This window comes from Podarcis melisellensis, assembly GCF_964234715.1.
Source record: "Podarcis melisellensis genome assembly, chromosome: 6".
Lineage (NCBI taxonomy): Eukaryota > Metazoa > Chordata > Lepidosauria > Squamata > Lacertidae > Podarcis > Podarcis melisellensis.
In genome coordinates, this window is record NC_138538.1 from 74,596,488 (window position 1) to 75,040,676 (window position 444,189).

General features: G+C 41.9%; 7 protein-coding genes across 18 annotated transcripts; 4 read left to right on the forward strand and 3 right to left on the reverse strand.

Annotated features, from left to right (window-relative positions):
• Nucleotides 1-7,106: 7,106 nt before the first annotated feature.
• On the forward strand, nt 7,107-37,865 carry CNN3 (calponin 3). Its single transcript, XM_081914292.1, has 7 exons — nt 7,107-7,326; nt 27,984-28,105; nt 30,271-30,337; nt 31,935-32,072; nt 32,783-32,899; nt 35,537-35,683; nt 36,735-37,865. The coding sequence occupies exons 1-7, from the start codon at nt 7,270-7,272 to the stop codon at nt 37,080-37,082; spliced, it is 996 nt and encodes a 331-aa protein (XP_081770418.1). The 5' UTR covers nt 7,107-7,269; the 3' UTR covers nt 37,083-37,865.
• Nucleotides 37,866-39,132: 1,267 nt separating this feature from the next.
• On the reverse strand, nt 39,133-135,198 carry SLC44A3 (solute carrier family 44 member 3). Of its 5 annotated transcripts, XM_081914196.1 has the most exons (17): nt 135,047-135,198; nt 132,142-132,282; nt 69,924-70,031; nt 69,188-69,330; nt 67,922-68,058; nt 63,522-63,615; nt 62,833-63,002; nt 61,372-61,461; nt 60,579-60,703; nt 58,989-59,175; nt 55,866-56,031; nt 49,380-49,536; nt 47,563-47,646; nt 43,768-43,905; nt 42,681-42,917; nt 40,800-40,895; nt 39,133-39,354 (listed from the first exon to the last, which is right to left on the reverse strand). In XM_081914196.1, exons 3-17 carry the CDS (start codon nt 69,984-69,986, stop codon nt 39,343-39,345), a joined length of 1,899 nt encoding a protein of 632 aa, XP_081770322.1. In that variant the 5' UTR covers nt 69,987-70,031; nt 132,142-132,282; nt 135,047-135,198; the 3' UTR covers nt 39,133-39,342. The 5 variants fall into 5 exon arrangements, with proteins under 5 accessions (XP_081770322.1, XP_081770323.1, XP_081770321.1 ...); XM_081914197.1 differs by lacking the exons at nt 132,142-132,282; nt 135,047-135,198 and adding an exon at nt 111,155-111,412; XM_081914195.1 differs by lacking the exons at nt 132,142-132,282; nt 135,047-135,198 and adding an exon at nt 109,314-109,813.
• A 16-nt stretch (nt 135,199-135,214) lies between these two features.
• F3 (coagulation factor III, tissue factor) lies at nt 135,215-153,388 on the forward strand. Its single transcript, XM_081914296.1, has 6 exons — nt 135,215-135,432; nt 138,578-138,692; nt 140,427-140,614; nt 142,755-142,939; nt 144,250-144,409; nt 145,408-153,388. Exons 1-6 carry the CDS (start codon nt 135,354-135,356, stop codon nt 145,551-145,553), a joined length of 873 nt encoding a protein of 290 aa, XP_081770422.1. The 5' UTR covers nt 135,215-135,353; the 3' UTR covers nt 145,554-153,388.
• Nucleotides 153,389-155,147: 1,759 nt separating this feature from the next.
• On the reverse strand, nt 155,148-198,436 carry ABCD3 (ATP binding cassette subfamily D member 3). 2 transcript variants are annotated; one of them, XM_081914191.1, is made up of 23 exons: nt 198,303-198,436; nt 184,112-184,145; nt 183,062-183,160; nt 180,423-180,511; nt 176,691-176,760; nt 174,623-174,720; nt 174,330-174,453; nt 173,070-173,126; nt 170,598-170,740; nt 169,853-169,922; nt 168,231-168,300; nt 167,337-167,434; nt 167,155-167,246; nt 166,574-166,662; nt 166,419-166,491; nt 164,713-164,776; nt 162,784-162,861; nt 162,628-162,693; nt 162,449-162,538; nt 161,361-161,480; nt 158,537-158,641; nt 157,556-157,612; nt 155,148-155,964 (listed from the first exon to the last, which is right to left on the reverse strand). In XM_081914191.1, the coding sequence occupies exons 1-23, from the start codon at nt 198,419-198,421 to the stop codon at nt 155,887-155,889; spliced, it is 1,983 nt and encodes a 660-aa protein (XP_081770317.1). In that variant the 5' UTR covers nt 198,422-198,436; the 3' UTR covers nt 155,148-155,886. The 2 variants fall into 2 exon arrangements, with proteins under 2 accessions (XP_081770317.1, XP_081770318.1); XM_081914192.1 differs by lacking the exon at nt 176,691-176,760 and adding an exon at nt 177,849-177,918.
• Nucleotides 198,437-198,445: 9 nt separating this feature from the next.
• On the forward strand, nt 198,446-308,550 carry ARHGAP29 (Rho GTPase activating protein 29). 4 transcript variants are annotated; one of them, XM_081914114.1, is made up of 24 exons: nt 198,446-198,550; nt 252,355-252,698; nt 276,462-276,605; nt 285,408-285,504; nt 286,503-286,575; nt 289,165-289,231; nt 289,702-289,839; nt 290,104-290,168; nt 290,580-290,690; nt 290,799-290,879; nt 291,434-291,619; nt 291,827-291,964; nt 294,261-294,451; nt 296,201-296,364; nt 296,736-296,864; nt 298,894-298,992; nt 299,890-300,053; nt 300,815-301,003; nt 301,100-301,237; nt 302,725-302,957; nt 303,292-303,604; nt 303,698-303,806; nt 304,263-304,373; nt 306,587-308,550. In XM_081914114.1, exons 2-24 carry the CDS (start codon nt 252,437-252,439, stop codon nt 307,474-307,476), a joined length of 4,092 nt encoding a protein of 1,363 aa, XP_081770240.1. In that variant the 5' UTR covers nt 198,446-198,550; nt 252,355-252,436; the 3' UTR covers nt 307,477-308,550. The 4 variants fall into 4 exon arrangements, with proteins under 4 accessions (XP_081770240.1, XP_081770239.1, XP_081770241.1 ...); XM_081914113.1 differs by lacking the exon at nt 198,446-198,550 and adding an exon at nt 248,750-248,997; XM_081914115.1 differs by lacking the exons at nt 198,446-198,550; nt 304,263-304,373 and adding an exon at nt 248,750-248,997.
• Nucleotides 308,551-311,851: 3,301 nt separating this feature from the next.
• Nucleotides 311,852-412,406, forward strand: ABCA4 (ATP binding cassette subfamily A member 4). Its single transcript, XM_081914071.1, has 50 exons — nt 311,852-312,271; nt 318,256-318,399; nt 324,950-325,043; nt 327,088-327,229; nt 328,292-328,428; nt 331,648-331,775; nt 338,615-338,812; nt 343,851-343,940; nt 344,931-345,171; nt 346,682-346,821; nt 348,113-348,229; nt 349,070-349,267; nt 357,135-357,340; nt 358,330-358,506; nt 363,728-363,950; nt 368,706-368,927; nt 371,940-372,144; nt 374,051-374,149; nt 378,155-378,370; nt 380,880-381,057; nt 384,452-384,583; nt 385,268-385,407; nt 386,207-386,344; nt 386,866-387,059; nt 388,774-388,864; nt 389,673-389,878; nt 390,531-390,579; nt 391,217-391,443; nt 393,097-393,221; nt 394,215-394,313; nt 395,809-395,998; nt 397,884-397,978; nt 398,976-399,008; nt 399,264-399,369; nt 399,486-399,560; nt 400,406-400,575; nt 401,266-401,443; nt 402,572-402,687; nt 403,622-403,769; nt 404,259-404,382; nt 404,926-405,055; nt 405,217-405,337; nt 406,499-406,561; nt 406,656-406,762; nt 407,653-407,794; nt 408,315-408,449; nt 409,162-409,265; nt 409,996-410,088; nt 410,203-410,452; nt 411,308-412,406. The coding sequence occupies exons 2-50, from the start codon at nt 318,334-318,336 to the stop codon at nt 411,428-411,430; spliced, it is 6,981 nt and encodes a 2,326-aa protein (XP_081770197.1). The 5' UTR covers nt 311,852-312,271; nt 318,256-318,333; the 3' UTR covers nt 411,431-412,406.
• Nucleotides 409,484-441,961, reverse strand: LOC309371514 (very-long-chain enoyl-CoA reductase-like). 4 transcript variants are annotated; one of them, XR_014169124.1, is made up of 15 exons: nt 441,453-441,961; nt 433,562-433,612; nt 433,259-433,310; nt 432,843-432,887; nt 430,432-430,535; nt 428,365-428,480; nt 428,138-428,243; nt 422,115-422,187; nt 421,965-422,008; nt 421,195-421,258; nt 420,403-420,491; nt 418,679-418,726; nt 414,253-414,362; nt 413,832-413,854; nt 409,484-409,590 (listed from the first exon to the last, which is right to left on the reverse strand). XR_014169124.1 is itself a non-coding variant. In XM_081914290.1 (14 exons), the coding sequence occupies exons 1-14, from the start codon at nt 441,477-441,479 to the stop codon at nt 409,564-409,566; spliced, it is 867 nt and encodes a 288-aa protein (XP_081770416.1). In that variant the 5' UTR covers nt 441,480-441,961; the 3' UTR covers nt 409,484-409,563. The 4 variants fall into 4 exon arrangements, 3 of the variants coding, with proteins under 3 accessions (XP_081770416.1, XP_081770415.1, XP_081770414.1); XM_081914290.1 differs by lacking the exon at nt 414,253-414,362 and having other exon boundaries at nt 418,681-418,726; XM_081914289.1 differs by lacking the exons at nt 409,484-409,590; nt 413,832-413,854 and having other exon boundaries at nt 413,875-414,362.
• Nucleotides 441,962-444,189: the final 2,228 nt, after the last annotated feature.

The window sequence follows — 444,189 nt, forward strand, 5'->3', positions numbered from 1 at the left end:
CAGCTTTTTTAAAAAATGCATTTTTCTCCACATATCCTGTTACAGAGTATAGCAAGAAAAGCCACTGGATTAGAAAGGAGGAATTATTGTAATATTGGGGGTTAGATATGGGAAGGTTAATGGGGAAATAGAACTGCTTAACTTTTTTTACGATATATGATATCTTTATTGTCATTGTCCCATGCAGAACAATGAAATTTTTTGGAACACTCTGGCCAGGCACATCCTTTTGGTGGATGCAAACTGAAGGTGATACACAGAGAGCTATGGGAACTAAATAGTTACACGTTGGCTTATTGATGCAGGACGATTCTGGAATGTTCTGAGTATGGAAAACTGATTATAGAAGGGGACAAACCTCCCCCCCCCAGCTAAGGATGAGGTAATCCAAATCTTTGTGTGTAAAGGACAGAATGTAGTTTTAAGTCATAGACAGGCGGGGTGGGGACTCACACAGAAAGCTGAATTTGGGCTCCATATGCATCATGGGGCTCTGGCTATCACCCTGGAGATATGATATGGGAGCAGTGGGCTTTGGTGTCAGTTTTAATGTTTAAGCTGCGTCTCCCTCTATGTTCAAGCCTAGGGAGAGAGGGAGGTAGAATTTAAAACCAGGTATTACAAAACAACAACAGCAACAACGTCACCTTTAAAAGGGAGCCAACCCCAAGTGGGCGTTGCGTCCTTGAACTTCTCATCGCTCAGAGAAGTGGGATGAGCATCAACTATGTATGTGCCATGAAGTATGTGATACTAAAACGGATTATTCAGTGATGGCGGCTCTTCAGTAGTCGGTGGCAGACAGGAGCATTGCTAGCTGATTAAAGAACTCAGGATACAGACCCATGACACAGATTTGCAATTTGTGTATGCCTCATTTTTAAATTAAAATGGTGGGTGGCTGGGACCTCATTAGCACTTGTTTTTTTCAGTGTGCCCAGTCATCCTAAAAGCTAAGTTTAAGCTTGGGAAAAAGAGGGGAAAGGCAAGGTATCATGGGCATTCCACCATAGCTCCAGGTTAAAAGAAAAGCTTCTGGCTTTTTAACAAAAGTTGTTTCCAGTGTTTTTTTCAATTCATTATAAATCATTTCCCAGAAAGCTTTTGCTATCTTACATGTCCACCACATATGAAAAAAGGTACCGTACTTTCAGGTCATTTTCTCCGAGGCATGCCAGCCTGCCCAGGTGTGGAACACTTAAGTCTGAGGCCAGAGTTGGGACTCTAAAAGGCCACTTCTGACTGTGCCTTGGCAAGTGGAACTTGAATTTCTCACCTTTAAATTTTTCAAGCCCTGCTGGGACTGGCATTAGTCATAAGTGTTTTTCCAGCTTCCCAGCTAGGCACAAAGGCATACGAAACTTTGGTACAGATCTGGAGGAGATCAGACAATGTTATTTTGCGAAGGGGGGGCATTAACTACAAACCCCGATGAGCTGTAAATAAACACTTATGGATTGTATCACAAAACCCATACTTTGTGGCACAAAATGAGTACAACACTTAAGTATACTTTCGGGCTGGACTAGATTTGGAAGTTTTCAGTTACTGGATCTCAGTGCAGATACAGTATTTGGGTGGGGCGATGTTCGATTAAGTTTTTCAGTATAATGTTGAAGAGAGCTTCCTGAAAGTGAAATGAGAATGACCAGGGCAAAGAAGAAGTGAGAGAAGAGGAGTATTCTGGAGGTAGGGGGAGAAAGTGAAGGGTAAATGACCTTTTAGCAGCTTGCATGTTCAAAAGAATACTGCTCTTGTAGCAGCAATGATATCCAAAACCTGCCTGGCTGTAATAGAATAAAGTGGAATAGGAAACATATGTTTGGCAATTATGTGATTGGTGCTTGATATTTTACAAAGCATTTCAGTGTTAAAGAAGATACAAAAAGGCAAAGCATATACATTTGAATTTTGTGCCGTCCATTGCACGCATGGTGACCTTACCACTCTAATGGAACACTGTAATTTTAAAAAGAGTCCAGTATTTTACCAAATTAAAAGATGGTACTCATCTGTGTGCAGAAGGCACACAGGGAGGAGACATCCTTTAGTGCTGGAACGTTTTGTTTTAAATGAAGACTAGTGTTCATAATTATAGAGAACCACTACTAGACTGTGCTAATTTCTAGTTCTTTTCTGTAAGTCACCCACAGCCCAAATTCATTTTAAACATTGGGAATTTGTGATTAGATGCTATCAATACAGAAAGCAACTGATCCTTAATATGAAATTTCATTTTAGCCATTATCAGCCACTATAATTCTTATCTATATTAAAACCTATATTTTTTGTTTTGCTTCTTTTCAACTTCACATTTATATTTTGGGGTTTGTGAGTATAGCTTTTTTAGAAGAAGAAGAAGAAGAAGAAGAAGAAGAAGAAGAAGAAGAAGAAGAAGAAGAAGAAGAAGAAGAAGAAGAAGAAGAAGCCTGTCCAGACATCGATTTTGAAATATCCATAAGCGTAATTTAGGATCCAATGATGACTGCCAAGAAAATCTGTCATCATCTATTATTTGCTACAAAGCAAGCATGAGAGAAACACAGGTGCCTTGCAGCACCCACAGTCATTCAAAAAGCAGATGAAACCCTTTTGGGACAAAATGATGAAAAGAGAAATCTGTCAACATAGTTTGCAGAATGAGAGCTGGGAAAGTCTGTACCTAGTAGAACAAATGTAACAAAAACCAAAAAGGAAAGAAAGAAGAGAGTAGCTATTGCTAGACACTGTGTCCACTACAGTACTTAAAGTGAAATTACATGAGTATAGAAACATTTATCTCCAAGGGTTTGTACCAGCATGCTGCCATTAAGTATATGAAAGACAGGGCTGTGGTTCTCTGTTTGAAAAAGAAAAGAAAGTCTTAGCCATACAATGATGTGGCTGTTCTCTCAATTCTGGGAATATGAGTCTTTCCAGTGAGATTAATAATAATTGACACCTCAGTACAACAGCCCTCCATGTGTGGTAGAGACGTGGTAACTCCTCACCAGATTTTTAACTCTTTTCCAGATTTCAGGTGGGGGTGGGTGGGCAACGAGAAACACCCATTGCTCTGCTTTCTGCATGCATAAAATCCATCAGTGTTAATAAAAAATGAAGGAAATCCAGTTCAGATTGAAAGTATAGATCTGCAGATCCTCTTCTGCAGGTACAAAGCTTTGTGCATGCCAGAGGGGTTACAATGGCAATCCAGTGTTGATAACTGGTCTCTGTTACTGAGTGGCTCTTAGGGGGCTGCCTGTGATCTAAAATGATGCTGATGGATGTGCACATCTGAGCCTTCATCAGCTGAGCAGCCTTCACATAGCACCTTTTATTTTGTCGCTGTTATCGATCACTTTGGCATCTCATCTTCCCTTCTTCCAGGGGGGTTCAAGGTGGTGTACATGACTCCACTCCTATCCCATTTTATCGTGAAGTTGAGACTATGATGTAGTTAGGTAATTTTAGGCCATGGTGGGGAACATGATGCGCTCCAGATGTTGTTGGACTGCAATACCCATCAGCCTCAGCCAGCATGGGCAATGGCCAGGGATGGTGTGAGATGTAGGCCAGCAACATCTGGAGAGTCACAGGTTTCCTGCAGTTGTTTTAGACTTTGGAGTGATGGTTTTATGGGGCTCCTTCTTTAGATGCTAACAGTATTAATGTGTTAATTCAGCCCTGCTGTGTTTGGAGCTCCTCTTGCTTTTTCTGTTGAATTCTACCCCAAATATTGCCCATTTCCTCTGTTCATGTTTAACTGCAAAATACAGCTCAAACCTAAAAGCAACTCAATTAGCAAGCCGGAGCCTAATGTCTTTTGTAGTGTTATGGCACTATTTGTTGCACCTACGTAAGGAGGAAAGAGCAGACTTAGACTGCGCACATTACCAATTACACCCATCTTCAGTGCCCTCCCACCTCTGGTATTTGAAGCTGAGTACACATGACATTAGCCACAACTCATATGCATCCTACACTTCCTTTAAAAGTGCAGCTTTTAAAGAAATACCGCTGTTTGATGCATTTCTCCTCAAACCAACATCCATCCGATTTGAAAACATATTGCTGTTAAGCCGAAGTATGTACATTTCAGACAGAAGACAATGCATGTGCAAATGACATTTTCATTGAATTGGCGTTTGAGGGGTGGGTTGCAGACATGGGAAAAGGAACCTGGTAATGCACATTGGGTGAAAACATCTCGATCCTCTGATGTGTACAGCAATGTAAAAAAGCAAAAATGCAACAGCCACAAACCCCTTACAGCCTCTCATCTCTTCCCCCTCCCCCAAATGTTCTAAAATACAGTGCTTTCCTGTGACCAGTCTCTGTTTCAGGACGTCCTTTCAATATTCATACAATATGTTTCGCACTGTCCATAGTGGCTGTTGCACCAGCCAGAGGTGGGAGGAGAGACACTAGCAATGGAGCACAATTGTCCCAGTGATTGGATAGGCTAATGTTTCAGTACGCTGCCTCTTAAGTTCCACTCATCTACAAAACATTTGTAGGAGTTGTCATATGTTATGTGTGCGCATGCACATTCTGCCTCTTCTGCCTATGGCAGGCAGAAGTTCAGCAGGTGATGTGTTTATTGTACCAAAGATATGCAATAATAGGCAATGACATGGTCAATCTCTCTCGCTCTCTCTTTCTCAAAAGCACATAAACCCTGCCAGGGCAAATGTAGCTACTCCTCTTATGAAGTCATCCCACATATCCACAATTCCCTGTGATGGAGCCAAGGGATAAAATAATTGAAGACTAAATTACAGGAAGTGTGTGTGTGTGTGTGTGTGTGTGTGTGTGTGTGTAGTTAGATTCAAGTGATGTTTAGGCAGGGAGAAAATCAGCACAGCCACTGATCTAGTCCAGCAATGGCTTCTTTTCTTTTTTAACAAGCATCTGTATCTCTCGTGCACCATGTGTTAGAAATTAGTGGCTATTTCAGATTCCTAAGGCAAAGTTTCCTGCATGTTATTTTTCCATAACGTTGCTACAAAGCTCTGAATGGCAAGGGATTCTTTACTGATCTTGATGTTTCTCCCCTTTCTGGCAAAAAAACGATGAGCAGTTTATGCTCCAGTAGTTAATAACTGCAAATTCTCCCTTTGGCTATCCCCTGGCTCCGTGATCTTAGTACACAGTTCCCAATATGTTTTCATAATAACATTTTCCACATATTCTCCTTCACTTGAGCCTTCCTTCTCCTCATAGCACCTTCCCTAAATCCCAGAACTTCCAATAGCCTCTTAACCCACCAAATGCCCTCTGCTAAATGTATAATGGTTAAGAGTGTTTATTAAATTACCGTATTTTTCGCCCTATAGGACGCACTTTTTCCCCTCCAAAAATGAAGGGAAAATGTGTGTGCGTCCTATGGGGCGAATGCAGGCTTTCGCTGAAGCCTGGAGAGCGAGAGGGGTCGGTATGCACCAACCCCTCATGCTCTCCAGGCTTCAGGAAGCTGTCCACAAGCCTTGGGGAAGTCACGCCGGGCTCCCAAGGCTTGTGGACAGCAGCCTGCAACCCGAAACCCAGGGAGCACAGCGGAGTGCACCCCGGGCTTCGGGCAGCTCTCTGCAAGCCTTGGGACGACTTCCTGCCGGGCTCCCAAGGCTTGCGGACAGCAGCCTGCAACCCGAAACCCAGGGAGCACAGCGGAGTGCACCCCGGGCTTCGGGCAGCTCTCTGCAAGCCTTGGGACGACTTCCTGCCGGGCTCCCAAGGCTTGCGGACAGCAGCCTGTTCTGGGGGCTAGGGTCGGGCGAAGCCTGGGGGGGGGAAATATATATTTTTTTCTTTATTCCCCCCCCCCCAGACTGGGTGCACCCTATGAGCCGGTGCGCCTATAGGGCGAAAAATACGGTATATGAAGAAAAAGAAAGAATGCTGCTTTTGTAGGAATTTATTGGTGGGTGCACTGTTGTTATTCAATAGGGGGAGAAGCACCCTGCACATGCTCAGATGCCCATAAAGCTATTTTACCAACTGATGTGGCAGGATGATGCACACAGACAACCGTTTTATCATATGTGCCTACTATGTGGTAAAATCCTCATTACCACCTGAAAGGATTTATAAGCATAGTCTCACTGCAGGTAGCTGAAATATACCTTGAGAAGAGTTTATCCCAGAGTAGTTGTCATTTTGAGTGGACTCAGATGTAATCAACTATCACCATGATTAGGCCAGAGTTTTACCCTGGGGTACATATTTATTTAAAATGTTTATATCCCACTCCTTTGATGCAAAAGCACCACTCAAGGTGGCTTAAAGGTAAACATTTCAAATGACAATTTCATTAAAAAAAAAAACCAAGTGGGGAGAGGAGAACACCTTATCCTCTCTCAATCTGGGGGTTCCCTATGCAACTGATGTAGCTCTCCTATCCTAGGGGGGCAGTCCCCCAGCGGGTGCTTCCCACCCCCCACCCCCTGCATCCAGCCAGTTCATGACACAGGTGCAGCTGCTTCGGGATCCTGGGCCCACCAACATCCTCAGAGCTGTATTCTGGGCCAGCTGAAGCATCCCAGTTAACTTTTCAAATATAGCTGCCCAAAGTGGAGGGCGTCGGAGCAATCAAGTGTTTCCCAGACTTAGAGGTCTCCAGCTGTTTGAGGACTACAGCTCCCATCATCCCTCGCTAGTGGGACCAGGAGTCAGGGATGATGGGAATTGTAGTCCCCCCCCCAAAAAAAACAGCTTTAAGGACCAAAGTTTGGGGGAAACAATCCATCTTGGTTGTATCTAAGGTCGTGTGCCTGTGAGTGTTTTTATTTTATTTTATGGGTTCAGCTGCATGGAGTTTATTCCGTGTATAAACCAGAGTAGTTTATATTGGAGTCTGATCTACCAGGGGATAAGAGTTGGCCCTCATCTGTGGTACGAGCCCAGATGAGCAGCTGAGGGGAGTTATATAGTAATTCAGCCCCCCCAGGCCGTTTTGCCGCCTCAGCTCCTGTGAAGGGAAATGGATGTTTCGGCGGAGGCCGCCCTTTCGGACAAGGGAGGGACTAGAACTTTCTGCAGCCGGCAGCTCCGCGGCGGGGCTCCCCTGTCAGGCAGCCTGGCCCACGTCCCTCCCTTCCTCCTTCCCTCTCCCCCTGCGAGCGCGGCCCGCCCTCGCTCTCTCGGAGCTCTGGCAGCACCCAGAAAGCCGCCCAGTCGAGCGCAGGAAGGCAGGCGGCAGCAGCAGCGGCAGCAGCAGCATAGGCAAGCCAGAGCGTTACCACCTCTGGCGCCACAAGGCGTGAGGCACACGGACACCGACCCGCCGCCATGACCCACTTCAACAAGGGCCCCTCGTACGGGCTCTCGGCCGAGGTCAAGAACAAGGTAGGGCTCGCGGGGAAGAAGATGGTGGTTATCCCAGCGCCTCCTTCGGCTTTTGTTCGTGGACCGGGAGGGGCGCGCGGGCGACAAGCCCCCTTTTTTCCTGAGGGGAGAGAATGGTTTCGCTCTCCTCAGGGTCAGGGAAACAGACGCGCCCCCCCAAACGCACAACTTTTGGGGCGAAGGGGGGGGGAGGGAGGGAGAAAAACCAAACTCCCAACTGCCTATTTCGGACGTTTTTCGTTTCCCTTGCCTGCTCCATCATCACCTCACCATGCACGGGATTAGGTGGGGTGGGGGGCGCGTGAAAGGCGAAGGTTACCTCAGCCTTGCGGTTTGAAAACCGTATGTGTAATAGGGGGGAGTTCGTTTACTGTGGGGCACGAACGAAACGAAGCCCCCACCCCACCCCAAACTCTGGCTGTGTAGGACGAGTGAGCCCCTTCCCCCTGGCTTCTCGGCAGGAGGACTGGAAGAAGCCCCCACTTTCCCCCTCACGGAGTCCACCCCCCCTCCCCTCAGAAGACGACTTGTGACCCCCTTGTCGTCCTCGGATGTACGTGTGAGGTAAATCACAGGCTGGCACTCCCGGCACCGCACCCCATCTACCCCATTTTATTTTATTTATTTTTAATGGGTTAGAAACAAAGCCCTTCGCTTCCAACCGCGCATTTATCGCGAAAGAAATCGCTAGAGAGACAAAAGCGGCTGGGGGGGGGCGAGGAAGCCGAAGCCCCCGCGGACCCTGAACTCGCTTACTTGACAGGAGAGTCCCCCGGCTTTACCCACACGCCCCCTCCCCATTTTATTTTCCTGGGGTTTTTGGGGGGGGGGACACGAGACGAGAGGGAGGCTTCGCACTCCCCTCCTGCCTGTGGAGACACCGACTGTGAGGCGCCGCCGCCGCCGCTTCCCCTCATCCCTCGCTCCTTTCGGTGGCGGGGAGAAGTGTCTGGCTTCGCCTCCCTCTTGGATGGGGAATGAGGATGGCCCGCTCTCCCTCCCTTTAACTTCGCGCGCAGGCGGGGAGGGTAATATTTTTTTTTTTCGCGTGTGGGAAAGTTTTGGGTGTAATTTTTCTTCCTCCCGCTTAAGAGGGAAGAAGGCCCAAGGGGTGTGTGCGGGAGAGAGACTTTAGAGGGAGAGAGAGAGAGAGAGACTTTGTTTCTTTCTCTCCCAGCTGCAGAGGCCGAGGCGAAAGCCAGCCAGCCCAGCCGCTCCTCCTTGGCAAATCACCGCGGCGGGACAAGCCCGGGTCTAATGAAGAGAAAAGCGGAGGGAGGAGGAGGGGTTGCGGGAGCGGGGGGGGGGGCTGGATGGCGAAACAAACAAAGAAGAACGCTGGTTTGTGGCTTCGGGACGCGCAGTTCTGCGCTCGTGACTGCGACTTCTGACGTGCGGTGGGGGGGGGGGAACGGACACACGAGTGTGCAACTGCTGCTCCTGCTCCTGCTGCCTTTAAAGATTTCCACCTCCTCGTTTCCCTAGGAGCCCGCACGCCCCGGCTTGCGGGACCCACCCAGGCTCGGGAGATGGCGGCAGCAGCAGCAGCAGGGGGAGCGCGAGGTGATTCCAGCCTACGTGGCTCCAGTCTAGAGCTAGCGAGCGCCAGGCAGGATGGTGTGCTAAGGGGATGGCTGGTGCACGCACTCTCCCGGTCTCCCTGCCTCCCTCCCTGGGTTACTTCTTCTGATTGCCCCTTAACAAGTGTGTGGACGCAGAGCTCTCCTCTCAAAACAGGACTGGGCAGCGAGGGCGAGGAAGTTTGTACTTTTAGGTTGTTGTTTTTGTTAACCAATCCCTATAACAGCATTTAAAAGACCAGTACCAAAGACAGAGGGCAGATTGATTTCTGAAATGGAGGTCACTTTTAAAACACTGGCAGTTGTCAGATTAAAATGCCACCAAGGATGACGCTTGCTGTGAAGGTATGGACTTGTTGTTTGTGGAGAAAGGATGATTAAAACAAAATGGGAATGGGACACAGTTGCAGCTTTCTCTGAATTCTGCCTTGTTTGCCCCCTATATATAGTGTTCCCATCCACACCTCTGTTTGGCTAGTCTTTTAGCACCCCTCAGCACCTATATTTGATACTATCTCCTCACCTACACATTTCCTGTACACTCTTGTATACAGTCATATTTTCCCAAACACAGTGATGTGCTGAGATGGGAATGGCGTTGGTTCTCAGGCTTAAAAAAATTCCATTCCATGCTAAACAGAAGTATGAGAAAGGTAGTGAGATTCGGCAAATGCACACCAGGTCCATCATGTTAATTTACTGAACCCACTTGGTCTGGGAAACAGATGAGAAATGCCACCCCTGCCTCCCCCCCCTCCAGCTCAAAGTCCCGGCACATTCCAAACACATTACATCATGGGGTATTGGGGGGAGCCCAGCCAATCCGTGTGGGCGTTGTGCACAGAATGCTCATTGTCTCCACACTGCTGCACTCAAGTCCAAAGTGGTGGGGAGGAGTGGGGGAAGATACACACAAAGGAAGCTACTGCGGCTTGGGGTTTAGTTTCCATTAACTCCCCTGGGAAATAAAATATTCCAAGACTCCTCTTCATCTTGAAAATGTGTTAGTGGCACCTCATCTGTACACTAAAACAGCACTGTAATAAGGGAACATTTCATACATGGAAATAATTGAATGTAGCAGTAGCTGAATATTTCAGCTTTGAATGACTCCTATGCACTTATTTTTGTGCTCTAAGACAGTTTCACATACTTTAGCTGAATGTTTGCTCTGGTATGCATCCCAGTCCCATGTATCTTAATCTGATGCATGTTTATTTGTAAGTAACAGCCCAGTTCTATATTTTTTTTCTCATAAGTAAGTCCTATTGAGTTCAGTAACTATTACTCCTAGGTAAGTGGGTATAGGACTGCAGCCTAAGTCACATTGATTTAATAGGGTTTATTAAATAGGGTTTAGAATGCAGTTTAGGATTGCATTCTAAATGTGGTGCTACAGGTTTGTGCTGAATTTTGTGATGTCATTTGGAACAGACATCAAACTTTGCAATATTGATAGATGTGAGCAGGATATATTTGAGCAATCATTTCTTGGATACTGCACTCCTTGACATCATAAGTGGAGAAAGCAGTTCATTTTTAATATAGCCGTTCAAATGCCTGATTTATGCAGCCATAACCAGAATAGTTGTACTAAACAATTAGTGCAACTATTTCAGATTTTATTACAGTCTGAGTTACTGACTTACTGTTGTGGAATAATTTGGCTCCGTTTTATTTATTTACTTATTGGCAACCACTGGAAAGAAAACCAGGAGTTTTGTAGGGCATTTGTTACCAATGAAAGACACCTGATTCCTGATACCAAGAAGGTGTGGTATTTTAGGTTTTTGTTAAAGAGTTTTTAAGGTTTTGTTTTTTGTTTTTTTGTTTTTTTTGGCCTTGACCTTTTCTTTTTTTAAAAAAAATATTTTTATTAGTTTTTACACATATTAATAACAATACAAAACAAACACAAACATCAAAAACAAACAACAAAAATTGACTTCCCCATGCCTTCCCTTCGCCACATCCTTGTTTTACCATTTTTCGAGCAACTCATCAATCAGTCTTTAGTTAAGTCCCTTTTGAATTTCCTTAAAGTTTAAGATTTACAGCTGTAATTCTTTGTTTCCTACCCCTTAACATCTTATCAGTCCACAATTTTGCAGTAATTTTTTAAATATGTTTTAAATTTCCCCCAGTCCTCTTCCACTGTCTCTTTCCTCTGGTCACGGATTCTGCCGGTCATCTCTGCCAGTCCCATATATTCCATCACCTTCGATTGCCATTCTTCCAGAGTAGGTAATTCTTGCATCTTCCAATACTTTGCCAACAGGATTCTTGCTGCCGTAGTTGCATACATAAAGAATGTTTTATCCTTCTTTGATACCAATTGGCCAACCATGCCCAAGAGAAAAGCCTCCGGTTTCTTCATAAATGTCCACTTAAGGACTTTCTTAATTTCATTATAGATCATTTCCCAGTAGGCCTTAATCTTTGGGCAGGTCCACCAAAGATGGTAAAAGGTACCTTCAGCCTCATTACATTTCCAACATTTGTTATTGGGCAGATGGTAAATCTTTGCAAGTTTGACTGGGGTCATGTACCACCTATAGATCATTTTCATTATATTCTCTTTCAGGGCATTACATGCCGTAAATTTAACACTGGTGGTCCATAACTGTTCCCAGTCGTCAAACATAATGTCATGACCAATATCCTGTGCCCATTTAATCATAGCTGATTTTACTGTTTCATCCTGTGTATTCCATTTCAGCAGCAAATTATACATTTTAGATAAATTCTTAGTATTGGATTCTAACAATTCTATTTCTAACTTTGACCTCTCCTTCTGAAAACCAAGTTTCCTGTCCTGCTTAAACATCTCATTTATCTGACGGTAGTGTAACCAGTCTCGAACTTTATGCTTTAGCTTCTCAAAACTTTGTAGCTTCAGTCTTTCGCCATCATATTCTAAAATTTCACAGTACTTAGGCCAATTAGAGTCCATGTTAATTTTTTTCACTGCTTTCGCTTCCATTGGTGACAACCACCTAGGGGTTTTACTTTCCAATAGATCCTTATATCTATTCCAAACATTATACAATGCTTTCCTGACAATATGGTTCTTAAAACTTTTATACACCTTTACCTTGTCATACCACAAATATGCATGCCAACCAAAACTATTGTCATATCCTTCCAGATCAAGAATGTCTGTGTCTTCAAGAAGTAGCCATTGCTTCAACCAGCAAAAGGCTGCTGATTCATAATAAAGTCTTAAGTCTGGCAGGGCAAAGCCCCCTCTATCTTTTGCATCGGTTAAGATCTTAAATTTTATTCTGGGCTTTTTGCCCTGCCAGACAAATTTAGATATATCTTTCTGCCACCTCTTGAAACAGTCCATTTTGTCTAGAATCTGTAACGTCTGAAATAAAAACAACATTCTTGGCAATACATTCATCTTGATAACAGCAATTCGGCCTAACAAGGAAAGTTTCAGCCTAGACCATATGTCTAAATCTTTCTTAACTTCTGTCCAACATTTTTCATAGTTGTCTTTAAATAGGTTCACATTTTTTGATGTCAGATTTACCCCCAGGTATTTAACCTTTTTTTCTATTTCCAACCCAGTTTCACTTTGAAACCTATCTTTCTCCTCTTTTGTTAGATTTTTTTCCAGCACCTTTGTTTTCTGTTTGTTCAATTTAAATCCTGCGACCTGGCCGAATATCTCCATTAATTCTAAAACTCTTTTGGTACTAGCTTCTGGCTGTTGCAAAGTTAGCACTAAATCATCTGCAAATGCCCTTAACTTATATTGTTTGGATCCGACCTGTATTCCTTTCACCAACTGGTCCTTCCTAATCATGTTTAATAAAACCTCCAGGACCGATATAAACAGTAAAGGGGATATAGGGCATCCCTGTCGTGTACCTTTCTCTATTGATATCTCATCCATTACCACATTGTTCACAATTAATTTCGCTCTTTGTTCAGAATATATTGCACCTATACCGTTTTCAAACCCTTGGCCTACCCCCATCCCATGGAGATTCTTCTTCATAAATTTCCAAGAAATGTTGGATGTGAGGGCGATCTGGCTGCGACATCTGTCACCCCATTGATCGCCAGGGTTGATTCGGCTGATCTGGCTGGCTAGGCGGGTGTCCCCTTCCTCCCTCACCGCTCCATGTGCGTCCCTCCCGAAGCTGCGCGCTCGGTGGAAGAGGACGACCATCCCAGATAGAAGGAGTGTACCGTTCTTCGGTCAAGGGTATACGATAGCTGCGCTCCCCTGCTAGAACCTCCAAACAAGAGTTTTAAAGGTTTTGAACTACAGAAATATAGCAAGTATTAGTCTATTATAAGTAAACTTATAGAAGTGTTTTCTAGAGAGGCACATAATTATTTTTCAACAGAAAATGGCAGGGTAACTAACAAAATAAATATAAAACTTTTATGGCATACGTCTCTCCCTCATCTCTTCCAGAGTGACTGGCTAAGGTGATGAAGGTTAAGAGGGCATGGACTAGGCAGGCCAGAGTCCCTTTCCTTTTCATTCTGCATATTCTGTGCTAGTCTGTTACTAACTTAGTTCCTTCAGCAGGCTATTTAATTAAAACAATTCTATACAATTTTAACTACAATTCTGTTATAATTAATATCTTCTAGAATCCTGGAGCACAAGCTAGGCTCAGTAGAATTTTGGACTTCTCCTCCCTTTGTACAGCTCACCTCCAAACCTCTTCATATTAAAAAGCAGTTTGCTATATGCCACGAGGAACTGATGTTGGAGAAACATGTCCAAAGCCCCTTTGTACACACCAAACTAGTTATGGCACTCTATAAATATATCACAAAAGTAACTTGTCAGATGCTTTGTAAAAAGAAGCTGTTCCTCTTGATAGGTGGCTTTTAATAGGGATCTTAATGGGCAGTGTGAGTACAACATTTCTATATACTCTTTTACAAGAAAGTACCGTAACTCATGACTTAGATTTAGGAAGTCCTGACAGTATGAGCTGTTCTAAACTGGAGCAGCCTGCTTAGGAAGGTGGTGAACTTTCTACAGTATTGGAATTTTTAAGGCAGATGATCATCTAACAGGGATATTGTTGTAGTTAATTTCCTGCATTAGAAGGGGTTGGACTAAATGAACTTTGAGTGCCTTTCCAACTTTGTGGTTCTTATTTTAAAATGGAACTTATTTTTATGAAGGAGTCTTATAGTCTATGTGACATTTGCCTTTCTTTTAACTCAAACCTTCCAATGTCCAGTCTACATTTATAGTTAGTTATAACAAAGTTGCAATGACTTAACAGAAACTGTTCCTAAAAGAGCTTGTAGCTACCGGTATTTGCACAGCATTTTTAAGCTACTGCAGAACTTGATCCTGTTTCACAACTTCATGGATCCCATTTTTACAAATAAGAGACTGAGGCTGTAATCTTGTGCACACTTATCCTGGAAAGCTGTTAAAATGAAGATATTGGGATTTACTTTGGACTAAACAAACACAGCTGAGAGGCAACACATGCTTCAATTTATTGCTTATTTCTGTTTTATTTACTTCTATTTTTGGGACCTTGCAGAGCTGATGTTAGTTAAGTAATATATCTGATCACATCACAAAGTTGTGATTCATTTAAAATATTTTTCTAATATCAAGAAACATTGATGTAGTCAAGATTTATGTGGGGTAGGGGCAGAACCAAGCTATCTGTGATGCAGTTGGTCAGTTAAGTATTTTTATTTATTTACTTGATTGGGAGGGACAGCTGCCTCCCACCCCCTCTGGCTATGCCTATGTCAATAAACTTGTTTCTGCTCCCAAAGGAGGAATAAGGAAAAAGACAGAAGAGGAGATGACAAAGTATTAAACAGAAGTTTTCTTGCTTACTAGCTATAGTGGATGGGGTGCATTTAAAATTATAAAAGTTCTGTTTCTTTCTACTGATCATTTATTACTCCCAGAGTAAGAATTATCTTCCTTTTTTCCATCTTACTGTTCATACTTCAATGAGGCAAGTATTCACACTTTATTTTTTAGGCAATGTTTAATAATAATCATAATCATAATCATAATAATTTATACACAACCCTATTACTGCAGGTCTCAGAGTGGTGCACAAGATAAAATCAGAGTATAAAACCACAAAATGAAAACAACAATGCCACACTGTTTCTTCCCTATGGGTTGTCGCATTTGGTTATTCTTTATTATTTAAATATGCCTAAATTTCCCGCCACCTAGCTCCAAAATTTGTCTTAGAATCTGGTAGTAATCTTGTTCCTGAAAAATAAGGGCAATAAAGGTTTGTAGTTCATGTGATAATGCTAATCTGGGGATGAGAAGAAGGTGAGAAAAGTCAAAATAAGTCCTCCTTCCCCATCCCTTGAAACAGTGCAGGATTAGAATATTCTTTGCTGCTGCCTCCCTGGGTGACAGAACCAATCATACCGACACATGCTATTTAAAAATAGACAAAAGGATTTCCTCCATAGTAGGTTTCTAAAAATTCTTGAGAAAACAGGAAAATACAGTGAAGATAAGTGGGAGTAAGGAAGGTTTTCCTTTCCAATTCTCCTTAGTAGAGAATGAAGTCCAGATATAATCAATCCCAGCCCTTCTTCAGTGATTGTTGAGCAAGCCTATATCAGAATAGTAATTTTTCCTAGCACTTGTCTTAAACTGGTGGGTTGAGACCCACTAGGGGGTCACAGCCTGATCCAAGGTTTGTCGTAACAGGAGCACTACCATCATACAAATATATGGTAAAAGATTCAGAAATGCTTCCCCAAATGCATATTTGAGTTAAACATGGGCCCTGGGTCTGAAAAGGTTGATGATAACTGGCCCTAGTATTCACACAGATTGAGTAGGACCACAGCATATATAGGATTTACTCATCTGAACTAGCTGACACAAAAGAAAAGCTCAACAGATATTGGTAATTTATGGCATAACAACAATTTAGAAATATTAGGGAATTTACATGTTAAAGTAATGGTCAGGGCAGTGTGCAGAACTCAAAGCCAAAAATTATTTTGAAAGACCCCTGTTAACAATACAATCCTGTGTTGATTTAGGCTTGCCTAAAGCAGACCCTCCAAGTGTCACTATTTTCCAGGGATGTCCCTGATTTAGAGAAGACGTCCCGGTTTCTGATTTGATCCCAGAATGGCCCGCTTTTCCTTAGGATATCCCTATTTTCATTGGAGAAATGTTGGATGATATGCTAAAGCCATTAATTTCAATGAGATTAGGCACCCCTAGCTCTGCATAGAGTCAGGCTGTTAAGCTACTACAAATGTTTTGTTAAATAAACTGGGAGCACTAGTTAGGATTACCAGGTGTCTGTCTGGCATCGGCCATTCTAATATTGAGTAGGTTATTTACTATCTGGGATAACTTCTCCTTCTATATTATGGCTACAATTTGGAGAACTATAATGTGGCCTTTTCTCAAAAACAAGGCACGTAACATATAATATATGCTCTCTAAGCCCAGCAAAGGTTGGAGGTATTCGATTTACAAAACCACACTACCACATGGCAAACTGCTCTTAAAATTAAGGGAATATTGTAAAAGCAATTCAGCAAAAAGGCATGTACTAAAACAAAAGCAAAATGAGAATCTCCTTTGGGCAGTGCCCAGCGCAGTCAAAAGTGTTTTGGTGTGGTCCAAAGAATAATGACCCATCACTAATTGGACCTTATTGGACAATAAACATCTGGGTTGCAGTCTCTTAAATTCTGTGTGATATTAATACAATGCTGTTATTAGTTCATTGAGATAGTCCTGATATTTTATTTGGTCTTTCCCACTGCCTAGTCTTCTAAGATCTGTTCGGTCATCTGCATTTATCATCATAATTTCCTGTATTTCCGATTTTCAAGCTTTATGTCAGGTCTTCTGTAGCTAAAATTACATCACCCATACATAAGAAGGAGGAATCCACAGGCTCAGCTGAGCCCCAAAGTTTGCTGAAATACAAAATATCTGATAAACCAAACAATAAAATGATAAATAGATTTAAAGAAGTTAAAAATAAAAAAGTGAAAACAAACATCAATAGACCATTGTCAGTGATGTACTCTTCATTGCCTGCTTAGGTCTGGCGAAATAGGAAAGTTTTCAGCTGATGTTTAAAATGTGTCAAAGAAGGTGCCTGCTGATGATAGGGGTGACAGGTACAGTAAAGGCAGTTAAACATTTGCTAACTGCCTGCCGAAGTTCCTACCTCTGTTTTCTTCAATTACTTTCTATCCCAAGAGAGTGCAAAATTCCAGCTGGACACATATGTTTAAGTACCCTGGAAGTCAACGATGAGTAATAGAGAATCAGCTCAAATTGTTATGTAGATACTTTCACAGATCTGTCTGCTAATAACTATAAAGTTTTCTGCTTTGTTATAAATGGGACCAAATGCCAAATGTCAGTAAGTCAATTTATTTGTATACTGCTTTTCTGTGTACACTACTCTCAAAAGCAGTTCACAACAAAAAGTGTTCTTATGAAAACAAACAAAGATGCAAATACATTATTACTCATACAACACATAAATATGTAATTATCCATCATTTTCCTTGTAAAAGATTGCAGAACAATTTCACAATTAATACAGAATAAAAATCCCTCAAAAAACCTTGTATTTCCTTACTAACATGAAGAGAGTAAAGATACCAGACATCAAAATGCACAAAAATATGAGATGTAAGGCCACTTCTTAGATAAAATTCTACTTACAAAGTCATAGTCTTGCTTGTCAACAAGAACTGAAATAAACATTGCTATTAGTGATAGTAATAGCAATTAAGTGGAGGTGTTACAATGATTAACAAATAAATGATATCCTACCTTTTTCCTAGCAGTCCATTTCCTCTCTTTTATCACAGAAACATATTAATGAACAATTCCTGTCTTTGTCTCATGCCTGTGCATCATGCTCTGTCCAAGAGGCTGTCCTGTTTTATTTATTTGTAAAATGTTTATCCTGCCCTTCATTATGGGCCACAACATAATTAAACCAACAGCAGCAGTTTACAATATAAAATTCAATGTACACATCACCCCAGCTATAGGCAGATACAGTGAAAGGCATAGTGAAAATGAAATGTTTTCAACTAGCACCAAAAACTAGTTTATGCTAGTGTCAGTCTAACCTCAGGAGGAAGGTTGTTCCACCACCAAGGGGGCTTTATTACGTGCTTCAGAAGCTTGGTCCTTATTTGATGATGGTGTGGACAGGACAGTGGGAGGTGCTCCTTCAGATAGCTGGGTTCTAAGCTATTTAAGGCTTTGTACATCAAAACTTGGGATGGGGTGGCGCTGTGGGTTAAACCACAAAGCCTAGGGCTTGCCAATCAGAAGGTAAGCGGTTCAAATCCCCACGACGGGGTGAGCTCCCGTTGCTCGGTCCCTGCTCCTGCCAACCTAGCAGTTTGAAAGCACGAAGTGCAAGTAGATAAATAGGTACCACTCCGGTGGGAAGGTAAACGGTGTTTTCATGCGCTGCTCTGGTTTGCCAGAAGTGGCTTAGTCATGCTGGCCACATGACCCGGAAGCTGTACGCCGGCTCCCTCGGCCAATAAAGCGAGATGAGCGCTGCAACCCGAGAGTCGTCCACGACTGGATCTAATTGTCAGGGGTCCCTTTACCTTTACCTCAAAACTATCACCTTGAATTGCATTCAGTAGCAAACAGGCCCCAGTGCAGTTCTTCAAGGACTGGTGTTACATAGTATCTCAAAAGTACACTAGCCAACACCCTCACTGCTGTATTTTTTCCTAGCTGTGGTGTACAATCCACCTGCATGGGCAATCCCATGTAGAGTACATTAAAGTAGTCTAAGGTGCCAGAGTATGGATTACTCTAGTCAAGCTATCTCTCTTCTCTGCCCTTGCCCTGTGACTGTACCTGATCCTTCAAGGAGAGTCCAACCCCATCCAGAAGACACTGTTCATTCCCAGACCCAGGAAGCACTAATCTATAGCACTGCCATTTAAGGTAATCCAACCCCTTACTGCCTCCAAACACAGATTAAGCATTTGCACAGCTCCAACTGATTCCAGTGCAGAGGAGAAATAGAGCTGGGTGTGATCAGAGTACTTGTGACACATTGCACTAACTCCCCAAATGACCACTTCTAAAGGTCTAATATATGCATTAAATGATGAATTAATAATGGGGTCCCTTTGAGGGCCGGTGGTATCACCAAGTCTTGAAGGTAACTTGCAACAGTTTTCCTTCTCTCATTATTTAGACAGGTGGAATTAAGAGGTCAATCAGAGGAATGTTGTTAAATTGGAGAAGTATCACCAGTTTTTATTTAACTTGTTCAAGGTTTCAGAATGTGTAGAAGATTTCTGATTAAGTTGTCTTTGCTGTAAAATAACATTACTTTTCAAAATAAAAAGGCTGTACAGTATTGCTGAAAAATTGGAATAGCTCTATAATAGACACTCAGATTTCTCTTGAGTGGGTGGTTTCAAGAATGCAGCCAAAATTACACTGCACATTTAAAAACATCAGTAAATTGCAAGTATAAAGTTGTTATCTGCTGAGATTTTTCATGTTTGCTACAAAAAATTATTGTTTATGTGTTACTTCACCAGAATATTACTGAAACATTTGTTGTTATTAAAGAGAGTATACAAAGCTTGCTCAAGTGGAACTTTGATTGTGCTACTATCAATTTGTTGTACTTGGTTTTGTCCATCTCATTGTATTTGAACTGTTCTTTGTGTATGTGCAATACATATATGCCACTGCAGCAAAAAACAGAAACAATTGACAATAACATCAAAGCACAGTACAATGTTACCTTTGAATAAATTTATGGAAAGAGCAGGAACACAACATTGCATGAATGTTTTCCCCTCTCGGGTATCAGCCTCATGACGTCTGTTAAACAATTTATGTGTTCTGTTGTTTGATGTATGTGGAGGTAATTGCACATAGATATAGAGGTCTACATAGATTTTGCAGGATACTTGCTACCTTTGTAACAAGACTTTCATTTTCCCTGGATCAAAACTTGGCACAGAGACAAAGACTTGACCAGGATATGGTGCAGACCCTCCCTGCTATTCATGATTTGCTCTGGGATATATTACTAATTCAGATGGTATAGATATTTGGGTTTAGTGTACAGGCATTTAAATAGGGACTATAAAGTATGGAAAAGAAAAACATGGAGTATAATCACTTCTTAACATTTGTTATTTATATAAGGGCAGACCAACTTCTTAAGAATAAGCAGCTAGAGTAGAATGTAGAATACAGCAATTAATGAGTAATGAGATCTGAAACAAATCAGGTAATTTATGATACCTGTTAATACACTAATTACCTACCGCTAGACACTTAATTGCAACTGTCTGCACAACACAGTAGTTAATCTGACCCGTTTCACCATTTTTTTGGCTTTTGGCCTAGCAGAAACAGGGTTTAATTACAGCACTATGTTCCAACAATTTTTTGAGAAGGTCCCTGTGTACCTTATTGGGGAATAGTTTTAAGTAATGCAGTATGATGGCTAAGAAATTGAAAGGTAGATGACAAAACCAGTACGGTAATTTACACTTATTTACCTGAAAAACTTAACAGATCGGAGTGGCGTAGCAGCTGGTGGATTAGGACCTGGGAGACCAGGGTTCAAATCCCCACATGGCTATGGAGCTTGCTGGATGACTTTTTGCCTGTCACTGCCTCTCAGCCTAACCTATCTCACAGAGTTGCTGTGGAGATTAAATGAAGAGGGGGAGAACCATGTTCACCACCTTGAACTGCTTGAAGTAAAGGATGGATTATCAACTGGTGATGTCAAGGACTAAAAAGATATCGCAAAATAGCTTTTGAGTTTCAAGGAACACTTTATGTTTAAAAAGGAAGATGAGCTAGGGTTATGTATTAATGGTACTGTAGAACATCTGCGTTACAGGCAGACTATCCCAGGTTCAATCCACAGCATCTCTAGGTAGAGCTAGGAACATCCTCTGTCTGAAACCCAAACTGCCACTGACAGTAAATGTAGAAAATATTGAGCGGTGTTCAACTACTGTGTCTCAACAGCACAAAAGGTCTTCTTTCTACCGCTGCCTGCGTGTACCCTGCACCACCACCAATCTGCCCTAGAGGTTAGGGGAATTGTTTGAACATATGGGGGGGGGGCGGGAAGAGTACATTTTGTTACGCAAGCAGAAATCCTTGTACAGTGGTACCTTGGTTCCCGAACAGCTTGGCTCCCGAACAAATCAGCTCCCGAACGCTGCAAACCAGGGAGTGAGTGTTCTAGTTTGCGAATGTTTTTTGGAAGCCGAACGTCCAATGCTGCTTCCGCAGCTTCCAATTGAGTGCAGGAAGCTCCTGCAGCCAATTGGAAGCCACAGCTTGGTTTTTGAACAGTTTCGGGAGTTGAGCAGACTCCCGGAATGGACTAAGTTCAAGAACCAAGGTTCCACTGTACTGCCAGAATGTTCACATAGCACTTATTTGGATACAGCCCAATGTCTGACTTGGTATAAGGCAACTTCCTATATTCCTGTGTTGCTGACATGGTACATGGTATATGTCCTACTTGCTACATGTTAATTTTCAAATAGTCCTTCACTGTTACTTCATTTAAGACATTTATATACAGTGGTACCTTGGTTTACGAACTTAATCCGTTCCAGATGTCCGTTCTTAAACCGAAAACATTCTTAAACCGAGGCGCTCTTTCCCTAATGAGGCCTCCCACTGCCAGTGCCCTTCCACCGTTCGGATTCCGTTCTTAGACCGAGGCAAAATTCGTAAACAGAATAGTTTGTAAACAGAGCTGTTCTTAAATTGAGGTACCCATGTACTGCTTAATTATTTGTGTTTCTAACTGATGCCCTTTGCAGACTAGTGAGGTTAGTTTATGTGCAGTGTGCAAGATCATAACATTGTACCACAACATATTTCTACAAAAAGCAATGACCCCTTTCTGTCTTTGTAAAATATAAGATTCAGTAGCTTTTTAAAGAATCTGTAGCACTAATCAGAATAAACGTGGCTCCTATAAGGCTGAGAGCAGAAAAGGGAAAGGATTATGATCAATTCATTGCCAAAGCAGAGATTTACCGTATTTTTTGCTCTATAAGACTCACTTTTTCTCTCCTAAAAAGTAAGGGGAAATGTGTGTCCGTCTTATGAAGTGAATGCAGGCTGTGCAGCTATCCCAGAAGCTAGACCAGCAAGAGGGAGCTAGAAAAAAATATTTTTTTCCCTACTTTTCCTCCTCCAAAAACTAGGTGCGTCTTATGGTCTGGTGCATCTTATAGAGCAAAAATTACGGTAATTTTACATGATGTACTAGGTAATGAATTACTAGAAGCCTGAGCAATATTGCCTGTCTATTTTATTTATTCAGTTGAAAATTTTTATTTGTCCTTCTATCTGGTTGGTCCCAGCATAAAACAATTAAAAACAATAAAATCAAATAATAATAGTTTGGTGCAGAAGCACCTCACCTGTGAGTGTGAAGCCTTTAATCTAACTTCCTGGCAGGCTAGTTGCTTGCTGCTTATAAATGGGGGAGAGGGGTGAGGAGGTCAGTGTGGTACATTATTTGTATTTCCAAAACATTGGTGGTCTTAACCTTATTCCTAATGAACACTGGGCATTGTAATAACTGCTTCTGTACATCCTCTTCCTGAGTCAGTTTGAGTTTCCTCTGGATATGTAGCAGGATAAAGTTAATGTTTTTTGTTTTGTTGTTTTGTCTTACTATAGTGATTCTGTACAATACCTCATAGCTGTTCCTGAATTTATGCAGTCTGTACCCATACGTCTTGGAAACTTTATAAAAAGTGAATGGTTAATAAACAGCAACACCCCTTAAAATAAATTTAAATATTAATATATATAAATGTAATTATAACTGTTTTAATTGTTATGTCAGTTACTACCCTTATCACCTATCTATTTTTCCTATTAACTAATTTAAGAGCTGGCAAGAGTTTAGAAAAACAAAAGGCTTGTCTTTATATGTATAACATTAATAGGAAGTGACTTCAATTACATTTCAGCTGTAGTTATATGTCCCATGTGCCATAGGATATATTTTATTCCCCCTCCCTGACACTGCAAACTTATGAGACCTTGGCCCAATTGGCATAGGAAGTCCAACTTTAGTTGGGCCAAAAAAGGAGAATATTTGGTGCATGCTGGGGAGGTCTGGGAAATTTCTTTGATCTAAATTGCCCAATTTGGGCACTAAAAAAAAAACCCAATGGGAAAACATTTTTCGAAATGGGAGGAAAATAATGTTTAAAAGAAAGAAAAAAGAAATGCAGAATGCATGGAAACATACCAGAGCATTTCTCCCATGCTAGCAAGAAACCCACAGGACCTTGGCTAAATAGTAGTTCATCTGACTTCAGTTCCCTACCACCACTTTAGGATTACAGCTTCGGGCACTTTTAATTTATTCTTTATTCTTGTTTATTAGATCTCATTTTCCCACATATGATTAGTTCCTATGCCCAGTGCTTTTTTTCATGGGGGGACGAAGGGGTACGCATACTCCTAAACATTTTGTGAATCTAAGTTTGGCCTCATTGAGGGGCAGTATTTTAATATGAGTAGGAAAATGAGAGTACCCCTAAACATTTTTTAGAAAAAATAAAAGCACTGTCTATGCCAGTTCCAGCTCTGCAACTTGCAGACCTGTTTTGTGGCTCCATTTCCAGTCTTGCAACTTCTAAGCTTCTATACCTGAGCCATAACTGTCAACTTTTCCCTTTTCTTGCGAGGAATACTATTCGGAATAAGGGAATTTTCCTTTAAAAACGGGAAAAGTTGACAGCTATGACCTGAGCACCTGCTCATTTTTAGAGTGAATGATTGTAAGTGCAAAGTACAATGGTGCCTCGGGTTACAGACGCTTCAGGTTACAGACTCCACTAACCCAGAAACAGTACCTTGGGTTAAGAACTTTGCTCCAGGATGAAAACAGAAGAGAGCCCTCCAACTCTGCTTTCTCTTGAAGCCCAGTATTATAAACAGGGCTGCATGTAATAATAATTTTTATTTATACCCCACCCTCCCCAGCCAAGGCTCCCTCAGAGCGGCTAACAAGCGATAATAAAAACAAATTGAATGAATACAACTTAAAAACAAAATTAAAATACAACATTAAAATATTGAAACCTCATCGCAGGAGGAGAAAGGAAAAGAAAAAAGAAAAAGGAAGCCTGAGCTTTGTAGCCTGAGCTAAAAATAAATTCTGCACAATTTCCATGTGAAGAATAGCTAGACTGTACAGATTGAACAAATATTGTACTTCTTATATGCATAACTTATTTTGCCCTTTTTACTTATTTTTTCTGGCTTTGGTGGTAATGGAGATTGTAAACTGTGCAGGTCATTGAATTCTTGCTCCCAGTTACTGGCAGGCCAGTGGATTCTTGAGATTCCAGTAGAATTGCCTATATTCTTTAATCCTATTCAGACTCTCCCAGCGTACAGTGAATACATGGAAGAGAAGTGAGTGGGACTGTTCCTTCTGGCCTCGCCTGCAGTGTTGGTCACCCTACTGGCCCAGCCCCTGAATTTAACCCATAAAGGGGAAGACATCCTCCAGTGATGCAGTGGGTCAGTGGGTCTGGCTGTTAACTAGATGGTTCGAGTCCACCCTGGAGGTTCGAGTCCACCCAGGAATGGCTGTTGGCAGAATTTTTGCATTGAAGGGTGTTGGATTAGATGACCCTTGGGGTCCCTTATAGCGCTACAATCTATGATTCTAAGATCTGAAAAGCAACATCTGGGCACATACAGCTGAATGTGCTTTGGTGATCCATGTTATGGGAAACTTAAACTGTGCAGGAGTAGAAACTGCTTTTAGCTCCTACATGTGTCTAGCTTTATGTACATAGTTGTTCCTTTTCAGACCTTTGGTCCAAAGTACAGAGGTCATAGATTGGTGTATGTAGAATGTGGCAATAACAGGTCAAGGAAAGTGACTCTCAATCCCTACTTCTTTAGGTCTCAATGTGTGAAGAAAGTCTGAAACTGGCTTGTCAATCACATCTGTGCAGCCATGAGGTTTAGAAACTGTAATATTATGAGTGGAAGATTATTTTATTTTATTTTTAGGATAGGTACATAGTTTGTGAACACTTTCTATATTTTTAATAATGTAATATGCTGTAATCTTTCAGAGAATAGCAATTATGTGTTCTTTCAGAATCATACAAGTAGCCTTTTGTCATGTGAACAACACACCTTATAGCACAGAAGCAATTACTACACAAGTACTGGACATGATAGAATATTAAAATCTGATGAAATTATTATTAGAGCTACAAATGACTTACTTGCCTTTACAGATAAGTACTGCAGGTCTGCCCAAAAACTACCTAGTTCAGTGATATTGTGAAGGAAATGGTGGGGCGGGGGAATACAAATACAGCATTGTCTGCATGTGTGTAGTAAACGTTTTTTGGAGTTCTTGGTAACGTGTCATGTGGCTAGTCCAGGGCTATTGGAGCATAGTGAGGAAAGAAGCATTACAAGGTACTGAGTATTTTACTCCTTGTCTCACTATGGAAATATCATGTTTCAAATGTTCAGGAAGGTTGAGAAATGAAGATTGAAAAATGACTTGGCAGAAACAACAAAATTGATGACATTCCTTGGTAATAAATGGTCTGGATAGAAACATTACTCACCCTTTGTGCTCTCCAGCTCAACAGCTGAATGCCTTTCTCTGAAAGCCTCTTGTGATAACATGCTCTTTTAACAATCTCTAAATTATTAAAAAGGGTCTCAACTCAAACACAGAAGCAACAAACTGTATATTATACACACATATTGTATTATTTATTGATTGGGCAGATGAGGCTCATCAACCTGGGAAGGTAGCCCATGTAGGAAGGAAAGCTCTGATCCTAAACCTCCACTACTTTGCGAGATATCTTTGGGAGAAGAAAAGGCTAAGGAGTAAACCCTATACAAATCCAGAGTGCAGTCCCTAAGATGGTTGGATGGTGTCTTGTATGCCTCCTTCCAGCAACTCCTGCAGGCAGGCTGGTGCCCAACATATTGCTCTGCTTTCCTTTGGACCACATCAGCAAGTCCAAGGGTTGGGCTGGGATCTTGTCATCTGAGCAGCCCAGGACCGCCATACACACTGCCCAGGCTTGCACCCCAGGGGAGGTCACTTTGGTGCTGCTAACACCGCAGTTTGGCTTCACCCCTGGAGGCGCACCCCATTGTCTCTTGAGACAAATGGATGATTAACAACACTGATTTAAACCATTAGAATTAAAATTAAAGAACAATATGTGTTCCTTCTGATTGTATGCTGTGTCAATTGTGAATATTACTGCATTTGATGATGGGCATTACTGTGTCTGGGATTTAATTAAAGATACCATAGATAGAACAGTGGTGTCCCCCATATCTGTGCATGTGTAGAGAGCAGGTTGTGGAAAGTTCCTTATAGGTGCCAAACGGATATTGAGTTCTGTATGTGCAGGTTGTTCTTGGCAGAAGCAGTGAATTTATGCTTCCATGTAGAAAAACCACCACATCCATAGCTCTGTTGGTTTGCTCCACCTAAGACATGAACCCTCCATTAATAAATAAATAAATAAATCATTAATTAAAATATTTATTGGCCCTCTTTCTCAGCAAAGCTCCCCCAAGATTGTTTTTCCTGCCCATTGACCTCAGTGAGTGGAAGTTACTATACCAGTCTCAGTGCTGTTGTAGCTTCAGACCTTTGTAGGAGGCACGTCAGGGGAAGGAGGCTTAGCATCCTGTGAATCCATAGCTGCTCCCAGAATGCCCCATTTTGACCCTCTGCACCAGTGGAACATTGCTGGTGGGACATCCACACCCAGAATTTTTTTTCCTGGCGCTCCAAGGTGTTTCCAATAGTGTAAGTGTCATCCTGCCAGTAGAGTGATGCTTCAGTGGCCTTTGGAAGGCTGTAGGGATTGTACTGTAATGTTGTTGCTTTATTAAGGTGATATTGAAACAAAAGCCACATTTGTTTTTATTGATGTCTCAAAACTGAATGCAAAAAGTAAACACATTTCTTAGATGCTGTACCCATCATTTCACATGTTGCTGTGTTTCGTAGCAACACCATACAAGCAGAGAGTACGCTGTGTATTACTGTGAAATATTGGCTCGGCACACGGCCTACAGATTTTGAGAGACTTGGAGAACATACATATCTTACTCCTTGTTAAGCAGGAATACTGTATCAGTAAAAGAGTAAAATATTACCTCTCCTAATCCAATTTAGAATAATCAGTGTGAGGACTAGAGGGGACAATTTTCTTTTACTATTCATCAGCAAGCAACTCTGCTTATTAACTGCCCAAAAGTATGTTAAAGAGTAATAAATCTGTGATTTGAGTTTGGTATGTTAGGTTTTTCTTTAATTTGAGGTGTATCTACATATACAACTAGAAGTGGAAAGAACAGTCTTTTTTTACCCTTATGCTGCAATCCTGTGCACACATAATTGGGAGCAAGCCCTGCTGAACTTAATGGAATTTATTTCCAAATAAACATACATTGGATTGCATTGCTAACTGCTTTCTCTGACTCAGATTTGCTCCAGATTTTCTTTCTTTCCCTCCTTGTGTCTAACATTGTGCTTTTCCAAATGATAAATGAATGGGAATGGGGTAATATAATGCAAAAGTGGTTTTAAAAATTGGTATTGGAATGTATTTTTTTCTTTTTACTGTTTACTGTTGCTATAGTGCTGAACTGTTAATTTATATGTTATGAATCAGCTGTGATGCAAGTGGTCTGCTAAGTGAACAGAATGACATACAAGGAAGGTCATGTAGAATTTCAGTGAATACTTGCATCAGCAGAGTATGCTTATGAATAGAATAGACATTAGACAAGAGATTTCCAAAGAAAAAACCCTTTGGTTTATTTGAATAGCTGAAAATTATCATGAGGGTTTAGAATGATAAATACTGTAATGCTTTATGCTAATTAGTGACGCTGATTTCTGGTATAGCTTTGGATCCATTTTCAGATGCTTTTATAAAATATCCTTGTCTAATCAAATATAAATTTTGCATTATTAAAATCAGATCAAGTGTTGAATTGATCATTATTTTGTATTGCAGATTGCTTTGAAATATGATCCACAGATAGAGGAAGATCTCCGCAACTGGATTGAAGAAGTTACTGGCATGAGCATTGGAGCCAACTTTCAATTGGGTTTAAAGGATGGCATCATACTGTGCGAGTAAGTCACATCATGTTTTATTTCAGGCAGAGCTCTTTAGTTTCTAGGCCAGTAGCCAACTTTTTCAGAAAAAAGATCCACATTTAATTCTAGGACACAGTGTGATTTCCCCCCATTATTATTTTACCAGATATACCCAAAGACGTACTAGGGTCCCTTGCACCCTTTGTAGAGAACTGTATCAGCACCACCCACCCCCATCACTTTACTGCAGTAGCCACCAGCTGAGCCCTCCATCTCAACTGGCAAGCAGGGAGGCAGGCAGGGTCTAGTTGGGTCCCCTGTGGAGAGGGGGCTTTGAGGGCTGCATGCAAAAGTTGGGAGAAGTTAAAAGCACCTGTCAGTAGCGAGCATGAAGACAGCAGTGGCAACACTAGTCATCCTGTCACCCCTAACCCTCCCCCCATCTCAGTTTATTCTGAGGCAATTGCAAGTAACTCTTTCCTCAAGTCGGAGAATTCGGGGGTGATTTTGCACCCCAGGCAGGGTTCTGTTTCACCATTCCCTGGATATGCCCACTTCTCTCTCTCTCTCTCTCTCTCTCTCTCTCTCTCTCTCTCTCAGCATTACAATACACAAAAGAGGGCAGGGCTGCTATCTGTTAACAGGTGTATAGAACAGGTAATGTTGGAAGATGCAGCTGCCCTTGCATAAATAAATGTTGCACCTAGCAAAATATTTTCTATATGACTTTTAAAAATAAAAGAACACCGTTGTCCATTATATCTGGGAACCCCTTTGCTCTGCCTTTTCCCCTTAAAAAACAAAACACAAACAGTAATAGCACTGGTATCACTACTGTGTCTTCTAAGCAACACTGAAAAGGGAATAGGATAATACACCAGAACCTTCCCTGCCAAAGAGCAATTAAAATCAGCATAAGAGCCTGCTAGATCAGGCCAATTGTCCATTTAGTGGAGCATTCTGTTCTTATTAGTGGCCAACCAGATATCTGTGAAAACCTGCAAGTAGGATCCAAGCAGAATAACATTCCCATCCTGTCGTTTCCAGTAAAATTACTAAGTGTTGCTAGGGTTGCCGTATATCAAAAAGTAAAATTCTTGATGTCCACAAACTTGTTGGATCTTTTTATGGAAACCAAAGTTGTTGAGCCTATCTAATCGTGTTTCTAAGGGCCTGTTCACATGTTAAGAAAGAGATCTGCCCTTGATACAAAAAGCAGCACATGAAGCGAGAAACAGCATTCTTTGTCTTCCCTTACTTCCTTGTGCTCAACTGCTTCAAGCAATTTTCCACCAGCCTAGCTCAAACTCCAGAAGTGAGCCAAGGGAAAAGCTGCTTAAAGCAACAGATTGCAATGAGATAGGGCAGAAAGGGTGAATGGGTTTGCTCACTCACACTCCCCCCCCCCCATGAATCACTCATTTCCATTTCTTCCAGTAGCACCTTAAAGACCAACTAAGTTAGTTCTTGGTATGAGCTTTCGTGTGCATGCACACTTCTTCAGATAAGTGTGCATGCACACGAAAGCTCATACCAAGAACTAACTTAGTTGGTCTTTAAGGTGCTACTGGAAGGAATTTTTGTTTTGTTTTGACTATGGCAGACCAACACGGCTACCTATCTGTAACTGAATCATTTCCATTTATGAGTGTATTTGAAATTTATAGGTATTTAAATTGAACAAATTCATCGCACAAGATGGCATGTTTTTCCTGACATTCTCATTTTCTTCCTCCCCGCCCCCCAAGGAGGACATTCAGATATGTGGCTCAAGTCCCTTCTAAAGTGGCTTTACCAGCATGCCTATTATGCAAACCGCCTTCCAAATAAGCTGTATGTGTGAATAAAATATGCAGTCGTATTTTGGATCCCAAATGCCCTGGAACTCTGATGTTTTGGCTCCCAAACCCAGAAGTGAATGTTCCTGTATATGAATGCTCTTTTGGAAGCCCAATGTCCGACGGGGCTTCCGCAGCTTCTGATTGGCTGCAGGAGCTTCCTGCAGCCAATCAGAAGCCGCGATTTGGTTTTTGAACGTTTTGGAAGTCGAACAGACTTCCGGAATGGATTCCGTTCAACTTCCAAGGTACAACTATATATTGGTTTTTATCTGTGCATTAGTAGTGCTGTAATATGGAGATTAAAATTGGTGGTGGCTATGCGAAAAAAAGGCAGTTTATTTACTTGATTGGTTTTTACAGGCTTATCAACAAACTTCACCCGGGATCAGTAAAGAAAATCAATCAATCCAAACTAAACTGGCATCAGGTAAACAAACTAATTTAAATACTGTATTCAAATAATATAGTGTCTCTCTCTGAAGGAGAGAGAAAATGCATGAATGAAAGCTTAATGACAGTTGTTGTCACAGTGAGGCCTTCAACACCTTCGCCTTTACAGATTTATTTTTGAGGAAACAACAATTGTTCACCTTGCAAGCATTAATGATTAAACAGTAAAAAGCTTCTCTTTTTACTATTAGAATACCATTGAAAGTACCAAACCTGGTAATTTATATTATGGGAGTAGAATATTAAGAAACTAGACAATTATTGTAGAAACTAGAGAAGTGGTGGGTTTGATTACAACTTTGTTAGGCTTGGTGAAATCTTTTTCTCTTCGCAAATGCCCTTCTATTCTGCCCCCCCCCCTCGTTACAGCTATATACACTTTTAAATTATTAATTGTCCAAGGAATCTGGTCCATTGTATTTGCTTTCGAAATAAATGACCCATAGAACTCTACAGGAACAAATGTAATTACCCATATTGCACAAATCAGGAAAGAATAAATGGGCAATACAAAATGAAATTGAAAATAGATACTGAGACAGGAAAGGTCATAGTAGAACACTTGCCTTCTTGAGAAACTTTGTCTTTCACTGAAAACTGGATTTGAACAACTGCTGGCATACAGTAGGAAAACTAGAATAAAACTAGACCTGCCAGTTTGGCAGATCTGAACAAAGTAAAACAAAATTAAGGAGTTAAGAATGTGTGTGCTAACCATCAGATCTTTATTGGCCTATATTCTTTGCTGATTTCATTTATAGCTCAAAGGCAGGAAGCTGCTTCTTCAAGTGCTTAAAACAATCTTGAACCTATGAGTCCATCTCCGCATTGTGTGCATAATGGCACTTGGTACCTGGGCACCTTAGGAACCGCCTCCTTCCACGTTTCTCTCTGCACACTCCCTATCATCATCTGGGCTCTGCTCCAAATCCTTCAGCCTCAGGAAGCAGGGCTGGTGTCTGTCACCTAGGGACAGGGTATTTTATGTTGTGGCACCTACTATATTGAATGCCTTGCTGAATGTTGAATGTAAGGCCCTATCACTATACTGCTTCTGGTAGCTGTTGAAGCTCTGACTCTTTAAATAAACTTTTGGTTAATTTTGTAATTTATGCTGACTGAGTTCCATTTCACTTTTGTGCTGCTGAAATTTGTTAAAACAGACTGGGTATTATTAATGTTTGAATGTGCATTGGCATTTTTAAAAGAGATTGTTTTATTCAGTTGTTATTATTGTTTAAGCCATCTTGGGTCTCCTTTGAGAAACAGGGGGAATAGAATTAAAACAAAAAACAAAAACATGCAAGTATGTGTAAGAAAATCCTGACAGCCACTTTATAAAAAGAGAAGTAGGAATGAAAGGGGGAATCTTAGAGTGGAGAACAGGTCAGGTAAAGGTTTAAGCAACCCCAGTGTGCGCCCCCACCCCAAATTGCTTGAAACCAATTACAAAGTGGCTTTCTTTATTTTAAAAAATCTTCCAAGTTTATTACATACTTTCCCATACAGTATTTAGTTCTGCCTTATGCAATGATATCAAGCACTAAGACCATCATGCATTTATTTAATTTCAGCTGGAGAACATTGGAAATTTTATAAAGGCCATACAACAATATGGCATGAAACCACATGATATATTTGAAGCAAATGATCTCTTTGAAAACGGAAATATGACCCAGGTTCAGACATCCCTGGTGGCACTAGCAGGTCTGGTATGTACATAATGACATATGCAGTCCAGTGCATTACATTGATCTATGTGAGTTCTATGCATTTTCATAGCTTAACTGTAATTAACCATTTTATATCACGGTACCTTTTCATAAAGCATAGAAAGTGTTTTAGGATTCTTACAACATTTACTATTTAAAAGGATCAATACTTCAACTATGGGATGTATGTAATAGGTATGCCATGAAATTCCACGAACTGAGGCTTTACTCGTCTAGCAGCTATATTATATTACTCTTGGTAAAACCAAATATGAAGCTTGGCATGCAGAAGTTGTGGGATGTTATCCATGCCTTCACGTCTGTTGCCAAGTGGCTCTTGAAACTGTACAATCAATGATCCATTAATTCATGGGTAGGCAAACTAAGGCCCGGGGGCCGGATCCGGCCCAATCGCCTTCTAAATCCAGCCCACGGATGGTCCGGGAATCAGCATGTTTTTACATGAGTAGAATGTGTCCTTTTATTTAAAATGCATCTCTGGGTTAATTGTGGGGCATAGGAATTCGTTCATTTTCCCTTCAAAATATAGTCCAGCCCACCACAAGGGTTGAGGGACAGTGAACTGGCCCCCTGCTGAAAAAGTTTGCTGACCCCTGCATTAATTGGTTTAAAATTGAACGCAAAATTGTTAAATCAAGGACAACCAAAATAAAATGTATATTAGAAATGCTGTTATTTTATTCTCCTAGGCAAAAACCAAAGGCTTTCATACTACAATCGATATTGGTGTCAAATACGCAGAAAAGCAAGCAAGAAGTTTTGATGCAGGAAAACTGAAGGCTGGACAAAGTGTGATTGGTTTGCAGGTAAGCAGAAAAGTTGAAAGTTCACTAAGGCTGCAATCCTGTACACACATACCTGGGAGCAAGACCCACTGAACTCAATGGGGCTGCTTTCTGAATCCATGGGATTGTGCTGTAAATCAGTATACACAGGAAAACCTTTTAAGGTATAATGGACAATTTTTTATGCTTAGTAAACAGCAGGAGTGGCTTTGAGCCACAACAATAGCCTGCTGAAAGAGGCACTTGCTGCTGCTTACTTGGAGGGGCAAAGCCCTGGCAGAGCCAATCTGGCATTTCCTCTGGTGCATCTGCATAGCTCCAACCTCGCCATCACTTTGTCCCTCCAGGTAAGCAGCAACAACATGAGGAAGCTATATACATGAGGAAGAATAAGGTAGGTCACAGTAGAATTGCTTTATTTTGGTCCACCATAGATCTGGTTTACCTGTTAACATGAGAAACGTGTGAATCTTCTGTTCATGTAATCAGGTGGATTGGCACTGTAATTACACAGCTGAAGTTACACATGTTACTGGTATGGTGTAGGAACAACCATGGAGGCAGTTTCTACCACACCACTCAATGTAATTTGTAGAGTAGAATAGAGCCATGAAGATTTCAGGTTGGCTCTCTGTAACAAATCTTTGACTAACCCTCTCTGCAGTCACACATCATCTTAATACTTTTTGTATTAGATATTTCTTTTTAGTTGAAATCTTAAGAACATAAGATGAGGGTAACAAAGTTTTATATACTGCAACATTCTGCTTCCCACAGGGACCAAACTGATACACTTCTAAGGAGCCCAAACCAGAGCATAAAGGCACCTATTCTGTTGTTCCTTTGAAGTTAATATACAGTGGTGCCCCGCAAGACGAATGCCTCGCAAGACGAAAAACCCGCAAGACAAAAGGGTTTTTCGGTTTTTGCGTTGCTTCGCTAGACAATTTTCCCTATGGGCTTGCTTCGCAAGACGAAAGCCCATAGGGAAATCTCCGGGGACCTCTTTTAAATGCTGGCGGTGGGGAGCAAAGCCTTTCCCCCCCCCCGGACTTCAGAAGAGGTCCAGGAAGGCCGGCAGGGGCGAAAGGTTTTGCTCCCCACCGCCAGCATTTTAAAAGCAGTCCGGGATAGCAGGGAAGCGCTTCCCGCTATCCCGGACGGCTTTTGAAGGCAGGCGGGGGGAGCAAAGGACCTCTTCTGAAGGCGGGCGGGGGGCAAAAGTCTTTGCTCCCCCCGCCTGCCAGGACCTCTTCCGAAGGTGGGCGGGGGGCAAAAGTCTGTCTGGGGACTGTCTGGGGCGATTTAAAAGCCCCTGGACGGCTTTTGAAGGCAGGCAGGGGGGAGCAAAGACTTTTGCCCCCCGCCAGCCTTCAGAAGAGGTCCAGGACCTCTTCCGAAGGCGGGCGGGGGGCAAAAGTCTTTGCTCCCCCCTGCCTGCCTTCCCGGGAGAGCGGGAAGGCAGCGTTGCGTTTTCCGCTCTCCCGGGAAGGCAGGCAGGGGGGAGCAAAGACTTTCGCCCTCGCCGGCCTTCGGAAGAGGTCGGGGGCAGACTGTCCCCGGACCTGGTCTGAAGGCGGTTTCCATAGGAACGCATTAATTGATTTTTAATGCATTCCTATGGGAAACCGTGCTTCGCAAGACGAAAAACTCGCAAGACGAAAAGACTTGCGGAATGAATTAATTTCGTCTTGCGAGGCACCACTGTAGTGGAGTTGACTCTAACACTACTCTAATAAACCCTTTGTTTTCCTTTCTGTAGTTTAGATGCAGGGATAACTGTATACAACTGATTCTTTCTTTTCCACCAGATTTCTGATCTATCTACTGTATCTATGATTCTAATTTAGCACCAGCCAACTTCATCTCAACTTGGAAGCTTCTAGAATTAGCATATATTTTAAATGGTGTTCCTTTCCAAATATGTTTGGTTTGCTTATTTACCTCTACAGTCCTTTTAAACTGTTCCCCAGTACACTCATTGCAAAATTCTTCCCTTTCTCTATCTCAAATCCATGCATCCCACCTCCTACAAGTCTGTTTAAAAGCTATGCTACAACCTTTTCAATATTAAGCACCAGCAGTCTGGTTCCACTGCAGTTCAAAATTCTCCAGTGCCTGGAAAACTCAAACCATTCCTTCCATCAACTTTCTCCTATTGATACATGCCAGCTCTGGAAGAGGCTGCATTTCTGAAAAAAATATTGCCACAGAGATCTTCGATTACAACATGCCTAACAAACATTTCCCAAGGTTGTTGGTGTCATGTGTACCATGACTGCTCTCCCATACTATTTAGACAATATGTGATGTCTGCAACCATCAGACAAGGTAGGGAAGTCACTAAGTAACATGCCCCCTCTTAAAGGATCATTTCCCACGCCCAGCCCTAAGAACTTCATTCTGCAGAAGAGCTGTTAGCTCTAGGAGAAGGATACTCCTACCATGTATTTGAAGGTCTCCTCTCTGTTTCTCTCATCTTCTAAGGTCAGCTTTCTGAAGGAAACAGACTTATTCGAACCAGGAACTCCCTGCACTGAACACACCACCACAACTTATATATGTTACATTCTTCAATACACTGGCCTAGTAGTACATTTACTTATGGTAGTTCTCAATCAGAACTCCTTCTTCAAGTGATCCTCATTCTCTTTATAGATGGGAACCAATAAATGTGCCAGCCAGGCAGGCATGACTGCCTATGGGACTAGGAGACATCTCTATGATCCAAAGATGCAAACTGATAAACCATTTGACCAGACAACAATAAGCCTGCAGATGGGTACTAACAAAGGGGCTAGTCAGGTAAGCAAAAGTTACTTTCATATTTGCACTAGAATGATATAATCTGTAGCATTTGGGGGGAAGGGGAAGTAACCTTTTTTGATCCGTGGGCCAGATTATTACCAGGATCTTCCTAAAGGGCCAAATATGATTGGTGGGTAGAACTATGAAAGTTGAGGCTTCAGAGCATCTATGGCAGCAAGGTGCTGCTAAAAGGAAGCTTTTCTTCATTGTGGCAGCTGGTCCAATGTAATCCTCTTTGAAGCTTGGCAGGTTCAGGTGCATGAGTTTCTTCTAGTGAGCTCTTTCACACCTAGATCAAACTGGATGGACCACATATCAGCTGATGTACAAGGTCAGCCCTGTTTAGCACTGGGTTCCAGTGCATGAGGGTTCTCTGAAACCAGCTCTCTTACACAGAGGTAAATCCTGGTTGGTCAAGATGTGCATCAGCTAATGTGTGGGAGCACAGTCTGCTTTACACATAGGACAGAAGCTGTGCAAAGGGGGCTTTGCAGTTGCTGACAAACACAATTCAATGAGTACTTCCTAACTACAAACTTGCTCCTTCAAGGGGAGTGCAACCTTATTCAGAAAAGGCAATATGACCCAGTTCCTGAACTTGAGACCTGCTAACCCACAATAGATATCAACATATACTGGTGACATTGTGCTGCAAATTCCTAATGACTGCTCCTAACAGCTTCATATAGAAGTTAAATAGCTTTGGGGTAAGATGTAGCCTGCAGCTCAGAATAATAAAAGAGGCTGTGAAATTCCTTACCCAGTTTATAATCACTTAGGATGCTCTTCATCCTTGCAATACACATACAAAATTGTGAAGATCCTCAGCATGCAACCCATAGCTTCTTCCTTGTAGTATAATGTGCTTTATTCTGATTTCTGTGATGGGATGAGGAGTCTGTTGCTTGCTGAATCTCACTTAGGAGACTTCCATGCTGAGTAGCTTAGTATCTGGAAAATGTTATGCACACGTGCATTCCTGCCATCACTCATTATTATTTTAAAAGTCCCAATGCTGTTCAAACTGCTTTAAACCCTTTGTTTTTAGGCAGGGATGCTTGCACCAGGTACAAGACGAGACATTTATGACCAGAAGCTCACATTACAACCCATGGACAACACCACTATTTCACTACAAATGGGCACCAACAAAGTGGCTTCCCAGAAAGGGATGAGCGTTTATGGGCTTGGACGGCAAGTATATGATCCAAAGTATTGTGCTGCACCAACAGAACCTGTCATTCATAATGGAAGTCAAGGAACAGGAACTAATGGGTCAGAAATCAGCGATAGCGATTATCAGGCAGAATATCCAGATGACTATCACGGCGAATACCAAGATGAATATCAGAGAGATTATCACGGTCAGTACAGTGACCAGGGCATTGATTATTAGATTTGCCTCAAAAGCTCAGTATTAGTTTATTATTTTATTCAGTAAAGAACGAAACTAGCCTTGTGGAATTGTTACCCGTCTTCTTTACACATTATGCTTCATGTACCTAAGGAAATAATTGCCTTACATAACATTCCTTTTTCCTTTCTCTGCCCTTTCCTTCTCTAGTTGCCTTTAGTGCTGTAACAGTTGCAGTCTACAGCATAACAATAACTGCATATGAAGTAAAAAGGAATACTGTGAAAGGGGGAGTTCTCTTATACAGCCAAGTCTTTTTAATAATAAAAACTATGCATTTTTTTACAACCTTGTTCTGAAATGAGCATTTTACATACTATATCAGACCTTTCCTTTTTAAAAAATGTTTTTATTTACAGTTCCATCATGTGGAAAACTGTAAGACTTAATTGTGGACCATGCCACAAAAACTGAGGTTGTGGCTTATTACCTGCAAGATTTCTGTCTGTTCATAAGTACTTGCTTGCTAACCTCTAAACTCACAGTAGACATAATAAATGTGCATTTGTGATTGTGTGTGTTCCATTCCAATATCTAAATTGACCAAGCTTATAGAAAAAGAGCTGTCTTGCTTAAAAAGGGAGCTTGTATAAATTCTGAGCCCACAGAAGTCTCCATGTTTTGATGGTGCATTGACTTTTATTTCCTGTGCCATAATGTATCCATGTAGAATTTTGCCTTTTCTTTGAATTGTATTTATTGCCACATTTCTCATCATAAACCGATCTTGTTGTATTTTTTATAAATAAATGTTGTTTTCTTGGAGGCATGTGATAACTTGTGTTATTAAATACAAAATTCAAATTACAGAAAACATTTACAACTGTCCCTTTGTTTATAACTTATCCAAAACATATTCTTTCCTTTTCAACAAAACAATTCACTGGAGATTGGAAATAATGCACTCATGTTGATTCTCCCTTGCTGCTTATAATTTTTACTTGTAAAAGAGAGTTCATTGCCAAAAGTTTAGAATCCAGAGAGATTCAAGGCAAAATTTACTTGCAGCCAGCAGTATGCTTTTGAGACTTTAAAGAGGTGGTTTTGCTCAGAAAGGGGGAAAAGGCCTGTTATGCAGATGTTCTTTGGGAAATAAGGGCTTTTCTGAGTTGTGTGCCACATAACTTAATATGCAAACCAGTAGAGGGTCAGGCTGCATCTTGCCCTCTGCACACAAAGAAAATAACTACTCTTTTAGCAAACAGACTACTAGTAGTTGGGGATCATCATTTGATGTAGTGGAACACAAGTTTATCATAAAATACTCTTGTATCTAAAAAGGAACAGTATATAAGTAGTACAGTATAGAAATAGTACAATTACTTACCGAGATAGCGCCTATAGATATGTCTAATTTAATGAGGCTTTGTCCCTTGAAGGATGCCAAAATAAAATGAATGCATATAGCACATATTCCCAACCTCTTGGTCTTTGTTGTTAAAGACTTGCCTTCTTGACTGATCACTGATTCTCCTTTGCAGGATACAATTGTTCTTCAGGACATCAATGGTTTTGTTAATTTAGGAAATGCACAATGTTCTCCATAAAGGACTGCAATGGAAGGAACCTAATCATATGAACATTACCAAAAATTCATAGATAACATGATTCTACAACGTACTCCTTACCATAGGGGACCCTCTAACTAGCACTGCTTCTTAATCTATGACATGATTATTCACAGTTTAGATGTTATCCAGGCTGCGTTGTATACAGGTGACTCCCAACTTACGCTGTGCCTACATTCCAGGGATAGGATGCAAAGCCAAAATCAAGTGTAATAAAAACACATTGGGTTCAATGGCAGGTGGGATTGCCAAAGTCTTTTCCTCAGACACCAACCCCATTTTATTTTTTTCTACAGTTTTTTTTTGCCAATTGCATAAAACTGAATGCACACAAATTAAATGCACGTAAATTGTGAGTTACTTTTATATAAAAGTTGCTGAATCAATTTCATTGTGCTTTCTTAAGGGGCTTTATACCAAAAAGACAGTTTTATCATGTCGAAGTGCAAAAAACTTACAGCAGATTTGATAATTAGTATAAAACATCTTTAAATACTATTTCAATAAAACCACACATTGATTTTTTTAGTTTTTCACAGAGTTAGAGTGAGTTGATCATCTCTTCCAGTGCAAGAGGTACAAAACTGATTTAGGAAATAATTTATCTCAAAATATTGGTAACCTTCACTTTTATCTGAATTTTGCTGTTTTTGCTGTGTACTTTTAGAACCATCTCAAGTTCTGGCCTATAGTTAGGAAAAATGAAAAATGCATTGGATTAGTCATAATGGTAAGACAAAGTCTGTAAAGCAACACAAAGCATAAAAAGAGAAAGATTGGCGTAGAAATAATACTTCAGATTATTCTGCTGGCGTACGTGTGTCTTTTGTTTTGGCAAAAATACTCAAAGACCCACATACAATGAGAAAGCTAAGTACAGCCATTCATAAACACAATAAACTTAAAACCACACTTCCAGACTGCCTGACTGGCTTATTTCCACGCACCAGAAAGTTCTGAAAAGAAAAAATATGCAAGAGCCTAAGCTCTGTCAAGGCTTACAACATGAGCACTACGTGCAGTTTTTCTTTCCTGGCAAAAACTATTTTGGCAGAAAAAAGATGGCTGTTACTGTAAAAACCATGCACAGAAAAAAAACCCCAATTTTTTAAAAACTCAAATCAATTATGCTACAGATATAGTGTTTTTTTAAGTGGACACGAGTGAAATTATGTCAGAAACAAAGATGCTGCTGCTATTTTTAGGAGAAACTACATATTATATACTTTATCTGTGCACTACCTTAAAGATGCCCATGTAAAAGAGGGGGCACAGGGAAAACAGCAATTGGTTAGTGCTGTTTTTGTTGCTGATTTTAAAACTTGATCTCATTAACACACAAGCAGACAGTATCCCTCCTTTTTATGGTAAATATGTAGAATACAGCTTAGGGAAATTACATTATTCAATGGAAGAATGTAGCGACATTGAAGAAACAGGTCATGGCAGCCTAATCCTCCAGTATATACCTAATATGGTCTGGGAAGATTACATATCAGAACGTAGCGCTATGCTCATGTACCCACTATGCATGGCTTTCAAACAGAAAGATGATGCTAAAGCGTGTTCTGCTTAGTAAAGGTAAAGGTACCCCTGACCATTAGGTCCAGTTGTGACCGACTCTGGGGTTGTGGCGCTCATATCGCTCTATGGGCCGAGGGAGCCGGCGTTTGTCCGCAGACAGCTTCCGGGTCATGTGGCCAGCATGACTAAGCCGCTTCTGGTGAACCAGAGCAGTGCACGGAAACGCCGTTTACCTTCCCGCCAGAGCGGTTCCTATTTATCTACTTGCACTTTGACATGCTTTCAAACTGCTAGGTTGGCAGGAGCAGGGACCGAGCAACGGGAGTTCACCCACGTTGCAGGGATTCGAACTGCTGACCTTCTGATCAGCAAATCCTAGGCTCTGTGGTTTAACCCACAGCGCCACCCGCGTCCCAAGTGTAAGTGTTCTGCTTGCACGAGCAAAATATCCCACTCTGAAATTAGGAATAATTCTTCCAAAAGTATCCTCCTCCCCTCTCTACAAGTACTGTACTGGAAACACAAAGTATAAAATACATTTGTACTGCAAAGAAAATGCACCTTGTTATTTGATGTCCATATATTATGGCATTTACTTGTTTCTTACCATAGGCTGAAGTTCTGTGCCATATTCCTTGTTATGAAGGATATTTTTATTTCCGTGTGTGTTCTCTGCAAACTTGCTGCTCTGATCCAAAAAGTTCTACAAAGAACAAAACAACCAGTTGATTGACAACCTACTTCTGATTCTTTTTAGCCAAAGCTGATGTTTTCTGCGGTAATACAGATATTTGCAAAAGGAAAATATCTGCCCTTAAGAACATAAGAATCACCGCTGGATGAGGCTAACCGCCCAACTATTTTAGCATCCTGTTGTCACAGTGGCCAACCAGATGCCCATGGGAAGTCTGAAAGTAGGACTTCAGCACAATAGCACTTTCCCCACTAGTGATTCCCAGCAGCTGGCATTCAGAGGCATGCTATCTCCAACAGTTGAGGCAGAATATAGCTTTACTGTCCATGCATTTGTCTAACCTTTTAAAGCCACCCAGGTGGCCTTTCACATTCTCAAAGTGAATTCCATGGTTTAAATATGCAGTGTGTGTAGTAGTACTTTTTTCCCCATCCTAAATTTTCCAATATTCAACTTCATTGGATATTTCTGAGTTTTAATGTTATGAGGGAGGAAAGATGTTTTTTCATTCACTTTCTTCATAAATTTATACACCTCGATTGTGTCTCCTCTCCACTTAACTCACCTTGTCTCTACACTAGAAATCCCCAAATGTTACGATCAAGGAGTTTCTCCACCTCCCTGATCAATTTGGTTGTCCTTTTCTAGACCTCTTGATAGAAGAACAGTTGAGGAAAATATCAGTGCTGTTCTGTTGGCCTTGCATTTCATGTTCTACTGGACCAACTTTTTACTCAAACACTTGCATACTCTCACACCAAGAAATGTTGGTATATATTTAAAATATATAATTAAAACTATACTCCTAAGCACAATTATCAGGAACTTCTATTAAAATGAATGTGATTTTATCTGTATAAACATATAGAATTGGTACTTAAGGATGAAATGCTAAGGATATTAGCAGGAGGACCCACTGAAAATAAGTGGGACTGGTTTCCTGATTATGTTGTTAGCTTTTATACCTTAAGATATGTTGTAGAAAAACGGGGGGGGGGCTGACTTGTTGCTGCCCAACTCCCCAAGGGACTGAGTCCCCCAGGTCCATGATCGGTCATAGATGAATGGGCGGAGGCAGGATGAAGTGAAAGCAAGGCAGATCTTTATTTTTTTGTTGCAAGAGAGTTCTCTCCTCCCCTTGCACGGAGGTAAGAGAGACCAAGAACCAAGTATGCAGGAACCTTTAAAGACTTTTGAAACTGCCCAACCCCTTAGCCAAAGATCACCCTAAAAGAATCATACATACATCACAGGATGCAGTCAACAATAGAAGGAATTGTTTAAGGCTTTAATCCTACAAACACCTGGGAGTAAAACCTACTGAGCATAATAGGGATTATCTGAGTAAACGTGCACCAGATTGTACTGCACATCATATTAAGACAGTAATCCTACACACACTTATCTGGATGTAAACCCAATCTGATTCTGTCATAAGCCCTGTAGAGACTTCTTGGGAGGGCTGCCCTCACTCCAAAGGACTGGAGTGAGAATGTGGAGTTGAACCCTGTCTAGAAGGAGCTGATCTGGATGCTGGGGAGGGACCTAATGGGTTGCCTCAAGAGAGTCCCACCTCACTGTTATTGCATAGCCTTCAGGCAGAGGCAGAACCACTGATGCAACTTCAATTCCATCTCCTCTAAGTGAAGCTCTCCCCAACCCCAGGAAGGTGACTGAGACCAGGCTCATCTCCACCTCTGTGGCCAAAGACATGGCAAAGATTATCCCGGTGTGAACAGACCTACAGAAGTGCCTGCTTACTTGCCCAAGCTAAAGTTTTGTCTAACTGCTTACCATTAATTCTTGGTCCATGAAGTAAGGTTTCTCTGCAGATCCATCATTTGTTTCTCTGTCGACAGCAAAGCAAAGCAACAGGGCATCCACTATTGTCTGAAATACTGATAAGAAGTTGTGGGCGATGAGATAAGCCAAAAAAGCAACCAGCAGCAGTGGAACTACCCAAACGTGTAATTCACGGTTGTAGTTAAATGCCATCAAACCTCCAAAAACTGTGAAACATATCACAAACACCTGTATGAAAATAAATGTAGAGACTATATTTCAGAAGAAGCTATTGCAGACTTCACCCACCAAAGATGACCAAAACATTTAAGTGTATTTAGCATTTAGAGATTATTGCATTCAAAAGATCACAGGGAACGTCTTATTTCAAAACTTCCCTCTGCTTGCAACATTGTTTGCTTTGTTCTTTTTATTTCTTATCTGTATATTATCTTAAATTAAGACTATGAACTGCTTGAGGAAAGCAGCACCATTTTCCAATGCTTGCTTCAGATGTAATGGCAAATTATGGTTTGGCATTACATGAACAAGCCTCATCCTTGTGCGATTATCTCCTTCCTTTCCTTGTGCAGCCCGATTCCCTCTGAGTTATAACATCACAGCAATTCACAGCTTCTACTACAACAGGATTGGAGAAACTACAGTGTGCACAAAGGAACCAATGGTCTTATCTGTAAGGTATTCTTAAGATGTCCTCAGGTGGGATATTAGTTTTCTCCTAGTGCTTGCCCTTCTGACTCACACAAAATAGGAAGTCGGGGAGGGTGCAAAAGAAAGGCACTGCAACTCAAACTCATATAATGCCAAGTCACAATATTGCAGAATGCCCAACCCAACTCAAACAGGACTTCCCTGTTTCCTTAAAAATTTCAAACTTTGTTGCTTCTCTATAAACATCACTCATGAATCCTAATTTATTTCTAAATATTATACTGTACTGATTAGGGGAGATTTCAAGTAAGGAGCAATATTAATTGCCATGAGAGGAGAATTGAACTTTAAGATTTTTGAATTCCATTGTTATACAAGACAGTATTTTCAGTTAATAATCAATGGCACAGTGATAATAAGGTTTTACCTTTCCTAGAAATATAACAAAGTCACTGAAGCAGCTGATTGCTGTGGCATTAGCTGAACTTTTTGATAAAATAACAGCAGCATCTTCTGCTGAGGTCCAAAAGTATGTCCCATTTATGGCTGTTGCTGTGTATGCATTCTGTAATTAGAATGTAAATTGGTTTAGTTTTTTTTAAAAATGAAGGAAGGAGAATGAAAAGTAGAAGGCAGAAATCTTAACCCAGCCAAAGTTACTTCAAAATCAGATTTGACAGAAGTATTCCATAATTCTATGAAAAATATCTTGCATAATCCTTGAACCTAATTTTCAAAAACCATAGAACTTCTTCTTAACTGAAATGGTTAACAAAGTTAAAAAAAAATACAGCTAAACCTCTTATCACAAATTAAACAGTTTTCTTTAAATCTCTGAACATCAATGCCCAGCATTCCTCAAGGATTTAGTTACTGAAGTACAAAGTGGGTATATAAATGAAAGAGGAATGTGTGAAACTGTGTACAATTATTCTTTTCAGCCATCTGAAAGCAGTCATATTTTGTTTAGAGAAAAAGAAAAAGAATTACATCACTCTTGAACTATTTTTTTAAAAGCCATCTCATATTGGCATTCTTAACAGAGATTAGCAGAAAGCAAAGTGATTCTGCCAAAAGAATTTATAGTTTTCCATATTTATTTGGGATTTGAATACATTACAGTTAGTTTGCTTTTTTGAAACTGAAAAATTCCTCAGCATCTGCTGAAAAGTGTCGCTCAGACTAAGATTTATGCCCCAAATTTGAATTTTCTTTTCATAATTAGGAAAGTTTTGGGCTTTGATTTAATGAATGTACATCGTTGCACTTAATATAGCAGTGAAGGTGGAAGAAAAATCAAACGAAACGTAACTTGCAAACATGAATTCTATTGGTAGCTGACTACTTTAGCAATTTCTAAAGGGGTGACAGAGTTCATTGGTTGCAGCAAAAAAACCCTAAGATCCTTGTGGCACTTTAAAGATCGACCATTTATTTTGAAATATGTTTCTGTGGGCTTATATCAGGTGAAATGAAATCCATTAAAACTTATGCCTTTACAGTTGCAGCCATCTGCAGAACATTCTCCCTATTGAGATCTGCCTGGTACCTTCACTGACATCTTTACGGTGCCTGGTAAAAACATAACTCACTCCTCCCCCACCAGGCTGTTGATGGACTATTATGATGATGTATTTGCTTTTACTGTGCTTCCTGCAGCTGATATGGAGGGATGTTGTTGTAGGTTTTCTATAAATTGCATGCATTTTAGTACGAATGTGTCAATATTATAATGCTTTTAAACACGTTTAAGTCTTTTGGACACCTCTGTGTAACAAGCAACTAACAAGCATAGCAAATAAAACACTTTGTTAGTCCTTAACATAACACAAGATTCTTTACAGGTAGGTAGCCGTGTTGGTCTGCCGTAGTCGAAACAAATTAACAAGATTCTTTGTCGTTTTGACAATTGTAACATGTTTTGTTAAAGACTTAAATCCTTTGCTAGTTCATATGTTCACCGCAAGTCCATAGACCAAGATAACCAAAATTGCAACGGCAGTACAAACTAGCAAGTCTGGAACACAGACAATTCAGTTACACTTACACCCAAAGCATTTGAGAGACTACTTAACCCAGTAAGTCACTGCGGTCTACAATATAGCTTTTCCTTCAAGTTCTAAAGATACCAGAAACCCACTCCACCGAGCTTGGAGCAAGGCCTTGTTCTGCAGAGCAGCACTCCTGTCGAGACACAACAGACGCCCACTATCTGAACTTTCTGGAAACAACTGAAGACAGTTTTGTTCTAAGAAGCTTTCCTAGCTGGATGAATAGGTCTCTGATATATCTGCTGTTATTTCCTGTGTTGGGGTGTTATTGGTGTGTGTGTGTATGTGTTATTCAGCTGTTTTTATTGCATTTTGCACAACACCTTGAGATCTGTGTGGAAGGTGATCAATAAATAAGTTACTATCCTAAAACTCCCTTTTAGAAGAAATTCAGCCCCTATGTTCTAGTGCCTGGGAACCAAAGGCTATATTTCTCACAGATAAATAAGGAATGGGATTGTTTACATATTTTGAAATAGCACAGTAGACAAAAAAAAAGTACTTAGGGGGAAAAAACATCCCTCTGTACTTCACAACACAGAATGAATGTCAAGGGTCTTGGAAAAACTGACCTGTTAGCTTCATGAGAAAAGCCCTGTGGCACAGGTCCAAGCCCTAAAGTTTCCTGCTTCTGAAGAATAATTGCAACTTTGTGTAACAGCTGAATTCAGTCTTCCACTCTAGGACTCTATTAAAAATGAGCTCAGTGAAAAGAGGAGAGCCATAGCAACAAAATCTTCTTTTAAAAGAAGCCAAAAACAAGCTGGTCAGACGTGATTGTATTTAGCTTCTTTGGTTTGCTCATACAAGCTGGTTGGTCTCAATCCATGCCACATACAGAATTGTCCCAACCCAGGTACAGAATAGTTCAGCTCATTCAGACACCCTTTTGTTCCTGTTCGTAGTCTGCCTACCTGTCGTAAGTAGTCTACCTATATCCAGGAACAACACACCACAGCTCCAGCATGCTACATCATTTATAAACTGTGTGCCATCTTACTGAACTTTAATCAATAGCACAGTGAGGATTAGGAAGACCTAGGCTGAAAACTCCAGAGCTCAAAGGGTGGCATTTAGCTAGCCACTCTCTCTCAGCCTAACTAACCTATCTCACAGAGTTGTGTGTAGCTACCATGAGACCAGTTTTGCTGAAGGTGAGAGAGAATAAAAATTGCTTAATTGCTTAATTAATTATTCAATGAGACACATAACCACGTGCAGCTTTCACCAGCATGTTGCCTCCAGATCCTCCAGACTACAATTCCTAACAACCTCAATTTATCACTACTGCAAAATAAATAAATAAATAAATAAATAAATAAATAAATAAATATAAAATCCACAACAGTAAGGTATGAAAAAATGAGATGGTAATTAGAGGAAACCTAGGAGACTGACTATAAGGGAAAATGCATCTTCCTACAGAAGTTTCTGATTAGACTTAATTGTTCTTTCTTAAAACCATCAAAAATAGGATGATACTAAATATTTTGTATGACTAGCAGACTGAATTCATGAAATTTTGCATTTACACAGATTATTTATTATACAATATTTCACATTTATTTTTTTTAAAAGCCCAAAACAGATAAGAGAAGTTATGTAACTCCATAAAATAATTGTGTCAAGGAAACATTAAGAAAACATTCTATATAATAATTTCAAGCATAATTTTAAGTAGCAAAACCACCCAGTTATCCTATAAACACCCATTCAAAAATGCATTTTCATAACTTATATCATCAAAGATTTAACATAATAAAAAACAAGAAGGATATATGAAGATAGAGATTGCTGATAAGTATAAACTAATTGTCATCTCTCTAACTTGGGACTAATCTGTCTTGAAGCTGCTTTGAGAGCCAACAGACTCTAAGGATAGCGAAGCATGCACAAAAATCTCATGTGGTAGCATCAACCAAGCACACAATTGTTTACTTTTCAAAGACCATAGTAGTAGATAATGCTTATTTTTGTGACAAACATGCCAGTCACAGTATACAGCTGTGATAGTGACCAACAGAATTAGCATTTCTGAACCAATGCTAAACTGAGCAAGTAAAAATTAAATAACTTTTGAAGTATTTTCCTTAAAAACCTCCAATTTCATTCTGATTTTTTGCAGTAAAAAAATCAAGTATCTATACAAAATTTCACCTGATATAACATACCTGGTTTAAGCATCTTAGGCCTCTTTCTAGGCACCAGAAACAGCAACAGCAGCATTTGAATATGCATCTTGCACACGTATTCTTCTGCAGTGGGAAACAGCACTAATTAGTTGTCAAAGCCAGAAACATATTTGCAAATTAAATTCTCCTTTTTCCAGGACACCCATTGTCAGAAAGCAGTGTGAAGTACTTCTGCATCAGCTATGCAGTTACCACCTCTGTTGTGTTATGTTCTTGGTTTAGTCCTGGCGTATTTCTTGTGCTTTGTCTGAAACAGACATACCATGGTTTGGGTTCGGACAACATGACAAGTCATATTATGGCTTCCTCGAGACAATGCAGGCACCATGTATGAGGGGGAGGCACATTCACAGTTAAACTATGGTTTAAGACAAACTGTGCCTTAACAAGACATGTAGATCAGGACTGTGAATAATTTTGGTTAAACTTCCATCTGCTTAGAAAATAGAAAAACAGAAAGGCTTAATGCTGTGTGTTTAGCAAATATAGTTTGCAGCTTGACACCCAGACAGCTGCATATTGTCTTATTTCTTAATGGGGGGGTGGGAAGAGAAGGGGAATTCCTTCCAACAGAAAGCTGTTGCAACTGCAAAACCTGTAGGACAGTTGTACAGTACATGGAGCTCTGTGGACCATAAGAAACATAATTTTGGATGTGATCTTCAGACAGGCAGTAAATAAATGTTTATACTAGCAGCAGCAGCAGCAGCAGCAGCAGCAGCAGCAGCAGCAGCATATTAGATAGCCTGTTATGTTCTTGGGATTGATACCCGAAAACAGGGTCTCAGTGCAAAATAGGACATTCTGTATAGGAAAGATCACTAGAACTTTTACTGAAACATTGGTATGATCCAGATGTTTTAGCAGCATCCTGTCTCCTTCATTTGTAGATCAAATTCCCATAACACAGACTTTCTGGGAAACTTAGCCTTACAATTATGCAGTGATCTCCAATGTATTGCTATACATTATTACAACATTCTGCACAGATCACAGAAGCCACTGCCATTCAATACTATTTATTCTCCTTTAGAAGAGGAAAATAAAAGCTAGAAAAGCTCTTTTAATAACTACATTATGTGACAGAGATGAGCAGAACACAAAATATTTTTTATTACTTTAATGTAAATAAAATGTTTAAAGGATTCAGGATATTTTAAAAATAAAAATGCTGGGAATTAGAAATTAAATCCAAAATTAATTCCTGTAATAAGCATTGCATTTTCTTGATTTGTGCCATCAGCCTTTTCCTGAACAGTTCCCAAAATTCAAAATGGTCTTGTGCTTGTAAACTATTCAGAAGCTTTAGCTTCTTCAGAATGTGGCAGCTTAGTGCCTAAGGAGGGTGTGTGAGGAAAATGAATTACTTTAGTGTTCATAATTCCACTAGCTCCATACTATCTTCACAGTCATAATTCAAAGTTCCAGTTCTAATCCATGAAACCCTAAATACTTCTTTTGTCAAAATCTGTCTGTTTAGGTTGGTTTCCAGAGGTGAAGGCAGGGGTGGGGAACTAATTAGGCACACAAGTCAGAGGTTCCTCACCCCTAGGTTATAGGTAAGACATTAAGGGGTGGAGACTTTTAAGACTGCACAATGGAAATGTTCTTTCTTGAACTTTGTAACCTCCTGTGAACATTTGGAATCGGGATGATATTGAGCTATAAAGCTCAATAAATAAGTAAGTAAAAAATAAATACAAGAGCGGGAAATGATGCTCAGATATCATTACTTTCTGCTCCCTGATGCATTAACTACTATATGATGGCATTACAGAACTAAAGTACAAGCCTACCTTTTTTTCCAGGATGCTATAAATTGACAATAGAATAATCCTTGGGACTCTCACTATTGTGATTAAAAAGGACCCTTTCACAACTGTTCCCAGATGATAACAAAAAAGAATTGATATGGAAGACAGGACTGGATGACTTGGTGGTTTACTTTTATTTCTAGAACGAAAAACAAACATGTAAAACTACACAGGTGATAAAACGAAACACAATATAGCTATTAGGATCGGCATCTCATAGTTTGTTAACCGATTGTAACGGAAGTCCTGTATCTACTGACCTTTGAAAAACTGAATTGAGCCCACGTGCCATCAAATTGGATGCACATATATTTAAGGCCATTATAATTTACATGTTCTCAACCCTGCCATTCCAGAAGCTCCCCTATGCATGTGACAGTGCTGGGGGATACAAACCACTCAAAACAACTGTGCTATCCAATCCTATTCTCTGAATAATACACTGTGGAATACTCTATGGAAATTAATCTTCACACGCATTTAGGAAATTCCCTGAATGAAAATGCAGTTTCACATGCTAAGTAGAGCCCTAGGGAAATTTGCATGGTCACCACTTTCCCTAATCTGATGGGCACAGGAGAACCCATCTTTGGAGTAAACAGATCTGCTGCTTCCAGCAAAAAGAGTGGTGTGGCCCCCAGTGAGACCAGAAACACACATATGTATAGATAAGGACACATAAGAGGGCATTCAGTGTTATGGCACACACTATCTCCTGATATGCTACAACTGCCTATGGCATATTAAAAACGCTTTTACTCAGGCAAACATTCAGGAAACAGTGCTTCAGCTTTTGATTCTATTCTATAGGACCTTAAGATTAGTGAATTTTATCCTGTTTTTAATATGCTGTGTCCCGCTTGGAAACATTTTTTATTAGGAGTCTAATTATTGTAAGTAACAAATAATTAAAAACTGGAGAAGATTTTAATAGAGCTCTAAACAGGGAAAAGGTGATATGAAATTTGTAGTATACAGTTTTTAGCTAATCTCTTTCCCCCCACACTAATCTGATTAATCCCTATTTGCCATTTCATTATAAACTCTAATTCTTCTTCTCTTCAGTTATTAAATATAAGATTAGGCCTCCTTTCTGAAAAACTATAAAACTGGTATGCAGTACTGCTAATGGTGAAATGAGGACTTTACTGTTTAGGATTGACTGTAGCATTATAATGGATGGGGAGGGGGGAAGAGATCAAACCATAGATTTCTGTGAGCTGCTGCTTTTGAAGGTGAGCTTAATGGGAATCGCAGGACACAATTGTAACAGAACTTCTCAAGTATTATTTGAGTTCAAGCTTGCATTAATATGAATCCAAAACAAGCCTCAAGAATGAATGAAATGAGAATCACACTTTAAAATGTTCACTCTTTCAAGTGTTTTCTGCCATGACCTTTACAAAATGGGAGCAGTGTTCGCAAAAGAACAAGAGCTAATGGGTGAAGTATGAAACTGAGGTTCTGTAAATATATTTTTATTAAATTTTCACCTAAGCAGGAATTTAAATAGACATAGCCACGTCAGCCTAGGTAGGTATCATAGTAATACAATCCCTACAGCCTTTCCACAGTAATAGCTACACTACAGCTATAAGGCTATATTTATATATGCATGCACCACATTATTTTCAATAGGAAATACCAGGAAAATGGTATGCATTCATTTCAGCTCTTCAGGCCAGGGGAACGGTTTGGGGGTAAGTGCTGGATTTCTATGTAAAATAAGTACATTGACATACTTTCTAAAAGTCATCATTCTTATGTTTCTGAAATAGATCTTTATCTCGGTTTGAATTTAGCTTAATCAAATGTCTCTTCATAAATGCTTACATGTGAAACACCTAGAGAAAATATAACTGCAGAATATATTAAAAAATATATTAAGCAAGCATATGACATTGAAAAAAGGCAAGGATTATGCATTTATTAATAATTAATTTCTTACTGAAAGCACAAGAAGGAATTGTATTCATATGATTACCTTTTACTTGTAAGATTACCTAAAGTGTGTTCATTAATGTAGTCAAATGGTAAATTTTGAAGTGTGTTTGGATAAGTCTATAACAAATTCTTCAACTGCCTGGTTCCAGCCAAGGAAAACTGAAGAGAACAGGCTCTGATAATGTTTCGCGGCTTTATGGGCTCTAAGCAGGTCAAAAAACAGAACAAAGACTTTCCTTTTATCTAAGATCGAACCAAAAATGCAAAAGATGCAAGGTAAGAGACAGCTGGTAGAGCTAATATGACTCAGGAAATGTCATCAACTGGTATATCAACCCAAACAACGTCACTCAACTGCAGAGAAAAAATCGAAGTCATCTAATAAGAATGCTGAGTTAGTACTGGGCAGTGGAGATACATGGTTACTGCATTGGGCTAAGTTCAACTGGGCAGTACCACACGGCTGTTAAGAGGACTCTTAAGAGAAGAAGATACCCCTGATGCTGTTGCAGACACTTTTACAACATGAATTTTCTGAGCTGAATTCCTGCTTGCTGAGATAGTTTCATGGTGGCATGTGCCCTGTTCCTTGTGCTGTTATAAAGTAAATAAAATAATCTACACTCACAAAATTGACTGTGGATTTGTCTACGTAATAAAAATATATTTAAAAATTTGTGAAATGAAGCTCCCTTTCCTCTGTGAAATACAAGTATGAGGTATCTCATTCCATAGCATCAGAGAACTTTACAATCTTATGATATGGTCCAGCACTTTTCAGGCACTGTATTTTTTTTAGTGGAAAGAGAAGCAAGCAATGCATCTCTTCCCCACTACTAATACTCCAACAATCCTTTGCTGCCTTCTATATATTTCTGATTTGAAATAAACGTGAAATAACAGTAAGAGTATTATTACCCTTTTTGCAGACTTCCCCAGTGTCAACCAATGAAATTAGGCCTGAGTTGGGATTTCAGCTCATACCCACTTATTAGTCACTCAGCTGCGCTGCCACTCATTTAAAGGTACTGAATTTGCATCCTTACTCATCATAAACTGAAGCTTAAAATGCAACCTCTCAATATTAAGTTCTTTTTAAAGGCAGATTTCAAAATACTGAATTCTGCTTTCATAAATCATAAAAGAGTAGGTGGTAGAGGAAACTGTATATCTGTTATTAAATTATGAACAGCTCTAAAGAATGCATCTTCTATCTAAAATAAAAGAAAGCAAAGTACAGTTTCAGGTCAAACAGACGACCCCTGTGAAGCTAATCCAGCTGAAACAACTCTCCACCCTCCCCACTTTTAATTCCGCTTATGGAGAGACTGCAAAATGCCTAATAGATTGCTTTGTGTAGTGAGGAAGCAGGTTTGCTGAGGTAAAGGCTGCTCTATTTCCTGTAAATGCTTACTAGCTAAAGGGAAAGGCTCTGCACGCAATGTGATAAACAAAGCTCTTGTGACATACCGTACTACTGCCCAAAAGCGTGTGATAGCATTCTTGCTTCATCTTTCTACACACATTAGTCTGCTGCATTGGCTTAAATACCTCTATGTGCTGGCAAAGCAAATCATAGGAAGAGGGACCGACACTGTAGGGTGGCTCATTCTCCTTGGCAAATACGGTATATGAATTTCAATGCTAACATACATAATCTAGCATTATAAAAGAGAAAACAGTGTAGAGCAGACAAACACCCACTCTCATCTGATGGCTCTTGCTTTGAGAGATGCGCCAAAGGAACAAAGCCATTCTGAAGGTCACAGTGGTGCACATTATCAGAAGGGGAGAGTGCGAGGAAAGAAGGCATGCTTGTTACCCTTGGGAAAGGACTGGTGAAATCAATATCTCTAGCTTGCATGAATTAAGTCAACCCTGACCTGTACTATTAACTGGGGTCAAATTGGATGGATGGATGAATGGAATAATATAACAACAGTGATGGAAATGACTATTTTTTATAGTCATTTCTAAATGACCTAGTTTGCTAAATCATGGTTTACAAGTCAAAGTGCCGTGTGCTGGTGCACATGGACTACAAAATCTTCCCTCTCACTGCCTCAGTTTTTCTCCTAAAATACCACAGTGTGTTCTTTCTTCCTTAGCTTCTAAAACCCTCAAAAGGGTCATAATAATTCACACTCTGTCCTTTTGGAAAAACCATGGGTAGGAGAATTTTATTTGTTTATTTTTTCTCTCTTTCTCTGTCTCATCTGCAATAAAAATCTTCCCTTGGTGCTAGGGAGGGAGGGAGAGTCTTCTTGGCATGTCCCCTGAGGCAGTTTTTCTCAAACTTGGATCCCCAGCTGCTGTTGGACTACAACTCCTATCATCTCTAGCTAGGAGGACTAGTTGTCAGGGATGATGGGAATTGTAGTCCAACAACAGCTGGAGACCCAAGTTTGAGAAATACTGTGAGATGATCCATTTGGGCACTGAGACGGATTCAGAGCCTTGGCTCAGTCTATGTGCTTCTTGTGCCCCCTAGTGGCCCAGTCTGTCATCAACAGCATGATGTAAGACCAGTACATACGTTGTAGAGAGACAAATGTGATATTTTGAAACAAATTCTTACTGAAATCAGCACACAGTGATTTTCCTAAGGAGAAAAATGTGCTGGAAGAACTACTATGAATACAAATACCTCCAAGAACATTCTAAAAACACCTACAATTCTCAACCTTACTTCACAACTGACAATGCCAGTAGCATTCTTTCTTCCCAAAGGCAACATTCCTCAAACAAGCACTCATTCCATTATATGAGTGGGGATTTTAAAAAGCAGCAATTACACCACTAACATTTGGGAACATTCAAAATTTAAAGAATGAATCATATGTAAAGTGAAACTGACAATGGGCATAACCCAACAAATCAGCCTCACACATAGAGACAAGCTTGCACAAGCCAGACAGGTTTTTCAAGTATCAAAAATTGCTTGCACAAGCTACCCTCATATGGGATCTAAATTAATTCAGACAGCTGAGAACATATCACTTTGCAAGAAGAACAGTATTATGTATGGCATGTAGAAAATGAAAGTTTATGAATGTAATAGAGGATGAGTTGCTAATTTCATGAAAATAAAAAGGGTTTAAATAAACTATTGTCAAAATGGAACAGAGTTCTTGTTAAGAGGTCATTAAAGATAATATTTGTATAGAATGACACAAATTGCAAAAATTTTGAAGGTTTTGAAGGTTGATTAACACCTTCACAAAAGGAGAGAGAAGTGGAAAATCAGCTTACAAATGATTGCCAATACATGAACTATTCTGGAATGACTGAATTCCGGCTATTAGACAGTCCATTCTGAGATAAAACAGAACAAATACTGCTTGAACTGCAGTTTTATTGGTGCTGGAGTCACGGGATATCCAGTTATGGCAGCCTGCTCACACAACAGCTAGTAGAAGCTTCGTTCAGCTGATTCCAATAGGTATCTTGCACTTATGAAATATATATAATAATAATAAGGGTTGTGCAACATGACAGTTAAGCTTGTGTGTTTCTGCTTGCACAACATCAGCTTTCTGACTCCTTGTGTGAATGTTATGTTAGATCTCATCCACTGGCTAAAGCTAAAACTCCCTTGGTACTTCTAGAACACACAGCAATGGCCGTATCCCTCACAGTTACTCTCATATATACGCAATTAAGAGACCCGTGGTGCACAGTTTGCTTACAAAGCATTTATGTATCACTTTAGAGAGTTCAACATGTTTCACACACATTATCTCAGTAATCCTTACAACAAGCCAGCAAAGTAGTTCAGTTTCATTAGTCCACATCAAGGCTGAGAGATAGTAGCCTTCATAAAATAAAATACTACCCTGGTTGGACAGAGCACTAAACAGTAGCTTAAACAATCTGCTTCAGTTTCCCACTAACTGTTGTTTGTCAAGCCACCCAAATCAGGAACTAAAGTTAGTTTGAACTATGATTTTACCTAATCAATTCAAGATCATGAACAATAGATTGAAGCTGGTTTGTTTAAGACAAACAACAGATAAAACTTACCATACAGTGAAAAATTACAGTTAAACGAAAACTGAAGCAAATACTTGTGATTTCCTCCACAGACACACTGGAGAAGATGAGTGCATGAGCCCGAATACCACTCACATAGCACTAAGCTATGGTTGTGTATTATGTTCAAATGCAGCCACTAAGTTCATACCGTAGTGTCATTGGAAGTAAGAAGTGCTTAGTTCACAGTTCTTTCTAGTTCACATTTGAAATAAAAAGTGCTTAGTTTACAGTCTGTTAACTAAGCTGCAGTGGCTCTTGTTGCAGTTCATCTCTAACAATGTCAGAATAACCAACTTTGCATTCCAATACATATCTACTCAAAGTAATTTCTGAGTTTACTACCAGGCAAATAAGTGAGTGTAGGACTGTAGCCTTAGCTTTCAAAGTCCAACCATCCGTGGCTTTTTAAGAAAACAATTTATTTCACAACAGATGAAAATAAAGACTAATAAATAAAACTCCTGGCAAGAAGATAAATGCCGCACATACCGGTTGAAGAAGTAAGAAACCACTGCTCCAGCCACAGTCATCTGCTGACATGCTAGAATGAATTCACTTGTCCAGATAAGCCCAACTAAGTGGTACCACCACATGTATCGAATGCCAAACCGAATATTGTATTCCACTTGACCTCTTGAAACAACTTGGGCATTGCCTGCAAATCCAAGACACACAAAAAATGTAATGACTCGACAAACAAATTTTTTTTTTTTGAAATGGTGACATTAATCTAATGTACTTTTCCTTAGTTCAACTATTCTAACCATGATTTTTTTATATATACAGTGGTACCTCTGGTTACATACTTAATTCGTTCCGGAGGTCGGTTCTTAACCTGAAACTGTTCTTATTCTGAAGACCACTTTAGCTAATGGGGCCTCCTGCTGCCGCCACCACTGCGTGATTTCTGTTCTCATCCTGAAGCAAAGTTCTTAACCCGAGGTACTATTTCTGGGTCGGCGGAGTCTGTAACCTGAAGCGTATGTAACCTGAAGTGTATGTAACCCGAGGTACCACTGTATATAATATTCAGCTGATTTGTTGTTAAATGGGTTTTTAAGAATTATAAATATATACAGTGGTACCTTGGGTTACATACGCTTCAGGTTACATACGCTTCAGGTTACAGACTCTGCTAACCCAGAAATAGTGCTTCAGGTTAAGAACTTTGCTTCAGGATGAGAACAGAAATCGTGCTCCGGAGGTGCGGCGGCAGCAGGAGGCCCCATTAGCTAAAGTGGTGCTTCAGGTTAAGAACAGTTTAAGGTTAAGAACAGACCTCCAGAACAAATTAAGTACTTAACCCGAGGTACCACTGTAAACCTTGGTGGACTGGCCCAACTGAGAGCAATGGGAAGATGAATGACTTCGGGCTGTTGTTGCCACATTGGAGCACCTGAAGAGGGCTAATGAATCAGTTACACATTATTCTCCAGAACCTTTTCTTATTAGCACATATTTGCAAACAATAGTTACAAACCACAATGTGCAGAGGGTGGGATTCACCCAGCAACCCCCATCAGAAGAAACCCTGTGCAAAGACTTTGTTTGTGCAACAGGGCTCCCCTCTCCCTCCCCACATCCCGTTTGTTCCCTGAAATTGGCTTGGGAAAGTGGTCAGGAGAATCCCCAGAACAGAATGCAGGAGAGAACTGTGGGATCATTCCTTCTGGCAAGGTGAAATGCTTGCGCAGATGGAATGTTTGTCACAGCACGACTTGCATTCCACTCAGAATGTTGTACTTTTGATAGCCTTCTGTAAATATTTGCTAATGATTTAGTTTATTGCATGGAAATGATAGGCCTGGCATTCAACGTTACAATGCTGTTCAAACCTGTCAGGACTCTTTATAAGTAGAAGGTTGTGCCAACATTTATTTTATTTAAGGCCTTCCACTCTTCAAGGAAGCCTGAAAGTGGTCATCTGGACTAGAAAAGCAGGGTGAAGAAATCTTCTGGTAAAGGGCAGACAGTGCTAGGCAGGAAGGTGGACTCATTTTGGAATGTGACACAATTAAAACACTCAACATTAATGGGCAGGGATATACCAGCAATTTAACACTATCTCGTGCCAACGCATGTTTGCAGATGGAGTAGGGGAATATATTGACACCTGATACAGCACAATGAGTACTTAATGGAAATATTTGCTGAGTGAGGAGCAATTCTGAGACTCGACTCTGTGACCTTGTCCAGGAATGCTGTTCTATGTGCAGACTTTTAAAACACACAGATGTCAACGGAATTAGTTTTGCAGCAATTACATCAAGCTAATGTTTTGCACTGCAGCAGCTTGAACAGGGCCGGATTAAATCTGATAACTGCTCGCTTGTCACTTAAAGGTGAAGGAAAACAAAAGTTGATCTTTCGGTAACAACTTGTACATACTTTCCAGAGTGGCAGCCATGTTAGTCTTTTGCAGCAGACACAATAAGGTGGCATAATAAATTGGTCAGTCTTGAAGGTGCCACAAGACTCTCTCTTGTTTTTACAAAGCAGATTGTATCTTGCGTGTTAAAATTGTACAGATATTAACAGATACAAACTGACAGCTAGAACAACGGGCACCCTTTTCGACACTCCACAGAAAAGGAAATGATGCCTCTAGCATCTTGCCTATCCGATTTGACACTTATATTGGCCTCATTTGCAGGTCCCAGTAAGTCAACCTTACTCCCACAACCTTGGGCAGACCTCAGGGATAGCGAGGAAAGAACTGACACAGAAGCCCAGGTTCGGATGACATGCTAAACCAAACCTTGAATTTAGCTCAGCATGGCCAGCGAACAATAAATATATTGAAGGTATGAAGTGGCTGCAAGCTAGAAGCCTTCATGTTTGTGTGGTCCCAGTAAGCCATAGCCTGACTTGCTGCAAGACGCAAATCAGGCTACTGTGCTGTAATCTTTCTCATTACTTTACGTGCCATCTGCACACATTTTATTCTCTCCACATTTTTTCTACAGCAGAAGCAAAATATTTCTTTAGCAGGTGTGGTGCATTAAATCAAACCATTGTACATTTATTGTACTGTGCTGTTTCAACAATACGCTACAACATGGATTTATCAACTTTGCCTTTTTAACTCAAGGTCACAACTGCCCAAGCCTCCTTTAAATATGTCTAAGAGAAACTAAAGGCAGTTTTGGCAAGAAATGCTGACCTTTATAATGGTGCCAAGAGCAGCAAATCAAAACAGGAAATAAAACCGCATGGCCCAGAACATGCTTTAAGAAGAGTTGGATAAATTCTAGTTGATACCTAAAATGGTTGTATGATACACATCAGCACCTTTGTGGCAACTATATCCAACATACATTCTTAAAACAGAGCCAAGCAGGTACAGCATTTGTAGCAGAAAACAAGGCTGTTTTACAAAGTCAACACAAACCAAATATTATTTTTAGGATCTAACGTGATTGGATTCTATATCCTCAGTAATGTGCCAGACGACTTACCTTTTACTTATCAGGAACTATGATTAAAATACAAAAAAATTAAAAACACACTTATACATTCACATTCATGTGTATATTTCATCATCAAAAAGTGTATATTTAACAGAAAATACTTGATATAGCCTAGTATCACAGGGGGAAAAAGTCTACTAACCTGCAGTTCCTAAGCTAAGTAACACAGCCACCCAGTACACCCAGAAGAAAAGAAGTATTGTAAACGTCCAAAGAGGCTGGCAGAACAAAGAAGGGACGTTGCCAATAATTTTATTGGCAACATGAAAGAGCTGTATAGTTTGGTGAATTCTCTTTCTTAATATCAGTATCAGGAGAATGAGAATAACCTACAAAAAAGGAAAAATAATACGTTAAAATTTTTCAGTTAACAAATTAACAACATTTGGGATGGAGAAATATTAAGATTTTAAGATCATTCAATCTTGGTTCAGGAACTTTTTTCTAGTTCCTACAGAACAACCCTAGCAGAAGCAGAGATATAAAATAAAAGAGGCCTGTCAGATCTATGGGTAAAAAATAATACTACTGGAACACAAAATTGCACCTTGTTGCAGAACCGTTTCTTGTACAGCAAAAGGTTCCGCTTTTAACAGTGTACCGCAAAAAAAAAGTTTTGCAAAGGTACACTCAAAACTACAGAACAAGCTTCTTCTCCTAGCATGCCACCTTGTGCCAGCAACAGGGTATGCCAGCGTGTGAGATTCTCACATGTTTTTACAGGCTCTTGAGACCCCCAAATCCACACTGATCTAATTTGAAGATGTCTCACAAATGCCTAATACACAGTGCTACAATTCATCTATGCAGCAGCTCTATACTTTTTCCTCTCTACTACAACAAAACATGAATATAAGCATAGCAAATGGTGATCTTTAATTCTACTGTAATACTATCAACAATATATAAACATACCAAACTACTGAATTCTGAAAATCATAAACTAGAATTTGCAAATGGCTCCATTAATTGTGGCATGGGTCATTTCACATTCAACACTAGGCCATATAATATGGCTGAGTTGAGTCTAGAACAAGCTAGTTGCATGCAGGTCCGATTGAAATAATTACTTATTTCTGCCAAGCATTTTTTTCTGGCCCCATTGACTGACCAGCAGCAAAAAGTGGAAAAAATAAAGTACTGGGGTAGGCAGCCAAGCACCCTGATGGGGATGCAAATCACACCTTCTCCAGTCATCAGATGGATCATTTGGTGTGTGGAGAGAGAGTGATAACCACAATCCTTGCCTGATCTGCATAAATCAGCTGGGGCAGGGGGCTATGTGCCTCCACATGTCTGCAGGTGTGAAATGCAAGAATGCGTACATAAGCATGTGCGGCCCACTACTCCCAGTCTTCACTGTTTGAGTGGCGGTTGGAGAAGAAAGTTTTTCAGGGGTCTCTAGTGCAGGCACAGGCAAACTCAGCCCTCCAGCTCCCATCATCCCTAGCTAACAGGACCAGTGGTCAGGGATGATGGGAATTGTAGTCCCAAAACATCTGAAGGGCCAAGTTTGCCTATGCCTGCTCTAGTGGCTTGTGCAGGCCAATGAAGTTGTTGATTTCTGTCTACAACAGTGCAGATGGAGACATGAGGTGCTTTTGGCAAACAAAAATGTTAAATTACCTGTAGCGTTCCAGTTGTTTATCATATACATCTGAGGTAGCCCCACCTTATCGCATGCTAACAAATTTCCCACAAAATGCTAATGACTATGCGATAAGTGTCTTACCGTAATGATTGCAGATAAAATAGCAAATCCAAACAATAATTTCATGTTTTCCTTTTCTGTTTCCAATTCTATGCTGGGCTCATTGGTGTAATTATAATACAGCCACCACATGATTCCTGAAACAACTAGAACAAATAAAGGAATACAGGCATTATTTATTTCATCTGAAAGACACGAACTACCTAGGTATACTTGCCTTATCTGCAGCACCCATGAAACTGAAAAATCAGACTGGCATCAAATGGTGGACTTAAAAATATATAATTATACTCGCAAGCTTGAAATAAAGTGTTGATGTATGGGCCTTTGATTTTAAACTCTTGCTGATTCAAAGTTATGTAACAGAATGTCCTGGATAGTTAACGGGTATGTACCATGGAAGCACGTCAAAGTGCAAGTAGATAAATAGATACTGCTCTGGCGGGAAGGTAAATGGCATTTCCGTGTGCTGCTCTGGTTCGCCAGAAGCGGCTTAGTCATGCTGGCCACATGACCCGGAAGCTGTACACTGGCTCCCTCGGCCAATAAAGCGAAATGAGCGCCACAACCCCAGAGTCGTTTGCGACTGGACTTAACTGTCAGGGGTCCTTTACTTTTACCACGGACAACCAATTGGGAAACAGTGTTCTAGAGGGTCCCTGAAATTTGAGGGCACTTTTGAAGAGGAGGCATTTAAGGAGGGAAATTAAGAGCCCTCCCCATGCATGTGAAACTGCACATGGTAATTTGAATCCTAGCAGATAGATATAGATGCACACAAAAATATGAAAATACTCAAAGGATTAATACTCACATAATAATCCAAAGATAAGTAGTGTAAGAAAAATATGGATCACAAGCACACTGATGAATCTGAAGGCTAACATGATTATTATAGAGAATGCTGCAAGTGGAGAGAAAAAAGTTACTATAGTTGACTTGTTAATCAAGCTGACTACTAACGCAATCCTATGCATTTGTACTCAGAATTAAGCCCCACTGAGTTTAACCAGCCTTAATCCAGTTAAGTATGTACAGGCAGTGACCATTTTGCGCATGACCAAATTGACGCACGACCGCCAGCACGCATGCTGTTTTGGGCCCTGGAGTGGGGCAGGAAGGGGAAGTGGAACAGGCTTACACACGGAATGACCCAGAACACAACCCAAGTGCAAACGGGGAGTTGTTTGTACAGGATTGCAGCCTAAATGGTTTACATGGGAATTTTAGATGTGACTAGAGATTTTCACAGCGCTCCTGCCGATATCACTGCCAAACTATCAATAAACCCATATGAATTTAAGCAGCCTTACTGTGTGCATGATTGCAGCCTTTGATTTTAATAATTTTGACAGCTCTTGTAGCCCTGCTTTCTATGTTTGTTGATGCCATACAGAATTGGCGTTCTGGCTGCTTCAATGCCCCATCCAAATCAGTGCCACATTACTATGTGCAACATTCATTCTTGGTTGATCGTGCTAGAAATCCACAATCAGCCTTCTGTTCTTCACAAGCTGCTCATTCATACTGAGGCAGTCTGCTTAATGCTTTTTAGATATTAAGCAAAATACTGTCCTATATAATTCCCACATCTTTTTTATTAATCGCTCACAATAGTACCAGAGGGTTATAAGTATGAAGGATTAATAATGTACATTGAATTTATTGACTGCCAAATTCTGAAAAAGCAATAAAGAGTAAATTCTGAAAGAACTGCTTTAGGAGAGCAACTTTATGTCTTTTCTGTATTGCAATAATCATTTAAAATAAAAACTCAAATGCCTCTTGCAATCCACTGAGTCATATTAATTCCACACAAGACAGAGGGTAGCATCCATGTTGTTCCCGCAGATTTCTAGGTGTGAAAGTGCACAACTCCTTCCTCTCCTCTACTTTGCAACCCTTCTACATCCCCAACATCTGCTCCAGAAGGTTGGGAAACAGCTAGATTAGATTTGGTGGACATGCAAGAGCCTAGTGTGTAGGATAGGAAGGGGAAGTCCTAGTGTACAAGTGGAGATGTGTTGCTTAATCAGGCAGACATCACTGGATTCTATAACTAAACCCAATATTAGAGAATATTCTTCCACAGAGGTCTTCAAGAAATTTCACCTCTTATCGCAGTTAACTCTTACCTGACCAACAAGTACATGCAATATAGTGCAAAATACTAAATAAGACTCAGTAACTTCAACTACAATTATAATAAATGCAGTTCACTTCTTAAATGAAATGCTGCAATGATATTATATATATAATAAAGCTATTGGCTTACCTAGTGCAAGGAAGCACAATCCTATGACTGTATCTCTTCCTGCCATAATCCCACCCAGAATCCGATGAAAAATATCCACTTCATTAACCACATTTATCAGCACAGAAGCAAACTGGGAATAGCACTTAGCATTTCGTGGAACACATCGATTAAACAATGGGAAAGACACACTAGAAGGTTAAAACAGACAGACAAGACATTGGGCTTAGCATTTCAAACACAGTGTTAAATTTAGGGAGGAAGGGGAACCATGTACTCATCGAACCTACAATATACCCTGTGGCAATGTATTGCCAAAGAGAAGTCTTTTAACTTCTGGCATTATAGAGGTTTCTGCATGCGTGGATTAGACTACTTGGGGACGTTTAGATCTGGAGTATCTTCTAAATTTCATATTTCTTTATTAAATTGATTAATGAGATATAATTATATATATGGGGAGAGAATAGGAAAAACCCTTCCTCACAAAAGACTAAGGTGACTGGGGCTAGAGTCCTATGCCGTCTCTGAGTGCACCTCTTTACTTTGAGTGAATTACTGAGTAAAGAAGCAGGCAGAAATTAGAAACAATATTCAAACTGCAGTATCTTCCCCCAAGATTTGAAACTCAGAAATTAATAAACAAGTAGTTGATTGCTTTGAATGAAAAACTAGCATTTAGGCAAAATATTATTCATGTTATTCCTTACCTTGGCGGAACTGGTAAGGCAGGACAAAGCTCAGCAGTTTTGAAACTATATGTACAACTGGTAACATTCAAATTGTAAACACAGAGGCAAGAACCTACAGAGAACAAACCCACATAAAAAGACATTCTGGTTATCATTTAAAGAAACTAGAAAGGATGTGAATGCAACTTAGCTTTATTTAGAAAATTTATAGCCCACCTTCCACTACAACACACAGTATAACAAAGCAAGAACTTTACAATGAAAATAAGATACAATAAAAAAATTAAACAATTAGTAGAAGAAGAAAACAGCAACCACTAAAGCAAAATAGGCATGTTACTAAAATTTTGTCTAATTAAATATGTCTTTAAAGCCTACTTACAAAGACCAAGGATCTGAATCTCACAAATTTCAGTAAGCAATTGGTTGTATAACGCAGGGCCACTACCAAAAAAGCTTTCTCCACTAACCTAAATGTGTTGGATTGCTAATCACAATCAAATAAATATGGGAGGGGATGCTATGTTAAGCATCTTGGACCCAAACTCTAAAGGATTTTAAAGGTGGGCTGTAGTCCTTTGAATTTAGCCTTGAAACAAGCTGTGAACTGATGGATCTCACAGGCAATTAGTGTTATATGCTTCTTGTGGCTAACACCCAAAATCAATCTAGCAGCTGAGTTTTGCATCAGCTGCAGCTTTTGAGCAATCTTCAACAGTAGTCCCAGATAGAGCACACAGTGGCAGTCTGACCAGGAGATTCTTGGGGTAAACACCAGTTAAAATACATATTTGCTATATGTAAGTCACCTCTGGAATGTTTTGTGGGACCTAACAGACAATCTAAATCTCATTATTTCATCATTCTAAATGTATTCTGTTAATATAATAGATTTATTTCTAAGAGTTACTTCTACTATCACATTCTAAAACATGTATTTAGTCAACCACACATTTAAAGTTTGCAGGATGGATATACTCAGATCCACAAAAGTAATCAGGACATTATGAAGCCATATGTTAGGCACCTTTCCCCCCTCAATTTCTTATTCAAAACCTTAAGATCCATACTAAGGTACTTTGAGAATCATGCTGGAATGTATTCAACATAGAGCTTAGGTGAACATTCCATCAGTGCAATGATTTCTCCTTGCACAATGAAACATTTATCCCACTCCTCCCTCCATGCACCCCTAAATCTATTCTGGGAGTCTCCCCAACCCTCTGGAGCAGAGGAGAGAAGGTAATTCCATTGTGCTACAATACTGTAGCATAATTTGTTCTGAGCTTAAAATCTGTCAAAGTACTGATAGGCACAGACAATGTGTTGTTGTTGTTTAGTCGTTTAGTCGTGTCCGACTCTTCGTGACCCCATGGACCAGAGCACGCCAGGCACTCCAGTCTTCCACTGCCTCCCGCAGTTTGGTCAGACTCATGTTTGTAGCTTCGAGAACACTGTCCAACCATCTCGTCCTCTGTCGTACCCTTCTCCTTGTTCCCTCCATCTTTCCCCACATCAGGGTCTTTTCCAGGGAGTCTTCTCTTCTCATGAGGTGCCCAAAGTATTGGAGCCTCAGCTTCATGATCTGTCCTTCCAGTGAGCTAACATTCTCCATGTTTACATTGTCCTTACAGAAAATGTAAACATGAGAATTTAAATATGGGAAATGCTTTGCAGCCAGGTTTTAAAAATCATTAATGTCCTATATATGATCGCACCATTATCACTACTATCTGTACATGGGATATGAGCCTCAGCAGGGAATGTTGCAGCATTTCTTAGGTAAATTGGAACATTTTAAAATTGGAACTGCTGTAAATTGCTACTAATGCAATATATTCATCACAAAAATGTGAGTGCTAACATTATTTTAGCTTACTAAGACACTGGGTTTTTTAAAGAACTAAACTAAAATTATTAGAATGAGACCAAAAACACTAGTTGTTTAACTTCATAAAAAAACCCAAAAACAAAACAAAAAAAGGGGGAAGAATTGAATTATCTTCAATCCCTTTGCTGGCAAAAATGCTGTGTTATAACAAAACTGTCATGCAAAGAATGCCTGGATTCTATTTTATCAGTATTCAGAATTGTCAAAATACTAAAATCAGGCTTCCTGACAATTTGAACCAATGTAGGGGAGTAGAAAAAATGCGGAAGAGAAAATATTGAAAATGGTTTTGCACCCCTTCTTTCTTTGTATTTGCTTTAATATAAACTAATCAGGCATACTGAGATCAATTTAGCCAACTACACAGGATGTTGGTCAATTTCTGGGCAAAATTCAAAGTGCTGGTGCTTATCTTTAAATTCCTAAGTAGCCTGGGACTCAGGTGTCTAAAGAACCACCTACTCCAATCACACAATGACCTCCCTAAAAGATAGAAGCACCTTCAAAGTCTCTCCTTCAAATCCCTCTACCTTTCAAAGTTAGGGGTGCAATGGTTTAAGAGGAGGCCTTTTCAGTTGTGGCACCCTCAAAGTGAAGAGCTTTCCTCATAGAGGTAGCGCATTCTGCCCATCACCTGACAAGAAACTTGATGTCTTTTCAGCACCAGGTGAAGTCCTTTGTACTTGCCCAGGCTTTCAAGCATATTATCTCAGTAGTTTTAGCTCATGGTTTTAATAGCTGTTAACGCTTCTGCTGCTTTGACTGTTTTTCTGTTTAATGTTTATGTACAGTGGTACCTCAGGTTAAGAACTGAATTCGTTCTGGAGGTCCGTTCTTAACTTGAAACTGTTCTTAACCTGAGGTACCACTTTAGCTAATGGGACCTCCCGCTGCCGCCACACCACCACCACGTGATTTCTGTTCTCATTCTGAAGCAAAGTTCTTAACCCGAGGTACTATTTCTGAGTTAGCGGAGTCTGTAACCTGAAGTGTCTGTAACCCAAGGTACCACTGTATTGTATTTTGTATCTGGTTAACTATTTTTTTGTTAGCAGCCCTGGGAGTATTTTTAAACTGTTTATATAAGTCTGTAAATAAATATCATTATATAGTTCTTAAGGTACATACAAAACATGGGAGGAATATTATCTAAAAACTGAAGGTTTCCACTGCTGTTGGTGCTACTACTATTACAACAACTGCTATTATTCAACATTTATTCAGTGAAATACTGTCGGGGCTGGGGAATATCATAGGCACAAAGATACAAGTCATATAAATGGGATAAAGTAGTACAAACAAACAGCGAATTGCTGCCCTTTAAAGAGGACAAAGGAGAAATAACCACAGCACAACCAAAGGATATTTGGAGAGGGATGCATTAGAGATAAAGAGCAGACTATAGTTCAGTGCTGGAGCAAATGCTTTGCATGCAGAAGGTTCCCCATTCAAATTCCTGGTATTTCTAGTTAACAGAATAACGCTGCAATTAAAAAAACAACCCTTCAGCCAGGTTCAGGGGCCTTCCTGATAGTTCCACCACCCTTATAAGTGTGATGAGGGGGTGGCCTGGGAGAGAGCATTCTCTGTGGCAGCTCTACACTGTGGAATTTCCTCCCCAAAGAGGTGTGTCCAACATCTTTATTGCATTGTTTTCATCAAATGCTAAAGATTCACCTCTTTCCCTTGGCCTTTGGCAGTTGATATATATATTTTTAAGACCTACCCTATTCTTGTCACTGTAATTTGTTTTTAAATGTTTTTAATGCACCTTTTTTAATTGTTGTGACTAGTCTTGAGACCTTATGGTAAAGGGTAGGTAATAATAATAATAATAATAATAATAATAATAATAATAATGGTGTGACAAAATACAAAAAAGACCCCCAAAACCTAAGCATGTAGTTCTGCATGCCAGAGACCTTTGCACATGTTTCTTCTCCAAATTGCTTTTGAAACTGAGAGGAGTTTTGAAAGCAGACAGTGCAATTGCATACAGGGGGTTGTCGTTCCAGGGAAATGAATAAGAAAATTCCATTTGACAACCTTAAGCCTTTGGTGCGTCTAAAGTAGCTTCTTGGAGCTTGGCCATTGTATTTTTTATGTTATTTTAAATGTGTGTTTGCCTTTTTGAATCTGTAGTGTACTATTGTTTTTAGCATTTATATAGAAGTGGAATGCTCTTTTTTCCAGTGTATATACATTAGGAAAGGGGAGCAAAAAATAAGTGTGCACTAGTTTAAGTGGTTGAACAAATTAACAGTGCAATTCTACACATATCTACTTTAAAGTAAACCCCATTCAGTTAAATAGGACTTTCTCCTATGTAAGCATGTATATGATTGCAACTTTAAAACATGACTACACAACTATAATCAAGCTGATGGCAAACATGCATTTCAACCACATGTCTATTTAACATTGTCCCTTTCATATGTATGTCATGTCATGTCAAGTCAATTTTAATTTTTTAACTGATTAGGTTATTACAAAAGAAAGAAAGACTATAAAGAACTTTACCACATACCGTTATTCTTTGCAAAAAATTGAATTTCTTCCAAGGAAGAAAGCTGTTCCTGCGGACAACTCGATACACACAATGCAGTTGAATTAATTTTGAGATTTTTTATTTCCAAATCACATGAATTCAAAAAGAAAACAAATCTAGGAGAGAACAAGAAAACTTCGCATTAACAAACAACTAAATTTTCACCTTGCCTCTCCAACAACCTGTTTTTCCTATACAAAACAATTTTTAAATTTACAAGCACATAAAAGTGATTTTTTGGTGAACTATTTTGAGGGGTTTTTAAAACAATCAAACAGCATATAAATTTTACGAAATATAAATAAATATTTTTTCCCTGAACACAATACAGTTTTATTGCAGTAAAAATATAAGGTCAAGTCTACTGCTGATCCAGTAGGGAGTAATATTTACACCCTAGAACAGCCTTTTTACACCCAAGGAACATGTTCTCTCTCATCTGGGAGCGATGGGCATGGCCAGAGGCAACTGTGGGCAAAGCCACACAAAAGCAACAAACATCCCTCCATCCAGGCAAACAATAGGTGTTATCATAGTTCAATGACATATTTCAACAAGATAAAAGCACTCTGGTAACTTTGGAGCAGTGTGGATGAGAGTTGTGTCCCTGGATGTGGCTTGAATAAGGGCATTTCTTACTTAGAGAGGCCAAAGGTCAAGACAGAAGTACCAGGAAGGCCACGTTCAGTCTCTAGGCTTCAGGTTCCCAATATTTGTCCTAGGGGATTTCAGTGATTTGGGAGCGAGGAATCCTTTTTTTAAAATATAATTTGAGATTTTAAAATTATTGAGGTTCTACATTTCTGAGGTTTCATTTTTATTTTAAATGTCATATATTGCATCTTTTATTGTTGTAAGCCACTCTGAGACCTACATGGCGAAAAGCAGGATGTAAATAATTAATAAATTTGTAAACAGCTAAAATATATAGGATATCTCAACCTTATTGAAGTCAATATATTGGCATTTACAATTATTACTTTAGGCATCGTTTATGTATTCCTGACTGATTACATTTTACTATTATTATTATTATTATGACTACTATTTATTCAGTTTTTATACTGCCCTTAATCCAAGGCATAAGATCCTAACATAAAAATACGAAACAAGAACACAAAATACATAACAAAAAACAAGAATGAAAAACAAACACATTTAAAAGGAAATAGAATGTTAATCAGCCAAAGGCCTTGCTATAGCTTTTGATAACACTGCAGCCTTTTGAAATAAGAACATGCTCACTTTTTATCCGTCATATCTTGTCCCGACAATGGTGCACCGACCACAGGAGTGTTCTTCCGACCACATATGTTTCCATAGCTGTCATATCCAAACACAAGTCTTTCTGCAGCTCCAGCTGTTATAGCGTAGCCAGTTATAAACATCTATGAGAATACATATGAAATCTGTCACACTGTTATGGAATCCAAAGCAGGCCTCTTTTCTCCATAAGAGTTGCTGTTATCTGCCAAGAACTCCTTCTTTCCACAACAGCAAGGAGGTTAACTCCACAGAACTCAGCCTGAGCTTTGCATAAATAATAACAGTGGTTCCCTGGGACACATCTTAGCACTTATTCCCATCAGCTCAACACTTAATATCTATGCATATGTGTGAAAACTGAAAAGCCCAGGATACTACCTGATTGGTTTCCCATTGCCTGTCAACAACCCTCTCCCTGCCTCCTCACAACAGAAAAACAAGTAGTTTGGATAGGTCTTTTTCTTTCATAAAATCAGAATCATAGAATTGTAGTTGGAAGGGGCTCTAAGGATCATCTAGTCCAACACCCTGCAATGCCGGAATATGCAGCTGACCCATCTTTGTTGTGCCTTTGCTTGCATATTTAAGTTACTGAATATGGGGGTGAACAGGGAGAGGAGAGGGAGGGTAAGTTCCATTGTGTAGCCAAAAGTTGTGTTAGCAGAACTGTTTCATTGGATACCACCCATTTCGTCAGGAATACTATGGTACTTACCAAACCTGACCAAAAGAGAAAGAATATCATCAACCAAATGGGGTCTGTGCATTTCCTATACATCAACGGTCTCCACTTTCTTGGTTCAGGTAACCCATCTTCAGAAACCTGGAATTTTAAATATATATAATGATGCAATATATAATGGATATACAGTATGACTGTCTTACATGGGGGTCATGTTCCGGGGATGGCACATATATGCAAAAATGTATATATCTGACCCACCCCTTTGGAAAAGGGCCCCTGTGTGAGTGTTCTTACCTTTTTTGAGCCATATGCCAAGCTGGCATTGTCCAAGCAAGGCAGAGAGCTTTTAAATGAGATCTTGTGACAGCATTCCATGCTGGAAAAGCCCTGCACAAAAAGAGCTTTTAAGCTCTCCACCTTCCGTGCATTTAGTGAAACCACACAATGCATATTTAGATGTGATTATGCTGCATAAAAAATTAGAGAACATAAGAAGAGCCTGCTGGATCAGTCCAAAGGCCCAACTAGTCCAGCACCCTGTTCTCACAGTGGCCAGCCAAATGCCCATGGGAAACCGGCAATCTGGATTCAAACACAAGAGTACTCTCCCGTCCTGTAGTTTCTAGCAACTGGAATTCCACCAACTGCGGAGGCAGAGCACAGAGAAGTTTATGTAGCCAACATGTCTTCTTGTGTGGTAATCTCTGCCACTGACTTTAATTTAGTCTCTGCATAATGTGCCAATCACCACTCTATTAAAAGCATGCATTGTCTCCAAGTAATGAAATACCTGGGAAAATTCTGATAGGTGTAGTAGTTAGCTGGTATAAATACCCAGAGACAAAAGGTGTGTTTATAAGGGCCATTCACTTCACAAATCCATTTCTCACAATTCATCCAGTGCCTGCCTTCAATCCATGGAAGTATCCTACCTCTCTGAAGATGTGGGGAAATATTACAGGTCACAAGGCCTAACAGGAGTAATGGCAGCACAAATTTTCTCTTTTAGTTTTCTCACTCTTGTATGCTATATAAAGGTAAAGGTAAAGGGATCCCTGACCATTAGGTACAGTCGTGACCAACTCTGGGGTTGAAGCGCTCATCTCACTTTATTAGCCAAGGGAGTCGGCGTACAGCTTCCGGTCATGTGTATACTGTATAAAGGTAAAGGTACCCCTGCCCGTACGGGCCAGTCTTGACAGACTCTGGGGTTGTGCGCCCATCTCACTTAAGAGGCCAGGGGCCAGCGCTGTCCGGAGACACTTCCGGGTCACATGGCCAGCGTGACAAAGCTGCATCTGGCGAGCCAGAGCCGCACACGGAAACGCCGTTTACCTTCCCGCTGGTAAGCGGTCCCTATTTATCTACTTGCACCCGGAGGTGCTTTCGAACTGCTAGGTTGGCAGGCGCTGGGACCGAGCAGCGGGAGCACACCCCGCCACAGGGATTCGAACCGCCGACCTTTCGATCGGCAAGTCCTAGGCACTGAGGCTTTAACCCACAGCGCCACCTGCGTCCCGTATACTGTATAGACATACCTAAATGGGAAACTGAACTTGTGTTGGCACAACATCTATTTCCACACTCTGGTTCTCAGCTCCTGTTCACTGGGCAATACTCAACAATGTAAACTATTGTATGGATATTATGTTTCTCTGAAACTTTATCTCACAGTACAGTTTAATGAACTTTATTTTTCCATTCTAGGCAAATACAAACACATTTACATTCACTTTAGTATGAAAACCCATGACTGCACAGAGGTGTGTAGTATTTCTCAGATGGGTGTGTTTACTCTATGATCTGATTACATGTCATGAAAACTTCGCTACCTGCATCAACATCATTTGCAGGCGGCATCTATCTTCCCCCATGTTTCCCGAATATATGATGCCGAACAAAAAAACAAAACAAAACACTCCAAAGATAGCTTCCTCTGGGACAGATAAAACTAGGGCTGATTTTGCTGGCACAGTATAAAAAAAACACAGCCAGCAGCTACGTGACATTTATTTATTTTGATTTACTTCCTTTCATTAGAGAATGCTTTCAGGGCAGATTTGCCATTTTTTTGCACTGCCAGATTCCAGACAGGAACACTACTGTATTGTGGAACCATTCTTGAGGGAGAACCGTCACAGAAGTTTGCCCAGATCAGAAATGCTCTGAACCTTTACCCCCTCGCGCTTTATTTCCTGTGGCGGCCCCTTAATATGTGCCGTTTGTGGTGACAAAAAGATAAGCGTGGAAGGAGGCCTCTTCACTCCGGGAGAGATAAAAGCAATGCACCTGTCGGCCTAGGAGGCGGCAGAGCCCATGAGAAACGCGCCGCCATGGGAGTCATGAGGAAGAAAAGTGAATTTCAAGTGGAAAGTTTTGGCGGGGTATCTCGGGGGCCTTTCGGAGCAGGCGGAGGTCGCCTGTGGAAACAGCCAAGAGGAGGAGCAGCGGCAGCCGAAACCGCCTTTTTCTCCCCTCAGGAGACTTCCCGCCACTGAGGTTGTTCAGCGCCGCCGCCGCCGCCTTCCCGCTCCCCCGACTCCCCTCAGGCTGAGCGCCCTGCCGGCTGCGAGTGGTGGCCCCCTTACCACGTATTCCCCGCTGTAGCACGCCATGCTGCTCTCCTTCCCGCCTCCGCCTTTTCCCCTCTAGGGCAGCAGCCGCGCTGGGCGGCTCCTCCGTCCTGCTCTGCCAGCCCCGGGAAGCCAGACTCGCGAAGGCAGGGCCGCCACGAAGCTGGGCGCGGATTGCTCGCTCTTAGCCACGACGAGTCAGCCACCCACCTTCTTACCTTCCCCGCCGTCGCCTCACCACCCGCCCTCCCGCAGCCCGGCGCCCTGAGGGCAAGCGCCGCCTTGTTTTAACTCCCCGACCCTCTTTTTCTTTTTTTTATTTGGCCGTGCCCAAGGCAGCTGGCGCTCCTTCGCCGTCCCCTAACCCTGCAGCCAACTCTCTTGAGGAGCTCCAGGTGGACTTAAAAGGCAACGTGAAACCGCCTGCGCGGGCGCACGGATGACCAGAACCACCCCAAGTTTCTAGGGTTATAAAATCAAGGCGCTAAAAGAGGGAAAGGGCAAATGATGCACTGCTGTGAAGAGCCAGGGCATAAGACTTCACTTTAGAATACATTTTGGAGTCCGTTTCTTCATGGGAACACGAAACGAAGCTGCCACCTTGCATCTTCAGAAAATGTTTTCTTTTTACAAGAACCGCCAGGGCGCAGCCTCCGACTCTCCGTAGCACTTTTTTATTTTCCCATTTGCTCACACGCTTCATAGTGCTTTGCTCAGATTCACACACCCCTTTTGGCTCTCGTCCCCAACAACTCTCAGAAGGCTCCGTTGCCTTCTAATTCTTACAGCATCAACTTGGCAAGCAGTTGCACAGGTTGGTAGCCGTCCTTCCCGTAGGGTTGCCGCCTTTGAACCTGGTCATTTATGGATGCTCAAAGCACTCACGGGCAGAGTGTGTTGAGGAGTGTCTTGTAGCTGTAATAATAATAATAATAATAATAATAATAATAATAATAATAATAATAATAATAATTATTATTATTATTATTATTTTATTATTATTTTCCTCAGGTGGGCACATACCCTTCATGCAATCAATTTATGGGTTTAGACCAGGAGAAAACAATGCACAAGAATGCCGAATAATCTTTAATTGTGCAACCTGAACCTGGCAGTATGTGATTGAATCCCAGCCAAACGGACATTCTGAAAGAATCTGAGGAACAATGTCCAAAACAGCATGCTGGGTAGCAGTTGCATTGAACAGAACACTACTAGCTGCTTTGTAATATATGCAATGTGTGCAAATTGTTACTTAACTACACGGAGAATTGTAGTGTAGTGCTATAAACAGAACAAGATAAGCAGGACAAATAAAATGCCAGTGAACAAAGGCGCGCGGGGGGGGGGGAGGGCGGGGGGCGGTTTCTACTTCCACAAGTTCACCAGGAACCTTTAGTGGAATATGTCAGCTGCTGCTGTCACTGAAGGTAATGATGATGGCACTGGGGACCCTTTTCCTGCTGGCAGAACCTGGTGAACTCGCATTTCTAGACCAAGGTGATGAATAAGGAAATGGAGGCTCTAGCCACCTGTGACTGTACAAGCTGCTTCTTCCAGAAGCTAAAAAGGAGAGGTGCAACAGAATGGTAGCCAAATATTGTAGTTGCTTTAATGTGTGCAGTATTTTATTCAGTTTGGCCTCCCTACACTGCCAAGTGATTGGATTCTATTCCATCTTAAGTATCTACAAGTTGTAAATATCTTGCAGTCTGGGGTAGATTAGAGTAAAAATATTTACATACCGTAGATCTGTCTCCTAGAAATTACCTCAATTAGCCAAACAATAAGAATTATTTTTCCCCCTGATTTCTCTCCACATTTGTACTAATATACCAAAATTAGTCACTGCCACTGAGCTAGCATGAGCCACCATTTCCAGACGTGGCACAGCATCACAACATAATGCAATTCCACAGTATACAGAAGGGAGCAGAGCAGAGGCAGTGCTCAAAAGTCCAGCTAGTATTTCACTTAAGGAGCAGCACAAACTTGTACATCTCGTTGATAGCAGTAACTTTCCATAACCAGATTGCAAATAACAGGCACCATAGCAAAACAGACTTCATACATTTGCCTCACACGAGTTGCTTCTGCAGCTATAATAGCACAAACCATTCTACAGATTTTAACACCCAGGTGATAATCTGTAAAATTTAAGATGAAATTAAAAGTTTGAAAATACAAAAGATTTGTAAGATAAAATATGTAAGGCACTTGGCCACAAACTGCTTTATTTGGTATGAATTACATTGTAGCAGCTGGGCACATCATGTAACATAAGATGCTAATCTCCTGTTCAATTTAAGCAGAAACCAAACCTTTGTAAATTAATACACTTTGCAAAGAAGTATTTAGGGGTAGCATTAAAATTAACCTTAGATTTCATGACTGAGAGTACATCCAGAAAAACATGCCTAAATTCTGTTGAAATGCACGTTCACCCACAGTTAAGCATTCAAGTCGCATTCATTTCAGCCTTCTCTAGTTTGCACCTAGAGAATATTTTCTGTGGCTGCAGATTTTGAGTTAATAATAAACCAAGTGAAATGAAGATGCAAAGGAACAAATCTTTCAAGCCAGGAAATATTATGGTCATATTATGATTTAACTCTCCTAAAAGATTGAAGGTTTCTAGATTATTTACTTTTCTGTATTCACAACCACAAAGTTGTGATTCATGATAGTATGTCAAGGACTTTTATTTGTAGCTCCCAATTAAGCAAAATATTGCCTGATACTGTATTTTAAAAGAAATATTTTAATATTTTAGCATGTTTTAGTAACACACATATAATACCTTCTTCCACCTGGTGGTGGTGCTCTAAGATGTTAAAGATAGAGTAGTTTCATTATCTGGACAAATAAAGATACAAGCTTTTTTATGTTGATGCTTTATGTTGATGCTTAATACAGTGCCGAAGCTCCAGCACAAAGATGGACATCCTTAACCTCATTGATTTTGATTTTTCTTGGATTGTGGCCATTTCCTTGAAACTGGATGCAATCCTACATACTTACCTAAAGTTAAAATTTAATGTTAGGTGGCAGGAGAATCATTATTCAATGTGTTTCACATTAGGAGATGTTTTATGCTGTAACTTAGTACTTTTGTGCTATAATAAAATTAGCTTCAAAGGTAGCACTTGACTGTAAATAAATGCCAGGGGAAAGAGAAATTTAACAACAACAACAACAACAACAACAATGTATGAAACACTAATTTAGTCCAACAAGAGACTTAACTTGTTCTGTGGGATCTGATAAGCTCCAGGAAAACACTTCTGAAGACTCTCTGATTCCAAACAATGCTTGTGTTAATTTTGTTTGTTTGTGGCTCTAAAAATGTATACATCACACCATCATCCAAAAGTGATTTTCAAAGCAATAACCATAAGGACTGAAATTCCATAATGCAACATTAGAATAACATACATCAATAGATCAGAAATACAACAAAATTGAAAGGAACAAACTATTAAACCAGCTAAAAATACAGGATGTTAATATTAATGTAGTTTAGAGTTTAATTTATTGGAACAGGGTTAGACATGTCAGAAATATATGGAGGCTGTGACAAATGGTAACTTCAGATCCTGTACTTGGTTTGTTGTTTTGTTTTTCCTTACAATTAGAACAACAACAACAACAACAACAACAACAACAACAACAACCTATTGTCTGTGGAGCTTGGAAGACTTGTGTTTTGCAGCACCTTCACATTTATGACCATGCATACTCTTCATCAAGTTATATGTAGATTCCTCACATTATTGAGGGGAAAGTTGACAGAAACTGAAGGGGAAGTCCCAGAAGTTGGAAAAGCGAATATCCACTGACAGATTTTATGATTGAAAAAGAATGAACAACTCTGCAGCAGCTGCCTGTACAAACACGGAATGTCAGTGTTAAAAGATTTGTCCATTGTCTCAAGCTGTATGTCTAGGTGTGGCTAATACTAACTCAAAAGGGTTATGTAGAAGATTTGTGTTTGAACAAGTAAGCAATCATACCTGTTAACATCAGTTATCAGGTGGCTTATTGAAAGATGCAGGAGATAAAGTAGGCGGCTACTTGGAGCTGACCCTGTTTTAGCCTGCAAAGTAAATTAGTCTGACCATGGTGAGCCCTGCCATGCTGCAGGATGAGACAAGCTGCTCCGGGCATCACTATGAGTGTGTGTAAATAAATGAAAGGATGAAGAGGTGTCTGAATGGTATGGTAAAACCAAGCATCAGCCTAAGGCAGCAGAACATATTGCTAACTTACACTTATGCATTGCCAGAAATTAGGAAATGTATGGCCAAAAAAGGAAGCAAAAGAAGATATGATTTTGCATAATATTTGCATATGCTAATTTATATGTAGAGATGCAAATTTAGAAATGATTACTAAAATTTAAATAGAAATACATCTCCCTATGGTGGAGACAACTGTCACTAGGTGACCTACTGTATGTGCTGCTCAGTCTACTGTCTAAATGCTAATAGTTGATGGGCTCTCCTTTCTTAGGGTTGTTTATCTCTATATCAGACTTGGACTGCACAGTCTTGGATTCCTTCAAACAGAGGGTTGTTCTCTGAAAGTGCTGCAAATAGAGAACTGTCTTCTGTAGAGTAGGGCACATCAGCACCCTTGTCCAAGATCACCCAGTAAGCTTTATAGCTGAGTAAGAACTAGAATTCAAGTCTTTCTGATCCCAGGACAACTCTAGAACTACTGCAAAACACTGGCTGTCAAATTAACAACAGAATGATAAACAGGAACATCAGCAGGAACAGATTTACCCATTACTGCATCTCTGTGGTGGGCTAAGCAGGGATTTGAACACAGTTCTTCTGGATACAAGACTATACAGGACAATGCAGTAATAAAGATTGCGTTCACATTAGCGACTTAGAGTGCACTGAAGTCCCCCACCCTGGTGACTTTCACAATTCTTTTCTCCTGAGCTGTTCACATCAGCACAGTTTCATCAGTGTCATACTTGTTTCTCTATGTGTACACACAGGGGAACCTTGAAAGGCCGGGGATGTCTTTACCCTATGCCAATGTTTTCACACCTTAGTTAGAGAACGGTTTCAGGACTCCAGTCAGCATGAAGCTGGTTTGAGAAACGATGCATCAAACAGCAGTATCTTACTACAAAATACAGGATACATATACATTTTGGATAACGCCATGTGAACACAGATTAAAAACCAGCACTGAAATGCAGTGAGTGCTCAGTAAACAGGAGTGTGAACACAGCCTCAGTTAAGCCTCAGAAAATGTCCAGGATCTGAGTTTTAGTAGAGCACCTGTAAACAGTGGTAGCACTGGAAACAAATATTGAGAGAGGACAAGAAGGCACAACGTGTCTTTCTGAGGGTAAGAGTAGATGTGAAAAGTGCCTTTCTTTCCAAGGGTCCAACAGTGGAGTGGAGCATGTAGGGAGAAAGCTACTTGGTGGGCAGATGTGTACCCTCTTGCTCCCTTCTACTGCCATATAAGCAGATACAAATCCCCTTCACGTGTCACTGATATGAAGGGGGCTGTACGTGTTGAAGAGGTAGCAGGGCTGTGCTGTCCAACACCAATGCCATGCGGCTCCCTTGTCCTATCCCCAGAGTCCACACATTCAGCAAAGACCCTGTGTGATCAGCTGAATGGAAGTCTATGTGTGTAGATGTCTAAACCTGGTGCAGTTGCTCATCACCTGTATGTTGAGGGACGGGGCCAGTGGTGTCACCATCACTGCCCCTTCAACACGTGGAGACCATTATTGTGTAAGTAACACATGAAGGAGGCTTCATTGTTTTGCAGGGTGATTTGTTGTTGTTTAGTCGTTTAGTCGTTTCCGACTCTTCATGACCCCACGGACCAGAGCACACCAGGCACTCCTGTCTTCCACTGCCTCCTGCAGTTTGGTCAAGTCACAGGCAAACAATATATGCAGTGTATGTTAGCCTTGATGCTGTTTTGCTTCTACACATAGGGTTACCAGGATCACAGCATAGGTGGCACAGCACAAAACCCCGTCTTATTTGAGGTATTTATTCTGTTTGCAGGCTAGTGGATACCACTCTTTGGCATGATGATGAAGTAGGCTTGGGCCCATGAAAGCTTACGCCAGAATAAATCTAGTAGGGTGATATCCAATTAAATCATAGAGGAGGCACACTGAAATTAATGGACTTTGAATGCAAGGGATTTGATGTTTTAAACTGAGGAGTTTAAGGGGAAAACAAAAGTAATCAGCACATATAATGATGATGTTTTTTTAAAAAAAAATCCTACTGCTTTAAAAAAGTTTTAACTGCTACTGTTTTAAAGATGTTTTAAGCGAATGTTTTGACTGTTTTTGAATATTTTGGTTTGTTTTAATTTGTGAGGAAGAGTGGGATAGAAAGTCAACAAATTAAAAAAATAAAAGATTGCTGTCAAGTTTACCTTCTGTGCCTCGGATGCTAAGAGGAGTGTGCCTTGTTTCATGGCTTGTAAAAACTGGCCAGCAAACTCCCCTGGGGCTGCAAATTTCAGCATTGGCATTGAAGGCTGCTTTGTCTTTTAATAAGCCTGGAAGGCAGGAAAAGAGAGCAATCCTTATTACACAAAAGGTGCCCATGAGAAAGTGACCTAGGAAAGAAGCCAAAACTGGAGCTAGCCACCCAGCAAGAACCAAGCACCAGCGGGCTCTCTGACCACAGCTAAAATATATTTGGGCATACACTTATCCCTGTTCAGTTGTGAATAGAAAGGGGACAAAGTGTTCTTGCCTGATAATGGAACAGAAATTCCAACAGCCAGCACCTATACTTGTCATGTCTTCATTTCAAAGGAATGCAGCTGAACTGGACAAGCTTCAGCTACTGGTGGCTATTTATTAAGTAAGAAAGCAAACATAGTTAAGAAGCAGAGAGCATAGCCCTTTATGTAAACATTGCTTCCCCTTCATTCAGAAGCAACTGTTTTTTTCTTCCAAACGCATTTAGCAAATATGAGTTCATGGATGAAATTAAACTATGTGCTATTTAAAGCGATTGCTTTTACTTATAAACGGGTGTTAACAGAGACCCCAAATGTTATCTCGGTCCTGAATTAAAGAAACAGCTGCTGTGGTGAAAGACTCTCCCCAGCAGGTGACAGCAAAAGACAGTATTTTCTATACTTCCCCATGCAATAGTTTGAAGCCCAGTTCTGGTGAGTGGGAGGTATTGCTTAAGATTGGTAGTTAAGAAAGTTTCCTCATATCTGAGGGTGGAAAAATAGGCTAAGTCACAACAATCTCACATTTGCTGGAAGAACAGGGAATGAAGGGGCACTAAGGAAAATGTTCCCACTTCAGAGCTAATTGGCCTGTTTCCAAATACATAAGACAGGTCAAAAATCATCAAAGGTGAAGCAGGCTGGTCTCAAGGCTTCAGGCCTACTTTAGTGGGGTGTTTTTAAATTTTTGTTTTGGCCAAATTTGATAAATTTCTGAAGCTCTGTCAAGCTCTCCATGAAAAGAAAACACTAGCCTAGGGGGAAGGGGAGAGAGATGAGTGGGTTTCATCTTGTGACTGACAGCTGTGTAGTTCGCAATCAGGGAGTGACTTTACCAGGGACCTCTGATCACAGTGTGGAAGGAATGTTAAAGAAAATAGTCAGGAACTGTTCCAGTGAATTTTCTTCTCTGTGAAAGTTGTCTCACTCTTTCTCTTAGGAGCAGTGTCAGATGGCTTCTGTTACAAAGAGTTTACTGGGTTGGTGGTTGTGTTGAGTGATCTTTCCTTTTTCTACTCCAGACCAAGCCTTTCCTAAAACCTTCATCCTTTAAAAAAATTATTTGCTGTTGTGTTAGAGTTTAGACAAGTCACTTCCATGGGAATCTTGAAAGCACCCAGAATATGATACAAAAGGATTTTTGTACTTTATGTCAGTTCTAGATTACTCATTCCAAATAGATTGTTTTCAGCATTATTGCATTTTGATACATTTTTGTGGTGTTTTGAACTAACTGAGCTTTATGTTTTACCTATATAAAGGTTATGTACACACCTTATCACATATGCACATTCTTTCCCTCAAAGGATACTAGGCACTGTAATTTACCACTCATAGAGTTACAATTCCCAGCAACTCTTAATGAACTACAGTGTCCAGAATTATTTGAGGGAAATAATGCACTTTGAATGTGCTTTGAAAGTACAGCGGCTGTGCAAGCAGCCAAGGATGTAAAAAGGCAGAAAATGAGATTTCTGCTTACAAGAAATAGTTACCAATTATTTAATGTTGCATAGCCAAGAAGAACACATGGGGGATATACAGAGAAGAGCTGTATCAGTTCTCAGTGGCTTCCATGGAGTTCGAAGGGATAAAGTAAATAGGCAGCAGTAGCAACATGGGCCAGAGTTAGGAGTTTGTCAAAGCAAAACAACATGCTCCAGACACTGGGATCACCAGGGGCAGGTTTAACACTTACAATAACAAAGGGTTAATTACCCAGTATAGAAAGACACCAAACACTGAGACAGCAGTGCAGGTTGGTATGATCCGCTACATGTTTCTAAGAAGTCTTTATGAAAGGGAACATTTCTGTATTACTTAAGAAGAGAAACTACTTTGGTTTGCTGCAGCACGAAAGCTCAAGCTTCCCATAGAATGTGTTCCCCTTTGCAAGAATTGCAAAACAAATCTAACTCTATTTCTGCTTCTTCTTAGAGCTGTCGTGTATGCAATCACGGAGTGACACTTTTGCACAATCCCTGTCACAGGAAGTCTATCCGGAGGCTAAGAACCTCGGAAGGGGAAGCTCTTATTTTCAGCAGTCAGGGTAGCATGCTTTTAAATAGAAAAAAAATGTATTTTTGGTAACAGGATGTTGTGCTTCTTCATAATGAGCAAACCCCCAATCACTGACCTATAGCAGGGCCCTATGGTGATTATTACAGCACAGAAGCGAACTGCTTACATCATGGGAAAATTACATCAACCATAAACTGCTGGGGAAAACTCAGGAAAACAACACCACAGACAACTCATGAACTCACTGAACTCTATATTCACTTACTCACATTAATATTTTAGTGGAATACCCTCAATTGCTTCTGGAGTTCATAGGAAAGGGACGGCTGGTACCCATAAACTGATTCAACCCTTTAAGACATTAATCGTGTGATGTCCACCAGTGAACACAACACACGCGAAAGGTTAAGCTACTGCAACATCCTGTTTCCTGTGGTCCTCAGCGAGATACTTTGGGGCAGCCCATTAGCAGGTGATTAATGTCAGGATTACTGTGATGGTGTTTGACATGTACTCTGTCCCTTGTGTTTATTATTAATATTATATGAATACACTCATATGTATTCATATGAGTGTTTTGATTCTGCTGTCCTTCCACTAGCAATTGGTACTGAAACTCAATCCAGGTGAAACTGATATGCTATTTGTGGGTGCTTCCTCTAAGTTCATCTTGTTCAAAATGAGATCGTACTCCCACTGAAGGAAGAGGTTTGGGGGCTCTGCTGGAACCTCTTCTGTCACTTGAGACACAGGTGGCCTTGGTGGCAGCAAAGTACCTTCGACCATCTTTGGCTGGAAGCCCAGCTACACCCCTATCTGGACAGGGACAGACTGCTGCAGTGACCTGTGCTCTGGTAGCCTATATATTGGATTACTGTAATGTGCTATGTATTGGACTGCCCTTGAAGATAGTTCAGAAACTGCTGCTGGTGCAGAATGCAGTGGCCAGACTGCTGCTGGGGACTAGGTGAGCTAACCTAATAATACAAGTATTAGCACATCTACGCTGGTTGCCTGTATATTTCTAGGAACAATTCAAGGTGCTGGTTTTAAACTATAAAGGAGATGTGAACAACCTTTGGCCCTTTAGATGGTGCTGAACTACAACTCCCATCATCCCTCACCATTGGTCCTGCTTGCTGAACCTCCCTGAGATCTTTTGACGAAGGGCAGTATATAAATCAAATAAAGAAAAATAAAGAAACGTTTGGAGGGCTAAAAGTTCCCCACACCTCCTAAATGCCTTATTGACTACATCTCCTGACAAGAATAATCCCAGAGCTCAACCTATGTCATTTGAGGCCCTTCTTCATTGCCACCCGCCTTCCCGAGAATTGTTCGGAAGGTGGCAACATGCCAGAAAACCATTTTGGCTCCCTATCTATGGAATGCTCTCCTAAGTAAGGCCTGCCTGGTACCAACACTGACCTCTTTTCAGCACCAGGTTAAGACTTTCCTCTTCACCCAGGTATTGGATGGAATTTTATAAATTATAAAATTTGATTGTAACCTCTGTGTTAGGCAAGTAATGATACAATAATATACAGTGGGACACTGTCTTAGAATGCAGAAATTTTACTTAGCTATCCTGGCTTCCTGTTTAGTCCTTAAAATAATAATTTTAAAAATCCCTTACGGCAAACCAGAGGTGACACTAAACGTAGTATATGAACTGCTGAGGATAGTGGGAGAGATTTCCATTTGCAACACAGTGCATAGGAAACAGCAGTTTCCTCTGTCAGCCGTGTCCTAATAAAAATCCATCACCAATATGTAGTAGCTATCAGTCCCAAAAGTCAATATTTTATGGGAGCTTACCCTGTGAGGCTAATAGCTGCTGTGGGAGATGAATTTAATTAGAACTTTGATGTGGAAGGAAAGGATCAATTGCCCCTTCCTCACATACCATATTCCTGATGGAAATCAGGTTCCCCTACAGCAGTATAACACTAAAAACCATGGCATTTGGAAGAGATGCTTTTGTAGCTTCCTTGGAGTTTCCTATTGAGTGGGGCAATGAGCAGCTACACATGCAGAATACTGTATACTCTCATTCCTGTTCCTCTCATTCCTCCTGTTGTCCTTCATGTAATGCCTCCAGACTCTGGCAGCAGGCAGGACTCAAGCAACATGGAGGGGGGGGGGGGAGAGAGACTCAGCATCATTCATTCAATTTGTGCAGGAAATGCATACACTGGCGTCAGCAGGTATGCGTCACTATGAATCAGGTGTTTATACTGAATAATGCCCAGGGAAAATAATGTGCACTTAAATTCTGCTGGCCTCTCTAAGAGATGAATGAGCTGGATGTCTGGTGCAATGTGACCATCATCTAAGACAGATACAATGAAAGACCCAATGGTTCTCACTGGTGACAAGAGAAGCAGAAAGCAGTGTTACAGAATAAAAATCAGAATTAGATCCCTTCTGCTAAGGTTTGGACTAAGGGCATGTCCAGAGGCTGAAAAGGTGAAAGGATACAGATTCAGATGAATCTGGAGGTGCCCTGAATGATGAGGTATGATGAGTATTCTTTCCTCCATTTCCTTTTCTCTAAAAGCACAGAGAAATCCAGTCTGCTTTGCCCCAAAGTTTCCCCCTCACAATGATACATCTACTGTGATCATGCCTTAGCAGAATACATTTGGTGTGCTCTGTAGTTTACACAGCTGCGATCCCCAAAGGAGAACCAGACCCAAACACTTGCAGTCAACACTGCTTATCACAATCATTATTCAATAATTGTGCATGAGCAACAACAAAGACACCGTCCAAGCTAAATATTACTTTAGCATCTCTTCAGCAACATATATTCAGCATGTAGGAAGTTAGCTGGCAGCAATTCAGGCTTGTGGTATGTGGTTACAGTCCTTTAATTTGACATTGAATTATGCTGTTCTTTTATGGAAACCGGTGCTTGAAATGACCAAACGCTGAACTCTCAAGCATTATTCCCCCAAAAAAACTCAAGCTATAGTTTATACAAAGGTTTAGTTACCCTAATGTTCACTCCAACAAACTCTAGCTTGTTTAATTCATTTTATATGCTTTCTGAAAAGCCCAGATGCATTTGATTCAATATTTCAATAAGTTTTATCAGATTGCTTTGGTGGAAGCATTCATTCTGCCATCCCTTGGCAGCAGCAATAATGATATTTGGCACAGGGTTACCTATCATCAGAAAATTGTAGATTTGAAACGCTTTCTTTTCTTGCCAGACTGCATGGAAGGGGTTTGTGTTGTTAACTTAACAAATTATAACATAAGCAGAGCAATATATGTCAGACTCTTGTTACCCCCAATGCAGCCTAAATAATGTGTAAAACACCACTTTATTATAATAACCAAGTCCTTAGGTTCCAGGAAATGGCACAAATATTTTTCAGCATTGTTTTCTTTATAATTTGATTAAGATAAATAATAAAATAAGATACAAAACAAAACAAAAAAACAGTCATGCCATACATGGTGTCTGTGAACAAAGCAAAGGAATTATGTTCAGAAACCAAGTGACAGAATGGCAGAAGTATTTTCTTTTGAAAAAAGAGAAGTGTAATATATACTGCTACCCAAAAAGTGACCTGGAAGTGAACTGATTTGTTTCCAGAATAAATCAGAGACAAATTGGTTAATCTCTTGAGCCAGTCCAAAGGCCGTTCCCTTACTTATTTTCCAGTGGTGACAGCAGCAACAAGATTAGCAGCAAAGAGCAAGTTGAAGAAAAAGGTTTTCCTTATTTTCTCATCTTACTCTGTCATCCCAATATGCTCCACGGTATGTTAGAGCTGCAGACTAGAAACTCTTGGCAACTGAAGTATTTTCAAGGACTACTGCCACTGTAGGGGTGTCATGTGAAAATGGTCTAAGACATAAGAATCAAGGAGCAAATATGAAATGGATGAGAGCAATTTTCTGGTATTCTGAACCAGTCAGTTTAATTTAAAGTGATGCAAGAAAAAGTTCAGGTTCTCTTTCAAATAATAGGGTGTCTTGTTGCACACTCCTGCTCTCTTTATCTCAGATGCTAACCACAAACCCTGTCTCTACATGTGCACTATCAAAACCTCCAGATTAATTGCAGAAAGCTCTGGAACTGTAATCTCTGCTTTCATGTCTTTCATTTCACATTCTGAGATACTTCTCAGTGAACTCTTTGAAAGCTCAATTGTACTAAAATGAACAGAGTTATGTCAAGACAATCTACATAATATAAAGCAGGGCAAAGCAGCACTGCAGAAATGAATTCTCTCCAATCTTCTCTTTCCCAACTCATTCTTACCATCCTTGCTTAAAACAATTTCTTCAGCAAAATATATTTAAACCTCCCTACACTGCCATAATTGCTCATTTTCCCTCAACAACCTTTGACTTAGTCAACCCTTTTCCGAGAATCCAGGTTTGAAACTTTGTCACTGTTACATCCCATAAAGGAATGTTACATAGCCATAGTTGCAGATAAGAATGTAGTTTCTCTCTTAAACTCTACAGAATAGAGCTGTGCACTGGATTCCACTGAATCCCAGACCCACAACTGGATTGGGCTGAAGTAGTAACAAATCACTACAGGGCAGCCCAGTTTGCCCTAAATCAATTTGCAGATATTTGTGCAGATTTGTAGCTCCAAACAGTCTCTCTGAAAGTCAGATAGTGTCTCTGAAATGTTGCAATTTTGAAACACCATGTAATGAGCATGCCAAGATGGGAAGAGTGGGAGGAAGGGATCTGGAGGAAGGCTAGAGTGATTGCACTCTACCCAGCACTCTCTATTTGCTTAATAAGCGTTGCAGGGCTAGCCTAGAATGCTCTCACTTCATCTAACATTCTCCAGTCTTCAGTGGTGTGTGTGTGGGGTGTGTGTGTGTGTGTGTGTGTGTGTGTGTGTGTGAAGTCTTAAAAGGCAGAACTATCTTATAAGCTCTTAGAAAGTAAAATGTTTTGTGTGGTTGTTCAGCTTCAGCTTCTTTTCTAGCCAATCAATTCTTTTGCTAATCAACCCCTGTCCTGTCCTTGCTGTTAGGAACACCACAGAGCTACCTTATACTGAGTCAGACCTTTGATTCATCTAGCTTGGTGACTAGTAGGGTTTCAGTGACTCTCCAGGGTTTCAGATAGGAGTCTCTCCCAGCCCTACTTGGAGAAGTCAGGGATTAAACCCTACCATTGAGCCTCAGTTTGTGCTTGTTTTTCTCCATAGCATAATGAGGTACAGAAACTTACTTTAAAAAAGCCACAAATCTCCAGTTTACCTACAAGATCATCTTATCCAATAAGGTCCCATTCAACTGCTCTGATCTGTGGAAACTGGCACTTTTACAGGTGCCACATACTACCAGCACTGCATTTGTAAAAAATTGATCAGTTAGTGTGACAGCACCAACATTCTGGAACTCCTTGACTATAGATATCATGCAGGCACATTCACTGTATTCTTTTCAACTCCTGCTGAAGTCATTCTTATTTAGACAAGGTACTCAGATGCTTAGAAAGGTTGTGCAACTTTTCATTTGTTTTTTGTCTACTTTCTGTATGTTTTAAATTATGGTCGTAAAATTTTAAGTGATGATTTTCTTGTTTCATCTTTTTTGTAAACTACTTCTACAATCAAGTGGTATAGAAATTTTATGCAATAAATGAATAAATACTGAATTTTAATCTTCCAGGTTCTGAAGTTTCACTATCTCAAGCTTGATGGTGAAGCTATGCACATTCCTACCACCTTCCCCCACTGTTAGGACCTAGTTTAGAAATTATTTAATGCATGTCATCACAAAGAAGCAAGATCTGGAGACAAATCTAGAGACTGAGCACAGAGTTGCCGACAATTATACTCATGCACAAAGAGAGATTCCCCCGTTGCCACCCTTTGAGTCACACAGTTCATTCTCCTGAGAGACAACAGCATAATAAGGAGAGAGAATAGAGTAGACGAGCGAGGGGGCCCTCAATTTCCTCTAACCTTTCAGTTACATTCTTCCTCTGCTTTTCCTTTTGGATCTTTGTACCCAAAGAGAAGAGGATGGTTCAAACGGAAACATAAGAGGACAATTGAGGTGGAGAGGTGAATGTGTGGAAGGATTTGAGTCATCTCCACTTTCATAAAATCAAGGCTCGTCCTTACCCTCTAGTATTTTCCAAAGGACCTTTTAAAAATAAATCCCTAAAACATTAAAATATTTTAAACAATGCTGGTGCCATGAACCCCCCACTCTCATGGAATATTCAGTTTTCTAAAAATTAGCTATGTCTCTAGCTTTTTGCTTTTTTTTACTTTACTTTGCTTTGCTTTTGGAGATATAAAGAGAAGCAGACAGCATTCATTTAGCCTAACTGTTTAATTAAGGGCCAAAACAGGCAGTATGTAAATATGCATAAGTGTGCGTATGCACCACAGTCCAAAAAAACCTCTTCCCTAAAGCTCTTAATCTCCTTTTCTCTCTTGTCACTGGCTATTCTCTAAAAGGGAAGCTGCTAATAGCATCAATGACATTTTTCAGTGGGTACACAGAGCAGGCAGTAGGGTAGCCCACCCTTCAGGATTCTCTTGAGGCCAGGCATGGAGATCTGACAAACCACCACTGCTATTTCACACCAGCAAGCGTCAGTGAGGTCCATGAGAAAGGTGCTCCTGCTCAGCCATCACTAGTTGGCTGCGCCCTTAAGAAAATGATAGCACCACAGGGGCTTGTTAATTGCCTTGGCTCTGGGCCAGGGCAGTGGAGAAACAAAGTGGCAGTCAAGTGGTCTGGGCAGGAAGGTGTAGGAGATACAAGGGGAATGATGGAAATCAGTTGTGGGAAAATGCTGCCAAATGGAATTAGGAAACTGGAAGAGGTGCTGGGGCTACCTAAAGAGGGACAAAGATGTGGAGCTGGGCCTTCATTCAGACTCCTAGCTTTTGAGATTTGTTCATTCCACCAATAAATCGGTTTTTCTAGTAATCCCCTTACAAACTAAGGGGATTACTCTAAACTGGTGGGAGGAGGAGTGATGGAAAAGTCTACTAGAATGATCTCAAGCCCAAAGCCCTGTCTCTGTGGCAAAGTGTAGCAGTTGCTGAACCAGAAGAAAGCCCCTCTCTATACTATACTGGATACATGGTTTTTCTTTTAAAAAAAAAACCCCAAAAATAATTCAATCAGTGACAGACAGTGGTGATGGTGGTAGTGAAAGACATTCAGTGTCACAGTAATAATAATAAAAAGATTAGGCATTTGTGTGGTTTTAGCCATGGATGGTACAAGGAAGATGTATTCAAAACTTGATTTCACAAAGTCAACATAGTTACAGCTGAATACACTCTATGCTGCAAAAGGTAATTCAACATGAAGGAAGAAAAGTAGTGAGAAAGCCACGCAGAAAACATAAAGCAAAATGAATCAGAGAAACATAAGAAAATAATGCCACACATCTCATCTTTTTAAAAAAAATACCCAAAGGAGACTCATCCCAGGAAAATCTGGTGACAATGACCACAACAGGGCATGTTTACCACAGTATTTCCCCTGATTTAATTATGCAAGCCAAGATCATGCAAAGAAAATGTTCCCAAGAATATTGCCTGATTTGGAAATTGCAAATGATGATGGTGATAAACAAATTATGGTGGATGGATAAAAGCAATCAAGTATAACAAAATATATTGATAGCAAAATCTAGAACTTTTGCTTAAGGACTTGGATGGTGCACAGTCCCCCACCCCACATAACACAAAGAGCAGAATAAATTCCTCCCAGTAATGGGTGTTACATTTCTGTGACAGAGGGAATTAACTATGGCTTGCTTGATTTTTACAATGACAATGACAAGTTTAAACTAACCCCAGCTGGTCATTTTGAGGTGAGTCTCACCTGATGATCTCAATACACAGCTAGGTTGATGGGCGGGGGGACAAAAAAGTCAGAAGAAAATTCACTGAGCTGCATTTGGAAATAGACTAGCAATAAGTGACATTCTTTAAGCACTGGTATAATATGAACTCAACACCAAGTTTCATTTGTAGTCTGGTCTTATATGTGAAAACTCCCCCTGATGTAACAAACTGTCATTTCCCTCCTGGTGTACTCCACTACACAGAATCTGCTCCAAGCAACCTGTGCATGTTTATATGCAGTGGTATTATTTGCACCATGGAATAATTTAATTAGCCGTAAGAATTAGCAGTGTTTCTCAACAGCTTCAAAACAGCTCCAAAACTATGAAAGCAATTTACTGTTGAGGTCATATGGGAGTGACACTCCTGCAAATCACACACATAGCCAAGAAGTCTTAGCTGAATGCAACTGAAAATAATCTTAGTTAAACAGATATGAGCATACTCCCTACTATGTACTTGCAATGAAAACAACAGTTGCATAACATTTGGGCCTTGCATTCCGCCATTTGAGAAGTGCCTGGCATGCCTGGCATGCTCTGGTCCATGGGGTCACGAAGAGTCGGACACTAAACGACTAAACAACAACAACAATACAGTGAGAAGAAATTGGATGCAAGCAGACAACTGAGAACCATATAGAGTTGCACTCACTTGCAGCTGAAACTTCATGGGGAGTTGATCCTCTTACTGGTGGAGGAAGTGGAGTGCGGTGGGGGGGTGACACCGCCCCCACCCCCCTGGGACGCTTGCCGTGGATGGTGCCCCCCCCTGGGGCGCTCGCCGCTCATGGCTGGTGCACTAGCTCCGCCTCTGGACCATCTGCCTGTAGCTTTCGCCCACAGAGTAAGATTGATATTATCATGCATCCTGTTTATGAGGTTGCCAAGCAACTACCTGGTGGTGGTAGTGGTAATCCTGGAATTTGCCAATGCTGGCTGAATTCCTACCAATTTTAAGAGTTTATCAAAAAAAGAATAGATCAGGAAAGCAGAAGATAAAAGTGCATCAACACTCCTATCGTAGAATGAGGCCTATTTTATGCCCAGTCTCAAATTAGGTTAGTACATTTCCATCAAAGTTGAAGTTGATATTCATTGGTAGAAGTTTCCTGTCACATTAAATCATCTCACATAGTGAAAGTCAAGTTTGCAAACGCTGCATAAAGTGTTAAGTAATCACCAGATAAAAAAAATCAATATAGGAACATATGATATGTTCAATATAATGTAAGTCCAGCATCCAATTTGCTACAGTGGTCTCTGGGAAGCCTGAAAGCAGGGCATGAACGTAATAGTCCCCTCTGACTGTGGTTCCAGCAATCGGTATTCAAAGGCATGCTGCCTCTGATCCTGGAGACAACAGCACAGAGCCATAGAATCATAGATTTGTAGAGTTGAGAGGGGCTCTGAGGGTCATCTAGTCATCTGGAAATTTTCTCCAGTGTGAAATTTCTTCATGGCCACAAGAGCTTCAGTGGGCACAGAGAGCTCCCATTTTCCACAAGGATCAACAACAGAAAGTGGTTGGGTTCACATTACTCTCTTAGAGTGGCAGCATGGGCATAGCGGGGGGCAGGGGGTAGCTGTCCCCCATCAGTAAAAATCAAATACAAATATGAGGTTCTGGCCCTGCACAACCAAAATCCTGGCTATACCCATGAGTAGCATGAGTTGTGTTTCTCTCTCTCCCTCCCCAGCACATTATACAGTGGACGCTTGGGTTGCGAACATGATCAGTGTGGCAAGCATGTTCACAACCCGCAGCATCTGCAACCCACAGCGCCACGTCTGCACATGTGCAGGTCATGATTTGACATTTCTGCGCATGCGGAAAGCGCAATTTAGCGCTTCTGCACATGCGCAAGCACCGTAACCTGGAAGTAACCCATTCCAGTACTTCTGGCTTTGGCACGGTGTGCAACCAGAAATCGAGCAGCCCAAAGCATCTGTAACCCGAGGTATGACTGTATAGGACTTCTCCCCTAACTTTTAACACCTTGGCTAGAAGGGAATTAGAAAAGGCGCAAGAACTCTAATCAGTGTGAAGCTGGCTTGAGAAACAATGCATCAAACCGTAAGATCTTGTAACAAAATACAGGACACATGGGCGCTTTGGATAATGTCATGTGAACACGAATTTAAAACCCAGCCCTGGAAATGCAGTAAACAGGAGTGTGAACCCAGCTGGAGAAACCTGATCTCCCAGTCCATCAACCCCAGTTACGAAGCAGAAGTGAGCCAGGGAAAAGGTGCCTGGGGTGATGAATGGTAGTTGGGTAAGGCAGTGGGAGGGGGAGAATTCAGGTCCCCTCACTCACCCCCTTGACATTAAAAATCGCCCCATCCCCCACTTTACATATGATTGGGATAAACATGTAATTAAGCAAAATGTGGCTTCCCCTGTCTTCTTTAGTTTTACTAGAAAGGTTGCTTACTGAGCATGGTTCCCAAGAAGATTATGCAAGATGATTATGCAGCGTAAAGGATGTGGGCTGAATTACGAAAAAGCAGAACCCAAAGATAATGTGGTATTGCTGCATGTTACTTGGGAGTAATATAGTTCTGCAAAATCTGTTCTTAATCCCACAGTTTGGTTTTCTGATTCATTTTCCCTTCTTTTAGAAGCAATTGTCTTGGGAGCAATCAAGAAGAAAACCCGTATGTTCCAAGATTAATTTAGCAGAGAGCTAGATTACTTTCAAGACTGTCTATGCCTACATAATATTCAGAATGATGTATACATCCAATAGCTGGGGAACAATTTTTCCCCTAATTAAAACTGGTGACACCTATTCACCTATCCACCCAATACAGAGCCCACACCTGATCGGAAGGAGGCTAGCTCAGAGAATAACTCATGCAGAGATGTAGTGGGCAGCCTCCTCTGAGGGTAATTCTGGTGCAGACCTCAATAGGGGATGATTGAATGATTCAGCTGCATCCACTTGGCTTAGTAGATGGGCATTCTGTCCTGGAATGGTACACTGAGCAAACAGAGGCCTTAAATCAATCAACCAGTTTCTCATGGAACACCAAATCTGGTTTGATCATGACAAATTAATTGTCCTGTTGATCACAACAAATTAATTGTCCACTGCGATGCAGTGACATTAAATCTGTGGGGCATATACCAACCCAGCTGGAGAGAGAGGAAAGAACAGAAGGTGGAAATGTAAGTGGAGAGGGGGCCTGTTCCCCATCCATTGAACTCCCTGGGGAACTTACCAAATCTGCTGGAACTGGAACTGGGAAGGTGTGTCAGAAGGAAAATTAATTGATATTGATTTCTATATATTCGTAAATTTGTACTAATGTAACATTTTATATGTAGTTGTTTATTTTTGTAACATTTTATTTAGTTGTCTATTGTAGCTTCAGTTTTTTGGTACACTGCTTAGAGATCTTTTAAATATATTAAGCAGTATAGAAATTAAACAATCAAATCAAATCTTTATTTTGAGGAAACCAAACCCAATGGACTGGGTCCCCTGAAATCTCTCACCACTTGGAGATTAGGGTGTATATAACAATATTTTAGCCTTACTGCACTGGTGCTGATATACAAAATGTTCTTTCACAATGCAATCCTAAGCATGTTTACTTGGAAGTAAGTTCCACAGAGGTAGGTGTGCATATACAGTGGTATCTTGGGTGACAGACGCTTCAGGTTACAGACTCAGCTAACCCAGAAATAGTAACTCGGGTTAAGAACTTTGCTTCAGGATGAGAACAGAAATCGCGCGGCTGCAGTGCGGAGGCAGCAGGAGGCACCATTAGTTAAAGCGGTCTTCAGGTTAAGAACAGTTTCAGGTTAAGAATGGACCTCCGGAACGAATTAAGTTCTTAACTAGAGGTACCACAGTACAGTATTTGCAGCCTTAGCATGCAGCTAAGAAACTTCTACACTTTCCACTTTATTAGCTGCATCATGCTCAGAAAACTTATGGATGTGTTTGAACAACAGGGTTTGTTTGTTTTTTAAAAAAATGTTAAGTCCATGAAGTTTCTCATGCTGCAAAATCTGGAAAAGATTACACAACTGGGGAAATTATAAAAAAAAAAAAATGGGATTCCTGAGTCATTTAATGGACACTGTGGACTACAAGCAACTATCGAAATGATTCTGTGGAACTACAGTAATAATTATAGTAAATTGCTAGGGTGAAAAGGTGAGATGCCAATTTGACATATACTGGGTGGGTAGATGTATGCTGCTTTTGCTTCCACAATAGACCTTTTGTCCCAGAATATGCCTTTGTTAGTGGAAGAAAAGGGAAGGTGGTTTTTGCCAATTCCTCCTCACCGCTGCAGCTCAGTGTCCCCACACCCTTAAAACTAGTCCCAGGGAATTGACGGAGAGGCTCCGCCACAGAGTGGAAAGTGGTGTGGGAGGTTAAGCACCAATTGGATGCCACCCCATGTCAGTCTCAAACATTCATTCTCATACAGATTTCCCACAACTTGCAAGTTGTATCTGCTACAGCTCCGAAATGTGTTGCCGGTGCTCCTGGCACCATGTTCCCTTCTCAGCATTCTTGGGTTGGTTCTGCTGCAATGTGCTTTAAATGTATGGGGTGCATGCTGCCCAAGTTGTTTGCTTTGTGGCACTGCAACACTTTACTTTTGTGCTCTGTAGGCACATCCAAAAGACCAGAATAGAACAAATTGCAAAAAGTCACTGCTTGGTGTTATCAGTGGTAAAAAGGATTGGGTGTTCATTCATCCACCATAGATTAAATTGCTGCTATTTAATGCAACATAAAATTATTTTTATTATTATGTTCAATTATTTTTTATATATTCTGTAAGCTGCCCAGATTGGCTGTGGAAACCCAGTCAGATGGGTGGGGTATAAATAATAAAATTTTATTATTATAACATAGCCATCTCCATAAAATTCAGTATATTCACTTTACAAGATGACAGGCTAACCTTAGTAAGAAAAGATTTGCTGTAGTCTGTATCCTGGTGGTTTGCGGGAAACCCCAGTGCTGGAAAGAATTTGAGTGAATAGCTTCCAGTCTGTGACTGACTTGCTCATATACTATTTCTCCTGTAGTGTGGTCACTCCAAAAGATGTATGATCTTTTGGGGTAGTTTCTTGACATCTCATCAATGGAATTAGAACATGCAGTGGGATTCTCATTGCCTGTGGGCAATAAGGACGGCGCGGGAAGCAAGCACAGCACCTGGAGACCGAGAGAACCACAGATAAGTCAGACTTAGTAAAAGTGAAAGCTGAGTCATAAGGAATTTGTGTTTGAAGATCAAGGAAAAGTCCAAACTCATGTGTACAACCACATCATGCATTTGATTAGTTCACCGTATCTGAACTCTGGGATAAAGAACTAATGGCCACCAAAAGTTCAAAGAGGGTCTTTTGTCCCACCAACCCTCCCAACCATTGCTGTACATTCCCATGTGCCAACTTTGATTCCCACTGTAGTCCTGTAATTTCTTTTTCCAGGATGGCAGTTTTCTCAATGCTGCTGCAATTTGCAAGGCAGGGCAGGGCAGGGCAGGGGATGAGCACAGACAAGAGTGCTGGACTAGACACAAACCCTATTGCTACACCTCCAAAGTAAAACTTTATGCTTCTACCCAAGGTGTGGTCTCATTCTTATTCTTGTGCAATGGAACTTCTTCTCTGACTTTGCCTTCTATTCTTACACACAGCCAGACAAGATAAACCACCCTCATCCCCTCAAAGATCTTCAGTTCTTAAAGGGGTTTAACAATCGATGTCTCTTCACAGAGAACTCCAGGGATTGTAGCTCTGTGAGGGGAATTGGGTCTCCTAACAACTCGCAGTTCCATTAGCAAATTACTGTACAGTTTCCAGGATTCTTTCGGGAAAGCCATAACTGTTTAAAGTGGTATGATACTGCTTTAAACATATAGTAAAGATGCAGCCATACTGAAATAGGATGAGTTTACACTTCAAATAAGTGGTTGCCAGTTTGTATTAATGAGGAAGTACATTGGCACTATAGAGTTGTATCAATACATTTTGAATTGTATGCTAGGACAACTTCTCAAGAGAATAGCAAATTCCTTCTTATACATGAACCCACTTAAAAATATATCATACCTATTATACACTGACAAAATCAAAATATAGGTAGTACTCAGCTACCAGGCTGATGACATTACTTGTTTCTTTTTAGGTTGTGGGAGGAGGTTCTAGGCAATTAATTATGTAGCAGAGGACTATGCTCTATGGAATAACTTTGTTACGAAAAACCTTGCATGCTAAATTGAGTGAGTAAGCAAACAAACACAGACATGGTTCCTGATGTTTAGAAGTGGGAAGGCTGCAGCACTGCCAGAGGCTGAAAAACAACTTTTTCCCACCAGTTCAGGCAAAATCTTAAAACTACAAACTTTTAGTATGAGCTTTGCTCTAAACTGTGAAATACTTACCACCCACTCATTTTCTGAGTGGAAACGTTCCTCTAGTATCACTTCCCTGATTGATTTTCTGTGGAAGCATGTCACTGGGAGCTATTGGCATTTGTAATATTTGAGCTTATTTACAAACGTACAGCTTGAACATAGTTGGATCACAGTTTAAGCAAAGATTGTATTTTTTTCTGTTAAGGTGATGCAACGGTGGGATAACACTTGCTTTGATGCAATGCCATCTAGCCTCCCCACAAATAAATCAGGATGAATGCTCATTAAATAGCCAACATAATCTCTCTGCAAACAAATGAGGCTGAAATCTCATTAAACAAGTAGTCCAGAAGTGACCTCCTGTCTTAATCGCACTTGAAAACTGCAGCTTTTGACTTCTGTTTCCTTAATAACACCTATTACAACATCTTTTGGGAAATGGGGTTGTATCTGTTTTTGACCCATTCGTAGGAGTTAAGAAAGATCATCCCACATTTAGTTTCCATGGAAATGGAATAGCCTGATGACTAACATTCCTTTTTTCAAGCCCATGAGTCTGGCCAACTTATTGTCTCACAGCAAATCAGAGAATGCATATATTCAAAGAAATCTGACAGAACAGATGACTGTTGTGGTATCTTGGTGTGGTAAAATAAAAATGGATAGGGCTGAGTTTTGTCAAGGTGGGCTTTGTAGAAATTGTTGATAGAAACAAATAGTAAAACGGCAGTTATATGATGTTTCACAAACCCTTATTAGTTAAAAAGGAATTTGGTCACTACCATGTGCAAGTGATCTGAGGATGCCCTTAAAAGCTGACAAAAATAAAGAGCATAATCATCAGTTCCAGCAATTGCAACATGTCAACACATAGCATGCTCAGCCAAGTAGTCATGGAGATGCCACAAGTCTAAAGCAAGCAGCAACCAAAGCATAAAGCAACCTTTAGTACTGTGTACATTCCTAAAGAATCGAGCTGACAGCATAATCCAATCATCCATCGTGCGCATGAGCGAGTTATACTGCCCATAAGTCTGTTTGTATAAGCACAACACAGCTAGGACTGGCTTATAGAATTTGCAGAATCAGTGTTGAAGCTTTTCCTGGATCTGATTCCTCAATAAACGATCCTGGCAGGCATAGCTCAGACTCATAACTGTTTCCTTACACATTAAACAGATGATGCACATCTCCATCTATTTTGTGGCCACTTCCCAAGAAACATGGAACAGTAATATGGGAAGCAGCTCTCATGATTGCAACTTCAGCTTGGAACCAAACGTTCAATGATTTTGAACTTGCAGCCAAACCTTAAAAGGAGCCAAACCTCTAATGACAGATTCCACAGTCGCCAGTGACTGCTTTTAAACCATTCCAAAATGACTGTCTAACACTCAGTCACTCACTCTCACTCACACACTCTGAGTTATTAAGGAAGGAAGCCAGCCAGCCTACCCCAATTATCAAACAAGCACACAAATTAGATTTGTACTTTTAGGCACTCCAGAACACACAGAATCTAGGAAGCAGAACACAGATTATATCCTTTCACCTCACTAACACATGCAATAGCAAAGGAACATTAAAGCAGCCACAGAATGTCCAAAATTTTGATGTGATCATATACAGGACAAACGTGCCATGGAGTAGGTATATACATGTCTCACTGTAGGCATCACCTTGGTGAACAAAGTCAGGCCCTGTTCACCTCTCACAAGTCTGTATTCATGTCTCTGCCACAGGGCTGGGGAATATGTGACCCTCTAGTTGTTGTGGACTCTGGCTCCCAACATCCCTGACTATTGGCCATTATGGCTGGGGCGGATGGAAGTTGGAATCCAACAACATTTAGAAGGCAACAGATTTTCCTGCCCTGCTCTAGTGGAGGACCTAGAAGCAATGAAAGGAGGTAGGTTATTCCAGGTCCACATATATCATTACTTATTGGTGCTATCTGTCACTATTACGTAGGCTAGCAGGTAGCAATTAAGGTAGTAGCACAAGCCAAGAAGCTGAGTGGGGAAGACAGGACAGGAGCAGTCTTGCTCTGTTGGAATGAAGGGGCCTGGTGTGCATCCAATTTAATAACTTCCCCTAGCCTCACCCAGCTTCTACCAGTGCAGAGGTGAGCATGAGGGCAAACACTATTACTTCTGAAAGATTTGTTCTGTGGCAGCCAATGGTCCACCCTATCACTGTTTCCTGCAACATCTTTCTGCTGTCCACAGGGCTGCCGACTCTTAACACACCATGGAAGACACAGGCATTTTGTGAAGATGACTACAGTCTTGCAAAGCATGAAATCACACCTGCTGACCTCGTCCCTGACTTCTGCATGCTGATCAGGTCCTTTGAACAGAGCATATGTGCATACAAGCCAGCTTGGGGGGCATGAACCAAGGGCCACATTGGCCTGCCAGACTCCCCCCTGGGTAGGTGGACAGCACAGCCCCACTTTGCTCCGGTGGGGGTGGAGTCACTCTGGTAGCAGCGGTTTTGGCTAGGCTGGCACCCGCCCACCCAATATCGAAATAGCACAGAGAATATTTCTCACTATGCCAGTAAGTGTAGCATCTTGTGAACATAGTTTCAATAAATTAAAACTCATAAAAACTACTTACTCAGGTCCCCTCCACACAACCACAACTCTGTATTTCTTGGTGATCTGCAGGAAGGGTGTGAGATTAATGCAGAGGTTGGGAAAGTGGGTAGAATCAGTGGTGGACTTGGGTACTATGGTGCCCTGTGCAAGGCCAACATTTGGTGCCCCCCAGCCCATGGGCTGCCTTCCCAAAGGCAGGGAAGTAGGTGCTGGGCTTTGAGAAGGAGGTGCTGCAAAGGCCTAGACCCTCGCACCTCTTCCCAAAGAAGGGAAAGTGCTAACTAGGCTTCAGGAAGGTGGGAGGACTCTAGGAGCCTGTCAGCAGAGCCTTAGCTAGGGGGTAGTGAGGAAGGCCCCCACCAGGGGCACAGGTGGGGGGCGCATGCAAAATCAGCTCTTGGCTGCAGCCTGCTGAAGGAGGATCCCGCCATTGAGTGTGTCCCCTTTGTGGTGGCCATCGGCTTTAAGGATAAGGCCGTCTGTGCCCCAAGGCAGCTGCCATAGGACAGCGCGTGCCCAGCCTGCCCCATTCGCAGCCCCGCGGCTGGCCAGGCACTCCCACCACCTTCCTGCTGCAAGGTGAGGCATCACTGGGTCCTGCTTTCGCCAGACTTTGGGACTTCCCCGGGCCCACCCCCTCGGAGGCCTGCTCATGGGCAGGGGCGGGCCATCTCCCTCCGGCGAGGAGGGAGGGGACACGATGGCAGTGGCGGCAGCTTGCCAAAGCCTCCAGGTGACAAGGAAGGTCCCAGCAGGAAGGTCATCCATCCCTTCGGGGCTTCTCTGGAGCACCCAAAGACCAGAGAGTTAGGGAACAGGAGGTAAAGGTATGCATGTCTGGCAACCTTTTAAACGATGAATATGATGATGCCAGTAGATCCAGCTTCCCCTGTCAATAACAGGAAGAGAGTGGCAGGTGGGAGATGATGGGGGGGAACTGCCTCCTTCCTTTCTGCAGGTGATCGTGCTCCCATGTTGTGCATCTCATCTGACAGAAACCAATGGCAGGGGAGTACCTAGGAGGTTGGCCCCTGCCAAGAGCCCAGGTGTAGGGGGCTGCAAAAATTGCAAAGAGCAAGCTCCAAGGGTGCAAGAGATGGGGGTGCCAATACACCTTGCCAAGGGTGCAAGAGAGCCTAGGTATAATAAAAATAAAAATACCCTGCCCATGTGACCATGTGACTGGGTTTCCCCAGTCACTCTGGGAGGCTCACAACAGAATATTAAAAGCATGATAAAACATCAAATGTTAAAAAATTCCCTAAACAGGGCTGCCTTCAGATGTCTTCTAAAAGTCAGATAGATGTTTATTTCCTTGACATCTGATGGGAGGGCATTCCACAGGGCAGGCGCCACTACTGAGAAGGCCCTCTGCCTGGTTCCGTGTAACCTGCCTGGTTCCCTATAACCCTGTAACTTCTTGCAGAGAGGGAACTGCCAGGTATGCCTCTGACCAATGGCCAGGGGCATAGGGTGGGGGTCCAGGGGGCCAAGGCCCCAGGTAAACAATTTTTGTGGGCGCATGAACCAAGGGCCACATTGGCTGGCCAGACTCGCCCCTGAGCAGGTGGACAGCACGGCCCCACTTTGCTCCAGTGGGGGTGGAGTCACTCTGGTAGCAGCGGTTTTGGCTAGGCTGGCACCCACCCACCCAATATTGAAATAGCACTGAGAATATTTCTCACTATGCCAATAAGTGTAGCATCTTATGAACATAGTTTCAATAAATTAAAACTCATAAAAACTACTTAAGATCAAGTATGAGTGAAACCAGACTAACAAATCCAGCAATCTTGTCCATCAAGTATGAACTAGCATCAATAACAGACTTTGAAATTATTACTGAGTTTTCTTCTATTAAAGCAAGAAAAATAAAGTTCTAATCTCATCAGACTTCATTGAGGAGATTGATATTTAAAGCCAGAGTTGGCCTAACTTGACTTTAAAAAAAGAATTCAAATAACAACTCTTGTGAATAAGAACTTGTAACTTGTGACTTGTGAATAATACTAATAATAGTTTTCTTACTTTATATTAACCAAATTACACAGATATTGCAAAAACAATGCCATTTTACATCATACAGTATTATAATGTAAAGTTATAATTGCGGAACAAATCAGCATGATATTGTTTGTATGTTTCATTTAGGCCTATCTGTGTATTGTTTTACAACTGAATTACATAAAAAAAACATGTCAAATGATATCAAAATGTCATTTTCCTTGCTGAAACCTTTTATTAAGAATTAATAAAGTAAATATTGGATTTTCTGTGAAAAAATTACAAGGTGAAGTGCGTGAGGAATTGAATGGGTGAAGAGGAGAGTTGGAGGAGAGGCAGAAAGAAGAGTTAATTTGTCCATGGCTAGGGGGCACAATCTGGACAGTCCTGCCAGGGACACAAGATCTCCCACCTCCTTCCCATGGCCCAGCGCCTCGCTTACTGGGCTTTGAGATGGTGCCCCCCTGAACTCAGTGCATGTGCACTGCTCACACAGGCCTAAATCTGCCCCTGTAACAAGTGGTCTAAATAATTAAAGAATAAAATTAAACACAATTAAAGCTTATGAGATCTGCTTGTTTGTTGGTTTGTTTCTCCTTCTTATCAATTTTTTATATTGCCCTTCAATATAAAAATCACCAGGGTGATTTACAGACAAGAATTACCTCGTGGATAACTCTGGAATAAAAGGTTCATGGATAGTGTTTTAGTAAGCCAGCCTGGTCTGGTTACTTTTGCATTGCAAGGGAGTGATTCACAAGCTTCCTACTCTACTGCAGTCCTGCTGTTGTGAGTGAATCGCCCCCTCAGACTTCTATCCAGCAGTGACAGAGAGGACTATCCTCTGTAGGGAAAAATTCTCAGGACAATGTGTTCCATTCAGCATGTGGTTTGAGGAGGTGTGGTTTGGATAGCATAGAGTATGATGACCTCCAGATGTGCAAATTTCCATCAGCCAGCTTTTCCCCCTCAATACAAGGTAGACTCATACTCCAAGACACTATCATTCTCTGCTCAGCCAGTTATAAATAAACTCCTTAGTTCTAAAAATATTTCTGATTAAAAACTATTAAGGTTTTTTTTTTTAACCACCCAAGAATATTGCTGCCTCATGCATAAATCTTTAAACACACAGTCAAAAGATTCTGGAGTCAATAGTGTGATGGGTTTCAACTGTAGACTGCAAGTTTCAGGTCTCTGCTCAGTAGGGAGAGTGACTTGGGCAAGTCAATGTCTCTCAGGCTAATCCGAATGATTGAGAGGATTAACATGAAATAATGCATATCAATAAATCAACATGTGAGGTACTGGTCATGTGTTGTACAGTCAAACCTCAGTTGTCGAATGTAATCTGTTCCAGAAGCCCGTTCAGCTTCTGAAATGTTCTGAGGTGCGGCTTCTGATTGGATTGGTTGCAACAGCTTCTTGCACTCAAGTGGAAGCCGCGTTGGACATTCTGAAAAATGTTTGACAACCGCAGCATTTACTTCTGGGTTTTCGGTGTTCGGGAACCAAAACGTTTGAAAACGGAGCAGTTCGACAACCGAGGTTTGACTGCAGTACATTTTTGCACAAGAGAAAAGTCTGGAAGACAATATGTTTTGAGTGTCCTACAAGTACTCATGATATTGTGGGTTTGTGACCATTTCCAGCAATAATAATAATAATAATAATAATAATAATAATAATAATAATAATTTATTTGTATCCCGCCCATCTGACTGTGTTGCCCCAGCCACTCTGGGCGGCTTCCAGCATATATAAAAACATAATAAAGCATTAAACATTAAAAAGCTTCCCTATAGTGTGTTCTCCTTCATGGAGAGCACGTGTTGTGGTGGGGTCTGACAGGCCACCCCTCTGTTGCTGGGTGGGATTGTATAGATGGCCATAGCAGTGATTGGGCTGTTTGAGTTACTGGAGAAATTCTGATGTTGCCAATTTGTGGGATGGACCAAGGGTTTTATATACCGAGCACGCACCATTGAGCGTTCTCTTTAGCTGTGTGCACCGGATCACCTGCCCACCCTCCCTAATTTAGGGCTTTTGTGTTTGACCTTGCTATGCCTGTCAAGGGGTCGTCTGCTTTTGGGGCAGGGGCCTGGTAGGAATTTTGTCCATTTGGCAGATTGGCTGGTGCCATTTTGTTTTTGCCTACTGCATAGCAAATCGTCACTATTTGTTAGGTTGCGGTTAGGCATTGGTTAATTTTTGGGTTGGTGGAGGGGATGTGGTTGGCTGTGCCTGCCCCTCCAATGCTGCTGCTGCAAGGGAATTCCGTTAAAGGAATCCAGGGGCTCGCCATGCTTTCGTCCGAATCCCTGGCATGGGGCTTGGGCTGCGCAAGCCCCTGGGAGCATGCGGGGAGAGGTGAGGGTCTGGTGCCCGACTCCATTTTCTCCCCAATATTGTTTTCCCTTACTGGCTTTTGCTGGAATCCAGAAGTCAGTTCTGTCCCTGGGCGGGGATAGATAGTCATAACCAATGCCTAAGCACCACTCACATTGATGTATTTTAATAAAGTTGTGGCCAAAATTATGCCAAAAATCTTAAACAAAAAATTCTGTGTGAATTGTGATTTATTTGGGGGGTGGCTTGGGGACCTCGACATGCAAACAGGGCTGCCTTCAGATGTTTCCTAAATGTTATATAATTAATCATCTCCTTAACATCTGATGGGAGGGCATTCCACAGAGTGGGATCCAAGGGTGGGAAACCTGTGGGTGGCCCTCCAGAAATTACTGGACTACAACTCCCATTATTCCTGACCACAGCAATGCTGGATGGGGCTGATGGGAGTTGGAGTCCAACTACATCTGGAGGTCCACAAGTTCCCCACCCCTGATGTAGTGCAACCAATCAAGAAGCAGAACCTGGTTCTCATTAGTTCGGTTGCTTCACCTTCAGTCTGACCTCACCGAGAGATGGGAGCTGCTTTTGCCTTCCTGCTAATGCTGTTCCCAAGTGCATCCTTTCAGTTGGAGAACTTGGAAACACTATTTGCAGGCAGGGCAGATTCTGCCTCCCACCCCCACCCCCCAGACTAGGTAGCTCAAGTCTTAGGCTTGACACATTGCTGAGTTAAAACACAACAAGCTGAGTTAAAACTGCTGCATTTCAAAACACATTTGTATGCCACTGTACACATCAGTACAGCTGAATACGTCTCAAAGTTTCCTGCTGTCTGTCCACACCAGTCAGTGAGGGGGGAGGGTGGGTGTGGTATGTCTTCATGTAGTTTACTTTTGTTTGCTTTTTAATCATATGGAGCTGTTATGAAGCAAATGCATCAAAATGCAGTATTTCTCAAGAAACTATTGGATAAATATGGACAAACAAGCAGCAGGAGTGCTCTGGATGGAGAGTAAAGAAGAGTGTGTACACAGCCCAACTGAAAGCTATCCCTTTGCTATCAGTCTCGGGGGTGAAGAGTGGGAAGAAAGAGTTAGAAGGAAGTAACAAGCAGAGCCTAGAAATTTTCTGGCAGTCATTGCTATCATCTCCTTATGGCTTCTCTCAGGAGACAAGCAGTCTTATTTTGCAATGACTGTAATTTTTAAACTGTCTTCGTGCAAACCACATTGCTTTAGTCAGTCCAAGAGCTTAGAAAAGTACAGATGACAGTCTGTTGGTCCCTCTCTTTAGGAAGGGGAATAGCAAGCAGAAAATTAGATGTATATGTTAAATTCTGGCTGTTGCTGACCCCTGGGTATCCCATCCAAAAACACTCCCATGCTATGATCCTAAAACAAAGTCCAACCATCTACATCCGCCATGTTTTTTGTGTAGAACAGTGATGGCTAAACGTGGCCCTCCCATCATCCCTAGCTAACAGGACCAGTGGGAACTGTAGTCCAAAAACAGCTGGAGGGCCAAGTCTGGCCATCACTGGTGTAGAACATGTACTACACTGTGTCTTCAGTAACCTGCCTATTAGTCCTGTCCCATAGCTGAGCCAGGAAAGGAATCGCAGTACTGGGATATGAAACAGTTTGGAATGGACCCCAAGCTATCTAAACATAGTTGCACCAAGTCTGATGCCCTACAGGTCTACTCAAAAGTAATCTCCATTGAGTTTCATGTGACTTACTGTCAGAAAAAGAATGTATAAATGTTATGTACCTTACAGAGCAATCCTAAACTGGTGAAATTTACACTGGCTTAAGTTACCCCTGTTCCAAACTCTGTTCAGGAGTGGGGCTACTCCTGGCTGAGCCTGCCTGAGCCTGGCAGAGGGAAAACAAGCCTTTAAAAAAGAGTTTGAGTTATACTACCTTTCTTGCTGGCTTAAGTTCCACCAAGCCGCCAGGTCATGAGACTGAGCAGGAAGAGGTTTAGAATCTTTGCCCCACCACACACCTAGAACATCCCTTTTCTGGTGTAAATCCCCTTGGCTTAAGTTCCACTGACTAAAACAGCATAGCCCTGGCTCAGATGGGTTAATGGAGTTGAATTAGTGTATCTCTGGCTGAGTCATGATAGTGTTATGCTAGAGCAGCTCTCGTAGAGCCCCAGATCATCTTGGATAGCCCAACATCCACCTATTCCAAACTTGCTCATCATGGCAGATATTGGGTCCGGATTGCTATGACAGCTAATGTTAGTTAGATTTAGTGGGATTAAACTAATCAAAAGCCAAGTATTTCATCTTTACTAGGTTCAAGAATAGTTTGCATGCATATTTAAATGTTTCCTTCTTCACATTATGTTTGGCATCTTTTTCACCGGAAAAAAGAGCTGTTACTTAAATCAACACTAGCAGCACTGGACGACACCCAGGACAATGCCTTCTAATAACAAACTTCCAGTTTATGATAAATCAACATATTGTACTACTTTAAGAATGGAAAATTCATGTGGGTGATCCTGCAGAGAACAAACATAGCAATTATGTAGTTTTCATGAGCTTTCTGCTGGGAAAATTTATGGCAACCAAATGTATCTTGTTATTAAATTTCTTACCTCTTGTGACTTCATTGTAATGGCATGTCATTTCCATATAAGCGTATATATTATAATATTTGGGGTTTTCCTTTTGCTTTCTGGCAAAGCCCAAAATCTTTGGCAATTTTTGCTTTGACTACCTAATCTGGATTTGTATTGGAGGGAATGGACTGAGTGGGGTGGGCTTTGGATCAGAAATAGAGGAAATTACGTCAGGGGTTTATTTTCCAACTGAAATTTATTATATGCTTGCCTAAAAAAAAGTTCAAGGGAGATAATGATGCCCAAACCCCCATTTGCTCTGACAGACTGTGTTGCTTCATCCAACATTTAATACAAATAAGCAACAGTACTTATTTCCCTAGATGTTTGACTCATGCACCACTACAGTTCCAAAGGTGATTTGGTTTTAGTTCCAGACACATATTATAAAATTCCTTAAAAGGCAATAATAGAAATATCACTTTGAATGAATTAACTAAAGTGAAACTGGTGTTACATTGCAAAAAAATTAAAACCTGAGCATTGTTGGGAAGGTGGGAAAACCCTTCCAGAATTATTGGCAGTCAAGGGATTTTGATTGATAAAAGGAAGGTTGACCAAGATTGTTTGCTTTTCATTGCTGAAAATATTGAAATGGGACACTGATCCTTTGTACTGATTCTAAGGTTTTATTATTATTGTCATAAATTTGATGGTTCCAGCTGCTTTGGTGTAGTGACTCAAAATATTCAGTTATGATTAACAATCAAATAAAAGATTTAAAGGCTGGCGTGAAAATAGGGCTTTGTGGATGATGATTATTTAACTGCTGTGATGTGTTATTTGGACACCCGTTGAACCATTTCACAAGATAACAGTGCACAATAATATCTCTGACACAAGACAGCTGTGGAAGTCCTTGTTGCTAGTTATCTGTCTTCAGGGCTGAATAAGACAATAAAGGTAAGGCAAAAGAAAAGAACCCCTGGATGGTTAAGTCCTGTCAAAAGTGACTGTGGGATGAGGCACTCATCTCGCTTTAGGCTGAGGGAGCTGGTGTTTGTCTGCAGACAGCTTTCCAGGTCATGTGGCCAACATGACTAAACCACTTCTGGTGCAACGGAACTCTGTGACGGAAGCAAGAGCGCACAGAAATGCCGTTTGCCTTCCTACCACAGCAGTACCTGTTTGACTACTTGCACTGGTATGCTTTTGAACTGCTAGGTTGGCAAAAGCTGGGACAGAGCAATGGGAGCTCACCCCGTCATGTAGATTCAAACTGCCAACCTTCTGATCGGCAAGTCCAAGAAGCTTGGCAGTTTAGACCACAATGCCGCCTGCATCCCTAAGACAATACATAGCATGCAGCTGTGTATCTTGCTATTCCTTAACTAATTACAGGCAAGGGGAACCTAATAGTTACAGGGAAGGCAGCATATAGGCAGTGGAGACTTGTCTTTTCACTCCTTCACCATGACCAGAATAGAGATCGCTGTCACCGCCAAGTGTGGCAAAGACCCCCTTTGGCACCATTGGAAACTCCCCCCACCCTGCCTGATTCCCAGCTGTGTGGGCGTTGCTCTTGGACCTGGGGAATTTTTAATTACACTTGGATGAAGTTGCTCACTTTCTGACACCTGGATATACCCATTTATGACATAATTCTCAAATGGCCTCATCACCCCTTGCTGGCAATAGACGTCAATATGAGAAATTGAACTTGAACAGGAAACAGACAAGTACAAAATAAACTTGGCTGTAGACATAATTTCATGAAATGTGATTAAGCTTTCCTGTAGCTGGGATTAATACTTGTGTACCTGCAAAGTTAGTAACATGGAACATAATAAGAGAGGGAGAGAGAATAAACCTAGAGTCCAAATATGACACATTTCTCTGCAGATGAGATATATGAACTCTTAAAACTAAGTATGAGCTTGGGGATTCACATGTATATACTGGGATTTTTATAGCAATTATAAAGACAAATAATGACTGAGAAAAAGAAAGGGAACTAAAAGAAACACTTCTAAACTGTCCCCATCTATGGAGCCAGAAGGATTTAAGTCAAGAAGATATTATAAAATAGTCCGAGTTTACAGTCAGTCATCATTGATTTAAAGCTTTGAATAATGCTTCTTTATCTGTGTTTATCTTGGCTTTATCAACAAGCCTTCCCATGAAGTTGCTACATCTTTCCAGTGAAAGGATGCAAAGAAATGGACGCTTGGTTTTATCCATGGTGGGTTTTGCCCCAAAGTTCAGATTTTTTGTTGAATGGTCTTCATTTCAGACATCATATCCAGCACTGATTCTTCTTTCCACCACATTTATGAAAAAGGGGTCAGTGCTGCAAGAAGAGCTGGTTACTTACCTCTTGCTATGTGGCCAGAATGGAGGTTGCATGAGAATGGAACACACAACCAGACTTTACCCCCTGAAGTTGGGTGGCAAGGAGAGTTCAGCAATTAGCTGTGGACTCAATAAAGGACTGACAGCACATAGATACTTGGATGCCACTCAAATGGATGTCAGTAAGGGTTCCCTCAGAAATGTTCTACCAACCACTCACAAGACATTTTGGAGTAGGGATATATAGTCTGATTCTTGGTAGCAGTTCTAATAATGTTATTACAAAAATATATATGCATCAGACTCACATGTTAATACTCACAAAATACAAGCCCATTTTTGTTACATTAATAAATATCATAGATCCACATTAAGACATAAGACAATGACTGTGCTTCTGTGTGCATTTGGCTAAGTCACAGGGGCAAAAAAGTAGAGAAAGATTAACAATAAAACAATGAATGTTAACCAGGGTGTTTTTGTCAGCCAGAGCTCAGCTCCAGCACCTCTCAAGTGGGTGCCATTGCTATTCTAATAGGACAACGGAGAGGTTCACGGTGGCCTCCAGCACCTCTTTTTCTAGAAAAATAGCACTGATGTTAACAATGTTTAATAGCTAAGATAATCACCACAACAGTGAATCAATAAGACAGGAGTTAAAATAAGTACACATTTCAGGAGTATCCAGTTAGCAAAAAATTAAGATCAAACATTGATGATGACAGTGGTTGACTAAATTGTCATTGCATCAAAAAATAAAACAAAAATAGCATTGGGGAAATCTGCGGAAAGTTACTGAAAGTGAGACCACTTCACGAAGAGAGGAAACACCAGGGCAATGTGTTTGTTCAGTGTATGTTTAATTAATTAAGCATGAATCCTTTTTCAAACGGGACCCAATGGGTCTAATAAACTACTGCTGCTAATAATAAAAAAATGTCCTGACTGAAAATAGCATGAGTCTCACTTCCCAGAAAAGCAATGACAATGGCATACGTATGAAGGCGGGCTGGACTCATTCTTTTGGTCCACTGGTTACAGGATATTGTTTAAGGCTAAGCTTTATTCTGGAAATACAGATACACTGTGGTTTTTACAAGTACAGCAGCTTACACATAGTATTACAGATATTTATGATGTCACTCTGCAAGTTAGCAATTCTGATTCTACTATTTTCCAGGACACACGCTCAACTGGTTTTCAGAAACTAGCAAAATGTCGTATTTCTGGGGAAGTCTCTGTAAATTTCTTCCTGCACAACTCCTTGGATAAGGTTGCATGTGGCTTATTTATGATTATAATTATGATGATTATAAGTTGTTAGTTGCTTTATCTTGCCCAGGGCAACCCAAAGTGATTGATAACCAATCAAATAAACAGACAATAAACTCAACATAGATACACTACAACCAAGAGGAAAGAGAACAACATTAAAAACATTCTACCCATTTTTTAAAGGCCACAGATAGTTAAAACCAAAGGCCTAGTTATAGGAAAAAGTTTTTGCCTGGTGCCTAAAGATATTTAACAATTGCACCAGGCAAGCCTCCGAGGAGAGAGCATTCCACAAATAGGGAGCCACTGCAGAAACGGCCCATTCTTGTGTTGCCACCCTCCAGACCTCTTATTGAGGGGCACACAAACAGGGGCCTCATGTGTCATCAAGAAAAGGGTAGCAAAGACTAGAGAGCATTTCTGAACATTTGTCACACTTTTTCATGGGTGTTTTGTATCATGGGTGCTGTGGTGACATTAGCACTACCCTATTAGCGAGCTTCACCCTCCACCAGTAGAGCAGCACTTAAATCGTTCCCTATAGTCCCATAGCTGCCCCAATGCCTAATGCAGCATTGCACCCTCAGTCCAAGCTGCAGTCCTATACACATTTCTTTAGAAGATTGCCCTGTTGGACTCAATAGAACTTACTTCTGTGTGGACGTTCATAAGATTGTAATCTAAGTGAAGAAGCTGCCAATAGAGAATCAGTTGTTGTTGTTGTTGTTGTTTTAAAAACACACACTATAAAAACAAAAGAGAGTTAGAAATTATGCCCTTTTCCTTTCTGTATTGAACTAGTATCAACAAACGTATTTACATAGACTGTTGGCTTGATCTGATAAGCCTGCCAACAAAAACCACCATAGTATACAAAAATCTCAAGCATAATTTTTGGCTTTGGAATACAAGCTTCTGTTTATTCAAAACCACGCAATGCTTGCTTTAAATTGTATTAAAGAAACTGGAGGTGCAGAATCAAAGCAGCCTTGCTAGCAAATCCACAAAAACATGTTAACCCATGTTGCTCATTTATGGGCCCATCAACAACCTGAAAATAAGAAACAAAACTTCCTATTTTGTGCTTGTAAAGGTTTTCCCATGTGGTTGCTTGGAGGCAATTCTTGCTGACCACAGCTTGAGTGGCTATTATAGAACTCCCATCATCCCTAGCTAACAGGACCAGTGGTCAGGGATGGTGGGAATTGTAGTCCCAAAACATATGGAGGGCTGAGTTTGGCGATGCCTGCCTTAAGGCATATTTGTGTATGCACTGCACGTAGGTTTGCCTTTTCACAAATCCTACTGAAAAAAAGAGGCGACATTTTATCAGATACTGTAACCACCACAGGAAGGTCAGGGCTGTCATTTAGTTTGGAAATTTGCATAGTAAGAAACGGAAAGAGGAAATGCTTTCAGCACCCATGGTGTCATCACTGCTTCAGCTTTTTTTTCTTTTTCTTTTTCTTTTTTTGCGATAAGTCAGGTTTACTAGATGTGTTTAATGTACCAGGAAGAGACAAGGCAATGGAAATCCCATTGTACACAATTCCACAATTATGCAGAAGTGGTATCTAGTAAACCTTGGCTCCTGAATGCCTCCGTTTTGGAACATTTCGGCTCCCGAACGATGAAAACCCAGAAGCAAATGCTCCGGTCCTTGAACCTTTTGGAAGCCGAACTGGCTTCTGGAATGGATTATGTTTGACAACCAAGGTTTGACTGTGAATGAATTTAACATCATGATGAAAATATATATTGGATTATCATAATGTGGAAAAAACCTGCAAAGATAAGGCTGCTTCTAAATTTCACTGCTAATTGTGAGGGGAGTGGGAATCTAACCTTACAAACAACAATTGTCTCATATAGGCACATGCTTTCAGCTAACAACCAACAGTTGGTGTCTGAATGGAATCTTTCCCCTTCTTGGGATATCTGGAAGCTTTTAGGACAAAACTAATTTGTACTAATTTTGGAAAGCAAATGTGTGGAGCCCCACAACAAAACGTTGCAGGAAATTAATTTAGTGACTGCAAATATGTGGAAAAGTAAGCATGTCAAAAATGGAACCGTTGATAAATCAATAAAATGTCACATTAGCAGCAGCAGTCCTAAATGCATTGACTATTGGATGCTGCTATTTACCAAGGCAGACACGTGATACCTCTAACTCAGCACTATGTACACTGCACTGATTAACAGTAATTATCCAGGGTTTCATTTCCCCCCAATAAATTTTATTAAAGCTTGAAATAAAATATATAAAGGTTAATCTCAAATTTTTAAAATTAAAAAATAAAAGAAACTAATCAAAATAAAAACACAAACCTAGAGGAGGCATAGAAAAAGGGGATGTGAGAAAGAAGAAAGAGGGAAGAAGGAAAGGAAGAGAAAAAAAGATTCTTGGTCTGTCAGCTATATATAGAAAATTATTCAAAACATCCACTCCAAGAAAGCACCCAACAATTCCACTTTCTATAAACCAATACCTTCTTCAGTCCTCAAACCCAGATATCCTAAGTTCATACAGATGCATAGGTGCATACAGATGCAAGAGTCTCTCCCATATCAGCACTTGTGGAAGCAGATTGTTACTATTTAACTCAGTGTTTTAGCTAGAAGTCCTGCTACTGTGGAGATTAGTGGTTCAGGCTAGTTTTTTAATATGAGACAAGGTAGGGCAGCAGTACCCCAGCTAATGAATATTCACCCACAACAGCTCTTTGCCAGAAAGAAGAGTGTGCTGGTGAACCAGGTGCTTTCCTATCTTTGCTGTCTCTCAGGTGCACAGGCATGTGTAGGAGGAATGCTGGGTGTGCCAATGCACACCCTAATCTCTTTTTTTTAAAAAGACTTTGCAAGTCCCTGAACTTGCTCAGCTGTAGAAGGGCACTTGCTCCACCATGGCATTCCCTGCCTGATCAGGTGCGCCAATATTTCTAACATGCTCCTCTCAACTACTAGAGAAGATTAGCTTCATCCACAGATAAGAAAGGATTTCATCACTTATTAAAAAATAGCACATGAACTGGGTCTGGCAATATGAGTCTATTAAACCTAAATATTATCTGAAGAGCTTCTTTTGAACTATTGAACAAGAACTATATCTGAAACTGAAGCATGTTACAATCTTTGGCTAATGGCAGAGCCATTTTTCCAGTGAAACTGTGGGCACGTGTTTAATGTGTCATTAAGCAACAATCATTTTCCTGGTAGTGTTTGATGTTACTAACGCCAAAAGCTCGCAGACTTTTTCTAGTGACGTGCGTACTCCTCAAAGAGTCTCAGAGTTCATGTATCATTGTGATACAAGCAAATAAAATCTCTCTTATCTAGCACATAATTGAGGTGCTATCTGATTCATCAATCTGAGATTAGTTTTGATACAGCTGGTTTCAGCATTGTTCTGTCACTGATACTTCCCACACTACAAATGCCATTACTAAGCAACAGTAAACACTCATATTTGTATTTTATGAAAATCTCCATTAACTGCAGAGTGCTTTAATATCAGGTATAGATATATAATTCCTAGAGAAGACTCAGGATGCCACTTGAAATATAGTGTGCTTCCAGACGATTCCTTAATATTATAAATGGGCTGTTCAGATATTGCAAATGGGACACTGGCAACATTATTTATTTATTTATTTATTGGATTTCCTCCAGAAAGACTAAATCAGAATTAAATAAAGGAGAAATTAAAATACAAGTTGGCATCTTCTATACATGAAGAACACTCATCCTACAATGAATACCTGCCTGACTCTGGAAGCATCTCTGTAAGGAAAACATCCTCTGATAAATACGTTATCTTGTTAATGTCCAAGGAAGTAACAGGTACCGTATATAATAAATATGTATTTCTAGACCAACCTCTGTTTAAGAGGAAACCTCCAGGCTTTCATGTTACAGAGAACTTTTTTCTGAGACTAGCTTGTTTTAACTCTTAGAAAAGATGGCACAACTAAATTTCTGTTGGGCTACAACAAGAGCTCTGTGTAGCTTACGCCTTGCACTTGCTACTTGCTACTCGGTGACAGATTTTCTATGCTTAAAAATTGTAGCAATTGCTACAGAACTTAAAAACAGAAAGTAGTGTTGTATATTTTACACACACACACACACACACACACACACCACCACCACCACCACCAAGTACCTGACGGACATACACTCATTTATGGGCAGGAAAGACATGAACAACAGTAGTGTCAAAATAGGTGTGGAAATTGAATTATACCAATCCACAGTTAGCATGTAGTGGGAGCAAAAGCACAGGTGTGGGCAGATTACTATGACTATAAATCAATGCATATACTGTACAGTTCAGCTGAACTGCTGCATTTTTTGTTCAAGGTCATTGCTTATTTTACTATAACTTTTTAAAACTCTAATTACATATATACACTATTTATTCATTATGCTCAGGAAGAGTAATTTAGAACATATGAGAGCCACAGTGATGTAGTGAATGGAGTAGTTTAAAGTCACATCCCTTTCCCTTTTCTAAGTCAAAATAGGATGTCTACTGTTACAGGAAAAAAGAGGTCTCAGTCATAAAAACTACGACAGCTACCACTGCAGAATTGCTATCAGATTGGTAAATACTTCTACAGAGGAATTCTACTCATCATGACATTTATGCCCCATGTTTCTTGGAAGAAAACATGTTTTGCTGACTCCTTTGAAATAATCCAGTGGTCCAGCAAAGCAGGGTTTGTTTGTTTCTTTACTGTTTTGTGATTCCATGCATCATTTTTTAATGCATGCATACTCTATGATATAGATTTTTTAATTGTTCCTCTGAACCAATACACTTTCTAACACCTTAAAAAATCTATAAAACAGCACCCTAATTAGCTTCCTTGGTTGCCTAGAACTATACAGGTTCTCTGAACACAGCATAATTATACTGGAAAACTGCAAAAAAATTGACGTTCCAGCTGTACTACAGAAAGAAACATGGGCTAATACCCTTAAGTATGACTAGTATTTCTAACAAGTACTGTAGTAAACACTGTAAGGTAAAGCTTGAGAGTCTGCCGGGTGTGGGGCAGTGATCTAGGAAAGAGCTATAACACCAGTTTGTTAAAGCATTAAACTGTCATGCTGAATGGAATAGGGTAAGGAGGTATAATCTACTTATCTCAATATCAGAAATGGTATAATCTACCTATCTCAATACCCGAAAAGAAAGGGGGGCTCACAGTAGCCTCTTTCTCTCTTTGTACACTTGATTGGATCCATTCTTCGAAAGCCGTATGCGCAAAAAGTTATATGCAAAGAAGTGCATAGTACACCTGTGCGCGCTCTGTGTGTGTGTGCGTGTGAGAGAGAGAGTGTGTGTGTGTGTACAGGGAGCCATTGCTCAGTGCTGGAGCAAAAGGTCAAAAGTCCTTGAGAGCCCTATGCCCAAGACTTTGTGCAGGAAATGCAGCAGATCATACGACTGGACTTTAAAGGGAGTTTTAAAATTGTGCAGTGGAAATGTTTTTCTCACTGGCTGCCATTTGTTTTCATTTTCTTGCTCACATCAAACAGAGCTACCTCTGCAAAGAAGCCCCCCCCCACCCCAAATGTGAAAGGACTCCAGACTTCCAAAAGAACATTTGATCATGTTGAAACTAGTGAAGAGGACAAATTCTGTTTGCTTTTCGTCTGTGAAAAATGAAGGTTTGAAGTGCATCTGCAGGGAGCAGCAGGAACAAACAAACTTGACATTTTTACTCTGTTTATCTTTCAAATGGAGAGCTCTTGAAGACACATTCTCACTTGCATGATTCATTATGTTGACACAACTGTGCAATCCTAAGCACACTGATTCAAAATTAAGTGTCCCAATGGAACTTAATTTTCTAATAAGTGTTATGGTCACAGGGGCTAATCCTAAACACTATGGCAATCCTAGGCTTTTTAACTATGCTGTAAGTATGTCCCATTGAACTCCATGCAATTTACTTCTGAGTAGTGACGTGAGAAAATTGTTCTCACTTTAAGGCAAACCTACCTAATTTTCTAAGCCTGTGAACTGAAGCACAGCTGTTATTTAAAATCTGCACTTTTCCAAATTTTGTGGCAGTTTACCGGTCAAAAATACAATTTTAATTTTATATTGGTTTTATGTATTATATTGAAAGATGCTTTGAGTGAAAGTACTAAGTGCAATAAATAATAATAATAATTGATGATACAGTCTTAAATCATATTCATTCACCCAATAGTTCATAAAACAAAACCAAAGGCTAAACCCTTTACAATAGCAGGGAATTTGTTGTTTGGTCATCTCATTATTATGTGATTGTATCCTACAGTTTGTGAGTCCCCTTATCTAAGGATGCTGGCCCAAGAATTTATCCTGCAAGGTTTCTGCTGCTATTTGGTCTGCTGTGAGTGTGCATTGCAGTGAGATGCAAAGGCCCACCCATTGAGCTTCCATGTATGCACCGAAGCACCTCAAACTGAAGTTCCCTGGCCTCCCTGAAAATCTGGAGCACTCCAATAACATTGCTGTCCAGTAATTGCATGGTAATCACTTATTTGATGGAAGAGCAAAACTACAGTCTCCATGCTGTTCAATAGCTGCTGAACTACACCAGCTCACGCACCATGCCAAATTCCTAAGAAGGACACAGCTCTGTTCTATGTCAAGGCAACTTCAACAGGGTGCCTCAAGGCACATCAGCACTACTGATGACTGACCGATAAGACTGTCCTTTCTGGAATTCTCCCCTCCCTTTTTCTCCAGCAGCTTTCCGTCCAGCTGCATTCAACTTCTTATATTTGCTCAAGAAGAGTAATTTCTACTTACAAGACTGCAAAAGAACAAACTAAACTTTTAACCTAACAAAACAGGACACAACAAAACCAGTATGTGTTCTAAGCACAGGCCAAACATACAGGCTGTTTTGTTTTTCTTCCCAATTTGGGGAGGGAGGGTTGTCTTCCAAAGCAGAGACCTGCCTTGTCCTTATAAGACAGAATCTTTAATTTAAAAAAAAAGTTTACCATGTTACTTAATGCGGGGAACCTCAACCCTATGTCACACCCTCTTTCCCCGGGCCACAGCCTCTTTGAAGTGTTTTTGCCGTACAAGAATGTGTCCTTGAACTCTAATATTGCGGAATGTGCAATCACATTATGTGCTGTAATGAAGGCATTATATGAAGATGGAAACACCGAGTTTCTGAAGATATAAACCATAGCATGTCTGTGGAAAACATATTGAGTATATGCAACATATGGGAAGTGACAATGCATTTATCACACTAAAGATGGATTGCCTTATTTCCATAAGATCTTAGTGCCTGACTCCATCGAACAAGCAGCCCATTTGGTACAAGAGAGGGTAATAAGTTCAATAAAAAAGGCAAATATGTCCCAATTTATACCAGAACCTTAAGGTAAAGACAAAGAACCCAGAGAGGAACACAGTATGAATCAACAATGTAACTGAAAACTAATGTAGAAATTGCAGAACTCAATCCAATTATGATGTAGCTAGGTGAGAACAGATGTATTTTTTGCAACTGGAATAACTGTGGGTTCTACTTTATCACCAGAAGGCAAAAGGGAATGAAGTTGTAATGGCTTAGTCATTTAATAATATCTGGTCATCATGACTCCCAGCTCCACCATCCTCAACCTTGGTAAGTGGCTAAAAAAAACCATCTCAGGATTCATGTTATGTGCAGCCCTAAAAACTATATGTGCACAAACACGTTTAGTTAACCATATTGCAGAACATTCTGATAAAATAAAACTCATTATACCACATGCTGTAGCACAATGTACGCAAGATAAATGCTAATAGCTTTCAAAAGCAGTAAAATACATAAAGGCTACCCCTTAATTCTCCATCTCCTGTTGTAAATTCTTTTGGAAGAGTAGCTGATAAGTGGTAATAACGGCCATTCTCATGTAATAGTTAGAGCAGAGTCTGGGAATCTCCAGCCCATGGGTCTAATTACTGATCAGCACCAATCACAATACTGGTGCTAGAGTGCATCTTCAAAGGAGGTCCTCTTAGTGCCGATCAGCTGAGAGGTGCTGAGAGGTAGCCTCATTGAAGTCCATTTTGTAGGCAGGCATGGTTGTGTTTTGAACTAGGATGCCAAGAGAACCAGCTTCAGATCTCCAGCTCATCCATGAAACTTTCTGGCTGACTTGGGCTAGCTGCTTTCTCACAGGGTGTCTCTAATGATAAAATGGGAGAAGAGAGCCATATTGCACTGAGTTTCTTAAATGTAAATAAGTACATACATTTTTTTAAAATGCAGATTGACCCATGGTTTCTTGCCACACAAGATTTATCCTTTTCTCTTTCTCTTTTTTTAAAGGATCAGATAGTATGTGGTGGGAAAGACCTCTGTATGATGAGACCCTGGAGAATTGCCAGATACAACAGACAACACTGCAGGGGTAAGGATTTTTTTTTCTTTCCCCAGGTCATGTTTGCTTCTAGGCCACTTTCCAGTGGTGGGCAGGGTCAGAGAAAAAAGTTGGTGGACTAATGAACGCAATGTTCTATTTGGCAACCCAAATGAAATTGTGCAGGCATAATAGCATAATGTTGAATTCCAGTTATTAAATGGGGCTTGAGCTAGGAGAGACTGGCCGGGTAGTTACATTTTAAAAAGATATGTTAATTAATATTTTAAACTTGGGAAACTGGGATAGAAGAAGAATTAGGAATTTCCTTAGACTAATGGATGGGAGAGAAATTTGATTCAGCTTACATTTAAAGGTGGACCTATCTAACTTGTACTTTCTGAAACAAGATGTTAACTGAAATGAAGCCATTCTTTGACATTTGTACATTTCTGAATTTTGCTGTACAGAACTCTCCAGCCAAGCAATGTGTAATAATAATATATATTAGTGAAAATAATATACAAAAAATGCATTATATTAGTGAAATCCCAACCTTAGACCAAGAGAAGTAGTCTGCGTTCTGCAACATTTTTACTTGATGTTTTCCCATTAAAGTCAACAGAAATGATCCTGAATAACTAGGCTGCAGGGTTACAACTGAAAGGATTAGGTCACAAACCGTAAGCTATTACAAGATTTAGAGCTGCAATTAGCATTAACCCAGGTGCAGACATGGTTCAGGCCATGGGAAAAAAGGCAACTCTAATTTATCATAGAAGTGCTCATCCCTCACATATTCAGTTTCCATTCATCAACTCTTGGGCTGAATGATATTCCATGTGTGGGTGACAACATATTTGGAATTACCCCAGCCATATGTTTTTTTAGATATACTGAGTTCAATTCTGCTTTTGGATATAGTCAGAGAATTTGAAATACAACCATCAGTTTAAAGGAAGGGGACATGTATTCCTTCAGATTTTTAATTTTTTTTACAGGTAAAACCTCTGAAAAAGAGGACTCTGTTTATCCATAATCCATTTTTTCACTAGTTATTGGAATACAGCTGCAACCAGGGAAACAAAGTCAAGGCAAGGGTTCTATATTATATCTTAGACACAAGGAGTCTTATGGCACTTTAAAGTGTAATCCTAGACATATCTACTCAGAAGTAAGTCCCCTGAGTTCAGTGTAGCTCACTCCCAGGATAGAGTAGAATGGCATAAGCTTTCATTATCTAGTATCTACTTAATCAGATGCAATAAGTTATTTTCAGCTGGCAAGTTTATACAGCTCGTGAAAAAATTAAAACGAATTTAGTTGTTTATTTATAAAGTTTTCATCCCACCTATTGTCATAAGTCCCCAGGGCCCAACAGGTCACAACAGTGAAAGATATTAAAAAAACATTCAACAAGACATTAAAACACAACAGGAGCTTTTCTTCTACTGTGATTCACCTTCTAAGCCTGTATTGTCTACACTGGCTGGCAGCAGTTCTCCAGGATTTCAGACAGCGACCTCTCCTAGCCTTAACTGGAGATGTCAGGGATTGACACTCATCTGACCTCCCTCTGGCTCAGATCCTGAGGTCTACCAGGACAGAGAACAAGAGGGGCAAGATAGTGGTGAGTCCAGCACAGTGCAAACACACCAGTGGAGCCAATCTGGTGCCCCTGTCTGTGTGTTTGCACTGCACTGACCTCCCCCACTTCTATCTCAGAATGCAGCAGCAACTCAGCCAAAGGGAGATAAGTTCAATAGAACGTATTCCCAGGAAGGAGTTAGAGCAATCTACACACAACAAAGAGCTAGATTAATTATCAACAATACCTTGACAGAACAGTTTGAAATAGCAAAAGGCACTCGACAGGGGTGCCCTCTGTCACCGTTGTTGTTTATCATGGTTTTAGAGATAATCACAAACAAGATAAGAAAAACCCCAGAGATCCGTGGCATAAAAATAGGGGCGAAAGAATATAAACTGAAAACATATGCAGACGATCTTATGCTGTCATTGGAAGAACCAAAAGAGAGCATCGGCAAAGTGTTAAAGCTACTAGAGGAATTTGGAAAATTATCCGGATTTAAATTGAACAGAGCAAAAACCAAAATAATGACCAAAAATATGGAAGAAGAAACCAAAGACGATCTTGAAAGTCAAACTGGAATTAAAATAACTAAAAAAGTAAAATACCTTGGAATCTGGTTAACTATGAAAAATATAAATCTGATTGAAAATAACTATAAGAAAACATGGAAAGAAATAATGAAAGACTTGGATACATGGAACAGAATACATCTCTCGTGGTTGGGGAGAATGGCGGCGATTAAAATGAGCTTACTACCTAAATTACTCTTCCTATTTCAGAATATACCGATAATTAGAGGAACCTCAATATTCAAAGAATGGCAGAGATTACTTTCCAAATTCATTTGGCAGGGAAAGAGACCAAGAATTAGATTTAAACTGCTCACAGACCAAAGAGATAGGGGTGGTCTCGCGGTCCCAAATTTGAGGTTATATTATGAAGCTGCATGCCTCTGTTGGGTAAAAGACTGGATTGTCATCAAAAACAAAAATTTGTTAGATCTAGAGGGGTTTAATCTAAGATTCGGTTGGCATGCCTATTTATGGCGAGACAAAGGAAGGGTTCATAAAGGTTTTTCTAACCACATTTTCAGAGGGCCACTGCTGGAAGTGTGGGAAAGGAACAAAAAATTGTTGGAGCAGAAAACGCCCTGGTGGTTATCACCAATAGACATTTTAACAATTAAAAGATCAAACATTGAGGGGGAAAGATGGACATATGAAGATTTACTAACCAAAACAGAATCCGGGTGGAGGATTAGACCTTACGAAGAAATAAAGAGCAAGCTGACTGGCTGGATTCAATACCATCAAATTAATTCAATGTGGAGAGAAGATAATAAGATCGGAATAAATGACAAGAAATCTAGATTTCAGATTGAAATAATAGAAAGTAAAACAAAATTATTATCAAAAATGTACAACCAGTTGCTTGAGTGGGACACCAAGGACGAGGAAGTAAAGGATGTGATGGTGAAGTGGGCGGTAGACCTAGGGTACAACATAGAGTTTGACAAATGGAAGGCATTGTGGTGTAAAGATATGAATTTCTCAGCATGCACGACACTAAAGGAAAACATATATAAGATGAGGTACAGATGGTACATAACGCCGGTAAAACTACATAAAATGTATAGAACAGGCGATAAATTGTGTTGGAAATGTAAGAGCAAGGAGGGCGATTTCATCCATACGTGGTGGACGTGCGAGATTCTCAAAAAATTTTGGGAATCCATCTATAATGAACTAAAAAAAATTCTCAAATATACGTTTGTTAAAAAACCCGAAGCCTTCCTGCTGGGGATAATTGGTAAGGATATCAAAGAAGAAGATAGAACCTTTTTTCAATATGCAATGGCGGCCGCCAGAACCCTCATAGCACAGTACTGGAAAACACCAAAAATCCCAACACTAAAGGAGTGGCAACTTAAATTATCCGATTATTTGGAGTTGGCTAAATTGACACAGAAAATAAGAAATCAAAGAAGTGCAAAATTTAATAATGAATGGGATAAATTTAGGATATATATGGAAATAGAGATAAAGGGAAAATCAAAATATTGATCAGAAACATATATATACTTACAGAAATCACAGTAGGCATGAGATAACGCTTACTACGTAAAAAGTTTTATTAAGGAATAGACACAGCAGATAGATAAACAAGGTAATATTTTCCGAAATCGAGATAAGGGGAAGTCGATCAATGTCTTTTAAAGTTGTATGTTTTTCGTGTTTTTCTTTTTTTTCTTTTTTTCTCTTTTTATCCTTTTCTGTTTTTTCTTTTTCATTTTGTCTTTTGTACGTTTGTGAAATATATTTATGTCAAAATTCAATAAAATATATTTAAAAAAAAAAAAGAACGTATTCCCAGGTAAGTATGTCTAGGTTTGAAGTCGCACTGCATCTTACACAGAGATGGACCATTTTCTCCTTTCACTCAAAAACATTTTTGCATCAAAATTCTGCTCTGGCTGTCTGTAGGTAACTTTATATTTAAAGATGCAGCAATGCATGGGATTCATTAAATTTCCTGTTTAAACAAATGTGAAACTTGAGAATGTCACTGTCAGCAAAAGACGTCCTGAAATCCGGTTAGAGAAACACTCCCAAGAGAAACAAAGAATGGCTCAACAAATACGTTGTTATGAAATACAGCAAGGGTGGCAGGGACACAAGCACAAAGCAAAGGGGTTAGCAAGTATATAGACAAATACAGTGGTACCTTGGTTTAAGAACAGCTTAGTTTATGAACAACTTGGATTAAGAACGCTGAAAAACCCAGAAGTAGGTGTTTTGGTTTGTGAACTTTGCCTTGGAAGCAGAACATGTTTGGCTTCCTGTTGGGTGTGTTCCATTTGTAAACTGAGTCCCCCCACTGCTATGGGAAAGCATGCCTTGGTTTAATAATGCTTTGGTTTAAGAACGGACTTCTGGAACGGATTAAGTTTGTAAACCAAGGTACCACTGTATATCTGTTTCCAAAACAGGAACAACACATCATTCCTTAAGTCTCTAGTCCTTGATTTAAACTGAATGGTTTTTAATAGGAGTGATTAAAAGGTAAAATAGACATTTTTAGAATTTGATCAGCTCCTTATGCAGACAAAGATCAAACTACCTTGCCAGTGCAAAACCCATTCAATGAAGCACCACGTGTCCAAGAATGTCCAGAAATGTTCCATATCCTTCAGAATGAAGGCGCAGAATTTTTCCTCAAATGAAACTAACATATGACATGATAAATAAGTATTAAAGCTAGGGCCTTGACTCTCATTTCTTCTACAGTGATTCCTTTTTAGCTCGCTCCCCCCCCCATTTTTATTCATTCCTGCTACTTAGACAAATTTGCTTTCTTTAGATTAGAGGTGAGGAGGAATCTCAGGGCTGGGGGCTAAAGGTGGCCTTCCAGGGCCGTCAGAACTCCCTGAATCAAAGTGTTTTTGCTTGGCTATAATGTATTTGGAATGCCTGGCCAGAATTCTGATAATGCCTCTTGCTTGTCTGGATGGAGAACAAATAGAAGAAACTAGATAAGGGTAAAATTTACATTTGTTGTTTCACTCACTCCTGCCTTGCCCTCCACTGGCATGTAACCCCCAAAAGGCTTTCCAGAAATTAATGTGGCTCTTAGGTTGAAAAAGATTTCCCCTCCTTTGCTTTAGATCATGCATTTCTCCAATGCTTCTTAAAATGATATTCCGATTGTGGGGTACTAATGCCACTTGCTTCTGAAGCCACTTGCAAGACAGACTATAATGAGTTGAAAGAATGCAGTGGATAGCAGGCAAAGAGAAGCCTTCAGCTAAGATGCAGCTACCATGTGAATGTTGTAACAGTGTGGTGGTTACAAAGACACAAATGCCCCTATTTTCATCTGTAAAATGTTGGAGGATATTAAGGATCAGGATCTGGGAAGGCAGATTTTGCGGCTAGCAAATGGGGATGAAAAAGCTAAGCAGGTCTGAACTAGTAGCAATGGTATCAGCAGCGGAACATCTCACGGCACATGACCTCTTTGTTGAGCATTTTTCTCAATTTGTTTGCAGGCTATTTAAGAAGCATTCTGATCTGTTTGCGGGGAGGTTGGATGATCCCATACTTTCCAGTGCACTGTCCTCTCACTTTCCTGATAACAAAAAGTCCAATCTTGGGGGGGGGGAGAGATGAATTTGCTATGCATGACCTCCTAATCAACTATAAATGTACAATTTGCTGCTCTCCAACTGAGTCCCAGACTCAGAATAGTAACAATCTGAAAGAGCCCCAGGACAAGGGCTGTTCATACAGCCCAAGATGTTCATACAGGATTTTCTTTGCATATAGTGCCAAACTAGAAGCAGATACTACAGTTGCATAAGATGAGAGTCTTTGAGTTGCAGAACTATAATCATAAATCTAAATACAATAGCGATTACGCTAACAGAGAAACTTCTAAATCAGCAACAGAGAAACTGAGATCAATATGAGATCAAGACCTGAGAAACAAGAATATTAATGCATGCATTCAGTACACACAGAAATCATGTTCGTTTCCTGCAAAAGATCAAATGAATTATTATAACACACCTAGGTTGCTTCACTGATAATCTGCAATATGTTGCACAACTATACTTTCATTTTATGACTGCTCACAGCATCTGTTTTTAACAACGCCATAGCACACAGCAATAAACTGTGTCATTTCCTTAATAAACCCTAGGTGTTTACACAGTCTGCAGGTTCGCCAAGTAAACAAACAGCATAAGGAGGAACTTTAAACATAATTATTTTAGCTTTCAAGGAAACATGAGCTTCAAAATGCATTATTTAAAAATAAAATTAAATACCTAAAATTGCATTTAACATTCTACATACAAGTGATTTGTCGAAGACATATGTATAAAAAGGAAAACCCCGCATTTTGCATTTCAGGTTTTCAACAGATCATTAGATACTGGATTAAGAAACAGAAGGCAATATGGCTTCGCCCCCCCATCCCTTAAGTTTGGTTGCCCTTCATCAGAGACAAGCCTTTCGTGTGGCAGACCCTATGCTGTAGAACTCCCAATCTGTACAGGTTCGGCAGTATCTATCCCTGCCTTATTTGAGGCATCTTCTGAAAACTACATTGTTCAAACAGGTATTTTCTTTAAACAAACCAGTACATAAGAACACAATAATCACCTGCTGGATGAGGCCAACGGCCCATCTAGTTCAGCATCCTGTTCTCACAGTGGCCAACTAGATGCCTGTGGGAAACCAGGGAGCAGAACATGAGCATGAAAGATTCCACTCCAACCATTGGTATTTGGGAGCATGTCTGCCTCCAGCTGTGGCAGCAGAATGAAGCCATCATGGCTAGTAGCCATTAAGAATCCTCTCTGTGAATTTGTCTAATCCTCTTTTAAAGACATCCAAGGTGGAATCTACACACATATTTTAAAACCGTCTTAAAATGCTTTTTTAAAGCATTTTTAAAAATACATTGAATTTTCCATCGTCATCCAGTGTAACATTGTATATTGAACTTAAAACACACTAAAAATGTTTTATTTGCTGCTGTATAGCTGAGTGTCAAGTTGACGGCCGTCACTGCATCCTGGGGGACCGAGCTCCATAGTTTGACCCTGTGTTTGGAGGCTGGGAAGAAGGTAAATTCCATGCTATGGATCATTAGGAAATAAAACTGCCAATATCATAATGCCATTATGTAAATCTATAGTGCAACCACATAGGGACAAGTATCATTGCCCTTCCATAGGTTCTCAAAACCTATTGCTGTATTAAGCTTGCTTTGTTGCCAGCTCAATTTTTCATTTATTTAAGCCTGAGCAGTTTTGCCTTAGGCTGCAAACCAATTCACACTTGAAGTGATTCCCTAAGTGGCTGTTAATTGCGGACCCGAAGCTCCTCAAGTGCACATTTAATCCAGAGTTCCCATTTAATCCAGATTTACAATTTCTGCAGAAAATCCAGCAATTAAACAAAACCCATGGAAAGAGTGGGTCTGAATTTAAATGGGGAGGGATATGGGAAACCATTTTGATGATGATGATGATGACGATGATGATGACGACAATGATGTTGTGTAGAATATGCAGAAAACTTGCAGGCACAAGCAGCACTGAGTGCACAGTAAACTGTATTGTGGAAGTGTTCTTACTTGCAAAGGAATGTGCATAAGACTGGGTTCTAAGGGGACAAATTTAATTCAGTTCACATTTAAAGGTGAACCTACATAATTCACACTTTCTGAAACAGTATGCGAACTGAAATGCAGCTGTCCCTTTGAAATTCATACTTATTTAAATTTTGAATAGCAGTTCTCCAGTTCTCTTGTGGGCAAGAATGATATACTGGGGTGAAGTGCCCATAAAAACTCATATAAATGAAAATAACACAGAAAAATGCATTATTTTAGGTGAAACTGCTTTGCAAAAGTGTGTGCATTTGGTAAAATTGCATATCAAAATGTGTATGTTAGGAGACTAAACTGCTGGTGAATGTTCATGAAGACTTGAAAAAAAGGCATGTTGATGATGTAATGCAAAAAAATTAGAAACAGTGATAAATGAAATAGACAAATCTGCCCATCCCTAGCTGTAAGTGGTTTCATTTCTTTAAAACATTGTCCCTCTGCCCTCTGCCCAGTGTACAGCTAAACAATTTCCCAGAAGAGTACCCTGCAAAGAGGAAAATCAGACAACAGGAGCCTAGGAATACTGACTCCACAGTGGGAGTGCGTATTAATCAAAAGGAGCAATGTAATAAGGAGAGGGGAAACAAGAAAAACACTGCAGCCACTGTTTTATTCTTGCCATCGAGCCCACATGGACACAATTTCACAAGACAACATTTTTACTAATGCTGGGCTCCAGCTTTTGCCGTGTCCACAAAAAAGTGATGCCAATTCACATCTGTTTCTGAAAAGCAAATTACCTAGGATGTCACAGGTTTTCAAGCATTTCAGAATCCTGCAACTGGATTAAAGCAAGCAATAGATCATTTGGCATGTTCTATCTATGTATCATATTCACAAGACCACATTCTGCCTCTTGGGCACCATAGTCAAACCAAACAACAAGCAGCATTATAAAATGGTGACTATAAAGCCTTTGCAGCTAAATAAATAAAATTTTCACTCCTGTACTGGAAAAGGTTGATAATTCTAGAAGGAGGGTTATCATTTTTGTTGTTACTATGTTATGTATTTTTGCATTTTTTTATATTGTAAACCAAATTACTCAAACAAGGCAAAGTGCTCCTTGCCTGAATATTTTCAATACACTGTAATTTACAGGAAGTCTTTTCAAAAAGGGTAGCTAAGCAAAGAAGAAATGAACTTGTATGCAGAATACATTGTGAAAAGAAAAGGATAAAAGCTCCAAACCACAAAGTATTCAGTGACATGAAAAAATGCTGAGGAAAAGGGCCAAGGGATTAGACTAAAGAGAAGTGGCTTTCAAGCACTAGGACATAGTTTTGCACATATTAGAGATAACTAGTCTAGACAGGAGTAGGGTGGTGTGGATTCCAAGTGCTCCTTCAAAACCAGACCCTGAGTGGTAGTGACATTTTCTGGTCAATATTAAAGGGCAAATGCATATTTCCAAGTTTGTTTGTGTTTAAGGGAATTCCTTCTTTTTTCTTTTTCTTTTAAGTATTTTAAAGATCCAAAGGAACAGCAATCTGAACTGAAGGACACATTAGAGTATGCATTCCCTATTGTCAAGCACCTTCTTTCGGTGTATCAGTGACCAAGCACTTTAGCCTGAGGAGCTGTATTCTGTTAGCATTCAGATGTTCAGATGCTACTCAAACACTACAAATGGCAAGGCTTTTTCCCAGAGCAGCTTGGTAACTACCTGTAGGTCTGTGAAAGGTGCCAACAATTTCTAAGTGATTTTTCAACATCTACAGCAAATGTTAGTTCCCATAATTATTTGGGGGAACCCATGACAATTACTCTAGTATGATTAAAAAAACCAAAAGTGTGTACCGTATTTATTTTATTTTAAATATTTATAAACTGGACCAGCAGTATAACAATAAAACATAAATCACATTGCATATCATTATGTTACAACATATAATCTAAAACTAAGAAGAAAGCCCCTGCAAAATCCTATAATACATTACAATTTAATTTAGCTAGCATAAAACCATTTCCAAAGCCAAAGAAGTAAAATAATAAAATAGTACCATGTCTAACAGACACACTGCTGTAGATATGCTATGAGAAAAAAATGCAAATAGTAGTTTCTAATTAAAAACAAAGGTGGTTGTGTTGGTCCATAAGAAAAAGCTGCAGTCCATAGTTGGGTAATGCCTTTATTATTTAGTAGGGATGGAAGAGGAATTTGTACTTTTTGAAATGACAAGAAAAACACAATCATCCTTCAAAATTCACATTCCTCTGAATTTTGTGATGGAGTCCTCCAGCCAAACAATATTTACAAGAGAAAATGCATATATTAGGGGAAAGTGTGGACAAAAATATATTTATGAAAATAACATAGAAGATGCATTATATCAGAGAACATTAGTTGTAAAAATATGAAAATTAGTCAAATTGCATACAAAAGTGCTGATGTATTTTTGTGATGATTTTTTAAAAGCAAATTGCTGCAGAAATGTGATTTAGAACTGAATTTCAGATTGGAAAAATGAGAAACTGAGAGAAACAAAATTGGCAAACCATTCAACTCTTATTATGACCAACCAAAAAGTCACAAAAATAGGACTTGAAAATAGAAAACTTGAGTTTTCTAGAACACTTCAATGGTCAGGATGTTACTCAAAGCAAGGAGTGACAGAATGAGAAAAGACAACAAAATAACAAAGGTACAAAAATAAAGTTAGATGTTGTAGCAATGAGGTTGGTTTGTTCTCAGGCCTATGACATCTAGCCTAACTGTTATATTTCCTTTCTTCTCATTCCATCACCTCCTGCTTCACATAACATCTTGCCTGATTAGGACTTCTGTCACATTTTTGTGACTTTTGGTTAGTCCTAATAACTGTATCTTCATCTAACTGTGGACTTCATAGTAGATTCTACCCTGCTAGCCACCCTGAGAATATAAACGCATGTTGACAGTGTAGGATATAAAATAAATAACTAATCTTTGCTGGTATTCTTGACTTTGACTAAATATTCACTCTACTTCTTTTATTCTCATGATGGAACTTTGTGGTCAGAAACCACATGAAATCTTGTTCTGAATGTCTCTTTATATTCATGTCCTTTTATTGTTGAGGTTAGATAGGAAACAATATTGGAACATAGTGCCAGAAGAAGCTTGATCAAATAGCTGCTATTCTCTTTCAGTAGGTACCTAAGTAGCTAGGAAAGAGTTAGAAGAATGGCTAACTGTATACAGATTAATGTGGATGTGTTTGGGTAATTTATGGGGTATCACGTCTATTTTTATTTTTGTAAAACTGAAAGAGCAATTAGTAATAATCACAAGCAAGATTATAGCTGTTGGAGAAACCACAATGTGGGTTGATTATTTCCTTCAAGACTGCATATCTTTAAGCTCCCATTCTGTGTGTAAACCTTTGAAATAGTCTTCATGAAAACAGCATTTTACAGGATTCTTTTAGAAGAAAGAAAATGCTTCTTTCATCAATTTATTTTCCTGAGTCTTTATTTGTGCGCACCAGATTATTTTGTATTAGTCATAAGGTTGAAGAGAGAAAACTACAGGTTGTAACAGTGGAATAAATATTTTGTTTGGTGCCATGAGCATTTGGGTAGTATGTTACTTTGGGAAACACACTATGAGTGAAATATTTTTAAAACAGTGATAAGGCTATCACTTTAGGTAGCTGTCCTATTTTCTCTCTGCATCATTCCTTCAACATTTCCAGTTTATCTACTCCTATAAACATTTCTGAAAAACCTAAAAGCACAAACTTTCCACATCCCAGCCTGGTTTATAGGTGAAGGACAGTATATGAACTAGAATAATAGAAAAGGCATTGCTCCATTTCTTCCAGTGTCCCTGCTATCACTGTTGCTCTCCAACTTTGAATACAGACACATTGCCCTCAATAGCCCTACTTTGCACATTTAGCATAATGGAACGGGTATGTTGGACTAGATGAAGGGGGCGAATTCAATTTTGTTCCATTTTAGTGAGAAAATCCCTAATCCACACTTTCAGAACCAATGTGTGAACCAAAACACAATAATTATTCAGAACTTGCACTTCTCTGAATGCATGATGCAGTGCCCATCTACATAATGACTACAAAATGAATATATTAGGGGAAAGTGTACAGAAAAATGCATGTATTAGTGAAAATTACATACAAACCACATGGGATTAGGGGGATTTGCTTGCAAAAATGTGATAACATTCAAAACTGCATACGTACAAAAATGTGATTTTTAGTAGAAATTTACACTTAAATGCTGGTGTATTTTCTTGAGGATTTTTTTAAAAAACAACAACACAGAGATTATTGCAGAAATAGGAAGAACTGGATTCAAGATTGGAAATATTAGAAACTGAGAGAAGCCAAAATGGACAGATTCATCCACCCCTAGCAAGTTTACAGTGCCACAATTCCTTCTTGGTATCACATATACAAGTGCACAGTCACACAGAGAAAGGCTAGCATTAACTAAGCCATATCATTTCAGGCATTTTATGTACACATTCTCCATGAGGCCTGATGAATGTGCACAATGGCTGGTTATGCACAGAGACCACTCAACTCACATTACCCCTAACATATACACACATTTTGCTGGGCATGTTCACACTTGTCACTTTTCCAGAATGGTTGTAAAAAGCAGGTTATAAAGAACAACATTCAGAGAGAGAGAGAGAGAGAGAGAGAGAGGATTTCCTCTTTCATATCTGTGAGTTACGTCAGCAATTTCCGAGTCACAACTAAAGAATGCTTTACTATTACGGTATATGGTCAAACCTGGAATGTTTATGAGAATGTAGTTTATCGTGCCAGCAATCCATACTCATGATTACTATATCATTGGAGAAACAAGAGCAAGTCCAGGCCTGAACAGTTTCTACCTGTGGGGCTGCCTGCATTCCGACAGCTAACTATTACAGTATATCTTGTATGCGGAAAGAATCAGAAATCAACATAGTAGTAGGAATTTGGCTAAGGGAGACTGCATCACATGTTCATAACATTGCATTTAAAAATAATTAACACAGAATATTTGCCACATTATCCTAATTCAATCACCAATCGTTTTGGGTTAATCAGTATATATTTTCTTCTGGTGCACACACAGCACTTGAAGACTATGATATAGGTAAGGGATCAGACAATAGGAATAAGCTGTCCCTCCACTGTTGTTCAGAAAGGCCCCCCTTAAAACTGCTTTATCCTCTGTGTTTTTAGCCACATTTTGACATTAAGTCTACACTGACATTAAAACTGGTAAATCCTAGCTCAGTTAGGCTTCAGGCGTAGTTGCTGACTCGGATCTGTACTGGTACATGATAGGCTATTGACTGCAGCCTTAACTACATTATCTAAAATAAAAGAGCAATCCAGACCCTTGATCCACTGTACTGCACTGCTGGAGGGAGTTTGGATGCTATAATAATAAGAAACCGAACTCATCAATCATTAACAGCATATAGAAGTCACCATCCCTGTTAAAGGTAGACCTGCTCTCATAAGACTACTGGGGGCAGGGGCAGAAGTCCCAGCTTTAAAAAAACAAAACCATTCCTAGTTAGCTATGAGTGTAGGAAAGAGGGGAATTAGCATCAGGTTTTAAAATCCAAACTGAGTGTCAAGGTTTGCTCCAGACAGTGGGTAAAGAATGCCCCCAGATCTATTTTTTTGTACTACAGTAACATGGGTCTGGTAGTGCAGTAGTACCAGCACTCCCATACACAGCTAAAGTGGCACAGGCATGTGGAAGAGGACATTATTGGCAGTGTCAAAGACTACCCCGTAGGAGTCCATAAAACTTGATACAACTATATTACATTAAGTAATGTGGGTGTACTAGTTGGAGGGTTCTCAAGGTGCGGCTGGTGGACTTTGTTTGGATTCTGAGAACTACTTTGAATCAAGATGGCAAATCAAAACATTTTTTTGGCATATATTTTGCCGCCTTTCAGAACATTGTTACCAAACTGAGCACAAGGTTACTGAAGTGAGGTGGCAAAGTTTGTTGATGTTTGGTCAACAGCCACCGTTCTGAATTAAGATGATGCACTGAAAAATCACTTTGGCATGCCCATTTTTCAGCATAAGTTCAATTTGCCTCATTGCTAAACTCAACACAAAGGTTGCTAAGGTAGGGGCAGTGAATTCTGATACCATTTAGATTCCACACGCCATTTTGAATCAAGATGGCAGACTGAAGTGGAGACTTTACCTAGTTTTTTGCCATAGGTTCAGATGCCTCTCAAGAAACTAGGCATGAGTTGGGGTGTGTGTGCTGGACTTCATGGACATTTGGATGCCAGGCACCAATTTGATTCAAGATGGTAGACTGAAATGTGACTTTGGCATGACGCTGCCCATTTTTAGGCATAGGTTTGATCACCTCTCAATATATTGTTGCCAAACCCAACACAGGTTTTCCTGCCTGTAGCAGCCATGGTAACTGAGTAAACATAGTAAGCTACCTTATAAAGAGTTGGGCCATTGGGCCATCTAACTCTGTATTGTCTACACTGATTGGCAGCAGCTCCCCAGGGTTTCAGTCAAGAGTCTCTCCCAGCCCTACCTAGTGATGCTAGGAATTGAATGTGAGACTGTTTGCATGGAAAGCAGATGCACTACTACTGACTTACAGCCTAAAGTAAACTAAAGACTGACATCTCACAACAACTAAGTGACAATTTTGCATTCACAGTGTATTAAAAATATTTCTTGGCTAGACTCTGAATAAGCAACGCAGTGCAAAGCACAGGCAGTGTTTAGCTAGCATACTGAAATTTAATCTCAAATTTACATTAATTGGGATTATATTATAATTTTATGCACAACTGAATTTATAAAGCAGTAAAATAAGAGCACATACCAAGACTGACTGGGCATGATCCATTAATGTTTTCTTTCCCGTAAAATGATGCTGAAGTGACTATATAAAATTTTACATTAAAGAATGTGCTGAGCCTTCAAAGGAATGTACCAAACACTTGGAAAAATATATACCAAGAATGCAGATCTTTTCCCTACCTCTGTCTCCCTTTCTTCTCCCACACATACCAATACTGTAATTAAACTTTACTTAACACTACTTAACTCACTTTTTAGTAGATTGGAATCTAAATAAGCTTCCTATAATTATTTTGATTTTCCCTTTCCTTCAGCATAGGCTCTATGGTAAAGTGTTGCATTTATTTTAACAAACATGAAGTTGCCTTATGGTGGCACTTTATCTTCCATGCATGTACATCTTTAAACACCCATGTATCTTTTTAGCAGCAGCTGAGCTAAAATGATTATCCCATTATTTTAAAGGCATTATTTTAATGAGGCAATATATAAGTATTCTATATAAATAAATAAATTCACAGACCTAATTCTTTGAATGAACATTCAGCTGGAAATCTTCACATTCTCTACTTCTTTCTCAGAGGTCTTTTATTTCTGGAATGGCACCATATGAAATGAATTCAGCAAAGTTTAACAGGATTTCAGAAGCCACCTCTGTACTGGACTGAAACAGAAAATATTTGCATCATAATTAGCCTGTTTAACGGATACTTATCTTCTATTACATCTCATAGTTTTGTGCAGCTACATTTTTTTTGCAGTTTTTCTAGATTCACAGACATTGATATTTAAAGATAACACCTTACATGTTTGCATTTTTTATTATATTCAAATCAAATTTAACACCATCCTACTACCTATTCGCACAAAATCACAAACAAGTGTATGTCCCTTCCAACAATACTGCCAGATTTTTCTCCCCCAAATCCATGAAATAAATGCTCTCTTTACAAAGCCCTATAGGGAAGTCATGCCCTTACTGGCATGAAGTTTCAAGGGTTTGCCCAACAGGTACTGCAGTCCATGGCCTGACCATTAGGTCCAGTCGCGGATGACTCTGGGGTTGCGGCACTCATCTTGCTTTATTGGCCGAGGGAGCCGGTGTACAGCTTCCGGGTCATGTAGCCAGCATGACTTAGCCGCTTCTGGCGAACCAGAGCAGCGCACAGAAACGCCATTTACCTTCCCGCCAGAGCGGTACCTATTTATCTACTTGCACTTTTATGTGCTTTCAAACTGCTAGGTTGGCAGGAACAGGGACCGAGCAATGGGAGCTCACCCCATCATAGGGATTCAAGCCGCCAACCTTCTGATCGGCAAGCCCTAGGCTCTGTGGTTATTTAACCCACAGCACCACCCGCGTCCCAACTGGCTGCATAGTAGCAAGAAATTCCTCAGTTACTGCTTTTTGCAGCTTGGAGATACTGCAAGAAATGAAAAAGCACCTATGTACATACAGCCAAATTACCATTTGAGCGAGTCCTAAGAAAGTACAGGTACTTCCAGGTGACTGTTATTGTGGGGTTGGTGCTCCTCATATGTACAAGCTTGTCGCAGTGTCCACATGACATCATGGGTCTCAAAATGCCAAACTCTTCCCCCTTTCCTTGTAGCACTTTTGATACTTTTTGTGATATAGCAGTACAGTGGTACCTCAGGTTAAGAACTTAATTCGTTCTGGAGGTCTGTTCTTAACCTGAAACTGTTCTTAACCTGAAGCACTGTAGCCTTATGAGGCTTTGCCCTCGGGTGGGAAAAAGTATTGCACCCGGGAGAGGGAGTGGGAGTCAACAGACACTCAAGGAATAGTTTCGGAGAAAAAGCTTTATTTCTACCATCCATGAACTGGTAGAAGGAGCAAGTGTGATAGATTCACAAAACAAGCACGGGTTCACAGTCATTTGCAAAGAGCATATATTCCCCTTCCAGTTCCCTCCCCTTTCTCCTCCTCTTCAGGAGTCTTGCCCCATGAGTTCCTCTGAGCATGAACAGAAAGCTCCTGTCTTGGACTCTTTTGGACTCTTCCCAGGAAAGGGGGTGAGAAGCCAAAGGGGGGTGGGTCGAGGAGCCTTGTGGTTCAGCATGTCCAAGATGTTGCAACTGAATGAGATAAGACTCAGTTCTCAGGCTTGCTTTGAACAGAGCCTATTCATTAGCCTTTTTGAAGCTCTCTTGTACTGATAAAAATAACGGTTTGCCCTTGCACAGCATCTTGTGAGAAAACAGAGGAAAACTTTAGCTGTGGATTTTTAGAAGAGAGAAAAGGAATTTTGGACAGTTTTGAGGCCTGGTTGGGGGGGATGACTTTGGGCCTAGGTGGGGTCACCTGTCCTCACCTCCTTCAGCACTTTAGCTAATGGGGTTGCTAAATGGGGTCACTTTAGCTAATGGGATCGTGCACGATTTCTGTTCTTATCCTGAAGCAAAGTTCTTAACCTGAGATAATATTTCTGGGTTAGTGGTGTCTGTAACCTGAAGCGTCTGTAACCTGAAGTGTATGTAACCCAAGGTACCACTGTATATAAATACTTTTATGGTTTCCCCCTCCCTTCTGTATTCTCATTTTATTATTCCATTTGGGGGTTTTTCCTATTCATTAGTATTTCTGTATTTTGTATGTGCTTATGTCAATAATCTTTCTGTATGAAAAATGACCATAATAATAATAATACAATTTCTTATTGAATTTAAAAAGAAATAAAAAGTAATAAAATAATCGAATCCAGATTTGCCCACCATAGAAAATCCACATAATCTCAGAATTGTAGAGCTGGAAGGAACCCGCAAGAGTCATCTAACACAACCTCATCATCTCAACACAACGTCCCCGCTCCGATTTGAAACCATTTTGGGCCCCTGCTTAGCTTCGCAAATTGCACTAGCAAGTTTTATCGCTGCGCCCCTGGATGAACGAAATACCTGCTGCCAACGACTCAGTTGCGCTATATCTGGTCAACAGGTTTCATTTATAAGCCTCTCTGGGGAGGGAAAAAAATCATATGGAAAAGAAATTCTCCCTGGGTGCTGGACCCACTCGAGGGGAAGAAATCAGCGAGGGGAGGGTTGGACTAGATGTCTCCTCTCCCCTCCCCAATCCCCGGCCGCCGTTGCAGTTAATTTTAGGACTGCCTAAGCCGAAGATGTCGAGCGGCCGCGCCCGTTTCTATAGCGCCGCCGAGGTCGTGTCCTTCGCAGCTTGTTCAAGGGGAACTACAGGGGGCGGGTTGCTCCAGGCTAGGCAAAGCGCCCGGCCTCAGTCGGAAGTTCTCCTTCTCTTCCCTCAAAAAAAAAAAAAAGGCGCCGCTTTGCTTCGCTCACCCCCCCCCCGCCATCTCCCTCAGCGCTTTCTTTCCCTTTTCGCCCGTCCTTGCCAAGGCACCTGGGCAGGGGAAAAAGGCGGGAAGCCTCGCTCGCGGCCTCTCCCTCACCTGGCCTACGCGCGGCGCGGGGCTGGGAAGGAAGGAGCGGCCCTCTCGTCTGCGCCGCGGGGGTGTGGGAGCTGAATCACAGCCAGCCAGCCACCGGGTGACTCACGCAGAACACACTCCAGCCAACCCTCCCCGTCTAACCCCGGACTTTCCCGTGGGGGGGCTGGTACTATAAGAGAGAGAGGAGAAACTCGCTTCCGCGCCTGATTGTGTTTTGCTCGCGCGCGACACCGACACCACGCGCGTTTCGGTCGCGCAACGGTTTTTTGTTTTTATTCCCCCCCCCTCTCGCCGGACGTTCGAAGGGATGGCGGGCGCCACCAATAGCAGCCGGGCGCTGCTGCTTCTCCTCTGCGCGCTGCTCTACCTGGCGCGCCTCAGCTCAGGTGAGTCGAGGAAGGCGCGAGACCGTCGCAGCCTTCTCGCTCTTGCTCTCTCGCTCGCTCTCCTTTTTCTGGGACGTTTCGCCTCACCGGGTTGCGCGGGCGCGCAGTCTTGCGCCGCCGAGGGAGCCAGCCGGGACGCCGCTGGATTTTTGCGTGCATGGACTTGCATAAGCATGGGGAAGAATTTTTTTCGCCGTTTTTCCAGCCGAGCTGCTTCCCGCTTTGTTTATAATACCTCGGACAGAGGGGGTTGTGTATTAAAGGGGTGCGCACTGTTCTGGTTTGGGCACTGAAGCCACAATCCTATATGCAGATCGTATATTTGGAAGGGTCCGCCAGGGTCATCTAGTCCAACCCCCCTGCAATGGAGGAATCCAGGGGTGCCAACTTGAATAAAATATTTGGGCGCCCAGGTAAGCTGGGCCCCGCATAATCGATCACATGATGCGGCACACACACATACCTATTTGAATGGCAGTGTCCATCAACTTGGAGTGGAGCCTCTAATATTTTAGGGGTGGAAGGGACCTCAGCCCCTAGGAGATGGACCCTGTGCACAAATTTCAACCCAAGCATCCGTGACATGATGGCTGTCCAATCTCTTGCTTAAAAACCTCCAAGGAAGGAGAGTCTGTTCTTGTGCGAGTGCATTCCACCGTCAAACAGCTCTTACTGTCAAAAAGTTGTTCTTAGTGTTTAGTCCAAATCTCCTTTCTTGCAACTTGAATCCATTGGTTTGGGTCCTAGCCTCCCAAGCTGGAGCTACCTGGGTACTAAGCTTAGGTTTTGGCTAAAAGATTACTCTTCCCAAAGTGGGAGGATGAAATAGCGTGAAAGGTATGGAGTGTGTTGGCTGTGTTTGGAAATATAGTCGCTTTAAGTTATTATGAGGGATGTTCATGATGCTCAAGGACAACATTTGTAGATATGCAAGCCTTTCAGTATTAATGTTTCCCCGGTAGAACCTTTAAAAGGAAAATAACAAAGCAGTACAGGTTTTCAGGCATTTCTGATGGAGGCTCAAAACAGATTATTCATACATTGTAAATGGGTCGCGGGCAACAGGTGTTTTTTATTTCATTGGATTTTGTGGAAAAGGTAAATCCAGTTGGAGTGGGGAATAAGAGTTAGCATTTTGATGCTAATGTCACGTATAAAATATGCATGCATTAGCATCACTGATCCCACAATAAGCACCTGTGCTAGACATCTTCCTCCACCCCATTTCCCAACTTTTTTCTACAAGACCATTTTCTGCCTGAAATCATTTGGCGATTCTGTGGCTTAATGGCACTGCATTTGTCTAGTTCTATGTGATGTGTGAATTTGGTTCTTGTGGATATCACAGGAGCGGATATACTGGGGTACTATCCTATAAAATAAATGTATTGTTCAGACAGTGGAATGTGGAATTTTTGGAAATTTCATGGAATTATTAATTGTATACATCATACATCACAGACACAGACTGGAATTATGAACTGATTGTTGGATGCCTGAGAAGTGGACATTTTGAGCTGTTTTTGTTATAATGGGTTTGTCTGGAAATGATTAGTGAAATCTTAATATTGTAAGTCTTGAAATAAATATTCAAGATCAATATTTTAAACAATTTGCACTGTTAGTTGCAACAATTTCATTGACAAAATACCTGTGCCATCTTGCCTCACTTTCTAAAGCTAGCTAATTAGGTCACAGTGTTGTCGTCTTTAGCTGGATCTAATAAGGGTATTGGGATACAATTCCTGCCAGTTCTCTAAACCTGAGTTTTTTTGTTCTTAATTACCGGTACATAGCAATTCACAACATTAAAACCCCCCAGTACAAAACACTTAAACTTGATCATTACCTCCTAATACCTTCCTCTTCATTTTCTGAATAGTGTACATGTTTGTTTTTATTTAATTTTCTAATTTGGGTATTGATACATCTAATCTATAAAGAATTATTGTTAAGTGGATATACTAAGGATTATATGCTCATTGTAAACAGAATTCAGTTTATGTATAGTTTTAGTTTGTCGAATTACTTTTCTTGCAATTTGTTTTTCAACAAGAATGGAATCGTGCATAACAAAAAAAAGATTGATGGCCCATATAGCTGAATGTAATCTGCCAGTTTTTAATGACCAAAATCTAAATTATTGCTTCTGAAGCTTGGGAACCCTCTTAATAAAACATTTTTGTCAAGCATTAGAATGGTTTTAAAGCTTGAGGAAAATTACAGACTGTTCCCAGAATAATAAACAATGTTGTGAAGCTGAGGCTGTGAGCAGCATATAAATGTCCCTGAAAGGAAAAGAGATCTGACTGGAAGTGGAGCATAAGTAAATGAACCTTCTCTGCATATTCAGCATTGAAAAAGGGTTGTTTTGCTAAGGTCCATTGAGACTACCTGTTCCCCATAGTGGCCAATCCGATACTACAGAGAAGCTCACAAGCTGGGCATGAAGTCAATACCCCTCTCCCATTGTTTCTCCCCAAAAGCTGGAGGCTCCATACATCCAGCTACTTATAAGACAAACTCTCCATGAATAAATACAATGAGAATGTGAGTCCACATTTTCCTCTGCCAAAATCTCAGGTCAGGTCAGAAATGAGAAACCTGTGGCCCTCCTGGTGTTGACTCCCAGTTCCCATCAGCCCAGCTAGAATGGCCAATGGCAGGGGACTATGGGTTCTTCTGGCACAACATCACACCCTTTTTCTCTTCTCCCACACGCTCTCCAAAATCTTCTCCAGAGCTGATTTTGAGGGGATGCCAGGGTTGGGGCTTGGAGAAGAGGGGAGGTTCTCTTCTGCCAGCACAAATCTATTGTGCCAGCAGTATGGAAGCATTGGACACTGCCCTGTGGAAGTTGTCGTCCAGCAAAAGGACTATGGCAATACTTAGATATTTTGGGCCTATTGACCATGCAGATTTGGACTGACTTAACAGTCACTCCTGTCCAACCCTGGAAACTAGTCATGCGAGAGAGATTGGGACTCTTGGTGCCATCTATAAGCTTTGTGAGTGGCCATGAAACTGATAAACTGATACATTTTGTAGTTAAACCCTTAGCCATTTGTTGCACACAAAGAACTGTGGGCCATAGGGTAAGCCATATATTGCCTGACTAATCCTTGTTCTTTTTCTACTTTTAAAGGCAACTCTGAAGTAATGAAAGCAGTCAACATTACCTGGTCATCCATCAATTTTAAGACAATACTACAATGGGAGCCCAAGCCAGTCAACTATTTTTATACAGTTGAAATAGATGGGTAAGTTGAACATAAACATGGAGATTGCTACCGGGTCTCAGTGTAGTTATTTGAAATTAAGAACAGTTGGTTTCACTGACTTTGCATGAGGCTGCAGTTTAATGCATTCTCTTACCACCCTTCGCCCCCCCCCCAAAGCAAAAGCAAAGCCACAGTTGAATGCAAATTTGAGAACAAAGACTTGAGATCTGAAGCTTTCTAGTACCCCATTTAAAAAATATATCCAGCTACATAGGCTTGAATTGTGTCCCTCTTATTCTGATTACCACGAGGCCTAATTAGTCTGTTTGCATATTAAGTAGAATTTGTTCCTAAGTAGACTAGTAATTTCTTTTTCTCTCCACATCCTCCTGTTGCCTCCAAGGCAAAAAAAAAAGCAGTTTACATGGGATTAGCTTTAACAAGAGTGCTTGCACATGGAGGAAAGTCTACCATATGGTAATTGTAGTAGCTTTGTGCCAGTCTATCGCTGATCTGTGTAATATGCACTGTGCTGCGAGTAAGTTGTGCATGCTCTAACATAACTGAACTATGGTATCCCAGCAGCAGAACTGGGTACAACTGCTAATATTAGACCAGGAGTGGGAAACCTGTGGCCTGCCAGATGTTGCTGGACTACAGTTGCCATCATCCCTGACTATTGGCCATGCTGGCTGCGGCTGATGGGGAGTTGGAGTCAAACAACACCTTGAAGGCCACAGGTTGCCCAATCTTGTTCTAGACTCTGCATGAGTTTCAAAGTGCCTTGGGGGACACTGTTTTTCTTCTCCACTAGATCAGCTAAGCAAAGGGAGATGATGAAGATCGATAAGTTTTAAAATGATTACTTTGGGTGCTGCTTTTGTTTTGTTTTTAAGCAAAGAGAGCTGGTCAGACAATACTGATGTAAATAGCATTGTACTTTGTATCTGGCAAGGACTGTATGGTGGTGCTTTCTGCTAACTTTTGGCAGTGATGAGGTGTACATTCTGATATTACTGCAGTTAGCCAGGTATCACCACTTAACACACTGATATATTCCCCACTGAAATAAAAAAAAAGGTTGCCCAGAATTGTGCCTTATGTAAAATAACTGTTTCATGATCAACATGGTATTTCTGGGGGGAAATGATCTAATTTTGATAAATACTGTGCTGCACTTACTTCAGACCTTTGTAGCTAGCTACCTGTCACTGCTAATACGAAATTTCATACTTAGTTATGTGTAATATCTTGGAATTACACTAAGGTTGTTAATGATTAACAATTCAGGAAGGGATGATAGCTCAGTGGAGAGTACACGGTTTGCATTTGAAAGTCAAATCCTGGTATTTCCAGGTAGAACTGAGAATATCACCTCTGCCACCCTGGAAAGCTGCTACCCATCATTGTCAACAAATACTGAGCTAGATGGACTGTTAGCCGGACTTGGTATAAGGCAGCTCCCTATGTTCCAGTATCAACAAAGATATCAAAGCTATGCATTTTCCTGCTACCTACTGTGTTTTAATTAACAAAGTTGCCCTATAAGTAAAGTTATTGGAAGTGGCTACTTCCTATTAATTCACAGGCATGAATCTTTTATCTCCCTAATTATACTCTTCATTGCATATTAACATACACAGACAAGCTCACAGCTGGTTTTGTTAATTTGATTGGACCTGTTTACAAAACAGACAAACTTCATTATAGTGAAATACTGTACATTCATTCTATGAAATATTAGCTAATGCAGTATGCTCTTGATCTTTACAGGGACCGATTAGTTCGGAAGAAAATATGCATTCACACTTCAGCAACTGAATGCGACGTTACAAATGCAATGAAGGATGTAAAAGATGTCTACGTTGCTCGCATATATTCCGAAGTGCCAAACAGGGACCCTGATGATTTTGATATCCCACCTTATGAAGTGTCTTCAGAGTTCATACCTTACGCCCAAAGTAAGTAAAAATATATTAGCTCTTCTTTGGTTTTTTTCCCACAGCATGGGGCTCTGCACACAGATTCTAAGTCTTACAAAGTGTTGATATACTTGTCCGTTCACCAGACCTGTATAAAAGTTTATATAGAGAAGGCATCCTATCTGTCTGCTATGCAGCCCTGAAATTCACGGTTAAGGAACAAAACATTAGTTGTGCAGGAAATCCATGCATTAAATGCAGCTGTAGGAAGGCAAGGCTAATTTGACTGGGAGCAGCAATGGTGAGAATATTTCCTCTGCACCATTCCCTCAGTCAAAATTGCCTTTTCCTTTGCTGCGGTTGCTGCTTGCACCGTGGTGAGAAAAACTGAGGACAACCCTGTACCTCTTTCCTCCGTGTGTAGCACTATTGGTAGGAAAAATGGCGCCGCAGAGGGAAAGATTAAACATCTTCCCCCTCCTCTGCTTCAATTAAACTGGCAATGCCCTCACAGCACACACATATTGTTTAAATAATGCTGAGATACTAACTCACGCAAGTGGCTGTATAACGTGTGCTTTCTCACTAGACCATCCTACCTGGGATACCATTTTGTTCCTGCGTTTTGTACCATAGCTTGCAGAGTTTGTATCATAGGATTCTTGTTGATGTACATTGGTTCTTACGCAGACAGGCATGCCAACCAACATGCTGGGCCCATGGAGCAAGGAGCCATAGCCAAGATCTCCCTCCCATACAAAAGACGCCAAACAGTGTCGCCTTTCATTTCTCTCTTTCTGTTGTTACTAATAACATTATGATTTATGGCACACTGTGGTGCACCGCATTGTAAGTGCTTGTACGGCAAGCAAATCAGTCTTCAAGTCAAGTTTTGTGACAGGAGTGGGGAACCTCAGGCCCAGCGACCAAATGTCACCCTTTAGACCTAACTGCAGATTCTCCCAGGCCCGACACCAGCTCTGCTATGTACCCTCAAGTGCTTTTGCCTGGTGAAAATGTGTCCTTCAATTGTGATCATGCTTCTCACTTTCCTGAATGGGAGAGGTGGACATGTAGAAACCTTTTATTTTTGTGTAGCTGAAATGTGGCCTACTGTGAAAAGTGAACACTGTTTAAATTGCTCTGCCTGCTCCACTGGCATGCGGCCCCTGGAAGGCTGCCTATGATAAAGTGTGGCCCTCAAGCTGCCCTTCTCTATAATGCCCTAGGTCAGGGCTGTCTAACTACCAAGAGACTGCGATCTACTCCCACTATAAAAAAACTGGCAGTGATCTACCCATTGGTTGACCAGAGTTGTTGAACTTTTTTTAGGAAGCAAAAGTTGAGATTTTTTTTGGAAGCCAGAGTTGTTGAGCTTAGGCCTCCCCTAAGACATCTCCTTAATTATGCCATGAGAATATAGCACAGCAAAGCTTTATAGCACAGTCCTGAAAGCTTACTGTGGATCTTTGGTAATAAAATCCGCTAGGATAAGGTTACCAGATTTTTTTCAATGAATCTGGGGACACTTTTCAACTTCCTACTAAATAGATGGATTTTGTCAGGAGACTGATTTGCAAATCCGAGGACTGTCCCTGAGAAATGGGGACGTCTGGTAACTTTACGCTAGGAAGTCCTTTCTGCTGGGGATAACCCGGACTGAAATTCCCAGGTGCCAGAAAAGGTTATTTATGTATGTAACAATTGAGGCCCATGTTTTCTTAGCCCCAAAATGGAAAGTGAGTGAGGTAACTAAAGAGGATTGGCAACTTAAGTTGACAGAAAATGCACAACTTGCAGATCTAACATACATAAAAAGAGAGCAAGAAGAACACATGTTTAAAGAAGATTGAAAAACATTTTTTGAGTATATGGAAAGTAACTGTGTACAGTTGAAAACACTGGCAGCATTAAAATAAATTCAACAGAGTAAATAATCCTTGATGGATGTAAAAGTGGAAAATTGATTTGAATGGTTACAGTAAAATATGCAGGGATGTATAATATGTAAAATGAACCATGGAAAGAGAAGAAGGGAGGTCACTGGATACTTTAAAGTTTGTAAAATGTTTATTTGTAATTGTAAAACAGAAAAAAAAAAATTAAAAGTTATTATTTTTAAAAAAGAACCCTGCTCAGAGTTGATTTTTAATCAGTACAAAAACCACTTCTCTTCTAGCTGAGATTGGCGTGCCAACAATCAAAAGTTTTGAACAAAAAGAGAAAACTTTGAAAGTGGAGATAGCAGATCCTCTAACGCCTTACAGATTTGAAGGAAATGGAAGTTTTCGAAGTATTAGGGACATATTCAAAGATGATCTAGAATACACACTGTACTATTGGAAAGATCAAAGTACAGGAAAGGTGAGCATCAGTTTTCAATCTCCCAAGTCTTTAATTTCCTTAATGTTTATAATAAGTACAAAGGACAAGCTGGCAATCTCAACTAAATTTCTACTTAAAAGAAATGAACTATAGCCTTAAAAAGAGTTCAGTACTTTAATATTCTGGTCAGAGGCTGTTCTCCAGGTCCCCCAGCCATCTGAAGTGTGCTATTGAAGAAAGGGGCTTTCAGCGGCAAAACCCTAATTTTTGGAATGCTGTCCCAAAAGAAGTTTTCCCGGTGCCTATTCTGGTGGAATTTGCTCCCACAAGTGGTAGTGATAACCCTTGACTTGGATGGCTTTAAAATATGGCCAGATAAATTCCTGGTGGATTAGGCTATGTTCTTCCTCTGCAGTTGGAGGCAGTATGCCTTTGAATGCCTTTTGCTGGAAATCTCAAAGTGGGGGGGGGGGGGAGGTTCTGCTTTTGCGTTTCTCATAGATATAAGCTTAGAAAAGAATGCAGGACTAAATGGGTGCCAGTAGGAATCTTTTTAGGTTCTTATTATGCCTTTCTAGCCCTAAGTAAATACCTTCTTATCTTTACAGACTTTCAGATTAGTATTGGTCTGTTTTTATTTGGACGCTACTTTTGCAGAGCTGCTGCTTTTAGCTTATTTTCATATTTTATCGTGCCCTGATATTGTATTTGAATGACATAACCCTGCAAACTCTATTATTTAATCCATAAAGTTTATGCCTCTGCATAAAAAGTTAAAGGAGACCAAAGTTAACATATATTTATCTTCTTTTGTTTTTGATGTTAAAATTTTAATCCGTATTATGTATTAACCTTTTTCATATTGCAAAAAGGTTAATGTTAGGTACTTAAAAGTAGAGGCTGATGCTAATACTCTTCCTTAAATTTGTTATACATTTACAAACAGATCTATCTTTATCTTAACCTAGTTTATTTAAGTATTTGAAATATGTCGAAAGCTTCTTTCAAGAAAATGGTGTTTCGAAGGCTACCTTCATTAGTAACAAATGCACAATTTTATGAACGTTAAACATTAAACATACAGTCCAATTTACAATGAAACAATCAGTTTAAACAAACCCAGTACAACAAAATTCAACAGTCACCAACCACCACCAGCATGCAACTATTAACTTCCTGTTCCTACAACCACTTTTTTAAATTTAATGATATGACTATTAAGATGAAAGTACCTTTTCTCCTTTGAGCCTTTAACCTACTATGTACTTTGGACTTGCTTAATCTGTATTCAGAGTGAAGAACTACATTACTTGCAAATACATCTTCAAATACCTTTTTTCTGATTGTAGAAACAGGAAAACACAAAAAGCAACCTCTTTGAAATCCGTATCGACAAAGAGAAGAACTACTGCTTCTATGTTCAAGCTACTGTTCCATCACGCTCAACAGACCGTAGCAGTCAAAAAAGCAGTGTAAAATGTACTAGTGTTAGAAGAGACGAACTGGATGGTATGTATCATGACACCACAAACTTAGCCTTTGGTATATAAATCATTCCTATCAAATTACTTTAAGCCCTTGCTGATGGATTTCAGTTTAGACTGCTTTCTGTGAAAGCTGTTGCCCAGTGATCTCTAGGTGCATTCAGTGTTTTACCTATTTCTCGCTGCTGCAAAGTTGGCACTGCAGATAGTCAGAAGTAGTTTCCTTTCCCAAAATTGTGTTTTCATCTGGTCACTTTCTTTCTTTCACAAGGACTGTCCACTTTCCCCCTAAGAGCCAAATTCATATCCAGAAGTATCGCCATCCCAGTATGGAATTTTGTGGCATATATATTTCCCAATGCAAAACATCTAAGGCATACATATGTTAACTATGTAGCACAATTCTTTGTAAGCTTTAATCAGAAGCAAATTCCAATCAAACTTGGCTGCCATGTCAATGTGCATATGGTTGAAGCCTTAAATGTGGAGGACCTGGAAGTCCTAGAAGGGCTGTATCACATCATTGTTCTGAATGCGTAGGTGGGTTCTAACCAACTTTTGAGTCCTGCATTGGAGCAAATCTATGGTGTTTGTTTGTTTAAGTATGAAGTAGTTTCATAAAAAATACATCATGCTTGGCAGAAGGACTGATTCCACATTAAAGGGATGTGGGCTTTTTTGAGGACTACAGACCAATTAGATGTCGCAAGAATGATGCGAGCTGCTTGGTTTAAGCAACAAACATAGGGAGCTATGTTAGAGAAGGGTTCAGTTCCATTGACCACATTGTGTATCCCAATGTTAAAACACCAGCCCTGCTTTATATATGACTGTTACAGACATATAATTAAACTAATGTGATGCCCTGCTTAGGACTCTAAGATTTTAGCCTTCAAGAGAAACAGCTCAACATATTTCAGGTTTGGAATCCAGATTAGTTTTATTCTGAAAACATAGCCAATAGCTGTTGGGTGAAAAGCGTGTCCTTGAACTGACTTTGTGTCTTTTTTTCTTCTTCTCCAGGTCTTGAATTAGAAGTAATTCTTATAATAGCAGCTGTTGCGGTTGGAGTCATCGCTCTAATTATTATTTTATCTGTGGTTGCATATAAATGCACAAGATCAAAGCCTGCAGCAACAAAAAAAGAGAGTGTGCCCCTAAATGCATAAGGGGGAGAAACACTAAAGACAAATCGGCGTTATTGCTGCAAAGGTGACAGCTCAGTCAGTAGAGCATGGGACTCTTAATCCCAGGATTGTGGGTTCAAGCCTCATGTTGGGCAAAAGATTCCTGCATTGCAGGGGGTTGGACTAGATGACCCTTGTGGTTTCTTCCAATTCTACGATTCTACGATTTTATAACTCCATAAGAAATTCTCCTACCTGTGGAAGCAATGACCACAGACCCTTCAATCAAGGGGCATTTGTTGTTTCTGTGAAACATTTATAGTTAAAACACTATTTTAAAAACCTGTTTTATTCGGCAGCAACTGTGATAACTTGTTTTAAAATGTGTTAACTGACAGATATGGTGAAAATACTACTGTTTCTTTTGCACTTTAGGTGTATATTTAGATCGGTGGTTCTGGGTACATTAGCTGGTACGGGTTATAAGATGCTGTAAGTGTAAGGAAAGGGTTTTACACTCTTGCCAGACTTTATATAATGCGTTACGGTGTGAATCAATATAAAACATTAGAATGTGCCAGATCCAGGTACGTGCTGTAAAGTTTGAAAGTTCTGAAACTGACTTTGAAGTTCCCCAAAGTTGATGACCAACATTATCGGCATCCACCTTGAAATAACTGAATACGTACAGGATATCATACCTGTTATGTATCAGGATTTAGCACTTTAAATTTATACTGCTTATTAACTGCTGGACAGAGACAAAATTAACTATTTAAAGTGGCGTATGTCTATAAACAAAGTTGATGTAATTTGACATTCTTTGTGTTACTATGTACAATCAATGTTATATTTATGATTTTTATGAATGGGTGTTTATTTTTGTATATATTGCACTAACTTATTAAATCTAATTTTTACAGAAATAAAGGTAAATGGGAATAATGGAAAATTCTTGTTTCTTGAATGGAGGGAGGGTTTTTCAACACCAGATGCTAAATGATTATGGCTTAGCAGCATGCCAATAAACTACTCATTAATGTACATTTAATCTCAGCAATGGCTCCACTTGCAGGCTTACTGTGGAAATGCATGGGTTGTATACAAGTCTATTTCTACTCTGGGTAGACCTACTGAAATTAATGAACTGAAGTTAGTGATGCCCATTAACTTCAAAGAGTAGGACTAGCATTGAATAGAACCACACATAATAAAAATAGAAAATAGAACAGAACCTGAATAACAAACCTGGCTGTGATATGATTAACAGATGGATTTTAGGTACATTCTCCCTTTTTTAGTGGTACAGCAATAAAACTGCTGTCACATATGTAAAGCTAAGCAAGGTCCAGTAAGGTTTCAAATTAGATGGGGAATGCCGTGTTGAGATTCCTGCATTGCAGGCGGTTAGACTAGAGGACCCTTGTGGCCCTTTTCAGCTCTGTGATTCTATATCCTTGCACTATGAGCCACCTCTGCTTTTGGCACTGAAGCAGCACCAACCTGAGGTGCAGCAGGGGACACCACAGAGATTGGGAGAAATCATGCACAGGCAAAGAGATGTGTATATTTACAAATTATTTCTAGAGCAAAAAAAGAGCAAAGTGGAACAGCTCTTCCCCAGTTCCTCCCACTGACAATCCCTCCCCTTTTAAGCCTAGTACATCTGACCCAAAGGAACAGTTCCCCAAACCTTAACTACCCTGCAATAAAAATTTATAGAGTACCAACAATAAAATGCCAAAGGAAGCTGCCTTAAACAAAGTCAGGCCAAAGTACAAGTTCATCCAGCCACAGATCTCTCCTTGACAAGGGACACGTCCAGTCCTACCCAGATTTTTTAAAAGCAGGTTTTCCAGCTGCGCTAATAACCTGGCAGTCACCCCACACTAAAAACAAATGGACACAAGCTTTGCTCCCTGCTTACACCCTGTATCAGTAGTGGTTTCTCCATAGGAGACAGTAGTTCTTCTCTACTAACTATACTGTCACCAACAGGACAATCCATTGGCCACTGCGGTTTACAGCACTGCTGTAAATATTGGGCATTGAGTGTGTGTGCTCCATGGCCTTGAGGAACAAAGTCAGATTCTTTGCAGGGTTGCCAAATTCCAAGAACACTGCTATGATTCTTGCTACCATAGTGCCACTGACTGAATGGGACATCAGACCAACTGAGGCTTTGCACTAGTTATAGAAGGAACACAGGGTGCAAGATGGGCCTAAGTTGCAAAACCAGGAGTAGTTTAAGGCTGTTTACAGAGATGTGACAAAGCATTACGTGCCTGAAGATGAAGAAGAGGAAGAAATGCATTGACAGCATATCCTTGCACCTGTTGATACAAAACACCCTAAACAAGCTATTTTATACCTATGTTTTGCAATGCTGAACTTTCTATTTCCTTGGGTGTCTTAAATAACTAATTGTTGCTGCCATGTTGGCATTCATATAAATAAATATAAAACCTGGTTTAGGAGCAGCAGAGTTTAGTGTGTCACTAGCACAGTAGATAGGCTGCTGCCAAAATGCATATAATGAAAAGAATGTGATTATGAGCTTAAGTTGGAACATGGTTCATGTGACCATTTAGGACAAAGAGCTTATGGCGTTGCACAAACCTCTCTCACACACAAACATTTCAAGATTAGCAGGCTACTGCATTTCTGTTGCTTAAATCTCTCACCTACCTCATAATCCTGATGCTGAAGTGATGACCAGTTCAGCCGGCGCATGGTACAGAAAATGCTATTAGACCAAATAGTTTTGATTTGGTTGGGGGGATTCAGGTTTCACAGATCTCTCGTGACTTGGTACAACTGAACTGTTCCCTTGCATCAGTTGAACTGGCTTTGCAGACAGCTCTTTGCCAGGTTGAAGCTCTCAAACTGCACACATAGTCTTCCTAATAAAATGAAAAAGGCAATCTCACCTACCTGGAGATTGAAGCCCTCTTCCTGCCAAAGGGGGTCAGCCAAAACTGGAGACTTCAGGTTAGCCCTGGAGGTATAGCAACCCTGTTTCTTGTACTGTAACTTTTATAGGCATATTGGATCCCATTTTATTTCCTCGGTACTTTCTCTATGTTTGCGGTACTCAGATGAATGTTATGCCTCATTTTTGAGGGCAGATTCCAACTAAGATGACAGAAAATATAGCACGGGTCCTTGTTGCAGCCATCAGAATAGGTCACAATTATTAAAGGGAAGATTTCTAAATTTCAAAGTCCATCTAAAAACAGAGAGTGTTCGACAGATTTTCCAATGAGAGTTAGTCATGGCACCACCACTAAGAAGACACTTTTCGGGGTGGGAAGTAGTTGAGGGATTGGGAGGCTACCCTCCCTCTCCCAATTATGTTGTCTCCAGGGCTCAGAGGTGAGGAGCACGGGGTGGGGCATTACCAGGACCCGCCCTGTGACCTCACCAGGGGTTGTCCCTAGGTCTTCTTAGGTGCAAGGCAACACAGTCAATTGACCTTCCGTAACTGCTCATGTTGAAGCATTGAACATTAATATTTGTGGTCCCCCCCTTTAAAAAAAGCCATCGAGCTACTTTACAATGAATGTGTAGCTGTAGCCATATTATGGGTATATATCAGTTGAAAAAAAATTGGTCCTTTGGGTACTGTTGGGACTATAGCTCGTACTCTTCCTCACCGTTGTCCATGCTGTCTGCAGTGGATGGGAGTTGGCTTCTCACATCAAGCAAGAGCTGGGATGGTAAGAAGAAGATGCCATGAGTTTCAGCCGCTTCTGTTCTAATATGGCAACATATTGAGCCCCCCCCCCCCATTGCTCTAAGACCAGGCGTTCTCACAGCAATAGTAGAGGGCAGATGGTGTGGTTGTGTTTTGTGACTAGGCAGGAACCCTTTGGGAGCCTCATGGAAGCTACTCTGAATGCTCTAAAGGGTGAGTGAGATACACGTGGTAACAAAGAAAGAAAGAAACAAAAAGGCAGTATCTGAAGCAACATCTCCTTGCTGCAAGAAGTGGAACAGATGTATAGGTGCCATCTCTGCTGCTGCTTCCAGGAAAAATTATTTGCTGAGTGGGAAGTCTTGTATGAAGTTGTATCAGAGCAAGATCCAGATCCAGAATTCTCCAGTGTTAAGACGGATGGTGTGTGCTCACTGCAGCTACCCTTTGCTATCTTTTATCTGTAGCTAGATGTGTGTTCAGCAATCATATTGTCCTTTGACTGTAGCCATTGCGTGCCTGAATCCTTGCTCCAGTAAAGTTTGAGTATACAAAGCATTGCCCCTTTTCCCTTCCTGGCCCCCTCTCTAGAATTTAGATTCTGGGAATGTAGGCTTCACTTTACAAGCCGGATGAACTTTGGCGGGAGACAACAAAGAGTATATTAACATTCCTGTGGTCATTAGCAAAGATAATCTTGCCTTCATTTGCATGCCGAGGCTGATATCTGGAGAGAGAAAAGCCTTATTAAATTCCCTTTATAAACAAGGTATCTGGTTCCCGTCAATGCTTTAAACAAGGCAACCTTGTTGAAAAGGCAAATAATTGTGTCATGACGCCAGTATTTCTTAAACAGAACTCGTTGGCCTACGACTCCACAGCACATCAAAGCACACTCCACCTTGGGTGTTTTAAAATATTAGGCTATTTTATCACTAGCTCTTGGAAATCAAAATAGCAACTGCAATTGAAAAAAGTACTACTAAGCTGTACTTTTGTGCAAGTATGATTGAACTGAACCAATTACATCATCATCATCATCATCATTATTATTATTATTAACCTGCCCATCTGGCTGGGTTTCCCCAGCCACCCTAGCACATGTCCAGCAACAGGACAGGACAGGATGAGATGGCAATGGGAGAGGTCCAATTTGGAGACAGGCAAGCACCTGTGAAACAATGATGCTGGCTGCTGCCTCACCCCACCACATCCCTGTCTTGGTGAGTGGGGATGCGGCTGTCATTCTGCCCATATCTAAGCCAAACCATGGTTAAGTGAGAAAGACTGGGTGTGTGGATAACTCACTATAAAAATCACAGCACTCCGCTCCTCATCCCCCTCCCCATATCCTGCTGCTGCACTACTTGGAAACAAGCTATGGTTTGGCTTAGCGCTACATCTGAACCAAGGTTCCTGGCTTGCCCTGTTCCAAACAAACCATAAGCTGTTGCCAGTGTCTGTTTGTGGCTTGCAGCTCACTGTTCATCAGGAGTGAGACAAGCCACAAGCCCTGGTTTGTGCATAATGCTAAACCAAACCATGGTTTGGCTCCAGAGAGCACAGTAGCAGGATGATCATGTGAACAGCAAAGCAGTTGCAATTTTTACTGCGAGGACTTGCATGCTCAGTTAGCTGCTAAGCCAACCATAGCTAATTGGGCCTTTGTCTGATGCATTGGTGGCTTTCTTTTAAAAAAATGCTTACAGGAGTATGTTGGTTTGGAAGAAATTAGTATATCCTTATAATGACCATTTGAAAAAATGTACTCTAAGGAAGTTAGAATCTCTGCTGGAGATGGAAAGAGTACCAAGTTGGGAGAGCAGGCCAAACTTGTGCGCAGCCTGTAGCACCACAGAGCTGGCCTACAAATTGGTGAGGTAGCAAGGAGAACATTACTAGAATACTCTTCATCATCCAGCACCAATAGGGTCTATCTTAAAAGAGGTATCTCTCCCCTTCTCGCTCACACCAATGAAGAAATACCATCATGCTCAATCAGTTTTTTGAAAATCTGCTGCTCATAAATCACTTAAACATTGCAACCTCTCTTAAAAGCAGGAGAAACCAAATTTGTCCTTGAAAAACCACGACTTTACAAACCAACTGGTTAGCCTTTGAGCCAACTTGTGAAATGGGAGCTACCATCTTAATCACCGCCACAGAAAATGGCTGCACATTTCATTTGGTGGAACAACGACTCTCAGAGATGACAAAAGGCTGCAAACGTTTCTGTATAACACTTTCGTTATAGGATGTCTGTCCTTTACAAATTACCCATTAAATGGAGGTCCTTTGTCCAATCTGTCTAAAATTTGGCAGATTCAATGCCTTGGAGCAGAATACTTGGATCAGACATTTCAATGGCACCCAGACAACCCTACCTCCATTAAATTACCAGCATCAGAAAACTGAAATCAACTGAAAAACTAGAAATTTATAACTGAAAGGACAAACATAAAAATGATTTCTTTAATTGTTTATTTGCTCTAGTCTAGTACATCCCTACACAAGATGCTGAAGATCAACCATGGCTTTACCAAATTTACGCTTGACTTCAACAAGTCCACTAAGATGTTTGCCAGCACAAGCCCCCTTTGAATGAATGGGGAATATATTTGATGAGAAAACTACCATGTCATCCAATGTATTATGAGAATCTTTGAACAGCTGCACCCAAAGGAGGTGACATGACTGGGAGAGTGTGCTACAAAGCTCAATTTTTACATACATTGTGGCTTCTGAAAATAACACCTCCTGGGCTAACAGCTGACATGCTCAGGGAAGAAGCGACCCCCCTGCCTTAGATCTGCAAGCTGCCCTGTTTCTCCGGCTTGCGCAAGCAAGCAGAAGGCACAGGTCAGCTTGCAGAGCTGACACGCAAGGAATAAGCTTCTCTGCAGGTTGGATCTGCCCGTCCACGGAGCTGCCCTGTCCCTCCTACTTGTGCACGGAAGCAGGAGGGACAGGGCAGCGATCCTGCACCTTTTTTTCTAGAAAAAAAGCACTTATTCTCAGTACCCTGATGGCTTCATTGGGTGTAGATAAGATACACAAGCACCCCTTTCATGTATAAATTTTCTTTCCACACACACACGCACACGGGGGGGGGGGGAGGGATTTTAACTCTGTGGTAGATGGAAGACATGCTTGCCATAGTAACATGGTAGCAATTCCGACTTATGAGTAATAGTTTGATTTAAAAGTATGATTGTTTGTGATTGTACCGGGCACCAGCCCCTTAAAATATGAGCTACTGATCCCAAATTTGTTGGGATATGGACACGTATCTGTAAAGCTTGGGTAGAGAACATGGTGTCCTCTAGAAGCTGTAGAGAACAACTCCCAACAGTCCCAGCCAGCATGGCCAACGGTAAGGAGTAATGTTGCAGTCCATAACATCTGAAGAGCACCACCGCTGGCTGGCCTTGCTATGAGCTTTAAAAATGTTCAGAATGAGACCAGTTTTTTCAAAAAGCCAAGGATCTTTGTCTCAGATTTATTATTCCAGAGGCACTTATATAGAAAAATCTTACATTTAGATAGTGTCTTTCCTCTCAAAGGGCTTTACAAGCTACAATATATTAAAGTACAGCAATTATGTCCCATTAAAATGGGAGCCATCTATGATCACCAGAGTACCAAATACCACCAGAATGAAGACATGGACCTGCTTCATTTGTGCTGACCTTCCCATCACCCCAACAATTCCAGTTCAAGCAATCATAAAAGCAGCGATCAACATACAAGACTATAGCACAAATTCATAGCTGAACCATGTTTCTGAATGATTACTCACCACATCTCAAAAAAATTCTTCAACTAAAAAGCATAATCTCAAACACTGCTTCCTTTGAGCACTGCTCTGGTTCATTTTGCATTCATATACTTACTATCTCATGAGGTCAGACTATTTTTGATGACTTGATAAAAGTAGGGATATTGCAACTTGAGATGTCGCAAAAGCCAAGACCATTTCTGAAAACGGAGTTCCCCTGGATTTTGTATCTGGTGTTTAATTCAAAGAATTAGTTTTATTGGTTAATGGTTACTGAAGTTAATTTTGTCTATCAAATAGAGCAGATAAACAACGGTTGTGCTCAGTGTTAAGTCTCAAACTGCAATGCCTTTTGGCTATCTGCAAAAGATGTTCTATAAATAATGGGTACTTTCTGCTAGTTAGTGACAAAAAAATACAACATTCTTTAAAAAACCTCATCTACTACTACTCAATTTTAGTGCAGACGTCTCTGAAAAAAGAATACAAATATTGAAAAAGCTGCATTTTCCATTCTAAAAAATTATAGCAGTTCTTTAAAAAAGATGCATTCAAGAAAACCACTCCCTCTCAAGAACAGCCACTACATAATATCAACTTGAAAAGCACGTGTTATTTGAGAAAAGGAAACTTCACTAGCAGCAGAGCTACCTGATTCTTATAGGTTATATGTACCTCTGAATCAGATCATCACTAAGCTGAAACTGCTGGGCTAGATGATCGATCTGTGGAATCAGTTTAACATCAGCCTTTGCAACATGATCACCTTGCAGTAACCACATGTTGGCTATCACAACTAGTATCAGAAGCAGTCTGCCCAAGTTGTTCAAACAAACAAAAGTGGGAGTACAGAAGGGCTACTCCTTGCCATACAAAATACAGTCGTACCTTGGTTGTCGAACAGCTTAGTTCTTGAATGTTTGGGCTCCTGAATGCCACAAACCCAGAAGTTACTGTTCCGGTTTGCGAACTATTTTTGGAAGCCGAACATCTGGTGGGGCTCCCGCAGCTTCTGATTGGCTGCAGGAGCCAATCAGAAGCCACGCATTGGTTTCCGAACATTTTGGAAGTCGAACAGACTTCCGGAACGGACTCCATTCAACTTCCAAGGTACAACTGTATGGAGAGAAAAATTGAAATGATGACAGATAAAGTTAGTTCAGTTTTTAAGCTGCTTCCAAGCTTGATCCTTCTGTAGCTCTCCACCGATTATTCATATAAATACATGAAGAAAAATGGCATTTATAAACAGTGGACTCAAGCACCGTATTGGGAGCAGGACGAGGAGAACAAAAATTTGGCAGGTGGCATCTTACTGTGAAAGGGGGATATTCAAGACTGATGTGTGGTCACTAACAATATATGTTGATTTTATAGCAAAGGCGAGGAGACAGCGATCACATTTATTTGCATATGTAGTGCATGCCTTCTTGTAGTGCATTTCTATGTTACATCACATGAACAAAGACACATTCCTAGGCCTGTGTCATACTCCATGGGTTTTCAGAAATTCCTATGGGCTAAATGGCAGATTATTGATCAGCCAGACTAGTTAGGCACTGTCTTCCCAGCCCCATCTACGGGGCCACCTCTAAGGAATGATCCCATAACATCATGTAGCAACAATAATCGCTTCACTTGGAAAACTGATACTCCTTAAAGCCTCAGTTATATGTGGTCTTGCCAGCATCTATAAGTTTGCGATTGGCTTATTATCAGTTTGGGAGCTGCTCATGTAACATTAAGCATTAGGCAGTTGGCATGGAAGTTATTCCTAAGAGGCAAACACACACAAAAATGATCACATAACAGGACACAGTTCTGAAAGGCTTTGAACTGCTGTGTCTCAGGCAATGAATGCGGAACATACACACACACACCCCAGAAAGAAAAGCATGTCACCCTGTAAAAGAAAATACATCTGAATTCATGGGGCAGGTGCCCTTGGCATTTTATTAGGAACCTGTGAACAGCTTCCCAAAGCTATCAAATGGATCAGACCCACTTCTAAATGTGAACATCGGTGATCTCTGTTTTGAAATACAGAATGTGAGTTCCTATGTTTAACTTTTTATTTCTCTTTATTCTCCAACTTCCCCAGCTTCCTCATTCCTCTTCATTTCCCCCCACTTCCCTTCCCAGAAGTGCACGAAGCACAGGCAACAACAGAACAGAAATTTATTTTATTTTTTGAGCCGGATAGAAGACTGGGACCAAAAGAGCAGTGGGAAGCTGTGGACAGAGACTGAGAATGAGATCTTCATTGGAATAAGCTCAGATCTTTAGCAGTTAGAAATGTAGGTCCAAGGTTCACTTCTCTCCCAATGCTGCTGCAAAACAGAGCCTCACCCACCCTTGGCCAAAGGAAAAGCTTGCTGCCCTGTGTAATGATGCAATAGAACAGGCTAGTACTGCCCTGAAAAAAGGTATGATATTCAGTACAATGAAATGATGCATCTGGATATGACACAGAAATTCACGTCTCTTTGCACTGGGAGCAGAGGAGGTAGCGACCCTAACTTTAATAAGGGTTCTTCCCCAGAGGAAGCAAAGGTCAAACAGAAGTCGAATTAGTTGACTTCAGAATGTTTACATCCCAGGATGAATCAAAGTTACAGTGATTTAAGCCCAATTTAATTTAGGCAGGTTTTAAAAACCACAAGAATAAGGACATTCTTAGTACATAGTAATATTTAAACCAACATATACACAAATTAGTAATATCCTACATTATAATAAATGCCTCGACAGCTTGTTTTGGACACTTTGTTATCCTACACTTAGTAATTGGTTTAAAGAATGAGCCATCTGTTAAATTACATTGTACTTTGTGCCTTTCTATGCCCCGTGCTGTTTTCAGTCACTGAAGTAGGTTGTAGATTTATGCATTATTGTTGTTTTTAAGAACCAAATTCAATTGTATCTTCAGTAATCCTCTTGAACTCATAGTTTCCTCTTCCATCCATGTGAAGGTAGAACTGAGGAGAAGAAAAAATACATATTAGTTAACTTGATTTTAATATATACTCTCTGTTTAAATAAGGGTTGTCTACAGAAACTCCTATCACCACATTTCTGCTTGGAAAGAACACTGTAAAATGTTGCATGTCTTATACCTCCATCTGGTGGCATTGACAGGAGCTCCAACTATTTATTTTATGATGATACAGTCATCCGGTTGCTGAAGTTTGGTCTCATAACTCTGACTACGTGTTCAACTCTTTACTACTGAAATATGCAGACAAATGGCTAAAAAGAACGGTGAATTCTTCACATATTTAAAATTGCTTATGAAATCCTGGAGGAATCTGGTTTGGGAAATTAGGTACAGGATGGCTGTGCTTATTGCCTTTTAAACTATGGTTTCATTTTAGCTATGTGCAACTGCATACTATCACAGGAAAATCATATAACAGTTCCTCAGAGTAGCTGCTTACCTGATCACCCTCACTGTGTCTCAGCTTCCTGATCTGTGAGTGGGTTTATATAGCATAGATGTATGTAGTGAAGGTGAAAAAAATATCTGAAACACTTCAAGCACTTAGGAGACCCAGCATTTTATCAGCCTTGTAACTAAGCCAGGGAAGTTACTAGCCTGGTTTGCCTTTTGAACTACCCTGCTGAAAGTTATCTTTTACCAGGCAGATTTGCACAACCTCTCTGTTCAGCTTGGTTTTACCAGCTGAGTGCCTTCTTTTGCTGTCAGCATGGAAATGAAGCAGGCTTGCAAAGCATAAACAGAACCATTTTCCCCTCATCCACCTGTCTACACACTCACCTGCACAGAATTTCAAGTAAGTTATAGTGAGCAAGACAAGTAACAATAATAATAATAATAAATTTTATTTATATCCCGCCCTCCCCAGCCGAGGCTGGGCTCAGGGCGGCTAACAACAATCAAAATAATCCAACATTCTAAAAACATTTCACTATAAAACTTAATTAAAATCAAATTGATGGCAATCATTAAGCAAAATTCTGTGCAGATTGCCAGAGGGAGGGGGTCAGGCTGCACCCTGACCAAAGGCCTGGTGGAACAGCTCTGTCTTGCAGGCCCTGCGGAAAGATGTCCGGTCCCGCAGGGCCCTAGTCTCTTGTGACAGAGCGTTCCACCAGATTGGAGCCGCGGCCGAGAAAGCCCTGGCTCTAGTTGAGGCCAGCCTAACCTCTCTGTGGCCTGGGATCTTCAAGATGTTTTTATTTGCAGACCGTAAGTTCCTCTGTGGGACATACCAGGAGAGGCGGTCCCGTAGGTACGAGGGTCCTAGGTCGTATAGGGCTTTAAAGGTTAAAACCAGCACCTTAAACCTGATCCTGTACTCCACTGGGAGCCAGTGCAGCTGGTATAGTATCGGATGAATGTGATCTCGCAGCACAGACCCCATAAGGAGTCTCGCCGCAGCATTCTGCACCCGCTGGAGTTTCTGGGTCAGTCTCAAGGGCAGCCCCACGTAGAGCGAGTTACAATAATCCAGTTCCTGGTAGGAATTCAAGGTATATCTTAACGAGCGAGGTATGAATTTCAGACATCAAAATACGTAACTTATGTTTAAACAAGATAAATCTTACCTCATGGTGTTTCCAAAGTGATTTTCTGTGAGATACAGTGAAGAGGGTGATACCAACCTAGAGTGACAGAATATAAGATAAAGTAAGCTTTAAGCTTCATCCAAAGAAACTAAACTCTCAAAAGCTCCACATTACATGATACAGGGAAACTGTGATTTGATACCCCAAAGTCTATTTCTGAAAGCAGCTGCTCGGGCGGGGGGGGGCACAATTTGGAAGAGGGCTACGGTGTTGGAGGTCGGGGTGTGGACCCTTTTGGTTCCATACCAGCTCCCCACTGCAGAGTGCCTCAGCCTAGGTTATAACACATTTATTCTGCTGCCTGTAGATTTTCAGCTCCACAGCTAGTAGCTGCTCTAGGAAGGGGTTTGGGGTGCCAAATGGTTAAGCTCCCCTCCCTGTGACCCTAATGCAAAATGCATCCCCCTCCCCAGCTGCTTTCAGAAAACGACTCTCTGTTCTAATCATGGCTCTCATGTGGTTTGGCTTCGCTATTAGACATATCACATCACATATATGGACTCAATTTTTAAGTCCCATTCATTACAAATTGGGGGAGGATTAAAGATGCATGCTATCTTTCTCACTGACAATCAACAGAATTTGATTTTAAGAGAGTTAAACTTTGACCTGCCTTCTAAGGAATTGTTTGCAACTCTACGTTGGCAAACTGACTTTTACTTATCACGCAGTAAAGAATGTATACCATCGTGAATGTGTATCCAATGCACCAAAAATGTGCAGAAAGTTCCAAGTAATAAACTTGCTAATTTGGATTCCCTCTCGCTCTGGGCATGTTTTGAGTATCCTGTGCTTTAGTCTAGGAGATGGTTGACCCAATCTAGGTATATGAACATAGGGCCACTATAGTAATAAAATCTTATTGATACTTCTTGTTAGAACAGTTCAAAGTTAGAGCTTAACTGACAATGCAAACAGCCAATGGAATCTGAACAACAGAAAGTATGAACGCATACATACTTTCCGACAATGGCTGTAGATGTAGCCTTCCACGTCGACGCTAACAGCGCTGGTACATTCGTCCAGAATTGCAAACTGGGGCTTATGGTAAAACAATCTGGCCATCTGCAATGCAAAACCAAATGCAAAAGATCTAACACTCGATATTGTGATATATTTCTCATTTACGTTTTTATAAAGCATAGTATACCCAAACTAACTTTTTGCATACAAGAGAATTTTTTAACTAGCCAAATAAATATGTCATGTTATATGGAAGAGATACCGTATATACTCGAGTATAAGCTGACTTTTTCAGCACATTTTTAATGCTGAAAAAGCCCCCCATCTGCTTATACTCGAGTGAGGGTCCCACCCGAGCGCATTTCCAGCGGCAGAGGCTGTTGTCGGAGGAGGAGGAATGAGCAGCCTGAAAGCAGCCCTTTTGGGCTGCTTGTTCTTCCTCCACCTTTGCCGCCACCAGCCTCTGCCTCTCAGCAGCACCCTAGGTAGGCAGGAGGACAGGAGGGGTGGAGGGGGGAGAGAGAGAAGCCCCCTTTGCCGTGTGTGTGCATGCGTGCATGCACACACACACACACACACACACACACTCCGGCCCACCAGGAGGTTTGTGGTGTGCTGAACCGGCTTATACTCGAGTCAATAAGTTTTCCCAGTTTTTTGTGGTAAAATTACGTGCCTCGGCTTATATTCGGGTCGGCTTATACTCGAGTATATACAGTAATTCAAACTATAGCACTGACATAGAACTACAAATTCATCCCACAATCCTCAAGACGGCATCAGCATCCTTATGATCTTTGCATGTGGCACTCCAGTAAACACATTTTGCATGTAGAGCCACGGTGGGCAACATATAACCCTCAATATGTTGCTGGACTACAGCTCCCATAATCCCTGACTACTGTGGCTGACGGGTACTGGAGTCCAACACCCTCTGGAGAGCCGCAGGTTTTAGGTTTCTCCTGCCTTTAAAAAGGTGAGAAAACAGGTGATGGAGAGAACCTTGGTTGAGATCCTGGAGAGCCACTATCAGTCAGAGTAAATATTGGACAAGATGCTCAATGAGTCTCAGCTGGAGAAACAAACCTTCCTAAGCCATCGTTCTTTCAGATATGCCAAAAGAAAAACACAAGAACACTATCCCCTCCTGTGGTTTCCAGCCACTGGCATTCAGAAGCACCACTGCCTCCAACTGTACTCATATTTAATACTGGACAATTTTGCTCATATTTAATACAGTGGTACCTCGGGTTAAGTACTTAATTCGTTCCGGAGGTCCGTACTTAACCTGAAACTGTTCTTAACCTGAAGCACCACTTTAGCTAATGGGGCCTCCTGCTGCTGCTGCGCCGCTGGAGCACGATTTCTGTTCTCAACCTGACCTGAATCAAAGTTCTTAACCTGAAACACTATTTCTGGGTTAGTGGAGTATGTAACCTGAAGCGTATGTAACCTGAAGCGTATGTAACCTGAGGTACCACTGTATCGGACAACAGCTTTGCTGTTGCCAGGCCTGAGGAATTCCCCCGCTCCCCTCCCAATAGTTTCAAGGAGCCAAGAGGAAACAAGATAGCTTTAATTACCGTATTTTTCGCACCATAGGGCGCACCGGACCATAGGGCGCACCCATTTTTTGGGGGGGAAATAAAGGGGAAAAAATTATTTCCCCCCCCCCAGGCGCGGGGCTGGGGCGGGGGAAGCTCGAGCTTCCCCCGACCCCAGCCCGCAAACAGGCAGCTCTCTGCAAGCCGTGGGAGCACTCCCGCTCCTTGCGGAGAGGTCCGCGAAGCCTGGGCGCGCTGAGCTCAGCGCGCGCAGGCTTCGGCATGCTGGCGACTCTCCGCAAGGAGCCGGAGCGCTCCGGCTCCTTGCGGAGAGGTCCGCGAAGCCTGGGCGCGCTGAGCTCAGCGCGCGCAGGCTTCGGCATGCTGGCGACTCTCCGCAAGGAGCCGGAGCGCTCCGGCTCCTTGCGGAGAGGTCCGCGAAGCCTGGGCGCGCTGAGCTCAGCGCCGCAGGCTTCGGCATGCTGGCAACTCTCCGCAAGGAGCCGGAGCGCTCCGGCTCCTTGCGGAGAGGTCCGCGAAGCCTGGGCGCGCTGAGCTCAGCGCGCGCAGGCTTCGGCATGCTGGCAACTCTCCGCAAGGAGCCGGAGCGCTCCCGCTCCTTGCGAAGAGGTCCGCGAAGCCTGGAGAGCGTGAGGGGTCGGTGCGCACCGACCCCTCTCACTCTCCAGGCTTCAGCGAAAGCCTGCATTCGCACCATAGGACGCACACACATTTCCCTTTCATTTTTGGAGGGGAAAAAGTGCGTCCTATGGTGCGAAAAATACGGTATTATTTATTCAGTCTCTACGATAAGAGACAAGAATTCACGTCTTGCCACCATAATGCCGTTGCTCACTCTGACTCCTCCTCCTTCCCTCTTTCCCAGCAACACGTGTGCTCCTACGGAGTCTTCCCTTGGACAAATTCCATGATGCTCTTGTACCCTTAAAGACCTTCGTGTTTGAGGGGAATGTAGATCATCTCTGCTGTCTAATGAAGTGTCCGCAGTTAGCCCCCTTTCTGTTCCTGCTTCTGTTAAATCCTCATAACTGTTTGCTAGCCTCTGCCTGATTAGTTTGCTCATAGCTTGGCTGTAAATCAACACTCTCTCCCTCTTCCCTGCCAGTGGCAGGAGAAGGGGGAGGTGATCTCACCCACTTTTCAGTCTCTGCATTCCAGTCCCTGACAGTTGTTCTTAAAACAATTAATGCCTAGTCCTCAGTGTGGTGCTGGAAAATATAAACATTTTATAAAATGGCAGTGTAAAGACCACATACGGCCATCCTCTGTTTCTCTCCTCCACTGAGAACATCCATCCAGTCCTGAACACTATCCCAGCCTCCTTCACGGTCCAGGATCTGACCCAACTGGACGTTGTCCAAGTACTCCTTTAACACCTGGAAGCAAAACAGCATAGGTCAACAGACTTGAAAATGTACTTGTTTTACGACTTATTTCAGTTTTCTCCACTATTTCCACCTCCAAAGAATGTTGAGATGGTCTGGATCAAAATGTTTGATCACATACTGAACACCACCAAGCCCTGCCAGCAAACTGGAGTGAGTACTTTTCATTGCTGTCCATCCCATGCACTGAAGCTGAATGGAAGTTCATGCTGCTCATTATGCCCCAAAACAAAAACCAACCTCACAGTAGTTCTAAAAATTGTTCGGCCTTTAACACTATTGCCAAGAGGAAGCCTAGCCGCCACTTTCTCCCAAACCTCCCCCCCCCACTCCCCCGAGATGGGCAAAGCCATTCACACTGTGGAGTGGCACTAAATCTCTAACCTTTTGGCCTTGAGATAGGACAGGAAGCAATCAGAACTTCTGCTTCACATGCATTTGGGCTCCCCAATTAGGGACGTAGCAGTGGGGAATCGGTCCTTTTGTGCATCTTGACTCCCTTCTCGAGTGGAAAGCAGAGCACCAGGTCCACGAGAATAAAGGATGTAGCAGCAGCCATTATGCCGCTACTAGGTTGGGCTGCATGTGGAGCTATCTTGCTTCATCTGCCTTAAAGGCCCAGTAGCACTAAAGGAGATGTATTACACATGCCAACTACTATAACGGAACTTGCCTATCCATCTTTCCCCCTTTCTCATGTACCCTGTGTTTAACTTCAGTGGCGCATAAGCCAGATGCTATAGTATTCACCACACTGCAACTACAACAAAATTGGTTGTATGAATTGGCCATGGCTTCAATCAAATGAAGTTTACTTACGAAAAAGAAGCAGCATAGCTATACTGTCAAACGCTGTATGAAAGTTATGGTTTTGCTGCTGTTTTTAATGTTTACCTAAGTTTACAGTGAACTTCAGCTTTTACAGCAAAATAATAATAATAACTGGGACATTGTTTTACCTGGTCAGAGATTCCTTTCCTTCTCTGGTCATCTACGGTATCTGGGTAGATGACTTGGTCTCTGAGTGTTCCAAGAGTCATATATGGTCTCTGAAAGTAAATTGCCAGGAATCAGGACAACTTGATACACATTTTTAAAAACAACAAGAAATGCCAAAGGCTATGGCAGTTTGCTTTACCTGAGGAACATAAAACAGCTTTCCTCTCTCTGGCTTAGTCAGACAGCCACCAAACAGGGGCCACAACTGCAAAGATAAAACAAATAATAAAATTCAATGAATTGTGATTTTGCGCCTTTTGATGTTAAAGGTATACTTTCCCCCGCATTTACTTACCTCACCAAGGACACGGAAGAGAGAACTCTTTCCACACCCATTTGGCCCACAAATCAGAACATTTGCACCGGATCGTACCTGGAATGCAAATCATGTATTTAAATATTTTGAAAAAAGGACTATGAGCAATATGGGTAACTGCTTAGTTTTTATTTGTATGTCAGCTCAACCTACTGTATTAATCAGGTATCCTTATACTGTATTAACCACTGAACAAAATTATTGCTCCACAATGTTCTTTCAAGCGTGAGCACTCAAAATGGAAAACTTCAAATGAGTTGCCAACCCCCCCCCCCAAATTCCAAACCCACTGTGTTCCTTTAAGCTAAAAAGTCAAATTCCTCAGTGTAACCTTTGCTCGGTTTCAACAACTGGAAGTCTTTAGTTAAACTTTAAAAGCTAGCAACTACTTAACTAGGAATCTGAGGATGCAGGAAATAACAATCAAATGAAGACCGCTTCCCTAAGTGAACTTACTAAAAAGAAAATACCACTAAATTCAGAGGACTACCAAGTAAACACATTTTGGGTTGATTTGTAAGAAGAGGAGGCATATATGAAAGAATAAATTGGCTTACTTTCCCATTTTATAATTAGTACAGCATCTCCTTATATCCAGGACTATTCTAGATGTTTAAGAAAATGCTTGAACTCCCATGTGATTATAATAAAGTTTCACTTTAGAGTCACCCAACAGTGACACCTAGTGGTTTATAATTTGTTAAGATGATGATTCCAATGCACATAAACCGTATTTTTCAGCCCATAGGACGCACCTAGTTTTCCTTCATTTCCCTCCCAAAACCAGGTTGGGGAATCCAAACCAGGTTGGGGAACAGCGGTATGGCGGCGCTGCGCCTCCCCGCTGTCCCCCGAGCTTGTGGGGCTGCCCGATGTCTGCCCAAAGTGCAGGGCGCTCTGCTTCAGCGTGCCCCATGCTCCGTGCAGCAGGCTGCTATTCGCAGCCTAGGGAGCCCTGCAGGAACTCCTGCAGGGCTCCCCAGGCTGTGGATGTCTGCCCGGCACGCGGGGCGCTCTGCTTCAGGGCGCCCGCGCGCTGGACAACAGGCTGCTATCCGCAGCCTAGGGAGCCCTGCGGGAACTCCCGCAGGGCTGCCCGGCACGTGGGGCGCTCTGCTTCAGGGCGCCCGCGCGCCGGGCAGCAGGCTGCTATCCCCAGGCTTGCTGATAGCTTCCTGAAGCCTGGAGAGTGAGAGGGGTTGGTGCGCACCGACCCCTCTCGCTCTCCAAGCTTCAGCGAAAGCCTGTATTCGCCCCATAGGACGCACACACATTTCCCCTTCATTTTTGGAGGGGAAAAAGTGTGTCCTATAGGGCAAAAAATAGGGTAATCCCTGTGATTTGGCTGGTGCAGCAGATTTGCACACGGAGCTGCCAATAATAATTACGGACAACAACAAAAAACTTGTTAACTGTACAGAAACACTGTTAAAAACCATATGGACAGGACTATAAGGCTAAAACGAAGGAAACCATGAGTTGATCACATGGGTTCCTGATCAATATTGTTCTATTCTCACATGTTCTGATGAGAAAGTTTAGATTTTTCTACCCACCTACTGAATGCTTGCAGTTAGAACCAAATTCTATGTGAACAGATGGCTGATAGTATATGGATATTTACCATTCCTTCTTGCCCTTCCACAGCCCCAGAAAAGCTTCTCTGGTGGGACGGGGATGACATTGGGAGAGGAGGAATCACCCCAAATCAGGCAGAGCTCTGCTAGTGCAAAGTGCCTCCACCCAATTTTGGGTAACACAGGCCCTCTGACACTGTTTTATGAGGGTCCCCTGACCTTCCAGAGAAGTTTTTCAGGAGTAGGGGATGGGAAAGAAATTTGTTTCCCTCATTCAGACAATAGACGTATCCCATTCTTTCAAGATGAAATCGCTCACGTCATGACATACCTCGAAGTTGAGGTCTCTAATCAACATATCGCCATTGGGTGTTGCCAATGGAACATGATCAAACCTGCAAGGAAAAAAACAGATACGTTGCTGTTAATACTAAGAGATCATACTTTCTGAAGATGCACAGACACAGCCCTACCATGAAACAAACAAGTAGCAACTGATGTAAAGTCAAACTACTATGCTTTCAATCAGATGATCAATGTGGGCAAGCATGGACCTAGTCCAAAACTGCCTTACACAGATAATAATAAATAATTTTTTTATAATAATAAAAATTTATTGAATTTATATACCGCCCTATACCCGGGGGTCTTAGAATAAAACCAAGATATAAAACCACAAAATACATAATAAAAATAAAAACAACAACCCAATAGCACCCCGCAAAAAAAGACATTTTAAAAGGGCATAGGATGCCAAACAGATCAAACAAAGGCCTAGTTAAAAAGGATATAATGAAGGTGCCAGGCGAACCTCCCTGGGGAGAGCAGAGAAGGCCCATTTTCGTATTGCCACCCTCTGGACCTCTTGAGGAGGAGGCACACAAAGGAGGGCCTCAGAAGATGTTCTCAGGGTCCGGGTAGGTACATATGGAAAGAGGCAGTCCTTGAGGTATTGTGGTCCTGAGCCATTTAAGGCTTTATAGGTCAAAACCAGCACTCTGAATTGGGCCCGGAAACTAATTGGTAGCCAGTGCAGTCGGACCAGAATTGGTGTAATATGCTCAAACCGTCTTGCTCTGGTGAGCAGCCTGGCCACTGAATTCTTCACCAGTTGAAGTTTCCGAACCATCTTCAGAGGCAGCCCTATGTATAACACATCGCAGTAACCTTGAGGTTACCAGAGCATAGATAACAGAAGTTAGGCTATCCCTGTCCAGATAGGGGCATAGCTGGGCCACCAGCTGAAGCTGATGGAAGGCACTCTGGGCCACTGAGTCCTGAGCCTCAAGAGACAGCAAAGGATCCAGGAGAACCCCCAAGCTATGAACCTGCTCCTTCAGAGGAAGTGTAACCCCATCAAGAGCAGGTGACTTCCCACTCATCTGGTCTAGGGAACCGCCCACTAACAGTGCCTCAGTCTTATCTGGATTGAGCTTCAGTTTGTGGGCTCTCGTTCAGTCCATTACCGAGGCAAGGCACGGGTCCAGCACTTCCACTGCCTCACCTGCAGATCATTGACTGGTAATTGCCTGTGCCAACTGGCTGCAGCTCTCCCAAGATCTCAGGCTATACAAATTATGTAAGTTATCTGCAAGCTTGCACAATTTGCATTCAAGTTCTCCTTTGGTATAATCTTACATGGTTAACGTTTCTTTCTTTCTCTCTCTCTTTCTTTTTTGCCACAGCATGCCTGGTAATGACTGCCGAAATCTCTCCTTGCGGTTCTTTTTGCTCCCATGCCACACTGAACTAGGACAAGGTTAGCTCAGAACACCCATGTCTGGGATTAGATAACGCTCTAAATCAAATATTGGTTTAGGTAACCATGGTCAGGAAATAAAAAAAGATAAAAAAACAAGGGAAGAGCAAAGTGGTTGGGGGAGCTGCACATTCGCAGAGTCCTGCATAGTGGAAACAGACCGGTGAGCACTGAATTAAAAACAAAATTGTAAAAGTGTGGAGTGTGGAGTGGAAGTGTGTAGAACTGAAGAAGGCCAATGAGAGAAAATCTAACAAGAGAATAGATACTTTACATACTTGATAATATTATCTGCGATGACTATTCGTCCGGAGCCAGGTATCAGTGGCACAGCCTTTTCCATTTCTGAATCTTAAGTGAAAAAGAAAAGCATGCATTAGAAAGTGCACAAATCTGACTATGAGTTTAAAGACACATCAAGTCTGCCATTTACCCTTTTCTTGGGCTAACATAGTCCGCTGATATTTGCCACTGTTCAACTCCTTCAGAACTTGCATTAATTCTGTAATTCGAGCGGTGAACCTAGAAGTTAAAAAAAGGACACCTTATTAAACTGAAAAGGCATTACTAAATATTCTTCAAAAAATAAAGTGTTTCCAAAAGCTAATTAAATAACCAAAGCGGCTTAAAATGATGGTGCAATAATGCAAGTAAGTCATAATTACAAATTAGACTAGTTCACAAATCACATTAAACTATTTTTTCCATTAACTATGATTTACATGGTGAACGAGGAATATGCTAATGCATGCTGTTAAAAAGTTCTCTCTCCACTCCTTCCTACCCCATTGGGAAGAGGCCAGATCCTGGCTTGTCACGATGTCTGAACCTCGGTTCATGATTTGTTTCCTCCAAATAACCACAAGTGGTAAGCCAAAAAGAAACCTTGGTTACCATTCATGGCTTGCATAGAAACAAACCACGAGTCCAGGTTCATATGTCACAACAAGCCATGCCCTGACTGCTATACATTATTGGGAAGATAATGGCAATAGTACATATTAATGGTCTTACCCAGCCAACCGTGTCATTTCACGGCCTGCGAGAACTATCCTGCCAAGCGCTTGAGACATTCTCAGTAACATTCTTCCACTTTGGTAGTAATCCTTAAAGTGACAAAATGCGGGGTTGATCATGAGTAAGCAAGCAAATTGCATGCTGTCCACTATAACTCAGCTCAGAAGTGTATTGCTTACCTCCAAAAGTTCTGCATGGGTACTATTCTGATGGCGAGGATGAGACAGGTTCAAAAACGGACGGCTAACAACCAGATAGCCAACGACAGTTGCAAGGTCTGAAATATTTTTTAGAAGTTTATTTCAAGGACAGCTATGAATACAAGGTTACAATGATTCTGAGGAAGATACATAAAGCCAACACTAAGCAGCAGCATGCAACTCTATTCATTACGTCTCGTCAAACCCACCTGTTACACTCATTTCTGTTGGGTTCGTAGTTGTATGGATCCAAGAAAGTGTGAGTGGAACTACGCTTGTGCAAGGCTACTTTTCCACACACACACCCTGACTAAAGAACCCCGAACGTTTGTTCCGAGGATTGGAGAGGACCGTCTTTGATGTGACATGATAGCGGTGCTACAGAGGAGTGGATTATCTGAGGAAATGGGATAGCGGAGAAGTGCCCTTTGGCTTCTACAAGGCTTCTACAAGGCACTTTTGGATCTAAGCTAACCAGTAGTGTTGTCAGGACAGGACTTTGGGGCAGAAGTTAAGGGGATCTACTCCACAAAATGAGGAGGGTGCCCAAACACAGCAGAGTTGGCTGATGAAGTAAGTGAATTAATACATTACCATCTAATTGAGTACACCACTAAGTGCACCACTGAAATCAACAAATTGAGAGTGAGGTTATTATACATCATATTATTATTACTACTATTATTACTATTACTAATTATTAAATAAATTTGTTAGTTGCTCTATCTTGCTCAGGACAACCTAAAGTGACTTCCAGCCAACTCCCCGCACCCCAATCACCAATGCAATTGATTTTTCCTCCGATGCGATTATCACACAAAAGGGCCGGGGGTGTTATGCACACTTACATTTGGCGAAGTTATGCACACTTACATTTGGCAACAATGGTATCTATGAAGCCCATAGTAAACCGGAACAGGATAAAATTGTGCAAGTGCTCTACCTATTGAAATGGAAAAAAGGGGAGAATTATTTCAAGAGATTCTATATATTTAAAGCACTGAATCGATAGCTTCTAAAACAGTCTAGTTCTCTGCCAAGCCAGCATTAAAATATATGTACATTTGTAGGAGCAATAAGAAAACAAATGTTGAAGCACACTACAGTGCACAAGAGGGAATTGTTCCACCAAGGCCGGGCACTCCATATCCAATATCCCCCTTTTGGCAAGCTTGAAAATCCCAACTTCCATTTAAAAAGGATGACTAGTCTTCTCACAAGTAATGCTAAGAAAACACATGGGAAAGGGTAATATGTATTTGCACGCACAATATTACAATAGGATTGTGCAGTGGATTAAAAACAAACAAATCCTTGGCCAAAGATAGGGTGCTTCAGAGGGATGTGTGAGCTGTATGAGGTACCTTAAAGTGAATGGGTAAACACCTCCTGAAGCACTTTCTGGTGCCTCAGCAACTTGGATGCAAAAAACAAAAAACTGCTGCAGGCAACTTGTCTGCTAAAAGTAAAACTAATGAATCTAAGCATACCATCTCAGAAAAAGGTCAGGGTGGAGTGAGGCAGTGCAGACAGGCGGGGAGAGAGCAGTGCGGCAGTGGGATGGATGTGGAGCGTAATTTCCCATGGAGTTATGATGGGTTAATCCTCAGCACTTCCTTAGCCTGCTTTCTTTCCAGCTAGGCTCACTTCCACTCTTAAAGCCCAGCTGGGAGAAAAGCAGCTGGGGGAGAGGGAAGCAGCAAGCAGAAGGGCACAGCACCTTCATTGGAAATCTCACCCCTATCACTTACTGCTGTTGGGTGGTAATACATGTTTGAAAGCACAGATCTGCCACTGTCTTGTTCAGTTCTGCCCATATTCCAATATAACCCCAAATTCCTGCAGCTTTTGTTTAAATCAAATATGTTTACACCAAGTCGAAGGCCATACCATCCAAATGATAAAGATATGCTACCCCCCCCCCATTTTATTATTTTGTGAAAAACTTAATCCTCTTTCAAACCTTGCTAAATCCTTTGGGTACAAAGTCACTAAGCAACTTCTGCTTCACAACATTCATTTATGTAAGCAACCTTGGAGTGGGTCACTAAATTGAAGAGGATGATACAAAATGAATGCTTGGCAGATTGCATCCTTTTTAATGAATACAGTGTTGGGTTAGGGCTTGAGGGATCAGGAATCAACCCCTCACTTAACCATGAAGATCAGTCACTGGGTAACCTTGGGCAGGTCACCATCTCTCAACCTAGCCTATCTCACAAGGCTGTTGCAAGGACAGAATGGGCAGGGGGACAACCATATATGCCAAAGTGAATTCTATGGAAGAAAGGCGGGCAATACATGCAATACAATATATAATAATATAGCCTGTAGCAATACATGCCACAAAGTAATTTATGCACTGTGTCTGGGGAAAATATAGTTGTTGTTTTTTAAAATGACATAATTTCATTAGATGATCATCTCATTAAGGTATCCCTCTAGCTCTTCTGCAAAGAACCATACACACACCGTTTTGCTTCATGCTAACTTACCAGTTTGTGGAAAGCTTTGTGAATGGTTTGCTTTTCTCTTTGATTCCCATTATAGAAAGCAATTTCTTCACTGCAAAAGGGGAAATGAAAAAAAGAATGATAATAAAATGCAAGGACTACCTGCAACAAGAGTGACCAGAAATCAAACGCGGGCTATCTGTCCAGCGGAATGAGGCAGAACTCTGGTGAAAGAGTCAAGGGGAGACAGAAGGGACTGCCCCCACCACTTCTGTCTGCAGGTAGGTGGTCAATTTTGAATGCCCCCACACCAGTAAAAACACACACAAAAACACTCACAAAAAACCTTCTTGCAAGTCAAACATTAGAATAGGAAAGGGTGAACCTCTCTTCTTGCTAGGCTAAGTTTCTATGTACAGGATTTACAAAAAACAAATAGCACACGGGAGAATTCAAAAAACATGATCCCTGCCATTTGCAGAGTAAAGCACTACTCTACCCTAACACTTCGTTCTATGTGGATTATGCCATCTGTAAGCCACACTTCAAAGCTGCTACAATATCAATCCAGGAAAACTGTCTCTTCTTTGAAATGGACCAATAATAAGCGTTAAATAGTTCAGAATTTTTTAGTTGTTTTAACTACAAGGAATTCAGGAGAACAGCTGATCTTGGGATTGTGATAAGTGCAAGTTAACAAATTTTTGAAAATAAAGAAACACTGAAAGGATCTTATTTCTTAGTTGGTCTTTATGAACCCCCAGTTTGCCTTGAAACAAACGCATACCTATTGGTAATGAGCCGGGAATTGACAAATCTGTACTCTCCTTCATATTTTTGTTCCGTGATAGTCATTTTACCAATGGGCCTTCTTAAACGTGTGAGGAAAAAGCCTGAAATAATCAAGTAGGCCATCATGGAAGCAGGGCCCTATAAATATGTGGGAAATACGACAAGAATTCCAGAGCAAACTGGTTAGTGACCACAATTTTTTAAATTAACATTTGCACATGTATGTGTGAAAAATACATGTATAAGGTTCCTCCCCCCCCCCATGGGCAACTATCTACAGAAGGATAAAACACACACTGTTCAAAGGGTATAACTTTGAAGACATATTTGCATAGAAAATACTTAAGAACATTGCCTACAATTGAAATCTCCAATGACACACAAGTTCCATGCAAGCAGACCTGCCCCATTCAATATTGGTGAAATAGCTGCATGCAAAGAGCATTTTGCAACCTTGCACTGATGAAGTAACATTTATTTACATAGAATCTCTCAATGAACTGCTGTAAAATCATAATAAAACATTAAATGTGACGTTTAGTACAATTTCCTAAGGAAGATAAAGAATTCAGGTGTGCACACTTCATATTATGATTGATTAGATTAGAATCGATTATTAGCATAAAATAGTTTAATTACTTTATTTACTTCAATTATTATAATTAATGTCTAACAAATGAGTGCGCACAAAGAGATCCAGTTCTATTTTTATGATTTACTAATGCTTGTAAGAGATTTATTTCATGTCATCTTGTAAACTTTTACTTTGTAAAAATCACATTGTCCTGGTTTGAGCATCGTGTTAAATCAGTTTAAAACAAGCTATGGTTTAATATGAACAAACAGTATGCACTAGCATGCTGCTCATTTTCACCAAACAGTAGGTTATTTTAATCTACGGTTTAATGTGATGAGCAAACTGGGCTACTACTGATCTCCAAACAGAGTTTTCCAAAGCTAAGCTATGCACAAGTCTTCCCTTTGAAGTCAATAACTAGGCAACTAGGTTTTTAAATTCTTATTCAAAGCTCAGCCAGACTAGTGTTCTCATTCAATTTATTGAGTTCTCCCCTACTTAAAATACTTAGAGGGAGCCATATACACAGATTCTTTAAAAACTTTCAAAACCCTCATTCAATTTTATTGAGTGCTCCCCTACTTAAGATACTTGATTTTCCCTCAAGTATTTTAAGTAGGGGAGAACACAAGAAAACTGAATAAGAGTTTTGAAAGTTTCAAAAGTATCTGTATGTATGACTCCCTGCAATAAAGAAGACTTTAGGAATGCTTGTACAGTATTATTTTATATTGACAACAATATATTCAAATCCTTTCTAACCTAAAGCTGAAATCCTATCCACGCTTAACTGAGAATAAGTTCCACAGAACAATGTGAGATTTCTTCTGAGTAAACACGTATGGGATTGCTCAACATAGTTATTCAAGGAAAAAGCTAACTTTCTGTGGGGAAATGAACACTGCAGAAAACATTTCTCAAAGAAATATACTGATGAGACCAATAGATACAGGATGGGCTGCAGGAGGCACTGGGAAAATTGGTAATATAATCCTATACAAATCTCTTCAGAAGTTCAACTGAGCCCAGTGGGAGTTACCTCAAGGTAAATCTGCATAAAATCGCAGCCTTAGTGAAATTTTACTGAGGGATTCACGGCAGTTGAGCATCCAGGTATACAACCAAGGAAGACTGTTACAATCTTCAGCTGCATGTATCGGAACAAAACATTAGTATGGACAGCCCTGGCTTCTCTTTTAAGGTACGCATGAATCCATTAAGATGCAGAACCTTAGCCTGAGCCAATGGTATTTCTGTTGTGCTGAATTATGGGACAGATGCAGTGGAGTTTTATTACCAGAAAGGGATAACAATAGGTTATTTAAATCTACCAGCTGAAATGTGGAAAAATACACTCTTAGCACACAGCAAGCTGAACCACACACTGGAAAGAATGCAGACATGTGATAATTTCTTTTTTCACATGTTTGAATCTACCTCAGCCTGGATAAGAGGTTTTCAGGACAAACGCTTCCACAAAAAGTGACGTCGAACTATTGGCAAACCATTAGATCTGCTCAGAAATGGAAGCCAATGAAAATTCAACGGCTTGGCTATGATGCAATCACCTTCCAAGAGAGCGTGGATTGTATACGCTGGTAACTTGTTTGTCTGTATGTTATGAAATTAGCCTATAAAGTTTCAACTGCGGCTTCCCCTCATCTTTCAACATATTTCCAGTGACATCAGCATTGACTTGAGAAATTTTCAAGAGCAGTTGCTTAATAAAATGGCCTGGAGTGTTTGTGTATTTTTTTAAAATGCTTTGGTTCCAAATGTTTCTGAATACTAGATCTATAGAAAGTTCCCTGATAATACATTGCTTGTGCTGTAGAACAAATGGGTCATTTGCAGAACAATTACTGTACATGATTAAAAATGTGATCTTACCTGAGCTCCTATTGCACTTGTTAGCTTGAAGATATACAAAACGATATCCAAAAATGGCTGTTAAGAGAAGGTTTAATAATAGTTGTCATGAGGCCAAAAAAAAGACACACAACTTTCAAAAAAGTCCAAAAAATACACAACTTCTAAACAAACTCACATTCTGCAAATAAACACAGCCAAATTAGCCCACACAACACTGAAATATAAGATTTATATTCATTCTCCAAGAAATCACATTCCATTTATTAAGCAGTGGTTGGACATAGTTCAGTACATAACACCATTCGATTTAGCGTAGATTCCGGTGTATTAGGCGACTGGGCATATTAGACGACCCCCCAAATTGGCAACTGCAATTTGGGGGTTCGTCTTCTAAGCCCAGTCGCTTAATACGCTGGGCAGCTCTGCACCAGGAGAAAGCCGCCCGGTGCAGAGCGGAGCCCCCCGCCCCTGCTGCTGCTTCTGAAGCAGTGCGGGGGGCAGGCTCCGCAATGGGCGGCTTTCTCCTGGCGCAGAGCTGAGCCAGCCTCCCATTGCTTCCGAAGCAGCAGCGGGGAGGAGCGGACTCCGTGCTGGGAGAAAGCCACCTGGAGTGCAGTGGAGCCCACCGCCACTGCTTTGGAGCCGCCACAGCAGCAGCAGGGGGTGGGCTCAACTCCGCGCCGCCCATACCCGGCGTATAAGGCAACCCCTGACTTTTTAACCTCTTTTCTGGGGTTAAAAAGTCGTCTTATACGCCGGAATCTACGGTAGAAAACAAAGAGTTCAAAACTTAAGACAATAATATGCATCAGCCTATCTATTCAGTTTGTGTTGTCTCTTCTGCTCAACAGCTGTCTACAAACTGCCTCCAAGAAAGTCTTTCAAGTTTATGAGAGGACTGAAACAAGAGAGACAACTATCTGGGCCTTGATGTGGCTTGGCAGACAAGAAGCTATAGATTGCAAACATGGTGTTGTAAGCTGCTTAACAGAATGTGTGGAAAGAAGCAGCAGCTCAACTGAAACTACTTCAGTTGCATGTGACATGCCCTAAATGAAAGACATTGAAGACATTTGCAGTGTTGTACCTAATAATTTGTGGACTATAACTATCTCTGATGTGGCTGACTCAATCAAGTAATGCGCTGGACTTAATACAAATGATTATGCTAAACAGTTACACGCTGATATTAATATACTTCTATCCTACAAATATTAAAATGATGCTTAATTATGCAGATTATGGAATTACCAAAGAATGGCTCCTCTTTAATCTTACCTTGCTAAGGTTTGAATACAGGTCTACTACACTGTTACAAAACTTTTCTACATCTTGTGTCAGCAGCTGATCTGGATTGGCTATTCTGTTGTCCAGATTCCCCATTTTGTAATAGGTATAAGTCCTAAAATGTGTGGAAAACAGCGAGTTAGATTAATGTGGCATTTTCTACTGAATTATGCGTTTTATAAGTAACTGATAGCATTTTTAACAATTAAGCACATGATTTAAGACTGATTTAAATTTATATTAAATCATTAAAAATATTTGAGGGAGGGAAATTAGTCACTTACTGAAGATATTGCTCATATAGGTACTTGGTGAGTCGAACACGGAAACACAACTTAAGCTCGTTTAGCCCGTACTTCAAGAAGTTGTTCACCAGGGAGATCTATGAACAGCAGCAGTACAATGTTACACAAACTCAAATAAGTTAAATAAGGATTGCTTCTTCGCATCAGTAAGAGGGCAAAGTCTAAGCTGCATAAAACCCTCCACCTTAGGTTAGCTCAGATGGCATATTAAAAACCAGGATCATCGCCCAATTGAATAAATCTTGGGCTGCAATCCCATATAAGATTACTCAGAAGTATGCTTCAATAAACTCAGTAGGAATTACCTCTGAGCATCATGCATGGGATCGTGTTGTCAACCTACATAAATTTGTATTCAAAATAGTTATAAACAACAACACCGGCTTGGATCCAGAGAACTGAGTGGAAGGTGTATTAGTGCCATTTCCACAAAATATCATGTAAGGAAATAGAAAACTTTCCACTGACTATGACTGCTAGGGCTGATAGGAGTTGCAGTTCAGCAACATCTGGAGGGCCAAAGATTATCTACTCCTGGATTCAAATGGTGTTGTTTTGTTACCAGTGTGCTGCCAAAGCTTCCTGTGTCTGTTATGGGGTTTGCTTTGTTTTTATGATTTATTTATTTATGGTTGGTTGTGCAAGAGTTTCCAGAAATGGAAGAGGTTATATTGGATTTGGGGCTACATTTCTCATACAGCACTTTCCCCTAAGGTCAGAAACAGCTCTTTAATGAGCAGTGAATTTTTCCACTAGTAGAACACCACCTTTGTATGCAAGCCATGCTCTTTTCTTTTAGATGATGCACACAGGTGTCATTGAATCATGCCCTCTTCTCTCACATATTGGAGAGAACGGCTGTTTTAAGATGGCACTTGCCATCTGCAAATGGCGAATCTGCTCATCTGTGAATTAGGGACACCATTTCGAGTCCAAGTACTCTTAAATATATTATTAAATTGATTAATCTGATCCATCAATTACATGTGGCATCCCTAGTCTAAATCTTGCAGCCACAAAGTGATATCACTGTTCAAAGGCTGAAAAGTGCATGCACTTCATTAGAAGGAAGGACTATTCAGTTATTTTTATGTTGGAACATATTACTTTAACGTTTTATTACAATATTCATATTATAATAATGTAGACGTCTTAAACAAGTAGATCAAACAAGAGAAAATGTATATGGGTATTATATTGATTTACAAATAAACTCAGTTTCTTGATAAGGGCTGTTTAATAACAGCTTGATAAGCTGTTTAATGGGGAGGGGGCTACACACAGTATGCTATTTATGAATTTTAGAAGGGTGGAAAGGTTGTTGAGGCTTTCCACCAAGTTTGAGTTATTAATCTAACTGCTCTGTATACACTAATGCCTGTCTATATTTTTTGAAGTCACAACACTCTAGAACAAGAATGCATTTTTCTACAAAACCATCTAACACTTGTAAAAAGCACTTTCTCATCTGACCTTGAGGCCAAAAATGCCAACAGAGTCGTATGTTAGGAAAAAGATGAAAAACACTTAAGAAGGTATCTACTTTCTTAAAAAAGAAAATTTTCTTAAAAAAGAAAATTTATAAAGTTGTTTTTCTTTCCTGCCCCCCTTGGATGTCTAATGACCACTTCTCACCAGTTGCCAATAGCATATTTATGTACATTTTTCTTCAACTAAAAATCTTGTAGAGGGATGAATATAAACTAACATGAATAGCTAACATTTCTTCATCTTAGCTGCTGTCTGCATTTTAAAAAAAAATTACTTATACCCCTAAATACTCTGGATGTGGAGTATTTCACACACACCCTCAATCTTTAAACTGGAGTCAAATTTATCTCACTGCCTTTAAGTTAAAGCATTATATATTTCTTACAGCCCTTTGGGATTAATTATGACCCTAGATGCATGCGCAAGTTTGTTTTTTTAGTTTTTTTAAAAAAGAAAATAACATGCCATTTCAATTTTTAAAACACAACAGCTAACTTTGGAGCTCATCTGAGAAGTTGGAATTGGTCACGTTTACAAAAGCGATGTCAACACTTACAGCAGGCATAGCAGCGATGAAGTTGAACAAGTACCTCTTGAAATCTTTTCTGCTGCGGCCAATGATAGCACTGCAAACCACCACATGCAAAATGTTAGGCGTAAGGGAAGCAAAGCCCATCCCACAATGGTTCCACGAAGGCAAAGTAGAAAGCCATTTAAGGTGAACACAGGACAAGAAGTTCAACAAAGAAAGCAGCAGGACTCTAGTTCCACCATACAGGCATACAGATGCGCTTCCACATCTGCCGACAAAGCAACAGCTGGTCTACCGAAACCCTTCTCCGCGTTTCCACTGCAGCTCTAAAACAACCAACTATAGAGGCTGTTAACATGGGGAAGGCCGCGGGTCTTCCAGGAAGCTTTCTCTCTCCATGGAAGGAAACATTAGGGCTGTCACCAAACAAGCTCAGTGTTGAATTCCACCCCTCCACGATGTACAGTTGCCCAACTTATCACTATGTCCTCATGTCCTCTCCTTATTCTCTATCATTCAGCTTCTGTTCACAAAGAATTATGCATCCCAATGACCTCAGGACACCGGGATGGGGGGAGGAAGGAGCTATAATGGGCTACCACTTGAAGAGGCAGTTTTGTTTCCTTTGGAAATAAATAAATAGCATTTGGCCCACTGAGCCCAAACGTTTTGATTAGCAGGATTAGAAATGAAGAAAGGTGTGTTCCCCTCCCCCCCCCCAAAATGTGAGGAGAAACCAAAAACAGTGGAGGGTGGGGAGAGGGCAAGGTCAGGAATGGGTAGGTGAATGGCGAAAAGGGTTTAAAAATGTAGTGAGGACAGAGAAGTTCTGACCATTTGGTAATGCCTTGATCTAGAATGAGAATTGAAGAGAGGCTGGGGAATTGTTTACTTTGTTCTCTCTTCTATCTAGGCAAAGGGGTTTACTTTGGAAGAGGTAGAAAGCAACAGTGAAGATAACCGACACCATTCAGTACAACTTGTAAGACCATACATTCTGAAGCAATTAAAAAAATGGAAAAGCCACAGGAGCACCATAAACTGTACAATTTAGTTGACGTTATTCAAACTAAATTTCGGAAGACATAAATTGGAAGGAAAAAGCTAATTGCTTCAGTTATGCGTCAGTTATCACAGCATAAATGTAACAGGTGCATGCTAATATTAACAATATCTGTTTACCAGTGGAATGGAAACTACAAATTTAAAAAAGGATTTCTTGAATAGCGACAGATCCCTGCTTACGATTGCACTGCAAGAAAAAATGTACATAATTTAACAGCTCTGCTAATGACTGAAGAGTTACCACCATTATATATTTTTACAGTGTACAGTGGTACCTCGGTTTTCGAACGTAATCTGTTTTGGAAGACCGTTCAAGTTCTTAAACATTCAAAAACTGAAAACTCAATACAGAAGTGTCAATAAAGAAAACTTGATACAGAAAACTCAGTATGGAAGTTGCGTGGCATGACTTCCTGGGCACGTTAAAAAATGGAAGCATTTACTTCCGGGAATACGGCGTTCAAAAACTGAAACGTTAGTCAACGGAGACGTACGAAAACCAAGGTACCACTATATCAATAATCATTACTGCTGACATGACAGACATGCAACCGATTTAACAGAGAACTAAATGTGCAAGATAAAAATAATAAAGTCAAATGGTATTTTGTGTACAATTGGTTCATTTTTTGTATTATGAAACCCAAACAAGAAACAGAAACTCAAGCACATTCCTCTTCTTTTAAAACACAGAAAGTCTCTGAATATCACTTCTGCCTACAAGACTGCATTTTATTTACAGATTATACACCACAGAAATAAATTATCCTGGATTATATTTTATACAACAAATTGGAAATTTGCCACAAATTGGTCCCTCCCCGCTACCAGTATTCTATCAACTGTCAGAGAAAACTAATTGTTGAGCTTTCACTCGTGACAATTATAACTACATTGGCCTGGTTCACACAACACATTAAATCAGTAGCTAACACTCCCCACTTCCCACTTCCCGTTGCTTGGTCCCTGCTCCTGCCAACCTAGCAGTTCGAAAGCACGTCAAAGTGCAAGTAGATAAATAGGGACCGCTCCAGCGGGAAGGTAAATGGCGTTTCCTTGCGCTGCTCTGGTTCGTCAGAAGTGGCTTAGTCATGCTGGCCACATGACCTGGAAGCTGTACGCCAGCTCCCTCGGCCAGTAAAGCGAGATGAGCGCCGCAACCCCAGAGTCGGTCACAACTGGACCTAATGGTCAGGGGTCCCTTTACCTTAACACTCCACACACACACCCCTTGAGATGTCATGGACCAGAACTTCCATCGACTCCAACCAGGCATAGTTAATAGCCAAGGATGATGGGAGTTGTAGTCCCACATATCTGGGGAGGGCGGACCATATTAGCTATTGTTACATTAAACTATAGTTAAACTATGCTGTAATGCGAATGCGTAGCATGATGAACAGTCTCCTGCTCATGCCATGTTGATGGGAAACAAGATGGTCTGGCTTGTCATGACCTCCAAACTCAGTGTCGTAGTTTGTTCATGCTTTACTGCTCACACTTTGTATTTGGAGAAAGACAATCTAAGAAACCAGATTCAGACATCACAACAACCCTGACTCTTTTCACAGTGGTGTGGTGGCAGCACAAGTCGAGGATGAACAAAATAAGAACTTTTCAGCAGACACACCCAGCATGCTACTCATTCCCATTAAGCATACTTAAGTTTTAAACTATGGTTTAATGAGATGTATGAGCTAGGCCACTGACTGAATAATGGATGCATCGGTCCCCTTTGCGCAACACACTAAACCATGGTTTAGTGAGAGATGTATAATCTAGAACAAGCCTGAGCAAAGACTTGTGCTCCCCCAGCATCTGAAACAAGTACTTCTGCAGCGTTTAATTTCCCTGTCATGTTATCTCAGCTTGTGGTGTAGGAACTGGCTGTTGTGGTTTAAAACAAACTCTGTTTTGTATTCTTCAAAACAAGCCAGCTTCAAGCCACAGGGCATAAATCTGGAATGTTTAAGTAACATGTTTTAAACCACCGTCTCTGATTCGTATGCAAAACCAGGTGTCTGAAAAAGTGAAACAAAAAACACAAGAGCAGGAGATTATGCAAGCCAAAGTTTCACTCAGGTTCACGTGGGAGGGTGATGAAGCTGTGCTTAGTCTTGTTCCAGCTTGGATAAATAGCACCAAACAATGATAAGCTATTATATGCAAACAGGGCCAGAGGGAAGGCATGGTTTCCTGCTACCAGAATGAGCTGTGACAAGCCTCGAGCCCAGGCATTCCCCTCCTCCATGTGAGAAGAACCTGAAAACATCTGCATTTGAATTTAAACTCTGTATTGATTTGTAATGTTTTGTTGGTCTCTGGACCGTAATAAAGATTGTTTGTTTGTGAATTTAAACTAGTCACAGTTCCCCATGACTTCTGAACTCTGTAAACTGAGATTTCTTTTAACTATCGTTAGTAAGAACAAGTCATGATCAAACTGTGGTTAATTTAGAATTCACAGCTTCTCTTCCACACAGCTACAAGAGAGAACGAGAAGAGAAATAAGAGCCAGAGGCTCTTTTTGGTTCATTCTCACAGCAGGAACAATAATTTACCTTTCCATCCCATTATCTTTTAAAATCTAAGTCAACTGCCAATCCATTTTATGCAACCTTTTCCCCTAGTTATTGCAATCTTACACATCACACGAGTATATCATACAAGGATCAAATATGCAATGCTTACCTTTCAATAACAGTTCCGTTCTGAATCATCCAAATATCACAGTATGTGCGAAGTATCAGCATCATGGCAATAAGTACCAAATAACCTGTCTAGTAAAAGTAAAGTGAGTTGTCAGTGTTCACAGATGATCATTCCTTAATGAGTTTTATGCAAACAGCCTAGAGTCTTTCTTCAATTACAAAGGACAGGGCACAAATTTTAGTCATTTAGTTCAAGGTACTTGTGTTAATCCACAAAGCCCTAAATACCATATCTTTCGCTCTATAGGACGCACCGGACCATAGGAGGGAGAACAGGGGAAAAAAATTATCCCCCTCTCTGCGCAGTGCCCCTTCAGCGAAGCGGCAGGAGAAACGGAGCCCTTTCCATTTCTCCTCCCACTTCGCTGAAAGGGTGCTGCGCAGAGAGGGAAAACCATGCAGCGCCTCTCCAGCAAAGCGAAGCCTGGAGAGCGAGCGGGATCGGTGTGCACTAACCCCTCTCGCTCTCCAGGCTTCAGGTGCCTATCTGCAAGCCTTCGGAGCGCAGCGGGCATTCACGCTATGCTCCGAAGGCTTGCGGATAGCCTCTTGAAGCCCCCGGAGCGCAGCCTTTGAAGCCTCCACAGAGCAGTGGGGTGCCTTCACCCCGCTGCCCTGCGGAGGCTTTGTGCAGCCATCCCCAAACTAGAACAGTGAGACGGAGTACTGCGCAGCCGCACAGCCTGCATTCACTCTGTCTCGCTGTTCTGACTTCGGGGACAGCCTTTGCCTTCACCCCGCTGCCCTGCAGAGGCTTTGCGCAGCTAACCCCAAGCTAGAACAGCGAGACAGAGTACTGCGCAACCGCACAGCCTGCATTCGCTCTGTCTCGCTGTTCTGACTTCGGGGACAGCCTTTGCCTTCACCCCGCTGCCCTGCAGAGGCTTTGCGCAGCTAACCCCAAGCTAGAACAGCGAGACGGAGTACTGCGCAGCCGCACAGCCTGCATTCGCTCTGTCTCGCTGTTCTGACTTCGGGGACAGCCTTTGCCTTCACCCCGCTGCCCTGCAGAGGCTTTGCATAGCTAACCCCAAGCTAGAACAGCGAGACGGAGTACTGCGCAGCCGCACAGCCTGCATTCGCTCTGTCTCGCTGTTCTGACTTTGGGGACAGCCTTTGCCTTCACCCCGCTGCCCTGCAGAGGCTTTGTGTAGCTAACCCCAAGCTAGAACAGCGAGACGGAGCAATGCGCAGCCGCACAGCCTGCATTCGCTCTATAGGACGCACACATATTTCCCCTTAATTTTTGGAGGGGAAAAAGTGCGTCCTATAGAGCGAAAAATACAGTAACTTTCATCCAAAATACCTTAAGGACCGCCTGATTCCTTATGCTCCACCTTGATCACTAAGATTCTCTGACTAGACACTTCTGGTGGCTCCCATACCCCTGAGTTTCAGTTGGCCTTCCCCAGAGACTCATTAAAAGTTTCTTTTAAGAAAAAAGCCAGTAAATGTCTATGTGTTGGATCCAGACTGCCTCTAGGCAAATCTCTACCCATGAGATGCTATGTGAAACAGTCTTAGCGGACTCCCTTTCTCCCTGTGCACTGGAAAAAGCTGTTCCGCCCCCTCCCTGAACAATGCTGCTCTAAAGGGTTGGGAGACCCTTCAGAAAAGTCTTGGAGGCAGTGTTGGGGGCTGCAGGTAGAAGGGGTATTGGCACAAATTGTCTCCCCCTCCCCTCACTGGATTTCCCCACTGGAATAGAAGGACCCTTTCATTCTTGGAAGGGCAAATCTGGACGCAATGCTGCGAAATTAAATAAAAAGCCGAAAAACATTTTAACCTGGATTAAACAGAAGGCCAGGCTAAAGAAAAATCATGGAAACCATCTTATGCAAATCTCAACTATAGCCACTGATGTGTCCCATATTTATGAGGCTCAGTTCTCACAGCAGGTCTGTAATTCCCAATTTTCTTGATGTTCTCAATGACATATGAATAAGGTGTCATAAACATTATGCAGTTGGGGGGAAAGAGAAAGGAAAGAGAAAATAGGGGAGAGAGATTGTGGGGAGGGAATAATGATATTTAGTTCTATTGCATAGTGTTCGTGCAGGGGATTTTGTGTCAGCATCACGTCAGTAGGCTCTTTACATATATATATTTATTTTTGTTGGCATTGCGAGAGATTGGAGGTCCAGAGCTTCGTTGGTTATATTCAGTTGGTTGCAGTCGGGTTTGTTTGTATGTGTGTGGGACGGGGGGCGGCGGGTTGTATACCCATATCAATTCATATGCTGTTGACTGGGATAAGTCATTGTCATGTTGTGCTGAATGCAAACAAACTGTGAAAAAGACTATTATTTGAAAGTAGAGACACTATATGTACTTTTTTTGTTTGTTTATTTGCTAGTAACACAAAAAATCTTCAATAAAAACTATTTTTAAGTCATCAGATATATGAGAAATAATGTATATTGAAACCCATCAATTTGAGGCTTAAATACATATTGTAAGCCATTACTCTGAGCCCAACTTAATTCTGGTAACTGAAAAGGCTGCATGGAAAATAGTTTGATATAAATGACATCAGAAAGTGATCAGATTATTAGAATCACGGTGACAGGTAAAAGCAACATAATTAGACAGGTTGATCGTTCTTCATTTGCAGCTTACCTCTTTACAAAATGTTCTAGGGACCATAACTCTCAGGATTTGTCGTATTCTCGCAAAAAATACTCTGTCTACTACAGCTCGTTCTTTCTTGACTTCTTTCTGCACATGAAAAGATAACACAATACAATTATCTTGCTGTTTTCTTTTTGCATTCCATATTGGTCAACTGACAGCACAGTATTAGATGCCTTGCACACAACTGTATTTTAATCACTTTGAAACAGCCAAACCATTCTACACGAATTGCTGTTGGAACCCTAAATCTGCGAAATACTACAAAAGCTGGACCATAAAGAAGGCTGATTGCCAAAGAATTGATGCTTTTGAATTATGGTGCTGGAGGAGACTCTTGAGAGTCCCATGGACTGCAAGAAGATCAAATCTATCCATTCTTAAGGAAATCAGCCCTGAGTGCTCACTGGAAGGACAGATCCTGAAGCTGAGACTCCAAGACTCCCTGGAAAAGACCCTGATGTTGGGAAAGATGGAGGGCACAAGGAGAAGGGGATGACAGAGGATGAGATGGTTGGATAGTGTTCTCGAAGCTACCAGCATGAGTTTGACTAAAGTGTGGGAGGCAGTGGAAGACATAAGTGCCTGGCGTGCTCTGGTCCATGGGGTCATGAAGAGTCGGACACGACTAAACAACAACAACAACTACATAAGCTTCCATTTTTCAAAGAGGAAAATGTTTGCCTGTAGTCACTAGTGCTTACTCATGAATGGATCCAATAACTTGGATGCTCCAGGTTGCCGCATAAGATTCTTGCTGGCCAATGAACACCCAATAAAATGCTAAAAAGGATCTAGTTGGAGAAGATTCTACTTCAAGAAGCAGTGGGCTAAAGCACTCATCAGATCAACCCATGAGTCTATCCCAGGCATCCCCAACCTCAGCCCGCCAGCTGTTTTGGGACTACAACTCCCATCATCCCTAGCTAACAGGATCAGTGGTCAGGGATGATGGGAATTCTAGTCCCAAAACAGCTAGAGGGCCGAGTTTGGGGATGCCTGATCTGCATTAACATTGCCAAATTTAGTAAGACTCACCTCATTGCCAGGTAATGTTTTTCCACTTTTCTTTCTGCAAACAGAAAAGTTATTTTAGTTACTTTCTTGGTTCAGAAGAAGAATTATTCAAAAGACATCATATACAAATATCAAAAACCTTAAATTGATTCTTTACTAGGTAGAGCAAGAGTAGTAATACACAGCAGTTTTTTGGAAATGAAAGCAGTTTAGCATAAGGCATACAGAAGCTGATTTTCAACCACAGGAGAAATGCATCGTTTATGCATTCCCCCTTGCCACCTTGGTGGTTTTGTTGTTTTGTCATGGTATGTAATTCCAGTATAAAATTCAATTATTCAGCATAAAAGCTAGCAACATTAAAGTGGCCAAATATTCTACTGGAAACTTTTTCATGTCAATGACATTATTTCTCCTGTCTTCATGTACTGCAGACACCCTGCTCTAATTTGCTCCTGGGCTGGACTGGGGGGGGGGGAGTTATACATCCTTACAACTCCCATTACTACCAGGAAAGAGTCTATTCTTTAAAAAGGTATTGAAGCCTGAAAACTGAACCCCACACTTTCAGGTGGACAGTTATCAGAAGCGACCACAGGATTCATATGGGCTTCAGTGTCTAGTTTTACAAAATTGGCATAAACAGCTGCAATAATATTTCTGGATTTTAATGGTCCTACATTGGAAGTCTTGAGATAAGCATTATCAGCCTAAATAGGTGAGATTTGCAGGGCAAAAAAGGGCACGAAATACAATGTAGCTGGTAAGTTGGTCTCCTGATTGTGTTCAGGGTAGTGGGGGCAGAAAGCATAAATTAGCACTGTCGAGTTGTTGTTGTTTTTTGCAGAAAGGTAATTTTTATTGCCATATTCCCCCCTGCCCTGGATATATATATATTATCCAAGAGCTATGATCCAAAAGAAGCCTTTACAATAGAATGCTCAAAGATTTTGATGAATACCTAAGGGAAGTTTATAAATTACTTAAGAACACACACAAAGATCAACGTTATTAATGAGAAAAATAATTTGGACAACTGAGCATTGAAAGTTCCTTTGATGTCTCAGCCCTTGTTCACATTTATGTGTTCCATATAAAGATTGTAGAGTTGGGGTGGGACATTTACTTTCTCTGTAAATTGCACCCTGCTGGTATTGCCCCCACTCCAGCATCCACACATGTGTGTATGAGCATGATGCGCAGGGACAGACAGGTTAGGCTAGAACAGCACTAGCTGTAACTTAAAATTCCTGCCTGGGGGAATTATGGCAGTGCTCTTTAAAGGATTAAAAGTACAAGACGCACGGTTAATCATTCTAGTACAACCTGATTCACCAGGTGTGGCACCAGTTCACAGGTTATTTCTGACAACGTCGCCTACAATGTGCAACTCAGTTACGAACACAATGAGATCCTTTACTCCCGTTTAGGCAGTAATCCTATACTCCTGTAGGTGGGAGAAATCCCCATTGGACTTGGTAGAATCTACTTCTTAGTACAGTACTGCACATATAAGGTTACACTGCTAATCAAGATACAGTGGTACCTTGGGTTACATACGCTTCAGGTAACAGACTCCGCTAACCCAGAAATAGTACCTTGGGTTAAGAACTTTGCTTCAGAATGAGAACAGAAATCGTGTGGCAGTGGCATAGTGGGAGGCCCCATTAGCTAAAGTGGTGCTTCAGGTTAAGAACAGTTTCAGGTTAAGAACGGACCTCTGGAACGAATTAAGTACTGTACTTAACCCGAGATACCACTGTATAGCTGTTGGAAGGCCTTTTTTTTCCATTAAAGGGTCTTTAGTCTAAGTTTCCAGAGAGAGCCAGAAGTTATAATTCTACCAAAGGGCACAATACTTGGAAGTTTGGTACCAATTTTAAAAAAACGCGAGGAAAGCCTGTTTAATCAGACCAATTTCCCATCTAGTCGAGCAACAGCCTCGCAGCAGCCAACCAGATGCCTGTGGGAAACCCCCCCCCCCCGCAGAACCCAAGTGCAACAACACACTGTCTTCCTAGGATTTCCATCATTACTGCCTCTAACCATGGAGGCAGAGAGTAGCCATCATGGCTAGTAGCCTTGAGCATTGTTTTAACTATGGAAAGGCGGCATACAAATAAAATGATGATGATGATGATGATGATGATGATGATGATGGACAGCCTTATTGTCCGTGAATTAGCCTAATCCTCTTTTAAAGCCATCCAATCTTTGAAAGCCATCCTATCACTGCTTCCCGTGGGAGTGAATGCCATTGGTTTCGTGAAGTTTTGATCAGTGGTTCAAATTATTCAGGTTTTACAGCCCCATTAAAATATATGAAAAAAGTTCTAGAAAAAGGTGTTGCACATGGCTGAAAGCAAAAGTAAAGCTAAAATCCTGCAAGGACTGAAGTGTTTGCAGACAGAGTAACCTAGTAGATGCTATGTCCAATGACTATGTACATACAGTGGTACCTCAGTTTACAAACTTTATCTGTTCCAGAAGCCCGTTCTTAAACCGAAACCATTCTTAAACCGAGACACACTTTCCCTAATGAGGCCTCCCGCCACCGGTGCCTTTCCACCATTCAGATTCCGTTCTTAGACCGAGGTAAAGTTCGCAAACCGGGACACTACTTCCGGATTTGCGGAATTCGTAAACCGAATCGTTTGTAAACAGGACTGTTCTTAAATCAAGGTACCACTGTATCATGAAAAACTGTATCACAGAGTGGTACAGTGGTTACAAAAGGGTTCAACCACCTTTCCGGGTCTGTGGAAACATTTAGGAACTTAACAAATTGTCATGGGAGAACCATATCTACAATAGACACACATGCATGCAACCCACTCATACTGCAACCATATACATATGCCCACATCCCATAGTGAACACCACACTCAGAAGTTCCCCTCCCCAAGGGAAGGTCTGCCAAGAAAAAATTGCCATTCTCCTCCAGTATTTAATTTCACAACATGTGGGGTGAGAGAATGACTGCGGCAATGCATACATGTGAGATAGAATCATAGACCTGGAAGGGACACAGAGGGGATCTCTGTGCAATGGAGAAATCTCAACTAAAGCATACATGACAGATGGCCATCCTACCTCTGTTTGGATGTCATGTGTTTAGTTGCTCAAGAAATCAAATCACTAGAGGTGCCCACACCCCACAACCAGTGCCGGATTTATGTATAAGCTAAACAAGCTATAGCTTAGGGCCGCACTCTCTTGGGGGCCCCAAAAAAAATTAAAGGGGAAGAAACTGGATGTACATTTCCAAAATATAAGATAAAAAACAAATAAAATTAAACCTACATACAGCAACAGTGTTTTGTGTTGTGTATGGACCTATTAGGTCCATAAATTATCATATAGCATATATTCAACACAGAAGACAATGACAATTTGTTGTTGACAAAGGACAGCTTGACATATAAAGGGCCCCATTACCTTCAGTAGTTTAGGGCCTCATCAAACCTAAATCCGGCCCTGCCCACAACCTACGCTCCCAAACTCTGACCTACATTGAACACCAACTCTACACCAACTCTACACTGAGATCCCCAACAGCACCCCTAAAACACTGCTCCACACTGAAACTCATATACATCCTGCAACACACTGAAGCCCACCACATACCACCCTAGCAACACAGGGCTCAGTTGCTTCATAAAGTAATACAGGACCAGTACTATGTGGGACCATCTCTGCTGGCCCCAGACACTCCATCTTCTCCATCTAAATTTGGGCATGGGTGCATGCAGCGCAAGCTATAAGCATTTGTGACACTGCGCAACATCACTGCTGATCAGAGGCTATGTCTGTTAAGACAGGTGACCCAAAGTGTTGAGGGTTCCCAAAGTCCCAAGGGTCTCCTTCAACTAATCCTTCCCAGAGATTGGAAGCAAGGTGGCAAGATGTTCCCAAAGCACTTTCCCAGGACTGTTTGTGCAGGTGGTATCGGGTCACTCTCTCTGTTACCATAGTTCTCCCCTCCCTTCTCTTCTTGGAAAGTTCCTGGGAGAGGAAGAAGGATTAAAAAAGTGGAGGCATTTCCTCTCCTTTTCCTACAAATTCCACCCTAGTTGCTATAGCCAGGTAGAAATTAGAACCCTGAGTGCCAGTGGCTGGACTGGTAGGGGGGCAATGAGACACTGCATTTGATACCAGTGTTGATACAGGAAGCTGCCTATGTATGATTCCAGGTTTCCACAAAATGAAGCATGTTCATTTTTAAAAAAAACAAGAACCCCAAAACATTTCATTTCTGTTTCTGGCACTGGCCGTTGCAATTTGTTATACAGTTCTTTTTAGCAATTTTTTATATTAAGGAAACACAATTTTCGTTCTACGATAGCCAATGTACACCTTTGGCTGCTCCACCACATTTCCTTTTCCATCTGTGTAGCATACCAAGTACAGGAATCAAAGTGCAAAGGTAATGTAATAAGGTAATACATTACCTTTTACCTAGAAGAGCTTTCTTCTGCCAGCAGGCAAATGAGTGTACAGATTTATGCATCAGAACAGTACACACAAGACACTTGCCCACAACTGCAAATTCCTTCAACACTTTCTTCTGGGAATATTTTGTCCCTGTTGGGTACTTACTACTCTCCAAAAACCTCTTTTGTGATGCTTCTAAAACACTTTAAAAAGCTAGGAAAACAATGTGCTAAAATACACAAACCACTGTAAGAAGGACTGTGAGCCAGCTAAAGAAAAACCTTAAGTCAATTGACTGAATTTAGTCAATGGATAAAATCTCAATAAATTTACGTACAACAAAAATAGTTCTAAATAAAAGCAAAGCTTTCTTTTTCAGTGATTTGCGCATGTCCACAACAAACACATTTTTTCTCATACATGAAGGAATGGCTCTTTCAAGACAGCACTTGGCACCTGCAGTTCTTATAAGTACTTGAATTAAGAATTGACTGGGAGCGCATTTTTAGTTGATCAACCTGTTCTGAATCATTGATTCTAACTGATTAATGAAAAAGCTGCAGTCCTGACTATAATAACTTGACTCTCACCCCAATTGTATTATCTTCCCCTTTTTCCTGTTCTCTCTTTGTATTCCACTGCACAATACAACCTTTGGGCTACAGAGCCGCACATTTATGCAACATTAAGCCACAGGAGCGAACAGTAGGCCTTTGTGCAAGTTATGTTCTAAGACCTCTGTGCTAGTCAAGTCTCATGATATTCTTTTGGGAGAGACTGTGAAAGGAAGAAAATGCAGGAGTGCTTTTCAGCACTACAAAGAATCTAGCTACTAGCCCAGAAAAAATGGTGACTGAGAGTGGATGCTGAGGCCAAACAACAGGGGAGACCACAGTCGCCTTCATGGCCTGCAGGTATACTTCCCCAAAGAACCTGACTGCAAGAAAGAGAATGCTAGACTAGATGGACCTTGGGACTGCATCCACTAAGCCAAACCATGACTAGTGCAAATGTACGGGGTTTGTAGGGAGGCGATTGCAATCACTTTGCTTCTCTCCAGTCCTCTTAGCTTACATTGACTGAATGCGTGATAAAAAATAAATAAATTCCTGGATCATGGTTAACTCTCTCCTCCTTAACCACGAGCAGTAGCTGAAGTTTGCTTTTTAGTGGCAGGTAGTGATTGAGGAGAGAGCTTAACCACAGTCCCAGGTTTGCACAACATGCAAAGCCAAACCTTGGCTTAGCAATCAAAGTGTTACTATTAGTTTATAAAGCCCTTAACAACTTGGGACAGTTTTACCTACGAGATTGCCCCACCCTACATCTGATCATGCAACTGCTTTGATTGGTGGAACGGGCACTACTGCAGGTGCTACACAGCACCCGTTCTGCATTTGTAAGAACTCAATTGTTTAGTACAGTGCTGTGGCACCCTGGGGTGCCTTGAATGATGGGCAGGGGTGCCACAGGCAACCCTAGCCTCTGTCTCTCTTTCCTTCCCTCCCTCCTCTGATGCCCTTGCATCTCTGCCTCCAAAAGGCTTGCACAGCTGTTTGTTGCAGCAGCCCTAGCTACAAGCTCCACAGGCAAATGGTAAGCTGGGCTGGCCAGGGGGTGCTGGTTGCCAGGAGCTGAAGCAGCCTCGGAGTAAGCAAGCAAACGGGCAAGCGACCACAGCCAGAGAAACCAGAGGTGGCAGCAGCGGCTGCCCAGAGGTCTCCCAAGGACAGGGGAGGGGAGAGGAGGCTGAGGGAGCACTCCACAAGGAAGGGTATTCAAGAAAGGGTGAGAGACTGCCAGTTGTGCAGTAAAGGGGTGACATAACTGGGCTCCCAAGCCGCACAGGGGTGACTCAGAAAGAATTTAGTTGTCAAGGGAGCCGTGGACTCAAAAAGGTTGAAAACCTCTGGTTTAGTGTGACAGCACCTGCACTTTGTAACTCCCTGCCTATTGATACCAATAAGTGACAATCACTGCACTCTTTTCAGTGCCTGCCTACCCAGAGGCTGAGAACATTGATGTCATTTTAATATATTTTAGTATTTAACTTTTGTATGTTTTAAAGGAGGGTTGCAATTTCCCCCCGATTTTCCTGTTTGACCTTTCATAAAGCACTTTGAGGGTTTTCTTACAATCAAACGGTGCATAAATTTTATGAAATAAATAAAATGAGTTGAGCTGACCCAAAAGGACTAGAATGCGAGTTCTGCTCCAGAAGCCAGCACACACATGCAGTCCAAGTCAGCCATGGTTTGCATTACCACATTGTGCAAGCCAAGCCATAGTCTGACCTAGTTGGACACTTTTTATGTTCTTTTGAGAGAAGTGGAATGTGACCATCACTTAAAAAAGAAAAAAGCCAGAGTCTTCAAGGTGTCAGCTAAGGCCTAAGCTTACTGATAGCAGACAAGACGTGAACTCTCCCTTTCACTGACTCAGTTTTCATATGCCTTAAGGAAGAAGGAAGTCTCACGCCATTCCACAAATCATCTGAAGTATTTGCCAAAATCCTTTGTCACAGGTACCCAGTTAGAACGGTTCTAGGGTTACCATACAACCATAAGCTCAACAACACCCCAAAACTTTTGTGTCCGGATTATTTTCACTTTTTGAAATATGACAGTCCTAAACAGTTCGATCTTTACACGGAACATCTAGCACTAATGCAGGCATGGGAAAACTTTTTCAGCTGAAGGGCCAAATTCCCGCATAAAACCCTTCCGGGGGGAATGGCTTTGACTCTTACCTTTGTATAGTAGGTTACAATCCAGACACACAAAAGTCAGGTTTACCCGCACATACACGCTTCATTCAGGCAAGCAATGGATAGTATGGATAGTTCAAGGACACATTCCAGTTCAAGGACCATCACTCAAGGAGGGTGTGAAGGCAGTGAGGGGGTTATGGCCATGGAAGAGGGTGCATGCCCCAGGGAGAGATCATGGCCTAGGGAGGGTCCTGAGGGCCAGACACACAACCCTGAGGCTCCCCACCCCTTTTCTAGTGAAATGAAAGACCCAATGGCTTCAGAAACATGCAACCTGCAAACATTCAAGGACATATACAATGCAATGCTACTATTTACAGGCTGGTCACAACATTATTGCTCAGGTTGTCTGTCCTCAACTTTCACCTTGTTCCCCCAACGCCATTGGGGCAAAGAGTAAAGTTTATTGAATGACTCATGTTCACCAATATCAAACTTCCTACACTGTAATAACCAAGCAAAATTCCTTTCAGTAGGGGAAAGGTCAATATGCTTGCTTGAGTTTGCATCACCATTTTAACACCCACGGAACTCGGCAATCATGATCAAACTCTTGTCAGGAGAGTTTTTAATACAGACTATAAAGCCCTTAACAATAAATTGCACAACATTCTAATCAAAGTCAAAACATTGCAAACAAATTAGAACAGGTGTCCTAATGTAGGCACCTACAAATCTTTTCACCAGTAACAAGTGCCTCTTTCCTCCAGCTAGAAGGACAACAAACAACACACATCCTTTCCTCTCAAGCTGTTTCTTATCTTCTTCAAGGGAGAGAAGATCCCACAAGTCTCTTTAAACCTTTGTGTCAGGTAAACAAAAATTTAGTGTTATGGGCAGCCATTGTATGATAGCCCTTCTGCTGCAGAAAAGGTGTTTGCTTTCTAACCCTGAATCCAGATCAATAATTTGTAGTTAGTGTGGTAGGGGTACTAAAGGCTATGGGAGAGATCCCTAGCATTAGATTTGACAACTTGGGTCCATTATTATTTTGACTGGAAATAGCCATTTTCTATATAAGAACTGACACTCAGCAGTTCGTTTTCACTATTTATGGCTCACAATATACCGATTCTTATTTCTTTAAGATGGACACACACACAAACACACTCGACTTGGGCTGCTCCTTTAATTCTAAATTATATACCACACAATCCCCAAATAAAAATTGATATCCATAATTTCTTACAAAACTTACCCATTATCTTCACTAACTCATGATAAGAAAACCTTTTAGTTAGTCCCATCTCCCTTGAAGAAATTGACTGTTATTAAAAAAATTAATACCACATAAAGGCTCAGGACCTGATGGCTTCACTTCCAAGTTTTATAAACAATTCAAAGAAACATTATTACATTATGGGCTGCCTATTTAACAACCTAATGAGAAGGGAACCCCTCCCCAAAACATGGTACCACTCCAAGATTGCAACTATCCTAAAACCATTTGAAAACCAGCAGAAGGTAGAATCTTTTTGGCCAATCTCTGATTAACCAGGATTACAAAATCTTTACATCAGTGCTAGTCAACAGGATTGATATATTTTTGCACAAATAGCCCCAGACCAAGCTGGTTTTGTCCCCCATTGAAACATCAATGAACCAATCAGAAAACTTTTAAACATAATCAAATGTGGTATGGACAACTTCCCCACTGGTAGTCATGGCTTTGGACATTCTCAAGGCCTTTGACTGCCTAGAATGGGACTACTTGCTGGCAGTTCTATCTAAATTGCAATTGACCCGAAATTTATACACATTTTGAAACAAATACACTCTGCATCTTCTGCCACAGTAAGAATAAACACACACACAGCTTTACTGCAGTCCATAGACACAAAACACACAGTACAACAATAGTATATGTCAATAGTATAAGCAATATAAATTCATCCCTGGTAAGGATTTGACAGGTAACAAAGAAAGGCTGTTTACCCTCTACCTTTTTGTTCATCCTAGCTTTAGAACCATTAGCTATATGCCTCTGAATACCACCAGACATTAAGAGAGTCCAAACTGAAAAACTAAACTGCATGATCGGGCTATTTGCTGATTATTTAATTATTATGACCCACCTGACCTCTTGAACACGGGAGCAGCCATACTTCAAGATCTTAACAACTTTGCAACACTAACAGGCCTGCAGGTTAACTTCTCAAAATTGGAAGCTTTATGCTTCAATGTACCACCTAAGATGCAAAAAGCATTCACAGAACACACAGGCATTAGACCAGGGGTAGGCAACCTAAGGCCCGTGGGCCGGATGCGGCCAAATCACCTTCTCAATCAGGCCCGCGGACAGTCTGGGAATCAGTGTGTTTTTACACAAGTAGAATGTGTCCTTTTATTTAAAATGCATCTCTGGGTTATTTGTGGGGCCTGCCTGGTGTTTTTATATGAGTAGAATGTGTGCTTTTATTTAAAATGCATCTCTGGGTTATTTGTGGGGCATAGGAATTTATTCAATTTTCCCCCCAAAATATAGTCCGGCCCACCACATGATCTGAGGGATGGTGGACCGGCCCACAACTGAAAAAGGTTGCTGACCCCTGCATTAGACTCTGTCACACAACGCTTAGCTATTTAGGAAAAATTGCAACAAGAAACCTTAGTAGACTGTATTAACAAAACAACCCCCCGCATGCAGACAATTCTTCAAAATTTGAAAAAAAATAGAGCAACACCCATTTTACCCTCAGAAACAGCAATGGTAAAAACGATGATCCTACCAAAACTGTGATTTCTATTCCAATGACTCCCACTTTGGATCCCACTCAACCAGATATGAAGTTGGCAGAAAAAAATAAATTCATTTATTTTTTCCTGCAAAGGACTCAAAATAAATGCCAAACTCCTGTACCTCCCCCACAGTGGAAGGAGGCTGTGGTATCCCAAACCTGAAACTATATTTTATTGCTAACCAAGTAAGACATGCCATCCACTTTATTTTAGATGATACCTCAAAACAATGGGTCCAATTAGAAACCGAACTAATTAAGGGAATTCCAACCTCCGCTTTTCCCTCCTTTGTTTTTGTTTAAACCAATTCACAAACCAAGGACTTATACACTGACCACTAATAATGAACCATACGTTGCAGATATTACTGCAAATTTATTATGCTATTTTTGTGATATACAAATGGCATGAGAATATTTGGTCTATTTATTCTTCCTACGTTTATTATTTTTGTTCCTATGTTCCTTGTTTATGAAACCCAATTAAATGTTATTTAATAATAATAGTAAGAATAGTTTGTTAGCTTCTAAAAGCAGAAGAGTCCCAGTTACCGAAGAGAGGATGTAAACAAGTATATGGCAACCTACTTTGGACTTTGTATTACAACATCTGATTGCATGTTATTTCAGTTTGGCACTTAAATCAGCTTGGCAAACTGGCTCTGGTGTAGAAATAAGATTATTTTATTCAAGCAAATGTTCATATAAGTAAACACTACTTGCAAATGGGAGGTAATGGGACTATTTTTATACTATACCAGGACATACAAGGTTACCATATGGCATTTACAAAGAATATAGATATGTTTCTGCTTCTACAGGTGAGACAAGAAAGTTTAAACGTATGAGTTCAAAAGTTAACTTTTTCATGGACTTGCAGAGTGCTTCATCAAGCTTACTACATCTGCCACAGTTTTCAATATTCTTATTTGTTTATTTCATAAAATCTATACGCTGCTTGATTATGAAAAAAACCCCTCAAATATAAATAAATAAAATACCGTACTTAAAAACATACGAAAGTTAAAATACTAAAACAGATTAAAATCACCACAACTTTATAGGCATCTAGGTAGGCTTATCTAAACAAGAATGTTTTTAGCAGGTGCTGAAAAGAGTACAGTGAAGACACCTGCTTGATCTAAATAGGCAGGGAGTTCCAAAGTGTTAAGTGCTGCCAGACTAAACAACTGAGTTCTTACAAATGTGGAACAGGTAGTATGTGGCATCTGTAGTAGTGCCAATTCTGCCAATCAAAGCAGTTGATTGGGCCCATGTTGGGTAAGACAATCTCCTAAGCTGCTCCCAAGTTTCAAAGGGCTTTATATACTAATAGGAACACACTGAACTTGGCCCAGTAGCAAATTGGCCACCAGTGCAGATCTCCGAGTACAGATGTTATATGCTGATAAGGCCACACTCCTGTCAGCAGTTGTGCCGCAGCATTCTGCACTAACTGCAGCCTTCTGATCAAGTGCAAGGGAAGCCCCACACAGAGCACATTGCAGTAATCCAGTCTTGAAGTAACCAACTACAGTGGTACCTTGGGTTAAGTACTTAATTCGTTCCGGAGGTCCGTTCTTAACCTGGAACTGTTCTTAACCTGAAGCACCACTTTAGCTAATGGGGCCTCCTGCTGCTGCCGCACCGCTGGAGCACGATTTCTGTTCTCATCCTGAAGCAAAGTTCTTAACCCGAGGTACTATTTCTGGGTTAGTGGAGTCTGTAACCTGAAGCGTATGTAACCCGAGGTACCATTGTACTGTGTAAATTTCTGGGCAGAAATTATGTCACTTCATTGATATATATTAACACTTATTACGGTCTAGGCACTCAAATCTTAAATAGTAATACTATCTTCATAACAAGTCCACAATTCATTGTTTTGCATCCCACACTTGTCTGTTTAATCATACATGCACATACACAGTAAGGTATCTTACATTAGTCATACCCAGAGTAGACCCATTAAAGTCAACGGACAAGTCAATAATAATGATAATATTAATTTTATTAATAATTATTTATATCCCACCCATTCATTTCAGTGGGTCTACTCTGAGTATGATGAACATTGGACATCACTCATAAGTTTATTATCATTTGAAATACTTATAATCAATAATGAAGCAAACATGATAAGCATTGGGCAGTGAGCAAAACACATCCCTGCTGCAACACTGTGCCAGTAATTTTGCCACTCCTGGCATATGTTGTATCTCAGTTGTAACAATGCACACCAGCATCCAAAAAGGCGTTATCATCTTCTAAAATAATTTACTGTTACAATGCTATCCCCTTCTTAGGACCACTGTCTACAGGAAATTTGTTTTTAGACATGATGTCCTAGACACATGGACATCAGTTTTTTTGCATATCATGGGATGCACCAGGGGGCAGGGATGGGGGAATGCTTAAGGTCTTAAGTGTTTCACTTTCAAAAGATGGCTACTATTGTATTTTAACATTGGATAAAATATTGTTCATAGCATATAAATATATAATACTTCTCTTCAAACATTGCCTTATGGACTTATGTACCTCAAGGCAACATAGTATTGTGCAGAATATAAAATGTATAATGACATAAAAGCATTTTGAACTATAATAAAATTGATCATTGCCCAATAGTTACGAAACTTTTGCATCAATTGCATCCAACCTTTCTCCCAGGCTTTGACAGTCTACAATAACGTTTGTTATTATTTTGTTGTCAAAACTTTCTGTGTCTATAGGGGCTGTCTTCTGTTTTGTTTTGTGGTATAATATATTGTGTCTTTAACAATGTTGTAAGTTACTTGGAGATCGTTGGATAACAAGTGACAATAAGAAAGAAAGAAAGGAGTGACACAAACATGATCTAGATACGAGTGAGTTTATCTTTTAGATCTATCACTCTGATTATACACACGTGCAACTTTGAAACCAAATGAAAAGTATTTTATAAATATCACTGCCCAAACTATTATCTTATTATCCCTGCTATGACAGCTGCCAGCCTGCATACCATATATAAATATTAGTCTTTGTTTATCCCAAGCTGCATTTTTTTTCAAGCATTTAGGATATCTCCTAAGCTGAATACATCTGTCAAGTCATTCTTCAGAATATTCATAAGGGAATTAAAATCCAGAATCACGGGTCCCCGTCCCCCCTTTGAACTCATGCACGCTTACACATTGTCTTTACTTTCTGCACACACACGACTTGTGCTTCTGCAACTTTCTCTTTGGGAAATCTTGCCCTGGGCAATTTAGATAAATGAAATTACAGGGGGAAAATCCAGAGCTACCTGTGCTTTATGAAGGCTAACTAACAAGTGCCCATAAGGAAATGCACATGCCTCTTTAAAGAACCCAGGTGACAGTGCTTCAGCAATTAGTACTATCTTACTGTCACATTTTGTGCAGTGCAATGGCAAGGAATTCAAAGCTTCAGCCCTCAGATTGACCCAGCTTGCCAGTTGCTGTCACAGTAACCAAAGCAGTGCATGTGAAGATATTCTGGCACTCTAAAATGCTATGTAAACACCAATTATTAATATTACGTTCTCCTATAAGCTAATCTCTCAGGTGTTTGAACGCAGCCAAGGGTCTGGTGTGCCACTAGATATCATGGGCTACAACTTCCAGCACCCACGACCCTTGTCTGCGCCGGCCGGGAATGATGGGTGTCAGGAGCCCAACAACATCTGGTACCTATCCCAGATAAGAGACACAGCATCATTAAGATAACTCAAGCTGGGGGGGGGAGCTGTTGCACAGCACCTATTTTGCAGGTCTACCTGCCGCAACAGGTGTGCCACCGGACCCTCGATACCTGTGCAACAGGTGCAATGTGCGTAAGGTGTGCCATTTCTAACCATCCCCGAGAAAGGAAGAGCCACATGCTTTCCCGGGTTGAAACCAGGTAAAAGGGTGTCAAGGTAACAAAGAGGCCAGAGAAAGACTTCGGAGCCCCTGGGCAAAGCAACAGGGATCAAGGCACAGTGCGGCTCTGATTCGGTCGATATGGAATAGTTTCTGAATGTTCCCTAAAAATGCCACGCCTACGGAGTCTCTGCAAGGCTCACTCTGGAGTCTCCCTTTGTTTCCCACCCCCTCTCGACCTTAAATCACCCCCTCGACTACCGGGGGGCACTTTATTCACCCCACCCCTTCCTTTTATCCTGTCGGCGGAGGAGACAGCCGGGATCTTACTCTCTCGGCTGCCCCCTACACACCCCCCACACCCAAAGCCCCCGGCCTCCCATGAATCGCCCCCGACTGACCCGTGCAGGGCGGCCGCCTTCCTCCGCTTGCTGAGCAGGCAGAGCACCGCGCAAGCGGCGGCGGTGGCGCCGGCCATGGTGGAGTAGCGCGCGGTGAGGAACTTGCTGTAGGCGGCCATGGCGGCGGCGGAGGCGACGGCGAGCGCAGCCCGAGAAGCAGCAGCGGCAGCGGCTGACCGGGGAAGAGGCTCGCCGCAGCGCGGAGGATGCCGGGGGGAAAGAAAGAGGCGGCGCCTGTCAGCTGAGGGGTAAGGCCGCAGCGGCTGAGGCCCTGCCCTCGCTCTCACTCCTCTCCAGGCCCGCCTCAGGCCCGACTCCTCCTCACACCACCTTGGTTGGTTGGAGGCGAGCAAGAGGCGCCCGGCCTGGTTAAGCGCAACGACGGCAAGCGGCCTCTGAGGGAATAAGAGCGCTTGCGCTGGGGCCTGGCTAGTCAAGCTCGGTCGCCGCTACTCAGGCCGTTATAGACGCGTCGTGTGTTGTACGAAGGGTGTTAGTTTTTAAAACCCCCCCCCATTATTTTAGTGAAGTGGGTTCTTTTTTTTAGTGAAGCGGATTCTCTCCACGCAACGGCGGAGAACTCCATTGTTTTGTGTGTGGGTTTTTTTACTACAACTCCCGGCAGACCCAGCGAGAATGGCCAGTGGTGGGGCATGACGGGAGTTGTAGTCGCAACAGCTGGAAGACTTGCAAGTTTCCACCTTCCCAGGGTTTATGGTGCGAGGTTGGAACTTCAGAGGTTATGGGCGAGGAAAATGCCCATTGTTGTGTGACAGGTGGATTTGTGTGTATGGATGCCTTTTATATTGCGCAGGCACATACATCTTTACCATGTGTCTTTACACTTGCACCTTCCTGTGGCATCCCTATGAAGACAAATACTGTACAGTACTGTAGTTAAAACAAAAAAAATCCTTCCTTCAAGGAATTTTTTTTGTTTTGACTATGGCAGACCAACACGGCTACCTATCTGTAACTAGTACTGTAGTTGTTATCTTCCATTTGGAAAGCTGTATATGTATCCTGTTTCCCCCCTCCCACCCCAGACACATTATACCTACAGCTTACAGTTGCACAACAAAATAGGCTCATTTAAGGTTAAATAAGAGATTCAACTTGTTCTACAGGTTTCTCTTCTTTCTTCATGTTTGCAGTCTTGCAAAATGAATAACTGGGCTAGTTAGTCTTTCTTGTTTAGCAGGAAAGGCAGTTCCAAGGCTCCCAAGAATTTGAAAGGTAACTGTAGTTGCTGAAGCCCCCGCTCATTTCATTTTATTTCACTTTTAATTTGTACACCACCTTTCTATATTGCTATAAACAAGGCAGTTGAGAAGCTGAAAAAACAACAAAATATACAACAAAGATCACACATCTTATAACAATACAAATAGGTCAAAATTGAAAATGTGACATTAAAATAAGCAATTTATATCAAATTAGGTAATATGCAGATCATGGCCACTGGTCCCATCACCTCCTGGCAAATAGAAGGGGAAGAAATGGAGGCAGTAAGAGATTTTACTTTCTTGGGCTCCATGATCACTGCAGATGGTGACAGCAGTCACAAAATTAAAAGACGCCTGCTTCTTGGGAGAAAAGCAATGACAAACCTAGACAGCATCTTAAAAAGTAGAGACATCACCTTGCCAACAAAGGTCCGTATAGTAAAAGCTATGGTTTTCCCAGTAGTGATGTATGGAAGTGAGAGCTGGACCATAAAGAAGGCTGATCGTCGAAGAATTGATGCTTTTGAATTATGGTGCTGGAGGAGACTCTTGAGAGTCCCATGGACTGCAAGAAGATCAAACGTATCCATTCTTAAGGAAATCAGCCCTGAGTGCTCACTAGAAGGACAGATCATGAAGCTGAGGCTCCAATACTTTGGCCACCTCATGAGAAGAAAAGATCAGGAAAAGACCCTGATGTTGGGAAAGATGGAGGGCACAAGGAGAAGGGGACGACAGAGGATGAGATGGTTGTATGGTGTTCTTGAAGCTACCAGCATGAGTTTGATCAAACTGCGGGAGGCAGTGGAGGACAGAAGTGCTTGGCATGCTCTGGTCCATGGGGTCATGAAGAGTCAGACACGACTAAACGACTAAACAACAACAAAGGTAATATGCAATAATCCATTAGAATATAATAGCACACAATAATATTAACTCTAAGAATATCAGCGAATAATAATTAAACAGAAAATCACTCCCAACAGTTTCAGTGAACCATTACTAAACTATGAGCAATAAAAATAACAGCAAAATCACAATACGTAAAATATCACAATACATTTAAAAATCATGTTAAAATACCATACTGAGTAACAAGATAACTTACAAAATAATTTAAATTTTTTTAAAAATCTGAACTCCCCAGCCACTTCTGCTGCTCTTAAACATGGCTTGGGAGAGGCTGTTGCTCAGTTAGTCTCAGTTAAGAGTGTGGGAGGGTCTTTTTCCCTTCTTCACACTACTGTAACTGAGGGAGCTGGCAGGATGCTAGGACGGTTGTAACTTAAAGTGAGATAGTAGCAAGCTGTTATGACTAGTCACATCTCCCAGCCTCTCTTGGATTGTTGTGCTATTTGGTTTTAGTTGTTGGCTTTAATGCAAGTCACTTTGAGTTGTCTTGTAAGAAAAGGAACTAACAAATTCAATAAAGTGATGCCTCCTTTTTTAGAACTGTAGTCCTTAAAGGGCCAGCCCTCTAGCTGCAGACAGGGCCTTCTGCTCGTGTGGTATAGTGGTTAAGAGTGGTAGACTCGTAATCTGGTGAACTGGGTTTGGGGCCCGCTCCTCCACCTGCAGCTGCTGGGTGACCTTGGGCCAGTCACACTTCTCTGAAGTCTCTCAGCCTCACTCACCTCACAGAGTGTTTGTTGTAGGGGAGGAAGGGAAAGGAGATTGTTACCCGTTAGACTCCTTAGGGTAGTGATAAAGCGGGATATCAAATCCAAACTACTACTACTACTACTATTCTTCTTCTTCTTCTTCTTCTTCTTCTTCTTCTTCTTCTTCTTCTTCTTCTTCTTCTTCCAGGCATCCTGCCTGGTGCTCTCCCTATGCTGTTGGAGGTAGGCCTGGAGGCACTCAGTTCCTTGGGTCAAGGAGAAAGTGGACTCAATGAAATCTGATGCCTGCTAGCTTCCCTAAACAGATGTCTTCTAAAAGTCTGGTAGTTGTTTTTCTCTTTGACATCTGGTGGGAGGGCGTTCCACAGGGCGGGTACCACTACCGAGAAGGCCCTCTGCCTGGTTCCCTGTAACTTGGCTTCTCGCAGCAGGGGAACCTCCAGAAGGCCCTCAGCACTGGACCTTCATGTCCGGGCAGAACAATGGGGGTGGAGACGCTCCTTCAGGTATACTGAACAGAGGTTGTTTAGGGCTTTAAAGGTCATGAGTTCATGAGCAAAAAAGATGGCTGAGTTTTTCAACTACCTAAAACAGCTCTTCAGGATGATAACATGGACACAGTGCTGGAAGAGAAGCAAATGTATTCAGTGCCAGCAATGCCAATAAAAGGAATTAAGTATTTACTCCCAGCTCCTGCCAACCTAGCAGTTTGGAAGTACATCAAAGTGGACTGCTCCAGCGGGAAGGTAAACTGCATTTCCATGTGCTGCTCTGGTTTCGCCAGAAGCCTCTTCGTCATTCTGGCCACATGACCTGGAAAAACTGTCTGTGGAAGCGGACAAACGCTGGCTCCCTCGGCCTGTAAAGCGAGATGAGCACCGCAACCTCAGAGTTGTCTGCAACTGGACTTAATTGTCAGGGGTGTTTTATCTTTACCTATCATTAGTTTTTGATCACAACCTCTTCATCAATAAAACCAGAGATCTGCCTTTATGTTAGTCAGTGAAAGATGGAAAAGTAATTAAGTATTGTACACCCAAGAATCCAAGACTTGGTAGTGTGAAAGTTGATTAACATTTCCTGTATGAATCAAACATTTCTGTTTACAGCGTATTTTCTTCATACTTAGGTTGCTCAAGACTTTCTTCCATAGACATAATTGTTAGGAGTTGTCCATCTTTCGTGTTTTGACTTGCCGCTTAAATATTCTTTTTATTACAGAAACTTCAGAGTGTTAACTGAACTATAGATTTGTGTCTATTGTTTAGAGTGTATTCAAGCCCCAAGGCAAGATTTAAGCACCATTTTTGCAATGTTGCCATTTTAGAAAACAGGCATTGTCGCATTCACTATTCTAGCTACTGCAAGTTGAGTAAAGTTATGGGAAATGTCCTTGGTGGCAACAAAAATGGAGTTACAGACTCCTACTTTTGAGGACCACACACAACAACTTCACATTTCCTCACCCTGTGTTTTTTTTTATAGAAAAATAAGATGAAACTATGGCTCGAGACCTTCCTAACTAGGAAGGGAAGCTTCTTAATAACATTCCCTTGCAAGTGATAAGGAAGCATGATTTGCCATTGCATCTGAATGCAGCTGTGCTTTTGCAATACTGTCTATGATTTAATCATACACATGCTATCAGATTATAGCCGAGGTTGGGCGTTCCATTTACCTGTGTGTAAAGAAATGTGCAAATGAGTGTGAGCGCACGCTGCCAACCTTTGCGCCCTCTGGGGCATTGCCCTTCATCTTGTAATATTGAGGATGTAGTTCTGGAGAAGGGCAAGTTCTCTACTCATGGAGGCTTCTCACATCATTTAGAGCTTTGCACAGGATTTGCCCTGAAACTGGTAGAGGGCTGTAAACATAACCAAAGGCAATGTGCCAGAGGAGGCAGGATATTATTATTATATACTGTGTTTTTTCTATATTTATGTGATAAATAAATAAAAGACATGCAGGGCTCTGAGTAAAGGAGACTGAAGCAGAAAAGGTGGCGGGGGGGGGGGCAATCAAGGAAAGTGAGAACCAGGATTATCATAACTACTAGAGTAGTGTTGACTTCCTGCAAGGGTCCCTAACCCCTGTGGGCCTGTGGGTGCATTTTGAAATCTGTCATGGGCACCACAAAATACCCATTTAGCAGAAGAAAAACTGAACACCCCCTGAACAACAAAGCAATGGAAAAATTCAAGCAAATTCCCAAAATAAATGAGCTTTCAAAACCACATTTACAAATAAAAATTGGGTGGAATAGGAGGTCTTGGTGGGTATCATGAGAAAGTCTTTGTGCCATGCTTGGGAACCCAGGATTTCCACATGAAGCCTCCAGAAAGGGGAGGTAATGCTCATTTGGAACCCAGTAATGCTAGAGTGAGCCATAACCTGCTGAGGAAGGAGACACTCCCAGCAAATTAAGGTCAAGCCATCTGTAGGCGGTCTGCTATTGCAAAAAAGAAAATGCTTTTGTGTGGGCAGAGCCTGGGACAGAAAATGTGCAGCACATCATGTGGGGACTTGTAGTACAGTTTAATAATATCTAAGTTGAAACGATGCTGATACCGTATTGGGGGACATGGTAACAAATGAACGTTGTTGGTTTTTTTAAAAAAAATTATTGAATGAATTTATGTTACAAAAAAAATACAACCATACTACCATTAAATATAATTAAGAAATAAAAATTACATACATCAATATTTAGTTTATTTGTTATTTACTGTCTTATTTCCTCCCAAACATTCCATACAAAAACACACATATATGCAGACACCTACACACCCAAACACAAAATGGTAATAATGAAAGTAAATTCCCCCCCCCTTTTAGCTTCCAAAATCTTTTTTCAACTTTTACTTCCTGTCAAGTCCCTTAGCATATATTTTATCTTACAATCGAATGTACACAGAACAATAAACATTTCTATATAAATTTACCCATATATTCTGAAAACATAATAAATCCTTAACAGTTGTCCACCTCCTTTTAGTTCCTTTATCACTCGAATGCTGGCACGGAGCATTCTGGCATGTATTTTTGAACATATCTTCTATAACCATCCCATTTTTCTGCAAATTTTTGCTTTGAGTTTCCTCTGAGTTTGCTAGTCAATTGAGCCGTCTCCACCAATTCCTGTAATTTGATTTGCCAATCTGTTATTTTTGGAGCCTTGTGATCTTTCCATCCCTTGGCCACAAGTAGACGAGCTGCTGCCATTGCATACAAGAATACCTCTCTTAGTTTTTTGGGATCTCTTTATCTAAAATACTTAATAGAAATGCCTCCGTTTTTTTAGTAAAGGTTATCCCCATCATCTTTTTTAATTCATCGTATATTCCCCCTCAAATCTTAATCTTTTCACACATTCACCACATGTGGATCATGTCACTGTTATTTCCTCCACATCTCCAACAAGCACCCGACAAATTTTTATACATTCTTGATAATCTGGAAGGAGTGACCTATGAGCCGTTTTCATCGTGGTCTCTCATATTATAAAGGTAAAGGTAAAGGGACCCCTGACCATTAGGTCCAGTCGTGACCGACTCTGGGGTTGCGGCACTCATCTCGCTTTATTGGCCGAGGGAGCCGGCGTACAGCTTTTGGGTCATGTGGCCAGCATGACTAAGCTGCTTCTGGTGAACCAGAGCAGCGCATGGAAACGCCGTTTACCTTCCCACCAGAGTGGTACCTAGTTATCTACTTGCACTTTGACGTGCTTTCGAACTGCTAGGTTGGCAGGAGCAGGGACCGAGCAACGGGAGCTCACCCCGTCATGGGGATTCGAACCACCAACCTTCTGATTGGCAAGTCCTAGGCTCTGTGGTTAAACCCACAGCACCACCCATGTCCTCTCTTATATTATAGCTGGCTGTATATTTCAAATTTACATTCCATAAGTTTTTCCAATCTTTTAGCATAATTGGACGGCCCATATCTTGGGCCTGCAACAAATGAATGTTAATGATCCTAAATTTACTTCCCCTTTCTGATAATTGCCATTCCTGTTTACCTATGCATGTTTAACCTGGCCTGTGCAGTATTGCTCCATCCCAGTGTCTAGGAGACCTGTATGAAACTTGCATTTCTGCTAAACTGACATAGCATTCTGCAGTTAGCCTGAGGTCCTGTGCCTCTTTCATGTGAACAAGCCTTCTGACAGGTTTCCCACAGGGAGCGTATTAATTTTGTCTTCTGATTAATCCCTGGAGCCGGTTCAAGATGTTGGTAGTGCTTTGTAAGAGTTACATCTTAGTTGCTGTATCTCTTGGTCTTTGAGTAATAACACTCGTGGGAGAATAATTTTTAGTGAGTGGAAAGGGTTTAAAAGCCAGGCAAATAGAAGTGGAGTAAAGAATATTAGAATCATCCATGAAGTACAATAAGAAAATATAGAAAATTCAAGAGGAGGGGCATGCCATGAGCATCAGGGAAGGCACAAAGTTTTAGCTGCCAGCTTCATTTTGGAAGTTGAGGCGAGGGTGAGTCAAGCTCCATAAGATAATTATGGCAGGCAAGTATTTTGCTGCAGGAGACACCTCTTCATTCTTAATTCTTATGCACATAGAGAAAATGACCTTCATGCACACAATTTTCAGAAGTCTTCCATATCTTCCCTTTGTAGGGCATCCTTTAAGAAAGGAGGATGAGCACTATGCAAACCCATGTTTTACATCACATAATTTTTTTCCTATCACCAACCAGCTCAATGGGTTGTTGTTTTTTACATGCTGACCTGGTGTGCACTGAGAGATTGGTGTAAATAAATAATCCATTTTAACCATGCTAAACAATTTGGATTCCCTTCTCTCCCCTATTCCAACATGCCCATCTGGAAATGACTGTTGCATTGCACCAAGGCAACATGGAAGGGATAGAAACAGGTTACATTGCAGAAGGCTGACATTCAGCAAGGGTCAAAATAAGGAAGACAAGATAAGAGCGACTGTGGGTGTTGGACCAACAGTGGTCCATGAGTATCATTCAGGTGGTCCACAGTATGCTTGTAAAAATATAGTTAAAAACCATACAGCATCTAGCACAGTGCATTAAAATTGCTACAATGGGCAGAAAAATCCACCAAGACCCTTAGCATTTTTCAGGTGGTCCATGGAGTAGCAAGTTTGGGAAGCACTGTGTTAGTGCTTCATAATGTATTGTGAAGTTTAAATGTTGGGTGTATGGGGTGTTAGGGGAGCGGTAGTACCTCTGATGTGGGATACGTTGTGCTCCTTCTGGGGTAGTTTGTCCACCTTTGGTCCCTGCGCTGCAATCACCTCTCACCTGTGGATCTTAGAAGCTGTCAGCATGAGACAGCGACCATAACTTGGGAAATGGCTTCGACTGGCTGACTAAACCAGGTGAGGGTAGCAGACGGGTCTCAAATCTTTGGTGAGCCATGAATTTGCCCTGCAGACAAAGACAGGCTCTGGTGGATTGAGCGAATGAGACCAATAGTGGGTCCAACAGTCAAGAAAGCGGTTAGTGCAAGTGCTGTAGAGGGAAGTGAGGGGCAGATGGGACTCATCAACCTGCAGAAGAGAAGGAAAACTCTGATCCTAAACCTCTGTTGCCTTGTGGGATATATTTGAGAGAAGAAAGGGCTAAGGAGTAAACCCTACATAAATCTGGAGTAGAGTCCCTAAGATGGTTGGATGGTACCTTGTATGCCTCCTTCTGGCAACTCCTGCAGCCAAGCTGGTGCCAAACGTATTGCTCTGTTTTGGGACCACTTCAGTGAGGCCAAAGGGGGAGGGTCTTGTCATCTGGGCAGCCCAGGACCACCATACACACTGCATAGCAGTGGTATGCAGTCAGTGGGCTAGGGGGACTGGACTAGTCCCCTAAATGTTTCCAGTAAATTAGAGTATTAAAGACTGGTGCCTCCTTCCTAAATCCTGGGAAGCTTCTGCCCAGCTTAGGGAGGGAGGCACGATGCTCCAACAGGATCCAAGAGCCCTTCCGCCACATTCCCAAAGCCCACCCAGCTTTGGGAAGAAGGTAGCAGGGCTCCAGCATCCTGTCAGAAGTCTTGTGCCTCCTTCCCAAAGCCCGGGATGCTTCTGCCCAGATTAGGGAGGGAGGCACAATGCCCACACATGGGATGCTGGGCCCCTCCCAAGCTGGCGCCTCTGGCCCTAACTGTTTCCCTACAAAAGATTTCACCACACACCGCTGCACAGGCTTGTGCCCCAGGGAGGTGACTATGGTGCTGGGAACACATCAGTTCAACTTCACCCCCAGAGGCGCACTCCATTGTCTTTCAAGACAGATAGAAGCCAACAGCCAAATGTTGGACAGCCAGATTCAATGAAAGCATTTCCTATCTTCTTGTTGATACTACATTCCCTCATTGAACAGAGAAAGGAAGGGATAATGGATCATATTTAGTCTCACACCACATGGTATGTATGTCATAGCAAAATAAAACAATGAAAGAAACCTAGCATTCAAATACATACTATTCACTAGGGGAAAGTGCCATCTTCATGCCTTTGCTTCAAGGCATACGGTATTGTGTCATTTCCAGTCAGCGTAGGAGGAATTTTTCCAGCTTTTTTCCCACAGCATAATGAGTCCCAAAGGCACGCCGTTCACACCCCCGCATCTGCACCTAATTTAGTTTCCTTCTATGCCTAAGAGCCGGTGTGGAATTTGTGAAGCAGGACAGAATTTCTTCATGTATGCAAAGGTGTTCTGAACCCAGTAGCTGCTTGGTTTGAACATTATTGACACGCCTTACAAGAATTGAGAGTGGGATTGGGAGAGGTTTCACTTTCCATGGTGTGCTGTGGGCCATGTCTTTCCATCCCACTGTTACCTCTGATCAAAGTTGTTACTATTTTAAACAACCCAAATCCTCTTTATAAGAGGCAGCATTGGACTGTGTACACACAATGAGCAGGGTTATCAAAGTGCCTCTGGCACTGAAAAACTGTTGTCTTCTCTCCAACCCGTGTTGTCTTGATTCACTGAAAGATACCACAGTATTAGCAGATTTTTCTCACCTATTAATACATTAGCAAAGTCTATCTATAAAGCCAGAGTTCTTTTGCCTACTCCCCCCCATGCATCTCTTACCCTTTATTTCCCCATCCTCTTGTATTTGGGGAATGATGCTGGCGGTTCAGATAAGAACAGTAGAAACAGTGGCCCACGCTTCCTATTCCTATAAATGTCAGACTTTTTATTACTTTATATCAATTAGACAGCACCAGCATGGTGTTTTACAGAAATTTTATTACTGTATATCAATTAGACAGCACCAGCATGGTGTTTTACATAATTTTTATTACTGTATATCAATTAGACAGCACCAGCATGGTGTTTTACAGAATTTCGTAAACCAAAACACAGACAGCTCCCAAGGAGCTTAACTTCTAAAATATGATATTTATTTTTAAAAAGGATGCCCCAAACAGGGAGGATTCCAAGCCTGTAGAGGAGGCGGGAAGACAAGCTGGAAAAAAAAACATTATGCTAAAAGAAAAGTGAGGAATTAATAAAATCCCACAGCAGGGGCGGGGGGGGGGGGGAGAGAGAGAGAATAAAATACTATGTTGTGCTGGTGGAGACTTGTTTCACAACATAGTTTTCTAATTTTGTATCTGAGATAGCCGTGCTGCTGGCACACTTGCAAAGACATTCCATTGAACTTAGCAGGCCTGGTATCAAGGCAAATTTATTTGTGATTAATGCCCTAAGAAGGGACACTCATACACTGTTCCGGTCTTGTACACTTCCTGTAGACTTCAGTTAAGAGAAGATAGTCCCTCGGAGAAGATGGGATTTGTAGTCCTGGAGGGCAGGACTACAAATCCCATCTTCCCTGACCATTGGCCATTACAGGCTGGGGCTGATTGGGGTTAGTGTCATAGGCTGGCCAAGTCAGGGCAGTGCAGTTGGAGGACTGGCCAAGCACCCAGGGAAAATCTCCAGTGGGATGTGGGGACCTCTACACAGAGTGGGGCAGTCTGTTAGTGAGGATCCTGCAGGGCGGGTGGCTCCTGCAGCCTGCTCTCTTGCCTTATCCACCCCTGTGAAGAAAGCTGCAAGCCCTACCTCGCTTTCCATCCCCACCTACCTCTCCAGGGCTGTTGGAGCATCTTTCGGACACTCCCGAGATGCAATCAGATACTGGGAGTAGCTCTGCTTACCCAGGATGGATGTTTCACCAGTCTCAGCAACCCCTCAGGAAGCAGAAGCACTAGGAGAAGCCAAAAGAGAAGGGAACAGAGGGTTCTACCTACTGTTAGTTATGTACTGAAGTTCTCACCCTGGGCCAGCAGGGGGATACTGTAGATAGTTATGCAAATAAGGGATCTAAAGTGACGTTCAGTGATTGGATAGTTTTAGAAAATTGTTACAGTTACGTTGTACTGGAGCTCTATATAAGCAGGCTGACTGAACCCTTCAGTTCAGTTCTGTTCTGGCCTGTGAATAAACAAGAGCTGTTTGAAGAATCACTGTGTCGTCTGATATGTTCACTCACAACTTAACACTGGCGACGAAGGTGGGATCGATGGACATCAGAGCACAGCCAGATGCGGGCACTTTCAGAGCTGAATCACTGAGTTGAATCACTGAGCGAAATCACGGAGCAGAACCAATTCAGAGCTGACCATTCTGGCTAGAGCATGGTGTTCCATCCATCGCCTCCACGTCAGCATCGGAACCATGGCTTCACTCGTGCCTTTGCCGCTGTTTACCCCAGCCTCTCACTACCAGGGAGAGGCTACCAGGGAAACGACATTCCCGTGGTAGGTGTTGGCCAGTTCCCGATCGCCTTCAAGGATTTTTCGGGCCTGCTCTGACTGGTGGTTGTCGAAGGTCAGCAGCCAAGCCTCCTAGGGCTAGACTGGTTTGATGCCCTCGGCCTGGAAGTCACCGGCATCAATTGCATCTCTAACGCAGAGACTGAGGGTCTGGTCAAAGACTTTGCCGAGGTTTTTGGCGGCCGAATACTTATTCGTGCAACACATCACCCCTCATGCAGCCACAGGGCGGAGTCCTGCCGAACTGCTTATGGGCCGCCGCCTCAGGTCCCTGCTCGACCGGCTGCACCCGGACTTTTCCGTGGCTGAACCCCCAGGCTGTGCCAACGTGCCACGATCATTTGTTCCAGGAAACCAGGTCTTTGTCCGGAACTTTGTGGGAGACATGCCTTGGGTGCCAGCCACAGTAGTGGGAGTCACTGGACCTCGCTCGTACCAGGTGGCACTCGAAGACGGCCGCTTGTGGCACCGGCACATAGACCAGCTTAGGAACAGGGTTGGGGACTTGGACACAACCATGGTGCCCCCAACTGCGCTCGTGGCTCCGGAACAGACACTTACAGATGGTGAGGCTCCACCTACACCTCTCTCGCAAACTGCGGGCATGGAGCCGAACCAAGTCACTTCAGAGGGTCTGCCAGACTTCCCACAGACTCAGACCACTGCCGTGCCTGACATTCCGCCAACTCCACTTGCGGAGGTTCCACCCACAGCAGCGGATTCAGGGGACTTGGTTTCAAGGCCACCTAGGGTCGCGCCACAGCCTCAGCAAAAATTGGGCGGCCCCCTGGACTTGGCTACAGGTCTGGCAGGGTTTCCAAGAGCCAGCTTGGTGTAGTGGTTAAGAGCGGTGGACTCGTAATCTGGTGAACCGGGTTCAATTCCCCGCTCCTCCACATGCAGCTGCTGGGTGACCTTGGGCCAGTCACACTTCTGTGAAGCCTCTCAGCCCCACTCACCTCACAGAGTGTTTGTTGTGGGGGAGGAAGGGAAAAGGAGAATGTTAGCCGCTTTGAGACTCCTTCGGGTAGTGATAAAGCGGGATATCAAATCCAAACTACTACTACTACTACTCTTCTTCTTCTTCTTCTTCTTCTTCTTCTTCTAAGCACCCAACTTATTTAAAGGACTATGTTGTTGGACATGTAACACTGTTGGTCTAATGGAAGTATGTAACTGATATGCTTTTGTGCCTAATTAAACCATTACGTGTAGTGCTGTATATGAGGAAACCATTACGATTGTAACTAACGCCTTATCTCGGTGGGGAGGGGTGTTATGTACTGAAGTTCTTACCCTGGGCCACCAGGGGGATACTGTAGATAGTTATGCAAATAAGGGATCTAAAGTGACGTTCAGTGATTGGATAGTTTTAGAAAATTGTTACAGTTACGTTGTACTGGAGCGCTATATAAGCAGGTTGACTGAACCCTTCAGTTCAGATCTGTTCTGGCCTGTGAGTAAACAAGAGCTGTTTGAAGAATCGCTGTGTTGTCTGATATGTTCACTCACAACTTAACACCTACTAAGCATGATGAGAGGTTGTGGAGACGCTTGCTGAACCACCATGAGCCTGTCTAATTCCTAAAAAAAGGGGTGTGACTATGTTCAATCAAGGTCTCAAGCTTTGGCAGTTACAACACCTGCCTTTTTGATAGATGTATTTAGGACTGACCATGTGTATTGCATGAAGTGCCTTCGGCAGTTTGCATGTGTACCACAGTAATCCAAACACATTAAACATTGGTTTATAGTAATCTATAAACATCAAAGGATCTTCAGCAAGTGGGAGCCAGGGCAGTCAGAGCCTGACAACATCTAGTTGGCTATCCATGCCAGTTATGCCATCTAATCTTAAAAAGCTGTTGTGAAATTGTTGCACAGAGAGGCAGGCCAAGGCTAGTGCTTCAGATGCAGATTTGGAGAAGAAAAATACAAGGGCCCAGCAGATCCAAGCGTGAAAGACTTGCAAAGTGGTACACTGCAAAATGTGTGCTGCACTTTAAGAACGGAAAAGCTTATATTTGCATCAGCAGAAAATGATCTGTGGAGGAAACTTCACCCACCCACCGCCCCCCAAAAAAACAAAGGTCTGGTTTAGAAGAGCAGACCCTCCAAGTGGCCCTATTTTCCAGGGATGTCCCTGATTTAGAAAAGCCATCCCAGTTTCTGATTTGATCCCAGAATGTCCCGCTTTCCCTTAGGATGTCCCTATTTTCATTGGAGAAATGTTGAAGGGTATGGAGTTGTCCAACCGCTGAGCCGTCTGAAGGGAAGGTTTTTAAAAAACGTTTTATTGTGTTTTTATATATGTTGGAAGCTGCCCAGAGTAGCTGGGTCGACCCAGTAAGATGTGTGGGGTATAAATAGTAAAATTATCATTATAGAATGGGCATCGCCCCTATTTTCATTGGAAAAATGATGGAGTGTATGGAAGAGAGATTTTCCTTAGCATTGCAGCAGGGTAGCAACAATTTATATTCCCCATCCGCATCTGCTACAATCCAAATGGTCAGCCTCCCTGACTGATGATACTTGTATTAACTGTGGTTTGGCCCGCACTCATCCGGTGCTGACTATATAGCAGTCTGCCATGTGTCCTGGCTCACATCCTATGTGGAAGTGTTTGCAGAAGTAGCAATGGGTAGGCATGTGCCGGTTTACTAACAAATGGTGACAGGCCTCTTCCCAGCCGTTCTCACTGCATGTCTGAAGCAGCACAGTGCTGCTTGAGGCTACACTGTGCTTTCTTAACCTGTGTCCCTCCAAACTGTTGAGTAAAGGGGCTTGTTGATCTAATGGGGAACATTTCTTGCCACATTTCATTCTGACCATCCTTCCTAGGGTCATAGGCCAGGGGTAGGTGGGGCCAGGGGCAAAAGTGGGTAGAGCAACAAGTGTTGATATTATTATTTATTGAATATATCACACATTTCTCACAAGTTGGGATCCAAGAGGGCTTGCAACATTTAAAACTTCTCCCCATAGGAACTTAGGTGGACCCAGTGATCATCATCTGCAGCCCTTTTTCATATGTCTCCCCCGTGAGAGGTCCATAGGGTGACAACACGAGAGTGGGTCTTTTCTGTGGTCTTTTCTTTGCGAGAATGCTCTCCGCAGAGATGCTTGCCTGGTGCCTTCATTGCATATCTTTAGACATTATTCTTTAACCAGGCCTTTGGCTGATTAACATTCTATGTCCTCTTAAATGTCTTTGTGGGAAAATGCTTTTTTAAAAATGTATTTTGTGTTCTCATATTGTATTTTGGGAACTGCCCTGTAATCTTCAGATGAAGGGCAGAATAATAATAATAATAATAATAATAATAATAATAATAATAATAATAATTTAAAATAATAATAATGCAAGGCTGTAAGGAGAAATAGCCACCATCTATTACCCAATGAGTGGGATGCAGGTGGCGCTGTGGGTGAAACCACAGAAGCTAGGACTTGCCGATCAGAAGGTCGGTGGTTCGAATCCCTGCGACGGGGTGAGCTCCCGTTGCTCGGTCCCTGCTCCTGCCAACCTAGCAGTTTGAAAGCACGTCAAAGTGCAAGCAGGGAAGGTAAACGGCATTTCTGTGTGCTGCTCTGGTTCTCCAGAAGCGGCTTAGTTATGCTGGCCACATGACCCGGAAGCTGTACGCCGGCTCCCTCGGCCAATAAAGCTAGATAAGCGCCGCAACCCCAGAGTCGGTCATGACTGGACCTAATGGTCAGGGGTCCCTTTACCTTTACAGTGGTACCTCAGGTTACATACGCTTCAGGTTACAGACTCTGCTAACCCAAAAATAGTACCTTGGGTTAAGAATTTGCTTCAGGATGAGAACAGAAATCGTGCTCCGGCGGCGCAACCGCAGCAGGAGGCCCCATTAGCTAAAGTGGTGCTTCAGGTTAAGAACAGTTTCAGGTTAAGAATGGACCTCTGGAACAAATTAAGTACTTAACCCAAGGTACCACTGTATTACCCAATGATCTTACTGCCCTTTCTACATTTGAGTGCATGGCTTAGAACTGTCTGTTTCGTTTAGGTACCTGTTTAGACTGCTTAAGGGATGCGGGTGGTGCTGTGGTCTAAACCACTGAGCCTTGGGCTTGCCAATCAAAAAGTTGGTGGTTCAAATCCACGAAAGGATGAGCTCCCATTGCTCGGTCCCAGCTCCTGCCAACCTAGCAGTTTGAAAGCACTCCAAAAAGTGCAAGTAGATTAATAGGTACCGTTCTGGCGGGAAGGTAAATGGCATTTCCGTGCGCTGCTTTGGTGTTGGTGTTCCATTGCACCAGAAGCGGCTTAGTCATGTTGGCCACATGACCCAGAAAAACTGTCTGCGGAGCGGACAAATGCTGGCTCCCTAGGCTTGTAAAGTGAGATGAGAGCCGCAACCCCAGTGTCGTTCGCGACTGGACCTAACTGTCAGGGGTCCCCTTACCTTTAGACTATTTATATTAATTGATACCTTCACTTCAGGATTGATGGAACATTCTTCCTGTTAACATCAGCTAGTACTGTGGAAGCTGGAAGAGGAGGAGCAGACAGAGGGTGAAGAAAGAGCAGTGAGTGTAGGGGGACCTTTCCCCCATCCTCTGGACCCCCTGGGAAACTCAACTGCACTTGGAAATGGGTATGGAGAATGCAGCTGAATGGGACACAGCTGAGGGCAGCCTGAGGAAGTACCATCCATCCTGGGCCTGCCCATAAAAAGCAAGTCTAGAGTGAGAGACTAAGGGGATGTCCGCTGTTTCCAGGAACTCTTCTCGTTCTGAGACTTTTGAGAATTTGTTTGGACACCGGGTGAGAACCCAGGGGCTGAGAAGGCGGATGTGTCAGAAGGAAAATGAATTGATATTGGTTTATAGATGTTAGTAACTTTGTATTTTTGTAACATTTTTATATGCAGATGTGTATTTTTGTAACATTTTGTTAAGTTGTCTGTTGTTGCTTCTGTTTTTTGTACACCACTTAGAAATGTTTTTAATAAAGTAGGTAGTATAGAAATTAAATAATCAATGGTACTTTGTTTGTTTTACTTTCTTTTTGTTATATTAGCAAATAAAAAATGCGGGTGGTATGCAATGAATTTTTACTCACAGTAAGTTCATTGAAATTAATTAACATGACAAAGTTGGGTCCAGAAATGTAAATGGGTCTACTCTGCATATCTGGGAATAAGTCTACTGACTTCAATGGGTCATGTATATATAGTCAACTAAATTTTGTTCGGAGTATAAATGTAACAGCAAAGACCTATGCATGTCTACTCAGAAGTAAGACCCATTAAGTACATCCCTAACAGCAATCTATATACATTTAGCTGGGAGTATGCCCTATTAGTTAAATTTTCAGTACTTATATGCCATCTCTCAGAACTAACCCTCCCAAATAGCTCAAAACATATTGAAAACACATCCATTAAAATTAGTAGGGAGCATCTCCAAATAAATATGCATAGGTTGCTCAGCAACAACCATCAGGGAGCTGCAGGAAATCATGGCTGATGGCAATTATTTCAAAAACCATTTAATTCCCACTTAGTGTCACTAGATGGCACCAGATGACTTGATTTTTAAATAGTTAGAATGGGAACGTATAAGAAGGCCTTACCCTCTGTGTTTCGAGTGAGTGTTGAGCATGTCTCCTGGCTGAAGGAGAAGCATTCATAGATGCAACAGACAGCCTCTTCTGTGCCAAGCCGAATCTCATTATTTTGCTAGAGAGCAGGGCTGGCCCAAAACATTTTGCTGTCTAAGTAAGAGGACAAGATGGTGCCCCCTTCCACAGTACACACAGAAGCTGATGAAACCTTCAGCACCAGCAAAGGGACAGCATCTTCCACGGCACCTGGGGGCAGCAGGCTAGCTATAAGGGAGCACCTGCAGCTCTGTCCATCAGCAAAGTGCTATGGTCATCATCTGCCTCACTGTCTAATGGTAGGGCCAGCCCTGCTAGAGATGACCTGGGGTTTCAGAATGCAAACTTTCAGGGTTTTCATTCACATCCAAACTAGACATTACAGCTACAGAGATATGTCTTAGACGCAGAGCACAGGTTGTGCCAAACAGTGGCACATAGTGGGGGCTTGGGTTTCATGGGGAAACACAGTGGATTTGAGGGCAAGGAAGGAACCTCCCTCCCCAAGCTGCCTAGAGGGGACATGTGGGCTGTGTAGAAACCAGACAATTAAAGCCCAATATTTCTTCCAAAGGAATTATGGGAACTGTAGTTGACCCATCACAGGCCTACAATTCCCAGCATTCTCTGGGGGAAGTGATGTGCTTTAAATGTATGCTGTGCACGCAGCCTTAAATAAATGGATACAAAAGTAGGCTGCTTTCCCATAGGCCTTTGCTCAGCACTGCCCTACCAAGCTGGGCTTGCTTTTAGTCTTGGAGCCCTGCTAGGAAAAACGTGACTATGAGAGAGAGCTGCCTGGGAAAAGCAGTGAGCAAGGCTCCCTCCTCCCTCCTCCACTTCAACTTTTAAAACTACATACATTGGTTTGACTTCTACGTGACAACAACCCAGAGCTCAAGGCCGTTTACTCTGCATCCAGCCCACTCCCACCACTGATTGGGAAAGCGATGTACACACCATAGCAACAATCTATATCTATCCTGTATCTGTCCAGCCATTTCTTATGAAATTCTACGTTTGGATGAGTTCTCCTGAATTGGGGGGGGGGGACACACAACCTAGCTGCCTGTAATGTTTACAGAGCCATATCATGTATACGCCACCATAAAGTTTGGACTTTTATTCAAGGCTGAACTTTAGCACCTATATTTCTCATTTAAATACCTTTGTGTGAAATATTTTTTCTTATTTGCGTGGCTTTACATAGCTTAACAGCAACCTTACATTTCAACACAATGTCGTCATGCTATCCATTCAGTGTGTTTTCCTTCCTGTCCGTCCCAGAAGTGTTTACCAGAACAATCTGTTGTTAGCTAAGTGCAAAACCATTTCCTTTTTGTAGTAATGTGTGCACTGGTTTGGAGGTGCTGTGCCTCTCTTTGAATTCTATCTCTCTCTCGGGGGGGGGGGGTTCTTTTCCTATATTCCTTTTTTAATCTTTAATACCTTTTTGTAATCCTTTAGAGTATTTTTCTTTTTACTCTTTTGCCCATTTGTATTATATGTAAGTGACTGTAAGTTAGAGGAGACATTTCCATTATGGGTTTACTTTGACCATTTTTATTCTGCATTACCCAGATTTGTTTCTGGGTATTCTAAGAAACCTATGCATTACTGTGTCAATGTTTTAGGAACCTTATTTCCTGGACCCACCCTACTGAAGTTCCTTCCTAAGGGAATGACATGTATATTTTGCCTTTTATCCCCCTCCCCTCTAAGTAGCCATCAAAAGGTTTCATTAGGGCACTGCTAATCTCTGTAACGATCTCTTTCAGGATTTAGTGGGTGTAACTCATTTAGTCTGGAGTTTGAGGCTATCAAGCTGTGTTCAAATGGAATTGCAAATATCCTTAATTTCTTTCTACACACCCTAGAAATGTGATTCGGTGTTGGACTTCCTCTTTTCTTTTTGTATGGAACTGACGTATTACACTTTTTCTGCCCCAGTTAGGAACTAGCCATTTCTCTAGAGTCGACTCAAGGCAATAATCTCATCCACTTCACTTTTAGGTAAATGTATTATAGAGCATTGCAGTAGTTCTCTGCTTTCACATTTATGGTACAACCCCTGTTTGCTCGAAAGTGAGACCCACCAACTTCCTTTCCTGCAGGTGCACATAGGACTTCAGCCTCTGTTTCTAAACCTTAGTGGTGAAAACAAAACAAAAACCTTACCAGAATTTATATTTCTCTTAAATGGGGTGAAATATGAACACAGAGTTCTTTCCCCCTCCCATCCTGTCAGTAACTTTGGGTTGTTTTGCTTTGCATCATGTTATTTAAAGATGCCCTGCAGGGCTGCTCTCATAACACCGTTGTGTAATGCTTGTGGGCATCCCTATTCTTTCGCTCTCTTAGAAAAGCTAGTAGAGTAGAACATTTCTTACAGTGTAGAGGGAGGGAGGCGGATTTTCTATTTCTAGTACAAAAAAGTGGCATATCTAGCCTCCTAAAGAGGGGTCTCACACTTCCTGCTAGGGCTGCACACAGGTTCCAGCTAAATCCCAGGTTTTGAATCAAACTGGGCCAATTTGGGCCAACTGCAGATTTGGCCTGAATGGGTTGAGGCAGCTCTGGATCACCCAAGGTTGGACTGGGCCCACCCAGAACAATCTGGGGTTGTCAAAATGGTTGGTGGTGGTCTGGCAGCAAGGGATGGAAGGAAATGTGCAGGTAGCTCCCCCATCCTGACCATGAGGCTCACGTCTCCTTTCACCACTCCTGACCTTAATTAAACATATGGGAAGGAAGGGGAAAAGAAGGGGACACATGTCTCAATCTCCTCACTCTCTACTTTATAACTGAGCAAAGCCCCGAATCAGTTCAGGTTCTGGATCTGGGTCAGGTTTGCCGCATGATCCTGGGTTGGATCATGGCCACTCACAAGTGTTGGCTTGAGCCCTGAACCTTACATTGTGGGTTAGTATGCACAGCCTGCTGTTCCTGCACCCACACCCCCAGGCTGCCAAACAAAAGTTCAATGGCATAGTTTAACAGCAAACTTGCATTTCTGCACAATATTGTCATGCTAGACTTGGTAGTCTTGTCTATGGTGACAAATGATGTGTACAGGTGTACACATTTTGAGTAGTGAAGCTGCTCTGGAAGTGCACTTACTGCATTCTTGTCAAATGGTTTTTCTGTCCAGGACTGAGAGCAATTAACCAGATCTGGAACTTTGTTGCAGAAGCCAATAATGCACAGCACTGATTGGCTCACCTCTGTAACGTCCCCAAACACGTCCTCATCTCCTAAGAAGTTCAAAAACCTTTTTTAAAGGTATATGCTGCTCATGTGGATGAAGTTAATGAGCTTGAGACTGTAGACTGTAGATAATCTTCTACTGAAATCTTTATCTGCCTTCAAATGGGAGATCTTTGGCCCCATAGGTAGGCCCACCTATCTTCTCAATTCAAGGCCAGCAAAGAATATTTAAAATATTATTTTCCACATTCTCAAGGCTCAAACACATTCTGAGTCTTTCTTTCTTTCTTTCTTTCTTTCTTTCTTTCTTTCTTTCTTTCTTTCCTTTCAGCGGCTGTGTTTGGGTTTCCAGTTCTTCACAAGACTCAGATTTATGCTGCTGGTCTTGGTTTTCTTGAATTTCTGTTCCCTTCACTTATGCTAGCTGACAAAGTATTTTTGACCTAATTTACCCAAGTGCTCATGTAATAGGCATTACATTCATCGGTGTTGTCTCACTGTGCACCACGAAGCTACACATTATCAAAAATATGTGTCCTTTTACAGCTGCTTATTCTAATGTTTAATTACTCCTTACAATAAGGTCACAAGTAGTTACATAATTTTAAAGAACAAGCAGTATTTTAAGAAAGTGACCTAGAAATATGGCAAAATAATTATGTTGGCAATCAGATATTATTGCCCGTCTGAAAAATAGTTTGTTTGACAGTGTCTGGGAACCCCGAGCTAAATTTTGCTAGTTGCTGTGTTCAATCCACCAGGCTCAAGCACTGTGGCACCTTTCATTGAGGAATGTCCTCCACCTGGAATGTCCTCCCTAGGGAGGTTCACCTGAATGAATCATTGCTTGCCTTTCATTGGTCGGTGAAAACATAATGTATAAATGTCTTAGGAGAACCTTGGTATTAAATGGCAAGCATGTGTCCTATTTACAGAAGACAGCCCTATATTTGCAGGCCTGTGAATTCAAGGACAGCCCTCTTATTTGAAGGCAGCATCTATTCAAAGTCTAGGTTGAAAATAAAGACCCAAAAGAAGAAACAGCAGGGCAAGACCAACCTTTAGCACCTGAACAGCAGACAGATCACGTGGTCTGCTTCCCCACTTGGGTGAAATATATTCTAGTTCTTTTTAAATCACAGTAATTATTTGTATCTATACATAAAAATCAGCATGTGCAAATGTGATGCAAATCCAAGTCCTCTTTAGTCCCCTTTTTTGACAATCCATAAGTGGCCACACTATGTTACAGAATCATGGAATCGTAGAGTTGGAAGGGACCACGAGGGTCATCTAGTCCAACCCCCTGCAATGCAGGAACCTTTTGCTCAACGTGGGGCATGAAGCCACAACCCTGAGATTAAGAGTCTCATGCTCTACCAACAGAGCTATCCCAGCATAATATGCTGCTGGAGAATTGTTTTCGGTGTTGTGCTTTTGTTGTTGTTCTTTTCTCTGGTGGTTTCACCATTTGTGTTTTGATACTGCTGTTTTAATTGTTTTAATTTTAAATTGTCTTAAGATTTCTGTTGTTGTTGTTGTCCAGGGGTCCTAAGGGCAGGAAGATGGCACACGAAATGGCACAGATAAATAAAACTGATTCACTGTAATCTATGGAGGGCTCGCAAGGGCAGCAGTTGGTGGACAGTCTTCCACTCATTGTTGAAGAGGGCACATGACTGTCATAGGAACTGCCTTTATATTCATTGCGTCACTTTCTCCTCTTAGGCTGCAATCCTATGCAGCCACCTGGAGGTAATTCTCTGTTGCACCATGGGAACATTCCACCAGCACGAGGATTTCTGCTTCTGCAACAAAACATTCTTCCCACTGTGCACCCTATAAATTGGTTCTAGGAGCTCCCCCCTTCTTCTAGAGCACATTTGGGGGAGTTGTAGAACACACACAGGAGGAAGGGGGGAAGTCCCATTGCAAAAACGGAAATCCTTGGACTGATGGGATGTCCTAGTTAATCATCATCATCATCATCATCATCTGACCATTGAACTCAGTGGACTTAGTTCTGAGTCGACATTAATGAAAAAATGTTATAAAAGCTGTTGCAATCTCTAAAAAGAGAACACTGCTTGAATATATATCAGCATTTTTTCCTGTGCCTACTCAGAGGTAAGCCTCGCCTCACTGAGTTCAATGGACCTTATTCCCCATTAAGCATGTAAAAGACACGAGTGTTTCCTGTTTGTGATCCAGCTGTTCTATTTATAAGTGTGGTTATTCTGTGTGGTTTTTCATGATCATATTCTGAAAAATGAACTTGAGACTGTCTATGGAACTATGGTTTGGAACAGATTCTCCTTTCCCAGGAGCTATGGTAGTGTGACCTCTGGAGAGGTTTCTAACTCTGTTTTTTTCTTTTTCTTCACTGGTGCCTTCTGCCTTTGGTTATCATAATTACACAATCAAACTCAGTGGTGGGGAAATTGTTCCAGGCATTCCAACATAATTTGTGTTTGGGAAGAAAGCCCTGAAAAAACGGCATAGCCTTCCCAAAAAAAGTTGCCCAACCTTTTTCCCAAGGTTAGGGTCCTTTAAACTGCTTCGTTCGTTTTTCCACACTAATTTGAATTAAATGTTGTGAAGACTGAAGAATGAAGGAAATTAAAAACTGTCATTGATTCTTGTTCTGGACAAACCTGTGTGGAATAGCTATAATTAATTACAAAAAAAACACTGCTTAAAAACAATACACGATACCTAGCGTCGTATTGCAACAAGTCGCATATTTCACCTCTTTCCCTGTTATCAGTTCTGATCTCTCATTATGGGTTGTCCTGAAACTATTACTGTGAGCATTCACTAAAGGGAGCGCTTTCACGAAGGCACCTTGTACATCATTAGCAGATAAGGGAATTAGCAAAACTGTACGTAAACGTAGGCGTGTATCACTCCCACTGAGACTTGGCAGTGGAAGATTTGGAAAAACAAGGAAAGCATGCTCCACTCCATAGGAGTTGTAATAGCTCACAGGAATGTTGGCAAGCTCATCCAGGTGAAGACAATTAAGGTATCCTAGCAGATCTGGAATGTGCTTGGAGCAACCACTGGCTGGCTATAAGGGAAGGAAGGAATGTGTCCTGGTTTGTCTTTACTGGAGCTTGCATAGAGTCAGTGCAAGCCATCTATTTTCCAGTGCAAAAAAAGGGGGGGGGAATGGATCTGTTCCCACCTGAACAGTAACCATTTCACCTTCTTCCGACAGAGCTGATAATAGCCACAAACCCCCCTCTTAATCCTAGCTTAGTTACATTGTTTTCTGTGGCTATGAAGTGAGAAAATTATCTCCACCAAAATGCCTGCCTGCAAATTCTGTAATTGTTTTTCATTAAACCCAGCAGAGGCCCCCAGGCATCCATATTTCCTCATGGAAAACACTCTTTGAGTGTTACCTGCTCCGCACGCCTCGCTGCCTAATCACAATCCAGGCCCTTGATTTCTAAGCGGTTAGCAACTCAGCCACAGCGCATTTCCTGTTATTGGTTACTCCAGAAGACTTTACCACCTAGGAACTGTGTTTTTCACCTCTTTTCACTGTAACTGTCTCTCTATGTATAAGATAATCAACCGAGTGTTATTAAGGGCAGAGTTTCACATTATAAATCAAACAGTTTTCCCATCCTGTCACAATGCAACACCCACCCACCCTGGGGATTTACTGGTGGGTGGGTAGGAAGCAGGTGCTTAACCCTTCCCCTGACCTCTGATTGTCCCTTGCAAAATTGGTGGGCTGAAACTGAGATGTAGTACTTCACCACAAAGGTGAGATTTAAACTGTGTGCTGTTTGACCCATATCTATTTTCCCTGGTCACTACATTATCTATATTTTTGGTTTCAGATCCCAGCTGGGGGAATAGGTTTAAAAACAACCTGTGGGTACTTTCTGAAGGAAATAATGGATGGACAAAAGGGTTAAGCACCACTTCACCCTATGTTAGCACTTCATTGGAAATGTTGGGGACAGTATTCCATGCTTGCTTCACAATGAGTCGCTCTGCCTTTAGTCCCCTAATGAATAAAATGGTAATAAATCATCTAGATAATAACCAGCCTCAATTCTGAAGTGCTTTATAAGAATCTATTCAAAAATAATACTTTGATTCCCTCAGGCGGTGGTCAAGATTCCTGTGTAAGTATGTTGTAGTGATGCTGCAAGGCTCAAGATCTGCTCAGCAAGTGTCTTGAAAGTGACAAATCGGAATGCCATTCTTTCTAGTCATAGCCAGTTTTTAGAAGAATCTATTTACCACAGGATAATGAACAGGAGGGAGAGAGACAGGGAAATGGGGTTGTGGTTAAGATGGTATGAGAAAGGATGCGGGAGTTTGCTGAAAGAGACTGCATGGAGGCAGGGGATTCTCCCCCGGCCTGCTGAGTGTATGTGTGCAGATGGACATTAGGCATAATTCCCAGCTGAAACATTGGTTGCAGGCCTCTAGTCAAAGTGTGAGCTCCATAACACATCAACCAGCTGTAGCTGAACAACAACGTAAATTAAATGCAATTTGTTAATTATTCGTAAGTATCATATGCACATTGTTGTGTCTTTCTGGCTCATTAAATGTTTTCCATTTTGTTGTTAGGTGTTGAACTTAGTTGTTCTGCCTTGGGCTGTGGAAGTCCCCGTATCTGTCTCTCTTTCTCTCTCAGTGAACTTTACCATTGGCTAGACTTCCTAAATTATATACAGTGCTTGACATACTTAACTTCCTAAATTATACGCAGGGCTCAGCAACAATCATATTTTGTTACCAACACATTTCCCCCCTCATCCAAATCAGCTTCATAGATACTGGGACAGCCATATTTAAGTTGATTTCCTTATTAAGGGAAACACATGGGACAAGCAACAAAATGTTTCAGGGCGGAGTTCTTCTCTTCAGGGTGTCCCCCAGCCTGCCATGTCCTTTTCCAGGATATTCAATATCACTCTCCCTCCTCCCAAGTTTCCATTCCCCTCACCCCAACTGTTGTCAGTGTTCCAAGTCCATTGGTTTCATCTTTTCAGTTGATTATTAGCCATAATGCACTTATCCAGTTGGAGTAAATCAAGTTGAAACTTCTGTGAGATAGCCTGACTTTTGTGAAGAAAGAGGAAAAATGTTTTAGAATAATGAAAGTGCACCTACAGGTTTTTCTGTCTCTCCTGAAGTCAGAAAAAAAGGCTTAGGTTTGCAGTGTCTACTGCATATAGGAATAATGGTTTTCCTGTCCCTTTCTTGAGGACCTCTCTCTTAAGCAAGACGTGTACTCTGTTGTTTGCTTTGACAGGTTCTAGTTCTGAAGCAGAAAGTTTGGGGCATAGAAAATTTATTGCTTTCCATGGTTCCTCTACACTGGAATGTTGTTCACACTAAAACAATAACTACAACTCATATAATACTAAGTCATATAGTCAAACCAGTAACTGAAGTTAGAGCAACTCTCCTCTGAGGAAAGATTTGGGACCTTTTAATTTAGAAAAAAGGTGGGGAGAAGATATAAAAAATCATGTATGGTATGGAGAAAATAGATATGAAGAAGTTTCCCCCCTCACAATACTAGAACTTGGGTTCTAGTATTGGACAAGCAATGGACCCATCTCCCAAATATGAGAGCCATGTACCTATAAGCTCTCCATCTTTCCAGGATTCAATCTCAGTTTATGCAGCCTACTGCTGCATCAAGGTACCAGTCCAGGACTTTCCCCCTGACTCAGATGTAATGGAGAAGTAGTGTTGGCTATCATCTCCGCTCTAAAACTCCCAACAACCACTCTTAATGGCTTAGTATGGCTTCATAGCATTGGGGAGAAAGTAGTCATCTTCTTCTTTGGCGATCACTCATAGCTAAGTAAGATTGTCTTCCACGGTCTTAACAGTGAGTCCGTAAATGACTGGAGGCCAATTCTGGATCCACACGTCCTTCCACAGTGGGGACATAGGATTCCAGATGGGAGTTCATCATGGTGAGGGTTTGCCAAACGTGCCTCCCACTTAGCATGTTTCTCCCTTTCGTCCTGAGTTCAAGCATCTTCAAAGTCCATGACACCTTTGGTAAAGGCTGTTCTTCAGTTGGAACGCTCACATGCCAGTGTTTCCCAGTTGTTGGTGTGTATACTACATTTTATTAGATTTGCCTTGAGAGAGTCTTTAAACCTCTTTTGTTAACCATTAGCATTATTGTCAGGGTTTCAGGGAGAGAAGAGCAGATGGGGGAGGAGACAGAGAGCGAGGGGGAAGAATCCCAGAGAGATGAGGAGGAGGATGACGATGCCCAAAGGTCGTCCATGAGTCTGACCAGTGAGTCAGAGGACTCCCAAAAGGGGGCCCCCCTGGTCAGACCAAAGGGGGGACAAGGGGGAAGCAGTGAGGAGCAGGGGAGCGAAGGGAGAAGCCCCAGTGGGAGTTGGAGACAGGAGCCGGCTTCTCAGCCGGAACGGAGTGAAGGGGGTGGAGTTACCAGTGTGTCAGAGGGAGCAGAGCAAGAAAGAGACAGGGGAAGGAGATCGGAGCAGGGCGCTCAGCCGGAAGGGGCGGAGAGCAGCACCGGGAGCAGTGTAGCGGTCGAGAGAAAGGTCAGAAGCAACGTACGCGCGCCAAGTTCAAATGTAGAGGCGCGCGGAAGTGAGGAGAGCCCTGGGGAGGAGCCCGGCCCCAAAGCGAGAAGGAGGGGGGCAGAGGCGTCAGAGGATTCAGCCTCGGGCGAGTCCCGGCGAGGGGGAACCCAGGGGGGCAGAAAGACCCTGCGGAAAAGGAAGGAGAGGAAGAGGTGGTCCAGGACTAGCCTCTTAAATTGGTGCCTCGGCGGGACAGATTCAGAGGGGACTTCAGCGGTCTAACGTTACAGACGTAGAGTCACAAAGATGGAATGTAAACGCAACCATGATCTTCAATAAAGACTTTCTGTAAATAAACCGGATCGGAGTTGGGTCTCTTGTGAGCTGGGACCAAACGGGTGGCTCTGACAGTAAGTCCCCTCCAAAGAACGCAAAAAATTTTTTTTGCAAAGCTCACCAACGGGAGCAGCCATGAGCGCGGAGGAACAGCTGCTTACGCTGAGGAATCAAGTTACCGAACTCACAGCTGCAGTCATTGCATCGCAGAAGAAGAATGACGAACTGGACAAGGCTTGCCAGGACCTGCGAACAAGGTGGGAGCAGGCAGGCAGGGCAGGGGTCCCGGGTTCCAGATCGGAGGGCGTTGCACTTGGACGGCGGGGGGGCGCCCTAATTACGCACTTTAATGGCAACCTGCAAGACTACCCTAACTTCAGGGCAGACGTCGTGTATGCACTGCATTTACTCCGTCATGATTTTAAAGATGAGGAGGAGAGAGTGGGGTTCATAATTTCGCATCTGCATGGGGAGGCCAGAGCTTGGCTGCGCAATTTGTGGCGCGAAGATGGCCCTGCCCGCCGCAATTCTGATGAATTTATTAAAGCGATGGATGCTTGTTTCCAGTCCTCTGTGGATGTGGATATTGCGCGTAGACAGATGCACGGACTGCGGCAAGGCAAAGCCACTGTACGTCAATATCATTCCAAGTTCTTTGCATTACTAACTGCGTTGGGCTGGGAGAAGGATAGTAAACCAGTCAGAGATCTTTTCTGGGAAGGTATTAGCCCCCCCGTCAAGGATGAGATCGCCAGGGGGGATAGACCCCAGACCCTAGAAGACGTAGTGCAACGGGCTTTGGCTATAGGAATCCGACATGAGGGACGCCCGTGGCACGAGGGGGAGGGACCCCAGGCGCGTGCACCAGCGAGAACCCCCCCTTTTGTCCCCAGGGACTTCAGCCAGACGCACCCCTCGCCCTTGGGGAGGCAAGGAGAAGAGCCGATGGAAATCGGTGGTGCTAGGGCTCAGACACCATCCAGAGCCCCTGTTTCCGGTGCAGTGAAGGCGAAGCCGCCTAGAGGGACCAGGAAATGTTACATCTGTGACAGTGCACACCATATGGCGAAAGAGTGCCCCCAGAGGCTCCAAAAACACACTGCAGCTCTAGCAACAGTGGCAGCGGAAGTGGTGCAAAGAGAGCAGCCTCAGGGAAACGACAGTGCCTGGCTGGAAGCGGAGCTACTGGGGCTCAGCCAGGCGGATCTGTAGAACAGTCCCCAGCACCCTTGCAACGCACAGACCCTTTACCACCCAAGCCAGCAGTGCAACTCACTGCAACCCTTCAGCTGCCAAATGGACAATCCCTGGAAGTTCCCATCACGATTGATTCAGGAAGCAATGCGGATTTTGTGGGAATACAATTTGTCAAGCAGCATAGCATAGCGCTCCTGCCTGCAACGACGCCTCTGAACGTGGTCACAGTGGACGGCAGGAAATTGCTGGGAGGGCAAGTTGTGCAGCAGACGCCTCCCATGGTGATGCAGATTGGGAATCATCGAGAACTCATTAGCTTCAATGTCACCCACCTGTCAGACACACCCATTGTGTTAGGCATGAGTTGGCTGGAGAGGCATAGTCCCGCTGTAGCGTGGTACCAGCGGCAGATCACCTTCTGCTCATCGTATTGTGCTCAGCATTGCATCCAAACCAATCAGGAGGAAGGAGCTGAGCAGCAACTGCACCTGGGCATGGTGCAGGCAGTGCCTCACAAGTACGAGGGATTCTTGGAGGTTTTCTGCGAGAAAGAAGCTGACAAGTTGCCGCCTCACAGGCCTTACGACTGTGCGATCGACCTGGTGCCAGGGGCGCAGCTGCCAACTGCAAAGCTGTATTCCATGTCTGAGGACGAGATGCAAGAGCTCAGAGAGTTCATAGAGCATAATCTGAAGCGCGGGTTCATCCGGGAATCCAAAGCAGTGGGAGGCAGTCCTGTTTTCTTTGTGAAGAAGAAAGACACGCCCCAAAAAAGACTCATTGTGGACTATAGATTCATAAACAGACTGACTAAGCCCAAGGCCTTTCCCATGCCCAAGATTGACGACCTCCTAGCGACCGTTAGGAAGGGTAAGATCTTCACCAAGTTGGATTTGCGTGGAGCGTACAACCTCATCCGCATCCGGAAGGGCGATGAGTGGAAGACTGCCATGTTCACGCCTCTAGGCACGTATGAATACAGAGTTATGCCGTTTGGTCTCCAAAATGGCAGCCACGTTTTCCAAGCATTTATGCATCACGTGCTGGCGGGACTCCTCTACAAGAAGTGTGTATGTTTTCTCGACGACATCCTGATTTTCTCGGAATCGCCGGAAGCTCACGAGAAGGATGTAAAGGAAGTCCTACAGAGGTTGAAGGAGCACAGGCTGTACGCCAAGTTGGAGAAGTGCCAGTTTGATGTGACGGAGGTGGATTTCCTTGGCTACAAGCTGTCCGACGAGGGGCTGGCCATGGACAGAGTCAAGGTCCAAGCGGTGTTGGACTGGAAGAGCCCACGCAATCGGAAGGAGGTCCAGAGATTCATCGGATTTGCCTATTTTTATCGCAAATTCATCAAAGGTTTTGCAAATGAGACGGCAGCAATCACGGACACCCTCAGTTCCAAGAAGAAGAAGTTCGCTTGGACGGAACAGGCAGAGCGCTCTTTTCGGAAGCTTAAAAGCCTCTTCGCCTCCGAGGAGCAGCTGCTGCACGTGAATCCCGGCAGGCCCATGCGGGCGGAAACCGACGCGTCAGACAGAGCGGTTGGAGCCGTCCTTCTGCAGGAGGATCCGCAAGGCAATTGGAGGCCGGGTGCCTTCTACTCCCGGAAGCTCAGCAAGACGGAGCGGAACTACACCATATGGGACAGGGAGCTGTTGGCCATTCATGCAGCTTTCAAAGCGTGGCGACACTTCCTCATAGGAGCCAAGCACACAGTGCAGGTCCGCACGGATCACAAGAACTTAGAGTATTGGCGAACGGCAAGGCTGCAGACCCAAAGACACATGCGCTGGGCAGAATTCTTTGCGGATTTCGACTTCAAAATAGAATACATCCCGGGAGACTCCAATGTTATAGCAGACGCGCTCTCCAGGAAACCGCAATACCTGGAGGAGACGACACCAATTGCAGCGAAGCACATTTTCGCACCACAGGCGTGGGCGTGCGCTGCCATCGCAGTCGACCTGGACGCGGTGCGACGCGCGTTGCAGGCGGATCAATTTGCACAGTCCAAGATGGAGGAGCTCCGCAGCGGGTCGCAAAGAGACGATGAGTTCCAGTTGCGGGACGGACTCTTAACTCGCAAGGGTGCCCTCTACGTGCCTAACGACGAACTTCGCGCAAAGGTTCTGCAGCAATTGCACGACGCCCCCAGTGCGGGCCACTTCGGCAAGGAGAAGACAATAGAATTAGTGGCCAGGGACTTTTGGTGGCCCCAGATGCGGGGAGAGGTGGCGGATTACGTCGCCAGGTGTGACACCTGTCAGAGGTCCAAACCAGTACACCAGAAGCCGGCGGGATTGTTGGAACCGCTGGAAACGCCGCAGCAACCGTGGGAGAGGGTAGCACTGGACTTTGTTACTGACCTGCCCAGCTCCAGGGGCAAGACGGCGGTGCTGGTGGTTGTGGACTTGTTCACCAAGATGGCGCACTTCATTCCTTGTGCCAAGGTGGCGACGGCAGAACAGACCGCCAAACTCTTCATCGACCACGTGTTCAGAGTGCATGGACTACCGCAGTCCGTCCTGTCCGACAGGGGGCGCCAATTTGTTTCCAACTTCTGGCAGAAGCTTCTGGGCATCCTGCACGTCAAGATCGACCTAGCGTCGGCGAGACACCCACAGACCAACGGCCAAGCAGAGAGGGTCAACGCGATCATGCAGCAGTACCTGAGGTGTTACGCCAATCAGCGACCAGCAGCGTGGGTGGACTACCTGCCGATGGCTGAGTTTGCCTACAACAACACGAAGCACGCATCGACCGGGGTGACGCCGTTCTTCGCGAACAATGGCCGTCATCCCAGAACCTTTCCGAGACTTATAACGCCAGGAGAGGGGGTGCCTCAAGAGGCCGACCAGTTCGCAGCAGAGTTGCAAGAGGTGCACGAGGAGCTGCGGAGACATTTGGAGCTGGCCAAGCAGGCCTATAAGGTGCAGGCGGACAAGCACAGAAGGGCGGGAGAGGACATCCAGGTGGGGGACTGGGTATGGTTAGCGGCCCAAGCGATGCCAGCCAAGTCGTTAGCCAAGAAGAAGCTAGGACACAGGCAGCTAGGACCATACCAAGTTGAGGCTAGGATCAATCCGGTAGCATTTCGCCTGGCCCTTCCAGAAGGCTCCAGAGTGCACCCGGTCTTTCATAGGTCGGTGCTCACTCCCTACAAGGCCCCGCACAGGTTTCAAGAGTCAGAAACAGTACCAGACCCACGCAAAGGGGCACCCAAGGGGGGGGGTCGCCTAGGGCCGAACCCCTTAACGAGGTCACAGAGATACTGGACTCGAGATGGGGGGAGGAGGGGGTTGAATACTTTCTCGCCAGGGAGGGCACCCCAGCCACTGCCAAGAGTTGGGTGCCGGGCTACGCGTTAGACGAACCCCTTTTGAAAGAAGAGTTCCATGCACTTTTCCCACATAGACCCATGCCAGCTGAGTACTTTGATGACTGGCTTTTCACACCCACATTGTCAGATAGCACGTTCAGGGGTTTCTCTTCCCCCGAGGAAAGAACACCAGAATCAAGCCCGCCCAGGGGATCGTGCTCGGGGGTGGACACGGAAACCCCTTATTGGTGGGAGGAGCAACCAGAGGAGGAATGGCGTAAGAGGTGGATGATGGGTCCTTGGCGGGCAGCACCAGAGGAAGTAGCAATGGAAGAAGAGACTGAGAAGCCTTTGGGTGAAGAACCCGAGTTCGAACACACATACACAGAACTGCCAGCAGAGAACATTGACGTAGACGACCTGTATCCTGAGCCTACCCCCGAAGAGCCGCAGTTTCCACAACCGGCCCCCGGCGAGCGGGAGGGGGGAAGGGGGGGCTTCGAGGGGGGGATGGATGTCAGGGTTTCAGGGAGAGAAGAGCAGATGGGGGAGGAGACAGAGAGCGAGGGGGAAGAATCCCAGAGAGATGAGGAGGAGGATGACGATGCCCAAAGGTCGTCCATGAGTCTGACCAGTGAGTCAGAGGACTCCCAAAAGGGGGCCCCCCTGGTCAGACCAAAGGGGGGACAAGGGGGAAGCAGTGAGGAGCAGGGGAGCGAAGGGAGAAGCCCCAGTGGGAGTTGGAGACAGGAGCCGGCTTCTCAGCCGGAACGGAGTGAAGGGGGTGGAGTTACCAGTGTGTCAGAGGGAGCAGAGCAAGAAAGAGACAGGGGAAGGAGATCGGAGCAGGGCGCTCAGCCGGAAGGGGCGGAGAGCAGCACCGGGAGCAGTGTAGCGGTCGAGAGAAAGGTCAGAAGCAACGTACGCGCGCCAAGTTCAAATGTAGAGGCGCGCGGAAGTGAGGAGAGCCCTGGGGAGGAGCCCGGCCCCAAAGCGAGAAGGAGGGGGGCAGAGGCGTCAGAGGATTCAGCCTCGGGCGAGTCCCGGCGAGGGGGAACCCAGGGGGGCAGAAAGACCCTGCGGAAAAGGAAGGAGAGGAAGAGGTGGTCCAGGACTAGCCTCTTAAATTGGTGCCTCGGCGGGACAGATTCAGAGGGGACTTCAGCGGTCTAACGTTACAGACGTAGAGTCACAAAGATGGAATGTAAACGCAACCATGATCTTCAATAAAGACTTTCTGTAAATAAACCGGATCGGAGTTGGGTCTCTTGTGAGCTGGGACCAAACGGGTGGCTCTGACAATTATGCTTTCCATTTTTAAGTTCGGAATAGAGTAGTTGCTTTGGGGAGAAAGTAGTGCCCTGTGGCAGCCCACAGCATAAACACTAGGGGGCTGAAGAGCACTCTCCCAATATTACTTTATTTACCGGACCCTGCAGGTAGGACATTGGTCCAGGAAGATACCATAGTCAATGGTACCAAAAGCTGCTGAGATATAGAGAAGAAAGAGCAGCCTGAACCCACACTGACATGGATCCAGATAATCAGTCTTATCCAGGAATGTCTGCAACTGTTCCTCCAATCACCTTCTTTAGAAAATAATTCTTTATTACCAGACGAGAGTTCTTACAATCCATTGTTACTACCATCACCAGGTTACAGCACTGGTGACTGCTAGATAAGGAGGGCAAAGAGGGAGTGGGAAAGATATTGAATTGTACATATGATTTTTCCTAAGCAGCCTGATCTTTGGCTTCAGGCTTCTAGTACACTTGCAATGGTGAAGCCCCCTAGCCTACGTCATCCATAGTCAAACATAATTAAAAAGATGCTAAGAAATAAAGATAATTGACTGATAGATGTAGGAATGGCTGTGATGAAATGGGAGCTCCCAAACCTTCAGTGATGACTGATTAATAGACCTGTCATAAACCTGAGGTGGAAACTGTTGTATTAAAAGGAATTATATACATTTCCAAAGTTTTCATGATAAGATGTTGAAAGACTAGGGAACTTTGCACAATCAAATGCTTGGAGTTTTGCAAAGCACTTTTAGAGCAGCTGTACCAATAGCTAAATTGGAATCATTAGAACGATGCACTCAAGTCTTTAGTGGGTAGGTTTTGCTAGTGGAAAGGTAAGGATCACAAAAAAGGTTTGTTTGGATGACTGAGCTTTGTGGTGAATTGTGGATTAGGGGCCTCACATTCTTGAAATCGTGCAACATCCACTACCATCAGAGGAAATGTTGTTGATAAAAAGGAATGCAGATTTGGGGAATTAGTTTATGCCTCTAAAATGTAAGCAGAAAATCTAATGAAAATAGTTGACGTGTTCTGGAATCAGTATAGCCATCCTTGAGATTTTAGTGGAGGGGTGGGGAAAATGATTCCTGCCTTCATTAGCAACAAAGCACACTTAACAAAAGGGAGTGTAGCACCATTGAACACCACTCCACTCCACCCTGAACAAAAAAGCAAGCAGGTCATTGCTAGGGGGCCTCCAAGAGAAAGGGGATAACAGCCTGCTATATTTATTTCTTGATACCCTAGCCAATGTTAATAGGCCGGGCACTAGATTTGAGAAGGGGCACTGGGCATGGTGCCTCTGATGGCTCTTTGGTGCCCCTCTGCCTTTCCCAAGCTTACCAAGAAGTGATAGGGGAGCGGTGGAAGGCAACTGTGAAGTCTGGCAGTGGTGCTGAAAGCATCACAACTCCTTCTGCCAACACTCTTTCAGCCCAGTGCTGTGAAGAACAAGGCAGCTGCTGCCAGCACCTTCATTATGCCCAATGCCTCTCTGCCTCCCATCCTTGATATAGTATATGCCAAGATTTGGGGACCAGAGGCGTTGAGGATAATCAGGGCATTTTTTTCAGCTGGAACTCATCAGAACTCAGTTCCGGCCCATCTCAGGTGGGCGCCATTGTCATTATAAGAGAACAAGGTGAGTTCCGGAACCTCTTTTTCTAGAAAAAAGCACTGAGGATAATGAAGCTGGTAACAGCAGCAACCACATGCTCCAGCACTTCTCTTTACAGTGCTGTACTTCCTGGGTCAGGATGTCACCAGCACTCCATGCTTGAGGTGGTAGACATTTTTGCCTACCTGGGTTCCACCATAACCAAGAACCTCTCGTCGACGCTGAGCTGGACAAGCTTATTAGCAAGGCAGCTACGGCAATGGCTCACTTCTTCAAAAGGGTATGGGAAAATGTCGTGCTAACGTTTGGACCAACATCAAAATGAAGATCTACCAAGCTTGTATGTTGAGCATGATGTTTCATGGAAGTAAGTTGTGGGCAGCTTACAACCACCAGAAGCGACGCCTCAGTGCCTTCCACATGCGCTACATCAGGAAGATTTGGGGCATCACATGGCAGGACAGTGTCTCAAACAAAGATATGCTCTTCTCCTAAGCCCACATTCCCAGCATGTTCGCACTCCTGTCTCAGCAACATCTGCGCTGGCTTGGTCATGTACACAGAATGGAAGATGTCAGGATCCCCAGGGACGTGCTCTACAGGGAGCTGGCTTTAGTCACTGGCAAACCAATACTGTGTTACAAAGTTGTCTGCAAACGTGACATGAAGGCTGGCAACATCAACCCCACCGTTTGAGAATCACTTGCCGACAACTGCAGTGCCTGAAGACAGACAGACAGACAAACAGGTTGTGCATTCATACCATGACTGCTGGGAGGAGTGCGAATAGAAGGAACAGCATGGTGCAGCTGCAGCTGCACAACCAGCCACCTTCATCTGTCCTAGCTTCAACAAAACAAGTCTCTCCTGCATCAGTCCCTACAGCCACAGCAGGTGCTGTAACCTTCCAACAGTTTGACTTCACCCCCAAAGGCACACTCCTCCATTGTCAACTGAGACAGATAGATGGCCAACAACAACATGGTTAAAAATAAAGGAGGCTGGTGTTAGCCAGAGTGGAGCATTTGCCCACCAAGCTTACAATGGGCCTATTAGCCCCAGTTATGGCTACATGTGCTGATTTTTGCACAATGCTGATTATGTATATTTGCATACCAAGCAAGGTTTTTCAAAAAGAAAGAAAGTAGTGAGACAGTCAGGGGGCAGAAAGGACAAATCATTGCTGCCTTTTGAGATACTCCCAGTATCACTTCCAGGACTTTACAAGAGAGAAAGAAGATTAAAAATAAAATTGCTCATACATTAGTAGACAGAAGGGTGCTGCTTTTCCCCATTGGCAAAACATCACAGATTAAGTCCTCTGAAAGCAAAACATCCCTATAGCTACTTCAAGGTAGCTGGATCCAACTCAACAAATGTTGCAATTTTTGTGCTATAAAATTATCACCTGGAAAGGCTTGTACATTAGAAGATCTCAGAAAGCTCCACACATAGTCTGTGTCTCTTATCCCAAGAAAATATATGTTGTGTGATTACATCCTCAGTGCCACTAATGCAGGGGTGGAGCACCCTTGACCCTCTAGATGTTACTGAACTACAAATCTTATCAGCCCCAGCAAGCATGGCTAATGGCCAGGGAGGATGGAAATTGTAGTTCAGCAGCACCTGGAGGGACAAATGTTCCCCACCCCTGCACTAAGATCTAATGCCAACTTCACATGCTGTTGGTTATATATGGGCTCACTCACTTCATCTCTCTTCTTGCTTTACTATTGTTAACCCTGATGCAATCTTATGTCTGCATCGACTGTGGGTCCTTCTCCATTTTAGCTAATACATTTTGCTTATCCTGGTTTGTGTTCATCAGGATTGTTGCAGCTGAATGCACATGCACACAGTGGCTTATCATTACATATTTATTTATATAATTTATATACAAATCTGTGCTCTCTCCGCAAACTGCTCAAAGGAACATAGGATGTTCCCTTATACTAAATCAGACCATTGGTCCATCTAGTTCAGGATTAACTGGCAGAAGCTCTCCAGGTTTCCAGTAGCCCCAATTTTTTTTTGTTGGAAAGAGAACCTCCATCACAAATATTGTGCGCATAAGACCATTCAGCAGTCACAGAAAACGTATAATTATTGTGGAGGTAAACCAAGTTAAGTAACTGAGGCTCAGAAGTCCCACAGGCTGGGTAGAAGGACTATTGCAGAGAGAGAAGAATGAGCATTCTGCAAAACAGCTACAATTTCTGCTGAGAGCTTTCAGGTTAAAAAAAAGAGAGATTTCTCTTCCTTTGACCACAACAAGCCTTCACAATTAATGCTGCTGCAATGATACCCTTTCAACTCCACTTGGCTGAACATTCTCTCCAAGTAAAAAAAAATAAAATTAAAAAGCTGATTGGTGCCCTGATGTGTGGGTGCGACACAAATTAATGATAGCATTGTAATGCCTCCTGGCAAAAGTAATCTAGATTCCTGTTTGCTAATGGAAACTCGCAGGAAGCAAATTGAGTCATTGATGTCTCAACAAAATTGTTAGCCCATTGTTTGACAGCAGAAGCAAATGCACATTTTTGTTGTGTACGGCTTTCTGTTGCTGCTGCTGCTGTTAATTTTAAAACTCATTCTGTTCATCTTGATGTAGGATATACATAGAAGGTGCAGTCAAATATAAAGCAAATATCCATAAAACCAGCGGCAGCTAGAAAAATGTTTTGGGGGAATCCTGGACAAATCCTGAAATGCAGCATATTCTGTCACTTACTTGAAGGGTAAAGAATACCACTAGGGTGGAATGGGAGCACTGAAGCCTTGGCATTTTAGAAGTTGTCAAGTACTTAAGCACCAGAGAACAGAAGCATCACATTATGTCAGCTGTTACTCTTTCCCTAATCAGTGAATATTAATGCAGTGTTATCTTGAAGAAAACGGATCACCGAAAAACAGAGTGTATTAAAAGCAGGATGTGTTCTCTGGCGTTATATAATTTTCCCTGGGATTTTTATTTTTACCCTGTTGACAGACAGTGTAAAAACTTTTTGAATCGAGTAAAAAAATAAAAGACAATCAACCCACAGCTTCTACAGTGCAAAGAGTGGTGATGCAAGCTGTGGGGATATAATGACTCCTTGTGATAACATTCCACAATAATCTTAAGACCAACACAAATATTTCTCAGTTACGCTGTGCTCTGCTGAATTCCTGCCCTCTGTTCAACAGGAAGAGGAGCGAGGATACACAGCGAAGGGTTCCCAAACCCCACTACTTTTGGGGGGGATCTGCTGCCAAAGACGTTTTTCTGTAGAACTACTGTATAATAAATCTCAAATCCTACCCAGAAGCTAAGATTTCTATATGTCTGAGGCTGCAAACCATGTATTTGCTCTTAAACTGTCTTAAGCAGAAGTTTCCAGGGTGGTGTACAAAACTGTGTGTGAAACTATTCAGATAACTTATGAATACTACATGCTGACAATAAGCAGCACGATAAAAACATAACTCTAAGGAGCAGAGGAGGCAATTTTAATTAAGATACCATCTCAAATGCCTGAACAAGTAGGAAGATATTTGCCTGGTGATGTTAAAAAGCACCAGACAGGTCGTCTTCAGGAGGGCATTCCAAAGTTGGGACACAGAAAAGGCCCTCTTCTCTTCTGTGACTGCAAAATGTATCTCTGTTAAAAGCCTTTGGTGCATAGCGGTTAGAGTGTTGGACTAGGACATGGGAGACCAGAGTTCGAATCAACCTTGAAGCGCAGTAGGTGGCCCCAGATCATTCACTGTATCGCAGAAGAAAAGAATTGGAGAAGGGCCTCTGTAGAAGACCTTAAGGCACAGTGATATAAGGAGAGGCATTTCTTCAGGTACCCGAGTCCCAAGCACCTTGGGCTCAGAAGCAAATGGAATTCAAACAGGTATAATATGAGCAGTGCTGGATATACCAGTCAAAATTCTGACAGCTAAGCAAGCGCTTCACTAACTGAAGCTTCCAGGGCATTTTACAGGCAGTCCCAGGTATATAACACATCACAGAAATCCAGCTGGGAATTTACCAGAGTATGAATCACCATAGCGAGGCTATCTCTGTCCAGGAATAATTGCAGCTGGCAACCCAGCTGAAGCTCCTTCAAAGGCACTCTGAGCCACCCAAGACATTTGGTGCTTGAGTGACAATGCTGGATCTTCCAAAACTTTGTACCTGTGCTCTTTTGGGGGAAGTACAACCCCATGGGGAACTGGTTGGACACCCATTTCAGTCCCACACGAGAACTACCAGCTCACCATGCCTCTGACTTGTCAGGATTTCACTTCAGTGCACTGGCAGTCATCCAAGCAGGCAGTTGTGCTGCGAAGAAAAATTACAAGGGTTTTTGTTTGGTTTCAGAGATCAAAATGTAGGCAGGCTGACATAGAAGCTAATCACTCATTTAGTTTACATTCCTTAGTGGGGCAAGTGTTGGGGAGGGGGACATGGAATGAAATGCTTTATCAAGGGAAATACTTCACCCAGCATGCCATCCATTTTATGGAATTCAGTACATCAAGGAGAATAATAAAAACTCTGGACATTTGGGTTATAAGCTGAAGTCGGGTGACTTTATGACTAATTACCACATTTTTAGATATATAAAAATTCGGGTTCCTTTACTTACTTTAGGGCGTATGCTGAACACCTTGTAATAAGGAAGGTTTGACAGTTGCACTAAGTGAACCAGGCATAGGCAAATTTGGCCCTTCCGATGTTTTGAGACTACAACTCCCATCGTTCCTAGCTAACAGGACCAATGTTCAGGGATGATGGGAGTTGTAGTCCCAAAACATCTGGAGGGCCGAGTTTGCCTGCGCCTGAAGTGAACCAAGTCCTTCCTTGTAGAGTTAGATTTTCCTTTGCACATGCTCTAAGCAGTAGCCCTCCTTTCCAATTTATTCCTAAAGGGAAATCAATTTCTTCCCCACTCAAAGGCAGTGCATTTCCCCTCTACTGGGTTTTCCGGAGTCTTTAATAGTGGCAACACGGGTAGAAATCCAGCTGGTAAAGCTTTTAGTCACAACACCTCTTTATTCATGGGAAAGAGTCATGCGCTGAAATTCTGCCTGTCATGCAACTGCTAAAAGACAAGTGTTCTGTCAGAAAAAATAAGTGAAAGTTTCAAGCTACTGTAGTCTATTGCCAGCTTTCAGCTTTGAAGCCAGAAGACATCGTTTTAGAATCTCTGTATGTCACCAGTTTCCTCAAAGGTACAACCATTTGGTTTGAAGTGATGTCCATGCTCCTTCTTTGAATCTTGGACAGCAGCTGTCATGAGCCTCCAGTTTTTGCACCCCCTATGGACCTGGGATAGCTCAGCCGGTAGAGCATGAGGTGCTTAATCTCAGGGTCCTGGGTTCAAGCCCCACATTGGGCAAAAGATTCCTGCATTGCAGAGGACTGGACCAGATGACCCTTGCGGTCCCTTCCAGCTCTATGAAATGATGGACTCCAGTTCCCATAAGCCTCAGCACATAGGGCCAATAGTCAGGGGTGAAAGAAACTAGTCCAGCAACATCTGGAGGGACGCTGGTTCCCCAACCCTGCCCTAAGTCCCTCCAAGAGGCCTGTGTTATATTTCAATCGTGGCTACAGTGCTGTACTCAGGCTCCCAAAATTGTCATTGAAGGTAATGAGAGTTAAATGGTCTTTCTGTGTGTAGAATTCTATTCTTATTGTTATTATATTATTTACACTGATATCTCACCATTTTCTCCAAGGAACTCAATATGGTGTGCATTGTTCTCCCCTTCTTCATTTCATTTCCACAAAAAACACTGTGTTAGGTTAGGCTGAGAGGCAATGGCTTGAGCAAAGATCACCCAGTGAGCTTCATGGCTGAGTGGGGATTTGAACCCTAGTCTCCCAGGCCCAACACTCTAACCACTACACAGCACTGGCTTGTAGACCAGATTCTCTACTGAAAAATTAGATTATTTTTTTAAAAAACCTATTGGTACATAAACCTTGCTTATGTGTGACTGGACCTAAAAGCTCTTCTGCCTTCACAGCAATGTTTGGATGGATATCAGGTCCGCCCCCCCACACCCCCCAAGGAACTAATGTCCCTTCTGAAACTTAGGTAACTAACTTTCTGCATGACAAAAGTGCTATATAGGAGACCCACAAGTGCACAGACATACTCTTGAGTACATCACAGAAACTTCCTACATTTGATCAAAGATGGGCTTTCCCCCCTGATGTCTGAAATATTAACATGCTAGTCTGCTCCTTAGTTACTGTTCTATTTGTGCCTGTTGCAGCATAATATTGAGCGCTGGCAAAGAATGTGCAGCTGAACGCCAAACAAAATAGTTGAGATTGGCATAAAAAACAAGACTTCTTACTGCATGTTTTGTCCTGACCTCCCCCACCCTTCTCCTGAGAACCAGTTTTTTTCCTTTTGTGTAAAAGGGGGGGGGGCAACAGAGTGAGCAGAGAGGGGAGGATTTGCCTTTCGGCTTGTCCCATGTTTGTAGATTGATGTTCACTCCAGCATAGTGCAGGTGCAGGGAAAGTACACAGCCTCCAAACAATTTTGTTTTGTTTTTAAATGTGCAAAATAGAGGGGCAGTGTTGTGGCTTGCTTTCTGTATTTTGTTTTTGCTTAAATGGGACAGGCTGGTTGCTTTGGTGATAATTACGTGGAAAAATAAAAGAACATCCTTTTAAAAGCGGCATAATTCACTGGGAGGTTCTCCTGCACATGCCCCATTGAAATCAAAACAACTGTGCAGGAACTTTCTCCTGCCCATGTCAGTGGGGAAGCCGTTTCTCTCTGGTTAAAATTTTGCTTGCACTAATGCTGAAGCTCCCGTTCAATGCCCTGTGCTAATATGCATCGTTAACATTTTCTACTAACAGAGCCCTATTGCTTAGATGGACTTGGAATCCCTTATCTGCTTTTGTGGAATGCAAAAACATGTGAAAACCTAAGCACACACAACAGAGCACGATGCCTGTTCGGATCCATTCCTCCGCAGAGATTTATGGACCTCTCATCTTTTACAAAACCTTTTTGGAACAAACTGGCTGGATGTGTTGCAAACACATGTGGATGGGGGCAAATTCAACTGGATGCAATTTCATTATCCAGAAATAAATATTAAGAATGTAAGAGGAGGCCTACTGAATGAATCAGACTGCAAGACTATCTAGTTCAGCTTCCTGCCTCCACAATAGCCAAGTAGAAGGTTTTGTGGAGGCCACAAGCAGGACATGAGTGTAACAACAGCACTCTCTCCACCTGTGATTATCAGCATTCTGCCTCTGAATCTGGGGAGTCTGTATAACTGTAAGGTAAAGGTAAAGGTACCCCTGCCCGTACGGGCCAGTCTTGACAGACTCTGGGGTTGTGCGCCCATCTCACTTAAGAGGCCAGGGGCCAGCGCTGTCCGGAGACACTTCCGGGTCACATGGCCAGTGTGACATCGCTGCTCTGGCGAGCCAGAGCTGCACATGGAAACGCCGTTTACCTTCCCGCTAGTAAGCGGTCCCTATTTATCTACTTGCACCTGGAGGTGCTTTCGAACTGCTAGGTTGGCAGGCGCTGGGACCGAGCAGCGGGAGCGCACCCCGCAGCAGGGATTCGAACCGCCGACCTTTCGATCAGCAAGTCCTAGGCGCTGAGGCTTTAACCCACAGCGCCACCTGTGTCCCCCTCTGTATAACTGTAGGAGGTGTCAATCAGTCCGTCTGGACTGGGGATCATAAGTTATGAAATAAAGCTGATTTTCCTTGAACTCTATTTGTCTGTTGTTTATCAGAATACCCCTGCTTACTTCATAACTAGTGCCTGATAGACTTATTACGTGTTAAAGCTACCTAACCAAGTGGTCGCTGCCACCCTATTCTGGCAGCAAATTCCAGCAATGAATTATGGGTGTGAAAAAGTACTTTCCTCTAATCAAGTGAAATTCCAGATGAAATGAAGGTTTGATTAAAGGCACTCTTAGCTAAATGTTACATTCCTTAGAACTCTTTCACTTTTAGAAAAGGAAAAAAGTATAGAATTGTATTAAAAACATATACAATTATTCTGGGTTTGGGAAACATGAACTGAAATCTGGAAAATTTGCCCCATCAGTACCTACTTTTCTAAAACAATTTTACTGAATTGTTCCCTAAGGGCCATACCACTCTGCCAAATATTGGGAGTGGGTTGCGGCAGGTAGAGAAAAATATGTATATGCATCTACAATTCTACATAGTGGCAGTGGTTAAGTTAAGAAGGCAGAAGGGTTGGTTTAGTTAGTCAGTTTACTTGCCTTTCTCCCTTCTCATGGGGCTGGCTGCATGCCTTCAGGCCATGCCATCACAGAGAGCATTGACTTATTTTACACAGTTCGTGGTTGAACTGTTATTACCAGAACCAGTAGAGTGGGCTGCAGGATAGCTGAATATGAAAAAGGACTAGATAAATTCAAATAGAGGGATGAATAGTTATTAGAAAGTTATAAAGATCCATCCAAGTGCATGAACGTTATGAGATATTCATAGCTGCTGCTGCACTCTTTTCTATCTCTTCCTCTAAACCTCTGTTACAGGCATGGCCAAACTTGGCCCTCCAGCTGGTTTGGGACTACAATTCCCATCATCCCTGAGCACTGGTCCTGTTAGCTAGGGATGATGGGAGTTGTAGTCTCAAAAACAGCTGGAGGGCCAGGTTTGACCATGCCTGCTCTATTACAACATACTTGCACTGTACAACTCCCATCCTTCCACCTCATATCATTGGCCGGAAGGGCAGGCACAGGGTGATGATGTCATATCATGAGTTGTATAGTTGTTAAGCTTTCCAGACTCAGGACCCGCCTTTAGCTCAGATATGCATCTGGGGACCCACTTCCTATTTTCTTGCTGTGTATTTGTATGGTTGTCGTGCTGCTGCCGTCACCCACCTTAGGTCATTCTGTCATCCACTAGCAGATCCCAACCCACCTGCTGTTATACCGGACTTATAAGAGCAGAGGACAAATAAAGACAGAAAATCAGGAAGCTAAGGACCTTATGGCATTTCTGTAGTGATTTGGTGAATTCCTTTTAGCTCCACCTTGAAATTTCTCAAATACCATGTGCAGCTTTTAGCTACATTTCTGCTTCCCTACTTAGCCTCTTGTTTACTTAAGTGCCCCGACTGAAAGCTTTGCATAAAGTTCCTCATGTATCCAGATACATTCGTGGTCAAAAAGTCAGATCCAAATGGAATATTTATGAAATCCAGTAGGGCTATTAGCACATGTCTGAAAAACTGGCAGAAATTCATAGTATTTTATGATGAAAATTTTGCTGGATAAAGGGCGATGAGGAATGTTTTTCTGTCATTCATGTGGTGGACAGATGAGCAGTGGATTCACTTGGGAAATTATACTAACCAAAACACAGTTGGTAAAGGCATAGCTCTCGTTTTATGCCATTCCCTTACCTCTGAAACATTGATCTTAAAAAGTAAACTTTGCAACAGGGACAAAACATCCTGGAACATGGAGGAATCTGGAGATCAGATACTGCAATTGCTGCTGAAGCCATTAGTTGTGCAAGCTCAGTTTCACAAGGATAGGGAATTAGAGGATCCCAAAGCAGTACATAGCAACAGAGGAAGTTGCCTTATATTGAGTTAGACCAGGGTTTCCCACACTTGGGCCTTGAGCTGTTGTTGGACTACAATTCCCATCAGTCCTTAGCTAGCAGGACCAGTGGTCAGGAATGACGGGAATTGTAATCCAAAAACAGCTGGAGACCCAAGTTTGGGAAACTCTGAATCAGACCATCTACCTTAGCATTGTCTATATCAACTGGCAGAAGCTCTCCAGGGTTACAGGCAGGAGACTATTCTATCTCTGCCTGGAGATGGCAGAGATTGAACCTGGGTCCCTCTGCAATGCAAACCATGTGCTCTACCACTGACCATGGACCACACATGGAATTATTTTACATTTGTTTACTCTCACTTCATTTTGGCATTTATAGCACCAATCCATCGAAGGAACCAATTTATTTTTAATCTTTCTGCATTTGGTGCCTTTATTCGTTCTTCCTCTAGATTTATTATTGGCAGAATTGATAGCTTGAAACTCTGCAATGGGTTTATATATTTACAAAAGCTTTATTTTTAATTTAATGTTTTTATTGCCTTTTTTTTTTTTAGAATACAAACAACATTTGGTTTAAGAAATAACGCACAACGAAGTGGTGCACAAAGAGCATTCTCAATACAAACACAGTGTTACATACCAAAACTCAAATGTGACACGGTTGCAGGTACCGGCATCCCTGGGAAGCCAGGCTAGCTGTTGGGAAAGGGGCAGGCATTTGCTCACATAATGAAAAGAAACAAAGTCAAAGCAAAGTTACTGCCTTTTGATATGCCTCCCACAACCCTTCAATGTTGAGTCAGTAGTTCTGACAGTCCCAATTTTATTCATCCAACTATTTCAACAGAGCAGGACTGGGACTTTCCAATGGTTTGCTATTTCTGTGCATGCAGCTGCTAACAACAAGGCAATCATATTTTTTATGCATTACCCCCCCAAAAAAAATTCCTTTAATTTAGCGAAGAGGTACAGAGGAAAGAAAAAATGATGGATTAACTACTAAATGTTAACCTGTTGACCCTAGACCTTATTCTAGGGTTAACTGTGGTTAAAATCAGCTAATACTGATTGGTTACTATGGGTTGTGAAATACAGTATTTTTTAAATATATTTTTTTGCTGCTAGTAAGACAGTAACCATATTACTAAGTCAAACTTGGAGAAGACCCAATGAAACCAATGATCATTACTAATTTAAATCCATTAGTTTTAATGAGTATGATTAGTCAGATATAGAAATAATCCACATTCTAACCTACATTAGTTTTGTTCTTTAACTACTAATAAATGTGCAAGGCCCATACAGGAGTGTGGCGCTAGGTTTCAAGACCGATGAGCATAGCCTTACGGAATAATGGCACATTTTGAAACTTGTGCTTTGCCTTGATTCTGAAGGCTGCAAAAGACTGCATTTTTTTCTGGAAGCTTCATACAGCCCTCTTTGCAACAGTACTCCACTGTTGTTTGTTAAGGAGGACAAAGTCTAGGGATGTCCTTGGCCTTATGGGTAAAATGAGTAACAGTTCAATGCTTTGATTTTGCAATGTTCTACTTTACCCAGGAACTATACATATTTCTTGAAATTATGAGTAAAGCAGATCATTGCAGAAGGGGGGGAGGGGGCTTATAACGTCCGGCATATATTCAAGGGTAGCAAACACAAGTATCTTACTGCCTTATTGGCAGTCAGCCCCACTGACTTTAAGGTAAAAGGTAAAGGTACCCCTGCCCGTACGGGCCAGTCTTGACAGACTCTGGGGTTGTGCGCCCATCTCACTTAAGAGGCCACGGGCCAGCGCTGTCCGGAGACACTTCCGGGTCACATGGCCAGTGTGACATCGCTGCTCTGGCGAGCCAGAGCTGCACACGGAAACGCCGTTTACCTTCCCGCTGGTAAGCGGTCCCTATTTATCTACTTGCACCCGGAGGTGCTTTCGAACTGCTAGGTTGGCAGGCGCTGGGACCGAGCAGCGGGAGCGCACCCCGCAGCAGGGATTCGAACCGCCGACCTTTCGATCAGCAAGTCCTAGGCGCTGAGGCTTTAACCCACAGCGCCACCTGTGTCCCCCCACTGACTTTAGTGCTGCTTATTCCGGGGGGGGGGGGTTGCACTTTGGATTGCAAACCAAAGCAACTTGCTTGAAAGCATTTCCCACTAAAATCCATTGGAGTTTACTTCCACTTAATTGGCTGGACCCAGACTTAGACATGTTTAGAGTAAAACCACTGAAATCAGTAGGAATTCAGGTAGTTGTGGCTAACCCAATTCCCATGGATTTCAGTGGGTCTGCTCAAAGCATGATATGTCTAAAACTTTAACATTTCAGAATTCCGGAAGATGCACGGGGAGTTGCTGACCAAATACAAACCCACCCACAATCTCATGCTCACTATGGCTCCAATAGCAGAAACGCTTACTGATATTTTAAGGTATTTTAAAGCACCATATACTATATAATAATTAATAGTAATATATGATAATATTTCATAGGTCCACAAATGTTTTAGACTTTAGAGTACCTTAACCCTGATGCTCATCTCTTTAATGTATTTTTAATGCTCTTTAATGGAACCGCCTCTCCTGGTATGTCCCACAGAGGAACTTACGGTCTTCAAACAAAAACATCCTGAAGGTCCCAGGCCACAGAGAGGTTAGGCTGGCCTCAACTAGAGCCAGGCTTTTTCGGCTGTGGCTCCAATCTGGTGGAATGCTCTGTCACAAGAGACTACGGCCCTGCGAGACTTGACATCTTTCTGCAGGGCCTGCAAGACAGAGCTGTTCCACCAGGGCTTTGGTCAGGGCACAGCCTGACTTCCTCCTTTGGCAATCTTCACAGAACTTTAGCCTAATGGTTGCCATCAATTTGAGTTGAATTAATTTTAATGAAATGATTTTAGAATGTTGTATTATTTTATTGTTGTTAGCCGCCCTGAGCCCGGCTAGGGAGGGCGGGATATAAATAAAAATTATTTTTTTTTTTATTATTATTATTATTATTATTATTTCCTTTTTTTAAGGTACAGTACTTTAAACCATTCTGTATAATGATACTACATGGCATTTGATAGATCCTGCAGTGCCATAGAATGCCTTTACTTTTCCAGCTGGAAAGAACCTACTGTTCAGCCTTCAGATGCCTTTCTGACTCTTCTAACGGTTATGAGAGCATGTGTTTCAGTAGCTCTTGGCTAAAGAGAAGCAAGTTTTCAAGAAGGCTTGTTTCAAGCAAGACTAACTGTGGAGCAATCCTCACCCATCCAACCTCCAGCGATGCATGACCAGCATAGCCAACAAATGCTGATGTAATAGCCCCCAAAGTACAAACACTCTCTTTTATTGTTGTTAAACAGGCCCACTATTCACTGCTTAGGTGGTCAGCTTGTTGCAACCTTTGACCTTTTACCAAAGACCCATTCCATTCAACTCACACTTTCCCCCTGCATGCCTTTGCCCTCTGTCACTGACTTCTGCATTTCGGATTGCTGTATGGGGCTAGTATTTCATGGGCATCTCAGATAAACTGGGCTTACAGATGAACTACTGTGTGCTTAAGATATGGCTGGATGCAAGCAATCATCTGGCTGACAAGAGGGCTCAGCTGCAGCTGAACTCTTGAGCAGGGAAACGAGTGTCTTTAATTAAAAAGCTCACCTAGTGGAGCATATTGCTTAGCCACAGCATGAAAAGAAAATGAACGAGTGAGAAATATGTTAGAAGCAGACTGAAAGCAATAGGAAAAAGGTAAAGAGTGCAAATGGCAGGTTTTGTCTTCGTCCGCAAGTTAGTTTTAAATTCTGCTGAGAAGTTAAACCAAATTGTTGTCTGATGCAGCAAAGCTGAAGGATGTAAAGATTCCCCTCATGTGTCTAGCAATGCTCAGGGTGAAGAATTGCAGATTCTTGAGAGAAGACCAGGATCTTAAAAGGTATGGGTTGGTCATGGTTCAGCTTTAAGTGGAGGCAGCAAAAGCCAAAGAAGACCTACCAAAGCAACCTTACATGCTTTAAAATTAGGTGTTACGTACCACAGTCATTGGTGCACCCACAGCAGGGTTAGCCAATCATACCCTAAATAATCCATATGTTATTGAACCCCAACTCCCACTTTCCCAGATTTTTACTGGCTGCCAGTTGCTACCTTTGGTCAGGCAAAATAGGGGACTGGGGGGGGGGCTAAAAATTACTTTACCTAGTGCAGAAATGACTTCAGAGCAACCCATTGTAATGGCACACGGGGTTTACAGTCTTCAATAAAAAAAGAACAAAAGCACTATGATTTACAACTGCTAGAAAAATATTGCACATTGCATATATAGCTGGGACTCGCTCTCCAAGTCTGACCAACCCCCCCCCCTCTACCCACGCAAAAGCTCTCTCTACAGCACTGGACCCCAACAAGAGGCCCCTACAAGCCCCCTCTTTTGCTCTCTGACCTATCGGCCACCCCCCTGCCTGCAGAAAACCTGAGACCACTATAGCAGGCCCATGCACTGCAAACTCCCTCACTCTCCATGACCCACCCTCTGCCAGCACAGTTTTGAGGAGGAAGAGGAGCTTGAATACGTGAAAAAAGGCAACCCATTTGAAGTCCAAACAGGGCATGGGACAGTTTTCTCCAAAAAAGGACGTTCACATTTTTCTAGGGACGGGTAGCAACCTTAGCTGGGGCTGATGAGAGTTGGAGTTGAACAACAACTGGAGAATACCCAGTCCTAGGGAACGTTATACATGCTCTGATGGTCTGTCAGCTGTGAATCAAAATATGGCACAATGGGTTGTCCAAAGTGACATGCCATACTTTAATGCTATATAATGTGGTGGTGCTTTGTTTCTGTAGATAACATGCATTCAAATGCTCATACAGTATTGTACTGTATTTGCTGTTGTGCTTGAACAGATGTCCAGGCTAGCTAGCTTCCCATGTGCCAGCATTACTATGAAGCCTGGCAACCCCTGAAGGGTTCAGCTACTGTGTCGAAGTACATTTCTGGCAGCACCCATATCATTTCCTGGATTATCTTCCTACCCCAACCCATGCCACCCCTGCAAATACACATGTTGAGTCACCTCTGGCATGGCAGCAGTAACAGAAACCATCAGACTTCAGGGGAGGGCTGTAGCTCTGTGGCAGAGCATCTGTTTTGCATGCAGAATGTCCCACATTCAATCTCTGGCATCTCCAAGTAGGACTGGGTGGGACTTGCTGCCTGAAACACCCAGAGAGCTGCTGCCAGTCACTGTAAGGTAAAGGACCCCTGGATGTTTAAGTCCAGTCAAAGGCGACTATGGGGTTGTGGAGCTCATCTCGCTTCCAGGCCGAGGGAGCCAGCGTTTGTCCGCAGACAGCTTTCCGGGTCATGTGGCCCTGACTAAACCGCTTCTGGCACAACGGGACACCATAGGAGTGCCAGAGTGCCAGGAAACGTCGTTTACAGTAGACAATACTGAACTAGGCAGTCCTAATGGTGAGACTCAGTACAGTATAGGCCAGGTAGCTTCATTCCTATTTATGTCAGGCCCTCCTGTTAGGCAGAGTGGAGAAAGCTACCCGATTTTGTGTTTCCTGTCCTGCTGAGGCAGGAAAGTCTGAAGCTTATCAATACTTGCAGGATAGATGTCAACATGCATGCATGCATACATACATATATAAATAACTGACCTACAACCCAAAACACCCCCAAAATTCAAACGGGACAGATTTATCCAAGGCATGTGCCAGAATATGGGGTCCCTCCCTGGTCAAATGGAGCCAATGGAGCGTGTGGTGGCTTTTTCCCCTTTTCTTCCTCCCTCCACCTCCTAACAAGAAGGGGAAATTTGAACACAGAACCAGCCGGGCGCTCGCGCTCACACGTGGGTGGGGCCGAGCGAGGCCCCCTCTCCCTCCCCTTCCCGAAAAAAGCCCCTCACGCCTTCTTCGCCGGTACCTGCTGCCCGATTGGCATGAGCCACGCCCCCGGGCGCGCTTAGCCGCCCAATGGGAGGCGGCGCTTGGAAAGCGGGGCGGAGGAGGAGGGCACATGCGAGAGCTACGGCGCGGGGCGGGGCCTTGGGAGCGGTTGTGTTGTGCGGGTGGCGGCGTTGGCCAGTCTAGCAGCGAGCAGCGTGTGTGTGAGCGAGCAGAAGAGACCAGAGAGAGTTCAGCAAGCGGAGGGGATGCGGCGGCCGCTGCTGATGCCGCCGCGCCGCCTCCTCCTCCTCCTCCTCGCCGCCGGGGATTCGGAGCCGCCGGCAGCGACCTGGCGACGCCTCTGAGAGCTGCCTTCGCGTCTCCCCCCACCTCAGCTTTTCCTCTCAAGTTTGCCGGGTAAGGAGGACGGGCGGTTTCGGCTGAGGGGGAGCGCGCGACGGGGATTGGGTCGGCTGCCAACGTCTGTCAGTTCTCCCTCCCTCCCCTTCCCCTGAGGGGTGTGTGTGTGTTTTATTTTTCTCCTCAGGGCGCTCCGTCCCCACATGCAGTGAGGCAGGAGAGAGAGAGAGAGGGAGACTCGTATGAGGGGTGAGGAGAGGAGGTTTCTCACGCCGCCGCTTCTTTTCTCCCCCTTCCCAAACTCTCCAGTTAGGTTCCGAGTTCGCTTTTCTGGGGGTTTGTGTTACACACACAGACACCCCGCCACACCACACCCCGCTCTTGACAATTTCCTTTTTCCCTCCCCGCCCTCGTTTCGGGTGCGTGTTTCCACACCAGCCAGTTCCTCCCCCCTCAAATCTCTGCCCTTCCCCTCCCCCCCCAATCCGCCCTATTTTACACCACGTAGTTTGCTCAGTTACTATTTAGTTACAGCCAGCCCCGCTCACTCTCTCTTTCACTCTCTCTCCCCCCCCCCGCGCGCCCCGTGTGTGTTTTGTAGCCGGAGCGTCTCCTCCTTTCGATTGTATTTAAATCCTGGGCATGGACAGCAGCAGCAGGAGGAGGAGGTGGACGTGCGATTTGGCAGCTGTGGCTGCTCAGGCATGGGCCGGTGAAAGGGGGCCCTGGACTGCCTTTTGCAGCTGGGAGGAGCGGTGCGCAAGGGGGGGGGGGGAGTGAGAGTGAGAGGTTGCGGTCGCGCGCGCGCACCCCCGCCCGCGCCTGGCCAGGAATGCCAGATATTCCTTTGAAAGGGGTGGGGGAGCTCGGGCGCCTCCCTTGCTAAAAACGGGTGGGTTTATATATATGTTTCCAACTGCTCATACAATATGCTTGTCAACAATTATTCAGTTTAGTTTTTCTCCCCCTTTCTGTAACTTGCCCTGATGTGGGAAACTTTTGCTGCTGCTTCCCGTCCTCTTCCCACTCACCCCCCCCATCTGTCCACTAGTAACTCTGGGCATGGTTATGAGAACTGGGCAGCCGTATTGTATGCATTTGGTTTGGAGTCAGACCACTGTAGCCTGCAGGGCTGATTTATGCATGAACATGCATAGAGGGTTGACCCCAATAATAATTTAGGGACGTTATAGGTTGTTGGGGGAATGTAGGGACTTGCTTTCCTTCTTTCGGTGCAATTAAATATATATTGTCAAGAGTGAAGCTGTGCTCTTCTCTGATAAAGTATAAGGGAGTAATTCAAGAGTATATGTATTTAATCTTAAAACATCTAGATGAAAGTTTTATGGAAAATCCATATCTCAAAATAATATATGATGTAATAGTTGCAAGTAAGTCCTGAAAGCCTAGCTGTTCGTGGAAATGTTATTTAATATGCAGTGTGCAGTTGACACCATAAGATTCTAAAACAAGTGCATATATTCAAAACTAAATAGTTGAATAGTTGTCATCTTTTTAAGTGTTTGGGGTGAGAGTGAGCTCCAGATAACAAGCCTGTGATGATGCATTTTAAACACTTTAAGATGAGAATGATCCTTAATGCAGCTTGTCAGGGCTCCAAAATACAAAACCACAAGAGTTCTCTGTGTATAGCAAGTTCTGCTTGTCACACTACTAGTCATTATGTTTTAAGAGAAGGAAATGGTTAAGTGGAAGGGTAAGATTGCAGAACAACTCTGCATATGGCAACTTTGGAAGGTTGCACAAAGCTTTTGCATAACAGTTTAAAGGGAACTTCTCCTAGTATGATCTTCTTTCCCTAGGGTTCAGTGAACCAGGTTACATTGTTGACATGGTTGGTTTTCATAATTTGTGACCGCTTTAAAACAAAGACTAAGTAGTTGCAGGTATGTTTATATGAATTGCTTAGTGGAAGTGGTCAGTTATCTGGCTTGGTCCTGCTTAAAACTATTGACTGTAAAAGGTCTGGAATTCAGATTTAATCCTGATTTCTTGTTTAATTATTTATCCAGTAAATTAAGGAAAGTCATTTGTGAACCCAAACTGATAGGTGTTTTTCAGCCAAATCACAGTTTCAAGTATTGCTTGCTTTGTAAAGCTGTGGGAGAGGCATAGATTACAGCAAAAGAGTTTGATCAAGTTAATGTGTTTTATAATCGGCTATTGACAAACCAAATCATCTCTTCAAAAAGCAACTAAGATTTATAAATCACTTTATATTTCAAAAATAGAAAGTTGCTTTTAAAAGCAGTAGTATTTCATCTTGCATTTTTAACAGTATCTATTTAGGTGTTCTGGGGAGAAAATTGGACTTACCGTATTTTTTGCTCTATAAGACTCACTTTTTCCCTCCTAAAAAGTAAGGGGAAATGTGTGTGCGTCTTATGGAGCGAATGCAAGCTGCGTAGCTATCCCAGAAGCCAAAACAGCAAGAGGGATTGCTGCTTTCGCTGCGCAGCGATCCCTCTTGCTGTTCTGGCTTCTGAGGTTCAGAATAATTTTTTCTTGTTTTCCTCCTCCAAAAACTAGGTGCGTCTTGTGGTCTGGTGTGTCTTATAGAGCGAAAAATACGGTAATTGATTGTGACATAGAAATTGATTAATTGAAACTTGTGTAAATGAAGTCCTCAGAGGTTTGGCTTAAAGATTTAAATATTACAATTTTCTATGTGAAATACACAATTTCTTATTACTATAACTCCTTCACATTATTACCATTTTAATATTGACATTGTAATGAGAATACGTTACCCATATCGTGTAGCTGCTAAAACTTCCACTTTGGCCAGTGTTCATGCTTCCATGAAACATGCAATCATTGCTCTCTGCAGTTTTTCTATAGCATATATAGGGTGTGGAAACAGAGGATTTGCCTTATATATCAACTTTTTTCACAGATGCAAAATGTGAATCTGTAGTGCATACATCTTAGAATTGTAGCAGGTGAAGTTACCCAACTTGTTTTGGCGGTGAAATGCATTGAAATGTGTATTTCAGTACTAAAGATGCAGGATTTTTTTAAAAAAAAATACACACACCCCTTTAATTCTAGTGATACTGTGCTCCCTATATCTTTGAAAAGTTTTGAAATCAAGTTCCTTTGTGCTTTGGTATACAACTTCAAATCTGGAAATGGCTTGATAAGAGTAGCACATTTTAAGATAATGCAGTGTGGAATATATTTTCAAATACATACTACTGCTACTACTAATATACTTTAGTAATTTTAAGAGTTTGTATGTGGGCTGTGTATGTTGAGTATGTGGGATTGTCTTAATAGAATAACATTTTTAATATGAAAAAGTTATATTCAACAACTTAGCATTTAAATAATGTTGTATTCCTGTTCTCTTTTCAACTGACTCATATTTGTTTCTGTTTTTTCTTCCCTCAGGACACTATTTTGCTTGGCAGATGGACCATAAGCAACACTGAATGTTAACTCTGGAAATTTCATAAGCATTGCAGTGGCTGGGATGTTGCGACAGAACGGTGGTGGCAACAAGCGTGGTTTAGGATTAACCAAACTGTCTACCTCCAATTTCTTCACCATCTCTAATTCAGGAACCTGGGGGATGGGGCGCAGCACCAAGAGCAGTTCTTTGAGCAGCATTAGCTCCAACTCGGACTGCTATGACAGCACTGTTGTGGACCCAGAGTACATCATGCAACTGGTGAATGATGTCAGGAAATTTGCAGATGTTCTACTTTATTTGAAAGAAGCCATTCTTTCAGAAGGTGTGTCAGCTGCTTCTCAATAACTCCCAATAGTTTGAAATGTATTTTTGTAGCTAATTTCTTACTTGCTAGCATATGAGCAAAGAAATGTTTAGAAGGAACAGTGGCTGTCTTCTCTTCAGTATATTTTGCGGTATACAGGAAGTTGTGGTTTTTACTTTGCTAACTTCCTCTGTGAAACATTGAGCAAGTTGTTTTGTAAATGGGCACGTCATAAACAAAATTAAACTTCCCTTTTTTAAACAAAAACTTTAAAAATTGGCATCTGGTAAAAATGGAAAAATGTTTAGACTCACCGACTTCTTTTGAGATAGATTTTTTTTTCTTGAGGGGGTAGTGGCACCATCGTTTGTTAAGCAGTGGCGAAAAGACTGGTGGCAGTGTTGTAACTTTGGATTTCCTGATTAAGCAGCAGAGGTTTGGACTAGATGGCTTGCAAAGCCCCATTGAATTCTTAGGATTCTGTTTCATACCTCTGAGCTAAATTATGCCAATCTTCCCATTGTTTTGGTGGATAGAGAAAGATACTTCCATTCTTCTTTGAATTCTGATGTAAATGGGTAAGAAGCAAGCTGATTATACTTGCTCTACTGGTGATGTACAGTAGTATGATTAAGACTAGGGAAGGGAAAACCTTTTCATCCATAGTCACATTTCCTTTTGGTCAGCTTTCTTGGGCCCATTTCTATTGATAGGTGGAGCAAGAGGCAAAAATGAGTGAAGCGATACCATTGAACAATTTGCTAGTTTCTTCGCACCCGCACATCCCCCTCCATCTAGGCAAGCAAGAAACATTATTGGAGTTCCATGAACACATTCCAGCCCTGTAAAAACACCAAATGAGGGTGCAAAACAGGGCTGGGGAGGGGTGTGTGACCTGGCGAAAGTTCTGAGGGCTCGACAGAAGGGCCTGGAAGGCTGTGTTTGGTTGCTGGGCCCGAAGTTTCCCATCCCTGATTTAGAAGGTCTGATTTTATACTGATTTAGCTTGTGGGTAACTAGCTAAACATCTCTTACGTTCCTGTTTGAGCTGAAATTGAATATCAGTTTTTCTTACAAAATACATTTAAAATAAATTCATAGCCTATTTCAGGAGAATGCTTAAACAGTTGCTCTGTAAAATGAGTGAAGTAGGTCAGAGTAGCGCTTACTTGAAATAAGGAAAAAATCCAACAGAAATAAATATAACTTATAATATTGCAGATGTTGAAGCTTTCAAGTGGGGATACTGTTTCTTCATTGTATCCTCTGCGGAGTAATAACTGAATCAGACAAGTAGTTTTCAGTACTTAATGGAACATAATATTCATAATATAGGTAAATAAGAAGCTGGTACCAGCTAACCTGGCATGAATTCCTTTCTAGGAATATTTTCTTTCTTTCTTTGTAGTAGATTCAAAGCGAGCATTGTGCTTTATAGACCTGTACCTTAGCAGAATAAATTTCTGAGAAGATCTGCCAAATGCCCAGTGAGATTGCTTTTGAGCAACAATGATACATTTTCCTCACTTCTTATGCTGCTGTCAACAAATCAACAAGAAGTGTGCCCTTATTCTTTTGTTTGAATTCAAAAGTACCACTTTCTTGCCAATGTATTATAGCAGCTTTGCCTCATCCAACTGAATTAAGTATATTTATCCTTCTGCTTTTAAAATCAGAACTTTTCTAAGCTTTACATCTTAAAGGAACACAAAGCCATCATACCTATACATGGGCTTTGTTGCAGAATCAGCAAACAACACTATCCCATTGTGTCGAGAGCAAGATCTAGATTGTTAGGCATCAGTGAGATCTAAACAATACACTATGAGTATGAAACTTGTTTCTGTGCATTAAGACTTATTTCCTAACAGTTCCCCCCCGCTTTTTTAGGATGTCTGAGATTCTGTTAATCAGCATACAGTTCTCCATTTAGGAGACTTCTGTGCTTTAGGGGAAATAGTGCTGTCAAAAGGAATTCTCTGTCTTGTATCCTAAAGCAGCATTTATACCCATAACCTAGTCTTGACATACGAGTCATGGTAGTAAAATGTAAACACAGAAGATTTGTAGCTCCTAGAAAATTTAAGTGAGAAAATGCATGATCCTGTGCTTATAGGTTTTTAACTGCAAGTTTGTGTCTCTGTGCCTTTATTTATGTGAAGGGCAGCTTTGGTTGTGAGCCCTACTTGTACATGCCTGTCCAGTGCCAACAGATAAATATTCAGAAATACATTGAATTTCCTGCTTGGTCCAGTAATGGTGTGGATTTGGTTGTAGAATGAGGTTAAAATTATTTGGATTGGAGATACTGAAATGGGGGACTGCAAGAATTCAAAGTGAGGGTTGCTGAATGTCTTGCTTACTTCATCTTTTTGCCTCACTCCTTTGCATAACTTCCATAGACAGAAGAAGAAGGTGATGTGGAAGTAGTGATAAATTCTGCTGGCTATTGCCTCTGAACTCATAATGTTGATGTTTGGCCTCAAATAAAGAATGCAGCCTGTGCATTCTCTTGAGTTTGGCTCTGGCAGATCAGTACAAATGATAGCTAGGCATTACTTAGTGAACATGGACCAAATTTTCCTAGTCACCCAAACCTTTTAGCTGCATGGCTTTTGATTTTGATGAAGTTTGAGGATTTGGTGGGAGTTCCATTCTTTCAGTAAGTACAAGTTGTCACTACTACTGCCTAATTGCCATCCTTGGTTGTATATGTTCACACAGGCTATAGATAGGCAGAATAGGATTCCGACTCAGTTGCTTTGATATGGGTGTGTTGTGGATCATGTTGTGGATAGTGAAAGTGAAGAATACTTTGGAGGGTGGTGTGTGTTGCCATAGACTTTACAGCCTTGCTGTTTTGTGATGTAAAATTGAGCATATGTGGTGGTCATATTTAACACATACTCCATATGGTATGATATTGAATAATGTTGTTTGGCTTGGTGATCTACAGTGGTGCCTCGCTAGACGAAAAGAATCCGTTCCACGATTCTCTTCGTCTAGCGTTTTTTTCGTCTTGCGAAGCAAGCCCATTGACAGCTTAGCGGATTAGCGCTACAGCTGTCAAGCGGCTTATCAGCGGAACAGCTGATAAGCGGCTTAGCGGTTTAAGAAAAGGGCGGAAAAAGCGGAAAAACCCGCAGGGGGATGCAAGATTTTTTCCGTCTTGCGAAGCAACCCCATAGGGAAATTCGTTTTACGAAGCGCCTCCAAAACGGAAAACCCTTTCGTCTAGCAGGTTTTTCGTCTTGCGAGGCGTTCGTCTTGCGGGGCACCACTGTATATTGTAGAGGCATGGAATTGTTTGAAACCCCAATCACTGCTTTTACCACCATACTGATTAATGTCCAAATAGCTCAAAACCAGTTACTAATGTTGACGTTGTAATTAATAGGTGGGCTTAATAATACAAACAAGGAAATGCCAATTTATGAATGGAAATGCCAGTTTATGAATGTGGATTCCCTGAAACTTGGAATAAAATACTCCTAAATTTGTTTTAGTTACATTTGTATCCCATCCTTCTGCCAGGAAGCTCAGAACAAGTTGTAGTTGGGTCAGGTAAATTTGGAGCAGGATACAGTTACTCTACTTGATTAAAACCACCTTATGAACTTTATAGCTAAGCAGAGCTTTGTCCATATCCATGGCTAATATTCTGGTCAATTCATGTCACTGCTGCTAAATGTGAGAGCTCTTGAATAGATTGAGCCGTTTGAGAAAGGAAAGAATTGAGTAGTAGTGGAAGAACAGGGAGTTATTGTGCTTTTAACCATTAACCTTTAAAGATTTAATGGTTTTTAATTAAGCTTTTAATCTAGTGACATTTTCAGCTAAAACTTATATGCTGTTAGGATTTTAGTATGGAGCAGGTTAAAACTCTTAAAGTAATTACATTGAAAGTTCCTAAAATTTTAGCATCATCTTCAGAGCATGGGGTATGCAAGTAGATTCAATTAATTTATATGCTGATCAATATGTTTCTATCATGGTCATTTTGGCAGCATTATGCATTTATTTGGTTAACTTAATATACATCACTAAAAAAGGTAAAATCACTGATCACTCTGCTTCAATGTGAATTGGTACACAGCGCTAAACCAGGGTTTATTAAACTATGGTTTATTAAACCCTTATTTGTTTCTTAGTAAACAAACCAGAGTTAAGCTATCAAAAAGCACAAAGTGAAACAGTAGTTTGTTGGCTTATGAATCTTGGTTTGTTTTAATTATGGTTTTGCATAACTTGAACGTATAACCCTTCCTTAATAACCATGGTTTGTTTGGCCACCTGACACCCAAACACTCACCAAGGCTACAAAGGCACGTGGTAAGAGCTGCTTGGAAATAATTCAAATTTAAGAGAAACAAGCCATGGTTTTTTTTTATTTGCTGGAAAACTTATTGGATAAACTAGTGGTTTGTTCATGAAACATTGGTTTGTGTTATGTGTGAACCAGGCCATTTCCGTTTAAAAAAGTACTCCTATTCTCCAGTGACTCTGTAGCCATGGCATTGGTGATATGACCTGAAACAACCGTGGCTCAGTGACAGAGCATCTGCTTTGCATGCAGAAGGACCTAGGTTCAATCTGCTGCATCACTAGGTATAGCTTGGAATGTCCCTAGTCTGAAACTATGGAGATCTGCTGGCAGTCAGCATAAACAAATCTGAACTCAGTGGATCAATAGCCTGATTCATATAAGACAGCTTCTAAGGATGAGGGGAAACCCCAGATTATCAAAATCTTTGAAGCTGTGTGGAACCTGACCTCAGGTTTTTTTTGGGGGGGGGGTTGGCATAATTGGGCCACAATGAAGAATTAAAGCAAGGGAAAAGAAAGTCCTGATCTGTAGGTCTATATGATCATTGTTGGAGGATTCATGCTCCCATCCCTTCTCACTATGTGCTTTTAAACTATGTGCTTTTTAAGAGTTGTTTCCTCTAGGGTGTAGTGTATGCCTGTGAATTTCCTCCACAGAAGTACCAAGCATAGTATTGCCTCTCCAAGAGAATGTAATTACAAATAAATCAGCAAATTAACACTTTTCTCACAACCAATAATTATAAAACAATGAGGTAAAACTACGGCTCATCAAATCATATTTTATGTAATAGTCACAGACGTCTAGGTTATCAGTAAACCAGACACCCTCCAGTATCATCAGGACTTTTACATGGTATGGATTGGCTGCATATCATTATAGGTGCTTCAGATATTATAATATCTGGAAAGCTCTCTTTAGGACACAGACACCGAATGACAGCTACTTAGAATTCCAATTTGAAAAACAGAGTGTTGTGCAATCTAGAGTTTAGTGAATATATAAAGCTGTGAACGATAGAATTGTAGAGTTGGAAAGGACCTTGAGAGTCATTTAGTCCAACCCCCTGCAATGCAGAAATCTAATCAAATCATTGCTGGGTATGAAATTAATTCTGTGGCTCTTCTGATACATTGGGTGATTTTTATTGAGTAAGGACATGGTACCACTCCAAGATTAAAATTCACCTGACCATTGGACTGCTTGGTATTGTTGCATGTGCTTTCTGTATGTGTGGCTGGCTCTGTACAGCTACCATTATGTGCTTTATTAAATTTATTGAATGCTGCTAGGAGTGGATAAGGGACGCGGGTGGCGCTGTGGGTTAAACCACAGAGCCTAGGACTTGCCGATCAGAAGGTTGGCGGTTCGAATCCCCGTGACGGGGTGAGCTCCTGTTGTTCGGTCCCTGCTCCTGCCCACCTAGCAGTTCGAAAGCATGTCAAAGTGCAAGTAGATAAGTGCAGGAAGGTAAACGGCGTTTCTGTGCGCTGCTCTGGTTTGCCAGAAGCAGCTTAGTCATGCTGGCCACATGACCTGGAAGCTGTACGCCGGCTCCCTCGACCAATAAAGCGAGATGAGCGCGCAACCCCAGAGTCGGTCACGACTGGACCTAATGGTCAGGGGTCCCTTTACCTTTACTAGGAGTGGATAAAGTCATTTCTGCATGTGACTGAATTGCAAGAGGCAACCACAAGTTCCAATGACTCAGTGAAAATCGCTCCATTATGTATCCCATGAGTTCTGTTCTTCAGACCTTTTGATAACTAGTAAGTGAAGACTTCTGAACATTTCTTCAATTCCTGTAGCTCTCTTATGGTGCTTGAAGCTTTGTTTCTGCCTGTCTGTGTCTTTAAGGTAACATGGGGCATCCCACACATGCTTCCTTGACAGAGGGAAACTCCAGGCCAAAGGAATTTTATTGATATATCCAGCACCTTCAAATATGGTTACAGTGGTAACCATAAACCTACATTTGGTGACCAGTGGAGAGAACATCTAAATATACTTTCTTATTGGATTAACATGTTGGAAAATAACTGTGAACAGTTCTGAGAGATTGATTATGCCTCTTTCCAAAAATACTATCAGGCTAGACTGAGATTCTGCAATAGTGTGGTGCCTACAAGGCTTGGCACAAATACCTGCACATCCTTCCCAGCAAGCCTCTGTAAAAACCCAGGCAAAATTACCTGGCAAAAGAACCTCACTGCAAGTGGAAAAAGAAACATGAGTGTCAAGCCATTGTGGCTACTAGAAAAAATGTTTGCCAGCAAACGTTTGGGGATCTCTGGTAGGGGATTATTTGGGAATACATTTTAAATTGATGTAGATTTAGGTAAAAATATCAGTGTTAGCCTCAAGTGTTGAAGGCCCACATTCTCCGTATTCAGATAATTTAAAGAGTATATTGAATAATATAGCTATGTTTAAATGGTTCAGATTAAATCTATGTACTATCAAAATTACCTGCAAAATCCATGCAATAAATGATAGCTTAGAGTTCCAATTAACTTTTAAGTCTCACGATCTAGCTGACTTAAATTGTGATCACCTCCCCTTCCCCCAATCGCATACTCTGCATTCCTTCTGAACAAATGTTCACTTGTTGCTATAGTGTCAAAGATCAACAGTTGGTAGGGGTATGTTTCATGAGCAAGTGTAGTTAAGCATTTAAACTCAACTCCTGTGCAACTTTTAATACATTTTTAACTTAAAATGTATTCTAGAATAGTATTATTAACGCAAGAAACTTTGTTAGCAGTGTTTTGACTCATTCCTATTTTCAGTTTTAAAATACAGTAAATTTTACACCATTCCCTTTACTTTTTTCAAAAGATGCATGAAAAAGCATTGAAAATTACTCTTATTCAAAATGCCATATTTTTAGCTTTCAGAATTTGTCAGAATTTTTTTAAAAATCTGAAACTGGTACACTCTGAGGCTTTTTAACAAAATGTGGCACTTGGGAGACTTCTGTAATATAGTAAAACAATATCCTTAGGAATATTACATTCCTGTATGTATACATATATTAAAGCCTGTATTAATTTTAAAATGGTGTTCGCCACCATTCATGCAAACAGGTCCCAGGGACCTGTGTAGAACTTAGCATCTAAGGTATGTTTTATGCAGTTTTTTGAGTGAATAATTAAGGGTGGTGAGTAATCTCTCTGAAATTTCATTGTATAGCTGTTAGCATTGTCTTCAAATATAGGAACATTCTATAGGAACAGCAGGCAGGGGTGGGACTGGCGTGCATCCCGGGGGTGTGGCGCACATCCTGTGGGCGTGGCGCCCAGCGCAGGTGGGCAGAAGCAATGACACCCCACCGGGATCGCACTGCTGGGGGCGGTGCACTCCCCCCGCACTCTTCTTCCTCTGCCAGTGTATAGGAACATCCACTTAGCTTGGGTAAACCCCCATTAAACTCAGTGAGAGGTACTTGAGTAGACTTACAGGATTTTGCTATTAGGGAAGAAGAAGGGTGAAGCAAAATGCTTTCAGGAAGAACTTTTAAGTACATGCTTATCTTGCCCATTGAAACCGGTTTGATTTGGAAGTGCTTCATTTTACTTAGATTATACCTACGAGTTTTGAATACTGGAAATTGGGTGAAATCTTTGACGCTCACTCATTTTTATTACTGTCTAACATTAATTCAAAGGACGTGTAATAACTTGGAACGCTTCCATCTTGGTGCTCCTTCATTAAAACTATAAGTAGGTAGATCTAGAATGTGGTGTTACTGTGTACTCAACCTGACACTCACCATGCAGCTGTTTCCTCAAATTAGGAAACATTACTTGGATAAATATTTGGGCTGGCATTTCATGTCAACAGTAAGCTGAGTAGGAGATAATTTACTATATATAATTTTTGTGGCATTACACGCCTTCAAAATAGGATAAGATACAACTCATCTAGAGCACCAGCGATGACTATTCCATGCCACTAGTTAACTGTCCCTGGGAAGACTTGCAGTGGTATGCAAAACTTAAATATATGCCGTCAGTAAGAGACCAGCCATATGTAGATACTATAAAACGCTTCTTGAGTTTACTGAGTATCACAATGTAAAACTGCATTTTGTTCAGGAAGATTAATACAGCAGCTAAATGTTTTTTTAGTAACCTGTAGTTGCACCTGTTTATGTTTTATATGAGAAATATTATCATATAATATTGTGTTAACTTTGCACCAGCCTAGGTGTGTGATACTGAAAGCAGTTTCTAAATAAATGAGTAAAGAATTAAACGGTGGTTTTCAGCCATATGCTGTACTATTACTGAAAGTCCACCTGAATGTTCTTCATTTAGACAGTTTCATCCAAGAGGTTCTTTACATTAGAACCTTCATTGTGGATGTTATTTAGCTGTTAAATATTACAATGAATCTGGAAAACTCTTTGCAGATGGAAAGCTGTTATGAAGAGGATTCATTTAAAAAAATTAAGTGCTAAAGGAGGCACTTTCCTGTGGGTTTATCCCATGGTGCATCTGTAGAGCCTGTAGCCACCTGGTCAGGACCAATCAAGTGGGACTTTCCCACAGAACTGGCATCCTGCCACAGCTTTGTTTTTAAATATTGCAGGAGTGCTGTGTGATAAGCCTAGAGAAAAACTTGTCTTGCAGTACTCCACAGTTTTTTTAAAAACGGTGCTTTGTGAGTGTAAAGTTCGGGAAAGAACTGGACCTCATCTCTTGCCTTTCAATAAAATATGATGGTTCTTTACATAGCATTTTGAGATGCCTCTCACCACTTGGTCTAACACTTAGCTTACTTAAAAGCATACTGTGTGTTATCTTGCTGCTGGAAAGATTGTTACAATTTGGGGAAACTGGTACACTATCAAACAGGAGCAGTGTTATGTTTTTGCAATTAAAATTGTAAAATAAAGACTCTTACAAGTTCTTGGGATTTGGTGGGATACACATTTTTTAAGACAGCCTTAAATTTGAGTCCTCAAAGTTGAGATACTTCAAGTTAGCATACAGCTATCAAGTTAGAATAGTGTTATTTTAGAATTTTGCTGCTTGAAGTCTCAAGAGGTTCTTCCCTACTTGTCCTTCCGCTGGCACGTGAGGGATCTTCTTATTTCTGAAGGCTTTTAGGAACTATCTATTTCCAAGGAAAGGGCTAGTGCTGTGATTTTATTATAGTTGCTATTATCTGTATTTTAGTAGATATTTTTATATATATTGTTTAATTTTATTAGTGTTTAATTAGTTTTAAATGATTTTAAAAATGTTTTTAGCTGTTTGTTTTATCTGTAAGCTGCCTTGAGTTCCAGTCTGGAGAAAAAGGTGAGAGATAGATAAGATAGATACCTCACAATGTGATTTGCTTAGTGATATCTTTGGAGCAAACTACATGTTACAAATGTGGGTGACTAGCCCGAGGCTGCTGCTTCAAAAAAGAGAAACAAACCAGGAAGGCACAGCTCACCATTGTTTCCTGTTTGTGAAAATTGTAGATTATAATTAATTAATTCCATACAAGCTGAGATCTGGAGGCCACCTTTAAGCCATGTTTTCCCACTTGTGTGAAAGAAAGTTCAAAGTGATTGTGCACAAATGTGTGAAGCTCTGGTTTATAAAGCCACAAAATGTACAGAGCAGGTCAAGAACACAGCATTGTTTTACCTGAAATGGGATTGTTAGCCAATTGTCAGCCAATCCAATCATGCTTTGATTATGAAAATAGTAATAGGTCAATTTGTTTGAAACTTCTTAATGAAACTTCAGATACCATAGTTATTATGCCTTTGGACCATTTGCTGCATATAAAAAGTCAGAAGTGTTGTTAAAAATAAAGCATTATGCATAGACCCTGAAATTTTTGCTGCAAAGTAGTAAATAGAAAAAGCCTTTTAGGCAGGTTAAGGCAACCCCCTCAGGTAGCAAATGTTGGCATATTCACAAGTGGAGTCAAATTTTCATTTATTTGGTTTGTTCTTCTCAGCGTTATATTTTCTGCTGCAGGCAGCAAAATATATTGGGCTACCTCTGTAGTAAGATACCACTTAAGGTTGACAAAGCAAAGTCCACCTCTTTATTAACGCTCTAATCCCATAATCCTTGCTTTGTGTGGTCTTTGCTTAGGTAGACTGGAAGAGAATAGCCTTTTCATTTATTCAGTTGCTTAGAAAATGGGAAAGTACAGGACAAATGACAGGTTAGAATGCTAAAAAATTCAAATATTAAATTCAAACATTAATTTTGACACACACACACACACAAACAAATGTGTGTGTGTGTGTGTTGTGACTTGATTCTTTTTCTACTTTACCTTGTATTTAACTTTTGAATACTATGTTGAGTTTGAAAGTAGATTTTTTTTAAAAAAGAAAATAACAATTATAGCTCATTAACAATTTATGTAGTAATGTTGTTGGGCATATACATATGTTTTTGTTGAGGGTGTGTGTGTGTGTGTGTGTGTGTGTGCGCACACACACACACACACACACACACACACACAGACAAAATAACTTTGGCCATGATCCAGATTACAATGCAGTACTGTATATACAATGTCCTGCCTTTCCCATGGGAGCCCTTAAAAAGGTATTTCTGAAGACTGAATTTACTCCAGATGGCTTCCCAATGTGGCACAAAGGGCTGTGTTTGGGAAGGAAAATCAACAACCTCCTCTCCAGCAAGAAGTAGTTTTTTCTGCTGGCATCTACTGTTCTTTAGATCCCATTCTCAATATTTTAAAGGATTCAATCTAGCTGAAGACCCGAATTTCTGGAAATAAGTTCTGTGGGTGAAAAGTGAACATATGGTTAGCTGTACCATTTTGAAAGCAATGGAGCTTTGTATTTACTTTAAAAAAGAGCACCACCTATCTAAATCTGGCACTGGGAGTCAGATTTTTGTGACTCTGAAGTTTAATGTTGGCCATGAGACCAACTAGTGTTTCTGGATTTTGGCAGCCTTTTGATAAAACAGGTTAATACTTGAAAACCTTAACCTATGCAGTAGAGCTTTTTTTTTTACTTGAATGCAAGTAGCAGTTCAAAGTCTAAATAAGCTGTTCAAAAATAGTAAGAGTACAAGCCTGCCCACAGAGGACACCCTACATGCATGAATATACAGCAGTTGGGGCTATTGGGGTCAGTGGGAGGGAGATCTGTAAACTTCTGTGTCCCCATACAGCCCTTCTCTGCTTGCTGCATGGTCTGGTGGATCAATAACTTATATCAAGGTGAGAGAGAGAGGATTGTATGAAGATAGTGAAGACATGCACAGACCTCTCATTCACCCTGATGGATTGCTGTGCTTCATGTGCTTCCTTAGGGAGAGAAAAACAGGACTCTGAAATCCTGGAAATGCTATATGCATAACTGACAGAATTGTTCTATAAGTTGTTGGCTAAAAATATATATATAAAATGGAACGGTGTTATACTATATGACAGTTGATGACTGACTACTGTTGTGTGGTGCCGATGATACTATAAAAATGTGAGTGAAGAACTGTGAGGAAATGCAAACTGCTTACAGTTTGAACGTAGATAGCTACTTAAATAAGCTTTGTTCCTTAATGAAGCTTCAAAATGGCTTTCTGTTTCTTTTGCATTAGAATTTCTGAAAACTCCACATCAGGTAAACAAAATTCCAGAAATCACTCCTTGGTAATAGCACTCATTTTTAAAAGCCTAATTTTAGAGAGAAGTTGCTAAATCAGATATTATATTGCTTAGCTTGCCTAAATGCATCTGGGTTGGATGAGACTGGAATATTAAGGCATATAAAATTCAAGAAGTTAAAGGAATGAGGCATAGAACATTTTGAAATAGATTGATGAAAAGCAGCATTGTGGCAGTGCTTCCTCCCCAGTGGAGAGTTGCTCCGTAAATTTAAATGTGAATGTGGAAGAACTGGCTTGCTGGTGTTTGACAAGTTGCCTTAATGAAATACTGAATTGCTTGAGGAAAACTAAGAATAAGGCATTTTTCAAGGATAAACCATAGTTGACAGCACATTTAACTGTAGAAGGTTATCTCTTGCTGTATCTTAAAAACCCTTAAATATTGCTGTTACATTTTGGTTGAAGTAATGGTCGCATGGTACTCAAGACTGAATTCCACAGTGTGAGAAAAGGAGACACCTGTTGATCCAGTGTACTCAAATCATTGCAAATTTCCATATTCGGAAGATGCTTGCAACAATAAGTTTCTAAACTCGCAGCTACAAATCTGCAGTATAGAAGTGTTGTGGTGTTTATAAACCTTTTGGCCTGTAGCTGTCCCACATAAATATTGTAATGCGTTTTTCACTCAGTGAGAGAAGTAAACATGACAGTTCTGAACAGCTTCAGGTACATTTTAAGAGATGGAATGGCAGACCTTCCTAGGATCACATTTATGCCACCTTGGGTTCCATGTAGGAAGAAAGGTTTATTTCTAATTTATATGTAAGAAATAAATTGTATTGCATAAAAAAAAATCCCAGAGATAATTGGTCAGTTACAGGTTGCTTTTTTATAAGGTCTTCTTTTGATATGTGAGTCAAGATAATATAATGGGATCTTATTTTGTAGTAATCAGTGTTACATGTTAATCATCTCTTCTATGCATTGACAACACATAACTTTGGTTCTCAAAAGGTTGCACAGGCTGCCCATACACTTCTGGGCCAGATTCAGAGTTCTTGCATTAATTTACAAGGCCCTAACAACTTGATTCCAGGATACCTCAAGGACTGTCTAAACCAGGCTTCCTCAAACTCGGCCCTCCATATGTTTTGAGACTACAATTCCATCATCCCTGACCCTAGTGGTCAGGGATCATGGAAGTTGCAGGCTGAAAACATCTGGAGAGCCAAGTTTGAGGAAACGTGGCCTAAACCCTTACATCCCTGCCCAATCACTAAGGTTGAAGAGCAGGCTGATCCAACTTTTCATACCAAGTGGACTGTAAGTGTACTTTGACACTGTCTTGTGCTGCACACCAGGAGAGGCCAAAATTTGACACCCTGCCCACATTCTGACTTTTCAAAGCCAGGAAAGTGAGGCACCGAGATTGGAAGGATAACTAGGCCTGACTTAACATGACTTTGGAAAGGCAGCACAAGTGTTGCTGGGGCCTGGGGGAATGCCAGCCAAACTTCAAGGAAGCAACTATTAGTGGTCTCCCGGGGCTCAGAAACATTGTACTCATGAGAATCTCTGTGTTCAGCATTGTGGCCCAGTTTTGTGGAACTCCCTTCCGGTTGAGTTCAGTTGAATTTGCAGTCCCTACCAATACTTTTTTAAAAATTTCAATAGGACTTTTGATTAAGGTCTGGTTTTAATGTTTTAACTGTTTAAAAATCTTTCCTCCCTAATTTATGTGCATCCCTTTTAAATATTTGTAGTTAAGCAGTACATAAATTGTGTAAACAAATAATTCATAAATGTTCAGAAGCAGCTTTTGAGCACCAGTAGAAAAGGCAGTTACAATGCCTGTGAATATTTAGAGGCATCTATCTGGCTGCTATAGACACATATTGCTGGACTAAATGGTCCTTTTATCTGATCCATCAATGCATTGGTCTTTGATAGAGTGGATATTTTCCCTCTTATTGCATTGCAGTTATCTGTACAGTGGTACTTCGGGTTACATACACTTCAGGTTACAGATTCCGCTAACCCAGAAATATTACCTCGGGTTAAGAACTTTGTTTCAGGATGAGAACAGAAATCGTGCAGCGGCGGCACAGCGGGAGGCCCCATTAGCTAAAGTGGTGCTTCAGGTTAAGAACAGTTTCAGGTTAAGAACGGACCTCCGGAACGAATTAAGTACTTAACCCGAGGTACCACTGTACTGCTGTTTTGCTAGTTTCGTTACTGATGGATTTTGTGGTTTTATTTTATGATTTTAATATAATTTGTACTTCTTATAATTGGGATAGTTTTGTAGTGTGCCTTTGGACCCTTTGCTGGACAAATAAACATTAAACATTTTCATGATCAGCAGACTTTCTTGCACTTAGGCTGAACTTCATTGGCTAATTATAATCTTGTACAGAACTCCCTGATGTCTACTAATAACTGGACAACTGAGTAACTCCAAGTTACCCAAACCTAAAACTGCTCAGGCTTCTAAATAAATTTTTGGTAGGTGTATACAGCTTTGTGTTTTGCCTTGTGAAATACACTCACTAGTGTGTTGGCTGCAAATAAAAAAATGAAAATGTCTATTAAAAGTTTGTTAACCTCATTTATACAAACAAATCTTCCACTTGTTAATGCAATTAAATGTGTTGGAAGTGATTCTCATTTCATATAATACTTGTCAGCTTCCTATCAATTTTTACACAGTTGATTGTTAGATATATTTAATTCATGTGGAAAGGGAGGCTATTTCCAAAATGATCCACTCAATGCTCAAGTAAAATATGTTCCAGTAACTGAAAGTTCAAGTAAATAAAAGGATTAGAGCTTCCTGAAGTTTTCTTCCTGACAATAGGGCACTTATTGTTTGAGACTTAGGATGTTTTGATCTGGTAATGTTATTACAAGGCAGCTTTTGACTTAGTGATAGTATGCTAGAGCTAAAGGGAAGAATGTATTTAGTACAGAAGACTTAAGTTTTCATTACTTTGGAAAGCCCTTGCCCCTCATGTCTTCTGTCATATGTGTCTGATATTGTCCATCTTTTGCCCTTGAGGGAATCATCTTAGGGCTTATCCACACCTACCTTTCCTCTGCTCTTTCCAGGCATGGTCTGTTCTTTAAAAGTTCTGTTTCCAAATGCCCCCTTTTTTCTCTCTGTGGCTTTCCCTGTGAAAACTCATTCTTTATAGCTCAATCAGAGCCTTTGCAAGCCTTACTATCTTAGGGTCAATTTAAACATTTATCAGAATTGGGTGGTAAAACTTTTCTTGGATAGTTATTTTGCAGCTGAGGGCAACACATGTTTGAATGCCTTCCATATAAAGTACATACATCCACTCACCCATCCACACAAAACCTAGCGTTCTAAGGAAAGGTGTTCAACCCCAGCTATCTCTATTTTATGCTAACTTGCTTTGTGCAGGTAAAGGTAAAGGGACCCCTGACCATTAGGTTCAGTCGAGGCTGACTTTGGGGTTTCGGTGCTCATCTTGCTTTATTGGCCGAGGGAGCCGGCGTACAGCTTCTGGGCCAGCATAACTAAGCCACTTCTGGTGAACCAGAGCAGTGCACGGAAACGCCGTTTACCTTCCTGCCGGAGCGATACCTATTTATCTACTTGCACTTTTGACGTGCTTTTGAACTGCTAGGTTGGCAGGAGCAGGGACCGAGTAACGGGAGCTCGCCCCGTCGTGGGGATTCGAACCACCGACCTTCTGATCGGCAAGTCCTAGGCTCTGTGGTTTAACCCACAGTGCCACCCGCGTCCCATTTTGTGCAGGTAGGAGAACATTAAAATATGCAGCCTGAAGTAATAGAGTATTAAGAAAAGCAGTGTCTCCAAGTTTTGATCCCAGCTGGTCCTGGGGTCTCTTAGCTACAGATGCCAGTGATATAACCTGGGATATTGCTTATACATGCAAAGCATTAACTGTATACTATAAACTGCTAAGTTGTGGCTGTGCTACTGCAACCAAATATGTGACTCTGTAGAAGCTCCATACACTATTAGTACTATAAGTTTCCAAATTATTGTCCAGATTTCATTGTTTCAGTGTTTGCAACAAAAAGACAAATCTTTTGGTATTGTCAAGATTATTTTGTGTTATAACAGCAAAACTTCAAAGTGAGTCAGTACCTTCGAAGCAAGGCAGAATTACATCATAGAATTACAGCTATGTCCTCCTTTTGCAAAAGAGAGCAACAGATCCCTGACTGGTTTGAGCCCACCATTTAAAGGACATTGAGCCTGTTATTGCTGCAAAGCACTAGGCTCTTGTGAGCTGCAAGCATGTGTCATGCAAAAAGAGGCAAGGAGCGATGTCCAGCAGATTGCCAGACAATATGCCAGCAACTGTTGGCCAAAGCCCCTGGATAGGACAGGATCCCAACAGACGTGCTGAAAGCCGGCTTCAGTTCCTTCCTCATGATACACCTCCCCAGCCACCTCTTGCAGTGTTGAGAACAAGGATCCGTGCCACAAGACATGTGCGACTCCAGCATTGTGACCCTCTAAAAGAGCAAATGTTACTTCCATGACTATAAGGACTACCATGGAATCTCCCTGTTGAGTACTCTGGGGAAAGCCTTTGCTTGTGTAGATCTCAACATATTACAGTCACTCATTAGCAGGGTCCTCTCCCAAGTCAATGTGTGTTTAGAGCTCAGAGGTCAACATGATTTTCTCATTGCATCAGCCACAGGAGAAATGCTAAGAGTAGAGATGTCCCTTGTATGTTGCCTTCGTAGACCTGATGAAGGCCTTTGACCTCTTCAGCCACTGCTCAGCAAGACATTCCCAGTATGTTTGCACTCCTGTCTCAGCGACATCTAGGCTGGCTTGGTCATGTCAACAGAATAAAAGATGGTAGGATCCCCAGGGATGTGCTCTATAGGGAGCTAGCTTCAGGCACAAGGCCTGTTACAAAAATGTCTGCACATAAGACATGAAGGCACCCTGCCATGTGGGAATCCCTTGCAGATGACTGCAGTGCCTGGAGACAATCAGATTGTGTATCCACAGCAGTGACTAGAGGAGGAATGACCATTGGGACGAGCATAGGAAGAATAAACGCCATGGTGCATCTGCAGCAGCACAACTGGACATCTTCATCTGCCCCCGCTACAACAAAACATGTCTCTCCCATATCAGTCTCTGCAGCCACAGCAGACGCTGTAACTCTTGAATGGTTTTACTTCACCCTCAAAGGTGCACTCCTCCATTGTCTCTGAGACACAATGGTGAGAAGTGTGAAAGGGTTGCTGAAAGGAAATTTGCACATTTCATACACATTGCATTTTGCACACGTAATCATGCAGGTACATACTTCAACTTAATATTAATCATGGCTTTCACCTCATGTACACATGATGTGAGACTTCCAGTTTGAAACTTCTCAAAGTTATTTTGAAGCATTTTTTCAAATAGAATATCTTGATGCCAGCAACTATTTGGGGGTTTTCAGTCACTTTTATTCCAAAATCTACAACTACTATTTATACATAACACATTAGTCAAAATAGTCAGCTATTCAGTTTGATATTGTGGTATTACAAAATAATTAAATGTTTTTAACTATAATGTGGATTTTTATACAGAAGGCCAGTTATAATAAAGCACCAATTTCCAGATCCAGGTAGACTTTCTAAAACAAATTCATTATTTATTGATGGTTTTCTGCATAGTGTAGCTTTTATGCATGTGAGACAGAAATATGTACATACATCTTCAGATTTGTTTCCCCCCCTCCAGTGAGAAATTAATAAACACTCTTTTCCTTGCTTATGATTCCTTTCCATTTTAGTTCTATTAGTATTCAGTAATGTGCAGCTAATAGTTAGTGTTTTCATGACTCTCCATTAATCTAAAAGTATTTATAGCATTATTTGTATCATTTGTACATGAAAAGAATGCAGGTGGCTTTCTGGTCAATTTTGTTGTGAGTGTATGTTCCCTAATTTTCTAGAGAACATTCAGTATAGTGTAGTGTGTTCTTTCCCTTCGGGAAATTGTGTGATGAGTTAAACTTGGATTTTTTCCAATAGTTGCAGATCTGTGTGTCAGACAGCAGCAACACAATTCATTGTTTGATCATTTTTGCTAAGTCTGCAATGTTCATTGGGGAGTTTCAAATACAGAATCAACCTGGTTTGTTTTATGTATTTTGTACTTTAAAGGATCTGCTAATTACTTTATTTGCCCCAGTGCTATTTTAGTTATTAGAAAAATTATATTTCCGTGTATTAATATTTTCAAGGCTCTAGTTTCAGCGTTTGTTCTTCCTTTTAAATATTGGTTTATAATGTCAAACTTTATCCCCCCCCCCATGTCTCGGTTGGGGTCGGGGAGAGAAAATTGAGGTGCTGTGACTTGGACTATACTGAACATTTCAACTTTGTAATAACCAAATTAGTATTAAAATTTGAAGGTTTACATTAAAAATCTCAAACGTTCAGAGAGGATGTGCATTTATGGTAGAGATTTTCATCTATACCTATACCTATCTCTTCCTATACCTGGCTCCCTGTGATACAAGTTTGTCAATGTGCTCTTAAATTTGAAAATAGGTTGCAATGCAGCATGGCTGACTGATCAGGTGCAGAGAGTAAGAAAAGGTTCTCTGAATCAGGACATACCATATTTTCCCATGTATAACCCCTACCCCCGTGTATAAGACTCCCCCCTATCTCTGTCCCTCTGGGGGGAGATTGCTCACCCCCGCCTGACCAACGCTGCTAAATGAACACGGTGCAGAAGCCGCCAGTCGCCTGCCCAATTGCAGCTACAGCAACCAATCAACAGCAACACTTGCCGCAGCCACCAATCAGCTACCCTATCATCGCTGACAATCTCCTGCTCGTGGCACAAACCAATCCCCTGTCCCCACTCTGCACTATCCATGTATAAGACGAGTCCCAATTTTAAAATATATATTATCATTAAAAAAACCTCATCTTATACACAGAAAAGTATGGTAGATCTGAAAGTGACAGACATGGCTGTGAAGTACGTAGCTTTGAGTTCAATTTCATCCACACATCCACCACTGGTTTAGAGGAGATAACTCTATAATCTTGTTTATGCATACTTGCTATTCCCACAATATGACAGGGAGAGAGATTTTGGGTTTACAGTTAAAAATCAATTCAATGTGAACCAATAGTTTTGGGCTGGGGATCAAAAACCCTATTTATTTTTAGGTTACATTAATGAGAACATGATTTCTGACACACGAGGTGTTATTGCACCCAAGCCTGGTAAGATCATATTGAGAGTAGAGCTCTTATGTAGGCACTAGGAATGAGAAAAGTCAGATGCAAAAGCAGTGGCCATTTGTTTTCAGGTCAGGGGACACATTGACCCATGGTCAACCCTGGTGTGTGTGTGTGTGTGTGTGTGTGCGCGCGCGCTGAAGTGCAAAATTAGGTGAGGCAAAAGTGTAAAAGTGGGTATGGTGAGAACTGCAGTTCTCAAGTCTACCTTCTCAGAGGCTTTTCCAGCAACGATTCTACATTATATTTGAATCATTTTTATTATTCATTATTAATTTGGTAAAAATATTTTTAAAGAACTCATTTACAGGGGGTCTTGGACTCACACCCTTTTGACATCATCCATGGGTGATAGATTGTTTGAGTCTCATAAACAGTGTCTAGCAAAAGAAGACCTGGTAGAACCTATGTAGACAACAGTGCTTTTCTCAACTGCATGTAATGTAATTGAAACTGACTTGGCAGGAAGTTGTGTTGAAGCTGACAAGCTTGATTATGGAACTTTATTTTGTGTTTGGATGGGTGGAATCTATTAACTGTGAGGCCATTATTGTGAGTTAATATTTGTTAGACAAAGGTATTGGAAAGCAGGTAAATTGTGTGTTTAACACCAACTTGGGGCTTCTGTGTCTGAAACTGGAAAATAATTGCAGCATCTCAACAAGTTTTTAAGATTATCAACTGACATTTGATTCTTGCTATCTGATGTGTACGGGACGCAGGTGGCGCTGTGGGTTAAAGCCTCAGCGCCTAGGACTTGCCGATCGAAAGGTCGGCGGTTCGAATCCCTGCGGCGGGGTGCGCTCCCGCTGCTCGGTCCCAGCGCCTGCCAACCTAGCAGTTCGAAAGCACCTCCGGGTGCAAGTAGATAAATAGGGACCGCTTACCAGCGGGAAGGTAAACGGCGTTTCCGTGTGCGGCTCTGGCTCGCCAGAGCAGCGATGTCACGCTGGCCACGTGACCCGGAAGTGTCTCCGGACAGCGCTGGCCCCTGGCCTCTTGAGTGAGATGGGCGCACAACCCCAGAGTCTGTCAAGACTGGCCCGTACGGGCAGGGGTACCTTTACCTTTACCTTTATCTGATGTGTAAAACCTTACTAAAATTTCATGATATTTTAACTGAAAAGGTCAAAGCCTTTCTAGTACGCTACTTGTGTGGTAAAGCATTTATTGTTTTCTACATGATAATATTTCCATAAAGGAAGTATTTATGGGAAATGTTTTATATCGTAATGTTTCAGCTTCAAACATTGGAAGGCTGAATTGTTGTTCTAGGAACTGAATATGTGGAAATTTATTCAGAGGTGGAATTTTCACCATCCTGTTCCTCCCTGGCTTACTGTAATAAAGTAGTTTTGTCTTTTTTGCTTGTGATTTTTCTGTTGAAGTTTCATTCAGGAAGGCCATCGTTTTGCCTTGCTAAATCTAGACTTGTGAATAAAAGAAAGGGTTATGGTGGCAAAGCAAATTGGAATGCAGGTAAAGTTTCAAAACTAGAATTTCTGTATTGCAGATATTTCTTCAAATTCCCATTTGTTTTAGCTATGCCCATAATTTGTTTCATTCAGGAAGATATTTTATCTTGCTGTGTTTAATTTTGTCTGGCTGAACAGGTTAAAGTTGTTGGTTGTAGTGCAGGTCTAGTTTTTTCCGTACTAGTTATTACATATAAATTATTATTTACACTGTTCTTCAATGCATAGCATTATAAGCCAATAACAATAAAGCAGTCTGATTCTAAAACAGTAAGTTCCTCAATATGCATAATTATATTTCTTATTCCATGTCAAGACATGGCAGGAGTCGGTATGGTTGCACCTGCAGAGACCCATGGCCTAGGAGAAGCCCTACCACTGACCAAAGACAGTGGGACAATATCACAATTCTTGATGAGTGAAATGGCAGGTGAAAGCAGAGCAAACAATTAATAATAGTAATAATAGTAATAAAAATAATAAAAATATTTTATTTTTATTATTATTAATACCCCGCCCATCTGGCTGGGTTTTCCCAGCCACTGAATATTAAAAACAATACAGCATCAAACATTAAAAACTTCCCTAAACAGGGCCACCTTCAGTCAGTGGCGTAGCGTGGGGGGTGCACGGGGGCCAGCCGCACCGGGCGCAACATCTGGGGGTTAGGGTTAGGGGGCGCAAATCCACGGGTTAGGGGGTCAAATTACTTGCCTTGCCCTGGGTGCTGACAACCCACGCTACGCCACGTCTTTTAAAAGTAAAATAGTTGCTTATTGCAACTATTTTGCAATATACTATTGCAATAGTTGCTTATTATCCAGAGATTTATGCTTTGATACTAGTTCTCGGCCTCTTTTCAATGAGAAAATGGAGGCAAAGAAACTATGGAATTATGAGTGGCTGAACTTTAGTAAAACTGGGAGTTGGGTCAAATGTCTACCCTCCATGGAGGTGACTTTTGGGGAAAGAGGTTCTCCTGTTGGATATGGGGTACCCCCAAAACAGGTTTGCCAAGGGCATCCCTTCCAAACAACTCAATAGGCCAAACAATAGAGAAACACTATCTTACCTAAATTCAGTATGTCAATTTTTCCCTGCCCCCTCAGTTTGACCTGTGGCATCCTTTGAAAGCAGCCCGAAAGGCATTGCAATAGGTGTTTCAAGAACATAATAAGATTCTGCAGTATCAAACCAATGGCCCATTTAGTCCAATATCCTCTTCTCATAGTGGACAACCAGATGCCCATGGGAAGCTCAAAACCAGGACCTGAGTGCAACGGCATCGTCCCAACTTGCAATTTCTATAGGGGGCTGGTTTGAGGAAGTCTGCTTGACTGGGAATTCTCCCTTCCTCCAAACATTAGCAGGATACTCTTTAGGGCAAAAGGGTACTTGCAGGGGTTGGGTTGAAGTAGTTGTTCAAAGCAGGGCTTAGCCAGGGTTCTTGCTCTGGTTTTAATCAGAACTGCAGAGAATTATTGAGCTTCTGATACTTGCATTTCCCTTTGAGGTGAGCAAAATGAGCTCAAGAAGCTCATTTTTGGGCCTTAGCCCGGTGGACCTTGCCAGTATCTGTTTACAAAAACTTGTATCTGGATAGGCAGTTGTCAGCATTATTGATTTTTTTTCATTTAGCAGACACTGAGTAACTCTTGTTCTCTGTGTGATGTATAGAAACTTCTGAAAACAATTTAAAGTTAGGAAATCCATATAAAACAATTAAACATAATTCAGTAAAGCATTCAAGTTCTTTTTAACGATAACACTTTGGCTGGTACTGCTTTTAAAGTCCCCTTTAGTAGGGCAACATGACTATCTGTGCCTTCCAAAATCCCTACTTCTACATATCTGCTGTACAAGAACCCTATTATTGAATATATCCCCTTGAATATATAAATATATATATATAGAGAGAGAGAGAGTGTGTGTGTGTGTGTGTGTGTGTTACACCTTTGATTTTAGTTTTTTAGTGTCTTTGTGTAGTGAGGAGTTGATCCATTGTTCTGGCTAACAGCTTAAGCAATTAATAAAATACTGCTACCTCTTTAAATGACCTCAAGCCTGATTGATGCAAAGTTTTATGCTGGAATAGAGCCAGACCCACAAGTACATGCTTCTGGTTCCATTGCTTTCACTGGAGGCCCAAGTGTCCTCAGTGGTGAGGACTGCTCATCACAAGCTTCAACTAGTACACCAGTGATGCCTGTTTCTGGATAGGATTAGCTTAGCCAACTAGAACCAACCTCAAGACTGCGCCAGTTTGTGTGGCTACCCTTAAGGCTGGTTTGGAAGTTGCAGCTGACCCAGAATGAAGTGGCTTGGTTGCTGAGTGAGGGGCCTTTCCCAGCATGTATAACACATGTGCTGAAAGAGCTGCACTGCTTGCTGGTTTGTTAGCAAGCTGGGTTAAAGGTTATTTTATTAACATATAAGGCCCCAAATAGCTCAATATAATATTACCTGAAAGAGCATCTCTCCCCGCTTCCGCCACCCTATAGACTCATTATATCACTACTGTGGCTGAAGGAGACCCTGTTGGTTGTGTTGCAACCTGCAAAGTTCCGTTTTGAGGCAACATGGATATGGGCCTTTATCTGTGGTTGCACCTGTGCTGTGGAATGAACTTCTCTCTGCAGTATGGCAGGCAGAAACAATGATCTATGTCCATTGCTTATTTTTCCTCTTCGCCCAATGCTTTCGCTCACCATTGATGCCAGTTTTTAATGGCTATAGTACTGTAATGATGGTCTTCTATTTTTTTATGGATATGTTTTTTTTCTTTATTGCATTCTTTTACTGTTGAATGCTGTTTTGGGATTCTTAAAAATGATAGAAATGTCTTTATTAAATAATACATCTGATATCTCCAATTACTCCTGCGCTGCCTTTCCAAAGAACTGTAGAATTGTACCCCAAATGATTCTTTACACTCTGTTTGAAATGCAACACTTGTTCTTACACATTTCAAGCAGGAACTAGTTTATGAAGGCAAAATAGATCTGGTCCACATGACTAAACTTTCATGATATCAGGGGTAAAACATATTTGCAGTGCTTCATGTAGATTTTTATAGTTAAATATTTTTTTCTTTCCTTTTCAGAAAAACAAGATTGTCTGCATCATGTTGTTCATGAACGTTTAGGCGAACTCCTGCGTGTGCTAAAGGCAATCATTAGCAAGCACCAATGTCTTAATTCAGTTGATATTCTAAGTGCTGCAGGAACAGTCATCGCAAAAGTGAAAGGTAAGGAAAAGGAGAACTTTTGCAACTTGATATAGTAAGTAAAGTTGCCTTGTGATGTAATACAGATGTTGCTGTTAGCACTTCTCCTGTATTTACTTCCAGAGACACTCAACCATATAATTTGCCAGAGGAGGGAAATCCCAAACCAATCCCTCAGACATGTGGGGGACTGCTAAATGAGGAACAGAGCTATTCCTCTCTTGCTAGCACACAGCAGGTGCATGCTAGACTGCAAACTTTGTAGGCTTACAAAGTTAAATTAACACTGTTTTAAACAGCTCTGTACTACAACAGAACTTCAGGACTTAGCTTGTTCATAGTGATTCTGGAGGGATCTTTGTTTAATGTTTCAGCTTATCCAAGTCTTTACTCAGACCAATACACTCAAATTGCTCAGTGAGAAAAAGGTCATTTACTGCTATAAATTAAAAGTACCAGTCTATTTGTGTTGCATGTTTTCATTTTAGGCAGTGAGATTTATGTCTGTACAGGTAGCGACCAATGAAGATGCGTCCAGTTGGCGCGTGATTGCTAACATGTGGGTTATTTTGTACTTAGAAGAGGGCAGAATGGGGGCAGGGCAAGGTGTAATGGGCTGGGGAACACTCCGCTGAAGCACACAGTAGCTGGGAACAGAATGCCTGTGCGGAATGGTCGCCACCTGTATTTGAAATATGTGATATGCTGGTAACTTGTATGTATATTGTTGTGTAGGATTGAAGCTAGATGTACAGGGTTTATCAGCTTATTTGGAGGAACAGTTGTTGCATAACTTTGGGTTCAAGACGGGAAAGAGAAACCACAAGTGTAAGAACAACTATGTTGTGAAACTGTTGTGAAACTGTGAGACTACTATTATTAACAAATACCAGTTCTCAGGAGCTTTGCTGATCATCAGCCAGTTCTCGAGAGTGCCATTTAATAAGCATGTTCAACCTAGCCTCTGCAAGATACTCAGACTTGGTTTTCCCCTTTAGCTGATCCTGGAGAAATTGAGAAAGCTCTTTCCTTTTCTTGGGACTAGACCAGGGTTTCCCAAACTTTGATCTCCAGCTGTTGTTGGACTACAACTCTGATCAAGCCTAGTTAGCAGGGCCACTGGTCAGGGAAGATAGGAATTGTTGTCCAAAAACAGCTGGGGACCCAACCCAACCCTAGACTAAGACTAGGGAACCTTACAGTTTCAAAGCCACATATCTAATGGCTAACCTTCAAGCTAGAGGCACATGCCAACAGTGGGTACGGTCAAAACAAAAGTGGTAGAACCTATGTAGACAGGGCAGACTTGACAGAGTACATATGTCTTCATATGTACATGGAGCACATAGAATCACAGTTGAAAAGGACCCCAAGGTTCATCCTGTCCAATCCCCTGCAATGCTCATCCATGCACATGCATGCAGTATGTTGCTTCCCCTCCCATAGCAATTAGATTTCACTTTTCAAACACATTATATAAATCCAGTTGTTAGTGGGGGAATTTTTAAAAATGAAGATTGCAGCTGGGAAGGGTTTTGTTGTTGAGTTCTGTTGGCTTTTTTCAAGCCAAATTGCTTGGGAGCAAGGGAATACTATGGGCCATATGGGGAGCCTTCATGGGCTCCATCTACCCCATGGGCCACTGGCTCTTAGCGCCTGGTCTAGAGGCTTACTATCATTGCAGCCAAAATAGCATGCCTGCCTCAGAATATCCAGGGAGCTCCATCAGTATTGGGTCTCCATCATGCTATCAGAACTACAAAACAACACAGGATTCGTGCAGATCAGCAGTGGTCAGTCTGTGGTCCTTGGACCCACATACAGCACTTTGCCAAAATCATGTCATTGGAGGAAGCCCAAGAGGAGGAGAAAAATAGAAATGGAAGCTGAAATGGAGTGATAGAATGAGGATGCGGGAAGCTTTCTTCAAGTTCAGTTGAAGACCACTGGCAAGAGCAATCTTCCCTTCCTCCAGCTGTATCAGGTGGAGAGGAAGAAGGTGGAGAGAAGAGATGACATCATCTGCCACTGACTTAACATAAGTAGAACTTCCATACATTTTGAAGTCATGAAAGTACTTTTGGGGGGGGGGGTTGGAAACTTAGGGGAAAATTTAAATATATGCAATAGGTAAAGGGACCCCTGACCATTAGGTCCAGTTGTGGGCGACTCTGGGGTTGTGGCGCTCATCTTGCTTTATTGGCCGAGGGAGCCAACGTACAGCTTCTGGGTTACGTGGCCAGCATGACTAAGCCGCTTCTGGTGAACCAGAGCAGCGCAGGGAAACGCCGTTTACCTTCCCGCCGGAGCGGTACCTATTTATCTACTTGCACTTTGACGTGCTTTTGAACTGCTAGGTTGGCAGGAGCAGGAACCCAGTAACAGGAGCTCACCCCATCACGGGGATTCGAACCGCCGAACTTCTGATTGGCAAGTCCTAGGCTCTGTGCTTGAACCCACAGTGCCACCCGCGTTCCTCAATATATGCAATAGTGACTTCTTCTTTTTACAAGCCAAAACTTATTTTACTGCTTTAAAACAAAAAATTTATAACTTAACATAAAATCATACTTTCTGGCATAGCAGTTTCATTGCTGCACCATCTAAATCACTCAGCCAAATAATTTACTCAGAAATAAGAGGTAAGTACACAGAGGATTGCAACCTCAATATTGTAAATGCCTGAGTTGCCAACATTGAACCCAATGGGATTTCCTTTTGAGTAGACATGCATATAGGATTGTGATATTTTGTAGCAGGCTGTCCATGTCACAGATATTGGAAGAGAGGTGGAAAGATTGATCACAAGAGAGGGGCCAGCCAAAGGGACAGGAGATGTTAAAGGTCACCATAACAAAGCAAGCAGCAATTCATAAGCAAAAAAGGCCCTGCATGCTCCTCTCGTGAACATAGTATCACCCCATAAATCATAGGCAGCCAATATGGTGCCCTTCGGATATTGTTAGATTGCAATTTTCATCAGCTCCATACAACAGAACCAATGATTGTAGGTGATAAAAGTTGCAATCCAACCATGTCTTTGAGGGCACCATGTGTTCTAGGTTCAGAAATGCATCTTACATTTGAATATTTGAGACTCAAAGCATATGTCTATAACACAAAGAAATAATTGTTCTCAAATGTTGTGTACTGTTTTACATAAAAATAGTATTTTTGGGGTGAGTAAAAAGTGTCTTAAAGCATTTCACACATCCCAAAAGATAAATTATTTAATAACTTTTTTTTACTGTTCCTCCAGATTTTTGAGTGTGTCTGTCAGGCTTTCACATCTTATCTTTGGGCCCCTCAAAAGTTTCCTCAACTCTGCTTAAAAAATAGTCTTAATTCATTAGCCCTAGCACTGTGAATCTTATTTTCATCAGGGATGGAAATGCTTGTCATGATGCTACCACTGAAGCAGATCTCCTTTTTCAGGGTAGAGAGAGCCTTGCTGGCACTACCCAGTGACAATAATGGTTTTGAAACCACCTCACGCCATACTATCCACCACAGCCAAGAAAGCAGCTCCTACCACCGTTATAGCCTTGTTGCTGCAAGGTGCAATCCCTTTTGACCTCAAACCGTGACTACCTCATTGCTGTCTTCTGCACCATCTTCAGTACAGTCTACATCAATGCCAAGGCTACTATTGTGCCATATGTAGTCCTGCACAGAGAATTTAAAAATAACAGTTCATCTGTACAGTGACATAACATGCCCTCCTTTACTGCTGCAGATGTCATTTGACCAGCTCTCAAGCTTGTGTTTCGTTGTGTAGGTGCTGAGCAACAGAGTAAGATGGCAGGAGTTACATATCTTTAAGCCTTTATTATGAGGGTTGGGGGTTTACTTTCTGCCAAAACTTTTGCCTAGCTCTAGAAAGTTCAGATGTTACTCTATTTAGGAATGGAACCATAGAAGGGTCAGCTGGTAGAGCACCTGCTTTGCATGAAGAAAGGTCCATGTTCAATCCCTGATATCTCCAGGTAAGTCTGGAGACATCCCTTGTTTGAAACTACAGAGAGCTGCTGCCAGTCAGTGTGGACAGTATTGAGTTAGTTAGGGTGGCTGCATGTCCTCTTTTTCCAGGACACGTCCTCCTTTTCAGGATTAACATTTCTGTCTGGGCAGATTTTTAAAATTTGGCAAAATGTCCAGGTTTTTTGGGGGGGTGTTGTTTTTTATTGTTGTTTATAGTAACCTGATTTTAAAAAATAAAAATAAAAACAATTTTAAAAGCCCCATGTCTCATGCTCCCACTCTGCCGTTTTTCATGAATGGAATGGGGGCACTCTGCAGCATGCCTGTGTCCTCTTCCCCAGGGCAATGAAGAGCGGCGGCTGTAAGCCAGTGTTATGGTCACATGGGTATTTGTAGTTGTGGTGCCTGCTTCTCTAGTCCGGTGGGCTATTTAGAGTTAAAAACATTGCTACTAGCAGTATATCACAGCTTCTATAGCCTACATATAGTAGGGGTATTTAAAATGAGAGTTGTCTTAGAGATCCATAGTTAAAAGTAGAAGTCAGCAAATGTCTCCTCTTTTTTGCTCTTCAGAAAATGGCAACCCTAGTTAGGTTGACCAATGGTCTGATTCAGTAAAAGGCAGCATCCTTTGTTGTTTAGCTGACCAGATGAAGAGCCATAACAGTTGTTATTTATTCAAGTTTTATACCACCCTTCATCTGAGGATCATAGAGCTGTTTACAATATAAAAACACAAAGTTACACATAATCAACCAGTTCTGTTCATTTGTAGCAGATTTGTTGAAGGATACAGTCTACATTCTGGATCTATATTCCTAAAGGAGTTTTAAAATTAGTCACATTGAAGTCAGGGCCTGCCTTCAAGCATGCAAGGTAGACTTCTTTTGTGTTAGCTACGTGTGATAAAACTCCTATTGTTACTACTTAAATTATCCATATAAAATTTATCTTTTGTTGGGGCCTAGCATTAACACTTTTGAAATGCCATTTGCATTTATAAATTGTTCTCGTAAAATAATAAGCATAATGTAACTATAAAAAACTGATACATCTCCTGTAAGTGTGTTTGTTCTTTCATTTGGTTACCTAAGTGAGTGTTGTGGTTACTGTGATAAAACAGAGAGGCCTGGGAGAGTTACGATAGTGATTGTTAACTAAATTGCAATTCCCGAGAGCATTTATTTTGCAATACCATGAAGAGATAAATTTTTCAGGAGACTGGCATGAGATCCAAAGCTTAAAATCACAAGGCAAAACTTAAGTGAAAAGTCTTGTACGAGGCCTTGGAGACATGATATGAAGTTTGTGGTTTGTTCCAAAATTAGCAATTCCACTGCCCTGCCACACCCTTTCATTACTCTCCACTTGTATCTGTTTTTTCTTCGAACATCCTGTTACTTTTTAAAAAACAACAACCCCCAATCATATATAATTAGGGGAAATGTAAAGACTTTTAACATCTTGGATTCCAAAATGTTGAAGCTTTTAAGAAACTTCAAACATGTCAGCTAAAGAAATGTGAATTTGCTTTACTAACAAACACTTGTTAAATAACAATTGCAAAGTGCAGTAATCTCAAGTTTCTGGTGTCTTTGCCCTGGAAAAAAAGGGCAACCTGGTAGTATTCTATAGCGCATACATTTAAATCAGTGAATATTTAGAAAAATATACAGTTAGAAAATTTATTACGTAGTTGACAAGTATTCCTTTAGATTGATATGCCAAGTTGTTATATAAGTCTTTGAATAGTGGTTTTGTTTTCTTTAAATGGTGGTTGGTGCCATATGTTTACATTAATCCTTCCCATTTCTGTAAAGTTGTGTGCTCACTTGAAAATGTAGAGGCAAAGATAGTTGCCATTTCCAGACATAGAAACAGTACTACTACTCATTGTTGTCCGTGCTATTGTGTGCAGCCAGGATGTCCTGGGGAAAGACTCTGTTCAAAGCTGATGTTAAGTAATATCAGTGTGCCAGTAATGGCCGAAAGGAAGGCTATAGGAATCTTTGGAGGGAGATGTTTCAGGAAGAAGGTAGGAATCTTGCACTTTATATCTTACATTTGTCTGCTTGCCTGTTTGTAGAAAACATAAATGTACAATCTTTATCTTGTTTGGAATTTCAGATTATAAACATAGGGCTGCAATCCTAAATAAACATAATGGAACTAAGTTACTGAATTCACTGCTACTGACTTCCAAAAATGTTTTGTGTCGTAAATGGAGCAATGAAGAATTGCTTCCAGAACAGGAAAGTGTGTGCATTTCTTCTGGCAACATATATTTAGAGAAAAATAGTTAAACAACTTGCATTGTATGTTATACTTTGCATTTTCTTGCTTTATTTCCTGGCCTTCTAATTTTCATAGTTAACCATTTGTCTGAAGTTTGGAAATTGATTTCCTGACAGAATTTTTCTCCAATTGCCTAATGTAAATTTAAATCTTGATTTATATTTGTGTTAGGAGTATTGTAATGTGCAGCTATATATACATTTTTCTCAAGGAGAAGGCTTATTGCTTGAATATTATACAAGGGAAGCATGCAATTTTAACAAAACTGACAGTAGTTGATGATACCTGGCATGTTGAAAGTTTTACATTTTTCTTACTGAAAATAATTATCAGTGCAATAGAGGATTGCTTAGTTCAAGACTCATTTGTTAAAATGCTTATGATGAATTCAAACATACATTCTAAAGTTTAGCAGAAGTGATTTTGGTGCATATTCAATGAATGCCGAGGCATTGTTTTCAGGACTTAGAATGTATGATGAAACCTCTTCCACCACACCTAAAATATCTGTCTGTCTAACTGTTAAAATCCATGTAGTCTAAGTAGCTCATTAGCTTATCATAGTATTGTATAATTACTAGAGAGTTAATTTGTATCAATTTACTGGAAAAACTCTTCCTTTCACAGAGGAAGTCTAATGGAATATCCGGCTTAGTATATTTGTTATCTTTTTGTGTTTACACACCTGGCAGGAAACTTTAGGTTTTTTGCACAATTCATGATGTAAGCTACATGATCGTGTTCCAAATAAATTTCTTTCTAACAAGTTTACTATTTCTAACTTCTAATTATACTTCCAATGATTTTTCTTCTATACTTCATTTTTAAAATTGAACTGAAGATTAGGATTTGATTCCAATTGGTTCATTTTACTGTGATCGGTAAGAGGTTTTGCAAAGCAGAAGTGGGAGAAAGTACATGGAGATCGGCTGGTAGATCACTCAATGGTTTGAGATAGATCAGTAAGGATTCCAATTAACATTTAGCACTAGCATAAAAATAACATTCTCCCTCCTAAATTAGGCTTCTGAAATGAAGAAATATTGCTGGGGGAGAATCAGGAGCGAACTCTTGTGTAAAAGGATTGTGAACTTTGTTATGGTATTGAAATAAAATTCCTGAGCAGAGCATGTGCTTAGAGCAACCCTGTTCCTTAATTCTAAGTGTATGCTGCCCACCCCGAGCCCCCACTGTTTTGCAAACAAACTGTTTTCAAGCAGCTATCTGTGAAAAATGGAAACTGTTTTGAGGAGTGCCATATGTGCCCATCTTCCTAGGTATCAACATTTTAGTAGTAATGAATCTCAGGCCTAAACTTGATTAGGTGATGGGACTGGGACTGCATCTCTAGTATCCTTGAAATTTTGGTCAATAGGAAATGATTGGGATGTAAACTGAACACACCAAAGCTGCTGTTTACCCTGCCTTGAGTGACACTGACTGTGCCTCTACATTTTCCACAATAGAGCAAATAGCAGCTTGAGAAAGAGAGATTACAGATGGAAAAAAATGAATTTGGTCCACATTTTTAATGAGTCACCCTAATTGCCAGTCCCAGACTTTTTTTTGTAGATCAGAATGTGGTTATCAGTCAGATTATGCACTTCTCCGAATTTTCCCATGCAGTTTTGCTTCAAAACATATGCACAAAAGCATATTTTGGGGAAAATGTGTACAAAAAATGTGTATTTTAGGGGTATGTGAATTGAAAACATGCAAAACTACATATTTTAGGGAAATAATGTAGACAAAATGCATAGTTTAGGGGAAATGATACAGTTTAAATGCATTTAATGCATTAAAAATCTGCAATAATTGATTAAGTGCATAGGAAAGAAGGAATAGAAGGAATAGGATGAATAGAAAATTATGCCTAGGAGAGAGGTTGTATGATTTCTATTTGGTAAATAGCACAAGGGGAAAGGATTGATCCTGCTCCCTCTGTGATGCAGTACCAATCCAAATGAGGCATTATTCCCATCCTACTCTGTAATTCCTGCAAAGAAAAAGATTTCCATAATCTTGGTGTAGCCCTAACTAGACTGATCTATTATGGGGTATTATTCCTTTACGGAGATTATATTTTGTTTTCCTATCTCTGAAAAACAGTTACCACATCTAAGTCTTTTGCTAAGGGAATTTGTTATACTTCCCTTCTTGTCATGAGATGTAGAGAATTCTCAGGTCCTTAAGCAGCTTTTGTAAGCGCAGAAACTTAACATTGTTTTACATTGTCAGTTTTCACACATAGTCATTTTAACATGGCATTCCTGAAGAGGGTCTCATAGTAATATAGGTAAATGTAGTTTAAAATTGTAGAAAGCAGGCTTCAGAGATACTGAAATAGAATATATAGTATCAGTATACTGCATTTAATGAATATTTGCGTACCTAGATGCTACTGTCAAATTTATAGATGTTCTATGTTCCCCATAATTATTACTTCAACAGGTTATATAGATAGCCCTGTGGTTTGACTTGGAAGCAGTTTCATGGCCTGTGAAAGTAAAATCTGATTAATCTACTCTTCTTTGTTTTCTTCCTTAGCTGTAAACTTCAAGGAAGTTAATGAAGAAAACAAGCGAGAAGTCCTAAGTGAGATATTCTCTTCTATTGACACACTGGCATTCACATTTGGCAACATGTGAGTAAAAAATAATTACGGTAACTGTTTGGTTTGTTTCCTGAAGCACCTTAGTTTCACCTTCTTTGAACTCTGCTGCAATGTGACACATTTGTCTATTTGTTGGTCTATACTTTACTTGTCCCCCTGCCAATACTGTTTTGAACTACGTAGATGCTGCTCTTACAATATGAGAAAGAATGGGTATTTGTAAAGCACTCTAGCTGAGAAACTTAATTTCATTGTGTTCTGGTCCATTCCTTTCTTGTGACTGCTTCTTCATAATCATTTCCCACAGTAGCTCTGCCTATTTGCTCCAGTAATTGCGAAGGTACCTTAAGGGGAAATTAAGAAACTATGGTTGTGTTTGGACATCTTACTGAACAATGATTTAAAATGAATTTGTTGTTGTTGTAGAAACATGCTAATGCAAGATATTGAAGAGCATAGTCTCCCACACACACTTGTGTGCTTCTCCTGCCCTCCTCTTGTACAAGAGGTTTACTTGGATTACTTTTAAGCAGACCAATTTCAAACTGTGACCTCTGAACCTGGTTTATTCAACCATAGTTAATGTTAATCACAGTTCTGGTTCTGATGGCACTAGACAGTGTCATAAAGCAGATGCTTCCAGACTCCTCCCAGCTGCCCAGCATGAGGAGAGCGGAAGCATATGAGCCTGGGAGGTAGCCAGGCTCGCTCAAATCTCACTGAGCCATAGTTTAACATGACAGCTGAATGCTTTCCATGTCTACCCAATGGCTGGAAAATATACTCTTGCCTTCTCAGTTTGATTGACTCTAATTTCAGTGAACCAAATATTGAACTACCAGTGTTCAAAATAATTTGTAGTAAAATAGTTCCACATCTAGGTTTTGTATCTATTTTTTACTTACCTTACTCCTTAAATAAACACTGAACATTCCCATGTGGTTGTCTGTTCTGAGTATTAGGTAGACATTTTGTTCTTGTATAGCAGGGCAAAGCATGAGTGAATTTTCTTCTGGTTCTCATGGCAGTGTTTCAGACTTCCTTATGGGAGATGTGGATAATAGCTCAACATTGGGTCTTCCCGTATCTCGACAAAGTCAGGTAGGGTGAATATTTTTTTTAAGTTGTTAAAATACATTTTGCTTTTAGTAATATTATAGAAGAGAGCATTATTTTTTTTACTATACAGCAGGATCAGTTTAAAATGGTTTTGTTGTTGTTGTTGCTGTTGTTGTTGTTGTTGTAGAAATACGCTAATGAACATCTAAAACTGATGTTTTCTAAGAACTAATAAGTAGTTCCTAGATGTAAATATATATATAAGGCCTAATTTATAGTAGCTTCTCTTTGGAGTTTCTTTACACAAAAGTACAGTAGTTAAGGTGCTTGGGCCAAGTAGACCCGAAGTAGGAAGCTGCAAATTAATTACTGTGTCAAATTGTATTAGATGAAAAAGTAACTTTCAAGCCCTGCTTGTGCTTCAGCTGCTTTAATGATACTTGGTAAATTAAGTCAATGCTTAATCCAGGTAAGATGTAGATATTGTGGTTGGGGAAACAGATTCCTCCAGATAGAGATATGCAACTAGTCCTAAGTGGGGTTGTGGACCCCTGAAGAGCTGGCAGTTTGGTAGTGAACATGGATGATGCTAACTGGGGATGCTCAGGTGCTAGCAGTGGCCAGGAGTGCTTTTTACCAGCTTTGCCTGGCTCACTAGCTGAGGCCCTGTCTGGAGAGAATGGATCTTACTTCAGTTATCCATGCACACTAGTGACATCCAGGCTAGACTATTATAATGCACTCTATGTGGGGCTGCCTTTAACAATAGTTCTGAAGCTTTGACTGGTACAAAATATGGCTACCCAACTGATGGGTGGCCAGGTAGCTAAAGCATATTACACCTGTGTTGTACCACTTGCACTAGTTACCAGAGTTAACTAATTTACTAGGGTTAATTAAAGTGTTGCTCATTTATTGCATTGTCCTATTGATATCGCTTGAAAACCTTGGTTGCAGCAAGCCAACTGATTGGGGGGGGGGGGACAAAACAAAACTGGAAGTCTCAAGGAACATTAGAGGAATGGTATAAGCAATGTGGTCTCTGTCACTGGCAAAAAATCTTACTAAACAAGTGTTAATAGGGTGGTGCAGGCAGTTCTGCCACACAGGGTGCTGAGCCGAGGGAGTGCAAAATTGAGAAGATCCATTTGGGGGTTCTAATTTTTGGCCTTGCACAGGGCACCATATTACGAAGGATTACTGAAGTCTACCCTTGATGGCTACCCTTATGAGCACAACTTTATGAGGCAGCCATCTTTTTTCTTTATCATGTTCCCAATAGGCTACTTTTTTAAGAGTTGAAGGTAATATTGGAGGCATTGCCTCTCATGCATTTCTTTTGTCCCACTGCAATATTTCATCAAACAAATTTTGCAATTTTATGTTGGCTCTTTTTGAAGCACCCCAAAGAGAATGTGCTAAAAATACAGCGTGCAGCGATGCTTCCATCATATCACCTTCAGCTCTCTGAAAATATCACCTGTCGCCAGCCAGTTTTCCAGTGTGTTGGTAGAGGAGAAGCTAATCTTTTTACCTTCTGTCACATTGAGAGGTCCCTTGATTGACTGAAAGGGGTGTGTAATTGAAGTTAAGCATTTCTAATATGCTTAACTTGCAAGCAATTGGCACATTGTATGTAAACGGGATTTTGTTTCCACTGAGGCATGTTCATGCTTCATTTGTTGCACCCAGTCCACATACCATTTTGCCAAAATTGGCATCTGTTGTGCAAGCATAGAAATTGCAGTACATTTTTTCCTGAGAAAATAGAATACTTTTACTTGTACCTATATTTATTGCTCTTGGGATGCTTTGTAAAATGTTTTTGTACATGTGCAACAAACACGTGTTGAATTTTTGTGACAATGACGCTGTTAACACCATTCCCAGTGCTCGCCTTATATTCTGAACATTTTAAAAGCTTTTTCTTATGCCTAATAGACTTTGCCTGTTATCATTGTCCAGATTCATATGAGCTAGAATCTCTAATTTTAAATTGTAGTACATGTTGGTAAGGTTACCTATGGGCATTTTATAATCTTTTTTGTCCAATTTTGTATTTTCCTTTCCAATTTTTTATTTATTTATTATTTTTGGATGTGGGGGAGGTTCTGTTCGCTTTTACACCATAATGGGCATTTTTCTTTCTGATGGAGAAAAATGGCAACAATGCTTCCTTTCCATCCACTTTGAATGGACAGGGTACTGTGCTATTGAATTGAAAATATGTTTTCAGGAATATTGTGCAAAGTTTAAAATACACTTGGGGTCATGCTTTGACTATGCTTCAAGTTTATTCATAAATTAGCCATTTTTTTCAGGGGGAATAGTTCTGTGGGAATTCAGGGGGAATAGTTAACTTAATTTTGTTAAGTAACCAGCTTCATCAAAGCTTTAAAAGGCAAATGTTTGACACATTGAAAGGCTTTCTATACTGCAGTACCTAAATTGTCTTGCCTTTTTCAACCATTGTAGATTTAAAAGGGAATGGAGTTACTGGGCAGGAGTGCATTCTACTCCATTCTCTTGCTATGTTAGTATTGAAAAACGCCACAGAGTTAGTATATGTTGAGTGTTTAATCGTCTGTTTGCTTAGCTGATGCTAACAGGCTGCATTTTATTGAATGCTAGTCTTTTGAAAATCTTTCTGTGGATTCCGGGGGATCACTGCACGAAAAGGATGATGTACAAGGGACAGGTAAGCATTACATACAGTGTTCTTGGTCTCTGTTATGTTTTTAGACATGTAGAAATAATGTAGAAATAATCAAATTTTAAAAATTTCTTTCTTTTCTTTTTTTACTATGGGGGAAACTATTAGTATTTAACAGAAGTGTGTTTAGAACTGAAGTTAGCCCCATTGAAATCACAAAACCTCTGTGTTATTGGAAGTTGTAGCATGAACTTCAGCTATTTATACATTTTTTCCTGTTTAGTTCATTACAGAAGAAAGTTTTATGTTGGCCATATGATTTGTTAAGATTTAATTCTGTGACCCTTTAATTTGTTCTAAAAGCCCTGTCAGTTCAATTTAGTGTCAACTAGCATTTAAAGAGAATCTCAAGATCAGAGCTGCTTTAGTCTCCACAGTTGGCTGATACAAGCTGTGCTGTTGCTGTGTGGTCATGTCTAAAATTCACTTTTTTGCATTTGACATTTTATTTTCAGGGCACCTTAGAGCTGAAGAGATTGATAGCGTTCTCCTAAGGAACGATAATGGAATTGAATCAGCTCTGTCCTATGCTAAGGCATGGTCAAAATACACGAAGGATATAGTTGCATGGGTAGAGAAAAAGCTTAACTTGGGTGAGTGGTTCTTTCTGGCACCTAATGAGCTTTGTCATGATGGAATTAAATCTGTTGTCAGGATTGTGCTACAGACTGTCAGTAATGTGATTTCTAAATTAGTAGCTGTTCACTGAAATGAATGGAACTGTTGCCTGTTTCCTGTGACTGAAATATTTGTAGCAAAATAGTGTCTGTGTACTGTTAAATGAAGACTACAGAGAAGTTTATACTTGCTCTTACTGCTCTCACTCACTACGTGAAACTGGTCTTCCTTCCCTACAGAAATGGAATGTGCTAAAAGCCTGGCAAAAATGGCAGAAACAACTAAAGCTATTGTTGGCCCTCAGGTGAGTGTTCACTTAATAAAAATGCACTGTTAATAACACACACTTCTGTTGATTATGAAAGTTCCACTGAATTCTTCTTTGCTGTTTCCTTTATTTGTAGTTTTTTCTATTTAAATTCTGATGAATATTCTTTTGGCTTATTTTTTTGCTACTTGAAAGTAAGAAAAATTAAGCAAACTTTTTTCTTTTGTTTTACAATATTTTATGCATTGTTACAAGTGCAACTCTGGAACTAGGTTTTTTTTAACTGAACATTTTGTCTTAATAGAATGAAGGTTTACGTAAGGGTATTGATGTAATATAACAACTTAATTTTGTCACGGATCTGTATAAAGCACTTTTTCCACTTAAATCAGTGGGAGAATTTGACCTAGAAGGATACTCTACTAATTTACATGTTTTGGCTTACAGGATTACATGCCATTCCAATCAATATTCATAAATGCATTCCAAAATGATGTAGAGAACAGTCAGCTCTGGCAACAAACGGCATCAGCTCTCCAAACTAATAAATTTGTTCAGGTAAAACCAATTCTATTTAAAAGCATTTTTACATGCATAGTTCACAGGCATATATATATTTTAGTCATTGACATTTCCTTACGCAGTCATTGGATTTCTCTCATGTAGCCACTCCTTGGAAGGAAAAGCGAACTGGATAAACAAAGGAAGGAGATCAAGGAGCTTTGGCAACGAGAACAAAAGAAAATGGTTGGTATATTTGAACATAATATATTGCGGGGGGGGGGGCATTCAGGGATGTCCATCTGCTTGCACAATGGAAATCTTCTTTCCCAACATCCCCATGTGTTCCCCAAAATCTGCTTTTTAGGTTTGGGGAACTTGTGGAGCTGATTTAGGGAGGTGCAGGAGGAGAAGCCCCATTGCATGAGAAGACTTCACTCATACCATGTGGGGCATCACCCTTTGTTTCAGATAGAAATTCTAAACTTCCAAACTTGCCTGCAGAGCATACAATATAGGCATTCAGCATACATTACTTACTGTAATTCATTGAAAAAGTTTACATATTTTTTAAAAAGAAAGAAAAACCCACTAGTTACAATTTTCTTCACATTTATGGCATAAAGGCCACCAGTTCCTATGCTTTCCCATACTCCCATTCCCACAGCTCAGTGTCATGATGTTGATGATGATGATGATGATGATTAACAAGCTTTGAGTTAGAATATAATGTGTCGCATTTCACTATTCTACAACATGGAAACTGCTAATATTGAGATGCTTTCTTTTGGAATGAGCAGCAGGAACTGGAATCCACCGTTAAAAAAGCAAAGCTATTATATCTTCAGCGGCAAGATGAGTATGAAAAGGCAAAATCATCAACTGTTCGTGCTGAAGAGGAGCATCTGACCTCCAATGGGGGTATTATTAAAGATGTTAGTAAACTTGAGAAAAAACGTAAACTTGAAGAGGAGGCTCTCCTAAAGGTAAGAAAACTTCTTTAGATATGTTAGCAATGAAATGCAGTGTTACACTAGTTCTTGGAATTATGTGATTCATAGGACATGTTGGCTGGTACATATGAAATTATAAAGTGCTTTTATTGTGGACTGCTAAAGGTAGGGTTTCTTCAGGTATTTTAATAGGAAGTTTCTTCACCATCACTCATTCTTTACATGTTTAATTTGTTGTAGGCTGAAGAAGCCAATGAACATTTCAAAGCCAGCATGGCTGAAGTTGAAGAAAAACGAAATGATCTAGAAAATTTCAAAAGTGATGTCTTAACCCAGCTACGGGAACTTGTTTATCAGTGTGACCTCACACTTAAAGCTGTAAGAATGTGTTCCTTGTGTTCTAGACTAGAAGAAAATCATTATTGTTGGAATATCATGTGTGAAAATGATTTGATATATATCTCTGAAGCATTATGGCCAACACTGCTGGTATATTGACTAAAGCAATCATATTGGTTTTATTTGGGCCAGCCTATAAGCTGTGGTGTAATAGTAGATCATGAACAACCCATGCTTCTTCTACATTTATTGTTTTAGCACAAACCATAGTTTGCCAAGCTGCTTGAATTAGAACGCTGTGCTTAGTGTTCGGTCTCCAACCCAAGATTGGAAACCCACTTCAAACCATGGTTTCATATTCTGGTTTGGAAGACTTGGCAATTATAGCATGCCAGTTCAGATGCCCTGACAAAATCATGGTCAATGCTAAACAGGAAACTGATAGGAAAGCCGTGCAGAGAGGGGAAACAGGCAAGTCCATGACTCATTGCTCATCATCCATACCCGTGGTTTGCAGAACCGTCTTAATGGTGTCTCTATGATTGTTTCATTCAGTATATTAGTAATTTTTAAAAGTAGTCTGGAGAACTATCTAAACAGAGCCACTTGCCTAGTTCAGAGGTAATGGGGAACAATGGTTTTCCACAGTGCTGAAAGAGCTGCAGCAACTCTTTGTCTTGTGCACCCCCTGCTCTCTGCTTTTCCCACTGTGAGTCGCAGATCAGAAATGCCAGATTCATTGGTTTTTCTTTATGTGCATTGGTACTAAGTAGAGAATCTCTTCATGTTCCTTTATCTTGAAACAACAGTGAGCCAACATTCAGAGCCTTACCTCATAAAGTGGCAAGTGGGGGGAAATAGAGCTGCAGCTTTGGCCTGCCTTACCTTTGACTTAAAGCTTCTGTGAATTGATTGATAATAGTTTGTAGTAGATTAAATAGAATACTATTGTTCCTAGCACCCCATTTTTGAAGTCTATCCAGAACTGAGTGGTTTCCTGGTACTATGATGTCAAGCACTCTGAATTGCTAAATAGTGCTGCAAAACATCTCATGAAACTAGACAAGCTTCCACACAACATGTGGCAAAATATGTTTGTGAATGGTTTGTCCATGAAGTTATTTATTTCATAAATTGGAATATCTATCTAGATAACATAAGTTTCCACAGCTTAATTATAGCAAGCCATTCATGGAAGGCAGACAAAAGGAAGACAAGCAGAAGAGTTCATGAGGTTGTGTATTAGTATAAAGTGTCCATTTGTCTTTGGGAAGAAAGGCCTAGAATCTTAGATGATAAATCTGTTTTGTATACATACTTGCTATTTAACTTTAGTGGATGAACTGTACTATGATGCATTCTGTCTGTTAAGACATGCATCAACTTATGTTGAATTGAAGGACACAGCTTTTTTGTAAATGTGGATGATACCGAAATGGAAGGGCATTAAATTTTAGCATTAAATTTGTTCTGCAGCTATGCCTTGCATATTTATCCTTAACTTTATAATAAAGGGGGGGAGGCAACCTAAGCAGCATCTTGGATGAGAGGCTGGTCCATATCACATTTCTAAATATGGAAGCTTGAGGCTTCTAGTCAGACTGCTGTGTACCAACTACAATCAGTGCAATTTGTTTATATTCTCTCTTCAGATTTCTGAATACCGAGAGACTTAGTTTTTCAACATTTTATAGTTTTCTTTCTTTTTTTGGTCTTGCTGATTAAGTAAAGTTTCCAAAAAACATTGGTTTCTATCTAAACCAATTCTTTCATGAGTGAAATGCAGTTTCACTTGTGCAAAGTGGCTTCTATGAGTTCTACCAGTTCTTCTTCGCATTACAGCTCCCTGTGCCTACATCACATGCTATGCTAGAGGGTCTCCCAAACCCTAGGAAGGGTTTTTTCAGGCATTTAGGGGGCTTAAGCAAGCTTTGGTGGGAACAACCTGTTGTGTAAGCAGAATTACACTCATGCTTCTTTGGATCCAAACCCAGTACCACTACAGGCAATCAAAATTCACACTTTCACTGACTTCTATCCATCAGTCTCACAAAACAGAGATTGGTTTAACTATAAATACATCTTGCATCCACATGCTTTCTTGAAACCTAAGTATACTGACAGAAAGGAAATGGAGAAGTTTAAGAAAAGTTGAGCAAACTATGACAGAAAGCTGTAATTGTGATAGGTGACATACAGGCTAGTTGTTGTTTTTTAATACCTGGAAAAAAATCATTTGTGACCTATTTTTGTAAGTTTTAAGAGATGCGGGGAATATTTCAAACCTTTGTTTCTTGAAATAACTCTATTTCAAATATCTTTTTGTTCCACCCAGGCAACAGTTAACCTGTTCCAGATGCAGCATGCCCAGGTTGTGTCTCTACCAGTTAACTGTCAGTCCCTCTGTGAGAGTGCCAAGCTTTATGACCCAGGACAGAAGTTCTCAGAGTTTGTGAAGAATTTGCCAAAAGATGATGTTCCCATTGAATCGGGTTCCTTTGAAACTCAGAGCTCCCAGGTTGGAGGGTGAGAGCTCAGATACCATCTTCGCTTACTTGGCAGCAAATGTGAACAAAATGCTAGAGGAATGTAGATAGAAAATAAAAGAGAGAAAGAACTTGTTACTTTAATAAGTCAGGCATTGTTGAAAAATGAATGGAAATGGGTCCTAAAAGACAGGTGACTTTTCATAGTGTAGAGCAGAGTTTAGTATTTATTGTTTTTTTGCTGAGGATTTTTTTTCCCATTTAGCCAAAAAAAGAGAAAGATATGGAGAAGGTACCTCAGCTTGCACACGTTCTTGGCTCTCACTTAAGTTTGTTGTCCAGCCATTTGCGGCAACAGTTTATGCTTATCACTATGTCTATTCTTGTTGCTGACCACGAGAATTTGGGACAAGTGGGACTTGCAACAAAAAATACTGCAGCATGAAAAATTCCTGGTCAGGATACTGCATTCTGTTACATCTCCCCATTTTCCAGTCGTCTTCCTCCCACCAGAAAGTCGGCATTCTATGGCTGTTGAAGATGCTCAGTCCTCACTGAGATGTTTTGGTGGTTCACCCCTAAAGGCTACTTTGTCTTAAAAAATATTGTACATTAAACCTCGGGGTTTCCAGAAGTCTGCTGATAACCTCCTCTTTTGAGCATGGGTAGTGCCATTTAGATTACATAAGCAACGTTCCCTGTCTGAGTATTGGAAATAAGAGGGTAGAATGATGGAAGCAGTATTCAAAGTTAGGCCTCTGGGCTCTTATACTGCTTAACCTCTGCAAGACATTCATAAAAAGCCTGGAAATGTTTTATTTATAAAAACTTTTTTTTGCAACATTTAATATCAGTATTAAGTCAGCTTTGGAACTTGATTAAATTCTCGTTTTATGTTTTCCGTTTCAAAAAAGCTGAATATAAGAAAATGTAACTCTTTCAAAAGTTCTTAACTTAAAGCTTGAGGTAATAATAGCCAAGAAATTAAAAGTTAGTCTTGGGATACTTGTCTGTAGACTTCCTGCCTGTCATTAATTTGTTTTAAATCTATGCTCCAACATTTCCAGAAATAAAAGAGGCTTTCACATGCACTTCAACTAAGTCATCCAAAGAGAGGACCTATTTTAGTCTTTTGTTTTGAGCTCTCTCGTGATAAATTACTATTATGATAGATAACTAAGTTGTTAAGGCTATTACTTAGGGAGACATGGGCAGCTTCTGTTGTGCTGAGAGGAGAAAAGCTGATTAAGCATAGACTTCCTGCTGCTGAACATGACTAATAAGCTCTTTCTGTATTTGGATGTTGTGGATTTTTTTTATTATTATCTAAAATTAGGGTGCAAATATAAGAAGGCAGTGGAAGTTGCATTTGACAACTTAATTACAAAAGTCCCGTGCAGTATTGGTATGCCTTACTTACACCTCAGCTGCAAACTGAATCAATCTACTCTGCTGATGGATAAATGCTGTAAGCACCAAAAGCTTACATTTGAAAAAAAAATACTGGATGAAACAAATTTCATCCTACCACAGAGAGTCCCACAACTAACTAATAAATATTATATGCCCTTGTTCTTTGTTCAAACACATACACTCACTTCATTTCAAAACAAGGCAAAAAAGCACAAAATCCAACTCAGGACATGCTCTACTTGGACTAACCTGTCCCCTCCATGTACTATCTACTGTCCTGTGGGAACGATTCAGGAGATGGGGGCAGGCAAAGAGCCTTGGAGCCTGCTAGGGGGTGGATATTTCCAAAAATAAAATTGTGTTTTCCTCTCCCCAGGGTTTTCAGTAAACGATCAAACAATGTCCATGCATCACAAGGAAATTTATCCCAGTGCTCAGGAGATTTTCCCGCTCAGTTACTAGAAGACATCACAAGTCCAAGCTGTCATCGATCTCAAAAGATTGGAGAAAAAAGATCATCAAGCACCACAGATGTCTCTGGTAATCTTTTAGTAGGTTTCTAAATCTTCATGGTAAAGTAGTCTTCCTTTAAAGGCCACTACAGTAACCCATTGCCAGTACTCAGATGGTTATTGTAATAAATAAAAGATCATAATTAAATTAAAACTTTTTAGGTTATCGGGGTTTTGCTTTCTCTTTTATTTTATTTTTCACTGATTTTTTATTTTAACAGTACTTATTTTGGCAAACCGGATAAAATAAGACTAGAAGCTGAATAAGTTTGTTCTGCTTCCAGCACAAACCAAGCAGCAAAAGCAGAAAATTGTTGAAATGCTTGTAATTTAATAGTACAAGGTTGACTTTAATATTTTATTTTACCATTTGAGTTCATTCTTTTTCTTTTCTTACAGCTGTGCGTGGCCCCCCACCATTCAGATCCTGGTCAGTTGGTAACCAGAGTGGAGGAATGTGCAGTGATTCTGAAAGTGCAGGAGGAAGCAGTGAATCACGGTCTGTAGACTCTCCATCTGCAAGCCCAGGTACAGAGAATATTAATTTTCAAACACTAATAAATAGTATCTATTGGATGAAATTTCCAGTTTCAGCGGCAGTGGGCAGGGGAAGGCATAACTGGAGTGGACTGACAGACTACCATCTGGGGCAGAGGCTAGATGTTTGGCCCCTGTCCTCCATTTTAGTTGCCCCACTCTCTGATCTAGTAGTGCTGTTGTTGAAGGCCAGGCCAGTCCACGCTGATCATGTGTAGCCACAATTTTATCATGAATGAAGGGGCTGACCTAGTGTGCATAACCAAAACTGGGATGGGTAAGCTGGGTGACCCTGACCTGACTTAGCTGTGCCTATCTTGGTAGTCAATACAGCACCAGGCTTGACTGTGGGGATCAAGTGGTGGCGTTGCTATTATCCATAGAAGCACCATCTCTTTTCCCAGAAAGCTTCATTTTCTTGGGATGGACTTAGAGAGTCTGCATTGGTTTGGGGTTAGAGAAATGGACCGGGGGTGCTTCTAATTTATTAATTACCCTGTTACCCAGCAGCATCTCTGAGTTGGCTGTGATGGTCTCTCGTGTGGCGTTGGAGGACCCAAGGACAATAGACTTGGGTGACATCAATATCCACAGAGACTGCAGTTGGGCCAGCTTGGGACTTCATGGTCTTGGTGACAGCCATGGGGCTGTGTCAACTGGTCATCAGTCCAGCACATTACGCAGGGCACAACCTTGAAGTTGTTTTTACCGCCAAGTGATAGAAGGGATGAACCATAGATTGGGTGGTATGTGTGTGTGTAACCTTCTCATAGTTGAACCATTATCTGGTAAAGTTCGAACTAGTGGTGACAGTTTCCCTCCCTGTAAGGGTGGTGGGCTCGTTCGGATGGCCCACCTTCAGAAGCTGATGTAACCTGAGGAGTTCCTGAATGCTCTGGAAGAATCTTTGGTATTCTGGGGAGCTTTGGGCTATGGAAAATCACGAGAAGACTAAAGTACAAGTGGGGCAAATCTCATTCTGAATCCAACTGAACACTGGCTAGTGCTCATAATGCCTACTATGTGGCAATGCAGATTGCGAAGAATGCTAATTTTGTAGCTTGCGTTACCTCCTCTAGTAGCTGGTTGACAGTTTTATTGTGAACTGTCTGAAAGTTACTGACTCCCATTGTGGGTCTGCTGTGACCAACTGACTACACCCTTTGAGGATAAAGTCACATGACTTTCGAGTGAACTTGACTCTTCATTTGTCGCAGTTCCGGATGAAGTAACCAATGCCAAGATCAGTGATATGTTGTGGGATCAGTTTCAGGTTATGCAGGCAGCTGATGTGGACAAGGTGCTGATGGTCACACACCCAACCACATGCACTCTTGACCCCTGTCCCACCTGGCAAATTAAATATAGGAGATGGAGTTGCAGGAGGTCATACTTTCTGCCTTAAATGAATTGCGGATGTGGCCTCTCCTATAGAAACCAGCCCTGGACCTCTTGGACTAGAATAACTATCAACCAGCTGCAAATACCCCCTTTGGGGATGGGGAATAGTGGAGAGAGTTGTGGTAGAGTATCACCTAGCATTCTTGGATGACAGATAGTTTAGATTTGTTTCAATCTGGGTTCAGACCTGGTCATAGCACTGAATTTCCCTAACAGATGACCTTACAGAGAGCTGGATAAGGAGAGTTTGCCCTTTCTCTTGCTTCTTGATCTTTCTGTGGCTTTTTGATACCACTTACCATAGGAATAGGGGGCACTGTGATACAGTGGTTTCTGTCCTACCTATGAGACAGAGTCCAGAGAGTAGCACTGAGATAGTGGGATTTTTTAGCCCCTGGTGTTTATGGCCTAGTCAAATTATAATAATCTTTTGAATGCCTTTATATACTTGTTTTTAACTGCTTTTGTAAATAATTTCAGTGTTTTATTTCATATATTTTGTAAACTACTTAGAGGTTTTCTTACATTCAAACAGTATATAATTTTAAAATAAATATATAGATAGAATTAAATAGGCGGTTTCTTTTAAAGTCTGAAAAAAGCCTTCCCTCTTTCATAGGGGACTTTAAAAGAAGGCTTCCCCGGACACCATCTACTGGTACCATGTCATCTGCGGATGATCTTGATGAAAGAGAACCACCTTCACCTTCAGACTCTGGTAATGTATCTTCATAATTGAATTAATAATTTGCTGCAAGTAGGCTTCATGGTATTAATCATATTTGGATGCCCTTCCCTGAGTTTTGTTAAAAGAGAGTAGGGAGCCAGAGATAATTGGAATGTTTGCCTCGTCGGATCAAAGAAGTAGATTAGCGTATCCTCTCAGCTTAACATACACTAAGAACTGGAACTCTTTTCTCCAGTTTAGAAAAATTTAGGCTTAACTGCTTAGTTATAATGCCAATGTTTCTGCTAAATGCCTGCTTGATAGCAGAGTGGAAAGTAGTAAGCAGCTTCTCTTCTGGCTTGCATGATGCATTGGCAGGAAACTTCAAAGCCCACCATATGTTTGAGCTTGTAGAAATGCATGACTGGACAAAGGTTTTGTTTTTTTTCAAAAACAGAACTACAAGATTGGGAGCTATTCCATATAATTATTAAATGATTCAAATTGTTCCTCAGCCCTTCTAAGGCTGCAATCTTCTACATGCATGCTCAGGATTATGGTCTCATGTTAAGGCCTCATTTCAGAGTATCTGAATGGAAACATGCAAATATATTAGGAGGTAGAAAAGTGTGTGTGTACCCACACAAAGATGTCTTTTATTTCCCTTGGTACACTTTTTTAAATATACAAGTCAGAGCTAGTGCTGTACAGTCAACGACCATTTCACTACTGTCACTGCTTGCAAAGGAGTGACAGATGGAGGCCACACTCACCTGTCAAAATGGCCCACAGGCAAGCCTGTGTATTGTATATTCTTACAATAGTGACCCCTGGGTGTAGTTTTATGTAACCAATAAACATATTTCAGTTTATAAAGAACTTGTTTTTCTATTATGCCATCCCCCCCTTAGTACATTAAAGAGCTAATAACAGAATTTGTGTTCTAAGGTTTGAATGATCTAGCGTCTGAAATGACCAGTTCACCTGGACCTTTTCGAAACACGATTCTATCTAAGGCAGCACAAACCCACAAACTGCGGAAGCTGAGGGCTCCATCTAAATGCAGAGAATGTGATAGTCTGGTGGTATTTCATGGAGCAGAATGTGAAGAGGTAAGAAATACAAGCATTGTTTGGCTTCCTTGGGGGAGGCTGTGTTGCTGCAGTCAGATCATGTGAAAATTTTGCTCTCTGTAGGTTAAAGGGCTTCTTTCACTATGAGGTGCTCTGGAGATGTGAGGTTACTGATTTGAAGCAGCCAGTGCTGGTGTCAGGGCATTTTGCGCCTTAGATGAACTCCCAAGTTGCTGCTCCCCTCTTCACTCATGACCAATTGAATGGCTCAAAGCCGCCCCCCCCCAAAAAAAAACTCTGCTAGGTTATCCAGGCTTCAGCCTGGAGCTCATTGAGACTTAAGACCCAAACTACATGTTAAATGGGAAGTCCATGACAGGTTCTTGTGATTTTTAAAAAAAATGCAGCTTTGGGGGTTGCCAAGTGGATTGAAGTAGTGACATGTTTTCCTGTGTAGAGATAAGCACTATGTGAAGAAAAAATGTCAAGTACAACACAAATGCCTGTTAAGTTTATACATAAGTCAACTGGAAACTTGTTCACCATTTGGCCCTTGCTCATCTTGATTGATTAAGGCTGCATGAGCAAAACTGAGCTCTCTCCTTATTGTCGTGATTGACGAAGCTTTGGAAGAGAGGTCAATGATTGTATTTTGGATCGGCCCCACTTTTAAGAGCCTATTGGACTCAGCCGATCTAAAAATTATTTCCCCTTTTAAGTTTTAGGACAAGATGCTATTGCTCTGCTATCATTATGAACAGGGTTTGAAAGGACCTTCATTTCTGTTACATTTCCTCTAGTGTTCACTTGCCTGTCACAAGAAGTGCTTGGAGACTTTAGCTATTCAGTGTGGACACAAGAAACTCCATGGAAGACTTCATCTATTTGGAGTTGAGTTTACGCAAGCTGCTAAAAATTCCCCAGATGGCATCCCCTTCATCATAAAAAAGTGCACCTCTGAAATTGAAAGCCGAGCCCTAAATGTAAAGGTAAATATTCAGTGAATTGATGAATCAACACCCCTGTCTTTAAAATAGCTTACATTTTGGTTTTGCAAGTACTTACAACTTTTCCTTATATAAAAGGGTATATATCGTGTGAATGGAGCCAAATCAAGAGTTGAAAAGCTTTGTCAAGCTTTTGAAAATGGAAAGGACTTGGTGGAATTATCTGAACTCTATGCACATGACATAAGTAATGTTCTTAAATTATATCTTCGCCAGGTAAATATGCATAATTCTCTTGTTTCATCTGACTAGCAAATTAAGTATAAATGGGAGGCTTTCTGTTTTTCAGTCTTTCATATGTCTGAATTTTGAAACACTTGGTGGGAGGATTCATCTTTGAAGCTGCTGCTTACTTGTTACTTACACCCAGTGGATAGGGAAAAGGGGCAAGTAATACTCCTAAAATGGTTAAACTTTTTTGTCTCTGAGCCAATGAAATTGCTGCCTACTAGCTTATGGGGAGACATAGTGCTGGGTCCTAATTCCGACGTATTAACCATATAAATGTTAGATTTTTAATAGTTTTTATTAATGCTAAGTTGCAAATTAGCTTCAGTTTTTAAAAAAACTAAGCTGTATTTTTGTAGCTTCTTTTTAAGTAAAACCTGAAAGTTCCACTGATTGTGTCAGGTGCTACACAGCATAGCAGAAGTGGACTTAACCATTTGTTTTAATGGGAGACTTCCAGAACTCCCACCTAGAAGCAGAATACAAATAATATTTGAAAACAAAATATATGAGAACCTTGAATGCCAGAATAAATGTGGATACTTCCTCTTTTTCCTGTATTACTAAAAATATAGTGGAAAATTGTTGAGGTCTGCTTGCGAAGCTGATTTTTGTGTGACTTGATCCTAGACATCTGTTGGAAACTTGTAATTAAGATATTTTGGGCCACTATGAGAAAACACTTGTCTTAAATTGCATTTGTTGTGCCACTAAAGCCAACATCACTAAAATCAGGCAACAAATTTGACTAGCTGTGGATTTGGGGGAGATTATTTAACAAGCTGAGATGTTGAAGCAGGTTGATTCCGCCACCCAAGAAGCATTCTAATCCTTCAGAAAATGTTCCTTGAGAAGCAAGTTGTAATAGGCTGAAAGCACTTGCCTTTTTGCCAGTGAAGCTGTTTTGACATTTTGCATGGGCCACAGGCGATACCTAACTTTGCTGAAGGTCAAGTGAGAATGCTGTTTGCCCATACTCAATATGAAAAGGGTATTTTATATTCTTGAATCAATTACAAGGGTTTGGTTTGATGGGGTAGTTTAATTTTAGCAGCAAGTGTACTGAAAAAGACTGGTTTCTCTCTGTTCTCTATACCCTATCTGTGGATGTCTGGTAGGTATACAGAAGAGGAGACTTGCCAGTCTCTTTGATGTTGTAAAAGGACTGACTAGTGTCACTACCTATGGGACTCTTGTTGCTGTATTCGTCTTTTTAAAATATATACTATTAGTGAACAATTTAAAAAATTAACATTTCTGATAATAATTTGGATTTCTTACTTTATCAGTAAATACCACCTCATTTGCTTGCAGTATCTTACTTACACAGAGACTAAGTGACATCAGTAAAACTAAAGCTCAGAAGCCTCTCAAAAAAGAAAAGGAACTAGACTAGACATCAGGAAGTAATAGGAAGGAAACAGTTGACTTGAGCTAAAATTGAAGTCTGAAATTTCTGACGTTCTTTCCCTCAGCTCCCTGAACCTTTGATTTTGTTTCGGCTTTATAATGAATTCATTGGCCTTGCAAAGGAGAGCCAAAGTATTAATGAAGAACTGGATATGAAACGGATGAGCCCCAGGTCCAAAAAAAGACAGTCAGTGTGTATTGAACTGAATAGGATCATTATTAAAATCAAAGATCTACTGAAACAGCTGCCTGCACCAAACTATAACACACTCCAGTTTCTTTTAGGTCATCTGTACAGGTAAGGGAACTTCAACTCAGCCTGTACATATACATTCAGAAATATGTGTTAAGCATGGGTTTATTTGTTAACAATAAAGATCTGTGTATTTCTTGTAGCAAGCAGTATTTTTGTTGTGTTCCTAGCTGGTGGTATGAACATATTAATATTAATGAGGCTTAATATTTCCTTCTCTCTTTTTCAACTTGTTAACACTAATTTGATGATGATGATGATGATGATGATAGTGAAATTAATGTGGAGATTTGGGTAGTGTTGGTTTTGTAGTGAATGTACCATGTTGGGTTCGTACCAATGTTCAAAAAGCCTCTCTGGATTTTGTTCTTTTATGCAGGGTTACTGAGCAATCCGATGAAAATAAAATGTCTGCCAGCAACCTTGGTATTATATTTGGCCCAACTCTGATCAGGCCACGTCAGACAGATGCTACCCTTTCTCTCTCTTCACTTGTGGACTATCCATTTCAGGCCCGGGTAGTTGAGCTCCTCATTACCTATTATGAGAAGATCTTTGATATTTCGCCGCAGCCTTTAACACCTGCACCTCGGTTAGAAGACAGTGCTGCTTGCGCTAAAAGTATTTTAACAGCTGAAGATAGAGATCCATATCAGCAACGAAAAACGTCGCCCTGTGCTGCTGTGAAAGAAGTGAGTGTCTGCTGTGAAACAATAACTTTCATTTACTGCATTGAACTTGTGCTAGTGTATTCAGCCAATTTTTAATATTGCTGTTATTGACAGAGCATCCAGTTGGTCCAAAATGAGAGGAAGGATTCAGAGGCTAGTATATCATTTGAAGAACCAGATGGCAGCAAAGACACCCACCAGAATTCTGATGCATTAGTGACAGGTTAGTGTTTTGCATTTCTACAGTACAATAGATGGATAGAAAAATGAAGCAGAACTTTTATTCACGTGTTCACTGCATGTCATTCTTCATTAAAGGGACAAGTACAGTGGTACCTCGGGTTACATATGCTTCGGGTTACAGACTCCGCTAACCCAGAAATATTACCTCGGGTTAAGAATTTTGCTTCAGGATTAGAACAGAAATCATGCTCTGGCAGCGCAGCGGCAGTGGGAGGCCCCATTAGCTAAAGTGGTGCTTCAGGTTAAGAACAGATCCAGGTTAAGAACAGACCCCCAGAACGAATTAAGTATTTAACCCGAGGTACCACTGTATTGACATTTGCTATGGAATCCATAGAGCAGATTGAAAATGCATCGGGCTTATAGTCACTATCACATTAGGCTTTCCTGTTGAGATTTAACTGTTTATGTTGCTGGCTGTGTTCATATTTCCTAGAATGGAACTCCAAACTTGGAACTAAACAGAGTTTTGGCAGAAGGAATTCTCCTTCAGAACCCTCTCCTGTCTCAGTTTTAGAAAACCACATTGCACCAGCAAAAGATCCAGGTCAGTTTCCTGAATTGCAAGTATTCATACAGCTATCTTGCTATCCTTCAGGTTCCTGAATGTTCAGGTACAAAATAAACCTTTCGTTATTATGACTTCTGTTGGTGCAATGAAAAGAAGCCTATTCTTAGTTCACAGCTTACTGTCTCAGCACATCACGTGTGTTTAAAAAGCACATTGTTATGAAGCCTTTTCAAGGGGTGGTTATGCTGCTTTTGAGTTATTGGCCATGTTTGGACAGTCAGGTCTCAGTTCAATAAGTGGAGATGTGAACGAGCTTCATCTGTCTACATGCAGTTGTTTTACTCAACCCTTTACAAGAAAAGGGAAACAAGACAGGAAACTGCTGTTAGCCATAGCTTCCCATTACATCCTAACAGCAAGCAAGCCTGAAAATGAAGCCATGGGTTAAAGTTGGCTTCCATATCCTGATTCGTTTAGACAACATTAATCATAATTGACAGTTCAAACATAACAGGAAACTGTTTTTCAGTGAAAAAATGCCTTGAGTTCCCTCAAGTAACAGAAACCTAAAGCTAATTTGCTTTGTTTAAGTAGATAAAATGTATGTAATTAAGAACTGTGCAAGACAAAGGCATATATAGGCCTATGAATAAGAGCATGGGTAGGCAAACTAAGGCCCAGGGGCCAGATGTGGTCCAACTGCCTTCTAAATCCAGCCCGCGGATGGTCCGGGAATCAGCGTGTTTTTACATGAGTAGAATGTGTGCTTTTATTTAAAACGCATCTCTGGGTTATTTGTGGGGCATAGGAATTCGTTCATATTTTTTTCCAAAATATAGTCCGCCCCCCCCCAAAGGTCTGAGGGACAGCTAATCCCTGAGTAAGAGTATAGTAAGAGACCTGTTGGTTCAGACCAAAGACCCATCTAATCTAGCATTCTTTTCTCAAAGTGGTTGACCAGATGTTGATGGGAAGCCTGCAAGCAGGCCATGAGTGCAATAGCACTCCTTCTTCTTGTGATTCCCAGCAACTGGTGTTCATAAGCATACCACAAATGGTGTTTAGAAACACACTGGAGGTCGCGGTTAGCTATGACATACATGCCTAGTAGCCATTGTCAGCCTTATCCCCCCCCAATGAATTTGTCTAAAGCCCTTTTTGAAACAATTCAAGTTCGTAGCCTACTTGTGGTAGAAAATTCCATTCTTTAAGTATGCACTGTGTGGAGAAGTACTTCCTTTTTTTGTCTCATTAATCTTCTAACATTCAGCTTCATTGGATGTCCCTGGGTTCTAATATTGGGAGAGAAGGAGGAAAACTCCCCACCCACTTCATAACTTTACATAAATAGACGTTATCAAATACTAATTTTCTTTCATTATACTAATGATACCCCTAATGTAAATAATCTTGTGAGTGAGGGATAACAACCATTTTTTCACTCTGTTTGAAAGAGAATAATATGGAGAGGGATAAAAATCCAAAGCAGCTGTTTAAAGCAGTATATTTATACTTGTTGGCCCGATATATTAGCTTTTTCCTGAGGTCTGTAAAAAGGCTTCCTTCCTTCCTTTCCCAGAAGAGACCTTTGATTCCTCCCAGGCTGATTTATCCTAACTATTGGGTTGTTCTTGTGAAAAAGTTGATAGAAATAGGACTAAGATCTCTTTTTGATTCATATCCAGAACTCTTTAAATGGAAGCTTCCTCCATGGCTTATATAGTACAATAATCCGAAATTGTAGGTATGGATACAGGTACAAATCAGGGTGATTGGGTGCTGCAGTCTTTAATGCAAACTGTTCTACTTAAACTGACTCTGCAAGTGCTTAGTCTGCTTAGTCTGTTAGGAAGATGAAAAGTCTCTTTGTGGGTTGCAGGTGTCAAATCCTTTGAAACAGTATGTCTGGCACTTTTAATTTTATTTATAAAAATATTTAAATACCGCTGTATCATAAAAATATATAACAGCCATTTGCAACAATATTGAAACATAAAATCAAACAATAAAATCATAAAAAGTTAAAAACAAAAAGAAATTAAAAGCAAACTTTAAAAATAGCCTGGAATTAATATGGTCTTGAATATAATGGCAATATTGGTGTTCTCTGCTTGTTCTCTGAGAGGTGTGATCTTCTAAAATATACTTAGTTGCATTTAGAGACCAGATTGATTTCTGGCTAATGTTATTCAAAGTTAATGCTTTCTGATGGCAAACTGACAGTCAAAATAAATGTTTTTCTTCCCTAGGCAATGCTGTGGCTGCAGTTTCAGATCCAGATAATGAGCAACCTCCCCCTCAAGTTGAAGATGGTGTTAAAGCCAGTCACCTTTTAAGACCGAATCGTCAAATAACCAAAGTTCAGTTACGCACTCATAGGACAAAGCCAGTTGTTCGTCCTGTGAGTTTACCTGTGAGTCAAATGCTTCCTCCCTGTGTTTTGAATGAGAGAAACTCACGAAATGCAGGTCTAAGTACAGAAAATATTGGCAGAAGTCCTGTAATTGAAGAAGTTTCCGAGACGCAGCCACTTCCAGCTGTAAATGCCGGCTGTAGGCTTTCTTGCTTTGACCCACAGACTCTGAAGAAAACTTGGGACAAGCAATATAAGCAGTATGATATGACTGCAAGGACAGCAATGATTGTGACTAACATACCCCAGGAGAACCGAACACATGACTCTGTAAACTCAAGTGCCTTAACTACACATAGCAACCTTGCTAGCAACTCAGTAAATGCCATACTTCCCAATAAGCCATATACGGTACCTGTCAGGGCTGCAAGGGCAACAGCAGAAGGGCATTCCTCAGACTCTAATACGCTTGCTGCTTTCAGAACACCGAGAACTTTGCAACCACCACCAGGGACATTCTATAAGCCACCACCCATCAGTAAGGCCAAACAGAGCGATGAGAGCTTGGCACCCAAACCATGTGCAGCAGTCGTCAGAGATGAGACTCCACAGCTAGTTGTGAACCCTGGGCTTGTCCAAGGCTCCTTGGGCTCCTCTGGCCAACATGCAAAGCAACAAAAACCCACTTCTGAAGCTCTTTCCCCTACAGACTTGAAGCCCACCTACCAGAGATTAAGGCCAAAGAGGATGCAAGAACTAGAACACAGGGAAGCTCACTTTGTATAGGATAACAACTGCTATACAACCTTTCAATGGGGAACTTTTTTTTTTTTTTTGGTAGAGGATTTCATCTTCGTGCCATATATTGGAATTATTTTTATATATGCCTGTATAGACTTTTAAAAATATGGGATGTGTTTAAAAAAGAAAAGGAAAAAAGCTGTGAAGAACCATGAAGTTATTTTTTTCATTCATTAGATTTTTCTCGGAGAGTATTTAAATGAATTCCAAATATAGAAAAAGTTAATAAGGAGGCACATTCAAAAGCCCTATAATCAAATTTCATGTGTGGAATTGTACTATTGCTTGTGAAAGGCAATTTATTATGCATGGGTGCAGCAATGAAAGTAGCCACTTTCTCAGAGTAAATGATTTGTCAAGACTGCAGGGTATATGAAATACAGCTACTTTAATTTAAGAATAAACCAAAGCTTGAAGCAGTGCTCTAAGTGTCTGTAATCAGTTCCCTCCCCATGACTCTGTGCAATGAAATGCGCCTGAATAGATTATGTACTGGCCAGCATGGCCTTTGTATATTGTGTGTGAATATACATATATAGTTTTATATACCAATTTTTTTTTTTTTTACTATCTATGTTGTTGCTTAAAAGTTGTTTGTACAGGAAAGATGCATTATTAAGCTTTACTATAAAGATATTTAAAAAGTGTTCTCATCCAGTTTCCAAGTGGTTTAAATGCACAAAACCTAGCTGGCTTATTGCCTTTCAGTTGAAAATAATGTGGAAGTTCCTTGTTACTAATAAGCTATCATTTCCCCCTCACTGTAGAAGGCTCCTTTTATTGCTTGGTATAGATGAAGAATATAGGTCTGAGATTTAGTGAAATAGATAAAAATAACCAAAAAGCCAGCATTTAGTAAGTGCATTGAATGATTTTTCACTCTGTATTAAAAATTGTTTTTATATGTACACTGTTGCTTTAAAAAATATACATTAACATGTTAATGTTTCACTGACTCCATGTATTCTATTATGCTTCATCTTACTGTATATAGAGCCATTTACATGTTAATATAATATACCATGTATCAATATATACACTCAAGTTTCTTTAAAGTTATTCTGTACAGATGGGTTTGTATTTCTGTTGCACATTAAAATGCTGGTAATATGAGTAAATCTTAAAAGACAACAGTAAATGTTGGGGGTAACTTTCTTTTAACAAATCTGCTTTTAGACAGATATTTCAAAATGAAAAGGGGTGGATGTCAGTACTAAATTAATGGTGTATAAAACCTTTATTTCAGGGGTGGGGAACCCCCAACCCATAAGCTGGAGAGAAGCTCAGCAAGATTTTATCCAGCCTCTGGGGGCCCTCCCAACCATCAAGTCTTCAGTACGGCCAGAGGGAGAGCATCATTTATGATGCTGGTAAACAGCCTGTCTGTGGTAGGCTGCAGGTTTTCCTGACATACTGATGAAAAACAGTATTCTTCTGGAGGAAAGGGGTTATTGATATGATGTAATGGCCTGATTATGCTTGCGGAGATTGCTGCAGTAGTTCATTGTAGCATGTATGTTGTTTCCTTCTGTGCTGATACATTTGGTATAATTTGTTTCTGCATACCTGCGTTTAAGAAGTCGGTACTCTCAAGACAGATGTGGCCATACATATTGTCCCGCTTTAGCCCTAAACTGCTTATCACTTCTGAAGTAGGCAGAAGGTAGTGGCCAAGCAGGATGTGGCTTCCATGAGTTATTTTATTGGAGTTATTTGTGTTCCGCCATTTGCAAAATAGTTCCAAGGTGGCTTGGAACATAAAAATACAAAACAATAAAAAGCAGGAGATAAAATGCAAATGCCTTCTAAAAGCCATCTGAAAACAGAAGGACTGCCTGAATGATAAGGATATTGGGTGGTAATGTCTGTGAAGTGTCAATAATTTGGGTGTTGCTGTTGAAAAACTCTTTCTTTGGTAGCCACCTACTACCATTTACTATGTGCCACTTTTCACATGAGTTGAAGCTTGTGGATCCTTTACAAATAAATAATCACACATCTCAACATAGTCTAGCCTAGACTATGTTAAGAATATGCATAACTAGCCAGACCATATTGGTCAAGGAAGGGGTATAGGTGGAACATCAAGGTAAGTTGATGAAATGCATTCTGAACTACTGATACCACCTGAACACATCCAAAATTAATTATAGATGTAAAAGCATTCTCAAGCTGTGCATTTGCAAGTTAATTTACCTTGTGGTAATAGCCCTCTCCCAGGAGCTTTTTTAGTAAGAGGGTGGCACCATAGCTTCGCAGAGGAATTACACTGAATATTTGCCATCTGTTTTCACAAACTAAGATTTAAAAAGGCCCTCTGGATATGCAAAACACAAAGAGAATGTGAATGTGAATGCAAAACACAAAACAAAAAGAGAATGTGAATACCATAAGGCACACAGGACCCGATAGAGATTGAGGCAATTCTTTAAGCATCAGTTCAATTGAAGCAATATGACAACCACTCAATCACACACATCAAGTCAGCTTTCTGATGCTATTGCGTATCTGCAGTAGTTCAATCAGATAATGCATGTCAATGTGATTGTCATGAGTTCCTTTATTTGCAAAGCAATATGGATTTCTTCTTTAAGCATGCAGCCTGTGGTATCTATCCCCAACCAAAAGGCCTTGTTGAAAATGGAGTATGACTAGTTAAGAAACTACTCCCCACCCCGGGGAAAAAAAATAGTGACTGACTCAAATTTATTTGGCCTTTCTTAATTACAGGGTTAGTTCCATGCAACACTGCATTTTCTCAACAAGCAGCTTTGAACAGAAAGCTCAAAGCACTACTGATTGGACACCAATCACAATCAGGACTGACATTCTGTGACTTGCTAGTTGTTGCAAACTCTTCTGCACTAAGATTAAGTTATTAAAATGTGCGTGGTTGGTTAATGTGCAAGATTCATACAAACCAACTGTTACTTTTAGTGAGTTTGGTGTACTTTTTCACAGCTGGAAAACATTACCTTTATTATGACTTCAAATCATCTTGCTGTGCAGTGTACTATATAATATCCATATAATGTGAATGTATGGGCTGCACTTTCAGATAATTGTAGTTCCAGCTAAGTTACACCCTTCACTGAAATTTATTTCAAAAATATTATTTCCCATATAAAGATTGATCTCTGTGTAGGGAAAAACATGAACTAACTGCAGGGAACTGAAATAAAGTATGTTGCATCAGTGTAAATATCAGCACTAGACAGGGCTTGTGTTTTAATAAACGGGCTGTGTCACAAAAGAGCCAGCAGTTTCGCCAAAATTTATTGAAAAACAATATTCTACAGTGTAACCTTTATTAAGCACGGTAGCTAGAAGAGGAAAACGCTGAAATCCTTGGTACATTCAGAGTAATCTGCCCTGTAACTATATTTAAATCAAAATCACATAAAGTAACAGAATTTAGACTAAAATTTAAAAGCTATATTGTAGGAAATGCACATTGAAGCATGTATTCTCCAAGATATGCACCCATTAGGTGGCAAAACACATCTCTCTCCTGCATCTGATGGGAAAAGCAAATTCTAGCAACCAACTGTAAACTTCAGACTGTCCTTACCCCTTGCTTGGTGAATATGCTGTCTGTGTACATGATAAGAAGGTAAATATAAGCTTCAGGAAAGGTCTGAGACAAGGCTAGAATCCCATTCTCCTGCACCCATAGTCCCAATTTTCCAGCCAGTAAGCTATAGTCTAGCCACATTAATGTCAGAAGGAAGTCTGCAAATAATATTAAAGAAAATACATGAAAAAGGGGGCCTTGTCCAAAAGGAAGAGGTCTGATTTTCAGTCCAGTCCATTGGGAGAAAGGGTCACTGGTGAAGTTTCTGAAACCTGTTGTTTGCCATCTACTTAGTTCTTGAGTTTTCTTTGCTCAATTTTTTCCATCCCATCTTTCCAACTTTGGTGTGTTCTAGGTTTGACTCCCCAGCCTCAGAGCTCCTCTTTGTTTATTTAATGTATTCATAGCTCGCATTTTCCTCCAAGGACCTCAAGGTGCTCCTCATTAAATCCCACAACAACCCTGTGAGGTAGGTTAGGCTGAGAAGGAAATGACTGGCAGATAGTCAAGTCTTAACACTGTTGTAATAGGGTCTCAGGTTCCTTTAGCTCTGCTAAATCCGGACAACTCTCAACACAGAGATGTTATCATAGTTCGCTTGCCATTTTAACATTGCCATTACGTCAGCTGTGAAGGAACATGAGTGCCAGTGTGTGTTTAGAACTTGTGTGCTGTAGAGCTGGCACAACCAGCCACCGCTGTCAGATTTGCATAGTAATTACATTCTATATACTTAACACTGAACTCACCAAGTGCCTCTGAGACTTTGACGGGGTACTGGCTTCTATAACTTCCTGACCTAATTAGTCATGACAAATGTGTGTGCGTGCTTGGTTTTGGGTTTTTCTTTTCTTTCCCTCCAGGGGTTTAGAGAGCTCCTGAAGCCATAGCCTCAAATAATATTTGTTAAAACACAACATTAGTTTAGATCTACAAATAAATATTATGAGAAGTCCGAACTTTTCCCAACGTATGCGCTATGCAGTGTTTGTGTCTAATGCAATGGTGCTTAAACTCTGAAAACAGAGCTGCCCCACATGAAGCTGAGGATTAAAGCAATCTCCTTACAACTGAGCTGTATTATTTTGTAAGTGCTCACTGTTCCTGAGATGCATTCCTCTGCGGTCATGCTGGACTTCCTTTCAAAACCTCTTTCAGTTCTCACAGCAATGCAATGCCTTTGATGGAGATCTCATCACAAATGAGGTAAGCTTGAAGACAGTTTCTTGTATTCCTAATTAGTGCACTCTTGTTTTTTTAAGACCTCTCATTTCTGTATACGATGAGTGTCAAAACTGGATGTGTTTGGATTTCAACATATAAGGTACCATAAGCTGCTCTTAAATCTGATAACGAATAAAAATATATTTATAAAAGCAAAATCGCAGTATAAAACAAAGATAAGAGCACTGTAGGCTGTTAAATCAGCCATCATGCAAGTGGTAAACATTAAAAACATATCTGTATGCTTTGGTGTAACCAGGAAAAGTCATGTTTATGTATTTATATCTATAGACCGCCTTTCTGTCTTACCCCTCTGAATAAGTTGTTAAATAGACATAACAGCTAACAAGTTTGATCTGAAATACAAAGAATGGATTCTGATCATCTACATATTTATTAGATGCTATTTATGGTGACCTCATCTAACAGCAGCAATTCCTCTAAAACAGAATTGGTGAAATAAATTTTCTTGGTCCTGGGAACGTAATTTGGGCATAGGACTAAAATACCTTGGTGACTGCTCTACCTCATAATTTGACTTTTGTATACGTCTTCCAAAAAAGAGCCTAGCCAACTAGATGGAAATCTCAGAAATCCTTAGATGAATGTTTTTCAAGACTGTACCAATGTTATTCAATACCAATAACACGTCCAGAGAGTTACAGATAGGTAGCCGTGTTGGTCTGCCATAGTCAAAACAAAAAAAAAATCCTTCCAGTAGCACCTTAAAGACCAACTAAGTTAGTTCTTGGTATGAGCTTTCGTGTGCATGCACACTTCTTCAGATACACTGAATCCAGAGAGTGCATCCAGTATGACTTTTGTATCTATCTCTTTTTTCAGTCCTTGGAACAGTAGATCCACAAGCTGTAATCACAAACAGCTTTTGGATGGGGCCAGTTGTATAGTTACCTGTGATGAATCCTAAAAGTGCTGCCCCACTTTTTGTTATATGAGTTCCCCATTGAGAAAGACACAATTCTCTCTAGACTTCAAATGGTCTTCACCTATGATTTATTAATAGCATTTGATGAATTTAATTTAGCATTTGAGTGTACAGCATACCTGAGAAGGTAAGGGTAGTGGCTGCCAAAAGCTGCCCAGTGCATCCTGGACCCAAGTCGTGGCGTGAATCCAGGTGGTTTTGGCAACCTTTCCACACTAGTTTCTGAACCTTTAGAATAAAAGATGTTAGTAGTTACAGGTCACCATGTCACTGTGTTACAGTTGTTTGAAAAGTTTCCAGTGCCAGTATTCCTTCATCTGAAAAGAATGCATGACGTTTGAAGATGGTCAGTTCTTGCCTCTGGTACTGGAGAAGTTCACCCCATTGTTCCTAAAACCATGTGTGACCTAGAGCAGTACAGATTACTTGCTGAACCACATTTAGTTTTATATGTCAATCATTTAAAAACGTGTGATAGTTTCCCTATGCCAAAATGGGATGCAGACATGGCTGAATGAAGACATGCCCTCGGGCCCATTTGGCTGGCTAGCTACATGTCAGTGATAACATTAACCTAGCAAAATGCTACCCATAGGTCAAGGTGAGGAAAGTTGTGGGTGTTGTTGGACTGCAACTCCCATCATCCCTGTCCACTGGCCATTCTGGCTGAGACAGATGGGAATTGGAGTCCAACAACATCTGGAGGGCCACAAGTGTCCCACCCCTGCCTTCAGTTGTGAAAACAAGAGGCATCTTTGTTCCAATTCATGAAGGTCACAAACATTTCGGGTGCTGCTTCTGCTGCCCAAATCTGATATAACGAAAAGCTCTCCTCAGTTCTAGCCACTAAAGACAAGCTCTCAATGGTTACTCTCCCTTTACATGCATAAAAAAAGGTAAAGGGACCCCTGACCATTAGGTCCAGTCGTGACCGACTCTGGGGTTGCGCGCTCATCTCACTCTATAGGCCGAGGGAGCCGGCGTTTGTCCGCAGACAGCTTCCGGGTCATGTGGCCAGCATGACTAAGCTGCTTCTGGCAAACCAGAGCAGCACACGGAAACACCGTTTACCTTCCCGCCGGAGCGGTACCTATTTATCTACTTGCACTTTGCTTTCGAACTGCTAGGTTGGCAGGAGCAGGGACCGAGCAACGAGAACTCACCCAGTCGTGGGGATTTGAACCGCTGACCTTCTGATTGGCAAGTTCTAGGCTCTGTGGTTTAACCCACAGCACCACCTGTGTCCCACTTTACATGCATACATATAGATAAATAATTTTATTTTGTGGCGCCTTTCCACACCATACTCACGGTGGCCTACAACATGAAAAAATACATTACAGCATAACAAAAGTAGTCATAAAATAAAACATAAAAAATGCACAACCAAATCAAACAATTTACATCAGCGCAATGTTGCATTTGACCCCATGTTTATTGGGAGCTATGATATTGGGAGCTGGAGAAGGTAGGTAAATAAATGTACAAACCCCCATTCTCTGCTTCCCCACAATTTTAGCCAAATCATGCCTACATAGACTTCCAGAAACAAACTAAGGAGTCATCACAAAGTTGGGAAGAAAGGCCACATCTATCCCGCCCCTAATTAAGGCACAGGTTCAGATGATTATTTACTGATTTCTCACCCTTTGCCTTAAGGTCCCACGATGGGTTCCAACATTAAAGCAATGTTAAAAATGGTCTAAAACAACTTACGATAATTAAAAAAATAAGGTGGTATCTAAAAATATATACACCTCAAGTGTCAAAAGCCACGGTAGGGAGATGCATCTTCGGAATCTTCCAGAAGCTGTCTTATGAAGAAGCCACCACAAAGAATGTCCTCTCCCAGGCCACCCCTACCCTGAGCCTCTGAGGGCAGAGAAACTAGCAAGAGGTCCCAAGAGGATCTGTGAGGAAGGGGGGACTTTAGCTTGCAGCCCACTAGCTGGAATTGATCCATTTACAGAAGACAGACTTCTATTTGAAAGCAGTGTTTTTTTTCTGGGGGGCATGCAGGGGTATGCATACCCCTAAACAGTTAGTGAATCTACTATGTACTTTTGTCCATTAACTGTATTTATTTCCCCCCATCTGAACTATAAAATGGTGAGTCAACATGAGAGTACCTCTAAACATTTTTTTAGGAGGGGAGGAAAGCACTGAAAAGGAGTATTCTGTTTGAAGGGCTATCAGGCCCAAGTGAGGAGTAAAGATAAAAAGAACCCTAAGGAGGGATAAGCTGCGGTCTTGAAGCCACCCCTCACAGCACCATTTTGGCAGTGAAGTGAGGCTCACAGGTGACTTGGTTACAATATTATGGCCTCCATTGTTGAAGGAGCTATGCCTTTAAATATCACTTGCTTGAGAGTCACAGGTGAGAGAATTAGTACTGTACTTAGTTTCCACACAAGCTCTGCTTGCAGGTTTCTGGTTGGCCACTGTGATAAAAGGCTGCTAGGCTTGCTAGGCCTTTGGCCTGGTTCAGCAGAGCTCTTTTTCTGTTCTTCCACAGTATGGTGAGTTATCTTGTATTTATCTTTAAATTATGGAAATTGTTTCAGAATGTTCATCTTTACAGATAAATGAGCAGTTGTACATTTTATGAAAACCTGCGTGGGGTTTTGTTTTTTGTTTTTTTGGGTGGTCTAACTCGCCCTCCAAGCAAGAAATGTGTAAATGCCTCTGCCTCACAAAAGAGGCCTCTTGCCTCTTTTGAGCCAAGAATGACTTGACTCAAATCTCATTTCTTTGGCTTTCTAAATGCTTTCTAAATGCTAAATTGCTACTATATACTAGTAAAATGCCACTTGTTAATGGTGCTCTGGAGGAGGGTCTTCAATTATTGCAGGAACTCTATGGCATGCAGTTTGTGCAAAATGTCAGCGTTGAGTGTCTAGCCCAGGGATGTCCCTATTTTTCAGTGACAGTTCCGGATTTACAGAAGCCGTCTATTTCATCTGAGAAATGTTGGAGGATATGGAGTTACCTGACCCCTCAAGGCAGCCCTTTAAATGTTTTATTATGTTTGATATTGGAAGGTGCCCAAAGTGACTGGGGCAAAATAATAATAATAATAATAATAATTAATAATAATAATAAAATAGGACATCCCTATTTTCATTGGAAAAATGTTGGAGGGTATGGAGGACCTATTCTTGGACTTCAGCTCTCCTAATTGCCATTGGTCATGCTGGCTGGGGCTGATGGGATTTGAAGTCCAGTGACACCTGGAGGGCTGTAAAATCCCCACCCCTGACCTAGAATTATTTTGCCCCATGAAACTTGGTCAGAAATATCCTAGGTTTAGCAGTTAGTCACAGCAAATTATGACACATACTTACAGTAGACATCTTGGGAAGTGGGATATAATATATATCTGTGTGCGAGGGAGAGACATCTCCAAAGGCAAAGTAGATAACAAAACTATCTACTGAAGTGAAATCAGCATCTTGTGTAAGTTGCTGGGCTACCTGCCCAGTATAATTAGGAAGTAGTGAAGTCAAATACTTGCTGCCTCGTTGGATGTTTTTATTTACATCTTCATTTAAAAGCAAACAAACCCAGGCACTGCTGAGCTCAGAAATCCCACTTGTTTTATCCAAAGCAGAAATAGGTCACAGACACCGCCTAGGTGTGTGGTAACAGCAACAAGCCAGCCCCCACTTCTCCAAATCAGATTTACAATTTAATTAAGGAAGATCTTTGTCCTGTCTAATCCCATGTGTCAGATGCGGCCACAGTCTGTTGAAGGAGGAGACACACTTTCTAAACTTACCTTTACATTTGATTTACTGAAGACACAGTTAACGTATTCAGATTGCCATGCCTCAAATCTGAATGCTGTTCTCTTGGGAGCCCAACATTGTTTCACAAGAGCAGTCGGGAGGAAAATATGTTTTCCCATGGTCCAATTTAAGATTTGTCTTCTAGGATGTCCAGAAAAGGTGTCTGTGGTGATAAAGATGGCATATAGATGGATGGAGACCACCCAGCCCTTGCGACTTGAATGGCACTATAATGGTGAAAAAGTGAGGGGGTGGTGAGCTAGCAGTTTAAGGGTTGTGAACAGGGATTTACTCTGCAAATCTAGAACAAGCAATTGGAGGGATGATTATTGATCAACATGAGCATAAAAAAGTTAAGCAGGATTTCTGTGATCATTACTAGAGAGAAGAAATGTCTGGTGGGTATTATAGCACTTTTAAGAGCCAGCATAGAGTCCTACAAACAGCTGAAAGATTATTCTAATTCATAGGAGCCAATTTTTGGTCAGCCAGATGCCTGGGACTTTCCTAGATCAGCAGTTTAGCAAATTCCTTCCTGACCAGCCACAAAAACAAGTACTCTCAATAGATTTCTGTAGCTACTTTAGGTCAACTGTGTATTGCAGCCTTAGGCCAGGGGGATGGGACCTGTAGCCCTCCAGATATTGCTGGACTACAACTCCCATCATCCCTTCAGAGGTGTCCATGGGACACCATTCCTTTTCATTGAAAAATATTCCCCTAGATTTATGTTCAGACTAGACTCTGAGAGCATGCTGCTTGTGAGCATTCACAGGCATCTGGTTGGCTTCAGAAAAGGGAACAGTATGTAGGATTAGATAGACTTCAGCTGATCCAACAATCCAATTATTACAGTCTCTAACCCTAGAAGCGGTATGGAAGACAGTATTTCTGAAACTTGGGTCTCAAGTTGTTGCTGGGCCACAACTCCTGTCATGGCTGACCATTGATCCTGCTAGCTAGGGATGATGGAAGTTGTAGTACAACAACAGCTGGAGACCCAAGTTTGAGAGCAATTTGTTATTAATCCTACTCCTGACACCACACAGATACAAGCGCAGAGTTGGCCATTCCAGATCGCACAGTTTCGCTGCGTAAAGTACTATCAGCTTCCAACTTCTGGCTCAGCTGGAGTTTGGTTCATAGCTGAGTTTGAAAAAACAAAATGAAATCCAGCCTGCAGTTCTGCAGCCATTCAGGAACATCTGCTTATAAGCTCACTTCTTTTTCAGGATTCAGCTGTCTGCAAGAAGATAACAGCAAAGGATTTCTATTCTCCAAGTCTGGGATGCTGCCAATGCATAAGAAGAATGAGTTTCCTCAGACAGGTCAGGCTTCTGCTATGGAAAAACTGGATACTGAGAAAAAGGCAGAAGGTAAGCCAGAGGGAAGGAGAGAGAGACTGCGTTTAGTTTGGTCAAGAGAAATTAAAATCACTTTGGAAAATCAGTTCATTTGCTCAGGGCTTTTGCTGAGATGTGCTGAGTTAGTTAATGCATTCTGTTCCTAGGATATTTTTACAAAGTACATTTTAGAATCAGGTTCATGGTGTTGAGTTTTCTGACAGCAACAACAAACTCAACATACTGGACTGTTTTGTCACTAAAAGTCTCAATGAGGAAGAATACCAGCCCCCACCAACAGAGGAAGTGGTGACTAGGATTCACTTCCCCTTGAGGTCTAGCTATGCTTACATGAGAATCTAGTGGCACACAGTACTGTGAAGATAAAAATAAATGGACTTTTGCTACAGGAAGCAAATGTCCAAAATACTTGAAATCTTTTATTGTGCTTTGGTTCTTCAAAGATCAGGAACTTGCTACAAAAGAACCTCAACTCGAAAGCAGGCATCCCATGAGACTGTGGGCTAAATTACAGAACCCTCAACTGCAAATGTAGGCAAATGTGCCCTGTTCCAGAAAAGGAAATTCACACACAGAGGGAGAGCATGTGCATGCACCGTCTCTGTCCACATCACAATGTTCACCTGAGTCTCATGGAGCTAGCTAGATTAGGGGCTCCCAGACTGGTGTATGTGGACCACCAGTGGTCCACAATTTTAATTTAGAGGGCCTGCAGTGTGTTTGTGATTTGTACCTGAAGACAGGGTGTGGATATTCGATCCCTCACACTGAATATCCATATTGATTTTAATTGTGTGGGATTCAAATGGTAATACAATAAAGCACAACACATAAGAAAAGAAGCAATTGAAAAGCACAGAGCATCTAGCAATAGCACATTACAATGGCTACAACAGGCAGCAAAATCATCCCATGGTCTGCCAAGACTCTCAGAAACTTCCAAGCGGTCCACAGGGAGAAATGTTTGGGAGTCACTGAGCTATAGGCATTCTTTTATGTGCATCCAGATCCCCATTGAGAGCAATCAGCTAATAATGAGCTTCCCACAGCTGGTGTTGTCAGAAAACTAGGAAGGCCAGGGTTAAAAGGAGAGTCGCTTTATAGCAAACACATGCCCTACGTCAGAGATGGGGGGCCTGTGCCACCTCTCTCTCAGATGCTGTTAGATTTCAGCTCCCATTACTTTTGCCTTTTGGCCATGTTGGTTGGGGCTGATGGGAGCTGGGAGTCAACAACATCCGTAGGGCCATAGGTTTCCCATCTCTGCTTTATATATAGCAGATTCCGGATTGAGTCATTCCTTGGCATCACCAATTTCAACAGCTCTTAAATAGGGCTTGGAAAGACCTCTGTTTGAGACCTTGGAGCAGCAATCAGTGCCTGAGCAGAGCAGTCCTGGACTAGGTGATGCAGGTTTGGCTCAGTATGTCAGCTCCACGTGTCCAATAAACTTGGCTATTTTGGAGAAGCCCTACAATTAAGTTAGCAGAACAGATGCTCAGGAATTTGATTTCAGTACCAGAACTGATCCTTTCCTAGTCACCCCCTGCCCCCCAAAATAGTTATTCGTTTCAGCAGCCTACTTGGAAAGTTAAAAAGAAAAGGTTGTTGCTGTCGTTTTAAAAACAGCACATTGGAAATCCTTGGTGCTTCAGCTGAGATGGCTCAGGCAGTAGAGCATGAGACTGTTAATCTTAGGGTCCTGGGTTTGAGCCCCACATTGGACAAGAGATTCCCGCATTGCAGGGGGTTGGACTCATGGCCCCTTCCAACTCTTACGATTCTGTAATATCTTACAAATCACACAGAGAGCTGATCTTGCCTACTTTCTGCCCATCTCTGCAATAATGGATCTCCCGTGCAAAATTTCATTTAGGCCTCAACACGTATTTAATAGTGGTGTCCAATGGCAGCTTAGAATTCTGCAAAATGATTGTTTCTAGTATTGTTTAGTCTCAAGCTCCGTGAGATCTTAAACCAAAGATTTCTCATTTTATGGAGTGGCATTTAGTGGGCTTGGGGTGTGGGCTTGGAAGGCACGGACGAACACACACACACACACACACACACAGACACACACAAATATAAAACAAAGTTGAAACTTGAAAAGTGGAGAAGGAAGGGAGCCATCTTTCTTTTCTTTTATTTTTTGTAAAGACTGCTCAGGATTTCTGATCATGCTTCCTGGTGATACAGTGTGGAAAGCATTGACAAGCAGCATTTCTAAGAAGCCTCAAGCTGTTAACCACTCTCCTTTCCCCTCTTCCAAAAGAACATTTCAAATTCCTGGCCTTGACCTTATTTTTTCATCAAGATGACCTTTTTTGTGTGTCTTGAGATGTTTTAAGATACTGGATCCGATCCAGAAAAGTCACTGGGTTCTGGCATTTTGCTGAATCAGGCGGGAAAGCTCAGAGCACCTTTCACAGCGCCAGAGCCTCCAAGGTTTATATTATATGAGGGCATTCCAATTACTGTACGTGAGAAACACAGCGAAGAGGAAGTGATTCTGAATGGGGCAATTTGAAACACTGCTCTTTTGTTTTTTCATCCTGAGGCATCGGGAAGAAGGATTTCTGTCTCCAGTTAGAACATCTGGGTCCTTTCATTCAAAGCCCCCAAACTCAAAACACTTGCTGAGGCATTTCCAGTGGGTGGAGTGGAGGAGATTAGAAAGCCTCGGGCAAACATTGCTGCAATTTAAAAAAATTAAAAAATCTGATTTATGTGTGAGACTTGATGGGCCCATCTCATCATAGTTTGAAGTAAAGTAATAATAATAATAATAATAATAATAATAAGAAGAAGAAGAAGAAGAAGAAGAAGAAGAAGAAGAAGAAGAAGAAGAAGGAGGAGGAGGAGGAGGGAGGGATTGTTGAGCATGACAGCAGGCATTGACTAGTTCTTAAAACAGTGGCTAACAGCACAATCTTTTGCCATGATAGCTAATGAGTAAGTCCCACATTCTTAAATGGGACCTACTCCTTAATAAGTGTGTTTTGAATTGAAGAGAACCCTAATGCATACTTATGCTATTGATATGATGGACACTTGGAAATAATTGCTACTAAATTCTATTGGGCTGAACATGTAAGTATGCATAGGATTTAAACCTACCTAGGAGATACTCCTGCGTAAGAATGCCTTGGATGAGGCTGCATCTTAGATCTTAGGTCAACCCACCAGATTTCCATCCACAGCAAAAGGGCCATAGCTCAGTGGTGGAGTTTACTTTGCATCCAGAAGATCCCATATTTGCTCTCTAGTAATGTGGACAGATGGCCATAATTCTAGGACAGCTCACCTCACCACCCATGTATGGCAGCATATCAGTGGCATTGTAACCTTATTGTACACTGGTTTGTTTGTCAAGGCCTGGTCTAACTTTTCAGTGTTGTGGTTAAGGAACTTATAGAATGGTAATTAGTGGGTATTCAGTGTAGCAAGATAACCCCAGCATGAGTAATTATCATTTATGTGTCGGTGGGGAGGCAAAGATCTGAATATGGTTTGCCAAATGTCGTGGCAGCTTTGTGTATTAATTCCCTCAAACTACTTTGTGGCTTCTTTTAATTTAAGAAATAATGTGAACATTTATTTTCTTTTACCTTGCTGCTTAAAATAATAGAATACATAATGATGTATGAAATATACTCGGAGTCAAGAGTGGATTTCATGCTCTTTATTCAGCTCATAGTGGTGAGGAGGAATGGAAGTTCCCCAAGACGGTCTGCTTTATATACATTATTTACACAATGGGCCCCACGTGATTGGCTAATTCCGGGATTAGGTTGCGGATTCCCTTCCACCTGGAGCTGGATTGGGTGGCTCCTGTGGACCAATCAGACTGCTGCACTCTGGATCCTATTGTTCTAGGACCAATCAGGCTGCTGCATTCTGAATCCTATTGTTATAGGACCAATCAGACTGCTGCATTCTGGATCCTATTGTTCTAGGACCAATCAGGCTGCTGCATTCTGAATCCTATTCAACTCAGTACATAACAATGTGTAAAGCAAAAGCACACCAATATCGCATTGGAGAAGTCTTAATGAAACAGCACTTGACCCAATTATACAAAAATTCCACAAACAGCAAGACCAGAAGCTCGTAAAACAGCAATAAAAATGTCGGCAAGGGACAGCCTCAATAAGACAAAATAAATAGTCAGCTAAAAACTTTATTTTAGAAATAGATCTTCAACAGACACTTAAAATCATTCAGCGTCAGGGCTTGGTGACTCTCACCTGGAATGCCATTTGACAAGACGGATGCCACCAGAGAAGGCCCTGATCCTTGTAACTGCTTTCCACATAGGTCAGATGCATAGCTGTCAACGTTTCCATTTTTTAAAGGGAAATTCCCTTATTCTGAATAGGATTCTTCGCAAGAAAAGGGAAAAGTTGACAGCTATGGTCAGATGGTAGACAGATCTGGAGCAAGGCTAGATGTGGGGAGGAACATAAGGTGCTCCGTAAGATATCCAGGTCAATTAGGGTTTGAAAGGTTAAAGCCAGCACCAGAAACAAATCATGTTGGCAACCAACATAGATCAGACAAAAAATGGGCATACTATGTTCTGAATTTCTTATTCCAGTTAAGAACCTTGTGGCAGCATTTTGCAGTTTCTGGATACCTCAAGGGCAATCCCACATAGAGCAGATTTCAGTAGTCTAACCAGGAGTTGACTGGAGCAAAAATAACTGTAGTGAGATCCAGTTGCATTCACACAGTCAGTGTCATGTCTAGTTTTACTCAAAGACAGACACTGAACTATTTTATTTTTGTGGAATATTTATTTGTTTTCTAACCCTTAATGGACTAGTGTTAATATAATAACCTTTTTAATATTCAAGAATGAGGGGGTGAAATGATTATGTAAGGCCAGCATAGCTCTAAAAGCTTATACACCTGCATCCTTATCAACTTTTGAGCAAAGATAATATTTGTATACAGAACTGAACTTGCTTAACTCAACATATATAAAGCTGGTGAGAAAGATATCTGTACTTTGACAAGCTAGTGCTTGGAATGCAGAGCACTTCCTTTTCCGGTGTGTCATAAGGCTTGCTCTGTTCATTTAATATACATGGGGAAGAGTATCGCTTCCTTAAGATCATGTCTTCCAGTAATTTAATAGTGGTGTGAAGTCATTGCACACACCCTCCACAGGCAGTAACCAGGGATGTAGAGATGGGCTGGGAAAACCATAACCATGAGGATGACAAATCGTTCATCTGTTTCAACTATCTATTACCTAGTGACTCGGAGCAGAAGGCTAGGGTGGCAGTAGCTACACATTTTAAGTAATATGCAGTTTGCGTATGAGCAATTGAAAATAGTAAATTCCACACTAAATTTTCAAATGCAGGCACAATTCTCATCTTTATATTACAGTTGGAAGCTAGGAAACATATACCAATAATACCTATAGTCAAATCACTGTCAGTAGCTTTCCAGTGGTTCAAACTACGAGTTTGTTTAGTTTATCTAAAGATGACAGGGATTGAACCTGAAACCTGCATGCAAAGCAGATGCTCTAAGCTAAAATCCTTTTCAAAGCCATTTCTGCTTTTTTGTGATGATGTATTGAGGGCCATCTTGTGGCATACAGTGACAAACACAGGTTTAGTGCTAGGCATGCTCTAAACAAGGAGTGCACTCAAGTATGGCTTTCTGATGAGTGACCCTGTAGAGATATACATGTTTTCAGCAGCCAGTTTCTCCCATTCATGTTTTATATTTTAGGTGTGCACCATGGGTTAATGTTGCTTATTGATGGGGCAGAAGGCAGTCCAACAGTAGGTTGAGCCAGAGCCAGTGAGAAGTGGAGTCAGAGCTCGTGACAGGCATGGCCAAGCCATTCTACCTTTTGTCCCCATCCTCCTTCCTTTTGACATCCAAAATGGCAAAACCAAGACAAAGGAGAGGCACTGGTTATATGTAAGAAGGCAGATGGGCTTGAAGGAATCAAGACTGAGTTTCATGGAGCATTGTCCCATCTGTCCTAATGGAGTAGCCTCCAGTGTCATGGGTTGGTCTGTCACTCAAGACTGAGCTATTGAACAGCCTTTCCAGCTGTCTCATAGACTTTGTTCTCCCATCAAGCTAAGCCAAACCATCGCTTAGTGGAAGTGTACAGTCTTCCAGAGTGGATCTTGCAGCTGCTTTGTTCTTTCCCAGACCTTTTGCTGTTGCACCATGCTGATCTGAGCCAGGTTTGGCATGTCATCTAAACCCTGGTTTGTAGTTAAGCTCTCTCCACAATAAATATAAGCTATAACCAAAAACAAACCTTGGTTACAGCTTATGGTTAGTCTACAAAGAGAGCTTATCCACGAGTCTGGGTTCAGACAACATGATAAGCCCAAACCTTGGCTTAACTTAGCTCAGTGTACCAGCAGAAAGACCCAGGGAGGAGCCAAGGAGCTGCAAGCAGCCACATATTAATACTTTGTTGTATACTGGGATGGCAGAGTCATGTTTTATCAGACACTTCTGTGATTGGTGAAAGTCACAATGTCTTCAGATTACATCATTAACTCATCCAACTTTTTTTCAGCTTCGTCTTCTGGTTGAACTTGTGTGGCCTATGTCCTTGTTTCTTATCCTTGTCTGGCTGAGGAGCGCCAACCCACTCTATCGCCAACATGAATGTAAGAGCATCATTGGTAATGGAAACAACTTTTGGCATGCAACGCTCCTTGCTTAGGCTTTGAATAAATCAAAGCGGCCTAGGTTTCTGTTACATGCTAACAAGTTAGGTCTTCTTTTACCTGCTGGTAAGCAAGGAAGCAGATACAGCAACGTTTATCTTGAGCCAGTCCTGCATGTTGTGGGGTAAGGGTTGAGTGCCACCAACCTGGAGCTCCCCAGCACTATGCATGTTGAAAGAACATGTTAGGTGGCATCATTAGGATGGCATTTGATTTGCCCCGTGCCTGCTCTGATTCCCTACCATCGCCTATCTGTTACTTTGGAAAAAGAGGTTGATGGAGCCTATCAATCTTCCCATGGCCTGTAGCTTGGGCCTTGAATGTTTACTAGAAAGGTACAATGGGCATGATATAATGTTTTTGAGCTTTGCTGATGGAAGTAATTACATACTTTGCTAGAGCTCCCATAATATTGCACCAGTACACTAGGTCTAGAGGATTAATGTGGATGAATCATCTTGCCCTTGACTCCTACGCATGTCCCTTTCTGCCCATTTAATCTACTGTTGTGGTTTTACCCTCATCACTGCATCTCTTTGCCCCTGAAAGAGTTCCCTTCCACATAATTGGCGCAAAGTACATGCCAGCTGAGCTCACTAACCAGCCTGTTGTCTTTGACCATGGTCAGAATGCAGTTTGGTTTGTTATTAAAGGGAAGGAGATGTCAATCTGATTTTTTAACCATGTACTATTTGTGGAAGTGAACCATAATAATAATTTATTATTTATACCCCACCCACCTAGCTGGGTTTCCCCAGCCACTCTGGGCGACTTCCAACAAAATATTAAAGGTACAGTAAAACATTAGCTATTAAAAACTTCCCTATTTTAGAGAAAGCACTCTTCCCCCTAAGCATTGTATTCTCATTTGTGTTGTCTGTATCTTTAGTCACTTCAAAAGCTAATATTTTCCAAACCACTGGAGCTGAAACAAAGTTTTGCACACATTTCTAGCTTGCACCTACAGTATGCGTTTGAAATATTTTAAAATTTCACTTGGCAGAATACTTTTTAGTAACTTAAATCTTGCCTTGCTGTTAAGGTAGCAATGTTAAATGCCAACTTACCAAATTTTATGCCTCCCCCCACCCCAAAATTCCTAAATCAAACAGAATTCATATGGTAAGCAAAAATATTCAGACTTAAGAGAATATAAATCTGAACTTTTGCAACCAAACACAATGTAGAAAAACACTGGAATATTTCCCCTTCCACCAAAATCCATTTTGCCTCTAAGAACCATACAGCATAGACTTTACTATGCTCCTGCTGAAATGAAGGGGGCACTCACTATAATTTTATTGAAGTTGGAGTTAAAATTCATATGTGTAGGAAAAGCATGCCGCAGAATGGTGCCTGATCTGTCCTGCTTCAGAGTGCAAGTGTGGAACTCCATATTTTGAAAAATCCCCTCCTTCAAAAATAAATAGACACCAAGCTTATAGAGACAGCACATATCAGCTCTGGCATGCTAGCTTATCATGTGCAGGAATTAAGTGGTGGTGTTCATCACAGAATGAGCTCCTTTGAGAGGAGGGGCAGGGTATATATTAAATAAATAAATGCATAAATAAAAAAATGCTAGGTCAGCCTTCCCCAACTTGGTGCCTTCCAGAAGTGTTGGACTACAACTCCCATCAGCCCCAGTTAACACAGCTGAGTCAATGGGAATTGTCCAAAACAGGCATAGGCAAACTCAGCCCTCCAGATGTTTTGGGACTACAACTCCCATCATCCCTAGCTAACAGGACCAGTGCTCAGGGATGATGGGAGTTGTAGTACCAAAAACATCTGGAGGGCCGAGTTTGCCTATGCCTGGTCCAAAACATCTGGAGGGCCATGTTGGGGAAGGTTGTGCTCTTCCAATTAACCTTTAAGAAAACTGATGTGCCTTAATCTAATATGCCACCGGATAGCTCAGTTGGTTAGTATCTATGTAAGCAGTTTGAGCTATGTTTATTTCTTCCTGTTTTCTCATATCAAGGTCACTTCCCAAACAAGGCGATGCCCTCTGCAGGAACTCTGCCATGGCTACAGGGCATCTTCTGTAATATGAACAATCCTTGCTTCAAAAGCCCAACCCGTGGAGAGTCTCCAGGTGTCGTATCAAACTACAATAATTCTATGTAAGCTGACAGCGTCTCTTGCATCTTGGGGAGGGGGAGAAATCTGCCCATGTTATAGGCTTCCATGTTCTACTGTGAAATTGTAGCTGAGGGCCGTAACTCAGTGGTAGGGCGTTTGCAGAAAGTTCCTGGCAGTTCAGTCTTCAGCATCTCCAGGGGAATAGACCAATTAACAATGAACCCCAAAATTAGACAGAGAATGTCCCCTGTCTAAAAACCTGGAGAACCACAGTCAGGCAGTGTGGACAGTGCTTGGCTAGATGTGCCAATGCTTTGATTTTGTATAAGGCACCTTTCTGTGTTTCTGTGCTCCCTAACAGTTGCCTCTGATATATGACTGCATGAAAAACAGCCCCCTGATGAGCTCACAAAGTGTGACCCAATTTTCTGTTGTGAAAAAACTGGTAAATAGGAGGCTAGGTAGAACTCATGTGACACAGGCTTATTTCTCTTACTGTTTTTTATTGGTGACTTTAAGTATTGTTGCTACCTACTCTGCTATTTAGACGAAGGGCAGGTTATAAATATATGTATCACTGCGTACACAGCATACATTTAAATCACATGGCCTCCCCTAAAGGATCCTGGGAACTGTAGTTTGTTAAGGGTGTTGAGACTGTAGCTCTGTCCCCAGGATTCTTTGGGGTTGGTGGAGAATGTGGTTTTAATCTCTTTTGATTTTATGGTGTGGATGGGACCATCATGGTAATGGGGTCAGGTGAAGGACACAGCCCCATCACCAGGGTTGAAGTTAAGAGTCAACTGCTTGTCCAGTCACCCTGCTTGTAAATGTAAGGAGGGGGTACTATCTTGTCCTCAGGGTTATATGTCATATTTTTTCCATAGCCCTCTTGGTGGGCATAAGTAGAAAGGCGTAGCATAGCTCACCCGCAGGTTGGAGGACTCCAGTCTGATGGGAAAGGCAACTGGCTGCTGTGATTACTTTCTCCACACATGTGCCCTGCAATGCTGCCTGCCACCATGATATGGACCTCCTTTGGGAAATGCAGCAATCCACACTAAGCAGTCTTTCTCCTCCTCCTGCTCCTCCACCTCCTTCAGTTTAGCAAGAGTGTACAAAGATGCTCAAGAACTTTTGCTGAATGCACACGCAACAGAACTGGGCCAACTCTGGGAAGAACTACGCTCCATGACCCAGTTTATGGAAACCATGAGGACAAATCCCGAAAGGATTGCAGGTAATAATAGTTCTCTGTCATTTGGAGAAAAGCTGTTAATTATTTCCTTGCTCAGAAGATAAGCAGCGGTCACACATTTTCAACTTGATTAACCTGCAGTTTTTGCCAGTGACACAGCAATGAGACTCCCAGTCCCTCACTCCAGGTGCCTCTGGTCTCTGCTGCTTCCCTTCCCATCTGCTATCATATCCACCTGCCTGTCTCAGCTTCCACAATTCACATGGGCTCAGATTCTCACTTGGGCTTGACTTTGCCTCTTGGTCAGTGGTGAAAGTCTGGTCCTCCCCGGTGTTCTTGAGCCACACTTCCTACACTTCCTGGCCCTTTGTGCGCTTAACCTGAGACCCTTCCACTCCCCTTCATCTGTGCCAACAGCTTGTGCAAATACAGCAGTAATCCATTCACTCATTTGGTCAATGGACACAGTAATTGCTTTTCAGTTCAATTCTATACACGGCTATTGGGCTTAGGTTGGTTGGTGTGTGTGTATGTAGCAGGGATGGGGAAATTGAAGCTCTCTAGCTGTGGTAGAACTACAACTCCCATGATATCTGACTTTGACTATGCTGGCTGGGGTTGAGTCTGGAGGGCTGCAGGCTCCCCATTCCCGTTGCCCATGATTGCAGCCTTCATCCACAAGTTAGATTTTTTGGGTCAGTGACGCATCAAATCCAGACAACTCTACAGCACGCTGTCAGAATGCAGGTTACAGGAGACCCCATTGTAACTCATCAAGCCAAAGGTGGTTCAGTGTCGTAGCTACCGGAGGGTGGGGAGCTAGCTGGGTATTTTTGCCCTGGGTGAAGCCTCCAGAGGGGAGCCACTGAGGCTCCCAGCCTGTGTGTGTGTGTAAGCAAATGTGCATGCAGAGAGCGCCAAACTGGGTCTTTGACCCAGGTGAAATAAAGTCTAGTTTCGCCCCTGGGTAGGTAAAGCTGGTGAGCTGCTTTCTGCTTGGTGGGTCACAAATTGCATAGGCCTTCATGAGTTGGTTGTGCACCAGCACAAAGTCCATGTCTGGTCAACTGTTCCCTAAGGACATGCTTTTCTTGTTAAAGAGGTTGTTGCCCGCTTGCAGGCTTATGATCAATGGTGAAAATGAATGTGAAAACAGATTCTTACTAATCTTTCAGTTCTGTCAGAGATTTTGGCTGCTTACCTCTGTCCACTCTGATGAGAGAGCAGATGCAGATATTCTGAGCCTTTTTTTGCAGGTTTTTGAAGAATTGCAAGGAGTAGGCTCCTAGGAAAGCTCCTAGAAAATTAGGCCACAGCAGGTTCTCCTGCTTGTTTGGGAGAAGTCTACTCTGTAGTTTACTTAGCATAAAGATTAATCCAGCCCTGGTCATGAGAAACTAATTGGAGGAATTCGGGACTCCCTACAAGGAAGCAGGTCTTTGGGAGGTGAACTGAAGAAAGAGATTACAAAACCATTTCTCCTTGAGTAAGTGACTGAAAACACACACACACACACACACACACACACCAAACTACAAAACACTCAAGAGCTTTGAAGCTCACAGTTCCAGGGCCACACTCCAGGCCTTTTTTTGGAACTTTCTTCCATTCTTTGAAATCCCAGGTCTGCATTTTATGAGCATGCCAACCCCATTCAACATTCAGAAAAATAAACAAGCGTGGTCCAAATGCCAAGTCTCTTGTGTAATGTGCAATACAACTGTCATTTCACATTCAGGCACCTTTTTAAAAATAAAATAAAGAGTCTTAAACGCTGTTTGTTTTTAAATGAATGCACTTCTTTTAGGCCAGTATTTCCCAAACTTCTTAAGTTCACCCCCTGCCCTCCATTTCAAACTTATTCTACCTCCTGCCTCTCTCCCAATCCAGCACTGCCTAGTATGAGTGTGGAGCAATTCTCACATGGTTCCTGCTGTGCAGTGATTTCGATGTGGATAGGGCCTGCATTGGCATTAGGCAGCGGAATAGAGCAAAACGTTTCTGGCGCTTCCTAAAACGGCATATCAGGAAGCACCGTTGGAACAAAGCGGACGTTTCTTCTAAATTTGGCTGAGAATGATGGGGCAATTGAGGGAGCTGTCAGCCCCACATGATTCAGTGTTGATCCTCTGCTAGAGGGCATGATTCACCCACATTTTGGCTGATGGGGAGAAGAAAGCCTGTTTCAGCATCTTATCTCCCCTTTCGGGTGTCCCACTTTCTCCCAAGGGGACCCAACCCCACTAGTTTGAGTACTAGTGCTTTTAGACAAAGCTGATGTGTAATGCAGGCAGAGGAATAGAGCAACAGCTCTGGGAAATTAATCTCTCTATCTCGATTACTTTTGTTCTATGTATGTCTCAACTCCTCAGTTGTAACTTCTCAGTTGTAACTTCTTTAAATAATACTGTAATAGGCAATATTTTTTTGGGGGGAAGGTAGGGGAACTCACCATGAAAGTTGTTTGTTTGTTTGTTTATTGGTTGGTTGCAGGCCCAGTCGCAGTGCCATACACACACAGACACACACACACACACACACACACACACACACACACGGTCTAAATGTAAGATGTGATTAATAACCTCAAGCAGACAATGATTTGGATTAGAAAAGGGCACAACTTTATTGATTACAGATTTTTTTGGCTCAGGCATTGGGTGCATATCAGGCACAGGCAAACTCGGCCCTCCAGATGTTTTGGGACTACAACTCCCATTATCCCTGACCACTGGTCCTGTTAGCTAAGGATGATGGGAGTTGTAGTCCCAAAACATCTGGAGGGCCGAGTTAGCCTATGCCTGGTGTATATCCATTCCAGCCCCCACCCCAAACATAAAATTAATTAATTTTTAAAAGGTAAGGGACTCAGTGTCCTCCAAGTTCCTGCTCAAAAAACCCCTTGCCCTTAAAGCACATTTTCCCCTCAAAGAATTCTGGGCACTGTAGTTTTACCCTTCCCAGAGTTACAATTCCCAGCAACCCTTAACAAACTCCCGTTCCCAGAATTCTTTGAGGGTGTGCTTTGAATGTGCTTTAAAGGTATAGTGTCTACACAGCCTTCAAAGCCCTTGGCATGCATTATCTCACAATTTTTTACCACAATCTTGTGAGGTAGGCCAGTGGAGTTGGGTGCGCACCCAAGAGTCAGAAACAGTGGTTTCCTTAAAGCCATGGAATGGATTTGTGGTTCTAGCTTAAAGCCACTATGGTGCACCAACTCTTAATAGGCCTCTTGTCCTTTTTGTCTTCTTCACCCAGGAAGAGGCATACGAATCCAGGACATCCTGAAAAATGGGGAGAACCTAACTAAGTTTCTGCGTGAAGATGCACGTCTTCCTGACATGGTGGTTCACCACCTGATGAATGCTCAAGTCAGACCTGAACAGGTGAGTCTTGTAAATATTGCAGCAAACGCACTCATGTACTGTAAATATTATTACAGTATTTTTCTGCTGTCAGTACCCATAGGTTCTTAAGGCAATGCATAGGCAATAAAATAACACAATTTTAAAAGCAATTAAACTTGCTTAAAAACCAGCCACCTTGAATGAAAAAACTAGAAACAAAAGCTCTGAAGGGAAGGGCTGTAGCTCTGTGGTTGAGCATCTTCCTTGCATCCAGAAATTTCCAGGTTCAATCCTCGGCATCTCCTGGTAGGGCTGCAAAGGACACCCACCTGAAACCCATTTAGCACTGCTGCTAGTCAGGATAGAAAATACTGCGCTAGGTGGGCCAGTGGTCTGACTGTATAAGACACCTTCCTATGCTCCCATGATCCTGACAGCCAGCAATGGTTTATGCAACTATACTGCGGAATAAGTTATAAATGTCAAAGAACACCTACAGATCATTAATGAATTGCCTTCTGGAGTAAGAACACCTTCACCAGTCCTCAAAAATGAAGGAACAGGGACCCTGGGTGGGCCTTCGTTGGAAGTGAATTATACAGAGCAGATGCCATAATGGAAAAGACTCAGTCCCTGACCATCACTCCTGTCATCTGGGAAAAAGGTGGTACATGGAGCAGCATCTCTCCTATAGGCTTCAGGCCTCAAGAATAAAAGAGCCAATATCTGACAACCCAATAAATCAGTTGACTCTAAGGTTTGACCATGGTTAGTGCTAACCAATTGCTGTTCTCTTAACCCTGGTTAAGATCCCAGGTGTATAGTAGAAGCCCATAAAGTTTAGCTTATCTTGCCTATTTTTGTTCTCCGCCCCCCAAAAAGTGTGTGTAGGAGACTTGCTTTTCACTATGCAAGCTGAGTGGATGGAGAAAATGTTTTAGCCATGCCTCAGTCATGTGGCTGGTCAGAGCAGATGTTTACACAGCCACAGGGAACACAAGCTATGGTTTGCGAACACTGTTTAAACAATAGTTTCTAGGCAATCACTTAAGAGGAAATACATTGCCACAAAAGAGGAACTGTGTCCCCCCACAAGAGAGGGTACAAGCTTGTACAAAATTTGCACATGCTAATTTATATGTGTGGATGCAAATGCAGAAATAAGTGCTGTAATTTAAACAAAGTAAAATACATCTTAGCAGTGGGAAAGACTTTGACCAGCAGGTGACATGTATGCCTGCTCAGTCTACAGTTCAAATGGCAGCTGCTGCTGAGTAACTTAAAAGCTATAGACTTAGCTTGAATATAGTCATGGCCACCTTAAACTACCCTATTGGTTTCACATCCTGGTTTGCAGCAAATCTTTAACCATTGGCTTGGTAATGAGACATAATACTTGGCCATTCTTCCAAAGCAATCCATGACTAAGGCACAAATATTACCAGAAGTTGCCTTTATTGCTTTTGAGGCCTGAAGAGGCTGTTGCTCAGTCATGGATACATGCCCAGTAAGGAAATTTTCATCCATGACTAGACCTGGCTTGGGCTCCCTCTGTGGTTGTCTATGCATCACTTTATCTCAATAGAAGTGTGAATGGGACCCCAATGCCCATGTTGGAGGAATGTTGAAAATCCACCACTCCTGATGTCAGTGAGGGCAGAGGTGGAAGGGCATTGTCAGGGCATTGTTCCAGGTGAATAGACTGGACCCTCGGATGACAGATCTCCTGTCTTGAATGCTCACCAAAATAACAGCACTTTGGCAAAAAAAAAAAAAAAAAAATTGCAATCCCAGTTATCTCCCAGCATTTCTTCCTCACAGATAGTTTGTGTGTGATTCAGTCCAGGCTGCCATTGCCCCCTTCTGTTCTTGTGGCTTGGGAGCTGTGAGAAGAATGTTGCACTTTTGAATGAGGCCGACTGAATCAGATCTCTGGAACGAAAGCCTTTCTGACCGTGTGAGAGTGCAGGGAGAAGGAGGGAAGGACTCCAGCTGTCTGGGCACAATCCCTTTTTCTTTATTTGCCCCTTTTTTCATTTTTGCTGTACAATGCCCAAATCTGGGAAATGTGTGTGGCTGTTTGTGGCCAGCAGGAGATAGAATTAATGAGCTTGCTTTTCACTTTTCACTCCTTTGGGGTTTTGAAAATTGTAGGTGGCTTGCATGATCATTTGCTGGATTGTTCAGCTGATTGGGTTCTGACCGGAGCTGTAGGAAGCTCCCTGGCAGCTCTCTGAATTGCACAGAAGAAAGCATTTTAATTTTTTTACCCCTGAGAGCCTGGGGAAAAAGAAAGTTAGGTTCTATGTGATGTGAAAGCCAGCAGTCTTTACCAGCACAAGTGGTTTCAGCGAAATAAAATCCTATCTCTCCTGCTCTTTTATTTTAACAAATAACAAATCCTGCAGGGCCCAGTGTTGGTGACTTTGGGCACTCACCGGTCTTCTTTTGATGGGTGTTGAAAATACCAAGACACCAGTGTGTTCAATGGCAAGGCAGTCTTAACACCTTGCTAAAGAAACCACAGTTGAGTTCTAAGAATAGCATGTTGGCCATCTCATCATGTATTCTTGTAAGGGTGCTTACTTGGCTAAAAATCAAACGGATTTCAGCACCTGAATAGTGAAGCGGAGTTCTTGGTCGTAATTTATCAGAATGTGCTTGTACATACTAATGAGTGTGAACCCTCATTAATACAGAGTATACATTAACCTACATCCCATTCCCTTGTCAAAGTGGCCCTTGGGTTGCTGACCCAGGTCTGCAGATCTCCATTGTGATTCTTAGGGCTCATCTACACGCAGTCAGCCATCCGAGTAATAAACATTTTCACGGACTGCAGCATAGTCTAAAGATGGGGTGAGGAGGTGGCATGTTTCAATAGTCTCACATGAAAATCCCCAAAGATAGAAAATTAGTATGCAAGGGGTGCAGGTAGGCTAGAACTCTTCTCCCTGATGCCTAGCTTTCTTTGTGCAGTGTTTTTCATGTAAGAGGGAGCATGCCGTCATTCAGTCCTGTATTCCCGCCCCCATCCCCATTCTGTAGCAGCAAAGCCATGCCATCTGCAATTCAATTGTTAAGACTGTCCGGTGTTCATCTGGAAATGTATCTAAATGTACAGTGCACATTTCTAGTTGCAAAGCAACTTCCTGTTTCCAGTTGACCAGAAGCTGCTCTTGGAGCTACGCTTTGTGAACGGATGTCATTACCATGGGATGCTTTGATGCTGCTTTGCCCACTGTTAATCATATATCCTGTTCACCTCCTCCTGTTTAAATGCCATTCTGGAGAATGAAAAGAGGATACTAGTCAAACTAAGGCCTGTTTACGAGCATCTGAACCTCTTTTTTCTGCAAAGGGTTGAGCACAGCTGAAGCTCTGACCTCACAGCACCCTGGGAGTGCAGGAAATGACACACACTTGCTCATGAAAGCTAAACCTAATCTAGAGGCCACCTAACTGAGAAAATATTTTGTTCCTCATCTCGAAAGTGCTCAGTGAACAATGGCACGCTGATAAAATTACTGGAATGTATTTCTCAACTGCTGCTTTGAGGCTGCAGGGCAGATAACAGGCAGCTTTTGACTCCCAGAAGAAAAATGGTGGGGGGGGGGCGGGGCGGGTAAGGTTGGCTGTAGTCAGAACTACCAGGAAAACTGTATGGAGAGGTGTAATATTTTTCTAACTCTGCTCTTCTGGGACATTTTCTGAATTGGGCCTCTGTTTGATGCACATAAAGGACATCTTATGGGCTTGTGGTTAATTTCAGTAAGCCGATGTATAATCTTGTTTTCATTTCTGTGTCCTAACACAAGGTTGTTTTCTGATGTCCTTGGCCCATCCATCATGGGGAACACAGATGTTATTTATTATTGATCTCAGTGCTTTTTATCCTGCTGTTCTACACCAAAGTGTATTTGTGACAATCACAGCAGCTGCAAATTATTTCAGAAAATAAAAACATCATAGAGAAAAACCAACAGTAAAACAATAATTGTTAGCGGCATTCCGCCCGCCCCCCAGCAATCTAAAAGATAGCTGCTCGGGTTTCATCCAAATTACGTATTAAAAATAATAATAAATCTTAGCCAAAGGAATACAAATTCTGCAGCAGTAGTCTATGACCTGTACAGACACTGAAAATTATTGCATGCTTGCATCATTTATTTTATTATGCACCATTTATCCTGCAGTGTTTGCTATTCTACATAATTTATACTGGCTACAGTAATCATTTGGGCGGGGGACCAGGTGCCAGCCCCTTTTATTTTCCCAAGCTTCTTAATCTGAAATATATTTTTAGTACCTTTAAGTTCCATTGTACAGACTTTAATGACAGGTCATTCTCAGACTGCGTGCGCGTTATTGGCTTAAATAGTAGCTACATTGTTTTTTTCTCTTTTTGGTTTAAAAGCTTTTTTGGGAGGGGTAAACGTATCAAAACATCGCATTTCCTATAAAACTACAGGATAGATATGGATTGCAGCTAATGTGTGTGTACACAGCCCTCTGCTGCTGTTTTTAGCTTATTTTCATATTGTACTTATGGTTTTGTTTTATTTTTACTTGTAAACATACATAAGAAGAACCTGTTGCATAAAACCAGTGGCCCATCTACTCCAGCCTCTTGTTACCACAGTGGCCAACCATATATCTGTGGGAAACCCACAAGCAGAATTCAAGCACAAGAATGTTCTCCCCTCCTGTGGTTCCTAGCAATTGATATTAAGAAGCATTCCTGACTCCAACTGTGGAGGCAGAGCACAGCCATCATGGCTAGTAGCTTTCGACAGTCCTCTTCTCCATGAATTTGCCTAATTCTCTTTTAAAGCCATCTAGGTTGATGGCCATTACTGACTCCCGTGTGAGTGAGTTCCATAGTTTAACTATGCACTGCATTAAGAAGAACATTGTTTTATTTGTCCTGAATATTCAACATTCAATTTCATGAAAAGTTACCCATGCACTTCGCATGTTGAAATCCCAAGGCCACCCCCTCATTGATGAATGAGACACAAGGACACAGATATTAGGTTAATGTTATTGGGCAAATTTAGGCCACAGCTTTATTGGTTACAGAATGTGAGCGGTATTGGCTTAGGCACTGGAATTGACTTGACTATATCTGACTCCTGCCTGTCATGCAGGGAGTCCTGTAAGGGTCAACCACCAGTAGGGGGAGCCCCGTCGGTGCAAATCAACTCGAGCTCCCCCTGGGTTCCCGACGGGGTGATGGCATGGCCCTAGCCTTACCCCGGGCTTCAGACAAGATCCACACCCCCAGATTCCTTTAACGGAATACCCTTAAGCTTGGAGGGGCAGGTGATGGCCACACCTCCCCTCCCCATCATAAGATCAACCAATGCCTAACCTCCAAACCTTATAAAGTTGTGACGATTGCTACGAGGTAGGCGAAAACCAAATGTCCCAAGCCAATTTGCCAAGTGGAAAAATTCCAACCAGGCCCCTCAATGGTGACCAACCTTGCAACATAGCAAGGCCAATGTTGAGAACCTGAAAATAGGGAGGGCAGGCGGGAGATCAAGGAAGTGCACCAGAAGGAAGTTATCTGGCTCAAGCCTTGGTTTAAATGGGTCACGGCCATGCCCCCCAGCCAGCTGATTGGCTGGCTGGATCTATGACAGGTCTGGACCTCTGGGTGATAAGGGACTCTGCCCCCACCCCCGGAGGGGAGTGGGTGGCCACGTGGTCCACCGCAAGTCCTCCCCACTGGGAAGTGGAGCGGATTTCTCAACGCCATGAATTTTATAAATTCTATCACGTCAACTCCTACTTGCCTTTTGTCTATAAACTACAAAATTTCAAGCTTTTTTTAATAGGGGAGTTGCTGCATCCCCTCAATCATTTTGTTCAAAGGGCCATTCTGAGCCCTTTCCAACACTGCAATAACCTTTTTGAGGTGAGCGGTGGCGAAAACTGCACACAGTATTCCAAATATGGTCGCACCACAGATTTGTATAATGGCATTATGAGATTGGCAGTTTTATTTTCAGTTATTCTCCTAATGATTCCAGGCATGGAATTTGCCTTTTTCACAGCTGCCACACACTGGGTCCTCATCAAGCTATCCACTACAACCCCAAGGCCTCATTCCTGGTCTGTCAATGCCAGTTCAAACCCCATGAGCTTATATGTGAAATTTTATTTTATTTTTGCCTCAGCATGCAACACATGCTTACATTGAATTGCATCTGCCATTTTTCCACCCATTTGCTCAGTTTGAAGAGGTTCTTTCGGAGTTCTTCACAATCTCTTTTTGTTTTGATGGCCCTGAACAATTTAGTATAGTCAGCAAACCTGGCCACTACACCGTTCATTCCTAAATCCATATCGTTTAGAGCAGGGCTTTTTTTCCCCAGCCGGAACTCGCTGGAACTCAGTTCTGGCGCCTCTCAGGTGGGCGCCATTGCCATTCTAAGAGAATGAGGGAGGTGTTCATGCTGAGTTCCAGCAACTTTTTTTCTAGAAAAATGGCACTGGTTTAAGGGCAAGTTTAAAAAAACAACACCACAGGTTCCAATACAGAACCTCCTGGAGAACTTTTGTTGTTGGGCAGTATATAAGTATTGAAAACAAACACAAATAAATAAAGGTCTGAGCTGTGCACTGAAGCGAACTGACAGCGATTCTCCACATTGATAAAGAATATGTATGGTTTGTCTTCTTTTTTTAAAAAAAATATTAAGTTTTCCATTTTAACAATCCAATAAGACCACATTAAACATTCAAAATTATACAAATTATATGATAATCAAACAGTCCAAATATTGTGGCAAATTATAAATTTTTGGCAGACTTCCCATGCTCCGAGGTCGGGGGGTTCTAATCTTGTATGGTTTGTCTTTGGCCTACAGTTTGCCTTTGGCGTCCCAGAGTTGACTCTGAAAGATATTGCCTGTAGCCAGGCCCTGCTGAATCGCTTCATTATCTTCAGCAGTCCAGGGGGCTTCCAAGCTGTGCACCAGGCAATGTGTGCCCTTTCCCAGGAGGACCTACAGAAGGTGGAGGACTCTTTGTACGCCAACACAGACTTCTTCAAGCTTTTCCATTTGGTGAGTACTGGATGCCAAAGGCTGATCTTTTTAGATATGGTTACGTTTGTCTTGTTTTTCAAAATTCTTGTTGCTTGGATAGTAGTGCTGCTGCTGTATTTGTCCCAGAGGAAGAGGTAAAATGATTAGATGTTGTTATGTTGCTGGTCTCTGAGAAAAAGGAACCTTAGGTATGCTATACCTGTGGCCCAGCGCCATGGCAGGGGTCCTGTGGGGTCCTGGTTAAGGATTCCTGTGGAAAGGAATGGCTATCTTGGAAACAGGCACGGCTGACTGGCTGGAGGCCTGAACAGATGTATGCCATCCTGCAGCATTTTCCTGCAGGGCAGGCGATCAATAGTTCAGTCGGTTTGAACCCCACATTGGGGAAATGAGTCCTGCATTGCAGGGGGTTGGACTTGAAGACCCTTGTGGTCCCTTCCAACTCTACCATTCTGTGATTCCATAAGAACTGCTTGGTTTGCTATCATTTTATTTTAATTGCTTAAACTTTTGCATAACTCTAGACTACATGATAGCAGGTTGTTGCCATTTTGAATTCATTTATGACATCTCTTACACTTAGTCCCTTTCCAGGACACATTTTTGTTTGTTTGCCCTTCATTTCACACTTGAGATTCTGCCAGAGTTTTATCTTCGGTATCCTTGAGCATGCCTTGCTCTCGTGAGCCGTCAAGATGCGGTTTGGCAGCATCTGTGGTTGAAAACTGGAATTTTGCTCATACTAGGTTTTCCCTGGGAAAGCGGTGGGACAAAATAATAAAATTAATCCACTTGGACTTGGACCTAGAAATCCTGTAGCTGTGCCTAGAACATGTGGCACAAAATGAAGTCTGGATGAGCCCTGGGGTTGTGCAGGCACCCACCCCATACTGTTAATGCACATGGCTGCCCCTAAAGGATCCTGGGAACCGTGATTTGTTCAGATTGCTGGGAATTGAGTGCCACACATGTAACAAACTGCTCACTAAAAATGCACTAACAAACTTCCATGCCAGCAGTGACTGTGGGTTATTTGTACTCATTAGACTATGGGGAGGTAAAGAACGGAAGGGGGAAGGGTTCAGTACCTCCCTTCCTTTTACAGTTAACATAAGACACTCCGCTTCCCCCTTCTTTCAGCAGGGATGGCCTGCTGAAAAATACACATGTGCACACCGCCATTATATCTTAATTGCCCCTTCATGTATATCTGCTGATGTAATTGTGGTTGATGTGGGTTGTCCCGTCCCCCGCCCCCTGCCGCCGCCTGCTACCAGCCTTTCCTTCATTCCCTGAATTCAAGGAGGTTTGGTGTGCGACGTATCTGAAAGATGATATGTGGTTAAACCCTTAAGGGTTTTCTTAAGGAGGGGAAATTAAACATTAAGAGAGAGAGAGAAGGGTAGGGCAAGAGCTGCAAAACTACAGGTGGGAGACAGAGAAGGAATGAGAGTTGGGCTGGTGGAATGAATAGTTGGGGTGGGTTTACGGTTTGAGGAAGAGCCAGGGTGCGTCCAGATGTGACTATTGTGGAACTAGTGCTGCTTACACACACTTTTTTTGCAGTGTCTTTGTGTGATGTTGTTGTAATCATCAATACAATAGCTCATACCTTCAGAAAACTTTTAATCCGGATTTCCTCTTTCTGTGGAAAATCCAATGAGTAAAAATAACCTGTTATATTTTGGCAGCCACTTCTGGCATGGAAGTTTGTTAGAGCTTTTTCTTTTTAAGTGAGTAGTTTGTCATGTGTGTGATGAATGATGTTTTAGTTAGTGGCCTCTAATGATAACAGCCTCTACTTCTGTTTGCTCCTCACCTGTGTGCAACCTAGTCTTCCCATGTTCAACACTCTAACCATTTTGCAGAGGGACAAAACAATGACAATGCAGCAGAGGCATTCTGTTAACTTTCGCCCACTTAGGCATGGGCTTTTGTGGACAGCAAATAGCAGACAGCAGTGAATATCCATGACTGTAAAAACAGAAATGAATGGAAGTGAATGCATGAAATGCACACACAGAAAAATTGGCCCCAAATTGTGATATGAAGCCCCTGTCAGTAAGGAGTCAGAAGGGAGATGGAGGGAGATTTCTACTAGATCTTTTTCCTTGGGAAAAGTTTGCAAGATCTTGTCGGCAGATTGATGTGGGGGTGAAGGGGAAGACTTGGGGAGAAGGCTATATGACTGGAGTGTTCACTACACATTCACACAGAGAGAATAGTACAGTTGTGTGTGTGTGTGTGTGTGTGTGTGTGTGTGTTTTCTTTCTGGCAAAGCAAAGGGTAGAGCTGAAGGAGGAAAGGCTGTGTTTACAAATGTCAGAGTCAGCACATTCTTCAGATTTCCTCCAGAAGTGTTCAGCAGACTAGTACCAGGGACGGAAAATGTGGGCAGTGGGAATCAGCCAAGGCTGTTTTGTGGAGGCCCAGGCAGAATGTGAGGAGGGCAGAGCAAAACGTATCCACAGGACTGCTTTTGTGTTTATGTTGGATGTCATTGTGCGCTGCAAAACTTTTCAGGTGAGCGGAAGGCATAGCAGAGTCTTAATGATCTCTCCATCGTTCTGCCTTCAGAGGCTACAGAGAAAACATCAACAGTAGCTCAGGGCTGTTTGGGTTACAGGCGTTCCTGTTCACTGTACACGACAGGTTATAAATACCAGCATGTGTGCACTGTAAAACTGTCAATTTGTCAGGTCCCTGACAGCCTGAAAGTGATCTGTGCTTTTCTCCCATTCTGTGTTAGTCTGCTGCCTGGAAGGAATGATGCCTTCAGCAGAATAGCTAGTCCCCGCACAAACCTTTTCAACTTTCAATCTGATTTAGGGCTTTTTACAACTCTGCCCCAAGGATATGAAATGTGAACTTTGCCTGCAAAGCAAATACTCTGGTGTCAGAGTTTACCTCAGCCTACACTCGGGTGAACGATTGTTGCCCCCTGGAAGGGAATTCATTGTTATGGTTTGAAGGTAATTCTGGCATTGATTTCCTATCTTTAACCTCTGAGGTAAGATAGGCAGGGCATCGGCAGAGCTACTGTGAAGAAATTGACCACAGATACTGGTGGGCCTCAAAATGAGCTCACAATTTGGCCATCACCTCAACTCTTCAGTCATTTTGGAAGCTGCCTTATACCAAGCCTTATACCATATACCTGATTATATGAACATGAAAAGAGTCTGCTGGATCAGGCCAATGATCCAACTAATCCTGCATCCTGTTCTCACAGTGTCCAGCAAGCAGGATACGAGCACAAGAGCACTCTCCCCTCCTGTGTTTTCCAGTAACTGACATTCAGGAGTGTTGCTGCCTCTAGCTGTGGTCACATGAAAAATCAAATTCTTCCGAGACGTTCTAAAGGATGGTTGAATATTTTAACTAATCCAAGTCACTGGTGGGAGTGTGGGAGTGTGTGACAGAGCAAGGAAATGAACAGAGAGCAATATGGATTAGGCAAATTCTTAAAATTCCTTGTCTGCCCTGCAAAATCACTCACCGCAAAATTTCCTGGTCTGACTGGACTTTCTCATAAGGTGACAGGCCATGAATACTAGAGAGGCCTCCCTTGTAATCTATGGTATGTGTGATGCCACAGAATGATGCATTCTGAAATAATTTCAGCAAGCCAGAAAGACGATACCTGCAGGGTAAAAAGGGAGTGGATCATGTTTGGAATATGTGATTCCCCACAGCCTGCAGGGTGGGAACAATAGCAACACCGCTCATGCTTTCTTCTTGCACATCCAGGAAAAGAAGTGGAAGTCTTTCAGATGTCACAAGATCCTGGCCAGCACTACAGGGTCCAATCCACTTTGCCACATCTAGAAATGCTTGTCCCCTAATAGGATAGCTATATTGTTGGGTGGCAAGCATGGAATCAGGTCTGTTTCCATTGCTTTCCATAACAAACTCAATCATCTGATCATGGTCCTGCTGCTGTTATCCTGAGTTCATCACATATTGCTTGCTGGCTTAATGGTCAGTAAACAGAAGCAGTAGTGGTGCATGTTTTGGGACAGTGGCAAAATCAGGGCTATGAGTTGGCATCCTATGCTGAAAGCAGCCCTTGTAGAAATCAGTAACCTGCTTGTAAACCATGAGATTTGATGAATATGCATGTGCTACAAAGTACAAACTTTAGATACTCCGCAGAATGTTGTCCATTCGTGGATAGATAATGTACTAAACAAAGTCAAATGAAAACTGATCAGTCTAGGCATTGTATGCAAATCCTAGGAATTCTGTAGATTTCCAAGTAAAATCTAAAATGTTTCCAAGTTAGGAAACAGGAGGACACATGGAAAGGCATCGTGCTTTCCTTAGGCATTGCATCGTTGATAAAATCATAGAACTGTTGAGTTGGAAGGGACCCTGAGGATAATCTCCATCAGTGCAGGAATCACAACTAAAATATTCATGACAGATGGACATACCAACCTCTGCTTTAAAACCTCCAGCGAAGGAGAGTCCACCACCTTCCAAGGGAGTCTGTTCCATTGTTGAACAGCTCTTACCTTAAGTTCTTTGTGATGATGATCCTAGGAATTCTGTGGTTGAGATTAAACAACAAGAAGTCATGATTATTTGAGCCTGTATGAATTTTGTGTTCAGGGTGTGTTAGGGTGTTCAGGACCAACCCAAACCATTTTGCTGCCTGAGATGAAGGACAAGGTGGAGCCACCCCCCATTCCATGTACACAACCTGACGGGATGGACAATTGCATCTTACCTTGAAACTTCCTCCACTCGGGCCAAGTACAGCAGGTTAGCTTACGAAGCACAGGGCAGGCCATACAGATCTATTTCTTTCTCTTCATCATTTTTTGCCTGATGATGTTTCCTTGTAGTAGGGCTGGCCCTAAGGGGGTCTTTTCCCTGATTAGAGAAATGGCATTGTCTTCTTATAGAGAGTTGGAAAAGGGCAACTCGGATGACCAAGACATTGGAGGTTTGGAAACACAGCCTAGGAGGCCAGCACAAGCTAGCTCCTGACTCTGAAAGCATTTAGGTAGATACTAGTCAGGTCTCACCAGCATTCACTTTTCTTTTACAGCTTCCCACCGTGTTAGACGGCAATGCTCAAGGTGCTGATCTACAAATGTGGGGACGAGTGCTTTCTAATGTGTCCCAAGCCGTGCAAGAGGTAACACTTTAGCATTGTGGGGTATGGAAAAGAGTGCAACTGGCATAAAAATTGAGTAAGGAACTTGTAAGGAATTTGCGTTGGACACAGGCGGGCATCCTTATGCAGTGAATTTAAACATGCCAACTGCTTGGGCAGTTTAATAATTTCACCCACTGGTTTTCCTTAATGCTTGTTCCGGCTGCCTGTGACTTATTAAGAAACCATGCATTATACAGATCTGCACCTTCAGTGTCCTGGTAACTGATTGCATATTCCTCTATGTTAAACAAACCTGCAACTAAAAAGCTAGCTCAGCAGGAAGAAGACGAGGCTAGAATCTTACCCTCTGATGTGCACTAGCTTTTCATTTGAGCACACTATTTTCACATGAGGTAGAATTCCAAAATGGTTTCCACCATCTGAAGTTTGAAGTGGTGAAGTTCACCGTACAACCTACATTTCTGAATCCAGCTTCAGACTGACTAACAGTGATCTCTAATCTGATATATCCAGAACCTATATAGGACATCTGATAATACGCTGCTCTTTGTCTCCATGTATGAGGGTGCTGTTTCAGCTCATTCTCTGCTGTTATATACCTTGCCTGACTTCCAAACCTCCTTTCGGGTTTGGTCTACAGATTCCGTTGCTTATCTCTGCATGCCCACTTGATGATGATTAACAAGCAACCCTTAGTAATGCACTCAGATGTGACTATCTTTAGTCTTCACGTTCCTGATCAAACCTGCATCTTGCCTCAGTGCAGCTTGATACTTCTTTCAAACACCATAATACCAGTTCAGCACCTTTTTTTTGTATTTAGGAGGGGCATAGCCAAAGATGTCCTTAATTAGAGTAGAAGAGAGCAGGAGCAGTGTTTGTTACTTTTAAAAAAGCAAAAAGCCTTGAAGAGGGCAAGTTTGCTGCAGTGGGCATATTGTTCATCTTTATTATTCCTTTCTGTTCTTAGTATAACCATTCATTTAAAAACGCTTTGTTTCATTGCAGCTGGCACATAGGCCAAGTGTTCAGGACCTTTTATCGATCCTACAACCGCTTCTGCAAGATGGGCAGCCTGTGTCCTTATGGCAGCTGATGAGCTCATTATCTGATCTTCTCTGTGGCTACCCAGAGGGAGGTGGTTCCAGAATAATCTCTCTCAATTGGTACGAAGACAATAATTACAAGGCCTTCCTTGGGGTTGACTCCACGAAGAAGGAATCCATTTATGTGTATGACAACACAACCAGTAAGTCCCCCACCCCATTGGCTGTGCTTCATGTAGGCTTGTATTATAAGATTAAGACTGATAATGCCACTGTTACGCCATTACAGTGGTACCTCAGGTTAAGTACTTAATTCGTTCCGGAGGTCCGTTCTTAACCTGAAACTGTTCTTAACCTGAAGCACCACTTTAGTTAATGGGGCCTCCTGCTGCTGCCGCACCACCGGAGCCCGATTTCTGTTCTTATCTTGAAGCAAAGTTCTTAACCTGAAGCACTATTTCTGGGTTAGTGGAGTGTGTAACCTGAAGCGTATTTAACCTGAAGCGTATGTAACCCGAGGTACCACTGTAGTTGTTTCAGGAATTTCACCTAACAACTTAATCCATGCAAAGGCATAAAGCAGCTAGAATCATTAGGGCAGGAACTTGTGTGTGCGTTTGTTAGCAATGCAAGGTTGCTGTCATTTTAAGATTTGCCTACATTACCTGAAAGAGGCGCTTCAGTGAGACAGACTCCAAAATTGGCATTACGGCCAGGGGTGGGGAACTCCAATGCGGCCTTCCCGGTCTATCTAGCCCCATTTCCCCCAAAACTTGGGTCTCCAGCTGCTTTTGTACTACAATTCCCAACATCCCTGAACACTGGTGTTGCTAACTAGGGATGGTGAGAGTTGTAGTCCAAAAACTGACCTGGCTCTTAGGAATCTTCTGTGGCCGTAGCCACAGTCTCCTCATTAGCCTTGCATCAGGCTGGAATGTGTCCTTGAGCTCTGATTATGCCTCTTGCTTGTCTGAATGGACAACACAGAGGTCCTCGTGGTTTGGAAGAAAGGAGGCGTGTGTGTGTGTAGAAACTCAGCTACTGTAAAGTTGACCTTTGTTGCTCCGTCCACTTTCACCTTGTTGTGAGGCCCTCAGAACGCTGACCAGAAGGGAGTGCTTCCCTAAGGTGGAAGAAGGTTCTCCACCCCTGCTATGTTAGGACAAGGGTGGGAAACCCTTTCCAGGGTGCCACATTCCCTTGTGAACAGCCCTCATCATCTGGAGTAGCGTTTCTCAACTGTTGGGTTCACAGATGTTGTTGGACTACAACTCCTATCATCCATACCCAGCAAGGACAGCAGCCAGGGATGATGGGAGTGGTATTCCAACAACATCTGGGGACCCACGGTTGATAAAGGCTAACCTGGAGGCCACCACCACCGCCTGGATGGCACCAGTTTTGGAAAAGGCTGCTTAGTTCTGCTGCTGCCGTTGTACTGCTGCTGTAAAATGAGCTCAATAAAACCCTGGAATTTCCGTCCTTTAGGTTTCAGTCAAGTAGTATTACACTGCTCTTTTAACTAAAGGCATGGCGGCTGCATAGATGCAACCTGAACCTTTTTTGCTCTGTTTGCTGAGTTCCTAGAAACTGGTGTAGCTGCAATTTTCTGTTGGTAAGATGGAAAGGCTAGCCTGCAGAATGTCGTGAACAATTAAAAACTGGGCCAGTGTTATATAACGTATCTCCTTTCCCCTCCCTCTCCTCCAACAGCTTCCTTTTGTAACACATTGATCCAGACTATGGAATCAAATCCTTTAACCAAAATAGCCTGGAGGGCTATGAAACCATTATTGATGGGGAAAATCCTCTTTGCTCCAGATTCACCTGCCGTTCACGAGATACTGAAGAATGTAAGTTATTTTCTCTCTGCTACACCTATGCACCTGCAGTGTTTATAACTTGAGCGCTTTGCAAGAGAGGTCCATTGAACAAGTGGCAACCAAGCTGTTGCTGCAGGCAACAACAGACCTTTTCCCCCTTGAGAAAATGTAACGTGGCCTTTGAACTCAGGACTGGGGAGGAAAGGGGGAAGCCCAGCCTCTTTTAGTTTTCTAATACTTATCATTTGGGTTTTTTAAAAAAAGAAATCCATGTAGTTACTATAGCAGATCTTTTTCTGCTTGCTGATGCAAACCCAGGATTGCAAAAATTGGAATGAAGCAGAATTGGTACGCAGTGGTACCTCGGGTTAAGTACTTAATTCGTTCCGGAGGTCTGTTCTTAACCTGAAACTGTTCTTAACCTGAAGCACCACTTTAGCTAATGGGGCCTCCTGCTGCCACTGCGCCACCGCTGCACGATTTATGTTCTCATCCTGAAGCAAAGTTCTTAACCTGAAGCACTATTTCTGGGTTAGTGGAGTCTGTAATCTGAAGTGTATGTAACCTGAAGCGTATGTAACCTGAGTTACCACTGTAAATAATACACAAGGCCACTTTCTAATTTATTTTACTGCACTGATATCCCATGTTTTTTGGCCCACCCAGAGACCAGTTGCAGTAATGAAATAACAAAGCACCAATCTATATCACAATAACTGTTCAGGTTCTTAAGTTTCACATGAATTCACTCTCCCTGTTCAGGCATTATTCAAAAGTATGGGGAGGGGAATAATGTGCAGAATGTGGGTGCAGAATGCATGCCTCTCCCGCTGTCCCACAAAAACTTGTCCTCACCAGCACCAGCCCCAACTCTTGCAGATTGGGCAGGGCTGTCTGAAAGGGGGGTTATTTGTGCATTCCCCTGAACATGCTTAGACTCCTCCCTGCTTTCTGAGTTCCTGGCTGCAGAAGGGCTTCAAGTGCCTTCAGCCAAACACATGAAAACTTCTCCCTTCAGATATTCCCACTCAATATGTGAATGTTCAGGTGAAGCCACTGGTGATATTAGGGGCCGGGGTCTCATTCCCAAGGCACGTTACTGCCACATGAATATTGCCACATTATCAATAGGCATTTGTATTCTGAAGGCAGCAGAAATACGGATTTAATGTTCGACTGTTCAGTAATTGCTTAGGGATGCTGTAGCTCTGGGTTTCCTGGGTTGAGGGGTTTGGACTAGCTGGTGTCTAAGACTATCCCCAAATCTTCTGTTTTTCCTATGATTCTTTCTTCCTCTCCCTCCTGCAACTTCCTAACTCAGGCAAATTCCACATTTGAGGAACTTGTGCGCCTCAGACTCTTGACTAAAGCCTGGAAGGAAGTGGGACCCCAAGTGTGGAGCTTCTTTCAAGACAGTGTGCAAATGAACATGATCCGGGTATGTGCAGGATACCTTACTTGGTATGGGAAGGGAACTGGAATCCATTAGGCAGAGTGATGTGATTGCTTCAGACAGCAGGTGCTGGGGTGGCAGCAATCTCTCCTGTCCCCCATTCCTAATGGGACTCCCAAGCTATCTTGCTGTCCTCAGGTACAATGGACGATGCTGTCATACCTGAAGGGTCAACTGTTAGTTCAGAGTCTGTACTTCAAATGGGAGGAAGTATCTTGTCCCTTTGCCTCAGACAGCACTATGTCTTGAGCTAACCCCAGCTACAAGGGCTAATATAGTGTTGCCAAAGTTGTTGAGCTCAAAAATATATATGAAGTTTTTGAGCTAATTCGCCAAAACCTAAACTTCCAACATGGGTTGCCATATGCCCATTTTTCCTTTGGACATTTCAGTGATTTCCACCTGGACACGGTTTCCAACTGCTGTATTCTGGATATGTCCGGGAAATTCCAGATATATAGCAGCCCATGTTGGGTGTCTTTGGTTATGACTGGTCTGGAGAAGGGGCTATGCTGCCACACCCATGTGTTCTATCTACCTCAAAGCCAGTGAACACAAGGGCAATTAAGGTTTAGCCTCTAAGTAGCTGGTTAGGGCAAAGGGGTCAGACCTAGGCAGGATTACGGTTTGGGTTCCTCTACACCTGTGTGGATTGTTGGTGTCTGATTCTGACCTTTCCCTAGACTGAATTATCCATGTAGGCTTAGTGGCAGGTAATTCTTCCCTTGGAGTTACCAAGGTTGCAGTTTCCCAGGTGATAGGATACAAACGCATGTACAAATATAAAATGTTAAATTAAAATTAAATTAAATGTTTCTTCCCTAGGACACTTTGCAAAACCCTACGGTGAAAGGCTTCTTAAATGAGCAGCTGGGTTCTGAAGGTTTCACTGCAGAAGATGTGATCAATTTTCTCTACAATGGGCCACCAGAGAGAAGAAGGGAAGGCATGGTGAACTTCGATTGGAGGGATGTCTTCAGTGTTGCCAACCAGGCTCTGCATATGGTCCACGAGTACCTGCAGGTAAGACTGGTATCTTTTTCAATAGGAGGATGGATGCTCATGACAGTATTAGAACATCAATGCTCTAACATTTAGAAAAATAAGAATTAATAGAAAGCATACAGGACACACAGACAATGTTTGGAAGATCTCTTTCCTATAGTAAAGCAGTAGCTTTCAATCCTGCCAGCCAGCCAGCCAAACTGCAGAGTTTTTAGGCTGTGTGTGTGCTGTTCAGGGTCATAACTTTCACCATCTAGGGAGCTGGCATTGGGGCTGATTTGGGCAAACAATGTATTTGCAGTTTCAATTGAAGTTTACAGTCCACAATGCAAATTCTAAAAGACAAAGAAGGAATAAGCATGCAGCCATAAGTAAAAAAAAAACTCTGGAATACCAGTGTGGTGATTTTCGATCAAGAGACATGGGGGCATGATAAATAAATTAATTCAGTAATTAAGGGCTTCTGTGAAGCCAAGGAAAGGAGGCTCCCCAATCCGTCTTGGCATGATTCACTGCTCTGGTCTTGCTTCCTTGCAATCAGGGTTTGTAGTTCTGCCACAGATCCATATTGAGTGTGATTGGATCATTTCTGACGCAAGGCCGCTGCAAAATTACCTGACCTCAGAGGAAAATAACTATTGTGTCTGAATGAATTACCTGCCTAGGCCTGCTCCTTCGAGCCCAGAGGTGCACCCAACAGTGATGCACACAGAAGCATGGGGGGTTGACTCCACTGCAGTGGGAAGGGTAATTCTTACGGGTGGCGCTGTGGTCTAAACCACTCAGCCTCTTGGGCTTGCCAATCAGAAGGTTGATGGTTCAAATCTCTGTGACAGGGTGAGCTCCCGTTGCTTTGTTCCAGCTCCTGCCAGCTTAGCAGTTCGAAAGCACACCAGTATAAGTAGATGAATAGGTACCACTGTAGCAGGAAGGTAAAGGCTGTTTCTGTGCACTCTGGCACTCGTCACAGTGTCCCGTTGTGCCAGAAGTGGTTTAGTCATGCTGGCCACATGACCCAGAAAGCTGTCTGCGGACAAACACCGGTTACCTCGGCCTGAAGCGAGATGAGCGCCACATCCCCATAGTCACCTTTGACTGGACTTAACCATCCAGGGTTCCTTTACCTTTTACTTTTTCTTACTGTAATACACTTGAGACCAAACATAAGCATATAATATGCCTCCAATTTTAATTCAGATGAGGACTTACTTGATGGAAACCTCCCCCATGAGAAGAGCTCACAAACAAACAAAACCAAGCATGTCTAAGGGAAGGCTAGACTAGAATTTGTCTCACTGGGTCTAGTTTTCTGTGTCTTCCAACTTCCAGATCCTATTACTCCCTGGCCAATTCCATCTCCTTGGTCCCATTGGGAAAAAGAAACAGAAACATACATTTTCTCCCATGGGGTCCAAAGAAGCAATTTGGAGGTTGAAAACCAACTAAGAGGGAAGGGTTAAGACTTGGATCCCAGTTTTACTGCTTGGGAGGCTGGTTTAGATTTGAAAAGGAAAAGGGGGGGCAAGGAGAATTGCATGTGATGTATGAAGGAAGAGTTGGCTTAAAAGCAAGTACAGTGGTACCTTGGTTCTCAGACTTAATCTGTTCTGGAAGTCGGTTCCAAAACCAAAGCGTTCCAAAACCAAGGTGTGTTTTCCCATAGAAAGTAATGCAAAATGGATTAATCCTTTCCAGACTTTTAAAAACTACCCTAGAACAGCAATTTAACATGATTTTTTCTATCTCACGATACCATTGATCCATAAAATGAAAGCAGTAATCAATGTAATGTACTATAAAATGAATAAAACAGTATGGAAGATGAGAAAAATTAAAATTAACATTTTTCTTACCTGCACTGATGGTAGTCATTGTTTGGATGGGGGACTTTTATCCATTTCCTTAGTCAAACAATCAATCAGTAGCTGACCTGGGTTCCACATGGTCACAAAAACAAATTAACCGAGAAAGCCTCAAAAACAAAAACACAAAATAAATTGCAAAAACAAAAGCGCCAAACTTAATCCGTTCCGGAAGTCTTGTTTGATTTCCGAAATGTTCAAAAACCAAGGTGCAGCTTCTGATTGGTGCAGGTGCCCTGGGAACAATAGCTGACAGCCACATTGGACGTTCGGCTTCCAAAAAACATTCAAAAACCAGAAAACTTACTTCCGTGTTTTCGGTGTTTGAGAACCAAGGCGTTTGAGAACCAAGGTACCACTTTATATGAATAGTCTGCTGATAGTGTCCTCTTGTTTTGGAATTGTGTAGCTTCTTATGTGTAAAATTGTGGTACTCTTTTTTGTGGGGGAAGGTCCGCAGTTATTGGGCATTGATCTTGCTTGGGTTTGGGAGGAGGGAGGTCTTGCTAACAAAGCAAAAAGTATGCTACAGAGGTGAACTTTTGGCATGGAGCAGGATGAGAGTTGAGTAGAACAATGGCTTGATTGCTTCCCCAGGGGTTTTAAAGAGAGGTCTTGGCAGGCATTAATTATGGGCCCCATATCTTTCTGACTTAAGACTTTGGGCGAGGCAGACTTCACTTGGATAATGGGAGAAAGCAACTTGATGTGAACAATTATTTGTAAGCATTTGTTGCTAGCTCTGATAGTTCCAACACACTTACGTTTTGTTTAAAAAACTGATTTTATTGGATTTCTGTGTTGCCACTCTGAATAGCTCAGGGAAGCATACAAAAAAATGATCCGGAGCCTTGAAGCTTACAATAGAAAGAGATTTAGAAAACACCCTGTATGTGTCTATGTTGTTGAAGAAGGTGGAACCTAAGCTGTTTGACTAAGCAGTTTTAAATCAATCTCTGTTTGGGCATTCATTTATATGCATTTCAAAACTGAGCATGCAATGGTATCCTGCTAGGGTCCAGAGCCTACTGACCGTCTAACTTGATGGCTTCTCCTTACCGAATTATAAATGCTAAGTGCTATAAAAAACACTAAGTATTTTTGTGGCTGTTTTAATTAACTTCTAGTTACAACTGAAAAATATAAAGGGAAGGGTTCATCCACTTGAAGATACCTTTGGTGGCATAACTTTCTGGAGACTCTGGGCTCCCATTGAATCTGTTGCTGCCTTTCCTCTTGAAGTGCAGGTGACAAAGGCTGAGCATCTAGGGTCAGGCCAGGTCTTGGTCTATGCTCAGATGGGTTATCAGTGGGGCTCAGGTAAGACATCAGAATCCTTTGAAGAGTCCTGTGCCTCTTCTTCAAAGGATTCTGATTGTGCAGGATCCTGACAACTGTCACTTGGTCAGTCTTCCCCACTATGGTGAGACGTATTTCTGTTTATATTATAGTTATTACTTTCCTGATTTGCATCAATACAGATTAATTTTGGGCAATGTTTTTGTCATCTTTTTTGTTATCAATGTCCACTTTTCAGTGATAGAACTGTACAATGTTCCTTTTTACATACGAGCATAATTATAATACATCGCTTTTTGTTGATCATCCACTAAAAAGCGATATAGCCTTGACATATCCTTTAAGTAAGGCATATTTTGGAATATCATCAGTTTAGTTAAAACAGGATCCTTACTATTCAGAGGTGCTTCCCCCACCCTCCCCCACCATTTAAAACAACATAAGAAAAGTTTCCCAGAAGTAGCCAGTCTTTTAGCCAGCAGAAAGCTGCGGCTTCATAATACAACTTTAAGTCTGGCAGGGCAAAGCCCCCTCTTTCTTTTGCGTCCGTTAATATCTTAAACTTAATTCTGGGCTTTTTGCCCTGCCAGACAAATTTGGAGATATCTTTCTGCCACTTCCGGAAGCACTCCGTTTTATCTACAATCTGCAATGTCTGAAACAAAAATAACATTTTTGGCAATACATTCATCTTAATAGCAGCTATTCGACCTAACAATGAAAGTTTCAATTTTGACCAGCTATCCAAGTCTCTCTTAATTTCAGACCAACATTTTTCATAATTATCTTTAAACAGACTCAAATTCTTTGCTGTTATGTTTACCCCTAGGTATTTAACTTTCTTAACCACAGTTAACTCTGTCTCTCTCTGAAACCGTTCCGACTCAATATCTGTCAAGTTTTTTCCCAACACCTTGGTTTTTTGCTTATTTAGTTTAAATCCCGCCACCCGACCAAAATCTTGGATTAGTTGTAGTACTCTTTTCGTACTAGATTCTGGCTCCTGTAATGTCAGAACTAAGTCATCTGCAAACGCTTTAAGTTTGTATTGTTTCGCTCCGACCTGTATCCCTTCCACCAACCTGTCCCCTCTAATCGTGTTCAAGAGCACCTCCAGGACCGAGATAAATAATAACGGGGAAATCGGACAGCCTTGTCGTGTTCCTTTTTCAATTTTAAACTCTTCTGTAACCACATTGTTAACTATCAGTTTAGCTTTTTGTTCTGAATATATTGCATCAATCCCATTCTCAAACCCCCGGCCCACTCCCATTTCTTTTAAATTCCCTTTCATAAACTTCCAGGAATTCCCTTTCATAAACTTCCAGACTGGCTACTTCTGGAGGACACGGATGTGCTGGATTTGGAAGGTTTTAACAATGCATTTGGATGGCATGCATATTTATGGTACGACAAGGTTAAGATCAACAAGGTCTTTAAGAACCATATTGTCAGAAAAGCAATATTTAATGTCTGGACAAGATACAAAGACTTATTAGAAAACAAAACACCGAGGTGGCTGTCACCTTTGGAGGCTAAGGCCCGAAAAAGACCCAATATGGAGGCCAACTGGCCAAAATATTGGGAAATACTAGAAAGGGATGGAGACAATTGGAAACTGCAGAGTTTAGAGAAAATGAAAGATAAAGTGCGAGACTGGTTACACTATGCTCAGCTTAAGGAAGTGTTTAAGATTGATAAAAAGTTAGGATTCCAGGTGGAGAAATCGAAACTGGAGACAGAACTGCTAGAACCTAAGACCAAGGTACTTTCAAAAATGTATAACTTGTTGCTGAAATGGAACACACAAGACGAATTGGTTAAATCGGCTATGATAAAGTGGGCCCAGGATATTGGGCACAACATTATGTTTGAGGACTGGGAAAGGTTATGGACCACCGGGTTGAACTTCACAGCATGTAATGCTCTGAAGGAAAATGTAATGAAAATGATATATAGATGGTACATGACCCCAGTGAAATTGGCTAAAATATACCATTCGTCTGATAACAAATGTTGGAAATGTAAGGAAAATGAAGGAACATTCTTTCACCTCTGGTGGACCTGCCCTAAAGTGAAGGCCTTTTGGGAAATGATATACAATGAGTTAAAAAAGGTATTTAAGTATACCTTCACCAAGAAACCAGAGGCCTTCCTTCTGGGCATGGTCGGCCAGAACGTGTTAAAGAAGGACAGAACATTTTTTATGTACGCTACAACGGCGGCAAGGATACTTATTGCTAAGAGCTGGAAAACCCAAGATCTACCAACACTGGAAGAATGGCAGATGCAGCTGATGGACTATATGCAACTGGCTGAGATGACTGGCAGAATCCGCGACCTGGGAGAGGAGAGGGTTGAAGAAGACTGGAAGAAATTTAAGATTTATTTACAAAAGTATTGTAATTTGGTTGAATCCTAACAAGGAAGCCAGAGCAGAAATAACTGTCTACCATTAAATTATAATTTTTTATTTGAGTTTAATCTAAATATTGTACTTAAGAGCATAAACAAGATGATAATTTGCTTGGAAAAATTCGTTTTTAATGATGTAAGTGGAAGCGGGAGACGTGAGGGAGTCCGCAATAGAACGAAAGGATGTTATGAAACCTATTCTGTTTGTTAAATATGTATCTGTAAAAAATCTTAATAAAATTTTTTATAAAAAAAAAAAAAATAAAACAACATAAGAAAAGTTTCTTTAGATGACAAGGCCAAACAAAGGAGACTTTACATTTCAGAGAAGTCTGCCTGTTAAATCACAAGTTGTCTGCAAGCACTTTGATGTACAGTAATTGTTGGTTGTTGGCTTGCCGAAAAGACCATCTAGATAGAAGATAAGATCAAACAAGTTGGCTTTGTGTGGCATTCTAAGAGGTGAGGTAATTAAACACATTTCTTCCTAGTCCGTTTAGGAACTGAATGCTGCCTACTTACTTGCCAAGATGAGACAATGATAATAACTCACTGGTTTCGGAGTTAGGAAGCTCAATAAAAATACAAATATATGGTTATGTGTGTTTTTTTTAATACTTGCCATGCCACGTTTGCAGTTCCCAATTGCTTTTTCTATAACAATGCACAGGAGTGTGATCAAATGTCAGTATATCAGCAGATATAAAGATACACTTAAAGCACACACACCCCAAAGGAATCCTGGGAACTGTACAGGAAATGACCAATTAATGTGTCTCTGAATGATGTGTGTTTGCGCATGCGCGCATGGCGCTGAACCCGGAAGTGACAGAAAATATCACTAAACACGTCCCTTAAAAGGTGGTACGGGGCAGGGCACACTTATGTGTGCCCTGCCAACATGTGTTGTATCTAGGAATGGAACCTCCAGGCAAAATGATTGTTGACTGTAGTTGAAGGGTGTTTGGAATTATAGCTCTGTTGGGGTGGTGAACTACAGTTCCCAGAATTCTTTCAGCAGGGGAAATGTGTTTTATGTATATCCCATGTACACATAGTGTCTTCTTCAGGGATGGACTATATAAGAAGTGTGGAATGGGATCCCTTCATCACCCCTAACACTTTTAAATAGATTCTGCTGGTCGTTACATAATAATAAAAGTTTGTGACAATTTTCCAGTCCAATAACTGTGTCTACCTCTGGATTGCTGCCATGGTTCCATTCATATTCCATCATTTCTATGTATTCATTGTGAAAGACACATTTTCAGATGCATCCTCAGCCCTCCTGCTCATTCCTACTGGGCATATATGCTAAGAACGCCTCCAGTTTTCACCCACAGCCCATGATTTCAACCCTTACACTTTTCCAAGCATGCAGAGTAAAGTGGAGGCTGAGTGAAGTGTTTACCCATAGAGAATTGTGTCTTGGTGCCTCCTCACTGCAGTGTGTTCTTTCTGTTGGATGTGCTGATGAGACACTTTCCTCTTGTCTCTACCTGGTGATTTTGTTTGCTCTCCCAGTCTTATTTTCCAGGTGGTGGGCTCACATTATCTTTTCCCTCTGTTTGCTGAGATGAAGGTTTTGCTTTGGTGTTCTTCCTGGCTAGACATTTCTTTAATGACCAGGCTCCCAACTCTCACCCTACAATTACTCCATTCAGGCTGCAATCCTACACCCATTGTAATCCACATTGAACTTGGGGGGGGGGCTCTCTTTTGAATTAGAAGTATGTAGGATTGCATTGTCAGTCTCCAACGTTACAGGATGGTAGTATAAATGTTAGATGTGGAATATTCTTAAGTTGGCCTTTTCAGTCTTTCCTTTTATCTTTTAATCACCAGTTTTTACATATCACTTTAGCATGAGAATAGGCATAGAAGTCTTAAGGCGTGTCTAGATTAAAATTTTAAATTGTTTTCAAGTCTCATGCATTTCCCAACCAAGAAACTACCAGCAATACAATTTCAAACTGGCTTCAATGTGTTGCGTTGATGTTGTTTTACAGCAGGGATAACCAAAATGGTGACTTCGAGATACTGGTTTTATTCAATTATTTCAGTTATTTATTAGTCATTTTTCAGGACCCAAACCCACAGAAAAATAAAAAGAATAAACCATCAGGCAGAATACAAATCCCATGGTCAGGGGTGATGGGGAGTCCAGCAACACCTAGAGGGCACCATGTTGGCTATCCCTGCCTTGGAGTAAGAAGCAAAAAAGTTATAGTGAACCCATTTGTGCTTATGTAATGCGTATGTCCTTTTGTCCTACTCCAATGTGTCTTCTACCTTTTTACTCTCTGCAGTGCTTGGCTCTTGATAAATTTGAAGGCCATGCTGATGAAACCCACGTGACTCACCGTGCCCTTTCTCTTCTGGAGGAGAATAAATTCTGGGCTGCTCTCATCTTTCCTGATCTGGACCCAAAAACCAGACTGCTGCCGCCTCATGTCAAATTCAAGATTCGCATGGATATAGATTCAGTGGAGAAAACGAACAAAATCAAAGACAGGTGATGGCAGTCTCGCATCTCGCAATGTGTTGAAGGCCTGGCCCAAGCTTGCCTTGCCTAGGCTATGGCACTAGGCCCAGGTTGGCTGGAGTTAGAATATAAATCAGAGCAGCCAAGACATTTCAGTGACTAAGACGGAATATCCCGGTGGTGAAAAAATTATAATAAAAAGCTAGATAAATGATATTTTGCTACTCTTTGAGGGTTTGCCACCCCAAATTCTGCCTAATGGTAATCCCTAAATCAGAGGGTGTTATGAGGCAGATGAGCAGATGCTTGATAATATACAGCCATCCTTTATATGATGGTACAGTGTGGAATGCACATCTAGAATTGGACCCCACATTGTGTAGACTGTGGTAACAGAAGAGAAGCCTTGAAAGCCTGATTTACTCGGTGTAACATAATTTATGGTAACATAAAAAGCAAAGATAGCTGTGTTAGTTCATAGGAAGAGCTGGAAAAAACAAGATATTGGGAAATAACTTGAATAGGACCAACTTAAAAAGTTACAAAATAGTGAGCAAGCTTTCTCCAGAATTCTTCGTCAGGTCGGATGCTGTACAAAGCTGGGGGGAGGAGATAGGAGATAGGAGAAGAAAACACAAAGAGTACATTAAAAATTGGCTGGATATTATAGCCATACTGTTTGCATTTAGGCTCAGTCTCAAAATGGAGGCTGCAGACTGGCTGAATTAATCTCTGCTAGGTGTTGCGGGTTTCAGGTTACACTTAGGATTCTGAGACAAAGAAGCAATGGCCGAAAAGCCAATTTGGAAAGTATAAAACACCAACAGTGACCTAGATCTATCTCCAGCCTTAAGCTAAACACACAAGTTCCTAGCTGGGCGGGGATCTGTAGTTCTCATCAAGGTAGAGCTGCCACTTTTTCAACCTTGAATAGTGTAAGTCTGAGGCTCTGTCAATTGTAATGTCAACCCTAGTCAGCTTTCTAGGTTGGATATAGTAATGTTTTTATGTCTTCACAGGTACTGGGATCCTGGCCCAAGAGCTGACCCAGTGGATGATCTGCGTTACATCTGGGGAGGGTTTGCATATCTGCAAGACATGGTTGAGCATGGAATCATCAAGACGCAGACTGGAGTTGAAGTGCCTTCGGGGATCTACCTGCAACAAATGCCCTATCCTTGCTTTGTAGATGATGTGTGAGTAAGAGCAGCCACAGTGATCTGTTTCTGATAACTAATTGGGTGGCTGGGTGGGTGGCAGATTGGATTTTACAGGGGGCTTGGCTGCTTTTTGCCTTTGATCTTGCTGAAAAGCTGGAGAAATCCAGGATGAAGGTATTAGGCAAATCTCCTCCCCACCCCCAAGGAGTCCAGGATGGGTTGCTGCCCTGGTTAAGTCTGAGATAAGGAGGCTGGAACAAAAAAACAACAACACCAAAGCACTGGAGCGTTTTAAAACTTTAAAATAGAGAACAGCAAGGAGACCTTAGGTCTAGGATAACTTCCATTGGGAAAACAACAATCCATGGATTCATTAGCAGGAATGTACAGGAGAAGTTAGAGCTGTCTGAATCTTGCCATAAAACAAAAGGAGAGGGGAAAGAGCTTTTGTTTTTTAAAAACTCCTCTGGTTTTTAACAAGAACTTGAAGGAAGGTTTGGTGAAACAGTACAGTGTTCCAAAACAATCAGTGGCTTTCCCTATCTCTGGAAAACATTTTACACTGACCGACCTAGCAGGATTTTGTTCACTTTTTCTCTCATGCAGCCACAGATACTGTGTGGGCGGTTGTGCCCCAGAAACGCACTTGCAAATCAGGGAGCCAGAGACTCTCCTAGCTGTGGAGCTGCCACTGGGGATTCCAGTGCAGTGAAATCGACAGTGTGTCTGACTAGAATCAGGTTGATGGCCCATCTGGTCTGTTGTCCTGCTCCCATGGTGGCCAACCAGATGCCTGCGAGAAGCCCCAAAGCAGGACCTAAGTGTAGTCTCCTCACTTGTGATTCCCAGCAACTGGCACTCAGAGCCACACTATCAGAAGCATAACCATTGTGGTTTGTCTGATCCTCTTTTAAGACCTCCCAAGTTGGATGCTATAACTGTTCCTTATGGGACCGAACTGCAGCATTTATCTGGGCTGCGTGAAGAAGTACAGCCATACCTCGGGTTACAGCCGCTTCAGGTTGCATTTTTTCGGGTTGTGGACCACCAAAACCCAGAAGTACCGGAACAGGTTACTTCCGGGTTTTGGCGGTTGCACTTTGCGCATGCGCAGAAGTGCCGAATTGCAACCCGCGCGTGCGCAGGTGCAGGTTGCGAATGCTGCGGGTTGCATCCCGCATGGATCACATTCGCAACCCGAGCGTCCACTGTACTTTCTTTTGTCTGTCCCAAATATTCCAACATTCAGCTTCACAGGATCTTTCCCGAGTTCTAGTGGTATGAGAGAGAGAGAGAGAGAGGGTCAAAAACTTCCTTGTCTGTATCACGTTCAAACACCTGATCAGCTATTAAGCTCGCAGTCTTTTCCTTTCAGACTTACATACCCCACAGGCCTGTTTTGAAGTTTTGTATGCGAGTGGGGAGTGATAATATGTCATCCTGAGCTCCTTCGTAAAAGTAAACAAACGTAATAAATGATAAACAAAACTTGAATAACTTATCAGCACCCTGCCCCTGTAACAAAATCTATGAGCAGATAAACATGAAGTTAATAATGTTGCAGTAAAAATACAATACAAGCAACAAATCAAGCACAAGAATAAAACCAAAACAGGCAATTCAAAATAGGAAGCAAAGAAGTAAAACCCCATACCAGAAAGATATAAGAGTAGGCACCATGCCAGGCCTCTTTAGGCAGGGCATTCCACAATGGGTGGGTCTGCCGTTGGGGCTTGTCAACCTGGGAAGGTAGCCCATTGAGGAGAAGGAAAACTGATCCTAAACCTCTGCTGCCTTGCAGCATATCTTTGGGAGAAGAGAAGGCTAAGGAGTAAACCCTACACAAATTTGGAGTGGAGTCCCTAAGATGGTTGTTGTCTGACCCTCCATGCTCATTGTCCAGGCTTGTGCCATGGGGTGGTCACTTAGGTGCAGTTAACACAGTGGTTTGACTTCACTCTTGGAGGCACACTCCATTGACAGACAGATGCCAACAAAAAACAAAGGGGTCTGCCACTAAAAAGGCCTTTTCTGTCATAGCCACCCACGGCCTTCGCTAGGCGGGGACACTCGGAGAAGGGCCTCAGATGATGGCTTGGGTAGGGACATGTGGGAAGAGGTCATTCCTCAGATACCAAAGCCTCCAAACAATGAAGAGCTTTAAATGTCACACCTCTGAAAGATCAGCATTGTGAATAGTTCTGCAGCTACAGTATCTGAGCATCTTCCTTTGCAGGGTTTTGTGGAGGCTCAGCTGCTTGTGCTGCTATGTGCAGGAATGGGGTAGGGGGTGGTAGGGTCATCTTCATGCATACAGCATTGGAGTTTTGTGTATCGCCCCCTAACAAAAACCTAACAATATCAAATTCTTCAGCCTCTTACTTCAACTTCAGCTATCCATTAAGTTCAGCAATCCTGAGGTTAGAAGCTGAATGAACTTTCTTTTTCAGATTACAGAGGGTAAGAGACCAGGCCCAGGGTCTAGCTTTTTCTAAAGGTTTCGCATTCCTTTGATTTATCATCAATCATCATTAACCCCCAGGTCTCTTCTTTACATACAGGGAAGGGTTCTTAATGCCATTTTTAAACTGGTTTCACAATGGGGAAATGCCCATGTAAAACGAGAGCTAGATTAATAGTGTAGGCCCAACACATAATGAGACAAGATCCCACTTACATCTTTTATAATTCCGCTTTCAAAGTTGCTTTAAGGCTGTCTCTTCTAAGTCATAGTATGCTGGGTATGTGCTGCCATAGCTGCTTGTCTGTGAATGCAGTGCCTGCCTCTGATGAAAGACAGCCCTCTGGTGGTTAGACCCAATAGCATAATTCTTGCATGTAAACACTATTCTTTTAGATTCATGCATTTTTAAAAATAATTAATTAAATTAAATTAAGCATTGACAATACTGCACTGAGCATACAACCTTCCACCAGGTAAAAGATATATTTAATATGTGGCATTTTTCCTACCTAGAAGGCACCTCAGTTTGGGGAAAATGCCGCAAAGGTTCATTTTACAACATCACATGTGAAAAATCACTCTCGTGTATCTGTTGTCATGACGGATTATGGAAATACAGTCTCGCATGGCTCCCTCCCCAGTGAATATACTGGCTCTATGCAGGAAAAAAGTGGCATGAATCAGGTTGAGGTCCTAACTTGGGAGTTGAACTCAGTGGCAGTTACTTATGAGTAGACATGTGTAGGATTGCATTGTCAGGATAGCAATGGGTTGGAGCTAACTAAATTCTACTCAGAGTAGACCCATGGAAATTAATGGACCTAAGTTAGTTATATTTAATGATTTCAATGGGTTTACTCAGAGTATACTAATGCTGAGTACAACTCAGTGTGTGCACTGTGTAGCAGCATCTCCCTGCAAATATAACAATATTTCTTACTTTCCTTGTAAGGTTGAAGTATGTGAAAGTAAAGTCACAAGTATTGTTCTAGTTGGGTGTCATTTGTATGTTGTTTATATACTTATCATATTGATATCCCATCTTTTATCCCAGGAACTCATGATCCACCCTCATTTTCTCTCTCTCTAGACAACATAGGCTGAAAGTCAGTGAACGGGCTTCATGGCTAAATGAGAATTTAAACCCAGCTCTCCCCATTCCTTGCCCAACATACTAGCTGCAACATGCTGGCTATTTGACAAGATATTGGTAGGGGGACGGGAAATACACGGCGGCTTGGCACTCTGAAAGTGAAGTTTGGCAGGGAAGCCTTATCATGAAGCAATAACAGCAGAATCCTCAAGGGCAGCATTTTGTGGTCTCTAGTTTCTATTTCTGTTTCCTTTTTAAACACAAGGGTCTGTCTGGGAGGCACCAGCTTGCAAAATATATCCCTTCTCTGCCACAAATAGCATGGCCTAGATTAATTCTCAAAAACACTCTTTTTCTCCATTTGTCCAGTAGCGACCTCACTTAGCAGCCAAGGTGAGAAATATTCTGCCTCTGCGTTCCTTTTGTTTCTGACTTGATCTGTCTTGCCATGATCTTATCTTTGGCTCCAGATGCCACCCCCTCTCCTAGCAGCACAGACAAAACAGACGCAGATAATCCCATAAACATATGATACAGGTTTATTTCCCCCCCCCCCTTTAATTGCTACATCTCCATGTGCTGACTTGATTGTATCCTCAAGGAGGAGGCATGGCTGTGCAAAAGGGCAAGATCTGCCTCTAGATCAGGTATTTGAGATGGGTAATTGATCGCAGGGCTTTGGCACAGTCAGTGTGGGTTCAGCCACAGCACAAGATTGCTACCTGTGCATGGCAGGGAAAGAATATTCCAGCAGATGATGATACACCTGTGAACAATTTAGACCTGCTCCCTCTTTCCATTTTTAATTTGATTTGTTCCATTGAATTGAGATTGCCATTAACACAGAGCTCACAAAATCAGAAGGTGTTTTCTGTTCCCATAATGAAAAACCTTAGACAAAGATAAATCAACCACCAAGTGGAAATAGCAGCGAGCAGACTGGGGAAAGGCGCTGTTGCCAGCTGTGGCCGACTATGGGGTTGAGGCGCTCATCTCGCTTCATTGGCCGAGGGAGCTGGCGTACATCTTCCGGGTCATGTGGCCAGCATGACTAAGCCGTTTCTGGCGAACCAGAGCAGCGCACGGAAACACTGTTTACCTTCCCGCCAGAGCGGTACCTATTTATCTACTTGCACTTTGACGTGCTTTCGAACTGCTAGGTTGGCAGGAGCAGGGACCGAGCAACAGGAGCTCACCCTGTTGTGGGGATTTGAACCACCGACCTTTGATTGGCAAGTCCTAGGCTCTGTGGTTTAACCCACAGTGCCACCCGCGACCTGTTGCCAACTCTACCGAATCTTAAATATATTGGGAGTTTATATGGGTTATGAACTGTCTGCAATAACAGGAAGGCGATTTTTAAAAAGGCAGAACCCATAAATCCTTATGGGGCACCATTTCCTGTTCAAGCGAAATCCATTATTTAAATCCACTTTCCTAATAATGAAACTGCACTGTCTTAGGGATCCCGTGACGCTGTGCACTCACACCAGTTTTATGCCAAGTTAACTTTCACAACTTCCCCTGAAGAAAACTAGAAAGCATAGTTTGAGGATGCTCTGAATTCTCATGGAAAACATTGGAGGTTTCCCTAGAGAGAAGGAACGGCTGTTAGACCAGTTTCAATCCGTGCGTCCCTTTCGCACTGCCTCTTGGAGACGGTATGATTTTAACCTTTGTTTTATTTCTTTCCTGGGCAGCTTCATGGTTACTCTGAACCGTGCCTTCCCTATCTTCATGGTGCTTGCTTGGATCTACTCTGTCTCCATGATGGTAAAGAGTATTGTGCTGGAAAAAGAAATGAGGCTGAAAGAGGCCATGAAGAACAGGGGGCTCACTAGCGGGGCTGTCTGGTTCACCTGGTTCCTAGACAGCTTCATCATGATGGCTGTGAGCACGTTTCTCCTGACGACTCTCATTACGGTAAGAGCATCACCTCCAGGCGAGGAGCGTTTTTCTTTTTCAAGGCCCAGACGTGCCATTTTGCACTCATGCTGCCAGTACTACCAAGGAATAATGGGAGCTATACAAAAAAGAGACAGACAGACATGCTGGAAGGATCAGCCTCCCGAGCACGTAGCAGCAGGCACATTCCTTTAGGTAGCCCCCAAAGGCAGCATCAGCACTTGACAGAGATAGATATGTTTACTCCTGAGAGACTCGCAAGATTGCCTTCATGACAGTGCCTCAGGTTGGATTAGGTTTGACAGGTCACGTTCTAAACATTGCTGCTCACTTCAAGGAGGCCTCAGAAAGCAGGAATTTCTCTCTCTCTCTTTCTCTCTTTCTCTCACTAAGTCTCTCTCTCACTTCTTTTTAAACCTTACTGTGAGGCATCTACCCTCTAACTCATTTGTCACAACCACCAGCTGTTCGCTTGGTTCGAAAAAATACGTTGCTTCCGGGAGGGGGCACACAGAGTCATACCACTCAAGTGTGTCCCTCGGCGTTTGCTTTGATCTTTTCAATAAGCTTCTCCGCATTCCTCTATTTGGTCTGCAAAGTCTTATATAGGAAGCTGCCAGGTTAGACCACTGGTGCATCTCACTCAGTGTTGTCTTCAGTGACCGGCGGTGGTTTCAGACAGGGGTTTTGCTCAGGAAAATTAACCACAAACCCCCCACATTTTGGATAACCTCCAAAGCTGTGCCAAACTTTTGCAGTTGTTTTGCCAGACCTATTTAGCGGTGCTGTGGATTTAACCTGGGGGACCTGTTGCATGCTCCGTCACTGAGCTGCAGCCCATCCCTTAACCTCTTTCTTTCCTTCCCTCTGACTTACTCGGCCTTCTAACGTCCACCAGACATGATAACTGGGCATTGCTTTGCAAAATGTAGAATGGCCCTCTTAGTGACTGCAAATATGCGCAACGCAGAGGGTGCCATAAAAGACCAGAATCCACCTTTCGGCTTAATTGCTCACACAAAATTATCCAGACTGTTGATTCTCTCAGGAAAGAATAACATTGAGCTGCCTTGTAGAGTTGCACAACAAGGAAATTTTTGAATTCTCCAAAAGCTTTATATAAATGCTGAATGTTATCCAGTGAGCATTCTAGGATAGTTCCCAATGGATTCTCCCTTGCTCAAAATACTCATGGACATCCAGTGAAGTGGAATGTTGGAAGATTCAGGACAGAAAAAGGACAGCCCATAATTAAACAGTGGAACTCACTCCTGCAGGCCACCAACTTGGGGGGCTTTAAAAGAGGATTAGACAAATTCATGGAGGATATCGGTGGTTACAAGCCATGATGGCTGCATCCCGCCTTCATGCTTGGAGGCAGCACACAAGAAGGGAGAGTGCTGTTGTGCTCAGGTTCTGTTTGTGGGTTTCCCATAGGCATCAGGTTGGCCACTGTGAGAACAGGATACTGGGCTAGATGGGCCAATGCCTGATCCAACAGAGCTATTCTTAAGTTCATTAGAAGATAGAACTCTTGCTTTTAAGTCACGGGTCATCTTGGCAGCTGGTGGGTGGAGTGCACCTTTCATGCCTCTGAGTAAATAGTGCCTGGGAAATTTCTCCTGACAAAGGCGAAGCTGAAAATGCAGTGGGAACTATTCTGTCCTATTGGGAACTACTTAACAGCATGAAAACATACCTCTGTATACCCATTGGCTTGGCTTTTTTTGTTCTGTTTCTTCTTGTTGGGTGTGGCGCTCTTGTTTTTTCCTGGTGACCCTAAGGATTTCTTTCTTTATTTAATGTTCTGCTTCCTTTTGCTGTTTGTTTATTATAAGGGTTCTATGTTGTTATGATTGCTTTGTGATCTGCTGCGTTCTAAAACAAAAGACAAAGCCTTCCTGATAAAGATGACTCTGGATGCCAGAATCTTAGCGCTTACTAAAGAACAAATATTTGTAAACAACTACTGCTAAAGCACAGTTTACTTTTATGAGAAAGGCCTGCTCTTGTTCAATTATTCCTCTGCCAGGCCTACCTGAACTGATATGGTGTGTCAGCTTTGACATTGTAGCTTGGCTTAGGTATGCAGTCCTATAGTTAGCACTTAACTTTGACACCACATTAATTTGGTGCTTATTGTTTGTTTGAGTTCACCAGCAGGGCTGATGTTATTTATATCTGGTGTTTCCCCCCTGGACTGAGGTTGTTTCCCACTTCAAGTTCAGATCAGTGTATTCAATATATCTTTTTCTTCTTCTCTAGAATACGGTAGTTAATGCCTTACGTGCCACATGTACGTTGCCAAATACTGCTGTTAAGAGAATGGCTTTGGCAGTATCTTTTGAAGAGTACATTAGGGGATCTGACATCTGACATATTGGCAAACTATGAGCTGGTTGTTGGCAATAGACCCCTGGTGATATAATCAGATACGCTAAAGGCCGACACATTCCTCTATAGGAGTTTATGCTAGCAGTGATATCATACCAGTAGTAATTCATACTGTATATTGTGCTATTCCATTACTGCCACTTTTCGTGTGTCATTCTTCCTTGCACAAGCATAATTATACTTAATGTTAATAATTACTGCTGCACATGAACAAGCACACTTCCTGTGTGGGATAAAACAACAATGATGGTCAATTGTCATTTGTAACTTTTGTCAAAAAATAGCTGTAGATATACAAGGCCTAAAAGTACAGAACAATTATCTCTCCCACTTGATTAGATAAAGCTAACCTTCAGTTGAGGTCCAACTGTTCACTGTAATGGGGTCCTTAAAGATTCATAAAGATCATCCTTGGTTTACTTAGCAGTGCAAAGGATCCTGGTAGATCTTAACCACCCTCATGAGATCTCCCTGGTTCTGGGTATTTGAATGTCATTTAGCAGCAAAATACTATTTCAGCTTTTTAAAAGACAGCAACTTTTAAAAAGACAGTTGATTCCCTTCTTCATGGACCCTATTTTTCAGAGAACTGTAATCTGGGGAGAAGAGATGACATGCATAATCAGAATATGCTCTGAAAATTCAGTATTTTGGCTTTTTGGTTTATTTTTAAGCATCGGCTTTCAGGCAAAGGTGCAGTGTGTGAATTTGTATAAAAACATTTCAAGCAAACTAGGGAGGTGGAGGAACATGTTTTTAGCCCCATTCGAAATCTCTTACTTTTCACATTTTGTAAAATTTTAGTCTGGTTGAACTATCTATTTGACTGCTATAGGATGCAATGCTGTACATGCTTATCCGAGAAACAGTCGCATTGAACTCAATAGGATGTCTGAGTAGACATGCATAGAGTTGCAGTCATAGCAAAGTGATTGTCCCTTGACCAACAGAGGGCAGCTGCACAATTTATGCTGGGAGGAGCAATGATAACTTGATATTTTTTTCAATAGCAACAATCCCACATGCTAGACTAGACCTGTGCCTTTGAACTGCACTTAGAGCAAGTGAGGGTGCTGCCTTAATGATGAGCCAGAAATCTGGACAAGTCTTCTGAACTGCTGTGTTCATCAACCTTTTATTCGACCGTCAGTCAGAAAAAAGTACATTTGTCAATACACAGGTAAACATCCAGGAAGATTTTAGAGCTTAGCCAACACTAAAATGGGCTAAACAGATAGCCCCATATCAATACAGTCAATTATAGTCTTGCGACGCTTAAAAGCTAAAAAAAGAAATTTGGCCACTCAGGAAGGTATAGCTCTAGTGACATTATTCAGCAAGTATAAAACCTGGTTTTTTCCGGGTAGGAAGCTAAATTGACATAGGAGTGGGTCTATAAAATTTTGTCTAAGCTCTGCATAAGAAGGGCAAGTCAAGAGAATGTGTTCGGTGGACTCAACCACACCCATGGCACAATGACAGGTTTTCTGGGCGTATGGTATGAACTGCTGTGTTTGAACTCTACCCTGTGATGGTGGTACTCTTGCCTTGTTATCACCCAGTTCTCGGTACAGGGATGAGGAACCTGTGGCCCTTCTGATGATGTTGAACTACAACTCCCATCATCCCTGAGCATTGGTCCTGCTGGCTGGGGCTGATGGGAGTTGGAATCCAACAACATCTGGAGAGAAATTCACCCAGTGCCTTTCTAGGAGTGTGCAGGGTCATCCTGACATCTTTTAATCCACGGCAGGCTACCTTCCCTGCAAGATAGCTCCTGGTAACCATGCCCTGATCTTAAAGGAGGCTGCATTACCCAAAATGCCTGATCTTGAAGCTAAGGTTTTACTAGCAACTCAATGACATTGAGCAACCTGCTGCAGCAATATTGCAACACCCTTGCATGAAAGGAGAAGTATGATGAAGCCACACTGATGACATGCACAGCACAGAACAAACAGCACAGCTTAAGCTGCCTGTTACTATGATGTGGCATTTTACAAGGATTGGATATGTTGCATGACCACATAGGATACTTAAAGAAATTCTCATACAGGTGCATCCTTACACAAAACACACACACAGTTGTTGAACAGAGCTAGATACACCCTTCATATATCTTATTGTCTGGAAGAAGGTAGAATATCAGACCTACTGACTTGAGTTTCACCCCAGCCCTTCTTTTTCCAATAGACTCTGACATAAATGCCTAGGCAGAGAGGATGGACAGCAATGAATGAGCAGAGATGAGTTCTGGTCTCCGCCATGCCGTCAATGGAGACTGTGATTAACTGGATCTCTCTCTCTCTCTCTCTCTCTCTCTCTCTCTCTCTCTCTCTCTCTCTCTCTCTCTCTTTTTCTTTCTTTCTTTCAATGCAGTATGGCAGAGTGCTTCATTACAGCAACCCCCACCTCCTGTTCCTGTTCCTGTTGACCTTCACCACGGCCAGCATCATGCAGTGCTTCTTGCTTAGCACCTTCTTCTCCAAGGCTAATCTGGCAGCTGCCTGCAGTGGCGTCATCTACTTTACCCTATACTTGCCTCACATCGTTTGCTTTGCCTGGCAGGACCGGCTGACTTTTAAGCTAAAGATTATGGCGGTAAGAAATCCTCTTCACCCACTACCACCACCCTACTCAATAGAAACCACAGTGCCCTCTAAACTGTGTCATTTATAAGTTTTATAATTTCATCTTGTTTTCTCAACATCTTGGAAGCCTCATAGGTGGGAGATCAATAGAAACCCATTGGAAGAGGTTAAAAACTTTAAATACTTAGGCATCCACTTCCAATATAATGCTTCCTGTAAATACTATTGTAAGCTTGCACTTAATGGAGTGGATACTCTAACACTAGCTCTGGCTATCACCTGTATCTTCTTTAACAGAGGGAACCAGTTCATCCCAGCTGCACTAAAGGTTTTCAATGCCAAAGTAGCCCCAAAACTCCTGTACGACATTCCATTATGGATTGGTGCAGTTAAGCAATCGTTGGAACGCTTCCAATCTAAATTTATGTGCAAACTCCTGGCGCTGCCAAATTGTGTGCCATATACAGCTATTTGTCTGGAAATTGGGCAAAGGCTGCTGGAAACCAAAGTTTGGCTCACCACTATAAAATTCTGGTTCAACCTACATTTCATATTCGATCTATCTTCTTTAACTTTCCACATGCTGGCAGAATCCCACTACTCCAAATTGCTAGGTTGCATTGAGAGCAAAATCAGAACCTGTGGCCTATCACTCGAGTCACTGCTTGTTGTTGTTGTTTAGTTGTTTAGTCGTGTCCAGCTCTTCATGACCCCATGGACCAGAGCACGCCAGGCACTTCTGTCTTCCACTGTCTTCCGCAGTTTGGTCAGACTCATGTTTGTAGCTTCGAGAACACTGTCCAACCATCTCATCCTCTGTCGTCCCCTTCTCCTTGTGCCCTCCATCTTTCCCAACATCAGGGTCTTTTCCAGGGAGTCTTCTCTTCTCATGAGGTGGCCAAAGTCTTGGAGCCTCAGCTTCACGATCTGTCCTTCCAGTGAGCACTCAGGGCTGATTTCCTTAAGAATGGATGCGTTTGATCTTCTTGCAGTCCATGGGACTCTCAAGGGTCTCCTCCAGCACCATAATTCAAAAGCATCAATTCTTCAGCAACCAGCCTTCTTTATGGTCCAGCTCTCACTTCCATACATCACTACTGGGAAAACCATGGCTTTAACTATACGGACCTTTGTTGGCAAGGTGATGTCTCTGCTTTTTAAGATGCTGTCTAGGTTTGCCAACACCTTTCTCCCAAGGAGCAGGTGTCTTTTAATGTTGTGACTGTTGTCACCATCTGCAGTGCTCATGGAGCCCAAGAAAGTAAAATCTCTCACTGCCTCCATTTCTTCCCCTTCTATTTGCCAGGAGGTGATGGGCCCAGTGGCTATGATCTTTGTTTTTTTGATGTTGAGCTTCAGACCATATTTTGCGCTCTCTTCTTTCACCCTCATTAAAAGGTTCTTTAATTCCTCCTCACTTTCTGCCATCAAGGTTGTGTCATCTGCATATCTGAGGTTGTTGATATTTCTTCCGGCGATCTTAATTCCGGCTTGGGATTCATCCAGCCCAGCCTTTCGCATGATGAATTCTGCATATAAGTTAAATAAGCAGGGGGACAATATGCAGCCTTGCCGTACTCCTTTCCCAATTTTGAACCAATCAGTTGTTCCATATCCAGTTCTAACTGTAGCTTCTTGTCCCACATAGAGATTTCTCAGGAGCTTCTTGTCCCACATAGAGATTTCTCAGGAGACAGATGAGGTGATCAGGCACTCCCATTTCTTTAAGAACTTGCCATAGTTTGCTGTGGTCGACACAGTCAAAGGCTTTTGCATATTCAATGAAGCAGAAGTAGATGTCTTTCTGGAACTCTCTAGCTTTCTCCATAAGCCAGCGCATGTTTGCAATTTGGTCTCTGGTTCCTCTGCCTCTTCTAAATCCAGCTTGTACTTCTGGGAGTTCTCGGTCCATATACTGCTTGAGCCTTCCTTGTAGAATTTTTTAAGCATAACCTTGCTAGCGTGTGAAATGAGTGCAATTGTGCGGTAGTTGGAGCATTCTTTGGCACTGCCCTTCGAGTCACTGCTTACGCTCCCACAATTGGAAGCATATCAGACAATCAAGTGTAGAATACTAGAGTTTGAATTCCAAACCCTTTGCCGTGCAGCCAACAAAACCTGTTCCCCATTGGGGTTGGGAATTACATACTCGCTTGGCCAGGACACTCCATATTTACACCAGCTGTACGATCCCCACCTACGCAGAGCTCTTTCCCTCACAAGATTTAATGTCACCATCTGCAGTTTTGCAAGGTAGATTCTTGAAAACCCCACTCTCTGAAATATACTGCCCTTGTGGCACAAAACAGGTCAAATCCATCAGACATGTTTTATTTTTATTGCCCATTTTATGCAAAAATATATTTGGCCCCCTTATCAAAGGAGGGGATTTTTCACACTGACTCTTCCAGGGTATCTTATTTGCTGAACTGTTGTAGTAATGACGTTGTGGAGAATGTGGCAAGATTTTTGAGTGACACTATTAAATTATATCACCACAGGTCCTAAGAACCATCTTCATGATGTATGGACAGTTTTATCCTAAAGTATCTCCTACTATGTTTTGTTAACTGTGTTGTGTTCTGATCCATGTATACGGTGTGCTTTTTATGTCTGTAAAAGAGATTGATTGATTGATATTTGTGGGTGGGGAAATGGAGAGGGGGGATTTCACCAAATAATCTTTGTAGGGGGTTGAGAGGCAAAATTCTCCAACAATTTAGGGGTGCTTGAAAATGTCTTGGAAAATTGCTGTGCTTTCCATTAGCTTAAAAACAACAACAATGTTTTAATGTACACAGTTGTTAATGTTTATCTGTAAGGGGGGCAGGATAATGCAAATACAGACACTCTGAAATTTAAAATATTGGAAGATGAGTGGAGTGGATCATTCAGGAAAAACTAATCAAGGAAATCTACCCATCCCCTTTTTATTCCTTTGTCTGCCATATGTTCATTGCTAAGAGTTCCCCCCACCCCCATCAAGGTAACTTGACACCCTCCTTTCCTCTTCCTCTTCCAGAGCTTCCTTTCACCTGTGGCATTTGGGTTTGGTACAGAATACTTGTCACGCTATGAAGAGCAAGGCCTTGGGCTACAGTGGGATAACATCCGAACCAGCCCACTAGAAGGAGATCAATACAGTTTCTTGTTCTCTATGGAGATGATGGTTTTGGATGGTTTTATCTATGGATTGCTTGCTTGGTACTTGGATAATGTCTTCCCAGGTATGGCAATGTCTCTTCCCTGCCCATTTTAAATAGAGGTAGCCTTATGGACACTGTTGCTGCTAAAGAGTGATTTTAATAGAACTGGATTTTAAAGTTAGAGCTTAACTAAACATTAAAATAAATCAAATAAATAGCATCTCAGAATGTTCAATGCCATCTAGTTGAAACCTAGTGCAAACACTAGGTCCTGTGGCTCTGTGTAGCTACCACTGCAAAAAGGCAGTTAATAAACATGATTATAGCCTTGAATATAAAACTTTGGTCCCTGTCCCTTACAAAATGCTGTCAGCATTTTGGCAAATTATGCACAAGGGCAAAAGGGCAAAGTAAGCCTTGGGCCACTATTTACAATTTGGCAGGAGAACATATCATATGATCTTATATTCTTTTGCTTTTGTTCAGAAGAGTACAGTATATGGCATTTTAAGAAACTTGTCCTGCTGCATATTATATGTGTTCAAAAGCTAAAACAAAGCACCACAAGAGATCTTATCTGAACAAGGTAATCTCACACCTTACCCTTGATTTCCCTCTTATACGGGTTTCTAAAAATGACGCTGTTTACCACCGGATTGTTTCAGAGCCTTTCCCCTTCTGTAAAAGACTTGTAATCTACTCCATTTTAAGGAACTTTAAAATAGCATTTTCAGATCTTATCCATGGTGGAAGCAGATATAAGCTTCTCATTTCCTCGTTTACCAAACCCTCCCTATTTGTCCCAAGAGGTAATTTAATTTTTTTGGGGGGGGAACACCCACATGACATCATATATGCCACAGGGTACGGGGAAGATAAAGACACCACTGGGCTGCAGGGGGGGTTGACTGTCTGCACCTGCAAAGCTGTGTGTACAGTGCTTTGTAAACTGGTTCTTGGGACTTGCAAAGCACTGCACACAGAGCTATGGAAGTGGCTACAGTTAGCTGACCATCTGCACAGGCAAAAATAGATCACCTATTGTCATTGTGATGATTGGCTGGCTTGTGGTGGAAGGCGGGGAGTTTCCCACCCCTATGTAAGGTCATCAAAGAAAACATCCTTGGTACAGACGCAGATTCAGCTTGCTATGTCTTGGTTTGGGTATGAGCTTCAGGAGCTCTTAAAGATAGCCCGAAATAAGAGGCGAGTGTTATGAGCCTAGGGATTAAAATCTGAGCTGGAGAAGAATTCCCACCTGATCTACAAAACATCATCCCTCCCAGACCCCCCTCCCTGTTAAAAATGTACTGACTGGAAGCAGGAGCAGCACAAAAGGGAAGGAGGTCTGTTCCTCCTTCTCTGGTGCCCTGCTACACAGCACACCTGGAGGATAGTTCTCTTAAGAGCCACCAAGACTGCAGAAAGAGAGATAGAATGAAATCTTTTAAGGCAGCTGGACAGTTTCATCTGCAGTGGCCCCTTAATCTTTGGAATTTGGAAATTAACTTTGAGGGTAGGATTTGCCCACAGGAATCAAGTCACTTCATAGTGTAATGGAATGCAGAGTAATAGTGTAACTGATGATGTAGTGGCTAAGAAAGTGAGCTAGGAAATCCCTGTTTCAAACCTTGCCTTAGGCAGAACACATACTGTACAGGCTTTCACTGCCTGCTTATTAAAGATTCAACCAATCCCTGGTCTGGGGAATAGCTTAATTCCTTAATTAAATTGAGTTTCAGTTTTGAAAACAAAAGCAATCGGGAATGTGGTTATTCTCCCTCTGTCCCTTTCCCTCTGTAAAAAAACTTTATAGCCAAGACGGTGGTGGGTGGCTGTGCTTTGTTTGAACTTCTAGTGCACAGCAATGTTTGCTGCTAATGAAACACCAAGTAATTATTGCAGCGTAAGATTTGCATAGATGGGTTCTTCCCCATGGCAAAACACAAAGAGGTTTATGCACCCTACCAACTTGTTTTTGTTTCAGGAGACTATGGGATACCACGGCCTTGGTATTTCCCTTTCCAGCAGTCTTACTGGCTAGGGTCAGGGCACCCAAAGGCTGAGAAAACAACAACTGTGGATGGTGAGTTATGTGGAAAAACTGGTGTTCAGAAATAACTTGAGAACCGCTGATCCGTTTAGAGGCGAATGCTCTCTTGCATTCATTATGGGAGCCATTGTAAAGATTAGACACAGGCTTACAGTGGGAATCTTAGCAGGTGGCTTTGAACTCTGAGTGGCCCACTGTTATTAAAAGTGTTGCTGGAGAGCGAGTCGGGGTTCTGTCTGAAATCTTTCTAAATTATGCTGAGATTAACTGGCGGCCCGCAAATCATGTCTCTCTTACTGATCTGTCTGGAGATAGTTGACAAGGACTATTATGGCAACTGCTGAAGGAAGTAGCATGATTCTGATGTTAACTGAGCTGGCACTGGAGTGACTCTGAACATCAAGTATAGCATTTCACTGTTCCTGGAAATATTCTGTAATCTCCCTTCCCTCCTGCCCCCCACCCCAAGTGAAACCATACTTCTGACGCGTCCCCAAACAAGGGCTAAAACTGGTCCAACACGCAGATGTGACCAACGCTTTTGCAGGTGGTCTGAACTAAGCCTGATACTCAAAGATGACCTATGTTCCCTTTAGTCTTACAATAACTATTTTCTCAATGCGAATATGTTGGAAGATCCAGGTCCTCTCTTTCTGATGCTGCCTTTTTTCAGCAGCAATCTGAGACTGGAGCAGACATGGAGAAGGATGCTCTCCCATCTACCAAGAGATGCATAATAGAAAGGCAATGTGCTTCAGTCCATTTGAGACAGGCGTGTTCTTGAATCCTGACCATTTGGGAACTGATGCACACATCCAAGACACATAGAGGCAGATTTGTTTCCTGCATTTTTAGCAAAAGCCTACAAGAGACTTAACAGCATCTTAAAAGCTAACCATTTGTTATGACATAAGCTTTCATGGACTACAGCCCAACTTCATCAGATGCATGAAGTGTGAACCTGAATATTTGTACATGTAGTTTCAAAAGTATCATTGGTGATCTATGTAGAGCCCATGCTGGACAACTGCACTTCTTTCTCACATACCATTGGAGGTGGGCATGTACTTGCTTACAGAGAACCTCCCTCCTTAAAACAGCAACAACAGGTCACAAAATGGAGCTGCAGGCACAGGGATCAGACCTATATGCCAACTCTGCCCAGTGTCTACTCTGCCAACAATACCAAGTTCATTCATGTGATCATCTTCCATTGTGATACATGCCATCATCTGCCAGAAAGACCTCCTGCAACAGGCCAGCCTCTGTGCAAAAGAATAAATGGGCAGAAGTCTGACATCAGAAACTGCGATATTGAAAAGCCAGTGTGAAAATTTCAAGCCTCAGCATTACCAGCAATGGAGCAAAGGAACTTCAAACGAAGACTGTATTGTGAAACTACTGAATTACAACACACCAAGAGGTTTAGTGCTATCACTTATCGACTGAACCGAGACAAAGGATTTTGAGCACATTATATTTGTTAATTGACATATCAATGCCAGGATGTATTCCCCCCTCCCCCCGAATTACCACTCGCTTGGGCTTTTCTACATTTCATTTCCCTTTGACCTCATGGTTTACAATTATATCCCCCCCCCCAAAAAAAAAGAGAGAAATGATGCTTATATATATATATATATATACACCTGTAACTGGATGATACTGCGTTCATTTAGCAAAGTCCACAAAGCATATGCCATGATAAATTTGATAACCTTTAAGGTGCTGATGCATCTGCATTCCTGGCTTGGGCTTAACTTCCTAGCAACATCTCATTGACACAGCACCTCTTCAGATTTCTGATACATCCAAGGAAGAACCTGGTCAGATGTTATGTCCTCCGTTGGGTCCCTGGGAATGGTCATATGAATCCACAAAACCACAGTGACAAACAGTTGCTATACTACAGAAAAGGGAGGAGAAAATCTGTTATTTGCATGGCTGTTCCGTTTCTCGCTGCCATAGTACTTCACAGGCTATGACAGGCTGTTTGAATCTGGTTCTCAGCAGATGAAGGTACTTCTGGGCCAGCAGGAGGCTAATCCCCTCTGCAAACAACCTGAAACCTCTCCCACCAGCACCATCCCAGTCATGGCCCATGTTAGGGTCAGAGCGGGAAAAAGGGCAGCAACATTGCCCCCCTTGGAAGTGGATTTGCTTTTGTTGCATTCTCAGCTGAAAGTACAGCTTTCCCACTAGATGTCCTGCAAGAGGAATTCAGAAGAACAGAGGATGCATCTGTTTGTTACTATTGACATTGCTTCTGTTTTCCAGCTTCCAGGATGCACCATATCAAAGCAACCTTGCAAGGCTATATGCTACAAGGAAGATTTAGGCAAAGCTTTTAAAGGCATTGATGGGTTGTGGGGGTAAGGTGGGCAGAACAATTAATGCAACTGCTACCTTTGTGCAGTAGGCTACATGCATTCACACAACAAACTCTCCTCCACCCAGGCAATGAAGAGCCATTATCAGAGTTAAAGGACATAATCCAGTAAAGCAAAAACACTCCAGGAGGGTGCGAGACAGGCCTAATAAGGAGTGAAGCTTGGAGAGAGTTCCAAGGGCCAGGTAGAGAGGCCTGGAGGGCCACATCCAGCCCACAGTCCTGACTTAGAAATTAGCGCACAACCGTTTGATCCTCTCTTTTGTCCTTTCAACATTTCTCTTGTTTGCTTTTCCATATCTGTCATTGCTTTTATATATGCAATTGCTCGTATGTTTTTCCTGGGATCTGTTTTAGGAAGCAATTCCTAAATGAAATAAGTAATCAGCAGTAGCAGCATGGATCTTCATGTTGAGAGCATCAGCAAAGCCCACTGAAAGGCATTATTTTTAAAATGTTGCCAGCTTCAGTTCAGCCTTTTTCGATCCCCGAATAATGATGGACTACAACTCCCTTCATCATTGACCACTGCTCCTGCTAGCTAGGGGTGATGGGAGTTGTAGTCCAACGACATTGCGGAACCTGAGGCAGATAATGGCTGCTTTAAATCTTTTAACAACAGAGTAGTGCATCCATGTCATGTCCTTAGAATCACCATCTGCCTGGTGTTTTACGGCCTCACCTGGTTATTCAACACATGTGTTGGCGGCCAATAAAACACCTGGGTTAAACCTGTATCAGTGCAGGTGCCCCCTCCTACCATGGGACAGTGGCCACAAATACACTGATAGGGAAAATGCAAGAAGTGCTGTGACACTGGGAGATGAGGCAAGTGATTGGCTCACCTTGCCACTTGCGTGTAACAAGCTAACAGAGCAAGGACTTGAACATCAGAGGAATGCAAAGCACACCCTGATCACTAAGTACTCTGTGAACACAATACATAGTGAAATAGGAAACACTCTGTAGTAGTAAGAATCACATCCAATTTAATATTGTTTTCTGAGTCTCACTTGCAGTCATTGTGATTTAGGAACAAAACTTCCTATTGGGAAGTTTTAAAATCTCTCATTTAAGGTCCTAGTCCTCTAGAAGAGCTATAAAAAAAGAGATTTAAACCACATAGAATGCTTCTCCTTAAGCTTTGTTAGACAAGGGCCAAGAGGTTCCTGGTGTTTTGTAGTTTACTTAACAATTCTATGTATTTTAAAAGACCTATACCCAACCAAATGGCCTTCACTATTTAGGCATGTGCCTTCTGGTGGTCGTGAGACACACACACACACACACACACACACACACACACACACAGAGTCTTCTGTTAAATGTTGCTGTTTAAATGAAACTTAAGATCACATCCGCACCATGCATTGAAAGCACGTCTAAATCACAGTACTTTCACCAAAGAATCCTGGGAACTATAGTTTATCCCTCACAAAGCTACCTTTCCACCCCCTCTCAAAGAATTATGGGTATGGTAGTTTACCTCTCAAAAAGTTACACTGCCCAGCAACCCCTTAACAAACTACAATGCCCAAATTATTTGAGTGGGGAAGTATGCTTCAAATGTGCTATAAAGGTGTAGTGTGTACTCAAGACTGACAGCAGTGGTTGCCTTTTAAAAATGACTTGATTTCTGATTAACCTAGACAAAGGTTCAGAGAAGGAAGGCAGCGTCAACATGAAGGCTGAAGAAGAAGAGATGAGAAAGTCCATGGCTGACGAACCCGACAGGGGGAAAACCCAGACAGACAGCCCGTTGAAGAAGGATGGTAAAGAAAACAAATGTAAACACAAAAGGAAACCAGAGTACATCGAGCAGGGGAAGCCTGAGGCAGAGGCAAAAGGCAAAGATGAAATGACTAGTAAGGAGAGAGAGAAGCGGAGTAATCGCAACTCTTTTTGTGTTATACATTTGAACTTTGATGTGCTTCTTTGTCGCCAGTTCGTTTGTCTGCCTATGTGGTGGTGTGTGAATAGCTCCAGGTGGGTGTAGCATAGTAGAGGCATCTCACTTTATTGTCCCAGGAGGGCCAATTCCAACAAAACAGTCTGAATAACTCTTCATTGGAGGCTGGCCTACAAAACTAGCACAATCAGGGTGAACAGTTCGGTCTAGCTTCCTCTCAGACATCTATAAACCTTTTTAAATGGGTCAGCATTCAAACATAGTATGCACACTGACGTGATACAGGCCAGGGGGAAAAAACTTCTGCTTGATTCTCTTTGCTGTGCAAGCTTGACCCTCTGAAGCAATATTTGGACACAGGGAGTCACCTTCTGCAGAACTGGAGTTTTTGCATTTGGTGAAAAGCTGGTGATTCAAGCACTGAGCATGAGCACACATTATTTTAAACTTATTGAATGAAACCCCAGGTCATTTGGGTTCATCCTGTGTGATGATGGGTGAATGAAAGCAGGGGTCTTCCTTCAAAAAGATCTAGCCTGTCAAGAAGCAAAGATCTCTTTACCACATCTCCTCCTAGCACCTTGTTGGCTTGTTCCCCAGATTGCTGCAAGTCCCCAAACTCTGCAGAAGTTAGCCTGCCTTAGAATAAATAACTGACATTCCCTTTTCTAACCTGTGACCTTTAGGCAGCTTGTGTGATGAATGTGTTTTTGAAAAGAACATAATTCAGGATCCATTGAATTGTATATCTTCTTACCTTCCTTTATTGTATTTTGAACGGGGAAAGCTAATTCCATGTTCTAGAAACTTTCATACATCTTTGTAGTATTAAATCCAAGGACTTTATGCAGCAGTAGTATCAGGAAACTTAAAAAATATCCTGCACAGATGACTGATGACTAAAACTAGCTATCCATGTTGCAGTGCTCCATGTTTTCTTGCTAAAAAAAAAGTAATGAATTTTAAAATTAAAATATACTGCTGTCCCACCAACACAAATACCTGCATTGAAAATGTACGCACAAAACATCTTGTGTTCTCATGTCTCCAGCCCATCATACGTGATTGAAAAGGCACTCTGGTGCCTTGCTATGTCAGTCTGTCTGGTAGCTTAGGGTGGATCCAAGCCTCTCTTCTTCCAAGTTTTGCCCATCAAACCTGAATGCTGAATATGTCATCAGAAGCCCGCATGAAGTCCTGGTTGTAAACCTGTGTCCCGTTAGGTCACTTCAGACTGCAAGTGGAAGGAAGGTTTTTTAAAAAAACAAAAAAAATAGGGCAGGAGAGTCACATACATTTCTCAACAATACCTTATTAGTAGAAAGGGACATGCCTGGACTGAGTTGACTGCACCCTAACATAACTCTTCTGATCCTGAAAAGTTAAGTAAGCAAACCCTTATGGAAACTCCCCTTGCAAATCTTAAGGTAACTTGGATAAACACAAGTCAAAAGGCTCTTGATTTACATCATCTCAAACGCCCAAGGGGGTCGTTTACTTCAAAGGCTGTTTCTTTGGCCCAGAATTAAGCAAAATAAAACAGTCCCCATGGTGGCATTTAAAATGGCAGTCTTATGAGCTCAGTCTTCTGGATGGTCTGTATTCAGTGGGAAACCCAGGCCTTGATCTTTCCTCCTGCACAAGGGTGAGTTTCTCCCACCAAGACAAAAAGAAAACAATGTTATTCTAAACTCTGGTGATCTCATTCTGTTCCCTTTTTTGTGTGGGGAGGAGTGGAATAAGAAAAAAATAAAGTTTTCAAGTGGACAGATGGATTACTTACATGCCAGATTTTGTTGTCACTGCTGATAAAGGCCTCCTGCTGCTTTCTCCTGTGCACCATAAGAGGCCACTTTAAATTGCTCTGTGCCATGGCTGTGACTCTGTAGTGAACTATTGTGCACAGTTGCTGGTTAGTTTGCAGATTGCGCTCCCCTGCACCCTCAGGGAGGTTGGGGGTTCAATTGGTGGCTGAAAAAAAATGCCCTTTGTATGTTTGGGAGGGGGAATTCTCAGAACTTACCTTCTCATAAGTCTCTTATCAGAAATATTGACTTGGTTCTCAGCTTACCACATAGTTGGCTATACCAGCAAGTGGAGCAATTTAAAGTAGTTCTAATATGAATATTCGTAATGGCCAAGGGCGATCCTCAGTGTGGTAGAAGGTCCATGAAAGCTTCGTCAGCAACAAATGCCCATGACCATTATTGTTAGCTCTGACCTGATGGTTTCTACAGAAATCACTTCAGGTCCGATTCTTTGTGGGCTAACCATGATGCAACCCAGGGGGGAAAAGTGTACCGTTAGGGGGACGGTGAACCAGAATGTGTTGCAATGCAACTGCTTCTTCTAACAATTATAGTATGCCGTGTTGTCTTAGAGCTGTAATCACACACCTCTACAGCTCACCTCTGCAGTTGTTTCATTAATTTTTAATAATTTTTTTTTTTAATCTTTGTTTCAAGCAAACTTGCACTTTGAAGAGGAGCCTTCTGGTCTGGTCCCAGGCGTGTGTATTCAGAACCTGGTGAAGATCTTCCCCGGTTGCTCTAAGCCAGCTGTTGACGGAATGACTATTACGTTCTATGAGGGTCAGATCACTGCTTTTCTTGGCCACAACGGAGCTGGGAAGACAACCACTATGTGAGTCAGTCTGAGATAAGATTATCATGCTGCTAATTCCATATATGTTTTTTTCTTGCACTTGATATTCTGCCTTCCTTCCATCATGGAACCCAAGGTGGGCACTTAGCAGATCCAGACCTGCTTAGTTTCATCAAGATGCTGGCCTCTTATGCTATATACTAACATTACACACACACACACACACACACACACACACACACACTATACAGTACTTGCAAAGGTACAGGTTTTATGCATAGCCACCTTTGCTATTATTCTTAAGTTATGGTCATAATTTTAGTTCACTGAAAATAAGACAAAACTAGGTTGTAATGCCCTTTTTTAAAAGGGAGGGAGGGAAAAGAAGGTGTGGCTTGTAAAACTCCAGTTACAGATAAGAGTTGAAGAGTGAAGATACATTTCACACCTGTAACCTCAGCAAACACTTTCTGAAATGAAGTGCTGCAGGTAGTATGTGTGGGATGAAGGAGGAGGGTAAAGCTGCTGATAAGTGAGCTCCTGGTGGTTCAGATTGGTCTCTGTATTCAGAAAATATTTGTGTATTTTTTTTAGCGTTCTCTCCAGACTTGTCATGTTGGCATTGGTGTGTATGCAGGTGTGATCATTTTGGCCTTGAGACTGTAATTTAGTTTCCTGTGCCCCAGTGGAGAATCAGCCATGATGGAAAGTTCAACCACTGCCACTATCATCACCAACAAACACACCTGAGAACAAGAGAGGGGTTTCAATCTAGATACGGGACACTAACCACAACCAAATGCATGTAAAGAACAATCAAGGAAAGTGATTGACCCTCATAGATTCTCACTAAACAAACTGCTCTTTGTTTATCAGGTGATCTGGTAGTTTGCAGTAATCATCACATGATTAGTGAAGAGTAAGCAATGAACTTTTTTTTTTAAAGTGCAGTAGGTTTGGGGCGCTTGGTCAGCAGAATCTCATTAAGCGTTCTGAGCCAGAGAAGAACTTCTCAGGAAAATGGTATTCAATTCACAATAAAGCTGAGCATTCTAAAATGGACAAGCTCATGTGCTGAGCCAAGTAGTTAGAAAATTCACTAACATCACTAGAATTGACAGGAGGCTGAGCTTACATTTATCTCTCTACTCTGATGCTAGTTCCTGTTAATTTCACTGAACGGTTCTTCATTTCACAAACAAAACTGAAATTCTCTAATGTGTGTGGCTCAAAAGATAGACACAATAACGTTAAATGCTTATTGCTGCTGACAATTATACTTGGGTAGGCATAGCTAAGAACAATATGGAGGATGTGCATATGTGTGTGTGTTCCCCTCTAAATTGCATGCCAGTTGTTGCTGTCATAGTGATTCGGTCCATTTAATCAACTCTCCTAGTAACCTGTTCTGCTTTGCAGCCCAGGCACATAGTTAGGTATTGGGGTTTATTTTAATTTCTGCATGTATTGTAAATTTACATAGCCATATATTTTGTTTCCTGGGGCAGTTCTGGTTTTAGATACAGCAGTAAATATTGCTTAAAATGAAGGTAATCGTCGTTTCCTACAGAGGATTGCTCTTACTCTCCCGTCTTAACTAGTGTGAATTATAAACATGGATTACCCTTATCGGTGATCACATTGGCTTGTGCGGGGGTGGGGGGATAATTCCAAGACCTCAGGAGAAGGAAATGCCTATCTTATAAAAGTGGAAGTAATGGGAGAAACAAAAGCAGATGTCTCTCTGGAAGAGCAGCATTTTTTTCCTGGGGTCAGGTCTTCTTAAATATGCTCAGAGAGACGGGGAGTCTTTAGTCTGAAAGAATTGAAAAAGCAATGAAGTCAGCAAAGTTGATATGCCCCTCGGGCTTAGGAGAGTTCCAGGTGCATTGTTTCTCAGGGGTCTGGACAAACATTTCCTTGGCTTTCGGTTTCTACTGCCCCCAGGTTTCTTCCTGAGTAGCTATTATATGCTGTGGCCAGGTCAGTTTTTCAAAAACTGTGGACACTGCAGATCTGCTCCGTCTTTCCTTTCTTGTCACTTGGCTTGTACTTTGGGGGTTTTCTGCAATATGAGCTGCACATTATGTTCTCTTGGGTTCTGTTCTTGGGCTGGAACAGACATTATCTTTGCAAATGTGTGTGCCCCATCCCATGTTTGACAAGATCAATGGGGAATTCAGGGGTGGGAAGCGCTGAAAGGGGGGAGGATCAGCAAGAAAAAGGCTGCTTCCCGTATCCTGTGCCTGCTTGTTGTCCCCCCACCCCCGAGTGCCACCACTCCAAGGGTAGAGATGGGGGAGAAATTAGATGTGGTTCACATTTTAAGGTGAAACAACCTGATTTGCCCTTTCCAAAACAATGCAGGAACTGAAACACAGCCATCCTTCAAAATTCACACGTCTCTGAATTTTGCAATGTAGTTATTCATCCAAGCAATGTGTGCCAAATATATATATAATACTTATTCTAGATCAAAGAGTGCATAAAATGTGCATGTTGGCAACATGTTACATGTTAACATTCAGTTTTATGTGCATGGCAAAAAATAATAATAATTCAAAAGGGGACAGGGTTCCAGGAAAAGTGACTTTGGAAATCCAATGTGTTTTGACTATATGCGATTTTGGCTTTAGGTGCAATACCCAAAAATATAACAACCGTGTAAATTGCAGGTTTCTGTAGTAGGCAAAATTGCACACAAATGTGTGCTTATTAGAAGATATTCACTGATGACTTTTCATTTAAAAAAAATGCAGACTGGTGCAAAAAACTGAAAGATGAGCGCCGCAACCCCAGAGTCGTTCACGACTGGACTTAACTGTCAGGGGTCCTTTACCTTTTTTATTCCTTTCCTAGGCCCAGTCAGTCTTACTTCCAGTTGCAGAGCCAGGATGAAATGTTTTTGTTTTAATGTTCCAAGGGTTGCATTTGCAAGGAACAGATAAACTTCCATTTGAAAATGCAAGTTATTTAATTTTTGACTAAAACCGTCTCAGTATTACAAGTGCTTCAGGTTCTGCCTACAGCCTCCTCAGATCTCATGTAAAGTCTTTTGTGAAAGAAAAAACAGAGTTATGTTCTGATAGTTTTAATCAAAAATAAAACTTAAAACATTTTTCTTTCAGTATCCCTTTAATGATATAGCTCAGCAGAACTAATAATAATGACTTAATGCTGTTCTCCCCCTATAAATGTGTGCATGTGCATATGACTTGTTCATTCTTAAGTTTAGATTCAGCAAGCAGATCTGTAAAGCTGCCTTTAGATTTGCATTTTTTCCAAAACGTGTCTATAGACAAAAGTGCCACCTAGTGGTGCCCCAGGACATTATCTCAACTTATCTGATACTGCTTTGGTTTTTTTTTATTTTGTAAATAACAGCTGTATAATTATTGATAAACATTACCTGTTTCTCATGTTGTTTGGCTAGGTCTATCCTCACCGGTCTGTTTCCACCTACATCTGGAACAATACTGGTTGGTGGGAAAGACATCCAGACAGACTTGGACTCCATACAGCAGAGTCTAGGCATGTGCCCTCAGTACAACATCTTGTTCAATCAGTAAGTGCTGCCAGGGATTTGCTTCAAACTTGTAATGTGTTTCCTAACTTGAAAGGCTGTAATTGTTCTGACTACCTGATGCAAGTCTTCTGTTCGCCTAGCAGACACACATTGATACAAGCAACCCCAACATGAAAGTGTGCTTGTGTTAGTTTTGCTCTGTGATAATTATTTAGGCTTTAGTTAGGACCATAATTCACACTCGTGGGAATGAACTTAGGCAAAATGTCAACACTGAGACTCAAAAGGATTACATCACTCTGCAACTCAGAGGCGAGTTAATGGGTGTTTGTTACCATTTTGAGGGAAGAAGAGAGCCAATCCGTTTCGAACCTGCAAAACTTTTTCTATGATGATGTTGCATTTCCAGCGGACTGTTACTTCTTCTCCCCCTCACAAAATCTTCTAGGTTGTAGACAGAAGTGGTTAGAGAAAAGCTTAGCTCTGACATTATAGTACTGTATTCCCTTTTCCCTTATGTCACCTCTGAATAAACAAGGCTTGCAAGCTTCTGAATCGTTTCAGGAACCTTGTACCAGATGAGCTTACAGCAGAGGCCTCTCTGTCAAACTGGCTTCAGCTCTCTGTGGATGGAAGCTTTTGCGTCTTGTTTCTGCAGTATAATAGTGCAACATGCTTTGTCTCTTTTGGCCAACTTAAAACAGCACTGTTTCTTTTCTATAGCCTTACTGTTGCAGAACACATCCTGTTTTATGCCCAGCTAAAAGGGAGAACCAGAGAGGAGGCAGAACTGGAAATGGAAATGATGCTGGAGGACATAGGCCTTCCACATAAAAGGAATGAAGAGGCTCAAAACTTATCAGGTATCCAAAGGTTTGAACCCTCAAAGTCCTGTGCGCCTTTTTAGCTCTTGAATATTAACCATTCACTGCTGCCTCTGAGGGCAGAGTTAGATGTTCTGTTTAACCTCACCCATGTTCATCCCAGCACATATTGGCAAAATTGTAGTAAAAGTACAGTAAAAAGTAGAGTGCATGATTAAATAGCTGATATTTTTGCACCTCTTAGTGGCATGAGAACCTGATGAAGCTACATCACTTTATTTTATAACAGGGTCTTCCCCACATATGGTTTTGTTCACTGATACATAACAGAGGAGTATTCTCCCTCTGTGACTGCATGTTGTTTGCTTATCCTAAGGCTGAAAAGGATGTGGGATGTGATGTTCACATGGTCTGAGCCATTCCTGAGACTGGGATATTCTATGCTCAGATATCTAATTTCTCTGAAGGATTGCAGAAATGTGCTTTTGCTTTCAACCTATTTTGCATGTTGATGTTCTTTGTCGTTTTCTTTGTGAGCTGCTTACCATATTTTATATGGTAAAGCAGAATATAGCTTTTTAAGAAATCCCAAAGCAACAGCAGTGTTTTGCCTGTTGTATCAGAATCAGCCAGGAGTCTTGTGGCGCCTTGCAGTCTTAACGCATTTATTGCGGCATAAGCTTTTAAGTGGTCTCTGGTCTACAAAAAGCTTATCCTACATTTAACATGTCAGCCTTTAAGTGCTAAATCGTCTGTTACATTAAATATTTGATTATTGCTTGTTGAGGAGCAGTCTCTTTCCTCTAGCTGACTCTAGCTGCTCTCTCGTTTTCCTTAGGTGGTATGCAGCGAAAGCTGTCCATCGCCATCGCGTTTGTAGGCGAAGCAAAAGTGGTTGTCCTAGATGAACCCACTTCAGGAGTTGATCCGTATTCCAGACGATCCATTTGGGACCTCCTGCTGAAGTATCGTTCAGGTAATTTGTCCTCAGGATGAAAAGCTTCTTGATGATGTAAAGATAGCAGTCTGTGTGTGTGTATACACAGAAAAGGACCATGGATTTCAGATGAAGCAGACTGTGCTTGATCTCTCACTGTCTAAGGCTGCAATTTGTGGTCCATCTACCTGTTAATAATTATACATTCTTTCTGAAGAACTATGAAGGAATCTTCCCATTCAAATGAAAAGGCAGCAAAGATTGACAGATTATAGGCTCTGCATATGCGGTGCACTGAGTATCTGTTTTGGCTAAATTCAGCAAATTACGTAGTTGTTGATTGTTAGTAGCGGTGACAATGCTTAGATATCCCCCCCCCCCGGGTGGGTGGAATATCTGCCCCAGCCTCTCAGCTTTACATAATTGTCCCATGTTATTGACTGTCAAGCTTTTGCATGCTAACTCCCTAAGGTTATTAAGTAATGTCTGGTTATATAATAGACAAGAGGCCTGCAGCCAGTGTTTTCACATGTGATTTACTATTTTTTGATCCCATTTAGGGAGAACCATCATTCTGTCTACTCACCACATGGATGAGGCAGACATCCTTGGCGACCGGGTTGCTATCATTTCCCAGGGAAGGCTGCACTGCTCAGGATCCCCTGTTTTCCTAAAGAATTCCTTTGGCACAGGCTTCTATCTCACCTTAGTCCGCAAGATGAAAAACATCCAAGACAGTGGAGGAAAGGAGGCTGTAAGTGTTTGGCACCATTTTGCACAAGTAACCTGTAAGCATTATTCATCCCCCAATATTCAAATACAAATACAGTACACTGCGAGTGACATTTTATTTGTATACATTCTGCTTAATGGGGGGGGGGGAGGAACAAGAGGCACTTTGATTAATCAGGGACAGGTAACTGACCTTTCCTGTCTGCAATTCTTCAGACTTCTCTCCAGCTCCGCACCCTTCAAGGTTTGCCAGTGAGGTTCTATAATTCCTACTCCATTGACACCATAGAACACAGGGCAGTTGAGTGGAAAAGCCTCTAATGTTGGGACAGAAAAAGTGGGTGACAGTTGGGTGGAGAGGGGAAGTTGAAAATAAGATGATGATAATATGCTGAAAAAAGACCATGCAGCTCTAACTCAGTGTTTTCAAAACCTAAAAGTCTAAAATAAAGAACAAGAAATTCTATGATGAAACAAGTCCTTGATCTGAAAGTTCCTATGTGTAAACCAGAAGCTGTTTCTGAGCAATAAGACAACTTACCTTTCTTTGTAATGTATTGGTTGTTAACAGTGATTAATTAATCGGCTGTGTTAGCTAGTTTAATATATCATACAAAGAAAGCTCATTCACGTTAGTTAGACCAGACAGTGAATTCTAGTCTGCATCTTCTCAAATCATTTTGCATGCCCAAAATGATAAGGGGGGGTTGTCTATGAGGAAAAGTTGCAGCATTTGAGATTTTTTTAGTTTATAGAAGGGCAAGTACAGTGTACCTCGGTTTACGAACAGCCCTGTTTATGAACTATTCAGTTTACGGACTCTGCAAAACCGGAAGTAGTGTTTCAGTTTGCGAACCTTACCTTGGTCTATGAATGGAAGCCGAATGGTGGAAGGGCACCGGGGGTGGGAGGCCTCATTAGGGAAAGCACGCTTTGGTTTAAGAACGGATTTGGTTTAAGACCGGACTTCAGGAACGGATTAAGTTCGTAAACTGAGGTACCACTGTAAGAGATATTTATAAGATTATGTATGGTGTTGATGAATTGGATAGAGAAAAGTTTTTCTCCGTAACTTATGACACTAGAAGTCGTGGACATGCAGTGAAGAGGAAGGTTGGGAGATTCAGGACAGAAATAATGAGAGCTTAGTTAAAGAGTGGAACTTGCTGCCACAGGTAGCAGAGGTGGCCACGAATTTGGATGGCTTTAAAAAAATGATAAGATGAATTCATGGAGGATAAAGCTATCAATGGCTGGACAACATGGGCCACTGGCCTGATCCAGCCAGCTTGTCTTATGTTCTCATGTCCTCACTCATAATCAAGAACAGCGTACATTGCAGTACCACTTGAATACAAAGGTTACACAAGCCCTTATTATTCTCCGTATTTATTTGTTTTTCCCTCTTAAGGTTTCCAGCTCACCTTTCCACCATTGTCCACAAGGTAATTTTAACGATTGCATGTGACTTACGATAGGGCAGCCTTGAACTGCAAAATACAAGGAACACTATAAAAGGCATGCCTACAAAATTGCCAACTCCTAGGAACTCCCAACCAAAGTATCAAGCAGTTCCCAAGAATAGCTGGTTCAACAAAGGTTGAAAACAATTATTTGGAAAGCCTGATCAGCAATCATTCCTGATAAACACTATACTTAGTGCGTATTATGATCACATTGAAGCTGATAATGTGACTTGTTCCTCATTCACCTTCATCTTGCTTATCTGATTTTAGACCTCTTGCAGCCTGGGATCCAAATGCTCATGTTCCTGCTCCAGCTGTGTGCCCACAAACAAAGCCGAAACTGTGGAACAGGAACTGGATGGTGAGAACAGGGTTTGGCCGACTTGTTCATTGCACAACATTATGATAATGTTTATTGAGTTACCTATACCTCCATGGGCCGTAACTATGATAACTAAATGGAGTGTCCATGTTCAGAGGCAGCTGGGACAAACAAACTGGGAAGGGCGTTCATGCCTTGCTTGTGCCCCTCTTAAGAGGCCTCATCCTTGGAAACAGGATGCTAGGTGGATCCTACTTCTGACCCAGGGGAGATCTTCCTGTGTTTTTTGGCAGGGGTGCCAATGAATAAAATATTGGGGGGCAGGTAAGTCCTGCCCCACATAATAGATCACAAGAAGCAGCACACACCCACCAGGGGCCCATCAACTTTGGGGGCCCCTGGTTCCCTCAAATATTTTATTGAGGGGGGCAAAGGGACCTTGGCTCCAAGGAGTTGGCTCCTATGGTGATTACAGTCTCTAGTAAGCCTCTACATGTACTGTGTATCTTGGGAGGACAGCTCTTCCTAACTGGCTTGTTGAAATTCAAACAACTGTCGATCCAGTATGGCGTAGTGATCAGTGTCAGACTAGGATGTGGGAGACCAGGGCTCAAATCTTGACTCATTTATGAAGCTTACTGGATGACCTTATTCCAGTCATAACCTTCAAGGCCTAGCCTGTATCACATGGTTGTTATGAGGATAAAATGGGGAGGGGGAGAAGAACAATGGAAGGCACCTTCAACTCCTTTGGGGAAAGCTGGGATATAAAGGTCGGAAGCAAGTAAATACTTAAACAAGCAATTCGCCATTCATTTTTTCCAAACTCTGTTCTGCCTCTTTGCAGGTGATGTGAATGAACTAAATGAACTGATCCACCACCATGTTCCAGAAGCCAAGTTAATAGAAAGTATTGGTCAGGAACTTATCTATCTTCTACCCAGTAAGAATTTCAAACAGCGAGCATATGCAAGTCTCTTCAGGGAATTGGAGGAAACCCTGGCAGATGTGGGACTCAGCAGTTTTGGGATCTCCGACACGCCCCTTGAAGAGGTTGTTAACTTTGTGGAGTATTCTCGCTCTCTGTCCCTCCCGCCTTTTCTTTCATAATTTTGGATGGACATTTATACCCTATCAGTAATAAGATTTTTGTAAATATTAAGTGTGTGTCTGAGTTCTTAAGACAACAAGAATCCTATCTGGATTTATGGGAAGCTAATGGTACAGTGGGGACACGGGTGGCGCTGTGGGTTAAACCACAGAGCCTAGGACTTGCCAATCAGAAGGTTGGTGGTTCAAATCCCCGCGATGGGGTGAGCTCCTGTTGCTCGGTCCCTGTTCCTGCCAACCTAGCAGTTTGTCAACACGTCAAAGTGCAAGTAGATAAATAGGTACCGCTCTGGCGGGAAGGTAAACAGCGTTTCCGTGCACTGCTCTGGTTCGCCAGAAGCGGCTTAGTCATGCTGGCCACATGGCCCGGAAGCTCCCTCAGCCAGTAAAGTGAGATGAGCGCCGCAACCCCAGAGTCGGTCACGACTGGACCTAATGGTCAGAGGTCCCTTTACCTTTACCTTAATGGTACAGTAGGTTCTACTGTTTTCCAGTAAATTCAAGCTCTTTGCCTACATTACTGTGGGGCAGAGGGAAGAGGATGTTCCAAGACCCTCATGTCCCCACAGAACATATTTATGCATCTCTCTTGCAGGTTTTCTTGAAGGTTACAGCAGAGGCTGCCCCTGGAATACAGAATGCAGGTAAACTCTCTTGTCATCTAGTACCATGCTAAAAAGTTGATTTAAATATCTGCCACATCTTAATAGACTACTGATTTGAAAACAAGAGCCACTAGTGTGTGGGAAGGGCTGTAGATCAGTGGCAGAACTGTAGAAAGTCCCAGCTCCATTCCCTAGAAGGATGCCTTCTTACATCCCTAGCCATTGGTAGGGTAGGAATAGGGAACTCCAGACCATTATGATCTTAAGCTATGGGTATGTTTTTCTAGAGGTTTCCAGTTGAGGGCATTCTTCAACAATGAAAGGGTTAGGGAACCTATTTGAGCATCGGTTCTAGGTCCAGTGGGGCCATGCTTTTATTTTAGCCATAGCGATGCAAATCCAGAATCAAACAGATGTAGCTCATCAGCTCACAAACTGATGGAAAATGGGGAAGACCTGAACCAGTACGGTAGGCATTTGCTGAGTTTATTTTCTATTAGATCTGTAAACGTTTCCTGCTGCAAGTGTAGCTCCGCTATTATCATGCCACTTTGGAAGTGGTGTTTTCTAAACGATCAAACCCTGGAGAAACTCAACAGTTTCATGAATGGCAAGGCAAAAAAATGTAAATGTAAATGAATAAATTGGCATGGCAACTTTGATCTGCAAACTTTAGGAGCTGCACAGGAGAACGGTGCTGCTGGACAAGAAGAGGGAGCCCACCAGACTGCTCCAGCAGCCAATGGCACTTCTCGGATGCCTGTGGCACAGGAAGGGGATGGGAGCGGCGGGAAAGGATCGAGGCAGAACAAAGGTTGCCAACTTACCTTTCAGCAGATCAAAGCACTTTTCATCAAACGATTCCACCACAGTACACGTAGCTTTAAAGACTTCCTTGCTCAGGTATGTACTCCTCCATTACAGTCACAAGGGCTTCTTCCAGGCCCATGTGGGGTGGGGGGGCAGCCCAGTATACTGCCCCCATTTTTCAGAGGGCTAAGCTGGCCAGGGGCCCCACCCCCCGGCTTTTTTGTTTGAGTTTAGAACTTTATTCTAACAAGACTCCCGCTCCGGGCCTCAGACAAACTCTGCGCATGCCTAGTTTCTTCCATATGGCATTCACAATTATACACACCTGCATTTATAACAGGCTTAAGGGGAGAAAGAAGTACAGTCTTATTGTAAAAGCACCTCACTACATTATAAGCCTATCACTGGGCTGTACTTAAAAATGCAGCTCGATAAACCAGATCCTAAAACATTCTTTCCAGATACAAATCAAGCTAAGGCCGGCTTCTGTCAATTAATTTCATTGGGTGTATACAGTCTACAACAAATTATACCAGGTCTTCAGAATTATCCAGAGCAGCATACATACGTACTTCCACTAATTTGCTATTGACATCAGGGTGATGATATAAATTCTGCTATCAACTTGCTGCACGTTTTAATAACAGCAGCCAAGAATGTAGCTGTTTTTGTTTTTTTAAATTATGAGATCTTAGAACAGAGACATCCACTTGAGTAGGTGGCCTATTGTCCTTTACTGTCAATGATGCATCCCATTACAATTAAGAAAACAACACGCTTCTGTAAGAGAAGCCCAATTGTGCAAGTTCGATTTGAGTGGAGAACAAGGTATCCAAATACAGACAAAAACTGAGAACAAAATCGTCATATTCCATAGGTACTGAAAACTCCATGTATCCATACATGTGGAAAGGCCATAGCTCTGGCAGAGCACATTGATTTGTGTGCAGTAGGTCCCATTGTAAACCGTACTGAGCTTGATGAAGCAATGGTCTGACTTGTGAAGAGGGGTCTTCCTCTGTTCCTACATTCTTATAATCTTCCTATGTTCCCACATTCTTATAATCTCTAGTTATATACTAATATGCTATTAGCATAATGTGCTATAGCATAATAAAAAGGTAAAGGTACCCCTGCCCGTACAGGCCAGTCTTGACAGACTCTAGGGTTGTGCGCCCATCTCACTTAAGAGGTCGGGGGCCAGCGCTGTCCGGAGACACTTCCGGGTCACGTGGCCAGCGTGACAAAGCTGCATCTGGCGAGCCAGCGCAGCACACGGAAACACCGTTTACCTTCCCGCCAGTAAGCGGTCCCTATTTATCTACTTGCACCCGGGGGTGCTTTCGAACTGCTAGGTTGGCAGACGCTGGGACCGAGCAATGGGAGGGCACCCCGCCGTGGGAATTCGAACCGCCGACCTTTCGATCGGCAAGCCCTAGGCGCTGAGGCTTTTACCCACAGCGCCACCCGCGTCCCGCTATAGCATAATACTGTATGCTATTAGCTTATGCTGCCATTCTCTTTAAATTTGGGACGATTAAAGAAAAACGTGAGTTATAAAATGCAGATTTGACTCTTATTCTTTGATGTATGACATGTAGTGTTATCAGACCTATGTGGACTTCCAGCACAAGTGTCCACTTGTGTTGTTAGTCAGTGCGCTTCTGTGTTATCTGAGTGGTACTTGGATACCGCTGGTGTGCTGTGAATCCTGCTGGTGGCTGACATTTTCCATATTGCCTGCAGATTGTTCTACCTGCCAGCTTTGTGCTGCTGGCTCTGATACTTACAGTAATCATTCCTCCATTTGGTGAATACCCCAGTTTAACTCTCCACCCTTGGATCTATGGGCACCAGTTCACTTTCTTCAGGTCAGAAAAGACCTTCCTCACTCGTTCCTAAATAGCACTTGTGGTGCCTTGTTGCTGAGTGGATTCTAGTTCCCTGCTGCTTCATTCTGGTTTAAATCATGTAGTCCGTAGTTAGCTGCTGAAGTCATTCTCAGACTTTTTCAGATCACGACTGATCTTTTCTTCCAGCCTAGATTTTGCATCTTCCTCCTGGCTAGCTAGCGTCATGTTTTTGGCGTAACAGTAGCACTGCCCTACCTTCTAGGATTGTTGCTAGCTAATTCAGTAGATCCATTAAAATGCCGTGTACAATTTCTGCTTTGTTTGAGATACTCTGGCTTCTGTGTAATGAAAACAAGACACTGGGTTTGCTGCTCAATATTTTTCTTTTTCTGTCTGTCCACACTGCTCTAAATAGCTAAGTTATTGCAGTGTCAAAAATATGCAGATAGGTGATGTCTGGGTGAATGTGAATGCTTGTCACTTATGGCCAGTTTGTAGAACCTCAAACATTAAAAAACCTGTGGGCACACACACCATTTTGATGTGTGTCACTTGTATACATGTGTGTGCTCCATTTCCATAATTTTTCCACCTGGAAAGCAGGATGGAAAGACTGTATGAAACCAGTACAAAATACATACAGACTCTCTGAACCAGCCCAAAGCATTAGACTATATGGAAAATGTGTAGATAACCAGGAGATATGGATGGACAAGGTACAGCACAGGGAATTATCTCTCCGACACAAAAACTATTGTCTTCTTGTTAACAAGGAATGGATGTGTGTGTGGTTTTCATCTTGCATTTAGAAATCAGTGCCTTGGTCATGGGTCATTGTCCTTCCTATAATCCTTTTACACTTAGTATGCCTTATCCTACAATGGGCAGTTGATCATTAACATATCCTGTGGCTTGACCCTACCTGTGTGATCAGCCGATTTTCATTCGCCACTGTCTTACATCTGCAGTCAGCATCTTTTTATAACCTTAAATCTCATCCAATCTCATTAGCAATGAGCGGCCTGGCAGTGAGCAGATGGTTTCTCTTATTGACGCCTTCTTAAATAAACCGGGATTTGGAAATCGCTGCTTGAAGAGAGAGACCCTTCAGTAAGTCACTTTGTTCTCTCTACTAATCTAATCTATTCAATTGCAGGGTGGCATCAGTAGTGCTTGAAACAGTAGGGAACTGGCCTTGGAATTTTCCCAGCAGTGAAAATCTCGGAGAATGTTGTTGTCACCAGTGACAAAACTGGGGATTTTGTCTGTTGGTTTAATTATTTTATTTCCGAATTTGTAAACTGCTTTTCACCATAGAAGGTTACACAACAATCATGAAATAAATTCATCAATCAAATGACATGGTGAGGTTACAGGGAACCAGGCAGAGGGCCTTCTTGGTAGTGGTACCTGCCCTGCGGAAAACCCTCCCATCAGATGTCAAAGAGATACAACCCTCCATAGACATCTGAAGGCAGCCCTGTTTTGGGAAGCTTTTCATGTGTGATGTTCTGCTGTGTTTTTGTATATTCTGTTGGAAGCTGCCCAGAGTGGCGTGGAAAACCGAGTAAGATGGGCAGTGTGTATATATAAAATAGTGCAAACCTAAAATAAGCATAATGCAATTTACTTAAAATACCTCCTGTAATAAAAAGTGCCTTAAGATCAGCAGGGCAAGGGGCCTTTCTGATCTCAGCTGTGAGGGAGTTCCACAAAGTCAGACCCACAATTGAATTCATGTCCCCTGTGCTGTGTAGAGAAACACAGCAAAGCACCCCAAATTTAAGAGAATAAAAATATGAAATACAAAGAAAGGAATGGTTCTGTATAAGGACTTAGGGGTCGCTCCACACATGGGTTGCCTCCACAATATCTATTGGTGTCCACAATAGCTCCATTAATGTTAAAATGTGCCCCTTGGTTCAAAAAGCTTGAGAATCCCTGGCCTAGATGTGCCCCAAACAGGTTGTATGGGCTTGTAGTATAAATAGCCCTTTAGTTACAGGATAGGTGATTAGGACTGGGTGATGTATTGATACACCGTCCAAAATTGGTTTGAAGTCCACATTGTGGTAACTGTTTTGTAACACTGGACATGACGATATATCACAAATCACAATTTGCGCCTGTGCTATGTAAAAAATCATTATATGAAAAAAAATCATTATATGGGAAAATTCATGAAGTCAGTCATCACTTCTCTCACGATTCTTGTCGTGCCCTTGTTGCTCTGTACTATACAATACCACTTGCAACAATATTTGAAAAATAAAAATGAATGTTTTAGACTCCTAAGTAGTAGCAGTTGCCAGAACATCACCCCATTCACCTCTACGTAACTCTACGTAACTGTTTCAGACATCGTGATATATTGCAGTGTTTAGCTGGTGATACTGTATATCATGAAGTTGAAAACCTGACATCGCTCAGCCCTATACTTGATACATGGAGTTGGGTTTGTAATGTGTTTAAGGAAACTGCTCCTTTTTAACGGTTGGTACTGTAAAGGCGAGATATATAATTGCAAATTTTCCGAGACCTAGCATGGCCCGTTTGATATTAACATTGCTAATGAGATCATGTGTGCTCTTGTCTCCTTGTGTAGGAACTACCCTTGCGTTAATGCATCAACTGCCTGGAGGACACCGGCTGTCCCTTATAACATAGCTGCCCTTTTCCAAACTAATACGTGGCATCCCCAGAACCCCTCACCATCCTGCAAATGCAGTACTCGGAAGAAACTCACCATGCTACCGGAGTGTCCTTTGGGAGCTGGAGGACTTCCTCCCCCACAGGTAAGAAAGACTGCTTGGTTGCCATTTGCCTGTTTGAAGCACTGTGGTTGCCACTGAATTGTTTTCTGGTGGATTGAAAGTATGCTAAAACTCACACACACCAAATTTTGCATTTACAATACATTTGTGTTTAAAGGTAAAGGGACCCCTGACCATTAGGTCCAGTTGTGGCCGACTCTGGGGTTGCAGCGCTCATCTCGCTTTACTGGCCGAGGGAGCCGGTGTACAGCTTCTGGGTCATGTGGCCAGCATGACTAAGCTGCTTCTGGTGAACCAGAGCAGCGCACGGAAACGCCGTTTACCTTCCCGACGGAGCGGTACCTATTTATCTACTTGCACTTTGATGTGCTTTCAAACTGCTAGGTTGGCAGGAGCAGGGACCGAGCAACGGGAGCTCACCCCGTCACGGGGATTTGAACCGCCAACCTTCTGATCGGCAAGTCCTAGGCTCTGTGGTTTAACCCATAGCGCCACCCACGTCCCACATTTGTGTTACTTTCCATAATTTGCTTCACTCACTCAGTTTGTCAGTTGTAGTATTTGGCCATCTTGGAAGGATTGCTATAGTGGAAATGAGCATGTGGGGATATGGGGAGCCACAGTAGAAGGGCAGCAGCTATGAAATTTTTTAAAGTTTGAGACACTCCTTTGGGAACATGCAGGTTTCTTTCGGCCACTCTTCTATAACCAAAAGCTCCCAAAAGAACCCAGTTTTGCACCAAATTCTACAGTATGCTACATATCATATATTGAAAACATATAGAGAAAATCCTTTTAATACATGAAGGAGCGATTCACAAGCAAAATGTACATGGATTTTAAGGGAGACCTGTTGAGTATCCTTATATAATTCTGGTTCAAATGTAACATTAAAGCATGGTTATGACAACAAACCATTGTCAGCCTCAGGTCTGTATCCAGCTGGCTCTTCTTATTCAGTTACACCTTGTGTAAGAAGCTTATTGTGGATTTGCTTTTTGTGGAGTTGATCCAATGTGCTTGTGAAATGCAGCTTGGATCTGGGAGACCCGAGTTCAAATCCTATTCAGCTTTTGTGGGCTCACCTTTGGAGTATGTCCCAAGCTTTCTACCTCAATGTCCTGATCTGTTAAAATAGAATAGAGATTTGCCTCTCACGATGGTTGTAAAGATAATTTAGAAAAGTAATATCACTTTTAATAGTTAAGCTGCGAGAGAGAGATTCATTTGTTAATAATCTTGTTGGGCAACTGCCAAACTGAACATTGAGGTTTCATTATCTGCTTTTTTCCCCAGAAAACAGGGCTGCGCAGAAAAACAATTTCACAATGCTCTTCTTGAAATAGCTTGTTGGTCATATTTTGTTACTTTGAAAAAACCCTCATGCATAGTCTCATTTGTCTTCCAATGAAGGGTAGTGCTGCCACTCTGTGGTTAAATTCATATACTACGTGAATGGGTGGTTGTTTTTGCTAGCTGCCGAGTTGTTTCTTGTCTTTTAATTCCCCAAAGCTGTAATGACACTAGTTCGCAATCGAGAAGATTCATTGCTAGGGTTTTGAGTGTCATTTGCATACATTTTTAGGGTGAGGTTTATCAAAGCTTACAAATATTTTGGTGGTCTTCAGTGAAACTTGCCTGGCTTTTGATTGCAAATCACTGGTATTTTATGTGATCTGAAATCAAGATATAGAAAAAGACCATAAGTTCTTCTTGAAACTTCAAGTAGAGTCAGGGCAGTTCTATGGTTTCACAGTAGAGGAGCCATTTCTTACTGTAAATCAAAATTAGCAATCACTGCTGTGTGACTTCTTTCTGTGCCTGCCTCTCTGAACTGCCAAATTCTAACCATGAGGGATTTAACAGCTGTTTTCTTAATCCATTTGTCCTTTTCTTTGCCTTTTAGAGAGCTCAGCGTAGCACAGAAATTCTTCAGGATCTCACTCATCGAAATATTTCCGATTTCCTGGTGAAAACCTATCCCACCCTCATAAGAAGCAGGTTGGAAACTTTTTTTTACAAATCCACAGCAACTTGTATAGACTGAGGCTCTGAACAATTACCTTGAAATGGTTTGAATAGTTTTGAATACCCAGCCCACTGTTCAGTTCTCCATTCGTTAGGACACTGAATAAAATAACTGTGGTTTATAATATCAGCCCCAACTATCAATCAGTGGTCAGGGTTGATGGGAGTTGTAGTCCGACAATATTTGGAAGGCCACAGCTTAACCATCCCTGGTTTTGTGCAGAGCTAGATGTGCAAGCAGCAGACCCATTGCTTCCAATTAACTTTGCTGCTCCTAACTCTGCACAAGGTTGGGTTGTGGGGGCAAACTATATGTTATACACAAATATGTTTAATGAAGCCACAGCAGCTATGTTCTTGCTTTATATTAAAAGCAGCTTTGGTGTTGTGATGCTCTTGCCACTGTTCCTGTTCAGCATCACAGCTTTTCAAGCTTTGTTATGCAAACTTAAAGAGTTGGAAGGGAGCCAAGGGTCATCTAGACCAACCCCCTGCAATGCAGGAATCTCAGCTAAGTCATCCTTGACAGATGGCCATCCAACGTCTGCACAGAAAAAGCATAGAACAGGTGTACATGCATAGGCTATCTCTGGGCAATCCATCTGTACCTGAACAAGGTCAGATTAATGAGTGGTAGTCAGGAACAACAATAGAGGGTAAGATCACTCGCCATCCGAGTAAGGATTAGACATTCTTGTGAAGTCACACTCAGCAGCATCCAATGAAGTACTTCCACTTGCGCAATGGAACTTCTCCTCCTTCTCCTCCCTGCCCATGTCCTCCCCAAATCTGTGGGGAGATGAGGAGGGGGAATTCCATTGCAAAGCCAAATGTCCTTGTGCTTTGAAAATACTTTTATTGAAAACACTCTTATACAGCCCATTGTCCCCAGATATTTTATTCAGCAGTTCCCTGAATCTGAAAGAACCCGACTTTGTGTGGAATATAATATTTTCATTTTCTTTTGCAGTTTGAAGAGCAAATACTGGGTCAATGAGAAAAGGTAGGAAGGCACTGTAGGTTTTCTGTTGAATTTTGAAGCCTAAATACTTTGCTAAAGTGTAACAGATGGCATGATATGACTACCCTAGTTGTTATCTGGTTTATAATTATATTCCACACTCAACATGGAGTAATGTACTTCTTTTCTGTAAGAAAGACACGTTTATTCTTAAGCGAATGTTCAGTATATCAATCTATTCATAGAAAGATGGGTTCTCCATGACCAATTGATGGTCATGTCCTCTTTGTGTTTTAGATATGGAGGAATCTCCATTGGAGGAAAACTCCCAATACTGCATGTCACCGGAGAGCAGATTGTTGGTTTCCTGAGAGATCTTGGACAGATGATGAACATAACAGGGGTAAGCAAGGATTGTTCTGATTTTATGTAATCGTAAGCTCCCCCCACTCCATGTCTATAAGCATTAAAGTATGTTTACACTGCAGAAAAATTTAGCCCTTGCTTTCTGCTATTTAGGGTGAAGCAACAATGGCTGCCTCGAAAGAAATGGCAAATTTTCTTAAGTACATGGAAACTGAATACAATATTAAGGTATTTATTATATTTAAGACTAAACCGTTCAGTGTTTAGAAGCACTATATCAGGGATTGGGAACCTGTGTCCCTACCAATGCAATTCAACTCCCATCTTCCCTGACCACTGCTGCCTGTGGCTAATGGGAGTTGTAGACCCAGCATCTGGAGGGCCACAGGTTTCCCATCCCTGCCCTATGGGATCCTGCAAAACCTAGGGCTTATCAATACTTCCTCTTATCCCACTGCTTTCCCCTGGGGGGAAACTGCTCTTTAGTGCTCTGTTGGAGCAAATGGCAATTTGGGCTTCCTCCAGGTAGACATTTGCTCCAATTGAGCTCTAAAGAGTGAGATTTCCCTAGGAAAGGAGTGGTGCAAGTGGAAAACCACTCGAACCCATTGCTTTCTAGGCATGGGACAAGAGGAACCCATAGTCAAAAATAGATAAGTTTTCCCTTTCCTGGCATTTAACATTCACACCTAAGGGAACAGCGGCTTTGTTGTATCACCTTAACTGAGAAGGCTGGAAGGAAGGAAGGAAGGAAGGAAGGAAGGAAGGAAGGAAGGAAGGAAGGAAGGAAAAGAAAGAAAGAAAGAAAGAAAGAAAGAAAGAAAGAAAGAAAGAAAGAAAGAAAGAAAGAAACTCTATTTAAGATATGAAAAGGGGTTTTTATTTGCTTTTTAGAGGGAAAGGCAAACATGAAATTTTGGGACGAATGCCACCTGTTTCAAGACATATGAAGTACCACCCCAACAAAGTTCTGAGATCTTGACCCATTTCCACTTATATAGCCAGGTGGTGAAATAAAGAAGAGGCAGAACTTGCCTTGCTCAAGTTGCTAATGAGCTAACTTCCTCTGCCAGGTGTGGTTTAACAACAAAGGCTGGCATGCCATGGTCAGTTTTCTCAACGTAGCCAACAATGCAATCCTGAGAGCCAATCTGCAGACTGGCAAAGACCCCGAGGAATACGGCATAACTGCTATCAACCATCCACTGAACCTCACGAAGGAGCAGCTCTCTGAAGTCACTGTGTAAGCAAGAAAAGTTTGCTGTTATGTTTCCCTCCCTTCTTGCTAGCATGGGTGACTTGGAATGTGCCTGTATGAAAGATAAAAATATTTATGATACTTTCACTAAGTATAGTGCAGAAATCAAGCTACTCTTTAATTTAGTTAGAATCTGTCCTTTCATTTAGCAACAGGTTTAGGGTGAACAGAAGACAGAGGGTGCTTTCAGGTGGGAGTTTATTGTGGAATTGGTGCTGCTCATGTATGCAGGGGGGGTTTTCCCAGTATCATCAAATGCCAGCCCATATTTTTTTTTTACATTTAATCTATATTTACTCTTACTTATTTAAAAATATGTTTTTCACCTAGATTCACTGCTGGTGTGGCAACCCAATGGCACATTTTCCAGATTATTTCTGGGTGGGCAGGTTTGTCACATATGTAGTGACATTTCGATAGATGCTCTTGAACGCTATACCACTACTTCTGTTTGTTCAATGGCATGCATCCTAGCCATGTTGCTTCTGGCTGCTCAGATGATGTGAGGGGGCTCATATTCACCAACTGCCACATGCTTGGAGATGTAATCTTGTGAGATCTTGAGAGAACCTCAGAGACTGGGGTGACAGTACATACATGGAGGTGTTGGTTTTTTAAACAATAATAACACAACTCTTGATCATTAGCTGTCCCCGCCTACTTTTCTCCCTGCAGGCTGACCACTTCGGTAGATGCTGTTGTTGCCATCTGTGTGATCTTCGCCATGTCTTTCATCCCAGCAAGCTTTGTCTTGTACCTTATCCAAGAACGGATGACCAAAGCCAAGCACCTCCAGTTTGTCAGCGGTGTGAGGCCTTTTGTTTACTGGTTTACCAATTTCCTTTGGGACATTGTAAGTAGCCGATGGACATGATGTAAGAAAGTACAGAGGAGGCCCACAGCTCAGTGGTAGTGCATGCAAAATGTTGTAGGTTCAATCCCTGGCATCTCCAGATAGGGCTAAGATATACCTCTTTGAAATCCTGGAGACCTGCTGCCAGCCAGTGTAGACTGTACTGAGCTAGATGGAGCAATCGCCCGACTTGTTATAAGGCAGCTCCTTATATATATATATGTCACATATGTTGTTGAATGGACTCCAATGAGCCCAGTAAAATACTGTCATGCAGCCTTTCCGCAAAACCTTGTTGCAGCAGACACCCAGCTCTTTCTAATCAGATAAAATCAGCCCAATCCATGTCATATTATTTACCTTGAAGTGATAAATTAAATTTTCATTGTGATTTATGCAGTTGTCGGATGTTGAATCGTATCACTGATTGCCCCAGCAATGCCACAAGATCCTTTACTGTAGGTGCCGGAGCCCATTCTAGCACTTATCCATATAAAAATGTTTTGCCCATTATGGACAGTGCAGCTAACCCCCGCCCTGGGAGCCTTAAGCAAATTTTTTTCTGGGCCCCTAAGATGCTGCCAAGTTTGGTGGTGGTGGCAAAAAGGAGAAGAAATAAAAGCAGGCACAGCGCTGAAACAAATCGCCCTCTTCCTAATTCCTAAAGTCAGTCATTTGATAAGGAGGTGATAACTCAGCTGATCTGCACTGATCAGCTGGGAAGGGTGCCTGTGTGCATGTGAGAAGGAGTGTGGGGTTGCCACACCTCAAGGTTAGTCAAGGGTGAATGCAGCCCATCAGAGCAACAATGGTTAGCCAACCCTGATATGCACACACGTCTCTTCCTGCCACCTTCTTTTTAAAGAAGACCCAACAAAAATATTCCAAACTCAAGTTTATAATATAATATAAAATATAATATATAATATGCTGATTGATGATCTTTTCCAGCTAAGGCCTATATTTCTGGGCAGCTTTCCTGTTTCACCAGGAGAATAATATACACAGTAGAAAGCATCCTGGAAAATACTGGAAAAGCTGGTACAAAATTTGGGGATATGGCTCCAAACGATTTCCAGGTGTTTTGTTTGTTTGTAATGAGTTTTCATTTTCTTCCCCCCGTGCCAGGTCAATTATGCAGTGAGTGCTGGCTTGGTAGTGGGAATATTCATTGGTTTCAAAAAGAAAGCATACACGTCCCCAAGCAACCTTCCTGCACTTATCGCATTGCTGCTTCTATATGGGTAAGTAATTTCATTAATTCTTAACAAAGCCAGACACATTCAAAATATGGGTATCTGTTGTATTGAGTGGGTGCTTGTTTCATTTATTTAAATACCAGTTTATACTTTTCAGAAACGAAGTCTCAAAGCAGTTTACAACCTATATTAAAAGCAAGGTCAAATATAAAATACAGATTCAAAGTTGACCTTAAGGATAAAAATCACCTGAAAAAATGCAATAAAATTCCACAGAACAGCATTGTTAGTAACTAGAAATAACTGTGATAGTAACACAATATGTTATGTGGAAATTCTTTGTTAGGCGAGTGTTTGCATAAAAAATCAATGATTTCCAATGGAATAAGGAGTATTTTCCAATGTGTGAATAAGTGAATTTTTGCATATCAAGTGGGCAGATAGTGGGGGATCTGCATGTATATCCTTAGGTATCTTACACATCCAAGCCTTACTCTCAACCATACAGATAACTAATGCCAAACCAACAAACTATTAAAAGAGCAAATGTTGGATCTACAAAAATGCATAGCAGCATCTAGCATAATTTACAACTCTTTCGCCCGCTCTTGGACATGACAACACAGACTCTCACTCAGGCAACCAAAACACAATTCCAATTACCACCCAATAATACATCACTCACCAGGTATGCAGTACAGAATTAAAGGGGAAGTGCCTTCATAGGGATCCCAAAAGGTCTACATTGCACCAGCCTTCTTCTCTGAAGGCAAGTCAGTTAGCTACAGGTGTTAACACACTTGTTCTCTGGAATCAACTGCGTGGCAGGGCACCCAAGAAGAGGGTGGCCAAGAAATGACCTCTTCCCTTTCCCAGGACCTCTCACCACCAGCAAAATAAAAAAGCAGAGAAGGTCAGACATAGTTTGTTCACCAAGCAGATAATTTATTACCCCCCTTTTTGCTGTTTTTGCATGCAGATGGGCCATAATTCCTATGATGTACCCATTGTCCTGCTTCTTCAGCATCCCAAGCACTGCCTACGTTGCCTTGTCTTGCATTAACCTCTTCATTGGTATCAACAGTAGTGCCATTACATTTGTCCTGGAGCTCTTTGAGAACAACCCAGTGAGTGACTTTTCGTCATAGACATTATTGTGACAAGAGTACTGTACTTTTTAACCTATGATCCAGCAAGGGTATTTATGTGTGGATGTGTGCCAAGTCAGATATTGGTAGAAACAGTTGCTGAAACTGCCATGAACTTTCGCTATCTATGAGCCTCTCTGCTGTGGCCCGCGTAAGATGTTTAGAAGTTCTAAAGGGGGGTTGGCCAAAAACAGCATCCACTTTTATAGGTCCACTTTTCCTTTAATCCAGTAGCACTGGATAAAGGAGTGGGGGCATTCATCTGCCACCTAAATTTCCTGTTTGGTACATCCCAATTGCACATCCTCATTTACACGGCAATTACTGCATCCTATTTCCCTTGCTAATAAAAACTGGTAAGGTAAAGAATTGTGTAGCCTTTCATCCTAACTCCCAACATTTTCTTAAATTATAAAGGAACTCTTGAGTAAATCTGGATAGCATGTTGTGTATTTCTGTTTCTTGCAGGTTCTGCTGCAGTTCAATAAAACATTGAAAAATATCCTGTTAGTATTTCCTCATTTCTGCCTGGGTCGTGGACTCATTGACTTAGCCATGAACCAAGCTGTGACTGATGTATATGCTCGGTTTGGTAAGTACAGATGGAACGTGGAATTGTTCTGCTTTGCCCCATGCCCAAGTAAGCTTTTGAACACGGAGCTGGCCCTTTCAGAACTTAATATACACCCTGGAGGGGTAGAGAGGGTGCAGAACTTTGATCCAGTTCACATTTAAAGGGCATACCTAATTTTCACTTTCCGGAAGAAAATGCCAATTAAAACACAGACATACTTTGAAATTCCAAATTTAGTGAAAATAAAACAATGAGTTATATCATATATTAGCAAACTGCATACAAAATTGTGTTTGCATTTGGCCCTTCTAAAAATGATAGATTATTTTATTTCTCTATCTGAGGCAGCATAACTGAGGTGGGTTGGGGTTTTTTGGAAGGTACCAGCATAGCATATACATTAGGAGGAAACACCTAGAGAAACTGCAAAATAATTCATTGATAATGGTAAAATAAAGTCCGTCTTTGTATTTGAAAACAATTACTTCAGTGGCTGCCGATGAAGCACATTGTCTATTTTGGTAGTAATTCAGGTTGATTTTGGTTGGTTTCATCTCTAAGGGGAAGAACATGTCTTGAACCCGTTTCACTGGGATTTTGCTGGAAAAAACATGGTTGCCCTGGCGGTGCAGGGCGTCGTCTATTTTGTTCTGAATCTTCTGTCGCAACATAGTTTCTTCTCTACAGGATGGTATGTTGGAAAACTCTTGGCCTATAAAGGTCTCGTATGTATGAAATTAGTTTTAATGCATCTGCCTTCTAAAGTACTGTTCTGAGTGTGGGATGTGTGTTTCAATATGTATATGAAGGCTGCTCTTCACACCTGGAACTTGTTCTGTCTGGCTTCTTCAGGTTTGCCCAAAACACGATGGTGCCCGTTATGGATGAAGATGAGGATGTTGCAGAGGAAAGGCAACGAATCTTGAATGGAGGCAGCAGAATGGATATTTTGAAATTACAAGAACTGACCAAGGTAATCTTCTTCCAGGCAGCGTGTCAAAAAGTGTTTTTGCTTTACTTTTATCTTGGAAATGGAAGACAGTATGCCCAGCATGAAACCTCTGTTTGGGGCTGAGGCATCCTGGACCCTTATTTCCTTGACTTTTGATCATCAGTCTAAAGCTGCTTGCATCCCTTGGACCATCTGGAATGTATCGTTTTCCTTCCTGTTACTCCATTGTTGAAGATCTAACACATAACTGTAAAGCATCATTCTACTGGCTTTCTGTTGACACTACCTCTGAATCACTCCTTGCAACTTCCATTTACTGTACTTCATTATGAAAAATATGAAGAATACAGTGGTGCCCCGCAAGACGAATGCCTCGCAAGACGAAAAACCCGCAAGACGAAAGGGTTTTTCGGTTTTTGCGACGCTTCGCTAGACGATTTTCCCTAGGGGCTTGCTTCGCAAGACGAAAGCCCATAGGGAAATCTCCGGGGACCTCTTTTAAATGCTGGCGGTGGGGAGCAAAGCCTTCCCCCCCCCTCCGGACTTCAGAAGAGGTCCAGGAAGGCCGGCGGGGGCGAAAGGCTTTGCTCCCCACCGCCAGCATTTTAAAAGCGGTCCGGGATAGCAGGGAAGCGCTTCCCGCTATCCCGGACGGCTTTTGAAGGCAGGCGGGGGGAGCAAAGACTTTTGCCCCCCGCCTGCCTTCAGAAGAGTTCCAGGACCTCTTCTGAAGGCGGGCAGGGGGCAAAAGTCTTTGCTCCCCCCTGCCTGCCTAACCGGGAGAGCGGAAAAGGCAGCGCTGCCTTCCCGCTCTCCCGGAAAGGCAGGCAGGGGGGAGCAAAGACTTTTGCCCCCCGCCAGCCTTCAGAAGAGGTCCAGGCACCACTGTATTCTAAATGTGCAAACAAAAAGTCGATGCTTGCATTAAAAAAAATTCTTGATAACTTACTCACCTTGACATACTCATCAGTAAGATTGTTAAATTGTTAGAGACCATATGTATGCTTTTAGAAGTTTTTACCTAGACCTCTCTTATTTAACTTTGCTGATGGTATGCTAATTTTCATTATGTTGTACCCTCTTGTCCCTGTAAGCGGTAGATGCCAGGTTCCAAAATATTCCTTTATCTGTAGATTTCATAGAAGAGATTATTATTTTAAAAAATTCCTCCTCTTATTCTAGATTTATGCAGGTAGACACATACCAGCAGTGGACAGACTCTGTGTTGGCATTCGTCCCGGAGAGGTGGGTTGTGAAACAACTTTGTAAAGCCTTTTGAAGTGATTCACTTTTACAACCTTCTGGAATTAACAAAGTGTGTGATTACTTTAAAATCCAGTGCTTCGGTCTCTTGGGCGTGAATGGAGCTGGCAAGACAACAACATTCAAAATGCTGACTGGAGACACTCAAGTAACATCTGGAGATGCTGTAGTTGCCGGTCACAGGTATGTCGTGAAAAATGCCAAAAGGGGACAGCCCAGCCCAGTGAACAATGAAATTACCCGTATTTTTCGCACCATAGGATGCACTTTTTCCCTCCTAAAAAGCAAGGGAAAATGTGTGTGTGTCCTATGGAGCGAATGCAGGGGGGAGGCAGGCGGGAAAAGCCCCCAAGAGCCGCACATAAGCTCCGTGCGCTCTTGCGGGCTTTTCCACAGGAGGGAGAAGGGACTGACTGGCTACATCAGTCCCTTCTCCCACCTCCCAGAAAAGCCAGGAGAAGCCGCAATCTCTTTAAAGGGGTTGTGCGGCTTCTGTGGGCTTTTGCGAGAGGTGAGGGAATCCCCCCACCTCCCAGGAAAGCCCTGCGCAACCCCTCCGGCAGGGAGAGGTTGTGCGCAGCCTGTACGCTGCTCTTTGGGGCTGGGGGGGAGATTTTTTTTCTTGATCCCCCCCTAAAAACTGGGTGTGCCCTATGGTCCGGTGCGCCCTTTGGTACAAAAAATACGGTATTTATTTAGGAAAATTTACATGCTGCTTGATTGTAGGAATAAAAACACCCTGTAACTTGAGTAACTGTCATTGCACTGCCAGTTAGCAATATTTCCCTGTTCTATGGCTGAGGGCAGGAGAAAAAGTCACACATACACACACGTGTTATGTTTTTGGTGGCTGGAGAGGGAAGTAGGCTCACCCAACACCTCCAGCTCCTACAAGATGCACGTGGCCTGAGGTGAGCTTGTTTTGATTTCTTTCCCCTATCCCACATGGCAGGAATGGAATAAAATTGGTGATATTGTAAATAAGCTCACTGTTAGCATGCATTTCTTCTTAACTACATGGTAACTCCTGTTCTGTGCAATTTACCTTATAACGGTGGGATTTTTTCCTTCAGCATATTGACTCACATATTTGATGTTCATCAAAACATGGGCTACTGCCCACAGTTCGATGCGATTGATGACCTGCTCACGGGGAGAGAGCACTTGCGTCTTTATGCCAATCTGCGTGGTGTCCCAGCAGCAGAAGTTGAGAAGGTAAGGACAAATTCTTCCTCAATGTTCATTTTTTTAAAAAAGTATGATGCTTAACCGCCCCCCCCAAAAAAATCCCATGATTGCTAATCAGTCAAGAGTTGTTTATATATTATTTGAATTTCATCCCAAGATATCCAGGCCCAAAAGGGATTTACGTATGATGTTAGATCCCTGGGCGGCTCTTTGATGTCCATGCACATTCTTATATATGTTGCGGTACAGATATGCTTTCACCCCGGTGAAAGTTGCAGGTAGCCAGTCTGGCTAGTCATGCCACCTTGCTGCTGTTGTTTCCATGTGCCAACCTTGCACCTGGTAAAATAATTCTGCAAATCCATCCTGCCAATCTGCAGAGTTTTCTTGCGTTACCAATGCATAATAAGAGTTCTGTGTGGATTCTGGAGAATTAACCCAATAACTGCATTCCTTAATAGACTCTGCTCCCATCATGGACTGGATTGAGCCTATTGTGTTTTAAGTAACTACCAGTCCTTTGACCTCCTTTATCCCTTCTTCACAGGTTGCAGAGTGGGGAATTCAGAAGCTTGGTCTCCTGATGTATGCAGATCAGTTGGCAGGCACATACAGCGGTGGGAACAAGCGCAAGCTCTCTACTGCCATTGCGCTGATAGGCTGCCCTCCTTTAGTCCTGCTGGTAAGTCATTTTGCAGCAAGTAGGCCCGGTAAAAAGTAGCCTCTTTAGGTGAAGTCTTTGCTCCCCCCCCCCCCGCCTGCCTTCAAAAGCCGTCCGGGGGCTTTTAAATCGCCCCGGACAGTCCCGGGGCGATTTAAAAGCCCCCGGTTAGGCAGGCAGGGGGGACAAAGACTTTTGCCCCCCGCCAGCCTTCAGAAGAGGTCGGGGGGCAGACTGTCCCCGGACCTGGTCTGAAGGCGGTTTCCATAGGAACGCATTAATTGATTTTTAATGCATTCCTATGGGAAACCGTGCTTCGCAAGACGAAAAACTCGCAAGACGAAAAGACTTGCGGAACAAATTAATTTCGTCTTGCGAGGCACCACTGTATACCCTCTTCAAATGGTGTTTCTGATATTCTCAGAAGGTTAAGTGGCACTTTCCCCCAAAATTAAATTTGGGGGCATGTCCTAACACCTGAAAAAGTGTATTTTTTAGAATGTGTGAGAGTAAGAATACAAAAATGCAAACCTGAGCCTTGCAGGAGTATGAAAAATAAAATCAAAAGGTATATCTGTCCTTCCCTCACTGAGCTCCAAATAGCACTAACAAAGCTCCTGTTCCAGGCTGGCTGGAGCCCTTAGCAGGAAATGATGTTGGGTTATGTATAGGGCATATGAAGCAATATTTTGCTGAGGGTACCCACATCATTATTATCATCCACATCTCACAGGATGAGCCAACTACAGGAATGGACCCTCAGTCCCGACGCTTCTTATGGAACTCAATTGTCAGTGTGATCAGAGACGGAAGAGCTGTGGTCCTTACATCACACAGGTAATACAAACCTCCCCATGTAAAATCAGTATGGGAATCTAACACCTTTTAAAAAAAAATATTTGCCACTGTTGTAAACCTTCAGAGAAAGCATATGATACAGTACTCATAGCAATGTACTACTTCAGTTTGCAGGTGGAAATCTACCATTTCCCCTATTATAGAAAAAGACCACACATTTGGAAAGTTAAAAATGGTTTACTTACATACTCGTGCTTTTCCATACAGCAGTCAGAAAATGCAGGTAGCAGTCTAAGCTTGGAGCAACCTCTTTTCAGACCTCTTTACATACTGGAGTTCACGTGGCAGACTGAGGGAAGCAAGACTTTCCTCCCAAGTGGACAGAGCAACTTAGCTAAGCCTGGCAGGACAGCTTACTATGGCATTAACCTCTTCGTGAATTAATTAGACTTAAGCGTGTTTGTTATACAGGCACTCCCCATTAGCATGGGGGTTGTGTTCCAAGGCACCGTGCATGTCAGTCAGCCCCCTTGCGGTGCTGAAACCAGCACATGTGCCATGAACATGCACGAATGGGGAGTTGCCTGTATGAGGCTGGTTATCTCACAAATGTTAGGGGCTCTCTCTAGACCACTATCAGCAGCAAGCCTGCAATAATGGCTGAGCAACCTGACAAAGTTACAATGCAATGGAGCATTTACTGGCTGGGGTCAATATGAGTAAGTGGGACTACAGGCCTTTTTTACATCACGCTTTCTCTCTTTACAAGCATGGAAGAATGTGAGGCGCTCTGCACACGTCTAGCCATCATGGTTAAGGGAACCTTCAAATGCCTGGGCACCATCCAGCATCTCAAGTACAAGTAAGCTGATGATTCATTTCTTAGGTTTATTGATTGATTTAGTGTAGTTGATGGATGAATATTATTTACTGGGGTAGTAAATGCATCACTTCATATACCATGGGTATTTCACAGATACGGAGATGGCTACATTATCAGCATGAAAATAAAGGCCTCTAAACCCGGACTGCCTCCAGACCTGAGCCTAGCTGAACACTTCATAGAAGTGAACTTCCCTGGCAGCATACAAAGGGAAAAGCACCATAACATGCTCCAGTACCAGATATGCGCCTACTCGCTGGCCAAGATCTTCCGGCTGATTCTCTCTAACAAGGACAACCTGAATATTGAAGAATACTCTGTCACACAAACCACCCTGGATCAGGTAAGAAAAAAAAGTGCTAAAAATGGGGGGGGGACCTAACTCAACAAATGCAAGCCCTCCGCTACTTGCTGTGTGCTGTGTGCTTCCAGATTCCATTCATCTGAAAATAGAGAGTGGCATTAAGTGAGGAAAGTGTTGATTTAAAGAGGAGAGAATGGTGGTCAGTCATTTTCAGTAGAACCATGTTTTGCAGACCAATTATACTTATTAAGGTGATGCACTTGTCATAAGAATGGCCTTTGCTTCACAAGACATGGCTCTGCCTTTGCAGAACAAAAAGATGCATTTATTTCTCACAAAAACCCTTACATGTATTTAATGTGTGCTTTTTGAAAGTCCTTGTTAGTAAGAAGCAGGCTTATTTCTGCACATGTTGTATGAGAATTGCCTTGTCAATCACGCCACGTCTCGTGACTTCTACCAGGTCAGCCTGTGCACGAGTCTAATTGGAGGAGGAGAGCTTATTTCCCTGATGTTTCACTCCAGCTCTAAAGCAACATCTGGTTGGCCTGTTTTTCAATGGCAAGGCCAATTCTTGTGTTGCCATGTTCCTAACTTTGTTTGGGGATGCACACAAAGAAGGGCCTCAGATGGTGATTGTAGTTCATGTGGGATAGACAGGTCTTTGGGTCGTGACCTTAGAGGTACTGGGCTTAGCCACCAGTCCTGATCTAGCAAACTGGATGCATGAGATGAACATCTGGCAGGGAGGGGAACATGGAGAGATCTTTCCAAGGTCAACACTGGAGTCGTGAATCACCTCTGTTCTTGATATTGTCATGGACATTCTGGATTTCCCTACTTCCTTCTAGCAAGTGCAGTTCTGATTATGCATTTCCCGGTTTCCTTCCACAGGTTTTTGTCAACTTTGCTAAACAACAGATGGAGGATGAGGAAATTCATCTCCACCCTCGTGCAGCGGGAGCTAGTAGAGAGGTGAGGGTGACCCCTGCTTTCTATCGGAAGACAACTGCATAGAGAAGTTCTGCCACAGGTGAAGCAAATTCCCCAAGCAGAGCGCTACAAATCCTGAATAAGCTTCTCACCAGCACAGGTTTTAGCCCCCTTTCAGTGGTTTCCCTGCATCTTTGGAACTCGCCCACAAAGGAAGTATGTATGAATGGATCCATCTTCGTTAAGCTTTTACAGAACAAAAAAAACCAGCTTTGCTTTTCAGTCTTTGTTTTGCTGGGCTTTTAAAGCAGTTTTTAGTATTATAACTGGGTTGTTTTGAATGTATTTTAAGCATTTTTTAAATATTGTGTTAACATTTGACAGCTGCCTGTGGAGGGCTCTGCCCTGTGAAGCTGCATGTGCATTTCTTAAATTTTTTTTTTAGCAAAGTAGAATGTAATATTAGGAACTTTAGCTTGGCACAGTGATGGGATCAAATGAGTAGATACCAAGTTTAGTCAAAATCAATTTTGTGTTCATAAATTTTTTTCTAAGGATGCATGTGCTTTGTCTCCTAGTTTCATTCTGAACCAAAAAGAGAAACAAGCACACATGTTTATTTAAGTCTCTATTGTTCTGTGGCATTAATGCTCTGGGTCAAATCTAGACTTGGCAGCAATCAAGCACATGATGGGCTGTCACTGCCAGCAACAGAATCACAAAATTTTATGGATGAACAGGAAATATTTGGTCTCTCACAGCCTTCTTTACATTAGTGACTCACTTTTTCCTAGATTAGTTTTAAGTTGGAATATTCCCCTCAGCTGTTGACAGTTCTTTTTCAACTCTTGATACTACTTAACTCCTACTTAAAACCTAATTAAAAGGTACAATGGAGGAGTTCACAGTTGTGCCATTTTTTCCCACCATGAAAATCTTAACAGGTGGAGATTTGGATTTAGCCCAACCATAGCTTGTAGTTATGCAGCTCTTAGTGAAGTCAACAGGAAATCACCTAGAAGAGGTTCCCCCAAGGTGCTATTGATTCTGACATCTTTTTTTTAAAAGGATTTATGTCTTAGGAGTATTGCATTAGCTGAGGTTCGATTCAAGCTGCTCTAATCTCAAGATCAATAACCTTTTAGTATTGTTTTCTATGTTTCAGTGCTATATGCTATAACCACTGTGGGGCTCTGTTGAAGGTAAAAAAAATAAATAGCTTTCTGTTTAATTAAGTTATGGTCTTGGAGAGTAGCTGCCAGGAAATGGCTCCTTGCATGGGTTTTGGGTGTTTTTTGGGGGTGGAGCTCTTTCAACCACACAGACATCACACACCTTTTTGAGTGACTACACTGGGTGTTTAAAAACCTAACCATCCCAATGAGAAGTAACTTACACAACTAGGGCTGAGCGATGTTAGATTTTCAACATCACAATGTATCACCAGCCAAACATTGTGACTTGGTGATGTACTGCGATGCTGAAACAAGCTGCATTGGCCCCAGCCCACGAGGTGCTGGGTGAAACTTTCACCCTAGTGTCTCGCCGGGCTGGGGCCAATGCAACTGGCTGCTGCCCACTGCTTAGCTGGGGGGTGGAAAGCCCCCCCCCCCAGCTGAGAAAGCTCAATGTCTCTGTTGCGAGGCAGGCAGCTATGTGCCCCTGAACAGAGAAGTTTAAAGGAGTCTGCTTGGCTGAGGCAAGGGCAGCTGCATGCTCCTCAGCTGAGCCAGTTTCAAGAAGCCGAGAGAAGAACAAGCTGTATTGGTGCCTTGCTGATGGCACTTGTTTCTCCCTCTGCAGTGGTATCACTGGTGAAACCACCACTGCTCCAGAGTCCCTCTCCCCCCATCATGTTTCTCCCTTGGCACACTGGGCGTTGGTAGCAGAGGGACTCTGGAGCGGAGGCGATTTCACCAGTGATACACCGCTGAGTGAAACCGCCATTCCATTCTACCCCTCATACCAGTCCTGGGCAATATATTGATAGATACACGACTGCCACTCCCAGCAATAACTACACCACAGATGGGTGACTTAAGAGGCAAAGATCTAAAAGCGCTCTCCAAATATTGGAAGGGCTAGCATGAAGAGGAGACTGAAGAGCTGCTCTGATGGCAGGACTAGGGAGTATGTTTCAGTTGAATATTAGGCGATACATAAAATTAAGTGCAGTTCAACCATGGAATTAGTTGCAGAGGATGGACTGCTATCTGTTGGGAAGGTCTAGCTCAGGATTTCCTCTACTGAACATTAAGACGGACAATGCTTTAATTCCAACATAGCTTTGAAGAAAGAAACAAACTTGAAGCAGATCCTGAAAGTCATTAAATGTGATTTGCATTTCTCAGATGTAATTTGCTGTATAACAAACATTTACATATTGTCTGTGTGAAAAGAAACAAGAGGTTTTTTATCTTATCATGGATGCATTTTTTTAACTTGAAAAAGATTGGGTATTAAAGAAATATAAAACTTCACTCACCAGTCGCAATGTGTCTTCTATTGCTATAATTAATTGGACAGAATTCAAAATATAAGTTTGAATTTATTGCATATTCTCTTTACAAATTGTTGCAAAAATTTATGTACATTTCTAGAGGAATAAACTTCATCAAGAAACAGTCAGAGTCCCTTTGCTGATAGTCTTAAAATTAAGTTCTTAAAACTTTGTAACATAATGTCTTATTCATTTACTGATTTGATTTGCACGGAGCCTTCTTAAAATGCATTGAACACAAAATAAGGAAAAATATTTTCCACATTTCCTTGTATTTTGGATTATATGAAGAGTAACTAGAGGACCACACCTCCACACCTTTCCTTTTGGCAATATGGGACCACTGGTTAGGCTATGACCCTTTGACAAAGGCAGGGATGGAGATTTAGGAAGTTTTCGTTCCTACCTTTGATGAAGATAGTCACAGTTTCCTTGGGCTCCCATGATTTAACTCCTTTTTTCCTCTTGACACTTTCTTCCTTTTCTCTTCTGATTTACTTTATTCTTCATCTGCTTTCAAATTTAAAACAACTTTTTAAAAATAGCTTTTCCCTTTCCTGCTACCTTTTGTACCCCCACTGACTTTCTCTGGAGCCACCAGTAAAGAGCTACCACTCTGCACGCTATCATTCAAGGTCTTATTCCTTGTGGCCATCACATCTGCCTGCAGAGTATCTGAACTTAACACCCTATGGTGGTCCAACGCCCCTGCATATTCCACAAAGACAAAGGCATCCTCCATTCTGATCCTGCCTAATGTCCTTTCCAAACTCCACCTACAGCTGGAACTGATACTACGTAGATTTCCCCCCAATCCATACCACCCTCTTGAAAAGGCCTGGCATTCCTTTGACCAAAGCTTTCCAAACTTTTCACGTTGGTGACACACTTTTTAGATATGCATCATTTCACGATATAGTAATTCAGTTTTACTAGCAAATCGGCAGGCCATCTGCTCCCTTTCCAGCAACACACAGTTTGGAAAGCTCTGCCTTAAGATGTAGGCAGGGTACCTAAGGTCTATATAACCCATACCAAGTGCTTTGGCAATCATTCCACCATTCTATGTAAGGTAGAAAAGTCACCCCAAACACACGATCCTGATGGATTTGCACCTGCATTACCACAGCATATGAGGCACAAAGGCTATCTGTCCCTGCCAAACCGACAGCACATTCCTCTGGGGCAGCAGACGTCCTGGTGGCATCCTTCACAAATGCCTCTCTACTGAAAATCGGCAGGGCAGCCACCTGAGCATCTCCCAGTACCCTTGCCATACACTAAGACAAGACACCTGGTTGTCAGCTGACACCACCATTGGCCAAAGGGTCCTTCAACAGGCCTCCTCACGGTGTTTTCTTTGCAGTGGTACCCACCCTAGTTAGGAGAGCTTTGGTATGTCCCAACCAGTGGTGTCATGCTGGCAAAAGGAAATAGTACGATTGGTACATACCTGAACGGTAGATTTGTGTTGCCAGCGTGAGACCATTGGGGCCCCACCTTATTATGGCCTGCAACACTGTTTAATAGTTCAGACAGTTAGGAAAAGTTCTTGTTCCATATGAATTTGGCTTTATTACTGTATGTTATTTGCTTATTAACTGATGAGACTCCATGGACTACTTGTGCTTAGTGAGTCTGCAATGCTGAGGACAAAGGAGCCATCTATTTCCTAAATTTTCACTCCTTCCTTCATCAAAGGGGCAAAGCCATAGCCCAACCAGTGGTCCTGTGCTGGCAACACAAATCTACTCTTCAGGTTAAGTACCAATTGTTCTACTTACATTTGCAAGTACATGGGCAACCCACTCCTATGCATGTCTACTTAGAAGGAAGCATCCCTGAGCCTACTCTGATAATAACAATGGGGGCAAATTCAATTCACTTTGCATTTAAAGCCAAATTTACGCTTTCCAAAACTATGAGAACCAGAACATAGCCACCCTTAGAAATTCACACTTATCCAAATTTTGTGATGCAATTCTCCAACCAACGTTTACAAAAATGCATATAGTAGTTAAAAGTGTGCATAAAAATGAATATTAGTGAAAATAACATTAAAAATGCATTATATTAAGGAGACATTGCTTGCAAAAATGTGTGCATTAGTCAAAACGGCATACAAAAATGTGTTTTCTAGCAGAAATTCATATTAAAATGCTGAAGGATATTTTCTAACAGAAAATTTACAAAATGCTGCATAAATGTGGGGGGCCGAATTTAAGACTACAATCATGAGAAACTGAGAGAACCAAGACTGATTTGCTATCCCTACTCTCAAGTAAGCATGCACCAGGGTATAGCATGAAGTGTTTTCCAGGAATGAGAAATGCAAGTAGAACGATCACATGATAGCCTTGTTGGTATTGCATCACTTCAGACTGCAGGGCGGTGAATGTTTGAATGCTTCTTCCATTTAACAGGACACCCTGAATGTAATAATTTAAAATATTTCTGGACCACTTTTAAGGTTAAAACCCTGTCAAGTCAACTTACTAAATAATACCAATACAAAAATAACCACAATTAATAAATAAAAAACAGCTGATCCAAAACATAGCATCAAGTCCCAAAATATTAAAATCTAATACAAAATACAACTATCAGCCATCCATTAAGACAACAAGAGCATGCTAAATAGGGCAAAAGACACACAAGAACCCTTTTTCCTTCATGTTCAAGTTTTATATAAATCTGGGAGTTTCTTGTAATGGAAACATTCAAATAGGCAACTCTCACCTTGCAGTCTGAAATGGTTCATTCCCAACAGGTCTGTTTCAAATGATTATTCTGAACATATAAACTATGTTGTTCTCATTCCCAATGCACTCTCTCACACTCTCTCTCTCTCTCTCTCTCTCTCTCTCTCTGTGTGTGTGTGTGTGTGTGTGTACCACTTTCATTCACATTGTAAAAGTATTTCCCACAGCAAATGCTTGATTTGAAGCTGCCCACAGCGCTTTCTATGCCTCAGCTTTGAAGCACAATTCGTCCAGACTGGGCAGTTCCAGGCTGTTGCTATTTCAGGTTGAATTCAATCACATACTGTACTGGGGAAATCAGGTTGCACAATTAGAGCGGATTTGGAGCTCTTTCACAACAACCCCACTTTCTCCCAAAGTCAGACTTTTTTTGCAATAAGGAAAGTGAAGGGAAACACACCAGAAAGAGTGGGAAAACAATAATAATTGCTTTGATGCAACATCATCTAACCTCCCTGGAAACAAATCAGGATGAACGCTCAATAAACATATCATCCAGAACTGCCCTCCCTCAAAACTTATCTGTTTGTGGAATTCCAGACTGTTTCACACCCAATTCTCATGCTTCCTTTTTGCCACAGTTCCCGGCCCAGACTTTTACAGAAAGCGTATTCTTTCGGCAACAGTGGAAAATACATTTGCCAAACAGTTAGCTCTGAACACCCTTCATGGCTAAAGGATGAGGATTGGGGGAGAAGATAAAACCAATACTGAATCCCACAAATTTTAAAAATACATGAAGATATTAGCGGAGTAGGAATGCTGAAAATAATGCCAATGTATTTCACATCTGACAACCAATGTGCCCCTTTGGTACATGGGTAGATGAATCTGGTGGCTCATTTACCAGAAGTAATTTACTATGGTGGACGATGAAGCCACAGGATTGGGTAATTCTCTCACCACGCTACCAAGGAGCTAAGAATTGTGGGAGGTAGGTGAAACATCTCTGCATCTTCCATAAGTAGTGCTGCGCAGATTGTACCTTCATGCCGAAAGTACTTTCGAGATTCCATGTCCGACAGGAATCAATTCTTCCAACTTTCTGCCCTAATCCAAAGCACCCTAGGGGAAAGGCCTGGCATTCTTTAGGCGTTCATCAGGCACTAAAGCTGTACACATTCATTGAACGCAAGAAATTAGAACAGTGGACTCCTTGGTTTGTGTCCTTCCACGCTTCATCTCTGTGGAGGAGGGTTTCAAGTTCCACCCTTGCCAGATGGATACGGGCTTGCATTTCCCCAGCTTATGAATCCCCCAAGCTGCCCCAGCCAACACATCTATTTGCTCATTCAACCAGGTCAGCATCCACTTCAGCGGCCTTCACTGCTAATGCTCCGCTGATTGATATTTGTAAGGCAGCTACTTGGTCTTCCTCACCAGGCATTACAAGCTGGACCAATTATCGTCAGCTGATGCAGCATTTGGTCGCACAGTTCTTCACTCGGTACTTTGATCAGCTCATCTGCAGTTGGGTCCCGCCCACTTGGGGATAGCTGTGGTACGTCCCAATCCAGTGACTTTATTGTCCACCGTAGTAAATAGTAACTGGTCTTACCTGAAGGGTAGATGTACTACCCATGTACTATCTGAAACCAAAGGGGTTCATTGGTTGCCAGATGTGAAATCCCCCCCCCCAGCTCTCCAACCCCACTATGTAGATTTTGAGCCCATGGAATTCCACACTAGATAGTAATTTCTGCATGCTCCTGGGAAACCTTGCCTAAATTATCTTATTTTCTTTGCCTGTGGTTGTGTCTATGCAGCCTCATCCACTTTGTTTCTGATAATTTAATTTAAAAAACCCAACAACCTTGTTCTTACAGTAAGAAAGGAATGATAGACATTCTAAGACTAGGATAATCCTTAAACTCTCGTATATAGGTGCAGTGTTTATCTTTTGCCCAGACTGACATCTGAATGAAACAAAGAAAGGTGAAGAGTCCCACTGCAAGAGAGAGAAAGAGAAAGAGAAAGAGAAAGAGAAAAGAGAGAGAGAGAGAGGTCAACGTTTATGAAATATTGTAGCTGGAATATTAGCCCAAAATTTTCAAACCAAGAATCTTATTCACCTGGAACGCATTGAGTCATGATAGTAAAACCAATCCATGTCCCCAGCTGTAATGGTGAAGAAAATGCAAAACTATTTCACACAATAAAAACTGCTAAAACAACCCAGTCCCCTTTTTAAAAAATACATACAAAGCGCATCTCTTTTTAATATCAGCTTGTAAAAACCTTAGTAATAAAACAACTGAAATAAAATCATGCACACAACCAGATAAGTAACTGGAGCCCCCTTGTGGTGGTGTTTTTGCAACCTCGACAGACCAACACACATACACACTTCAATTTTGGAAAAAAATAAAATTATGAGTCTAGAATTCTAGAACACTGCATTTAGTTTCTGTTGAGACAGAATGGAGGCAGTGAATGTAAGTGTCAGTCTCACACGCCTGTAAACCTGGTCAGTCAAAATTTATGCAACCAGTTTGTCAGTCACTCACCTCCAAGACCTATGGCTTATACAGCTGTACCCCTATCCTAACCAAGTCTTTGTGCTCATATTTTTCTTCCTAAGAATGTTCCCAGTTTGGGGCATTTTCCAGGAAGTCACTATTTTGCGGGTGGGATTCAATCGCACACAGGTAAATTCAGGTTGTACATTTTAAGTGGATTTGACACTCATGTACAAAAAAGAGGTTTTTTTTAAAAAAGTTTGGGAATTCGGTATGAGAGCTTTTAAAACAGGTACATGTACACAAACGTCCTCCCGACATCCTTTAAAAATCTCTCTGAATTTTAGGTGGTTGCTTCTGAAGGGAGTTCTCCATGGAAAACTCATATATGTGCACACATGCTGTTGCTATCTGCATAGTAACTGCATCTGTTTTCGTGGTACATAATGCATTTCCCCACTCTTGCTCGCTCCATAAAGTCTATATTCCTACAAAAGTGACACTCTGCTGCAACATCCCTTTGCAGCAAATGACGCTGGAAGTCTCAAGTAAGACAATGAAGCCAAACAATAAATTCCTATGCTCCAAACGCAAAAGTCAATATGACGTAGAAACAGAGCTCAGAATATTTTGATGTCCAACACAAAATCCAAAGAACACACGCACAAACACATACACAAAAATGCAAGCAGCTAAATAACAGGTAATTTTTCTATCCTTTGCTAGTACTGCAAAGGTGGGCTGTGTCACACGGCCTAATTCAGGCACAGGCAAACTCGGCCCTCCAGCTGTTTTGAGACTACAACTCCCATCATCCCTAGTTAACAGGACCAGTGGTATGGGATGATGCGAGTTGTAGTCCCGAAACATCTGGAGGGCCAAGTTTGCCTATGCCTGGCCTAATTCATAGTAGAGCCAGCTCTGCCATAACGTGAAAATGTAATAGGACCTGGATAGTTGCACAATCCTCCAAACAACCTCTTGCAATACTCCTGTTTATACACTCCAATTCATTATCTGACTAATTCAGCTCTTTCACTTGGCAATTTTTTAAAAACAATCTTTATCTTACCCTTTTTTCATCAGTTTCACTGAGAGGTGCAGCTTAAACGCTGTCTCAAAGTAAAGAATGTGTTTGAGATGCAACTCAGCTGTGCTTTTGTACCCAAGGTGGGGTAATAAAATACATTCATTTTACTGAGTTTCTCATCCCAGAAGTTGCCCCCATGGAATCCTGAACATTTCTTTACACTCCCCTATGAAAGCAAAATCTTACACCAATCTTTAAACATAAGCTAAACATTAGCGGTCCGTTCAGTTGTCAAACATACATACCTCATAAGTATAGTTAGGGCAGGACACAAAATAAAACAGCCATGTGAAAGGATTCTTCGTCGGATAAGGGATCTTACTGGTCTTGGATCCTATTGATTTAAAAGGTCCACAGAAATGTAAAACTAGTGGTACTTTCTGTATACAGACATATTTTCCCTATAGTATATGGTTTGACAGCATGGCTGTAGTTGGCAAATATAGGGGTTCTAGTAAAACCCAAAGTAGCTCCCGCAAGTCTGAAGTCTTCTCTTCTCTGGATTACAGAATGATCAGCTGTGGGATGGGATGAAAAGGACCATTCTATCATGAGCTAAGCTAGGAATCATTTTTCGCTCTCCGTAAGACTAGACAGTTTAGAGTAGAAGTTCTTTTTCCTCCTCCCTTGCCTTGCATATTTGGAAATCTTTTTTTTTAAATGGCAATGTCATTAGCCAATAACCTATGCTGACTAACTACCTTCAGGCAGTTCCTGCAGTGGACTGTCTGCCCAGAATAATTGTAGCTGTAATCCAATATACTAATATGAACTAATTCTCTGATGCAAAGCCTTTTATAACCAAAACAGCACCGACTAGTAGGTATCAGCAGGCTTGGAGGAACCTCAAGGATTGCAGAAGTATTCATGATCTTTACCAAAATAAATAAATGCTGAGGGGGAGGTCAGTTTACACCTTTGAAAGCCCACCCTAACTCAAGCCAATTAATGATGATGATGATGATGATGATGATAATAATAATAATAATAATAATAATAATAATAATAATAATAATAGAAGAAACTAAGCACTCAACTTTTACCATCTCTTCTCAAATTACTAAGTGCAACATGGATAGAAAAGTTTCCAGCTTCACATGTCTGCAATGAGACAGAAATAAAGACAATTAAAACAAAGACTGCTTTAAATAAAGAGCCCTCTGAACAAATACAATTATGAGGATTAGTAGAACAACGATGTTCTCATTAGCCCACTCTACACTAAGCACCATAGCTGGGGAGGGAAGGGATAAAGCTCCCCTCCCCGCTCATTGTGTCCCTTATAAAAAGCCCCCTTAAAGTGGCATCAGTGGTTTAATTCATTGGAAGATTTCAGCACCATTTCAACCAGTTTACTTAATTTTGCATTTATAACCTATTATTATACGAAAAGGGGGGGGGGGAAATACAACATTTCTTTTAAAAATCATTTTTCAAACCAAAAGAAATGGTGCACATGGTATTATTTAAATTACTAAATTAAAATTATTATTATTAAATTATTTAAATTTGTCAATCCAAAAAGAAGCAAGTCACCCATATCTCTATAAATCTGTTTTCCTATAATCCTTTGCACCTTGCTTGCACATAGTAAATGAGTTTATATGTAATTGCCGCATCCCAGATTCTATAAAACCCTTCAGACAAAGGGGGGGGGAGCTTCCTCTCTACTGAAACTGGCATTTTAAGCTGCAGTCAGGAATATATTCGCCATTCGTACCTCTGCATTTGCCCATTCCATATACTATCTAAAGTACAACAAAGGAAATTTCTTACAATGTAGTATTTATATTTGCAACTTACTCACCAGGAACATGATCAAAGCGAGATTGACTTGCTTTTGCCCATAAGCTGCAAGACAAAAACAAGGGAAGGCTCAATTTAGCTCTCGGTCAGCACCGTTAATGAAATGCTAAAACCATATAAAAAGTAAAATGTTTGTTATGCTGCTACTTACAGGGTGGTGTGTAAAGAGGATGGTTGATATAATAAGCAAGCCAGGCAGCAAATCCCCAGTAATAGAAACAATTCTGTAAAAACAAAAACAAAAAAAAGGAAAAGGGGGGGAAGCCATTTATATTTGTGTTAATGTTTTACATTATGCGGGGCTATTGCTACGATTTAATCCATGTACGTTTGTGATGCATATCCATACCAATTCCCGGGTTTCATTTCTTTGTGGCACCTTTATGTGGCTCAGAAGCAAATCCTAGGTAGGGGCTATGCAAGAAATATCTCTGTTCTCAATGGTTCTTATTAAGTTCTATGGAACAAGCCCACAAAGCATTCCTAAAGTGACTGTGTGGTTTGCGCCATCCAGAAAAGGAGGAGGGGAGCACTTTCAATTCTCTCCTGTTGACGCTAATAGGTAAGGAACTGGTCTACCAGTTCCAGCACTGGCCTTTTTTTTTTTTACCCTTTCTGGGAAACAGCAGCTTTGGAAAATCCAAGGCCTTTCCCTGACCTGTCCTTGGAAGAAATCAGTTTCTGGCTCTACCATTTAACTTTCCACCATTGGTCCAGGTGGATCTCCCACAGAGAGGGAGGTCATCATAATCCTACAGCCCCTCAGTCCAGGGAACACAAAATTGCTCCCTAAATTAGCAAGACAGTTGAGAGGAGAGACAAAGCTTTCTCTCTGCTCTTACCCTGAGGGAGAGACACCCACAAAAATGTATGCCTAAGAACAGAGCCTACCGAAACGCCTCATGTTTCTCCTGCCTTTATTGAAACAAGCCCACTTCCTGTAAGCTATTTCACTACTAAACAGAAGACCAATTCCAATTATTATTGCCCAGTGCTATTTTTCAAGAAAAATTGTTCTCTTAGAATGGCAATGGCGCCCCCTTGAGAGGTGCCAGAACTCAGTTCTGGTGAGTTCTGACTGAAAAAAAGATCTGGACCTGCCTATTATTTGACAACATTCAGCCAAAAAACCCAACGTTTATAAATTTCAGGAGAAATTTTAATGAAATAGCTCTTAAAATGAGAAAATTTTCCTCACAGTTATTTGTTAAGCCCGGATTTGATGTTCATTTGCTTGTAGCACAGAGGAAAGTTCATAACTGTTAAACGCTTCTGACCCCAGAGTTAAGTTCTCTACTAGTGTTTATAATGCATTTAACGAGAGAACACAAGCCCCAATTTGTTATGTCGTTTACTCTAGAACCTTCTCTGTGCAGAAGGCACCCATGGGCTTGGGAATTGTGGAAATCGCATTAAATGTGAATGAGCCAGTGTTCTTAAAAGTCTTCAACCGAACGGACAGTTGGTCAAACGTTAATTTAACTTAGGCCAAGGTAGACTTCTTGTGATAATGTTCAACTACACATAGCAGAAAGAAACTTGGTGCCCAAATACACCAAATACACTTTTTTCTTTTCTTTTCCAATGCTAACATAGCCTAATGCACCGAGGCAGCAGCTAATAAAAATGAATGGTGCCCAATACTGGTGTGAAACTTGGCAATGCAGGGCCTTGATCCCAGGCCAACTTCTTAAATGCAGCCACAGCCAAAAGCCTCTTATTCCTATTCAACAAAGCTCCACAGAGTATCATTGCTATCACTTATGTTTTCATTTACCCAGCCCCATCGCTTTAATAATTGTGATGTCCCCTTTTATATTTTTTTTCAATAGTTAATACAGCTGCAGCAGGTGATTTTTTTATTAATGCATTTTTGTATCATTGGGAGAAGAATGCTCATTCACTTCAGAGACCTCCAAATGTTGCTGAAATGCAACTTGCATCTGCCACATGGCCAATGTTCAGTGATGGTGGGAGTTCTCCAACAATGGCACCTGCAATGCATGGGGTTGGATTAGATGACCCTCAAGTTCCCTTCCAGCTCTATGATTTTAACATCTGAAAGGCCAGGTCAAGAAGTCCTAACTAAAACCCTATCTGCACTTCATAGGCAAATCAGCATCAAACCACTTTAAACAGCCAAAGAATCCTGGGAACTGTAATTTGTTAAGGGTGCTGTGACTGGTTAACAACACCCCCTCACAGAACTACAGTTGTACCTTGGAACCCGAACGCCTTGGTACTCAGACGATTTGGCTCCCGAACGCCGCAAACCTGGAATTCCTGGAAGTGAGTGTTCCAGTTTGCAAATGTTCTTTGGAACCCAAACATCCAACGAGGCCTCTGCAGCTTCCAATTGGCTGCAGGAGCTTCCTGCAGCCAATCAGAAGCAATGCTTTGGTTTCTGAACATTTTGGAAGTCAAACAGACTTCCAGAATGGATTCCATTCGACTTCCAAGGTACAGCTGTGTAATTACCAGAGTAGTTTAACAATCAATCCCTTTTCCTAGGGACCTCTACCAGTTTAAAAATATTATGTGTGTCTTCATTTTGCATTGCGTAACTGTACAGCAGACAGTTCCACACTGTGGAATCTCTCAGGTGAGTATGCTAGAAGAAGATACAGAGAGATTTTTTTGACTAGGTCCTGACAATAACCAAAGCAGCTACTGTATAGGCAAGCCATCAGTGGCTATGATTGTTCTCACCCAATCTTGATGTTCTTCCAAGACAGAATAAAAATGCTTTTTAAGGATAAGTATCTGCACTGGACCAAATCGAATGGTAAATGCTGTAATTAATGTGAACTACATAATAACATAAGCCAGTCTGAATAACAGACTGTAGAATAAGTGATCTCCACTTCACCTGAAATTGATAGCAGTAATAAAATAACTGGCCAGCTGCCACTAGCCAACTTATTCTTCAGATGCATTGTCATTCAGCATAGGGCTTACTAGAAGAACTTAAAGCACCATCAAAAGGACCTCTACAAACATCCCAGAGAGCTGTACTCTTAAGAGTTGTATCCTATCCAAGGAGGTCTACAGCCTTAAGTGGAAACTAAGAAAAAGTGCATGGAAAGATCACAGAAATCTTGGGTACCATATAGGTGAACATGTTCATGTGCAACATGAATAATCCTCGCTACTTTTTGTCTTTAAAATATTAAGTGGGGTTACAGGCAGGATGCAGCAGATCTAAGAAGAAAGAAACCGAAAATATTCATTTCATCACTGCCGTAGCAAGCACATTTGGATCCATTTCATTAGTTAAAAATCACTAACTTTTCTCTTCCTATAGCCATATTAACAGGAACTGCTAACGGTTCTATGCAATTCCACCAGCCATTCTACACAATATATATCATAGCATTTCCTAAATAGAATTTTCACATGCCCAGGCCAAATAAAGTATTTTATTCAAGCTGTTTTATACAAGCTGTCAGAAAATTTAACTAATTATAAGCACGGGTAGATTTGCTGGAACAAGGCACTATGCGTTGCTGATTCTATGGCCGAGTTCAGATCTTAACACCAGTCTACAACAAAAGCGCCTTGGGAATTGGGCTGCCACCAGAGACACATCAACGTCCATGAGATATGCACTCTGAGAATACCAGCATCTCCAAACATGGCCTTCCTACTTGACCCACACATCAAACAACGTAGTGACAAGACAAAAAACTCCCAAGTATAGGCACTGTTTGTCAACCGACAGAGCTCCCATGTGAGTGGTTTCAGATTGTGAGCCCAGAAGTGGTCCCCCATTTCCTAAAATCACCAAGGTCCTGTGGGTGCTACAAGCTGGCTCTCTGGAAGTTATTTCTGAAACAGAAACTGAGCACTGCAGAAAAGAGTAGTCAAACTGAATTCATGCGAAGGATACAGGCCTAGAAACACCAACAAGGCAGGCATTCACACAAAGCAAGTTTTTTCCAATTGCCACCTGACAGAACAGCTTAACCAACTGTATTTCAAATGCGCAGTCTAACCATTCTTATTTGCTATCTAGGTGGAATTATTTAATAATACTCTGCTTCCAGCGTATGTTTAAGATACCTAAGGCGGATTTTCTGTGAAGCGTTCTGCACCTACCATTCAAAGATTTCAGCCAAGTCTTTAAGACTCATAAAGACACAAGGAATTTTGATATAGTGTCACTTCACACTGTAGGTGAAATATAATAGATATTCTCCACTTAACAATAATTTAAAAAGCACCACACTAGATGAGGAAAGGTAGTACATAATGGTAGTACACACACTTTCTCCCAGGTGTGTTTTATTTCCACCTTGAAGGAGTTTTTAGCATGGGAGAGGATTCAAATAATTCAATCCCCCATAAGCACTCTGAATGGTTCAGTTCCCCAAGGGCTACACCACATTTTATTTTATTTTATTTTTAATGTGAGGACTGGCCCTAGCATGCTATATAGATCAGAGCTTAAACCCACAGTGTGTTCACAGAGAAAAGCAGAAAATGCAGAACATGTCTATGGGCTAGAAAACACCAGGCGTTTCCTTCACAGGGTGGTACCTCAGAGCACATCAGTGGAAGCCACAGATCATGTCATGATGATATCACAATTCCCACTAACGTTATCAGGACTGAAGGGACCAATTGGGGAATGGGAACTGTAAGATGGTAATAGCTTCTATCCCTGTTGCTTCTCACTTGTCAGTCTGGCCAAGGACCACATGGGTCATGTCTCAGGGGGAAAGCATGTGAGAGATAAGCAACATAAAAAGAAAATAAAACAACTTTCCAAACTGTACAGCGTTCACCAACAATTATTGCTGCAGTTCAAATTTCTCATTCTGAAAAACAGTCCTGTCTCCTCTTTCAGGTGGAGAAGACTAACAAGGAAGCAACTGGGAAGACAAGACTGAAGGAAAACAGCAGCCCTAGAGAGTGGGGTGTAGGGAGCCTGAACACGGGCAAGGGAAAGGCGCAAGGGCTCAGGCCATGTGGCAACACTGCAGAGATGTAGGGACAGAGAGGAGTGAAAGCCGGAAGGAATGTGGCAGAGTGGCTAGGAGAGGCTGCTTTATGTGTGGCAATCGCTATGGGTTATTGAAGGTGACCTAGAAGTAAATGGGGCTGAACTAGGAGACGCAACAGGACAGCGCAGTAGTCCCACGCCAATTTTTCAAATAGGTTTAACTGTGCAATGACATCAGCATGCAGTGTGTTTTTCTGCTCTCATCAATGGCTGCAGAGACGCCAACTTGCAAGGGAGATGGAGGACCTTGATGGCGCGCATGCGCACGTCAGAACGGAGGAGCCGGAAGGCATAGCTGAACATGGCGGTAGCACAGCTTCAGTGGCCTGTGGCTCCTCCTCTCTAACTCCTCTCCTTCTGCCACTGGCTTGGGGCTGATTCCCCTGTCTTTCCCTTACACAACAGGAAGAGGAGCCACTAGCCATTGGCACCACACTGGGCTCCACGATTGGCCTCCTCTTCCCCTCATGGCAGGTGGAGGAGTCAACTACTGAAGCCACGCTCAGCTCCATGCTTGCCCTCATATTTTTAACATTGGGGGTCCCAGTTCCCCCAAAAAAACATTATTGGCCCCCACAAAGAGCTGGGCCCCTAGGAATCCAACAGGGGGGCTGTCATTTTCAACAACAGGCCTACATCAAGTGTCAAGCCCAGTTCCAGCTTGTTTGCTGCAATAAGCCCACTAGCTCCCTAGATGGAGCCGAAAGTAAGCTCAGGAGCATAGGAAACTACCTTATATGGCACTAGGCCATTGGTCCATCTAACTCAGAACTGTAAACAAGGACTGACAGAGGCTTCCCCTGATTTCCCAGCCCTAGCTGGAGAAGCTGGGGATTGAACCCGGGACCTTTGCTATGCAAAACACTGAGCTGAGGAAACTCGCACTGTCAAGGAGGGCCTTTGCGCTTGGCTAGAAGGGATTAAGTGGCTATAGAGCAACAGTCGGAGAAAAAACTATGGAAGAAATAAAAATGGTAATGTGGAAAAAACAAGCTTCAGTAGTGAGGTGTTAATGTTAACAGGTTACATTGATGTTAACATTGTGAGTGGCAGGAGGCAGCACCATACCCCGAAAGCCGTGCCAGGGATTCGGTTACTGCTGTGCTGAAGGTGGCGGCCAGATCTGAATTTTACAGAAGGGCTGTGAGTAGATTGTGTGGCAAATTTACCTTAACAATATTCCTCAGTGGCATAGTCCCATGGGAGAACCGATGAACAAATATTGTTTCAATCAACCTTTTGATGTAGTGGAAAGAATGGCAGATACATGCCAGGCTAGAAACAGCAAGATAAAAGCGTTTCAGAAAGCTAGAGAGACAAATACGGCAAGACATTTCGGAATAAAGTTGCGGCAAACCCAAGAATTAAATCCTCCGGCCTTAGAAGTGCGACTTACTTAACTACGGGGTGCCGGCTCGAGGGAAACCTGTCATCCAGGCCATAGATAAAAGGCATACGGAAATAAAACGCAAAATAGATGAACAATGGGCCCGTATATTCTATCAAGAATACCTGCAAAAAAGAGAGAGGTTGTTAGGTGGTTACCATGGCAATTCTCAGCAGCACTGGATGCCAGGGAAAGGGAAACTGAGGTCCCCAATATGGCACCTGTGGGGACCCTCAGACATGGCACCTGTCAAGGCCCCTTGCCCTATTATTTAGGTGTGTATTGGTGGGCAGGTTGCTTGTTTTGAGGAAGGTTGTTGTCTTGCTTTCTTGTCTGTTGTTTTTCACAGTTGGGCATATAGCTGGTTTTGTCTGCTTTGGGGGGAGGCAGGCATTTTGTCTGTTTTTTTTGGGGGGGGAACAGGCATTTTTGTCTAGGTTTATTGGGGGCAGAAGGGTCCTGAGCATCAAAATATTTTCAAGTGGGCCCCTGGGGCAAACAATTACAAAATGGGGGGGGGGCTGCTTCAGTCAAGATGTTAGCCATGGTTTAGTTCCTTACAACAACGCTATATGCTGTTATTCCAATCAGTACGGATGTCCAAGAAGAATTTGCTATTTCATACACACACAGTTTGTTCCAGCATTTCATCCCTATCCCTGCAAAACCACATTGAAGTGGGCATATAGCATGGATTGGATGAATGCCCCCAAAAGTCAGGCAGCTTTACAAGGTCCTGCATGATTTTTTGTGGGGTGGGGACTGAGAACACAATTTGGCATGTGAGTAATCTAAGCTGCTGCTTAAGGAATTCTGCAGCCTTCGTGTCTCTGAAGACGTGAATTGCAAGTTCTGGTGAGAACTCAGAAACCAGAGCAGAATATCTAGTCATCAAGCCTTTGGTGCCTTATCCTTCCTCTAAAAAGTGCAAGTAGAATAAGACAACTAACGATGCAGAAATGCTCAAACTGCACAATTCACAGAGATTGTATAACTTGGGTTATCCTGGCGGGATGAAAGGCAGAAGACACCTAGTCCTAAATTTGGCTCCGCATGAGCCACTTACTTCCTCTTAATGCCACGGATTCCAACACATTGCTAGTTCCTTCGCTTCCCCTCCTTCCCCTCTCCCCATGTCCCCTTTCACAGCATGTGCTTATGTTGGAACCCAGCCAAGGACGCCTCCATCTGTGCAGGAATGTCCAAATGAGAAGAAGCTTGGAGGATGAGAAACAGTTATGCCCAGCAGTAGAGAACTTGTGTGTGAATTATACTATTTATATATTTATAATATTCACATTTCAAACTACTGCTTTCAGCTTTGCAAGTTACTAGCAACATAACAGGGCATATTAAAGAGGAAGCAGGAAGGTATTGGGGCAGGGGCGGGGGGGGAGCTTTGAATAGCAAATTCCTTTTCTCCTGTTCCCACAGATTCCAGCTTTGCCTTTGTTCCCATGCTAGCTTTTCCAGTCAGGCCAATGCGTGTCACATAACAGGTGTGAAAGACAGAAGTCAACTGGGGAAATATCTATGTCCTTATGTCTTGGAAACATTTCACCTGTTGAATTTCTGCAGGTACTGGGGCTCAGAATAAAAGGAAGAAGTGACCAGGGTCACTATTCTGTCGCTGACGGTCCTGTTCAATAGGACTGGGACAGGCAGCTGGCCTGCCTCTGGGTCTCTTGCCCTAATTTAGGAAAATCTGATCCCTGTGTTGTTATTTCTTGCAACACCCCCTAATTGCCATTGCCTTCCACAAGCTGTGTTTTGTCGTGTTGCCAAGCAACCGGTGCTGCTTTGCGATGTGTTTGCCTGCCAAGTATTTGTGGCAATTCTATTCCCCCCCCCCCGCCGCCCTTGGATTCTTCACCCCACCATCTTATAAATCAGACACACACCAAAAGGAGGGGAGAGCAAACGAGAGAGAAAGACAAAGATGGCAGGGCTGGGGAGAGACTCCTACCAATTGTGCTAGTTGGCAAACCAAAGCACAATTGGGGACTTGACCACCAGCACAAGGAGAAAGTGATGCAAGGATTAATTAAGGCAAACATTTGAGGCTTTGAAGCTCACCATTGTCCATCCTATTTGGGGTCCTAGATCTTTAAAATAGAGTGTAGCGGTTGTGCCAACAGGGAGCAGCTGAAGGGCTTCTTCATCCCTCAGTGATTTTCCTTCTGAGAAGAACAGAGGAAAAATTTAAGGTGCTTGACAGCCAAAGAGGAACGCTGAAGCATATGACTCCTAATCAAAAAGCCTGCATTTCCCGTTGACCTAGTAACACTTTTGCATTTATGGCAATCAGCCTTGGCTGAAAAGCAGCTTATTGCTCCAATTAAATTCCATGTTCACTCGGAGCGGGGGGGTGTGTGTGTGAGCGAGTGTGAGAACTATATACAGCCTTACTGACTAGGGTTAGGCGATATCCGGTTTTCAAACATTGCGGTTTATCCCCAGCTAAACATTGTGATATATCCGAAATAAGAATGGAGCTATGTAGAGGCATTGGCTCCAGGGTTTGTCCCATTTTGTGATTTTTGCATAGCACACAGACACACACATCATGATTTGCGATATATTGCTAGGTCAAAAATTATGGAACGAGTATCATGATTTGGACTTCAAACCGGTTTGGGAAGATACAAAGATATACTGATCAGCCCTACCACTGACCTGTCTAGTGTACAACTGACTACTCCCCACATGTAGCAGCTTCCCACTGGCTCGGGCAAGGGTACTGCTCAGTCCCAATACCCAAAAAAAACCTTAAACACAAGATGTCAAGAGTTGACTAATGATCCTGAGAAAGGCAAAGCAATAGAACTATGGCCTCTCCCATAAGCACATTGTTTGGAGTAGCTTGAATAGCTGAAGAGATAAAAAGTGTAGCAGTAAGTGTTGAATGACTGCTCTTTTATATATGGACGCATGGTTTTGTCCTGCCCAAGACCAGCTGCAGATGGTAGTAAAGTTGGGTGTCGCCCAAGACCAGAAAAAGACCCGCTGGCCTGACAGCATCGCCATTCTCATTTTGCACAGAGGACCGAACAAGGACATAAGACAGCAAGAGACATTCTCAGCTTGCATGGCCTGCCTCTTCCAGGTTAAGTCCTTGGTCCATCCATTGAGCTCTGTTTTACCCAAGCATACATGTGGCATGGAGGCAGCCATTGGTCTATCTACAACTGCAGAATTACAGACTTCTCTTGATTGTTGTTGTTGTTGTTTAGTCGTATCCATGACCCCGTGGACAAGAGTACGCCAGGCACTTCTGTCTTCCACTGCCTCCCGCAGTTTGGTCAAACTCATGCTGGTAGCTTCGAGAACACTGTCCAATCATCTTGTCCTCTGTCGTCCCCTTCTCCTTGTGCCCTCCATCTTTCCCAACATCAGGGTCTTTTCCAGGGAGTCTTCTCTTCTCATGAGGTGGCCAAAGTATTGGAGCTTCAGCTTCACGATCTGTCCTTCCAGTGAGCACTCAGGGCTGATTTTCTTAAGAATGGATAGGAGGCATTACACTTCTGTAAAACAAGAGAATCCTTAATAAAATAATAATAATAATTTGGGGGAAAAAAGAATGGATAGGTTTGATCTTCTTGCAGTCCATAGGACTCCAGCACCATAATTCAAAAGTATCAATTCTTCGGCGATCAACCTTCTTTATGGTCCAGCTCTCACTTCCATACATCACCAGTACAGCTTTCGCCACTCTTTTGTTGACTATGAGGGCCATTCCATTTCTTTTACGGGATTCTTGCCTACAGTAGTAGATATGATGGTCATCCAAACTGAATTTGCCCATTCCCGTCCATTTTAGTTCACTGATGACCAGGATGTCAATATTTATTCTTGCCATCTCATTTTTGACCACATCCAACTTACCAAGGTTCAAGATTCCAGGTTCCTATGCAATATTTTTCTTTGCAACATTGGACTTTCCTTTCACTTCCAGGCATATCTGCAACTGAGCGTCCTTTCGGCTTTGGCCCAGCCGCTTCATCAGCTCTGAATCTACTTGTACTTGTCCTCCACTCTTCCTCAGTAGCATGTTGGACGCCTTCAGACCTGAGGGGCTCATCTTCCAGCGTCATAACTTTTATATGCCTGTTGTCTTTGTCCATGGAGTTTTCTTGGCAGGGATACTGGAGTGGCTTGCCGGTTCCTGCTCCAGGTGGATCACGTTCGGTCAAAACTCTCCACTATGACCTGTCCATCTTGGGTAGCCCTGCACGGCATAGCTCATAGCTTCTCTGAGTTATTCAAGCCTCTTCGCCACGGCAAGGCAGTGATCCATGAAGGGGTCTCTTGATTGACAGATCCTTTAATGTTATTGGAGTTTCATAGTTTCTCTGGCTACCAATTAACACTAATACACCTTTTGGATGTTACAGCAATATTGTAATGGGGTTTTACATTTCACTATAAACTGCTCCAAGATAAGAAAAAGTGGTATTTAAATGAAACAATACCTATATAATACTTACTGGGATCAAGCCTTATAGACTGCCTTGAGGGATACCACTGGGGATCTGTAGGGACAAAAAAAAATCACACAAACATAATAATAATAATAATAATAATAATAATAATAATAATAATAATAATGTCCACTCAGTTTCCTAGCACTGGGGCAGGGATGTCTGTGCCACAAACAGAGAACTTTTGAATTTACAAATATGAGCAAATTACCAAATTGGTGGAAGGGCAACCAAGGAAGGGGGGATATAACTACTTTTTTGTACAGGTTTACTAGAATTGTTTCAAAGTACATAGAAGAAGATACATGGCTTGTATGACATCAGTGGCACTCGGGCTCCATGCAGTGACATATAATTCAAACATTTCTGGAAAGCTTCCCTCACTTTTTAAACAGATTCCTTTGAAAAATACATATACTTACATAATTTATGGAACATTAGCCTGATATCACTTATTGTAGCATTTGGCTCAACCTAGGTAACAAAAAATATATATCTATAAGCATGCAGGCATTCAAAAAAAGGCTTTTCAAGCTAATCGGTTCCTTTTTACATTTTAGGAAACAGGAAATTAAGGGTGAGCTTCCCTATCTGTGATATGGGGGAAAATGATGCTGATCCATCTCAAACAGGATGCTTTAAATAATTACTAAGAAAATATAACTAAAGCACACAGATCGCTCAAAATTCGGTTAAATTGCAGTAATAACATTATGATTACTTACCTTTTCCAAAAAGCATAATTGTTGCTTTGTCTTCCAATCAAGGATTTCAACCTAAGAGAAAATACCAAGTGAATAAAGCAGCTAGAACAATCTCGCCGTGACGGCTTCTTGTAGCTGTGTGAACAGGAAACAGTGATCAGACCAACAGTTGTTAAGCTGGTTGCTAAGCCATATTCTGCAACCAGGGGGTGTACATAAGCTTTTTAGCTTCACAGAATGTTAACTGTGATCCACAGAGTCACTGTAGGATAACAACAGAGTGGCACCTAACTGGCAAGTGGAAATTATAAGGTCTTGGAGAAACCAGGTTTTCAACACCATGATGTATCACCAGACAAAAAAATCCAAAATACTGATATATCACAGTGTCTGAAATAAGGATGGAGCTATGTAGATGCTTTGGCTGGCTTCATGGTGTCCTCCCCATTGTGATTTTTGAATAGCACACACACACACACCATGATTTGTGATATATTGCCAGGTCAAAAATTACGAAACCAGTGTCATGACATGGACTTGAAACCAGTTTTGGACAATTTATCGCCCTGCTCTAACACACATCATGATTCGCAGTATATTGCCAGGCCAAAAACTATGAAACCGGTATCACAATATGGACTTGAAACCGGTTCTCATGATATATGAAAATTATCCATGAAATTATCCATGCTGTGCTAAGGATCCTGCAGCACTGAAGAAATAAGCACATGCTGTTGTGTCGATATAGTGTCTGGAATGGTGTAAGGAAGTCCATCCATTTTATGCACCGTTTCCAGCCATATTTGCATTGTATATGAACTTGGTGTAACAGTGCCCTTGCTAGTGCTAATTATTATAGAATCACAGAATTGTAGAGTTGGAAGAGACCCTCTAGTCCAGGCATGTCCAAAGTCCGTTTTGGGGGCCTAATCCAGCCTGCTGGTCGGTTTAATCCAGCCCCTGTGGCAATTTACTTCCTGGGGTAAAATCCTTCAATCTAAAAAAAAAAGCTCAACAACTTTCAACTTTGGGGTAAAATCCTTTAAAAAGGTTAACAACTTAAATCCTAAAAAAAGGTTAACTTTGACTTCATCAAATCTGGCCCTCTTTGAAAAAGGTTTGGACACCACTGCGTCTAGTCCAACCCCCTGCAATGCTAGCACAGAGGTGCTTTAGTGCCCTATCTTGTCACCACCATGTTCCAGATGGTTCCACCATGTTCCAGGTGGTTCCTTGACTCAGTGAACTTTTACATCAGCTTGATATGTCATTGCATCCCACCCTGAAATTTTATTTGCTGAGGAAGCAAATTCAATGGAGCTTATTTCTGGGGGAAGACATGTATACCATATTACATAGGATTGCACTTCATGTATACTATTGTCACAGGGGTGGTATTTCCCCCCCTCATGAATTAGACCACATTTCTTGAGTACAGCATACAGTGGTACCTTGGTTCTCGAACTCAATCTGTTCCGGGAGTCCGTTCAATGCCCGAAATCATTCAAAAACTAAGGTGTGGTTTCCAATTGGCTGCAGGAGCTTCCTGCACTCAATCGGAAGCTGCATTGGACGTTCGGCTTCCGAAAAACGTTTGCAAACCAGGACACTTACTTCTGGGTTTGCAGCATTCGGGAGCCGATTTGTTCAACAGCTAAGCCATTCAAGAATCAAGGTACTACTGAACAATGTATTTTCCCAATGAAACGCTAAGTCAAATTATGCTGCTATGAGTATGCAATGGTGTAAGTGGGACATAAACCTTGAAATAATTAAATTCATCAAATGCCAGAACTCAGGCACCTCTTAGAAAATGACATTTGTTTAAAAGTTGCAAGAGCAATTGCAGGAATACTGTGGGCCTAATTACCACCTCTTCCCATTTATGGTTAGCCCTTTCCTGTTGTTAGATTGTCCTACTTGGTAAAGGTAAAGGTAAAGGTACCCCTGCCCATACGGGCCAGTCTTGACAGACTCTGGGGTTGTGCGCCCATCTCACTTAAGAGGCCAGGGGCCAGCGCTGTCCGGAGACACTTCCGGGTCACATGGCCAGCATGACATCGCTGCTCTGGCGAGCCAGAGCTGCACACGGAAACGCCGTTTACCTTCCCGCTGGTAAGCGGTCCCTATTTATCTACTTGCACCCAGAGGTGCTTTCGAACTGCTAGGTTGGCAGGCGCTGGGACCGAGCAGCGGGAGCGCACCCCACAGCAGGGATTCGAACCGCCAACCTTTCGATCGGCAAGTCCTAGGCACTGAGGCTTTAACCCACAGCGCCACCTGTGTCCCACGTCCTACTTGGTACTTACAACCAAATACCATATTGATCTCCCCTCCCCCCAAAAAAATCACTCATGAGAAAAATGTTTACTTTGCAATCTATGAACAAGCAGGCTGGGATAAGAGCAGTGCAAAATGAATTAATCACGCCTGTGCTGTTATAAAGTGCTTGTGTAAGTGAGCCTCCTTTTGATTTAATTAGAGCAAGAGCATTAATTTCTCCTTATACCCCAAGCACCTGATTACTTCTTAGTAGTCAAATTAATCTTTCCAAGCATTTCTCCATGTAAGTCTATTTTCAGATCAAAATTCCTCTGCCAGAATTGGCAATAAACCATGCCAGGGAACTATTTCTTTGCAATTGTCTGTTGCCAAGCAGCAGCACTGGAGGAAATACAAACAGATGCTTGACTGGAACAGTTAGATGAGCATCCACTGAAGAAAAGTTTATCGAGTAGAACAACATCTGCAAAAGACCATCTGCCTGTGCAGGGATCACTACTCACACAATGCACATGCAAGCACACAACTGTATATGCAAAGGTGCCCCTTTGTAGACTGTCTAGATCACACAATTGTAATTCCATAGGTATTCAGGAGTGGGTTTTTCCTGTTCTAAGCTACACTGCAATATCTGCTGCTTGCAAACTTTATAAAACAATGCCACAGTGTGGAACAAGCATCTTAACATTCACCCACACACCCAGACTCTCTTTGCCTTGGGTTCCCAAGTGCCCTCTCTGCATTGTGCCATGTGTAGCAATGGAACCGAAACCCAAGAAAGCATACGATTCCAACCAACCCTTACATGTTCCCAGATCTGCCTATAAATTCCCGCCTCATGCGCCAGCAATGTCCTGATGGAATACGGGTTACCTGGTACCCGCATCCCGCCAGGAGTTTGGATTTGATATCCTGCTTTATCACTACCCTAAGGAGTCTCAAAGCGGCTAACAATCTCCTTTCCCTTCCTCCCCCACAACAAACACTCTGTGAGGTGAGTGAAGCTGAGAGACTTCAGAGAAGTGTGACTATCCCAAGGTCACCCAGTGGCTGCATGTGGAGAAGCGGGGAATTGAACCCGGTTCACCAGATTACAAGTCCACCGCTCTGAACCACTACACCACACTGGCCTAGTTTTGTACCTCATTGGTACAGGGGGAAACCAGTTAGAAGCCATTCACATTGGCACAGTTCAGGGCAACAGCCCTTTCCTACACAAGACGGGAGTGTAAGAAATTTGGCTGTGTCTTCATTTTTTAAAACTGCTGTTTTGGAAAACACAATTTGAGCCACCTCTCTCTCTAAAAATAAAATAAAATTGAAGTTGCTATTGGTCCCCGAAGCTACATGACTCAGCATAGCTGTCACCGCTTAAAACTGCTATTTCTCCAATAACTCTAGCCCACCAATGATAGCAAACAGCTTTCCAAATAACTCAGCAAAACAAGAACAACAACCCACTAATATCAGTTAGGGTGGCAGGGGGGATAAATTATTGAGGAAGAGCTTGCTTTTTATTCGTCAAGTACAAATGCTTTTCTTTCGGAAAGAAATGCATGCACTGGAATGACCTATTTCCAAGCCTAGGGTGGATGCAAAAGCCCTCTAAGGAAGCCAACACAGTGAATTCCTGCTCATTTAATATTAGTACTTCTCATAATTTGCCTTTGGACTCTGTAAAGCAGACCTACCCATGCCAAAATGCAGCCCAAATATGGCAAGTCACCAGGCCTCTAGAAGACTCCTATTTTTCCTGGTTGTCTGGACTCCAGGGCACTTGTCAAGGGCCTGGCAAGTCACAATACATGACTGATGGGTTGTGTTCAACTGGGTTGATTGGAGGTTATGCCAGGTCTCCTGCAGAGAGGCTTTCTTTGCAAGATACATGCTTATTAATTTTTATATTGTGCTATCCAGAATACAGTGGTACCTCTGGTTGCGAACGGGATCCATTCCGGAGGCCCATTCGCAACATGAAAAGAGCGCAACCCGCAGCAGCGCGTCTGCACACGCATGAGTTGTGATTTGCTGCTTCTGTGCGTGCGCGTGGTGTCATTTTGCGCGTCTGTGCATGCGCGAGCGGCGAAACCCAAAAGTAACCCTTTCTGGTACTTCTGGGTCACTGCGGGACATAACCTGAAAGAACGTAACATGAAGCGGACAAAACCAGAGGTATGACTGTATAAGATTTCAGAGTCCTGATCTAGACAGCTCCAAACACTACAGATGACTCAAGTTAAGTGCTGCTGCTCATAATGTTTTTGACAAAAAACTATTCAATGTATTATTGATGGGTTTGATTCCACACATTATGGGATTGGTCTGCATTATTTAGTTGAGAGGAAAGGCTCATCCCTTTTATGGGTAATTCAGGACAGTATATCTTATTTGCAGATCATAGGGGCTTGTTAAATATCCTGGTAACTTATCTTTCTCTAGTAAAAGCATCTAAACTTTCTGAGCAGAAAGGTAAACAAACAAACCCGAAGCAAGGAACATGCGCAAATGTTGGTCATAAAGGGTGCTTACAGACTGTCACTATTTTGTAGGTGGGATTCAGTGGTGTGCCAACAACTTTTGGTTGTGCAATTAATCTGGTGCTCTTGCACAACAAACCCACTTCCAAGAAAAATTAAGGAGCAAAGTGTTGGGGAAATTGTAATGGAAAGTGTGGGGTTTGAGACAGGAGTGCCTGGCGTACTCTGGTCCATGGGGTCACGAAGAGTCGGACACGACTAAACAACTAAACAACAACAACAACAACATTCATCACCATCTAAACAACTGTCTCAAGGCAATTTACTAAAGGTAATTAAAAATCATAATACATTTGAAACAAAACTAAAACCATACAAAGCATGGTTCATTGTTGATTCATTATTGTGCATTCTCTTGCCTCAATTTTTCTTCACAGGTACTGAATATGCCTATCTGCAGAGCATCTATGGACACAGCGTTGGTCCAAAACATGAAATATCTCATGTGCAAGTGCACACTGAACTGAACCACTGCCCTGTGAATTTTTCTTGTTCTCCAGTGTTTTTGCCAACTGTAATTATTTCTGAGTACAAATGTGTAGTATGCACTTCTCTTTGGATCAAGGCCTGAAATAGTTTGTTTTTTTAAGTGGGGTAAAGGTAAAGGGACCCCTGACCATTAGGTCCATTCGTGGCCGACTCTGGGGTTGCGGTGCTCATCTCGCTTTATTGGCCAAGGGAGCCGGCATACAGCTTCCAGGTCATGTGGCCAGCAGGACTAAGCCGCTTCTGGCGAACCAGAGCAGCACACGGAAACGCCGTTTACCTTCCCGCCGGAGCAGTACCTATTTATCTACTTGCACTTTGACGTGCTTTCGAACTGCTAGGTTGGCAGGGGTAGGGCAGGCAATTAATTTCCAATGTTGTTTAGGTGCTTTGAAAAATATTCTATACAAGTATTTCAAGATTAGAAGATGAGAACAAACTCACTGTTTTAAGATTGGCCACAGGATGTTATTGCTGTTTTTCTGAAACACCTTAAGTTGTTAAATCACCATGTTCAATTAAGATTACATATGTTCAAATGCAGCTCAGATTGCACAACACAAAACCTGACAAGGCAGGTGGCAGTTTAGTCTTCCAGGAAGTTGCTATTGTTGTGGCCAGTGCAATTTCACCTTCACCTATTAGTCTGAAACAAAATCTATGTTCTATTTTCAGTCATAATATACCCAACCCTTTTATAAGCACAAAAGACACCATTGTAGCACATTTAGCATGGTAATGAAGGCATGTATAAGATGACAAAGCACAAAATTGGGAGATTTGCTGAAAAGCAGTAGTTTCGCCAGTTTCCAAAACAAGCAACCAGAGATTGCTTCAGCACCACATTAAACAAAACCATGTTTGGGATTAGTGTGTGGTTTGAACCCAGACAAAACACAAGCCATAAACCATAGGAGAAACTTTAGTAACCAACAGCCTGCGAGTCCTCCCTACCTCCTGGCAAAGGAGCTGGGATGCCAAGGAATGTTAACGAAAATCCCAATTTGTCAAGCATAAAACAGTTGGCACGAACCAACTTCCTTTTGGAGTGCTCCGCACGGGCACAGCTTCTCCTTCAATAGTGGAAGACAGGGCTAAGTGGAGAGACTCCTCTGAGACACCCATATTCTCTCCAGAATAGTTGATCAGTTGAATTGTTTTGCCTGGCTGCAGCAGCAAAGGGGAACGTCTGATTGGGTCCAATTGGATCTACCCCTTTCAGCCTGCGAGCCCCTTTCTGCCAAGCTACACCTACCCGCCCCTACATCTGAGGTCAGGCAAGCAAAGAGGCATGCTCACAGCACAAGGAAACCTGTCAGGCAGAGGCACTCAATGGGTTTGGGTTAGGCAAGGAGCATGGCCTGCAGAGAGTCTGAAAGGCCAGTTAGAGGGGTGCGTTTGGCCTCCAAACCCAAGGTTCCCATCTCTTGTCAATAAAAGCCCTTTGTTGTTCTTAGAAAACTAGGTTGTCAAAGGTGGCAACCATCTCTTCTTCAATCACAGGCAAAAGTTAGTGCAGCAGTTATTACTAGTAGGAAGATGTGGCAGCCATGTAGGTAGGTAATCAAGAAAGGGATGCCTGGAGATAGTTATTACACAAATCTGGATAGTCAAAGGAGGCTGCCTAATATCAAGTCAGGTCCATCTAGCTCAGTATTGTCAACACTGGCTGGCAGCAGCTCTCCAGCATTCTGAGAAGTCTTTCACAGCCCTACCTAGAGATGCTGGGAGTTGAACCAGGACTTTCTGAAAGCAAAACAGTTCCTTTACCACTGTGCTATGGCCCTTCCCTGAAATCTGTAGTCCATGAATACAGTCGCATGCCAGCCAACATGCATGTGTTGGCTCACTCTTTTGATGTAAAGGGTTTTTTAAGCCTTTTGCAGAGCAGAAAAAGGTATGTTTGCTGTGGCATGCAAAGTGTATACTCCTTTGTGCCATGGCAGTGACTGCCCATGACCCAGGAGGTACCGGAATGCCAAGAAAAGTCATTCTCTTCCCACAGAGACATAGAACTCTTGGGCTTCCCTATGGGAGACACCAGCACCTACAAAACCCCAAAACATCAGACAAGGTTCCTGCTCAGGAAAGGACAGGAAAATCTGCTGGTAAGACACAACCCACCCACCCTGTACCTCCCCCATCCCAAGCCTGATGGGTCAGGAGGACACAGGACCAGCCAAAGGCAAACACTAGATATCAGGTGGGTCTCCAAGTGCAGGCTTGGTCTAAAAGTGGGTCCTCCCAGGTCTTCAGACTTTAGGAGGGGTTTAAAGGCCATGCCCCCCTAAGCACGCTGAAGAGGAAACAAGCCCTAGTGGTTGCAGCAAGACAACGTGTTTAAGGATCCAGCGGCAAGTGCCGGGTTCCCGCTGGCTCCAATGCAGAGAGAGCAGTTGCTGCTCCTTCCCCCGCCCATCATCATCATCATCATCATCAAGGCACCCGCCGGCGAGGGACCCTTTACGAGCCAGCCCAAGGATGGAGGGCGCAGGCGCAGCCTTATTCCATGCATCTCCGGAATCCTGGGTCCCCTTGGGGGTTTCTCCCCAGCCCCACTGGCGCGTCCTCCTCCTCCCTAGCGCAGGCTCGCGGGGGACACTCACCTCGAAGAAAGTAATCCTGCTGCCCATTTTGCAGGCGGCCGCCCGGCCCCGACTCCAGCTGCCGGCGTAGGGGATGCAATCGGCACCGCCGCCGCCGGCGCCACCTCCTCCTCCTCCACCACCTCCTCCTCCCGTCTGCGCCGCGGATGCACTTTAATTGGGGGGCCCCCGGCCGGTCTTCCGGCCGGTCAGGTGATTCGTTAGCCCCAGGAGGAGGAAGCCCTGCAGGGAAGAAGGTGGAGGGCGCGTCCAGACCGGGGCGGGCAGCGGTGCTCGGCCAGCTTACGCCTTCATCCATCACTCCCGCCCCATTCCCTGGAGGGGAAGGATGGAGGAGGAGGTGCCGCCGCCACCGCTGCTACTGCCGCCGCTGCTGCATGCAGCCAGGGTGCGCTCAGCTCCTCAGCAGCTCCGCAGCAAAAAGGGGGGAAAGCAGAGACCCGGAGGGGCGGCGAGGGTTTGCTGCTGCTGGGCGCGGCTTTTCGCCGCGCGCGAGGCGCACAGAAACGCGCGGGAACGTCCACCTGGCCTCTCCACGTGCCTTGGGTTTCCTCACGTGACTACTCACGTCTGGTCGAGTGTTTGTTTGCTTAATATGTATTAATACCTCGCTTTTCCTCAGAAAAGTTCGACGCAGCTCACAAACAAGAACTAGAAAATATAATATGAAACACAACAGCACTTTTTTTTTTATCTTCCTGGGTTGCTTGCCACCTGGGTAATAAATTCAGCAAGCCCGTTATGCATTCACACAACAACCCAGTGAAGGAAAAGAGAGACAGTGGCTGACCCCAGATCACCCAATGAGCTTCCTAGCCGAGAAGGGTTAAGAATAAAAGGCCTCCCCTCTACAAATTTACCCCCAACTCTGCTACCTCGTATTGAGAATCAGTCCTCAATTCAAACATTTACCGAGGTAGCTGTGGTGGTGAATACGAATTCCTGTGACCCGCGTGTGGGGGCTAAATAAGAAAAAGTGGCAGGCTGACTGGATTCAAAATGTGGGACCTTGCACACTCCCCAGCAGGAGAAAGCCCCCAATAGCTCAGTTTAAACACGCAAAAATCAAGCAGTGGTATAGTTAGGAATACAGGTTTTTCGACCCTTTTATCCTGCCAGCTTGCAAATACAGCACTCCACCCTTTTGCAACCAACAGACCACACCCTATTAAGTAAATTTAAAACGCTTTCCTTACAAAATGTTCCAAAGGTCAGATTCATGCATTTATCCAAGAAGCAGCAGGATACTGGCAGAATACTCTTGGGTAGAAAATACAGAAAGATGGCTTCAAACACAAGCTTTAAGCTTACAACAAAGCTTGGACATGCCTTCCTTGGTCAATTAAAATGCCACAGAGAGAAGAAACAGGAATTCCTCCTCATGGAAAAGAGGGGGAATGACTTAGCTGAGACTAGGAATCCAGCTCTGTCGTTTTAACCCCTTCATTAGCACTCATGCATAGTTATGTATTTGACTGCAATTCCCCATACAGTACATTGGTACCTCTGGTTACGTACTTACTGTAAATTCCTTCTAGAGGTCCGTTCTTAACCTGAAGCACCACTTTAGCTAATGGGGCCTCCCGCTGCTGCTGTGCGATTTCTGTTCTCATCCTGAAGCAAAGTTCTTAACCCGAGGTATTATTTCTGGGTTAGCCGAGTCTGTAACCTGAAGCATATGTAACCTGAGGTACCACTGTAGTGGTAAGCAACATGCCTTTGGATACTAGTGGAGATGCTGTAACTACTCATAGCCCAGGAGTCGGGATCCTGTGTCCCTCCAGATGTTATTGAACTACAGCTCCCATCAGCTCTAGCAACCACGGCCATGAGGGGAGTTGTAGTTCAGCAACATCTGGAGAGTGAAAGTTTCCCCACACAACTGACATAGATTCTATGTTGTCTATGTCATATCATCATCATCACCACATGCATTTTGTCCCTGATGGGACTCAAGGCAGCCACGTTGGCTGGCTGTAGCTCTCTGGAGTTTCAGACAGAGCTCTTTCCCAGCCTTACCTAGAGAAGCTGAGGACTGAACCTTCTTCTGCAGGCAATGCTGTATGCAACAGTTGCAAGAGTACTGAGCTGTCTGCTTTTGCCCCAAATGCAGACTCAGCACCTGCATGATTGGAATCCATGTCAGGTGCTCTAGACTGAGGCCTGTCTGCTCCTCCATCCCATTAAGGCTACTGCAGACTAGGTAAGTCTCCAAATTGGGCCTTGAATACTTGCAGCTGAATATGCAACTCCATGCACAGATGCAAATCATCACTTGATGAAACAGGCATAACACAATGAACATGCATGGGTGCAGCAGCCTAGAAACAACTGCCATATCAGTCTAACCAGATATTTATCTCCTTTTTTATTTTATGAATATTTTACAGAGTCTTATCAGTTACAAAAACATTAAACAAGGCACAGTAAACATATGGTACAGGTTGGGATGTTAAGTAGTTCCAGCCAGTGGGTTGCATTCAACTAAGCTATACTTGGAGTAGAGCAAATGAAATAAATAGGCCTAAGTTTGTCATGTTCATTAATTTCAATAGGTTTACTCTGAGTAGGCCTAGCATTAGATACAGCCCAGTATTTTGCAGGTGGGATTTGAATGTATACAGTACTAGGAAATTCAGATTTGTGCAATTAAGGTGGATTTAAATGCTCTGTTGCCCTTGCACAATAAATCTTTTTTTAAATAAGCTGTCTTTTTGCAGTTAGGTGAAATGCATTG

Excerpts from the sequence above, each read along its gene's own strand:
- CNN3 (XM_081914292.1), top strand. The coding sequence starts at position 7,270 with ATGACCCACTTCAACAAGGGCCCCTCGTACGGGCTCTCGGCCGAGGTC. Across the intron at positions 7,327-27,983 it reads CGGCCGAGGTCAAGAACAAG|ATTGCTTTGAAATATGATCC; the intron begins GTAGGGCTCGCG and ends TTTGTATTGCAG. Across the intron at positions 30,338-31,934 it reads CCAAACTAAACTGGCATCAG|CTGGAGAACATTGGAAATTT; the intron begins GTAAACAAACTA and ends ATTTAATTTCAG.
- SLC44A3 (XM_081914194.1), bottom strand. The coding sequence starts at position 72,508 with ATGGCGTGCTACAGCGGGGAATACGTG. Across the intron at positions 61,462-62,832 it reads ATTGTGCTTCCTTGCACTAG|CATTCTCTATAATAATCATG; the intron begins GTAAGCCAATAG and ends CTCCACTTGCAG. Across the intron at positions 40,896-42,680 it reads TCATGGACCAAGAATTAATG|AACTTTTTGGATCAGAGCAG; the intron begins GTAAGCAGTTAG and ends TGTTCTTTGTAG.
- F3 (XM_081914296.1), top strand. The coding sequence starts at position 135,354 with ATGGCGGGCGCCACCAATAGCAGCCGGGCGCTGCTGCTTCTCCTCTGC. Across the intron at positions 142,940-144,249 it reads AAGATCAAAGTACAGGAAAG|AAACAGGAAAACACAAAAAG; the intron begins GTGAGCATCAGT and ends TTCTGATTGTAG. Across the intron at positions 144,410-145,407 it reads TAGAAGAGACGAACTGGATG|GTCTTGAATTAGAAGTAATT; the intron begins GTATGTATCATG and ends CTTCTTCTCCAG.
- ABCD3 (XM_081914191.1), bottom strand. The coding sequence starts at position 198,421 with ATGGCCGCCTACAGCAAGTTCCTCACCGCGCGCTACTCCACCATGGCC. Across the intron at positions 168,301-169,852 it reads ACAAAGCTTTCCACAAACTG|GTAGAGCACTTGCACAATTT; the intron begins GTAAGTTAGCAT and ends CCATTTCAATAG. Across the intron at positions 167,435-168,230 it reads AGATACCATTGTTGCCAAAT|ACCTTGCAACTGTCGTTGGC; the intron begins GTAAGTGTGCAT and ends AAAATATTTCAG.
- ARHGAP29 (XM_081914114.1), top strand. The coding sequence starts at position 252,437 with ATGTTGCGACAGAACGGTGGTGGCAACAAGCGTGGTTTAGGATTAACC. Across the intron at positions 290,880-291,433 it reads AACGAGAACAAAAGAAAATG|CAGGAACTGGAATCCACCGT; the intron begins GTTGGTATATTT and ends TGGAATGAGCAG. Across the intron at positions 301,238-302,724 it reads TTAAATTATATCTTCGCCAG|CTCCCTGAACCTTTGATTTT; the intron begins GTAAATATGCAT and ends TCTTTCCCTCAG.
- ABCA4 (XM_081914071.1), top strand. The coding sequence starts at position 318,334 with ATGAGTTTCCTCAGACAGGTCAGGCTTCTGCTATGGAAAAACTGGATA. Across the intron at positions 395,999-397,883 it reads GAGGACTTCCTCCCCCACAG|AGAGCTCAGCGTAGCACAGA; the intron begins GTAAGAAAGACT and ends TTTGCCTTTTAG. Across the intron at positions 405,338-406,498 it reads AATTACAAGAACTGACCAAG|ATTTATGCAGGTAGACACAT; the intron begins GTAATCTTCTTC and ends CTCTTATTCTAG.
- LOC309371514 (XM_081914288.1), bottom strand. The coding sequence starts at position 441,479 with ATGGGCAGCAGGATTACTTTCTTCGAG. Across the intron at positions 433,613-441,452 it reads GCAGGATTACTTTCTTCGAG|GTTGAAATCCTTGATTGGAA; the intron begins GTGAGTGTCCCC and ends ATTTTCTCTTAG. Across the intron at positions 428,481-430,431 it reads CCCAAATAGGATGGACAATG|GTATTCTTGATAGAATATAC; the intron begins GTGAGCTTCAAA and ends TCTTTTTTGCAG.